The 534,260-nt window shown below is 43.7% G+C and overlaps 2 protein-coding genes across 6 annotated transcripts; both read left to right on the forward strand.

Annotated features, from left to right (window-relative positions):
* Window positions 1–8,074: 8,074 nt before the first annotated feature.
* rgs7b (regulator of G protein signaling 7b) lies at window positions 8,075–466,573 on the forward strand. 5 transcript variants are annotated; one of them, XM_078557261.1, is made up of 19 exons: window positions 8,075–8,284; window positions 9,116–9,241; window positions 247,812–247,908; window positions 304,643–304,693; window positions 370,453–370,559; window positions 379,641–379,692; window positions 393,513–393,577; window positions 398,433–398,509; window positions 399,299–399,380; window positions 421,688–421,762; window positions 427,112–427,210; window positions 427,301–427,362; window positions 430,334–430,444; window positions 439,298–439,423; window positions 443,718–443,904; window positions 447,689–447,778; window positions 450,917–450,961; window positions 451,540–451,575; window positions 465,665–466,573. In XM_078557261.1, exons 2-18 carry the CDS (start codon window positions 9,158–9,160, stop codon window positions 451,558–451,560), a joined length of 1,431 nt encoding a protein of 476 aa, XP_078413387.1. In that variant the 5' UTR covers window positions 8,075–8,284; window positions 9,116–9,157; the 3' UTR covers window positions 451,561–451,575; window positions 465,665–466,573. The 5 variants fall into 5 exon arrangements, with proteins under 5 accessions (XP_078413387.1, XP_078413389.1, XP_078413388.1 ...); XM_078557263.1 differs by lacking the exon at window positions 450,917–450,961; XM_078557264.1 differs by lacking the exons at window positions 8,075–8,284; window positions 9,116–9,241 and adding an exon at window positions 147,372–147,486 and having other exon boundaries at window positions 304,643–304,717.
* Window positions 466,574–497,156: 30,583 nt separating this feature from the next.
* On the forward strand, window positions 497,157–513,146 carry grem2b (gremlin 2, DAN family BMP antagonist b). Its single transcript, XM_078557266.1, has 2 exons — window positions 497,157–497,463; window positions 509,881–513,146. Exon 2 carries the CDS (start codon window positions 509,882–509,884, stop codon window positions 510,383–510,385), a length of 504 nt encoding a protein of 167 aa, XP_078413392.1. The 5' UTR covers window positions 497,157–497,463; window position 509,881; the 3' UTR covers window positions 510,386–513,146.
* The last annotated feature ends 21,114 nt before the right edge of the window (window positions 513,147–534,260 follow it).

A 534,260-nucleotide genomic window follows, 5' to 3' on the forward strand; every position in this document is an offset into this window, starting at 1 on the left:
GGCGTCAGGGATGGCCCTTCGGGGTCCTGCGATTGAATGCCTGCTGGCGAATCTAAGGGAGAACAAGGACATGTCATTAGTTAAAGTCAGCACACTGTCACTGTGCATGCCAGGCACCCTGGTGAGACAATGGAGATCCACATCACGGTGCCATGTCTTCCAATGTTCAATGGGGACTCCAGGTTTGAGGCTCCCATCAATGAAGGGACTACACTAGAATGATTGCACAATCCGAAATTCTCACCGTTGTGTACTGCACTCTTACCTTCGTCTGACACCCCAGCCTCTCCATGACTGGTTGCATGGAGAATGTGCCGGCTCTACAGCTCAAGGGCATCCTGCTCGAACCTGGTCAGCAGCAGCAGCAGGTTGGGCGGGTCCCCGCCTGTCCGTGACCTCTCCAACTGGTTACGGCTCGTCTTCTCCCAAAAGGACAAAGGAGCATTGATTAGTCCGCTCTCTACCTGCAGCGCCACTGCAGCTTGGCCAACCCCACCTGAGGAATACCTTGCAGGGCATCGTGGCCCTCAAGTGACAAGGCACTCAGTACCTGCAGCCAGGGATCACCCCTTTGGCCAGTTCCGGCGTCATTGACAGTTGGCACTCAGACTCTAACACCACTGAGCTCCACGGGGAACAGCCAGCTTTTAACACTTCTGCACACTGATCCATGCCAAAATGGTACTCACCCTTCCGGAGTGCAGCAGGTCATTGAACCTCTTGCGGCACTGCACCCATGTGCGCCGTACCACGTCATGGCTGCTGATCTGCACTGCCACCTCCTCCCAGGCTTTTTTCGTCAGGTGTAGTGGCCACCTCCTCCAGGAACACGGCGAGGCACTTGCCTGAAAAGCAGGGGGGCCGAGTGCTCACCCAACCTGCCCTCCCGCCTGGCGTCTCCAGCCACTGCTGAGGCCATAAGTACTGTCTCCGCAACGCAGACTCTATGCTTCTTCACTGGCAGCCTTCAAGGGGCTGCCTGTGCCATTTTTAAATTGCTGCCGGGTTGCCATTGGACCCAGCGCATGACACACCCCAGCCCGCGCCCAGCCCTTCCCGACCATTGGGAAATCACGTTTCACGCTAGGTGGGCTTTAATTGGCCAGCCAGTGTGAAATCGCAGTCGTAGGCTGATCGCGGGTGGCGGACTGTTTCCTGGCCAATCCCGGGCCTGTTGATCGCACCCGCCCACTGATCTGAAAATTCAGGGCAATGGAAAACAAGTTAGAGAATAAGGTTTTAAATACCAGCACAGAGAGACCAATTAAGAGAAAGCTACTTATGTCATAAATATGACTTCAGGGGATAACCATTTGATGGAAACTGGTTTAGAAGTGCACAAATTAGATTGTACGTAAAGCAAAAGAGAACGATAAGTGATTTCAGACAAAAAAACATATTTCAAGACCAAAATCTAATCTCATGTATGGTTGTAAATTGCTTCTGAATTCTCAGCTGATTGTTACCCCAGGTATTTATTATTCCGTATGTTTTTTTTCTCTTTACAAGATGTTCTGCTTAAACACGAATTGCTTGAGAAGAATTTAACATTTTATCTAATGTTGAATCAATTGGTAAAATTTGATTTTTGAATTCTTCATAAAAATAATTTTGGTTAAAGGAGCATTTGTTTAAAGGAGAAGGAATGCTCCTTCATAATTTCATATCAGTATAAGAGCACTTTTATGAATTACAAGTATAATTTAGAAGTAGTAATTCTCCTGCAAGGAATTAGTTCCCCTGTATACCAGCACTTCTAATATTCTGAGTAAACCATCATGGGCTTCGACTAGAAATGAAAAATTGCTATTATCATCAAGACTATTTGACAAAAAGAGGATTCAATATGTTTGATATGTGAATAGTTCTTTAATTATGCTAATATAGTGTCTATGTCATACTCATAATCTATACCATACATTTTAAATGCATAGAGTAACTGAAAATGAAGCGTAGGGAATATCATACAGTTTATATATAAAAAACCTATTTCGATCCCTTCCCCCCACCCCACTCCCACTAGGGCTATCTGTACCTTGCTTGTCCTGCTTTCTACCCTTAATGTCACCTATTAGCACATTCCTTAGATAATATCACCACCTTCAACACCTCTTTATCCTTTTGTCTATGACATCTTTTGGCTATCTCCACCTATCACTGGCCCTCTATCCAGCTCTACTGGTCCCACCCCTCCTTAAACCAGCTTATATTTCATCTCTTTTCTATTTTTCCTTAGTTCTGTTGAAGAGTCATATGGACTCAAAACGTTAACTGTGTTCCTCTCCGCAGATGCTGTCAGACCTGCTGAGTTTTTCCAGGTATTTTTATTTTTGTGACAGATCTATAACTTGGTTTTCCTTTTATTGCTACAAGATCTAATTGCTATAAAGGGATCCATCTTGAGGTCAGTTAATAAACAACTGTTTCTCTGTAGACTATCAGCTGCTGGCGTATCTTTAATTTCTCCCCAAGATAAAAAGGTTGTTGTTGCATTCATTTGCTCGTGTGAGATCATTTAAGCACTTCCTGCACTGCATCGAGGTCTTGGGAGTGGTGCTCCTGGAATCGATAATCTCAGCCAATTCTCTTCAGGCCTGATTCACTAGGCGTTTGGGTATCCTACTCCCACTAGTTGGGGAGGGAACTTCATTCCTTATCCTGACCTCCTCCCACAGCACCTCCAATGAGGCTTCAGAGAAGTGGAAGGCTTGCTTCTGACTTAGGTGAATCAGTTTCTTAATCCAACATTCCAATTGCAACACCTGGCAGCAAAGAATTGCAACGTTGTTTTAAAGGTGCATTCCTACTTTAAAAAGTGATGCTGAGAAACACACATGCAATTCCAGAAGTTAAAATACTCTGAGCCTGTTTTCTGGGGTATCGGGTGAGTTTCAAACTCATCCTGTTGCCCAACTGCCCAAAATCCACCTGGAGTTAAAATTGGGGTCCATGTTTCATTTCTTCCTTTCTATCTGCTACACGAATGTACCACCTGAAAGGGTGGCGGAAGCAGGTTCAATAGTAACTTTTGACAGGGAACTGGATATGCACTTGAAAAGGAGGAGTTTGCTGAAGTATGCAAAAAGACAGAAGACTGGGAGCAATTGGATAGCATTTCCAAAGAAATGGCACATGCATGATGGGCTGAATGGCCTCCTTCTCCACTCCATCATTCTATGATTCCTGTAATGAGCTCAGCCCTGTTGGTATTTCTCTGACTCACTCCCTCTCAAAGATCTTCCGTTTCCTCTCCATCCAGGTCAAACAGGGAGTCAAAATATAATTACAATTTTAAAAAAGGGAAAAAACGCTCCTCCATCCTGTCACTACCACATGTAGCTGATGTTCAACATGACTCACCTACTCATTCCAGATGTTCCAATCTTCTAACTCATCCCATTGTTTTATGGGTGTTTGAAATCCAATAGGTCAAATAATCCCAGGAATTTTTTGTTCATATTGGTATTCACATTGGGAATCCATAAAAATCAGGATTTACTCAAGAGATGTGGTACTATTTGATGCCATGGCACATTGAGCAAATACTGGGATAGGTTTTGCAAACAAAACTTTGTGGGATTGATGTTCACAATGGGAATTTGGGCTTGGAGACCAGTGGGTCCTGCATATTTTTCTATCCATTATTATTTCTTGCCATATTTACACAGCAAGCTAAAGGAATCTTTAAACATAAGGAGTAAAATCACAATGTGGGTTCTCCCACTTTACCACTGAAACTTCAGCAAGAAGATTGAAGAGACAGCAACTCTGTCTATTTTGTTATTCCAGCAGATCTTCCAGAAATTTTATGGCAAGAGATCAGGAGAATCCCTGTGGAAATTACAGGTGATAATGGGTTACTGCATCACACTGCTCATAGTCAACTGGTGATTCAGAATCCTAGGCCTAACATGCTTTTTGATATGTTTGCCTTTGGATATTCTCTCTCTCTTTAGTATACATACAAATTATACTAATTAAACAATGCATCAACTTGGTTATGAAGAGATTATTAGTCCATTTGAGAAACCCTCATTTATTTAGAAATCCTCTTCGCTGCTTGTCAAATGAACAGATTTATGGAGTAACACACTCAACAACTGTATATTAGGCACACCTGCTAGTTTATCTTGGAAACACTTGAGTAATTCATGCATTATTAAACTGATTATGTAATATCAGCATGCAAGCATAGAAAAAAGGACACAAAATGTTCAACTGATCTATTTAGCTTCTCCCATCCAGGTATGGTGTAGCCCAGATGCACCACTAATCCCCTCCCTCTCAGTCATGCAATTTCTTTGGTGAGGCAAGGAGCCAGCAGAGAAAAGAAACCCTAAGCCAATTTAGGAAATTACCCTGGGAAATTTATCTCCAACCCTCTAAGGCAATCAAGCAAGCTGCAAGTGGCTGATGTAACAAGACACAGCACACTCAGTTACATTCCATAACACAAGATGCCTTCCACTAACAGAAACTCGTTCAGCTCCCTTTTGAACGCCGACAGTGAACCCATGTTCTGATGTTCTATAATGGAGGCCAATGGTTCTCAGTGAAGAAATTGTAACATGATGAATGCTATACGAGTATAGTTTTAACCAGTCATATCCTTGAATTTAATCAGTTAATCTCGTTTCATGTAGACTCTTTAACCTGCTTTCTCTTTTTTGTTCTTTTTTCTTTTCATTTTTAAAATAATTTTTCTGTCCATTATAATAAATATAACAGAAAATAAAAAAAGTAATATCTAATATAAATTGTCATTTCTTAATAATATAAATTTGACTGGCAAAATTCAAAATCATATTGCAGACTCTACGAGAGGAAACAGCCATGATATAAATGTAGGATATTAGGAGTTATTTAATTTTAATGCAGTCTAAATTTGAGGTGTACAAAGTGACTAAGATAACAAATTATATAATTTATTGCTAATCTTGCATTGAAATCCTACAAATCTTGGCCTGGAATATATTCTAAGTGAGAAAACACCTCCCTATTTTGCACTAATGGACAATGGTCTTTTGTATTTTATATTGGAGGGACAAACTATTGCCTGTACAAAGAGGTGAAAGACATTAACTAAATTTAAACCTAAGGACAAGATAAAATTGGCAGATTTCAGGAATGAATTGCAAGCATAAAAAAAAAATTCTATCCAAAGGGATTGAAAATTGAAGAGTAAATTCACATATGCCACATGTTCTCATTAGAGAGCCATGCACAGAGGTAACACTGGTCAGAGAAGAGCTGTAACACTGTAACAGTGATTCTCCAGGACACACACCATCCCAAGGCGACTCTCCATTTGAAGTGTTGGACTGATGAACTTACTCTTTTCCTACATATTTATTAAAAACGTTGCATATAGCATTAACTTACTATCCACAAAAGTTATTTCCTCTTGTCAAGTAAGGCTTCTCATCTTAACAGTTACAATAAAAATTCCCTTTGTAAATCATTAGAACAGGAATTTCTATGTAAATATTTATAATGCAAAACTGCAATATCAACATTTCACTCACAATGTTTTAACAAAAATCTCAGTTTATTTCAGTAAATGAAAATCCTAATATCTCAAACAAGGTCTTAAGTTAAAAAAAACAAAAATTATTTATTTTGCAATAATATCCATATTTACTTCAAGATTTATTAAAAGCCTTTATTTGAACTTGACTGTTAGCTGAAGGCAGACGTTATAGTTAGAGCATTAACAAGGCATTGTTTCCATGAATATCACTGGCCCAAATCGTCTTACAGTGTTTCAGCAACCTGTTTTACAACTCGCCCAATTTTCTTTTCTTCAATTTCTTTCGTTTTTGCATCACAGGTAAATGAGGTTGACCTCAGGGTAACTCATCAAAGCAACGGCACCTGCCGAATGTCCACACAAATAAAAACCAAGTCCCAGCACATCATCATCATCCATTTTACCATGAGTCATGCCATGGGAGGTCCACTAATCTTATTAATATTTTACAACATGTTGTTTTAATTCCATTCGGGATCTTTTCGGCTTGGCCTTATCTGGCCTTCTGAAACTCAAATCTTGCTGATTGAATAAAACAATTTGTGTTTTGTTGGAAGGGGTTTGGTTTTGCCGATGAATAGCCATTTCTAAAATTACAACAAAAGAAGTTCTACGTAATCTCGGTCTACCAAAATAATTATCTAAGGCGTAGCTGCCATGAGTTTTTCATCCACCCCACCTAGGTTAGCACCTTCCAAGCAGTAAGCAAACTCCTATTAAAATATGATACCTCACATTTATCTAAGTAGAACTTAATTTGACAATTATTTTTCCCTTTCTGCAAGTTTATTAATGAATTCTTGTAATTTGTTGCACTCCTCCTCAGTATTGACTAATCCCTCAAAGATCGTGTTAGCTGCAAACTTAGAATTTTTTAATTCCAAAGTCCAAATATTTCATATAAATTTAGAACAGTGGTCCCAGCACTGATCCTTGTGGAGCACCACTACCCAATCTCTATCACTGTGAACACCACACTGAGAATTCCCACTCTCTTCTTTCTGTCTTGAAGCCAGCTGGCAATCCATTCTGCCCCTTGACCCCCTGTCTCCACATTCTGTACCCTTATCCATTAGTTTATTACAGGCACCTTATTAAAGGCCTTTTGAAAATCCAGATAAATTACATCTCCTGCATTCCCATTGATTACTCTCTCTGACAACTCCTCAAAAAAATCCAACAAGGTTGGTCAAGCAAGGCTTTCACTTTTGAAATCTATGCTGATGATTTATTGTTTATTTTTTTATTTTTAGATGGTCTTCCATTATTTTCTTTGGTAAGATTTCCATTTTTATCCTACCACCAGTGTTAAGCTGCCTGGTCTAAAATTCTCTGCAAATATTCTGTCCTCCTTCTTAAATATAAGTATTAGTTTAGCTATCTGCAGGTCCCCTGGCACTATCTTTCTAATGAATTGTTAAATATGTGTAGTAACGCTTCTTAACTCTTCGCTAGATTTCTTTAAAATGCATTAATGCAATTCACCTGATCAGGAGTCTTATCTTTTTGAGTTTGATTAGTTTATTTATTCAATACACCATTCCTTTTTTATTTTAAATGCATGATCTCATTACTCGTCTCATTGTCCAATGTCAAGTCCATCTGTTCTATTTCCCTGATACCAAAGCAAAATATTTAATATTTCTGCCATCTCTCTATTATTACCTTTAGTATTATTCTGTCTATCTGTTTAATTCCCAGTACTGATTTTTTTTTCTGTGGATATATCTCAGTATTCCATACTATGTCTGGTTTCTCCCAACACATGATTGCCTCATGTTTTATTGTGGACACTGTGTGAATTGCTGCACAGTTTATATCATTTTAATAGCTTTTCCACTCACTTTATGTTTAACCATCGTTTTAGACTCCTATTCTATAACTCTATTCACTCCCTTGCCATCAATATCCTCCTACCTCGCCCTTCCTGTGGATCCCTCCCACCCCCATCTTACCAGCTCAAAGCCTTCGCAACCTCCGTATTTACCCATTCCTCTGGGACATGGTTCCCATCCCAGTACAGGTGGAGCCTGGTAGACAGACCGTCTTCTTGGGCATCCCGTAGAAGTGCAGAGGGAGAACCGATGAAGCGGGACAGAGAAGTAAATGTTTTGCATGTGGAGAGGGCGAGGGCGTGGGGGCAGGGAATCTGACACTCGAATGGTGCCGGCCTGACAAAGATAATACACGATGTGACTCAACGGTGAGCAATGCCACCGAAGTTTTAAAAAAAAATAACAAAAAATATTACAGGTTTGTGACGCCAACGACTTGCATTTATGTAACTCCTCTAACATTCGTCGCTTCGAGCTCACTGGCTGTAACTTTAAGAAATGCAACACTAGTGAATGAGAACAATTCCTGCCCTTTTACAGCTCTGCGAAATGGACTGGACCATTACTGCTGCTGCTGGGTCCGAGTCCCTGGAGCGCGTGCGCGTGCCGTGGTGGTCGCGCGCGGCAGTGCACTCTCCGAGAAAGAGAGAGAGAGGCGAGGGGGGCGGGGTGGGGGGACAACTGGGAGAGAGCGCGCGGGGGAGGGAGCGAGGACCGCGGGCTCGCGCTGCAACACATTCCAGGAACAAGGTTGAGAGACACAGAAAGAGGGAGAGAGAGAGAGAGAGAAAACCCGAGCTTCGCTGCAAACAATCCGCAAGCCTTTCAATGAATAATCTGAGGCCGGGATCTGGAGCGGACGAGAACATTGCAGAAATCAGGAGGTTTAGCTCTTGTTGTGCAGTGCGCTGTGTTTGAGGTAAATCACTGAACGGGCTCGTCGTGAGAGAGAGAGAGAAGGGGGGGGGGGGGGGCTAGGGGGGAAGCTTCCAAAAGATAGCGAGAGAGGAAAAGAGAGAAGCAAAGCCTTTGATAGTGAGGCGCGGTACTGTAGTTACCAGCGTTTTATTTCTCCTCCCTCCCAGCCCGCTCCTCTCTCGCCGGGGCTCGGTCGCTGTCTATGGTGCTGAAGCTCTCTGAGGGCTCGGGCTGGCTGCGGTTCGCCGCCGCCGCCGCCACTCTTGTGCACCGAGCTTCGGTGCCTCCCCGCTGCATCTGAATGCACAGCTCTCTCCACACCGTAGGCTGTACGCGAGCATTTAATGTGGAACCTTATTCCGAGGAGGCTCCGCGGCATGCACTCGCAGTGTGAACGGCAGCACTTGTAAAAGCACGGACAACGTGCACTGGACTGAACACTTGCAGTGCAATCCCGGTCATTGTTTTTTTGTTGTTGCAATCTGCTTGTATTTTTATGCATTATTGAGAACTGTTTGTAAACCTCTGATGGTTTGTTCCCTTGTGCTTTCCATTTCTTCCAGCTAGTATGCATTATTGCAGGCACAAATCAGGGCAAAGACCACTATGTGGTTTTGTAATGGATTAGCTTCTAAATCCGCTGTCATAAAATCATGAATGATTTAGAATCTAAGTTTATATGAAGTGCTGTCTGCTCCCCCCCTCCCCCCCTTGTGTTGGTATACACACATTTCCCTCAGCTATGTCCGGAATTGACATCTGCTGCTACTTCATTTATTATAATGACGCTGGCGCCTCTCTCAAATAATAATTATTTTTCTCATCTCCTTAGTGAAAAATCAGGAATCCGACGGCATCTGGGGCCGATCTTGCTATGGCTCAAGGAAATAGTTATGGACAGAACGCCAGTAACAACGGCACGGCGGACGAATCACCTAACATGCTGGTGTACAGAAAGGTTGGCATGTGTGTGTGTGTGTGTGTGTGAGACTTGTGGCAGACGGTGCAACCTCTTCCTAAAGCCACGACGCGCAGCACGTTGTTTGGGTCCGATGATTTTTAAGGTTGTGGCTGGGACGAGTAAAATAGTAATTTAGCTCGGGTTGCTGTATTCCCAGCATGTCCCCTGGTGATTGAGGGATCGGTTTAAGCTGCATGCTGATTATTGCAATTCTGAACAGATGTAGAGAATGTTTTTAGAGGCCATTTATCGGACTACGTGTGTGTGTGTGCAAACGCTGTCGGAGCCTGGGGCTTTGTTGGCGGTGGTCGCAACCCTGTGGCTGGTCTGCGGGCGCAGTAGACCGATTTCTCGTGACGAGTCTGGAGTGACAGGTGGCAAAACAAATGTGAGCCAGAGCTGGCACAGCTCTTAATGTTGCCACATGCCCACAAATACGGGGCTGTAGCGAGCACGTGTGCTACGTGAACTTGAAATGGTGAGCTTGGACAAGTCCGGCTGCACCAGAGCTTTCTACCGCTGAGGATCAGTACGCTTGCGATAGAGGAAGGCCACTGTGTTGTACTCAAGAAGGCATTCGATAAGGTTCACATAAAATGCTACTGCACAAGATAGGAGCTCACGGTATTGCGGGTAATGTATTAGCATGGATTGAGGATTGGTTAACAGAAGACAGAGAGTTGGGATGAATGGGTCTTTTTCAGGTTGGAAAGAAGTAACTATTGGAGTGCCTCAAGGATGCTGATGATACAAAATAGTTGGGAGGGCATGTGGTGATGAGGACATAAGGAATCTGCAAGGGGTTATAGACAGGTTGAGTGAGTGGGCAAAAACTTGGCAGATAGAGTTTAATGTAGAAAAGTGTGAGGTCATGCACTTTGGTAAGAAGAATCAAAAGGCAGACTGTTATATAAATGGAGAGAGACTTAAAAAAAGTGCAGCACAGAGGGATCTGGGTGGTCTTGTGCATGGAACACAAAAGGTAAGCAAGCAGGTGCAGCAAGTGATTAAGAAGGCAAATGTGGCCTGTATTGCTAGGATGTTGGAGTTTAAAAATAGGGAAGTCTTGTTACAACTGTACAGGGTGTTGGTGAGGCCACACCTGGAGTACTGAATACAGTTTATAGTACAGTCCCTGTATTTAAAAAAGGATATACTGGCATTGGAGGTAGTTCAAAAGAGATTCACTAGGCTGATTCCTGGAATGAAGGGGTTGACTTATCAAGAACGGCTAAACAGGTTAGGCCTTTATTCATTAGAGTTTAGAAGAATAAGAAGTGATCTTATTGAAATGTACAAGATTCTGAGGGGGCTTGACAGGGTAGATGTTGAGAAGATGTTTCCCCTAGTGGGGGAATCTCAAACTAGGGGAAATAGTTACAGAATAAGGGAGCACTCAGTTAAAATTGAGATGTGAAGGAATTTCTTCTCTCAGAGGGTAGTAAATGTCTGGAATTCTCTACCCCAGAGAGTTGTGGAGGCTAGATACTGAAAGTATTTAAAGAGGAGGTAGATAGATTTTTGAAATACCGGGGAGTTGAGGGCTATGAGGAGTTGGCATGAAAGAGGAGTCGAGGCCTGGGGCAGATCAGCCATGATCTTATTGAATGGCCGGGCAGGCTTGAGGGGCTGAATGGCCCACTCCTCCTATTTCTTATGTTCTTATGAATTACATTTTTGGAGCAAGGTTTTGCACAGCTGCTGTTTCTACTGTAGAGTGTTAACGTTCTTTATCACTGACGAGGGGAAAATACTCTGCCTAGGTGTTTAAAGTAGCAAAGGCATTTATATTCTGGATGAAAAGTTTTTATTGATGAACTTAAACATTTTTGAATTTTATTTTTAAGTACCAGATCAGGGAAATAATTTGCAGATAGCTTAATTTAACTGAAATGCAGTCTGTCTTCAGAAGGGAACTGCCTGCCCCAGTAGTAGCAGTCTACCAAGGCCACAGTGATCACCGATTGTTGATCAGAAATTATGCAGAATTTGAGTTGGAATTCATAAGTAGATCATAGGAATCGGGACAGTGCAGATTTAGAAAGAAAACATTCAATAGTAAACACAGCTGTTATGCAGCTCTTTGCATTTTCTTAAGAAGTGAGCTGTATTTAATTTATTACATGTTTCATACTTTCACACATCTTTCCCTTAGTGAGGAAGGATTAACAGCTGATTATCAACCAATTGAACTACATCATGAACGTTTCTTCCGTGGTTAACAAGTACTGGAGTGGGATTTGAACATGAGACTTTTGGTTTAGAGGCAAAACTTATTGAGTCAAAGACCTCCTGTGATTTATTGTTGTCTATTTTTCATTAGTTTGTAAAGGCAATAGAAGTAGAAATATGGTCATTATACGTATATCTCAAAAGAGTACTGCACTGCACAATCACATTCAATGTTTCTGTTTTAACATGTATTGGTACAAATGATTAGTGACATATACATAGTAGCATTTTTTAACATCAGTCAGTAAAGCCCAAGATCACTGCTCACAGTACCAAGTGACTCACTTGTAGATATGCTGCCTGTCAATGACCAGCATATAACCCCTGTTGACAAAAACAGAGAACATTAAGATGGATGTTTCCTTCTGATAAGAGGTCATTAATAACAACTCCGTTGTAGAATTTCACGACTGTCAACCAAAAAGATCCGCTTCTGCAATTTTCCTGCCAATGATTTTGAGAAACCTGATAACTTAGTGGGAATAGTAGATAAGAGGCAAACCACAAAACAAAATGATGCCTTTACACTTCATAAGCAGATGAAAAGCTGCTTAACTGGTGTAAATGACTAACATTGTTCTAATCCAGCTGTGTGACGTGCACAAAACTGCATTGTTTACAATTGGATAAAATATTTGGAAAGCTCACTTTACTGCCAGACCTAAGGATGTCCCAGTAGATGGCAGCATGGAGATGCTGTAGTCATACTGAAGAGCAAATGAATGAATTTCCATGAGCAACAAATAACCAGTCTTTTCCACAGTGAAATGGTTATATATGGGAATGCATTTGTATTTGTTGTTTCAAATTTGTTATCGTACACATGAGATAATATGGTTAATACATTTGTTTATAATTCCTAAATTGCAATTTCCTATATATCATATATATATATAAACATATATGTATATAATAGTGAAGGGTGTCATTCACATATCAGAATTGAAACTAATAATTTCCTGTAGATCTGAAAGTAGTGTAGTGATAAATTAATATTCATGTAAACCATATAACGTTTTCAATTTAACAATATTTACTAAATTATGTAATCAAATTAAAACATACCTAACTGAAACCACGTAAATCAATGAGAATTTCAAGTTGGACGTAAGTAATGGTTATTTTTCAATATTGTACAATACACTTCTTATAATATGTGAAGCAAAGTACCTTATGCACTTTCCAATTTCCTTTCTTCTTCTGAAGATGTTGACATATGCTCATTTCCAAGAGTATTCAAATTGACAAATGGATAAATTAATGAATGAACGTCCCAAGGTCTTTCTTGGGACATCCAGTGAGGAAATTCTGTAAAGATTACCTGAAATCTGACCTTAAGTTGGAGTTTGTACTCAAGAAAAGACACGGATAATTAAAACACAAACACTTAAATAAACAAAACATTCCTTACCGGGAATAGAAAACTAGCCATTAAAACCACAGTTCCAAATATAGCATATTAAAAGGGGAAGAAAGATGCCCTACCTTATCCGGACTTGTGTGAAACCCTTTTGTTAGAACTCAGTAGTTAGGTCATAAACAAGTGACCTGGGAAGTCTAGGTACTAGTGCTTCATTCATTTGGAGGCTATCAGGTATACCGGCAAGGCCATGTGAGATGATTGACATCAGAAAGGTTGAACTCTCCAATGCATGTCTCATTCAGGTTTATTTGTAGAATTGAGTTTATTTATTTGGAAGTTAAAGGTATATAAGATAGTATTTTTGACACTGAAGTTCAGTTTTTTGTTCTCAGCCTTCAACCCTTAGTTATTAGTTTAGCAGTTTTTTTTTAGTAGTTCTTAGAGTAAACTTTTTAGGAGAAGACATGGGAGTTTTTGTCATGTGTATGCAGAAGGGTGCCTATAAAATCAAAATACATTTCCATTAAAGAGGGAAAGGTTACAAAAGTTATACTAGCCAGTTAGAGCCAGATGTAAGTGTGCTACTTAAATACACAAGTTTCTCTCAGGAAAGCGAGATTTAAGTCAGCAATGTGGATGACTCTTAACTGTCCTCTGTAATGGCCTAGCAAGCCACTTAGTTCTACCAAATTGCTTCGACAAACTATAATGAGAACACAACTGAGTGAACCACATAGCATCAACCTAGACATCGGATTTGGACACGGCAAAGGCACACCCTGCCAATTTGGCTCTGAAAAGTCCTCTTCACGAACATCTGGGGGCTTGTGCCAAAATTGGGAGAGCTGTCCCACATTCCAGTCAATCAACAGCCTGACATAGTCATAATCACAGAATAAAACCTTTCAGGCAACATTCCAGTCTACTCCATCATCATGATGAGCATATTCTGTCCCTTGGGCAGGACAGAGCCACCAGAGATGGCAATCATGAGGGAGTGGTCCTGGGAGTCCTCAAAATTGACTCTGAAGACTATGAAGTCTGATGGTGTTGGGTCAAACATAAGAAAGGAAACATCCTGCTGATTATTACCTACTGCTCTCATCAGCTAATGAATCAGTACTCTCCCATGTTGAATACCACTTGGAAGAAGCACTGAGGATAACAAAGGCACAGAATGGATAAGGGAATTCCATGTCAATCACCACGAGTAGCTTGGTAGCACCACTGCTGACTGAGCTTGCTGAGTCCTAAAGGACATAGTTGACAGACTGCACCTGTGGCAGGTGGCGAGAAAACTAACTCAAGGGGAAAACCTACTTGACCTCTCCCTCACAAATCTATTTGTCACAAATGTATCTGTCCAAGACAATGTTGGTAGGAGTGACCTGTGCACAGACCTTGTGGAGAAAAAAGTTCCATCTTCACACTGAGGACACCCTCTATTGTTTGTGGCATTACCACTGTGCTAAATGGGAACGATTCACAACAGATTTAGCAGTACAAAATTGAACATCCATGAGGTGAGGTGGACCATCAGTAGTAGCAGAATTGTATTACTATCAAGGCTACAGACCAACCCTGGTGCATTCAGGAGTGCAAAAGTGAGGGCCAGGAGCAGCACCTTGATACCTGAAAATGAGGTACCAATCTGGTGAAGCTACAGCACAGGCCTATATGCATGCTAAATGGTGGAAGCTGCATGCTTTAGGTAGAGTTGAGCGATCCCACAACCAATTGATTAGAGCAGAGCTCTGCAGTTCTGTTGCATCCAGTAGTGAATAGTGGTGCAAAAATTAAACAAATAATGGGAGGAGGAGGCTTCATGAGCATTCCCATCCTCTGTGATAGTGGTGCCCCGATCATGAATGCAAAAGGCACAGTTGAAGCGTTTGCAACCATTTCATCCAGGAATGCTGAGTAGATGATACATCTCAGCCTGCTCATGAGGACTCCACCAGTCTCCACATGACATTAAGAAACAGCTGAGTTCACTGGATACACAGAAGCTATAGGCCTCAACATCCTGGTTGCAGTGCTGAAGATTTGTGTTTCAAAACTAGTGGCACCACCAACCATGCTAATGCAGTACTCCTACAACTCTGACATGTATCCAACAAAGTGGAAAATTACCCAGGTACGCCCTGTTCACAAAAAAGAGGACAAATCCAATCTGGTCATTTGTTGCTCATCAGTTTACTCTTAATCATCAACAAATTGATGGAAGGTGTTGTTGACATGCTATCAATTGACTCTTATTCACCAATCATCCACTCATTGATGCTCAGTTTGAATTCCACCAGTACCACTCAGCTCCAGACCTCACTTCAGCCTTGGTCTAAACATAGCCAAAAGAACTGAATTCCAGAGGTGCAATGAGAATGACTTCCCCTGACATCATGGCAGCATTTGACCAAGTGTTGCATCAAGGAGCCTTAGTAAAATGGGAATCATTTGGAAAGCTCTTCACTGGCTGGTCATACCTAACACGAAGGAAGATGGTTGTGGTTGTTGTCCCAGGACATAGCTGCAGGAGTTCCCCTGGGCAATGTCCTCGGCCCAACTGTCATTGACTGCTTCAATAATGACCTTCCTACCATCATAAGCTCAGAAGTGGAGATATTTTCTGATGATTTCCCAATGTTCAGCACCAGTTGCAGCTCCTCAGATAGTGAAGTGGATCATGCAGACATGGTGCAAAACCGGGACAACATTCAGTTTGGGGCTCATAATAGCAAGTAATACTTGTGCTACACAAGTATCAAGCAATGATCATTTCCAACAAGAGAGAATCTAACCACCTCCTTTTGACATTCACTGGCATTACCAGTCACTGGATGCCTAATCATCAAAATCCTGCAGTCACCATTGAGCAGAAACTTAACTATGGTTAAAAGAACAGGTCAGAGGCTATGACTCGCCTTCTGACTCCCCAAAGCATTTCCACCAACTACAAGGCAGAAGTCAGAAGTGTAATGGAACAATCTACATTTCACTGCATGAGTGTAGCTCCAACAACACTCAAGAAAATCCCGAATGAAGAAGCTCACTTGATTGGCAGCCCATCCATCACCTTAAACGTTTATTCCGCCCGCCACCAATGCATGGTCGCAGTATGTATCACCCATAAAATGCACTGCAGCAACTTGCTGAGGTTTCTTTGACAACACCTCCCAAAACCTCGACCTCTACCACCTAGAAGAGCAAGGGCAGCAGACGCATTGGGGCCACCACCACTTGTAAGTTCTCTTTAAAAGTCACACACCATCCTGACTTGGAAATATATCATTGTTCCTTCGGTGCTGGGTCAGAATTCTGGAATGGCACACTGTGGGTGTACCTATAGCACAAAGACTGCAGTGCTTTGAGAAGGAGGCTCACCACTACATTCTGAAGGGCATTTAAGGGTGGGCAATAAATGCTGGCCTTGCCAACAACACCCACACCTGTGAAAGAATAAAAAAAAACCACCTAATTTAGATACAGCTCCAGGAAGGTGAATTTACCCAGGAGAAACAGACAGCACCTCTATGAATTGAGGTTAATCATGCTGACATGTCAGGAGGATAACACCATCCTTCCAGAGATAGACGAGGTAATCAGTTCACTCACACCTGCCCCTAAGGAAGATGTCATTTCAGTATAAGCATATAGATTTAAAATACTTGATAGACAGCCTATATAATACTGTTAACTCATCTTCAACCTGAGGAATCTGATCCTAAATTAATCTGGCCACATTATATCAATCATAAATATTGACCTCAATTGTAAATTTATTGTCAGTGACCAATTCATGCTGAATTACGTTACTGAACTGTTATTGTAACTTCTGTTATTTATTTCATTAATTAAGCCCATTTACTAATCACTTGCATATTCAAGGGTTAAGTGCTGCTAACTAGGATTCTAAAATTAAAAATTGTTAGCTCATAACTTTGTTGTCTGACTTATTTTTTGATACTGTGTATACTTGTGTAAAAGTCAAGTTTCTGAGACCAAATTTTTAGCCAAAAAGTAGGGAGTTGACTTATACACGAGTAATATTTTCAAGGGGTTCAAATCCACCCACAGGAGTATCAGCTGATCACAGATCTGCCAAATCAGAGACTCTTCCCACCACCACCTCACCCAAAACTAGCACAAAAGGAACCAAGAAGTATTTTTATTATTCTGCGTAGATATAAGGAGCTGAACAGCTGCCTTTGAATGAGTAGGTTTGCACCAAGGTGAGGTTGATTTCAGTAGCAATCTGGTGATAAATAGGAGTCTGAAATTTTTGGCCAAAAGTCGAGAGTTGACTTAAACAGAGATATATGCAAACTAAAGGATTTTTTGGTCGAAAGTCAGGGGTCAGCTTTTACATGAGATTGACTGCTACTCGAGTAGTTACAGTAATTACAAACAAGGGTTAATTCACTCAGTGGCTTGTGCAGATACTGATTGGACGTTACCAGTGTAAATGCTAATTGAATCCAATCTGATTGATGTAAAACAGTTTGGTGAGGTAAATGTCAACATCATTAATTCCTAGGCATAAATTAAGTGATAAAACCCCAACAGTTCCTATAGAAGGAACAATGGTGAAGGAGATCAATATTCATCTGATGCCCTTGTTGAATATTTTTGTCACGGTTTCGAGTTCGTTGTTCTTACAGAATTAGGTTGAGGCTTCCAACAAGTATACCTTCAGGGCTGCTGGCAGAAGTCAAGATTGAGGTTGCCAAACTGAGTCAGAAGTGGCTGCAACCTCTGCAATCCCCCTTAATCTTCCACTTAGCATTTTAAATTATTGCTACTAGCTGTATAAACTTTGCCCTTCATTTCAGTGACTAATGAAAATATACTATTTTCATTTCTATTCTTCAGGCTTAAAACTGCACAACTATAAGTTCATTGGCCTTTAAGAAGGTCTTCACAATCCTCAGCAATTTTTTAACAAGTACATTTTTCTCCTTTTTCACTATTTCCCTTTCATTTTTGACTATGGAACCGACTAAAGAGTAACAGAAATGATTAAAAGGTCCATCACCACTTTCCACTGGCCTTTATTGACATCTAATTTTTCAGGAAAATTAACCATGCTGAGGAAATTATATTCCAGCTTCTGTATGTTATGTAGGATTGCATATTCATGAAGGTATTCTAAGGAAATAATATCTTCAAGTGAGGCGAGGTGGTTCATTTCTGTGATTTTTGGCTTCTTCTTAGCCCTTCACTGTGTTGTTGCCTGGTAACATGAAGCAGGCTATGCATTACCCTGCATATATAAAATGTGCACAAAAAATCCTCTGAAATAACAGCCTATCAAATAAGTGCTATATTTTTATTTTTTGGGAAAATGAGGGGAAAATAATGTTTAAATTAATATGAGATACTTGCACCATGTACCTAAAGATGACCTAAATCAGGCAATGGTTTTGTCCAAGATGTCAATGCAATAGGAATAATGAACTAATTTATTTGTACTATACTTGGATAAATATGGCAATTTATGAAAATCTAGTACATTTTAGACATACAGCATACAATGTGGTGACTTTGGTGTGCAAAATATATTGATTTTGTAATTTCTACGTCCATTTGGACTGGGAAGTTGCTAATCGAGATTTCCTCAAACTGGTTTGGTAGGGCAGTAGATAAAAAGATGACATGTATTACCTTCATGATGGGCAGAGCTAATATTTTATCAGTGTTCCTGCCCAATAAAGCATCTTTAAAATAATATTTCCAGTTTAAGCTATTGTTGTTTGTGCAGCACTGAGTCTGGGTCCAAGGATGTGTCCAAACTAATCTCTGCTGCATTGTGTCTCCACTATGTATGTGTATTCAATACTTATCTATGTTAACTGTGTAAACTATCATGACTATTGTTCTCAAGGCAGAGAGGGCAGAAGGCTTGTCCACACCAGTTACTCTGCAGAGGGCCTCCCTCTTATCAACTCAGAACAGCGCAATTCACAGAATCAGAATCACAGAGGAGGTCCTTCAGTCTGTTGTATTGGTGCTGGGACTCTGAAGGAGCAAATTGCCTAGCCACCCTCTCCTTGTATACCTGCACATTCTTATTTTTCAGATAAAAATCCAATTCCCTCTTGAATGCCTCAATTGACCCTGCCTCCACCACACTGTCAGTCACTGAATTCCAGACCCTAACCACTTGCTGAGTGAAGATTTCCTCATGTCACCATTGCTTCTTTTGCCAATTACCTTAAACCTGTGCTGTCTTGTTCTTGATCCTTCTAGCAATGGGAACTGTTTTTTTCCCTATCTACTCTGTCCAGATCCCTCATGATTTTGAATACCTCTTAGCAATTTCTATAATAAAGTCCTTTTACCGTAAATACGGGACAAAATCTAGAAGCTGCACTAAGATATAATGGGCCTGATAAGGTCACCACAGAATTCCAAACTTTGATGAAAGGCTGCAAACCCGCTATTAAATCTCCTCTTAACCTTCTCTTCTTCAAGGAAAACCGTCCCAACTTCTCCAATCTACGAAACTGAAGTTCCACATCGCTGGAACCATTCTTGTGAAGTTTTTCTACACTCTCTCCAATGCCTTTACACCCGTCCTAAAATTTGGCATCCAGAACAGGACGCTATACTCCAGTTGAGACTGAACCAATGTTCTATGCAAGTTTAAGATAACTTCCTTGCTTTTACACTCTATGCCCCTATTAATAAAGCCCAGGATGCTGTATGCTTTATTAATCACTTTCTTAACCTGTCCTGCCACCTTCAATGATTGACATGCATGTACACCCAGGTCCCACTGCTCTTGCAACCCCCTTAGTATTGTACATTATAATTTATATTGTCTATCTGCATTCTTCCTACCAAAATAAATCACTTCACATTTTTCTGCATTAAATTTCATCCGCCATTTGATTTCCCATTCCACCAAACTTTTTAGGTCCTTTTAAAGTTTTACACGATCTTCTTCACAGTTCACAATACTTCAAAGTTTAGTATCATACGCAAATTTTGAAATTGTGCCCTGCTCACCAAGGTCTAGGTCATTAGAAGAGCAGGGGGCCTTACACCGACCCCTGGGAATCTCCACAATAAACTTCCTTTAACCTGAAAGACATCCATTAACCAATACTCTCTTTCCTGTCACTCAGCCAATTTTGTATCCATGTTGCTACTGTCACCTTTATTCCATGAGCTATAACTTTGCTCACAGTTAATAATAAATCTTGCTGTTATATTTTGCCATGTCTTGCATTGACCACTAGGTGACCTCCGATACAAGATTATCGGTCAAGTTGTTATTTCGTATTAGCTTCATAAACCACTACGTGGTTAGCATATAATTCAATCCTTTTAACAACCCTAGTCAGTAGCTCTGTTTCTGTTTTCCCATCATCATTTTGGGAATCAGGAACCCTCTGTCAAATTCATTCAGCCTCTTGTTTCAAGCCTTCTAAACATCAGGGTTTCAGCAAGCATCACTTTAAATTAATATTGAAATAAACATGTTAACAAAACACTTAGCACTAAAGCAGCATTTATAGAAAATCAGTTTTTTTTGCACTCTTTCTGCGTTACTGTAGTTTTCATTTGTTCCATAAAAACTGGGTTCCAACTATGGCATTAACATTTTCTCCAGTGTGCAAATCAGTGATGAAAATTAAAACTTGATGGTACCAATTTTCAGGTTAAAATGTTCAAGCAAAAGCACAAGTGTACTTCTATAACTTGATCAGACTTCTGTTCTACATCAATGTTGTCCAGCAGGAATCGCTGACCAAAATCACATGTGTGACTATGGCAACACTGTTTTAGCCACGGTCCCTGATTTTAGTGGAAAATTGCCTTACCAAAGACAGGCAAATGTGCTTCCTGTGTATATTTACTTGACAAACAACCATCACCATTCAGTGCAACACTTGGCAGCCTTTCATCAAAGTTTGGAATTCTGTGGTGAACTTATCAGGCCTATTATATCTTAGTGCAGCTTTTAGATTTTGTCCAGCATTTGCAGTAAAAAGACTTTATTGGAGACATTGCTAAGAATGTTGACGCACAAAACGAGCCAGAGCAGATCCACCCTGCTCTCCATTCGGAATGTGGTTGAATGCTGCTTGTCCTTGCTTTGTTGGAAATGTGTTTCATTGTTTGTGCTTCCCTTCTTTTGCTGGCTTGGTGTTCTTATTCTGATGGGTCAGGCTGACCATGATGACAGCTCCCTTCTTCACATATGACACAAGTCTGCTGTTTCCACTTGTGCCACACACATTTTAGCAGATCACCAATGAGCAGTAATCTAGAAAGTAAAGCACACACAAGGATGAAAAAAAAAACACAGCATGCTTTGCTTCTTTGTCTTACTGTTTTACCAGTAAACACCAAAAAGTTTAAAACACACATGCATACACAGTGTGAATATGAGTAGGGGGATCACATGTCCCAGGCTGGAGTATATTACTCATGTTTTGTTTACAAATCAGAAGTATAATTAGTCACATCTGGATTCCCAGTTAATCACAGTTGTCTGATGCGTAAAGGGTAGGACAACATCATTTTAGATCATGCTATTTTTTTCACCTGTATTTTTATTCTACTTTCCTATATATAGTACACTAGTCAGGTTCCCAGTGCAACTATAGAAATAGCAAGGAATTTCTGTGTTTTCACAATCTGTGGGATCTCAAAAGCCAGTGGAAATTGCAAAAAATGGCACATAACTAGAGGTCTTGGGAGCCATTCATGGAGAATATCAGTGGTCATTTTGTGGTAGAATGCACATGTCTGCTGTATATTTTGTTTCTGCTTCTGCTTCTTCTGCTTTAGTTGTGTCGGCATCACAGACTAATACCCGTACTCTGACAACATTTATATGAGTAGTGCTAGCTACACCAGGCATGACCTGCTGAAATGGTAGTCCTGATAATGATAAATTTTAAATGGAAATAATCTAAAAATGGGGTTTGATGATTACACATGATGGGGCTGTGACTTATGTCCTTTGCCAGCTTGTTCCACTGAAAGATTGTTGATGCACTGTCTTGGAAACAAAGGATCTTTGTCGTTTTGTATGAATGGCTACCTCGCGTTTTGACATTGCCGGAGGGCACCAGGTACTTGTTTCTGTCAATTCCCACCAGACATTCCATACTTCATAGAACATAGTCAGTCTACTTTTTTCTCCCTCCTTTGCTGTAGTGATTCCTATTCCAAATCTTTGATCAAGGATGTGACACTGGTGTATACTGATTTGTGCAGCACGTTTTTGAATTGCTTCAATCTTATTTATATCTCTCGCCATATAAGGAAGGTAGTTTATGTATGTCAATAAGAGTAAAGGTCCCAACACAGTTCCCTGGGGGACTCGGATGTCTTCTGTTGTAAGGAAATGCCCGATCCAATTTAATAATGAACCCCTGATTCCATAGTGATGAAATTTGGACAAGAGCTTTTCATGAGATACTTTGTCAAAGGCTGTTGAGAAATCTAGTATAGCTATGTGAGTAGTTTCATCTCTTTCGGGACTTGTAACTAGGATATCGACAGTCTGCAAAAGTTATGTTTCAGTGAATCCTTTCAACTGAAAACCATGCAGACTATCTGCCAGGATATTGTGAGCTTCAAAGTGCTTCATGACATGAGAGTGAACAATATGTTCAAGCAATTTGCAAATGACACTGGTGAGAAATACTGGTCTGTAGTTTTCTGGCTGACTTTTATCTCCTTTAATGAGTATGCCACTTGTCTTGTCTTCATGGGTCTGGTAAGTAAGTTGATTGACCCTTGAAAAAGATTGGACAATATTGGAGCCAGCTCATCAGCTGCTAACTTTAAAATCCAGGGAGGGATTTCTTCTGGACCCAGAGCTTTATTTGGATTTATTTCTTGCAGTAATGGTAGATCAGCGAAGGCACTCAAACGTTCCACACGAGTGGAGGCACAAACCTCATGTCAGTTACTGTTTGTATAAGTACATATAGTAGAGAGTTGGTAGCAAATATAATTGCTTGAAATTGGCAAAGACTTGTGGATACAGCCTGAAAGGGTGAGGGCTTGGTCCGGTACCCAAATATGCCTCAAGAGTCCGATGTCTTGTTCAAATGAGTGATCTTCATTATTAGCATGCAAGGAAAAGCCCCACTCTCAGGAGTAGGGATTCTACAGTACAATGTTGGAGCAGTCAATTTACACAGTTACAAAAAGTTCACTTGACCAGCTGCTTCTTCTTTAATTGGATCTTTCCACCTTATTTCCATGATCCCATCTTTCCTTAATCACATTGTTATGTTTCTTTGTCTCGCACCCCCCTGGCTGATCTTGTCCCCTCTTAATTAAATCCTTCTTATGACTCATTGAGCGGAATTTTCCGTGCCTGTTGGCATCAGGCATCATGGTGGGTGTGAGCGGACAATATGGCAGGAAGGCCAAATTGGTTTCATGCCATCGTGAAACTAGTTTGCAATCGTCCGCTCCACACGTCAACGGTGGGCTGCGTTCCTCGCTGCCGCACATCAAGAACTTCATTTTAATATGTCTGCATATTATTATAATCCCTACTCGTTGGAATCAGCCACCCGCATCAAATGTACTACCCACATCGGTGGGAAAACATGCTGGTACAGAACACGCCATGACAAGTGTGATGTGCAGAAGTCAGGACTTACCATCAGGGCCATGCTCACATCGCAGACACCTGAGGACCAGAAGATGCTGGAGCCCGACAGCAACCAGGCCCTGGAGGAACATCAATCATGGATTCTCATGGATGTGAAGCAGCTCATGGAAGGTGGATGGTCACCATTGAGGGTCTGCTTCAGGACATTAGTGTCTTGGCCATGGTCTGCTTCGGATGATCATTGAGGGGGCAGGTTTGACTGGGAGAGGAAATTGTACCAGGGTGGGAGAGGAAGGTGCATCGGGGGGGAAGGGGGGGTGGGGGTGGGGAAATGAGGTGCGGGGGGAACGATGGTGTTGGTGGGGGTTGAGGTTGGGAGGGGAGGCACGATGGTGTCGTGGGGGGGCGAGGTTGTGGGGAGAGGAGTACAGGGGGAGGAGGGTGTAACGGGGAGAATACGGCAACTGGGAGGTAGGTGTAAGAGGGGAGGAAGGTGTAAGGGAAGGAGTTCAGAAGAGGGAAAGAGTTCGAATGGGGGAAGGACTTTGGGGGGAGGAAGGAGTTCGGAGCAAGGAGAATGAGTCCACGGGGAGGAAGGAGTCCAAAAGTGGGAAGGAGTCTGGGGGGGAGGAAGGAGTTTGCAGGGGGAAGGAGTTCGCAGTGGGGGATGGAGTAAGGCTGAAGGAAGGAGAAATGGGTGGTGTCCAGGTGAATGTGCATGGGAAGGGTCTGTGGAGTTGATGACTGCCTCTTGCAGGGTGAAATGAGGATGCACATGGTAGGAGGGAATGGTGAGAATGAGAGAGGCAGAGTGACCTGGTAGGGTGGGAGGGTGAGGATGCGACAGTAGCAGTAGAAGGAACGGAGAGGATGGTTGGTGGGGATTTGGAGATAGACACGCACACTTGGGGTGGGAAGGAGGAGGTCGGGGAGGTCAATGTGGATGGGCGTGGGTTTCCAGCGAAGGCAGGGAACATACACGTTCACGTGGACATCCCGGAAAGAAAAGGGTCCTGGCTGGTAGATGACAATGATGAGAAGCCTCTGGATTCGGCCTTCCAACACATCGGGGAGAGTCAGCAGAAGGTGGGGGAACATCATGCAGAGATGTTGGAAGCCCTCAACAGAGTGGCACGTGAGTCTGAGGAGTGCCTCCGCCTGCTCTCTGATGAAGTGGTGCCCACATATGCGAGGTAGGACGGCTTCCAACATCTCTGCGTGATGTTCCCCCACCTTATGCTGACTCTTCCCGATGTGTTGGAAGGCCGAATCCAGAGGCTTCTCATCTGACTCAGACCTCACAGATGCCTCTTCCCCAGCAGTCCTCCGAGTGCTGGGGAGCTTGGCTGAACCTGCCTCCTGCTGCGGGCACATGTCTGTGCGGTGACCAACAGATTGTGAACCTGAGCTTGCTCTAGATCTAGGTCCCACTGAGGTGTGTGTTTCTGCGCTGGTGGAGGGTGTGGGTAAGCACTGTGATGGGTCTTCCAGGCTGATTATTTCCAGCTCTTCAATGGAGGGTGTGTCCTCTTGGCTGGAGGTGAGGGCCTGGATGAAGCTGAGGGACTGGCTGGCTGAGAGTGTCAGTCGCTTGGCAGAGCTCCCTGTGAACCAAAGTAGAGATGATTAGTGCATGGCAGCAGAGTCAAAAGCATGAGAAAGAGCACTCACAGTTTCATTGACAGAGGGATGATGCGGTGCAGGGTCCTCATGTGAGTGTTCGCCGCTGACCTCACTGTTGCCGTAGGCACGGTCCATGTCCTCACCAGTCTGTGCGATGGCACGCTCCTCAAAGTGAATGAGGGGCCTAACTTGGGCCACTCCAACCCTGGTCTGGGATCTCTCCCTGCTGCTGTGAGCCAGCTTCTCCTGCACGAAAACAGATGGACAGAATGTGAGCAGGACACATGGCACTGCATGGAATGGTTGTGTAGTGAGCGGAACCATGGACAGGATGAGGACATGAGCTTGAGAGGATATGAACCTGATGGCAATGTGAGGGTGTGTGTGAGAGTTAGTGGTGTTGTCCCTTAAGGTGTGAGATCCCTGTGGATATGTGATGGGTTTGTGAGTATGTGAGTGATGAGAAGAGTGAGTTATCTTAGCGGAACGGATGAGACCATTCATCCTGTTTCAGCACTAGGCGCTGACCGCCGCAGCCACCACCTGTCATGCTAGATTGGTGACTTTGTTTGCTGGCCTTTGCCTAGAGTGTGGGTAGAGGACTACATGGTGGGCCTCCACTGCATCCAGTTGAGGGAGGCATCGCTAAATCTGGGGAAAGCACGTTTCCTCCCTTTGGCAGCGATCAGTTTGCAATAGCTTCCTATCCCTTGAAGAGTGCTTTGCAGGGGTAGCTTTTAAATATGGCACCTGATTTACTGAAGGCCTGGGGTGACAGAGTGGGTGAATGAGAGGATGCCCATCAGTGATTTGGCATGTTTCCCTGGAACGCATGATTAATGAAGCAGGATTGGGATGATACGGCATGAAAAGCCGCCATTACGGTCAGCGGGTGAGGCATCCTTTATCCTGCCCACTACCGCATTTAGTGCAAATCTGGGATGATTCCACCCTCTGTCTCTCCCCTGATCTCGCCTCCTCCTGATTAGATCTCTCATATGACTCTCTGCCTCTCCCCCTGATCTTATCTCCTCTGGATTAGATCTTCCATATGACTCTCTGTCTCACAGACAAGCTTCTCTCAAGTTTTCGCAGTTTAGGTTTTATGCCAAGTATCCCCTAATCCCCATTAGTTAGTCTCCCTTTACACGGCCAAATGCAATGGAAGTTCTCCCATAATACTACAGTATCATTTAATTGGGATGAACTGATCTTTTCATTATTAATCAGACAATTAAATAGCATGATCTAGTTATTGTAGTAAAATTATAAATAACAAACCTTAGAGCCTTATAATTTATCTTATTTTTGTCCCAATTGAAATAATTTCAGACTCTTAAAAAAAAATCCCTGGTTGCTACATCAAACCCAAAGTTAATATGCAAATATATTTAAACTGACATGAATTGCTCTGTGATTGTTTCTGAATAACTGTGATGAATATTCCTGAACCTTGATATTTTTAATCTTTTCAGATATGTAACAATCCTTGTTCCCACTTTAATTTACATAATTCCATCTGCCTTTCTCCCTGTCTTTGCTTTTATATATTAAAACATTTTCCTACAATTAATTCCACCCCTCCTAATTGGGGTATAGTTTTTCATGTGCATATTTACTATTGAGTAGCTTGTAAGCATGAATGCAGTTAATGAAATGTGAGCTCACTTCAGACCCCCTTTTACTCACCTTGAGTAATGTTTAATCAGAAACTTCCCTTAACCCTTAGACTTCTGATATGGGCCAGCCATTTAAAAATATATTTTAACCAATGCATTGTGTTGCTGAAACCGATCCCATTTTATAGTAAAAATGATATTCCGCTGTCAGGAGCATATTTGTTGCTGCAACAATAAACTCGCTACTAAAATAGGCACTTAAAGTGTAAGTAACAGTAAAAAGTTTTAATATTTATGTTGTCCTTGTCATCCCTTTTCCCAGTATGTTCCTTTTACGCTTTTATTATTTTACATTTTCTTTCTCCTTTCTTTTAGCACTACAATCCAACTTTTAAAATATTTTATTCTCTTATTATAAAATGAGTAAATGGTTCACCAATGTGGTCCATTCTGGAGACAGATGGTTTTCGACCACTGAAGCGTGGCAAACTGGTCCAATGAGTAGCTTATCAATCAATTCTGACATGGGAGTTGGTAGTAAAACCTTTGATTGATGCAGCGTAGTTAGTTTTTGACATTAGTATGTGTTGGCAAACTGGAAGTTCTATCATTTGACGAGCTCTCCTGGCACCCTGAGCAGTGCTGTAAGGCTCTGCTGAGATTGGCATTATGCTGTAAGAGTTAACATGTTTTTCTGTAAAAAGGATTTTAGTTACACAATTACCAACCAACATGGTCGTACTTAAAAGTAACAATCACATTTTAGGGTATCCTCAGTGACCCAGAAGATAAATATAACAGTTCATTCTATTTCTTACCTCATCAGGTACTTTATAAAATTGCTCTTTCACATCTCAAGATTCATGGCCTTGACCTAGCCCTGCTTCCAATTGTGAATATCATCTGTAACCAAGTCCTGCTCCTAATTATGAATGTAGCTCACAGTCTGGTCCCACCAGTGAGCACTAACAATCTGAAGGCTTCACTACAGTTGACGTTTAGATAGTTAGATAGTTCTACACATCAGAGGATATCACCAAGCTATCTGAAGTCAGAAAATAAATTAAAATTCCCTTTGAATCAATGAGTGCTTCTGGGATAAAAGCAGAAAATGCTGGAAATATTCAGCAGGTCAGGCAGTATCTGTGGAGAAAGAAACAGAGATAATAGACTGGATTTAATATTCGTGGTAGTGGGTCTCCACCAGCTGGAGGGCTGGTGATATCCCCACCGCGGCAATTCCTGGGCACCATAATGCAATTAAAAACCAATCACGTACCTATCTGGTCATCTTTGGGGTTCCCGAGACCTGAAGGGCAGATGTCCCACCTCCGAGAGTTGCGGACCAGTCAGGGGCTGGCAGCTCTCCAGTTCCAACAGCGCCACTGGGAGAGCTGGCCACTCACTGCCAGTGATGCAGGCATCCTCAGGTGGCAAAACAGCCATGGAGCCCCAGAAACTAGGTAAGTAGGGTGGGCTTGCCAGGCCCAGTAAGGCAGGCCCTGTCAGGAGTGCTATGGGCAGTGGTGGTGGGTGCAGTTTAAAAGGCAGGGGGTGACTTGCCGCTGCAGCAGCCCTTGCTGCCGGTGGCTCTGTCCATTGAGCCAAGGGTGCCTGAGCAGGGGGGACTCCCCGCTAGGCCCCTGCAGACTCAGTAGGATATACCTTGCAGCTTGCCCAAATGGCATGGCCCCCACTCCTTGCCACTGGTAGAATACCAGTGGTGACAGGATGAGGCCCTTAAGTGGCCCTTACTTGGCCACTTAAGGGTCTCAATTGGTCTATGGGCAGGAAGGTCATCCTTGACCCTTCTCACTCTGGAAATAATTAGGGGCAGTCAGGAAAGTGATGGGCTCTCCATCCCGTGCCTTTCCACCATATTTTGTGACCCCACCCCCGCCTTCCGGCGTGCCCCCAAGAGCTAGGTTGGGGGGTGTGGGGGTATTAAATTCCGCCCAAAACTTCTGGTCGATACTCTTTGATCAGAGCTACTCTAAACTGTGGGGAGCCGAGGAACGCCCTCGAGGCATTTTACCAATTAAAAGGACTGGATTCAGAGAGGCTGCGTGCCCCAAGGAGGTGGCTAGCTGATTTGAACAATCACAGGAAAATTAGAGGCCGTTTTATGTTGCCCTCAGCATTTTGCCAATGGTGGCGTCGGCAGGCCACCAGTTTAAGGGAGGCAGCCTCCTTGCCATAGTCCAAGGGGGAATGGAGGTGGTTGGGGTGGGGGGGGGAGGGGGGCAGTGATGGAAGGTGGCACTGACCAAACAGCAGGCTACAGGCAGGGAAGGCATCATCCGTGGCCCCAATAACTGCCTTGGAGGGATTTGCCCCTAGGCCCTAGCCCTGTAAATTTTTAATGTTTTTCAAGTTACCTCTTGAAGCCTCCAGGTTTCCTACATATCTCAGCACATTCCTGGTGGCACTGCTTAGGCTTCATAGCTGCCTGGCCCCGTCTTTGCGGGGTGCAGCATGAGGAGCCTGCCCCCCACCCTTAATTGGAAGGCCGCCAAACAGGTCCCACTGCCAGCAACTGCAGGCTCAGGACCACATTTTACCCTGTCGTTGGGGTCCCAGCACCCCTTGTAAAGTTCAGCCCATTGCTCCAAACTCCAAAAAATACCCGCTCCCCTCTCATGGATCAAAGTGGTATTTCACTACTCCCCAAGCAGTAAGCCAGTGACATCTGAGTGCTTTCACAAGATTATATTGCCTAAAATTACTCAAACCCATTTCAAGTAGGTTGGCTGCAGCTAGAAAACAAGAGGAAAATTTCATCCATTGTCTGAAGTTGAACCTCAACCCCAGAACAAAAGACTAGTAACCGACCCATTTTACTATCCAGTCCCAAATAACTTTAAAGTTAATTGACTTATGAGAGATGGACCTTTCATTTGATTCTTGTTGAGGTAATTGATAGGGTAGATGAGGGTAATGCATTCGATATGGTTTACAGGGACTTGTCAGCAAAATGAAGCCTTTGAAATAAAAGGATAAGGAGCAGCACAGATACAATGTTGGCTGAGTGACTCAAAACAGAGATTATTGGTTAACTGATATTTATTGGATTGGAGCAAAGTGTTCAGTTTGTTTTCCTGTCGGTTATTATCAATACCCCATTCTAATCTTGATCTATATTAATGACCCAGGCTTGGCTGTACAGGCCACAATTTCAAAATTTGCAGATGCCACATGTTGCAATGTTCATATATCACTGGTAATTTAAAAAAAAGATATTTGAATTTCAGTGACTGACTGAAAAGATCACACAACAAGATTTCAAGTTTTAAGACTTTTAGTGTAATCAACTCCAAAGCAACATTGTCTAACCACTATTAGTCAGCAGCTTATACTCTAAACTATAGAAACGATCCCCCATTTAACTTTTAAAATGTCCAAAAATCCCCCAACGCAGTTGTAATTTACTCTGTCCCTAAAGTGGACACTTCATTCTCCAGGAACCAGTCCAAAGCTATTCTCTGCTCCCAGTGGCTTTCTTCCTTTTCCCTTTGCCAGCTGGATAACTTCAAATGCACAAATTGCCTTTCACAGTGAATGTTACCCTGGAGTTTCCTCTCTCTAGCCAAAGCTAGGTGAATCTTCCAGCCTCATTTAAATCCTCATGAATTTGACCTCTTCAATCGGAGTGTGAGATCCCACCTGCATTTTGGGTGGTGAACAATAAAGACTCGCTGTCTCTATCTCTTTGCTCTCTCTCTCTCTCTCTCTCTCAGATTCTTGCAGACAGACCTGCCTATGAAGTTCAGGGATATCAAGAAAAACCCTGTAACACGATACTATAGTGACTTGCTATGGACTCTCCTCCTCCCCAAGCCCATTAATGTGAAACTCATGGGCCTTGTATCCAGGTAGAAATGCTAATTAGCTATCCACTAGACCTCCAACTCCATTCTATCTTGGAATTAAATAGATAGTCTATAAAATCTGACATGATTAACAGTTCATCCATCATCAGCACAGCTGCCCTGGTAATTGTTTACAGGTGTGAATATCTCACACCTTCCTCCCATTAAGCAAACCTGGGGACCCTTTAACCTTTAACAGCCAACCCACCAAGTTCGTTGTCAGGCAGAATTCATAACAGGTCACATGACCGCCTTCATTTCTCCATTTTATCCTCGAGACAATCCCAAGACATAACAATCTTATAAGCTTCATATTTGTAACACACAAAACTTGGAAGTATTATGAACTGTGAGAAGGATAGTGATAGACTTCAAGAGGACATAGACTGGCTTGTGGAATGGGAGGGCATATGCCAGACAAAATTTAATTCGGAGAAGTATGAAGTGATACAAGTAAGTAGGAAGAGCAAGGAGAGGCAATATAAAATAAAGGGTAAAATTCTAAAGGGGGTGCAGGAGCAAAGAGACCTGGGGATATATGTGCACAAATTGTTGAAAATGGCAGGGCAGGCTGAGAAAGTGGTTCAAAAGACATCTGGGATCCTAGGCTTTATATGTAAAGGTGAAGAGTATAAAGGCAAGGGAGTTATGATGAACTTTTATAAACACTGGTTTGTCTTTGTCTGGAGTAATGTGCCCAATGGGCACAACACTTTAGGAAGGCTTTAGAAAGGGTGAAAAAAAGTTTGCGAGAATGATTCCAAGAATGCAGAACTTCAGTCACATGGATTGATTGGAGAAGTTTGGGTTGAACTCCTTAGAGAAGAGAAGGTTGAGAGGAGGTTTGATATAGGTGTTCAAAATCATGAGCAATCTAGGTAGGGTAGATAGGGAGAAACTATTTTCATTGGTGGAAGTGTTGTGAGCCAAAGGACACAGATTTAAGGTGATTGGAAAAAGAACCAAGAGCAACATGAGGAAAAATATTTTTATGCAGCATGCCTGAAAGGATGATGGGGGCAGATTCCTTTTGTGGCTTTTAAAAGGGATTTGAATATGCACCTGAAGAGGAAATCATGCCCGCGAAAGAGCGCAGCAATCTCCCTTGAGGCATGGAATGGTTTGCATAAATGAACGGAAAAATTATTTAAGCATGTCCCTCATGTTACATGAGCTGGGACATGTTTGTACATTTAGCAAAATTTATTCAATTATTTTATTAAACCTTCAGGAAACCTCATCCCGCCCGTGGATGAAGTTTCCTGAAAAACGCGAAGGCAGCTTGGGCTCTTCGTCTGCCCGCCAACCTTAAGGTTGGATGGGCAGCTTTGTTAATGGGGTTAATTACTTTTTTAATGGACTCAATAGGCCGTTGACAGTTTGGCGGGTGCATGCCGACTGAACGAAAGATCGAAATGTCACGTGATGACATCGGGACACATGTCTGATGTCATCTCGCGTCATTTTGCGCCTCGGCGTGTCGGGTCTGCCGACAGCAATATTCTGGCCCATATATAATTTACCAAAAGCAAACAGAAGTATTGTGCATCATATTGAATGTTTCATGTAAGCTAAGAGCCCTGATGTATGGGATAGAGTTGATTTCTATTTAGTTTTATTCTCTGATCAATAGAACTACTTGTGAAAAACATCAGCTGCAGTGAGGCCTTAAGATTGTAACTGCTCGCTAGTGGGACTAGACCGTGAGCTGCATCCATAATTAGGAGCAGGACTGGGCTACAGATGACATTCACAATTGAAAGTAGGATTGGGACTAGGTCATGAAACTTGAGGTGAGAAAGAGAAGCATGATCAAGCATCTGATGAGGTAAGAACTAGAATGAACTATTGTATACTGTTGTGTTTATCTTCGTGGCCGCTGGGGACACCCTAAACTAAGACCCTAAGACTTTTAACAATGAGATAACTGTCTGCATCCATCCTGGCATTTTACTTTTGTAAGTTTACCAGTAAAAAGCAAACTATTCCATTGGCAAGCACTCATGTAGAATTATTCATCTTAGTGGGGGAAGGAGATGGGTGCTACATTGGATCCTTGCATGTTTCAGAGTTGAGTTTTGAATTCAGCCTGGAAATTCTCCTGTCTCTGGAGCATAAAGCTGCAGAATCAAATGATCATCTTACATCATGTTTCCAAACTGTGTATAATTTGGCATAATTCTGCACTAAATTGGCGGCCTCAGAGGGATGGGTTGGTGCGTAAGATAACCGGCACAATCGAGGGGCCTTGTCTGAGAATGAAGCTACATTAATTGCGTTTTCTCTTTTTCCCCGTCCAGCCAACATTGACATGAAAGTATTTAATGCCAACATTGGGTGGAAAAGTCCAATTCCACTTTGTCCTTGTTTGATGAGTCAAAAATTGTCCCTCAAAGAGGAACACTTTTTAAATGGAAAATAAACTATAAATTTATGTTAAGAAAAACTTAAAAAGTACTTTTCTTTAATTGTTGAAATGTTGCCACGGAAACTCATTGAGAAAACATATTCCAGGCACCTGTTTATTCATGAAGAGTGTTTTCTGATATCAAGAAATGGCACTTCTGACTGATCAAGAGCAGCTTGATTTGTGACGGTTGGTGTAATACGAGAATAAATTTATTTGCACAAATTCCCCTTTATACTTATGACTAAAACAGCTCAGTTGGATCAGTAACTTCTGACCCTAATCTCCTAGCTGGCATTCCACCCCAACATACATAGCCAAAAACTGCTGTCAAAATAACAGCAAGGTTAATAGCACTTGCTGTTTTTTTAATGTGCAAATGCTACAGCAACAAAAGGTGAGGTGTTGGAGATGCATCACTTTGCTGTTAGCTTCAGAAAACAGCACTGCAGTGTCTGGTTCCGAATTCAAATGCACAGAGTGACATAATGTACCAGTAATTGCATGGTAAATACAAAGTAAACTTGTCACAGAAAGCTAAGTCAAATCTAATTACCTTTTAACAACATAAGGGTTAGTTATTACTAGTCAACCTCCCTGGTACTGACAATTATTAACTGTTACAAGTGTGGGTTCTCACTCCTTCAGCTTTTAATTGTCATTGGAGATTTAAAAAAATATATTTTTTTCTTTCAATTTCTTTTTTTCGCTTTCTCTTAATCTAATCTTTCTTTTTATTTCTCTTTTTGTACCTGATTTGACATTGAATTCATCATTTAAATTACAGTTCCTTCTCAGTCTTTGCACTGATAGTCTCACTTTGTAGCACTGTCACTGCTGAGCCAGAATGTTGCAGGTTAGCAAATCTCTCTCCAGAATCTTGAGCACTAAAATCTAGGCTGACACTTTACTTCTGTACTAAGAGTTTGCTGCACTGCTGGAGGTGTTGCCTTTCGAATGGGTCGTTAAAGTGAGGCTCTGTCATTTCTGTTGAATGTAAAAGATCTTATTGCACTATTTTGGGAAGAGTAGGGGAGTTATCCCCGGTGTCCTGGCCAATAATTATCTTTCAACCAACATCACTAAACCAGATTATCTATTCATTATCAAATTGTTGTTTGTGGACACTGGCTATGCACAAATTGGCACTGCGTTTTCTACATTACGACAGTAACTACAATTTAAAAGTACTTCATTAGCTGTGAAGAGCTCTGGGATGATCTGAGGCCATGAAATGTCCCATATAAATGTGACTATTTCTTTCAGGATCTTTCAGTTGATCAGTTAGGTGATACACAGGGTAGACCCTTACGTATCCTGCTGTCACTGCTTAGATGGCAGGATTGGGAGGAAGATGGGAGGGTGTCAAGATTGGTGGACCAACAAGTTCTTGCCTCTCGCTGATCTTGCTAGAGGCGGGCTGGAAGTGGGAGGGGCTACCCACTCAGCGGTGACGGGTAGCCAATTTGAAAATGTAAGTGCCTAATTGTGGGCAGATTGGGGAGGCCGCTGGGATCTTTGGGGTGACAGACAAGCTCCCTGCTGAAGCCAGAGCCTGACAGATCTGTGGAGGCACCTTACTGGCTGTTGGCGTGAGCACTCGTGTAGCCTCCTATGCTTACACCCCCATTGGAGCCACAGAGTTCAGTGGGCTGTAGCTGCAGCCACAGGCTATCCTGTGGATGGGTTTCCACACTACACGAGTGGCCTGGCATTTATGGACACAGTTTAATTTAACAAAATTGAGATTTCCTCAGAGGGTCCCCATCCTACTTGGGCAGTGCCCACTTCTGCCGGTGGGCCTGCAGCATTAGGAACCCACCCACCGTCCCTAATTAGGAAGACACCTCCTGGATGATTGCATCGGCGCATCAAGTGCGAAGTTGGAACTGGGAAATGGTTCCTCCTCATGATTATTTTTAAATTTGTTAAGATTGCATCCCACAGTTGCTGGTCCTGTTAACTCAGATCCTAGGTGCCCTGTAGAGGGCTCTGCCATTTCCATCTCACACATGCAGCAGCATGCAGTGTAAAGTCTCATTGATTTTAATTGGTGAGGCTAAGTCTAACTAACAGTGGGAACTTTTCATTTGCATGCCACAGTAATTTTAAGTTGATATTTTTACAAGAGCAATTGGCACAAAAATCATATTTGAAAATAATCAACTTTCATAGAGATCATTAAGATGAGCACTGATGTTTGAAACGTCAGCACACTCAATAATTTTGATACATGGTCCACAAAAATTTTATACAAATATGTTTGTCATGGAAAAGACATGTTCCCTACCTCTAAACTAAAGTAGCTTCATATGTGACAGATGATATACTACAATTCAAAGGATAATAATGGTGAAATCTAGGACTGCTCAAAGAGCAATTACCACAGCTTCACTTTTGTAATTGTGTTTACTTTATATTTAAATATTTAATATGTAATTTGTGGTCAAGGTCCAGGTGCAGTAAGCTACTATGGCTGATAAGAATAAGAGAGAAAATTACGTAATATTAGTCAATAAGTAATAGTTTGATGATGGTAAGATTGGGTATAGCGGTTTGTAAATTGTGGTAGGAACAAAAAACTGAGGATGATATTGAGCGCTATAGCACTGAAAGGCTAGAAATATTTAAGTTAGAGCGGAAGACGGTGCAATGAGTCTTGTTTTCAAAGCAATAAGAAAGAGGGAGAAAGAGAAATATATAGCATGGTCTATTTGGACATAAGAGGAAATCGAAAGGAGCAATATCCATAACAGTATTGATTAAATAGAGAAAAACATGAAAGATTGTGGGACAGTGGTTGGAAGTGAGAGAAAGATCACAGGCAAAATTTAATCTAGCTCGTCTTGGCAGGAAACATGGTGGCAGGACCCGCTTAATCACTGCGTCAGTCTCCTGGCAGCAGGTAAGTTTTTTGGGGTTAAGTCGGAGGCAGGAAGGGGCCGATTTGAGAAACTTGCCTGCTTGCATTGGTATGTCCACTGGCTCATTAATCAGCTCCCGGTGCCATTGCCGGCAATAGAGAGCTGCCAGTCCCTGATTGGCTGGCAACTCTCAGTGGACGGGATTTCTGCCGGTGGGGTCCTAAATCTTGGGGAAGGCCCGACACTGGCAAGTCAAGTGCCTGATAGGCACTTACTTTGGCCGGACTTCCCCCACAGAAGCGACACGGGTTTCCCATCGGATCTCCAACCGATGGGCAGGACCTGTGTTGGGAACATTAAATCCATCACACAACAGGCTTTTACCGGTATCTTGTCCAGGGAGGGTGAGTGAGGTGTTAGAAGAACGTTCCTACAAGTGAAAAGAATATTCAGTTCTTCTGTGCATCTAGGCGTTTAGAGAATTAGGAATTGTTGCAGGGAAAGATAAGCTTGAGAAAAAGACAAAATTGAACTTCTTTAATGCAGTAAAACAGAAAATGAGGGAAATACTCAGCAGGTCCAGCAGCATCTGTGGAGATAAACATAGAGTTAACATTTCAGGCCTGTGACCTTTCATCAGAGCTGAGAAAAGTTGGAAATGTAATAGCTTTTGAGCAAGTGAAAGCGGAGGGAAGAACAAAAAGGAAGATCTGTGATAAAATGGAGGGCAGGAGAGATTAAATTACAAAAGGTTTCAATGGGTGAAGTAAAGAAACAAAAGATGTGGTTAGATGAGGTGTGAATGGCTGGATAGCAGCAGTTGGAATACAAAGTAAAGGGCTTAAGAAAAAAATGAGCCAGCAAAAATAAAGCACATGAAAATAGATGGTGTCAGAGGCTAAGATCCAACATCATTGAACTCAATGTTGAGTCCAGAAGGCTGTAGAGTGCTGAGTTGAAAGCTGAGGTGCTGTTCCTCGAGCTTGTGTTGAGCTTCACTGGAACACCATAGCAGGCCAAGGACAGAAAGGTCAGAGTGGGAGCAAGGTGGAGAGTTGATATGACAAACGAAGGAAACTCAGGGTTATGCTTGTGAACTGAATGCAAAGCAGTCACCCAGTCTGTGTTTGGTCTCCCCAAAGTAGACCCATATCGTGAGCAGCAAACACGTACACTAAATTGAAAGAAGTACCAATAAATCACTGTTCCACTTGGAAGGAGTCACTTGGAAGGCCCCAAGGCCTTGAATGATCAGAAGGGCTGTTGTTGCATCTCCTGTGCATGCATGGAAAGATGTTGCAGGGAAGAAAGGGGGTGTTGGGTGCGATTGAGCACTGGACAGGGAGTTACAGAGGGAATGGTCCCTTTGGCATATTGAAGGGCAAGATGTGGTTTGTGCATTGTGCTGAAAGTGGCAGAAAAATGGATGATAATCCTTTGAATACAGAGGTTGGTGGGGTGGAAGGTGAACACGACAGGAACCCTATAATGATTCTGAGAGGGAGGAAAGCAGAAGGCATGTTCAGAGGGTCAACCACATTGCTGTGGAGTCACGTGTAGGCCAGACCGAGTAAGGATGGCAGATTTCCTCCCCTAAAGGGCATTAGTGAATCGGATGGGTTTTTACAACAATTGGCAATGGTTTCATGGTCACCATCAGACCTCTTAATTCCAGATTTTTTTATTGAATTCAAATTTCACCATCTGCCTGAGTCTCTGGAATGCTAGTCCAGTGATAATACCACTATGCCACTGCCACCGCCTCTCCCTAAGTGCAGGGGGATCCTCAATTGAAGAAAAAGGAAGGCATATTGGAAGCACAAGTAAGTAAGTTTGCATCATCTGAACAGATGCAACAAAGATGGGAGAAACTGGGAGAATGAAATAGTGTCCTTTCAGGAAATGGAGTGTGAGGAAGTGTAGTCAAGGTACCTTTGGGAGTCCATGGGCTTGTAGTGAATATTAGCTCATAGCCAGAAATGGAGATAGAGAAGTCAAGACGGAGAAAGGAAGAGTCAGAGTTGGACCAGGTAAACGTGGGAGGAGAGTGGAAATTGGAAACAAAGGCAGTGAAATCTTTCAGCTTTGGGTGAGAGCAGGAAGCAGCACTGAAACAGTCTATTGGAAAATGAGGTGAGGGAGGGGGCCTGAGTATGACTGGAACAAGGAGTATCCAAATACCCAACAAAAAAGCAGGCTTAGCTAGGATCCGTATGGGTACCCATGGTAACGTCTTTTATTTGGAGGAAGTGATTGAAGTTGAAGGAGAAGATGTTCAGCCAAGTAGAGGACGGTGATGGTGGATGACGCCTCTGTTCAAGGAAGAAGCAGGGAGTTCCCAGGTCATCCTGATGGGGGTGGTGGAGTAGAGGAATATTTAATGCAGTGTTATTGTTAGATTACATGCAGGAGTTCGAATTCAAATCAGGAAATAGTAAGATCAAGAATGTCAATAGGCAAAGATGGTGAAAATGTCGCCTGGATTTGCAAGAGACCTGCAGGAAGCGCTTTTTCAAATAATTGAACAAAATTATGGGCAGAATCTTCGGGTCGAGTTGGAGTGCGTCCCGACGTCACCGCGCGTTATTCTGATCCTTAGTTCGGTGGGTGTGCAGTGGAGTCGGCTGTGCGCCCATCGAACTGTCAATAGCCTATTAAGGCCATTTAAAAACTAATTAAAGTAATTAATTGGGCTGCCAGTCCAAGGTTGGGGGGCAGGTGAAGAGCCCAAGCGGCCTTCGCATTTATCATGAAACCTCATCCACGGGCAGGATGAGGTTTCATGAAGGGTTTTTAAGTTAAATACATTTTTAAATTAAAGTTCACTGACATGTCCTAGCTTATGTGACACTGTCACATGAGGGGACATGACTTAAACATTTTTTTCTTCTTTAGTAAAATTTTCAAAAATCACACTAATTTCCCTGAGGCAGCTCCGTGCTCAGGGGGATTTCTGCGCTCTTTCGCGCACATGCGTGAAATAGCGCAGGCCCCGACTCTCCCTCCTCCCCCTGCCCTTACAGGGAGCACTTCCAGATGTGCGTCACGCTAGGCGGGCCTTAATTGGCCCGCCCACGCAAAATGGCGGCGCCCACCCAAGCCCTCCTGACGGGGAGAAAATTCTCTCCTATGTTACTGCTGTTCAAAAACTGTTCAAAACTGTTCAAATGTGACCATATTGACAATTAAAGATAGTTTCTGTGGCGGCAGGTACTATATCTGCTGCAGCACAAGCTTTTCCAATATTTTTCATTCCATTCTTGCTTAGTTACTATAAAGAAAGAGGCCCACTGTGCCTCTGCCAGCTCTGAAGGAGCTAATCACTTAGTCCCATTCCCCACCTTTTTGTAATTTTTCCTCTTTTTCAACTATTTGTCCACTTCCCTTTCACATTGTGATAGATTGTGCTGATGCTATTGTTTTCAGTCGAGCATTCCATGACTTAACAGCCCTTTGCATGAATCTCCAAACTTATACATTTGCTCTTTGGTGAAGATTTCAGTTATTTCCTTCACTGATTTAGGAACCATAGGAAATATAAGACCATAAGACATAGGAGCAGAAATAGGCCATATGGCCCATCAAGCCTGCTCTGCCATTCAATGAGATCATGGCTGATCTGATAATCCCCAACTCTACTTTCCTGCCTTTTCCCCATAACCCTTGATTCCCTTACTGATTAAAAATCTGCCTATCTCGGCCTTGAATAGACTTAACGACCAAGCCTCCACAGTCCTCTGTGGTAAGGAATTCCACAGATGCATCACCCTCTCAGAGAAGAAACTCCTCCTCATCTCTGTCTTAAATGGACGACCCTTTACTCTGAGATTATGTCCTCTGGTCCTAGACTCTTCCACAAGGGGAAACAACTTCTCAGCATCTACCCTGTCAAGCCCCTTAAGAACCTTATACATTTCAATAAGGTCACCTCTCATTCTATTAAACTCCAATGAGCACAGGCCCAACTCAACCTCTCCTCATCAGAAAACCCCTCCATACCCCGGATCAACCTAGTGAGCCTTCTCTGGACTGCCTTCAATGCCAGTATATCTTTCCTTAGATAAGGGGATCTAAACTGTTCACAGTATTCTAGGTGTGGTCTAACTAGTGTCTTGTATAGTTTTAGCAAGACTTCTCAATTTTTAAACTCCATTCCCTTTGAAATAAAGGCCAACATGCCATTTGCCTTCCCTATTACCTGCTGAACTTGTATGCTAGCTTTTTGTAATTCATGTACGAAGACTCCAAATCCCTCTGTGCCATAGCTTTCTGCAGTCTTTCGCTATTTAAATAATATTCAGCTCCTCTATTCTTCCTGCAAAGTGCATAACCTCACATTTTCCCAGATCATACTCCATCTGCCAAGTTTTTGCCCACTCGCTTAACCTGTCTATACCCCTCTGTAGACTCTTTGTGTCATCCTCACCGCTTGCCTTCCCACCTATTTTTGCATAATCTGCAAACTTGGCGATAGTACGTTCACTTCCCTCATCTAATATACATTGTAAATAATTGTGGCCCCAGCATTGATCCCAGTGGCACCCACTATTTACAGGTTGCCATCCTGAAAAAGCCCCCTTTATCCCAATTCTCTGTCTTCTATTAGTTAGCCAATCCTCTATCCATGCTAATATACCACCCCCAACAGCATGGGCTCTTATTTTATTAAGTAGCTTTATGTGCGCTACCTTATCGAATGCCTTTTGGAAATCCAAATATATTCCATCTGCTGGTTTCCTTTATCTATCCTGCTTGTTACCTCCTCAAAGAATTCTAATAAATTTGTCAGACATGATTTCCCCTTCATGAAGCCATGCTGACTCTGCTTGATTATATTATGCATTTCTAAATGCTCTGCTATTACATCCTTTATAATTGACTAACATTTTCCCAATGATAGATGTTAAGCTAACTGGCCTATAGTTACCTCTTTTTGTCTTCCTCTGTTATTAAATAATGGTGTTACATCGGCATTTTTCCAGTTGTCTGGGACTTTTCCAGAATCTAAGGATTATTGGAAGAAACCTACCAGTGCACCCGCTATTTGTGTAGCTACTTCCTTTAATATCCTAGGATGTAACCCATCAGGCCCAGGGGTCTTATCGGCCTTCATCCCCATTAGTTTCCCTAGTACTTTTTCTCTAGTGATAGTTATTGCATTTATTTCCTTCATCCCTTCTTCCCCTTGATTATTTATTATTTTTTGAATGCTATTAGTGTATTCTACCGTGAAGACTGATGCAAAATATTTATTCAACTCTTCTGCCATTTCTTGGTTCCCCATCATTATTTCCCCAGCCTCATTCTCTAAGGGGCTTATGTTCACTTTGGCCTCTCTCTTATTTTTTATATATTTAAAGAAGCTCTTGCTGTCTATTTTTATATTACTTGCTGGTTGACCCTCAAAGTTTATTTTCTCCCTCTTTATTATTTTTTTGGTCATCTTTTGTTGGTTTTTAAAACTTGCCCAATCCTCTGCGTTGCCACTAATCTTTGCCACATTGTATGTGTTTTATTTCAATTTGATGCCATCCTTAACAACCTTGGTTAACCAGTTGGTTTATCCCCTTCCTAGAATCCTTCTTTCTCATTGTGATATTTCTTTGTTGTGAGTCATGAACTATTTTTTTTAAACGTCTGCCATTGTTCATCAACCGTCTTTTCTGCTAAACTCCTTTCCCAGTCCACTCCACCAACTCTGCCCTCATTCCTTTGTAATTACCCTTATTTAAGTTTAGCACAGTTGTTTCAGACCCAAGTTTCTCACTCTCAAACTCAATTGCATATTCTACCATGTAATGGTCATTGTTTCCCAGGGGATCCTTTACTCTGAGATCATTATTAAACCTGCCTCATTACACATTACCAGATCCAAAATAACCTGATCCCTGATTGGATTCACAACATATTGTTCTAAGAAATTATCCCGAATATACTCTATAAATTCTTGCTCATGTCTGCCTCTGCCAATTTGATTTTCCCAATCTACATGAAGATTAAAGCCACCCATGATTAATGTACTGTCTTTTTTACATACCCTCATTATCTCCTGATTTATTATCTGTCCTACAGTATAGCCTCTGTCCAACAGTATAGCTACTGTCAGGGGGTCTATAGACTGTTCCCACCAGTGTCTTCTTTCCCTTGTATTTTCTCACCTCCACCCATATGGATTCTACATCTTCCGATCCAATATCCTTTCTTGCTATCGTAATTATTCCATCTCGCACTAACAAAGCTACCCCGCCACCCTTTCCTTCCTCCCTGTCCTTTTGAAAAGTCACATACCCCTGAATATTTAGTTCCCAGCTTTGATCTCCTTGTAACCATGTCTCTGTAATGGCTATAAGATCATACCTGTTAACCTCTATTTGTGCCGTTAATTCATTTATTTTGTTCCAAATACTTATGTGCATTTAAGTAAAGAGCCATTGATTTTGCTTTTTTACCATTTTTCCCCCTTATACCCAATTTGCTGCTGTTTTTTTTTGTATGTTTGTACACTGTGTCCCTTCCTGTCACACTCTGGCCAGGATTTTCCCCTCGGTGATTTGGGGGCGGGGCCCGGTCGCCGAGGAGAAAATGACGCGGGATGACTTTGGGAGGAATCCCCGACGTCATCCCGGTCCATTTAAATTTTTAGGAAGGTGGGCGGACAGCGAAATCAGTTATCCGCCCGCCGACCTGTCAATGGCCAATTGAGGCCATTGACAGGCTAGTTAAAGTACTTAAAGACCTTCCAGGCCAACCTTAAGGCTGGCGGGCAGGCCAGGAGCCCCAGCGGGCTTCTGATTATTCATGAAACATCATCCACTGAAGGGATGAGGTTTCATGTCCGTTTTGTACAAAATTAATAAAGTTTATGTGTTCTTTGTTAACATGTCCCATCTCGTATGACATTGTCACATGAGGGGGACGTGTTAATAATTTTTTAATGTTTCTATTTTTAAAGTTTTTTCTACAGTCAGTGATCTCCCTGAGACAGGACTTTGCCTCAGGGAGAAGTGTGCTCTTTCGCACGCATGCACGAAAGAGCGCACTTTGACAGCTGGGGAATCCCTCTCCCCCACCCGCTCCGCACAGGTAGCGCACAGTGCTTCCTGTCGGGGATGCCGCTGGGCGGGCCTTAATTGGCCCGCCCACTTAAAATGGCGACGGGCCCCGTTTCAGTGGCTGGGTTTGGCTGCCCGCCCACCGCCGAGCAGGTGGGGCCCGCACGCCATCCGAGGGCAAAATTCTGCCCTCTGGGTATAAATACCTAAGTAGTCACCCTGCAATGCTGCCATATCCTTTTGCTTTGTTAGCCTATGTATCCTCTCTCCAGAACCCTCCCTATCCCCCCTCCCCTGCCATTTAGTTTAAAGCCCTCCTTTTCTTTATTTACCTCGTCATAATCCTTTCTCACTTTGGACAATGCAATCCCTTTATGTTTTCATGAAAAGAGCCCTATTTTTTTCAGCTTCAGAACTGAAATCTCTTATCCCTGTTATTTTAGTGAATCTCATCTGTAGCCTTGACATGTTTCCTAAAATAACGTGCCAAAACTGGGCACTATATTCTAACAGGAGCCTAACCAATGATTTGTAAAGATTTAGAGTTGCCCCTTTGCCCCTATACTCTATTTTAACTCTAATTTAGAGATGGAAATGTCAGAGATGGATGTGATAAATTGATTGGGTTGACCTAATTATTGACAGGTTCATTGTACAGTCTAATGTTTACAGCTAATCAGATACTTTTATTTTGACCTTTTCACTGGCTGTTTAGAAATTAACCTGCAGAAAATCTCACAAGACATTTCAGTTGATGACAATGCTCCTTTAATTAGAGTAAATGCCACAGAGAAGAATTGATTATATAAGCAAACAGACACAATCTTGCTTAACTTGTTATTAAGTGCACTATTTTTGTTGTTGATGGTGAGCCTTCCTTTATTAAAAAGATAGTTCCTTTCATGGTGTTGTACTATACACGATTTGTTGAATCACTCACTCGAGATTTTTTGCCGATTTTGGTTTCAAACCAGTGGCAAGGAATTATCAAAAGTGCCTTAGAGCAGCACAGCTTCTGATCCCCACCATCTCCTTCTCTATGGGGGAAATGGCCACCTCCAGTGAGTAGCTTCACAATTACAATTTGATTTAGATCAGAAGTTCAGTTTATGAGAGGGGGGGTAGAGCATTCAACTCCTCAAGCCTGTTCTGCCATTCTGTTCAATTATGGCTTATCTGTGCTGGAGATGTGAATCGATTTTCCTCCATTATACTCAATGGTGTGCTGTAGCTTCTCACAACTGCCACACCTTCGTAACTGTTGACTAGACTTTCTGACTTGGACTGTTTGGGGCGAATGGCCTGTTTCTGTACTGTATATCCTATGTCGTTAAAATTATTCATTTAGTTAGATATTTCAGCTTTATGAGACAACCCTTCACTGACACTCTTGTTATGGTTTGTGCTGTTGTCGTCTAAATATCAGAATAGTGTTGTGTAAGTGAAGAACACAGAAATCAAATACAATCCAATACAGTTTTTTAAGCAAAATTATTATAAAATAATTAGCCATAATAAATAGTGAAAAAAGAATTACATTCATAACATAAAAAACAATCTTAGACTGGTGATAAAATGTTCTACAGAATCACAACTAGTCATCAAATAAAGGTCAGCCTGTTATAGTGCCTGATTATTGTTTAAAAGTAAGATATTAATCATAGCAAAAATAACATATCAATTATGTCAAAATCTGGTTATTGGTTGTACATATTTCATAGGTATAGTGTTTGAAATATTTTCTGCATCTCTAGGATTCTGGTTGTACAATCTTTTCATGAAATGTAAATAACCACATACATTGTGAATCATCATAATAAATGTCAACTCACATTTGTTCTGTAAGATCCTTAAGAGGTATTCATGCACACAGGCAAACAACTTTTACTGGTATTTCATTGCATGGTGGGATTTTATTGGAAAAAAGCAACTCCAAGGCTAAAAGCAAAAAACTGCAGATGCTGGAAATCCAAAACAAAAACATAAACAGAAATACCTGGAAAAACTCAGCAGGTCTGGCAGCATCGGCGGAGAAGAGCACAGTTGATGTTTCGAGTCCTCATGTCCCTTCAACAGAACTAATTAAAAATAGGAAAGGGGTGAAATATAAACTGGTTTAAGGCGGGGGGGGTTGTTGTTAGGACAAGCAGGCAGTAATAGGTGGAGATAACCATAAGATGTCACAGACAAAAGAACAAAGAGGTGTTGAAGGTGGTGATTAAGAGTGGCTAATTAAGAGTAGGGAGCAGGACAGATAAGGTACAGATAACTCTAGTGGGGGTGGGGTGAAATAATAATAAAAGGTAGAGATAAACAATGGGTGGAAATACATTTAAAAATAATGGAAATAGGTGGGAAAAGAAAAATCTATATAAATTATTGGAAAAAAACAAAAAGGAGGGGGAAGAAACGGAAAGGGGGTGGGGATGGAGGAGAGAGATCAATGTCTAAAATTGTTGAACTCAATATTCAGTCCGGAAGGCTGTAAAGTGCCTAGTCAGAAGATGAGGTGCTGTTCCTCCAGTTTGCGTTGAGCTTCACTGGAACAATGCAGCAAGCCAAGGACAGACATGTGGGCAAGAGAGCAGGGTGGAGTGTTGAAATGGCAAGCGACAGGGAGGTCTGGGTAATGCTTGCGGACAGACCAAAGGTGTTCTGCAAAGCGGTCACCCAGTCTGCGTTTGGTCTCTCCAATGTAGAGGAAACCGCATTGGGAGCAACGAATGCAGTAGACTAAATTGAGGGAAGTGCAAGTGAAATGCTGCTTCACTTGAAAGGAGTGTTTGGGCCCTTGGACGGTGAGGAGAGAGGAAGTGAAGGGGCAGGTGTTGCGTCTTCTGTGTTCGCATGGGAAAGTGCTGTGGGAGGGGGTTGAGGAGTAGGGGGTGATGGAGGAGTGAACCAGGGTGTCACGGAGGGAATGATCCCTATGGAATGCCGCCAGGGGGGGTGAAGGGAAGATGTGTTTGGTGGTGGCATCATGCTGGAGTTGGCGGAAATGGCGGAGGATGATCCTTTGAATGCGGAGGCTGGTGGGGTGATAAGTGAGGACAAGGGGGACCCTATCATGTTTCTGGGAGGGAGGAGAAGGCGTGAGGGCGGATGCACGTGAGTTGGGCCGGACACGGTTGAGGTGCCCTGTCAACTACTGTGGGTGGAAAACCTCGGTTAAGGAAGAAGGAGGACATTTCAGAGGAACTGTTTTTGAAAGTGGCATCATCAGAACAGATGCGACGGAGGCGAAGGAACTGAGAGAATGTGATGGAGTCCTTACAGGAAGCGGGGTGTGAGGAGCTGTAGTCGAGGTAGCTGTGGGAGTCGGTAGGCTTGTAATGGATATTGGTGGACAGTCTATCACCAGAAATTGAGACAGAGAGGTCAAGGAAGGGAAGGGAAGTGTCAGAGATGGACCATGTGAAAATGATGGAGGGGTGGAGATTGGAAGCAAAATTAATAAATTTTTCCAGGTCCCGACGAGAGCATGAAGCAGCACCGAAGTAATCATCGATGTACCGGGGAAAGAGTTGTGGGAGGGGGCCGGAGCTAATGTGTCTATTTTCTTAATAATAAAACAGGCACTGTTTCTACTTGTGTAAAGGTCAATCTCATAAAAGTTGACCCCATTATTTTTGGCCTAAAAAAATGTAGTTTTTCATATACTTCATGTTAAAGTCGACCCTACTTTTTCAGGGATCAACGCCCAAAAGTTTCAGAACCAAAGTACAATCTCTACTATCACATCAAAAACCTAAATTCATTATTTATTAAAAAAAGTTATACCTACCATATTTCCTCCAGTTCCTACTTGTCAATTACGACGGGAAGAATGTAGGTGGATTTTGATTTTTTTTGGGGAAGAAACTGACTCAGGGAATTGCAAAGGCATTCAGACATTCTGAAAGAGGTGATAGTGCATCATTTAATCACATAACTTGCTTTCATTTGGCACCTTATATCTGTGCTGGATATTGTAAACAAGAGATACATGGCATTGATAGAACTTCACATAGGTAACAGAAGGGTAGTATGAGCTCTTGATTTTTGCATGGCAAGTTTTTGAAGCCAATTATAATATCAGTTAGAACATAGGAGCAGGGGTAAACTATTCAGCTGCTCAAGCCTGTTTTGCCATTCAGTTAGATTATGGTTTACCTGTACCTCAACTCTATTTAGCCACCTTTGCTCTATCCTTTAACACCCATATTTACTAAGAATCTATCTATCTCTATGTTAAATTTTTCTGTTGATCTAGCCTCAACAGCTCTTTGGGAGAGAGAGTTTCAGATTTCCATTACACCTTACGCAAAGAGGTGTTTCCTCACAACATCCCTTAATGGTCTTGCTTTAATTTTAAGATTATGGCCTGTATTTCCGCTCTGGGGTTCGGAGCACAGAATTGGGCTAATTCATGGCTCTGCAAACCTGGCCTGGGGGTGGGGGGGCAAGTAAAAGTGGGAGCTGTGGTTGGTGACCCTGGAATGAGTGCGGAGGTGGGCTGGGCGGAAGGTTTGCCACAGTGTATCGAATTTTTAAAAAAACAACACAACATAAAACAGTCCTCACCCCTCACACCCCACATGCTCCCCATACCACCTGATGCCCCCAACCCATCCCCATGGCCTCTCATACCCTTCATGCCAACCTATGCCCCTCTACCCATACCCCATGGCGCCTCATACCCTCCATGCCAACCTTTGTCCCTCTACCCACCCCATAGACCATTATAGCCCCTACACCAACTTAGTGCCAACTCATGCCAACCAATAACCCCCCCAACCACCATCATTTACCCCTACACCTGTCATGCCAATTCACCCATATGCACCATGGGCACATCTCAGGACCCATGCTGAGATGAGATAAAAACAACTATTAAATGTCTATTGAAGCATTCACTATTTCAAAAAAAATTGTTGATTAAAAATATTCACTACATTTAACTTCCTTTAATTCCATATTAAAACAAGCAGTAGAATTCACTGTCTCACTTCAAAGAGTCTGTAACCACTCGGAGCTGTCAATCAAATTGTGAACTGAGTGGCACCCCATTGGAATTGATTGATAATGGAAAGGTGTGAAATCAGCCATACAGCACTAATCCAGTAATGGAAACCCTCAGACATATGTTAACACACAGAGTGAAATAGCAAACACAGATTTTTTTCTTATCACTGCAGATAGTTTCTTTCCCAAATATTTGAAGGGCAGGAGTTTTAAGTGCCTTGACAACTTGACAGTTCCAATGAGTTTGACAGTTCCAATACATTTATGCACTTTTTACACACATTCATGTCTATGTTTAACAATTCCAAAGGGCATCTTACCTCTCCCAAAGTACCCCTGACACCTTCAATGATGTCCTGGGACCATATCCAAAAGGGTATCTTACCTCTCCAAAGGATAGCCCAGCTATCCAAGTAACTTCACAAAGTTTAGACCTGCTCTTACCAGGACTAATCTGCATACGTTGTGTTTCCAATTCCTAGCTGATGAAAATCCAACATGACGGGAAGCAGCTACAGTTTTATCTGGGCAACTGCCTCTGTGAATCACGGATGTGCAATTTGGAAGCTGTCCTGTCTTTATGAAAATTCAGGCTTATGTCTCCTTGTTGCCATTTCCCCCACCAGAGGAAATTGTTTCTCTCTGTATACCTTATCAACTCCTTTAATCATATTAAATTTTACAGTATTACGGTTAGGGAATGAAAATTGGGAGATGAGCCATCTTGCACCATTGTCATACATGCTCAAGTGGTCGTGTCCAGGGAGGCATTGACAGAAAGCCTGGAAATTAGCGAAGCCAAGATGTTAGCTTTTTATACTAATATGAAGTATTTCATCTTAGTTTCCCAGGACTTCAGGCATCTACAGACCCCACCGCTCAAACTGTCCACTGTTATCACAGTAGCTGCCTATATTCGTGCTAACAATTACAAAATGATTGTTTATAAAAAATTAAGCACACTGGATATTTCATGCTGGATCAGAATTGTTGTTTTATGTAGCATACAAAATAACATATCTGGACCATGAGTCTCAAAATAATCATCCCATAAAGGTTTCCAATGACCTCCTACTGCTTCTAACACCGCTTGAACCCTTTAATGAATTACAACCTTGCACTCTCCAAACGCTTTGCCTCTGCAGAGACCCTTCAACAGACCATTCTTAAAAGAGATGCTGCAGGATGTGCTGACTAACCCTCTTAGACACCAAATTCCTTTTGTCGCCTCTGCTTCCGAGAATAGAAAGTGCGCTCAGTTCTCCCTCCAGCTACCAGAAGGTTTTTGTTATAATAACCAGGAGCAAAGATGCAGTTTCACTGTCCTCTTTTTATAGTGAACAAATCAGATCAATACCAATGTACCCATTACAGGCGGCAGGGATTGTTTTTAGTGTGGCATACAGGGCAGACAGGTCACATGCCCTAATTTCCTCTAATACGAATTTTGAACCATCTTTAGCTGAATTCAGCTAAGATTGGGCATTCTGTAGAGTGGGGAGCATGAACCACAATTATTGCTCCAAGCTGTTATCGTTTTGCTTCTAATGTTTCACAAAAGGATTTGTAAATGTTTGACCCTGTATGTGGAATGCTGATGCCAACATCAATATTGCTCTTTAAAAGTCAAACATTTGCGAGGAACTGTGATCGACTTTAATGTCTATTTGTTTCATTTCCCTGCAGTTCATTTCTGTTTGTATGGTGAGGCCAGATAACATTATTAGAGGGACTGACTTGCAGAATTTGTTGCGCTGTACAGTGCGGGGAAGTTGAATTTGATAAGCATATGTTAAGCATGTGTACAACATCATTATATATCTTGATTTTCAGGCTATATTTTCAAAATAATGTGCAATTTTCCAAAGTAATATAGTATTTTATCATGAAAGTAATATATGCACTGTGGGTGGAATGATCCCAGATTTGTGCTAAGTGTGGTAGCGGGCAGGAGAAAGAATGTTTTTCCTGCTGGCTGCAATGGCGGGTTTTCGCGCCATATCGTCCCAACTCTGCCTTATTAATCATGCATTCCTGGGAAACACGCCATTTCGATGGCAGACAGGCTCTCATTCGCCTGCCACGCTGTCAACAACACGCTTCATCACGCTGGGCACCATATTTAAAGTGCAGCCGCACACAAGCCTTCTCACTACTTCCAGCCCAGGACTGATACACAGAAGACATGGCCCCAAAAGGCAAGAAGACTGCAGCCTTCCGATTCAATGCTGCATCCCTTGAGCGCCTTTTGCGTGACGTGGAGGTCTGCCGTGATGTCCCCTACCCCTGGTCTGACCGCAGGAGAGCCAGCAACATCACCAATCTGGCTTGGGAGGCGGTGGTCAGTGTCAACGCCCTGCAAAAGAGGACAGCCACCCAATGCCGCAAGAGGATAAATGATCTCCTCCGTTCCACCAGGGTAAGTCACTCTTCTCATCACTCTCAACTCACACAATCACAAACCCATCACACATCCACAGGGATCTCACTCACTGCCAGTTTAAGGGACATCACCATTCACTCTCTCACACTCACCGTCATTGTCTTCATCCCGTCCATGGGACCACTTACCACCCACACATGCCAGGCACATTTAACATCTGGTCTGGCAGATGCCCGGCTTACACTGTATTCTGTACATCTGTATTCATGCAGGACAAGCTGGCACACAACAAGAAGGAGAGATCGCAAACTGGTGGAGGAATGCTTAAAATCAAGGTCCTCACGAGCTTTGAAAATAGGGTCATTCAGCTGGCCGGCAAAGATCTGGACCGTTCCTGTGCTGACAGTGAGGTCGGCAATGCTCTACCAAATGAAGATCCAGCAGTTCAACATCCATCAGACAACCATGCCGCGAGTCACTGCCCCTGTTCCGCAGTCCCCTGCCATGCACTAATTACCTCTCCTTGCATTTGCAGGCACATCTGGGAGACAACCGACAGTCCACAACCCAGGACCTCCAATCAAGCCCCAGAGAAACTTCTGAAGGCACCTTCATTGAAGACCCGTCACAGCGCTCACCCACACCCTCCACCAGTGCAGAGACACGCACCTTGGTGGGACCTAGCTTTACAGTAGCCTTGGGATCACAATCTAGTGAGCACATCACACTGTCTGATCCACAACAAGTGGCGGCAGAGACTTCCTAGGAGTCCGGCAATCGGAGGACTGCTGGTGTCTAGAAATCTGCTGAGTCCAAGTCAGATGATGAGCCTCTGGACTCTGTCATAGCTCAGTTGCTGGAGCTGCAAAGGCAAGCCCAGGAACATCAGGAAGGGATGTCCACTGCACTCCTCAGATTGCAAGGTACGATGGAGGAGTCCATCTGCCTTCGGTCTGAGGTGATAGCACCAGCATGCCAATGCACTGAGGTCAACACTGGTAAGATGGCGACCACCATGGAGACCTTGGTCCAGGATGTCAATCCTGCACTGCTGCGCAGGCTAAACTCCACTGCTGATGCCATAGTTGGCCTCCAACAGTGTGTACTCGAAAGTTGCAGGCAACTCGATCTCACTTAAGGAGTCAGCAGGGGCCCATCAGGCACCCATAGGGAGGAGGATCAGCAGCTTGACACCCCGGGGCCATCCAGGAGTGTCCGGCCCATCCGAACCCCCTCTTCCTGTGACCCCAGCACTTCCACCTCCACAGGCTGAGGAGGGGGCCGTGGCCACACAGCAGAACCCCAAAAGCAGGCCTCGGCCCTCCCGAGGAAGCCTGCCAAGGCCATCACAGACAGGGTGTAGCAGTCAGCAGGCTGCCTCTACCTCCGCTGTAGATGTTGGGGGAGCATCAAGACATAGTGGCAGGTTAAGGAAGTTTAAGAGGATGTAGTTGCACAGCCTGGGCATGGGTGTTAATCACTTGTACATAATGTTCACTATTCGAAGTAAACTGCCAAAAATGTCACCCTGCCTATGGCTCCTTGTTCTGATGAGTATTGTTCGTGTCACTCAGATGTGAAACCTTGGTTCTTGCACAAGATAAAGGCAAGGGTCTCTGTCCAAGGCCTCTTCCCTGTGCTTTGCGCAGCCTTCAGACCAAAGTGATGGTCTGGCCTCACATTAGTAATGCCTTAACCTCGATGGCGCTTGTCATTGCTGCCAGAACGTCGTGGGCAGGCATCACCGAGTTCCATCATTCTCTCTGTGTGCTCTCAGCACCTTTTAAGGCGGGGCTGGCCCCCATCTCATCAGCATCTGTGACCAGTGACTTGGTGTTCCTGAAGGGGTCGGGTGCTGATAGCTGACAAAAGATCTGATGCATTTAAAACTTCACTGCTGTGTCTCCATGATATGACCCTGATCAGAGAGCGCAAACGAGCTGCCCCCGGCCAGACAGGGGTCAGACATTCACAGAGGCTATGTGAAGATCTATGGGGTGCCCTCACTTCATATTGTCATCATCCTCCTGGAATCTAGCGACTATTAGGGCATCCTCTGCATCTCCATGACAGGAGCCTTATCACGGATGGTATGTGTGCTGCTATAAGCCAGGTTAGAGTCAAACATTCACAGATGCAACGTGAGGATCTATGGTGTCTTGTCACTGCATGTCATCATCATCCTCTACAAATCTAGCAGCTATGAGGACATCCCGAGCACGTCTGCCTCGTCTGGCCAGTGTGATGGCCTCATCGCCTTCATCGTCGCCTTTGAGGACCACCTCACCCTCATCTCCACTGACGTCTTCCTCATCGGAGGAGATGTGCAGCTCCTCCAACTGCTTCTCAGCCAGCTCCTCTCCCCATTGCAGCACCATGTTGTAAAGGGCGCAGCAGGCAACAACGATGCATGACACCCTTTGAGGACTATATTGCAGGGCTCCACCAGACCGGTCCAGATGCCAGAATCTCATTTTCAGCACCCTTTTCGTTTGCTCCACCAAGGTGTGAGTTGTAGCAACAGCCTTGTTATATCTTCGCTCTGCTGCAGCCTGAGGCCGCCGCACAGCTGTCATCTGCATCGTTCTCTGTGGGTAGCCCTCGTCCCCGAGGAGCCAACCCTGTAGCCCCTGTGGACCCTGGAAGATGTCAGGGATATGAGACCTGCTAAGGATGTAGAAGTCATGAACACTCCTTGGGAACCATGCTCACACCTGCCAGATGCGTTTGTGGTGGTTGCACACCAGCTGAATATTCAGCGAGTGCAAGGTTTTGCTTTTGACATAGTTGCCGCTTGTTGCGATGGAGCTTGAATGCCACGTGAGTGTAGTCGATGTCACCCTGCACCTGTGGGAAACCTCTAATCTGAGCAAATCCCAGCGCTGTTGCAACCTGGCTTTCCTGGTCCCAGGCGAAATGTGCTAAGTTGTGTTCTTTCGCGAAGATGGCATCCGTAGCCTTATGGATGCATTTGTGGGTGGAGGCTTGTGCTATTCCACAGAGATCACCTGTGGAGCCCTGAAAGGTGCCACTGACATAGAAATTGAGCATCGCGGTCACTTTCACAACCACTGGCAGTGGATGCCCTCCATGTCCCCGTGGCACCAAATCCTGCAGTAACTGGCAGGTGTGACCGAGCAGTTCCCTAATCATACGTAGTCTTTGACGACACTGGTTCTCGATCATCTGCAGGAATGAAAGGCGGTGTCTATAGATTCTGGGTCTAGCTAGGCACCGACCAGTGACAGCTCGCTGTAGCTCCTCAGCGGCGTGTGGGTGAGTCCCAACCGCCCCTTCTTCCAGAGGGTGCTGCTCCTCCCTCTGCGCAGCCAGGCACCTCTGTCGCTCTCTTCTCCTTTGCCTGGTGGCTTACAAAGAGCAGAGACATGCAGCTAGGTCACCAGGCTCCATGATCCTGATGTACTCCTCCTGCAGAATGAAAGAGAGAGACGTGTGGGTTAGCTTAGGTACGTCAAGAACCTCTCTTGGCTGGAGTGGACTGTGAAAGGAGTTTAGCAGAAAAGACGGTTGATCAACAATAAAAGGCATTTAAGAAAATAGTTCATGACTCTCAACAAAGATGTATCCCGGTGAGGAAGAAGGACTCAAGGAAGGGGATAAACCAACCATGGTTAACCAAGGAAGTTAAGGACAGCATTAAATTGAAAGAAAAAAACATACAATATGGCAAAGATTCGTGGTAAGCCAGAAGATTGGGAAAGTTTTAAAAACCAACAAAGGATGACCAAAAAAATAATAAAGAGGAAATAAATAAACTTTGAGGGTAAACCAGCAAGTAATATAAAAACGGACAGTAAGAACTTCTTTAAATATATAAAAAGGAAGAGAGAGGCCAAAGTGAACATAGGCCCCTTAGAGAATGAGGCTGAGGAAATAATAATGGGGAACTGGAAAATACTTTGCTTCAGTCTTCACAGTAAAAGATGCGAATAGCATCCCAAAAATACTAAATAATCAAGGGACAAAGGAAGTGGAGGAAATAAATACAATAACTATCACTAGAGAAAAAGTACTAGGGAAACTAATAGGACTAAAGGCCAATAAGTCCCCTGGACCTAAACAAAAACAAAAAATGCTGGAAAATCAGCAGGTCTGACAGCATCTGTGGAGAGAAAGACAGAGTTAACGTGTCGAGTCCGTATGATTCTTCTTCAGTGCTCTGAAGAAGAGTCATACGGACTCAAAACGTTAACTGTGTCTTTCTCTCCACAGATGCTGTCAGACCTGCTGAGATTTTCCAGCATTTTTTGTTTTTGTTTCAGATTTCCAGCATCCACAGTATTTTGCCTTAGTCCCCTGGTCCTGGTGGGTTGCATCCTAGGATATTAAGGGAAGTAGCTACACAAATAGTGGATGCACTGGTAGTAATCTTCCAAGAATCCTTAGGTTCCGGAAAAGTCCCAGAGGATTGGAGAACAGCCAATATAACAACCTTATTCAAAAAAGGAGGGAGACAAAAAACAGGTAACTATAGACCAGTTAGTTTAACATCTGTCATTGGGAAAATGTTGGAGTCTATTATAAAGTTTGTAATAGCAGAGCATTTAGAAGTACATAATCTAATCAAGCAGAGTCAGCATGGCTTCATGAAGGGGAAATCATGCCTAACAAATTTATTAGAATTCTTTGAGGAGGTAACAAGCAGGATAGATAAAGGAAACCAATAGTTGTAATATATTTGGATTTCCAAAAGGCATTTGATAAAGTACCACACATAAGGCTACTTAATAAGATAAGAGCCCATGATGTTGGGGGTAGTGTATTAGCATGGATAGAGGATTGGCTAACTAATGGAAGACAGAGAGTTGGGATAATGGAGGCATTTTCGGGATGGAAACCTGTAACTAGTGGAATCCCACAGGGATCAGTGCTGGGGTCTCAATTATTTACAATATATATTAATGACATTGATGAGGGAAGTGAATGTACCATCGCCAAGTTTGCGGATGACACAAAAATAGGCGGGAAGGCAAGTGGTGAGGATGACACAAAGGGCAGAATTTTGCCCTTGGTGGGCAGACGGGACCCACCGGCTCGGCGATGGGCGGACAGCTGACCTCCGCCGCCGAAACGGGGCCCGCCGCCATTTTGAGTGGGTGGGTCAATTAAAGCCCACCCAGTGACCTGCCTGACAGGAAGTGCTATGCACTTCCTGTGTGGGGGGTGGGGTGAGGGAATCCCCAGCTGTCAAAGTGTGCTCTTTTGCGCATATGCGCGAAAGAGCGCACTGCTCCCTGAGACTAAGTTCTGTCTCAGGGAGATTAGTGACAGAGTACAAAACGTAAAAAATAGAAAAATAAAAATATTATTAACATGTCCCCCTCATGTGACAATGTCACACGAGATGGGACATGTTAATAAATATCACATTACATTTATTAAAGTTTTTAAAAAGGATCATGAAACCTCATTCTGCCAGTGGATGAGGTTTCATGTTTTATCAGAAGCCCACTGGGGCTACTGGCCTGCCCACCAGCCTTAAGGTTGGACAGGCAAGGCTTTTAATTGTGTGTGGATATGTATAGCTTCTAGCATGCGCAAGTGAGCCATACTGCGAGCTGATTGATAGTCTTAAATTGGTTGTCAGTGTAATTCTTCGCACAATCAGGATTGTTTAGCAAGTATTGTCCAATCAGAATTTACTTGCAGAATTTTGATGCTTTCCTGCAAAACCTGGAACGATGATGTGTAACTTCTGTGATTGTTTCCCTAAGGGTTTTAATGCTCACATATAACTTTGTTGTTCCCAAATGCATTCATGTGATAGAATTGCATTTTCTTAACTCAATTTATAATGGTTCCAAATTGAAGCCAATTAATTGGCCTAACACTAATTAATCCTTCAAAATAGCATGTACTAACAAAAAGGGACATCTTATTTTGTGCCTCAAGAAGACAAAAGATCTTGGAAAATAATAAAATCAGGATTAAGGAACAATTGTAATGCCAACTAAGATGGCAGAGAAATTATGCAGCCATTAGTTTAATTCAGAACCATACATAAAAATTGGTTATAGGAACATTTTAACAGTTGATCCTTTATATTTTCAAGTCATTTGCCTTTATGAATTATGTAAAGCCTTGTTTAAATTCCAATCATATTCACTGAGTTTTGATGACGGAATAAATCAAGATGAGTTTTCTCTCCATCAGATTCTGGAAACGTTGCAAGTATATTGGAAATTGCTTTCTATAATCCCACCTGTAGGCAATTGGGGCAAACAACAACAAAAAAAAAATATTTTATATGAGAAATCCATCCCTTCCCTGTCATCGAGAGGTGATTGTCCAAATTTGATACTGAGCCAAAGAAGTAGATATTGATACCAAAAGCTTGGTTGAAGAGGTAGGTTAAAGGAGGAGAGGTTGCAGAGATGAAGGGGCTTCCAGAGCACGGGCCGAGATGGATAAAGATAGGGTCACCAATGTTGGGTGAAGGGAGGTGGAGTTTTCACAATAATCCAGATTCAATGCAGAGATCTTGGGGGAGGGGAGCATTGTGGAGCTGGAATGAGATAGACGTAGGGAGGTGTGAGGCCATCAAGGCTGAGAACTTTTAAGTGAAGGTGTTGGGGGATAGAGAACCAATGTTGGTCAGCGAGAACAAATGTGATGGGTTATTGGGACTCGATGTGGGATATGAAAAGGGCAAGAGAGCTTTGGATGAGCTGAAGCTTTTGGAGACTGGAGGATGGGAGGCAAACCAGGATAACATTGGAATAGTCAGGTCCCGCTGTGACAAGAACGTGGATAAGTGCTTCATCAGCAAATGAGCAACATAGGGGTGGAGGTGGGCAATGTTACAGAAAAGTGAATGAAGTGGCAGTAGATTGTCCTTGTGGTGGAGAGGTTATGGGAATGGAGACTCAGCTCAGGGCCAAATAAGATGCCAAGGTTGCAAAAAGTCTGGTTTAGCCTGAGACAGTGGCAGCAGAGAAGATGGAATTGGTGACAAGTTACAAAGTTTGTGGCAGGGCTGAAGACTATTGTTACAATTATGAGGTTTATAAGATTATTATATTATGATACTGTATTTTTAAATTTAGGGTAAAATGAAGGGTGTTATGCAATCTTTTCTGAAGCCTGGCTAAGAGTAAGCCTGGGTGGTTTGATTTTTCGGGATCAAAGGAAGGCTTAGATTGCTTTACTGTGAAGAAGGTACACGGTATTTATGCTTGGAGACAAGGACGGCAGCCTGTGTGTTAACACTGGAGACTGAGAGTCTCCAAAGTCCCAAAAGTGTTGAAAATGTCAGGTTGTAAACAATTGTGCTTTAAACTGACATTTAGTTCCAAGATGAAAGAGGGTTGGGCTCTCAAGGATAGCTAATTAGCATTTTTACCTTGATATAAGGCCTGTGTGATTCACATTGCCATGGGGAAGAAGGTAGAGGAAAGCGCTTTTGAGATAAGGTTAGAAGCTTCCCAAATCAATGAATATCACAGAGAGACAGCAGTTTTTGTGTGGTCAACAGAGAATACAGGCTGCAAACTACCTCAGCCAGATGTGGGAGCAAGACGGTCTCTAGTCAAAGAGATGCAGTCAGCAGCCATCTAAGAATTCCAAGAGATTCATCCTCGCATGGCAGAGCGGAAGATTCACTGGGACAGACTTAACTGCTGGTGGTGGATTTAGCAAACTCTCTGAAACCGAAGGGATTGCCTGAGGTGATCACTTGAAGATACTACTTGGCGAAATGAGGAAATGTTTGGAAGCTGGGAGCAACTGTGGACTTCTTGCTATAAGGACTGTAATTCCGTGGAGAGTGCAATGTGTGATAAGTATAAAAAGGGAACATCCTTTCTATAGTTTAAGTATAAGATGCCTACAAAAAGAAAATAGCGTCTAGTCAATAGTGTTTTTTTTTATTCATTTGTTAAAATAAAAGTTTTAAAGTGTGAAATCTTGTCACGTCATCCTTTCAGCTAGTAAATGGAAGTTTGAATTTATTTTTAAAAGTTATTGGTCTCTGGAGATTGTGACACTATATTGAAATGGGGACAACTGCAGCTTATGTGAGATTGGATGTTAGACAAACAAGCCTGAAAACACGGAGTGGAGGGGTCGAGAGGTAGGAGGGTGAGTAGAGCTGAGTGCCCTTAGAATACATGTGGAAATTGAACCCATGACTTTGGATGATGTCACCAAGAGGTGACATTTTGATGAGAAGGAGGTGAGGGAAGGGATAGATCATTATATGATTCTAGAGGTAATAATGTGGGGATGGGAAGAGAAGCCATTGCTGGAGATTATCCAGCTACAGTTAGATAAGTAAGAATAGATCAAATGACAGGTAGTTCCACTGAGCTGGGGAATGGAAGAAAGGCAATGGAGTATGTTGTTGACTTTGTCAAATGCTTCAGAAAGGTAAAGAATAAGACAAATACAATTTTTTTTACATGGGATTTTTTTCTTTGGTTTTTTTTTGGTTTTGGGCAGAAATTTCCCCCCGTTGGGTGGGGGTAGGCGTGAACCCGATCGGCGCCATGCCACCATTTTACATGGGCGGGCCAATTAAGGCCCGCTCAGCATGACGCGTGCCTGGAAGTGCTGAGCGCTCCAGTGCGGGCGGGGAGGATTCCCTGAGTCAGGCCCTGCACTCTTTTGCCTGCATGCACACGAAAGAGTGCAGAAATCTCCCTGAGGCACCTTTATGCCTCAGGGAGATTAGTTTAAGTTATGAAACATTGAACAAAGGTAAAAAAAAAAATTTAAGGACATGTCCCCTCATGTGAAACTGTCACATGAGCTGGGGCATGTCCATTAATTTTTTCAAAAATTTTTAATTTAATTAATAAACCCTTCACGAAACCTCATCCTGCCCGTGGATGAAGTTTCATGAAAAATGCGAAGGCTGCCTGGGCTCTTCACCTGCCCGCCAACCTTAAGGTTGGACGGGCATCATTCTTGACAACTCTAATTACTTTCTTAATGGCTACTCGGTTGAGTGCCTGCCAAACTGACAATCTAAATGACACGCAGTGATGTCAGGGCACATGCCTGACATCACCGCACATCATTTTACGTGTCGGTAAGCAGGCCCTGCCCCCGCTCGCCGACCTGAAAATTCTTCCCTTTAGGGTTTACATTTTGTAATTCTTTCATTTTTCCATTGTGTTAGGATACAGCAGTTGATAAAGGCTGAGATATTTAAAATCCCAGATGGAAACTTTAAACAGCTGTCATAACTTATATTTTTCAGTTGGTATATTTGAGATGCAGCTCTGAATTCAGGAATAAAAACCACCAAGCCTCAAGAGGTTTTTAATATAAATTAAATTAAACATTTATTAATTTAACAACAAATTTGAACACATACACATGTCTACAAATTACTGCCATAATAACTTTTAAACAAATCCCCAAACTAATCACTCCCAGGTAATCTTCCCCAAGGCAACAATAACTCATAGACTTAAACAGACACCAGGCAAAGCACCTTTTATATTACAAATTCAAAATGAGGTTCCTTTCAGTTTGGTTCCTTCATACAGTTGTAGACATACAGGCGGCATGCCTCTAACTCACACACACAACTCTTTTTTGTATATACCTAGCCTCCCTTTTGAGTGCAAATTCCCATTGTATCACCAGGCCCTTTGACTCCACCTCTTCTAACAATAAAACCCCTTTCATAGTAGCAATTTTATTAGTAATATAAACATATTGCTTGGTGTCTCCTAGCTACGTGGAAGATTTCACCTCCAGTCTTTGAATGGTTCATTCAACAAAATGCAGATGTACCTTACTGTTTAACATCTCAAAACTACTATACATCAAAACACTAGCTGGCTTTATTTCAATTGAGACACACACACTCACACCCACAGACATAGACCCTACTACGAGTCCAATTTTGAATAATTTCCAATAACATTATACACATTAATATCTTAATGAGAATAGTAACAGTAAATCAGCGACTTGATTATTTAAATGGCTGAGAACCTTTTAAAGTGATCAGTTGCCACTATCATTATGTAAAGCTATTAAAGATTTTGGCCTGAATTTTCATTGGGTCGGACGGGCTCTGCGCTTTAGCCGAAATGGCACTAGAGCCCCGATTCCAGAAGTCCCGCCACAAAACCAGCACCCATCATTTTCAGCAGAGTGGGGAGGAGAACAGGGGCAGGAGGTATTTCAGACGGCCGTGGCTCGTGAAGGCAGCAACACATTTAAAAGTGCAGCTGCCTTGACTCAAAAGCAATTTTTGGCATTCAGGTTTCTGAAACATTACTTGTAGGCTTTAAACATTTGAGGGAAAAGGTCTAAACCTACTGGAGTTCTTTGGAGCGGTCAGGGACCCTTTTGGAGAGCTTGGGTATCCTTTTGGAGAGATCCGGGTACCCTTTTGGAGAAGTTCAGGTGCCTCTTTGGGATTGTTAACAGTAGTTAATGTGCATAAAAGAAGGATAAACTCTGGAGCTATCAAGCTCTCAAGTCATTTAAATACCCTTCCCTTTAAATTCTCAAAAAAGAAACAGCCTGCTGTTTGTTGACATAAACCTGAGGGTTGTCATTTTAGGATTAGTGCTACTTTGACTACTTCCACAACCTATCATTGGATGAAAATCCTGGAACTCCCTCCCTAACAGCGCCGTGGGTGTACCTGTACCATATGAACTGCAGCAGTTCAAGAATGCAGCGGCTCAAGAATGCATCTCACCACTACCTTCTCAAGGACAATTAGAGATGGGCAATAAATGCTGGCCTGGCCAGCGATGCCCAGATCCCATGAATGAATTTTTAAAAATCACATTAGAGATAAGCTCATAGTTTTATTGACCGTTCCAAGTGGTTATAAAGGGATTACTTGTCGTTCATGTAGGGCAATGAATACAAATATTTGTTTTTATAAGGGATTAAGTACTTGCGTGGATTAAAAATTATTGAATGGGCTTTTATCAATGAGAGTGTTTTTCATATTGTGAAGTCGGTAATTCATACTCAGAACTTTATTTTATTTCATCTCAGCATGGCTCCTGGGATCTGCTCATGGTGGATACTGAGTAAGTTGGTTGGCATGGAGGGTGTAAGGGCAAAGGGTGGTGGGTTGGCATTGTTACTATCAGGTGAGGATGGGTCGAATGGCTCCCTTTTTTTCTCTCTCATTTGACGGCAACAGGTTATTTTTAAAAATAGATATACTTGCCATTTCCATGCGTGTTTAACTGTTTACTGTTGTGACCATAAAAGGAATGATCATTCAGGTTTCCTTGATTTTTTTTCAAGAAGAAAACAGGATAGGTTTATTGTACTGAACCCAGTCTAAGAAAAATAATAAAATGCTCTGACTTTCACATGCACACTTACTCTATGCCTAGTATATTCTAGTTACCTTGATTAGATCATGGCTGGGAATTTCTCTCTCAGTCAGGGTCCCATTGTCCAAGTGATCATGCCTGATGGTTTGTCTGCACCCAGTTGAGTACCCAGGTGATTACCTAGGCACTTTGCTAATGGGATAGGAGGTGTCCTCCATTCATCATCTTTTGAAGTCATTGTTCCTGGTGTGCCTTTGCAGACAGGTTGTCTCTGATAGCTTTGGAATGTAGAAGGTAAAGTGATGCAAATGTGTAGCCATCTTTGACTGTGATTCCAAGTCATTGGAACATGGCTTTAGTCTTTTATAAAATCAATTAGGGGTTTCCAACCACTAAATTCAAAAACAATTTTGATATAAATCACGTTTCACAATAACATGAGTTGACACTAAGTGGTCACAGCAGCAATGAAGGGCTATAGGGGGTGAGTGAGGGGGTCATGGGTCGGTATGAGTTAACTTTAAGGTGGTATGGAAGATATGATGGGCCATTGGGAGTGGGTAGAGGGTCATGAGGTGGCATGGAGGGTATGAGGTACCATGAGGAGTGGGTGTGGGGTATGAGGTTGTATGAGTTGGCATGGATGAAGCACGGGTAGTGTGTGGGGATGAGCGGTGTCAGGGATGAGGGCTAGCAGGCCTTATTATAACTATAACTTAGGAAAAGTCCCAGAGTACTGAGGAAGGCCTTTTAACAGCTTGCCCTCGGGTTCGAAGCCTTGAGGCTGCCTCTACACTGTTTCAGGGGAAGCACCGCAACCCCCCCCACCCTCCGCTCTCCGTAATGAAAATCAGACCTTTCATGGAAGTTTCTCCCAAGTCAGGGTTGGGGAGTTGGGAATTTCCACTCCTGAGCCGGGTGCGCAGAGTGGGAATTTTCCCAACTCTGTGCTCCCATCTCGGGAGTGAAAATTTGGCACTTTGTTTATTCCCTACTGATGTCAGTGCTTTGATATTGCAAAGGATAAGCAGCAAATTATGGCTGTGTATTCATATAAACAAAACTAACAGAATTAGTGTCTTTACTTACAGAAAGTTTGATGCTATGAAGCTTTCATGCCTTCAAAGTCTAAAATTTGGTTTCGCAACTTTGATGTATAAAATTGCCTATTCTTCAAAATATTCTTTCAGACTTTCAGTAGATTTAAAACTTGAAATATTGGACCAGCAAGGAAAAATGGAGATCAAATGTAAATTGCTCTTCATAGTGAAAAAGAGGAAATCAAAGAACAAGGCAGTATGCACTGTTCTCAAATTTCTCCTAGCAATCAGTTAAAGACCAGCCCGGGGCAAGCCAGAAAATGCTAACAAAAAGATAAGTAAATAAAACCGGGCACGTGCAATGAGCTTCTTTGATTAAAAGTATTGTGTTTATTTGGAAGAATTTGTTGCCTGATGACTATGTGTCTTTTCCCTTAATTATATGAAAATATAACGGTAAAATTCCTTAACTTGCCATTTGTAGTGGTATTACAACAATAGCAACAACAATTTATATTTATATAGCACCTAAAACGTCTTTAGGGGCTTCATGAGAGCATTATAAAACAAAATATGACACTGAGCTACATAAGGAGATGTCAGGGCAGTCGGCCAATAACTTGGATAAAGAGGTAGATTTTAAGGAGTTTCTTAAAGGAGGAAAGCGAGGTAGAGGGGTGGAAGGTATAGGGAGGGAATTCCAGTGCTTGGAACCTGGGCAGCTGAAGGCATTGCTGCTAATAATGGAGCAATTAAAATTGGGGATACTCAAGCGGCCAAAGTTAGAGGACCGTACATACCTCCGAGGGACTTAGGGCTGGAGGAGATTACGGAGGCAGGAAGGGGCCATGGATGGATGTGGAAACAAGGATGCAATATTTAATTTTGAGGTGCTGCTTAAATGGGAGCCAGTGTAGGTCCGCGAGCACCAGGGGTGAACAGAATTTGGCACAAGTTAGGACATGGACAGCAGAGTTTTGCGTGGCCTCAAGTTTACAGAGGGAGACCAGCCGGGAGTACATTAAAATGGTCAAGTCCAGAGGTAACAACGACCTGGGTAAGGGTTTCAACAGCAGGTGAGCTGAGGTAGGACCATAGTGCGGTGGAAGGGGGTGGTCTTTGAAACTTACCTTTGGGTCAAATATAACAGTGAGCTTGCGCACAATCTGATTCAGCTTTGGACAGTTGCAAGGAAGGAAGATGAAGTCGGTGGCAGGAGAGCAGAGTTTCTGGCAGGAACCAAAGAAAATGGCTTTGGTCTTCCCAGTATGAAACTGAAGGAAATTTCTGCGCACCCAGTACTGGATGTCGGACAAGTAGTCTGGTTGAGAAGGGTAGAGAGAGGTTGTGGGGAGGTAAAGTTCAGTGTTATCAGTGTACATGTGGAAACTGGCATTTTGTTTTTAAATGATGTCACCAACGGGCAGCCTATAGAAATAACAGGGGGACAGGATCCTTGGGGGACACTGGAGGTTACTGGAGAGGAGTGTGAAAAGAAGCGTTTGATGGCGATTCTCTGGCTATGATCAGATGGATATGGATGGAAACAGGCAAGTGCAGTTCTACACAGCTGGATAACAGTGAAGAGGTGTTAGAGGGAGATGGTGCGGTCAACTGTATCAAAAGCTGCAGATAGATTGAGAAAGACAAGGAGGGAGAGTTTACCTTTGTCACAGTCACATATTATTTGTGATATAAATGCATTGTGAAAATTAAAGTTAACATTCTATTGAAATATATGTTAGATTCCTTCTATCTGAAGGAATTATTCTTGATTCCTACATGAATCTTGTTCAGCCTGGTTTGTGCTTTGTGGCCCAATTTCTACTTCTGTCCAAGTTGGGGAATTTAACTAATTGCTGATAAATTTGTGTGTGAATATGTATATATCTTGCAGAAATTATAGGCAATGACAATAATGTTTTTTTAAATCATATGGTTCTAAGCTTAAGACTCATGTTTGCACAACTGCTGAGATTGTCATTTGCTGTGATCAATTGTATCAGCTGGTAGCTGGGATAGCAGAGTACTCAAACTTTTAGGAAAATTGTTGCAGAACCTCATATGCTGAAATCTTGCCTCCTGATGGCGAAGGAATTATGAATCCGTTGTCTGCAGTGCATAACAGCAAAGAAACCCAAAATGGAAGGCACAACATGTCTTTGGCTGGTGCATCCTGGTGTAAAGGCCAAAATGAGTTCACTCCTGAGAAGCTAAGAAATTAACAGCAATATCAATATGTTAATATCATTATTTATTCCTTAACAGGGCCTTTGTTTTCATTTCACTAATTATCTTCAATACACTTCAGTTCTTTTGAAACCTAAAGACAGAACAGAACATAATTTTCTTCAATTTGTGTCAAGTTTTCTGCTTGATTTTTGTACAAAACAACTTTGAAAGAGAGAAACTCAAAGTGTTTCAAAAAATAAAATTGCATGTTTGAAACTGGGAAGCATAATTAGCAATGAAGATATTCCAAATAATATAGCTTGAGCTGTAATGCCATCACAGGTTAAGCATGGACTGAAAAAGACGAGTGAATCGGAGAGTGTGACATTATCTGGCTTCCATTCTAATCGCAGTCCTGACAGCCAAGATCAGAACACTGTAATTATTTTTAGGAAAAGGCACAATACCATCAGCAAGAGATTAATTAGCAATGGCTAAAACCTTTATCAAACAAATTATTTGATTATATTTTGAGGAGGATAAAGCTTTAGGAATGAATTGCACAGTCAGTTGTTGAATCAATTTTTTCTGGAGCTAAAAGCAGTATTTGTGATGTTTTTGTAGTTCTTGTGGCACTTTGCTTTAGTTTTTCTCAGCAGCAGAACTAGTGAGTGTACATCACAAAAATCAGATTGTAGTGAGCTGTCTCTAATTTCAAATAATGGCTAAAAGAGGTTGCTTCATAATATTCAAGATGAGCTAATAATTTCTCTGCAAAACATATCTCTCTTTCAGCAGAAGGCAGGTACAGACAGGCAGAGCTGTCAAGGCTGGATAAATCCAGGTCATGAGATGAATTAACGGCACATTTAAGGCACTAACATAAACCAAAAAGCTAAACATGGTTAAGAGTGACAAGCTGCAGCAATCACTCAGGCTGCAGTAGAGAACCTTTGTCCATGGTTTGTTTCTATTTCAGTTACTGTTAACACAGCCATATCACATGACTTGATTTCAATTCAGTTCTCATTAGAATGACAGTGGTTGTAGCTTCTGGGAGCCACTCCAAAAAGTGCACTATCAATGGATGTTCCTTGTTCTACCGTCTGCTGAAAGATTTTAACATGCATAGTTCCCTCAACTGGAGCATTGGCCACATGCAGCCAGCAAACCAAGCTTTCATTCAGTGCAGAACAACAACAACTTATGTTTTATAGTATCTTGAACATAGCAAAATATCTCAAGGTGCATCAGATAAGCATTATCAAACAAATTTGTCATCGAGCCTCATAAGGATATATTAAGACAGATGACCAAAAGCTTGGCCAAAGAGGGAGATTTTAGAGAGTGCCTTAGAGGAGGAGAGAGGTGGAGAGGCAGAGAGAAGTAGGAGATGGAATTCCAGAGGTGTGGCCTTAAGGCATGGCCGCCAATGTTGGGGTGATTATTTTTCCTATTGGCAATTGATGTAAATTGCTTATTGTCCCTGGCCTCAGTACTACAATGGTAGTTTCCCAATGGGAATTTTGCTGTCTGAAATGTTTAGAATATGAGGAGGGCCTATGGAGTGATATCAGGCCAGTCAGGTTATGTGAGAGATGCTCTGCGCTTACACATCAATTTTCAAACAGTGACAGCTACACACAGAGGTGTAAAACCTTTGTTTGGCATACAGTTAATATTACTGGGGATTTGTCTTCCTAATTTGTCTGCCTGGATAACAGTTCCAATGGCATCATTAAGTAATGTGAATGCCTGATGTTGGAGGCTTCCTTGTTATTTTAAAGGAGCTTTTGACAAACTAGTTAATGAGAGACTTACTGTTGCTGTGGAAAGCTATCAGCAATATGCTGCCATTGGTAAGGAAACAACAGCACCCCTAACATTTTCAACACGCTTATAAGGAGAAGGTGTGGGGTGGGGGCGCGGTTAGCCCAGTTGGCTAGACGAATAGCATTTGGTTTAGAATAATGCCAACAATACAGGTTCGATTCCAGTTCTGGCTGAGGTAGATTTGGGACCTGCCTCCTGGCCCTGCCCCCTGAAAGGGGAAGGCAATGGTAAACCACCACTGATATAAGCTGCTGAGGAAAATGGCTCAGGATGAAGCATCAACAGACAATGAGCCAAGGACCTGCCTTCAGGCAGAGCACACATGATATGGAATGGAATGGAATAGGGAGATGTCTCAGATCACTCTTGATGTGGAGGCTGAACTGGAGGAGGAGAAAAGCAGATAATGGAAGATTAGAGACTATGAAAACATGTTTGTGATGAGGGTCTTTGAGGGGGCTTTTTAAAGTGTGAGGGTGATGGCAAGACATAGTGGAATGAGCGGGGGCAAAGACACAAAGGGCAGGGGCATAGTAGTTGAAAAATGTTTGAGTGCAGTAACAGGGAGCAAGAAGTAACCTATTAAAAGAGGGATAGAGAATGTAATTGGGAACATATGTCGATATGCCTAATGAAATTTCTACACCATGCATTATACCAGTACAGAGTATAGCTCAGGTGTCACATATGCAAATTTTGCCTGAATGGCTCAAACTGTAACAAATCACAATCAAACAGGGAAGAGATGTACAAATTAAAAGTGACAATAGAAAGTACTAAACAGATTGAAAAAGAAACAAACTGCCAAATAAACGATATGATGGAGAAGAGGAACCATTGAAATCACTTAAAATATTTTTTGGAAAATACTTTTGGCTGCTGTTTTGGCAGGTCCTAAAGAGAGGTCGAGTAGAGAAGGTTTTAGGAAGAAAGTTCCAGATAATGGAAGGCACAGTGCCAGTTATGGAGGGAAAGGCTGAAATCACAGAAATGGAGAGTTGTAGGGAGTTGTATGGCTGGATGTGCTTATACAGAGAGGGAGGGATGAGTCTTTGAAAGGATTTAAACACAAGGATGAACATTTTTAATTGGAGGCATTGTGGGTCTGGGAAATGTAGTGTAACACTTTGAGCAATTAATTTTGCTGGTGCTCAATTTACTTGGAAAAGATGGAACAGCAGAGGTACAGGAGGATCTAAGAAAGCTCCCTTAAACTAGCTAAGCTGCTTTTTATTTGTTTGGAGGCTACAGATGTAAAGGAAGTACTAAATATTTTGCAACTTTCAAAGTGCTTTTAGTTAAATCTTCTGAAAACAAAGCAAATCAGACTTCTAAAAAGGTATTTTAAATCACAATAATGCATCAGTGGGAGTATAAGGGTATAATTGAGGATGGCAGATTGATTGAGAGAATTGACCTATAATTTCATCCTTCAATCAAGCTGCCTGAATTTAATTGCAACCTGTTGCACTCCTCCAAATCCGTTACTGCTTAAACTGAAGCAACATGTAATCTTAATGTACATTGTATTGAATTTTGATAAATGTTGCTGCGTCAAAGAGCAAATTCGATAGAAAAAGTTATTAGGCTATGGGGAAAGAGCAAGGAAATAGGATTAATTGGATAGTTCTTTGAAAGAAATGGGATAGGCACAATGGGCTAAATAGCCTCCTTCTGTAATATATCGTTCTATGATTCTATATATCAGTGTCATTCAGCGTCTTTTGTGTCGACTGCAATGAGACTTGAAAGTTGAATAATAACAAAGGCAAAGGTTAGCTTTTAAATATAATGTGAAAAATAGGACAGTTACATCAAATTTTGATTCCAGTCAGACATAGAAGTTAATCCTCTCAAAATGTAGGCAATTGAAGAATTTTCCTTTATTTTTCATCAGATAATTTTAATCACCCTGTTTCATCTAATTAAATCTCCCCTTAGCCCACGCCAGGGAAGAAAAACTCAATAAGGCCCACTAGTAGGTGCAGTGATTGCAAAGCAAATTACCGTGTGCCTGGTCGAGGTGATTCAGACAGCACACAAACTTCGTGCTACCTGCTAATCTCCATGATGGTGGTGTGCAATCCAGCACTAAACACATCGCTAACTGGCTGTGTACTCAGCATGGGAGCCAGATTCGGGTGAGGCTAGCAACAATTAAAGCTAGCCTGGACTTCTTAAAGGGAAGGTGAATTCAACCGGTGCTGAATGTGGCTGGAAAAGACTTTCTGAGCAGGAATAAACCAGAAAAATTGATCAACAAGCCAAAGAGGAGCCTCCTAGGTTCTCAGGGAAGGGGTCCCATGGTTTTGACCCAGGAACGGTGATATATTTCCACTGTCTTGACTTGGAAATATATCGCTGTTCCTTCACTGTCGCTGGGTCAAAATATTGGAACTGCTTCCTTAACCGCACTGCGGGTGTACCTACAGCACATGGACTGCAGCGGTTCAAGAAGGCAGCTTACCGCCACCTTCTCAAGGGCAATTAGGGATGGGCAATAAATGCTGGCCTTGCCAGTGATGCCCACATCCCATGAATAAATAAAAAAAAAGATGTAGTGTTGAAGCCCTTAAAGCAAGATGTGGAAAAGAGGAAAGAAGTCATCTTTCTGCAGGGGTCCAGAAGATTCGCTAGACATACATTGTGAAGGCTGCGGGAACAGATAGCCACAGAGGTCATTATCAGGAGTCTGGCCATAAGGACCTGTATACAGTGCCAGCAAAAGTTCAATCACCTCAAAAGGACAGTGAATGCATCTTCAAATGCCATCTATGTAATTTTCTACTAACTGCACCACTAACCTCGCACGTTACTCAATACACCACACCCACATCAGAAATCTCCATCACAACTCACCCTCATACACTTAACACTGGCGCAAACATTTTCCTACAGTACATGGACTGCAGCAGTTCAAGAAGGCAGCTTACCACCACCTTCTCAAGGGCAATTAAGGATGAGCAATAAATGCTGGCCCAGCCAGCGACGCCCACATCCCATGAATGAATAAATAAAAAAGAAGTCTTACACCCACATAGCTATTTTGCTATGAAAGGCACATCACCTGAACAGATTCCAACACACAGATTAACACTCTTCCCTCTTGCAGAAGGCATATGACAGGAGGCAAAGTTACAAACGGACAGGGGACTGGCATGGCCGCTTGTCCTCAGCCCCTTGGAGACCGCGGCACTTGGCACTATTGGCGTGGTTGTCATTGAGGTCGTTGCAACTGGCATCGTTGAAACCATCTAGGATGATGGTATGCTCCAGCCTTATGAAGCCTCTCAAATCCCACCCTGATCCTACAATTTGCTATGATGTACAAGCTGCAAATGGTGGAACCATTCACCTTTGGCTTTATATGCACCCCTTCCTTCCCTCGTTACAACCCTTCACCTGTGCATTTATGCTTTCAAATATGCAAGACCTGATGCCTTGTCAAGCCAGTGGTACAGATACCTGAGGATTAAGGCCCAGAAGAAGAGGAGACCACTGAGGAAGAAGCATTATCACTTGATCTGACCCTCGCAGCCACCATCACAAATACTGGCATTGCACGTACATTAGAGGGTGGTATAGAGACAGGAACTGCATGTATCACTGGGCACAAGTGGGCCTTAGCCATGTGTGGGGGGAAGGGAAAGTGTGTTTACCATCTCCCCAGAGGGTGAGGTCTGCTGCAGAGGACTCAGTTGGCGACTTTGATTAGGGTGTCACACAGGAAAGGCTGATGAGGATGCATTGAAATGTTTGGTGCATTGGCAGGCCTGCCACAGAGTCTGTTGTCACAGTCAAGTGACTCCAACTTGGCACTAGACTTCATGTAGAACCTGGAAGTCATCCTTTCCAGAATTGAAGTGGTGGCCAACCCCAGGGCAACACTTGCGTACCCAGCCGTGATTGAAATTTTTGATACAGTAATTAAAAATCCCAGAAAAACTCAGAATTTTGACATGATATATTTTATGGCGAAATTGCAGCATTCTTGTAAAAAGGAGATTGCAGCTTATAGCTAATTAACAAACCTTTAGTTTACCTGCAAACAAAATTCGATTCTAAGGGTCCAGTAACACATACTGAGATACTGTGGAGTCATTGATTTGTTATTGGGATGTGGGTAACACTGGCAAGGCAATAGTCATTGTTCTTCTATGATTGCCTTGAAGCTATTAGGAACTGTGTAGAAGTCACAGGTAAGTTAGACAGGGCAGGAGGAGCAGGCTCCCTTCTCTGAAGAACTTTAGCAAAATAGCTGTGTTGTTACAATAATCCAATCTCTCCACCAGTCAGTTTCTAATACTGCACCGCAAAATACCAGAATTACCATTTGTGTCTAAGGTTTACAGTGATGTTCAAGTCAGCTCACTCTTAAATGTTCAATGTAAACAAGTTTAAAAATAGTTACTAGTAAATTTCTCACAGTTAGTTCATATCTGTCTCAAAGACTCTGGTTCCAATACAAGAATCCACAGATCACCATTGGTTCACAATTCCACAACTTTCCTTCTCTATGTTACGGCCCATCATAGCATCCTCTTGACCAAAGTCCTGAAATAAAAGATATCACAAACCAATCATTCCATAACAACTTTATCCAACAACACTTCCAATAATACATACAAGACACAACAAATCACCCTCTGCTTCCCCTTAGTGCTTGTCTTGTGGGTGCCTTAGCCTGGCCTAGTTCTCCCATGCAGTGATGTCCCAGTGATTGCAGCATGGCTGGTGTAAGGCTGTTGACTTTGAATGGGGCAAACAATAGATGACCTTATGTGATGCCTTTGAGCTGCCGGCTTTGATCTGTACCACCTCAGCATGTGGGCTGGGCTGGCTGACTTAGGTAAGGTGGTACCCACATGCTGAGGTGGTACATTCCAAAGCCGGCTGCTCGAAGGCATCATGTAAGGTCATCTACTGTATGCCCCATTCAAAGTCAACAGCCTTACACCAGCATAGTACTGCATAGGAGAACTAGGCCAGGCTAAGGCACCCACAAGACAAGCACTAAGGGGAAGCAGAGGGTGATTTGTTGTGTCTTGTATGTATTATTGGAAATGTTGTTGGATAAAGTTATTATGGAATGGTTGGTTTGTGGTATCTTTTATTTCAGGACCTTGGTCAAAAGGACTCTGATGGGTGGTAACAGAGAGAAGGAAAGTTGGGGAATTCTGAACCAATGGTGATCTGGGGATTCTTGTATTGGAACCAGAGTCTTTGAGACAGATATGAACTAACTGTGAGAAATTTACTAGTAACTATTTTTAGACTAGTTTACCTTGAACAGTTAAGAGTGAGCTGACTTGGACATCACTGTAAACCTTAGACACAAATGGTATTTCTGGTACTTTGTGGTGTAGTATTAGAAACTGACCGGTGGAGAGATTGGATTATTGTAACAACACAGCTATTTTGTTAAAGTCCTTCAGAGAAGGGAGCCTGCTCCTCCTACTCTGTCTAACTTACCTGTAACTTCAGGTCTACACAATTCCTATAGCTTCAAGGTAATCATGGAAGGACAATGACTATTGCCCACGTCCCAATAACAAATCAATGACTCCAGAGTACCTCAGTATGTGATACTGGACCCTTAGAATCGAATTTTGTTTGCAGGTAAACTAAAGGTTTGTTATTTAGGTATAAGCTGCAATCTCCTTTTTACAAGAATGCTGCAATTTCATCTTAAAATATATCATGTCAAAATTCCAAGTTTTTCTGGGATTTTTAATTACTGTATCAACAATTTCAATTTAATGACACAGCACCTACAACTGGTAAGAAATAAATATTAGCTATGACAGGTAAATAAAGGTTGACAGTGATATTCTACTGTAATTTGACAATGCATACTGACCTTTTTTTCCCAAACTCTATCAGCATCAGTAAATGATTACTTAGAAATGGCATCATAAATACATTCTAGTTTCCTTGCAATGTGGCTAAAACAAAGATTTTAATGTCATATTGTAATGCCAATTTCTTTGAACTTATTTATTTAGTATGTGACCCTGAATGTCACAGAAAAGGCCACTGAAACAAACTAATATATATTGCTGCAGAAGTTATATGCCTTAATAGTGGAATTACATAATCTAAAGTATTTCCTGTAATATTTCTCACCAACAACACCTTGCTGCTAGCTGTCAGAAATGCAGAGTGATGAGTTTTATCAGGCGTGAGACTAAACATTCCAGCAAACTACCATTTCCCCATCCCCACTACTCAAATGTCAGAAGTGTTGAGATGGACTTGCGGCCAGTGCTGAAGAAAATGCATGTCTGGAAAACCCACGGATCACCAAAAATCTATCACTGCAATTCTAAAGTATTTCTCTCTGTTTCCCTGTACACAGGTCATTTCGCAAGAAATAATTGGTGACTATCTTGATAGATTTTTGGTATCAAATTACATTATATAACATGAAATCTTCAAAGTTAATTATTTGCAATGGTTTACTTTAGATGGTCTTTTGGATCACGCATTAATGTTTGTTCACCTGCTCTTACACCTGATCTGAGAATATTGAAAGATGTGTGTTATGATTTTGCAATCCTTTTATACTATATTTTCCAGTCAGTTCAATGTGCAGATAGAAATAGCAACTATGTTTCAATTACTTTTGGGATTTTAGTATTGTTATAACCACAAAGCATTAAACAGGCACTTTAGCTGGGGAGGGGAGAAAATGTGTATAAAAGAGCCTTATAGGCTTGTTTAAAAGAAAAGTTAGCACGCGAGTAAGCAGTGTCAATGGACTTGTCACAAAGTCACTGGCATCAACCTGGCATGTTGAAAATTGCCCAGGTATGTCCAGTACACAGAAAGCAGGACAAATCCAACCGGCCAATTACCGCCCCATCAGTGTACTCTCCATCACCAGAAAAGTAATGGAAGAGGTCATCAACAGTGCTATGAAGCACCACCTGCTTAGCAATAACCTGCTCATTGATGCCCAGTTTGGGTTCCACCAGGGCCACTCAACTCCTGACCTCATTATAGCCTTGGTTCAAACATGGACAAAAGAACTGAACTCCCGAGGTGAGAATGACTGCCCTTGATACCCAAGGCTGCATTTGACCAAGTGTGCCATTAAGGAGCCCTGGCAAAACTGGAGTCAATGGAATCAGGGGGAAAACCCTCCACTGGTTGCAGTCATGCCTAACAGAAGGGAAAATGGTTGTAGTTGTTGGAGGTCAGTCATCTCAGCTCCAGGACATCACTGCAGGAGTTCCTCAGGACAGTGTCCTCAGCCCAACCATCTTCAGCTGCTTCTTCAATGACCTTCCTTCTATCATAAGGTCAGAAGTGGGGATGTTTGCTGATGATTGCACAATGTTCAGCACCATTCCCGACTCCTCAGATACTGAAGCAGTCCATGTCCAAATGCAGCAAGATCTGGACAATATCCAGGCTTGGGCTGACAAGTGGCAAGTAACATTCGCGCCACACAAGTGCCAGACAATGACCATCTCCAACAAGAGAGAATCTAACCATCACCCGTTGACGTTCAATGGCATTACCATCACTGAATCCCCCACTATCAACATTCTGGGAGTTGCCATTGACCAGAAACTGAACTGGACTAGCCTTATAAATACTGTGGCTACAAGAGCAGATCAGAGGCTAGGAATCCTGCGATGAGAACCCACCTCTTAACTCCCCAAAGCCTGTCCACTATCTACATGGCACAAGTCAGGAGTGTGATGGAATACTCCCCACTTGCCTGGATGAGTGCAGCTCCCACAACACTCAAGAAGCTCGACACCATCCAGGACAAAGCAGCCCGCTTGATTGACGTCCTATCCACAAACATTCACTCCCTTTGCCACCGACGCACAGTAGCAGCAGTGTGTACCATCTACAAGATGCACTGCAGGAATTCACCAAGGCTCCTTAGACAGCACCTTCCAAACCCATGACCACTACCATCTAGAAGGACAAGGGCTGCAGATAGTTGGGAACACCACCACCTAGAAGCTCCCCTCCAATCACTCACCAACCTGACTTGGAAATATATTGCCAATCCTTCACTGTCGCTGGGTGAAAACCCTGGAACAACCCCCTTAACAGCACTGTGGGTGTACCTACACCACATCGACTGCAGCAGTTCAAGTTGGTAACTCACCACCACCTTCTCAAGGGCAACTAGGGATGGGCAATAAATGCTGGCCCAGCCAGCAAAACCCACATCCCATGAATGAATAGTGATAAAAAAATAATTGGCAGACAATTTTTCACCACACCGGTTTTTAATTTTCCATTAGCTTGGAAAATATTCACAAAATTTTAAATTTCAAATCAAGTAAAAGTGACAGTAGGACTAGGAGATGAGTCTTCAAAGGGTATGAACTACCATTCTATGAACTTCAGTGGAAAGAAGATCAGGTATGATGAAAAAGCAGCATCAAGCCTGTTTCGTACTGGCATAGACCAATTTCACCCTCATGGGCTCCAATGTTTGTACACAGGTAGGTAGTGTGAGGGAGGGGAGACCAAGAGAAAAGGATGAGGACCTCTAATGTTCACTGTATCAAATTTGTTTTCTGCAGGATTGCCTATTGTTGAGCGGGATAACTAGTGGAGGATCACTTGCCTCAGGGAAAAAAATCGGAGGGGAAATTAAATCATAATTCAAATGGTACAACAAAATGTTAGACGAGAATTGATCAGTGATAAAGTGTTGTCAGAAAGCAACTTTAGCTGATTTTCTTGCATAACGAAAGTGCTCACTAAAATTCACCTGCAACTAATTCTTACCCAGGCTATATGTGATAGACAACCACGTACTATGAGAAATATTTCCAATTCTGAGGTGATTGAATTATTTGGTCAATTAGCCTTGTGGAGATATTTAACACATGTACTAATGCAGCAAAAACCCAAGCAACAAAATATCGTGAGTATCTCCATGACAGGATGGTGATGCCAAGTTATTGCGTTATAACCTGAATGCAGCCGTGTTTGAGTAGAAAAATTATGTTTTAGCTTGGGCACCACTTTAAAAGGTCACTCCTGCAATTGCCTACATTCTAACAGTGACTACGGGCATGATTTCGCCCTTTGGATCAGGATCCTGACCTCGGCATCAAATGGAGGTTACAACCCTACACATGCGCTATATAATGGTTTTCCCTGAATTGGCCAATTAGTGGTCAGAGGGTGGGCTTGCTGCCCGATTAAGGATGGCAGGTGGGCTTTTGAAGCTGGAGGGCCAATAGAGGCTCCTGCAGCACTGAAGTTGCAGCAACATGCATTGCAGGTAGGTGAGAGAGAGGGTGCAATCTGACGATAGGCCTTAATAGATCTTTAGAGACCCTAAATTTACTAAGTGCTGCTTGCGGGCAGGTGGCCCTGCTGGCAAACCCCCCCCCCCCCACCTCCCCCCAGCATCCTACCTCCAGGAAAATGGCTTAGGGATGGGACGATGCCAATAAACTGGTACGCCAGCCAACGTTGCGAATTTCCATGCCTGCCCACCTCTGCACTTGCCCTTATTGGGGCCTAAAAATCATGTCCTACATTTCAAAAACATGTAATTTACTTTGAAGTGCTTTGGGGCTTCCTGAGGTTGTGAAAGGTGCTAAAGAAATGCAAATTATTTTTTCCTTAATTGGAAGAGTAGTAAAGATGATTCTGCCACTTGTGTTTTAAGTTTTAAAAAGAGACTCGACTGAAGTTGTTTTAATTTGGAAAAAAAATAACACTTGAAGGAACCATGTTCTAAATCTTTAAAATTATAAGGGCATGGATAATGTGGATTATAAAAGATTTTAACTTGGGTTCTGATTGTAACAGTAGAGAATATGAGCATGGAATAAACAAATCTCAAGTGAGATTAGAAGAATGTTACACTTCTTGAGAATTATGAATATATAGAATTGAAGTAAAAACAGTTAATGCTACATGGCTTAGCTCCTTTAGTAAAGAACTGGGTAAATGTCCGGTTAAGAATAATATTGCTCATTGCAAGGAGCAGTCAGATGTAGGTAATCAAATTAGTTTTGGAGCATTCCGGTTCTGGTACGACTTGGAGCATGAAAGAATAATCTGAAATGCAATGGGTCTGAATTGAAAAATGTCAGTTAATAAGGCGGGTTGGTTTTAATATTTGAGGGTTTTGTGTGAATGCCTTTGGAGTAAAACTGCGCAGAATCTTATCTTCTGGGGGATGGTATCTGTAACATACCATTTGTCGAACGGAATTATGTATCGGGTACAATCTGTTTCAGAAAATCAAATGTTTTTGTTTCATGCTATACTAACGTTCTAATTATGGCCAAGAAGTCCCCCAGAGCATTGTTGTAGAGTGTTAAGGCATTCCACAGAGCCTCCCACCATTGCTTTTATGGGACTAAAGAGTCAGTGCTGTTTGTTCACAATTCTACACTGTCCAGCTTCATTCACGACTCTTCCAAATGAAGCAGCCCACCCCTGTCTACCGAGGAGCTTGGACAACATCCAGACGTTGGCTGAAAAGGTGCATGCAACATTTAGACCACAAGTAGCTGGGGTAAAATTTTTAGCTTGGTGGGCGAGCGCGCACTCAACCTGACCGAACGTAAAATGATGCACGATGACATCGGGCATGCGTCCTGATGTCATCGCGCATTCGTGCAATATTTCAGCCAGCGGCCGCGCGCCGGAGTTGGCAGCGTGCCCGCCAGCAATTAAAAGGCCTATTAAGGCCATTAACAAGTGAATTAAAAGACATTTTTCGCTGCCCGTCCAACCTTACGGTGGGCGGGCAGGGAAAAAGGCCAAGCGGCCTTTGCACTTTTTTTGGAAACCTCATCCACAGGTGGGATGAGGTTTCCAAAAGCAAATAAAAATCAAATGAAAACTTTATTTTTTCATTAATAACATGCCCCTGCTCATGCGACAGAATCACATGAGGGGACATGTTTCATAGCATTTATAAAATCTTTAATTTTTTTTTGATATCAGTTCATCTCCCTGAGCAGCTCTTTGCCTCAGGGAGATTATGTAGCGTGGACTTGCGCGCATGCGCGAAGGTCATGCTCATCCCACTCACCCTTCACCACTTCCCCCCCCACCACCCCCTGCGCAGGCAGCGCCTAGAGCTGCTACTTGCGTTTCACGCTTGGCGGGCCTTAATTGGCCCGCCAGCATGGAATTGCCTTCTGGGCCTGATCACAGGCGGTGGTCGGCTTCCCGACCATCCCTGCCCGCCCCCACCGAGCCCCCACGCCAGGGGCAAAATTCTGCCTCTGATAATAATTGCCTCCAACTACATTCCCCTGATCTTCAAAAAGACCATCATTGCTGAGACCCCCACCATCAACATCTTGGTGTCCCATGGACCAGGCACATAACTGAAACACATATCAACAGCTTTGCAGCAAGAATAGGGCAGATGCTTGAGTAACTACTAATACAAAAGCAAAATACTGCGGATGGTGAAATCTGAAATAAGAACAAAAAATGCTGGAGAGACTCAGCAGGTTAGGCAGCATTGTGTGGAGAGAAACAGAGTTAATAGGCTGGATTTTTGAAGAGTTAGAGAGACTCTGCGGACCTTTAAAAATGTTGGCTGGGATCCAATTCCGGATTCCTGGCTCCATTCCGAGCATCCCAAATTTTCATCAAGGCAGGATAAGGGTGCGGGCTGATGTGGGCTGTGAGCCCACGCCCTACGTTCGACCTGGCCAGCTTTGTTGCGGGTATAGCATCTCTCCAGCGAGCCCAGGCATCCAATAGTCTATTTTAACAGCTGCACCCTATGGAAAACATTTCTTGATTGACAGCTCTTTCTCTGTGGTCTATTCTGTTCATTGCACAATGTATATTTACACAAGGTAAAGAGGTGTCAAGTGTTTGTAGCTTCTGCTATTGAGGCTTTAACGATCTGGGCCAGAATATTGCCGTCAGTGTGCGGGGGTGGGCCTGACAGGCCGACGCGCAAAATGACACGAGATAACGTAGGGCGTGCGTCCTGACGTCATCGCCTGTCATTCCAACATTGCGTTCGGCGGGCGCGGGCCAGAGGCGGCTATACGCCTGCCGAACTGTCAAAGGCCTATTAAGGCCATTAATAAAGTCATTAAGATCATTAACAACACTGCCTGCCCAACCTTAAGCCTGGTGGACAGGCGAAGAGCCCAGGCGGCCTTCACGTTTTCCAGGAAATCTCATCCATGGGCGAGATAAGGTTACCTGAAGTTTTAATAAAACTAATAAATAAATTTGGTGAACTTGACAAACATGTCCCAGCTCGGGGAAATATTTAAATAATTTTTAACTTGATTTATAACAAAATTTTTTTAACAACTCAATCTTCCTGAGGCAGCTCTGCTGAGCGCTACCGGCTGCATGTTGCGTTGAGTGAGCCTTAATTGGCCCGCCCACATAAAATGGCAGCACGCAGCCGATTGCGGGCGGCGATCAGCTCTGCGCCTGCCCCCACACTCTCCCACACAGCCCGCCCGATATAGGTAAGACGCAGCCCTTGGTAATTGATGCGGTTATAGGGCTGTAGTTAAAACAGTTTTTTTTAAAGAAAGTAATGAAAGAATTACTTTTTTTAAAGCTTTTCCACATGTTCTATTGTTACCATAGGATTCATTGGTTCTGTATACTTGGTGACTGGGCATGGAAGTGCCGTAGCTTGGCATGGAGGGTATGAGGGACATAGGGGAATGGGTAAATGCCACAGGTTGGCATGGAGGAAATGAAGGGTCATGACAATGTGGGTAGAGGTGCATGAGTTGACATGGATGGGGCATGGGGAGAGTGTGGGCGGTTGAGGGTTGAGGGGGTGTGAGGGGTAAGGTCTAGAGGGTGCTTTTTTGTTTTTCTGTTATTATTACAACTGGGACAAAGTCCCAAAGCACCAAGGCAGGCATTTTAACCAGCCCACCTCAGCATTGGCAGCCTCTGTGGCTGCTTCTGAACTCCTTCTGGGGCGACGGTTATGACTGCAGTTAGAACCACCCCTCCCGGAATGAAAGTTCCACCTTTGCAAGCACTTCCTCCTGAGATGGGCGCTCTGAGGTGGGAAATTTCCTGACTCCAGTTACCTGCCTCCAGGAGGAAAATCGAGCCCAACGTTTCAGGTTGGCGACCCTGCACCAGGACTGAAGAAAGATAGATACGTAAGAGTTTCTAACAAGGTAGAAGAGCCAAATGGAAATCCCACAACCGCAGTATTTTGATTTTGTATTAGTGTTTAATTCACTGCCACTTCTGTACCAGGAATGTCGACCTTGAGGTTCTGCTTTTCCCTCTGACAGGATTTCCGTTTGGCTCATTTAACTTTGTAAAAAACTTTTACATATCTCTTTGTTTCTTTAGTTCTGATGAAGAGATCATTGACCTGAAACATTGGCTGGGGTTTCCTGGCCCTGTCATGGTGGAACCCGCTGCGGGATATTCCACTGACAGCAGGACCGGACAATCTTGGCGGTGGGCAAGCCGGAAAATGCCGCCCATTAATTCTGTTTCTCTCCACAGATGCTACTGACCTGTTGGGTTTCCCTAGCTTTTTTTGTTCTTACTTGAGTAACTATGATGAGTGACTCACTACCTGACCCAAAAAGCTTTCCCACCACCTATGAGGTTGAAGGGGGAGACGGTGGTGTATTGCTAATGCCACTGGACTAGTACTCCATGGGCCCAGGCTAATTCTCTGGGGACATGGGTTCAAATCCTACAATGGCAGTTGGTGGTGGAATTTAAATGCAATTAATTAGTAAAATAACTGGAATTGAAAGCTATTCATGAAAGTATGAAAATAGCGTCAATAACCCATCTGGTTCATGAATTATGTTTAGGGAAGGTAATCTGCCATATCCTTACCTCGTCTGCCCTCAATGTGACCGGATGGGTAACAAATGCTGCCCTTGCCAGCGATACCCACATCCCTTGAAAAAAAGGTGAAGAGTGTGATGGACGGGGGAAGCTGCAACTCAGGAAGTGAAACTTCTTTAGCCAGAGAGTGGTGAATCTATGGAATTCATTGCCACAGAAGGCTGTGGAGGCCAGCTCATTGAGTGTATTTAAGGCTGAGATAGATTGGTTCTTGATTGATAAGGGGATCAAAGGTTACGGGGAGAAGGCGGGAGAATGGGGTTGAGAAACTTATCAGCCATGATTGAATGGCGGAGCAGACTCGATGGGCCGAATGGCCTAATTTCTGCTCCTATGTCTTATGGTCTTATGGTCACCATCCAGGCTGAAGCAGTTAATGTTTGTAATTCTTGCCCCTGAACTCCATGACTGGTGCACTGTGGCTCCATGTGTACTATGTATTGGAGCGACTTTTAGTTTACAGGAACAGTGTAGTGTGGAAGGGGGAGTCTAATTTGTGGGTGCAATTAATTCGTAGGCACCTTAGGAACTGTTCTGTTGCTAGAGTGGGTGATATTGTTTTACCTGTAATGCACTTCAAACAATAAAAAAGATCCATTATAAGGACCCATGGGATATGATTCATTTTGTGGGATTGATCCAGCATGCCAACTCATATAATGGACTTGTGTAGTTATGGTCTGTGCTGTGAATTAATTGTAAATCCTATCCCATTGGTCTTCATAATTTATTTCTGTTTTTGCCTTGTGCTACAAATTAATCTGGCGAACACACGAGTGAAGAAATAAAAACGATGGATTTAATGGTCCACTGATTTCCTTTGGCAATTGGTTTCAGTGAACTTGAGGGCAGGGTGAATGCTAATTAGCCTATCACGTGATGGGGGTTTAGAAACGGTATACAATTTTGAACCATATCTAAAAATTATTTTAAAATGAAAAATAGATCCAACAATTAGAATGTAGCTAGTTACATTTCACAGCATTACGTAACTCTTTCGAGTTATCAACAGTCACAGATTGTAACTCTTTCGAGTACATTCACAGTTCTTGGTTTCCAGGAGTGGGACATGAACCCACAACCTTCTGATTCAAAGGCGAGGGTGCTATGAACTGAGCCACAGCATTATGTACTTGCAGTTAATCAGGTACCATGACTATTAATGATGAATGATGAATGCTAATTAAGTTTGCCCTAACTGACAGGAAGTAAAGGGAGCAGAAATACCTGGGATGATTTCTTTTTAGCTTTTTACTATTATGGTGCATTAGAGCCAGTTCTAAGGAGCTCAGTGACCACAGGGGATTGCTGTTCTCTATAGTAAATCAGGCAATGTTAGAAAGCGATGTCCAAGAGAATTGTGGTACAAAGTTGCAGAGGAGGGTCACAAGATTACTTCCCAATTTAAAGCATCTTAGATATGCTGATAGGCTCAAAGATTTGGGTCGCTATACGTCAGTGAAGTGTAGACTTGGGGGTGATTTGAGGTTGTTACCTATTGCATTCAGCATAAGTGATTATGAGAGGGCACATCTATCATGAATGATTGAGTAGAATGGCCTAGAGTCTCTGGAGTTTAGAAGAATGAGAGGTGATCTCATGGAAACGTATAAAATTCTTAGAGGATTTGTTGGGGTAGATGCTGAGAGGCTGGAGAGTCCAGACGAGGGGCCGTGGTCATGGTTAAGAGGTCAGCCATTTAGGACTGAGATGAGAAATATCTTCACTCAGAAGGTTGTAAATCTTTGGGATTCTCTACCCCAGAAGACTGTAGATGCTCAGTTGATGAGTATATCCAAGACTGAGGTCAATAAAGTTTTGGGTACTTAGGGAATCAAGAGGTAAGGGCAGGCTAGTGGAGTTGAGATAGAAGTTCATCCAGGACCTTACTGAATAGGAGAGCAGGCTTGAGGGGTCATAAGCCCTACTCCTGTTCTTAATTCTTATGTTCTTCTAGTAGCTGGGAAAGGGGATGACATCATTAGAAAGGGAGTGGAATTTATGGTAGACAATCAAAATTATGGCTTCAATCTTACCAAGACCAGAATCGTAAGAGTGTGAAAATACGTAAAAGCCTTTCAGCTTGCTACATTGTTCAGAGGACTCGTTCAGACCTTTCAGCATGAATTTTAATTTGAGATGGGACTCAGGGGTGCAGTGGCCAAATCAACTGGAGAACCCAGGAGCCTGAAGCCCAGGAGAATTTAACTCACGAGTTTCATCTGCATGGCCTGACTGAAACCAGTGGGAACGATATCACTACCGGTAAGAATCCATGATGAGTCAGCAGGGTGCTGGGAAAATATACCCTGATATATTTCTCTCAGGCAGCTAAGTGAATAAATTAGAGCCCTGAATAGAATATTTAGTAAATGGCCAGTGGTAAAAGTAGTTTAAAAGAGCTGAATGGCCTCTGCTTGTTTCATACTTTATGATGGTATTTGGTTACAGAGGACCCTTGCCACATGCACACTGATCGCTTTCAAGCTGTTATTTTATATTTCATGCTACCACTGGCCATATACGACATATTCTGTTATGGGATTTGATTTATTCACTTAGTCACCTGAGAGAAATATATCAGGGTATATTTTCCCAGCAGAGAAAATTAATGCTCTTTAAGGTAGAATGCAGTAAATGGTAAATGAACAGACCAAATGCTGATTTGGTGAAAGGTCCTTAAAGATTCAATGTTATCTCAAATGAATGTAATTATGGGTTGTAGCCAGTTGTTTCAGGCCTAAAATAAATATAAAAACAAAAAAAAACTGCGGATGCTGGAAATCCAAAACAAAAACAGAATTACCTGGAAAAACTCAGCAGGTCTGGCAGCATCGGTGGAGAAGAACAAAGTTGACGTTTCGAGTCGTTCTGTTGAAGGGTCACGAGGACTCGAAACGTCAACTTTATTCTTCCCTGCCGATGTTTCAGGCCTATGCTTATTCAGCTGATATCACAGGACTTCATTGTTTCTGGTTGTTTACAACTTTATGTTAACAGGAAGTGCTGTTAGAGGAGTGACATCCGTAAGGCATGATTTGGGACTTATTGGGCAGGATTTTCTGTTCATTGGGCGGGCGCGGTGGACGGGTCGGAAGCGGCCCGCTGCACACGATTGACCCCCAACTGCGATTTCACCAGGGCTGCCCAGTTAACGGCCAGCCAGCGTGAAAGGTGCGCTGAGGAGCTCAACACTGCCGGGGTGGGGGCGGGAGGAGCGTGAGCGCTGAAGCCTGCGCATGCGCGGGGGAGTGCGCAATGAAAACTCCCTGAAGGCACTGACCTGCCTCAGGGAACTGAAGAATTGTGGAAACAAAAATAAAGATTTTAAAAATGAGAGAAATGTCCCCCCACATGTGGCTCGGTCACATGAACAGGGACATTTTAAAAATGATGTGTAAAAAATTTCATTTTTTAAAAATTACTGCTGGAAACCTCATCCCGCCCGTGGATGAGGTTTCGTAAAAAATCCAAAGGCTGCTAGAAAAAATAGCATTCAATTATTTGATTAAGGGCCTTAATAGGCCTCTTAATTGCTGCTGACTCTCGCACACTCCCGCCGACCGAAATATCGAGCGAGTGCACGATGACATTGGGACGCTCGTCAGACGTCATCGTCATTTTACGCCCGACCGGGTCAGGCACGTGCCCACCCGCGGGACGTAAAATCCCGCCCATAGAATCTTCAGCAACGCAATGATGATCTTTCTCTTCTCCTTTATTCTCACCTTCCCCAGGAGACACGATCAAATTTTGAGATATCTTGCCTCTGTAAACAGGACAGTAGCATCCCGAATGACATTGGCTCAATTCTGCTGACTGTACGGCCCTCCCGATTTCACCCGGAGCCTGCTGACCTAAGTCAGGCAGTAACTTTTAATTTGCAATTTGGGCTCTTCTGATATACACAAGTTTCAAAAGGGAGGACCATACTTGACCAACCTCGTTAATTGTATATCAATTGTTTAATTATATGCAGGTGGGGAGCATTAATTGAAGTTCCACTTGAGCACATACAAAGAGGTGTCAGCTGTGGCTCAGTCCATAGCACCCTCACCTTTGAATCAGAGGGTTGTGGGTTCATGTCCCACTCCCGGAAACCAAGAACTGTGATTGTACTCGAAAGAGTTGCAATCTGTGACTGTTGATAACTTGAAAGAATTTTTGAGCACATACAAAGAGACACTTATTGAAACTCCGGTGTGGTTGAGTTAAGAGGTTTATGCTTGTAATATTTAACTCTGTAAATAAATGTAAGATTGAGTAAAGTTTGGTTCCAGTACGATTCTTCACCAATCGGCTTTCTGGATGAGAACAATGTTATTGAATTATTTGAAGAAGTAGCAGAAAGATGAGAACAGGAGAATGTGGTAGATACAATGGTTGGGATTTTCTGGCCCTAGCACAGCAAGCCATTCAAAAGCCCTCTCACCTTGGTGGGACCAGAAGATCCCGCCAGTGGGAGATGCCGGAAAAGTTCTGGCCAATATATTTGAATTTTCAGAAAGCCTTTGATAAGGCACTGCAAAGTAAACACATAATTAAGGTGAGAAAATTTTGAGTCAGGGGACAAATAGCAGGATGGATAGCACTGGGATTAATGTAGGTATTCTTAGAGGGATAGAAGGTAAAAGCAGAGAAGTCATTTAAACTTTTATAGAAACTTGCTTAGATTACATTGGAATACTCTGAACATTTCTGATCTCCATATTATAAAGAGTACTTAGAGGCACTGGAGAAGGTGCATGAAAGATTTATTAGGGTGATATCACAATGAGAGGTTATACCTATCAGGAAAGGTCAAACAGGCTGGGACTGTTTTCACTAGAAAAGAGAAGACTGAGGGTGATTATGGGTGGAATTTAATGGGAGCAAACTGGGAGGTGGGGGAGGGGGCATGTAATGGAGTGGGAAGATGTGGGGTTGAGACCCCATTGCCTTTCTGATCCCACCAATCAAGACTAGGGCAGGAAGGGTCAAGAATTACCTTCCTGCCCAGAGGTACTTGATGCCTTAAGTGGCCAAGTAAGGGCCTCATCCTACAGCCACTGGTATTCAACTGAACCCTGGCAGGCATGCCTGCAGGCTGGTGGTGGGATCCCTCCTCCTCTGGCATCCTGTGACCATTGGAGGGACCTGTTGGTTGCAAGGGAGGGACCCAGGGGAAGAAACCCCCTGTCCTTTGCACCGATCCCCTTGCCTCCCCCATCCCCCTCACTTGGGCCTCCCCGACTGGCCCTGGCAATCCACTCACCTGCACTCCTGGGCTCCAGTGATGATCTTCATCCTCGGGTCTCCTGCTGTACTGGCAATGGCCACTGCTCCTGGTGGCACTGATGGTACCGGAGAGCTGCAGCTTTTGATAATAGGGAATTCAGAGGAAACTTCTTTAGTCAGAGAATGGTTAGAATGGGGAACACACAACCACATGGGGTAATTGTGGCGATTAGCATATATACGTTTAAGGGGAGGCTAGATAAACCCATGAAAGAAATAGAAGGAAATGTTGATGGAGCTAGGTGAAAAAGGATTGGAGGAGGGTTGTGTGGAGCCTGAACTTGTTGACCCAAAAGGGGCTGTTTCTGTGCCATGGATACAATATAATGTTATTTAATTACCATTTTAAGATTGAAAGGAGGGTGTATGGTGTGTGTTCTGCACAGGATCAGCTGCTGTCCAGATAAAATAGAGTGCTCCTCTGGCATCCACAAAAATAACCTGGGCTGCTGCTGGCTTGGACCTTCCCACATCCCTAGAACTGGCCTCCAGCCCTACCAAACCAGCCAGGTGCCCCCAATAACATGCTGACCCTGGGGCACACATAAGCCACCTGCACTATGCTAATGAGGCCCTGACCTTCTGCCTATTGGGCTGTTATTGGGTGTGCTCTGCCAGCTGGGTCACCCAAAATCTCCTGCAGCCTGATAACCATCCGAGACTTTTGTCCCTTGTTGCACTTTTGAAGGCTGGCCTTTGGCAGCCTAGGCCGGGTTCTGGAACTCCCTCCCTAGGTCACTCTGACTCTGTTTCCTCCTTTAAGACACTTTGAGACCTACGTCATTGACCATGTTTTTGTTTCACCTGCCCTGATGTCTCCTTTTGTGCCTAGGCGTCAAATTTTACTTAATAATCGTTCCTGTGAAGCACCATGGGATGATACTATGTTAAAGTCGCTATATAAATGAAAGTTGTTAACAAATTCTAGCCAACTGATTCATGCTGGAACAGGGACCTACTAGGTGTGCAGTTTTGCTTGTTCCTGTGGCAAGTGGCTTCTGAAGTGGAGGCAAAGAAAAGGCCAATCCTGTGAACCGAAATGGTGGGCGGAATCGTCCCAGATTTGCACTAAGTGCGGTAGCGGGCAAGAAAAACTATGTTTTACCTGCCGGCCACAATGGTGGCTTTTCATGCCCAAACCTGCTGCATTAATTATGCAATAGATGCCATGGTGGGTGGGCTCCAATTTGCCTGCCATGCCATCACCTCGCCGCTTCGTCATGCCAGGCACCACATTTAAAGTAAAGCTGTGCTCAGTGCTTCCAGCCCAGGACTGCAGCAGAGAAGACATGGCCCCAAAAGGCAAGAAGGCTGCAACCCTTGAGCACCTTTTGGACACCGTGGAAGCCCACTGTGATGTCCTCTACCCCCGCTCTGGCTGCAGGCGGGACAGCGACATTACCGCTCTGGCTTGGTAGGCGATGCCAGTGGTGATCAGTGCCAATGTTGCACAGGTGAGGTTGGCCATCCAATGCAGATAGAGGATGAATGATATCATCCATACAGCCAGGGTATTGCAACCATCTTATCACTCTAAACTCACACACTCAAGCCCATCACACATTCACTGGCATCTCACACACTGCCAGCATAAGGGAAATCGCCACCCATTCTCACACACATACCCTCACATCTCCATCTAGCCTCATCTTCTCTGGAGACTGCCTCCTCAGCCCTCACCCTCTTGAGGCCACTTGCACAGATCAACATGTGCCCCCACACACACCCTGGGTTACCCTGCTTCCCCAGCACAGCCCTCATCCTGCAGCCTCTTCCTTTGCCTGAAGCCACTTCTCCCCCCTTCCTCAAGCAAGCCCTAGTCCTGCATCCATTCAAAAGCCATCTACACATGGCTGATCTGGTAGGTAGAGACCTGTCCATGAGCCCCCCTAAAAGTGCTGTGGTGCTGACTGTGAAGCCTGGCGCTGATGACTGCGAGTGAAGATCGAAGCAAGGTGGGAAAACAAGCCTTGAAGTCCCGAGTGAAGTGCAGCCCGTCAGATGCACGTCGCTTATGTGCTTTTGTGAAACACGTTGGCTGACGTGGGTGGACGATCCAGTTGGGGGGACAATTCCAGCGGGCTGGCCTAATAACGATGTGCTATTATTATGCTATGATATTCCAATGAGGTTCCCAACGTCCAATGGCGGGAAATTGGAAGGGTGAGTGGACAATCGCAAACTGGTTTCACACCGCCGTGAATCCGATCGCGCCATATTGTCCGTTCATGCCACCAAACGTGCCCAGCGGACAACGGGAAAATCCCGGCCAGTGTGCGTTCACAGGCTTTTCCCTTGTGAGGGGTGTTTACCTATTGAGTCATTAGCCAACTACTACTGGATAGTTTTCAACTTATTTTTTTAACATACCTACCATTTTCTTACATTTTTATTAAAGATGTAGGGTAAGATGCATCTTCAGCATTTCTGGCACACAGCTTCAAACATGTGGGGTGGGGAGGGTGATTTTGATGTTGTAGTTTGCGTAAAATGTGTAAACACCCATCCTGATTTCCATTTTGAATGCTCTATGCTGTCTGTTTAAGTGTCTGCATTCCATTAACTGTTGCTAATAATCTTTGTAAGCGGCCAGGTGTCCTCCCAGCCAGAGGCCCACTGTGGTCCATTACTGTAATTAGTCTGATCCCAGAAATTGCATTTAGTTCTCTGATAATCAGGCAAACACAAGGCCTGAAGTTCCCCTACTGCTACACTCAACTGATAGTTTTGAAAACAGAGCCTAATATATTTGTCTCAAAACAGGCAATCAACTCAAAACATCTAACAGCAAGCAATCTTTTTCCTCTTTATGTAAAACCAGTCTTACAAACTTCAAAATGTGTTTCTAACCATATAAACATGTGTATTTACTTCTGAAGTAATCACATGGATCTTTGTCATAGTCTTTTGTTATCCTGGAGCTGAACCCCATTCAGATCAAGTGTAATCTGTACCAATTTAATACAATTACCGTTGAAGAATATCACATGGGCCATGTCAATAGTGCTGGCTGCAATTCCTTTGCAAAGTCACCCATTATAAACAATTCAGACCAAACAAAAGAAAAGCTGTCTGATTGAGGGAGCAATAATAAGATTCCAGTAATAAATGTTATTCAAAATGAATTGATGAAATTTTATCATTACTAGCAGTGACCTGAAAAGATTTTAAAGTACAATAAATTCAACGCAATGATGGAAGGAGATTGCAGTAAGTGTCTTATGTTATCCAAATTGATTTTGCGATAATAAAAATAAAGATTTACATTTATATAGTGCTTTTCATGATCTTGGGCCATCCCATAGTGCTTTACAATTATTAAAGTGCTTTTGAAGTGTCAGGGTTCAAAATACATGGGTAGCGGCAGGCGAACCTCACCCCCCCTCCCCGGAAGCCCCCCAAAAAGCATGGGAAAATGCAATCACGGGGCGACCATGATTAGCGAACCTATCAGCTGCAAACAAGGAGGAGGAATGCCCTGTGATTGGAGGAGCAAGGGGAAACTTAGTTGCGGCGCACGGAGCACGGAGCATCAGCGAGAGAGGCTGAGAAGGGGACAGGCTGCGAAGGAGAGAGAGCGAAGGGGAGAGAGGCTGCAAGGGAGAGACAGAATGTGAAGGAGAGACTGTGTGGGAGTCTGTGGTTAGAGGGAGAGAGTTAATTTGAAACATATGAACATAAAAATTAGGAGCAGGATTAGGCTATTCGGCCCCTCGAGCCTGCTCTGCTATTTGATAAGATCATGGCTGATCTGATTATGGCCTCTACTTTCCCGTCTACCCCAATACCCTTTAACTCCCTTGTCAGTCAAGAATCTATCCAGCTCAGCCTTAAAAATATTAAATGGCCCAGCCCCCACTGCTTTCTGGGGAAGAGAATTCCACGGCCTTGCAACCCTCAGAGGGAAAAGAATTCTCATCTCAGTCTTAAATGGGAGCCTCCTTATTTTTAAACTGTGTCCCCTAGTTCTAGTCTCTCCCACAAGGGGAGGCAGATGCATGTAGGTAGGAAGGCAAATGCTGAAGGAGGAAGGAGGGGCTGTTTAACTTCATTTGCTTCAATGTTTTTCCAGTTGTTTTTGGTGATTTTTTTTCCGCCACAACCCAAATCATGAGTAGCATCCAACAGGCAATGTTAAAATCAGGCTCACTGCTAACTAGTCAAAGTTCATAATCAGCCTTTGGAGATTGACGCATGCACCAAGAAATTTGCCAGTACAATTGGGGGAATCTCAGCCTTACACCAGCATAGTACTGCATAGGAGAACTAGGCCAGGCTGAGGCACCCACAAGACAAGCACTAAGGGGAGGCAGAGGGTGATTTGTTGTGTCTTTTATGTATTATTGGAAGTGTTGTTGGATAAAATTATTATGGAATGGTTGGTTTGTGGTATCTTTTATTTCAGGACCTTGGTCAAGAGGACGCTATGATGGGTGGTAACAGAGAGAAGGAAAGTTGGGGAATTGTGAACCAATGGTGATCTGGGGATTCTTGTATTGGAACCAGAGTCTTTGAGACAGATATGAACTAACTGTGAGAAATTTACTAGTAACTATTTTTAGACTAGTTTACATTGAACAGTTAAGAGTGAGCTGACTTGTAAACCTTAGACACAAATGGTAATTCTGGTACTTTGTGGTGTAGTATTAGAAACTGACCAGTGGAGAGAGTGGATTATTGTAACAACACAGCTATTTTGTTAAAGTCCTTCAGAGAAGGGAGCCTGCTCCTCCTATTCTGTCTAACGTTGCTTAAGTTTTTAATTTTTAACTTTAAAAATCTTATGCTCCCTGAGGCAGTTGTGTGCCTCAGGGAGCTTTTACTGTGTGCTTCCCTGCGCATGCGCAAACTTCAGTGCTCGCGCTCCTCCGGCCCCCTCACCATCTCGGCAGCGATGCGGCGTGCGTTTCACGCTGGCTGGACGTTAATTGGCCAGCTGGCGTGAAATCGTGGTCAGAGGCCCGATCGCGGGCAACGGTCAGCTTCCCGATCGCTCCAGGGCCCTCCCGCTGAGCCCGCCCGACCACCGGAAAATCCTAGCCCAGGAGTTACTGTATGGGAAAAAATGTAACGGATGCTATTGTAATGAGCACTATGGGGTTAATTTAATATTAAACAGTTTTATTTCATAAGAAAGATATGCATTTATGCCTTATCACATCTCATAGCGTTTCACACACTGTGAATCACTTGAGGTGCAGTGACTGTGTTAGAGACAAACATGCAACCATTTTACACGTACTAAGACTTCAAACGGTAATGAACAACTTGTATTTTTATAGTATTTTTTATGACCTTAGAACATCCCAAAGCGCTTCGCAGCCAATGAAATATTTTGGAAGTGCAGTCACGGTTGTAATGTAGGAAATGTAGTGAGGTAAATGGTCAATTAATTTTAGGGGAACGTAGGACTAGGGAGCACAATCTAACACTTAGAAACAGATCTTTCAAGGAGTGAAATTAGAAAACGTTTCTACCCACAAAGGGTGGTAGAAATTTGGAACTCTCTTCCACAAACAGGAATTGATGCGAGATCAAATCAATGCTAGAGCAGTTGTTAAATTTGAATCGGAGATTTTGATCTGAGATGCAGTAAAAAGGGTTGTAACTGCCTGGTTAAAATTGTGCAGCTTTGTGCATCAGCAGTGAAAGCATCTGAGCTGTGACCCCACCAGGCCCCGGGAGGCGTTTTAGGGTGATGACTTTTTGTACATAGAAGGGTGTCAGTTATTTTGACAAAAAACTTGTGCCTGTTTTCTTGTGTCAATTTAAATACATTGGTGTCTAGAAAATTAATGCTTTCCTTGTGTGCTGTGGCTTTAAGTTAATGGAGGGTTGATGATTATTGGGACTATTGATGGATTCTTCTAATTCTGCTTCTGTGTGAGTCCAAATACCCCATGGGCTGAATTTTCTGGTTGGTGGGGGGGGGGGCGGCGGTGCGGACGCGATTGCTGCCATTTTACGCGGGCAGGCCAATTAAGGCCCGTCCAGCGTAATGTGTGACTCCCGAGGATAGCGGGAGTGGGCGGGCGGAGGCGGGAGTGCACTGTCCGCCGGGTCCAGTGACGACCCAGCAGCCTGTTTATATGAAGCACTGGCAGCCTTTGCAAGGCTGCTCACAATGGCAAGTGGAGGGGCTCACCAGAGGGCTTCTGGTGAGCAGGCCAGTCCGGAGGGTAGGGCGGGGGACCAGTTGCCCCTCGTTTTTCGGATGATTGCCTTGTTGCCCTCCTCGAGGAGGTGGTAGCACGGCGGGAGGTGCTGGTTCCCCAGGATGGGAGGAGGAGGCTCCCCGGCCTGACGAAACGTGTCTGGGAGGAGGTGGCAGAGGTGGTGAGCTCCCGTGACGTGGTGCAGCGCACCTGGATCCAGTGTCCAAAGCGCTTCAACGACATGTTGCGCTCTGGCAGGGTGAGCACCATGTTGGCATTGGTCACTTAACCCAGCAGGTCGGCTTATCTCCACGCCCCCCTCCCCGTGTAGTGACTGCATTGAATCATTGCTGGGTGGGCCAGCAGATATTGCCCATGCTGAGGTCAGCCTGAGAGGGTGATGAAGAGATGTGTTTTGCCCCCACAGTATGTGTTACACTGAGTCCCACATGACTGGTTTGGGGGCGTGGGGAATAGGCCTAGCATCTTTGTGTGAGTGTTTGGCAACAGCGGGTGAGGAGGTATTGAAGCCCTGATATGTCCCACTCTGGTTGGGGTGGGCCGTGCGTGAAGAGAATCCGTGTACAATTTGCACTAGTCAATGCTCGTCTCTCATTTTCAGGAGAAGAATGCTCATAACGTGGCAGAGCGTGTGAGGACTGGCGACGGCCAGGCGCAGATCACCATTCTTAGCCGCTTTGAGCAGGAGGCCCTGAATCTGGAGAGGCGCCATGCACCCAGGTCCACTGGTATCGGTGAGGCTGGGATACCACAGCCAGGTATTTATGCCCAACAGTGAGGTCAGCATTGTTCTCCCAACAACCATAGCAGTGTTGAATGTTAATTGATTTAATTTTGCAACACAGCTTGACCATAGGTTATGGAAGGATAAGCGCATAATGATCCAGGGAATGGGGACACTTTGACATTGTCTCCACAGTAACTGATTCACTGTACTTGTTCTTCCTTTCAGCATCATCGGAGCAGGGCCTGGAGGAGGAGCAGCAGAGGCCCCCTCTCACACCTGAGGGGCCTGAAGTCTCACCAGCACCACACCATCCCTGCCAGGCAGGCACCAGCGCAGATACTAGCACCTTGGTGGGAATTTGAACATCGGCTAGTGTCCCGGGGCACAGTGGTGAGGGCACTTCACAGTCGCTGGAGAAGCTGGCAGAGACAGAGAGTGCCCATGGTGCCAGCAGTCGGAGGACTGCAGGGGACCAGGCACATGTTCAGTCGGTGCCTGATGATGTGCCTCTGGAGTCGTCTGCGACGCAGCAGGTGCAGGAAATGCGGCCGGGTGTGCGGGAGCATCTGGGGGAGATGCATGAGGCTTTGCTTGGCTTGGTCTCCGTGGCGGAGGAGTCTATGTGGACGCTCACTGAAGCAATGAGCCACGTGTCCGAATGCCATGGAAAGAGTGGCGACACTCGTGGAGAGGCTCCTCCAGCATACCCGTCAGGGCTTCCTGGGGATGCGCTCTGATCAGCAAGCCCTCACATTGGCATTGGCCTTAGCTGGTCAGTGCCAGTGTGGGAGATGGTTTGGGCACCAAGTTTCCCAGCTCGGTGCCCATCCATCCACGGTGAGCAGGGAGGTCCAAAGCGACCCTCACGTCGGCGCAGCAGCTGCCTGTCGTCTCTGCGGGCACCTCTCAGGGCAGCTTCTCCGCCCCTCTCCCAGTGACTGTAGCATCCGGTGAGGCTGCAACAACTGGGGAAATGCCAGCTGCGGAACTGGCTGCTCCCTCCCAGGCGGGGCCAGCAATGGCTCCACGGGCCAGAGGATGACCACCAAGGTCATCAAGGCCAACGGGACAGCAGAGACAGCAGTGATGGGGCAGCACCAAGACGTAGCACCCAGAAACGAAAACATAAGGCACCTTAGGCACACAACGGGTTTTTCACTGGTGCTTTCGAGATGAGGTCCTTTTGATTTGTAACACCATTCTCTTTTTTTTTGGAATAACTTGGTTTGCTTGACATATTAAATTCAGATATGTTACCATGGCTGAGGGTGCGTCTTTTCTTCTGCATGTGGCTGATTTCCAAAGCTGTAATGAGTGCTTTGTTGGACATTCAGCTTTATTAACAAGGCCCTTAGTTACTGTTCCTAACCTGGCAGATTTTGCACTTAGGTGTCGAGTGTGGAGCCTACAGCCCAGGATTGTCCTGGTGGCCCATCTGTGGTGTGCTAGCTGAAGGTTTGTTGGATTAATGCCTCCTGGGAGTCCCTGCCTCCCTGGAGTATGCCCGGGTCAGTGTCTACTCCTTCAGCATTTCCCTGTGCATGCTCATCCTCAGATTCACTGCTGGACTCATCGTGTGCAGCCGCAGCCACTGCTCCGACATCTTCACCGTCCACTGCATCCCCCCTTTCCAGCGCAAGATTGTGGAGAGCGCAGCATGCAACCACTGTCACCGAGACACGATCTGGGGGTTACTGGAGTGCATCCCCTGAGCGGTCCAGGCATCGGAAGCGCACCTCGAGAAGACTGATGGTTCTCTCCACCACAGCCCTTGTGGCACCTATTGTAGCGCTGCTCAGCTTCTGTTCTTGGATGGCGGAGAGGCGTCATGAGCCACCTTCTGAGGGGAGGCCTTGTCACTCAACAGCCATCCATCAAGTCGGGCTGGAGCACTGAAGAGTCCCGGCACCTGGGAGTGTCTAAGGATGTAGGCGTCGTGGGAGCTGCCTGGGTACCTTGCACAGACTTGTAGAATCAGCATCCTGTGATCACACACTATCTGCACGTTCATGGAGTGGAAGCCCTTCCTGTTGAAGGCACCGGGCTCACCTGCTGGTGCCTTGATGGCCACATGTGTGCAGTTTATTGTACCCTGGACACGGGGGAAGCCAGCAATGGCCGCGAAGCCTCTGGCTCGCTGTGCCTGACTTGTCTGGTCGCAGCGAAAGTGGATGAAGGTCAATGCACGTCTGAACAGAGCGTCTGTGACCTGCTTGACACAAGTGTGGACAGTTGATTGGGAGACTCCACAAAGATCACTCACCGAGCCCTGGAAGGAGCCAGAGGCATAGAAGTTGAGGGCAACTGTGACCCTCAGAGCCACTGGCATGGAGTGTCCACTCACACAGTTAGCGGAGATCTCAGGCCCAATCATCTGACCGATATAGTTGACTGACCCCCTTGAGAGACGGAGCCTCCTTTGGCACTGCACCTCAGTCATATTGAGGTAGCTGCTTCGCCGCCTGCATATCCTGGCAGCAGGATAGTGACGTGTTCTGCGGCCCCTTCCGCCTTGGACTTCCTCTTGGCCCTGCGCCCCTTGTGCCTGCGCCTGTCCTCCCAAAGGTGACTCCCCTGGAGGCTGAATGTGCACTCCTGGCCTCCTCCAGAGGAATCTACAGTGTTGATCAAACTCAGAAGTGTCCATGTAGATTAATGACACTTACGGTAAGAGGCAATATGAATTGTATGCAAATACCATCAACCACAGGAGAACTGCTTTTAAACTAATTATCTCGAATATATTTCCCAACCATTTAGCTGCATTAAACTTAGGGGCAGTAATAATTTTTATTTCTGAGAATATTAGTGGTCTTTTCACTTGACGTTTGCTTTGATTGTAACTATTCTGTTCATTATAACTGATTTACTGACTGTGGAACCTGAACCATTGGAGGTTCCAGAAACCTTGTCTCCACCTTCACATGAAATGTTTGTTCACTAAGTGGAAAAGGAAATTATTTAAATTAATTCTGCCTTTTTAATTTTCTTCGAAAAGTTCAAAACACAGGTGAATGAATTTGTATTCATAATGGCTAATTGTCTGCTTTTAGCAGCCAGATATGAAAATAAACTGTGCTAACGCCCGTTTAAGCAGAGCATGTGACAGAGTTAACAGAATGCTTTGATGAAGCTATTCTGGCTTTATATTTTCAGGGAAACATAAATAAAAATGGATATTTATTGATTATTTGTTGAATATTGCAGTAAATTTGCAAGGGCAGAATTTTTCCCTTGTTGGGTGGGCACGCACACGACCCGAACGGGAGAAAAATAATGTGCGATGACGTTGGGCGAGCGTCCCGACATCATCGTGCGCTATTTTGGTCAGTGGGCACGCGCGGGAGTTGGCATCACGCCCGACGGCAATTAAGAGGGCTGTTAAGCTCATTAGTTAATTAATTAAATTGAATTTTTCCCTGCCTGTCTAATCTTACGATTGGCAGGCGTGCGAACGGATCAAGCGGCCTTTGCATTTTGGCGAAACCTCATCCACGGGCGGGGTTCAACCAGTGATTTTAAAAAGTACTTTTAAAACTAATTTTTAACATGTTTTCCTTAATTTTAAAATCTTTATTTGTAAAGTGAAAACTCTTCAGCTCCCTGAGGCAGCTCTGCGCCTTCAGGGAGCTTTCGCTGAGCGCACCCGTGTGTATGTGTTGACTTCCGTGCTCGCCTTCCTCCCCACCACCCACCCCCGCACACACAGGCAGTGCTGAACGTTTCAGTGCACGATCGTTTGGGGTCCGATTGCGGGCGGTGGACCATTGCACGGCTGTTCCCAGGCCCATCCGCCATACCTGCCCGACGAGGGGGAAATCCTCCCCTTAAGTTAATGCTACTTTTGACTTGGGTAGAATAATTATAGGGGAACACAGCTTTCTAATATGCACATGCAAGATATTTTTTTTTTAGCAAGCTCAATTCTTACAATTCAGCGTACAATACTCTTCAATAAGAAAAATAATTAGCCTTGTTGAACTAACCTGTGTAATATAGGGCATTGTGCTCATTAGAGTAGCTTTCAGTTCATTTTTAAGGTCATTTTGGTTAAATCCTCTAAAGTATTCAGAAATAGGCAAGAGCAAAGCCACATTTGATGGAAATGCAGGTAACCTGGTGATCCCTTTTTTTTCCTTTTGTCTGTTTCCCAGCCAGCTGCTAAACTGAGAGGCTAGCTGGCTGGTTGTGTGGGTTGGCATGCACTGGTAGGCTGTAGCTGGGGAGCAGAGAGGAGGGAGGGAAATCAGAAAGGCCTTGGGGAGATTGAAAAGGCTAAGAGTGGCGGAAGATCAGAGGTCGGCGGGTAGATCAGGTCTTGGGGTGGGTTGGCCAATTGTTGAGGTTGGGGGTGAAGCACTCCTTCTCCCCCATGCTGGAATAAGCACTTCCCTTCTGGATTCAGCTGTCCTCGTCTCCTTCGAACTGCTGGATTTCCACAGCTGTGGGAATCCTAGCTCTTAGGCATTAAATCTAAAGCTCTAGTAACATTTTCAGCCGCCTCTTAAAGTATTCAATTGATGGACCCAACCCTGGAGAGGAGGTTATCATCTGCATCCCCATCCCCCCCCATATCTGTCACGGTTAAAACAAGAATGCAGAGGGTTGGGGTTAAGTTCCTAATTTTAAAAAATTTTAACCTCACTCCTGCTATCCTATGAAATTAAAATGATCTCCATGGCTCTAATTTTAACTCATTTACCCTCACCCTTCTCTTGTACCTTGTCACAATCTTAACCAGCTCTTTTGAGGCCGGTAAGCAGCAGGATCCTTCTTTAAATATTCACATGGCGTTTTGGTGATGCCCTTTGAGACTTGACTGCAATTTTTAGTTGGAAGCTGGAGTGGGGAAGAAGTGATGGTTTCTCCAAATCTGTGGGGAGCTGGGTCAGGGGCTAAAAGAGGCCCAGACAGGTAAGTTTCATGACAGTGTATTTCAGATTTCCTTTTGGGCCAAGGAGAGCATTCCTGCCTTTGGATCATGACCAAAGCTCCCCTCAGCTCACTGCCGATGATTGTTCCTGCCAGTCTATGGCTTTAGCCTCAGCCACTGAATTCCCCCTCCCATCAATCGACCAGGTAACGGATCAGGCCCGGTTTGCTGTTTGTCTCTGGGAGAATTTATACATATAAGGCTCGGCTGTTAAAATAGACCGGATCTTCACGTTTCCCAGGGCCTTGCATTCATCGCCTGCTTCAAGTTAAATTTGCTGAATTGATGCTATTTAACCTTCACATTTAGTAAACTGGGTTTGTAGTTTGTATCCAAAACCAAATGGTATGTTTATCCTTCTGTCACCAGAGGGACCATGTAAATTCAGTAAACTAATACTGTAATAAAAGGTTTCTGGTTGACTGTTGGCCTTAGCAGAAATGAGCAGAAATAAAATCAGAAAATGCTGGAAAATTAGCAGCCCAGGCAGCATCTGTAGAGAAGGAAACAGAATTAAAGTTTCAGGTCTAGGTTCTTTCAATGACTAATGGACTAGGACCACAAACCAGCTGTTGGGCTCCCGACGTCACACTCCAGTTTGTAATGAATGACGGCTTGCTTTTGTGAGTAGTCTTTGGTTGAAAGCATGAAGTGAACCTCTGGTGGAAGCCTAAAATGTGACAAGCATCACCTGATATAGTTTAATGGTATGAGCATAATTAGCTAATTTCATTTGAAGTCTACTTGTACATGGAGTGGACTTGTGGCTTAGTGGTAACATTTCCACCGCTGAGCCAGAAGGTGCACAGGTTGAACCCCACACCAGACAGTCCTGGTGGATGGAGAACATAGCTTCGACTCTGAATTTTGGGCCCACATTCTGCAGAATGCTTGCATTCGGTGGTTATGGTTGCAGCATTCCCCATGGGTCGCCTACCTTCTGACTGTTTTAAAATTTAACCACCCTATCAACTGCTGTACAGATGGTTACGATCCTGCAAGGAGTGTGCAAGACATAGCCTGCCAGACTATTTCATCTCCTTATGTGACTGAGTGTCAAACTCTATACAATAATATTCCTGTGAAGCACCTTGGGACATTTAAATACAAGTTGTTGCTGTAATTGGTCAGACAGCCTTCCATCATTTCACAGAAATTTTCAAGGGAAGATGTGAAGAGATGAAAACAACACCAACTTAATTTCTCAACATCACAAAGCAAAAAGTAATGCAAGGATTATTCTGGTGCATTAGCTACCCGACTTGGATTGCAGTGGAAGAGAAGGGTTGGCACTGGGGCCCAAGGGGACCATCTGTGGGCTTCATGACAGACTTTTAAAATATTTGTCCTTGGGACGTGGGTAACACTGCTGAAATAGTATTTATTTCCAATCTTGAGGGCTATAATAATCAACTACAGAGTGTATGATTGGAGGTACATGAAGTACAGAACAGAATGATAAAGCCAATGCACCTCTCACAAGTTTTCATTTTGGATGTTGACAGAAATTACTTACTTAACGTTTTCAAATGAGAAAAGGGAGTAGTGAAACTTGAAATCCACATTGACTTATAATGTGCGTCAGTGGTGTCTATTAATAGTCATGATGTACCAGTAGAAAAACAAAGGAAGAGATAGTGGAGGTGGAATAATGTGAGAAATATAACAACTTCTCTTCACTGGCAGCACTGGAGACGACTGCTTTGTTAAGGGTTGCAGAACAAAGCTTTTGTACAGAGTGAAATGTACTGGGGAAATGCACAGGATACATTTATGATCTGGGGAGCACTGTGCTTACAACCAAAAGGTTTTTTATACAGTAAATAGGCTAGAAAAATGAAAGTACATTTTTACACAGCTGATAATTTGGAGATAAAAATAACAGCACAGCAATCTGCAAAAATTATTCCTTTGCTCAGCTTTAATAATTTTCAAGGTGTTTCTGGAAAGAATAACCGTTTCTTTTGGTTCTGTTTCCCTATTCATAGACAACTATTTTCAAAATATATAGTTTTAAAAAATTATCTTTGCAAGCTTCCCTTCCATCTCTTCTGTATCTTTTGTTCAACTTATTCACAGGTGCTTTTTGCTACATTTAGTACTCCAAAGGCAAAGTTTGTTAGGCATGACGGAGAATTGAAGATAGGGCTGTAACACTATGGACTCAATTCTCTGACCCACTTCTAAGGCCCTTAAAGGCCAATTGATAACATTTTACCCATGGCGAGGGGAGGCCCACACCATGTGGGAAGTCTTTAACTGCGTGGGCTGGTGTTGGGCAAGGTGGGGAGCTCCTTTGTGGGGTCCCTGGGCCCATCAAAGGCACCCCCCACCCAGGTGATTCACAACCTTTTACCTTCCTGAACCCATTCCCCACCCCGACCCCCCTCATCCCCTTCACCTTGGAGACTCCCAACCCCAGACTCAAGTGGGCTCCTCAACATTGGAGACTGCCTGTAGTCCCAGCAGTGGCCATCGCTCCTGGTGGCGCTGCTGGGACTACAGAGTTACTGGTCATCTGATTGACCAGCAGCTCTCCAAGATGATCTTCCTCCTGAGAAAAGGGCCAAAATGTCATTTTAAAACAATTAACGCTGCTAAATTGCCGCGGGGCAGCTGTTGGTATCGTGGATGGGTTTACCCCCCCCCACCCCCCCCGCCTCTGATCTTTTAGCCGGGGTAGGTGACGCGGTCCATGGAGTCCTATAAGTTACAGTCCATTATGTTGTTGGTAATTAAGGACATATTGAGGCCCACAGGTACCTAAGTAGCTTTACAGTTTCCCTCAGTTTGGTTTGATGAGGGAGAATCTTAGCCAGATAGCAAAGGATTTGAAGTGTTGGGTTGTTGTGTAATATGGGTCATTAAGGGCCCACTCCAGCAGTAAAAATCATTTGTTGTCTTTTGGAAGTGTTTAAAGTTGCAAGAAGGTGTGTGTGTGTGGGTAGGTGTAAGTGGGTGTGGCAGGAGGGGGATACTAAAGTTGTGTAGGTTACCAGGTAAAAGGTCCATGTTGACCTGTATTGCCATTGCTATTTTAACTGATGTCTTCAGGGAATTAGCATGATGCTGAAGTGAGATTTGCCAGTTTTTTGGGGAAATTCTGCAATTCTGCAGGTGTGATTAAATCCTCACCATCTATATAACTGAAAATTGAAATAGTCACAGCTTTACTTTGGATGAACGACTTCATTCTGTCACTACGGGCAGAAATTTTCGCTTGGTGGGCAGGCACCCACTTGAGCATAGAATGATGCGCGCCGACGACAACGCGCAGTCGTGCGGTAGTTCCGTTGGCAGGTGCGCCAAAGCCGCTGGCGCACCCACCCACCCACCCACAATTAAAAGGCCTGTTAAGGCCATTACGTTATCAATTAACGTAAAATTTTCGCTGCCCGTCCAACCTCACGTTTGGCAGGCAGGCAAAAAGGCCAAGCAGCCTTTGCATATTTTTTTCCAAAACCTCAGCCACGGGCAGGATGAGGTTTCCAAAAGCAAACAAAATTACAATAAAAACTTTAATTTTTCATTAATAACATGTCCCTGCTGTCACATGAGGGGACATGTTTTATAACATTTTTATTTTTTAGATTACTTTTTTAATATCTCTTCATCTCCCTGAGGCAGCTCCGTGCCTCAGGGGAGATTATGCATCACTTGCTCACGCACGGGCCAGCGTGAAATAGCAGTGTGGTGCCGATTGCTGCCGGCGGTCAGCTTCCTGCCCGCCCTCGCCGAGCCTGCCCGCCAAGGGCAAAATTCTGCCCTATATTATTTTAATTCAACTTCTTGATTTAAAAATAATTGTTTCACAGGTAAGTAGAAAAATAGAAATGATTTTGGATAATGTATTTTTTTTTTAAAAGACCTGGTGAGATAAGGGCTCATGGGGTTTGCTGTAACATATTAGGATGGATGTAGCATTAGATAAAGAACAGAAAACATAGAATAGGAATTCTAGATAGAAACAGATCATTTTCAGGCTGGCAGGCTGTTGCTGCTGAGGTGCTGCAAGGATCAGTGCCATTATTTACAACTTATATTAATGTATCCAGTTTCCTGACAATGCAAAGCTAGGTGGGGAAGTAAGCTGTGAGGAGGACACAAATTTGTGTGCCCCACTTATTTGGACATGGGAGTCCTGATTTGCAACCCATTCGCACCAAGATTGGGGGAGACAAATATGGTGCATCACCTCATCTGCATGTTTGCAGCATCTGGTCAGGCGGCTCCCTCAGCTGCTGGAGTTCGACTTGCATACTGGCTGCCTCTGCACTTTGTAAGAGAGCCGATCAATGTGTGCAGAAACCATATTGGTCCAGCCAACATGCCCTTCTTAAAGGCAGGCTGTCCCTCTTAAAGGGAAGTTGCACTGAATAAGACTGCTGGCGTTTAAGCGATGGAAAAGTGAACAGTAGGGAAGAGAGAGGATTCCAGGTTGATGGATGCAGCACAGAAGGCAGAGGTGGTGTTGCTGGGTAGGAGGAGAGATGCCATAGTTCTGCAGGTGGCCAGAAGGCCCTCAAGGACCACGCTCAGAAGGGATTAGGAGCAGATGACCAAGAACGTTAACTCCCAGAGTCGGAACACGAGGACCTGGCAGCAGTGCCAAAAGAAATCTAATGATTTCTAACCACACGCAGAATGTCTAGGTCAGTGAATGCATCTTCACATGATATCTTCTACCCAACACTCAAGCAGCCTCTCATGTTGCTCAATCTCCATCACTCACTCAGCAACACTCCCTGACACTCAAAACTCACGCCTAACACCCAGATGTTCCACCCCACACCTACCAATGCTGCCAGCATCACACCCACCTCTCGCTGCTTCCACGAATGTCCAGCTATTCAGCTGTGGCAGGAGCATCACCCAAACACAGTAGAACACCATCACTTGCATTCTGCCCTCTCACTTGCAGGACAAGGTGGCATACATTAGGAGGGAGTGAAACAAAACCTGTTGGTGACAAGGGTGCTAGTATTTCCTGAGCCCAATGGAGGAAGTGGCTCTCCACATCATACGGGTTGACTGGGACAGGGCCAGTGACCTCCGGGTATTGCTTAGAACATTGATGATGGCGGAATGTTCCTGCCTTATGTCCTGTCTCAACTCCCAGCTCACCCTAATTCTGCATGATGAGCAAGCAGCTGATGGTGTGACCATGGACCTTTTGCTTCTTATTACACCCACTTCCCTCACCCCAACATTCTCCTTCTGAATTTTTGCTTTTAGACATCCAAGAACTGCTACCTGTTCAGCCATAACAGCCCAAGGAAGAAGAGAGGGTGCAATAACACAGCACTGATGAAAAGCTCCCATCACTTGATTTTTAAAAAATCTTTCGTGGGATGTGGATGTCACTGGCTAGGCCAGCATTTATTGCCCATCCCTAATTGCCCTTGAGAAGGTGATGGTGAGCTGCCTTCTTGAATCACTGCAGTCTCTGTGTCGTAGGCACACCCACACTGCTAATAGGGAAGGAGTTTCATGATTTTCACCGAGGGACTTTTAAGGAAGGATGATATAGTTCCAAGTCAGGATGGTGTACGGCTTGGAGGGAAACTTGCAGGTGGTGGTGTTCCCTTGCATCTGCTGCCCTTGTCCTTCTAGGTGGTAGAAATTTAGAAGGTGCTGTCTAAAAAGCCTTGGTGAGTTGCTGCAATGCACCTTGTACATGGTACACACTGCTGACACTCACAGCCACCAGCACATGTACCAGCACTACATGTTACTTGGAGGTTAGTATAGAGTTGGGATCTCCACCTGGTGAATGATTCGGGCATGAATGGACTGCAGCCATGCCAGATGGAAAGTTCATTTGCCAGCTTCCTGGAAGGCGAGGTCACAGATGTATTCTGCTGCAGATGGTTCAAATAAGAACTCCGAAGGGGTGGAATACAGGGTGTGCTGATGGGCATGCTCACCAAAATGCTGAATGCATTGGCTGGACTACCAGGCAACCTGCTGCCACTGCCTAGGAGCATAGCAGAGTCCAGTTCCAAGTTGGTAGAGAGCCTGGTGCAAAGTTTGCCCTCTCTCTGCAGTCTCTGCTCTATTTTGCTGGAACGCTGCTGACCCAGAGACACTGCTGCCTCAATATCCGTTGCAGCCTTTTTGTGGACAGGTCATCTACTACTCTGCCCTCCCTGTGAGGATGCAACAATGTCTTTGGCAAATCGAGGAACTCATCACATCACCTCCAAAACACTCCAGAATACTTCCCAGACACTTTGCAAGAGAAAAGGTTGCTAAAGATTATGTTCATTCCAATTTGGGTGCCTGACCTTTTAATTAACACTAGCATAAGACCCATCTTGCCACAGAACATTTGTTGTTTAATGAGTAATCTACAAATTCATGTACAGGACCTGCACAGTCCAAATTTAGTATCCAGACGTCACATGGGGTGGTTGGGCTGTGTGACATCAGGACAGCACATATCGAGAACCTTCTGGAGCATGCAATGTACGCTCACTCATGCATCCTTTTTTCTGATGGTGCCATGTGGGTGCATGCCACTCCAGGCACTAGGACTCAATAGCGATACTTGAGGTGGCACTACAGAGATGAACATCAAGCCCAAAGAGTCTGCAAAGTGATATATATAAAGGTTAAGTGAATCGGCAAGAAGGTGGTAGATGGAGAAATCTGAGGTTTTTCACTTTGGTAGAAGGAATAGAAAAACTGAATATTTTTTAAATGGTAAGAATCTATTGAATATTGATGTTCAGGTTGATTTGGGTATCCTTGTAGGAGTAACACAGAAAGTTAACATGCAGTTACACCAAACAGCTCAGAGGCAAATGGTATGTTGATCTTTATTGCAAAGGGATTGGGGTATAAGTGTAAGGAAGTCTGGCTGCAATTGTACAGGGCTTTAGTGAGACCATATCTGCCTGTTTACTGTTTTGGTCTTTGTACCTAAGGAAAGATATAATTGCCATAGAGAGGGTGCAATCAAGGTTCACCCGATTAATTCCTAGGATGAGAGGGTTGTCCTCTGAGGTGGGATTGACTAGAATAGGCCAATACTCTGGAGTTTAGAAGATTGAGGTCGCAATTTTGGTTTATCTAAGCAGAGCTATGGAGACCTTTGTTTCGGCTTGTGTTCAGGGTCTAGATGGGGTTTTTTGGGGTTTGACTGTTTCCCAAAGAAAGCTACTTAAGACTGTAGTTCATAAAACCATTATTATTTCTCTGCAGCTCTATGAACATCTCATTAACTCTACATGAGGTTGGACTTCTTTTTCCCTCCAGATCTCTGTTACTTAATCATGTGACATTGCATCATAGTTACATCAGCATCAGATGCTTCTGATGTTAACCCTTTACTCTACATCTCCCCCCAAGTCTTTATTCCAATTATGCACATCTTTCTACATCTTCCCCCAAAGTCTCAGACTTCACAAGGTTAGTCTCTGAGGTGCCTCGACCAGTCTCCCTGATCTCATTCTGATCTCTTTCTGAGGTTGAGGACTATCTGTACTTTTCCTTCGTTCGATACAAGTATCCTTCTCCTGGATGGTGTTAGAGCTTTGTCTTGTTTCTTGTTCCTTGTCTCCATCCGGATCTGAATAATAAGTCCAAGTTTTTGTTGGCTTCCTTTCTGAGGATAACAATGCTTTTCGGCTCCTTTTTACATTTCTTTGGTCCATTTCGTTCTTTAAGACATTGGCTGTGGAGCTCTTGCTATTATTATAGCTTCTTTCTGTTGGTCTCTTATTCACATTCTCTCTTCATGGGCTGTAACAATTTTAAGTCTCATGCTCTGCACTAAAGTTGAAGTTACGAGCTTGATTGCGTTTTTGTTGCTCCTCACGCTTTTTAACGTTCTCATGATCATCGGAGTTAATGTTAAGTTGTAGTTTTTGTTGCAAAGCTGGAAGTTGTGTTCGCAGCCATCTTCCCATCAACAATTCTGATGGTGAGCCCGTTTTGTAGTGGTGAGGTTCTCTAACTAAGAAGGACTAAGTTAATAATTTTGCATCTGTTCGATGATGCCACTTTCAAAAACAGTTCCTCTGACATGTTCTCTTTCTTCCTTAACCAAAGTTTTCCATCCACAGTGGTTGACAGGGCCCTCAACCGTGTTCGGCCCATCTCCCACGCATCCACCCTCAAACCTTCTTCTCCCTCCCAGAAACATGATAGGGTCCCCCTTGTCCCCACTTATCACCCCACCAGCCTCCGCATTCAAAGGATCATCCACCGTCATTTCCGCCAACTCCAGCATGATGCCACCACCAAACACATCTTTCCTTCACCCCCCTGGCGGCATTCCGCAGGGATCGTTCCCTCCGGGACACTTTGGTCCACTCCTCCATCACCCCCTACACCTCAACCCCCTCCCACCGCACCTTCCCATGCAACCGCAGAAGGTGGAACACCTGCCCCTTTACTTCCCCTCTCTTCACCATCCAAGGGTCCAAACACTCATTTCAAGTGAAGCAGCATTTCACTTGTACTTCCCTCAATTTAGTCTACTGCATTCGTTGCTCCCAATGCGGTTTCCTCTACATTGGAGAGACCAAACGCAGACTGGGTGATTGCTTTGCAGAACACCTTTGGTCTGTCCACAAGCATTAGCCAGACCTCCCTGTCGCTTGCCATTTCAACACTCCACCCTGCTCTCATGCCCACATGTCTGTCCTTGGCCTGCTGCATTGTTCCAGAGAAGCTCAACGCAAACTGGAGAAACTGGAGGAACAGCACCTCATCTTCCGACTGGGCACTTTACAGCCTTCTGGACTGAATATTGAGTTCAACGATTTTAGATCATGAACTCTCTCCTCCATCCCCACCCCCTTTCCGATCCCCCCCCCCCTTTTTTTCCCAATAATTTATATAGATTTTTCTTTTCCCACCTACTTCCATTATTTTTAAATGTATTTCCATCCATTGTTTTATCTCTACCTTTTAGCCTTTTTTGATTCCTTCACCCCACCCCACCCCCACTAGGGCTATCTGTACCTTGCTTGTCCTGCTTTCTACCCTTAATTAGCACATTCCTTAGATAATATCACCACCTTCAACACCTCTTTGTCCTTTTGTCTATGACATCTTTTGGTTATCTCCACCTATCACTGGCCCTCTATCCAGCTCTACTTGTCCCACCCCCCCTTAAACCAGCTTATATTTCACCTCTCTTCTATTTTTACTTAGTTCTGTTGAAGGGTCATTCGGACTCGAAACGTTAACTGTGCTCCTCTCCACCGATGCTGCCAGGCCTGCTGAGTTTTTCCAGGTATTTTTGTTTTTGTTTTGGATTTCCAGCATCCGCAGTTTTTTACTTTTATAATAATTTTGTTCTTTTCCATCAATTCTCTGATTGTTCAAACTCCTCTATCTGCTTCTCCATTCAACTGAGGATGTCCAGGTGAGCTAGTTATGTACATACAACCACATTTCTGCACAAAGTTGTGGAATACTTTGTTAACAAACTGTGGACCATTGTCTGACACTACAATGTCCTGGAGGCCACATGTGTCATTAAGATTCTCTTTAGTAATTGAATGACTGCCTCCGCTGTGATGCTGTGCAATCTGTTCACTTCAATCCATCTGGAATATTAATTAATGATGACGATAAATACTTTGCCTTTAAAATCAAATAAATCTATTCCCAAGCACTTCAATGGCCTTGACGGAAAAGTGGAGGGTGCCAGTGACTCGCCCTGCTGTTGGTTATTCACTACACACATAAGGCAATTCGAGATTAGCTCTTCAATAGAACGACTAATGCCTGGCCGCCAGACTGAATGCTGGGCTCTTGCTCGCCATTTCGCCATCCCCAAGTGAATTTGATGTTTCTTTTTGGAGAATTTTGAGTCAAAGTGTTTAGGGGTGACTAGTCTGTCATTAAAAGCTAGAGAAATCATCAACAAAGTAAAGTTAAGACAATGCAGGGCAGCTCGTGTGGAATGCATGTTCTGTAGTATGTGGGGAGACTTGGACATTGCCGGTGACCTAAATGACCACATGTGCAGGAAGTGTACCAGATGCACAAACTTGAGCTCCCGGTTTCAGAGCTTGAGCGGCGGCTGGAGTCACTCTGGTGCATCCGCGAGGCTGAGAGCTACATGGATAACACGCTCAGAGAGGTGGTCATACTGCAGAATGGGTGACCGCCAGGCAGTCCAAAAGAACCAGGCAGATAGTGCACGAGTCCCCTGAGGTCCCGCGCGCTAATCAGTTTTCTGTTTTGGATACTGTTGCCGGCGTTGGTTCCTTGGAGGAGTGAGGTCAGAGCCAAGTTCGTGGCACCACGGCGGCTCAGCTGTACAGGAGGGGAGGAAGGAGAGGAGAAGAGCACTAGTAATAGCGGACTCATTAGTTAGAGGAACAAACAAGTAGACGTGACTCCAGGATGGTGTGTTGCCTCCCTGATACCAGGGTCAAGGATGTCACAGAGCAGCTTCTGGGAGAGGGTAAACAGCCAGAAGTTGTGGTCCACATGGTACCAGTCAGTGACTTAGGTAGGAAGTGGGATGAGGTCCTAAAAGCTAGGAAGGAGTTTGAAATGCAGGACCTCTAAAATAGTAATCTCAGGATTACTTCCAGTCCCATGTGCTAGTGAGTATAGAAATAGGAGAATTGAGTGATTGAACATGTGGTTGGAGAACTGGTGTAGAAGGGAGGGTATCAGATTTCAGAGGCATTGGGACCAGTTCTGGGGCAGGTGGGACCTAGCCAAGGTGGATGGGCTGCACCTTAGCAGGATCGGGACTACCATCCTCACAGGGAGATTCTCTAGAGCTTTTGAGGAGGGTATAAGCTAGATTGGCAGGGGAATGGGAACCTGAGGGGGAGTCAAAACTGGTAAAAGAAAGTAGAAAAGTAGGACGTAAAAATAGAAGACAGGTGAAGCATAGACAAGCATCAAAAAGGATCAAAATAGAGAATAATGTTAAAAAAGCAGAATTAAAGGAACTCTATTTGAATGCAGTCGCAAAAAGGTTAATGATTTGAATGAACAAACTGAGTTAATTGCCATTACGGAGATGTGGCTACAGGTTGACCAAGATTGGGGACTGAATATCCAAGGATGTTTGGCATTTAGGAGGGATAGGCAAAAAGGAAAAGGAGGTGGGGACGAGATCAGTAAATTAGTAAGAGAGGATCTTAGATTGAAGAATCAAGATGTAGAATCAGTTTAAGTGGAGCAAGAAGGGCAGCAAATATTGGTGGGAGTTGTTTATAGTTCACCAGAGTGTAGTGCTAATGTTGGGCACAGTATAAACCAGGAGATTAGGGATGTACATAATATGGGTAATACACTAATAATGGGTGGCCTCAATTTACACATAGACGGGGTTAACCAAATCAGCATTAATGCTCTGGAGGAGGAATTCCTGGAGTGTGTACGAGATGGGTTTTTGGAGCGGTATGTTTAGGAGCCAACTAAGGATTGGGCTATTTTGGATTTAGTGTTATGTAATGAGAAAGGGCTAATTAACAATCTCGGTGTAAAGGAACCTTTGGGAAATAGTGACCATAATATGATATAATTTTGCATTACATTTGAATGCGATATAGTTAATTCTGAAACTAGGGTCTTACACCTGAAGAAAGGAAATTATGAAGGTATGAGGGGCAAGTTGGTTATAGTGGATCAGGAAAGTACACTCAAAGATTTGATGGTAGACAGGCAATGGCTAGTATTTAGAGAAACACTACATGATCTAAAACAGATAAACATTCCTCTAAGGCACAAACACCCAAAGAGAAAGGTAAATCAACAGTGGTTAACAAAAGAAGTTAAAGATTGCATTAGATCAAAGGAAGTGGCTTATAAGGATGCCAGAAAAAGTGGTAAGCCTGAGGGTTAGAAGCAATTTAGAACCCAGCAAAGGATGATCAAGAAACTGATTAAGAAAGGGAAAAGAGAATATGAATGTAAACTAGCGAGGAACATAAAGGTGGACTGTAAAAGCTTCTTTAGGTATGTGAAAAGGAAAAGATTAGCTAGGACAAATGTTGGCCCATTACAGGTGGGGACAGGAGAATTTGTAGTGGAGAACAAGGAAATTGTAGAGAAACTGAACAGTTACTTTGCATCTGTCTTCACGGAAGAGGATATGGAAAATCTTCCAGAAATACTAGGCCACCAATGGACTTGTGAAACTGAAGAACTAAAAGAAATTAGTATTAGTAAAGAGGTAGTACATGAAGAGTTAACTGGATTGAAGGTTGGTAAATCCCTTGGACCAATGAGCTTCATCCCAGAGTGTTGAAGGAGGTGGTGAGAGAGAGAGTGGATGCGTTAGCGGTTATCTTTCAGAATTCTTAGATTCTGGAAAGGCTCCTGAAGATTGGAAAGTAGCAAATATAACCCCACTATTTAAGAAGGGAGAACATGGAGAGACAATATAAAAGAAAGGGTACAATTCTAAAGGGGCTGGAGGAGCAGAGGGACCTGGGTGTATATGTGCATAAATCATTGAAGGTGACAGGACAGGTTGAGAGAGCAGTTAATAAAGCATACAGTATCCTGGGCTTTATTAATTTGGGCATAGAGTGTAAGAGCAAGGAAGTTAAGTTTAATTTATATAAGTCACTAGCTCAGCTTCAGCTGGAATATTGCATCCAGTTCTGGGCACTGCACTTTAGGAAGGATGTGAAGGCATTAGAGAGGGTGCAGAAGAGGTTCATGTGAATGGTTTCAGAGATATGGAACTTCAGTTATGAAGGTAGATTGGAGAAGTTAGGACTGTTTTCCTTGGCGAAAAGAAGGTTGAGAGGACATTTGTTAGAGATATTCAAAATCATGAGGGGTCTGGACAGAATAGATAGGGAGAAACTGTTCCCACTCATGAAAGGATTGAGAACAAGAGGGCACAGATTTAAAGTAATTAGTAAAAGAAGCAAAAGTGATGTGAGGAGTGAATGGTTAGGGTTTGAAATGCATTGCCTGAGAGTGTGGTGGAGGCAGTTTCAACTGAAGCATTCTAAAGGGAATTAGGCAATTATCTAAAAAGGAAGGATGTGCAGGGTTACGGGGAGAAGGTGGGGGGATTGGTACTTGGCGAGTTGCTCATTTGACGAGCTTGTGCAGACATGATGGGTCAAGTGGCCTCCTGTGCAATAACAATTCTGTGATTCTTTTAAGGGAGGAAGAGGGAGCATGGAGAACTACAGACCTGTTAGTTTGACGTCAGTAGTAGGGAAAATGTTAGAATCTATTATAAAGGATGTGATAACTGGACATTTAGATAAGGATGATAAAATTGGGCAGAGTCAGCGTAGATTTATGAAAGGGAAATCGTGTTTGACAAACTTGTTGGAGTTTTTTGAGGATATTACTTGTAGCATAGATAAAGGAGAACCAGTGGATGTGGTGAGTTTGGATTTTTAGAAGGCTTTTGATAAGGTTCCACATAGGAGGCTAGGAAATAAAATTAAAGCGCATGGGATTGGGAGAAATATACTGGTATGGATTGAGAATTGGTTATCAGACAGAATTCAGAGATTGGGAATAAATGGACCATCCACAGGATGGCAGGCTGTTACTTGTGGGGTACCGCAAGGATCAGTGCTATGTCCACGGCTGTTCACAATCTATATAAATGATTTGGCTGTGGAGACCAAATGTTTCTAAATTTCCAAATTTGTTGATGACACCAAACTAGGTGGGTAGGGTGGTAAGTTGTGAAGAGGATGCAAGAAGGCTTCAAGAGGACTTGGACAGGCTAAGTGAATGGGCTAGTACATGGCAGATGGAATATAACGTGAATAATTGTGAAGTTATTCACTTCGGTAGAAAAAAAACAGACAGGCAGAATATTTCATAAATAGTGAGAGGTTGGGAAGTGCCAGTGTCGAAAGGGACCTGAGTGTTCTCGTTCATGAGTCGTTAAAATTTGGTATGCAGGTACAGCAAGCAATTAGGAAGGCCTTCATCACAAGGAGATTTGAGTACAGGGGTAAATATGTCTTGCTGCAGTTGTATAGATGCTTGGTGAGACCTCATCTAGAGTATTGTGTACAGTTTGGATCCATTTGTCTAAGGAGGGATATACTTGCCATAGAGGGAGTGCAACGGAGATTCACCAGGTTAATCCGTGGGATGACGGGATTATTTTATGAGGAGAGATTGGGGAGACTGGATCTTTATTCCCTAGAGTTTTGAAGAATGAGGGGTGATCTCATTGGATCTTGCAAAATTCATTTTTTTGTTTGGATGCATCCATCATCCTGCTGTTGTGCTTGTTTAATTTCTTGTGCCAGGATTTTACATCCTGCGGGTGTCTGCGCGCCCGACCCGATAGGGCGTAAAATAATGCGCGATGATGTCGGGTGAGCGACCCGACGTCATCGCGCACTCACACGATATTTTGGTCAGTGGGTGCGCATGAGAGTTGGTAGTGCGCCTGATGACAATTAAGAGGCCTATCAAGGCCTTAATCAAGTAATTGAAAGTAATTTTTTGCTGCCTGTTTGACCAGGCAGCCTTTGGATTTTTTTATGAAACCTCATCCACGGGCAGGATCATAGTGTGCTAGAATTTCAGGTGAAATTAGAAGGTTGTTGATCTTGTCAAAAGCATTTTCATGGTCCACATTCCAGCACCACCTTTGACCTTGTTTCAACAGCTGTCTCAACGACTCATCAATTTCTACCAAATTTGGTAGGAACTTGCCTACTTGGTTGACCATGTGAAGGAATCTTTGCATCTGTGTGATGTTCCCAGGCAGTGGGAAATCTCTAATCACCTTGGGTCCACTGTTACTCCTGAAATTTACGCGATGTGCCCTAGGAATTTGATCATTGGCTTTGCAAATTCACATTTCCCATTCAATGTCAAACGTGCCTGTAGAACTTTGAGGACTGTTCTCACTCTACGGTCATGTTCTGCCCTTGATGAACCATGTATGAGAATGTCGTCCATATGGCATATTATTCCTTCCATGCCTTCCAGGGTCTAAGATATTGTCCTTTGAAATATCTCTGGTACAGAAGCAATTCCAAATGACAATCTGTTAAAACAATAATAATGGAATGGCATTGAAAAAATGGTTAGCAGTCTGGATTCTTTGCTTAGAGGCAACTGCCCAAAGCCGCATTTTTGCATCTAATCATGTGAATAGAATACTTGGCAACACTTTCATCCACTGATGCCATTGGGTGGATCTTGCATTCCATTGATTTGTTTAGTTGAGTCGAGTCAACACAAATTCTAATTGAACCATTAGGCTTTGATACTGTGATCATTTCAGAACGTCACTTCATTGGTATGGTGACTGGAGAGATAACCCCCTACTGTAACATGTGCTCAACACAAGAAATAGGAGCAGAAGTAGACCATATAGCCCATCGAGCTAGCTCTGCCATTCAATATGTCATGGCTGATCTTAGGCTTCAACTCCATTTTCCCACCCGCTCCCCATATCCCCTAATTCCCTGAGAGGCCAACAATCTGTCTATCCCAGCCTTAAAAGTATTCAACGACGGAGCATCCACAACCTTCTGGGGTACAGAATTCCAAAGATTCACATCCTTTGAGTGAAGTAATTTCTCCTCACCTCAGTCCTAAATGATTGGCCCCTAATCTTGAGGCTGGCCCCTGTGTTTTAGATGCCCCAACCAGCAGAAACAATCTCTAAGTGTCTACTCTATCAAACCCTTTCAGAATTTTGTAGGTTTCAATGAGATTACCTCTCATTCTTCTAAACTCCAGAGAATATAAGCCCAATTTAGTTAGCCTCTCAACAAAGGAAAAACCCCTCACCCCAGGGACAAATTTAGTAAACCTCTGCTGTACCGCCTCCAATGCAAGTATATCCCTTCTTAGATTCTTAGTATTCCAGATGTGTTCTCACCAAAACTCTGTACCATTGTAGCAAGGTTTCTCTATTCTTGTACCCAAACCCCTTGAAATAAAGGCTAACGTTCCATTTGTCTTGCTTGCTGCACCTGCATACTACCTTTCTGCCTTCCCTGAATGAGCACACCCAAGACTCTTCGAACATCAACATTTACAAGTTTCACACCTTTTAAAAAATTATCAACTTTTCTATTTTTACGACCAAATTGAATAACTTCACACTTCCCTACATTATACTCCATCTATCGTCTTGTTGCCCACTCACTTAACCTGTCTCTATCTCTTTGCAGCCTCCCTGTGTCCGCCCCTCCAGCTTACCTTCCCATCGAGCTTGGTATTATCTGCAAACTTTGACACATTACTCCCTGTATTTTCATCTAAGTCATTAATATAGATTACAAATAGTTGAGGCCCCAGCACTGATCCATGCGTCACTCCACTATTCACTGTCTGCCAACTTGAAAAATTTCAATTTATGCCCGCTCTCTCCTTTCTATCCATTAACCAATCCTCTACCTGTGCTAAAATATTAACTCCATAAGCCCTTATATTGCCTATTAACCTTTTGTGTGGCACCTTATCGAATGCCTTTTTAAAATCCAGGTATACATCTACTGGTTCCCCTTTATCTACTCTACTAGTGGACATAGTCTGCAAAGGTATATAGACAGGTTAAGTGAGTGGGCAGAAATTTGGCAAATGGAGTATAATGTGGCAAAATGGGAACTTATCCACTTCGGCAGGAAGAATGGAAAAGCAGCACATTATTTAAATGAAGAGAGATTGCAGATTTCTGAGGTACAGAGGGATCCTGGTGTCCTGGTACATGAATCACAAAAGGTTGGTATGCAGATACAGCAAGTGATTAGGAAGACAAATGGAATGTTGTCTTTTATTACAAGGGGAATGGAATATAAACGTAGTGATGTTTTGCTACAGTTGTACAGGGTATTGATGAGACCACATCTGGAGTACTGTGTATAGTTTTGGTCTCCTTATTTAAGAAAGGATATAAATGCATTAGAGGCAGTTCAGAGAAGGTTCATTTGATTGATACCTGGAATGGGGTGTTATCTTATAAGGAAAGGTTGGACAGGTTGGGCCTGAATCCGTTTAGAAGAATGAGGGGTGATCTTATTGAAACACATAAGCCCCTGAGAGGACTCGACAGGCTAGATGCTGAAAGGATGTTTCCCCTTGTGGGAGAGTCTAGAATGAGGGGACACAGTTTAAAAATAAGGGGTCTCCCATTTAAGACGGAGATGAGGAGAAATTTTTTCTCTGAGGGTGTGAGCCTTTGGAACTCTCTTCCTCAGAGAGCATTGGAGGCAGGTCATTGAATATTTTTAAGGCTGAGGTAGATAAATTCTTGGCTAACAAGGAAGTCAAATGGTATTGGGGATAGCTGGGAATGTGGAGTTGAAGCTATAGTCAGATCAGCCATGATCTTATTAAATAGCAGAGCAGGCTCAAATGACCTATTCCTGCTGCTAATTCGTACTTTCATAGTTGCATCCTCAAAAAACTTTAATAGATTTGTCAAACAGGATTTCCCTTTAGTAAAATCATGTTGACTTGTGCTAATCATACCATACTTTTTTAAGCATTGTTAAGAGTTCCTTAACAATAGTTTCCAGCATTTCCCCAACAACTGCTGTTATGCTAACTGACCTGTAGTTCACTGTTTTCTCTCTCCATCCTTTCTTGAAAGGCGGTTTAACATTTGCCAACTTCCAATCTAATGGGGCCATTTGCAAATCTAAGGAGGTTTGGAAAATCCTAGCCAGCACATCCACTATCTCTGCAGCTATCTCTTTTAGAACCCTAGGGCCTAGGCCATCAGGTCCCAGGGATTTGTTGGATTTTAGTCCCTTAAGTTTGTACAACACCTTTTCTTTGCTGATATTAATTTCCTTACTCTTTTTAGCCCCAAGGTAACTGACTATTTCTAGCATGAAGCTTGTGTCTTCTACTGTGAAGACAGACACAAAATATTTGTTCAATTCCTCTGCCATTCCCTCATTCTCCACGGTAATTTCTCCTGTCTCTGCTTTTAAGGGACCAGTGTTTACTTCAGCTACTCTTTTTCTCTTTATATACTTATAAAAGCTCTTACAACCTGTTTTTATATTTCTGGCTAGTTTGTTCTCTTATTCGATTTTTTCCCTTTTTATCAACTTTTTGGTGACCCTCTGTTAGTTTCTAAAACACTCCCAATCCTCAGACTTGCTAATGTTTTGCAACATTATAAGCCTCTTCTTTTAATCTAATACTATCCTTAACTTCCTGAGTGAGCCACAGATGGGTCTTTCTTGCTGAGTTTTTGTTTTTCAATGGAATGTATTTTTGTTGAACACTTTGAATTGTTTCTTTAAATATTTCCCATTGTCCACTTATCTCCATACCTTTTAGCCTATTTACTCAATTAACTTTAGTGTAATTGACTTTGTTTAAGTTTAACATTCTTGTTTGTGTTTGGAATATGTCACTTTCAAACTTAACATGGAATTCAATGGTATTATGATCACTATTTCCCTGTTGATCTTCTACTGTGACATTACCAATTAACCCTGCTTCTTTACATAATACTATATCTGAGATAGCTTTATCCCTAGTTGGTTCCACAATGTATTGCTCCAAGAAACTGTCACGAAAACATTCTACAAACTCATCTTCTAGGCCATTCTTGACACTTTGAAAGTCCCCCACAATTATTTCCTTTGCTACAAGCTATGATAACTTATTGTTTAATGTTCTGCCCAATGGTATAACTACTGTTAGGGGGCCTATAAAACTGCTCTCACCAGTTGCTATTCCTAATCTCCACCCATACTGATTCTACTTCATGATCTTCTGAGGCCAGATCCCTTCTCACTAATATCCAAATGCCATTCTTGACTATCAGGGCTACCCCTCCTCCTTTGCCATTCTGTCTTTCCGAAATATTGTGTACTCTCGAATATTTAATTCCCAACCCTGATCACCTTGTAACCATGTCTCTGTAATGGTAATTAGATCTAAATCATTGACCTCTATTTGTGCCACTATTTCACCTATCTTATTGCAGATGCTTTCTGCATTCAGACAAAGAACCTTACATTTAATTTTTTTCTAACTTCTATTTCCTGCAATGACCATATTCGCTGATTGTCCCACTCTGTTTGTCTTTATCCTCATTGCTATACTGTTCTGATGCCTTGACCCTTCTCTTTGGATTTCTAAATCCCCCTTCACCCGAATCCTCCAATCACCCCCCTGCCAACCTGTTAGTTTAAAGTCCTGTCAACAGCCCTAGTTATATGATTGACCAGGACACTGACAGATAAAATCAAAGAAAATCCTAAGATGTTTTACCAGTACATTAAGAGCAAGAGAATAACTATGGAAAAGGTAGGGCCTATCAGAGATGTACATGGTAACTTGTGGGTTGATGCAGAAGATGTGAGCAGGGTTCTCAATGAGTACTTTGTTTCTGTCTTCACTAAGGAGAGGGATGATGCTGATATTTTAGTTCAAGAGGAGGGGTGTGAAATGTTAGATACAATAAGCATAGTGAGAGAGGAAGTACTGGAGGCACTGGTATCCTTGAAGGTGGATAAATCACCGGGTCAGATAGATTGTACCCCAGGCTGTTGAAGGAAGCCAGGGAGGAAATAGCAGATGCTCTGAGGATCATTTTCCAATCCTCGCTGGATATAGGTGAGGTCCCAGAGGATTGGAGGTCTGCGAACGTTGTACCATTATTTAAAAAGGGTGCGAGGGAAAGGCCAGAAAATTATAGGCTGGTCAGTCTGACATTAGTGGTGGGCAACTTATTGGAAACAATTCTGAGAGACAGGATAAACTCTCACTTAGAAAGGCACGGATTGATCAGGGATAGTCAGCATGGTTTTGTTAGGGGAAGATCGTGACTTACTAACTGAATAGAGTTTTTTGAGGAGGTATCAAGGAGGATTGATGAGGGTAGTGCAGCAGATGTTGTCTACATGGATTTCAGTAAGGCATTTGATAAGGTCCCACATGGCAGACTGGTCAGGAAAGTGAGATCTCATGGTATACAGGGGAAGGTGGCAGGTTGGATCCAAAATTGGCTCAATGACAGGAAACAAAAGGGAGAATTTTCTCCCCGTTGGGCAGGCCGGTAGGGAGTGGGTGTGGGCGGGCGTGGAGCCGATCGCCGCCCGGGTTTGGCTGCGCACCACCATTTTATGTGGGCGGGCCAAATAAGGCCCGCCCAGCACGACGTGTACCTGGAAGCACTCAGCGCTACCTGCGCGGGCAGGGGGAAGAGGGGGAGTCAGGGCCTGCGCTCTTTCACGCATGCGTGGAAAGAGCACAGAAATCTCCTTGAGGCACGGAGCTGCCTCAATGAGATTAAGTTCAGAATGAAAAATTGAAAAAAAATTAAAAAAATTATTCAGACATGCCCCCTCATGTGACATTGTCATGTGAGCTGAGACATGTTTATGAATTTTCATGAAACATTTTATTGAACTAATAAGCCTTTCATGAAACCTCATCCCGCCCGTAGAAGAGGTTTCATGAAAAATGCGAAGGCCGCCTGGGCTCTTCGCTTGCCCGCCAACCGTAAGGTTGGACGGGCAGCCCTGACAATCACTGTAACTAGTTGATTAATTGTCTTAACAGGCCTTTGACAGTTCGGCGGGTGCGCAGTCAACTCCGGTGCGTGCTCGCCGAACTGAAGATCGGAATGACGCGCGGTGATGTTGGGTCACGCGTCTGACGTCACCGCGCATCATTTTATATGTTGGCATGCGAGGGCGGGCCCCGCTTGCCAAACAGAAGATTCTACCCAAAGGGTAATGGCCGATGGGTGTTTTTGCGAATGGAAAACGGTTTCCAGTGGTATTCCACAGGGCTCAGTATTGGGGCCCTTGCTGTTTGGTGTATATAGTTAATAATTTAAACTTAAGTGTGGGAGGCATGCTTTGGAACTTTGCAGATGGCACAAAAATTGGCCGTGTAGTTGATGGTGAAGAGGATAGCTGTTGTCTCCAGAATTATATCAGTGGTTTGGTTAAGTGGGCAGAGAAGTGGAAAATTGAATTTGATCCGGTGAAGTATCAGGTAATGCATTTGGAGAGGGAAAACAAAGCAAGGGAATACTCAGTAAATGGGAAGTTATTGAGAGGGGTTGAGAAAATGAGAAAGCTTGGAGTGCATATCCATAGGTCCTTGAAGGTGGCAGGACAGGTGGACAAGGAGGTCAAGAAAGCATATGGAATGCTTTACTTTATTGGGCGAGGTATTGATTACAAAAGGATGTAATGATGGAACTGTACAAAACACTGGTTAGGCCACAGCTGGAATTTTGTGTACAGTTCTGGTCACCACATTACAGGAAGGACATATTTGCTCTGGAGAGAGTGCAGAGGAGATTTACAAGAATGTTGCCAGGGCTTGAAAATTGCAGCTACGAGGAAAGCTTTCATTATCTGGGGTTGTTTCCCTTAGAACAGAGGAGGCTAAGGGGTGACCCAATTGAGGTGTATGAGATTATGAGGGGCCTAGATAGGGTAGACAGAAAAGACTTGTTTCCTCTAACTGAAGCATCAATTACCAGGGGGCATAGATTTAATGTGATTGGTAGAAGGATCAGAGGGGACGTGAGGGAAAACTTTGTCATCAAGAGGGTGGATGTCTGGAATTCACCACCTAAATTAGTGGTTGAGGCTGAAATGTTCAACTCATTTAAAAGGTACTTAGATTTACATCTGAAATGTTGTAGGCTGCAAGGCTATGGACCAGGTGCTGGAAAGTGGGGTTAAAATGAGCGTCTAGTTTCTTTTTTCTCGTTTTGGCCGGCGCAGATACAATGGGCTGAATGGCTTCTTTCTGCACCATAACTTTTTTATGGTTCTGTGGTTCTATCTTCCACCTCCGGTAAGAAGGAAGGTGACCTATTTTCAGGCCTCCTCTCGCGCTCCTATAAACAAAAGTGAACTGAGTCACTCTGTGACCTTTTTCTCTTCCCTCCCTCACTCCCTACCTGCCTCTGATGCACAAGCTGCTCTCCGCGGCTACACTGTCCCATGAATAGGGCATTTTGTGCTTTCTTCATTGCTAATGGTAAAAGTGAGACTGAAATTAATTTTTCAGTAGCTTATTAACAAATTTATGTTAGTCCATTTTGTGACTCTTGACTGGAGCAGGATATGAGCTGATATTGAGTACATTGTTCCGTTTGCGAGTTGCAAATGGAATAATCAGCAATATCATATCAAACAGCAGCTGTTATCATCTGTATTATTTCTATGTCTAATCTGTTTGAGTTGGACTAGAGTTATTTATGCCATAATTATAATCTGTTTTGACAATGAGTGTGATTGTTTGGCTCTAATGAAAGCATGGAGGTGTGACAAGTAGTTCCCCAGTGAACATTAACTGGAGTGAGAGGGTGATAATAACTTCAAGTGGTCATGTAAATTTATAATACCAGGTGATAAAATGTCATACTTTGTTTACTGTGGGGTTATCAATAATGCGCTTAATCAGCGTTCACTGCTAAACATAATCTGTTGTTCTGGGATGGAAACTTCTGTTAATTTGTTATCAGTGCTGTATTTAAATGTCTAGCATTAATGTAACACTTCCATCCGGGCCATGCCACCAACTTGCCACCTTTCAACATTATTGTCATGGACCACTGTCTGTCCATTTTTATGGCACTATACATTTCAAATAGTTCAGTATATGCCCAACCTACTCAGCCTTTCCTCAAAAGAAAATCCCTTTATCACAGAAATCAGCCTAGTAAACCTTCTCTGAACTGTTTCCAATGCTTAAGTAAGGAGACCAAAACTGTACATAATACTCTCGGTGCGGCCTTACTAAGTCCCTGCACAGTTGTAGCAAGACTTCCTTACTTTTATACTCCACTTTCCTTGCAATAAAGGCTGACATTCCATTCGCCTTCCTAACTATTTGCTGTACCTGCATGCTAATATTTTGTAATTCACATACAAGGGCAGCCAGATTGGACGTATACCTAGAGGTTACATCACATGACTATTGGCCTTCAATCACCTCGCCTATTTAGTACACACCTCCAATATTTTTAGAACTAATTAACAAAAGTGTTCAAAGAAAAAGTAAAAAGAAATATCTTTTAACGTTTTTCTTTTCTGCCACGTTTTTGCTTGCGGCAGTATCCTGGAGATTTACCTTTAATTCATGGAGACTTCAGGACAATCCTGGAGGGTTGGCAACTCTACCCCCTGTACTACAGCATTCTGCAGTTTCTGTCCACTTAAATAATGTTCTGATTTTCCATTGTTCCTGCCAAAGTGGACAATCTCACATTTTCCCACATGGCACTCCATCCACCATATCTTTGCCCAGCCACTTAGTGCAACTATATCCCTTTTGTTCCTAAGACTCAGAAGTTCATCGGCAGTCAGATGCCAGCAAGCAAATCAACTAACAGAGGTCCGGTCCTGTATTCCGGTGATCAGCAATCGCTGTGTGCCTGACGCCAAGCTGCTGATGGGGGCTTGAAAAATCATGGGGCAGGATTTTGCTTTCATCGGGCGAGGGCGTTCCCGACTCAGTCGGACGTAAAATGACGCGCGATGATGCCAGGTGAGCGTCCCGACGTCACTGCGCACCCTCGCGGTCTGTCAGCCGGTGAGCACGCACAAGAGACAGCAGCGCACCCGCCGACAATTAAGAGGCCCATCAAGGCCCTTAGGCAAGTAATTAATTTGCATTTTTCGCTGCCTGCTCAACCGTTTGGTTGGTGAACGGGCGAATAGGCCAGGTGGCCTTTGCATTTTTTACGAAACTTCATCCACAGGCGGGATGAGGTTTCCAACGGTAAACGGAAAAGGTGAAAAAAAAATTTCAACTTCATTTTAAACAGCTCCCTCTTCATGTGACTGAGTCACACGTGGGGGAGACATGTTTATATCATCTTTTAAATCTTTATTTTTGTTTCTCTGATTCTTCAGCTACCTGAAGCACCTCTGTGCCTTCAGGGAGCTTTCAGCGCGAGATACCACCTGCAAACGCAGACTTCCACGCTCGCCCTCCTCCCACCCCCACCCCGGCAACACTGAGTGTTTCAGGACCCGCTTCATACTGGCTGGCCAATTCGCAATCGTGTGGCAGACCTCGTCCTGGCCGCTCCCGGGCCCGTCCGCTGCGCCTGCCTGATGAACAGAAAATCCTGGCCAGGGTTTTAAGGAACGGATAATTAGTTAATAATGGATTTAAATTGTGACTAGAAAGCAGGAACTCCAGTCTGTATTGCTTATACAGGCCACCAGTTATACATTATGTTTGAATTAGTAACAAATTAATGCCTAAAGACGTGTCCTTCTCATATACGTATTCACAATGATCCTTGTGTTCTGTCCGCTGGCACGTGCATGCAGTAAATATGTTCACTTGGCACAGCAACTCAACAAAGTCCAACTGAATGTGTTTACAATGCAGTACTCTGTCAAATAAAAGAAACAATATACTAAAGGAAAGATAGGAATGATAACATCTTCGGAACATCAAAGTATGAAAGCATAGTAAATGATAATTGAATCAACAATATTGGTATGTTCTATGATGAATTTAGTAGGTGTTACTTAACAGGGCCATTCTTTCACAGGGAAAAAAATAAATTCATACAACTTGTATCTTCTTTTTCTCATTGATGATAAGGGGCAAATAGGGTGGATAGTCAGAGTTATAGAGCATAAGCTCCAGGAGGAGATAATGAACTTGCAGCCACAGTGAAGTACTGTGTGCGGTTCTGACCAACATACCACATAGGGGGCAAAGAGCACTGGGAAGAATGAAGCAAAGGGCAGTTAAATAAATACCGTTGATTAGGCACATCAGCTACAAAAGAGAAGTGTTCACAATTCTAGGTTCCAGATAAATTGAACCTTGATGATATTTTGGACATTGTCCCAAACTGTACAAAAACAGGATTGAGATTTACATCTGGATTTTCTTCTGCTGCTCTAATTAAATGCAGCTAGGATAGTCACAGAAAGGGGGAAAAAATTGGGTGGTAAGGCTTACCAATGTATTCTAGCCCTGAGCTAGAATTTCCTTTCCCAACCCAGGAGGAAGGCTTGAAGTTGTAAGGCAGTGGGAGGGGTGGTCACGAGTCTTGCCCCACCACTACCTTGCCTCAGTGAAGGGGGATGGGGATGGGGATGCAGGTGGATCATAATTTTAGAAGGAGAAGGATAAACATGTTGTTTACATTGAACAACAGTGTTTTGCAAGCGTTTAATATATGAGTAGATTGGCAATTGATCTGATGGAGGGGAATAGTGTTGACAAATTACAGAGAAAATTGAACAGATGTTTGGCAGAGAAAATGATTAAAGAGAATAAGAGTATGACATTGTTTGAACTTTTGGGCCAGCTGGATGGACTGCAATGCTCTTTTCTCCTCCTATGTTCTGATTTTATAAATAGGATGATTCACTTTCATAGCGCAGAATAACAACTAATCAGCAGTATTGAGCTGCATGTTTTTTTCCCCTCACAATTAGGATTGCATAGTTAAGGATTTTGCAAATTCTGTTCATCGGTGTTTTAAAGGTCTCGCTGGTTGAAAGATAACCTGATTGTAATTTTATTTTCTGTACAAACAATGCTGTTAAGCAGCAAGTTGAATTTTGCATAAGCTCCAAAGTGTGAAACTAAACAGATGCCCCGCTTTGTTTATACAAGTGAGATTTTGAAACTTTTGTTCATCTTTCACTTGTTTGAAATTGTCGTGTACAAAATGAAGTGGTAAACACTGTTTTTTTGTTCCTGATTTCCCCTTGCCTCACCTATGTTGTCTTATCTTAGTGCTGCAGCCTGCCCTGTGTGTCCTTGAACATGCAATAGTGATGTCTTATTATTATGCTCCTTGGGCTATCTGTGGCTCTGTGAATACACGGCTACTGTCAAACTATAGTGTGTTGTTTTATGTAAACGCTGTGCCATATTACATGCAAATCCTTTCTTCTTTCTTTTCTTTCCTATCAACATGACATTTTCAGCCAGATGGGGGATGGTTTAAAATGTTCATATTTTTTAACTCATTGTTAATCTGTGCCAGAAGGATGAAAAGGTATGGTAAATCAAACCCCATCAGCCATTCTTTCTGGTGTGAAAGGTTGAGAAACGGGCAGAATTCCATTTTTAAAAGGCTTTTATTATTGTGAGGACATGTGTAATGCCCCATACATTTTTTCTAATAGGTGCTTCAGTAAGATTTTTGTTAGTGGGGAATCCATTCATTTTATGAAATAAAGTACTTCATGTCCTAACAGTTATTGCTAAGTGCTATGTGAATAAAGATGCATTTGACAGTTGGAGGGCTAATTCAGCTAAAAGCACTTAGTGTTAATTTGGTTTTATGGGTGTTCATTCTGATCTTCATTTCTACTCTAGTTTTAAGTTTCTTCATTCCTGAAATATAGGGCAGAATTTTCCCCCCATCAGGCGGGTTGTGCAGGGACAGGCGTGGACTCGATCAGCGCCCCCAATCGGGTCCGTGCCACCATTTTACGTGGGCGGGCCAATTAAAGCCTGCCCAGCATGCTGCGCGCCCAGAAGCGCTATGCGCTCCCTGTGCGGGTAAGGGGGGAGTTCCCTCAGTCAGGAGTGCGCTCTTTCGCGCATGTGAACTGCCTCAGGGAGATTTCTGTGAAGTTTAAAAGAGTGTAGTAAAGTGTTGTAAAAATTTTTATGACATGTCCCCTCGTGTGAAACTGTCACGTGAGCTGGGACATGTGCATTAATTTTAATAAAAATTTTTCTGAAAATTTCGAATCATTCATGAAACCTCATCCCGCCTGTGGATAAGGTTCGATGAAAAATGCGAAGGCCGCCTGGGCTCTTCGCCTGTCCGCCAACCTTAAGGTTGGACAGGCAGCTTTCTCAATAGGCTTAATTAATTCATTAATGGCCTTAACAGGCCTTTGACAGTTTGGCAGGTGCCTGCCAAACTGAAAATCTAAATGACGCATGGTGATGTTGGGAAGAATGCCCGATGTCACCCCGCGTCATTTTACGCCTCGGCGAGCAGGCCCCAACCCCGCTCACTGAGCTGAAGATTCAGCCCATAATTTAATAATTGCTCACAGCACCTTAGCACTGTTTATGAACTCCTCTAAAATGGAGCAGAGACCATGAGGATTTCTCCAGAAAAGTGCTTGTTGTAGTTTTCAAGAGTCCTTCATCATCGAAACACAATTTTTAGAAAGTGAAACCATTCCAGCAATATTGATGCATTATTAGTGTCTAAGTTATGAGGGTGCTGTATATATTCAAGTATTTCCTTTTTTTTGATATTACACTCACAGCTATGAGAATCTGCAAATAAGTAGCAAGTACAATGCACTTGTAGATATAAGACAAGTGCTGGTTTTATATCCTGGTGTTTTTGCTTATAATGGGGAGAAACAAGAGCAACAACATCATGGAAAGGCCATCACCAGCAATTTATCTGTAAGCCATTGTCACGATTATGTGACGTGCACATGTGCGTTATTAATCTGTAATTTCATCAGCTGATCAAACATAGACTGAACTGCTTTAAAAATGGCTTTTAAAAAGCAAGCAAAGGCACTGACTTAAAATGGTTGCCACATGTCACCTGACATCTGGTATTACAAGTTGACCAGTTTCTGGAAGGTTCCAATGTGAATTACAATTAAGACAACCACCTATGGAATTTTACACCTGCTGATGTCAAGAACTACTTCGAAAGATTTACTGGAACTGTATTAGACCTCACATTTTGCAAATCTATAAAGCTGTCTCTCAAGCAGAGACAGAAGGTCTACCAGGAAAATAGCTATAAAGAAGGCGTTTTTCCTATCTCATCAAGATGGATGATAGATCATTCAGGAGCTCATGGCTGGGACATTACAGAATCTATTCAGCTAGGCCATAAAACAATAGCCACGGTCTGTCCAGATAGAGCTACTCAAATATGTTCTGAAATCATTATGGGGAGAGAGGCCATGTGACTAGAATAACCATTTTGAAATGTCTCATTATAACACTCCAAGCTACTAAGGAGAAACCTGGAAGAACTCTGCCATCGCTCTCTTCCTTATCTCTTTTTTTCAAGTTCAAGACCCTATCTTTAACACAGTTTGAAACCCAGCACAGAGATAGAGAATTTTCAAACAAATGGAACATTAGGTTCAAAATCATGAACTTCTGGAAAAGACAGATTATGTTTAAAAAGAGACTGTCTCCGGAAATTGCAGTTTACAGGGGCTTCAATTTCAAGACCACCATCGAATAATTCTGTTTCAGCCACAGATACCAACAAATGATTCCTTTATGTGGAGGTGGCATAGTGGTATTGTCATGGATTAGTATTCCAGAAACACAGGGTAATCCTCTGGGTTCAAATCCCACCACAGCAGATGGTGAAATTTGAATTGTCACAAAACCCCATCTGGTTCACTAATGTCCTTTGGGGAAGGAAATCTGCTGTCCCTACCTGGTCTGGCCTACACGTGACTCCAGACCCACAACAATGTGGCTGACTCTTAAATGCCCTTTGAACAAGGGCATTTAGGGATGGGCAATAAATGCTGGCCTAGCCAGTGATGCCCATAACCAGTAAGCTCATTTTTTTTTAACCTTTTATCAGTGAATTTTAATTCAGCCAAGAAGTGACTTCCTACTGTATAATTTGTAGGTGTGCGTGTATTACGAAGATTGGGATGTGCATTTACCTTTTTAAATATCTTTATATCTTTACTGGGTGGGTTCTTAGCTCTGTGTTTTGAACTGCAGACCGCCTGTTGGACTGGTTCTTTTGCAATCAGTATGTAGATGGTTAAGCGCAGACATTGGGCAGAATTTTGCCCTTGTTGGGCGGGCTCAGTGGGGGCGGGCGGGAAGCCGAGCGCTATCGGGGCCAGACGGTGATTTCATGCTGGAGGGCCAATTAAGGCCCGCTCAGTGTGAAAGGTGTGTGGCAGCGCTGCCTGTGTTGGGGGCGGGTGGAGGGGCGGAGGGAGGAGGGCGAGCACGCAGGTTTGCGCAGGTGCATGAAGATGAAGATGTTAAAAAAACATTAAAAATTTTAAGGTGTTAAAAACATGTCCCCTCATGTGACTCTGTCACGTGAATAGGGGCATGTTAGAAATTAGTATGACAATTTTTTATTTTATTTAATGACGGATCGAAACCTCATCCCGCCCGTGGATGAGGTTTCGCAAAAAATGCAAAGGCTTGCTTGGCCTTTTCGCTCGCCCGCCAACCAAAGGGTTGGACGGGCAGCGAAAAATTTCATTTAACTGCATTGTTAACGGCCTTAATAGGCCTTTTAATTGTCGGCAGGTGGGCAGCCGACTCCTGTGCGCGCCCGCTGACTGAAATATTGGGCGAGTGCGCAATGGCGTCGAGGCACTCGCCCAATGTCATTGCCCGTCATTTTACACTCGTTCGAGTCGGGCGGGCGGCGGCCCGATGAGCTAAAACTCCTGGCCATTGAAATAATATCTTTATCCTTATAAATCCACAAAACAAAACCTGTTACAATCAGATCTGGAGTGGTAGAATAGGGAAGTCATTTCACCGCTCCTTGCCAGATCATAACATCACACATACTGTCAATCATTCGTTTTTGCTGGGTCAAAGTTTTCAATTTCCCTATTGTGGGAACATCAGTAACACATGGGGCTGCGAACAGTCACAGGAAAAGGTCCACCACCACCTTACCTTCTCCTGACAATCGGGGACAGAGAATATGGGCCGAATTTTAACCTAAAGAAGGGTGGGTTGGATCAGGTGGGGGTTTAAAGTCTGAAAAATCTTTGCCCAAACCCACCTCCAACACACCCACTTCCGCTTTTACCTGAGGCTGGAAGGTGTGCGGGCAACCAGCCCACTCCAGGGAGGCAAGTTGGAACTTTAAATATGATAATGAGGCTGCAGGAGTCATTGTCATTCCGCTTTTCAACCCTAACTCTGATTCCCCAGCGTTGGGAAACCTAGCAGTTTCATTGAGGTGAGGCATTTGCAGATTCTGCAGGTCAGTGCCTTAACACCTCCCTCCTGGATCTAGGTGCCTGCATGAGGAGACTCCACAATCAGGTACAACCCCACTGCCTTCCCTACCCCATGATCTTCCCTTACGCTGCTACCTTCCCCCTCCTGTGGCCACCACCAGGCCTCCATTTCACCACCACCCCGCCCCCACCCACCACCCCACCAGGCCTTCTATCCTCACAGGGATCCACCGCCACGTGTAGGGTAAGCTGCACTCCTGCATTTTGCATGTCTTTCAGATCTCCCTCTTTGCACTCCCGCTCCCCCCTGCACCAGGCATGTCAGGTAATTAAAACTTTAGCCCTATAGCCTTGGTAGGGTCTTGCACAGTCTGAGAACAATTTTTTAAAAGATCTTTTCTTCAGAGGAAAGAATACTAACACACAGTTGACAAGAGAAAGCTAGAGCAAATACAGCTTTGCTTAATCTAGTCCTTTTGTGTTTAAAATCACACATATGCCAGTTTGCTCCTGTTTCTGAAACCTATCTATGTGCTTGTTGACAAAGATTAACTGGCAGTAGGCATTTGATGCTGTCTTTGATATACGTGCAGGTATACAGGATATTTCAAAAGCAGATGAAAACAATTAAATTGAAACATAAATGCCCTCAAGCCTCAAGAACAATCTGAATATAGACAGATCATTGCAGATACCTTGGTACAGCAGGAAGCAATCTTTATGTATTTGCATGTGTAAATGTCAAATGTTGAAAATGAAAAGCTAGATATTGTTTATTCTGATGTGAGGCAACACAAAGAGTATACATTTCAGTCCTTATAATGTGTAGTCTGCAGAAACAGATTTTAAATGACAAGAACAAGAAGGGTAATATATCATGGGTCAGCCAATGTTTCCTTTTGCTTTCATCTTCATGATTCTGTCTAAAGATATCTCAGGATAACCAGTTTGTGCCTTGCCTTATGGCTACAAGAACTTATAAAGATTCATTTTTAATTTTTCTGTTTTTCAGGCTGGAAAATCTTTTAAAATTGGTGTTTAATATTCATTGATGCATTTGTTTGCATGGGAGTGAGATTGCCTCGTAAAGTTAGTTTCTCTCCGGCTTTGGCTCACTGCTTGCCAGTTTCTGCTCTGAAAGATAAAGTGGGCAATTGGCCAGACACCAGATAAAAACCAGAGTGGCTAGTGCAGAACTGATGGGGTGGGGGCGCGGTGGACAAGGACGTCTGCATCTTCTGAGCTCTACAGAGGTGGAGGCTCTCAGTGACATGCAGCCAGCTGCAACAGCGCCCATGCATATCCAGCATTGCTGAGAATTTCACGAATGACAATATGTTCCTGCCTTATGCTCCTTCTCAACTCTCAGCTCATCCGAATCGTGATATCTGGCATGACGAGCAAGCTGTAGCTGGTGTGACTATGGACCTCTTGCTTTCCACCCCAGCTCCTTTCCCTCGCCTTCTGGTTTCCTGCTTTTAGACACCCAACAGCTACCGCCTGCTCAACCATTGCAGTCCCAGAAAAAGGGAGAGCAACGGCACAGCGCTGATCAAGAGGCCCCGTCACTTGATCTGACATTTGCAGCCACCAGCTCGGATACTGGCACTGCACATACCTTACAGCCAATTGTAGAGTTGGTATGTACACATGGTGAGTCACTGGGCATGAGTGGGCTGCAGCCCCAACAAGGGGAAAGGATGGTTCGTGTGCCAGCTCACTGCGGGGGAGGTGGGGTGGTCTTAGACAAATTCTGCTACAGGGAACTCGTGTGAGGACCTTGGTGGGATGACATACAGGAGAATGCTGATAGGCATGCACATGAAGATGATGGGCGTATTGGCTGGCCTTTCAGATAGTCTCCTGTCACTGTCAAAGGGCAAAGAGAAAACCAGCTCCAATTTTGCAGAGGGCATCATGCAGGGTTGCACTCTCTGCAGCCTCTGCTCCATTTCCCCTTGTCGTCCTGCTGTCTCAGAGGCACTGCAACTGCAGCCCCTGTCCCTGTTGCAGTCTTTGCGTGGACAGGTCAATAAATCCTCTACCCTCCCAATGAGGGTGCCCCACGCCCCTTATGAAACCTAGGAACTTGCAACAACACCTCCAAAACACTCCAGAATACTTACAGAGGCTTTGCAGGAGCAGAAATTACCTTAAAGTACCTTACCTGCAATTTGGGTTGCCTGGTCCTTTAAGCTACACCACTGCTGGACCCCTCTTGCAGCTGACCACATGATTTTGGTGCGTGGCAAGTGAATATGTACAATGGACTCATGTGGTCAAGTTTGCAGGCAGAGCGCCACATTAGCCAGTAGGGGTGAATAATATCATAACCACACAAGTTCAGATGATTCTGGCAAACACAAAAGTACCCTTCCCAGCATGGGCCGCAGCATGCCTCACGAGGGGCATCTACAGCTTTGATATCGGTTTTTAAAGGATTTCAGTAAATATAAAATAATACTATCAGTTAGCTATTTAATAAGAATGATAATACTCTTGTGATTCCTGTCCTGGATTTGCACAGGAATGCTCAATTTAGAACCGAGAAGCAAAGTCCTTCATTCTGCAACATTTCACCTTGTCCTACATACTGAGAGGTTCTTCTGAGCTGCTGGTGAAACAAAACCTTTGGGATCATAGCTGAATGAAGAGAAGTAATTTACTGTGTCAACCTAGCAGGCTTTTCTGTCAGTAACTATAGCCATCTCAGTTGTCATCAGCTTGGATTTCAAATTTTAAACCTTACATCTTGACTTTGTTGCATACCTATTAACATATATGGTACAACCTTTTGGAAAATGGAACTGAAAAATTTGAGATTGCACAGAATGTGTAAGCATCTGAAAAAGAGAGATTAACAGGGTCAATGGTAGCCCCTACAATGTTTACAGTGGGGGAATTCAGGGATGGTAATGCCATTGAATGCCAAACGGAGATGGTTGGATTCTCACTTGTTGGAGATGGTCATGGTCATTGCCTGACACTTGTGTGGTGTGAATGTTGTTTTCTGATGCTGTACATGCCTGCATGCCACTGTAAAGTAAAGGTGCTTGGCATAGCAAGGATTAATGTAGGAGTGGAGAATAGCGCTGCCCACAATATGATGTATAGAGTCACATGGTGATAAACTGAGAGAACAGTCTAGAGAGAACACTCTGGAACCAGCCTTTTTTAAAATTAATTCATGGGACGTGGGCTTCGCTGGCTGGGCCAGCATTTATTGCCCATTCCTAGTTGCCCTTGAGAAGGTGGTGATGAGCTGCCTTCTTGAACCGCTACAGCCCATGTGGTGGTGTACTAGGAAGGGAGTTCCAGGACTTTGACCTAGCGACAGTGAAGGAACAACGATATATTTCCAAGTCATGATAGTGAATGGCTTAGAGGGGAACTTCCAGGTGGTGGTATTCCCATCTATCTGCTGCCCTTGATCTTCTAGATGGTAGTGGTCGTGGGTTTGGGAGGTGCTGTCAAGGGAGCCTTGGTGAATTCCTGCAGTGCATTTTGTAGATGGCACACACTGCTGCTACTGTACGTCGGTGGTTGAGGGAGTGAATGTTTGTGGATGTGGTGCCAATCAAGCGGGTTGCTTTGTCCTAGATGGTGCCAAGCTTCTTGAGTGTTGTGGGAGCTGCATTCATCCAGGCAAGTGGGGAGTATTCCATTACACTCCTGACTAATAGATGGTGGACAGGCTTTGGGGAGTCAGGAGGTGGGTTACTCGTCAGGAGGTAACAGCACCATGTATGACAGCAATCTGGGATCTGTAAATAGCTAAAGATTAACAATATACAAGTCTCAAGATCTCATCATTGGGACATGTAAAGAACCCATAGTACAACAAGATTGGCAGCAGTGGTCGCTTCTACAAGATATCACATCAGAGATAGTACCATAATCCAATATGGTGATCTGTAGTGATATCAAAGGTGGCAGCTAAATGCATAAACCCAGAACAGCATCCCAAGGTATGAACAACTAAAAACAACTGAAGCCTAACTAGAAAGATGTGCACATAAGAAGAAAGCTTGAAGAAAAAAAAATGAAGAAGCTTCACTGCAGATTCGGAAGCGAGGAATCCACCAAAGTGAGTGGAAGTCCATTACGGAAGATTGCAAGAACCTGGGTGACACAGCATATGAGATGGTGAGCAAAAATACAAAAAAAGTAGATGTATTTACATTTTAGAATAGGTGGCAATTTCAAGGGCTGAGCATCCAGAGGGCAGCTGAAAGATAGCTGCAAGTAGAAAACAAAGGTTTAAAAAAAATCAGCTAGCAGAATGAAGAGAGAAACCTGCAGGGCACAGTTAAAAAAAAGAAGAAAACCTGCAGAATTTAAAAGCAGAAAATGCTGCAGAGTTGACAGCTCACAACTTTTTAAAAAAGCGCGCCTGCTGAAATTCTCAAAGTGTGGGGCGTTCAAAAGAAAGAGGAACTAAAAGCTAAAGAATCACCCTACAATCAGTCTTTGCAGCCCATAGAAGAAATTGCTGCAGTTTTTAAAAGTTTATAAACAAAAGGCCCACCATCGTGGGGATCACAGAAAAGCACGGGACACTCAGAAAAATAGACCTGCAGAGGGAACAGAAGAAACAAAGAAAGAATAGCCCAGAATTTTGAAATTTTCAACAGTTTCTTTAAAACAAAGCAGTCACAATGGGGAGCCCACCAAAATCAGAAAAGCGCGGGAAAATCACAGCACAGAATGCCGACAGCTGCAGGCAACCTGAGTGAGAAAAAAGTTACCTCACTGACAAGGAGTAACGACATTTAAAGAAATAACTACAAGAAAAAAAACAGCCATGGACAGCAACAAGGGACCCCAGAAGAGGGCAACTCCTAATAAAGCACCAATGGCAACAAAAGACCCCAGAGGGAGGGAGACAGATGGCTATGAATGAAGGAAAGTTGTCTAGGATAACGCAAAACAAGCAAAACATACAAAAGATAAACAAAACTATTCTACAGGAAAATGTTCACATCAGAGCCGAACTTTGAAGCGCAAGATTCAAGCTGAGCATGTACCTCTGAAAACGCATAATCAGCTGAAGTCTTCAATGAATCAAGCTGTTCGAGATCTGAACAAACAAATTTCAGAGATGATACAAAGATGCCAGGAGGAAATAATGACCATCAATTCTACAGTTGGCAAATCAAAGGAAGAGTTGGGAAAGCTCGACCAGATGTACAGCCAGGCAAAACAGCAGGCAGAGAAGGCACGCAAAGAAGTTGCAACCCTGAATGAATCAATATGTAGCCATGGAAAAGCATGAGGACTTGAAAAGGACATTGAATATTACTTCAGAAAAAACTGCTTTGGAATTATCAGTCGCAGCAAAATGATGCACTGAAGCCCAGAGTGAGTTGGCAAGAGGTCAACAAGAAAATAACAGTTGAAATAACAGCTGATTGTCCTTCAAGATCAAATGCAAAAGGCATGCATAACCATCCAACAATGTGAAAAAATGAAGACTGTCCTAAATAGCAGAATGGAAGCACAGCAGAAAAAAACTCGAGGAGACTCTGCTGAATTCCAGGAAAGCTCAAAATGAAGCAAGCAAGATTCGCAAAGAAAAGGAAAGCCTGTTGACAGACCTTCACACGCTGCATTAGAACAAAGATTATTTCTCTGGGAAATTACGAAGAGAAGGAAAATTAATTTAACGTCACTTTGAACAAGCTGAAGAACCAGTTGGAAGAGAAGACTCAGCAATGTTCAATATTCTAGGAAGAAGCTAAAAACTACAAGAAACAGACCAACGAACTGAAAATGCAGTTGATTGGACAAGAGAAGGCATTGAACTTTCCAAATTGTGAGCGGATAATGAAGCCATGAATTGCACAATTACAGAACTGAAACAAGTTAAGACTTTGCTGACGACAGACCTGGCCAACAGTGAAAATAAAACAAAGCACAATGACAAAGGTTATGCTGCAGACAAAGAAGTATAATACAGAATTAAGATTGGAAAATGTAAATGCGACACTGAAGTGCACGGGACTAGAAGAAGAAATAGCATTGGAATGACTCAGACATGCTGAGAACCACTGAGCTGAATGAAAGGAGTCATAGGTTTGCAAAACAAGTTGAAAATAAAACACCAGACAAATGTTTGGCTGAAATTGTGATACAAGTAGAAATGACGATTCCATTTGCGAAATGTCAATGTCCAGCAAGTACATGGCAGACCTCTCAGAAAAAGAAAATTCGAGTCCATTCTAGGAATGAACAGAGTGCACAATCCCTTCGGAAGGAACGGGACAAATCCACAGCATCCAAAAAAAGCAGACGGATTGTTAATGAAGAGGAACACAACTTCGAAGGAGTGCACAAGGCAAATCAAATGGAGATAGCCAAGTACCAGAAACACAGAGTACTATTACCATTCCTCCAAACGTGACAGGCCGAGATGTGGGAGAAATGTAAAGCCTCAAGACTGTCTGAACTTTTAAATCAGAGGATTGACATGGGGGAGCAGGGAGAGAAATTAAGATTGTATTACAAATAGTTACACTCCATTGGAAACAAAAATTTTCACTGAAGAAAGGAGGATGTTGTATGAAGTTGTATGTTCCTGCGTGCCACTGTGATGTAAAGGTGCTCGATAGAGCAAGGGTTAATGTGGGACTGGAGAATAGCACTGCCCACGGTATGATGTATAGACTCACATGGTAATAGACTGAGAGAGCAGTCTTGAGAGAACACTCTGGAACCAGCCTGCATGGAGGTAACAGTACCATGCGTGACAATAACCTGGGATCTGTAAATAGTTAAAGATTAACAATAAACGGTTCATGTTTAAATATACAAATCTCAAGATCTCATCATTAGGACATCTAAAATAACCCATATTACAACAAGTGTTACTTGCCACTTGTCAGCCCAAGCCTGAATGTTGTCCAGGTCCTGCTGTATATGGACGCGGACTGCTACAGAATCTGAGGAGTCGCAAATGGTGCTGAACGTTATGCAATGGCTCGTTTGGTTTCATTCCTTTTAGACTTTGTAGTGATTTGATACGTTCGAGTGACTTGTTGAGCCATTTCAGAGGGCATTTAAAAGTCAACCACATTGCTGTGGGTCTGGAGTCGCATGTAGGCCAGGCCAGGCCAGGTAAGGACAGCAGATTTCCTTCTCTAAAGGACATTTGTGAACCAGATGGGTTTTTATCACAGTGGTTTCATGGCCACTATTATCAAGACTAGCTTTTAATTCCTGATTTACTAATTGATTAATAGTGGGATTTGAACCCATGCTCCTGGAGTATTAGCCTGGGCCTCTGGACTGCTAGTTCAGTGACATCACTATGCCAACACCTCCCACCACCCCACCACAAACTGCAGCCTTGTCCTCATTGTCCACATCCTGAGAACAGATAATTAAAAAAAATGTTCCAAACACCGGACTGGTGTGTTTAAAGTCTCAATGCATTTTACCTCCTCTGAAATTGGGGCAAAATGCATGTTTAGTATGTCTGCTATTTGTTTAAATTAAACAAGTTCATCATTTGTACTAATTCTTTTTCATATATGTGTTGCAGTGTATTGTCCTTCTAGTGTGCAGAAAAATAAACATCAGTCCTCCAAAAGTAAATGTCACAGATGTATCCAGTTGGCTACAAAAATAAGCAGGTCGAGCAAATGGCAGCGTTTCTGTGATTGTAAATATGCTGTATTAGAAGTGACAGTGCCCGATTCCAGTGGATTTGAAGATCAGAGGTACTTTGAAGTTTGATCATATTCACATGTTGTGCATGTTTATTGTAGATGAGCTGAATTTAACAACAAAGGAATGCACCCATTTATCAAGTAGGTATCAGCGAATGGGTTTTATCTTAAGGGTATTGACTCAAGTTTTAGAATTTTTGCCGCTTCAGATTAAAGTTCCCAAATTAATGTAACAAATCAAACTGGTTTGATGAAGTCACTGTGCAGAAATTACTCTCAGTGTCGGGTGTTAGTTGTAGGTGAATAAGACTGAATACATCTCCACAACTGATATGGCATTTTTATTTTATTCGTTTATGGGATGTGGGTGGCGCTGGCTAGGCCAGCATTTATTGCCCATCCCTAAATCATGCCATCTCCAAAGAGAAACCTAAATTCAAGCTTGGTGTGCCTGTGAAACAGAAATTCACAGAGGAGGAGATTTACTAGGATGGAGACAGCCAGATCATAGCGACTGGAAGGACCTTTGTAGACATGAATAAAGAGATTGCTCAATTTTATAGCCGCTTGCTGCTTGGGACAGTGGATGGAGAATGCGGAGCGAAATGGCAGTATCATATCTACATGATAGCAGTTTGATTTTCATTCCCCAGTAAATGTTCTGCTTGTTTCTGGGGGTGACAATGGGGAAAGCATTGACGCCTATGTCAGGGATCCACTCAAAAATGGCAGCAATTGGACATCTCTCTCATCCTTACTGAAAACATGGTGGGACGGAGACCAAAGTTGCCCCCACCCTCCACTTATTTCAGGAAAATAATGTAGCAAATCATTCTTTGTATTATCTTTCTGGAGCTTCAGCCTTTTAAAAACGCGTTGAAGGCCTTGGTGTATGTAGCCCAGCTAGAACTTCTTTTTATGACAATTTTATCATGTTAAAAGATCATCAGCAACACAGGTCTTCAGCGTGGTGCTGACTGTGGCTAAGCTTCATCTTACTGACTATGCTACCAATTGCTTTCCGTTTCCTTTCTGTTCAGTATCATGTTAAATCAAAGTGCCATTAAATAAAGCTTTTGTTTATGTTTGCTGCTCACCTGTCAGGCCTGAGCATGGCAGATGGCAGCAGAAACACTGTAATTATTCAAGCTAAGTAATTCTCTTTTCTCCCCACACAAGAATTATTTATGTAATACTGGTGTTTAAAAAGTGATCATTTGCAGCTTCGCAAAATGAGCAAGGTGAAAATCTGTCAGTCTAATTTATTTTTGGTTGAGTGGGAACAGGTCAGGAGATTAAAACATATAGTGATGAATTTCCACACGTGATTAGTGTGCTGTTATACCATTGGAAAAAAGGTTTGCACTGGCTGATTGTCGGGAGAGGTATTATAATGGTAGTTTCCTGGGTGGGCCAGTTGTAGGAGCAATTGCCGTAAATCCCTTGTAAAACAGGTGTAATATGTTGGGATGCGTAGAAATTAGAGTGCAACCGTAAAGACCCGCTGTTCTGGGTGGAAACTGCTGCAGCAGATAAGGAAGGCAAGTAGATAAGGAAGGAGCAGTACTCAACTCCCTCACTTGACTCTCATCTAAACTTCACTGCGTCTCTCATCAATCATTTTCTGATAGTGTTTAAGAACGTCTTCTATAGGAGCAGCTGGTGCTTGCAGTCAAGCAGTCAGCAGTGTCCATTGCATAGATAGAGAAGGCAAATGTCACGGTTTCACAGACTTCAACCTGTGAACCACCCATGAAGAATTTGACATTAGCAGACACAGTTTACTGGGTGTTCGTGCCAACAGATTTACAAGAGATGTCATTGGTGCCACCTTGAGGGAGGTGAGCTGGCACTGAGTAAACGCACCCCAGATCTGCAGAAAATTGCCACAAGACATTCAGTGACCTTGGCAGCACAGACAAAGTAACACACCAGTCTCCCTTGGCCAGGCTGGACACTGGCACACTCCTCATCCTCTAAAAGAGTGTATTTGTGAATGTATCCTTCACAATGTTACCACTACAGAAAGTTGTTGCAATAGCGCTCCAGGTTGGCTGGCAGCTGACACATTAGGGCTGAATTCCCCGGCCCTGTGGTGCAGGCTTGGAGGTGTTGGGGGAAGGGGAGAAATGGAAAAATAGGGGGAACTGCATCAGGATGGTTCTCCGATGTGTTCCCGCCACTGGAGAAGGTTCCCGGGGCAGCAGGAATGTGCTTCTGCTGCCCGCTGAGGAGAGGCTGACCAGGGGCCATCGGAGCCCCAAAAAGGAGGCCACAGGCAGGAAATGCTTCTGCCAGAAGGGTTGCCCCTCCTCTGAGGGCCCTAAGCTTCTGCCCTCAGAAATTTTAATTTAGATTTACCCTCTGAGGGCACCTCCATGTTGAGCTGCTGAAGCTCCATAGCTGCTTGCCCTCTGATTGGGTAAGCAGCATCTGGTGCCCGCCATGATGGCAACATAGAAACATAGAAACTAGGAGCAGGAGTAGGCCGTTCGGCCCTTCGAGCCTGCTCTGCCATTCATTATGACCATGACTGATCATCCAGCTCAATAGCAAGCTTGGATGTGGCCAGTTAGGAGGCTGCTTCTGGGAAGATGGCTCTGACAGTCTTGCTCCCATTTTGTCCCAATATTGGGGGTCTTGAAGTCAGGGGGAAAATTTTGCCCAATATCTTCAGTTTGTGATACTTTATTCATGTCATCCCTGCCAATTTTTCATCTATTGACGAACATGAAAGAATTGTTGCTCAGGGACAATGGATATGCCCTGAACACACAGCTGATCAGACATCTGCGCATCCCTACCACAGCTGCAGTCAGAGTCATGGAGCCACCAGGTACAACATAGAGCATGCCTTTTGGCATTTTGAAGCTAATGTCCAGATGCCTTGATTACTCTGGGGGCTCGCGATAGCATGGCCCCAACAAAGTTGGCCACATTATTGTAGTTTCCTGCATTCTGCATAAATTGGCAATGCAAAAGAGATTGTAATTGAGGGTGGCACAGCAACAAGAATGGGAAGAATAGGATGAAGGCAAGGGATAACCACAAGTAGATGAGCTAACACAATACACCGCAGCTTGTCAGCTCAGAGAGTAATTGATTGAGCAGTGCTTTTGGTGACCTCAATCCTCTTACATGAAAATTCCTGGTTATCGATTCATAATTTCCTTGATTTTGTACTAAAGAACTTGGAAACCATTCAACCAACATCTGCTTCAATGACTTCCTGACAAAGGCAGGCTTATACCACCACATTCCTGACAACGGATGGCTTAGTGGTATTATCGCTGGACTAATAATCCAAAGACCTAGAGTAATGCATTGGGGACCTGGGTTTGATTCCTGCCACGGACCCAGATAGTGGAGATTTGAATTCAATAAAAGTCTGGAATTCGAAGCCTAATGATGATTATGAACCATTGTTGTAAAAACCCATCTGGTGTCTGGCCTACATGTGACTGCAGCAAGGTTGACTCTGAAATGCCCTCCGAAATGGAAGAGCTGTCTCACAGACTAGTCAAGCAACAGAATATCCCAGACACCATTCCAGCAGAGATGGTGGCACAGGGGTATACAGTTGGAGGGAGTTGTCCTGGGAGGCTTAAACATCGACTCTGGCCCCCATGAAGTCTCATGGCATCAGGTCTTGACAGGGACAAGGGAACCTTGTCCTGATTACCATGCCACTGCCCTCCCTCAGCTGATGAACCAGTGCTCCTACAAAGCACTGAGGGTGACAAGGGTGCAGAATGTACTCAGGGTGGGGGACTTTAATGTCCATCGCCGAGTGTAGCTCGGTAGCACCATTACTGGCCAAGTCCTAATTGACTGCTGGGCCTGCAGCAGGTGGTGAGGGAACCAACAAGAGGAAAAAACATACTTGACCTTATCCTCACCAACCTGCCTGCCGCATCTGTCCATGACAGTATTGGTAGGAGTGAGCACCGCTCAGTCGTTGTGGAGGCAAAGTCCTGCCTACACATTGAGAATACCCTCCATCGTGTTGTGTGGCATTACCACTGTGCTAAATGGGATAGATTTCAAACAGATCTAACAACTCAAGACTGGACCAGCATGAGGCGCTGTGGGCTATCAGCAGCAGAATTATATTCAAACACAATCTGTAACCTGATGACCTGGAATATCCCCCATATTACCATCAAGCCAAGGGATCAACCCTGGTTCAATGAAGAGTGCAGGAGGGCACCCCAGGAGTAGCACCAGGCATACTAAAAATAATGTGTCAACCTGGTGAAGTTATAACACAGGACTACTTTGGTGCCAAGTAGCAAATGATGGACAGAGCTAAGCGATCCCACAACCAATAGATCAGATCTAAGCTCTGCAGTCCTGCCACATCCAGTCATGAATGGTGGTGGACAATTAAACAGCTCACTGGAGGAGGAGGCTCCATAAATATCCGCAACATGATTTGGGAGCCCAGCACATCAGTGCAAAAGATAAAGGCTGAAGCATTTGCTGCAATCTTCAGCCAAAAGTGCTGAGTGGATGATCCATCTCAGCCTCCTCCGTAGGTCCCCAGCATCACAGATGCCAGTCTTCAGCCAATTTGATTCACTCTATGAGATATCAAGAAACGTCTGAAGGCACTGGATAGTGCAAAGGCTATAGGGCCTGACAATATTCCGGCAATAGTACTGAAGACTTGTGCTCCAGAACTAGCCATGCCCCTAGCCAAACTGTTCCAGTACAGCTACAACACTGGCATCTACCCGGCTATGTGGAAAATTGCCCAGGTATATCCTGTACACAAAAAGCAGGACAAATCCAACCTGGCCAATTACCGCCCCATCAGCCTACTCCCTATCATCAGTAAAGTAATGGAAGGGGTCATCAACAGTGCTATCAAGCGGCACTTACTTAGCAATAACCTGCTCACTGACGCTCAGTTTGGGTTCCGCCAAGACCACTCAGCTCTTGACCTTACTACAGCCTCAGTTCAAACATGGACAAAAGAGCTGAACTCCCAAGGTGAGGTGAGAGTGACTGCTCTTGACATTAAGGCCGCGTTTGACCAAGTGTGGCATAAAGGAGCCCTAGCAAAACTGGATCAATGGGAACCAGGGGAAAACTCTCCACTGGCTGGAGTCATACCAAGCACAAAGGAAGATGGTTGTGGTTATTGGAGATCAGTCATCTCAGCTTCAAGACATCACTGCAGGAGTTCCTCAGGGTAGTGTCCTAGGCCCAACCATCTTCAGCTGCTTCATCAATGACCTTCCTTCCATCATAAGGTAGGAAGTGGGGATGTTCGCTGATGATTGCACAATGTTCAGCATCATTCGTGACTCCTCAGATACTGAAGCAGTCTATGTCCAAATGCAGCAAGGCTTGGACAATATCCAGGCTTGGGGTGGCAAGTGACAAGTAATATTCGCACGACACAAGTGTCAGGCAATGATCATCTCGAACAAGCAAGAATCTAACCATCGTCCCTTGATGTTCAATGGCATTACCATCACTGAATCCCCCACTATCAATATCCTGGGGGTTACCACTGACCAGAAACTGAACTGGACTAGCCATATAAATACTGTGGCGACAAGAGCGGGTCAGAGGCTAGGAACCCTGCCACGAGTAACTCACTTCCTGACCCCCAAAGCCTGTCCACCATCTTCAAGGCACAAGTCAGAAGTATGATGGAATACTCCCCACTTGCCTGCTTGAGCGCAGCTCCCACAACACTTAAGAAGCTTGACACCATCCAGGACAAAGCAGCCCACTTGATTGGCACCACATCTGCAAACATTCACTCCCTCCACCACTGACACACAGTAGCAGCAGTGTGTACCATCTACAAGATGCACTGCAGGAATTCACCAAGGCTCCTTAGATAGCACCTTCCAAACCCACGACCACTACCATCTAGAGGATAAGGGCAGTAGATAGATGGGAACACCACCACCTGGAAGTTGCCCTCGAAGTCACACACCATCCTGACTTGGAAATATATCGCCCTTCCTTCACTGTCGCTGGGTCAAAATTCTGGAACCCCCTTCCTAACAGCACTGTGGGTGTACCTACGCCACATGGACTGCAGCGGTTCAAGAAGGCAGCTCACCATATTCTTCTCAAGGGCAACTAGGGATGGGCAGTAAATGCTGGCCTAGCCAGCGAAGCCCACAACCCGCAAATTAATTCAAAAAAACTATAGACCAAAGCTTTAAAGTGTTCAAGGTCATCCATTTATTGCCAAACACAATATTGCACTGCATTCTTTTGTCACTGAAGTTATCAAGCTGTCATGCTTTCCTTAAAAGAAGATTTACTAACTCTATTACTCCTACGAATTGCAACCTTGACGGCTTCAGCAGAATTAGTGGACAGCTGCTGTTGTTAAGGTGAGGACCCCTGAGATGCTTCTGGCTGGCATATTCGGGGAACTTGAAACTCTTGAGGGCACGGCTGCAGACTGCAGCATTCTGGCTGCTAACTGCCAGCACCACGGTTGGCATTGGCGGGGGGGGAAAGAAAACTGGCTGCAGCAGTCTTTAACTTGGAAAGGAGTCATTCTGCTTGAAAACAGAAAATAATCAATCTCTTCCAGGGTCAGTTATCTTAGCTTTGATATTTTATTGTTGTCTTTTAAATACCACTGCAGGACTCACTACAGCTCTCATAGAAGACATGGGATGGAATACAGGTGCAGGAACCAAGTGCTGCCCCATTTTCCACTCCTACGCCGCACTTGGTGAGCAGAGCTAGTCTTTTCTAAGATTCCTTCTTCACTCAGACGAGAATTTCATGCTAAAAACTGAGGGCAGATAGGGAATTGGGAAAGAGTGGAAAGCTGCAGTTGCCTTGGAGGTGTGTGCTGTTGGAATGCTGCAAGAATTGTTGCTTGAATCCTTGATTTTTCTCAATAGCCTAAATGCAGAAACAAACGATAAAGAAAATTGATTTGACGGCTTAAACACTGGGAGCTCCCAACAATTCATGGAGCCTTGCTTGCTATCTAGATGTAAAATAAGAGCTTCTGCAAAATGAGAATTGTTGCAAGTTCAGTAAGGGGTAAAACTAATTGAGTTATTTTTATTAATTGTTCAAAGTTGTTTTAGAATTATTTGCTTTACAGCAACAATCGTCAAAACATAGAACGGAATTTTACAGCCCCAATGTGGCAGGGGTGGGGCTGCAAAATGCAGCGAGCCATTCAAAATTCCATTGGCTTTGGCGGGAATGGAAAATCCAGCTGCCGGGAGAAGCCATAAAATTCCAGCCATAGTTCTTTAACAACTGGAAGCTGGCAGAGTCAGAGCTGGTGGCCTAACACAGAAGTGAAATATTGCAGATGCAGGTAATTTGAAATAAAAACAGAAAATGCTTGAAATACTCAGCAGGTCAGGCAGCAGCTGTGGAGAGAGAATTGAGAGTTAACCTTTCAGCTTTAAGAACTTTTAGTTCGGACAAAAGCAGATCGACCCGAAATGACAGGCTGGATTTTACATCTTGCTCATTGGAAAAGTTGATGGCGAACCGACCAAGTTTAAAACAGGCTGCCCCTGCACCGCGCCGCCCCCCCGCAATAACACTCTGTAAGAGGTCTGAACAAGCAAAGAGTGAGACTCCCACCCCTCAGTTGGAGGAAGTCCCACGCATGAGAGCTGCCAGGCAATCTGATTGGCTGACAGCTCTAGCAGTTCCAGCAGCACCAAATTCATTGGTGGGTGCTGCTGGGACTGCGAGCAGTCTCATGTTGAAGAGAGCATGGATCCCAGACTCAGGTATGTCCGGGACTTTTGGGTGAGAAGGGATCAGGCACCCTGGGGAGGCGTGCAAAGGGTGGGGGGGAGTGAGTTTGGAGGCCAGGTTGGCAGGCACAAAGTGGGGGGGTGGTATCTTCTTGGAGAAGTGGCTTCCACCGATACGCAAACGAGGTACCCCCCTCTTCCTTCCTGCTTTCTTGCCAACCGCATTATGGCGTGGGCAGTGTAATATTCAGGTTAATTGGCTTGTTAACAAGCTCAATTGCCCATTAATTATTTTTTAAAAAATGATGGTCAGGCTGCCCATTTCGGTTCCAGCCCTCCTACCATCTAATGGGAAACCAGCGTGTTGACACTGGATTATATGCACGTGCAAGAACGGCACCTGTCTTGTTTTGCAAACATAAAATCCCGACTGTTAACGCTGTTTCTCTCTCTGATGCTGATGAGTATTTTCAGCATTTTCTGTTCTGCATCTGAGAACTGGTATAGCTGTTGCTTTTTGCATTTTATGACAAATAAAAGTAAGGGAAAAAAACCAAAAATAATAATTAGGTATTCAGCATTTGAAAGAATGCATTCAGTGCGCACAGTACTCTGATAAATAAGTACCATTCATCTCTCACAGCTGCCACTTGGATTTAACAGCAACTCTGGAATTTACACCTGATTAAATTATGATATTGCACACTTTTTCAGGGACAAACAATGGGAAACTTTGATAGATGACATTCATGAAAGAAGCGGAATGCTCAGGCAATGACTGAGAGTTGAAGCAATTTAGGTCATTTCAAAGCGATTTCATCCATTTTCCTGGAGCTGGATTGCGGGGTTACTCACAGCCCTTTGCAGATTCCCATCCAGCTGAATGACCGGCTTGGCTGCACAAATAAAACCCAAAAGTCAGCCTTTTGAAATCTTGGGGTTGGATTTCATAGCAGGTGGAGTATTGCTCGCCCCCCCCTTACCCCACCCCCACCCCCCACACCCCCTTCCCTCCCCCGTTGCGAGAATTGGGCGGCACCTCTATAGTCCAAGCAGCACCAGAATTCAGTAAGAAAAGAAAAGTACAGCACAGGAACAGGCCCTTCGGCCCTCCAAGCCTGCGCCGACCATATTGCCTGTCAACTAAAACATTTTGTACTTCCGGGGTCCGTATCCCTCTATTCCCATCCTATTCATGTATTTGTCAAGCTGCCTCTTAAACACCACTATCGTACCTGCTTCCACCACCTCCTCTGGCAGCGAATTCCAGACACTCACTACCCTCTGCGTAAAAAACTTGCCCTGCACATCACCTTTATAGTTTTCTCCTCTCACCTTAAATCTATGTCCCCTAGTAATTGACTCTTCCACCCTGGGAAAAAGCTTCTGACTATCTACTCTGTCCATGCCACTCATAATTTTGTAAACTTCTATCAAGTCGCCCCTCAATCTCTGTCACTCTAGTGAGAACAATCCGAGTTTCTCCAACCTCTCCTCATAGCTAATAACCTCCAGACCAGGCAGCATCCTGGTAAACCTCCTCTGCACCCTCTCCAACGCCTCCATATCCTTCTGGTAATGCGGTGACCAGAATTGCACGCAATATTCCAAGTGTGGCCTAACCAAGGTTCTATACAGCTGCGGCATGACTTCCCAGCTTTTATACTCAAACCCCTGCCAATGAAGGCAAGCATTCCATATGCCTTCCTGACTACCTTATCCACCTGCGTTGCCACTTTCAGTGACCTGTGGACCTGTACACCCAGATCCCTCCGCCCGTCGATGCACTTAAGGGTTCTGCCATTTACTGTGTAATTCCTGCCTGTATTCCAACAGTAGTGGCTGCTGCTGTCGGGGCTGCAGGCATGTCCAGAAAGAACTTCGATGGATCGCGGAGCCTTCAGAGCAGGGAGGGATCAAGCAGCCTAGGGAAGGGGTTCGGTGGTGGTGGTGGTGGGGGGCGGTGAGGGGGCGGGGGGGGGGGGGGTGGTTGTGTGTGTTTGGGAGGCCAGGTGGGGAGGAATAAAGGGGGTAATATCTTTGGGGGGGATGCCCCTGATGCGCAAAGGGCACCCCCTGAATGCTGTGCCCCCCAACCTTCCCTCTTTCACAACAATTTTTTTTCAAAAACAGGCTCCTCACTCCTGCCCACGCCAACCATTGAACATGTATTTCACACATGGGCAGTGTGTGAAATATGGGTCAGTTGGCTTGGTAACAAGCTCAATTGCCCATTCATTATTTATTTCAAAATGGCAGGCAGGCTGCTGATTTCTGCACCCGCTCAGCCAGCATATTGTAACAACGGTTTGGGGGCGGGCAGGAAGTTGGCGGGCTTGCTGCCCCCCCCCCTCACTGATAACACACCCAGCGGGGTCCCGGGGTCAGAGGCGTGGTTGGAGAGGACGTAACATCCAGCCCTTGGTATTGGTCAGTTTATAAATGAATTAGTAATCAACACTGCCAACGGCCACAGAGTCGAAAACGTGAAGCACACCTGAAAAAATAAAGAATTGGAAGTCTAGAATTACAATCATGTGGCTTATTGTGGGAAAAACACCTGTGGTCATATTTTCCATTGGTTAATACATTTGATGAAGAAATTAAAAAGTATGTAATTGGGTACTAGGAAGTGATAAGCTTGGATGGCTAGTGTGGTTTAATAACTATTCTTTTGCTACTGTTTCAACTGTTGTAGCTACTCTGTGCTTGCTCTCATCCTTAAATGTATGTTTCTTAAAGAGATCCATAGTCTAGTCCTCAGCCGTCCTATTTTACACAGAACCTACAGATCTCTCAAGCCACTGCTCACAGTCAGAGAAACGACACACCATTTTGTAAACAAAACAGCATAATAACATGTAATACTAAATTTATTATTTTGGTGATAAGTTACAACTGTCCCTTTAAAGTCTAATTTTTACTGACAATCGCATTCTGAGGTGAGGCCAATTGAGGCCAATTCCTCGGGCATATTGAGTCAAATAGCAACTTCCCATTCTAATTAAGGAACTGAGAAGTTATACCTGTCAGGAAAGACTAAGCAGGCTGGGGCTCCTTTCTTTGGGATAAAGAATCGGCTGAGGGGATGACCAGATAGAGGTCTTTCAAATTATGAAGGGGATCAATAAGGTAGAGAACTTGTTTCCACTTGTAGGGTGAGACCCATGGGTCTAGGGGCCATGAATGTAGATCATCACCAGTAAATCCAGTAGGGAGTTCAGGGGAAACTTATTTAATCAGAGATGATAAGAAATGTGGGATTTGCTATTAAATACAGTAGTTGAGGCAAATAGCTAAGATGTATTTAAAGGGAAGCCAAATACGCATTTGAGAGAGAAAGGAATAGAATATTGTGGGATGCGGTGAGATGAAGTATGTTGGGAGGAGGTTCATGGGGAATGTAAACACCACCATAGCCCCCTTAAGCTGAATGGCGTGTTTCTATGTTCTAAATTCCACGTAATACCTTGAGGTCAGCTCATTATAAAATTCATTTTCAAGTGATTGTTTCTCTGTAGATCAGCATCAGAGGGAAGCAACTGGCTTTCTGTCCCTATTTTGGTACGTTTTTAAAGATATGACAAATGTGGCCATTAGCATCACGTGATAGATGGTTGTTTTTATCACACGGAAGGAGCATATGATTTAATCCATTGTATCAGGTAACAACTGGACCAGAACTATTTTCTTGTCAGCCACAAGGAACTACGACAAAAAAAAAGCTGTCAGCAATAGTGAAAGCCAGCTGTAACCATAACAACTCCGGTCTCATTGGCCCTCTCCCAGCTCAATAAATAGCTAAATAACTAGGATCCCTTCTGTCTTTGATACAAAACTCACTGATCTGATAAACAAATAATTTGCTGGCTCTCCTTGTACCCTCTTTATAAATTGATGAATTATTAAGACGCCTTCTGTCCTTCACGCCAAACTTCCTGATTTGATGAGCAATTTAGTTTTCACACACTTCAGACCCACTCCTGATAAATTATACACCAAATAGAGCCCTACAGTCCTTCACATCAAACTAATTGAAACCAGTTTCTGCTCCTTACCACTGTTTTGCGTTATGACGTTCAATATACAAGCACTGTATTTGGAGAGCATGCTTGGAATAATTTCTTTAAGATTTATTCTATTGATGTGGGCAATGTTAGCAAAGCCATATTTATTACCCATCCCTAGTGTCCCAAAGAAAGTGGTGATGAACCTTCTCCTTTAAATTGCTAAAGTCTTTGTGGCAACGGTGCTTCAACAAGGTTGTTAAGTACAAAATTCTGGGATATTAACCCAACAATGATGAAGAAATAGTGATATATGTCCAGGTCAGGTTGGTGTGTGACTTGGAGAGGAACCCAGAGGTGATAGTGTTCCCACAACATTGCTACTCTTACCCTTCTAGGTGACCAAGGTCAGTGGAGGGGGAGTTACTATTCAGTATTACACAGTATTTACAGCATAGTAACAGGCTATTCAGCTTGACAGGTCCATACCATTTATGCTCCACACAAGCTTCCTCCAGCTTTCTTTATCTAACCCCAACAACATATCCTTCTATACTTTTCACCCTCACGAGCTTATCTAGACATTACTGTTGAAGTAATCTTAAAAAGAGTTGTTCCAGTGCATTCTGTAGATCTTCTCCACTGCAGCAACTGCCTAATGGTGGCAGAAGGGTAGATACAGAGTTCAGTTGTAGGAATAGCAATTACTCGAACAGTTTGACAGACATCTGAATCCCTAACAGTAAGGAAACGTTCCTGCTTTTTGTTTTTCCGGGATAAATTATTTGGGATGGGAGAAAAAGTAGCAAATGTGTGATCATGAAGTTTCACATGCTTTGTATATATTTTCTCTGGGGGTCCTCATTAGTGTTTGCTTTTTGATAAATTTTGTTTTGCTACACCCCTCCCAAAAGTCCATTGTAAAATTGCAGACTGTGCTCTAGTGAAAATATTGACACTCTTTGCACCGGAGAGCTCTTTACTTATCAAGAACATAAACATATTAGAAATTGCAAGGGATCATTTAATACTGTGTGAACCCAAATATGATTTATGTTCATAGATTTGTTGTCATGGAAACTGATGTGTAGAAATGCCATCACATTTTAAGGATGATGGTACACACAGTGGTTAACTGCTGGAGGGGGGAGACTGGGGGAGGGGGTGACAGGGGAAGGGGGAGACGGTGACTGGGGGACGGGGAGGCAGTGACTAGGGGAGGGGGGAGATTGGGGGATGGGTGACCGGGTGAGGGGGAGACTGAGGACCGGTTGGGGGGGGAAGAGGGTGAGACTGGGGGAGGGGGAAGGGGAGAGACTGGGGAGAATGGGATAGGAGGAGACTGGTGGAGGGGGGAGAGACGGGGGAGATTGGGGGAGGTGAGACTGGGGAGAGGGTGACTGGGGAGGGGAGGCAGAGACTGGCTGAGGGGAGGGGGAGACTGGGGTCGTGGGGGGAGGAGGAGACTGGGGGAAGGGCTGTGAGATAGTGGAGACTGGGAGAGTGGGGCTGGGGAAGACTGGGGGTGCTATGGGGAGGCGGAGACTAGAGGGAGGGGGCTGGGATGACTGGGGGAGAGAGCTGGGGATGCTGGGGCATCTGGGGAAGGGGAGACTGTAGGCTCTGCGGGAGAGGGAGAGTGTGGGAGGTGGGCTGTAGGGTGACGGAGACAGGGGGAGGGATGGACTTGAGATGAGTTGTGGGGAGGGGGAATGGGAGACTGCGTGGAGGCGGAAGGGTGATACTGGGAGGAGGGGCAGACTGGGGTGCGAGGGTGGGGGAGACTGCAGGGAGAGGTTGACTGAAGGAATGGGGAGGGGCTGACTAGGGGAGGGGATCACTGGTATGGGGACTTTCACTGTGGAGGGAGAGGGTGATAAGGGGAGCAGGGGCTGGGAATAAAGTTCTGAGACTGTGCACAATCAGATCTGTTGTACTCACAGTCAGTGCTGGGATAGTCAGTCCCGTTATGAATACAAGTTAACCGTGTTTCCTATCCCAGAGTCTTCTCACAGTCTTAATTGTGGTGAGAAAGTGGAGAGGCTGAGATGGTAGATGGCCAAGAGGAGACAGTGGGAGGTGAAGGTCCTGGGTCCCACTCTGCTATCTGGATGAAGTATGATTTCAAACAGATTCCTGTCTTAAACATAGCAAAGACTGCTCATCAATACAAACTAATTGGTTGTGATGTCCTTTGAAAATCACTTGAGGCCGCAATAAGGTGCTAAATGAAAACAAGTTCTTTCTTAAAGGATGTGGACTTTGACAGTCTTTGCAATAATCACCTGAAATCCCTTGGTATTACCAAGTATTTTGTTTCAAACTTATGACACTCCTTCCTGGCCTCTCCAGTTACCCCATTAACTGGGCACAGCTCCAGTACCAGTTGTCTTTGGCACTCAAGTATTTAGCCCAAGCGGCAGCCATTAAACAATTGAAGAAAAAAAATGTAGGGATAAGTGGAAAGAACAAGGGAGTGGGACTAACTAGACTGCTGTACAAAACAATCAGCACAGACTCGATGGATCGAATGGCCTGCTTCTGTGCTGCACTTTCTATGATCTGTGCTGTTTTCAGATGAGAAAAATTGTTAAATTCCTGTAACATCCGTTTTGTTTGCGAGTCTTGATCGTGAGTGTATTTCAGCAGCTTATTTAACCTTGGATAACATCAAATCTGAGCACCCTGATGTCCGCAGACATGCACTTTGCTTCTGGGCATTATTGTGGTCTAGTTTTTCCCCTCCAGTTCAGTGGTGCTGAAGTCAGTTATGTAGGTGACAGCTGTGCCTTGGTGGAGGCATACCCACTTTCTGACTCAAAAGGTTGTGGGCTTAAACCCCACTCTGCAGTTTTGGGTACAAAATCTAGACTGACACTCTGGGGCAGCACTGACCGAACGCTGCATTGTCCAAAATGCCATCTTTCAGATGAGGCGTTAAATCAATCTGCCGCCTCAAATGGGCATAAAAGAGCGTTGTTTCGAAGAAGAGTTGGGAGTTCTTCCCAGTGTCCTTGCTAATATTTATTCCTTAACCAACATTTGTAAAGGTGGATCATCTGGTTAACATTCCATTGCTGTTCGTTAAGACCTTGCTGTGCTACATTGGTTGCCACATTTTCTACATTACAACAGTGACTATGCATCAAAAAGTACTTCATTGGCTGCGAACTGTTTTAGGACACCCTGAGGTTGTGAAAGTTGCTGTGTAAATACAAGTTCTTTCTTTATTCATAGCCCATAATTTTTGTACATCCTGAGCCCAGTTAACATGGCACAGACAGGGGCCTTGACCTAACACCATTGCAGATTTCACTATTGAAGGATGTATCTCTGAACGCATGGAGTGGAAATAGGAACTCATGCCTTTGAACTGTTATCCTTACTCTGATATTAAGTTATGAATCCTATGAATTATAAAAATTCAATAGTTCTATTGTTCAAGTGTAATGTTTATATACTTTAAAATCCTGTGATTACTGAACAACTTTAAAACCAAGATTAATTTATTACATTGGTCCTTAACCCTAATCCATAAAAATCAAAGTGACCTGCCATAGAGCTCTACATCTGCCGTTGTTCTGTTAGTTCATTTATTATCAGAAAGATAATACGAGTCACAGGCCTAAGCCCGGATTTTCATCTTTGAGATGGGAATCGCATGACGAGCCATTTCACAATGTCGTAATGGCGTCTCCTGCGTGGCAGTGCTGACCCACCCTATTTTCATGGTAGGATGGTGAGAATGGGCTGGAGTTGGGGCTGCTGCCTCTGGAAGCAGTCCCGAAGCAAGAACAGAGGAAGGTGGATGGTAAGACAGGCAGATTAGAAGGCCCGCCTCTATTCTCTGGGACATCGGACCAGTTCTGTACATGAGTGTGAGGCACCCTAACCCTCATCCCTCACTCCACTCCACATGCCCTCTCCATACCCCCATGCCCCCTCATATTCCCCTTCTCCCCCCCCATGCCACTCTCTCACCCAGTATCCAACATGGAGAGAACTCATGAGCCCTATAATAACACTGGGAAATCTTTGAGATGCTCAGGAAAACTGTCAAAATAAATGAGCATCGAGTCAAATATCTCTTCAACAAACCTTAATCCACATAGGAGCTCATCAACCTGTCTATCAAAACAAAACTTACAGTCTCCTTGATATCTAAATCAACAGCCCCTGCTGAGCTGAATACATTAGTGAGGTCTGGAGCTTAGTTGCACAGCTGTGTCAACAAAACCTCTCGAGCTGAATATATTGAAACCTTTAAGGTATTGGAGCAGATAGCCATCTGTAAATATCAAAGTACAGGATCAGATTTACACGTTAAAATCGGATCTCAATACTGTTGAATGAAGGAGAGCACTTTATCCACTTGAGAAAGTGCTTAATGCATCTGAAGACATTTCCACTTTCACAACGCTGGTCAATTTAATGGTCACTTACCTTTTCTAAACAAAGACCTATCATCAATCACTGCAGTAAAAACATATTTAAATTTTCATACAGCACCTAATTATCACATGAAGTTGCCAACACCTTTTTAACTTACCTGTTAAAAAGTTCCTGACTCCAGGCTAAGGATACCCCATAGTACATAACTCCTCTGAGGTGCCATGAATTTTGTCATCTACCAGAATAGATCCAAACCCATGAAAATTGCAGGGGGTGGGGTGGTGGGGTGCTGAAATTCCCACCCAGCGATGGAGTAGGCAAGGGTGTGATTGCTGTTGGTGGGGGGGTGGGGGGAGGTGGAGCCTTCCTATCCACACCCTTAAAAATGCCACGCGACGGGAATGGGGCAGGAATGTCGGAATTGGGTCCCACTCACCTTTTTTAAATCCTACCCGCCTCTGTTCAAACATGGACAGAGGTATGAAAATCTGGCCCCTACTGCACCCAAGTGCCTGTAAGGTGTTGAGAATGTCGGGTTGTAAATGGTTATACTTGAAACTGTCGATTGCCTGTGAGAGTCAGCCTTTGCAGCATTGGAATTCTAAACACAGCATTTTGAACATTCTGCTTTACTGCAGCCTATATATTGGCTCCACTGACACTGCAAAATAAAGTTTAATTGATAAATATTTGCCATTCGATCACTTTTTCCCCTCTCTGTCTGACTCTGGATGACTCCATAGAACCATAGAAAAGTTACAGCACAGAAAGAGGCCAGTCAGCCCAGCGTGTCTGCCCTAGCTGAAAGTGAAAGAATAAAAAGAACTAGTTTCCCATTTTAATCCCACCTTCCACTTTTGTGTTATAAATGTGAGGTTTAAAGGATTGTTATGTTTCAGACTGCGGGCTGAATTTTGCCGTCGGTGAGCAGGGGGCAGGGCCCGTTCGCCGACGTGTAAAATGACGCGGGATGACGTTGGGCGGAACCCCCGATGTCACCCCGCCCCATTTAAATTTTCAGGAAGGCGGGCCCGCAGCAAAATCAGCTGGCCAATGGAGGCCATTGGCAGGATCATTAAAACAATTAGAGGACCTGCCCGTCCAACCTTAATGTTGGCGGGAAGGCCAGGAGCCCCAGCGGGAACTAGAAAAAACGTGAACCCTCATCCACCGGCGGGATGAGGTTTCATGTAGGGATTTTAAAAGTTTAATAAAGTTTTAGTGTAATTTATGAACATGTCCCATCTCATGTGAAATGGTCACATGAGGGGGACATGTTAAGGATTTTTTTTTTCTATTTTTAATGTTTTTAAAACCGTCAGCGATCTCCCCGAGGCAGCACTTAGCCTCAGGGAGATGTGCACTCTTTTGTGCACATGTGTGAAAGAGCGCGCTCTTGCATTTGGGGAATCCCCCCCCTTCCCGCACAGGAAGCGCATAGTGCTTCCTGGCGGACGTCACGCTGGGCAGGCCCTAATTGGCCCGCCCACGTAAAATGGCGGCGGGACCCGCTTCTCCAGCGGGGATCGGTTCCCCGCCCGCTGGAGATTGGGTTGGGCCCACCCGCCCGGTAGGCAGAAAATTCTGCCCAGTGACTCTAATTTAGGATAAAATAAGAGGGATCATGTGACGTGTTCTGAAGTCTACCTAACAACAGACCTGGGTGACGTGGCTGTTAAAGATTAAAGCGAGGCCTGGGTTGTTTTGTTGGGAAGAAGGCGTAAAGTGTTCACACGTGGAGATAATGGCAGCAGCATTGTGTTTACAATGGTTAGACTGCTAGTGTCCAAAATCCCAAGAAGGTGTCGAGAATGTCGGGTTGTAAACGGTTATCCTTCAAAGTATTCATTTATTTCCAAGGTAGAATAGAGTTGGGGCCTCAAGGATAGCTAATCAGCATTTCTACCTGGAAAAAAAAGGCCCATGTGATTCTTGTTGCCATGGTGTTGGGCTTTGAGAGGGGAAGGGTTTCTAAGATATCCAGAAACTCACAGACACAGTTAGTCTGCCAGGATCTGGGAGAGAGGGAGGAGCAAGAGGCCAAAAGTCTCCATTGTTTGCTGTGCAGGAATGTGGCTGGGCGCTCATGCTCAGATTGTAAAGGCCAAATTTGTGAGCATTTGAAATGAGGCTGGAAGATTCGTTTAGCTTGCACTAGAGGGAAAAATCGCCAGAAAAATCCCTCACCATGAAAGACAGTTCTGGAGTTAGAAGTTACCAGGCTGGGAAAGGAAAGGAACTGAAGTAAACCCTCGGGAGCTAAGAATCACTTAGTACTGGTCTGGGAACATTGAATGACGACTTAAGGGACAGTGAAAGATATTCTCAATGAGTGGGTTTCTGAGTTGTATTAAAAGTAAAAGGGGAAAGTCCTGTTCTGTAGTTTACAGTATAAGTGTTTAGTCATTGTGCTTTTAGTCCATTTATTACAGCATAAGTCTTAAAATGTGAAATCTCGTTGTTTTCCTTTCAGCTATCAACTGGAAATTCAAATTTCTTATTTTTTTGAAGTTATCAGTCTCTCCGGGGATGATAACAGTTGTAATATAGGCAATGCGGCAACCATTTCCACACAGCAAGCTCCCATAAGCAGCCATGCGATAACATCCAGATAGTCTGTGTTATGATGTTGATTGAGCGATAAATACTGACAAGGATACTGGGAATAACCCCCCTGCTGTCAGTGCCATAGGAATTTTTACATCCACCCGAGTAGGAGATGGGACCTTGGCCTAACATCTCAACTTAAAGACAGCACTTCTGACAGTGCAGCACTCCCTCACAACTGCATTGGAGTGTCAGCTTTGATTTTTGTGCTCAAGCACTAGGGTGCGACTTGAATGCAGAATCTTGTGACTCAGAGGCAAGAGAGCTACCAACTAAGCCACAGCTGATATGAGCACAGGAGAAAGTCAGTCTTAATTCTATGCCAGCCCTTTCAGAGTGCAAACCAATTGTCCTCACTCCCTGCTCTTTCCCCATATCTATGAAATTATTCTCCTGTATTTATTCAATTCCCTTTTGAAGGCTACAACTAAATATGTATCCTATTGGGCAGTGCATCCTCAATTCTAACCACTCATTGTGTAAAACCATTTTTCCTCATGTCGCCTTTGGCTCTTGCATTATTACACATACCTTGAGCACGAATGAATAAATATGCACCTATGTCATTGGCCAGACTGGCATTAATTTCCCATCCCTAATTTTCCTGAGAAGGTGATGGTGGCCTATTTCCTTTACTGAGACAGACCATGTAGTGGAGGTGGTCCTACCATGCTGCTTGTCATTCTGTCGCATGCTAAGCTATTTCCAAGTTCAGTTAAGAGCTAGCCATGCTTGTGTGGGGCTGGGATCGCAATAGGCCAGATTGGGTAGGGACAGGCTTCCTTCTCTAAAGGGCACGAGTCAACCAGTTGGGTTTTAATGACAATCCAACGGGCTCATGTTGAAAAGGTGAGCGGGACACACCAGCAAATGTACTACTGAATGATACAACATTATGCACACAAAATGGCAGAGTATGCCAAGGTTTTAAAACACCGTTGAGGATGATGGCAGACAGCTGCCTCAGGGAGCTGCAGACCTCCACAGAATAAATGAAACAATAAAAATGCTGCAAAATATGTCCATGCAGCACAATCAAGCACCCGAAAGCATACCTAACAAAAAAAACCAGTCCCCAGATATCTCGTTTTATTTCCCCACAGAGATTTCATTCGCCTTGGATCAAGGTTTGAGTAAAAATGTATAGGCCGCCTGGTTGATTGGCCTGCCCGCCAACCGTAAAAAGTGGATGAGCCACGAAAAATCGCTTTCAAGTGCCTCCTTAATAGGCTTAATTGCCCACTTAATTGTCGGCGGGTGTGCTTCTGACTGTCGCGCACGCCTACCGAGCGAGATATCGCGTGAGTGCGCGATGACGTCGGGATGCTCGCCAGACGTCATCTTGCACTATTTTGTGGCCGGACAGGTCAGGCACATGCCCACCTGTGGGACGTAAAATTCTGGCAGGTTTCATACGAGAGGTACCTTGAATAGAATAGGAGGAAAAGAAAAGCAGCGGTGATAAGAATGTATGATCGTTACCTGTCTCCCAGCCACCAACAGCTCTTAGCATCTCAGTCTTAGGAGAAGGGCTGTGTCATTCTGTGGAAGTACAGCTTCCTCCAAAGAGAGAGAAAGAGAAGGAAACAGGACACTTGGGCGTGGTAGGTGGTACAATGTTATGGATTGATTATTGCCTCAATTATTTGCATAATCTACTGCTACTAGATCTCCAGTTCTGGCTTCTCTTCAATCAAATTTTGCTGTAGTGACCTTTCTATTATAAGCTGTGCTGGTACAACATTCACTTGCTGAAATTAAGTCATTTTGCTGTTTACAACTTCAAGAAATTGGTTTATAACTTCCAGTGTAAAATATATAGCCTTGGATAATGATAGCTCAATTGTAAGGGACTGCCCAATGCTAAAGAGACAAGGATTTGATTCCTTTTTTGCACTGAGCCATCTTTAGCAATAGCATTCCTGGGCTAGGAGATGTGGGGTGTGGAACATAAGCCAGGATTTTTGCTCCTTATCACTATCTAGTTATACTCATTAGAAAGACGACCTGTGTACATGGGGAATGAGGATAGGTTAGAGTTTAATTATGATGCCTCTCACATTTATATAGTATGTCAGTATCCATTAACTAAGCATCAGATAGTGAGGTATCAGTGGCTGTGGAACTCTAGCCAACATGAGTCAGTGCCTTTAGGAGAGGTGGAAAATAAAGGTGGGGGGGAAATAGTTTCTGTTCAGAGTCACAGATCAATTACATAAATGAATGAAATGCATAGCAATCTGGAAGGACACCATTCATTTCAGTACAAACTTCATAATCATAATAATTGCATGATCAGTCATTCAGATATTATGAATAAGAATTGTATTTACACAGTACCTCATCATGTTGAAATATCTCAAAGTGCTTCGGACAATAATTTATCTTAAAGTAAAGTGACTTGTCATGCAAACACAGCAGCCATTTTGTATCAGCTATGCCTTGCAAAAAGCAATGAACTGAATGACCCAGTTAATTAATTTTACTTTGATGTTATTGGTTGAGGGATGAATGTATCAATATAAAAGGATCCAACTGAGAACTAGACATTAGCTTCAGATCTTAGTTGCTAGATAATTAAGAAGTTACTGTAAGTGAATAATTTTTTTTTGTAAATTAACATATTTTTGTTGATCACTGAGTGAGAACATCAACTTAAGAGTTGACTAGGAGAATTACTGAAGCTGAACATATGAAGGAACTGAATGAATGCACAATGATGAAATTAAGCCATTACAGTATAGTCACTTTCTTTGCCATCAGGATCACTCCTTCAGACTAATTGCCCCAGTGATAGCTTCAATATTCATCATTTAAATGCATTTATATCTTTCAGAAAAACATGAATAAACTGAAAGGTGGATGAAAGAATGCTAAAAGTAACTAATATTATCTGTGTTTTGAGAAGGTGAAACCAGCTTTTTAAATCTTTTATTAGATAATTGGATAGCCATTTAGTGTAATGTGTCTAATCTTTACCAGCTAGAAATTCAAATATATATGAAAGCAAGCTGTGATATCTGGAGAAGTTATAAAAATTTAATAACACACACGATGCACCCCCCAGAATGGCAGTCGGTTCAGAAGTTTTCAGGTCACTGCACTCAAGACAATTAATGACTCAACTAATTATTCTACTGTACAATACAATTATGTTCGGCAAACAGTGAAATAGGTCTCTGCCCTGCAGGTACACAGCGCTGACCACCAGGAACCTCTTTATATTGATGTAGATAATTAAAGAGTGAAGCTTTCTCTGAAACCTTAGCAAGTCTATTAAGCTAAACAAAAAAAAGAGCAAACAGAAGAAAATGCAAAAATAAAAATTTCTACTTTGAGTTTGCACACTTTTTTCTGAGGCTATTTTGTAGCTGCTCTGGTGGAGTTTTTTTGGTTTGTGTGGAGCATCTGTTATGATATCACACTAGCAGTAAGAAAATACTGAAAAAGTTAGGCCTTAACAAGTTTAAATAAAAAGCGTGTTGAAATTATAAGCTATACAGCCAATTGATTTTAATTGCCAATGGAAAGCTGGCAGAGTCGGATTGTAGTTGCGTTGGTGTCAGAGGATTGCATGTGGTATCAGGTAGCCCTTGGGCATTAGCCAAGTGTCTGAGGTGTCCATCTTTTCCCAATCTTCAACTCCTGGCTACCCAATTTTCAGGTACAATATAGATGGCTGTGAGTTGAATTTTTTCCGTTTAAAATTGTTTTATATAGTTAACAATTGCTATTTGTGTATGCAACCAATGTTGCAACCAAGCCAGTCAGTTGTGTCAAACTGCTTCACAATTCAAGAAAGCAACCATCATCTCCTTAGGATAATGGGGATTGAGCAATAAATTTCCAGTGAGGCCCACGTCCCAAATTAAAAATTAAGTATTTAATTTCTCAACTAATTTTACATCCGATTTATAAATTGGCACCTCCTCTGATATCCCAGCTGGTTAAAGCAGAGAATAGTGGAGATAAATAATTTTAAATTTTAAAATTTAAGTTTTAAATGTGTAAAATTAGAAATTACAACCATACGAACATACAATGAGGAGCAGGAGTAGGCCATTCAGCCCCTCGAACCTGCTCCGCCATTTAATAAGATCATGGCTGATCTGATAGTAACCTGAAACCTGCGTTCCACCTATAACTGCCAATAACCTATCACCCCTTTGCAAAACAAGAATCTATCCACCTCTGTCTTAAAAATATTCAAAGGGCAGAATTTTGCCCTCGGATGGCGGGCGGGCAGCTGACCCCCACCACCGAAATGCATGCGCGCAAAAGAGCGCACTTCTCCCTGAGGCAAAGTCCTGTCTCAGGGAGATTAGTGACAGGTAAGAAAAGTCAAAAAATAGAAAAATTAAAAGATGATTAACATGTCCCCCTCATGTGACAATGTCACACGAGATGGGACATGTTAATAAAAATGACAAACTTTATTAGACTTTTTAAAAACGGACATGAAACCTCGTCCCGCCAGTGGATGAGTTTTCATGTTTTATCAGAAGCCCGCTGGGGCTCCTGGCCTGCCCGCCATCCTTAAGGTTGGACGGGCAGGTCTTTAATTATCTTAATTAGCCTGCCAATGGCCTTAATTGGCCGTTGACAGGTTGGCGGGTGGACAGCTGATTTTGCTGTCCGCCCGCCTTCCTAAAAATTTAAAAGTCGGGGGTTCCTCCCGACGTCATCCCGCGTCATTTTCCCCTCGGCGAGCGGGCCCCGCCCCCAAATTGCCGACGGAAAAATTCTGCTTCCACCAGAGCTTGCTTCACTATTAATATATTCAAACTGAGGACAGTATAGAATACCACCGTGAAAAAAAATCACATTTCTGCCCGTGGTTGTTATCTTCCCATCTTTTCCATTCCTGCCCCATATCCCCACCTCCCAAACCACCCCCTCCAAGTCTCCCACCTACTCAAGCTCCATCTCCATTGGTCTGCAATTTTTCTACCAGCTTCCTCCTGTTCTCTCCAATTTCCTCTCTTCCATGAAACCTACCTGCTGTTCCTTTGACCGGCTCCATGCTCAACTCCATTTGTTACAGAGCTTTCAGCTCCGTCAGTTCTACTGTCTGAACCCTTTTCTCTAAATCCCTCTTCTTCTCTCCCCACATCCTTCACATAACCCATCTTTTTTTTTTAACCAAGCTGTCAGGTAACCTGAATTTAAAATCATCTGCCATCCCAGGTCAATTGGCTTAGCTGATCACAGGTGCTAAAATAAGTGTTTCCCAGGATAAGGAAGAGGAAGTACGTCCTGGACCTATGCGCACTGTTGCTATCCAGTAAGAGGGTGAGGCTTCACTGGGAGGAATGTGGAGGCCAGCCAGAGCCAAGGCCATGGCGCTGTGGGTGGTCCAGCAGCTTGGCGGGGAGGGAGAAGTCTCAATAGGAGGAAGGGCAATAGTGGTAGGGGATTTGTTAGTGAGTGGAGTGGACAGGAGCTTCTGTGGCTGTAGACGTGTCTCCAGGATTGTATGTTGCTTCCCGCAGGCCAGGGTCAAGGATGTCACGGAACGGCTGTAGGGCATTCTGAAGGGGGAGGGTGAACAGCCAGAGGTCATGGTCCATGTTGGGACCAATGACATAGGAAGAAAGAGAAATGAGGTCCTGCAAGCAGACTTTAGGGAGTTAGGTAGGAAATTGAAAAGCAGGACTTCAAAAGGTAGAAATCTCCGGATTACTCCCGGTGCCACGCAGTAGTTAGTATAGGAAAAGAAGGATAGAGCAGATGAATGCATGGCTGGAGAGATGGCGAAGGAGGGAGGGCTTTAGGTTCCTGGGGCATTGGGACCATTTCTGGGGGAGGCGGGACCTGTACAAGTTGGACAGGTTACATCTAAACAGGAACGGGACCAACATCCTCGCAGAGAGGTTTGCTAATGCTGTTGGGGTGGATTTAAACTAAATTGGTAGGGGAATGGTACCCTGAAAAGTAGTTCAGAGGGGAGAGAAGCTGAGATGGAATTAGAAGTTAAAATGCTAGTAAGTGAGCCTGGAAGGCAGAAGAAAAATAGGCTAGATAAGAAAGAATTGAGTTTAGCAAGGCTAAATGGAATATATTTTAATGCAAGGAGCCTGAGGAATAAGACAGACAAGCTGAGGCCACAGATAAGCACGTTGGAGTATGATATCATAGCTATGACCAAGACTTGGCTAAAAGAAGGGCAGGTTTGGCAGCTCAACATTCCTGGTTATAGAATATTCAGACGAGATAGAGAGGGGGGATAGAAGAAGAGGTGGGGTCGCAATATTGATTAAGGAATCAATTATAGCAGTGAAGAGGGATGATACCTTGGAAGGATCATTAAAGGAGGCCATATGGGTAGAAGTAAAAAAACACAAAAGGGGTAAACACGCTGTTGGGTGTGTACTATAGGCCCCCAAACAGTCAGGGAGGAATAGAAGATCGAATATGTAATCAAATTTCAGAGAAGTGTAAGAATAATAAGGCAGTAATAGTAGGGGATTGTAACTACCCAAATATTAACTGGGATAGTTTTAGTGTGCAAGATAGGGAGGGAGCAAAATCCTTAAGTTGAATCCAGGAGAACCTTTTTAGCCTGTACGTAGAAAGCCCAAAAAGGGAGGGGGCAGTTCTGGACCTAATATTCGGAAATGAGCCTGAGTAGGTGGAAAGCAAATCAGTAGGGGAGCATTTTGGAGATAGTGACCATAATTCAGTTAGATTTAGGATAGTTATGGAAAATGATAAGGTTGGGCTGGAAATAAAAGTTCTAAACTGGAGAAAGCCTAATTTTACTAAGATGAGATACAATTTGGCCCAAGTGGACTGGGAGCAGCTATTGGCAGATAAAACTATGTCAGAGCAGTGGGAGGCATTCAAGGAGGAAATAGCAAGAACACAGGGCAAATATGTTCCTGTAAAGACAAAGCGGGGGACCAAGTCCGGACAACCCTACATGTCAAGGGACATAAAGGTTAGGATAAAGAGAAAAAGAGAAGCTTAAGGCAGATACCGAGGGCTCAATATGCAGAGTCCCTACAGGAGTATAAAAAGTGCAGAGGGGAGCTTAAAAAGGAAATTAGAAAAGCTAAGAGAGTGCATGAGAAAGCATTGGTGGGTAGAATAAAGGAAAACTCAAAAGTTTTTTTAAACATATAAAAGAGCAAGAGAATAACTAGGGATAGAGTAGGGCAAATTAGGGACCATAGAGGTAATCTGTGTGTGGACCTGGAAGACATGGGTACTGTCCTCAATAAATACTTTGTGTCGGTCTTCACAATGGATAAGGACGACGCTGGTATAGACATCAGAGTGGAAGACTGTGAAATATTAGAGGAAATTAACATAGAGAGAGAGGAGGTACCCACGAGTTTAGTGGCCTTAAAAGTGTTAAATCCGCAGGCCCAGATGAGATGTATCCCAGGCTGTTGAGGGAGACAAGGGAAGAGATATCAGGGGCCCTGGCAGTAACTTTCAGATCCTCTCTGGCCACAGGTGAGGTGCCAGAGGACTGCTAACATTGCCACATTATTAAAAAAAGGGAGGACGGGATAGACCAGGAAATTACAGGCCAGTCAGTCTAACCTTGGTGGTGGGGAAGTCACTAGAAAGAATTCTGAGGGTCAGAATATATCTGCACTTCGAGACATATGGATTAATTAGGGATAGTCAGCATAGATTTGTTAAGGGAAGGTCGTGTTTGACAAATTTGATTGAAATTTTTGAGGAGGTAACCAGGAGTAACCAGAAAAGCAAGGCTTTTGATAAGGTCCCTCATGGCAGACTGGTCAAGAAAGTAAAAGCCCATGGAATCCAAGGCAAAGTGCCACATTGGATCAAAAATTGGCATGTTGGATCCAAAATTGGCTGAGAGGCAAGGAGCAGAGGGTGATGGTGGAGGGATGTTTCTGTAACTGGAAGTCTGTTTCCAGTGGGGTTCCAAAGGGCTCGGTGCTGGGGTCCTTGCTGTTTGTGGTGTACATAAATGACTTGGACTTAAATGTAGGTGGTATGATCAAGAAGTTTGCGATGACACGAAAATTTGTAGGGTGATAAATAATGAGGAGGATAGCCGTAAACCATAGGAGGATATCAATGGTCTGGTCAGGTGGGCAAATGGAATTCAACCCAGAAAAGTGTGAGGTAATGCACTTGGGGAATGGTAGGACCTTGGAAAGTACTGAAGATCAGAGGCACTTTGGTGTGCATTTCCACAGATCCCTGAAGGTAGCAGGGCAGGTAGATAAGGTGGTTAAGGTGGCATATGGGATACTTTTGGCTTTATTAGCCAAGGCATAAAATACAAGAGCAGGGAGGTTATGCTGGAACTGTATAAAATGCTAGTTAGGACACAACTGGAGTACTGCATGCAGTTCTGTTCACTACATTGTAGGGAAGGATGTGATTGCATTGGAGAGGGTGCAGAGGAGAATTACCAGGATAATGCCTGGGCTGGAGGGTCTGAGCTCTGAGGAAAGATTGGATAAGCTGGGGTTGTTTTCCTTGCAGCAGCGAAGATTGAGAGGGAACCTGATAGAGATGTATAAGATTATGAGGTGCATGGATAGGGTGGATAGGAAGGCACTTTTTCCATTAGTAGAGGGGCCAATAACCAGGGGACATAGATTTAAGGTAAGAAGTAGAAGGCTAAGAGGGGAGTTGAGGAGAAATGTTTCACCCAGAGGGTGGTGGGAGTCTGGAGCTCACTGCTTGAAAGGATGGTTGAGTAAGAAACTCTTGTAACATTTAAGAAGTATTTAGATATTCACTTGCGTTGCCATAGCCTCCAGGGCTATGGGCCAAGCGCTGGAAAATGGGATTAGTGTAGTCAGATCTTTGTTGACTGACGCAGACACGATGGGCCGAATGGCCTCCTTCTGTGCTGTAAACATCTATGGGCAAAATTTTTAGCTCGGCAGGCAGGTACACCCGACCTGCTCGAGCGTGAAATGGCACGCACTGACATCAGGCGAGCATGTGGACATGCACAATAGTTCGGTCGGCCATTAAACAAATCAATAAACTTAAATTTTTCGCTGCCCATCATAATCACATGAGGGGACATGTTTCATGACATTTTTATTTTCTTTATTTTTTTCATATAAGTCTTCATCTCCCTCTGTTCATCGCTCTGTGCCTCAGGGGGATTGTGAAGCGCTCACTCGCACACATGCATGAAGTTCACGCTCGCCCCGCTCAGCCTCCGACCCCCGCCGAGCGCTGCCACTCGCGTTTCACGCTGAGCAGGTCTTAAATCGGCCCGCCAGTGTGAAATTGCCTTCCGGCCTCAATTGCGGGCGGCAGTCGGCTTCCCGACCGCCCCCCCCCCCCCCCCCCCCCGCCACCGAGCCTACCCCACCTGGGTGAAATTCTGCCCTATGAGTCTATGAGGAATGGCCGAGTATCAGAGAGTGGTTGGCGTCTGTGGAATCGTAAACCAACAAGGAATCAGTGATTTCAGGAGAGGAGAAGAGAAAAGTGGTGGAATAAAAGGGATATAAAAGGGTAAATTACTTATAATTATTGGTAAATTGTAGTTTATTGACTGTATAATGTCAATAATTGTACTAGCCATTTTCATTTTAAACATAGAATGATTCAGGAGACTTTTTTATGTTGATCTCTTATTTCAACAATTATCTGAATAGCTCAAGATTAGCCTTTGGAAGAGAGTACGGCCTATGAGGTTGTGAAAGTAGTATTATATTGAGGGAAATTTATAAATTCTGTACATAAATCAGCATATTTTAAAAATGAAAAGGAAAATAATGGATGCATCTCTCCTTGTTTAATGCGGGTTTTATGGATGCTCACTTCAGTGTGCAGAACATAGTTTTTGGTAAAAGAATAGATAATTATCTTTTGATCTTTATGCTTTTATAAGGATTGAATTGAGTAGTACAAGGGCTGCAGAAGAAAGCAGATTTGAAATTCAAAAGAATTATTCAGCTGCTTTCCAGTAAACTGAACCTGTAGTTTATTTGTAATCCAAGACAAGCTCATGCAAATACCCAGTTTTCACACTCAGAAGCTCTACTTATATTACACAGAATTACATTGAATGTACAGCACAGAAACAGGCCATTCAGTCTATAGCTGGTCCATGCCACTGTTTATGGTCCACATGAGCCTCCTCCCACCCACCCCTTTTCATCTAACCCCATCAGCAGAACCATCAATTCCATTCTCCCTTGTCTGCTCATCTAGCTCCCCCTTAAATGCATCACTGCTATTCGGCTCAACTAATCCTTTTTGTAGTGAGTCCCACATTCCAGCCACTCTCACTAAAGAATATTACAGTACTACTTCTAATATAAGCAAGATGATATAAATGTTTCCACAGACAGATAACGCCATCTCCCAAGGTAGTTTTGTTCCTTGCTTTTTCCGCATGCTCCCATTGGTTGCAAAGATCGATACAGACCACCATTTTATTTGAAGCTTTAAGTCCGCTTATTAATTGCCTAATAATAGCAATTTTCATCTATATAGCACCTTTTAATGGAAAACTATCCCAAAACATTTTACAGGAAAGGATGAAAAAAAACTATTGTGAACATAAGGAGTGGATAATGAGCCAAGGTCACCTGAGAACTTGTTTAAAAAAAAGAGATGGTTATGTGAAGGATTTTAACTGTGGGGTGAGAAGAAGAGGGGTTTTTGGAAAAGGGTTCAGACAGTAGGACTGACAGAGCTAAAAGCTCTGCCACAAATGGAGTTGAGCATGTAGCCAATCAAAGGAATAGGAGATAGGTTTCATGAAAGAGAGGGAATGGGATCTGGGAGGAGGCTGATAGTGAAAATGCAGACTAATGGGGATGGAGCTTGAGCAGGTGGGAGACTTATGAGGGGGTGGGTGGGGGGTGGTGGTATGGGGCAGGAATAAAAAAGATGGGAAGAGAACAACCAAGGCCAGAAGTGTGATTTTTCATTATGGTAGTTTATACTGAACTCAATTTGAATATATTAATAGTGAAGCAAGTTCTGGTCGTAATTTCCATTCTTACACATTTAAAACATAATTTTTTTACCTAATGACTTTCTAAATAAAAGATCATTTTTTTGACACTTATAGTTGTAGGATTTTTTTTCCTCAATAAAGGCATCTTGTTACTATTCCACTTTTTAAAAAAGAAAAGCTGCTTGGTGTTTCATGCAGAACTAATTCCTTACTTTCTTAATATCTGTGTTTGAAAGGACACTTTGGTGATGACAATTTATTAAATGTTGCAATATGCAAAGAATCACATTAAGTGTTATTTAGTACACTTCTAAACCATGTGCATCATAAATTGTAATTTTTTTGAAAAAATAACTTGTTGATTTAAATAATGAATGCTCGGTATTATATTGTGGCCCTATAGCAACTCATTGTGGATTCATATATTTCGATGAAAAAAATTAATGAACAAATATTTGTGAAGAACGAGCATGGAGTCATTTGCCTTATCAGAATTTAACACCTCAATAAAAGCAAAACTGTAACAGCCTGGCTTACTCAGGTGAGATCAACTTGCAAAGCATTGCTAACCTATACTAATCTATTAAAACCATGATTAATATTATGCAAACAAATTGTGGGATAGCGGCAGCATACAGCAATTGATGATAATTGAGCAGTTGTGTTATCTCTCACAGATGGTCCAGTCTGTGGAACCATGTGGTTTCCAGTGACATCATTCAGGTACTGTTGCATAACACAGCTCAACAACACATTTCTTGCTCCCTCCTGGATTTTTACATCTTTACAACAACAAATTGCATTATACAGGACCTTTTAATGTAGTAAAATGTCCCAAGGCGCTCCACAGGAACGTTGTCAAACAAAATTTGATGCAGAGTCACATAAGGAAATATTGGGACAGATGACCAAAAAACTTAGTCAAAGGGGTAGGTTTTTAAGGTGCACCTGAAAGGAAGGGTGAGAAGTGGAGAGATTTAAAGACCAAGTCCAGATTTTAGGGCTTAGGCTTCCAAAGGCACAGGTGCCAATGGTGAATGCACATTAGGCCAGAAACGGAGGAACACAGAGGTCTCAGAGGGTTATAAAGCTGGATGAGGTTACGGAGCAAGGGAGGCATGGGCACATCGAGACATATGAAATCAAGGATCAGAATTACAGGCTTAAAGCATGGTGATTGTGAATCTCCAACTCAATTGAATATTCAGTCCCTCCATTTGCAAAACATCAGTCATATACTATAAATATTAGTAGGGCAAAGGGAATAAGTAAACTTGTTTCTTGAATGACTTTTGAGCGCAGATGATTGAAACCTTAGTCTTTTGATGCACCACATTGCTAAGGAACCAGCAGTGTTCCACTATATCTCTTCTAAACTAACAGAAACACTACCTATTTTCCATAAGCCTTTTCAATTTTAATGATATGTTCTCTATATTCTTGCTACATTTCCCAGAGGTCAACTTACTACAATTTACATGACAGTTCCAGAGATTAACCATTGAACAAAATCTTATATTTTCTCGCTGCACAATAAATTAGTATAAAGCTCTTGAAAATTCTGCAAGGACGTCCCTCTATCAGAACTGAATGACCAGAATATAACTAGCCTTTCAACTTCTCAACGCTGCTGCAGGTGAGCTGAATGGGAATATTTCAAAGGTAATAACCCTTTAATCTTCCATAATTTGCTCTTTAGATAGGCAAAGGACATATAATAATCTTTACTATTGTATGATGACAAGTAGATTCTTTTTGTATCTATTGCTAAACCCTGCTGGGGGCCCAATTATGGCAGCTTTAATTGGTATAATGATATGTTAGTTATTTTATATTAGAATCAAACAAACTGACCCAATGGCTCCAGGAGCACATTTTTCATTTTAATTGTCTTAAAGGGGATCTGTAGAGCAAAATAATGTACAAGTGACTAAAAATGAAATTAAACTTCAAGGGCATGAAATTAGTCTCAGACAGAAGCATATAATAGGCGATAAGCCTAACTAAGTGTACCCATTGCTCTTCTGTTTTTCTCTAGACATCTTACTTGGGTTCCGCATTACTGACCACACAGCCGGAGTGTATCATTAGCTCCCCGATGTGTAGATAAATGCAACGTGGTGTGGGATCAAACAGAGAATCCTTGCCTGAGCATTCTGACTTACTGGAGCATGTTATCACTGGATCTTTTTGCCTTCAGTAGGCAGATGCATTATATTCTATTGTCATGGACTGTCCTAATTGAAATACTTTAACCAAATAACATTTTTTAATTAGTTAAGTTTTTATTAATAATAAGCCATGGGGGTGCAATAAACATTAATAGCAATCAGTTAATGTTCTAAATCATGAGTTCATATTTCTGTGTAAGGAAAGATGCAGTGCATTCAAACTAAGGACTTTGTGCCCGCTAGGTGACATGGAATTAAAGTAGCTTGGTCAGGCAAACTCATGGATTGACCAAGGAAGAATTGCACAATCATCATTCAGCGATGAGAATTTGTGGGATTTGTTAGAATGTTGCTTAATGTTTATGCTAGAGGCATTTTGCACATTATACTTTTAAAATTGATTTGGATACTGTGCTATTCTTGCAAACTAAATGCAGAATATTCAAGGGCTGGAGTGCAAACTCATCAAATTAATTTGAGGCTGTGTATAGTTTGTGCCTCACTTCTCAGAACAGTCACCAGCCACCACTACTGGCATGATTACTGTATAAATAGACAGGCTATTCCGTTGAAAACTACTTACCACCAGTAGCTTCAGCTTTCATCTATGAACACCATCTGTGTTTGAATACTGCAAATCACTGTCAATATAACATAGTTATGAGGGATAACTTTTTCTTTCATGTTTCCTTTATCAGAATATCTTCAAAGGATTTTGGATGTAATATCTCTGGTGGATTTTATGCTAGTCAGTCACCTTGAGACAGGCAGAAAGATCACACTATGTCACTGATTCTTTAGTAGCATTTTAACCACATAAGAAGTGAGTGACCATGCTTCAACGATTAGTTTTATATTAAGAGGTAGCTCAAGAGAATAGATTTTCATGTCACCTTTGAAGCAGATTGGCCAAATTTTTAAATCCCATTTGTAAATGTAAACATTGTTAAACTTGTTTGTGGATTATAGCCTGTGCTTCAGTCTGAAGTCTTGTTGTTCAACATTCTAGGTGAGACTATACCTCACCTGACGTGTTGCTAGTGCATGCCAGTAATGTTAGATGAATCCATAACCAAATACAATGGAACAAATCAGACGAAGGATGAAGCCTAAACTATGCAAGAGATTGGTGGCTAAAAATTAGCCGGAATGTGTCCCTACAATTTTTAAAAACAGCGTACCATGACTGATCAGAATCAGACATGTGCCATGTTTACCATATTCCATAACAACTCATCGCCACATGCACTGTGTATGTTACAGTCAGTTTTCTCAGGCCTAAAACAGCCAAACCAGTGCTCCTTAAAAGGGACCACTTGAGGCTACCACTTGAAAAGTAAGAGTTAAAGTGTTGACCTGAATTTATTCATTCATGGGATGTGGGCTTTGCTGGCTGGGCCAGCATTTATTGCCCATCCCTAGTTGTCCTTGAGAAGGTGGTGGTGAGCTGCCTTCTTCAACCGCTGCAGTCCATGTGGTGTAGGTGCACCTACAGTGCTGTTAGGAAGGGAGTCCCAGGGCTTTGACCCAGCGACGGTGAAGGAACAGCGATGTATAATTCCAAGTCAGGGTGGTGAGTTACTTGGAGAGGAACCTCCAGGTAGTAGTGTTCTCATCTATCTGCTGCCCTTGTCCTTCTAGGTGGTAGTGGTCGTGGGTTTGGAAGGTGCTGCCTAAGTGGTGAATTCCTGCAGGGCATCTTGTGGGTAGTACACACTGCTGCTAGTGTGCGTCGGTGGTGGAGGGAGTGAATGTTTGTGGATGTGGTGCCAATCAAGTGGGCTGCTTTATCCTGAACCGGTGTACAGCTTCTTCAGTGTTGTGGGTGCTGCATTCATCCAGGCAAGTGGGGAGTATTCCATTACACTCCTGACTTGCGCCTTGTAGATGGTAGACAGGCTTTGTGGAGTCAAGAGGTGAGTTACTCATTGCACGATTCCTAGCCCCTGACCTGCTCTTGTAGTTACAGTATTTATATGACAAGTCCAGTTCAGTTTCTGGTCATCCCCAGGATGTTGATAGTGGGGGATTCAGTGATGGTAATGCCATTGAACATCAAGGGGCAATGGTTGGATTCTCTCTTGTTGGATATGGTCATTGCCTGACTTGTATGGCGCGAATGTTACTTGCCACTTGTCACCCCAAGCCTGGATATTGTCCATGTCCTGCTGCATTTGGACATGGACTGCTTCAGTATCTGAGGAGTCGCAAATGGTGCTGAACATTGTGCAATCATCAGCAAACTGACCTTATGATGGAAGGAAGGTCATTGATGAAGCAGCTGAAGATGGTTGGGCCTAGGACACAACCCTGAGGAACTCCTGCAGTGATGTCCTGGAGCTGAGATGACTGACCTCCAACAACCACAACCATCTTCCTTTGTGCTAGGTATGACTCCAACCAGCGGAGAGTTTTCCCCTAATTTCCCCCAGTTTTGCTAGGGTTCCTTGATGCCACACTTGGTCAAATGTTGCCTTGATGTCAAGGGCAGTCATTCTCACCTCACCTTGGGAGTTCAGCTCTTCTGTCCATGTTTAAATCAAGGCTGTAATGAGGTCAGGAGCTGAGTGGCCTTGGCGGAAGCCAAACTGTGCTTTAGTGAGCAGGTTATTGCTAAGCAAGTGCCTCTTGATAGCACTGTTGATGACCCCTTCCATTAGTTTATTGATGATGGGGAGTAGACTGATGGGGTGATAATTGGCCTGCTTTTTATGTACAGGACATAGCTGGGCAATTTTCCACATAGCCGGGTAGATGCCAGTGTTGTAGCTGTGCTGGAACAGCTTGGCTAGGGGCACAGCAAGTTCTGGAGCACAAGTCTTCAGTACTATTGCCGGAATATTGTCAGGCCCCATAGCCTTTGCAGAATCCAGTGCCTTCAGCCGTTTCTTGATATAATGTGGAGTGAATCAAATTGGCTAAAGACTGGCATCTGTGATGCTGGGGACCTCTGGAGGAGGCCGAGAAGGATCATCCACTCGGCACTTCTGGCTGAAGATCGTTGCGAATGCTTCAGTCTTATCTTTTGCACTGCTGTGCTGGGCTCCCCCATCATTGAGGATGGGGATATTTGTGGAGCCTCCTTCTACAGTGAGTTGTTTAATTGTCCACCACCATTCATGACTGGATGTGGCAAGACTGCAAGAGCTTAGATTTGATCTGTTGGTTGGGGGATCGCTTAGCTCTGTCCATAACTTGCTGTTTATGCTGTTGGGCATGCAAGTATTCTTGTGTTATAGCTAATGTGGAGTCAGGCAGTACAGGAATACTTGCTCCTACTTTGAAGCTACAGGCCATTGTCAGCTACCACTTAGCCCCCTCCCAATCTTCTCCCTTCATGGACTCACCGTGAGCCAGGTGCAGACAGCTCCTCCACCAAACTTTTTGACGTCTTTTTGTCCTGCTTCCATGGCGCACCCCAGCATGCCAGTCGCATCCTAGTGTGCAAGGGGACCCATTGTAGGTGGTCCTCTGGCACTTCATTTTTGCCTCTGCTGGTTTTCACGCACCATTTTCTACCTCATTACATATGTACCATTCAATGGCAGTTAAAAGCTATGACTTTCAAATAAGTTTGCAATCTGAAAGGTTTCAACTGGGCTGATTTACATTAGTTTCCAAACATCCAAACCTTGCCCCGTGCAGGTGATCTTACTTCACCATCACACATTCAAGCATCAAATGTGGCATTTCTTGCACAGGAGATGCTTATGGAATTCATTCAATCTGTCCTTTACAATCTACATGGAATGTCACCACTGCTTCTTAAAGTTCCTGGGAAACATTGGCCTGAATTTTTCGCTCAGAAACGGGCCCTTCACCGTGATCGGCCTCCCACCACGATTTCACGCTGGCCGACCAATTAACAGCCAGCCAGCATGAAACGCGTGCTGAGAAAGGCTTGGCACTGCTGGTGGGGGCAGGAAGAAGGCAGGCGCCGACGTCACCGCGGGTGCTGGTGAGCGCTTCCAGTGACAACTGCCTCAGGGGAGCTGCGGAACTCCACAGAATAAACAAAGCAACAAAAATGCTGCAAAATATGTCCATGCAGCACAATCAAGCACCTGAAAGCATACCTCATTAAAAACCGGTCCCCAGATACCTCTTCTTATTTTAATTCCCTGCGGAGATTTCATCCCGCCCTGGATCGAGGCTTGAACAAAAACCTAAAGGTGGCCTGGCTAATTGGCCCCTCCGCCAACCGCAAAAGTGGACGGGCCACAAAAAATCCATTTCAGTTGCTTGCTTAATGGGCTTAATTGCCCGCTTAATTGTCGGCGGGCACGCTTCTGACTGCCGCGCGTGCCCACCGAGCGAGATGTTGCGCGAGTGCGCGATGACGTCGGGACGCTCGCCTGACCCCATCTCCCGCTATTTCACGGCCACCCATGGGACGTAAAATTCTGGCCACAGACTTTTAGAACTTTGCTGATAATATTTGCTAACGCAGGCAATAAAGAGATAAGACAAGGCTTTTGTCACCAAGGGTTAAAAAAAAATGATTGGTAAACTATGTGACAATTTTGCGGAGGCACACAAAATATCAGACTTTACCTGTTTACAATCTATACATTTGCCTGGAGATAGGTTGTGAAACATGCAAATTGCCATGATGCATTTTTTGAAAATGATAACATAACTGTTCTGATAACATCTGTGACAGTATGTTAATTTGACTATTATATTACTGCATTTTATTGGAAATGAGTACAATTTGTTACTTTTTAATGATGGTTGCTTTTATACAATCCCACTGCATAGTTTATCTCATAGTAATCCAGTACTGAAAGAAGTCTTACAATATTACAGAATCTTCAGTCAAGTGAGGCTTTCTTCCTTTTCACACGGTGTCATAATATTTGTTGTTATACTTTTGCAAAAAAATGCTGCCTGGGTAATCTAGTAAGAAAAATTCAAGGAGGGTAAAAATGCTCTGAAACACTCAGCAGCTGTGCAGTCAATAGGCAGATGGTGGCAGGTTACACTTGAAACAATCCCAGTTTCCCAATGGAAGTCTAATCCCACTCCAGAGCCAGAATCTTCGGGTCGGCAAGTGGGGTTGCGCGTGCGTCCTGACATCACGGTGCGTCATTCAGATCTTGGGTTTGGTGGGTGCGCACTGGAGTTGCCCACTGAACTATCAAAGGTCTATTAAGGCCATTTAAATTCCAATGGAGGAACAGCACCTCATCTTCCGACTAGGCACTTTATAGCCTTCCGGACTGAATATTGAGTTGAACAACTTTAGATCATGAACTTTCTCCTCCATCCCCACCCCCTTTTTTCCAAAAATTTATATATATTTTTCTTTTCCCACCTATTTCTACTATTTTTAAATGTATTTTCCATCCATTGTTTTATCTCTACCTTTTAGCCTATTTCGATTCCCCCCCCACCCCACCCCCACTAAAGCTATCTGCACCTTGCTCGTTTTGCTTTCCACCCTTAATGTCACCATTAGCACATTCCTTAGCTAATATCACCACCGTCAACACCTCTTTGTCCTTTTGTCTATGACATCTTTTGTCTATCTCCACCTATCATTGGCCCTCTATCCAGCTCTACCTGTCCCATCTCCCCTTAAACCAGCTTAGATTTCACCTCTTTTCTATTTTTCCTTAGTTCTGATGAAGAGTCATTCGGACTCGAAACGTTAACTGTGTCCCTCTCCACAGATGCTGCCAGACCTGCTGAGTTTTTCCAGGTATTTTTGTTTTTGTTCTAGATTTCCAGCATCCGCAGTATTTTGCTTTTATTTTAAAATAATTAACTGAGCTGCCCGTCCAACCTTAAGGTTGGTGGCGGGCAGGCAAAGAGCCCAGGCGGCCTTCGCATTTATCATGAAACCTCATACACGGGCGGGATGAGGTTTCATGAAGGTTTTTAACCTTTAGTAAATTTTTAAAATAAAATTCATAGACATGTCCCAGCTCACATGACACTGTCACATGAGGGGACATGTCTTAAAAATGTTTTCTTTCCTTTATTTAAATTTTCAAAAATCGAACTAATCTCCCTGAGGCAGCTCTTTCACGCGCAGGCCCCGACTAAGCCTACTTCCCCCGCCCTCACGGCTTCCGGGTACGCGTCACGCTGGGCGGGCCTTAATTGGCCCGCCCATGTAAAATGGCAGCACAGCCAATCGCGGGCGGCGATCGGTTACGCGCCCGTCTGTTCCCGCCCAACTCCCCCGACAGGGAGAAAATTCTCCCCCAAGAACAGCAGGGAGGTGTTATCGGGATGAAGCGTTCATCAGGAATGATGATGAACCTGTGGGGTTCCCTTTCAGGCGAAAGGAAGATAAAAGTTTTCACATCAGTGGTCACTATATTGGACAGCCCTGGCAAAATTTTATGCAAGTCCCTTTCACAAACCAGTGAGACATGTAAACATACAGGGAGTTTATAGTATTAGATGACAGATCCATTATTCCCAATCCATTTTAAAATAAGTCCTTCAACCAAAAATGTTTGAGAACCACTGATGCAGAGGACCTTGCAGCGTGACAAAACTATTGTATGCCTGTAGCATTTTGTTATGCTCCTATCATTTCACTACAACTTAGATAAAACCTCTCAAAGATATTCTGCAGAGCTACAATAAGGTAGATATTCAGATTTTTATTCATTCTTGGGATGTGGGTGTCACTGGCTAGGCCTTGTTCAGGGGGCATTTAAGAGTCAACCACATTGCTCTGGGTCTGGATTCACATGCATGGCCAGGTAAGGACAGTAGATTTCCCTCCCTAAAGATGGGTTTTTACAACAATCAGCTATGGTTCATGGTCATCATCAGACTTTTAATTCCAGATTTTTATTGAATTCAAATTTCACCATCCACCATGGAAAGATTCAAACCCAGGAACCCAAAGCATTACTCTGCATCTCTGAAAATACCAGAAAACAACTAAAGAATGCCTGCCACTGGTGAGTTGAAGGAAAAATGGATGCAAAAGAGACAGGAGTGGAGAAAAAATAGATAGGGGTTTTAGGGTTGGAGGAGGTTGAAGAACATTTGAAAATGAATTAATTGATATTAACCATTTGTGTGATGTTTTTGAACTCCTTGCAGCATTGCATCCATGTCCATCAGGCTTGAGATCTGACATTGACCGCCATGGCTATGACATTAACTCTGTTTTTCTCTCCACAAATGCTGCTAGACCTGAGTTTTTCCAGCATTTTCTGTTTTTGTTCCATGTAATATTTGTGCTGCTATTGATGCTGTACAATTTGTCCAATAACCACTGGTGGAAGATCTGGAAAATTGATAATCTCTCTGACTTTCTAAAGATCTCCCTCATTATCATCTAACTTTCTTTGGGTTCTGGCTTTCACTGTTTTGGTGTGCAACAGGTTAAGTAAAATACTTGCGAGGTTAGCCTATCATGGAGCTGCTTCAGACAGATGATTTTGTCTGGAGGGCCCCCTGGCCCTATATCAATAAAAGGCCTTTCACCCCCTGTCCACCTCCTTCACTAAGATGCCCAGAGCAGTGTCAGAGAAATTTGGAGCATACGGGAATGGGAGTTGATCTCTCCACTGGAGGCACCTCCTCTGAGGAGGAAGGGAAGGCTAGAAGGGGGAGGAGGCCAGGGGAGCCACCTTTGGGAGGACAGGCACAGGCACAAGAGGTAGTCCAAGGCAGAAGGGGCCACAGAAGATGCCACTATCATGCTGCTAGGGTATACAGGCGGCGAAGCAGCTACTTCAATGTGTCTGAGGTGCACTGCCGAAGGAGGCTCCGTCTGTCAAGGGAGAGAGTCAACTATATCTGTCAGATGATTGGGCCTGAGATCTCAGCTAACTATGTGGGTGGACACCCCATGCCCATGTCTCTAAAGGTCACAGCTGCCCTCAACTTCTATGCCTCCGGCTCTTTCCAGGGGTCGGTGGGTGACCTTTGCAGTGTCTCCCAATCAGCTGTCCACACTTGTGTCAAGCAGGTTATAGACACCCTGTTCAGGCGTGCATTGACCTTCATCCAATTCCGCTGGGATGAAACTAGCCAAACAGAGTGAGCCAGAGGCTTTGCGGTGATTGCTGGCTTCCCCCGCGTCCAGGGTGCAATAGACTGCACACATGCGCAGCAGACATAAGACGTAAGACATAGGAGAAGAAATTAGGCCATTCGGCCCATCGAGTCTGCTCCGCCATTCAATCATGGCTGATAAGTTTCTCAACCCCATTCTCCCGCCTTCTCCCCGTAATCTTTGAACCCCTTACCAATCAAGAACCTATCTATCTCCATCTTAAATACACTCAATGACCTGGCCTCCACAGCCTTCTGTGGCAATGAATTCCATAGATTCACCACTCTCTGGCTAAAGAAGTTTCTCCTCATCTCTGTTCTAAAAGGTCTTCCTTTTACTCTGAGGCTGTGCCCTCGGGTCCTAGTCTCTCCTACTAATGGAAACATCTTCCCAACATCCGCTCTATCCAGGCCATTCAGTATTCTGTAAGTTTCAATCAGATCCCCCCTCATCCTTCTAAACTCCATCGAGTATAGACCCAGAGTCCTCAAATGTTCCCCATATGTTAAGCCTTTCATTCCTGGGATCGTTCTCGTGAACCTCCTCTGGACCCTCTCCAGGGCCAGTACATCCTTCCTGAGATACGGGGCCCAAAATTGCTCACAATATTCTAAATGTGGTCTGACCAGAGCCTTATAAAGCCCCAGCAGCACATCCCTGCTTTTATATTCTAGTCCTCTCAAAATAAATGGCAACATTGCATTTGCCTTCCTAACTACTGACTCAACCTGCAAGTTAACCTTAAGAGAATCCTGGACTAGGACTCCCAAGTCACTTTGCACTCCAGATTTCTGAATTCTCTCCCCATTTAGAAAATAGTCTATGCCTCTATTCTTCCTACCAAAGTGCATGACCTCACACTTGCCCACGTTGTATTCCATCTGCCACTTCTTTGCCCATTCTCCTAACCTGTCCAAATCCTTCTGCAGCCTCCCCGCCTCCTCAATACTACCTGTCCCTCCACCTATCTTTGTGTCATCTGCAGACTTAGCCAGGATGCCCTCAGTTCCTTCATCTAGATCATTAATGTATAAAGTGAAAAGTTGTGGTCCCAACACTGACCCCTGCGGAACTCCATTAGTCACCGGCTGCCATCCTGAGAAGGACCCCCTTATCCCCACTCTCTGCCTCCTGCCAGACAGCCAATCTTCTATCCATGCTAGTACCTTGCCTCTAACACCATGGGCTCTTATCTTACTGAGCAGCCTCCTGTGCGGCACCTTGTCAAAGGCCTCCTGGAAGTCCAAGTAGATAACATCCATTGGCTCTTCTTTGTCTAACCTACTCGTTACCTCCTCAAAGAATTCTAACAGATTTGTCAGGCATGACCTCCCCTTGATGAAACCATGCTGACTTTGCCCTATTTTATCATGCACTTCCAAGTATTCTGAAATCTCATCCTTAATAATGGACTCTAAAATCTTACCAACGACCGAGGTCAGGCTAATCGGCCTGTAATTTCCCGTCTTTTGCCTCACTCCCTTCTTAAACAGGGGGGTTACATTAGCGATTTTCCAGTCCTCTGGGACCCTCCCTGACTCCAGTGATTCCTGAAAGATCACCGCTAATGCCTCCACTATCGCTTCAGCTATCTCCTTCAGAACTCTGGGGTGTAATCCATCTGGTGCAGGTGATTTATCCACCTTCAGACCTTTCAGTTTTCCTAGCACCTTCTCCTTGCTAATGGCCACCGTACTCACCTCTGCCCCCCGACTCTCTTGAACTTTAGGGCTGTTACTCATGTCTTCCACCGTGAAGACTGACGCAAAGTACCTATTCAGTTCCTCCGCCATTTCTTTGTTCCCCACTACTACTTCTCCAGCGTCATTTTCCAGCGGCCCAATGTCCACTTTTGCCTCTCTCTTACCCTTTATATATCTAAAAAAACTCTTGCAATCTTCTTTTATATTACTGGCTAGTTTACCCTCATATTTAATCTTCTCCCTCCTTATTTATTTTTTAGTTGTCCTCTGTTGGTCTTTGTAGGCTTCCCAATCCCCTGGTTTCCCATTGCTCTTCGCCACATTGTATGCTTTCTCTTTAGCTTTTATGCTGTCCCTGACTTCCCTTGTCAGCCATGGTTGCCTCGTCCTCCCTTTAGCATGCTTCTTCTTCCTAGGGATGAATTTTTGCTGTGTCTCCCAAATTACTCCCAGAAACTCCTGCCATTGCTGTTCCACTGTCTTTCCTGCTAGGCTCATCTCCCAGTCAATTCTGGCCAGCTCCTCCCTCATGCCTTTGTAGTTGCCTTTATTCAACTATAATACTGTTACATCTGATTCCAGCTTTTTTCTCTCAAATTGCAGGGTAAATTCTATCATATTATGGTCACTTCTTCCTGAGGGTTCCTTCACCTTAAGCTCCCTTATCAAATTTGCCTCATTACACATCACTAAATCTAGAATTGCCTGTTCCCTAGTGGGCTCCACCACAAACTGCTCCAAAAAGCCATCTCGTAGACATTCCACAAATTCCTTTTCTTGGGATCCATTACCAATCTGATGTTCCCAGTCTACTATTGAAATCCCCCATGATCACTGTAACCTTGCCTTTCTTACACGCCTTTTCTACATCCTGGTGTATCTTGTGCCCCACATCCTGACTACTGTTCGGAGGCCTGTACATAACTCCCATTATGGTTTTTTTACCTTTGCTGTTCCTCAACTCTACCCACACAGATTCTACATCATCTGACCCTAAGTCATTTCTTGCTATCGATTTAATTTCATTTCTTACTAACAAAGCAACCCCACCCCTTCTGCCAACCTGCCTATCTTTTTGATAGGATGTATATCCTTGGATATTTAGCTTCCAGTCCTGATCCCCTTGCAACCATGTCTCCGTGATGCCCACCACATCATATCTGCCAATTTCAATCTGCACCACAAGCTCATTTACCTTATTTCGTATACTGCGTGCATTCAGATACAACACCTTCAGTCCTGTATTTCCCATCCCCTTTCTCATTGTCGTCCCTTTATTTGATGTGCTTGTAGTTAGATTCCTAGCCCTTTCCAAACACTCTGTCCTATTTTGTGTTCTGGGTACTTTAATAGCCTCTCCTGGGCTCTCCTTTCTTTTCAGTTTTTTCAGAATTTTCCATGATGTTGAATCCACCCCCCCCCCACACTCTAACCTGCTGCTTTGTTTCCCATTAGTCATACTTTTTGGAGTTTTACCTTTCCCTCGCCCCCCACTTTCTAGCTTAAAGTCCTGTTGACCACCCTATTTACCCTTTTCGCTAGAACATTGGTCCCAGATCGGTTCAGGTGGAGACCGTCCCAATGGTACAGATCCCTCCTGTTCCAATACTGATGCCAGTGCCCCACGAAATGGAACCCCTCTTTCCCGCACCACTCCTTTAGCCACGTGTTTACTTCCCTTATTCTCGTGTCCCTATGCCAATTTGCACGTGGCTCGGGTAGTAATCCGGAGATTATAACCCTTGAGGACCTGTTCTTTAATTTAGTTCCTAGTTCCTGATAATCCCCAAACAGTTCCTCTTTCCTAGTCTTACCTATGTTATTTGTCCCAATGTGGACCACAACAACTGGATCCTCCCCCTCCCTCTCCAATACCCTTTCAAGCCGGTCAGAGATATCCCTCACCCTGGCACCGGGCAAGCAACATACCATGCGGGACTCTCGATCCTGCTTACAAAGGATGCTATCAATTCCCCTAATTATAGAACCCCCTATAACTACCACTTGTCTTTTTGCTCCCCCGTCTTGAATGGCCTCCTGTGCCACGGTGCTGTGGTCAGCTGGCTCATCCTCCCTACAGCCCTGTTCCTCATCCACACAGGGACCAAGTACCTCGTACCTGTTGGACAAGGTCAAGAGCTGAGGCTCCTATGTTCCTGAACACAGGATCCCTCTACCTGCCTCACTTGCAGTCACACCCTGCTGACCCTGACCACTGACCGAACTTGAGGTACTTAATCTACCGGGTGTGACCGCCTCCTGAAACAAAGTGTCCAGGTAACTCTCCCCCTCCCGGATGTGCCGCAGCGTCCGGAGCTCGGACTCCAGCTCATCAATTCTGAGCCGGAGTTCCTCCAGCAACCAACACTTGCTGCAGATGTGGTCACTGCAGCTTGCAATGGAATCTGCCAACTCCCGCATCATACAGCTACAGCACATCACCTGCCCAGCCATCTCGACTTAGATAATTAATTTATTAATTAGCTTTGCAGTGTTTCTTGTCCAAATTTGGTGCAGATTTCGTACCAACCAATCAGGTCACAGCTTTCCTGTGATCTCACTTTTTCAGTTTTGGCTTCAGTTACTCTGTGTCCTGAGGTCACCGCTCCGGTGCTCCTCCCTCCAAGTCTGCTCCCTGGAGACAAGGCCGCGAATCCCCGAGGTAAGCTAGATTTATACTCACTGCTCCAGTGCTCCTCCCTCCGAGTCTGTTCCCAGGATTTACTCACCAATCAGCTGCCTTTTCTTTTAAAATCCACTTTCAGAAGAGTGTCCCTCGCAGGTCTGGTGCACTCCTGAAGGCACTGCCTCTTCCTTTCTCTCCTTTTTTTTAGGTTTGAGGAGGAGGGAGGGATGGAAACACTACAGCAATGTAATGTTTGGCGCTATTCTGTTCTTTGACAGTGGGTCCTCCTCGATTACCTCCTGAGTTGCAGTGGCTGCGGTGACTTCTCCCAGAATGCAGCAGGTCGTTGAAGCGCTTGCGTTACTGGATCCATGTGCGCCACACCATGTCGTGGGAGCTCACAACCTCCACTACCTCCTCCCACACTTGTTTGGTCAAGTGGGGTGGCCTCCTCCTCCCGTCCTGGGGTACGAGCACCTCCCGCCGTGCTGCCACCTCCTCAGAGGGCAGCAAGGCACATGTTCAAAAACCGGGCCGCACTTTGACCACCCGCCCTACCCTCCTGCAAGGCCAGCCTGGATCTGCGTTGGCCCCAACCTCTGGCCATGTACAGCAGCCTTGGAGCAGCTGCAGCTTGCCCTTTAAACAGGCCGCTGGGTTGCCATTGGACCCGGCGGCGGCCCGCCCACTCCCGTTGTCCCCGGGAGCTGCAAAACATGCTGGGCGAGCCTTAATTGGCCCGCCTGTGTAAAATGCTGCCCGCTCCCGCGCCGCTCCCCCGCCAGATGGAAAATTCTGCTTTTCTTATTTTTTCCTTATAAAGCCAACGATCCCGTATACCTTTTTAACACCCTTCTCAACTTATTCAGCCAACTTCAGAGACTTGTGTCTGTACACCCCCAGGTCTTGGAGTTCCAGCATCCCCTTTAAAGTATACCATTTGGTTTATATTGCCTCTCCTCATTCTTCCTAATAACATAAATTCTTCTCCGCGTTAAATTCCACCATATGTCTGCCACCAGTCTGTCTAAGTCCTCCTGAAATCTGTTACTCTCCACCTCGCTGTTCACCACATTTCTACGTTTCATACCATCCACCAACTTCAAAATTATGCCCTGTATACCCAAGTCCTTGTCATTAGTGTACGTCAAAAACAGCAGTCGTCTCAACCCTGACCCCTGGGGGATACCAATGCACATTTACCTCCAGTCTGAAAAGCAACTGTTCGTTTCTGCTCTTTGCTTTCTGTCCCTTAGCCACTTTTGTATCCATGCAACCCTGCCCCATGAGCATCAATTTTGCCAGCCATTCTGTTTTCAAGAATGTATAAAACATCACCAAAGTTCATATACACTACATCAATCACAGTACCCTCAATTGACCCTTGCCCTTGCTTCATCAAAAAAACTCAATCCAGCTAGACATGATTGGCCTCACATGACAAGAGAAAATGTATTGCTTTATACATGTATGAAAAGCATTGCATTTTACTTGGTATCCATATAGTGCCAACCACACTTAATTAAATCCTGAGTAGGAGAGCATGATAAATGTCAGAGTTTGTACTTTTTATTGGAAGATGACAAGAGATATTACCACTCATGACATTTGTGGAGATGTCACTTGATATTTGTCTGATTTCAGCCATAGACAAGCAAACGTTTCTGTCCAAGAGAGAATTATTTTCAATGCTAGGAAGTTCTTTGTAATTAAACAGAGAATAGGGAAACATGGAAGTGAGAAAAAGAACAGAAAAAGGGAAAATGCAGACATTTGGGATAGGGAAAGGAACAGGGAGACAAAGCATAAGGTCATAACAGAATAGCACGAGGACAAATAAAGGAAAAAAAATGTTAAAGGCAAGTTTTGTTGTGAATTAACTCTTGTTAAAGACGATACATTTTTATAGATTTCCTGTCCTCTAAATGCTGGGAGTCCTTCTCCACCAGTGGAAATGGAGGGGAGTAGAATTTTTGTCCATTCATGGCCAATGATGTAAACCCCTTCCAAAATCCCTGGGACAATGTCATTGGTGTAATTGGATCAGAAGAGCCACATCTGTTTGTGGACCTCAGAGGTGCAGCAGTCTGGAGCAGCTCCATGATAGGCTAACCTTGCAAGTATTTTACTTAACCTGTTGCACACCAAAACAGTGAAAGCCAGAACCCAAAGAAAGTTAGATGATAATGAGGGAAATCTTTAGAGAGTCAGAGAGATTACCAATTTTCCAGATCTTCCACCGGTGCTTATTGGACAAATTGTACGGCATCAGTAGCAGCACAAATATTACATGGAACAAAAACAGAAAATGCTGGAAAAACTCAGGTCTAGCAGCATCTGTGGAGAGAGAAACAGAGTTAATGTTTCGAGTCCATATGACCGTTCTTCAGAGGCTTATTACATGCTCTTTTGAATGGGGCTGGTTTGATGGACTAAATAACCTTTCTTGATCCTGTGATTTTAGTCAGTTGGTGTCATGCTTAGGGGCTTTTATATGAGGCAGATTCTGCATCACTAGCCACTCCCATAAATAACCTCATACCCTTTATCATCCAGAGTGCATCTTTGTCCCCTGAATATCTCCATACCTACTGACCTTTCTTTATAAATCAGTTAATGTACTATGTCTTTGTTGTTGGTTCGCTCAATTTAATAGGTGGCCAGAGTGTGGTGTGGAATAACTCCAAGAGTTCAGGTTGAATTCCCGTACTGGCTGACGTAGTTCTTGGGGCTAACCTCCTTGCCTTCCCCATAGTGATGTCACGGCAAGATACTGACCAACCCTTGGACAATGAGGGCACTACATGTTGTTTGTAAAATTTGTTCTTTTTAATTAATGAACATGTTCATATGTATAACAATCCTTCTATGGTACCTTCTGGAACTTTCCCTTCCTCCTGAAAGTCAAGTTTGATCATTTTCTGAGCAAATATTTTCTCTGCAATGGTTTCGGGTAGTTAAAATTTGATAGGCTACATTGACAAAAATTCCACTTCTATAATACACAAGTAATTATGGGAATTCTTAAACTTTCATAGTTTAATGCTCACATTTTTGGATTTCAAAAAAATCTGTGCGTTATCATTGTCACAGAAATTTTATCAGCAAACTACCATCAGAAATACAATAATTGATCATTTATCTCATTGTTTTTTGCGGGATCTTCTCATGTGCAAAATGGCTGTCCCCATTTCACTGCACTTCAAGATAATTCACTTCATGTGAAGTGCTTTGAGATACTTGTGAGCAATGTAACATGATGCTATCTAAATGCAAGTAGTTCTTCCTCTTAGCTGGTGCACTGATAATAATGATGAGTCACAGATCTCTTAACTGACCACAATCCTTGGAACAACAAATACATTTACCAGAACAAAAACAAAAATACCTGGAAAAACTCAGCAAGTCTGGCAGCATCTGCGGAGAGGAGCACAGTTAACGTTTCGAGTCCGAATGACCCTTCAACAGAACTAAGTAAAAATAGAAGAGAGGTGAAATATAATATATTTATATTTAGGATGTGCTGAGTTTTTCCAGGTATTTTTGTTTTTGTTTTGGATTTCCAGCATCCGCAGTTTTTTGCTTTTATCTTTTACATTTACCAGAAACTTGCTTGGGATCTCTCCTACTTCACTGCTGTAACCTTGGCAGAAGTTCAACCGATACACCACTTACCAAGCTGGGTTTCTGCCAAACTTCCACCAAAGTGACACAGCAGAGTTGGAGAAACCATGAGGAAATTCATTGCCATTGTCAACGGTGAACATAAACAACTTGAAAACTGGGTGCTCTTTGTTTGTTTGTACCAGTCTTGTATGGTTCACTGAATCTAAGTGGATTAGTTGAAAAAATTCAGGTATATTAAAAAAAAGTCAAAGAAGTCTAATGTTTCATCCACCCTGAAGAGGTCTGTTTAACATAAGTTTATCTTGAAATAAAATCCATCAGCTGCAAAAAAGTGATGAGATTGGGGCAGTCGTTAAACATATGCCAACTGTTTTTTTTTCTAACATTTTTGCAGCTATTTTTTCCTCAACATGTTCATACTTGTCACACCCTTGAAGCTACTAGCATCTTGTGTTGGTGTGAGCAACCAATTAAATATGCATGGTGTTGGATATAGCTTGTGTCATGTTGTTGCCTTGGGAAATACTCAGATTGGTGTTCTTTCTTGTTTGAAGTATGGCACTTGAGTTATTGCACTGTTTCTTATCTACATTTTTAATTGGATTAGAGTAATTAAACTTTAAGAAAATTAATAAAGTCTTTGGCACTGAATGTATGTCTTAGAGTAAATTTACACCAAGTTTAGCATGATAGTGAAATGGTTTTGGTTCACACCAATTTAATATTGTGAAGTGTAAATTGGTTGTCAAAGCCCAAAGTAACTTTGAAGCCAAGTTTTGCTTTGATGTCACTGGCACTGAATTCCCCTCGATTTGGGATGGGGTCAGTGGCTTTGATATAAGGCAGGGATTTTGTTCCACTGCACTTTTGTTGGCGGAGGAGGCCCACAGAAATTTCATGGTCTAAGATTAACCCGCATGTCAGGAAACTAACAGGATCAGATGGCCCATTACAGCCAATGGGGAGTAATATTGGGCATGGACCTCAAAAGTAGTAATCTCCAGATTACTCCCAGTGCCACATGCAAGTGGGTACAGAAATAGGAAGATAAAACAGATGAATGTGTGGTTGGAAAGATAGTGCAGGAGGAGGGCTTTAGATTCTTGGGACATTGGGACTGACTCTGAGGGAGATGGGACCTGTACAGGCTGGATGGGTTGCACCTGAACAGAGCCGGGACTGAGTTCTTTACATTATCGGAGAGGAATATCAAGGTGCATAGAATATTGGGAAAGATAGATAGCACTAGAGTAGGGAATAGTAAATTAATAGATAGGATCAGAGTAAAAGAGGAAGTAATAAAGTCTAAATCAAGGTTACTGTGCATGTGTGTGAATGCATAGATTGTGATAAATAAGATTGGTGAATTACAGGCGCAGGTTGCCATGTAGAAATATGATGTTATGACTATAACAGAGACCTGGCTCACAGAAGGGCAGGACTTGGAGTTAAACATTCCTGCATACAAGGTGCTCAGGAAAGATAGGAAAGGAAGAAAAAGAGAATGTGTAGCAGTATTGGATTTAAGGAGAGCATTACAGTGCAGGAGAAAGAGGATGACCCAGATGGATCAAGGACAGAATCTATTTGGCTAGAGCTAAGGAACCAAAAAGGTGCAATTATATTGCTTGGTGTCATCCAGGCTTGTCCAATGTACGCCCGCAAAGCCCCTCTATATGGCACCCGCAGTCAGTTTTCAAAAAGCTGGTCAAACAGATAAGTTTGAAGGAAAGATACTGCATGGAGCTGCTACACCACTCAGGCCATTTCTCTCCCACGTTTGCTGTTGATGAGCCCATCAGCAGCAAATGTGGGAGAGAAACAATCTGTGATTGGAGTTGCAGTGACATGAGCAGTGGTATGTTTGGGACCTGGTGAGATGAGGAGCGTGGCCTGGGGAGCCTAGGAGCGGAGCCCAGAAAGCCGATGGCCGGGTGTATTAATTATAGTTTTGGGAAATGTATGACTGTAGCTTTAAGAATAGTCCTGTGCTGTAAGATCACATGATCTGTGTAAACCAATGTGTTAGCAGCGCAGGGAACCTCTAGTAGAGAGTTCTTCTTTAGTTATGGAGTTTGATGCACATGTTACTGCTACTGTCTTGTAAATAAAGTTAAATGTTTCCACTAAGAAAAGTTATTTGAAGATCAACTCTATAACAAACTGGTGAGGAGGATAAATCAGATTCGGTGCTGTACCTATCTTGAAAAAAGAACAAGGCAAAGCACTTCAGAAAGAGCCTGGAGTATCTAATGACTGCAACAGGATGAAAACAGAGTGTGTAAACATTCAGCAACCTGAATAAATAAAGACTGTCTTAAACAACGACATGGAAAAACAACAGAAAAAAACCCAAAGAGACTGTGCTGAATGACAGAATTCGAGATGAAGTGAGCGAACTTCACAAAGAACAGGAAAATCTGTTGAAAGCCTCCCTCAGGTCAAAGCTTGTGCCTCTGGAAAATTATGAAGAGAAACAGGAATAATTTAACACCTCTCTGAACAAACTGAAGAACCAGTTGGCAGAGAAGACGCAGCAATATTCAAGTTTCCAGGAGGAAGCCAACAGACATAAGAAGGAGACAGAAGAGCTGAGGAATCAGCTAAATGCAGCTAAAGAGGCTTTGGAAGCAAAAGTCGAAGAACTTTCCAAGATGCGGTTAGATAATGAAGTCATGGGTAGCTCAACTACTGAACTAAGACAAGTTGAGATTGCATCTGAGGTAAGTCTGGCTGGCAGTGAAGTCAAAAAGAAGGCCCAGACTAAATTCTGTGGTAAAAAGAAGACATGTAGATAGAGGATGCAGAATTACTGATGAGGCACCGTCTTCATACAAGACTGAGCCTAATACTTCCCAATTTGGAGGGGAAGGTGGAGAAAAGTCAATGAAACCAAAAAGCGACTCATGATTTGCAGAGTCGTGAGTGACAATTTACTGTTGGAGAAGCAGTATATGTAAAGAATTTCGGTGGAGGACCGAAGTAGTTACCTGGTCAAGTGAATTGTGACTGGACCATTGTCGTACCACGTGGAACTGGAGGGCTGGGATCACCCGTAAGCATATGGGTCATTTAAGAAAAAGAAAGAAAAAGACCCCAACAAAATGATGTTCCACCTGTAACCATTGCTGAACCTGCAGTTCCTGTTAAAGGTGCACAAACAAGGACAGACATGCCCGATGTCTCTGTCAGAGTGGAAGACACTGAACTGCAAGTGTCTAATGAGGTACCTGATGTTGGTGTGGTTCCAGAGAATGTGGTTCCTGCAAAAGAATCTCAAGTCATGGAGCTGTGACATTCCACATGGATCAGGAAACCACCTGAAAGACTGAACTTGTAATATCATGACCTACGTAAATATTATAATGTCATGACATAAATATCCTTGTAAATACAAATGTACAGAAAAGTTAAAGGGAGAGGAATGTAGTAATTAAAATTTTGGGAAATGTAGGACTGCAGCTTAAAGAATAATCCTGTGCAGTAAGATCACATGATCTGTGTAAATCAGTGTGTTAGTAGCGCGGGGAACCTCCAGTAGAGAGTTCTTCTTTAGTTATGGAGTTTGAGGCACACGTGTAGTTGCTGCTGCTCTCTTGTAAATAAAGTTAAATGTTTCCACTAAGAAAAGTTGTCTGAAGATCAACTCTATAAAGCCTGGGAGCTGAGGGCCAGAAAGCTGAGGAGTGAGTCCCAGGGAGCCGAGGGCTTGGAGCCAAAGAACAGCACCCAGGGAGCCGAGAGCCAGTGAGCAAGGCCCAGGTAGCGGATTCCAGGGAGTGGGGCACAGGCATCCATTACGGGACCCAGGCAGGCTGGAGCGCGGCCCAGGTGCTCAGAACGGGCCCCAGGCAGGCTGGAGCAGGGTGTGAAGCAGCCAGAGTGGGCTCCACTGGCCTCTCAGTAAGCGAGTGACTGGAGAGAGAGAGAGAGAGATAGAGTATGGGGTGTGCGTGCATGTGGTGTGTGCGCTGTGTTGGGGCGGTGGTGAGAGAGTGTGGGGTGGTTGAAAGAGGGAGAGAGTGAATGTGTGTGAGGGAGCAGAGTGTGTCCATAAATCTGGCTGACTCCCAGTTCTAGGGTTCTCCTTCACCCTTATCCATATGCACCATCATGCTCTCTCATCCACTCTCAAAGGGGATGAGTGAGTGAGTTGGGAGTGAGCCAGACGCACACTCTCACCCTATTACATTCTAATATTCATCTCTCTTTGTTACTCATTGTTTTTTTGCTCAGCAGGTTGTTTCTTTTCATGCCTTAATTTTTTTTGAAATTCATGTTTAATGTTGTGCTTCATCTTTCTGAAATTTGCTCATTGTTGAGCATTGTTGACTGAGGAAAATTTTGAAATGTGCTTCCCCCCCTCCCTCCCTCCTCCTCCTCCTCCTCCAGGCGCTGGAAAGTGAGATTAAAAATGAGCAGCTAGCTTCTTTTGTCTCTTTTTATGGCTGGAGCAGACACATTGGGTTGAATGACTGCTTTTTGCGCCATAACTTTTCTATGGGATGAGAGCAGATCTGGGGTCGAATAAATTGGAGTCAAAGTTTGGCGGGGAAAGCAGTAACTGACCAATGGGTTACCTTCAAAGAAGAGCTAATTCGGGCACAGTCAAGGTATATTCCCTTGAAAGGGAAAGGTTGGGCAAACAAATCCAGAGCTCCTGGATGACAAAGGAGATGGAAATTATGCTTATGACAGGTGTCAGGTAGAAACTACAATTGAGAGCCATGCTGAATTTAGAAGGGGCGGGGAGGTGAAGAAGCAAAAAGGGAGTATGAAAAGAGACTGGCAGCTAGTATAAAAGAGAATCCCAAAGTCTTCTATCAACATATAAATAGAAAAAGGGTGGTAAAAAGAGGAGTAGGGATGATGAGGGACCAAAAAGGGAATTTACACATGGAGGCAGAAGGCATAGCCGAGGTATTAAGTGAATACTTTTCATCTGTCTTTACCAAGGAAGAATATACTACCCAGCCCATGGTAAAAGAGGAGGTAATTCAGACACTAAAAAGGTGTAAAATTGCAAAGGAGGTGGTATTGGATAAGTTATGTGTACTTAAAGTTGATAAGGCAGGATACTGCGAGAAGTGAGAGTGGAAATTGTGGAGGCACTGGCCATAATTTTTCGGTCTTCGTTAGCCGCAGTGGGTGGTGCCAGAGGACTGGAGAATTGCAAACATTGCATACAAAAAGGGTATAAGTATTAGCCCAGCAACTATAGGCCAGTCAGTTTACCTTTGGTGGGGTGGAAACTTCAAATTCGGGACATAGTTAATAGTCACATGAACAAATGCAGGTTAATTAAGGAAATCCCGCATGGATTCCTTAAGGGAAAATCATGTTTAACTAAATTTATGGAGTTTTTTGAAGAGGTAAAAGAGGGTTGATGCGGGAAATGCTATTGATGTGGTGTATATGGACTTCCAAAAGGTGTTTGATACATTGCCGCACCACAGACTTGTGAGCAAAGTTATAGTTCATGGAATAAAAGGGACAGTAGCAACATGGATACAGAATTGGCTGAGTGGCAGGAACAGGGTAGTGGTTAATGGATGGATGTGCTTCAGGCTGGAGGAAGGTTTGTAGTGGAGTTCCCCAGGGGTCAGTGTTGGGACCCTTGCTTTTCCGGTTATATATTAATGACCTAGATTGTAGGGTACAGGGCACAATTTCAAAGTTTGTGAATGATACAAAATTCAGAAGCATTGTGAAATGCGAGGAGGATAGTGTAGAACTTAAATAGGACATAGGTAAGTTGGTGGAATGAGCAGAGAGGTGGCACATAAAATTCAATGCAGAGAAATGTGAAGTGATTCATTTTGGTAGAAAGAACATGGAGAGACAGTATAAAATGGTGGGGGGGTGGTGATGGGTACAATTCTAAAGGGGGTGCAGGAGCACAGGGACGTGGGTGTATATGTGTATGTCATTGAAGGTGGCAGGACAGGTTGAGGGCGCAGTTAATAAAGCATAGAGTACAAGAGCAAGGAGGTTATGTGGAACTTGTATAAGTCACTAGTTAAGCCTCAGCTGAAGTATTGTACACAGTTCTGGGTGCCGCACTTTAGGAAAGATGTGAAGGCATTGGAGAGAGTGCAGAAAAGTTCATGAGAATGGTTCCTGGGGTGAGGAACTTCAATTATGAAGGTAGATTGGAGAAGTTAGGACAGTTTTCCTTCAAGAAAAGAAGGCTGATTTTATAGAGGTGTTCAAAATCACAAGGGTTCTGAACAGAGTAGATAGGGAGAAACTGTTCCCATCGGTGAAAGGATCATGAACAAGAGGGCATGGATTAAAAGTAATTAGCAAAAGAAGCAACACTGATATGAGGAAAAACGTTTCCATACAGTGAGTGGTTAGGGTCTGAAATATTCTTCCTGAGAGTGTGGTAGAGGCAGGTTCAATTGAAGCATTCAGAAGAGAATTAGACTATCATTTGAAAAGAAAGAATGGGTTACGGGGACAGTGTGAGAATAGAACTAGATGAGTTGCTTGTTCGGAGAGCTGGTGCAGACATGATGGGCCAAATGGCCTCCTCCTGTGCCGTACCAACTTTGTGATTCTGTTGTGTAAAATTGACCTTCCACCCGATCAGGATTTCCTGTCCAGTGAAATTTCCCCCACAAAAGCAATACCCTCTTACTCGAATAGTAACCCGCAGGATGTGATGGTTCCATTTTTCAGATCAGTTGCATAAGCCAGGTAACTCAATGGGGAAAAAAAAAAAATTGGAGTAGCCAACATCACTAGGAAAGCAGAATGCAATTGATTCCATGAAATATGCAGAACTGTATTGAAGTTCCAACAATAAAACAGGCCATTTGGCTCAACTAGTCCACCCAAGCAAGTAGTCATAATCACCATGTGCCTTCTCTCCTCTCTTCATTCATCTACCCAAACCAACCCTCAATGCTGGTGCAGTTTCTGCTTCAGCCACAAACCCTAGAAGTGAATCCCACAGCTGCACAGCTCTCGATATAAACAAGTTTCTCCTACAGTCTATTTCTTCAATTTAAGCTTTTCTTCACTTTGATTTAGACCTCTCAACTTACTAGAAACAGTCTGCTTCCATCTACCCTGTTCCATTCTTTATAATGTTATGTACTTTCTGTAATTAACTGGATGAGCTCTGTTTCCTTTTTTAGTAATGGGCACTGCATTGGCCATCGTCCAGCCCTCCAGCACACCGCATAGAGCCCTGAAATATAATTTTAAGGACCTCAGCAACTTCTTCTCACATCTGCTTCAGATTTCTATGGGAGAGTATGTCGGTGGAATGTAAAATACTTACGTTTATACCCAATACCAGCCAATTGTTTTCATCGCCTTGTTGGGGCAATGAATGAATTAACTAATGCACCTATTATAAAGCTGCATTTCCCTGCATCCTTAAACTCCCCAAATTCCACTAGGAAATACTGGAGTGGAATTTTATGGTCCATCATGGCAGCAGCAGGGCTGTAAAATGCGACGAGCCATTCAACCTCCATTGACTTTGGCGGGACCATAAAATCCCGCTGGCGTAAAATTCCGCCTCTGGACATTGAGCTAATTGGAAACATCATCCACAGGAAGAAAGACAGAACATTTATTCATGAGCTAAATGTATCATTTTAATATTGCTTTAAACTACACTATAAGAAGGTTAATAATCTTCCAACCTGATGCTCAGTGGGATCAATCAACAGGCAACATTCATGACAGAAGTAAATTGAGGTCCTTAAAATCATTTTATGAAGCATGTTTTAAATTACAATTTACAGTGCTGTGGAGGTGTCACTGTGAAACAGTCGTGACTCATGTTGTGTTTCCCCACTCCCTGCTGCTCCAGCAAAGGAGACTGAATGTACCCAGTCTCATTAGTAATGAAGTGGTGGATGATGTGGCCTTCCTGAGTGTGATATCAATGGCAAATACCTGATGCCTGGTCTGAGTTGTGCATCATGTTTCCTTCATATACTTTCCTTCATCTCTTTCCAAAAATACCAATGATTTACTTGAATAACAGTCATCTTTTGAATAATAAAGAATGAATGAAATCTTCAAGTTTTCCACTACATTGGAAACTTAGTCGTTATTGCTATTCTTTTCAAAAATCTCTATTTCCTTTGGCTGTTGGAGGGAGAGATTACTCGGACTTGGGAAAAGGGGCAAGTTGGTTCTTCAGATGCAATATTCAGTTTTATGTGTATCAGTGTTACCCTGTTCAACAAGAGTCATCTGAAAAAGGTAGAGGTAGAATTCCAGCACATTTTGAGATGTTGCATGCATTGTCTACTGGTGAGGCCTACCACCCTTCCTGATAATGAGTCTCAGGTCTCTCTTCAATGGAGCCAGCATGGCGTGAACAGCCAGCTGGCGAAGAGTAAGGCAAGAGTAGGCTGCTGCTCGCATCACCGTGGCTGTCAGGTTAGTGAGAGCTGGAGGTCAGCATAGGAGGCCAGGGCGGGAGAATGATGGTTGGGAGTTGGGAGAAGAGAGGGAGATAGGAGGCTGAAGAGGAGGGAGCCATGGCAATCGGGGAAGGGGAGTGGTAGCCCATGTCTTCTGAATGTAGAGTTGAGAGGAGAATTCCTGCCCCTCCTGTCTCCACATTCAGATTAATAAATTTCTGGTAGCAGGCGGTCACAGGATCTGGTTTTACTGCAAACAGTTGATGCAGTATCAGAGGAAACCAATCACAGTGATGACCTCAAACAGGTGTTTGACCCCTTCTTTACAAATGCAAAGGGTCTTAAGCCTTTGTTCATGCATAGGCTCTAGGCACCTGTTTTTCTATCACCCATATGATGGGCGGGTGTACTTCTGGCCTGCCATTTGGGTGCTTCATAGGCTGTTTAGCACTAGAAAAATGGGTGCTGCATGGCCCACTTTTTAATTCCAGGACCTCTTGCATCATGGTGACTACTTGACAGTTTTGGTCTTGTTTTTTCTGACTGACGAGTCAGTGAAGCTTGCTTGATATGGAGGCAGAACGGAGTGCCAAATTGAACCATATATCAATCACTGAAATGCAAGTGTTTATTTACTTCCAGGTTACTGATAAATTGTTGCTACATACAAAATCTCAGCTAATAAAAAGGAAAGTTTTAAATGCACATATATGAAATAAAACTAGAAAACGCTATTTATATATAGATGTACAATAGGTCAAACAGTGTCTAAAAATAGATAATTAGTTTGAACGGCAACCCAGGGCCTGAAATCTTAACTCAAAAAGGAAACCAGCAGAATCCCTGTGAACTGGTCATCCTGGTTATGCTGTATCCCCATTGTTTTTGAGCATTTCTTAATTGCCGAAACGATGGAACCCTATCCACAGGGCTGGACTCACAGAGCCGAGGGTTATCACTCTTGCTCCACAGTGTTTCAGTTGGAGGTGGGTAAGCCTCATGAACTGAGACTTGATGGTCCCCACAAGGCCTCTTTGTGGGATCCAGGCCATGCATGTATTCTGGATTTCTGAAGAGGGAACAGTTGAAAAATAATGTAAAGATCAATCACCTTATTCAGGAGTTCAATGTGGTTGACTCTTGAATCACCTCTGAACAAGGGCAATAAATGCTGGCCAGCAATGCCCACATCCCGTGAATGAATAAAAAATAATGGAGCATTGCTGGAGTAAAGGGGGGTGTGGGGGTGGGTGTGCCTGAGCATCCTTCCCTAAGGGCAGAAACATGGGCATCTTTCCCATGGGACAGGCAGGTGCCAGAAATGTGCCTAAAGAGTGCTTGCAACTGTCCGCTGCATGACAATGTGCTGCCCTCACTCCACTGACCGATTTAAATCTGGAAAAAACTGATGGTTGCAAGCTCAGTGTAACCTGAACAAACTTGGAACTCCATCAAGATGTGAACCGTTCTTCTTTCAGATATTAATGAACCTTTTGTGTACTTGCAAAATGTTTTGTTTTAAAACCCAGTACAATACTCAGCATCGCTCCCTTCTTCACAAAGTTTGTTAAGGAACAGTCAATTATTGGCTCTGAATTTTTTTTAATACTTTCATTGTCTTTGGTTTAAACACTTTTCCTCGGGGATATTCAAGTCTTCCATGATTATCAGCTTATATGATTGCCTGCAGCCTCTTAACTTGCCTAAACACTTATTTGCCTATGTGTTCATCTTGAGCTTTGATTGCATCTGCCAGCTATCAATTGTTTTGTTGTCCTTTCATGCTAATTTCTACCCATGTTGTTTCTGGCTTCTAATTTTACTCCCACTCAAGTCAGTAGGTGTTGGATTTTCATAATCCAGGAACCTGATATCCTAACAGTTAGCAACAAAAAAAAACAGCAGAGGAGAGATTGTGGTCACAGTATAGTGTCTGACTATGAGTAATAATACTGATAAAATGTCTATTTTTGTTCATAAGACAAGCAAGCCTTTCATGACAGCATGTTTAACTCACCACTTTCCTGTAGACCTGGAAGGAGCTTTACCTCCACACTGTGACCTGTAAAATAAAGGCCAGGCTTAAAGTAAAAATACGCGATAACTGATTATAGTCTGAATATGAAAAAGCCTCAAAGGCGGCAGAACAGCTGTCATGTAAATACAATGTTTAGAATGCGCCTACAGAATATGAGAGATGCTTCACCCCTGATTTGCCTGTCACTCACTCTGAGTTGTAGCTCTTGGGTTTCCAGGAAGGCACACTCCTTCACTATTTATTCAGTAGTTTGATACTGTACATCTTTATAATATTAGCATTCTAATTCATTAGGTGTGTCATTTGGATTTCCAGGGCATTTAGTTTCGTATTCCACTCCATGCATATCCTGAGCAACTAGATTAAAAAGTTCTGATCTGCCTACCCAGTGAACTAATCATGGTCGTTTCTATACTAGTGGAGGTGCAGTTCTCATGGTTAACTTAATTTGCTTCTAGATTTGTTGTGTAAGATTAATGGACATTATTAGCACAGTATACTAAATGTTTGAATATCACACAAAATTCAGAAGAATGTGGCTTCTGCACGTTGCCTGTCTGAAAACAATAGCGACATAGGCCTGGATTTCGTGTGTTGTGGAGGCTCCACAGACTAAAATTAGTGGCTGGGTCTGGAATCCAGATGTTTGGCTCCAATTTCTGACAGCTCCCATTTTTATCAGTAGGGAACCATTTCAACTCAGTCCTGAGTTCAAACAAACCCTGTTTTTGCTGTAGCAAGGGCCTTAACCCACAGTATGGGAGTTACCAATTTTGTTATGGCACAGCTGATGGTAAATAGTGAGTTGTTCAAATCCCAAAGGGAAACTTAAAACAACCGCCACATCTTGTTTTGCAATTTGCATAAATTTCAAGATACGTGCCTTGAATTCAGTAGTAATAAGACCTCCAAGTCTTATAGGTTTTTACAAAACTAGATTAAACAGTAATTAATAAGATAAATGATTTTAAACACATGCATATGTCCACAAATTACTACAATAGCAACTTCTAAATCCCCTACTTAATCTGACTCCCAGTTACACTTTTGTTAGGGTAACATAAGACACATATTTTTTAAAAGACCCAGGTAAAGTGAGACACAATACCCTGAAACAGTTGAATTCAAAGTAAGTTTTCTTGACTTCAGTTCTTTGAAAACAGCAGCTTGAGGCATAGATCCTGAAGGCTTTTCACACTTGTTAGTTCTTAAAATGCCTCCCCTTACACACAGCCCTTGCTCCTTTATACATATTTTCCCCTTTGATTACAACTTCCCATTGTTTCACTATGTCTTTGGAATTCATCTTTCTGATAATAAAAATCTCTCATAGCACTAAGTTTCACCAGTAATCTTTGGGAAAAATAAACACGCTATTTCTAAACTTCACCTGGCTAGGTGACACATTTCACCCCTCCATATAAATCTAGTCTGGTTTATTTAAAAATGCAATGTCCTTTTACACCTTATGTTCTAAACTTGCCCCATGTTTACATCAAAGCCTTCAGAACAGCTGACTTTAACCCAATTAAGTCTCTCTCTTTCACACACACACACATACAGACACAGGTACCACTCTTTTACCATAAATTCCAGTAGCATTATGAAAATTATTATATCTTCCTGACAATTTTTAGAGTATTTGTAAATTCTCTTGAATGGCGGATAAGTCTGTTGAAGTGTCAACTTGTCAAGTTATATAAATCCCCAACCCTTTAAAAAAAAAGTCTGTCTGTGCCATTGAAAGTTGAAAAAAAAATTATTTTAGCAGTTACAATAGCTGTCTGTTGACATTACCCCAAGGGCTATCATTATTAATGGTTGACTGCTTTCGACAATCTGCAATTATCCCAGTAGGTGTAAGTTCACAGTTCAAAGAGGTTATTAAATGGTTAGTTGTCTTTGATATGGGGTTATTAATAAAAGTTTGCTTGTTTGATAAGAGCTTAAGTGCTTGAGGGACTTTTAAGATTTTGAATGGATTTTCATGAATGTGAGTGCTCTTTTTATTATAGTGAAGGCAGTAATAGATAATTAGATCTTTATTTTTTTTCATCTCAACATGGCTCCTGAGAGGCCCATGGTAGATACTGGGTGAGTTGACATGGAGGGTGTAAGGACAAATGGTGCTGATTGGGCAGCATGAGCTGGCATTAAGTTGGCATGGAAGGCTGTAAGGAGCCATGAGAAGCATAGGTTGGCATGAGTTGGCATTAGATTGGTTTAGGGTCTGTAAGGGGCTAGGTGGGGGGTGGTTGGTGACTTGGGTTGACATGAGTTGGCATGGGGGCTATAAAGGGCCATGGGGATGGCTGGGAAGCATGGATGGTATGAGGGGCCATTGGAGGTGGGTGGGAGGCCATTGGATAGCATGGATGGGGCATGGGGAGTGAGTGAGGGGTGTGATGGGCTGTAAGGAGTGAGGGCTAGAGGGCCTAATATTTAACAAAACAACTGGGACCAAGTTCCAGAGAATCGAGCAGGCCTTTTAAATGGCCCTCCTCGGCACTCAGCAGCCCCATGGCTGCCTCCCATCTGTGTCCGGGGGCCATCTCTCACCCACCCTGGAGCGAAAATTGCATCATTCGTGCTACTTTTTCTTGAGATGGGTGTGCTAAGCTACCCGACTTGCAAAGCCGCTGCAGCCACTAGGCAAATTAGGAGGTTGCCATGGCAGTAAAATTTGTGGGGTGGCAAAAAATTGAACTGAAACTACATAGAGCTTTAGAATGATAAGTGCAGCTTTCCATGAGTGGCCAAAGTTTCCACAGATGAATCTAAAACCCAGGAATTTTTGGAAGCAGCTCTTTCACAGCCAGCCCCGCGCATGCTCATTAAATCTCCAGTGGCAGCAACCCCATCCCCTCTGTGCTCGCTGTTTCACCATCACAACCTTCCCTTCCCCTTCATGGTCACTGATCCACCAATGACAGCTTCCCCATTCTGTACCCACCCCATGTGCTCACTGACCTTCCAATCACAGCCTCCCATTTGCCTTTGCATGCTTGCTGACCATCCAATCATAGCTTTCCCTTTCCTTGCTTTTTCCCGCACATGCTCACTGATCCTCCAATCACAGTTCTCTCTCGTCTCCCCAACCTTTCCCTCTGCCATCGCTCATGGCAATTATCTAAGAATTCGGTGTTTTTAACCAATCAGAAATCTCCTGGGTGATCTCATGGTGATGCAGATGTTGGGGTCTTGTGAGAGGTGTTGGAGTGATGCAGATGTTGGGGTCTTGTGAGAGGTGTTGGAGTGATGGTGCTGAGGGGACATGATGCTGCAGAATAGTGGGAGGCTGAGACTGCCGCGAGGGCTGAGGGCAGGCCACAGATAATAACTACCTGTAAGTTTGACAATTTTTAGCAGTTGTGTAAGAGTGGGATTAACAGGGAACAATTGTTAGTGCCATTTCACTGTATTCGTTTTGAAACTTAATTGTGAGGGGGACGGGGCATGGGGGCACAAGACCGAAGGTTAGCCTAGGGAGCCTAATACTCTTGCACCTGCCCTGCTGAATCAGGAGTGAAAATTCGGGCCAGAGTCATTTACGGCATAGAAAAAGGTCATTTGGCCCATTGAGTCCATGCTGGCTCCCCGCAGAGCAATGTAGTCAGTCCCACTCCTCCATTTGATCCCCGTAACCCAGCAAGTTTATTTCCTTAAAGTACCCATCCAACACCCTTTTGAAATCATTGATTGTTTCCTCTTCCACCAACGAGTTCCAGGTCATTACCATTTACTGCGTAAAAAAAGTTCTTTCTTACATTGCCCCTGCATCCCTTGCCCAAAATCTTCAATCTGTGTCCCTTGGTCCTTCTACCATCAGCTAATGGGAAGGGTTTTTTTCCCTATTTACCTTATCTAAGCCTGTCATAATCTTATACACCTCTATCAATCTCCTCTCAATCTCCTTTACTCCAAGGAGGACCTAACCTTGTAATTAAAACCCCCATCCCTGGAACTATTCTGGTGAATCTCCTCTGCACCATCTCAGGGGCCTTCATAACTTGCCTAAAGTGTGAAAATGGATGCAAAACTCTAGTTGAGGCTTAATCAGAGTTTTATAACGGTTCAGCACAACTTCCCTGCTTTTGTACTCAATGTCTCTATTTATAAAGCCCAGGACCCCATATGCTGTGCTAACCGTTCTCTCAATATGCCCTGCCATCTTCAAAGATTGATGCACATGCACCCTGCAGTCCTTCAGTTCCTCACACTCTTTGGAATTGTGCCATTAAGTCTATATTGCCTCTCCCTATCCCATATGCCAAAATGCATCACCACACACTTCTCTGGTATTGAATTCTGTCTGCACTTGCCTGCCAATTCAGCTAGCCTATCTGTGTCCAGTCCAGGCAATTCATATCATCCTCACTTAATCTGCCTAGGCCCTGAGGTCTCCAGAGGTTCTAAATCTCTCCAACTCTCTACTCTACCTCGCTTTCCTCCTTTAAGAACACTTCTTAAATTTTAGGTCTTTGACCAAACTTTTGGCCACCTCCCCTAATCTCTCCAAATGTGGTTCCGTGTCATATTTTGTGAAGTGCCTCAGGATAATTTATTATTTATATGTATAAATACAAGTTGTTGTTGTTGTTAAAATAGAAAGGGCATTGGGAAGGGGAGGGCCTTGACTTGCCACATACATATTTGTTTTATTCCCTAAAGGATCGTGCCACGGAATATATCTTAGAGTTTGAAACAAATTGTTGAAGATGACAGGACATTTTGACAAAGTGGTTAAAAAGGTGTAAGGAATCTTAGCTTTTAAAAATAGAGTGCAAAAGTAAGTAAGTTATGATGGACCTTTATGGAGCACTGACACGGCCCCAACTATAGCATTATGTCCAGTTCTGAGCTGTGCACTTTAGGAAGGATGTGAAGTCTTTAAAAAGTTTGCTAAAAAGATTTACGAGAATGGTTCCAGGGATGAGGGGCTCCAGTCTTCTCCAATTGCTGTTTCCCTTGGAGAAGAGAAGGTCGAGAGGAAATTTGATAGAGGTATTCAAAATCATGAGGGATCTGGATGGAGTAGATAGAGATAAATTGTTCTCTTTGTCGGAAGGGCTGAGAACCCAGAGGACACTGATTTAAGGTGAATGCCAAAAGAACGAACAGTGACATGAGAAAAAGTGCTTTTACACAGCAGGTGGTTAGGGTCAAGAATGCCTGAGAGTTTGGTGGAGGCAGATTCAATTGCGGAAATTGAATAAGCACCTGAAAAGAGAAAAAATGAAGGGCTGTGGGGACAGTGTTGGGGGAGGGGAAGGGCGGAGTGGGACTAGCTGATTTGTTCTTGCAGTGAGTTGGCACAGACATGATGGACTGAATGGCCTCCTCCTGTGCTGTAACCATTTTATGATTCTAGGTCATTTGTAACTTGTGTGTCAATGCTAGGTTACAGGTAAATTTATAAAAGAACAATCTTGTACTTGTATAGCTTCTTATCATGTGTCTCAGAAATGTCCCAAAGCAATTAACGTACAATGAATTGCTTTGAAATGCTCTTGTGTGGGTAAGCGGGTAATAGATAAAAGTATACTCAATGGCTGAAAACTGTTGTGAAGTGACAAATAAACTTGCAGCTTCATTCAGCTTTAAATTGTAATGAGCAAGTCTTCAGCTAGCAAATTGAGTGGGAATTTTCACAAAAATATCCATATTTATAATCTACTAGCAACAGTACATTCAGGGGTATGCATTTATCTTAACTTTTAGCATGCCATATTCAGCTCTGAGCATCTAGTTACACTACATCTCTAAACAGTCCCGGGTTTGACCAATATCTGTGAGAAACTTGGGCTCCAGCATGTTACATTGGTGGCATTCTTTGTGCTGGGTGGGAATGGGAATGGAATATGGGGTAGGATCTGGATGCAGCCATAATGTTACGATGTAATTTCATAGAATCGTACAGCACAGAAGGGGACCATTTGGCCCATCATGCCTGCTCTTTTAATGAGTTATCCAATTAGTCCCACTCCCCTGCTCTTTCCTCATAGTCCAGCAATTTTTCTTTTTCAAGTATATATCCAATTCAAGTTGTGAAAGTTATTATTGAATCTACTTCCACTAACCATTTAGGTAGGGCATTTCAGGTCACAACCACTTGCTGTGCACAACAAATTTTTCTCACTTTGCTTTTTGCCTTTCTCCATTCAATCCTCTCCTGCTGTTTTCCACAAACGGTATTCCTGTGGCACCATTATATCGTGTGGAGGTGTCATCATTTATCCCTATGCTTATCATAATGACCTTCAAACTTGTGTCTTAACTAGATGCCTGACGCCTTTGAAAAAAAGCTGAATAACTGCTGATAACTTATATATCTGCTACTCTAGCGGAAAACAAACTCTAGTCTCATTTGCAAATTGTGATCATATCGACTGTTCTCTGTTTATGGTTAAAGTGGAATTGTTTGCTTCCATTATTGAGAAAGTTGGTTAAAGGGACGAGGTCATGGAGTTGAAAACTACCCAGATGAAAAAGAACAGGAGAGAAAATAAAAAGCTAAAAGCTACTGCGGATGCTGGAAATCCAAAACAAAAACAGAATTACCTGGAAAAACTCAGCAGGTCTGGCAGCATCGGCGGAGAAGAAATCAGTTAACGTTTCGAGTCTTCACGACCCTTCGGCAGAACTGAGTATAGTTAGGAGAAAGTTCTCCTAACTATACTCAGTTCTGCCGAAGGGTTGTGAAGACTCGAAACGTTAACTGATTTCTTCTCTGCCGATGCTGCCAGACCTGCTGAGTTTTTCCAGGAGAGAAAATAGGTTGACTCAGAGTAGTGATTAGATGACACCAAAATTGAGTTTTATAAGAGCAAAATACTGTGGATGCTGGAAATCTGAAATAAAAATAGAAAATTTTGGAAATACTTGTGACACCCTGGTCCACCATTTAGTCACCCCCAACACCCCCTCTTCATTGCTGTGGCACACTTGCATGGAAGCTTGGGAGATGCCACACCTACCCTTTTACCTCCATTTATGTCCTCCCTTTTCACTGTACAAGGCCCCAAACATTCTCTTCAGGTGAAACAGTGTTACTTGTACTTCTTTCAATTCAGTATACTGTATTCACTGCTCATGATGCAGTCTCCTCTACATGAGGAGACCAAATGCAGTCTGGGTGACCATTAATGGAACACTTACTTTCAGTTTGTAAGTGTGACCTTGAGTATCCAGTTACCCGTCATTTTAGTTTTCCACTTTGCTCCAACTCTGAACTTTCTGTCCTTGGTCCGCTACAGTGTCTCAATGAAGCTCAATTTAAGCTTGAGGAACAACACCTCATGTTTCAACTGGGCATTTTACAGCCCTCTGGACTGAACATTGACTTTTCAATAATTTTAGTCTGTAACCTCTGCTCCCATTTTGCTTCATTTGGCTGGTTTGGTTTTTTTTCTCTCTTATTCCCTGTTCTATTCTTCTGGATGGCAGCTATTCAGGGTCCTACCTTTCACATCTTCTCTATACACATCTTTTATTTCTTTATTTGCCCAATTACCTTTTGGGAACTTGACCTCTTTTTTATTCTTTTTCCCACCATCCCCTTTTCACTGAAAACCTATTGCATTTCTAATTTTTCCAGTTCTGATGAAAAGGTCACTGACCTGAAAGTTAACTCTGTTTCTGTCTTCAGATGCTACCAGACCTGATGAGTATTTTCTGTTTTTATTTGAGGCTTTCTATTAAGCTCAGAAGGTCTGAGAGAAGTCAATTGAAACCACGTCCCTTTGGCCCCCTTCGTCTGGTGGATGACATGTAGCTCTGAACTATTCCACGGGGATTCCATCTGACTGCTGCTGTAGAATCTCTGCAGAATTTCAAGGCCTTATACCTTTTGATGTCTCCTTCTTTCAAAAGTTGCAAGCAGATATATCAATTCCCACTGCAAGATTTATCTGTATCACTAATAATTATTCCACTAACAGAGGAAATGTCATTCTGCTCCCAATCTGACTTGCCTGTGATTCAGTTGGTAGCATTCTCGCCTCCGAATTGCAAAGTCCCAGGTGCAAGTCCCACTCCACAACTCGACATAAGAATCAAGGCTGACATTCCAGTGCAGTACTGAGGGAGTGCTGCACTGTTAGAGGTGAGATGTTAAACTGAGACCCCATCTGCCCTCTCGGGTAAATGTAAAAGATCCTGTGGCCCCATTTTTAAGAAGAGCAGGGAAGTCTTCCTCGATGTCCTGACCAATATTTATACCTCAATCAATATTCCAAGGACAGATTATCTGGTCTTTGTCATGTTTGTGGGAGTTTGCAGTGTGCAAATTTCCTACATTACAAGCGGTGACCACACTAGTGCTTCATTGACTGTAAAGTGCTTTGAGGTGACCTATGGTCCTAAATGCAAGTTATTCTTTTTTTTGATAGTCCAATTGCCCTTTACTAGTGCCAGACAAAGTACCCAATGGGTACCCAAAGTACCCAAGACCCATGGTTTTCACCATTTTAAAGATATGGATTATGTCCTGTCTCAATCTTCTGTTCTTGAGGAATAGGTTAAATCCTGTGAGCTTCTGTTGATAACTAAGAGCGTTATTTTGTGAATGATACTTAATTACTGCTCCCTGATCCCTCTCCAGTCTAGCTATTTCCATCGAAATAACACTTTGAAGTACCATGAGATCTGCTCCTGCTCACTATGTTCCTGACTGCTTTAATAATAAAGAATTTATGTCAAGCACAACTTTCATTGAACTCTTTTTAGGTGTCAGTCTTAGCATTGCAGTGGTGCTCTTAGCTCTGAATCAGAAGATAATGGGCTCTAAGCCCCACTCCAGAGGCTTGAGTTCATAATCTCAACTGACATTCTGGAGCAGTAAACTCAGTACTGTACCTCAGTTTAACATCTCACCTGAAAGTCGGCACCTCCAACAGTGCAGCACTCCCTCAATACTGCCCTGGGGTGTCAGCCTTGGTTCTCTTGCTCAATACGTGGAGTGGGACTTGCACCTGGAACTTTGCAATGCAGAGGCGAGAATGCTACCAGCTGAATCACAGGCAAGTAAGGTTGGGAGCAGAATGACATGTCCTCTTTTAGTGGAATAATTATTAGTGATACAGAAAAAGCTGTTTCAACCTGACATATCTTCCTGCAACCTTTGAAAGGAGACATCAAAAGACATGTGGCCTTGAAATGTTGCAGGGTCTCAATGGGTCTCCTACTGAAGTTACAGTGGCAGTCAGATGGAATCCTGTAGTAAAAATATTTCCGATAAACATAATCCTGTGTCGTGAGATAACATAATCTGTGTAAACCAATGGGCTAGCAGCGCGGGGAACCTCTAGGGGAGAGTTCTTCTATAGTTATAGAGTTTGATGCACACATGTAGTTGATGCTGCTGCTGTCTTGTGAATAAAGTTCAATGTGTCCACCGAGAAAAGTTGCCTGGAAAATCAACTCAAACAAATCCTCATGGAATTTACTGGAACTTCGTCTTCTGGTTGAGTTATGAAATGAGGTCCCACTTGCCCTTTCAGGTGGATCTAAAAGATCTATTCCAAAATGAGCAAGTGAGATCTCCCACTGTCTCAGCCAACATTTATCCCTCAGCCAATAACCACTTAATTATGACATTTATTTCATTGCTGTTTGTGTGACCTTGTTTTGTACAAATTGGTTGCTGAATTTCCTTACATTACGACAGCAATTAAACATCAGAGCTACTTCATTGCCTGTGAAGTGCTTATGCTGAGGTTGTGAAAAGCAGCATATAGGTATACACTCTTTCTTTGCAGGACTCCCCCAAGTTACACAAAGTGCTGACTCACACATTTGTTTTTATTGAATTATGTTTAACAAATTAATTGAAACAAATTTTGTTGTGAATTTGGCTGAGTAATTTTTGTTCATGAAATAATTAATAGTGAAACAAACATAATGCTGTCATCGTTAGAATGAGGTCTTCTCTAAATCAATTTTTCATTTAAAAATGGTTCCGTGCTATCTGATTGATGACCATTGTTAATGAATAAGGCTTGATAAAGGCATAAGTATTTAGATTTCCTGACATGGATATGAAACTAGTGAGGCTCAATCCCTTTGAAACATTGCCAGGCTGGGCATGATAAATTTATAGTGAATTCAGTTCCTTTGTGTCTTGGATACGCTGACACCCAGTGGCATAAATAGGCCTTAACATTTGAATCTGTACAAGTGGATTGATCTGAAGTTGACCCAATTATATTACTGGCTGTCAGTAAGAAGTGCCGCAGCAGGAACCTCTGTCATTGTTGTATATTTACGCTCATGATTGCTGTTGGCCTCATCAATGGAAACGGTTTGCACTTATTTATTTCTATAAGGGTAAACCATTTCCATTGATGAGGCCAAGTGCAATCATGATGGATCTCATTGCATAAAGGGCTGGATGTTGCATTGAGGGCTGGAGAAATGTGTCAGGCAGAATGTAATCTGTTCATTGATGTGTCCACTGCCTGGATTTTCATCATTGTTTGAACCAAGGACCATATGTGAAAATCATCCTGAAGCAAGCATAATTTAAGCAGCCCAAATTCAAACAGGAAAGTTGCTAGCAGAGATGGGGCTCCTAAATTGGATAGCTCCTGAAAGCAGGCATAAAGATCACGATGCATGATTAACTCACGCCTGTTTAATCTAATGCAGGCAGCAAGCCAAATTTGAGCTGCCTGCTCATTTGAATGATTGCTGTATGCAGCCAAGGGTCATCATGCTGTTCATTAGTTGCATGGATCAGCAAAGGGCTCAAAATAATATCTTCCTAGCACCACTTAAAGCTATCCTGCACTGCTTAAAGCTAGCCTGGATGTTTAAAGGGGAGTTGTGTTGTGGCTGGAGCAAGTGATGGCAGTCATGCATGATGTGAACCTGACCTCAGAAACCATGTATAATGACACAACATGGGAGGGAGCGGACTCAAAAGGTTTTTGAATGCTGCATTGGAGACCTTGGCAGAGGAGATGGAAAATAGGAGAAATGTCCTCTATCCACAGGGACCAAGAGGTCTCCATACATACACTCAAAAGGCAATGGGAACTGGAAGCTGTGTAGGTCAACGCCCAGGGTCAAGTACTGAGAACCCGGGTGTAGCGGCTCAAGAAGTTCAATGACCTCTCATGAGCAGTAAAGGTCAGTGAATGCATCTTCAAGTGCTCTATAGAGGTGTCAGCTGTGGCTCAGTTCATAGCACCCTCGCCTTTGAATCAGAGGGTTGTGGGTTCATGTCCCACTCCCGGAAACCAAGAACTGTGATTGTACTCAAAAGAGTTGCAATCTGTGACTGTTGATAACTCGAAAGAGTTTCAAGTGCTCTATACCTGTACCACTTGCCTGAGACACTCAATTCACCACACCCTCAGCACTCACCTACCAACAATCTATCAATCAGGACTCAAACATAGCATTCATATGCTTCACCTCACCCTCATACACCAGCACTGTCCCAAGCCTCACACCCATTTCTCCCAGCTTGCACATGCTGCCAGCTATTGAACCATGACAGCCACATACTTCCTTCTCTCTTGTAGCATAATAGGAACATAGAACACAGGACTTAGGAGGAGTAGGCTATTTGGCCATTCAAGCCTGCTCTGCCATTCAGTTAGATCATGGGTGAGCTGGCTGTGGTCTCAAGCTTACTTTTCTGTGTGCCCCCTTAACCCTTGACTCCCTTGTCTATCAAAAAGCTATCTAACTCAGCCTTGAATAAATTCAATGACCCAGCCTCTACTGTTTTCTGGGGAAGAGAATTCCACAGACTAATGACCCGCTGAGAGAAAAAGGTTCTCCTCATCTTTGTCATAAAAGGAGACATCTTATTCTTAAGCTTTGTGCCCTTGTTCTATTCTCACCCACAAGAGGAAGCGTCCTTCCAGTATCCTCCCTGTCAAATCTGAGGCAGCAGGAACTAACTGGAGGGGGACAGGTGCACCTGAAGGAGAGTCATTGCTGAAGCTGTGGCCAGTGGAAAGGCCAAAACTGTTAGAGATGATGGCATCCTCATATCTAATCCTCCTTCTCACAACCCACTTCCCCCTCATCCCACGCTGTCTTCTGATTTACAAGCTATGGATGGTAAGCATTCACCTCTCACTTCCATCCCCTCTCCACACCACAGCATTAGCCTTGTGTTTTTTCTCTCTCAGTTACCCAGAAAGCACAAGGCAGCCAGGCAGTAGAGGAACACCAAGAAGAGAGTGATGATGAAGACACAGCACTATCACTTGATTTCACACTCTCAGCCATCAACTCTAGCACTGACACTGTGTGTATCTTACAGAAGAGATTAAAGGCAGGATCTGCACATAGTGAGACATCAGACACTCGTGGGGAGGGGGTTGCAGTAGGATAGGGATCAAGAGTAGCACAGGTGGCAGCTCACCAGAGATTGAGTCCACACACGAGTTGCACTGCAGTGGACTCGGAGGAGCACTTTGATGGGCCAGCCTACAGAAAAACGCTGATGGCTATGCATAACAAAATGCTTGGTGCATTGGGAAACCTGCCAGAAAGCCTGCAGTGTGGAGGAGTCCAGCAATAACTTAGCACAGTGCTTTGTACAGAGCTTGGAGCTCAACCTTTCCAGTATATGTGGTGGCCAACTCCGTCCGCACAATGTGGACTCAGCAATGATGCAGCCTCTTATGGTTGATGTCACAGCTCTCACAACAAGACACAAAGCAGCCACCCAATGTCTTGGTGTTACTCAGGAACCTCAGACTGCTATCAGCACGGTGTGGATTTACAATTTGCAAAGGGGTTTGCAGGCTGTCACAGTACTCCAGCAATTTTCCCTCCAACAGGTTACTGAATTGTTGCCCAGGGGAGTAGCAGTGGCTCCATGAAGCACAAATGTACTTTGCACTGTCAGTGCCCTTGCTGCTACCAGCAAGTTCAGAGCACTGCTCCTCGTGTCGAGATGGTGCAGTTAACAGCTGCTCCTTCTGGGCTGGGACCTGCTTGAGGTCATCGCCCAAGATCATCTTGGCTCCCCACTGCCTCCCACCAGCTATTCTGCAGCCACTGGGGTAGTGCTGTGTAGGATCACTGGGACAGACAAAGGCACATGGAAGATAGGCAGTAAGGGAGTGTACAAGGATGATTAGTTGACTTTTGTATGTAGTACAGCATGATTTCATTTATAAATTTGGGTTAGAATGTTTATTTTGTGCTGACTTTTATTTTTGCATTGTGGCCAAGTGGACAATGTGATGGTCAGTGACAAAGGGAAGGTAAGGTATGGAACTGTTGGTGACTGGGGAATTGAGGTTGTGGTTACTGGAATCACTCTCAGACAAGTTGTTCACAGCCTAGGCAGAAAAAGGCTGTATAGGTTGCCTCTCCTTCTTCCTCCTCCTCCTCATGCTCCTGCTCCTTCTCATGCTGTTGCTCCTCAGCTGATTCCATATATCTGGTGACCAGGCCTGTCCCCTCATGATGCAGCAGATCAACACAAATCTTGACATCTGCTCTGCTAAGTCCTGCAGGACCTCTCCAGAGCGCTGCAGGCAGTGCTCCAATGCTCGGCTTTAACACATTTCATGTGGCAGCATACGTTTCATTGTATGCATGCTGCTCACGTGTGCACGGGTTGCATGCCAGGGTCATCAGTCATATTATCAGTAGATAGCCTTTGTTGGCCAGTAGCCATCTTTTGATTTGCTGTGGTGCTACAAGTGCAAATGGGGCAGCGCACTGCCACAGAATGAAGGCATTTTGACTGCTGTCAGGGTACCTGGCATTGATATGCATAATTTGCTGCTTATGGTCAAACACCAGTTGGATGTTGAGGGAGAGGAATCCCTTTCAGTTCCAGTAAAGGACAGAGTTGACATGTGGCACCCATAAAGTGACGTGCATGAAGTCAATGGCACCATGCATCATAGGCAGCCTACAATCCTAGTGAAGCCATATGCTCACTCCGCCTGCTTGTCTCTGGCAAGAGAGGAGAAAATGTAGTTAGTTCTCAGTAGGTTCTCACCTTCCCTCACTATCCCCATCTATGCTGAGAATTGTGTCGGATGCCAAATTGGTCAGGCCCTGGCGCCCGTTCAGGGGATGTCTACTGCAGTTATTCAGAGCAGGCAGATCAAGATGTCAATCAGCATCCAACGCTGATTAGACACCATTGGTGCCATATTGGGGCTCAACACTACAGTGTGCCCCTTTTAACATCCCACTGCTTAACTTGCTTTCAGCAGTGAGAAGCACCCCCCTCCAATAGCTTGAGATAAAGACAGCATCAGCTACTTATAGATTAGCTGCTAATTAATTTCTTCTGGCTGTTGCTACTATTCTACAAGTTTGTTACTTTCTATAGTTTTTTTTTCCCCAAGTTGCAAAAGTCTATAGGAAGTGGTATGGCAGTGATCTTCATTGAGCTCCCTTACTCAACAATGGATGGCAAACTGGGAGGTTTTACAAATATTTCCAGCTCCAGCTTAGAAGAGCCAGATGCATTGAAGTTCATGGCCATGATCACCTTGCCATGCTTGCGATGTTCTGAGGTTGCAGTTGTGGCTACGGCAGGTAGTATATTTCAGTGAGGACATCCTTACTAAAGTGCTGACAACTCACCCATTGTTCCTTGCCGAAATTCAGTCAGAGAATTGATCCCTGAACGCCTAGGCCGTAAGTGGCCTCCTTCTCCTCCTCATCCTCCTTCTGCTTCCAGCGGTTTGTCTTGCTCTGCGTGGCCTCTGTTTATTCTGCAAGTCACACTATATTCCAAGGGGAATGCCTACAAGTGTGCCCATATCTGGGAGTAAATAGTTTGTGCAGAAACCTTGAGGTCAACAGCAAGTCCATCAGCACGTGGCATATCACTCCCTATAGAGCTTTGCAACTTGAAACAATTAAAGAAAGCAACAAACACTTGTACAATTGTAGCAACTGCCAGAATAAATCAATCAATCTATAAGTAATTGATGTTATCTTTATCTCAAGTTGGTGGGGATGGGAAGGGAGATCCTTCTTGCTGCTGAAAGCATGTTAAGCTGTGCAAGGTTAAAAGGTGCACATTATAATGTTGAGCCCCACTATGGCACCGATGGCATCTAACCAGCATTCGATGTTGACTGACATCTTGATCTGCCTGCTCTGCATAATTGTGGCAGCCATTCACTGAACATGCGCTAATGTCCCGACCAATTTGACATCCAGCACAATTCTCTCCATAGGTGGGGATAGTGCGGAAAGGCGGAGCTGAGGTAAAAAAAAAAATCAAACATGATCTTGCAAATGGGAGAGCAGGCCTGAAGGGCCAAATGGCCCACTCCATCTCCTAAATGTACGCGCATACCACAGATGCCAATTTAGAGATCCACAAGCACTTGTAGCACCCAAACAGCAGGCACTAACAAGCCCAATTTCTCACCCACGAACTTTTTGTCCAATATGATCTTTGAGAGGTGGTGTGAGAATGACAGAAGATACTCTCCAGCACTAGATCACGAGGTCAAATTGCACAGATCTCACATGTATCAGTACATTCTGCATTCTGATAGTGGACCTGTCTGCGCGCTGCAGTGGTGTCTTCAATAGGTTGTCCGCAACAAACACCCCACTTAACAATAAGATTTTTGAAACAGAATGAACCTAGTGGAGCTGCAGAATAAAAGCAATCTTTAGTATAAACTATTGCTGTAGTTCAAACTCTGCTGCTGTAGTTATACAAATCTCATCTTCCAAGATGAGATATTTTGATGAATTTTGTCAGTCATTCCAGTGTAAACTATTGTCCAAATCCTTAGGGATCGATTTTCACTGCCATCGCCTGGCATTAACAGGGCAGTTACAGACTAAGGAAGCCTTAGAGTTGAGTTAGAGAAGAACAGATTAAAGTTATAAGACTTTAAATAGGAAAAATCAGAGCACTGAGGCTGAATACAACATAATTTATGTGATTGCAGCATACGCTATCCAGTGACTCTTGCATACATACTAACCTAGAAGAGTAGCAAAAACTGATCAATAGCTTCAAAAAACATTGACAACATTAAAGAATTGAAAATTAAATACAGGCTTGAATTTGGTTTTATGACACTTGAAAACAGGGGGATAATTTTAACCTAATCCACCTCACGGGAAACTGAGGCATAGAATTGACCGTCCATTTTACACCTTGCCTTGATTTTACTGTATTGCACGTGGAACATAGTTTGTTTTCCAATAAATCATTATATGTTGCAACCATTTAAAAAAAGAACTAATTTTACACAAAGAAACATTTGCGAGAATGTACACAGGGAATGAATTTTGTGCTTTTTTCTAAACAGACTAGACTAACTGTCCCAAATATAAGTTTGCAATTTATTATTTTCCCATTGATTATTAACGTTGTTTCCCCCATTTTCTGATGGGTGTCAACCGCACTGCTCCAGATGGTATGGGCTATCTCCTAGAATATTGCATGGTAACAAAAGGAACTGCACCAAAGGCATGCAAGCAATCTGAAAATAGCTTTCAATGTTAAAGAACAAGTTAGGTACTATATTTCACGCACAAGCAACTCAACAGTTTGCATCACACATCACAGCAATGCACCGTAGTAAAATCATTCATATGCAAATGTTTTAAAAGAAAGCAAAGCTCATCACCATGCCAACCACAATCCCTATCTTATTTCCAACATTAATTCCTCAAATGACGTAAATGCTCAGATAAGGTCAGTTAATACAATCACACCACACAACATTCTCCTTCTCTCAAATAAGGCAGAATTGAGGAAAAAGATCTTTCCCAAAAAAGATCTTTCTCCAGCATGCCTCCAAATGTCCACTTTAAGAAAAAAATTAAAGGCTGGAACTCCCGCACTAGTAAATGGCACAGCCGCTTCTGGGCCTCTTGGCTAAGATCAACTGTGAGTTCCAAGTTGCGATTTGTCAGATTTTGGGCAGTGTGATGAGAGATGTACATTTTTAAATTTTTGTGATTATATTGTCTGAGTAGAAAGCAGTGTGTGTGTGTCTGTGTGTCCAGGGTTAATTAAACAGGGGAAGGTTACTAGAGACAGATTGTGTGTGAGGTCTAAGAGATGAAAGGTTAAAAGTGTTAGGTTTGTGCATTTGTAATGAGAGGTTGTGCTGGGTTTGAGTTACAAGTAAATAGGTTGGATCTGAAATTTGCATTTTGAGGTAAGTGAGGAAATTGGTTTTTCAGCTGTTGAATTTCAAAAGGGAGGTCAGAGGTGACAGGGAACATTTGCACTTTACAGGGGTTCCATGAGTAAACAGGGGAAGGTATATTAAATGTTATGGCCTGAAAGTAGAGGCAAAATAGAAAACAAGAAAGATTTTTATATTTGGAGAAGTTGAGTTTCAACAAGGTGTTTGAGGACAATGGAAACTGAGATGAAAGGGGGAAAAGGTGTTTAAGGAAAGGGTTGTTTAACTGTAGAGAGTTGCTGTGGGGAGATGCTTCGGTGTGCTGGAGTATTGAAAAGCTGTGAAAGATTTAAACTGAAGAAAACTCAATGTTAAGCCAGGAAAGTAATTTTTTAGGAAACCATTTGTTTTCTGAGCCTCCTTTTGGGATTCTGCATCAGAGTGGAAGTGTCTGAGAAGTCATCAGGTATACCTTTATTAAAGTGACAACAATTCTTTGACTTGGATAATATTTACTGAATCTTTATGGTTAAAATAAATCTATAAGGGGTTATTGCCAAAAAGGTAATTTTAATTGTGTACTTTTAACCAAGCATGTTTTTGGGGGGTTTGTTCTGTAAGGCTATATTAAATGTGTAACTTTGATCTTGTGGGCTTAAGTTTCTTTTTAATAAACCTTTACATTTTTAAAATCCTAAAGGTATTACTGGAGTTCTATTCTTTTGAGGTCAGTAGCTCTTCCTCCTCGTTTTCACAATTTAAAAAAACGTTTATGATCATCAAGACAGACTTCACTCTGGGGTTTGGCTTGCTCGGCATTAACGTCAGCTGTGGTTGTAACAGTGGACCTCAATGCTGGCTTCGGCCTAACACCTCGAAAGCGATGATGTTCGAGCTCTGCTGTGATTGGTGGACCTTGATGCTCGTTTAGGCCTAATGTGAATACAATAACAACTCGATGCTTCAGCTATGGCTGCTGCCAACATCCAGGTGCGTAATACTGTTAGGGTGACAATGAAGATGTCAGACAGGGGCACGGCCATGGACCAGACCTTTTCCATTAAGCAGCTCCTGTTCGAGTGTTGCGGATTTGTAGCCACAGATACCTTCTACCTCTTAGGATTTCCCCAGAAGCAGATATTTCAACATGATGTTTACAATCACCATGGGATGCGTCAAACTCCTGAAGATAACCCCATCAAGGTGAGAGGAAGCCAGGTGCTGCCGTTGATCCTCATTGTGGAGCCTCTGCCGTTGCAACAGAACAGGGTGGTGATGATTCATCTGTACAATCCCCATATCCTTGTGATGGATGTGCTCATGTTCCTCGCAAGGTACATTGAGGTGGCTGGAATCAGCTCAGAGGTCAGGTACCTGTTCGGGATCTGGATGAGCAAATGGCAGCCAGCCAGGGTGACCTTGAAAAGCGGTTGCCAATGGAGCCATCCTCCACCCTCCCTCCAGTTTCCCATTGGAGGAAGTTGAGGTTATTTTGTTGTTGGGGCAGCCCTGAGTGTTTTTTTTATTGGATGTGGGTGTTGCATTTATTGCCCATTCCTAATTGCCCTTGTTCAGAGGGTATTTAAGTGTCAACCACATTGCTGTGGGTATAGAGTCACATGTAGGCCAGGTAAGGACAGCAGATTTCCTTCCCTAAAGGGCATTAGTGAACCAGATGAGTTTTTATGACAATCGACAATGGCTTCATGGTCTTCATCAGACTTCTAATTCCAGATTTTTTAAATTGAATTCAAAGTTCACCGTCTGCTGTGGTGGGATTTGAACCTGGGTCCCCGCAGCATTACCCTGCAACCTGTGTGGGGAATGCAGCCATCTTTACAAGGCCTGCCCAAAACGCTGTGCTACCTATTCATAGGCGATTAGCAGCCACAAAAAAGCCTGTCTCAAAGGAGATTCATGCCTTACTCTTCACCAAGGCCCTTGGTGCACAAGACAGTGGGAAAGGTATCATGGGGTGTGAGCAATATGTGAAGGACAGTTCAGCAATTAGCCAAACTTCTCAGTCTCCTCTAGAGGAAGCAGAGTTGATGGTCGAGGAGACAACAACAGAACAACAAAGAGAGAGTGGCAAATGGTGAATGGCAAATAAGAAAGCACAAAGAAGGGAAAAGTCACCATCCAAATTAGTGGCAAAGAGTGGCCCATATCCCAAATAGACACCAGTCGTTGCTCCTCCTTGGAGGAGGGACAGGAAAGCTGCCACCAACAGAAAAAGCAACAAAGCACCAAGGTTGTAAATGAGATGGAGAGGCCTCAGCTGAGAAGGACTGGAAGTGACAAAGGACCCAGGGAACACTTGCTGTGGGACGCCTGGAGCAGCAATGCAACCAATGCCCCACAGCTCCAGAAAACCAGGGGCAGAATTTTTAGGTCAGTGGGAGGGCTTGATCGGCAGGTCCGGGATCAGCTGGGGAATGGTCGGCTGACCACAATCGGCCCCCGAGGCGATTTCACGCCAGCTGGCCAATTAACAGAAGCTCAGCGCTGCCGGGGTGGGGGCAGGAGGACGGGCGATGATGTCAGCACAGGCGAGCGCGGACAGAAAGCTCCCTGAAGGCAGAGAGCTGCCTCAGGGAGCTGAAGACCTGATAAGCATTAAATAAAAGTTTTTAAGGGAAAAAATGTCCAAGCATCACAATCAGTTACCTGAACATATGCATGATAAAATGGATTTTTCTTTTTCTTTCATTTAATAACAGAAACTTCATCATCCCGGTCTTAGATGAGGTTTCATGAAAAGTGCAAAATCCACCAGGCCGATTCACCCGTCCGCCAACTGTGAGGTTGGACGGCCCACAAAAAATCGGAGATAATTGCACCTTTAATAACCTTAATTAGCAGCGGATGCATGCCCGCTGACTGAAATATTACACGATTTTGCGTCCGATTGGATCGGGCACGCGCCCGCCCGATCAGCATAAAATTGTGCCCCAGGATCAGCAATGCCACCAGCACACTCCAGCCTCAGGAAACTAGGATCAATGCAATCAGGGCACCCCGGCTCCGGGAAACTGGGAGCAGCAATGTCCTCGATGAGGAACTCACGTGAAATAACAGCACCACCTGAGAACAACTCCCCAGTGTTACCCAGATGGAACAATGCTCCCATGGCAGAGTAGGACTGGTATCTTAGCCCTGTGAGAGTGCAGCAGTTTGCAAACACCACAGAATAGCAAAAGCACACCCAGGAGGTTGGACTTGCATAGACTTTGGGTTCGTAGTCGATAATCTTTAAATGGGTTAAAAATTACTTTTTTAACCTAATGGTTTGATACAACTGAGCAGCTTGTCATTTCAGAGGGCATTTAAGAGTCAACTACATTGCTGTGGTTCTGGAGCCACATGTAGGCCAGACCAGGTAAGGGTGACAGATTTCCTTCCCTAAAGGATGTTAGTGAACCAGATGTTTTTTTTACAACAATTAACAATGATTTAACGGTCACCATTACAGAGACTAGCTTTTGATTCCAGATTTTTAATCATTGAATTCAAACTTCACCAGCTATTGCAGTGGGAGTTGAGCCCATGCTCCCAAAGCATTAGCCTGGGATTACTGGGCCAGCGACATTACCACTACTCCACCACCTCCCCAAGCCACTCTAATGTGTTTCAACCTGGGGCTACCTGACCAAAGTCAGAGCTGACCTGCTGCCCCTGCAGAAGTCTGGGATACTGGACCTCAGTACCTACAGCCAATGGTGCTCGTGGTGGTCCCAGGAGCCATCGATCTGGACAGGAGGAAATGATTTCCAATCCTCTGGCTTGGCTATTCTGCTGCAGGGGGACAACTTGCCCATCTCTGGGGAGGGAATCCACAATTGGATCCAATTGCTCTACACAAACATTACTAGCGCATTGGAAAGCTTTCTGATCAAATTTGGAATTAGACAAGGTTGCCCTCTCTCCCATGTCCTGTGTGTATGTTGCATTGAGCCCTTTGCTGAGTTCATTAGGAAGGATTTGGGCTTAAGGGGGGTGATAAGGGCGGAGGCAGGCAGGTCAAAGCCTCCCTGTACATGGACAACATTGTCGTCTTCTGCACAGATCTGTCTGTCTGAGCAACTGCGACCAGTTCGAACTGGTTTCGGGAGCCAAAATAAATTATGGCAAGAATGAGGCCATGTTCTCTGGAAACTGGGCCGACCAATACATTGTCTCCTTCACCGTTAAGTCAACTGAAAGTGCTGGGGATGTGGTTTGGAGGGGCTGGGGTGTGTGCCAAACTCCTCCAAAAATTGAGGAGTGTATAGCCAGGTGAGGCAGAAACTGGACATGTGGACACAACACTCCCTCTCCATTGCGAGTTAGAACCTGCTCATTAGGCGCGAGGTGCTCTCGGTGTTACTGTATGTGGCGCAGCCAATCTTGCGCCATGGCAGTCTTCCGAGCCATCTTCCACTTTGTACGGAGGTCAAAGAAGGACCGTGTTTGCAGGGACACAATGAACAAGTTTCTGGACAAGGGGGAGCGAGAAAGATGTACCCAACCTTGCCCTTATTCTGATGGCCAGCTTTGTGTTTTTGCATCAAGCTGTGCATAGACGCTTGGTATGCAAACACCAAGTGTCACTACGTGTTGAGGTTCTATCTGTCCCTGCTGTTGTGAAGGATGGACCTGGTCATGTTGCCGTGAAATGCTCCATTCAGTTGGACTGTGCCATATCACATGTCCCTCGTGGAAAGGTTTGTGAAGAAAAACACCTTTGAGCTCAAATCCATCATGCAGTGGCCCACATGTAGCATCCTCCAGGCCCTGCAGGTGAAGGAGATGGTGGATCCTGTCAGATGGTTCCCGGAGCAAACTTTCAAAGGCATTTGGCAGAAGCCTCATCACCAGAACTTTCAAGCAAGCCCCAAGACTTAGCTTGGCTATGGGAAGGGCCCTCACAGTCAGATCCTTCATACACAGCTGGAGTCTCAGTACCTCCACACACTGCCCTTGAGGTGGCCTCAGTGTTGAAGAGACCATTGTCCACCTCCTTCTGGAATATGTCTTTACAAAGAAGGTCTGGAGAGAAATGCAATGTTTTCGTTGAGGTCCATCCGAAGCAGCTCCGTGACACAAGACACTGTGCTCTACAGGCCGTTCCCAGGGATGCATCCTGTGACTATTATCAACTGCTGATGGAGGACTATCAACTCAGTAAAATATGCTCTTTGGTCTACCTGAAACTTGCTGGTCATCCAGTGCAAAGAGTTGTCTATGATCAAGTGTTGCAGTCTGGTACATTCCAAGGTCCAGACTATGTGCTGAGGGATGCACTAAAGCTTGGGGCAGCTGCTGCAAGGCTGCAGTCAGGAAAGGCCACTTCCTTAGGTCCTTCAGACATGGTACACCTAGAGGCTGGAAACTGGAAAACCCCAAGGGCCGTATGTTTGATATGTAATGGATATTGTAAATATTGACTGTAATTGTAAATGTAGTGAGTAACATACAGTATGGAAAGAAACTGATATTTTTTGCCTTTTATGTTGTGTCAACTTTGAATGTTGGTGTAATATACGTTTATAAATTTTAAGAATTAAAGTGTATTTTTTGAAAAAAATGTAAATGGCACAAGTAGGACAGATAACCACTAGAGAACAAGAATTTGGCAGATCTGCTGTGTTTCTGTTTCAGGAATGTTGCATCCCAAACTCAGACAGCTGAGGAAGGACTGAGTTTTCTGCCCTTTCCCGTCATCTCTAGAAAAAAATTTGGGGCTGCATCTAGGAGCGTTCCTGGACTAACTCAGGATTTCTGCCTATTGCATCCTCCTTAGGCCCACTGCTGAGAGCTGGTGTAGCTTCTGTAAGGGCCTCCCCAGGGACCAAGATGTTTCAGGAAATAATGATAATCGAAGGAAATGATAGGAAAGGAAGGAAAGGAGGAGGGCTGCCAGTATTGATTAAAGAGAACATTGCAGTGCGAGAGAGAGAGAGGATGTTCCAGAGGAGTCAAGGACAGAATCTACTTGGTAAGAGCAAAGGAACAAAAAAGGTGCACACATTGTTCGCTGCAGTCTATAAGCCACCAACTAAGGGAAAAGATGTAGAGAAACAAATTTGCAAGAAAAACACAAGTGCAAGAATTATACAGTAATTATAATGGATGACTTTAATTATCCGAATATAGGCTGGGATAGTAGTAGAGTAAAGGGCAGAGAGGGGAACGAGTTCCTAGAGTATATCCAATATCACTCAAAAAGCTTGACACCATCCAGGACAAAGCAGCCCACTTAATTAGCACCCCATCCACAAACATTCACTCCCTCTGCCACCGATGCATAGTGGCAGCGGTATGTCCCATCTACAAGCCTCCTTCTACAGCACCTTCCAAACCCACAACTACTACCATCTAGAAGGTCAAGGGCAGCGGGCGCATGGGAACAACACCACCTGCAAGTTCTCCTCCAAGCCACTCACCATCCTGACTTGGAAATATATTGCCGTTCCTTCACTATCGCTGGGTCAAAATCCTGGAACTGCCTCCCCAACAGCACTGTGGATGTACCTACACCACATGGACTGCAGCAATTCAAGAAGGCAACTCACCACCATCTTCTCAAGGGCAATTAGGAATGGGCGATAAATGCTGGCCTAGCCAGCGATGCGCACATCCCATGAATGAATACATTAAAAAAAAATTCTGCTTAATGAGAAAGGAGGCATTGCTGGATCTGGTTCTTGGGAATGAGATGGGCTAACTGGATTGAGTGAGCGTAGGGGAACATTTGGGGCACAGTGACAATTCCAAAGGACAAGAAACAATCCAGAGTAAGAATAATTAATTGTGGGGGGGCGGGGGGAGTCAACTTCAATGGGATAAGAACAGATCAGGCCCAGATAAATGGGAGATTTAAAGATTAGTAGGCAAAACTGTAAGTGAACAATGGGCTTTCTTTAAAGAAGAGTTATTTCAAGTACAGTCAAGGTATATTTCCATGAAGGGAAAGGTAGGGCAAACAAATCCAGAGCTTCCTGGATGATGAAAGAGATAGACATTAGAAGAAGAAGTGTGCTTATGACAGATGCCAGGTGGATAAGACACCAGGACCAGATGCGCTCAAGGAGACTGAAGGAAGTGAGAGTGGAAATTGTTGGGGCACTGGCCATAATTTACAATCTTCCTTAGACTCAGAGGACTGGAGAATTGCAAATGTTGCACCCTTGTTCAAAAAAGAGTATAAAAAATAAACCCAGCAAATCCAGGCAAGTCAATTTAACCTCAGTGGCGGGGAGACTTCTAGAAACGATAACTCGGGACAAAATTAACTTGGGCAAATGTGGGTTAATTAAGTGAGGCCAATATGGATTTGTTAAAGGCAAACCATGTTTAACTAACTTGCATGAGCGTTTTGAAGAGGGAACAGAGAAAGTTGATGTGGTGTGGACTTCCAAAAGGCATTTGATAGAGTGTTGCACAACAGACTTGTGAGCAAAGTTAGAGCTCATGGAATAAAAGGCACAGTAGCAACATGGATATGAAACTGGCTGAGAAACAAGAAACTAAGCAAAGTGGTGAATGGTTGTTTTTCACACCGAAGAAAGGTTTATAATGGAGCTCCGTAGGGGCTGGTGTTAGGATCCCTGCTCTTCCTGAAATAGGCACGATCTCAACATCTGCAGATAATAAAAACTTGGAAGTATTGTGAACCATAAGGAGGATAGTGTAGAACTTCAAAAGGACCTATACAGGTTGATGGAATGGGTGGATAAGTGGCAGATGAAATTTAATGCACATAAGTGTGAAGTAATTCATTTAGGTAAGAAGAACGCAGAGAGGCAATATAAAATAAAGGGTAAAATTCAAAAGAAAGTGCAAGAGCAGAGGAATATGTGCATAAATTATTGAAGCTGGCAGGTCAGGTTGAGAGAGCATACGGCATTCTGAGCTTTATCGATAGGGGCATAGCGTACAAAAGCAAAGAAGTGATGTTAAGCCTGTATAAAACACTGGCTCAGCCTCAACTTTTTTATTCATTCATTGAATGTAGGCGTCGCTGGCTGGGCCAGCATTTATTGCCTATCCATAATTGCCCTTGATCAGAGGGCTTTTAAGAGTTAACCACATTGCTGTGGGTCTGGAGTCACATGTAGGCCAGACCAGGTAAAGGACAGCAGATTTCCTTCCCTAGAGGACATTAGCGAACTAGAGTATTGCATTCAGTTCTGGGCCCCACACTTTAAGGAAGATGTCAAGGCATTAGAGAGGGTGCAGAAAAGATTAATGAGAATGGTTCCAGGGATCAATTTACATAGAAATTACATAGAAAGATTGGAGAAGTTGGGACTGTTCTCCTTCGGGAAGAGAAGGTTGAGAGGAGATTTGATAGAGGTATTCAAAATCTTGAAGATCTGGACAGAGTGGATAGGGAGAAACTGTTCCCATTGGTGGAAGGATTGAGAACCAGAAGGCGCAAATTTAAGGTAATTGGCAAAAGAAGTGATGGCGACATGAGAAAAAATTTTATCACGCAGCAAGTGGTTAGGATCTGTAATGCACTGCTCCAGTGTATAGTGGAGTCAGGGTCAAATGAGACTTTCAAAAAGGAATCGGATCAATATCTGAAAAAGGAAAAATTTGCAGGGCTACTGGGAAAAGGCAGGAGAGTGACACTAGGGGAATTGTTCCTTCAGAGAGCCAGCACAGAGATGATGGGCTTAATAACCTCCTTCTGTGCTGTAACCATTCTATGATTCTATTCTATGATTCCACAGAGGATCCACTACACTGCAATGGGCATTGGTTCCTTTCGGTGGATCATTAACATTTTTAACTAACTGTTTCTGCCCATTAAGGGTCTCTAGCTCCGCCAATTGGACGGCTCTGATTTTCTTTTGCAACTTTGGGACAGGTGCATCCTTGGCATGAGAAATCTTCCCTAACTATTGAAATGATCACTTTATGGAAAAGGGTTAGCTCCAAGGCATAGAACTCTTGTAACTGCAACTATCAAATCATCCTCTCATTATAAAAGCTTACTTTTCCTAATTTGTATACAACCAACAACGGGAGAACAATAACATCTGCTTTATTCTGGCCGCTCCAGTCTTTCCCTCCAACCAATCTGGTTGTTGGTACTGGCTTTCTATTCCAGCGAAACTACCTGGGGAAGATCTTGTGGCTAAGGGGTAGCACCCCTGCCTCTGAGCCAGAAGCACCATGTTCAAGTCCCACTCCAGGATCTGTTAGCCACAGAAGGAGCATTCATGATGCTGCCAATCAGATTGATAACCATTCTGTTAATTCTTCCAGTATGCCCATGGCAGTTGGTAAGAGCAAGTCAGCCATTACTGACAGCACGCCTTGACAGGGTGTCAGCGTATGGCAGAAATCCATCATGGAAACATGAGGAGAGCTACATCCTACACTGGATGAACAGAGCTGAAGAAAAAACTGCTTGCTGTCATCCTAAAACACTGACTGTTAACACATGTTCTTGTTGGGAAAATGTGTGATCATTTGGAGGGGACAGGTTTAGGCTTAGATGTGCTGCCCTCTATAGTGAACCAACCCTCACAACTAGTCTGCTTTTCTACTCTTGTACCACTGTCCTAAGCTTGAATTCTCCCTTTGATAGGCAATCCTCTGAGCCTCTCTCAGCATTCTCCAAAAAGACCATCAAGTCACTCATCACTACCTTTTACGAGCAGTGATTCCAACTGCCCCACCCTTCTTTCTCCACAACCCTTTTGCCAGGGAACTTGCTGTGATCAAATTTCTCTATCCTTCTTCCCATCCGACTCAGCTCACTCACTGTTTCTCACGCAGTGCTGCAGCCTTACAGTCTCTTAGAGGATCAACTCTCTGCATTTCCTTCCAGAATGCCACTTTCAAACAAGTCCCTTACCATCCATGACCTTATCATTGTATTAGCATCATGCTTTGATGGAAACTTGGCTTAATGGAGGTAATACCTTTATCCTTACTGAAGCCTCCCTGCCTGGCTGTACTTTTGACCTAAGCACTGCCCAAACCACCGCAGTGGTGGTATGGCATCCATCATGAGATTACACTTTGGGATCTGCCTGCTCCTTTGGCATCTCCTCCTTTGAGAGTTTTACTTTGTTCCAACCCTCTTTCCTCTTTTTAAAATCCTTGTTCTCTATTGGCCTGAATCCCCACCCCAAGTATCTCACTGAGATATCCTCACCCCTTTCCTCTCTCAGCCTTTGCACTGAGTGACTCAGTGATTTCAGCCTCCATCTCAATTCACCTTGCCCTTATTTCCTCCGATTTCACTTCCTGCTGACTTCCCTTAGCCTGGCACTCCATGTAAACTCTCCTATTCATATTCACAGCCATACTCCTGACTTTACTATCTCAATCATCTCTCCTCCCATTTTTTCGGTCACAGACAAAAACATTTCTGATCACTTTCTTGTGTCCTCACCATTCTGCAACTGTCAATCTGTTCAGTCACTTACTCAGCTCAGTGTTAGGTGACCTTGCCCCAGTAAAACACTTATTCTCTCTCTCACTTTTTCCTGGTATGGCTCCCACCTTTCCTTCATCAAGTCCAAGACACAGATTTGAGCGTATCTGTTACATCATTGGCTCAACTATCTCTTGCCAGATTTGGCCAGACAACATCAAATGACATTCGGCTTTGCTGTCCACTGTTAAAATTGTTCACTACCCCTGGATCATGCTGGAAAGCGAAGGTAACAATTTATTTTCTCCACTACCAACCATCTCCTAAACTCCTCTCCACCCTATCCTCCAACAGCACTTGTAAGAAGCTCATGAACTTCTTTGTCAATAAGATTTAGTGCAGCTATTCAGTTGCCTTTGCAACGTCACACTTTTCCACACCAAATAAAGCTTCCCTCAAGGTTTATCCTTGCGATAGCCCTGAACCCACATCTTTGTTTTGTTTTTCTCCTGTCTCCCATGCCCTCTTTGGACTCATTTTGTTCATTAAATCCACCTCCTGTTCTCCTGACCCCATTCCCAATAAACTGATTACCTTTTCTGGCCTTCATCTAGCTGTCATTCTAAATGTAAATAGTTCCCACTATTCAGGAACTGTTTCCTTCTCTTCCAAAATTGCTATCATTGCCCGTCTCCTCAAAAAACCTATCCTTGACCCCCTCTATCTTTGCAAACTGCTGCCCCACCTTCAACCTCTCCATCCTTTCATAGTCTTTGAACAAGTTGTCACCTTCCAAATCTCTGCCCGTCTCTCCTAATATTTCTTTCTATGGCTCTGTCTTAATCATTGCCTGGTTATGCTTCCATGATTTTCTACGTTGGAGGAGTAAAAGCCTGTTGTTGAAATAGATTGTTAAGCTCAGAAGTGATGAACGGTCATTTGTCAAGGTTCAGGAGTGCTGCCACCATTAGTTGTTGTATTCAGGAAAAGGGAGCAGGTGTGTGGTTAAAAGGACCATGTTGTTCTCTCCTTGCTATCTGCCTGCCACCAGCTGAATTTCACAGTGCTTAGGTGGACAGGTAGCACAAGGTGATGCTAGAGTTCAGTTTCATTTGCTTGGCATTCACTTTTCTCAGTTAATTAAAGCAGGTCCCAGTGGAAGCAATCAGATCCAGCTTATTATCTCCACTGGGTGCAGCGAATACACCAACTTCCTCTTCTGACATTAAAAAAGGAAATTAGGAGGATGTGTCTTGCTGCTGGGACCTTGCAGCACAGTAGTTGGTAAAACAAGATTTTACCGATTGTAATTTTAGCAATTTCTCTCTCTAATGAAAATGCAAGATCAAACAACATCTATATTTAAACTAATTGTTTATTTCATCTTTTGTCAGTTCCAATCAAGTTTAGAAATGGAATTAAAAATATGTGTGTACTGATTGGATGAGGGATTTCATTGCTAAGGAAACCAACATTTCAAATCTTAAGTCATTCCCAGGCTAATTAATGCATAGGTTAGCTGCAAACTTTGATTTTCCACACCAGTAATTTTGATCGGATTATTCAGCAGAAACAATTATACATTCCGGCCTGGTTGAAGCATGACTGCAAATTGTTTTACACAGTCTTGTGCATTAGAGCTCATTAGGCCCCCCCAACCCCAACTACTGCAGACAGATTTCACTGAACCTTTTATTGTTCTTGTACAAAAATCATGTTAAAAAAAATCTAATGACAGGCAAACAAAAAGTCATTATTGATTTCATTAATTGTACATTAGTGTAAACTTGTTTTCTAAATCCAGCAACTGGAACTTAATGCAGTTTGTAACTTATGAAAGCTTAAATATTATTACGTCAAATCAGCTGTTTTGTTTAGTGTTTAATTTATTAAAGGAATGCTTGAATATAAGTCCTCATCGTGACTGATTCCATGAGTACCCAGCACGGAAAATCCATCTCGGGCCAAATTTTCCAAGAAGTAGCAGTTACTATCGGATTACCACTCTGCTCCTATTTACTTACCTTGCACCGGTGCTCTGCATTTCTCACCCAGACTTCTGAACCGGGCATCCTCAGAAATCCTGAACGTACCTGTTCTGGGAGTCCTTCATTGTAGTACAGGAACGTCAGGGAAAGCCAAGTCACGCCCCCTTTTTACGGCACTAGCTGCCGTATTCTGGTAAGTTTAAATGTCCTAAAGTCACTTTGAGAAGCCACGAAGAGAAGGTAAGTGGGTTGAGGGGTAGGGTGGCAGGTGGGTGGGTGGGTGAGGGGTTAGATTGGCAGGTAGGTGGGTGAGAGGATAGGGTGACAGGTGGATGGGTGAGAAGGTAGGGCGGCAGGTGGGTGGGTGAAGGGTTAGATTAGTGGGTAGGTGGGAGGTAGGGTGGCAGATGGGTTGGTGAGGGGATAGGGTGGCAGGTGGGTGGGTGAGAGGGTAGAGTGGCAGCTGGCTGGGTGAAGAGTTAGATTGGTGGGTAGGTGGGTGAGAGGATAGGGTGAGAAGGTAGGGTGGCAGATGGGTTGGTGAGGGATATAGGGTGGAAGGTGGGTGAGGGGGGCAGGTTAGCAGGTAGGTGGGTGGTTGGGGGATAGTCAGATAGTTGTAGGGCTAATCAGTTGGTGTGGTGTACTCGTGGGGTCAGGGCAGTAGTCAGGTGGTCAGGGGAGTAGTTGGGCAGTTGGGGGTTAATCATGTGGCTGGGTGGGTAATTGGGTGGTCGGGGGCTAATTAGGTGGTCAGGTGGGTAGTTGGGTTGGGGGTAATCTGGAGGTTGAGGGGTTTTCAAGTGGTTGGAAGGATAGTCAGGTTGTTGGGGGGTATTTGGGGGGGTTGGGGGGTAGTCAGGAGGTCAGGGGGTATTCAGGTTGTGGATTGGTCGGTGGGAGTGGGTGTCAGGGGGGGTAGCCGGGGGTCCAGTGGGGAGCCTGGAGCTCAGCGGTATTGTTACCCAGGAGTTAGAACACTCTTAGTCCTTCTAACTTTTCTTGGGTAACTATTCTGGTAAGTGAGTCGGAACCATCCAAAGTCTCCGATTCTAACTCAGAGTTTCCGAGGATTCCAGATGCAGGGGAATTGCCCATCGGAAGTCCAGACTTTCTGGGCAATTCCCATATAGCCAGTGTGTGAGGATTTCTGACGGGTCCCATTTTGGAGGGTACCTCTGGAGTTCGGAAGTATTGGGTCTTAGAAATTTGGTGGTGTTGTTTTTCAGGCGCAAAGCAAAGTATCCATTATGACATGCATTTGTTACAAGCCAGAACTGTGCCACCCGGCAGGTTGGATGATGTTGCTCCTTAGAGGTCTAAGGTGCATGACAGAGCTATAATGACCTTTAATTAGGTTATTTTAATAAAAATCCTCTGCTTACTATAGAACATTTTTCTGATATTGGACTGCTTATGCAACAAATATGCAAAAAAAAATTGCGGTGCTAACAAAAAGGACCCTTCAGTAGCGCTATTTAAAGGAGTCGTCCATGACATTCAGGTTAGTTGCTGGTTTGCCATTTGTTAATTTCAGGCAGGTTCTTTTTTTTGCCTTGCTTTCTGACAGCTGAGAAGAAAACTTTTCTGGTGGGGGATTGTTTTGGCCGCCATCATAACAGTTGCGCTGCAATCAGGGTTAGTCTGAGTAAGGCTGCCCTTGGGGCTGGAGGAGGAGGGAGAATAGCAAGAAAGAGAGGAGAGAACAGGAATTGCTAGAGAAAGTGGAAGGGGGAAACAGGGGGACTGTGCAGCAGGCAATACCCACAGTGGTAGTTCAGGGAGCACTTCTCCTGCCCGAGCTTTTCAGAAGAACATCATGTGAACCTCCTTTGCGAAGGGGACCTGATAGGGCAGATTTGAAGAAATTATTTCTGCTAGCTGGGGAATCCAGGACCAAGGGGCATGGTCAAACAATTAGTGTCAGACACTCAGAAGTGAAATTAGGAGGCACTCCTTCACGCAAAGGGTGCTAGAAGTTTGGAGCTTTCCTCCACAAAAAGATCAATTGTTAACTTTAATACAGAGATTGATAGGTTTTTGTTAACGAAAGGTATTACGAGATACAGAGCTCAGGCGGATATATGGAGTTAGGTTGCAAATCAGCCATGAATTTCTTTGAATGGCAGAGCAGGCTTGAGGGGCTCAATGGCCAGCTTCTGTTCCTGTGTTTCTTACCCTTCATTAAAGAGGCTGTCACTGACATCACTGCCTTTGGCCATCAAGGTCACACTTATGCAACAGGCTACTTGTGTTTTAAAAGTTGCAGATCCAGCCAGCTGAATAGCTGAGCTGGATTTCAAAATAATAAATAATGAGTATTTAGTTTTGAACCTATGGCCAAGAAACTCTTGATGAATTGGTGGGCTGTATACCAAGCAGATCTATCTGGCCAAGGTCAAAATTTGGGACTTAGGATATGCCAATTTTACAACCCATTTAAGTTCAAACTAAATTCAACCTGAAGTGAGGTAGGGGTGAGATGTGCTCATCCTTGCTCTCATGCACCAGTGCAATTGCTGGGTTTGGGCCAGAATGGCATGATAAATCCCCAATTTCTGCATTTATACCCTAATAGTGACCGATTTAACTAATGCCACAGTCAAACAGCAGCGATACATAGAACTTCAGCTGTGATGCTGGGATCTTAAAAGGGGAATTTTTGAGTTTCATTGTGCTGTTTAAGGAAAATGTTTTTTCTTTTGTTTGGTCTTTTGTTAAGTAAAAAAATGCTCTTTATTTTGGATGTTGCTAGCTTTATTTAGAAACCTTCCTCGAGACCTTTCTTATTTGGGCAAATTCTGTAAAATAATTGGGTCGGTGGCAAAATGGAATTCTTCCATGGGAATTCCCTGCCATATGATGCTGGAGGAGGAGGAACATTACCTCACTCATGATGTAGTACCATAGGAGACCTAGGGCAGAATCATTCGGTCCTGTGGGCGTCGGGTGTCATGGCTGGGGTGGTGGGGGGGGGGGGGGGGGGTGGGGGGTGGTACAATTCAGTATGAGGGGCAGGAATTGGTTTCACACCGGCCCGAAAGCACAGCAGGATCATCCGAAGGTGCCTGCCATGACGGAACGCGAATCCTGCTGGAGGCCGGCGTGAATCCGATTAGCATCCCGCTTATGGGATGCAAAGTAAGGCCTGACTGGAGTCAACCCTCCACGCACAATTTACCATTACACCAGTGGGGAAAGCACTCCAGCCCAGAACACGTCTGGACAAGTGTGATGTGTAGAAGTCAGGACTTGCCGTTAGCGCCTTGCTCAGATCGCAGACATCGGAGGAGATGATGATGCGGGAGCCCATCTACCAGACCCTGGAGGAACACATGCAGCTCAGGCTGGGTGGATCCTCATGCTCATGGCTCCACCACGAAGCAGCCCATGGAAGGTGGGAGGTCTCCGTTGATGCTTCGGAACATCATGTTCATGGCCATGGGCTGCTACGGATGATCAGCGAGGGTAGGTTGGGGGGGTAAGGAAGGTTTAGCTGTGAGTGGGAGAGGACGGTGTACCGGGGGGAGCAGGTGTTGGTTGGAAAGGGGAGAAGGGAGTACGGTGGGAGTTGGGGGAGGGAAGGAGGTAGTTTGGAGGGGGGGGGGGGTATCTGGGAGAAGAAGGAAGTAAGCGTGGAGGAGTAAGGGACAGGGTTGACCAGTTGAACATGCAAGGGTGGGGTCTGTGGAGTCAATAACTGCCTCCTGGGGAGTGAAATGAGGGTAAGTGTGGTAGTAGGGAATGTTGAGCATGAGAGGGGGCAGAAGGAGCCGGTAGGGTGTGAGGGTGAGGGTGCATCAGTAGCGATAGAAGGAATGGCAAGAGTGGTTGGTGGGGACTCGGAGGCAGACACTGGGGGTGGGTAGGAGGAGGTCATTGTGGGTGGGGGTGGGATTCTTGGGAGGGTAGGGTATGTGCACGTTCACCTGGACATCCTGGAAAGACAAAGATTTGGGCTGGTAGGTGATGGTGGGGAGGTAGAAAGTGATGCCGGGGGATCAACAATGATGGGGGGAAAGGACATGGGTGACTGGGGAAGGGGAAAGGACAGGGCAAGCTAATGATAAACTTGAGAACTACTATTTCGCAGGAATCAAAAGTGAGCAGAACCTTGCGTTGGACGGGCACAAGTGCAATCAGTGGGTGGGCAGAGATGCAGGTCAGCTCAGATGGACAACTGAAAGGAAACCCCAGCAGACAGCATTGAAAATGCTTGGGGCATTGAGATGAGTATGATGGTTGAAGGCTTCACGTGTGTGGGAGAGTGCTTGCAGGAGGCTCTGAAAGGCCCAGCCATACACACGCACACACTTCTCCCTCAAGAATCACTTGTGGTCTGGCTGCGTGCAGCTGAACTGCTAGTGGGAGACAGGGGGCTTGAGTGGAGGGGGCAGTGATAATACAGTGGGAGGACTTGCGAAGCCTGCCAATGAAGCTGAAAGACAACATTACACATTATTCCGTGAAAATGAATATATTTCAGCTTATAAAGTGACAAAATGTGTTCAGCCATGCAACCACTTGTGATCAGAATTTCTTAACTTTTCTAGGCCTGCCACTTCTTCTAGATGCTGCCCTTGACGCCCACAGCAGGGGTGGAGACAGCCTGTGCAATGGTTGGCCCTGTTGCCTCTGATGCCTTTGGCGTGCCTCTTCTGGAGAGCTGAGGCCTAGGGGGCCCCAGCTTGCTTTGGTTGTCCTCCTGTGGGCCAGCTGCTCCCTCTAGGGGACTCAGAGGAAGCGGACAGCCTCTGGTATTCCTGAGTGGATGAACCAGGGGTGTCCAGTTGCCGCTTTTCCTCCCTTTGGGTGCGCAAGGGCCCCAGCTTGACTCCTTGAGGGGCAGGTGCACCTGGGGGAACATCACGGTGCCCCGTTTCCCTCTCGCATTGCCACTGCAGGAATTCACTCATGGCTACCACGATGGAGTGCAGATCTGCACACATCTCCATGTCCTGCTGGACCAGGGTCTCTATGGCGTCCACCATCCTTCCCCTCGAGACCTCCATGTACACACATGTGGGCACTGCTTCATCAGAGAGCAGGCGGACGTACTCCTCCAACTCACGTGCCACTCAGTTGAGGGCTTCCAGCAGCTCTGTGTAATGTTCCCTTGCCTTCTGCTGACTCTCCACGATGAGTTGGAAGGCCAAATCCAGAGGCTCGCCATCTGACTTTGACCTCACAGATGCCTCTTCCCCAGTAGTCCCCCGAGTGTCAGCAAGTTAAGCTCAGCTGAATCTGCCTCCTCCTGCCGTGGACGCATGTCCTTGTTGTTATTGCACAGCCGATGGTAAATGCTGAGCTGTTCCAATCCTAGAGCGAAACTTGAAACAACTGCCACAACTTGTTTTGCAATTTGTATAAATTTCGAGATGCCTACCTTGAATTCATAGTAATAAGACCACCAAGTCTTATAGGTTTTACAAAACTAGATTAAACATTGATTAATAAGAGAAATTATTTTTATGCACATACATATGTCTACAAATTAATGCTATAATAACTTTTAAATCCTCTACTTAATCTGACTTCCAGTTACACTTCCGTTAAGGCAGCAGTAAGACATATAGGGGAGGATTTTTTCCTCGTCGGGCAGGCTCGATGGGGGTGGATGGGGGCTGTCGGGAAGCCGACCGCCGCTCGTGATCGGGGCCTGGCCGCGATTTCACACTGGGCTGGCCAAGTAAGGCTCGCCCAGTGTGAAATGCGAACGGCAGCGCTGAACGCAGCCTGTTGCGGGGGGGGGGGGGGGGTGGGGAGCAAACTTTGTGCATGCGTGCGGGTGCGCGCTTGATAATCTTCCTGAGGCACAGAGCAGCCTCAGGAGGGAGATGGACATTTTTCAAAACAAAAGATAAAGCTTTCTCAAATGTTACAAAATATGCCGCCTCACGCGACTCTGTCACACGAGTATTTCGTTATTAATTAAATTTTAAAATTTTTATTTTATTTTATTTTTATTTGCTGTTGGAAATCTCATCCCACCTGTGGATGAGGTTTCCTAAAAAATGTGGAAGCCTTTCAACCACCGTAAGGTTGGACGGGCAGCGAAAAATTTCTTTTAGATTACCTTTTTAATGGTCTTAATAGGCCTTTTAATTGTCGGCGGGCGCGCTGCTGACTCCGGTGCACGCCCGCCAACCGACATAGTGCGCGATGATGTAAGGATGCTCGCCCGACGTCTTCGCACGTCATTTTACACTCGGTTGGTTTGGGCACGCGGCCGCCTGCTGAACTAAAAATTCTCCCCGTAGATTTTAAAAGACCCAGGCAAAGAAACGTGATACCCTGAACCAGCTGAATTCAAAGTGAGTTTTCTTAACCAGCTTCAGTTCTTTGAAAACAGCAGCTTGAGGCATAGGTGCTGAAGGCTTTTCACACTTGTTAGATCTTAAAACGCCTCCCCTTACACACAGCCTTTGCTCCTTTATACATATTTTCCCCTTTGAATGCAAATTCCCATTGTTTCACTATGTCTTTGGACTTCATCTTTCTGATAATAAAAATGTCTCCTGGTACTAAGCTTTACCAGTAATCTTTGGGAAAAATAGACCCACTGTTTCTAAACTTCACCTGGCTAGGTGACACATTTCACCCCTCCTTTGAAAACAATCTGGTTTGGTTTATTTAAAAATGCAAATGTCCTTTTACTTTGCATTCTAAACTTCCCCTATGTTTACATCAAAGCCATCAAACCAGCTGTCTTTAATCTAATTAAGTCACACACACACACACACACACACATAGACACATCCCACTATTACTCTATTTTACAATAAATTCCAATAACATTACGAGAATTATTATATCTTCCTGACATTGTGGTGACCACCAGATTGTGAACCCAAGCCCGCTCTAGATCTAGGTCCCACCGAGGCGTGTGTCTCTGCGCTGGTGGAGGGTGTGGGTAAGCGCTGTGACGGACCTTCCAAGCTGCTTATTTCCGACTCTTCAATGGAGGAGGTGTCCTCTTGCCTGCAGGTGAGGATCTGGATGGAGCTGAGGGACTGGCTGGCTGAGGGTGTCGTTCACTTGGCAGAGCTCCCTGTGAACCGAAGTAGAGATAATTAGCGCATGGCAGCAGAGTCAAAAGCATGAGAGAGAGCACTCAAAGTTGCGTTGAGAGAGGGATGATGTGGTGCAGGATCCTCATGTGAATGTTCGCTGCTGACCTCACCGTCACTGCGCAATGGCACGATCCTCAAATTGACTAATGGGCCCAATGTTGGCCACTCCACCCCCAGTCTGGGACCTCGCCCTGCTGTTGTGAGCCAGCTTTACCTGCATAAAAACATATGGAGAGAGTATGAGCAGGATGCATGGCACCATGTGGGATGTTTGTGTGGCGAGCGGAGCTCTGGATGGGATAAGGATGCAAACTCCAGAGGATATGAGCCTGATGGAGATGTGAGGATGTGTGTGAAAGTTAGTGGTGTTGTCCCTTGAGGTGTGAGATCCCTGTGGATGTGTGATGGTTTTGTGAGTGTGTGAGTTGAGAGTGATGAGGTGGTTGACTTACCCTGGTGGAATGGATGAGATAATTCATCCTCTTCCTGCACCGAATGGCTGACCTCTTCTGTGCTCCAGTGGCACTGACCGCCGCTGTCATCGCTTCCCAGGCCGGATTGATGGCTCTGGTGGACCTCCTGCGGCCAAAGCAGTGGTAGGGGACATCGCGGCAGCCTTCCCCTGCATCCACCAGGCGTTCAGAGAAGCTTCACTAAATTTGGGGGTTGCCGTCTTCTTTGCTTTTGGGGCCATCTGCTGCCTGGAGCAGTCCTGGTCTGAAGACATGAAGGAGGCTGCGCTTTGATGCACTTTAAATATGGCACCCGGAGTGTGGAATACATTGAGGTCACGGCGTGACAGGCAAACCTGAGCCTGCCCTCCAGCAATCTGGAGTGTTTCCGTGAATGCATTATTAATGAGGCAGGACCCGCTGGGATTGGGATAATACGGTGCAAAAAGCCACCATTGCAACTGGTGGTAAAATGACTATTTCCACGCCTTCTACCGCACTTAGTGCAAATCTGGGACGATTCCATCCCTCACCTCAATCACCATGGTGTTTAGCCCCAGCAGATCATTCCTTAATAAATCCAATGACCTGTGTGGTCTTGAGATCACAATGTTCTGTGGAATGTGAGCAAAAGATCCTGGAGCTACCACTCACTACAGAAGCTCTCATGGATAGCTGCTGCAAAGGATAGTATTGGGGCTTTCCATGCTCTTACACGTGCGAGTGCCCCATACACAAGGGTATCTATTTAACAATAGTGCAACTTGTGTATTAACACAAGGGGCATTCTAGGTTAGATACTGGGAGGATGTTTTTTTCTGGCTGGGGAGTCTAGAATAATCAGCTTTTGAGCGGTCAGCAATTTAGGTCTGAGATGAGGAGAAATTTCTTCGCTCATACTGTTGTGAATTCTCTGCTCCAGGGTGCTCAGTTGCTAAGCAGAGTCAAGACTGAGATCAGTAGATTTTTGGATGACAAGGGAGTCAAGGGATAGGGCGGAAAGTTAGAGATGAGGTAGAAGACCATGCTGTTATTGAATGTTAGAGTAGTGATTCTGATGCATTGACAGGTTAGATATTTCATTCAGTAGATTCCAACCAAAGCTTCCAGAATATTTACAATCTGCTGTATTCTCCACAATATCATGATTTGATGATGTTCTTAATTCAGCAATACATGAATTCCCACCCCCTATGGAGGGAGCACTGAATCTGATACTAGGCCCACCTGGTGCTCAGCCAAGACATTCACGTTAGAAATAGAGATTGGTGCAGTGGAGTTCAAGTTGACTGGAGACAACATCTGACTTATTTTGGGGAGATTGATTACAACACAAATTAATTTCAGTGGGCTTAGAGCCTCTGATGTATAGGTTCCACCCTAAACATCACAGGGTTGCCACATTCATTTACAGTTGCGAACAGACCTTCTAGGGTGATTTACACCCTCTCAAACTACATCAAGAACCATTCCAGCTCATAAAGCATCTTTCTTTAAATATGGGCCTCATGAGACTTTGCAACTGAAGAAGGACATAACCTGAATCTCCTGCCATCAGACTTCTTCTCCTCAGCTACCATCACCTGCTCCTTCATAATTGCACCTTGCATCTTATGTGATACATCCTATTGATCCACTCTGCCACATTAGTAGGCAGTGTAGAAGAAAATCTGCCTCTATGTTTGTGAGTCTATAAATACAAGAAGGAAGAATACCAGAAGAGGGATAACACCAGCCATGGACTTTAGGAAGACTTCAACTGACCTACTGTGCCCTAGGATTGAAATGAGGAAGCCTTCCTCCATTTTGATTTTGCCTCCTCCGATTATGCTCTGATTTCTCCTGCAAACAGGGAAATAGTTTTGAAATTTTGGAAGGCTAAATGTCACAAAGAACTAGAACCAAGTGTCTGTTCTGCATCCTAACATATTTAGCATGAAGGTAAGTTATATTATAAAGTGGCTTTTTGGGCATTCCTTTTCAAATGATAGTGGACAATAGGTCCAATTTAAGTGACAGCAATAAAGTGTTGCAGTTTAGACACTTGTGAAGTTTGGAAAGAACTGCTTTAATATGTAATCTCATTATGGTTTAATGGAATGAGAGGAAATTCTTTATGCATTATTTGCCCATTTTACCAGGTATAGAGAAGCATAACTAACTGTACCATGGCAAACCTCTTTAATCTGCTTCCACATCTGTTGACATTTGAACGCAGTATTGAATCCGTGTTACCTCATGCCAAGCATTTTGGATGGAACTCCAAGTTGGAAGGCTGCCCAAGCATTACCAAATGAAGATGTTCTGCATCCTTACCACACCATTTCCAGGTTTGTGCCCAGGAAGAATTAAACTGTCCATTTAAATAGCAGTTGCAACCTTTAAGAGTTGCCAGGGAGCTCCTGCTGACTAAACCAATACAGACTGAGAGCTTGTGATGCATAATTAATTAGGCTCTGCTCATCAAGTCTGGCAAGGTCAACTGAATGTGATTTCAGTGAGTATGAAGACAATTGTGTTATAATCCCTGTGCTTCAACACTCTGACTGGAAAATTTACACTAAAGTCCAGTCCCGTTAAAATATGGTCTTATGTGGTCAGGTAGTTTGGTTATCATTTTCCGATCTAACCACCCACCAGTGTACCAAGTCACTTTGCACAGGCCGTTTCTGCTCATTAACGTGTTTAATCTGAACAATGTAAATTTGAATCTGAATGGTTGGCTTCAGTTACCCCTGGCTACAAGACAAAATCAGGTGGAGCTGAAAATAGTGCAGGACAAGCTCAGCAGTGACTGCCTGCAGTTGCTGTTGCTGCAAAACTACCTGAAGTGCCTTAGCACCTGACATGCCAAAAATAGCGCCTCCCCTTTAATCAGCTTTCTTATATAAATTTATCCTTTCTTCCATTTAGCCAGCACGTGTATGATCAATCAGTCGACAAATACAACACCATTGTGTTTTTCCTTCCTTTGGGAGCTCATTATTTTGCGGCATGCTCCTGAAATTAAAGCGGGAGAGAGTCATGCAGCTTTAATGGTTTTAACAGCTGCATGGTGCCATTCTGCTCATTAATGCCACAGTATGTGTGATGCAATTAACATTAGCGCAATCTCTGCGTTTATCAGCAATACACGAGACAGGAATAGACTTAAAGCTACAGTGCCATGGTGACACTTGAGACAAGCTGTGGACTGTTAATTGTATCTATGTTGCACAACAAGGAAAAACTAACAAGCTAATTACAAATAGGTATAAGGAAAATGTCTGTTGACCAACAAGAGGGAGAGAAGTATGTGGTGAGGATTTTTAAAAGGTAGAGAAAGCAGGGAAGTATAGAGCGGGAGTTAAAAAGGCCATGAATAGTGAAGGCAATGGGATGGAGTGTTTCGGAGGGGATATGTTTTGAAGCTGAATTTCCTCCCCAAAGTGTTGATTTAAGAGCGAGTAACTGAAACAGAATTATTAGAGCATATATTAAAATTGTAGAAGTCTTCAATTTGTCACTGTCCTCCTATTGGAGTTTTTTCAAGTCTTTCTGTGCCTCAACAACAATTAGTTTGTGAGACCAAATGCTTTTTTTTCCCAAATCCCCAAGCTTTAGCATGTTGGTAACGGTCCTATACAACACCAATCAAAACCTGTCTAGTAATTAATATCCACATGCAAATAATACCACTCTGCGCTATTTAGGACCCCCTCCCCCACCCCCCCACCATGTTAGAAAATAAAGGTGAGCATTGCTACAACCTTTAAAATCACTTTATACAGATTTCCACTGATAACATCATGGGTTTTTATTGATTGATAAACCAGTAAGAAGTGGTTTCAGATTTGAGAGCCCTCAACATCGAAATTTCCCATTGTTTTCTTACCAAAAATCAGGGTCCAATGGAACTCCCTCAGCTGACGTGAATGGTATGAACAGGGAGCCAAGATGTTGGTGGGACTTTGTGCTATGTACCTGACACATTTTCCCCCACTCCCGCTATTTTAACTTGTCTGAAATCAGGCATGGGAAGCGATGCTTGCCTCAGAGGAGCTGTCAGGGTGGGAGGAGCTGTCAAATTTCAATGGTAGAGTCGTTCCCTGACGCTGTCATTGGGATGCACATGGTATTGTAACCGCGGTTCTGAACAGGGCCTTCATAGTCTCTGTAAAAGCTGGCAGCAGTAAGGATCTTTACTACAACCGGCCCAGAAGCAGGGACGCTCCTTCTTCCCCACAAAGTAATTGGGCCTCCTCCACTTTCCCAGGCTCTCCGCACCCTGATTATGAACTTGCTGCCTCCCCTCTCCGATACTTAAAAAGAAAAAGATTTGAATTTACATACCACTTCATACAGCCAATGAAGTACTTTTCAAGTGAAGCCACTGTTGTAATGTAGGGAACGCGGCAGCCAATTTGCACACAGCGAACTCCCACAAACAGCAGTGCGATCATATCTGTTTCTGTGATGTCGATTGAAGGATAAATATTGACCAGGATGCTGGGGCTAACTCCCCTGCTCTTCTTCAATATAATGCCATAGGATCTTTTACACCCACCTGAGATGGCAGATGGGGCCTCAGTTTAACGTCTCATCTGAAAGGCAGCATCTCTGACAGTGTAGCACCCCTCAGTACTGCACTGGAGTGTTAGAGTTGATTTTTTTTGGCTTAAGTCTGGAGTGAGACTTAAAGCTGGAATCTTATGACTCTGATGAGAGTGCTACCATAGACTCATAGAATGGTTACAGAAGGAGGCTAATTAGCCTGTCATATCTGTGCTGGCCCTATGAAGGAGCAATTCACCTAATGCCATTCACCCACCTTTTCCCCATAGCCCTGTAAATATTTCCTTTTCCTTACCAACTGAGCCACGGCTGACACCTACACACTAACTTTAACGGGGACCATTCCATTTGATACCTGGCTGTAGCATCACTTCTCCCCTTCCAATTTCATCTCTCACGTACGGTGACATTATTCCCACAGGCTTTGGGTGGGAGTTAGTGTCAGGGCATGTAAATGAGCTTCAAGTGTCAAAATCTCCCAAACCCTCTTAAGTCACCTTGTGCTACACTGTAAGTTATTACTACAATAAAATTGAGATATGAATTTTTAATTCTGGATTATTTTTGTGTTTCTTACTTGGAGAAAAATTTGCAAATTTGAATATAGCTTAGACAGGTACATTCGAACCCTGCAATGTTTTCTGCCCTGTGCGATTGTAAACGAGGACATCAGGAATACTCAAAGTCATTTAAGGGACTGTTTGTAAGCCTGGCTTTACAAAGAATCTATTGTACAGTGCAAAGGGAGACTCGGGAATTAATTGAGGTCAGTTTACAGGAGCAGTTATCTTTAAGCCTTTTACATGAATTAGTTCAGTCTTTAAGCTTGAACCCCAGGAAGATGGTTGCATGATATGTTATCACTGCAGTGCACATTTCAACACTAAATGTGCAATTTGAAAAGATTATCTGGCAGGAACAGTCTAATACAGCCATTTACAGATTTGCCTGCATGTATGATAGCAATTCTATTGTATCCTCTTTCAACGTTTACACATAAATCAAGTTAAGCTCTCCCATGTATAAGAGAAACCCTGGGCAATTTCCCTTAAAAGAGACTTGTGCCATCTTAGTCAGTTTTTTTTAAACAATCTCATTGGGCTGAATTTTCACTGAATTGGGATGACTCAAGAGCCCTTCAAAAATGGCGGGCAAGTCCCGATTCTGGAATTCCCAACCCCATCAGGAGTGCCTTTAAAGAGTGCAGTCTGGTTTCTGTCAAAAGCCTGCTTCCGGCAGGCCTGACCTAGCCGGCTCCATTGCTGAAATAGGCATGTCCCACTCCTCCGCAATTTTCATGGATTTGGGCCAGGTTTTTAAAGAGTTGTGCTTCTGGCCCGGCAGAGGAGTTGTGAACCCTAACCCGCATGAGAGGACCTTTTAAAAGGTAAGTTCAAAAGGTCCTCCTCATGCCTCCCCTGCACCCCCCTCCCCGTGCCAAGCTATGCCCCTCCACCTACCCCCATGCCCCCCATGCTTCCTATGCCCAGCTATGCCCTCCACCCTCCTCTTGGCCCTTCATGTCTCCAATGCCAAGCTATGGTACCTCATCCCCAATATAATTATGTCCTGTATGGAATCAATGAACCCTAAAGTGGCAGTACGAGGTGTAAAAAAACAAAGGTTTTTAAGATTAATTCATTCATAAATTTCTATGATGTTTAAAAAAAGTCATTTCTCTACAATACAATAAGAAGTGTCAATCACCCAGACCCTTTAAAGTATCAGTAACAAAGCCACAAGCCCTTTGCAACCATTTAATCTTGTGTAAATAACCATTATGAAATTGACCTAAGAGACCAGAGAGTCTGAGCTGTCAATCAAACAATATTTTCTCTGGGGTGCAGTAATAGTTGTCTGTGCTTTCAGCCAAGCATACATAATTCTTATACATACATAACACTTTCTCCTGAAGCGGGCAGGCCGAGCTGAGAATTTTTCTGACTCCTGCTCCCCGCCTCGAGGATGACAATTCAGGCCATTATGTTTAAAGGCCTTATTCTGAGTCATGCCTCAGTTCTTTCTCCCCCATCATCAGCAGGTTACACGCTGTGACATAGGAAGATGTCCTTTTATCTATTTAAACAATGAATTTATGCTTCTGTTGTATTGCACCAGAGTGACTACGCTTTTACAAAACATTTTGAAATGTTACACTTCTCTTTCTTTTAGGGTTTTGGGCTAGGTTCCATTACTTTAATGGTGTAACTACAATTGTGATGAATTTTCTCGTGTTTGTGTTTTCAATGTCAATCAGTAACCTACCTCAAGTACTTTTTCTCTAACTGAATTAGCTTTGGCAATGCTTGATCCCACAATCGACCTTTAAGAAGACCCCAAATTGTCACAGATCATTCCCAATAGCTAAAACCCATGTATTAATGAAACATTGCATGACTTCAAAATGTGTAAGGTTTGCTTAAGCGAAGGTCAACTCACCCAAAAAGAAAGCCAGGACAAATCCTACAAAATAGGAAAGTTACAAGAAGAATAGTGAGAAGCTGGTAAATATAGGGGTGGGGCAATTAAGCTTGTCACAAGGACTGGGGAAATTGCTGAGACACTAATTAGGTATCTTGCCTCAGTTTCCATGGAGGAAGTGATCATTAGGACTGTAGAACCCTTGGAGGTGGGTGTGGAGCAAATAGCGACGACTACAGTTCAAGAAGAAATGGTGTAAGAAAAAAGAAGCCATTCAAACTTAACTCACTGAAGGAATATGAAGGATACACTTGAAGAAAATGAGGGAAGCTAAGGAAGAAATAATAAAGGCTCTGACTATAATTTTCCAAAATTTTGTGTCTAGGGAAATTATCCCAGAGCACTGGAGAGTGGCAAATGTGTCACTGCTCTGCTAAGTAGGTAGGAGGGCAAATGTTTTGAGATCCCATGCTGCTGAACGTGCTGTGTGCATGTCTAGAGGAGGGTGTAAAATTAAACAATCTTAAAGGATGGTTAGAATGTTGAATTCACTGTCATTAACCATTATTGAAGCAGAGTACAAAAGAGCTTTAAAAAGAGAATTAGATAATTACATAGAATTTACCACACAGAAAGAGACTATTCAGCCTAACAGGTACAAGCCAACGTTAATGTTCCACACAAATGTCCTTCCACCCTATTTCATCTAACTCTGTCAGCATAATCCTCTATTCTTTTCTCCTTCGTGTATTTATCTAGCTTTCCTTTAAAGATACCTATGCTATTCACTTCAATTACTCCATGTGGTAACAAGTTCCATATTTTAATAACCACTTTATGGGCAGGATCTTCCGGTTGGCGAGCGGGGGCGGGGCCTGCTCGCCGACACGTAAAATGACGCGGGATGACGTTGGGTGGAACTCCCGACCTCACCCCACGTCATTTCCATTTTCAGATCGGCGGGGGCACGGCCGAGTCAGCTGTGTGCCCGCCGACCTGTCAACGGCCTATTGAGGCCATTGAGAAACTAATTAAAATCATTAATGGACCTGCCCGTCCAAGCTTAAGGTTGGCGGGTAGGCCGGGAGCCCTGGCGGGCTTCAGAAAAAGCATGAAACCTCATCCATGGGCGGGATGAGTTTCATGAGGGTATATAAATTTTTAATAAAGGTTTCAATTAAAGTTATGGACATGTCCTAACTCATGTGACAGTGTTACATGAGGGGACATGTCAGGGAAATTTTTATCTCATTTTTATTGCAAATTTTAATTCAGAGCCGTCTCCCTGAGGCAGCACTTAGCCTCAGGGAGATCAGTGCGCTCTTCTGCGTGCATGCGCGAGAGAGTGCACTCCCAGCTGAGTGAATCCCCCCCAGGCTGCACAGCAAGTGCCTGGCAGACGTCACACTGTGCCTTAATTGGTCTGCCCACATAAAATGGCGGCGTGCCCCCAATCGGAGGCGCCGATTGGAGGCGTGCCCACTCCCGCATTCCCCCCCCCACCAACAGGAGGAAACTTTTTCCCTATAAGTAAAGAAGTTTCTCCTAAATTCTTTATTGGATTTATTAGTGAGTATCTTACATTCTTGTCCCTTAGTTTTGAACTCCCACACAAAGAGGAATCTTAAAGGATTTAACTGGGATTAGAATATGTACTTATGCATATTTCAAACTATGCTATTTATGAAATTCTGAATAAATCTATCCTATTTATTTATAAAAAAAATATGCACCTACAATTTATTTGTTCTTTTTAAGAAGAGTTACTGATAATATACTTCACGATCAATCTGGAATCCAGCGATAACAGCAACTAATCCAGCATGTCCTGATAAGGGAAAAACTAAATTTTTATTTACGTAAACAGAAAAGATTAAAATATCTGCATTTGCTCTGGTTTTATTGTAACAAATGTAGCCTACTTGAATCAAATGAAATAATCTCTCCTTCCTTTGAAAGCTTTTGGGAGAGAGCTGAAAATGCAGGCAACGTTTGCTCTCTCCTGACTCAAGCCTTTCAATTATATCTAGTCTTTTCAATAAACTTTTGATTTTGGCTGTATTCGTCACTTATAAAACTTGCCCTGTACTGTTTAAGGTTTCTTCCTGCCCCATATTAATCTCTCAATCAAGTCAGGCTTGTCAGCCTGCCCAGCTGCACTACAGCAGAGATGCAAATTGAAATTGATTTTGCTGGGTTACCGACAGAACGATTCTTGGTTTGTGGAGGAGTTGCAAGTGTAAATAATTGTGAATTATCAATCCTGCTGCACTGAGTAGCATGATAGTACAGGAGTAAATGTGATGACTCATTTGTAAGTCGCTTGAAAGGAGATGGCACAGTTTTCGGGGACACAGCTACACTGATAGCCTTGCTTTGAAATCAGAGCTTTTGCACTTGTGAGGATCTTATATCGTAGTTCAATAGAATATGACAGACTTAACATTTTAACCCAGGAAACACCTTATTCGTCTGTGGAGGTGAAAAATTTCCCACTTTGTTCCATTTTCTGTATCTGAATTATGGGTCTGGAAATTCACACATTTTTTTCAATTAAATTAGATTCTCCTTCATTTCCCTACCCTCCTCAGTTTTGCCCCTTTGGTGATTTTCTGGCGTCAATACCTCCCAACCACCACCCCACTACTGCTGATTTCTTAACCCCCTCCTGGATGTCCCTTCCCTCCAGCTAATTGCCCTCTCCTGATCGCCCACTTCCCTTCCGATCATTTACCTTCTTATTTTGGTCACTGTCATCCCTTCCGACCGCCCTCCCGCTCCTTCCATGCCCCTCCTGAGGGCTGCTGCCTCAAATGTTCAAAATGACTTTTGCTGGTGAGCTGCCTGGTGACATCTGCAGGAGCCTGCAACCTTAAGTAAATGGGCCCTGAGGCTAAAGATTGAGTAGAGCTTGAGCCAAGCCAGCCCTGCCAATTTCTAGGCCCCCATTCTTTCGGCCCCTAACTGAATTTTCCCTTTTTACATGATCTTGTTCACCGTGGACACCCCTACAAACACAGTGTTGATTCTCAATGCAATGCAACTGCTCAGCAGATGGTCTCAGCACAGCATCCTAGCATCAGGAAATCCGGCAGCCTCAGATAGATTTTTTTTACAGACACCTTGGAGTCAATTTTAACTCCCTGCTCTTGACGGAAACTTGTGCTGATCTGGCTGACTGCAAGACACCTGCTCTGAGCCAGCAGGGATTACTTTAAATATGCAGAACAGCCCCCAAGTATGTCTTCGGGACCAGATCTGCTATTTCATCCTGGAGCCTGAGGGGAGGAGCAGGGCTGGTTTTCCCACAAACCAGACCCAGATATGCTGGGGCAATAAGAAGCCCATCAAGCTAAGTTTAAAAAAAAAGTCTTCTTGATATCATAACTTACCATAATTAAGGGTTTGTTCTGATGATCATATTCTTCCTGAGCTACTTACAAAAATGTTTATCTTAAGTTATTAGACCCTTCATTTCCAATAAACCCCTGGCTAACCTCTGGGACAGATGTGATCGTGAGCCAATTAGTGTCTTGTGGATGTAGAATGCAGACCTGGTTGGCACTATTATAGGTTTATGATATAAACGTTTTCAATTCTCAAACCAACAGGACGTCGCTTTTCCATATCAACCCGAGGTTTATGCTGTAGCTATGACTACCAATCGGGAGAATGTGAAGGAATTTCTGCATGTCAATGAAAAGTGCTGAATCATGTAGAGTTGTGTTGAGGAACTTGCAGTTCCTTTAATGTTGATATCAGTAATCCTTCCAGGGAGATTAATTTGTTCCTGGCAAAGCAGAATTGCAGTGGGTTTCAAAATGCCAGAAAGTATGCAAAGTATGGTGTCAAAACCGTCAACATATTCTGAGGAATTGGAGGAGAGATCACTTTAGAAGATAAATGTTAGGATCATGGGGCTAAATCGGATAACCTCAGAAAACAGATGTGGGGTTTGCGATGCACAATTAACCATGCCTGTTTAATGCAATGCAGGCAGCACACCAACTGCAAGTTCCCTGGTCATTTGAATGATTGCTGCATTAAATCAGTGCTAACCAAGCTGTTCATTGACTGGACACATCAGCTGGAGGCCCAAAATCATAACTTGCTAGCACCAGTTAAAGCTAGCTTGTACAGTGTAAAGCATGCCTGCACCTTTTTCAAGGGGAGGAGCATTGTGACTGGGGCAGGTGTTGGCAGTCATCCAGAAAGTGACCCTGACCTGGGAAATAGTGAAGAATGGCACAAATGTGTGAGAGAGCAGATTCAAAGGTTTTTGGGTACTGCTCTTGAGCCCTTGGTGGAGGAGGTGCAAAATAGGAAAGATTTTCTGTATCCACAGGGGGCCGGGAGGCCCTCCAAACACATATTCAAAAGGCAGTGGGAACAGATAGCGTGGAGGTGAATGCCATGAATCAAGCCCCAAGGACCTGGATGCAGTGGCACAAGAAGCTCAATGACCTCACAGGAGTGGTCAAGGTTAGTGAATCTATTTTTAAATGTCATATCCTAGCAACTCCTCCACAAGCCTTAGTCACTGCTCAAATCCTATTACTCACACCCCTATTACTCAGCTACCAACAATCTCTATCAATTGAGTCATACATAACATTCATATATTCATCTTATACTCACATATTTAGAAATTGCAAGCCTGGCATCTACATCTTAATGCTTGCAAACATTGCCAACTGTTCAACCATGACAGTTACATCACCCAAACAGATTGCACAACACTCGCTGACACACTTCCCTCTCTTTTGCAGGACAAGGTGGTGCACAATTGGAGGCAACCAGAGCTAACTGGAGGGGAACAGATGCACCTGCATGTCCTCCCCTGAGGGAGAAGAGGGTATGGCCATTATTGGGATTCCAATTGCTGAGGCTGGAGCCAGCAGCAGGACTGAAACCATCTAATATGTCAGCACCTTTATACCTAATCCTCCTTCTCATGTCCCATTTCCCTTTCATCCCAAATTGCCTTCTGATTTACAAACACAGAGGGTGTAAGCATGCACTTCTTGCTTTCACTACTCCCTGCACTGCAACCTTACCTGGCACCCTTTTACTTTCAGATACTCACAAGGTGCAATCTGGCAAAGCAGTAGAGGAAGTGCAAGAGAGTGATGATGAAGATACAGCACCATCGTTTGATTTCAAACTTGCCTCCACCAGCTCAGTCACTGACACAGCATGTACCTCAGAGGATAGACTTGAAGCGAGATTTGCACGTGGTGAGATAGTTGGCACATGTGGGTCGTAGCTGGGGCAGGGGACAAGGATGGCCAGCTCACTGTAATCCCAGGTCGTATGCAGGGTCTGCTGTAGAGGACTCAGTTGAGAACGTCGATGGGACTACAGAATAATGCTGCTGGGCATCACAATGAAATGCTTGGTTCATAGGGAAGTTTGTCATAAAACCCGCAACCAATGTCAAGGTGCATGAAGGAGCCCAGTAGCATCATGAGACAGGGATTTGGGAATTGCTTGGAAGCCCATCCTTTCCAGCATGTAAATTGGGGCCATCTTCATATGCATCCAACCACAATGCAGCGTCTGACTGCCAATGTCGCAATTTCCATTGTAGCACAAGCAACAGTCACCCAATGTCTGAATGCTACAGATGAATCTCAGGTGGTTGTGATGCAAGCTCAGATTGTTGCTATTATGGATGTGGCTTACAACGTTCAAAGGAGCTGTCACAGCAGTCCAACAAATATTCTCCAACAGGTCATCTATTATGAGATTAGGTTTAGGGTTAGAAAAAATAGTGACTGCACATTTGCAATATTTCATACCATTTTGGTTGGCATATCTTCCAAATTACATTGATGTGCTGAATAGAGTAAAGAATAGAGCAACATGATGATTCTGAAATTTAGAGCTCCATGTCATAACAAGAGAGCCAAAGAATGAAATTGAACTGAGAATTATTGGGGAAAAGAGCTTGAGAGAAAATATAATTCAGGTTTTAAACTGTTGAAAAGTAGGGATAATGTAAGCAGGTTATTTGACTTGATTTGGAGTGTTGTACAGAATAAAGGTTCAAGATGTAGTAAAAATCCATAAGATAAACAAAAGATTTATACAAAAGAACAAACAGGGCTCCAGGCAGGCTGAATGAAAAAGGACCAATGAGTTATATATTGCTAAAGACACCAAAGAAGCATAGATCATCATAGCAGCTTGCAAAACCTGGCTCCAGACTGGCTGAAGAGCTATCTAACTGGGCTACATTAAAGGCACAGAAAGAAAATAAATGGAGTGTCAATCAATCCTGGCTTGTACTTGAAGAAACCCATTGTTGGCAAATAAAAAGCTCAGGAGTGTAATTCCAACAAATAAAATACCCTAAAAAACCTGGGTATCACTGGTTCCTTCCTCACAGTTCACTTCATACCTGAATGCAGGCTTACAGTTTGCTTCTGGAATGGGTAACCTGATAATGAAAGCCATCTTTTTTTATTCGTTCATGGGATGTGAGCATTGCTGGCAAGGCCAGCATTTATCGTCCAACCACTGCAGTATATATGGTGTAGATATACCCACAGTGCTGCTAGGGAGGGAGGGATTTCCATGTTTTTACTATCGAGGGATAGTAAAGTAATAGAATACAGTTCCAAGTCAGGATGTTGTGTGATTTGGAGAGAAACTTACAGTTGGTGGTGATCCTATGCCTCTGATGCCCTTGTCCTTCTTGAGTATTATTGGATGGCATTCATTCAGGCAAGTGGGGAATATTCCATCACACTCCTAACCTGTGTCTGGTAGATGGTGGACAGAGCTTTGGAAACTCAGCTTTGGGAGTATCCCAAGAGGTGAGATATTCTCTAAAAAATTCCCAGCCTCTGATTTGCTCTTGTAGCTTCAGTATTTTATGGATGGTCCAGTTAAGTTTTTGGTCAATGGTAACCCACAGGATGTTGATTGTGGGGGATTCTGCAATGGTAAATGTTGTTGAATGTCAAGGGGAGATTGTTGGATAGTGATGTCACAATCCATGCCCAAAACAATATCGAAGAGCCTCGATAAGCCTGAATAAAACAATTATTGTATATATAAAAGTATGTAGTCTGAGATGAATCTTTCCAAAATCCTATACGTTCTGTGAAGTCAATGGGCGGAATTGTCCATGACCGCTGGCGTCGGGCGTGTTCGGTGGCTGGAGCGGACAATATGACAAGAAGGCCAAAAATCGGTTTCATGACATTGTGAAACCAGTTTGCAATCATCCGCTAAGCCCGTTGATAGCGGGCCGCGTTCCCCGCCATCGTATGTTGGGAACCTCATTGTAATACATCAGCATATCATTATAAGGCCAGCCCGCCAGACTCATCTCCCCACTGGATCGTTCGCCCACATTGACGGGAAAACACGCCAGTGTAGAACACCTCCACCCTTACTCCCTCCCCTCTCCACACTCCTTCCTCCATCCTTACTCCCTCCTCTCTCTGCATTCCTTCCTCCCCCTGGACTTCCTCCTCACTCCGGACTCCATCCCCACTCTCCACTCCTTCCTCCCCCTGGACTCCCTCCCCATTCCACACTCTTCCCAACCTCCCTCCCCCCCAACACCTTCAGTTCCCCCCCCACCGCCTTGACAACTGTGACCTGTGACATGCAGAAGCTGGGACTTACTGCCAGGGCCTTGCTCACATCGCGGACAACCGAGGAGAAGAAGATGCTGGAACCCGTCAATAATAGGATTCTGGAGGAACATCAATGGCATGCTGGATGGATTCTCAAGGACATGGCTTTGCTGCGAAACTGCTCACGGAAATTGGAAAGTCACCGTTGATGTTCACAGTAGATGATGATCAATGGGGTGGGAGAAGAAGGTCTAGGATCGACTGGGAGAGGAAGAGGTGCCGTGGGTGGTGAGGTTGGGAGGTGGGGGATGAAAGTGTTGGGAGGGTGAGATTGGGAGGGGGGGGTGGAGTGAAGTGTGGGGGTTGAGGTTGGGAGAGGGGTGATGAATGTGTTGGGGGTGGTGAAGTTGGGAGGGGGGGGCGGTGAAGTGTCAGAGGGTGAGGTTGGGAGGGGGGAGTGAAGCGTCAGAGGGTGGAGTTGGGACGGGGGAAATGACTGCCTCCTGGGGAACAAACTGAGGGTGGGCATGGTATGAGGGAATGGTGAGAATGACCGCGGGCAGAGTGAGGCTGTCGGGTGAGGGGGGGGGTGGGGTGAGGGTTCAACAGTCGCGGTAGAAGGGACAGCGAGGGTGGTTGGTGGGGACTCGGAGGCAGACACGGACCTTGGGGATAGGAAGGAGGAGGTCAGGGAGGTGAATGTGGATGAGGGTGGTATTTTTAGGGAAGAAGGGAATGTATACGTTCACCTGGACAGTCCCGAAGGAAAAGGGTTGTGGCTGGTAGGTCACGGAGGGGAGTTGGAAGGTGATGCTGCGGGGGTGTCAACTGTGTTGGGGGAAAGGAAATGGGTGACTGGGGGAGAGGAAAAGATGGGGGAGCTGAGAAAAAAGCGAATCCAGACCATACCGTCCAAATTGAAAGTGAAACAGCAGTCGTGGTGGGCGAGATCAGGTGCCTCATGGGAGTGTGATCATTGGATGGGCGGAGATGCAGGTCAGTCAGATGGACAACAGAAAGTGAACCCCAGCAGGTAGCATTTAAAATGCTCACAACATTGAGGTTACTATGATACGTGAAGGATCCGTGTGCATGGGAGAGTGCTTGTACGAGGCTCCAAAAGGCCCAGCCACACACACACTTCTACCGCCAGAATCACTCATTGGCCGGCTGCTCCCTCTGTGGTGACAGAGGACGAGGTTGAGGGGCTCACAGGCAAAGGGGACTTGGAGAGAGAGGACAGCCTCCTAAGATTCCTGACTGGATGACCCAGGGGTGTCCAGCTGCCACTCCTCCTCCCTTTGGGTGCCCATGGGCCCTGGCCTGACTCCTTGAGGGGAAAGAGCACCTGGAGGGACATCGAGGTGTCCCATTTCCCTCTCCCGTTGCCACTGCAGGAACTCACCCATGGCTCCCGTGATGGAGTGCAGGTTTGCACTCATTTCCACGTTTTGCTGGGCCAGGGTCTCTATGGCGTCCACGAACTTCCCCATGGTGACCTCCATACATGCATATGTGGGCACCACATCTTCAGAAAGCAGGTGGACACACTCCTTTGATTTGTGTGCCACTCTGTTGAGGGCTTCCAACAGCTCTGCGTGATGTTCCCATGCCTTCCGCTGATTCTCCAGGATGGCTTGGAATGCCATATTTAGAGGCTTGTAATCTGACTCGGACCTCACAGATGCCTGATCCCCAGCAGTCCTCCAAGTGCAGGGGAGCTTGCACAAACCTGCCTCCTGCTGCTGCGGACATGTGGCCATGTGGTGACCACCAGATTGTGAACCCAAGCCTGCTCTAGACCTAACTCCCACTGAGGTGTGTGTCTCTGCGCTGGTGGAGGGCGTGGGTAAGCACTGTGAGGGGTCTTCCAGGCTGCTTATTTCCAGCTCTTCAATGGAGGAGGTGTCCTCTTGGCTGGAGGTGAGGACCTGGATGGAGCTGAGGGACTGGCTGGCTGAGAGTGTCAGTCACTTGGCAGAGTTTCCTGTGAACCAAAGTAGAGATAATTAGTGCATGGCAGCAGAGTCAAAAGCAGGAGAGAGAACACTCACATTTGCGTTGAGAGAGGGATGATGTGGTGCAGGATCCTCATGAGGGTGCTCACCGCTGACCTCACTGTCACTGCAGGCACGGTCCATGTCCTTACCAGTCAACGCGATGGAACACTCCTGAAAGTGAGTGAGGGGCCTAATGTGGACCACTCCATCCCGGTCTGGGACCTCTCCCTGTTGATGAGAGCAGGTTTCTCCTGCATGAAAACAGATGGTGAGCAGGACACGTGGCACTGCGTGGAATGTTTGTGTGGTGAGCAAGCTCAAGAGGGTATGAGCCTGATGGAGATGTGCGGGTGTGTGTGAGAGAGTTAGCGGTGTTGTCCCTTGAGGTGTGAGATTCCTGTGGATATGTCATGAGTTTGTGAGTGTGTGAGTTGAGAGTGATGAGAAGAGTGAGTTACCTTGGCAGAGCTCTGAAGAAGAGTCATGTGGACTCGAAATGTTAACTCAGTTTGGCATTTAAATATAGTGCCCAGCATGAGGAAGTGGCGAGGTGATGGTGTGGCGAGCGAATGACAGCCCAGCTGCCATGGAAACGGTGTGTTTCCCTGGAATGCATAATGAATTTGGCGGGTTTGGGACAATACGGTATGAAAAGCTGCTGTTGCGGCCGGAGTGTAAAACGTTGTTAAAGCAATTCTAAATCTTGCATGAACTGAAAACATTGTTTAATTTTAATGCTGATTTTTTTTTCCCAGTACAGAAATAATTGTTCTCTTTACAAAGCCATGACTTATTCTGATGCCTCCTTAAAAAGTGGAACCCTTTCATGTAAATATAAAATTAAGCTATGTGGAGATGAAAAGGCTTTTCCCCAAATTAAAGAATAACAAAACACTGTACCTTCAGTTCCTACAAAGAACAGAATTGGCAAGGTTCAGCCTCCTTTTTAAGAAAGTACATTTAAACATTTTCTCTCATGTTGTTTCAGATGGAAGATGTCATAGCACGAATGCAAGAGGAGAAAAATGGGATTCCTATCCGCACAGTGAAAAGCTTTTTGTCAAAGATCCCTAGTGTATTTTCTGGTAAGATACCATCTTTACATGGTTAGAAATGGTAATGCTGGTTGAACATCAGTTTTTAGAGAAGTTACTGAAATCTGTTGTCAGAGCCAGGGTAACTGAGCGCCTGGACAAATAGAAACTGATCAGAGAGTTATCATGGAATTTAGGGGGGTGGGGGGCGGTGGTGTCATGTATGACTAACCTAATTGAATGTTTTGTGGAGTTCACTAGCATGGTAGGTAGTGGGGTGCCTATGGCTTCCATAAGCTTCTCATAGGCCCAAGTACCTAGAGGACACCCATCACTGCCTTCCCAATTGCGCTTTGTGCATGATTAGCAACCTTCCTTGCTGTAACCACCGGGAAACCCCCTTGTGGAATTACAAGAATAGGCAGAAGAGCTCAAAAGACAGGTACCGGACATTTGCAGAGGAATTTTTTTTGTTTGTTTTCCATGTTCAGTATAAGCAATTGTCAAAACTCTGCTGTCCATGTCTTAGCTTGCAGTAGGTCCTTCCCCTGTGCTCACAGACCGACATTGTCTCCCAGTCAAACAAAGTCTTAACTTTAAAATTCTTGTTCTTGTTTTCAAATCTTTCCATGGCCTTGCCCCTCTCTATCTCTGTAATCCCCTCCAGCCCCACAAGCCTCCAAAGTACCTGCGTTTCTATTATTATGGCCTCTTGTGCATTCCCAGTTATAACTGCTTCGCCATTGGTGGCCGCGCCTTCAGTTGCCTAGGCTTCATGTTCTGGAATTCCCTCCCTACACCTCTCTGTCTCTCTACCTCGTTTTCCTCCTTTAAAATACTCCATAAAACCTACCTCTTTGACCACGCTTTTGGTCATTTGACCTAATATCTCCTATGTTTCATATTTTGATTTATAATGCTCCTGTGAATTGTCATGGGACATTTCATTACATTAAAGGCACAATGTAAATATATGTTGTTATACAAAGGAAAATTAGAAGAAAAATTAAACAAACAATATAAAAATAAGATTCTTTAAAAAATGCACCTTGTTCCAGTGTACAACATATGTTTAAAAATATAAGCTGGAATTTCCACAGGGGTTCTTCTGATTTCCTGCCATCATTTTGGTTGGAGATGTCAGAGACCTGGGACAAGTAGCATAAATGTATGTTATACAGTGTTACTGTAGATATTAGGGGTAATTTTAAACTTTTAATGTCAGTGTAATATGGCCAATGTTGGTCTGACCACCTGTTACATACCTCTCCCCATTTTCCTTTCTGCTGAGATAGGAAACGTAAATTGGGAGAGGTGCAAACCCAGACAGGCCATCTTATGTCAGCCATTTTACGTGGTGTCAAAGATTAAAATCACACCCATTCACCCAATGTTAGGGCAGGAGTTTGAGAGGGCACCATGGAAATTCTACCTCATGCCACATATTATTTCACATATATAACTTCTAGTAATTTAAAGTTGTTAGTACCAATACATCAGCAGCATAGAGCTATCATTTGTATAGATGATAAGTCACGGCAAGATTGATAACAATGCTTCATTCTGAATAGATAGCACTCACTATATATTATTTGTGGTTAAACAATTAATATTGTTCACCAGCTTCTCATATCATACTTTACAGCTCAGACGCTTTAGAAAGAAAAATAGCTTATTTTAGATAGGATCTTTCAAAACCTCTAGACATCCTAAAGAGTTTTACAATTAATTAAGTATTTTTTAGTGTAGTTTTAGCTGTATTACCTTATTAACAGTTGAACAATTTGAGATGAATTGACTTTATATATCCAGTTACCAAATTGTATTTCCTGAGAAATATAAACTTAGTGGAAAAACTTAAGACTGGTGTTGCCTCCCTCCTTCTAAAAGCAAGCTATGGTGCTCCTCTTCTGATAATAGTAATCAGAGCCTTGCCATATTGGATCACCAGCTTGGTTGAATTACTGCTATGGGAGCAATGTTTTAGAGCACACAGGGTTAATCACACCAGCTTGTGGTGATACCAGGGAAGAATTTGGACCAACTGATTAGAAGTGGGGCTGTTTGCTGTTGATTATAAGTATTCCTCAGAGACAGTCAATGCCCATATGCAACAAGACCTGCACAACATCCAGACTTGAGCTTTTAGTGACACGTAGCATTTCAAATGAGACAAGCGTCAGGCAATGACCATCTCCAACAAAAGAGTCCTTAATCAGCATGACATGCAATGGCATGACCAACATCGAATCCCCTACCATCAACATCCTAGGGCGTCACTATTTTTCTTCTCTAGACCTCCCCCTTCAGATCCTCATCAGACTTCTCTGCGGCATAACCCACGTGCGACCTCGCCCTCCAACACATTGGCAACATGGTATGCTGCCCTGGCTGCAGGTCACTTACCTAGTGTTTTGATGATGTTTCACTTGCTCTATGAGTGACTTGTTAATATATTGTTTCTCTTGAAACTATTTATTTAGAACTATTTATATCCGAGATGTCATGGTAAGTACATGGTTCACTGGACACACACTGTTCTTTGTCTTGTTCCCTTGGAGCCTCTTGGTCATCTGACTCTGATGTCATGCTTACATCATCATTAATGTCATTGTCTAATTAACATAACCATTAATCCTTTACATCTCCCGCTAAGTATAATCTCAAAATTGTTACATTATTTTGTTAAACTATTTATATTATATTCTCACCATCTGTTCACCTCATGTACTGCTTACAGTTTCCATCCAACACCTACCTCCCCCTAACCACCCCCCACACCCCCCCCCCCCCCCCCGACGAGCCCACCCCCAACCCCAAGTCACTGTTGCCAAGGTTCTTGGCTCTCTTGGAGGATGTGTAAGATGTATGTGTTCCCTTATCTTCTCCTTGGAAGGAAAACACGTTGGTGGAGTGGGATAGCAGCTTCTCACAACAGCTAGCTCCTGGGCTGTGACTCTTATGATAGCCTGGATATAAATGTAATGAAAACCAATCAAGGAAAAGCTGATTGAAGAAATAAACTTTCAGGACTCAAATGATCGTGACCTCTTGAAAAGAAAAACAATGAACTGACATTCTCTCTGTAATCTTCCTCTACATTACAGTGGGGGAAAAATAAAAGCACCAGTTTGAGAAAATGAAGCACTTTCAGCCACTTTAATGAACTTCATAGCTGTATCATTCACTGCTGCTGTGATGACAAAAGAAGTATTCAATAACTGAGTCGTGAATAAATCAGGTAGATGAAAAGAAGAACGAAGAACATCCTGAAGCCACTGTAGGATACAAGGAAAGGAAGACTTCCCTACTATTCTCAGGGTAGGGTTTTCACTTTCTGTAGGTAGTGCTGTCATTTCCATCCTTGCTTCAGCGTGAGGCTGCTCCACGGTAGACAATGGAATCGCAGGGTTAGCATGAGAAAGTAGGATTGCACCATCATCAATAATGGAATAAATCTCCAGAAAGGGATATATGGAAAGTTCTTGTGTAGTACTCTTCAGCTATAGAAGCTCTGTAGTTTGGGCCTCTGCTTCTTTACTGAAAGAAGATTTAATTGCATCCATGAATTGCTGGTGAGATCCAAGTGTGAGCTGCAGCTTACTAATAAGCTCTGAACTTTCACTATTGGTTTGACCCTACTTGGAGGTAAGCACCTCATTCTCCTGAGATAGCTTTCTGCTGGCTGCATGCAGTTGTTGATGCATGCAGCCAGTGGAATGAGTAGACAAATTCACCTCTTTATTACCTTCTTCAATAAAATGACGATTCTCCTCAAAAGAGCCAACAAAGACTTCAGAAACATTGGCAATGGAGTTAAGGAGTGTGGAAAGATCTAGGCACTGTTCTTCCTACAGACCATCTGCTACTGCAGTGACTTCATTCTCTTTAACTCTGTTCGGAAAGAGCGAGCAAAGGTCTAGAAGCTCCTCTCATGGATGGTCACTGTCTTTGTTTAGCGCACCCTGCTTCCTAGCCTGTCTTCAAAGAGGTGAGAGATCTGCAATCTCCTCCTGTGCTCAAATGTGAACTTCTTTTTCTGCTGCATGCTGAGCTTTCCCAGCCCTTGGAACAACTTTGGAAATTCATCCCTGAACATTTCTCTGCTGTCCTCTGTTGTTACCTCATCAACCTTTTGTAGAAAACCAAGCTCTGTGTCGCTGCCCTGCTGAGCAGAGACATTTGCTGGCTCTGTAAGAAAAAAGAGTTGCATTAATTTCTTCATCTTCATGCCTAAGGGTTGTAGTGAACTGACCTTCGCTTTGAGGTCTGTGTCCCCGGCTCCTGTAGCCTTATTTTAGATGGCTGGATTTCTACTTCCTTAAGCCAGTCCTAAATCTAATCCAATTTGTCCGATGTGACTGCAGGCCCTGTGTCCAGGTTAAATTATATTTTGTTTTCTTGGACTTCTAGCTGTACAGACCAGAACTGCTTAATAGGGTCCTTTAATTTCTCCTAGGAAATCGTCAGGTTGAAATGCTGTATTTCCAATTTCCTGGACTTCAAAATGGTTGTAAGCTTGTTCCAGCTTTCTTCCTCTAATATGAACTTTAGATCTAGCATACTGACTATGATGCAGTTGCAAAATGAACTCATGCTTTAAAGCTCCATAGCCACAACTACTGGCCACTCCATATAAATAATTTACAAATGAATCAATGGATTCACCTGGCCTTTGACTCCTTTGGTTGAGTCTCATCTGCTCAATGACCAGATTCTTCTTAGGGCGAAAGTAATTATTGAAGGACCGCAGAATCTCCTCATAGGGCGCCAAGGTCTCAACGCCTGTTTCACTGGGATATCATCAGCTATGGTCCCAATTGTGTATAGAAGAGTATTGACCTGGTGTTTTTGTGCTTTTTCTTGTAAGCCCAAAGATGTTCGGTACCTTTCTAACTGTTGCCCCCAAAGCTCCCATCGTTGCCTCGCCGTGGACCCTCAATGTGTTGGAAGGGCTGTGGAAGGGGTAGTGGCTGTTCAATGGCTGCCAACATTGTGCATGGTTCACTGTCACCTACATGCTTACATCATCATTAACATCATTGACTAATTAACATAGCCATTAAGCCTTTACTCTACACCCAGTGTCACACAATGAGCAGATCCTGCCTCTGAGGGGAAAGGAGTGGATTATCCAACTTAGCCTTCTCCTGAGGGCCCCACCATAACAGAAGCCAGTCTTTAGCCAATTCAGTTCACTGCATGTCAAGCAATGGCTGAGTGCACAGGATACAGAAAGGGCTATGAGCCCTGACTACATCTCTGTTCTAGTGCTAAGGACTTGTACTTCAGAACTAACCATCCCTAGCTAAGCTGTTCCAGTACAGATACAACATTGACATAAACCCAACAGTGTGGAAAATTATCCAGGTATAAAAGCTGGCCAATTACTGTTCCATCAATCTACTTTTTCTCATTAGCAAAATGATGGAAGGTGTTGTTGACAATGCTATCATGTGGCACCTATCCACCAATAACCTGTTCAATAATACTCAGTTTGGATTTTTCCAGCACTACTTGGCTCCAGACTTCATTATTGCCTTGCTCCAAGCATGGCCAAAAGAGCTGAATTCTAGAGGTGCGCTTAGAGTGATTGTCCTTGACATCAAGGTAACCTTTGACTAAGTGTGGCATCAAGGAGCCCACCGTGGGAATTGCCCTCAGTGGGAATCAGGTTGAAAGGTTTCCACTAACTGAAATCATATCTCACAATCAATTGTGCTGATAAGTGGCAAGTAACATATAGTAACATTTGCACTGCATAAGTGCCAAACAATTACTAACTCCAATAAGACAGAATCTAACCACTTCCCCTTGCATGCAATGGCAATATTCACCAAATCTCCCAACATTAACATCCTTGGGATCGCCATTAACTAGAAACATAATTAAGCCGGACATACAATTACTATGGCTATAAGAGCAGGCCAGAGGCTAGATATTCTGCAGTGAGTAACTCAGCTCCTGGCTCCCCAGAGTCTTTCCACCATCTACAAGACACAAGTTAGGAGTGTGGTGGAATACCTTCCACTTGCTTAGATGAATGCAGTTCCAATAACATCCATCCAGGACTAATTGGGACCACATCCACCACCTTAAACATTCACTCCCTCCATAGTGGCATGTAACATCTTTAAGGTGCATTGCAGCAGCTTACTAAGGCTTCTTGGACAGCTCCTCCCAACCCTCAACACCAACTATCCAGAAGGACAATGGCAGCAGGCACATGAGAACACCACCATCTGTAAAATTCCTTCCAATCACAGACCATCTTGAATTTGAAATATTTCAATATTCAAATATGTGTTTAGTAGTACAGGACTTGAGGATTGCTGAAAAAAGCGACATGCTATCAAAGCCTTTCATCTTGCACTCTCTTCTCACGCAGTATAAATTGTTGTTCCCCTGTTTTTTTTAATTCATTTACGGGATGTGGGCTTCGCTGGCTGGGCCAGCATTTATTGCCCATCCCTAGTTGTCCTTGAGAAGGTGGTGGTGAGCTGCCTTCTTGAACCGCTGCAGTCCATGCGGTGTAGGTACACCCACAGTGCTGTTAGGAAGGGAGTTCCAGGATTTTGACCCAGCAACAGTGAAGGAATGGCGATATATTTCCAAGTCAGGATTGTGAGTGACTTGGAGGGGAACTTCAAGGTGGTGGTGTTCCCACCTATCTGCTGCCCTTGCCCTTCTAGGTAGTAGTGGTCGTGGGTTTGGAAGGTGCTGTCAAAGGAGCCTTGGTGAACTTTTGCTGTGCATCTTGTAGACGGTACACACTGCTGCTATGTGCGTCAATGGTGGAGGGAGTGAATGTTTGAGAATGTGGTGCCAATCAAGCAGACTGCTTTGTCCTGGATGATGTCCAGCTTCTTGAGTGTTGTAGGAGCTGCACTCATGCAGGCAAGTGTGGAATATTCCATCACACTTCTGACTTGTGCCTTGTAGATGGTGGACAGGCTTTGGGGAGTCAGGAGGCAAGTTACTCTTCGCACAATACGTAGCCTCTGACTTGCTCTTATAGCCACAGCATTTATATGGCTAGTCCAGTTCAGTTTCTGGTCAATGGTAACCCCCAGGATGCAGATAGTGGGGGATTCAGTGATGGTAATGCCATTGAATATCAAGGGGCGATGGTTGGATCCTCTCTTGTTGGAGATGGTCATTGCCTGACACTTGTGTGACACGAATGTTACTTGCCACTTGTCAGCCCAAGCCTGTATATTGTCCAGATCTTGCTGCATTTGGATATGGACTGCTTCAGTATCTGAGGAGTCACAAATGGTGCTGAACATTGTGCAATCATCAGCAAACCGACCTTATGATGGAAGGAAGGTCGTTGATGAAGCAGCTGAAGATGGTTGGGCCTAGGACACTACCCTGAGGAACTCCTGCAGTGATGTGCTGGAGCTGAGATGACTGACCTCCAACAACCACAACCATCTTCCTTTGTGCTAGGTATGACTCCAACCAGCATAGAGTTTTCCCCCTGATTCTCGTTGACTCCAGTTTTGCTAGGGCTCCTTGATGCCACACTCAGTCAAATAGCAGCTTGATGTCAAGGGCAGTCATTCTCACCTCACCTTTGGAACTCAGTTCTTTTGTCCATGTTTGGACCAAGGCAGTAATGAGGCCAGAAGCCGAGTGGCCCCATAGTAAAGAAAGAGGAGAAAGCAAGAGGTAGATGATTACACCATTTCCAGTTTTTAAATCAGAAGAAAATGTTGTGATGTGAGCAGGAAGATTAGGCATGGGGATACCATTATATTGGAATGTTTTAGCCCCGCCGTTGGTGGAACATCAGTCATGGCCACTTGAATGATGGCGAGAGCTATCTCCTCAATGGTATAAGGCTGTCTCCCATCAGTTATGTGTTGCTGCCTCTTCTTATGTAGCACTTTGTCCTGAGAGAGACAGAGGGAAGTGCTGCAGTGAGTGTGGTGCAATGTATTCAGCTAATGTGGCTGAGATGGTTGAATAGATGGCAGTCGATGAGATGTGAGTCTGAGGAGTGCAGCTGTACTAAATCTGTGAGGGCGAGGCGAAGCAATGAATATTAGGTATGAGTTGTGATTGATGGAAATTGTTGGTAGGTGGGAGAATGTGATGCATTGAGTAATGTGTTTGGACCACAGCTGACATTATTCGCTCAGCAAACCAAATCCCAGAGGGAAACTTGTCTTACTGATCATAACCTTTTATTTTGTATTTTGAAAATGAGGGAAAGAACTACTGATCCCAGAAGCATAGAATCCCAGTAACACTTTTAGTTTTTTAAAATTAAAACATTTATTAACAAGAAAAAAAACTTCAGCAATGATTAATATTACACAGCTGAAACAGTCCTACAAAACATCCCCACCCCTCCAAAAAAAATAAAAACATTTAACACAGAACACACAAGTAAACTTCTTGGCAACCCCTTCCTTATAGATTTTAACTATAAAATCCAATATTATTACCCAAAGCAAAAACTGCTATCACTTTAGTAAATGGCGTGTCGCACAACTATTTACTCTCTTCCACTCTGCTGTGGAAATTCAAAGGAAAGGTTCAGAAACAGACTACTTTCTGGAAACAAAGGCCAGAATTTTATGGCCCCTCCCACCCGTCAGGATATTACGGTCCGGCAGAACTGAATGGAGATTTAAATGGTGCATTGCATCCTCCGGTGGGGGGGGGGGGGGGGGGGAGACATGCCGCGGCAGGGCCGTAAAATTCTGGCCAAGGACTTTTCTGGCTTGAAAACTCGAAGGCTGCTTCAATTCACAACTTTCACAACTTCTCCCAGCACATATCTGGTCTCAGGACATCTGCCCCACACAGCCAACATTTTTCCTTAAGTATCCTTTCCCCATTCATCTTAGATTCCATTGTCCTAAGCACCTCTTTGAACTCAACTTTTCCAAGATATAAAAACCTTTCATGTTTTCCTGTTACCTCCACTTTCGGGTCAAATAAAATTGAATAGCCTTCCCTTTGTAAGTTGTAAAAGTCCCTTGTCATTTCTAAACTCCCCTTTGAAATTTAACAACTGAAAAGTCAAGCCCCTACCTATCACCTAATGCAAATTTTAAAACCCAACCTATTTGCTCGTACATTCAACATCACCATTGCTTCTCATTACAATTGCATGCATTTAGTACCTTTACCTCTCATCTCTCAGTTCCCACAGCTAAGCTGCCTTCACTAACCTTCCTCCAGTTTAATTAATGATGGACACACACACACACGCATGCACTCATTTATTTTAGACAGAATACCACATATTCCCAAAATATTAAAATAATAACGTCCACCTTCACAAGTGTATGAGGCTAATGGTGCAGTTGGTAGGATTTGACATTTGAGGATACATTCACTGACCTTGACCACCTGTAAGAGGTAATTGAACTTCTTGAAGGAAAACATGCATATCCTTGGAGCCAGACTCTTGGCATTGATCGCCGCAGTCCTCTGCTCCCCCTGCCTTTGGAAAGCTTGTCTGGAGGGCCTCCTGGCCCCCAGTGGCGAGGTGAGATCTTTCCTTCTCCCTACCTCCTGCAGCAAGGCTCCAGTGCCGTGTCAAAAAACCTTGCAGCCTGTTCCCTGCAATGTTCTGCCGTTCTTCTGTCTTTCCCGCAACAAAGTTACTTTTAGAAAGACTTTCAGCACCAGTTTCAGCCAAAATGCACCCCCAACCCCTTTAAGAGATGTAGGTTGACTTTCAAGTTTTGCAAGCTCACTTGATTTTGCACACCCTGTTCTTGTGTACAGCCACTAAACAGCACACTTAGCACTGGCTGCATGCTACAATCGTTTAAATTAACAGACAAATTAAATTAACAAAGTTTGCCTGCTGCCTGTGTGGGAAGCAGTGGGCACCGGTTAATGTAGCAACACGATGCCCATGCCCATTTTCAGGGGTTATTGAATTTTGTGGCCAGGATTTTCACAAATATATAAAAGTGTTACACACTGTATGTACCTTGGTCTCTGATACTTTGTTCTTTTTATCAGATCACACCTTCTGTGTTACATCCTTTTACAGACATTGCTTCTGAATTTGATGGGCTCAATGCTCATTCATAAAACAGCAAGAAATCAGAAGTGAACACACAGGGAATATAAAAATCTAATGCAAGGACACTGGCTAGAAAACTACTAATAAAGAATTCCTGTGCACAGGAGGAAAACAAATCAAATAGGAGCAAAATTTACCAATAAAAATAAAGGAAAGATGAAGTAATGAAAATTCACCAATATTTTTGGAAGGTCTTTTCAGTCACAATTCTAAGTTCAAGATGCCTATAACAACATCTCCTGTGGATGCCTATGTTTATTTGAGAAGCCACAACCTTGAGCTTATATAGGATCCTGGATGCATAACTGACAGCTTTAGAGATTTATGAAGGTATTACTATACAGCTCCCAGCATGCAGCTGGCCTACAGCTTCTAGATGTTGTTATGATTGACAAGGAGACAATGCTCTCAAATAATGGTAAGCTTTGGACCATCAACTTCAATTGGGTTGGACTGACGTCTTATTTGTTTCCAGGTGTCATGCAGGATGCTGAATATAATTCCAGTAATAAAGCTATTTAGACATTAGGCTGAGGTTTATAACTTCAATATGAACAAGGAACTACCATATTAGGAAAGATTTTACATAAAAATAAAAATCTGTTATCTCATTTTTCCTTCCAATCCCGTCTGCCTATTTTTACTTGACTAGCATTTTAACTTTAACTTTCGTTTATTGGAATGTTTGATTTTACAGCTCAAGAAGTCGTTTACTTGCCTTTCTATTGATTCTCACCATCAAGTGTGGAGGTGGTCAGTCCAGCAGAGAGTCACTGAAATTAATCTCATATGTGACCAGCAGAGTCTTAATATCAGCCACTATGGGTCTTAAAAGCTGCAGCTACAGTTGGGAAATGAACATATAAAGTGGGGTTTTTAGTTTACTGTATAATCTCAATATCCCCTCCTGCCTTTCTCTGTTGTGACTTGTTTGATGGAGGGACCCCTTTACAAACAGGTGCCCCACCCCTTTCAGTTTTCCTCTGCGAGGAATCGTACCAGATTTGCACTAAGTGCGGTAGCTTTACCCGCCAACCGCAATAGCAGCTTTGCACACAGCATTGTCCCAAACCTGCCGCATTAATAATGCATTTCCGGGAAGCATGCCATTTCCATGGCGGGCGGGCTCTTATTCGCCCACCATGCCAACACCTCCCCGCTTCATCATGCTGGGCACCATATTTAAAGTCCAACCGCGCGCACACCTCTCAGTGCTTCCAGGCCGGGACTGCTGCACAGAAGACAGGATGGCTCCGAAAGGCAAAAAGACTGCAGCCCCCAAGCTTAGTGATGTATCCCTCGAGTGCCTTTTGGATGCCGTGGAAACCCGCCATGATGTCCTCCACCCCCGATCTGGCCGCAGGAGGAGCAGCGTGTTCCAGTAGTGGCTAGGCGAGAGGGAGATAGGCCACCTCGACCTCCCTCCAGATGCCCTTTCTCCTCAAGGAGTCAAGGAGAGGTCCTTGGGCACCTAAAAGGAGGACCTCCAGCCAGACACCTTTGGGGCACCCACCCAGGACACTCCAAGGGTGTCCTGCCACTCCAAATCCCTTCCGCCTGTGACCCCCATCAATTCCAGCTGGTCAGGCCAAGGCGGGTGCACCTTGCGAGAGCAGGAGACCATTGGCAGGCTGGGGCCATCCAGGCCTTGGGCCACCAGGGGATGCCATCCAAAGTCATTTCAGACAACAGGGAATAGCAGTCAGCAGGCTGCATCCACCTCTTCTGTGGATGTCAGGGCTGCACCTACACATAGCAATAGGGTTAGAAAAATTAGAATGCTTTGAATGCACAATGCTGGCACTGGTGTTCATTCACTGGACATAATCTTTGCTATTGTAAATATAGTTCACATTTATCCCACCAAGTCTCAGGTATTCAATGGCTAATTAATGTGTTGCAAGGTCCCATATTCATTCAAGGGTCCAAAATGTACTTGCCCCCACCCCCCCCCACCCAATTATCTCCCTCTGGATTCTCAGTTCCGTTAACTCTCACTCAATATCAGAAAGTGATTTGCCTTTAGTTCCACATCTGTGATATGAACAAAGACCCCTCATATGTGAAAATGATGGCTGGACACACCTGTGACCCTTGGATCTCAGGCAGGCATTATTTGACCTGAAGAGAATTGCCCATCGAGGTTAGCGATTATCCTGATGCTGATGCGTTGAAGTCTGTAGTTTGTGGATGGAACAAGTATTTGCCACGACCAACATTAGGATCTTTTCTCCCAAGTGCACTTTACAATGGCGTTTATTTTATGACTGAGTTTTTGGGATAAGTAGTATTCATTGTTTAGCACTACAGCCTTTCGTGACTCTCAGCAGTGTGTTTTCATCTCCACATTTAAGGCTGAACGTTATTCCTTTCTTAGCTCCCACTCTCCCCATGCATGACACTGAACGATGGAAGTTGGTTCCATTCATTGACTTTTGAAATATCTGCTAGAGATGAAGGAGTGTGTGATGTCAGAGGTGTGTGGTCATCCTGATGAAGCTGTCTACTTACCTGCAGAGATCTTACTTTGCTCCTGAATGGCTGCCAGGTGGTGCTTTATGGAATCCTTCTGTAAAGGAACAGTATGCAAATCAATATTGAATTCATTGCATGACTGCACTCATTGATTTAGAGTAGATAGAAAGGATTGGCCTTTGTGAGATGGACATTGTTGAGGGCTGTAATGCTATCAAAGTGATGCCCTGGCACATCTCCCGAGAGCTCAGGAGGATCTGTGAAGGGAAGAAGTTGTCATTCACTGCTGTGTCAATACTGACTGGGCCACGTCTCTCCCGAATGCCAAGGCAATGCAGGACGTAGACTTGGCAGGCTTCTGACGAATGCAGGGTCATGAGTTTTTGTAAATAATCAAATGATGGTCCTGCTGAGCCACTCTCTGCGAGGACAGTGCAAATATAACTTGTAGCTTTGGGTGCATGCCATAGAATAATAGGTCATTGCGTCTTGACGTCAAAAGGCATATTGGGGCTCAGTGTCAGTAGCAAAATGAGGCATCTGCATTATTCATTCATGAGAGCTGTTGTTTGGAGAGATGGTGCTGCCCAGATGTTGCTCCCTCTAGAGATGGTCAAGTGTTAACCATTGACAAATGTTTTGCCTGTTAGCGCCGCCTTGCTAAGCTGCTGTCACGTTGGCATGAGTTCATCCAAGTGTGCAATGACGTTTCAGTCACATGAGCGCTGCCATGCCCACTGACTTATTGACACCATGGTTGAAAGGACTGCACTATGTGTAGTTGCTTAAGGAGGTGTACTAGTGGAGTGCTGATCACTTTCCACAGTGGCCACATGTTCCCTAGGCTACTGGGATGACCCCATTGTTAGGGATGAAGGTGACTCTTGCTGCTTGCATGATCATTGACGATTCCATGGGATTGATGACCTTTTGTGATATGTTGACACCGACAGTGAAGATTTTGTTGTGTCCCTGCATTGAAGCATGAAGAGAACTTCGACCGTGAAAACTTGCCTTCAGCTAATTCCTCTTGAAATCATGTAGTTATGAGATTGTCACTGGCACGTCTGCCACCTCATGCCCCATGAAATGGCATCCTCATGTGGCTCATCTGAATCCTTGCCCTCTTCCGATTTATCTCTTCTAAGTATTCCACATCTGAGGAGACGTCTAGCTCCTCCATGTCTCCCTCTGGCAAAATATCCCCCCTTTACAGCACTAGGTTGTGCAGGGTGCAGCAAATAACAATAATGTGGAACACGTTCTGCAATATGTATTGGAGAACCCCGTCTGACCAGTTGGAAACACATTTATAAGAGGCCAATAGTCGGCTCTATTAAGGGGCTTGTGACGGAATTTGCAGCATTGTATCCCTCCTCAGATGCACTCTGTGGTTGACAAACGGGTGTCATTAGCCATGTCTTCTAGGGGTACCCTTATTATAAAGGAGCCAGCCTTCTAAGCGCTGAGCTACGTCAAATATCTCTGGCACCTGGGAGCGACTCAAGATGTACAATTTGTGTGAGCTCCCTGGGTACCTAGCACAAACATGTTGAATCTACTTTCTGTGATCACAAATGAGCTGGACATTCAAAGAGTGAAATTCTTTTGTACTAATGAATATCACAGGCTGCTGCCGGAGAACTCTCAAGGCCACATGTCAAGCCTCAGGAAAGCCTGAGATCACAGCCAATCCCACAGCTCTGGCATCATGGCTTCATCCATGCAAAACTGCACATAATGGTGAGCTTTATTGAAAAGGGCATCTCTCACCTCCCTAATGCATTTGTGTGTGGCCGATTATGAGATTCTGCAAAAATCCCCAGTGGAGCCCTGGAAGGATCCACTGGCAAAAAAAAGTTCAATGCGGCAGTAACCTTCAGAACAACCAGCACTGGATGCCCTCCAAGTCTGTGCGGCTTGAGTTCCTCATGGAGAATGTGGCAAATATGAGCTACCACATCCCTAGACAAGGGAAGGCATCTGTGGCAATGTTTTTCTTTTATCTCAATGTATGAATTGCATCTTCTGCAACCCTTAGTCATGCCAAACGTCTTCATGGGTTTTGCCCCTTCACGTCACCATCAGTGTCTTCCTGAGGCCCCGTTGGATCTTGTTCCTCAGGGCTTTGGTCTTCCCTGAGCTGTGGCAATCGACAATGGGCTCTTCTTCTCCTAGCCTGGTTAACCTTTCTTCATAAGACAACCTCCCCAATCCGGGTATTAGTTTAGTAAACCTTCTTTAAACTGCTTCCAACGCATTTACATCCTTCTTAAATAAGGAGACCAATACTGTGTACAGTACTCCAGATGTGGTCTTACAAATCCCTGTATAACTGAAGCATATGAACGTATGTACATACGAATTAGGAGGAGTAGGCCACTCGGTCCCTCGAGCCTGCTCCACCATTCAATAAGATCATGGCTGATCTGCTTGTAACCTCAACCCCACATTCCTGCCTACCCCCGACAATCTTTCACCCCCTTGTTAATCAAGAACCTATGTACCTCTGCCTTAAAAGGTTCCACCACCTTTTAAGGAAGAGAGTTCCAAACACTCATAACTCTCTGAGAGAAAAAAATTCTCCTCACCTCTGTCTTAAATGAGCAACCCCTTAATTTTAAACAGTGACCCCCTAGTTCTATATTTCCCCATAAGAGGAAACATCCTCTCCACATCCACCCTGTCAAGACCCCTCAGGATCTTAAAGGTTTCAATCAAATCGCCTCTTATTAATGACTAGTTCATGGTTCATAGTGATATTTTAGAGATAATTTTTAGCTCTGGGAAGATTAAAGTTAATGTAGAAAATGGGATAAATGCAACTAAGGAAAAGAAAAGTGTTACGGTAACACCGGTGCAAGGAATAGACGTGCAACCCAGAAAGCGCTATCTAGAGCAACCCACATGCTCTACAAATTCAATAGGCGTCAACTTGCTAGACAGATCATGGGGGCTCCATCTACATCTTTAAGCCCTCTTTTAAATTCCAGTGGATACAAGCCTAACCTGTCCAACCTTTCCTCAGAAGACAACCCGCCCATTCCAGGTATTAGTCTAGTAACCTTCTCTGAACTGCTTTTAACACATTTACATTTTTCCTTAAATAAGGAGACCAGTGCTGTACACAATACTCCAGATGTGATCTCACCAGTGCCCTGTACAAGTGAAGCATAACCTCCCTACTTTTATATTCAATGCCCCTTGCAATAAATGATAACAGGCTATTAGTTTTCCCAATTACTTGCTGTACCTGCACACTACCTTTTGCGATTCATGCACTAGGCCCCTAAAATGCTCTGCATCTCAGAGCTCTGCAATCTCCCACCATTTAGATAATATGCTTTTTTTTTTCCTGCCAAAATGAACAATTTCACATTTGCCCACATTATACTCCATTTGCCAGATCTTTGCCCACTCACTTAACCTATTCATAGCCCTTTGTAGCCTCCTTATGCCCTCTTCAGAATTTACGTCCTTACCTATCTGTGTGTCATCAGCAAATTTAGAATTTCTTTGGTCCCTTCAACCAAGTCATTTTTATATTTTTATAAATTGTAAAAAAGTTGAGGCCCTAACCCTGTGGCGTACGACTCGTTACATCCCTCCAACCAGAAAAAAACCCATTTATGGCTACCCTCTGTTTCTTGTTAGCTAGCCAATCTTCTATCGATGCCAATATGTTATCCCTTAAGCCATGAGCTTTTATTTTCCGCAATAACCTTCCGCAATAGTTATCAACAAGGCAGCATTGCTTGCAGGCTGCATTCTCCACTCCTTATATACAAGGCTGGAATGCAAGATCCCCTCCAAGCCATACACCATCCTGACTTGGAACTATATTGCTGTTCCTTCACTGTCACTGCGTCAAAATTCTGGAACTCCCTCCCTAATAGCACATTGGGTGTGCCTACAGCACATCGACTGCAGCGGTTCAAGAAGGCAGCTCACCACCACCTCCTCAAGGGAAATTAGGGATGGGCAATAAAAAAGTGCTGGCCTAGCCAGCAACACCCATCTTGACTTGCCCTCAGTCTCTACATGGCATACCAAGGCCACCCCTTGCAGAGATGAGATCACCCTGGAGAGCGACATGTGGCTGAGCTTTCCCCTCAGATATGACTGTGCATTCACATTAAGGATCTTAATTCAGGTCAAAAGACTCATTTCCTATGACCTGCAGTGGTTGTCCTCCAGTGACCGTGATAATAACTATCAATACCCAATCCTTGCACTTATGCCTTGACTGCCAGCATAGTGCCTTAAATGCCATGATTGGTACACTAGGAACTTGGAGGCTTGTAGCGTCCATGCTGCTTCTGCACAGCAGTCGTAGCCCTTGATTGTTTGACCCTACATCCATTCTCACATTCCTCTGTAAAGATCAGACGCCAATTAAGACCCTATACACTGCAGCACCTAAACTTGATGAATTCTCACCTGAATGTGCGACATTCGTAAAAGAGCCAAGCTCATTCATTGTCCATTGGACCTTGGAGCTCAGCATTCAGCTGAGCCATGCTCTCTATCATTTGAGCAGAAATTTTATAGGGTGCCCCTTCAATTGGCCAAAGGTTGCTGTGCTGAACTCCTCCCACACACATGGAGACACCACCCCAATCAATTTTTTTCTAGCTTGTTTTTCAAACTGCATCATTCTTAGGTGAAAACAAAAATGGTACTGCTGACTTTCATCCACGAGACCAGTTTCCAACCCCCCCATCACCCACCAAGTTCTCCCCATCCTCCTTCATACCGCCTCCTAATTCCCCTTCCTCCTGTCACTATCCAGCCTCCCTATTACCCTTGATCCCATCATTGTCCGTGTGGATATTCCTGTAATCCCCTCTGAACCCTTTAATGTTGATGTCCCCATACCCTTTGTCGTCCTTCTCAAAGCCACATGCAGCCTTACTTTTTGGGACCCCCCCCACTAAGACCATCCAATAACCCCCAAGACTTTTCAGCTACCAACTTACAGGATCCAGATGCCTTCCCCGTGTCCTCTGCCTCACGATACCATGACTCGAACCCCTAGGACCAAATGACTTAGGTGACTGACCGCGCCCTGTACACCGTAGTGTGCATGACCGTCACTGCCCAGAGAGGCCTTCCTCCACACAAGACCGGGACCACGATGTGTGTATCATGCAGAGCCCTCTAACATGACCCGTATAGCCCCAGGATTGTCTCTCCAATATGCCCCTGATAATGTGGCCTCAGCCCCAGGACAGTCTCTGACTAGTCTTTGGACAGTCTTATAACTCTTACCCCAGGACAATCTTTCAACTCCATTCTGTTCCTTGAGCACCCCCTTGTGCTGCCTCTGTCTCCACCTCCCCCCCACCCCCCCCAACTTTCATGTATCCCCCACCCTTCTCCTGCCTCTGTCTCCCCATTCTGCTCTCGTGTTTCACCATGTCTTCCCACCTCCCCCGCCAGTCCTGCCTCCGTCTCACCCCTCCCCTCTGGTCTTGCCTCCCATGCCCAGCCTTGGTGCAGCTTCTGCTACAGGCACCCGATATCCCACAGCAGCGCTTACAAAGGAAGGTGAATGCAGAGTCTCCTCCAAGTCGTTGATGAACTGAAGCTTGCCAGGTGCATGCCACTTATATACATCGAATGGTCGAAACAGACCATTCTAACTATCCGCTGGTGGGGCAATTCATTTGGAGGGGTAACGTACTTCCGGCCAATTGGCCTTTTAATGAGCATTCATGGGATGCAAATGTGTTTTCCAACATTGATCAGCGGGAAACTTGATCCATCTTTAACCCGGCATCAAAGTCAGAAGAACAAAATGCCAAACTTATTTCCCGTCAGCGGGAAACTGACTTTTTCCATGATTCCCGTCGATGGCTGGAGCAGAAAATTCTGCCCAATATTTCGGCAAGAATGAACAAGCAATGGGAAGGCCGGATATGACTAAGGAAGATGAGGTCTTGTGACGCAGTGGTAGCATTTCTACCTCTGGGTTCAAGTCCCACATCAGGACCTGCTGGCCATGGAAGAATTGTTCATGAGTCGGTCCAACAGATTGATAATCAGCTGGGAATCCTTCTACCACTTCCCCACTATTCCTGACAAGGAGATAAAGTGTGCGTGTGATACACTCTCTAAAAAAACTAAAGGAGAGTGAGAATGCAAGATTTATATCTATAGACAGTAGTGACGTGGTAGGGAGAAGTATGAAGACAGAGGTCAGGGAAGCATGTCACAGAAACGGCATGGTTACAAAGGCAAATTTTAATTTTCACATAGACTGGAAGAAGCAAAACATCTCTCGGAGTCAAGACAGTGATTTCTATTATGTATGCAAGGCGAAAAAAAATCCGAGATTGGAAGGGTGAGCAGAAAAGGCCAAAGAGGAGGAGGTGAGACAGTTGCAAAATGCTTATAAGGGATCATACAAACCTTTGTGAAGGCAATTAATCCCCTTTGGGATCAATTACCTCCATCCTGTGCATTCTATAAACTTTAGTAAGGCCCTCAATGAAACCCTTGCCAGCTGTCAGCCGAAATTTGAACTGCATTTCTAGTGAGAAAGAAACCTGGTGATTCCAGACTCTGCCTCTCTCCATGTCAGTTTGTGCAACTCAGGATCTTTTCTATCATTAGCATTGCTTTCATTTTATTGAATCGGTATGTATATTAGGAAAAATATTGGCCCAAATCTTCTGATCAGCATCGGAACTGCCGCATCCAATGCTGATTAAACAGAAAACTACCCACTTACCTGGATGTGTTTATAAAGGCCAGGCTTCCGATCCACGAGGCAGAAGAACCCCCTCAGCAGGAATCCACGCAGAGAGCAGCAAAGAGCATCAAGACACACACCTTTTTCATGGCACTAGCTGCCATCAGGTAAATTTAAATGTCCAGAGTTAGTTAATGGGTGATGAATGAATGGGTGAATAGGTAGGGTGGTGGAGTGGGTGAGATAAGTGGGTCAGTGATTAGGGTGGGTGAAGTAAGTGGGTATTCTCTAGACTCTAGAAGAAACAGAGGTGATCTCATTGAAACATACAAAATTCTTAAGGGGCTAGACTTGGTAGATACAGATAGGATGTTTCCCTTGGCTGGGGGGTGGGTCTTGAACCAGGGGACACAGTCTCAGGATAAGGGGCAAGCCACTTAGGACTGAGATGAGGAGAAATTTCTTCACTCAGACGGTGGTGAATCTTTGGAATTCACCACCCCAGTGGGCTGTGGAAGCTCAGTCATTGAGTATGTTCAAGACAGAAGTCGATAGATTCCTAGATACTAATGACATCAAGGTACATGGGATAGCATGGGAAAATGACGTTGAGGTAGATGATCAGCCATGATCTAGCTGAATGGCACTGAAAGCTCAAGGGGCTGAATGGCCTACTCCTGCTCCTATGTTTCTATATAAGTGGGGAGGGTGGGTGAAGAAAGTGGGTAAGTAGGTGAGGCGGTAGTCGAGTGAGGTGGTATGTGGGTAGGGTGATAGGTTGGCACGTTGATAGGGTAGGGTGGCAGGTGGATAGGGTGGCAGGTAGGTAAGGTGGTGAGGTTGGTGAGTGGGTGGATCTGGAGGGTAGTCGGGTCGGTTCGGGAGGTACCCCAGAAGATGTCAGGTTGGGTCGGGAGGAGTTATCAGGTGGGGTGGGGGCCTAGTCAGGTTGGGTCAGCGGGGTGGTCAGGTGGTGTGGGCTAGTCAGGCCTGGTCGGGGGGTAGTCGGGTGGTTGGGGGGTTGGGGGGGGGGCGGTAGTCAGGTCGGGCAAGGGGGTATTTGGGTCGGGTTGGAAGGGGGAGCCGGGTTGGGGGGTCAGGGGTGTAGTCGGGGGGGCTCATTGTGGGTGATTAGGGCTCAGTCGTATAGTTACCCAGGAGTTAGACTAGGATTCTTTGTCTAACATTTCCTGGGTAACTATCCAGGTAAGTACCGCGGAACTGTCCGAAGTCTCTGATTCTAACTCAGAGTCAGAGACTCTTTCAGAGGGTTCCGGGGAACAGGCAATTACCCCTCCGAAGTTCAGACTACCCAGGAAATTCCCATGGAGTCAGCGCATCGAGACCTCCGTGTGGTTCCAACGTGCATCTTGGGTCGTACGTCCGGCCTCTGATGATCTGGAGATCAGAAGATCTGGGCCAATGTAGCTTACATAAAGCAAATAAGAGGCTGTAATTTAATCAGGCAATGTTGATAAACCACTTACTGTCACTTGTGGTTTTTGCAATATATCATTCAAACTCCTCCATTGAATTGCAACCTCATTACTCACCACCAAACAGCCATTGTCGTCAAAACAGCATATTCACTTTTACAGTAGCTTTATCGGAATGAAACATACCATACCAGCTTAACTGGGATGGGGCTTTATGGGGAGATGACTGAAAACATTATCAAAAGTGAAATACTTTGAGAAGCTGTGGAAAGTGGGCAAGATGCAAAAGACAGGCAAAGTGAAAAGGAGAATGTCAGACTGCGGTGGGCTGCTGACTGGAGGCCATTTTTAAAAATTCTCTGCACAGATTTAATGGGTGATAATGAAATTAAGGTTAAAGAAGTACAGAAAACGATTTTGAGAAGTGAAGAATGTATTCATAAATTAGAACAAAATCCATAAAGTAAAGATAAATAGCAAATCACAAATATAGAAAATCAGAAATAAAAACAGAAAATTGTGGAAATAGGCAACATGTCAATTATCATTTGAAAGACAAAGTTAGGTTAATTCCTCAAATAATTTGCTTCATTACTACAAAGTCCTAATAAATGGCTACACCTGAGTCATTAACCTATCTTTCTCCTTGAGATCCCTAAAGGATTGCCATCATTATTGATATTCTTAATTATATTTGATGTGAGGTTGGATCATTACTGAATTCTACATATAAATTATTAACTGACGTAGAGAACTCAACGAGCGAGATGATGAAATAATTTCACACATGATTCACAGTGCCAACTACTATCAGATACAAACTGGTGTGAATAAGCTTCATAACAAAATGAAAGTGAACGATTTGTTGGCACCATACAGAAAAGGGAGCTGAGGATCTGTGAAACACACCAGTCTAAGCAATGAAATCATGGCCCAGATCTTCTGTTCGCAGGAGGGTTGTAACCCAGAGGTACCCTGGAAGATGCAACCAGGGAACCCCCCAAAAGTTCCCACACAAGGACTGCACGGGAAATGCCCGGAAAATTTCAACTTCCATTGAGCAATCACCCTGTGCCTGGGACCCTCCAAAATGCCGATTTAAATCAGAGACTACAGGTCGTTCCAAATCTCTGAGCAGAATAGTTACCCAGGAAAAGTTAGAAGGATTAAAACCACTTCTAACCCCTGGGTAACAATGGTACTAACAACACCCCCTCCACCCCTGACCTCTCCACTGGATACCCCCGACCCAACTATCCACCCCAACACTGACTACCTGCTCCAACTACTCCCCATCCCCCAATAACACCCCTGAACCCCGACTACCCCCAGCCCCCGACTACCCCCGACCTCCACACCCCCAACTAACCTCCTGACTAACCCCCCCACCCCTTGACCAGCCAAACCCCACCCCTGACTATTCTCTACCACCCAACTACCCCTCCACCTTCCTGACCACCCAATCCCTCCCGACTACCCCCACCCCCGCTTGACCAACAGAATCCCCAACCCTCAATTACCCTTCCAACACCCTTGACCACCCTATTACCCACCCTACCCCCGACCTTCCAACCCCAATCCCCCACCACCCGACCCCACCCCTGTCACTCGACGCCGACCCATCCTATCCACTTACCTTACACAATGACCTTCTCTCCTGGCTTGTCAAAGTGGCATTTAAACAAAGGGACCTTTAAGGTTACTGCTTTATGGCAATCCGACGGTGATTGTCTCTCCATAGAAGATTTGGCCCCATATTGCAGGGGAACCAAGTGCACTTCAAGTGTTTATCTGAACTAAATAAAATCTCACCTAGGATCTCACCTTTGACTTTAGAATATGACTTTTCAGAATTGCTCTGTCAGACCACAACTTCCATTATGTTTTTTTTTAACCCAAAATTACAGTATGAACTTCTATGAAACAGTTGAATGCTGCACTTTCCAAAGATAATGGGGTAATGTTAACCTTCAGGCGCGAAGCTAAAAATTTCAAACTTGAGCCTAACCCACCTTCAATCTGTCCACCTCCAATTTTAATGTAGGTGGGATGAAGGGTCCAGGGGTAGACAACTAGTCTCTCAGGAGGAAACTTGGTCGCTTGTAGCTTTTAAGGAGGTGGTGTTTCCTCCATTTTAAAAAAAATTCTTTTTTGATCACATTTCAGCAGGTGATTAGGGCTGGCTCTGTAAGGTAAAATGCCTTTACAGTGCAGCAATGTGCAATGTGGTGCAATGTGTGTCAGGAGATACAGGAATGCTCCCCCTAGGCCCAACAAGCTTGCCTTTTTCCAGCTCCATGAAGCCGAGCCCATACCCCTGATCTCCCTCCTCCAATCTTTCCTCTGACCACGAGACTTCCCCAACCACCATCTGCCACCAAACATGCTCTTACCCCCATGATATCTCCCCCGATCACCATTTGCCCACTAACATAATTTCTTCCTTCTTCTGACATCCCACCCCACCCCCCCCCAAACAAGCATGAGATCCCCTCCCCCCAATTGCGATGTCTCTCCCCCCCCCTCACCTGCTGCTTGGCTGAGGCCTTGTGGTGGAGGCTTTCCCACCTGATAGGCTGTTAATCAGGGAGACTGGTGGGAAATCTGCAGAACAAAATTTAAAGATATCCTGTTGTAAGCATCTTGCAGAGCACCCAGTATACCCGTACTTAAGGGTTTAACATTCACAACTCCTTCCCCCCACCGCTCCACTCCCACCACCTCAAAAGTGTCTCCCCCTAAATATCAGGGCCTATCACACAAGTTGTGGATTCTTTGTGCTCAAGGCAGCCCTGCATTCCCCATGATCTGCACCGTACTGCTAAACCAATAGGAAGCCATCACTGGTGAAGAGTTTGAAAGATTATAAAGTTCCTTTTTCTTTTTGTTGCAGATAGCTTTTTATATAATTTGATAATGTTATTGTGATATAAGAAAAATGGGACAAGGTACAGGTTTTGCTCCCACTAGACCCTTCAAGTAGTCCCGCAGTTCCCCTCCCAACCTGCTGGAAGCACCTCTCCCCATCACAAACCCACAGAACCACCCACCCCCCCCACCCATCCCTGCCTCCCCCTCACAACACACAAGTCTGTTCCGACAGGTTCCCAGCTACTGACCTATGCCATCGAATCTCCCCTCTACAACCTGTGGCGATTAGGTCGTGAATCTGTTTAGGTGTTGGGTGAGATTCTGGGAACGTTTAGGTAAATATGGCTCTGCCTCACCCAGGCTTCCATGACTCCGAGCTCTCTGGGTGCACCGCCTGCTTGGGACCACATGTGCCATTCCCACCCAACCACCCACTTTTAAAATCGGAGCCAGAGTCCCTGTTACTTGGCAATATTGTCACGTAGTGCAATGCTTATTTAATCTGTTTTATTCAGCTATATATTTCATTTCAGTAGCTTGATTCTTTGCATTTTATGTGGAATGGAGACCAACTGGTGATCGCCAGATACTCAGGTCATGGGGTTGGGGGAAGGGGATGCACTGTTCAGCAGAGTTTCCTGAGGAGAAAGGCGGTTCGGGGGTGGGGGGGGGCAGCAGCGGTGGTGAGGAGGGGAGAATGTGCAGAATGCCAGGGTAGATGAAGCCCAGATTTGCCTTGTGGGGCAGGAGTACTCCTCCTGGTCCCACAAAGGACAGTTCGTCAGTTACCTATCAGGGCTTCTGCTAGGTGTGAAGAAAGGTTGAACAGGTTAGTCCTATACCCATTGGAGTTTAGAAGAATGAGAGGTGATCTTATTGAAACATATAAGATCCTGAGGGGATTCGATAAGGTAGATACCGAGAGGATGTTTCCACTCGCGGGAGGGACTAGAACCAGGAGACACAGTTTGAGAATAAGGGGACTACCATTTAAGATGGAGAGGAGGAGAATTTTTTTCTCTCAAAGGCTGGTTAATATGTGGAATTGTCTTCCCCAGAAAGCACTGGAGGCTGGGTCACTCAATTTAGTCAAGGCAGAGTTAGACAGATTTTTGATAGACAAGGGAGTCAGGTGTTATAGGAGGCAGATGGCAAAGGAGTTGCGGCCACAACCAGATCATCCATGATCTTATTGAATGGTGGAGCAGGCTCGAAGAGCTGAAGGCCTATTCCCGCTCCTAAGTCCTATGTCCCTATGTGTCCAGCGAGCTAAACTTTGCTCTTCTGAGCAACGGTGATGGTCAATCAGGCTAGGAGGATGTTAAAATTGCCGCAGGATCCTATTTGAATGACAGGTCCCCCATTTGCTTTAGTATTAAAATGTTCTCCTGAAAAGCAGATGCCTCAACTGTGCTGCATTAAAATCACTGCACTTTGAAATTAAGAGAAAAGGGATTCATTCTGCCATGTTTCTGCTAGGTAGAGGGTATTAAATTCTTCCATAGCTGGTTAGTCAGCAACAGAAATGATAAATGATAGTTTGACATTGACTGACCTGCTTAAGGGTATGCACCGAAATGTTGACTTTATCAGGTGTTTGCTGATTTGGTGTGCACTTGCAGCATTTTCTCTGCTGCAAATGAGCACATTCCTCCAGCACTATCAAACTTACTGCTCTGCAGTTTACACTTCTACATTTTCTGGAAATCACTTTTTTTTTTTGCTATTTTTCAGGCCGCTGAATTATTTCCATTGCAGAATAGTAAACGTCATTACCAGCATGTGTTGGTCTTTTCTTTCAGTTCCATAAAAATACATTCAGCTGTATTTAATGAGGGTTAGTGATTTATGTGAAGTGATGAACTATCTCCAATTGCCTTTATCTCTTAAAAGTATTTCCTTGTTAACTTGTTTCCGTATAACGTGTTGATGGTTTCCACGCAGTTTGTTCAGGATACTGCTGTCTTATACAATTAATAACAATGAAAAGTTATTTGAGGTCAACCGTACGTATTGCCGTCAGTCTCCAATATTTGCTTTGATTCTCACAAGGCTGAATTTATCCCTTAAGAACTTGTTTTCTGCGGACACAGCAGTGAAGTTTCTCCTTCACGCCCTCTACAGTTTGATTTTCATTTTTCTCTAAGCTTCATATGATCTAATTTCACGTTTGAATTTATTGCAGTCTCATTTCATCCTGTCATTCTTAAATTATAGGCACAGTGAGCATGCGATATAGAGTGCTGATTTCACTATGGCACCAATTTACATTGAGTGCTGCTAGAACCCAGGGGCGCACTCTGTTGGGGTAATTTTCACCTTGTGCGATAGTGTAAAAGTGGATGATAATTCCTCAGCTGTCCATTATGTATCTCTCCTGATTTCCATTTCCATGGAAGTCAGTGAGTTACCTTGCGTGCCAGATGCTTGGCGGTCAGATCTTGCAGCTTCATATTCATTCTAACCAACTTGGCAGAAATGACACCATAGTAGTTTGTCACTGGCCGTGTTTTCCCAGGCGTTGGGGTTAAAATTGAAAGTTGTTTAGTGTGCCTTTGCAATGCTTCATCTTCCCTTTATAGTCACATGGAAGGTGGTTTTGGGAATCTGTAATCAGATGTACGAATGACTTGTCCACAACTGGACCTTTTTGATTATGGTCTCAATCTTGGTTACATTGCAGTGTTTGAGGACAGTGCTGTTAGGCATCCTCTCCTGCTCCTGATGCATCATAGTCAAGTTGCTTAATGTGACGGCAGTAGCAGATCTATGAGTGATCCATATTGCAGAGTGGTGATGGCAACAGCTTGTTAAAGATGACACTTGCACATTGGGCTGTCACCAGTCATCAGTCACTTGCCAGAGTGCATCCTCTAGTGCTTTGACTCCCATGCTTGGAAAGGCAGCCTTTTCATGCAATTCAGGATGTGGGGGTTAGCACACCCAGCAGTAGTTCAAAATATTCAGCTCCTTAGCACTTGGAGGAACATTGGAGCGAGATCCCCAGTTCTCAGCCTACTTCACGTGTGAAGTGATGACTAACCAGTATGTAACTAGTTTCAGGTGCAATTTTGACTGGTGCCACAATATGCAACAGCTATGGGTGGCAGCAAAGTATTTTAAGCACCAGCCACAAAGTTTAAGCTGAAACATTTTAAAAATGAAGTGCAGGTGTGAAATTTACAGAAGTCTGTGCCATTGATTTCCATGCTTCATTGCTGATGTTCAGGTTACTACAGGCGTGAAATTTGAATTGTGTAGCATATTGGCTTGCATGGTTTCTGCAGGAGCAGGCTGCACATATGGTGCTCTCCATTGATATGGGCACATGCAGCCGCCCTCTACATGCACCTGACCAACTTGAATTGGCATTATCCTGTCATCGCACAATCGAACTAATTGATATGACACCGGGATTCTAAATTAACGCCTTGTAGGACCTGGCAACGCCTGTGTTGTCCACTCCTGAGAAAAGATGTGTGGAATAGTAAGATGGGCACTGTAATAGTAAGAATAGTAAGAACATTATTTAAAGGTCAGCTTGATTGTTCTGTTACATTTTTGGAACATTTTCCATTGGAAAGTGTCTGAAAGAAATTTGTGGAGTGTTTTTGGAGGTGTTTTGGCCCATTTGCCATTTGTTATTGCATCCTCATGGGAATGGCAGAGGAGTAGGTGATCTGACCATATAAAGGTTGCTGCAGCAGTGGGGGCTGCAGTGGCAGTGATTCTGGATCTACATCATGACAAGGAGATAGAGCAGAGGCTGTGGAGAGACCATCACTCTGCCAAGTTGGAGCCAGACCCTTCCATCCTCCTTGACAGTGACAGGAAGTTGAAATAAAAACAGAAAGTGCTGGAAATACTCAGGAGGTCCAGCAGTATCTGTGGAGAGAGAAACAGAGTTAATATTCCAGTGTGATGATCCTTTCGTCAGAACTGGGAGAAGTTAGGGATGTGAGAGGTTTTGAACTGGGAGTGGGTGTGAAAAGGGATATAGGAAGCTAAGGACAGAGACAATGAAGCTCAACATAAGCTTGAGGAACAACACCACATCTTTCAATTAGGCACTTTACAGCCTTCCAGACTCAGCATTAAGTTAAACAATTTCAGGCTGTAATCTCTGCCCACCTACCCCGCCCCCCAACCTCACCAGCCCCACCCTTCCTCATTTTGTTTCCTTTTAAAGAGTAATAGAGTTATAGAGCACATTAATGTCGTGTCCATGTGGCCATCACCTATCTATTCTAATCCCATTTTCCAGCAATTGGCCGGTAGCCCTGTATGCTATGGCGTTTCAAGTGCTCACCTAAATACTTCTTAATGTTCTTTTTCTTGGCATGTTTCAGTTCTTCTCTCATGCTTCTCTCTCCACTTTCTGACAGGAGCATACCTTTGTTTCTTTTCTTGCCCCCATCTCCATTCCCTTTGGCTCTGTAAGACTAACTCTTATGTAATTCAATCTCTCCTGTCTTCCACACTATTACATTACCTTTCCTTAGTCTCATTTCCCACCCACCCCATGCTCAAAAACGATTACATTTCCAACTTGCCCCAGTTCTGATGAAAGTTCATAGACCTGAAACGTTAACTCTGTTTATCTCTGCACGGATGCTGCCTGACTTGCTGAGTATTTCCAGCATTTTCCACTTTTATTTCAGATTTTCAGTATTAATGATGGTTGGGGAGCCCAACCAATGCACCCAGCATCTTAATGTGCATGCTTATTAGCATTCTCCTGCATTGCACCCCATTAGGTCCTCTCTACGTCCCACGCAGTCGTACTTGTTGGCCACCTCACTCTCCAGTGAGCTAGCAAACCTTTTATCTCCATGACTTGCCAGCAGCCCACTCACACGCAGTGACTCACCATGTGCTGATCACAGTTCTGTACTAGCCACCAATGTAAGTGCAATGCTAATGTATGAGTTGGTGGCTGTGAGTGTCAGATCAAGTGATGGGCTTCTCAACATTGCTGTGCTTTTTCTTTCTCCTTCCTGCAGTTACTGTGGCCGGGCACAAAGCAGTACTTGGGTGTCTGTTAGCAGGGAGTTAGAAAGTGAAGTTTGTTATGAGGGAAGGGGAGTGGGGTGGGGAGTAAGAGGCCCATGATCACACCATCAGCAGCTTTCCCATCATGCCAGATAGCAGGATGAAGGGGCCCTGGGAGTTGAGAAAGGGCATAAGACAGGAGCATACCATCCTCCTCAATTTTTTTCAGTGATGTTGGATGCTGCGGCCCATTTGCAGCTGGGCGCATGATGCTGATAGCCTCTGTATGGCTCAGGAGATGCAGGAGTTCCTTTCCCCTGCTGGCATTGCTTCCTTCTATTGTCCTGCAAGAACGAGGGCAGAATGTCAGTGGTTGTCACTGTGTTTGGGTGATGTGCCTGCCATAACTGAATAGCTAGAGGTAGCACTAAGAGGTGGGTGTGAGACTGGTGGCATTGCTAAGTGCGTGAAGGTGAGTTGAGATATCTTGATGTTAGATGTGTATCCTGGTGCCCTTTGTCTCCAGTTGATGTAATGGGTCAAGTGTGTTAGCATAGTGGGTGCTGCGTAGTGGTCAGTCTGCTTGCCACCTCGTGCTTTCAGCTCTCAGTGCTGGCTAGCAGTGTAACTACTGCGTAAGCCTCTCTCTCCGGTATATAGCCTTTTCATCAGCAAGCCTTGTGTAGTGTCTCTCTTTGGCGACATATATAAACAGGGCACCTCGCGGACCCACCCAGGCTAAACCGCAGGACACTCAGAGGAGGTCTGGTCTGCAGACACATGCCTTTCAGGCCCACCGGTGTATGGTTACACCTTGGTGCTCATGAGCCTGACCCCCAGCTATGGGTAAGTAGCCCCACTGCCTTGTGGGTGTCTCATGAGAGAAGAAGGCTAAGTGAGTAAACCCTGACAGAAATTCTGAAGTGGGGTCATGTAGGTGCTAATCTGTCATCTATCAGGCAGCTTTCTGGCAACTTCTGCAGCAGAGCTGGTACCAAACAGTACTGGTTTCATGTGCATCTGCCCTGACACTCACCTCCAACTCCGATGTCAAGGATCAATTCTAACAAATTAGCAGAATTCCCAGCACCAAGGGACTGCTGTTACCATGGACTTGGTGTGATGTACAGCTACTTCCAAACCAAGCCGTACCCCAAAGTGTCCTGGATACGAGAACCAGAGGGCACAGTTTTAAAGTGTTTTGCAAAAGAAGCAAATGCGAGGTGAGGAAAAAACTTTATCACACAGCAAGTAGTTAGGGTTTGGAATGCACTGCCTGGAAGTGTTGTGGAGGCAGGTTCAATTGAGGCATTCAAGAGGGCATTGGATGATTATTTAAATAGAAACAATGTGCAGGATTACGGGGAAAAGGCAGGACATTGGCACTAAGTTAAAATGCTCAGAGAGCCAGTGCAGACACGATGGGCTGATTGGCCTCCTTCTACACCGTAACAATCCTGTGATTCTGTGACATCCGAGATCATGCCACCGACACCAGCTAGATCTCATCACCACCAGGCATGCCACCCTCAACATTGTCCTCATCACTCGTAACTATCGCAGCGCTGACTGTGACACTAACCACTCACTGGCGCTTAGCAAGGTCAGACTTTGACCAAAGAAACTATTCTGCTCCAAGAAGAAAGGTCATTCTCGGTCAACACTTGCCATACCACTAACCCAGAAAGGGCTCAGGAGTTGCTCAACATCCTCGATCAGGCCCTTTCAGGCAACAATGCCCAAGGCCAGAGTGCAGAGTCAAAGTGAGATCATCTGCTGAACACTATCTATAACTCTGAACTCACTGCATATGGGAAAAGAGACCAGAGGAATGCTGACTGATTTGAGGCTCACTAGACTGAAGTTACTGCAATCAAGAGGAGAGTCCTCATGAACTACAAGCAAGTCCCCAGCAAACAAAAACTGGATGCTCTCAGAGCTGCCAGAATCAAGGCCTAACAGGCTGCTCATCATGTGCCAATCAACACTGGTTGAAACTCTGTAAGAGCATAAAATCTGCTGCTGAATCTGGGGGTGCTAGAGGGATGTATGAAGGAATCAATAAAGTAATAGGCCCAGCAGCAACCAAATCAGCCCCTTGAAGACAAAGACAGAGGTGATCATCACTGGACCTAGCAAGCAGATGTAAAAGTGGATGGAACACTATCTCAAACTACACAGTGGAGAAAGTTGTCAGTGAAGAAGTTGTCAGTGCCATTCCAGACTTTCCGATTACAGGGGAGCTGGACAGAAAGCTTACCATAGTAGAGCTCAACGAGGCCATTGACTATCTTGGCAGTGATAAAACCCCAGGAAATGATGACATTCCACCTGAAATCATCAAAAGTGGAAAACCGGCATTGCTGCAGCTTCTCCATGAACCTTTCAAACCTGAAAGGATGATGAAATCAGAAATTGAGCTAGAGCAGAGGCCTAGCTGTGAAATGAAGAAGATAAGAATACAGAGCTGGGACAGAGACATTGGATTAAACTAGAGAGTCTAGTTGAAGAGCTCTAGCAGTGGCAACTATTTGATGGACTGAATAGCCACCTCCACCTGCTGATTCCATGATTTCTAGAATTCTTTTAACCTTTTGTTTAACCCACATCAGTTTTGGGTAACGAAATTATCCCATGGTTTCCATTTACCATTTTTGCAATTATGCCACTGCTTTGGTCCAATTTCTGACTCAATTTTCATATGTATTTAACTGATTTATCCTAGTTGCCTATAGAAGTTCCCTGTTGTTATTTTTGTAATCTTATTGGTGTAGGTTTTACTTAAACCAACTGACAGTGTTCCCTGTGAGAATATTCACTGGCAATCAGCTCAATTCCTAACCAGCATCTCCACTTGTCATCTACACTAGATTTATTCTGCCTCTTCTGAATGCTTTGGGCACTGGTCAGGAACTCATGTCCATTGTCAGAATCTACCAAGGCCTCAGTGGATTGGTTATGCCAGTTTTTTCTTTCCATGAATTACTTTCGAACTCCAGTATTTTATGCCACACATTTCTATTTCTCTAACAGCATTTTATTGCACTCAAACAAGAAGAAATTCAGAGTGCAGTGGCAGCCCTGAGAGACCTTCGGCTGCAGTTTAGGTCACTGGACCAAGGCTTTCAGCCTCTGTTTTGGATAACATCAGCCAGAAGGTGTCAAGTGCCTCCAGTTGTTCTTGCGAGATACGTTTGAGATAGCTTTGGACTTGTCTTGAGTGTCTTTGGCCTGTGCAAGTCTGAAGCAGAACACGCCACTCCCTCTCGGGACACTCCTTCCAGCTCCACATTCAGGTATTTAAACGTAGATTTTTGGTTGCTGCTTAAAGCAAGACTTGCATTTATATAGCGCCTTTTGTGATCTCAGGCTTTTTTTTTCTGGAGGTTTCTCGCCTGACTGACAGACAGTTTGCCTGTTAAGCATGAAATCCTGCAGCTCGAGGCTACAGTTGAAGGAAGCAGGTGTACTGGGGCCTGGGAGAGATTGGAGGGGTGGGGGTGGGTGTTGATAGTCTGGGTGGAAGGTGGGGCGGGGGGGGAGTTTTGGGGAGGAGGGTTTATGATCACAGGAATGGGGGAGGGGAACAAACAGATCATGGGGACCGGGCCTGAGTGGGAGTGGTGGGACATTTGGTGATAAGCTTGTTGGGCCTGGAGGAAACCCTCCTCCTCCTCCTGGCCCACAAGCACTACCAAAGGGGCACTTACCTCATGGATTCAGACCTTCACGCCTCCTTTCATCTGAGGGTAGCCTGAGGCCGTAGAAACCTAACCACTTGTGGTCAAACATACGATCATCATTAAAATGAAGGTACACAGCCACTTTGAAATACTTAATGACCAACGTGCTTCCTGCGAGTGTATTGGTCACTCCTGCCACCCCCTCCCCCCCGCCCCGCCGGCCACCCCCTCCCCCCCACCCCCGCCGGCCACCCCCTCTCTGCCACCCCCTCCACCACCACCTATCCTGCTTCCATTAAAACCAAAAGTGAACGGGTTTGGGACGAGTTCGGTATTGTTTCAGATTTCTATTTTTTTAACTACCCACCCAAATCAAACCGGCGTGTTTCGGGTCGGGAGGAGGGGACGGTGGGGGGTGTTAGATTTCCTGCGCTATCACACTTGCGCAATGATGACTACGCTGAGGAAAATGAGGTAATCAGCAGCCATTATTATTACAATAGAATAATAGTATTATGTATATTACATGCTCTGCGTAAAGACCTTTCGAATAAACTTAATTTGGTTAAACCTTAAATTAAAAGAGTGCTTAAATAGCATATTGCAACATGTGATTGCACTGCTGGAGGTGATTACGAAGGCAAATACTGCAGGATCTAATCATTCCAAACTATGATTAAACAGACCAATGTATTTACGAGAAGCTGACTCACACAACACAGAATTCTGACAAGTTTCAGACTTTTCTCTTTCTACCTATCTCCACAGGTTTAAAGCTACTGCCAAGATTCAGGGCAGTAATGTAGATTCATGTAATTTTAATCAGTGTAAGCTTATGGAGCAACAACAGCAAAGACTTGCATTTATATAGCACCTTAAATATGGTCAAAGCCTATCCAGGTACTTCAAAGGAACTTTGTCAGACACCAAGCTACACAAAGAGAAGCTAGGACAGAAGCTTGGACTAAGAGCTGAGTTTGAAGGAGTGATTTAAAGAAGGAGGGGAAGGGAGAGATTCCAGAGTTTAGGGCCAACAAACTGCTAACTCACTACTAATCTGTTAGCTCGTTTATTTTGAACCGGATTTTTTCACTAATGGCTTATATTCAGTGGGGAATTGGCCTTCTCTCTGCCAAGGTGCAGATTTTTCTCCCAAGGGTCATGCCGGCTGTAGGGTAGGATGCAAAACTCTGTGTTTCGGCAAAACAGCCAGTGAAGCCAAAAAGAGATTTGTTTAAAACTTTAAAGCCTGTCCCCTCCCACGTTCCATTTATGTGGAATTTCCTCCAATGACACCCAGCCAATGGCAAAGCAAAATAGCCTGTGGAATGTTAAAACCAACCGGCCAGGCACTTAAAATATTTATAGCAGTCACTGGTTGAGAAAAATATAGGAAAATGGGCTGAATTATTTGGAAACCGACTAATGTCTGCCAAAAGGAAAATAATCCAGCTCTATATTAGGTATAGCCAGAACTGGAAAGAATATTTGAAAATTACTTTTCACTTGCCAAATAGGAATGTTTTCAACTGACTTATGTTAACATTTACTCACCATAAACCGTTTTGGATTTTAGAGAAAGGATTTCATTTCATACCTAACAAGGAAATAAAATAAAACAAAAAAAATGCTGGAAAAACTCAGCAGGTCAGGCAGCATCTGCGGAGAGAGAAAGATGTTTCAGGCCGATGACCTTTTATCAGCTCAATTCTGATGGAAGGTCATCGACCTGAAACTCTGTTTGTCTCCACAGATGCTGCCTGACCCACTGAGTTTTTCCAGCATCTTTTGTTTTATTTTCAGATTTCTAGCATCCGCAGTATTTTGATTTTGTGTAAGGAAATAAAATGCACGGGATCGGGAGAGTGGGTGAGTGAGCAGTGGAGACGCTATGGTCTACATATGATCAAAGTCACCACTGGCTAAATCTCTGACCCTCAAAGAGGAGTCACATCAATGAGAGCATGTGTCATAAGTAGGGCTACAATGCAAAAGTACCAATGCTCTGAAACATTTTTTCTTCAACCACTCTAGCAACTTGAGATTAGTGAATTTCCCAAAGGGAAAGCAGGGAAAGAAGCCCTGAAGATTTGGACATGTAAGATGAAACACAAAGTGCCAACTTGCTTTGTGTTTTACCTTAACAGAAGTTGACCATGTAGAATTTGCAAGTATAATTTTCCAGCCTTGAGCCTAACCATTGGATTGGTGGGGGCAGGGGCAGTTAGGCACATCATTCCTCTTAGGGATTTTGTTTCTCTTGTATCCTGGTATAAAATTCCTTCCTGCACTATTTCAGTGTATTTGTTATATTGTTTACCATAAATGGGTAAAGCACTTTGTTAACATTGCATGAAAAAGGATATTAATATAGCTGCATCAACCAGGTGCGTTATCAGGGGAAATCAATACCTCATATGCAATCACTGCAATAAAACTCACATTTTGTACTGGAGGTACATATTCACATTGTAAATATACGGTTGAATTTCTGCAGTTGGTCCAATATATTTATCAGTCACTGAATATAATGTCTTAACGCCTCTCTGTATATCGCTTCAATTTGACTTTGATACATGGCGTGAATTTAATAGTTCCTGGGATAGCAATTGAATTTAGGAGGCATTTAATATCAATCTTAATATCACATTCTTTAATCTCTGTGTGTGGCTGCAGCATTAAACACAATTTGAATATCTTAACTATTCTGATGCTGGAAAAATATTTTAATGGTTCTCATTTTCTACATTTCAATTTATTGGAAGACTTTCTAGTATTGAAAATGAATTGATGTAAAATGAATGAAAATTGCTTTGTAGCATGACTTTAATTTAATCAATTAAACCAAAAAACTAAAGCTGCAATCAAATAATAATCCGTAATAAGATTATACAGATTAAAATGTCTTGTTATATCCCAGGGAATCCTAGCTGTACAATACAAAGCATCTTAATAAATGGTCAAGTGGCAGGGGTTGCTAAATGAAGTTCGCAGCTACACCTGAGAGTTTTTTAACAGTTGATACAGGAATGTAAATTGTGTTAAAACGTGTCTTGTCATGCCACTTGTACGTAGCATTGTTTTCCCCCAAAAAACCTTCAATTTTTGCTCCTCTAAGCAGAAGCCAGTTCCTCTTCACTTCTTTTGGAGGCAGGCTTCTGCACAAATTTGTTCTGGCAAGATGGGTGTGCTGCTCAATCTGATATTGAGACTGGAGGACCATGAGGAGGAGAAGGAGGAGGAGGAGGATGAGCAAGAGTCTAGGGACTCTCAGCTGTAGGACGAAGAGGATGACAGAGAAGAGGTCACAGGGACGTCTTAGGCCCACACATGTTTACAGGACAATAATGTTGGGCTGGATTTAGTGCTGCCATCGCAGCGCCTGCTGGCAGGCCCGGAGGCTGTTGGAGATCCGGCACGGGTCCGTGCGGTCGGCCAACCTAATTACGTGGCGGCGAGCTCGAGTGTGGGTGACGCAGGCTAGCTCCGGATCACTTGGCGGAGGCGACCCTGACCGTGGGCAGCCTGCATCATCCGAAGGCCATATTAAAGGGCAGCCAGTCCCATGTTAGAGTCGGAATTCATCTTGCAGGCTTTTTAAAGGAAGCACTGCAGCTCTCCAGCATCTGAATTTCTGATGCTCCAGCACAAAAAGACGTTCCAACGTCCAGGGAGAAGATCACACAAAATCACTCAGTGGCGTCAACAGGTTCAACGGAGGTCTGAGATGTCACAGTCCAGCCAGAGCATCCCCATCAGGGCTCAAGGATGAAGAAGGATAGGGTGGATGATTCCCATGCTTTCCTCACAGGCAGCCCCCTTTAAGTACTCAGATTTGTGATGCCACTTTAAGAGGTGGCTTCTCTGCACCTCAGTTGTTTGCTGCTCCTTTAAATTTTGGACCCAGTTTTTCTGGGTCCTGAATTTCCTGCCTGAGACTCTGCCCCTCAGAGTGCCAGCTCAGTAAGGTTTCACACAGAGAAACCGTCTCCAAGATCAATCCAGCGCCCCTGCGACTCAGTCTCCCGCAAGCCCGAAGGACACTCACAGTGAATCAAGGAGGTGACATTTAAGTCATCAGCTTTCACTGAGTGGGGATACTGAAAGCACGAGAGACATGTATGCATTTTACTAAGTTGGGGAGGCAGGATTAAATCATGCGAAATTGTCTTTAAATTATATGCAAGCGGGCAATTAAGCATATCAATGATCTTCCCACCACTAGCAGGGGAGTTTTCTGTTTTGTTACCTTCCCAACGCTTGATTGCTTACAATTTTCCTGCCACCAGGAGGCTGTCATGTGGCCTCTGGTGCAATTCTCCATGCCTGCCCACTGGGCTCCACAAAAATCCAGCCCATTCTACTTCAAGTTCAGGGACTGGTGCCTCTACTTCAGCATCAACAATTTGTATTTATATCGTACATGGATGCAATAAAACGTCTTAAGGCATTTCACAGGAGCATTATCAAATAATATTTGATACTGAAGCACATAAAAAGATATTGTGACAGGTGACTAAAAGCTTAATCAAAGAGTTCATGTTTAAGGAGCATCTTAAAGGGGGAAAGAGAGATGAAGAAGTTTCAAGGAAGAGAATTCCAGAGCTCAGTACTCTAGCACAACCTGGCTGTTAATGGCATAGCGATTAAAATCAGGGATGTGCATGAGGTCACAAATGGAACAGTTCAGATATCTTGGAGGGGTGTAGGACTGGAGAAGGTTACCTGGAAAGGGAAGAACAAAACCATGGAGAGATTTGAAAACAAGGTAGAGAATGTTAAAATTGAGAAGGTTGTACCAGAATCATGTCATCTGTTGCAGCACCAACTGCAGCCCAGGACCAAGTCACATACTTCACTGCATGTGGCTTTGAAAGTGACTGGGCCCCTGAATTTCAACTCCTTGGGGTTATTCCAGACTACAACAAAACATTAGTTGCTCTTCACCAAGGTAAATTTTGTATCTTCCCTATGAAGGCAGGAAATCAGGACGACAGGGCTCTGGGCACCAGAAATTTAGGCTTTCCCCAGGTGTAGGACATAACTAACTGCACCCACATAAAATTGTATGTTCCATATCAAGACCCAGAGCAACTAGAAGAGCTCCCATTTACTGAAGGAGCATCTGATATGTGACAACATGCAGCAGGTCATACAGATCTATGCCTGATCGCCTGGCATTTGGCATGAAAACTTTATCCTGTGCCTGTTCTCAATCGCTCCTCTCCTCCATTCAAGACACTGTGTGCCAGGTGGGTCACTTGGTGACAAGGAGTATCCCCCGAATATGTGGCTCATCATGCCCGTCAAAAACCTATGAACAGATGTACAGTCCTGATGCAATTAGGGCCACTGTTGTTCTTAGATTGAGCAAACCATTGACATTTTGAGCCAGAGGTTGCGCTGCTTGGGTTGGTTCTAGAGGTTTTTTTTTTTATTCATTCAAGGGATGTGGGCATCACTGGCGGGGCCAGCATTTATTGCCCATCCCTGATTGCCCTTGAGAAGGTGGTGGTGAGCTGTCTTCTTGAACTGTTGCAGTCCATGTGGCGTAGGTACTCCCACAGTGCTGTTAGGGAGGCAGTTCTAGGGTCTTGACCCAGCAACAGTGAAGGAACAGCAATATATTTCCAAGTCAGGTTGGTGAGTGGGTTAGAGGGGAACTTCCAGGTGGCGGTGTTCCCATCTGTCTGCTGCCTTTGTCCTTCTAGATGGTAGTGGTTGTGGGTTTGGAAGGTGCTGTCTAAGAAGTCTTGTTGAGTTTCTGCAGTGCATCTTTAGAAATTACACACTGCTGTCATTATGCATCAGTGGTGGAGGGAGTGAATGTTTGTGGATGGGGTTTCAATGTTGGCTGCTTTGTCCTGGATGGTGTCGAGCTTCTTGAGCACTGTTGGAGCTGCACTCATTCAGGCAAGTGGGGAGTATTCCATCACACTCCTGACTTGTGCCTTGTAGATTGTGGACAGGCTTTGTGAAGTCAGGAGGTTAGTTACTCACCGCAGGATTCCTAGCCTCTGACCTGCTCTTTGTAGCCACAGTATTTATATGGCTAGTCCAGTTCAGTTTCTGGTCAATGGCAACCCCGAGGATGTTGATATTGGGGGATTCAGCAATGGTAATGCCATTAAATGTCAAGAGGCGATGGTCAGATTCTCTCTTGTTGGAGTTGGTCATTTCCTGGCACTTGTGTGGCACGAATGTTATTTGCCTCTTGTGAGCCCAAGCCTGGTTATTGTCCAGGTCATGCTGCATTTGGACATGCTTGGACTGCTTCAGTATCTGAGGAGTCACGAATGGTGCTGAACATTGTGCAATCATCAGCGAACATCCCTACTTCTGACCTTATGATGGAGGACAGGTCATTGATGAATGTCCTTCAGTCTAGCCCTGAGAGAGTATCCAGATTTGCTGTAGTCTGTTTCATACTCCATGATTTTTCTCCTGCACAGGTGGCACCATTAAAACAATCTGTGGAGGAAAATATAGAGGAGCGGGAACAGGAAGAACAGCAGGGTGCTGAGGTTGCTACTAATCCTGTCAGCTGCCAGAGCTGTATGCCAGCCAATCATCAGCGAATGCTTTAGTTGAATCATCTCTCCCCTCTGTACCATCTTCTACCATCAGGCCTAGTTCTTATACCCTTTAAATGTACACCTTAAACATCAGCATGGGTTTTTCTATCATAATCCTTGGGTTGGTCAACAAACACCAATTTAAAGAAACTGCACAACAGGAATTTGGAGTACAATGGTGATTTTAGATTGACATTAAATAAATACAAACATAAAAGGTACACTAATACAAATCCCTAGTGCCTGTATTAAGGATTTTTTTTTTCTAGCCAGCGCACTTTCCAGTGGCTACAACATGAGACATGGAAGGTTGCTGTTTGTCCATTGAGGTCACTTGAGATGGGCCACCCCATCCACAAACATTCATGGCCTGAGAGGGACTATTGCAGACATTTCAGCTATGGTGGGGCCTGTCTGATTCAGCTGGCTTCCTGGCATCAACATGGGTAGTAGTTGAGGGGATGACAGGATATCAGGCATGATGTTTTGCTAAGAGAGAGTAGTAGCATCTCCCATGATGCCACTGCAACTCATCGAGGGCTGTGCCTCAACTCACCCGCTTCTCTGCTTGGGAACAGTTCAGGAGTAACTCGATCGGTTGGAAGCCCCAATCTAGGCTTTCCTTCATGTTTAGCAAGCTGGAGGAGATGGTGGAACTCAGACCCTGAATGACAGCAACCTGAACTTCCATCTGAGCTGTCATCCCAAGCTCCATAACTAAGGGCCCTGCTGCAGTGGCCACACACAAACCGTGATTGACTGCATTGATTTAAAGTCAAGCACAATGACCTCATACAAGTTGGAGAAGGAGCCTCGGGCCAGCATTCGAGCACATCAAGCCATTGGTGGTGCACAGCTGGGTCTTCTTTTGTAGGCTGTGCCCTAGAGAACTTCATCTGTTCCCTGTATAGCAAGATTAGGGCAAGCTAGCCATCTTACATTTTATTTCCTGCTCCAACCTGCCTTTTGCTCCTATACTTGTGCTCAGCATCTCCCAGTACAGATCCCACTTACTGCCTAAGTTATGTAAGGTGTTGATTTCAGACCTAATGCCTGCAAGAGCAAGGATGATTCATGGTGCATCATAAAGAAGACTTTCCCTCTGCCTCAGCTGGCCCCATGTATTACAATGGACCTGGAAAGAGGAGTGATGGACAAGGGTCAGCAACTGGTGGAAAGGATTGACAGAAACAAATAAATAGCAGTTCAGTGCAGCACCTGGTTGTGATGGAGAGTTTATGAGGGAGAGAGCCCCGTGAGAAGATAAATGGAGGGTAAGATGCCAAAACACCCTGTGGAACATACCCTCCAGCTTAACCATCTGTCCGCCTTTTCCTGTAATAATATGAGGAGTGTATGGCCTGCTGAAGGGTTGCAAAGATATGTTACTCAGGGTAGCATAATTTATGTGGAGCATGAATTAAGCCACATGTATGAGAAAGTGAAGGAAACGCTTTTGTAATCAGTAGCTGGTGCTAGTTACTGTGTAAGGAGCTGCAAATGGTATTTCACTGACATATGTTGCTGCAAAGTGATAGGATACAGGCGTGTTGGGGCTAAAGGTGGTGCACAGCTGAGATGAGAGTAAAATATGTGAGTCGAGGTCTTACCTTAGCAGCCCTAATGAAATCATTGATTTATTTTTTGGCATTGTTGCCAGATTCTTGACAGTATGCATTCAACTGGTTTGTCTATTGTTTTTGGGCTGTTAGCCTTGGCAATTGTCTTCCATCAGTTAGAAATAGGAGTTTTTTCCTGCTGATCTCCTACAGGAACTTCCATGTGCTGTCCAAAAATTGAAGGGTCTTTGCAGAACTCTGATTGAATGTGTGCGCCAACTTTGAATTCTCATGTATGCAACACATGCAAGGTGCCTCTCCCTTTTAAGAGGTGCAAGTGCCTCCAAGTGATGAATTCCCACCTCCCCTGTAATGAACGAGCTGTTAATCCCCAGCATGAGTAACGTGGACAGTTTGCCCTTCATATAGAAATAAGGCGGAAACCTGAAACTCATGGAAATAAGCTATTAATTTTTACTCTATCATAATATTGAAGGCTTCTATCAGGTCATTTCTTAAACTTCTCAACTCTAACCTGTCATGTCTGCTTTCAATCCTGGAGTTTCACAATTTCTGTAGCATCTCAAGGAACATATTTTTCACCTTTCCTATAGCCTTCATGATAATGGGTTGTCCAAAAGGATGTAAACATTTATTTCCTTCCACACTACTTAACGGGGGCATCATCCCACTCAAAATGAACAATTTGATGGGTGGAATTTTCCGTGCCTGCTGGCGTCAGGTGTGTTTGGTGGCGTGAGCAGACAATATGGTGAGAAGGCTAAAAATCGGTTTCACCATGTTGTCAAACCAGTTTGCAATCGTCCACTCTACCCGTCAATGACAGGCTGCCTTTCCTCCGGTCGGATGTCGAGAACCTCATTGTAACACATCTGTATATTATGATAAGCCCAGTTGGCCGGAATCATCCCCTCCACGCTGGATCATCCAAGACGTGTTTCACAATTGTACGTAAGCGACATGCACCTGGCGAGCGGCACTTCACTCGGGACTTGGAGGTTTGTTTGCCTATCTTACTTCAGGCAGCTCTCACGGCCATCAGCACCAGGCATCACAGATAGCACCACATCACTTTTAGATGGCTCACAGGCAGATCTCTACCTATCAGACCAACTATAAGACAGGGGTGGCTTCTCAACGGCTGCAGGGCTAGGGCTTGCATGGGGAGAAGTGGACTCAGGCAAGGGAAGATGCTGCAGGGCAAGAGCTGTACTGGGAAAGGGGGTAGCCCAGGTGTGTGTAGGGGCACAAGTTGATTTGTGCAAGTGGCCTCAAGATGGTGAGGGCTGAGGAGGCAATCTTCAGGGGAGATCAGGCCAGATGGAGATATGAGGGTGCGTGTGAAAGAGTGAGTGGTGATGTCCCTTGAGCTGGCAGTGAGTGAGATGCCAGTGAATGTGTGATGGGCTTGAGTGGGTGAGTTTAGAGTGATGAGATGGTTGCCTTACCCTAGCGGCACAGACGAGATCATTCATCCGCTACCTGCATTGGATGGCCAACCATTTCTGTACAGCATTGGCACTGATCACCACTGCCATCACTTACCAAGCTGGAGTGGGAATGTTGGTGCCCTTGCTGCTGCCAGAGTGCGGGTAGAGGACATCACGGCGGGACTCCAAGGCGTCCAAAATGGGCTTAAGGGACACGTCACTAAACCTGGGGTCTGCAGTCTTCTTGCCTTTCAGGGCCATGTCTTCTTTGTAGCAGCCCTGGTCTGGAAGCACTGAGAAGCGTGCGTGTGGCTGCACTTTAAATCTGGAGCCCAGTGTGATGAAGCGATGAGGTGGGCGAATTGGAGCCTGCCCTCCATCAAAATGGCATGTTTCCCAGAAATGCATGATTAATGAGCGGGGATTGGGATGATACGGCGTAAAAAACTGCCATTGCGGTCGACAGGTAAAACGTCTTTTTTTCTCGCCCACTACTGCACTTAGTACAAATCTGGAACGGTTCTGTCTGATGGATCTAATAAAATAGCAGAAGGAGAACTTTGATTCGATTGCTTTAGCTTCATATAATAACATGATTTGCAGTAATTTCAAAGCTTTAATATCATCCATACAAGGTTGAACTTCCCTTTAAAAATGTGACTTCTGAATTGCCAAACATGAAGTGTAAATAATTTGTACGTGAGATAGCAAAGTCATATTGCATCACACTTACATATCTTAGCCAGGTGATTACAGGATATTTAGTGCTTGCACACCAAACTCCACTGTGAAAATCAGTCACTGGTTGTGAATATTTGTGTGAAGCATCAAGCAAGCACATCATTATAGACTGACTCCCTTTGCACATAATCAAATGGGAAGGTGAAAATTAAATATCTGCCAATTTTAAAATGGATTTGTAATTAACTGTTATCGAGTTTTAATAAGCTTCCAACTGAGGTGGGCATCTGCTGTTATGATTAAATCTGTAAAGTTAGAAATTCTAACTGGTCTTGTGCCAGGCACAGACTTTACCCTGTAGTCAAACCACTTCTAATATCTTCTAATATCTACATGTGGCAAGGATAAAAAAAAAACTTACAAAGCTGTGGTCATTTAATTTTGTATTAATTTTGTATTTTGAGTAATGTTTCAAAAGAAGACCAAATGTCCTGTCCCATACAACACAGGACATTAGGAAAGAAAAGACCATTGCACTCTACCTGGCTGGTCCCAGGTTTTAAAAAAAAATAGTCAAACAATCAATAATGTACACTGATCAAAGTTTCCTGCCAACAAACTGAGAGCTGCTCCTGTATAAATTTGTGGCGATGAGATCAGTCATTAATCTTGCAGCTTTCATTTCATCCTGCAAGCGATAAGCCATTAAGGCAATGGAGTTCTACTGGACTGTTGAAGAGGCCTATCTAGAAACCTGCACTCTTTAATACAACAAAAAAAAAATCTTTCTACACTAAATTAAGAAATTCAGCTTGTATATTCCCCTGAGCCGTACCTGTGCTGCATACACATCAGTAATGTTTGAAAACAAGGGGCACAGGCAGTGCTGGGCATGTAACAATGAGGATGAATCTGCACTCTTGGCTGGGCAATGGTAATTTGTGTGTCCAAACCCTCAGAAAAGGCAGGAATGAAAATAACCTAAAATAAACAAGCATTTTCTTCCTCCAGGAATTACTAATTATCTGTGCTGGGTTAATTTTCAATGTACACATTGCCGTGTTCTGCGTTGTTAATTCATGAACAGGTTAACATATTCCTATGAAATTGTTCACCTATTACTTTAACAAAGACAATCTGAGCCCATCAGAAATTTGATCATTATGGCAAAATGTACTCAGAGAATTGGATAATGGAGTCAACAGTTATTTCACTATCTGTTTCAGCCTGAAATCTACGAAGTACATGATTCCTAAGTGCTTTTCTGCTTTTTACAATTACATATTCAGAAAGGTGTGCAATATTTGTTCAGTAACACCTGATAATTAGGGTATTCAAATACAAAAAAAGAGTAACAATATTGATTGGTCGATTGAAGGGTATTATTTTAAAATTCTGACATAAGTTTCAAAAATAAAATTCTGTACTTCAGATGTCTGTTTGTTTATGTTCTGTCAAAAGCACTGACCATTGCATCTAGATTAAAAAATTGGTAAATCACTTAACTACATAGATAATCACAACTGAGTCCAATTGACTCTGCATGTGACATTGACGCATGTACACTTTCAGCAGGAGTCACTGCATAGTGAAGGGGGGGGGTGAAAACTTCTCAGCCATGGAAATTGATGTCAATGCACCATGGCAACTGTTCTGTGGTCTTGGCTGAGACCAGCTAACAGCGTATGGTTAGGTTCAAACCTAGAACATACCTGATATTTATGACTTATGCACTTTTGTACTGAAGATATAATTTACCAACTGAGCTTAATGTTTGGCTTGTTAAATTGTCAGCAAATCTTCATAAAATCAAAAACAAAAACAGAATTACCTGGAAAAACTCAGCAGGTCTGGCAGCATCGGCGGAGAAGAAATCAGTTAACGTTTCAAGCCTTCATGGCCCTTCGGCAGAACTGAAGCATAGTTAGAAGAAGGGAGAAATATAAATTGGTTTAAGGTGGGGGGGGGGTTGTGGTTGGGGGAGAGAGAGAGATGCTTCAGTTCTGCCGAAGGGCCATGAAGGCTCGAAACGTTAACTGATTTCCTCTCCGCCGATGCTGCCAGACCTGCTGAGTTTTTCCAGGTAATTCTGTTTTTGTTTTGGATTTCCAGCATCCGCAGTAGCTTTTAGCTTTTTGTTTTTATCTTCATAAAATCAATCCAGTTATTTCCCTGTGATGCAAACAAAAGCTGCCACTGTGATACTTGAAAATAATCACTTGGTGCAGATGGCTTCCCCTCATGATTGCCCACTTATCATAAACAAACACAATTTCCATTGACTGGTATTTCTACCGAGATTATATACATCTTCACTCCCCTTCTCTCCCTTCACCAATCGTTGGTGACAAATCCTACAGCCATATGAGGTCAACTATTTAAAATTTCCTCCCTAAACCCATCTGCCTCTTCACTTGTCTTCCTTCAGGATCCTCAATAAAACCTATCTCATGACTAAGAATTTGGTCATTCCTTTTGATCTTTCCTTTCTTGCCTCCATGTCTGTTTTTCTCATGCCCATTATGAAACACCTTGGAATGTTTTCTACATGAAAGATCCTGTATAAACACAAATTGTTCAGAAAAATGGTTTGTAGTTTTGTTAGCAAAGTCAACCACAGGAAATTTCCCTACAATATGTATAATGCTGCTGCATATTGTGACAGGTGGTATACATTCCCACTGATGGACATAAAATGGAGTAAATTAATTACAGTCAGAAATACATTCTCACTTTTCTAGTGCCCTTGTTTAAATGTGTAAAAACCAAGCTTAAGAGGCTCTTATAATCAATGTCTGCCCTCTGAAAGGAATTCCATTTTAAATATGAGATTGTTGACAGCTAAATTTCTAAAATTGCATTGCTGCTCCCAATGATCTGACAAACAGATGTATTTTTCAAATTAGCTACAAGTGGAACTGTATTCCTACTACCCACTGGGGTCAGTGCTTTGAAACCAGGCAATTTGAGTACATTACAGCTACAATTCCCACTCTTGAGGTCATGACGAAAGGGTAAAAAGTCAACATTACGCAGATGTTCACATTTCAGTTTGTGGCGATAGCAAATCACTATTAGCGATTGTTATGTGCCAGTGTGATTGGTAGTTCTGTCACCAGGTATCTGGGAGCCTCCATCTCCCCAATGCCAGTGACCACACACTCGGCCACCCAGCTAATCTCCAAGACATCCTCCTCGTATGCAGGGGTCTGGGTGGCTGTCACTGGTAGACCACCCCTGGATCTCTGTCTGATTCTTCCTGGAGTTCTGTGGCCTCTTCTGCAAGGAAAGAAAGCAGAGAGTTATCAGTGTGAAAAATGGCATGAGTGGAGAGGAGGAAAGGGCGATGACTGTGAGGCATGGATCTGAGATGGCTGAGTGTCAGTGATGTTTACATGGGAATGTGAGGAGGTGCCTCACGAGAGAGGATTGAGTAGAGTGGCACAGTTGTTGGTCTGCGGTGTGCTATGCATGATACTTCTAGGGAAATCAGAGTGTTGGGAGTACAGTTGCACCTGAAAGTAGGATGCCACTCACATTTCCTGCTCTTATGAGATCATTGAACCTCTTGAGTCGCTGAGTCCAGGTTCAAGGGTCTGCTGCTGACTGCGTCCACCACTTTCAGCCACACCTGCTTGGTTTGTGAGGCTGGCCTCTTCCTCCATCCCGTCCACGTGGACAGCAGTTCCCTTTGGGCCCTCACTACAGTCTGTAACAGGGAGGAATCAGAGAAACGAGCATTGGGGGAGTGGGGGTGATAGGTGGTGTAGGGGGGATGGATGAGGGGGCAGCTTTACGATGGCTGGCAGAATCCTGAGAAATCAATCTGGAATGCAGCCATTCTGATCCCTAACAAGATCTCTTTAACTAGAAATCCTTCCATTGACAGAAGTAGGTTGTCATCACACCTGTACCGTAATTGATCTGGACGCGAGGTACCAATGCCATGGCTGAGTTAAACAGCCACGGCAAAACCCGCTTCTCCTACTAACAGGTTCCAGACCCACTACCCACCCCCTGCTGAGAACAGGTTGGTTTGGTAAAAGTGCCACCCTGCTTGATGGCCACGTCTGCCTCATGTATGAATAGTCCTACCTCTTTGCTGCTTCCCACTGCAAAAATACCATAATCTGCTGACCATTCTCTGTGCATAGCTCCCAGTCTTACCACCGCACCAAAGACCTTCCAAAACAGACCAAGAGTCTGTATGACCCTGAATTTGCACTCCAACACTTTCACTCATTTGTGATGTCTCCCTGGGGGTTCCACCAGTCTCCTATTGAATTGCAACAGGGCATTGGGAGAACTCCTTCAGGGTTGCAAGGCCAACATCTGTTCAAACAACTTCAATTAAACTGTAATTTTAATCCAAACTCTTGTAGTGTGTCATACGCCTGGTGTTTAATTCTTTACCACTTTACTGCTCCTTGGTGCCAATGTGTACTATGGAGTCCTTCGACCTTAGATGAAGGGTGTGACTGGCTCCTCTTAACTTTATAAAGAAGAAAGAAAGGAAGAACTTGCATTTTTATAGTACCTTTCACATCCTCAGTGCCTTGCAGCCAGTGAAGCAATGGATTTGGTAACCTAGTGGCATGGCGCTGGATTAACAACCCAGAATTCTTGAGTTTAAATCCTACCACAGCAATTTATGTAATTTAATAAATCTCCAACCTCTACCTGGCCTGGTGTACATTTGATTTCAGCCCCACACTGTGTGGTTGACTCTTAGGCAACGAAGGGTAAGCAATAAATGTTCTCTTTAGGGCATAGCCTGCACCCTTAGAACAATTAACAAAAGAATCAGAGGTGTAGTTAGAAAGGCAAATGCAGCAGCTAATTTGCTCTTAATAAGGTCCTGCAAACAATATTATGATAAATTACTGCTCAGCCTGTTTCTAGCTGTATTAAAGAAAGACTTGCATTTATATGGCAATTTTCATGACCACTATACATCTCAAAGCACTTTACAGTCAATGAAGTACTTTTTGAAGTGTTGTCACTGTTGTATTGTAGGAAGGGCAGCAGCCAGCTTGTCCATAGTAAGCTCCCACAAATGGCAATACGTTAATGACCAGATAATTGGTTTTTGTGATGCTGATTGAGGGATAAATATTGTTCAGGGATAACTCGCCTACTCTTCTTCGAAATAGTGCCACAGGATCTTTTGTATCAGTTTAGCATCTCATCCAAAAGATGGCACCTCCTCTATTTTTGCACTCAAACACAGAATCTTGTGACTCAGAGGTAAGAGTGCTGCCAACTGATCCACAGCTCACAGAAGTCAAGAGATCAGGATAGGGCACCAGGAGAACTCCCCTCCTCTTCCTCAGATAGTGCTATGGAATCTTGAAGCTGCACCTGAGTTGGTAGATAGGATCCTGGTTTCATATTTCATCTGAAAGACGGGACCTCGAGTAACACTGCTGTGTCAAAGTATCAGCCTAGATCATGTGTTCATGTCCTGGCATATGGTTTGAAGCCACAATGTTCTGATTGAGATGTGAATGTGCAGAGGTGAACGTGCTAATCCCTGTGAGGTCTAACACTGAGTTGCCATGTGTGCAGTGTTGGAATTGGCATTGCCCACCCTGACCACCTTCTGCTGTTGGTGCCTCTTGTGGGTCTGTTGCTCTATGCTGAGCAATGCTTCTCCCTTGAATATCACAAAGAAGCGCTTAGCACTCCCACAGGAGGCTCTGGGCCATTTCCAGACTGCGCTAGCATCATGGCCATTGTTAAAGGAAGACTTTTTTTCTGCATTTTTTATTGCGGTCCCTTTAGAAAGCCACAAGTTTTCAAATCTTGTAGCAGCATGGTGTTCAAACCCTCCTCTCTGCCCCACCCTTCCAAAAGGCAATTTTCCAATGACTGGATTTCTAGTTCAGTTTCTTGCGGTTATGTAAATTGGGCTAACCAGGAAGATTTGTGAGACTCATTGGGCTGGCATTAATCACAATCCACTCTTTTTATGGATATTGTAAGTTAGGGAGTTTGAAGAACGTGAAGGGTTTAAAATATTATCAGGGTAGTAACAGAGTGAACACATCGCTGTTCCTTCACTGTGGGGTCATAATCCTGGAACTTCCTTTCTCACAGCACTGTGGGTATACCTACACCAGATGGGCTGCAGCAGCTCAAGATTGTGTTCACTCAAGGGTAATTAGGGATAGGCAATAAATACTGGCCTTGCCAGCGATGCCCACATCCCATGAACAATTTTTGGTCATTTAAATGTTAAATGGGTGATCTTTGCTGTAGCCTAAAGTATAAGTTGCCTACTGACATAGTGTTTAGTCAGAGGTGCTTTTGGTTTGTTTGTAAAGCCTTAAAAAGTGAAATCTTGTTGGGTCATCCTTTCATCTATTCACTGGAAGTTTGAAGTCCTTTTTAAAAGTTATTGGTCTCCACAGGGATTTTAACAACAAAATTTTTAAAAGTGCACGTCCGCGCATGGGCTTCAGATTAAAACAAACTCCTGACATTAAAAGACCGGGAACAACTGGGACTTTTATTTTTTACCACCAGGGAGTATTCATACATAGGTAGGTGCATAATCTGCAAGGCAGCGGTCAGGCTCATTGATAGTATCACCTTGCTTGGAGGAGAGAAGGAGGTTGAAGCAAGTATTTTAAGAAGGAAATGCAAATTCATCCTGGCTTCATAAATGAATAAATAGTTGAGATAATTGGAACTGATTCAGCAGGTACATTTTATTATGCATAGGTTCAGGTGCAACCACCCATTGCCGTGTTTATTGGTGTCATTAGACCCCTTGGAATTATCACATTACTGAATTTGAAGGCTTTCTTGTGTGATTTCAATGTGCTGTAGTGTCACTGCTAGCTTTGCTTTCAGATTCCAACCCACCACCCATCACCCCATCGAAATTATGGCATCTGAGCCAAGGGCGACAAGACTTTGCCCTGAGACAACACTATATATGGCTGACTTGACTAAAATTCTCCCACCCAGGATTGTCCAATGCTGACAGCCGTATAGTCTGTTGGAGGCAAAGTACAAGCTAGAGAGAAAAATGGATAGTCGTAAAGTCTGTATATGATGTGTTTTACTGAGACACGTAGATGAAGGATTAGGGCCATAGAGTACCAAGATAGAAAAGAAATTGCATTTATTGAATTTGCTTGATTATGCAATCCCACGCTTGGGTTTTAAAAGCCAATAGGTTCAGCTTGTAACCATGTACTTTTGAGGGTTTTGGCATGCTAACAAATCTTGTTTTGATGAAACTACAAGAAACAGAGTATGGACTGCTAATTTCTCTGCAAGTTTTATAACGTTGATATTGAGGCAGTGCTTAACATTTGGGATCAATTAAAACAAAGGAGTTACAAAGAAACTGAAAATAAATGCCAAAGAAAATGTTGATCAGAAAGAAAAAGCAAAGCAAAATAATGAGGTGAAAAAGTTCGGTTCAGTATTGTCACGTTTCCAGTGATCAGCATATTATTTGAAATGCTCATTTGTACTTCTCTTGAATTCCTGTTGTAATAATATGAATAATAATTCTAATAATTGGAATTCATATATAATCTTCAAAGCTGAATATTAATTTCTAGCAAATGTAAACTTTTGGAAGACTTTTAAAATTAAAGCTGCAGTTTTGATGAATGTTCACTCTCTGGCATTTCTGAATGGAAAATAACGTCCATGGAGAATGAGAGAGAGATCTGGAGTCCTGATTGACAATAAATTGAAGCCATCAGAACAATGCCTCATGGCAGTGAGCAAAGCAAATCAGATGTTGGCATGTAAAAGATCAATATTGAGGCAAAATTGTGAAGTTGTACTGCCACATTATAAATCGTTGGTGTGACTGCACTTAGAATACTGCACTGGTCAATGCAGTAGAAGGTTATGGAACTGCCTGAAAGGATATGAAAGAGAGCAACTAAAATGATTGAGGGGTTGGATGGATTGGTTTATGCAGACAGATTATATAAACTACAAATGTCTATCTGTTAAAAAGAAGGTTAAGAGATGATATGATTGCGTTTTTTCGGATTCTGATGGGACTAGATAATATTGATCATAACAACCTATTTCACCTTGCCTGGGACAGTAGAAACAGAGGGCACAACCTATGTTTAAAGTGATGTTAAATTCAAAATTTACCTGTGGATTTTGACCCCGATTTTAAAAGGGGCACAGAAGTGGTATGCGCAAGCCCCAAAGTGGGCAAGGAACTGAGGGAGTCCGGGAACATGGAGGTCCTATTCAAATATCATGTGCAAAAGTTCTTTGGCGGCAGAAGACTGCAGAATGGAACCTATCAGAATAGTCCCCAGTAGTCAGAGAAACAGAGGATGGAGGCAGTTGTGGGGGGATGTAGATGCAATTGAGGATATTTGACAGTACAGATATGATTGAGGATCAGGGGAATGCAGATGCAATTGGAATTGAAGAACTTCCCCTTCAAACCACATACCATCTGGACTTGGGCATACATTGTCACTACGTTAAAATTGTAGAATTCCCAACCTTATATTATTTTAGGAACTCCAAGACCCAAGGACTGCAGTGGTTCAAAGCAATGATCCATTATCACCTTCAAGGGCAACTAGGAACGGGCAATAAATTCAGCTTTGGATGCACTGTACATATCTAAAAATAACAAAAGAACTTTGCTGATCCCTTTTACCAGATCTTATTCCTGTTTCTTATATTTCTTTAAACATAGACATTAACATCCTACAAATAAAAACATAGAATTTTTCTGAGGGATGTTTTACCTAATTTAACAATATCTTCCAAATGTGCCTGTCTTGGTGCTATTGCCTTACCACTAGCATTGCTTAAAAAAGGACAGTAACCTTGATCCGCTTTTGTACTTTTGATCTCTAGTTTATTAGTAAATCATAAATAGGAGTTTCACTCTAAACCTTGGTCTTCTATCTATCAAGATCCAAGAGCTTGTTTGGCACTAGGCGGACTGTCTTTGTTGAAAAAGACTTTGGATGTATTCCCTGCTTATTTGGATTTGGAAGATAATAACACTCGTCATTTTGTTTAAAGAATTTAGCACTGTCAATACTTGAAGATGAAACAGCAGCACAATCCATATGGACTAGATTGAGTTAAAAAGAAACCACAATCCTCTCAGATTACTGATAAGATTGATAAAATTTCAATCTTCACAAGGGGTATAAACAAGTCTGGAGTAGTGGTGTACATTACAGACTGGGATTTTATATCAGGAGCCAAATTCTTTGCTGTATGAAGCAACCACCGTCTATAATTGAAATGCGTAAAGTTAGGAATATGAAAGTAGCAGAATTCACAGGCAACTAAATCCAAATAAATTCTCGAACGTAACAATAATTCATAAGGAGCCTAGCCCATTTAGCCAATTAAAACTTGATCCTTCAGTATTCCAGATTTCCCAATGGTAATATCTAGTTGCATCCTGATTGCTTCCAATACTCTGCCAGTCATTTGTTCAAAACATTTATCAGTCTTTGAGTAGAGATGGTCTTCATATTTGCTTTAGATTTACTTTTAATGTCTCAGGGAAAATAAGAAATTGTATTTATATAGCTCCTTTTCTGACATCCTAAAGTATTTTACAATCAATGAGGTATTCTTCAACCATAGCCACTGCTATAATGTAGGAAACAGATGACCTGCTTGTGCACAGCAAACTCCCGCAAAAAGCGATGTGATAATGACCAGTAAATCTGAGTTTAGTGACGTTGGTTGAGGGATAAGTATTGCCCAGGACACTGAGGAGAACTCACTTACTCACCTTTGAAATTGTACCATGCAATCTTTTACATCCACCTGAGTGGGCCTTGATTTAATGTCCAAAAGATGACACTTCCTTCAATGCAGAACTGCTATTTTCATTGCATTACTGTCCAGTTCTCAGCCTTGAAAATGTATCCTACACATTTAAGGTACTTTCTCTAATGGGATGCCACCAACCTGCACTCAGTGCTTTAACTGTGGCCAAACCATTGCCTTATACAAGTTAATCAATATTTGTACCCTATTTATAAATTCTAAAATTCTATTGAATTCATATCCTTTTGCTGCTGTAAATGTTGAGAGAGAGATCTCAGTTGCCAGTTTTAATATCCAATGCAATTAACTTGTTGAAATTCCCACAAACTCTTGATTGTGTACCACATTTTGGCAGACTAGGAAACCACTTTGTCCAAAACCAATCAGCGTAGAGTAAAAGTGAGCCAGTTTCCAGCTTTGACATGACAAGTGATGGACATCTGATTAGCTCCTCAGCCTCTCTTGTCGAAGAGGTCTTTGCTTTGTCAGTTTGCACCTTGCATACTGGTCTATTTAACATATTTTGTTTCTTAACCTTTCTCCACAAGTAAATAGACTAATCAATATCATGTTTAAATGCTCTCTTTCTTCTAATCTTAATGTTTGCTTTCTGTAATATTATGCAATAGTCAAAGATGACATTTGCTCTACTTAAAATGGAAACTTCAAAAAAAAACCTGGTTATACAAATGTTCTTGTGTCTGCAGAAGTAGAGCTTCTGCTCCATGGTTCGGTAGAGTGTTAAATGGTCATGACTCCTGTGTTATACTTAAACAACTTTAGTTATATAAGTGTTTTAAAGATGATAATTGCACCAATTAGTGGAGATCATCAGTGACAGCTCTTTGGTGAATGTGAAAAAAAGCACAGAATTAAAGGATAATTGTAGAAGCAAAGTTTTACTAGTTGTGGACTGTTTCAACATAACTTATGCATTGTCTATTAGTACTGTAATTACCAACTCTACTGGGTGGGACATGCCATTCACATGCCTGACCCCAGACTCCTGAAGCAACTGCTCTACTCGGAATTTGATTATGGCAGGCAACTCCCAGGAGGGCAGTGGAACAGTTTTGGGATGTCCTGGAACCACCCCTGACGAGATCAAACATCCCCGCTGACTCATGGGAGTCAGTGAATTGTAACGACCAAAATGGAAACAGTTTATTGAGGAAGGCACCGAGCACATCGAGAAATTGTATCAGGAGCACGCAGAGGTGAAGTGGAGGTGTCAGAGAGCACACAAACTTCCAAACACTTCATCTGCCTATCCCTTTAATCACCACCTGCCCCGCAAGTGGCAGCATCTGCAGCTTGTGCATTGGACTTATAAGCCATTTCAGAACTCATTGAACAGGAGTGGAAGCAATTCATTCTCAGATCCGAGGGACTGCCTAAGAGGGACCAGATACCTGATGTTTTCACAAAGTTAGAGAGCACCAAAATCTCTTCATTGTTTCGTGACTAGTTTTTATTTCTAATTGATCCTAAGAAATTAGTATTCTTGGGTTGAGTTTTCACTTGACGCTCCATGAAGATGAAACTGAATCTAAAATTGAAAGCTATTCAGACATTAGAAGTACCTTAATTTAGTACGGTGGAAATAAATGATCTTAATATGAAAAAATCAATTATTTCAAGCACAATTTTAAAAATTAAAAACAAAGCATTTTAGTTCTGCTTTCCTAACCTTTTAACACCTCCCTTCTGGACTTGTGACAGCCATCTTAGTGAGGCCCAATATCAGATCCATCTTGAGGTTACCTAAACTGCTCACACCAACTATCAGGTGACTAAAAATAAAAAAAATCTCGCATGCTGTGTGTGCCTCTCACTTCAGACATCATGGGCTGTAACTTCCGAGTTCCCCAGGGTTGTATTGGGGGGGTACTCCAAAGATGCGCTGGGGAATCCCCTTCAGATGTTCCTGGGTAAGGTTTGCACGGCAATTGCCCAGAAGTGCAAACTTCCCCTGGGCAATTGCCCTATACTGGGAACCATCCGAAAAAGTGATTTAAATTGCAAATTATGGATCGTTCTGACTGTGTCACACCAATAGTGGCCCAGAAAAGGTTAGAAGGATTAAAACCACTTCTAACTTCTGGGAAACTATTGTACAGGCCCACACCAGCTCTCCACGGGTCTACCCCCATACCTCCAACCACCCAGGGGACGCCCCCCTCTCCCTGATTACCCCCCCCTCCCACCCGCCCCCCAACCACGGGACTCCCCCCCCCCATACCCCTGAGCCCCCAGGAGACCCTCCACAACTACCTCCACCCCCACTGGACTCCCCCACCGCTCTGACCCACCCAGGGGTCTCCCCTCACTGCCCCCTGCCCCCCCACCCCCCCACTGGGATTTCCCCCACCTGCATGAGACTCTTCCCACCAAGCCCCCATCCCCCCACAGGCAGGCCTAGCTCTCACCCTCACCACCCACCAAGGCCCGAACCAACCTGATGACTAACCCGCCACCCTCCCACACCCCAAGGTCTGACAGCCTCCGCCCCCAGGTCTGACCCAACTGCTGACCTGACCCGAGGCCTGAACCCCTCCCCCGCAACTCCTCCGGGCTCACTTGGCCTGACAATCTCCCCCCCTTACCCCTTCCTGCAAGGCCCGACCCTTTCCCCCACTTCCCCACCCCAGGCCCCGCCTGACCCAAACTAAGATCTGCTCCACCCCCAAGGCCCAACATCCTTCACCTCCCATCCCTCCTCGGGCCCAACCCGAGGCCTGAACCCACTGACCTATGATGCCCTCGAACTCTGACCCCTGACCTTCAACCCCCCCCCCCGACCTCCAATTGCCCCCCTCGCACCCCTACCGACCTCTGATTCCCCCCACCCCCAGAGCCCTATCCACTTACCTTCTCCCTGGCCTGTCAAGGACCTTTAAATTTCAATGGACCTTTAAACTTACCTGGTTTATGACAGATAGTGCCATAAGAAAGGGGGCGTGGCTTCCTTCATTTCAATCTTTATTTATTCATTAAAGGGATATGGACGTCACTGGCTAAGCCAGCATTTCTTGCCCATCCCTAATTGCCCTTGTTCAGGGGGCTGTTAAGTGTCAACCACATTGCTGTGAGTCTGGAGTCACGTGTCAGCCAGACCAGGTAAGGATGGCAGATTTCGTTTCCTAAAGGACATGAGTGAACCAGATGGGTTTTTACAACGATCAACAATGGTTTCATGGTCATCGTTAGACTTTTAATTCTAGATTTTTATTCAATTCAAATTCCATCATCTGCCTTGGCAGGTTTCGAACCCGGATCCCCAGAGTATCACCCTGGGTCTTTGGATTACTAGTCCAGCGACACTACCACCACTCCATCGCCTCCCAGAAGGCAAAAACAGTAAAAACTGGGAAATAAGAATACTGGTCCGAACTGATTTTTCCTTCTGGGTGGGTCCTGGGAATGCACTGCACTGTCTGGATTTCATCCAGCCTGAGTTGGAAGGTGGTGCGAGTTCAAATTGAGAAAAAGTGAAGGTTAGAAATTGGGCACAGAGTGGCAATCCGACGCTGACTGCCACTCCGAGGAAGTCCAGGCCCCAAATTCCAAAATATCAGAAACAGAGGAAAGACAGGAAAGACTGTAGTCATTTCATGCTGGTTTATTCTGACTGAAACCAAGTATTTACAATCTGGAAACTTTACTCGCCAACAACAATTAATCTTCCGGTGACCTGAAGCAATTAGACTTGGGGCAGAATTTTCAGGTCGGCGGGCAGGTGCGATCGGTGGGTCCAGGAGCTGCCAGGGAATGGATCGCCGACCGCGATCGGCCCCCTCAGCGCTCCCAGGGCGGGGGCAGGAGGAGGGAAGGTGCTCCCTGGAGGCAACGAGCTGCCTTAGGGAGCTGAAGACTTCAAAAGTATTAAGTTAAGATTTTAAAATCAGAACAAAATGTGCAAGCATCACAGTCACCTGAACATATACATTATAAAAATGCTGTCCATAGATTTTTATTTTTTGTTATTTAATAACGGGAACCTCATCCCGCCCTTGAATGAGGTTTCATGAAAAAATGCAAAAGTCGCCTGGCGGATTCGCCCATCCGCCAACCGAGAGGTTGGGCGGAGCATGAAAAATCGGGGACAATTACAACTTTAATGGGCTTAATTGCCCTCTTCTCTGTCGGCGGACACGCTTCCGACTTGCGTGCACCCACCGACCGAAATATCGCGCGAGCACGGGATGATGTCAGGACGATCGCCCGATGTCATCGTGAGCTGTTTTACACTCGAGTGAGTCTGGTGCGCATCCGCCCGCCGACCTGAAAATTCTGCCCTTGGAGATTTTAAAAGCACAAGCTAACCTAAACACAGTTGCAGTGTAATAGTGAAGTAATTCCTTCTGTGTTACATAGTGTAGCACTTCTGACAGCAGAAGGCTGCATGTCATATGACTTCAATGTGAGCAAAGCCATGCAAGGTCCACTGATGTTATTAAATTGGTTTATACTAATTCAGGCATTTTTTCTGGTCTACTTGTAGGTGCAGATATTGTCCAGTGGCTATTGAAGAATCTGAACATTGAAGATCAAGGTACAATTACTGAGATTCAAACTGGTAAATCCATGCACAATCTGATAAGTTAAAAAAAAATTCATAAAATGATGAAGTAGCTAAAATAATTTGACGTATTTTTTAAATGCCTCTAAACAATGCAACATAAAAAATAAAACTTCGCTGATTCGCAGCGACAGCTGAAGCCCCAAACCAGGGCATGGACAGTATTGTCTGTAACTGCCAAGGTCATCACTTCTAGACTGTGGGTCACTGCGGACGATGTCTGCAACATCTGACTGATAGTTTGCTGTGCACCATTGTATCAGAGAGCTGGCCAAGGCTGTCTACACGAACATTTCCCAGTGACAGAGCAAAACAGGACAAGAGAGTACTATAGGCTTTGTCCGCATTGCTGATTTCCCATGGTCCAAGGTGCCATAGGCTGCACCCACATTGCTTTGCACCTTGCACATTGCCTGACACCTTTGTGTTTAGAAAGGGATGTTACTCCACGAATGTCCAACTGGCAACAGTCATGATTTATTCATCCTGTACCAGCCATCTGTGCCCCCTTTATTCCAACCAAGTCATCAGCTCTCAGGCTGCCTAATTAGGAATATCCCTGAAGCCATGGCTCAAAACTCCTGTCGGGAACCTGGGCAGGTATGTAGTGCATGCCTATAATAAGAGACATACCAGCAATACAATTTTTGTTCAGCAGACCATCAGCACACTCAAATATCACCTCTGCTGCGTGGACTGCTGGAGAGGAGCTCCGCACTACAACTATTGGGCTTGTTCATTGTATGACCCATACTTTGTTTACACTGAGGGGTCAGCCCTTAGCACCACTGGGCAGCAAGAGTTACAGGAGGAGGAGGAGCAGGAACAGCATTAAACACCAGTGTCCCTCGCTGCCATAGATCTCAAATTCAACCGATTCAAGAGTGCTTTACCTGGTCCACCTTCCTACCTCATTATCAACAGTTCTGCAGAACTGCTGTTCTGACCACCACCAGCTGATTGCCTTCCTACAGTCCAGCTTCATGGGTCATGCCATCGGTTGACTAAAAATATTAATATCAGCATCAAATCCAGAAAAACTCCAACAAATCAATTCATATTTGTATAACACTTGCTGAATTAAGAATTATATAGATAGATTGGAGAAGTTGGGGCTGTTTTTCTTGGAGAAGAGAAAATTGAGAGATTTGATAAGAGATATACAAAATTATGACGAGTCAGTTCAGAGTAGATAGCAAAAAACTGTTCCCATTGGTGGAAGGATCGAGAAAAGGAGGGACAGATTTAAGGTAATTGGCCGAAGAAGCAATGGAGCCATGAGGAAAAGCTCTTTCACGCAGTGAGTGATTGGGATCTGGAATGCATTGCCTGAGAGTGTAGTTGAGGCAGGTTCAATTGAGGTATTTAAAAGTGAATTGAATTATTATCTGAAGAGGAAGAATATGCAGGAGTTGGGGGAGAAAGCCAAGGAGTGGCATTAGGTGAATTGCTCCTTCAGAGAGCCAACATAGACATGACAGCCTGAATGGCCTCCTTCTGTGCTGTAACCATTCTGTGATTAGATCACCCAGGGCAAACCTTGGTTTTCTATCTTCTGTGCCTATTTATCTATCCTCGTGCTGCTATGAAGAGTTCCCCCTGTGCAGACGGCTTGAGAAGTGGGAGGCTACTGTGTTTCCATTAAGGACACATTAGTTGGCCATGATTGTTGACCTTGAGCAACTGTGGGCCTTGAACTCAGCTTTCTGGCTACGGGCGGCAGCATCTCAGTGAGGACCAGGTCAGTTTGGCCCACTTAGCAACATGGAGCTAAAAAGGATGCTGCTGGAGTGGGTGGCGGGCGTACAGATATGCTGTTGTGCTCAGGGAAAACATCAAGTGCTTCTCCCAAGGAGGCAGTGCCAATCTCCGGTGGCACTTCTGTGGCTCTGCCTGAGATTAGGGTGAAGGGGGGATGTGATGCTCTTGAAGCCCCTGTTACCATTAACCACCAACGTCCCCTCCTTTTCCTCCAGTGTCACAGGGGCCTTGACACTTTCAGCACCTGAAATTAAAAATAACGACATGAAATGCCCTTTGGTGTGAAAGGGGAGCAGAGAAGGGGAAGAGTAGCTGCTGAAAGCAACTGTGGTTTGTGATGCAAAATGTATCGGGTGGATAGAAATGAGAAGGAAGAAAAGTGGGACAGTGTGAATAAACCCTGCTCGATGTCTCCTCCATGACTCTGGCCCACCTCCTGCCTGTGACGTCCTGCATGTCCCAAGTGGGAAGAGTGTTTGCACAGGTCTCTGGCTTTTCCCCCCCGCCATCTGCTGTCTCATGTGATGTGAGACCTCTTACTAGGAAGAAGGGATTGTGTTAGTGAGCTGCTTTGAGAATGTGCCTTTTGTCATGATTGAATATTGCGTATGTCATGTGAGGACTGTGATCCGTGATCAAGTGAGGGTAGCCACTTGAGGGTGAGAGTAGGAGGTGCAGAGGGTGTGATTAGAAAAGGAAGGAATTGTAGTGAAGTACTTGTAAGGGAGTGAAGGGAAGTGGGCATGAGAGGGGAATGTTGTATGTGTTGGGGCTATAGGTGTGAGGAGAAAGTGAGGTGAAAAGTAGTTTTCAGCACACTCAAATATCACCTCTGCTGCGTGGACTGCTGGAGAGGAGCTCTGCACAACAACTATTGGGCTTGTTCATTGTATGATCCATACTTTGTTACACTGAGGGGTCAGCCCTTAGCACCACTGGGCAGCAGGAATTACAGGAGGAGGAGGAGCAGGAACAGCATTAAACACCAGTGCCCCTCGCTGCCATTGATCTCAACTTCAACCGATTCAAGAGTGCTTTATCTGGTCCAACTTCCTACCTCAGTATCTCTGGTGAGGCCGTTAAACCTCTTTTGGCATTGCTGCCATGTCCTGAGAGCTAAGTTCTTTACATTAGCCTTTTCAGTGACCTCTGCCTTTTGGTAGTGGAATCTCTTGCACATTACCTAGACCAGAGCCTCCAATGCTGCAGCAAAGTACTTGAGCCCTTTCTGGAACTCCTGCAGGTATTTTCCACCCATCATTCCTGCTATAGTCCCTTTGCCCTTTAAGAGGTGCTGACTGTCTAACGGACACTAGAGAATCCTGACTTGCCCCACCATTCCACTCACTCATATCTGCCCTCAGAGCAGGAGCTCAGCCAATAAGAATCATGGATATCGTTGACTGTGTGCCTGACCCATGATGCTTAGGTCCCAGCACAGATTCCACATATCCCTGCGCCCAGCAGAACAGGTATGTGTGGCACACACTTAGCCCTCCATAACCGTTATCAAGCACCATTGAATTTCTAGATCTTTGTACATTGGCTTCACTCACTCTCCTTTCTGTATCAGAAGGTTGTGAGTGAGCTGAATTTCAGATATAAGCTCACAATCTAGGTTGACATTCCAGTGCAGCACTGAAGTAAAGTTGCACTGAAGGCCATGTCTCCGACACGAGTTGTCAAACCAAAATCCCCTTGTGGGCTTCAGGCGGACATTAATAATGTTGTGGCATTATTCAAGGGAGTCCTTTTTCTGCCCTTGCCAACATTCCTCCCTCAACTAGTAGAAAATAAGTAAGTTTAATTGGGCTGCCATCTCATGGCTGTTTATGAGATGATCCAGGTGCAGAATTACTGCCATGTTTATCCACCCACATAATGACAATTGCTGCACTTCAGAAAATAATTCAAAGTCTGAAGTGCTCTTCAAACTGATAAGGCATTTTATAAATGCAAGTGTATCAGCATTATTATTAGAAACCTTATCTTAATTAGCTGCCACAGAGATCTAATGAAGTGGATTATGGTAAAGGTTCTGTTCTTAATATGTGTTGCCCTAGTAACAGGTTGTTTAAGTACTGTACTTAATGTAGCTTTTTTGATAACCATTGTTTTGTTCTAATATAAGGGGAGCAGCAACATTGAAAAAAAATAACAAGGAGAATAAGTCTTTAGGCCCAATGAACCCAGCCGTTTTTATTGATGTGAATCCTACCAAAACAAAACAAAGAGATCAGGAAACCTCCACACGTTCCTTTTAGGCCATCCACTTTGACAAAATGTGTTTCAGAAATTATTTACAATGGGCCCTTTTGAACAAACAGAATACACTTCAAGCAATTGCTATGCTCCACCTCTTGAGGAGTGGTTTTTAACTGCATTATTTTGTGGGATAAACATATTAATGAATTTAGAATCCATATGGCTTACTTAATTAGCTCAGTCCGCATTTTCTAGGAGGGACAGTATAATTTATGCATATGTTATGATTAGTACATCATGGAATTATGCTATTCCTACCATGCATGGCGCTCTATTTAATCTCGTCAAAGGAAGATTTATTTATATGACCCTCAAAAATCTCAAAAAACAATAAACTGCTTTGAAGTGAAATGGCTATTGTTATGTAGAAAAGTGTAATACCCAAACAATAATGAAATGATTAACCACCCAACCGTGTTTTTGGTGGTGTTGCTTTAAGGAGGATTGTTTGCCAGAACATCAGAACTCCCTACTGTTTTTTAAATAATTCCAGTGAGGTTTAATGCCCCCTGAATCATTGGAATAGGGAATAAGGACCTATGTTTAATATCTCACCTCAGGGCAGGACACTTAATTTCACGCTGTCGACAGGTGTACCAGTTTACCAACACCATCCCCTACCCCTCCCTATCCCCAATTCATTTTCCCAGACGCTGGGTCAGTGTTGAACAGCTACCCACCCACAAGCTGCAGGTAGTTTGTTAAGCTAATTAATTAGGCTGATCAGAGATTGACTGGAATTTGCCAGCCTGCGGGTCCCCCCCTCTATCGTCAGGAGCACAGCAGCTGCCTGGGAGGCAGCCTCCCAGTGGCTAAATGGGGATACAGCACCCCAGGAAGAGTTTGAAGCCCTCCCCCCAACCTATCTGACGACAGCTGAAGCCACCGGCTTCCACCGGAGTTCCCCAATGGTGGCCGGGCTGCTGTGGGCATTTTTAAAATTTCAAATCTTTTAAAGTTGCAGGCTATTGACCTGCTAGCTTCAAGAGCCCTCATTCTGCTCTTAATTGAGCGCTCAGTCTGGCCAATTGGGCCAATTCAGTCCAAATCCATGTCGAATGGCTGCTCCTGACACATTGCAGGGCCTGGACCTGCACTTGATCCTGACGTTGGAGTCCCCAACCAAAACGCAAAATCCTCTCCCAAAAGTCAACCGTATTTCTGCTGAAACCTTTTGAATTGATTCATCATAAAAGTAGTGAAGCGATCAGGGCATGGAAAATAATGCCTTACGATATTAGCCGTCAAACACTTAACATGTTCATAACAAATTCCCCTGTCTAATTTTTTAACAGAGGGGGTTAATCCAGCTGTTTTAGATGTGTTATTACTTCTGTTAAAATAGTCAGTATATCAATTACATAGCATTTACAGCACAGAGATTGGCCATTTGATCCAACTGGTCTGTGCTGGTGTTTATGCTTCATATTTGCATATTCTTCTATTCCTTTCTCCCTCGTGTACTTGGCTAGCTTCCCCTTATATGCATCTCTGCTATTCACCTTGTCCCTGTGGTTGCAAGTTCCACTTTCACAGAATCACAATCACAGAATTGTTACAGCACAGAAAGAGGCCATTCAGCCCATTGTGTCTGCGCTGGATCTCTGAATGAGCAATTCACCTCGTGCCATTCTTATTCTAATAATAATAATTCTAGTAACCACTCTCTGGCAAAGACGTTTCTCCTGAACTCCTCACTGGATTTATTAGTGTCTCTCTCATATTAGGATCCCTGGTTTTGGATTCCCCACAAATGCAAACTTTTGCTTGATGCCTGTAAAATCCATTCATAATGTTTTGGATCTCTTTCAGGCCACCCCTCGGCCTTCTCTTTTCTAGAGAAACGAGTCCCAGCCTGTTCAGTTTTTCTTGACAGTTACAAACAATCAGTTCTTGTAAATTCTTTCTGCACCCTCTCCAATGCCTTTTTGATATGGAAGCTGATATGAATGTAAATTGGTCATTGTTGTTGTACATATGATGGATGTTTTTGCAAAGGGAAAACAGTTTTCAGTGGTGTTCCACAGGGCTCAATGTTAGAGCCCTTGATGTTTGTTGTATATATTAATGATTTGGACTTAAATGTGGGTGGCATGATTGGGAAATTTGCAGATGACACAAAAATTGGCCATGAAGTTGATTGTGAAGAGGATAGACGTTGTCTCCAGAATTATATCAATGGTTTGGTTGAATGGGTGGAAAAGTAGCAAATGGAATTCAACCCAGAGAAGTGTGAGGTAATGCATTTGGGGAGTGCAAACATGGCTAGGGAATACAAAATAAATGGGAGGATATTGGCAGGGGTAGAGGAAGTGAGAGACCTCGGTATGCATGTCCACAGGTCCCTGAAGGTGGCAGGACAGGTGGATAAGGTGGTAAAGAAAGCATATGAAATGGTTTCCTTTATTGAAATAGGTATAGAATACAAAAGCAGGGATGTAATGATGGAACTGGTTAGGCCACATCTGGAATTTTGTGTCTAGTTCTGGTAGCCACATTACAGGGAGGACATAATTGCTCTGGAGAGAGTACAGAGGAGATTTACAAGAATGTTGCCAGGGCTTGAAAATTACCACTATGAGGAAAGATTGGATAGATGGGTTGTTTTCTTGGGACTGAAGAGGCCGACAGGTGACCTGATTGAGGTGTACAAGACTGAGGGGCCTAGACACAGTAGACAGGAAAGACTTGTTTTCCCTAGCAGAGAGGTCAATTGCCTGGGGGCACAGATTTAAGTTGATAGGTAGAAGGATTAGAGGCGACATGAGGAAAAACTCCTTCACCCAGAGGGTGGTGGGTGTCTGAAATTCACTGCCCCATTTGGTGACGGAGTCAGAAACCCTCAACTCATTTGAAAGGCACCCGGATCTGCACCTGAAGTGCTGTAACCTGCAAGGCTATGGACCAGGTGTTGGAAGATGGGGTTAAAATGGGCGGCTAGTTTTTTTGTTTTTTATTTTTTGGCCGGCGCAGCCACGATGGGCTGAATGGCCCCTTTCTGTGCTGTAACTTTTCTATGGTTCTATATATGTTTACATTCAGTTGCCTGGAAAAAGTGTTATAAAATGTTATAAAATTGTCCAGACAAAGCATTCAGCTGATCTTAGAAACTAGCCCTCGCTCTCCAGCTGAGATTATGGAACATTTCAGTTGTCTCCAGGACAGCTTTCATCACAGAACCATCAGGAACCTGAATAAGTTGCCAACAACAGTCTTTCCTGATGGCACAAACACCTGGTGACAAAAGTATTCAGATGTCTTGTTGGGAGGTATTTTCTCCTCATCTTTTAAATATAGGCATCAGCATCAAGGTTGTTTATGTATTTATGTAAAATAGTTTAAAACATTCTTCCACCAGATAGTTAGCAGGAACAAATTTGACTGCAGTACTTGATCTTTAAAGTCAGGTTCAATCAGGATTAAGGTTCAAACCTTTGTATGACAATTAGAACCCTTGCTGTGTTTTTACCAGGCATTTGCTTGGGTTCAGAGTGAGAATCTGACACCAAAGATAAACTGGGAATCGTGGAAAGGTGCTAAAAGCAAAAAGTACATCCACGCAGGTGAGTTTTGGACAACCTTGAGAGAAACTAAGGAAGTGCCCTTCATAAACAGGTATAAAAAAGTGGACGATTACCCTCCAACCTTTGAATCCCATTGAGGTCACCACAGCGATGAAAGCTCCACCCTTTTGGCACATCTGCAATAACAAAGAGAAGCGCCAGTCATCTTTTGTAATGTTCCTGGTCTGTTGTCTATCGAATAGATTGGATTATTCTCTTACGTGAGTTACTCCCAACCCCAAAGCTACCCTATGAAAAAACAAAACAAAAAAATGCCATGGATAGAAGACTCCATTTGTCACAAGGACAAATTGAAGTCCATAGAAATAAAAATGAGAGACGCATAAGGGGCTGCTGCATTGATAGCGACCATCTTGCAGTATCACTCAAAATCAAAGTTACCCCTTTGTGACTCGAAACTGCCATTGTCTGTAAATGAGCTTTAGTTCTTATCCATTATTTGTACAGCAATAACGTGGCAGAAGGTTACTTGGCCTGTCTTTGCCTGCAGTACCACACATGAACTTTTCAGCAAGGAGGTCACTGAAACCAAACAGTGCATTAATTTTCCCCGTACAAACTTCAGGCCAATTGTAGCACCCCTTGCACAGGTCAGCTAAAACAGGAGTCAAACTTGTTCTGCGAAGCAAAGTGAAACGAACAATTTTCTATATAGCGCAGGTGCAATACCTCAGATCCGGCAACATCAGGACCGAGACTGTGCCGGATTTCGGATTTTGGGTCAGGTAGTTCAGGTCAAACCGGGTCTGGTGGGTCGAGGGTCACTTGGAGCGCAGGGTAGAGAGGCGCACGAAGCAACAAAGCCGATAACTAGTCTGGAGCCACACCCCACTGAATTGTCCAAGTAAGCTTTTTTTAAAAATTTTACTCAATTAAACTTGATGCATGGAACATTATAAAAGTGTCTGGTTTTCGGACAACCGGATTTGAGACACTGTACCTGTACAGAATAACATTTTTAAATCAAAGCAATGCCTGTATCCACATGCAGACAATTAAAAACGGGTTCTGAGAAATATGGAAACAGTTTATTTAATACATGTCAGGAAATACCAAAAAATTACAAGGTAAAAAATGTGGTATGACGGAAAATTCTCATCATGTTATAACAACACAGCTTCCAAAGTGGAACAAAAACACAAAATGCTGGAATCATTCAGCGAGAGAGTACAGACAAGTTAACATTTCATCATGTTTATACTCTTGATTAATTCAAATGTCACATTCTTGAGCAATGCTACATTTCCTGATTTGAACCGGATACATTTTTGCAAAACGGTATGGGGCATTATGGTGCTTGGGTGCAGAGAATTGTCTGGGCACAGCAATTAGAGAAAAATCAGTCATGGGCTATAATGGCGCCTGCCCAATTTTCTAGCATTTAAAAGTGTCAGGGTGATCCTTTGAATCTATGAGCACAATGAGAGAAAATCTGCCTCGTTGTGTTCTGTAGAGAGATGCATTGTCCATGTTTCTGTCAATAACAAGTGATCTTGACAAAATAGCCACATTTTCTGTACATTATTAGCCTGCACTGCATGAACTATTCTGATTGGCTGATCAACTTGTTATAATGATCCTATGAGTATCCTTGGTGCTCGACAACACATTGTGCAGTACTAATACTTGTTGCTTAAAGCAAAAACATTCTACTTTATCTGGCTGATTTATAAACTACTTTCAGCTGAACACGACACTAGTGCTATTTCAGAAAGTAGCAGTGAACTAGTTAGAGATAATGTAGAGTGGATCTGGAGGTAGTTTATGATGCACAATTATCTCCCACATTGTTTGGAAAATGTGATAGGAGGCCCTGTGGAAAAACAGAAGTTATGAGTAACCTACCATCTAAAATGCATAATGAAAATGAATTCCTTAGCATAAAATTAAACCTTAATGTTAATAAAAGTCATGATTTTTTTTAAAAAATGCCCACATCGGTAATTGTACTAAATAGCCCCAATAACAATTTGAGGGGCGATCAGAGCTGGGGGTGGGAAACCCGGATAAAGGGCAGAATTTTACGGCCCCGTTGCGTTGGGAGCAAGGCCGTAAAATGCGGTGAGCCGTTCAAAAGCCCATTGGCTTTGGCGGGACCGTCAAATCCAGCCAGCATAAAATTCCGTCCAAAATTTCAGTCTGTCTGTTCATGGTATTTTAATGGAGTCTCCTCTTTATGATATTACATTTGGCTTCAGTGATGGATGATGCGATGAGAGTCCCTGCAGCTGCTCACCCTAACTGTCTGAGATTCCTGCAAAGTACTGAGACATACACAATTCAGCTAACCCGAAGATGTGTAGCCATATGGCACACCGATGCTGAACCCACTGAGCTCCCAACCCCTCCGGCACCCCCAAACAACATTCCCACACTCCCACGGTCAATAATCCTTTCATCATCGATTCTTGCCATACCGTTGTTCTCAAGGCTGATGGCCACTGGGTAGGCGAGAAGTAACACTGGAGATGAGTGGAAAGTTGAAAGAAAGTTTATGGTGGGTGAACATTGAAAATAAAATTGATGCACTAACAGACTTTTATGTAACCAAGTGATTTTTGTTGTGAAACTACAGATCTTTTTTCTTCTTTTTCTCTGCTAACAATACAACTCCTGGGCTTCAGCAAAGCTAGAGGCAGGTTGTTTGTTTCCCTGCTGACTGCTCAGACGCTCTTGGCTGAGACCATCTGAGCTTTTGGGGACCATGAAGGCCAAAGGTTGTCCCACTTGCACCTGGGCAGGGGCAGACTCAGCCATTGGGACAGGAGACAACATGTGTGGCTCTGACTGAGGGGGGAGGACAAAGAGGGTGAGTGGAAGCATAGTTACGTTCTCTGTAGAGACCGATAACTTAAAAAAAAAATTAAATTCCCAGTGACCAACATAAAGGAATTGCACGATAAGATTTCAAGTTTAAGACGTTTACTGTAGCACAGAAACTAAAATCAATATTGGTTAAACATTATTTAGTGGGCAACTAATACTCTAAACTACAGAAAGTACACTCCTCAAATGCCATTTGGAAATCTGGAAACAGGATGCTAATGCTGTATCTGTTAACAAGCTATGGCTAAGCCCTCTCCACAATCTTTCAGCTGCTGACCTGCTGTCGGCTTCCACTGCTATGAGCAAGTCCAAAGGTTAAAATTCTGCCCAATGTATGCCAAGTGCCCTGTTCCTCCTGCAGCTCCAGTTGTCATTGTTGCACAAACTTGCGCAGGGCATAGTACACTGTGGTCATTCTGGAGACCCTCACTGGGGAGTTTTTATTTTATTCATTCGCGGGATGTGGGCTTCGCTGGCTGGGCCAGCATTTATTGCCCATCCCTAATTGCCCTTGAGAGGGTGATGGTGAGCTGCCTTCTTGAACTGCTGCGGTCCATGTTGTGTATGTACACCCACAGTGCTATTAGGGAGGGAGTTCCAGGATTTTGACCCAGCGATTGTGAAGGATATATGAAGGCGATATAGTTCCAAGTCAGGATGGTGAGTGACTTGGAGGGGAACTTCCAGGTGGTGGTGTTCCCATCTATCTGTTGCCCTTGTTCTTCTAGATGGTAGTGGTCGTGTGTTTGGAAGGTACTGTCTAAGGAGCCTTGGCGAACTCCTGCAGTGCATCTTGTAGATGGTACACACTGCTGCCACTGTGCATCGGTGGTGGGGGGAGTGAATGTTTGTGCATGTGGTGCCAATCAAGCGGGCTGCTTTGTCTTGGATGGTGTCAAGCTTCTTGCGTGTTTTGGGAGCTGCACTCATACAGACAAGTGGGGAGTATTCCATCACACTCCTGACTTGTGCCTTGTAGATGGTGGACAGGCTTTGAGGAGTCAGGAGGTGAGTTACTCATTGCAGGATTCCTAGCCTCTGACCTGCTCTTGTAGCCACAGTATTTATATGGCTAGTTCAGTTCAGTTTCTGGTCGATGGTAACCCCCAGGATGTTGATAGTGGGTAATTCAGTGATGGTAATGTTATTGAAAGTCAAGGGGCGATGGTTAGATTCTCTCTTGTTCAATATAGTCATTGTCTGGCACTTGTGTGGCATGAATGTTACTTGCCACTTGTCAGCCCAAACCTGGATATTGTCCAGATCTTGCTGCATTTGGACATGGACTCTTCAGTATCTGAGGAGTCGCTGAACATTGTGTAATCATCAATGAACATCCCCATTTCTGACCTAATGATGGAAGGAAGGTCATTTTTGAAGCAGCTGAAGATGGTTGGATCGAGGACACTATACTGATGAACTCCTGCAGTGATGTCTTGGAGTGAGGTGACTGACCTTCAACAACCACAACCATCTTCCTTTGTGCTAGGTATGACTCCAACCAGTGTAAAGTTTTCCCGTCGATTCCCATTGACTCCAGTTTTGCTAGGGCTCCTTGATGCCACACTCGGTCAAATGCTGCCTTGGTGCCAAGGAAAGTACCTCTCACCTTATTTCGGGAGTTCAGTTCCTTTGTCCATGCTTGAACCAAGGCTCTAAGAGATCAGGAGCTGAGTGGCCCTGGCAGTGTCCGTAAGCAGGTTATTGCTGAGCAAGTGCCACTTGATAGCACAGTTGATGACCCCTTCCATTACTTGACTGATGATCAAGAGTAGACTGATGGGGTGGTACTTAACCGAGTTGGATTTGTCCCGCTTTTTGTGTACAGGACATACTTAGGCAATTTTCCACATAGCTGAGTAGATACCAATGTTGTAGCTGTATGGAAAAAGCTTGGCTAGGGACACAGCAAGTTCTGGAGCACAAGTCTTCAGCACTATTGCCGGAATATTGTCAGGGTCCATAGCCTTTGTACTATCCAGTTCCTTCAGCCATTTCTTGACATCATGTGGAGTGAATTGAGTTGACTGAAGACTGGCACATGTGATGCCGGGGACCTCCAGAGGAGGCCGAGATGGATCATTCACTCAGCAAATGCTTCAGCCTTATCTTTTGTACTGTGCTGTGATTACCCCATCATTGAGGATGGGGATACTTGTGGAGCCTCCTCCTCCAGTGAGTTGTTTAATTGTCCACCACCATTCACGACTGGATGTGGCAGGACTGCAGAGCTTAGATCTGATCCATTGGCTGTGGGATCGCTTAGCTCTGTCTATAACTTGCTGCTTATGCTGTTTGGCGCGCAAGTAGTCCTGTGTTGTAGCTTTGCCAAGTTGACACCTCATTTTTTGGTATGCCTGGTGCTGCTCCTGGCATGCCCTCCTGCACTCTTCATTGAACCAAGGTTGATACCTTGGCTTGTTGGTAATGGTAGAGTGGGGGATTTGCCAGGCCATTAGGTTACAGATTGTGGTTGAGTACAATTCTGCTGCTGCCTCATGGATGCCCAGACTTGAGTTGCTATATCTGTTCGAAATCTATCCCATTTATCATGGTGATAGTGCCACACAGCACGATGGAGGATATCCTCAATGTGAATGCAGGAGTTAATCTCCACAACGACTGCGTGGTGGTCACTTCCACCGATACTGTCATGGACAGATGCATCTGCTGCAGTCAGGTTGGTGAGGATGAGGACAAGTATGTTTTTCCCTTTTGTTGGTTCCCTCGCCACCTGACACTGAAGGCTGATCTGTCCAGGTACCTGAAGTGCATCATGGGCATGCGGATCGCTTGCTCAATGACACATCTGGTGGTTATCTGACTGGTTTTGTACCACCCTTTGGCTTCATTAGTGGGGTTCCTCATAGGTATCTTCAAGCCAGTTTGAGTAGACTATCATTTATTTAGTTGAGTCAGCTTGCAGGTCCAAAATGGTTGAGGAGCTTGGACTGCCGCAGGATGAGAGCATTGTGGCAATTCCCCAGAATCTGGCGCACACCTGCATAAATGTTTTTGCATGGTTTCACAACAGTTGCACACTGATTAAATAAAATTCCTTGTGTTTTCTGAGTTCTCCCGGTTTATCTGGGTCTGTGAGCGGATTGAAAAGTGTCTGCAGTTGATGGTGCCCTGCACCTGTGAAAAACCAGCCAGAGATGCAAACCCAAGCACCTCTCCTTCTAAGCAGTGTCATCGCAGGTGAGGTTGATATAATTGCCACCGCTGGCCAACAGTTCATCACTGACCTGCCTTATGCATTTATTGCAGCCCACTGGGAGATTCTGGATGTGCCCTGTAGTGGCCTGAAAGGATCCAGAAGCAAAAATGCTTACTTTCACAGCCACTGGGAATGTGTGGCCTAACAGGGAGCAGATCTTCTTCTAGGAGGCTGAAGATGTCTGCCACCAACAGACGTGACAACCTCAGCCTCTGAAAGCCATGCTCTTCCAAGAGGTCAAGGAACGCTCCCCCCCCCCCCCCCCCCCCCCCCCACCCCCACCCCCAACCGGACCTCTACCAATATACCCTGTAACGCCTCATGTGACCTCGACACCTCTTTTACTCCCCTCTATCCTGCTGGTTTCCCTCTGCACTGACGACGTACAGGTCTCTCCATAGTAGGCTGTTGCTGATGGTCACCTTGCTTTTCACCCAGGGTTCCAATCTAAGGCATCCGTTGTGTCACCTTGAATCTCAATACCTCCCATGTACACAGATTAGCCTTTCAACACAAGTCCTCTCAACAAACCCTTTCCTAGTGGGAGGTAGGAAAGCAGCTCTGGATATTGTATGTTAATTGATGTTGTATGTCTGACTTTTAATGAGCCCCATGAGTTTCCTTTCCACCTTCTCATCTTGGCTTCAGGAAGCCTGGGAAATCTGAAGTTGAGTTTAGATACCAGTCAAAATCTTATCAAAAGTGGCTCATTTAAATATTATAAGCAGTAACCCACCTCTCTGGGGGGATTATGTACATACATTGAAATGCACTTAAGTTAAATCCTGAGGTTGGAGTGTTGGAATCGGCTTCTGGATGCTATAGCATTTTTGCCGATCTTAACAACCCTCTAACCCAAATCCACAGCCATTTTATTATTAATATTTCCTCAAATGAGTTTGAATGTCTGGAAAATAGCCTGCTGTTTCTCTCCGTTTAACTTTGGCTCATTTCTCGTGCACATTAGCAACACAGGAGATGCCAGATAGAAGCCATGTTAAAGAATTACAGTCCCCACCCCTTTAAAGAAGACATGATTACATTACTGCAATTTGTTTGCCATAGTTGCAAGATAAACACAGTGTCAGCAGCACTGTATACTTGGTCCAAAATTACATCATGGTGCACTTCTCCAGTTCCACCTTATTCATGTAGGAGTCATCAGTACCCTAAAGAGGAGAGTCAGGACAATAAGACCCAAGCTCCCATGAGGAGCAAATGCATGTAATCCCATCACTCAACCACTATTCACCGGGCTCCCAATACAAACAGCGGCCATTTCTGACTACACTGTAGTGCTGAGGCAGTCAGCTCCTACATACCAGGTGGTACAAGCTGAAAGACATTCAACAAATTCTTCAATTTGGCAGAAATCAGCTAAGCTTTTAAAATGGGAAATGGAATATAGTAGAATGGATAGAATTGAATTTAATTAAGGTAATCACGCTTTAACAGAGTACATAAAGCTTACTGAATTGCCCAGAATAGCTGATGTGCTTAATATGTTGCACGTGACACCTTTATATTTGACTTGTATGGCGATGGAAAATAGTTGTGGAAAATTGACCAGAATACGCTGTTACCCACCGCAAGCTTGGGTGGTAAATGTGGTGGGGATTACTAATTAGTTTGCTGAAATATGTGACATTCATCTTCCCTTTCCATCTGCTGTGTCATTATTCAGAAGAATGAGCTGATGAATTAATCATCATCATTCATTCTTGGAGAAAATTATTTTACGCCTGTCAAAATTTGCCATTTCCAGAATTCTCTTAAATGCTTCAGGCTTTTTAACTATTTTTTTTCAAAAAGAAAATTGACCATGACTGTAGCACAGATGAAGGCTTTCAATTTTTCCCTTCATCATTTAATGTAAAATGGAGAAGTCTAATTTCTTTCTCAGAATTAGTTACCTTGCTACTTCATGTAATATTTTAGAATATTTTAGGCAGATGAGCTTAGGGCGTGGATTGGCACGTGGGATTACGACATTATTGCTATTAGTGAGATTTGGTTGCAGGTGGGGCAGGACTGGCAGCTCAATGTTCCGGGGTTCTGTTGTTTCAGACGTGATAGAGGGGGAGGGATGAAAGGGGGAGGAGTGGCATTACTAGTCGGGGAAAATATCACAGCTGTGCATAAGCAGGACAGCCCGGAGGGCTCGTCTACAGAGGCCATATGGGTGGAGCTGAGGAATGGGAAAGGTGTGACCACACTAATAGGGTTGTATTATAGACCGCCCAATAGTCAGAGAGAATTGGAGGAGCAAATCTGTAAAGAGATAGCAGACCGATGTAAGAAACAGAAAGTTGTGATAGTAGGAGATTTTAACTTTCCACATATTGACTGGGACTCCCATACTGTAAAAGGGCTGGATGGCTTGGAGTTTGTCAAATGTGTTCAGGAAAGTTTTCTAAATCAATATATAGAGGTACCAACGAGAGAGGATGCAATACTTGATCTTCTATTAGGGAACCAGACAGGTCAGGTGACAGAAGTATGTGTAGGCGAACATTTTGGGTCCAGTGACCACAATGTCATTAGTTTTAAGCTAATTATGAATAAGGATAGGTCTGATCCTCGAGTTGAGATTCTAAATTGGAGAAAGGCCAATTTTGTGGAAATGAGAAAGGATCCAGGAAGAGTGGATTGGCATAAGTTGTTTTCTGGCAAGGATGTGTTCAGTAAGTGGAAGGCATTCAAAGGCGAAATTTTGAGAGTGCAGAGTTTGCATGTTCCTGTCAGGATTAAAGGCAAAGTTAACAGGCATAGGGAACCTTGGTTTTCAAGGGATATTGGCGATCTGGTTAAGAAGAAGAGAGAAGTGTATAGCAGGTATAGGCAACAAGAAGCAAATGAGGTACTTGTAGAGCATAGAAAATGTAAGAAAATACTAAAGAAGGAAATCAGGAAGGCAAAAAGAAGACATGAGGTTGCTTTGGCAGATAATGTGGAGGTAAACCCAAAGGGTTTCTACAAGTATATTAAGAGTAAAAGGATAGTAAGGGACACAATTGGTCCCCTTGAAGATCAGAGTGGTCGTCTATGTGTGGAGCCTCACGAGATGGGGGAGATCTTAAACAGGTTTTTTGCATCAGTATTTACTCAGGAAACTGGCATAGTGTATGAGGAAGGAAGGGAAAAAAGCAGTAATTTCATGGAACATATAGAGATTAAAGAGTAGGAGGTGTTTGCTGCCTTACAGCGAATAAAGGTAGATAAATCCCCAGGCCTGACACGATATTCCCTCGGACCTTGAGGGAGACTAGTGTAGAAATTGCAGGGGCCCTGGCAGAAATATTTAAAATGTCCTTAGCCACGGGTGAGGTGCCGGAGGATTGGAGGGTAGCTCATGTTGTTCCGTTGTTTAAAAAAGGCTCCAAAAGTAAACCAGGTAATTATAGGCCAGTGAGCCTGATGTCAGTAGTAGGTAAATTATTGGAAGGTGTTCTGAGAGATCGGATATACAATTATTTGGACAGCCAAGGGCTGATTAAGGATAGTCAGCATGGCTTTGAGCGTGGTAGGTCATGTTTAACGAACCTTGTAGAGTTTTTCGAGGAGGTTACCAAGGAAGTAGATGAAGGAAAGGCTGTGGATGTTGTCTACATGGACTTTAGTAAGGCCTTTGACAAGGTCCCACATGAGAAGTTAGTTCGGAAGGTTCAGACACTTGGTATCCATGGAGAGGTTGTAAACTGGATTCGAAATTGGCTGTGTGGGAGAAGACAGAGAGTGGTAGTGGATGATTTCTTCTCAGACTGGAGGTCTGTGACTAGTGGTGTGCCTCAGGGATCTGTACTGGGACCATTGTTTGTTGTCTATATCAATGATTTGGATGATAATGTGGTGAATCGGATCAGCAAGTTTGCTGATGACACTAAGATTGGAGGCGTTGTGGACAGCGAGGAAGGCTTTCAAAGCTTGCAGAGAGATCTGGACCAACTGGAAAAATGGGCCAGAAAATGGCAGATGGAATTTAATGTGGAGAAGTGTGAGGTGTTACATTTTGGAAGGTCAAGCCAAGGTAGGACATACACAGTAAATGGTAGGGCACTGAGGAGTGCGGAGGAACAAAGGGATCTGGGAGTTTAGATACATAATTCCCTGAATTATGTCACAGGTAGACAAGGTTGTAAAGAAAGCTTTTGGCATACTGGCCTTCATAAATCAAAGTATTGAGTATAGGAGTTGGGATGTTATGGTGAGGTTGTATAAGACATTGGTGAGGCCAACTTTCGAGTATTGTGTGCAGTTCTGGTCACCTAACTACAGGAAGGATATCAGTAAGATTGAGAGGGTGCAGAGAAGATTTACTAGGATGTTGCCGGGTCTTAAGGAGTTGAGTTACAGGAAAAGATTAAACAGGTTAGGACTTTATTCCTTGGAGTGTAGAAGAATGAGGGGAGATTTGATAGAAGTTTCCAAATTTGTGAGGGGTATAGACAGAGTAAATGCGAGTAGGCTCTTTCCACTTAGATTAGGAGAGATGAACACGAGAGGACATGGCTTTAGGGTGAAAGGGGAAAGGTTTAAGGGAAACATTAGGGGGAACTTCTTCACTCAGAGAGTGGTGAGAGTGTGGAACGAGCTACCATCTGACGTGGTAAATGTGGGCTCACTCTTAAGTTTTAAGAATAAATTAGATAGATACATGGATGGGAGAGGTCTGGAGGGTTATGGACTAGGTGCAGGTCAATGGGACTAGCGGAATAATATTTCAGCACAGACTAGAAGGGCCGAATGGCCTGTTTTCTGTGCTGTAGTGTTCTATGGTTCTAATAGGATTTAGAGTGGAGATTTTTTCTTTAAAAATCACAGTGTGTAGAAGTGGCTTCAGGTCCTTTGTTCCATGTGACATTCAAATAACACATTGTACAAATGGGTTCAGTCCTAGCATCATCTATTTAGCTTTCCAGTTTAAGAAGGTTGTGAGTGAGCATATTTCTTCAATCTATTATCTTTCTGAATGTAAAGCAGGTATAAGGCAAAGTGAATCATGCGGAGGATATCTGTCAAGAGCACTTGAGTTTGATGTCTCCCTGCTGATGTAGCACACGTGTTGGTTCACCATGGTGCAGCGGCTCAGTACACTATACCCTGTAGGGGTATCGGGTAGTCTATATAGGGTAGCCCCAGCAGTACTAGTGAGAACAACCAAGGTCTGCAGTCATAAACTTTTATTCCTCAAACTAATTCCTTAGCAGAGGACGAGATGGCGGTATCGTGCTAATATCATTGACTGGTAATTCAGAGACTTAGGCTAATGCTCTGGGACATGGGTTCAAATCCCACCATGCCAATTAGTGGAATTTAAATTCAATTCATGAATAAAAATCTGGAAGAGAAAGCCAGTCTGAAAAGTATCATGTTTAAAAATGAGATACAGCATCATAGTAATGTCACTGACTAGTAATTCAGAAGCCCAGGATAATTTTCTGGGGATATGGGATCAAATCCTACCATGGCATCTGGTAGAATTTAAATTCAATTCATAAATCTGGATTTGAAAGTGAGTGACCATGGTGACCATGAAACTATCATCAATTGTCATTTTTTAAAAAGACATCTGGTTCACTATAGTCCTTTAGGGAAAGAAATATAACTCCAGACCCACAGCAATGTTGTTTATGTTTAACCGCCATCTGAAATGGCCTAGCAATCCACTCAGTTCAAGGGCAATTAGGGATGGGTAACAAATTGGCGGACTGTGAAAGCTTCTTTTTAGGTGTAAAGGGAAAATTTAGCAAGGAAAAATGTGGGTCCATTACAGGTGGAGACAGGAGAATTTATAGTAGAGAATAGGGAAATGGTGGAGAAGCAATGACTTTGGCTGGGACTTTCCACGCCCACTGGGGTCGGGCGTGTTTGTTGGCGTGAGCAGACAATACCGCGCGATCAGTTTCACAACGGTGTGAAACCAGTTTGTGATCGTCCGCTCAGCCCGCTAATGGTGGGCCGTGTTTCCCATCATCGGACGTCGGGAACAACGTGGTAGAACATATGCATGTCATTATTAGGCCAGCTCGCCGGAATTGTCCGCCCTCACTGGATCAGCCACCCACGTCAGCGGGAAAACACACTGACGTGTTTCACGACAGCATATAAAAGGTGTGCACTTGGTGGGCTGCACTTTGAGGGAAACCCAAAGGTGAGAACAGAGTAATGTTGCACAGCGCTCACCAGGGTCACCTGTTGGACTTCAAGGTTGAGGAGCACTGTGGGGGGGAGGGGGGTGCAAGGGCTACCCTGCGGTTGAGGTGCGTTGTGTTGCTAGGGCTGCCCTGTGTTTGAATGTAGCACAAAAGCATTCGGGGTGGGCAGGAAGGGTGGGCAAGGGAAGTGGCCACGCAATAGGGACACCGTGTATAAAGTGACCATTCCTCTGCAGTTGAGACAGTTCAGGCACAGCCATTGGTAAGGTTGGAGTCACACCACTCAAGCAACACAGAGGCATCGAAGTACCACCAAGTGCTCCAGATCTTTTCACCCCTCAGGCAGAGACTGCAAAGTAAGGAGCGTTTCAGTGGACTGCAGGTCAGTTGGACAACTGGGCACATTGTACAATCTCCTTGCTAAAGCTGGTCATGGAGCAGTCACTGGTGGAGGTGCTCACAGCCCCTTGCGATGTCATCATCCTGGTTTGGACCAGTCTCCCCCTCATGGTTCAAGCTAACAGAGCAGCCTTGCAGCACGGGTTAGGAGAATGTCTGCGCCTGAGCTGAGAGCACAGCATGCAGTCCAATGAGCAAAGCCGCTGCCAATCTGTTGGGTGGAGTGGGGCAGAGGTGGTTGGAGTTTCAGTCAGCCATGCAGCGCACTAAACTCTGGCCATCCAAGTGGTGGCCAGCACTCTCAGGGATGCGTTAAGGGGCCTTCAGACTTAACCAAGACAGGTTCTTAGTACACCCACACTAACCCATGCGTCTCTCTCTTTCATCCTGCAGGAGGAGTACATCAGGATCATGGATCCTGGTGACCTCGCTGATGCCTCATGGCTTACAGAGAGTGAAGACGATGAAGAAGAGAGCGACTGGGGTGCCTGGCTACACAGAGGGAGGAGCAGCACCCTCTGAAAGAAGGGGCGACTGGGGCTCCCACACATGTTGCCGTAAAGCCACAGGGAGCCATTACTGGCCAGCGTCTAGCTAGACCCAGGGTCTATAGGTGCTGCCTTTCATTCCTGCAGATGATTGAGAACCAGTGTCACCAAAGACTGCACATATCCAGGAAACTGGTCAGTCACATCTGCCTGTTACTGCAGGATTTGGGGACATGGAGGAAATCCAATGCCCGTAGCCGTGAAAGTGACAGCGGTGCTCAATTTCTAAGCCAATGGGACCTTTCAGGGCTCCACAGGTGATCTCTGTGGGATATTACAAGCCTCTACCCACAATTGCATCCATGAGGTCACAGATGCCACCTTCACAAGAGCACACAACTTTGAGCATTTCGCCCAGGACCAGGAGAGCCAAGATGCAAGAGTGATAGAATTTGCCCGGATCTCGGGTTTCCCACAGGTGCAGGTTGCGATCGACTGCACTCACATGGCGCTCAGATCTCTGTCACAACACGTAATCAACTATGTTAACCACAAGGGATACCATTTGCTGAATGTGTAGCTGGTGTGCGACCACCACAAACGCATCCTGCAGGTGTGCGCATGGTTTCCAGAGAGTGTCCACGACTCAAATATTCTCAGCCGGTCACAGGTCCCTGACGTCTTCCAGGATCCACAGAAGCTGCAGTGTTGGCTCCTCGGGGACAAGGGCTACCTGCAGAAGATGTGGCTGATGACACCCGTGCAGCGGCCTCAGACTGCAGCAGAGCAATGGTATAATGAGGCTCATGCTGCAAGTTGCAAAGTGTTGGAGCAAACCATCAGGATGCTGAAAATGAGGTTCCGGTGCCTGGACCGGTCTGGTGGAGCCCTGCAATACAGTTCGCAGAGGGTGTCACACATTGACATCGTCTGCAGTGCCGTTTAGAACCTGGCGCTCCAACAGTGTGAGGAGTTGGCTGAGGAGGAGCTGGAGGTCTCCTCCAATGAGGAAGACGCCAACGGGGATGAGGGTGAGGAGATCCTCGAAGGTGATGATGATGGGGATGAGGCCGCCGTGTTGTCCAGACAAGGCAGGCGCATTCGGGAGGCCCTCATAGCTGCTAGATTTGTGGAGGATGATGATGACATGCAATGAGGAGACACCATAGATCCTCACATTGCGTCTGTGAATGTTTGACTCCAGTCTGGCTTATGACAGCGCGAATACCCTCTGTGATAATGCTCCCATCATGGAAATGCAGTGGAAGCCCTAATAGTTGCTCGATTGCAGGATGATGATGACAACATGCTGTGAGGACACTCCATAGATCTTCACATAGCCTCTGAGAATGTCTGACTCCTGTCTGGCTGAAGGCAACTTGCTTGCGCTCTGTGATCAGAGACATATCATAGAGATGCAGCTGTGAAACTTTAAAAGCATCCGATCCTTTGTCCGCCTTCAGCATCTGACCCCTTCAGGAGCACAGCGTCACTGGTCACAGATGCTGAAGAGATGAGAGCCAGTCCCACCTTAAAGGTGCTGAGAGCACACAGAGAGAATGACAGTACTCTATGACGCCTGCCCGCTACATTCTGGCAGAAATAACAAGCACCATCGAGGTGCAGGCATCAGTAATGTGTCCGGGGATTGTGAAACTGGACCATCACTTTGGTCTGAAGGCTGCACAAAGCACAGGAAAGAGGCCCTGGGCTGAGACAGCTGTCTTTATGTTGTACAGAAAGATTTCACATCTGAGTGACACAAACACTGCTCATCAGAACAAGGAACCATAGGCAGGGAGACATTCTTGCGAGTTTATTGACAATAGTGAACATTATGTACAAGTGATTAATACCCGTGACCAGGCTGTGCAACAACTGTGGCTCAGTTCATAGCACCCTCACCTTTGAGTCAGAAGGTTGTGGGTTCATGTCCCACTCCAGGACTTGAACAAAAAAAAAGTCAAGAACTGTGAATGCACTCGAAAGAGTTACATCTTCTTAACCTTCCTAACCCTGCCGTTACTTCTTGGTGCTCCCCGGACATCCACAGCGGAGGTGGAGGCAGGCTGCTGACTGCTATGCCCTGTCTGTGCTGATCTTGGCGGGCATTCTCTGGAGGGCCGAGACCTGGAAGGTTCCGGCCTGCTTTCGGGGTCCTGCTGTGTGGCAATGGCACCATCCTCGGTCTGTGGAGCTGGAGCTGCTAAGGTCACAGGAAGAGGGAACTCGGATGGGCTGGACACCCCCAGAGTCATCTAGATGGATGGCCCAGGGGGTACATCTGCTGATCCTCCTCCCAATGGGTGCTCGAGGGCCCCAGGCTGACTCCTTGAGGAGAAAGGGTAGCTGGAGTGAGGTCAAGCTGCCCCGCTCCCCTCTCACGTACACACTGTGGGAGGCCAAATTTGGTGTCAGCGATGGAGTTTAGCCCACGCAGCAGTGCAGGAGCGACATACTGGACCAAGGTCTCCATGGTGGCCGCTATCCTGCCAGTGTTGACCTCAGTGCATTGGTATGCCGGCGCTATCACCTCAGTCGTCCATCATGCCTTGCTATATGAGGAGTGCAGCGGACATCCCTTCCTGATGTTCCTGACCTTGCCTTTGCAGCTCCAGCAACTGTGACATGACCGAGTCCAGAGGCTCCTCATCTAACTCGGACTTAGCAAATTTCTGGCCTCCAGCAGTCCTCCGAGTGCCGGAACCTGGGAAATCCTTGCCGCTGGCTGTGGATCAGATAGTGCGATGTGCTTACCAGATTGAGATCCCTAGGCTACAGCAAAGCTAGGTCCCACCGAGGTGTGTGCATCTGCGTTGGTGGATGGTGTTGGTGAGCCCTGTGATGGGACTTCAAGGAGGGTGCCTCCAGATTCCTTTTCAGAGGTTTTTTCAGGCCTTGATTGTAGGTCCTGGGTCATGGACTCCGTTGGCTGTTTCCCAGATGTGCCTGCGCAAGCAAGGGGAGATAATTAGTGCATGGCAGTGGCCTGTGAAACAGGACGCATCACTCACAGAATGGTTGTCAGATGGATGTTGCACTGCTGAATCCTCACTTGGTAGAGCACTGCCGACCTCACCATCAGCACAGGACCGGTCCAGATTCTTGCCGGCCAGCTAGATGGCTCTGTTTTCAAAGTACATGAGGACCTTGATTTCAGGCATTCCTCCACCAGCCTAAGACCTTTCCCTCTTAATGTGTGCCAGCTTGACCTGCATGAATAGAGATGGAGAGAGTGTAAGCAGGACGCCTGCCAGACCAGATGATAAATATGCCTGGCATGTAAGAGTGGTGAGTGGTCCCATAGGCAGGATGAGGACAATGACGGTGCTTGTGAGAGAGTGAATGGTGATGTCCCTTGAACCAGCAGTGAGTGAGGGCTCTGCGGACATGTGATGGGTTTGTGAGTGTGTGAGTTGAAAGTGATGAGAAGAGTGAGCTACCCTGGCTGAATGGAGGAAATCATTCATCCTCTTGTACTGGGTGGCTGTCCTCTTTTGAAGGGCATGGGCACTGACCACCACTGCCACTGCCTCCCAAGCCTGGTTGGTCATGCCACTGCCCATCCTGCAGCCAGAGCTGGGTAGAGGACATCGCGGCGGGCCTCCATGGCGTCCAAAAGGCGTTCCAGTGATGCGTCACTAAACCTGGAGGCTGCAGTCTTTTTGCCTTTCGTGGACATCTTTCCTGAAGTAGTTCTGGGCTGGGAGCACTGAGATGTGTGCGTGCGGCTGGACTTTAAATAAGGCACCCGGCGTGATGAAGCGGCGAGGTAATTGCATGGCGGGCGAATGAGGGCCCACCGCACCATGGAAACGGTGTGTTCCCCGGGAATGCATAACTAATGTGGCGGGTTTGGGAGATACGCCGTGAAAAGCTGCCATTGTGGCCAACGGATAAAACGTTGTTTTACCCACCCGCTACCGCACTCAGTGCAAATCCGGGACAATTTCACCCTTTATGTCTCTCTTCACAGAAATACTAGGGAAAAGGGCTTGTGAAATGAGGATCTGAAAGAAATTAGTATTAATAAAGAGGTAGTACTCGAAAAATGAATTTGACTGAAGGTTAATCAATCTCCTGTGTAGGACTGTTAAACAGGAGGTCTATAACGTCCCTCTAAGGCTCTCACCCGCATTTTGGTCTCAACGACATGAAGCAAACTATGGGTACAATTTCCACTTTATTTGGAAAACCTTTATTAACCCACAAAGCAGTGGTATATATTTACACCAGTTGCCTATTAAGAGCCACATGCAGAAGCTCCTCCCCACGTGGTCGGACCACTGAATGAATTCTTCCACACGATTTCCTGTGGCTGACCAAGTATGGAATCATCCCAGATTTGCAATAAGTGTGGTAGCAGGCGGGAAAGGGACGCTTTACCTACTGGCCGCAATGGCTGGTTTTTGCACCATATTGTCCCAGTCCCGTCTCATTAATCGCACATTCCCAGGAAACACGCTGTTTCGCTGGCGGGCGGCCTACAATTCACACTCCACATTGTCACCTCACCGCTTCCTCATGGTGGGCACCATATTTAAAGTGCAGCTGCAGACACACCTCTCAGTGCTTCCAGCCCAGGACTGCTGCACAGAAGACATGGCCCCGAAAGGCAAGAAGACTGCAGACCCCCGATTCAATGACGTATCCTTGGGACGCCTTCTAGACACCTTTGGAGCCTGCCGCAATGTCCTGTACTCCCACTCTGGCTGCAGGAGGCCCATCAGTCTCACCATTCCAGCTTAGGAGGCGGTGGCTATGGTGGTCAGTGCCAATGGTGCACAGAAGAGGCTCACCATCCAGTGCAGAAAGAGGATGAATAATCTCATCTGTGCCGCTAGGGTAAGGTAACCATGTCATCACTCTAAACTCACACACTCACAAGCCCATCACGTATTCAATGGCATCTCACTCACTGCCAGCTCAAGGGATATCACCACTCACTCTCACACACACCCTCACATCTCCATCTGGCCTCATCTCCTCTGGTGACTGCCTCTTCAGCCCTCACCACCTTGAAGCCACTTGCACAGATCAGCATGTGTCCCCACATGTTGTGAAATACGCTGGTGTGCCCAGATGATCCAGTGTGGGTGCTGATTCTGGCGAGCTGGGCTTATGCAGATGTATTACAATGAAGTTCTCGGTGTGCAGCGGAGGGAAAAGCGGCCCGCCATTGACGGGCGGAGCAGGCAATTGCAAACTGTGACTTGTTGGCCTTCCCGCCACATTGTCTGCTCACTCCCGTCATGACACCTGACGCCAGCGGGCACGGAAAACTCCGCCCCTAGTCGATTTCCTGGCTGCAGCAGCGATGCCCTTTATACTCCTTTCTGGCCCTGATCTTTTGGCATATAATGTCTTAAATCGAACCATCCAATTGGGTTATCAATCCCACCTTGGCCACGCAAAGACCACCTGCACGTAGTCATTTCTTGCTCTTAGCAGGGGGCGTCTCCAGGTACCTGCTAGCAATGGATGTGATTTCTGTACCTTGGTAAGGCAGGAAGAAAGCCATTCACACATACCCGAGAGACCATTGTCTAGGTCAGCGTCTGTAATCAGGGTGTCTGGTGGTTAGCCACAGCCCCAATGATATGTCCTGACATGTCATTGTGTGCGTATATCCTTGTTCAGTCTTTATTTTTAGAAAAGTTTCATATAAGCCTCAGCATTGAGGTCTTCGGTCAGAATTCTTCTCCCTTCATCCTGATGTCCTCCGCACTCCATGTTCCTACTACCCAGTTTTGAGCTCAAGACGTGGTCTACCTTGCAACTGGTTACATATTGACGCGACTGTAAAGAGAAGACAAATTATAAAGAAATAAAGGCCTTACAGCATGACAGAAATACACAAAATATCAAAATGCCTTACACCTGGACCTGATGAACTACATCCCAGAGTGTTGCAGGAGGTGACTATAGGGATAATGGGTGCATTGGTGGTTAACTTTCAAAATTCTATAGATTCTGGAAAGGTTTCGGCAGGACTAGAAAGTAGCAAATGTAACCCTGTTAATTAAGAAGGCAGGGAGAGAGAAAACGGAGAACTACAAACCTGTTAGTTTGACTACAGTAGCAGGGCAAATGTTAGAATCTATTATAAAGGATGTGATAACCAGATACTTGGAAAATAATGATATGATTAGGCAGAGTCAATGTGGGTTTATGAAAGGGAAATCATGTTTGACAAACCTGCTGGAGTTTTTTGAGGATGTTGCTTGTAGCATAGATAAAGGAGAACCAGTGGGTGTGGCGAATTTGGATTTTCAGAAGGCTTTTGATAAGGTTCCACACAGGAAGTTAGTAAACAGAAGTAGAGCACGTGGGATTGGGGATAAAATACTAGTATGGATTGAGAATTGGTTAACAGACAGAAAACAGAGAGTAGGAATAAATGGGCCATTCTCAGGATGGCAGGCTGTTATACTAGTAGGGTATGGCAAGGATCATTGTTGGGACCACAGCTGTTCACAATCTCTATAAATGATTTGGATATGGGGACCAAATGTAATATTTCAAATTTGCTGATGACACAAAACTAGGTGGGAATGTAAGTTGTGAGGCGGATGCAACAAGGCTTCAAGGGGACTCGGACAGGCTAAATGAATGGATAAGAACACAGGAAATGGAATATAATGTGAATAAGTGTGAAGTTATCCATTTTGGTAGAAAAAATACAGAAAGGCAGAATATTTCTTAAATAGTGAGAGGTTGGGAAGTGTTGGTGTCCAAAGGGACCTGGGTGTCCTTGTTTATAAGTCACTAAAAGCCAACATGCAGGTGCAGCAAGTAATTAGGAAGGCAAATGATATGTTATCCTTCATTGCAAGTGGATTTGAGTGCAGGAGTAAAGATGTCTTGCTGCAATTGTATAGAGCCTTGGTGAGACCGCACCTGGAGTATTGAGAATAGTTTCGGTCTCCTTACCTAAGGAAGGATATAGAGGCAGCGCAATGGAGGTTCACCAGACTAATCACTGGGGTGGTAAAATTGTCTCCTGAGGAGAGACTGAGGAAGCTGGACCTGTATTCTCTAGAGTTTCAAAGAATGAGAGGTGATTGCGTTGAAACTTACAAAATTCTTGCAAGGTGTGACAGGGTGGATGTAGATAGGATATTTCCCCTGGCTAGTGAATCTAGAACCAGGGGATGCAGCCTCAGAATAAGGGGCAGGACATTTAAGCCTGAGAAGAGGAGGAATTTCTTCACTCAGAGGGTGGTGAATCTTTGGAATTCTCAACCCGGAGTGGCTGTGGAAGGACAATCATTGAGCATGTTCAAGACAGTAATGGGTAGATTTCTGGATACTGATGACACCAAGGGATATGGGAATAGCACGGGAAAGTGGCATTGAGGTAGATGATCAGCCATGATCTAATCAAATGGCAGTGCAGGCTTGACATGCTGAATGGCCTGCTCCTGTTCCTATGTTCCTAGGACGTAAGCAATGTAAGTCAATTTGCAATGCCCAGATATGCCAATCAGGTGCCCATTTTTTGTTTGTCAGAGAGAGGAACTTCATTATTTTCCCATGTACAATTGACAACAGTGTGAGGAGGCACACCAACCTTTTCGAAGCAGGGATCCTCAAAAGTCTAACAGATTGTCGATAAAAATAGAAAAATCTGGAAATAGTTAGCATGTCAGGGAGAATGTGGCTGAAACAGCAATCGACTCTTCAAGCCTTCATACCTTCCTCTGGACGAACTTGGCCTGCTGAATCTTTCCAGCTTTTTAAAAAATGTTTATTTTCAGATTTCCAACATTTGTAGTATTTTGCTTTTAGTCATTGATTGTTCTCTCGTGACCCTTTGTGTTCCTGCACACAAGAACTTTGGGTTCATGAAGTACAAAGACTATTAGTCCATCAGGTTCACTTGGTTCACAACCATCATTACAGGATGAGGTTTGGCAAAATCTCCAAGGATTTCAGATGTTACCCTTATTTTAAAAGCAATCCTCGTTAGGTAAACATCTAGGCTTTGCATTTGCCAAAGAATCCAGAAAGCCTCACTGTTGACTACCGCACTGGGATTGAAGATCTTTGCATGTAAAAGACAGTAATATTTGCGCCAGCTCACAAGGGGTGTTGTTACATGCCCAGATCCTGCTATTATACAAGTAAACACAGGGCAATGTGAGTCAAATCCCATTAAAGGAAGATGTTCAGGCCACTTAAGGGAATACAAGACCCAAATTTGTAAGAGTGGAAATGGCTGATTATAAGGGCGCTAAATTCTGTACGACGTGGCTTCTTCTTGTTCCATATGGAACCTGACTTAGCTTTATATGGTAGTACATAGAGAGAAGTAAAAAATAGCTACAAACGGTTTCTTGATTTGAAGTCATCACCTGTAGCTTCCAGCTGAAGGAGTGATGTGAAATTGTGTCTGAGTGCCTGTGACTGAGCATAAATAGAATGAGAAATAGGCTAAGAGAAATTTAGTGCTAATCCTGAACTGAAGTCTGCCTTCCTATTTCCCCTCTCCTCCTACTTCTCCACCCTTCCGTTTTATGTTACCACAGACTGCTCCAATTAATTTGGCATTTGTCTTTATCAGCAGATATTGTAAGGCATTCATCTTGAGATCTGTGTTAATTAGCCAGACACAGGGACTTCTTCCTATGGTACACCTTTTCTTAATTGCCCAATTGGAAAATTTGTGTGTCTTGTGCCTGCAACAATTCATTGCTTTCTGTAAGCCACTATACCTTAATGGTCAATATTTTCCATCAAGCAGCTTTGTCCCTTTATACTGCTGCATGCTTTTAAAGGAATTAATAAGTGACTTCCCAATTAGATTGATCCCAAAAAAGCGAGATGAGGTCAGCAGCATGAATGGTCAGTGATGTGATAATAAAGCACCAGACAGATGGTGGTTGCTGTCAAAAATCTTGACCAATGTCTCAGCTGCAGCTAACCGGTGTAAATATTAAATTTGCGCGATGTTCTGGCTCTGAAAATCTGTAACAGGGCACATTTCGGTAGAAGTGTCAAAATGCAATCACAGAGAATTTCTTCATTCACGGTTAGGGGGAGCTCTATAATCTTGCTGAAAATGGTGAGCTCCCACACCATTAGATAAACATCCAGGCTTTGCATTTGCCAAAGAATCCAGAAAGCCCCACTGTTGACTGCCACGCTGGGAGTGTTAACCTTTCTGGAAAGAATTACCTGGTGCACTTTAACCTCTCTTGTATGGGCAGGGGAGTCACTTGAATTTTTTTTTTATGTCCTTTTCCTTGAAGGTCTAGATGATCACTACCTGAACCCCAAGGTGGTTTACCATTCTCTGATGGTCTGGGAGGTATGCCCGGCACTTCTGCCAACCATACACTGGGCTCCTCTGAAGGCCTGGGAACTCCTGAAGTGGGGATTCTAGCTCAGTTACCAGCCATTTTGGTGACGTTGTGCTGAAGTTATGACACTAGAATATCAAAATGGCTGTGAATTTTCAGGGCCACCATATCTAAAATAACGTAAAAATTATATTACTGTAGAAATGTTATTGGCTGAGGTATTCTTTACTTCCAACAAAGGAATGATTCTTGTATTCTAATCTAGTAACCCACCGAGCAGTGTAACTTTAAGAAGAGTTAAGGTTCAGATTTTGAGGGCCATATTTGCAAGGGAGTTTCATTCCCTTCAAAATCAGACTATTTTTGGAAGAAACATGTCCTTTAATTAAAGCATAAATAAAGATCCTGATGTACATGATTAAGGCAGAAGTTGAATACTAAAGCTGTAAACAATTGGGTTTTAATGTTACTGAAAGCTTTTTAAGTCAGTGTGTTTAGATCAGCAAGGATTCCTGCTATATAAGAATATGGTATGATTACACTGTAGGCTTCAATGTTTGGCTCAGTTGGTTTGGAATTCTATGATGAAGAATAATAATCTTTATTGTATAAAGAGCTCAGAAGGCAGAAGTTAGATCAAGTTACTGGTGGCACTCATGGAATGACCTTGGTTTACATCATATAAAAATCAGAAATCTTCATTAATATAAATCAAAAGCAATAGTGTCATCCATTTGACAGCTAGCATAGATTTAAATTTAGCAATCCCTTTTCAGAACCAAACTGACAGACAGTTTCATTCAGGGAGCATTTCTCGAGTGCTTGATCCAGCACAGAGTTATGTGCCAGGATAAACACAATCAAAAATCAATCTTGCATTTCTCAGTAGTTTGACCTTGCTGTGATTAGAGGTGGAGTTGTTCATTGCTGATAAGGACAGCTTTACAATAAGCTTAAGGCACTGTACAATAGTAAGAGAAGCATTCACAAGCAAATCCTGTAAGCATTTTCTTCCATATGGCATTACAGTATCTTCTAGTCAAACAATATGAATTTCAACCTGTTAGATACACTGAGGTGTCAATGTGTAATGTCAGATTTTATTGTTATACTTGTAAAAACTGTACCAGAGAGAAGGTTTCTAAAGCTTGATTTAAAAAAAACGTTATTGTTAATTATGTTAGTCAGGAGGTGTTTAATATAAGCCCTGGTTTCTCCTCTCACCACCCACCTGTAAGGGGAAGAGTGTTTTAATTTTGATTTCCTCCTTTCTTTGGCGTATTTCCCAACCCCTCAGTTTTGGTGTGATCCAATTTTTATTAATAACCCCACAGCAAACATACAATCATGGCTGATCTGAATGTAACCTCAACCCGAACATTCCTGCCTACCCCCGGTAACCTTTCACCCCCTTGTTGATCAAGAATCTATCTAGCTCTGCCTTAAAAATATTCAAAGGCTCTGCTTCCACCACCTTTTGAGGAAGAGAATTCCAAAGACTCATAACCCTCTAAGAGAAATATTTCTCTTCATCTCTGTCCTAAATAAGTAACCCCTAACTCAGAGGCTTAGTTTATTCACACACACTCAAAATGTGGGAGGGGGTTGTCGCTCCGTAGCATTCATACAATACAAAAGTGATAGAGAAAGAATGATTTACAGGGCAAAGTCCACAGAGCAAAGAATTATTGTTTCAAATGGGCCCAGAGTCCAGAACCAAAAGCCCAATGGTGAATTCTTTCACAGAGGTCGGCAGATTGAACTGATGCTGGATAATTCACTTATCCAGTAGAGTTGACTTCCACGATGACATAAGCACGCAGATGTGCATTAGTCTTGTAGGTGATGCTATCGAAGTTCAGAAGTTCCAGTAGAGACAGTGTAGACGTGGGTAGGCATTCAAACCTGAACAGAGCCCTTTTTCTGAGCTGCTGCTTGCTACATAGAAGATGGCAGACTGAGCTTTGCAGCTCCAAAAGGCAATATTACAGGTTCTTCCAGCTAGGGGTGTCATGTTGCATGACTCCCACCTCTCCACTTTGGCTTTGACAAAGAGTATACCTTCCTTTGGGTTTCTGAAGTTGTTAATGTTCCAACCATTAAGAATTACAAAGGAAGGTTGCAGGGTTCTTCGTCCTAGCAGACTAGCAGACTCCAGTGGCCAGATCTGACTTATGAAATGTAAATGGCCTTTGTATTTGAATTTGGTCTCTGTAGTCCACAGGGTCATTAACATCTTTTCAGAGATGATGAGGTGCAAATTTCTTCAATACTGCTAGATTAGCTCCTTTCGTTCAATGGTCACTGCCAGACAAGACTTCAGTCTTCTTTAAAAGGTCATTGTCCAGTTTTAAAATTTTAGGAAGTAACCATGATGACAAACATATATATGTCATAAAAATATAATGGGAGGTCTTAGCTCTGTTACAATTGTCATATATTGATTAGTATATCATGTTGTCATTTCATATGTGCTTTGTCCAAAGGCAGATCTTTGCCTCATTGCCTGCCTCCTGAGCCATTTTCTTAGGAGATTTTGGTGCCTTGCCATTGCCTTCCACTGAAGAGTAAAGTCCAAAGTCTGCCTCAGCCTGAAAAGGAATCAAACCTTGGCTGTTGGCATTATTCTGAACAACATGTTAGCCATCTAGCCAACTGAGCTAACCAGCCCCCAATATTTTATATTATAATATTACCATGGCTGCGTGGTTGCAGCTGGCTCTATTGCTTTCTTGTTGTGTTTCTGTCTCTGCAGTGCTGATTCTTGCTGCTTTAAAATCAGGAAACAAACACGGCTCTCTCACACATGTGAGCTGTTACAAGTCCAAAATCCATTTCCAAATAAGGTGGGTGGTCAGGTTGATAAACATCTTGTGTTTGTCAGTTGACACTTTGGAATTTACCTAGTCTGTGTTCGGATGAAGGACCATCATAATACAATGGGAGGTTCATGGGGACCCCTTCACATTTGTCTAACACACAGTGAGTTTCAATGTATCTTTTGTCCTTGGTAAACCAGAAAGATAAGTGGCTGGATGCTATAGTCTTTTTGTTGACATTCCATCCTTAAACAAAGGGATGTGTGAATTTCCCAGATGACTGTCAATGCCCATATGTAATTTGGTATTTGCTTGACTCTTAGGATAGTCTGGAGCTGATACAACCAAAAGTCATATGGTTTCCAGTGGCCATTTGGTTAAATTTTAAAGTATTGTCTTACGTTCATAATATACTGAAGCATGGCAGGAGATTAATAGATGCATTCGAAATCTTATAAGGTTGTGATGGAGTAAATAAGGAGAAACTGGTAGAAGGATTGGTAACCAGACATAATTGACAAAAGAGCCAAAGATGAGCTGAGGAAAATTATTTTAATGCAGTGCATTGTTATGATCTGGAATGCACTACCTGAGAGGGTGGTGGAAGCAGATTCAGTATTAATCTTCAAAATAGAATTGGATAAATACTTGAAGAGGGGACATTTGCAAAGCTGTGGGGAAAGAGGAGGGGAATGGGACTAATTGGATATCGCTTCCACAGAAGGGAAGTGGGCCGAGTGGCCTTCCTCTGGGCTGTATAATTCTTTAATAATCCTATAAAAATTAACTAGGCAATTCTATGTCAGGTCTCAAAAGACCCGGAGAGAAGGAACCCCTGCCTGAGGAGGTGATGCAATCTATTATTTCACCCACCTGCCCCAGAAGTCGGTGGCCTTTTGAGGAATGAGAGGAAATTCCAACCCTTACAAGGTCAATGAGAAAATCCCAGAAAAAAGCAGAGACCCGTTGCAAAGAATCCCTGACATTTTCTGGTTGGTTCTATTTGACTTGGGGAGGCAATGATATGGTAATAATGTTACCGGACTAATAATCCAGAGAACCAGGCTAATGCTCTGGAGACATGGGTTTGAATTCCACCACAGCAGCTGGTGGAATTTAAATTCAATTAGTAAATCAGGAATTAAAAGCGAGTTTTGGTAATAGAGACTGTGAATTGATTGTCATAAAATCCCATCTCGTTCACTAACTCCCCTTTCGGGAAGGAAATCTGCCATTGTTACCTGGTCTGGCTTACTGTGACTCAAGACCCAGAGCAATGTGGTTGACTCTTAAACAGCCCTCTGAAATGACCTAGCAAACCACTACAAAGGCTACAAAAAGGGAATGAAATCAGAATAGCCACTCAGCATCAACCTAGGCACCGACAACGGCAATCCCAGCCCTGTCAACCTTGCAAGGTCCTCCTGACTAACATCTGGAGGCTTGTGCCAAAACTGGGAGAGCTGCCTCACAGACTAGTCAAGCAACAGCCTGACATAGTCATACTCACGGAATTATATGTTCGAGCCAATGTCCCAGACAGCACTATCATGAACCCTGGATATGTCCTGCCGTACCAAGAGGACAGACCCGCCAGAGGTGGTGACGCATTTGTATACAGTCAGGAGGGAGTTGCTCTGGGAGTTCTCAACATAGACTCTGGACCCCATGAAGTCTCATGGCATCAGCTCAAACATGGGCAAGGAAACCTCCTTCTGATTATCACTACCAACAACCCCCCCCCCACCACTACCCCTGGCCTCAGCAGCTGAATCAGTGCTCCTCCATGTTGAACATCACATGGTGGAAGCACTGAGGGTGGCAAGGGCACAGAATGTAATTTGGGCAAGAGACTTCAATGTCCATTACCAAGAGTGGCCTGGTAGCACCACTACTGACCGAGCTGGCCAATTCCTAAAGGACATAGCTGCTATACTGGATCTGTGTCAGAGGCTGAGGGAACCAACAAGAGGGAAAAATATACTTGAACTCATCCTCACCAATCTGCCTGTCGCAGATGCATCTGTCCATGAAAGTATTAGTACAAGTGACCACCACACAGTCCTCATGGGGATAAAGTCCCATTTTCACTTTGAGGATACCTGCCTCCTTGTTGTGTGACACTACCACCGTGCTAAATGGGATAGACTTTGAACCAATCTAACACCTCAAAACTGAGCATCCATGGCACGCTCTGGGCCATCAGCAGCAGCAGAATTGTATACAACACAATCTGTAACCTCATGGCCTGGCATATTCCCCATTCTACCATTACCATCAAGCCAGTGGATAAACCTTGGTTTAATGAAGAGTGCAGGAGGGTATGCCAGGAGCAGCACTAGGCATATCTAAAAATGAGATGTCAAACTGGTGGAGTTGCAACACACGACCACTTGCATACCAAACAGCGAAGGCAGCATGCAATAGACAGAGGTAAGCAATCCCACAACCAACAGATCACATCTAAGCTCTGCAGCCCTGCCACATCCAGTGGTGAATGGTAGTGGGCAATTAAGCAACTAACTGGAGGAGGAGGCTCCATAAATGTTCCTGTCCTCAATGATGGGCATGCCCAGCATGTCATTTCAAAAGTATTTGCCACAATCTTCAGCCAGAAGGGCCGAGTGGATGATGCATCTCGGCCTCCTCCGGAGGTCCCCAGCATCACAGATTAGAGCCTATAGCCAATTCAATTCAGTTGATGTGATATCAAGAAATAGCACTGGATAGTGCAAAGGCTGTGCGTCCTGACAACATTCCAGCGATAGTACTGAAGTCTTGTGCTCCAGAACTAGCAGCACCTTAGCCAAGCTGTTCCAGTACAGCTACAACACTAGCATCTACCCAGCTATGTGGAAAATTGCCCAGGTATGTCCTGTACACAAAAAGCAGGAAAAATGCAACCCGGCCAATTACTGCCCCATCAGTCTATTCTCGATCATCAGCTAAGTGATGGAATGGGTCATCAACAGTGCTATCAAGCGGCACTCGCTCAATAATAACCTGCTCACTGACACTCAGTTTGGGTTCCGCCAGGGCCACTTGGCTTCAGACCTCATTACAGCCTTGGTCATTGAACATTGTGCAAACATCAACAGACATCCCCACTTCTGACCTTATGATGGAAGATGATGCAGCTGAAGATGGTTGGGCCGAGGACACTACCCTGAGGAACTCCTGCAATGATGTCCTGGAACTGACTTGATTGACCTCCAACACACAGCCATCTTCCTTTGTGTTAGGTATGACTCCAGTTTTGCTAGGGCTCCTTGATGCCACACTTGGTCAAATGCTGCCTTGATGTCAAGGCCTGTCACTCTTACCTCATCTCTGGAGTTCAGCTCTTTTGTTCATATTGCAATGAGGCAGACTTCAGGCTGGAATCTTTGGCAGCCCATGTGGCCACCAACTAGAGGTAGTTATTGAAATATATATGTATATATGTATTTCTAAATTCTTCTAGGGGGCCCAGAAGAAGCAAGAGTGCTCCTCTCATTTTCACAGCAGTCTCAAAGACCATTTCAGGCCCTTGCTTGATCCCCTCCCAATCATTTCCCCTTCTGAACATATTTGAAGGCCATTGTTGGCATTGTTGCACCAGAAAACTGTTACCGGCTTCACCAACCGGGGGACGTGCAGCAGCTTGCCAGTGTAACCTAAATGAAGCAAGTTTAGCATTGGTGCAAAGCTGCAGCTGTTATTACATACCAACTTGCAGGCTGGGAGCTGTTAGTAGCTGTTAGATCCCTTTCAGCAAAGTTGAGGGCATGTGGGCATTGTTTTCTTTTGTCTCCTCCTAATCCTGATGTTGCTTTGCTTCATGATGATGTGATCAACTATTTATCTTAGCCTTATGCTATTGATACTTTCCTTCGGGCTCTTGCTTGCACTGCTGCTCCTCAAGTGGGCTCTGCTACTTCTTTTTCTCCAACCTCGTGTTTGCACTGACCTTAAGCCTCTCCTGTTGCCTGTCTTGTGGTTCAGCTTTAGTCTCAGGATTAAATTTCTCGTGAAATACATCACACAGCTATGAGCTCTCCATCCACTTCTTTTTGTGACATGGTGCTTGTAGTATTTGCAGTTTGCTTCTGACCATTCACTTCAGTTAATATCACATATACTTGTTTGGTCTGTTCGATTTATTCCACTGTAGCTAGCACCAGTTGTTAAGGTTTGGGCTTTTATCTTTCCTGGTTTGAACTTGGCAACAATTTCAATAAGGATGAGCAGATAGAGTCCTTTCTGAAATGAGAGTTGTAAATTTATTCACTGCTGCGTAATAGGATCGCATTCCCAGGTCTAACAGCCCAGACTGCTGTCAGCCACATTTTGAACATCTGCGAAAGAGAGAAACCTAACTGTACCATGCAAATATCTGTGGTTTGCAAGAACTTATAAAAAGCATTATTCGAAATGGAACATTTAACTTTTAAGGATTTATTCTGGTTGCGTTGGGAGTATATGGAATGCCTGGCCACCATGTCTGACTTATTTGGAATAATAAATAGAAAAAGGAAGACACAGATACGTAAAGAGCACAATACTTCAAAACAACTCAATGACAGTAACTCCATATCATGCTACTATATCATTATTCTTATGCCACCCAGCAGACTATAGGAGAATTCCACAGTTTTGAAAAGGGCTTCTGAAGCCAGTTCTGTCAATCATTCATGATCAAAGGCTCAACAAATAGGAAGTAAGTTTAATGCTCCTCACATAGAGCATGTTGGGAGTTTACTCTGCCTCCAATTCACAGGCCCATGATTTCCCACCCAATAAGTTTCTTGAATGGAAAATCATGAACCCACAAATAAAGTTGATAATTTACCTTTGGCCATACTGCACAAAATGCTAATGAGCATTTAATCGCACATCTTCTGGGTTACAAGGATTTAGGGCGGAATCATACAAAATTTGCACTAAGTGCTCGTTGATGGACAGGCTCGGATTTGCCCACCACACTGTGACCTCAGCGCTTCCTCGCTCCAGGCGCCATATTTAAAGCGCACCAGAGCGCAGCCTACTTTATGTTTACAGAGCAGGGCTGCTGCAGGTGACAGGTGGCCCCGAAAGCAAAGAGGACGGCAGCCCCCCAATTTAGTGACGCCACTCTTGGGCACCTGTTGGATGCAGTGGAAGGTCGCCACAGTGTCCCCTAACCCTGCGCTGGCTGCAGGAGGTCCACCAGAGTCACCAATCCAGCCTGGGAGGTAGTTGCAGCGGCAGTCAGTGCCACCGGAGCACAGAGGAGGTCAGCCATCCAGTGCAGGAAGAAGACACAGCGCTTACCCACACTCTCCACCACCGCAGAGACACACACCTCGGTGGGACCTAGATCTAGATCAGGCTTAGGTTCACAATCTGGTGGTCACCACATGGACATGCGTCCACAGCAGGAAGAGGCAGGTTCAGTTGAGCTCCCGGAACTCAGAGGAATGCTGGGGAAGAGGCATCTTTCAGGTCCAAGTAAGATGACGAGTCTCTGGGTTTGACCTTCCAACTCATCGTGGACAGTCAGCAAAAGTCAGGGGAACATCACACAGAGCTGTTGGAAGCCTTCAGCAGAGTGGCATGCGAGTCAAAGGAGTATGTCCGCTGCTCTCTGATGAAGTGGTGCCCACATGTGCGCATATTGAGGTCTCCATGGGAAGGATGGCAAACACCATGGAGACCCTGGCTCAGCAGAATGCAGAGATGTGCACAGACCTGCACTCTATCACCATGGGTGAGTTCCTGCAGTGGCAACGCGAGAGGGAAATGGTGTACCTCAACATCCCTCCAGGTACTCTTTCCCCTCAAGGTCAGGCTGGGGCCACCGGGCACCTGAAGTGGGGGGAGGAGCTCCAGCTGGATGCCTCGGGGTCATCCACTCAGGAATCTCAGAGGCTACCTACTCCCTCCGAGTCCCCTTTGCCTGTGACTCCTTCAACCTCATCTTCTGTCACTGCAGAGGCAGCAAGTGGCCCACAGGAGGACATCTAAAGCAAGCCGGGGCCCTCAAGGCCTCTGCCCTCCAGAGGACGCACGCTGAAGTCATCAGAGGCAATAGGGCCAACCATTGGACAGGCTGTCTCCACCCCTGCTGCAGGTGTCAGGGCAGTACCTAGAAGAACTGTTAAGAAAAGTTAAGAAATTCTGATCACAAGTGGTTGCATGGGTGAACACATTTTGCCACTTTATAATCTGAAAATATATTCACTTTCACTGAATAATGTGTAATGTTGTCTTTCAGCTTCATTTACAGGCTTCACAAGTCCTCCCAATGCATCCCCTCCACTTGCAGTTCAGCTGCACGCAGAAAGACCATGAGTGATTCTGGAGGGAGAAGTGTATGTGTTTTGGAGGCATTTTGGAGCCTCATGAAAGTGCTGTCCCAAACCCGCACAGCTTTCATTCATTATACTCATCTCAATATCGCGAGCATTTTCAGTGCTGCCTGCTGGGGTTCTCTTTCAGTTGACCATCTGAGCTAACCTGCATCTCCGCCCACCCACTGGTCACACTCCCATGCAGCACCTGTGCCCGTCCAACATGAGGCTCCGCTCACTTTCAATCTGAGAAACATGGTAGTCTTTAAGCTTCTGCTCAGCTCCCCTGTGCTTTCCCCCATCACTGCTGGGTCAACCCACCTGGCATCACCTTCCACCTCCCCAACTACCAACCCAAACCCTTGTCTTTGCTGAATATCCAGGTGAACATGCACATTCCCTACCTTCTTAAGAATCCCATCCCCATCTACATTGGTCTCCCCGACCTCCTTATTCCCATCCACAGGGTCCCTATCTGCCTCTGAGTCCCCACCAACCACCCTCGCTGCCCCTTCTACTGATACCAACATACCCTCATCCTCCCACCATTCCAGCTCCCTCTGCCCCGTCTCCCACTCACCATTCCCTCCTACCATGCCTACCCTCAGTTCGGTCCTGAGGAGGCAGTCATTAACTCCACAGACCGCTCCTTTGCACATTCATCTGGACATCTCCCCCCTTACTCCCTTCTCCACCCTTACTTCCTCCTTCACCCTTACTCTCTCCTTCCCCCGTACTCCTTCCTGCCCCCCCTCCCAACTTCACTCCCCCGAAACCTTCATCCCCCTCATCTCCCCGACACCTTCGTACCCACCCTCACAACCTCACCCCCCTGACACCTTCATACTCCCCATCCCAATCTCGCTACTCCTGACACCTTTGTCTCCCCCATCCAACCTCACCCTCTGACGCCTTTGTACCCCCCCAATTCCAACCTCCCACCACAACAACAGCTTAATTTTCCCCTCTTCCTACCTCAACCCCAACACACCCGTAATCCACCCCCCCCCCCCACCCCACCCCGGGTACACCTTTCTCTCCTGCTCACACCTAGACCTTCCTCTCCCCCCCCCTCGCTGATCATCTGTAGCAGCCCATGGCCAAGACCACGATGTTCCGAAGCAGACGGGAAGCATCAACGGAGACCTCCCACCTTCTGTGAGCTGCTTTGTGGTGGAGCCACGTCCATGAGAATCCACCCAGCATGCGATGCACATGTTCCTCCAGGGTCCGGTAGCTGTAGTGGTCCAGCATCTTCTCCTTGGATGTCTGCGATCTGGGCAAGACCCGAACGGTAAGTCCCAACTTCTGCACATCACACTTGTCTAGACGTTTTCTGGGTGAGTGTGTTTTCCTGCTGGCGTAATGGTACATCTGGCGTGGCAGGACGATTCTGGCTGGCCTCATTTTGTATCCCATTAGCGGGATGCAAATCGGATTCACGCCGGCCTCCAGTGGGATTCACGCTCCGCCATGGCGGCACCATCAGATGACCCCACTGTTCTTTCATGAAACCGATTTCTGTCACTCACGCCAAATTGGGACCCCCGTCCACCATGATGCCCGAAGCCAATGGGACCAGACGATTCCACCCTGTGTATTACCCAAAGCATTTAGTTGATGCTTGGAACAAAGTCCATTCAACTTGACTAATTTCCAGATGAATTAATCTTGCCCGCTTCTCGCAGGCAGCTGGTTTTCGTCCTTCATTTCAAAACATAGGCCAGAATTTTATGCTCCCCCTCACCAGCAGGTTCTGAGGCAGTGAGGGAGCATGAAATTGCATGGACGGGATTTCCTCTGGGTTCCCGCTCCCCCCGACCTCGTAGCAATTTTCTGCTGGGGCGGGCAGGGCCTTGGACAGGAAGCCCACCCTTGCCCCAATTAAGGTGCCTAAATGGCCACCTAAGAGCCTTTTCCTGCCCAGCCTCAATTTTTAGGCTGGCGGGCAGATGGTTGCTCAGGTGGTAACGTGAAAATAAAGTAAGTTTGATCTCAGGCAAGAAGGTGGGCAGGGGTGGGGGTGTGGTGGTTCTCCCTTCTGATTGGGGCACCCTCCCCTTAAGGCCCAGTGACCTCCAGACCTCACCCCCCGCCCCCACGGCCTATCCCCTGAGACCCCAATCATCCCCTTCACTACACCCCAGGCCTTCCCTATCCTCCCTGCCCTGGGTCCCCTACCATTTACCTGTCCTCCAGTTCCCTGGACTTAGTGCCAGGCAACTGCCTGCAGTTCCTCTTCCAGCCACTGCAGTGCTGTGCCTGGAGGGACTGTAGAGCTGTCGGCCAATCAGATTGGCTGGCAGCTCTCCAAGGCGACTAACCCCCTGTGTGATGGGCGGAAGTCCCGCCTTATGCCAATCAACACTCGTTAGAACGTAATATGGCATCGAGGCTGCTGGACTCCTCTTCGTAAGGCGGGGGCTTACCCTGAAAATTCAGCCCATAGAGACAAAAGAGCTGGCTCTACTTTGAACTTAATTAAAAAAAAAATATCAAATGAAGACAAAAGATTCCCTTATTTCTCACACATACCTTTGACGGAACATTCATTAGCAACGTCACATTAGCTTCCACTTTCCCAAACATTTTGCACCATTTTGTTTCCCTTCAGTGATACACATGCCTTCGTCTTTATAATTGGAAAAAAATCTTCATACAGTGGTTTCAAAGGTTGATTTCAAGTTCCCAAGACATGCTGGTTATGTGTCACATTAACAGCCTGTTCATTTCACACCTTGGTGGATGTAAATATCATGGCCAAAGGTTAATCTTAACTTTCAGTTGTAGATGTGATGGGTTTGTCAGTGATGTCAGCAAGGTGCTTCTGGTGCGAATGCCTTAGTTTGTCACCTTGTTGATGGTGATCCTTGCCTGACAGGTCGCATACAAACCTTGTTGACTGAATCTGTCTCTGCAGGTTATGCAGCAAATCACCTGCAATTTCCTTTTCTCTGCACTACATGAAAGCACAGATTCTCAGCTTGAGTGTAGATATTTTAAATGGCATATTGTATAAAAGGAATCGCATTCAGTGAAATTGTGGTACTTACTTCCTTGATTCCAGTCACCAGATTTAGATGCTTTTAAACATTATGAGATAAACAGGGCTATGTAGTGTTCATTTTTTTAGGCAGTACATGGCATCTAACAGTTGAGAATTGGATGCTGGATGTGCATGTCCATTTCTGACTGAGTGTGCAGGACACCATTTTGGTAAGGTGGTTTGGATGTACAAACCTTGATGTGAATCAGTGCACAATGCTGATTTGCCACAAACACTGCCATTTTCTAACTCTACACTCCAGTCTACTCCCTGCTTTAGCCTCACATAACTGAACGAGACATTTAATAGTATGGAAAATGCTGAGAAACACCAGTTAAAGGGACAATGAATTACCTATAGGTTGGTTGCTGAATTTTTCTCTTGACCATTTGTCTAATGTATTTTTGGAGCTTTCACATATTTGGCTGAAGTTTGAATAGTCTACAGAGAGTGGTCTGAGGGGTACTGAAGCTGTTTTTTTATTGTTTATTTAAAAACATTTGCTAAAGGGGATTGCTTCCAGACATAGGTAGCCTGCTAGGGTATCATCTGGGAATTGAGCATGACTGGAAGAATGAAGAGAGGTCACCCAGAGCAGGAGAAACTGCTGGAAGAGGGAAAGGGGAGAAAGAGGTCTCAGCAAGAGGCTGTATCTGCCAAAAGTCTTTCAGGAGCAATTCTCTTGCCTCAGCTTCACCGAGGATCAATCCTTTGGATGTCTTTGCTTCACAAAAGAATTTGTGAGTGAAATCTGCTCAAAGCTGAAACCACAGTGGCCACCATCCTCAACTTTCCAGATTGTCTCAGAATTTGCCCTGCTGTCCTGGGCTTCCCAGGACATCATTCGTCCTGGATTTCTCCGGGCAGCAAGGGAGGAGACTGCACAAGGCCTCTTCTTGTTGGTGCCCGATCATTGTTGGTGTCTGCGCATGCGTGTATGTGCAGTCCAATCTAACACAGTGCACATGTGCAGACACAACCACTGGGTTGGGGTTGGGGGGGGAGGGGGGGGGGTGGTGAGGGGCAGGGGGTTGAGGGGGGTCGCAGGGGGTGGGGAGGGTGCAGGGGGTTGAGGGGGGAGGGGGAAGCAGCACTAGTGGGCAGAATCATTCTCCTCCCAGCTTTGAAAGGTGGATGGCTGGAGTTGGGGTTGGCAGCAAGGGGTAGGGGCTGTCAGGGCAGGGGAAGGGGTGTTTGAGCAGACCCGAGGGGGTGAGAGGGTCTGAGCAGGGGGAGGGGAGGGTTCTGGTAGGCTTGAGAGTTGGTGTGTCCAGAAAGGCACAAGGGCGAGGAGGCAGGCAGTCCGAGCAGGCTGCTCTACTGGTCCTGTCAACAACCTCCCCTCCCTTCCTCAAGTCTTGTCAGCACCCCGCCCATGCCTCGCCAGCACCCTCCCCCTCCATCCCCCTCCGCCCGCACCCCCCCCCCCCCCCCCCCCCCCCCCCACCGCCCCTCAGGTCTCCTCAGCACTACCCATCCCCACTCCGCTGGCAAAGTGTCCCTTATTTTTTGCCCTCAAAGGTTACCCTGGCTGCAACCTCAAATCAGAGTAAAGGCAGTATTGTGTATGGCTGTCATGGTTGAATTCCTGTGATATGAGTTGTAGGTGCAGTGCATTGTCAGGAAGCTTTGGTGGTCATCCTCTTGAATATTCAGCTATTTCCCAAAACAATCAAAGCACAGCTTCACATTTCGAAAAACACCCACCATTTCTTGTAGCTACAGTGCACCTCTCCGCTAAGGGGTACACACTGCCTTTATGTAGAGCTAGCCACTTGTGATATTGGGTCCCCACTGATGTATGCAGCCTGTGAAAGTGCTTGTTGCCGGCAACACGATGAATGAGTGTAGATTAATCATGTACCATGATTAATATTAGCCAATTTAGGCCTCTTGCGTGTCTGTTTCAACTAATCTTCTAAAATCCTATAAATCTCATTATATTTCATACTTAGAAGATTCAAGTGTTAGTTAACACAGGAGTTTGTATGGTAATACTGAAATGCTCTGTTAATGTCAACATCGCTATGTTCCTAGGTGCTTTCTTTTATCTCACACAATTCTGTTTCAAGAATAAAAAGTTTGGAGAAGGGGCTGTACTTTGTACAGAGAGGTGTCACTGCTGTAGAGTGAAAAATGCTTTCACCTTTTGTACCAAGTGTCAGCATCACGTATTTCCAAATGTTCTAAGCTGTAATGTAGAGTTAGCTACTGGCTAATGTGCTTGTTATACTAAATTGTCATCATACATTTGCACAGGTATCAGCTATGTATAGAACTCCTGAACCTAAAGTGTCTCTTACTCTGCTAATGCTCCAAGGAAACAAACTAAAATGGGAGCTGACTCAATGTCACAAAATACAAAGCACGTTATACCTTTATACATTGGTGCTATCCTATCTCTAGCTACCGTAATACAATATCTATCACTGAATTGTTAAGTCAGATGTTGATTGTTAGATGACCTGAACAGCCTGGATGCTCTGGCCTCCTGTGACATTTGAAGTACCACTGACCTGTGCATGGATGTTGAATAGTTTTATGTGCAACATATGATGCCCCACCAACATGCTTTAACTTATATAATTGTAGTATAAGGGTGTTTGGCAGAGCAAGGGTTAATGTGGGACTGGAGAACATTACCACCTACGGTATGATGTAGGGAGTTACATGATAGCAGACTGCGTTCATTCGAGTCTGGAAGGAGCTGGCATCGAGACATCACCCATGCATGGCAGTACCTTGGATATGTATATAGTTATGGGTTACCAATAAATGGCTTGTGTTTAACCACACAAGCCTCCAGACTTCTTTGTGAGACACCTCACAACAGTGATGATGATCTGAATTTTAAAGGAAGCTGGGATGCCTATCTATATGCTACTTGAGAGGGAGAACTGGGGTGGTCATCTTGAACAACCCTTATTCACCCCAACTACTTAGATAAGACATGAGAGCAAGGTTCCTCTGAAGAGCAGCTGTTAATTGCTGTGACAGTCCACCTTCGCCGTATCCGAGTTGCTTCCCTGCACAAGACTCCAATTTAATGTTAATTGGTGCTGAATTATAGACAATCCGAGACAGTGAACCTAGTCTTACTAGGAACCACTGTTCTGCCCAAAATCACTCTATTTAGGGGCCTTACAGCGAGCGAAGATCAGATTTTACTTCCGTCTGTCTCAGCTGGATACAAACAAAAATTCCAGAACTGAACATACAGTATTCTAACCCACTGTTCCACCTAGATGTTTCTTTATTCGTTTTTTTCTGTTAGTTATTGTAATAGTCTATCTGCCTCTCTGTTGCCCTCATTCCATTGTTTTCATGATTTAAAAGTCCTGTTTGATTTCTGTGCTGTGATCACAGATAAGTACCTGGTGAACTGAGAACAGTGTTCAGTCATAAGAAAACACTGGATTAGAAAATAAATCAATTTAAAGGAAAGAAACTATATTTTTCGAAGATCAGATTAAGTACCTTTGAGGTAGTTGAAAACACATAGGGGTCAATTTTAATCCACAGCTGCCCGGCAAAAACCGCAAAATGGAGCAGGAGACTTATTCACTCCTTTCCTAGCCTGACCTGGCCAACAGCAAATTTCAATTGCAGACAGCTAAGGCGCGCACTGACAGGGGAGTTAAATATGCAGATCAGGCTCCAATTATGTATTAGAGGCCCAATCTGCTATTTTGGCCTGATGTGCTGGGGGATGATGGAGGTGGGTAATAGGGGAAGTAGTGCGGCTTCCTCTCCACCCCACAAAGTTTAATGTTTCTCTGAACCCAAAGTAAATGGAGCCCCCCCCCACCCAGCGCCTTCCCCTGTCCCCAACTGGGATTCCCCTCCTGAACCATTTATCTAGTTCTGGAGAGTGTTCCTTGAGTTCCTGGCAGTGGCCCTCCTGCCGCACAGAAGGCCAACCACTTCCGGAATCATAGGGCAGAGTTTTATAAAAGTAAAATACTGCGGATGCTGGAAATCTGAAACAAAAACAAAAAAAGCTGGAAAAACTCAGCAGGTCTGACAGCATCTGCGGAGAGGAATACAGTTAATGTTTGGAGTCCGCATGACTCTTCATCAGCATGAAGGAAAATTAGAAATGAGGTGAAATATAAGCTGTTTGAGGGGGTGGGACAGGTAAAGCTGGATAGAGGGTCAGTGATAGGTGGATGCAAAGAAGAGATTGCCAAAGATGTCATAGGCAAAAGGACAAAGGGGTGTTGACGGTGGTGATATTAGCTAAGGAATGTGCTAATGGTGACATTAAGGGTAGAAAGCAGGACAAGCAAGTGACAGGTGGCGCTAGTGGGCATGGGGTGGGAGGAAGGGATCGGAATAGGCTAAAAGGTGGAGATAAAACAATGGACGGAAATAAATTTAAAAATAATAGAAATAGGTGGGAAAAGGAAAATATATTTTTTAAAATGTTTTAAAAATTATAAATTATTAGGAAAAAAGGGGATCGGAAAGGGGGTGAGGATGGAGGAGAGAGTTCATATTCTGAAGTTGTTGAACTCAATGTTAAGTCCAGAAGGCTGTAAAGTGCCCAGTCGGAAGATGAGGTGCTGATCCTCCAGTTTGCGTTGAGCTTCACTGGAACATTGCAGCAGGCCAAGGACGGACATTTGGGCATGAGAGCAGGGTGGAGTGTTGAAATGGCAAGCGACAGGGAGGTCTGGGTAATGCTTGCGGACAGACCGAAGATGTTCTGCAAAGCGGTCACCCAGTCTACATTCAGTTTCCCCAATGTAGAGGAGTTTAGTCTACTGCATTCGCTGCTCCCAATGCGATCTGCATTGGGAGCAGCGAATGCAGTAGACTAAATTGAGAGAAGTGCAAGTGAAGTGCTGCTTCACTTGAAAGGAGTGTTTGGGTCCTTGGACGGTGAGTGGGTGGGGGGGGGGGGAAGTAAAGGGGCAGGTGTTGCACCTTTTGCGGTTGCATGGGAAGGTGCCATGGGAGGGGCTTGAGGTGTAGAGGGTGATGGAGGAGTGGACCAGGGTGTCCAGGGAGGGAACGGTCCCTACGGATTGCCGCCAGGGGTGGGGTGAAGGGAAGATGTGTTTGGTAGTGGCATCATGCTGGAGTTGGCAGAAATGGCTGAGGATGATCCTTTGAATGCAGAGGCTGGTGGGGTGATAAGTGAGGATAAGGGGGACCCTATCCATCTCCATCCCTCCATCCCCAGCCGGGATGGTCTGAGGGCTCTCCGCTTCTTCCTCGAACAGAGGCCCGAACAATCCCCATTCACCACCACTGTCCTCCGTCTGGCTGAACTTGTTCTCTCACTGAACAATTTCTCCTTAAACTCGTCTCACTTCTTCCAAATAAAAGGTGTGGCTATGGGTACCCACATGGGCCCCAGTTATGCCTGTCTCTTTATGGGGTATGTGGAACATTCCTTGTTCCAGTCCTACTCAGGCCCCCTCCCACAACTCTTTCTCCGGTACATCGATAACTGCTTCGGTGCTGCTTCATGCTCTCATCTGGACCTGCAAAAATGTATTAATTTTGCTTCCAATTTCCACCCCTCCATCATTTTCACATGGTCCATCACTGACACTTCCCTTCCCTTCCTTGACCTCTCTGTCTCAATTTCTGGTGATAGACTGTCCACCAATATTCATTACAAGCCTACCGACTCCCACAGCTACCTCGACTACAGCTCCTCACACCCCGCTTCCTGTAAGGACTACATCCCATTCTCTCAGTTCCTTCGCCTCCGTCGCATCTGTTCTGATGATGCCACTTTCCAAAACAGTTCCTCTGACATGTCTTCCTTCTTCCTTGACCGAGGTTTTCCCCACACAGTGGTTGACAGGGCCCTCAACTGTCTCCGGCCCATCTCCCACGCATCCCCCCTCACGCCTTCTCCTCCCTCCCAGAACCATGATAGGGTTCCCTTATCCTCATTTATCACCCCACCAGCCTCTGCATTCAAAGGATCAGCCTCCGCCATTTCTGCCAACTCCAGCATGATACCACCACCAAACACATCTTCCCTTCACCCCCCCACCCCCTATCGGCATTCCATAGGAACCATTCCCTCCGGGACACCTTGGCCCACTCCTCCATCACCCCTACACCTCAACCCCCTCCCACGGCACCTTCCTATGCAACTGCAGAAGGTGCAACACCTGCCCCTTTACTTCCCCCCTCCTCACCATCCAAGGGCCCAAACACTCCTTTCAAGTGAAGCAGCACTTCACTTGTACTTCCCTCAATTTAGTCTACTGCATTCGCTGCTCCCAATGCGGTCTCCTCTACATTGGGGAGACCAAACGCAGACTAGCTGACCGCTTGGCAGAACACCTTCGGTCTGTCTGCAAGCATGACCCAGACCTCCCTGTCGCTTGCCATTTCAACACACCACCCTGCTCTCATGCCCACATGTCCGTCCTTGGCCTGTTGCAATGTTCCAGTGAAGCTTAATGCAAACTGGAGGAACAGCACCTCATCTTCCGGTTAGGCACTTTACAGCCTTCTGGACTTAACATTGAGTTCAACAACTTCAGATCATGAACTCCCTCCTCCATCCCCATTCCGATCCCCCTTTTTCCTAATAATTTATAATTTAAAAAAAATATATTTTTAAAATATATTTTCCTTTTCCCACCTATTTCTATTATTTTTAAGTTTATTTCCATCCATTATTTTATCTCCACCTTTTAGCCTATTTCAATCCCTTCTCCCCACCCCACCCCCAATAGGGCCACCTGTCACTTGCTCGTCCTGCTTTCTACCCTTAATGTCACCATTAGCACATTCCTTAGCTAATATCACCACCGTTAACACCCCTTTGTCCTTTTGTCTCTGACATCTTTGGCAATCTCTTATTTGCCTCCACCTATCACTGGCCCTCTATCCAGCTCTACCTGTCCCACCCCCCTCTACCAGTTTATATTTCACCTCATTTCTATTTTTCCTTCGTTCTGATGAAGAGTCATACGGACTCGAAAGGTTAAATGTATTCCTCTCCGCAGATGCTGTCAGATGGGCAGAGTTTTATGTTCTCCTGCCAGTGTGTTTGCAGGCGGAGGAGCCATAAAATTCCCTGGATGGCCTTGCCTGGGCTTTCATCTGCCCAATCTCTCCGCAATTTTGTGACGTCCTGCACATTCTTTCTTTTCAGATAATAACCCAATTCACTCTTGAATGCCTCAATTGAATTTGCCTCCACCGCAATCTCAGACAGTGCATCCCAGATCCTAATCACTCAGTGTGTGAAAAAAAATTTCCTTGGCGCCATTGCTTCTTTTTGCCAATTACCTGAAACCTGTGTCCTCTGGTTCTCAATCCTTCCACCAATGGTTTCTTCCTTTTCACTCTATCTACTTCCTACCTAGTATCTTTTCTTCACCTACTCTAATGCCTTCACATCCTCCTTAGAGTGTGCTGCTCAGAAGTGGATGCAATGCTCCAGTTGAGGATGAATCAGTATTTTATGCAGTTCAATGTAACTTCCTTGATTTGGTACTCTATGCCCCTATTGATAAAGCCCCAGATGCTGCACGTTTTATTCACTGTGCTCTCAGCCTGTTCAATGATTTATGCACATATATACCCAGGTCCCTCTGCTACTGCACCCCCTTTAGAATTGTACTCTTCATTTTATATTGCCTCTCTGTGTTCTTCCTACCATAATGAATCACTTCACATTCCTCTGCATTAAATTTCACTGTCATTTTTCCACCTATTCCATGAACCTGTATATGTCCTTTTGAAGTTCTACACTATCCTCATCATAGTTCACAATATTTACCAAGTTTTGTATCATCTGCAAATTTTGAAATTGTGTCCTGCACATCAAATTCTAGGTCATTAATATGTATCAGGAAGAGCAGGGATCCTAACACCAACCACTGGCGAACTCCAGTATAAACCTTCCTCCAGTCTGTAAAACAACCGCTCACCATTACTCTCTGTTTCCTGTTACTCAGCCAAATTTGTATCCAAGTTGTTTCTGTTTCTTTTATTCCATGAGCTCTAACTTTGCTCACAAGTCTGTTGTGTGGCACTTCATCAAATGCCTTTTGGAATTCCATGTATACCACATCAACAGCATTACCCTCGTCAACTCTCTCAGTTACCTCATCAGAAAACTGAAGCAAGTTAGTTAAACATGATTAGCCCTTAACAATGCCATGCTAGCTTACCTTAATTAACCCATGTTTGCCCAAGTGACTATTAATTTTGTCCCAGATGTTGATTCCTAGAAGCTTCCCCACCACTAAGGTTAAACTGACTGTCCTGAGTTGCTGGACTTATCTTTACACCCTTTTTTGAACACTTGCAATTCTCCAGTCCTCTGGCACTACTCCTGAGTTTAAAAAAGAATGGAAAATTATGGCCCAAATCTCCACAATTTCCAGTCTCACTTACCTTAGCATCCCTGGATGCATTTCATCTGGTCCTGGTGCCTTATCAACTTTAAGTCCAGACAGCCTATCCAATACCTCCTCCTTATCAATTTTAAACCCTTCAAGTGTCTGAACTATCTCTTCTTTCACCATTACTTGGCAGCATCTTCTTCCTTGGTAAAAACAGATGCAAAATATTCATTAATACCTTAGCTATGCCCCCTCCCTCCATGCATAAATTCCCTTTTTGGCCCCTAATCGGCCCCACTCCTCCTTTTACCACCCTTTTAATACTTATATGCCTGCAGAAGACTTTTAGATTCCCTTTAATGTTGGCTGTCAGTATTTTTTTATATCCTGTCTTTGCTTCTCTTATTTGCTTTTTCGATTCCCTTCTGAACATTCTATAGTCAGCCTGGTTTGCGGTTGTATTATCTACCTGACTTCTGATAAGTACAATTTATCTTTTTCTTCTCAATCTCTAACACTTCTGTCATCCAGGGAGCTCTAGATTTGTTTGCCCTATCTTTCCATTCATGGGAATATACCTGGACTATACTTGAACCATCTCTTCTTTAAAGGCAGCCCATTGTTCAATTACAGTTTTGTCTGCTCATCTTTGATTCCAATTTATTCAGCCCAAATCCATTCTTACCCTGTTGAAGTTGGCTTCCCCCAGTTAATTATTCTTACTCTGGATTGTTCCTTGTCCTTTTCTAGAGCCAACCTAAACCTTCTGATACAATGATCACTGTCCTCTAAGTGTTCCCCAACTGACACTTAATCCACTTGGCCCTCCTCGTTCTGAAGAATCAGACCTAGCAATGCCTCCTTTCTCCTTTCCAGAAAGCATACTGCTGCAGAAAATTCTCCATTTGGATAATTAAAGTCCCCTATTATAACTGCTTTATACTTTCTGCACCTCTCTGTAATTCCTTGCAATTTTATTCCTGTACATCTTTCCCACTATTTGGTTGGCTATAGACTACACCGAGCAATGTAATTACACCTATTTTGTTCATTATCTCTAGCCAAATAGATTCTGCCCTTGACTCCCCTGGGACATCCTCTCTCCCCAGCACTGCAATGTTCCCTTTAATCAATACTGCCACCTCTTCCCCCTTCCTTCCTTTCCTATTTTTCCTGAACGTCTTGTATCCAAGAATATTTAAGACCCAGACCTGCCCTTTTTTGAGCCAGATCTCTGCAAATGCCACATCATATTTTTACATGACTATCCGCACCTGCAACTCACCAATCTTATTTACTACACTGTGTATTCATAAACATGTACAGTAACCCTAATTTAGACTTTATTACTTTCCACCTAATGCTGAACCCACCTAATACCTTACTATTTCCTACTCTGGTGCAATCAATGTCTCCCAGTATTCTATGCACCTTGGTATTCCTTTCGAGTATAACCTCCTGGTTCCCACACCTCTCCCAAATTAGTTTAAACACTCCCCAATAGCACTAGCAAATAGCCCTGCAAGGAAATTGGTCCTAGCTCTGTTTAGATGCAGCCCCACTGATCTGTATAGGTCCCATCTCCCTCAGAACTGGTCCCAATGTCCCAGGAATCAAAAGCCCTCTCTCCTACACCATCTTTCCAGCATTACCCTCGTCAACTCTCTCAGTTACCTCATCAGAAAACTGAAGCAAGTTAGTTAAACATGATTAGCCTTTAACAATGCCATGCTAGCTTTCCTTAATTAACCCATGTTTGCCCAAGTGACTATTAATTTTGTCCAGTCATTCATCTACTTTATTCTCCTATTTCTATACTCACTTGTGCGTAGTACCAGGAGTAATCTGGAGATTATTATTTTTTAGGTTATGCTTGCTTATTTACCACCTAGCTCTCTTAATTCTGATTGCAGGACCATTTCCCCTTTCTACCTATGTCGTTGGTACCAGCGTGGACCATGATCACTGATTGTTCATCCTCTCCTCTCAGGGTGCTCTGCAGCCAGTCATCCATTCTTCTTGACTGCCTGGTGGTCACCCATTCCATCTCTCCATACATGGTCTTTAGCTGCGGTGCAAACACGTCAATAAACTTGCTACCCATGGACTTCTCAGCCTCACAGATGCACCACAGTGACATAAGCTACTGCTCAAGGTCCGAAACATGGAACTGGAGCTGCTGCAGCTGACGTCACTTCCTGTACATATGCCTAGAAAAGACATGGGAAGTGTCCTGGAGATCCCACATAGCACAGGATGTGCACTCAAGAGGTCAGAGCTGCCCTGCCATTCCTCTATCTATTAGATAATAAAGCTTAACAATTAAAAATGAAACACTTACCAGCTACTCACTTCCTTTCTGCTGATGTCATGTAAATATAAGGAAATTCATTTAAATATTTTACTTAACCCTCTGAGCCCTTCTGCCACTCTCCCTCCCTCCCTCTTTCTTTGTCCCCGGCTGCTACTGTCTCCAATAAGTTTGGCACTCTTCTCCCGCCCTTTCTCTCTCTCTCTCTCTTTCATTGTCCCCACCGCTGCTGCTGTCTGCAATCGGGTCTGCGCCCTCCTCTGCTCTCGCTCTCTCTCTCTTTTTTATCCTCCTCTCCTGCTGTGTCTCCAGTCAGGTCAGGCTTCCCGACGACTTCCCAGCTGTTTTGGTCGGAAAATTAGTAAGAGATGTGTTAAGGTGGGCCTTTAAAATTAGCTGAGCCTCCCTGCTGCAATTTCTTGGCAGTTGTTCTTTATACATACCTCTCCATGTTCTCACACAGGAATTAAAGTCGAGCTGATAGAGAAAAAATGAAAGTAATGAATGCGGATAATCAAATAATTGGTTCTTTTCTTATGCCAGAGCTAAATCAAGAATTTTCTCAAAAAAATCATAGTGCCATCAAGATAGATTGCCTTCTGAATATTGCTTGTGCAAAAGTAATGAGTTGGCATGTACAGAGCAAAGGATTTTAATGAATGCGAAGAATGCAAGGGGACACATAGTTAACAAAGTGCATGGCTAAGTCGAAGATACAATTAATTTCAGACAGATGTAAAATACCATTGTTAGTGAAAATGAACAATAAAGGCCATGTAGCCACAATGTGAGGATTCTTAACTGCATAGAGGAATGAAGTAATTGAGGATACTGGTACGTGAGGTGGAGCAATGCAGGGGTGAAATTCAATTTTAGTAGGAGTGTAAAATGGGCCATAGCAGGCATGCCATCTATTGTACACCCTACCAACTGTACACCCCACTGAATGTGCACCCCACTCAATGTATACCTCACTGAATGTACACCCCACTGAATATATACTCCACCTCATTTTCTTTTCCATGGAATGCTATTCGACTGCATCATTTATTCTGGGCCCCATCTGTCCTTATCTGATGTCTGCATATCTTTCTGTTATGACTTTCCTTAACAATGATCAGGTTCAGGACTGCTGACTGACTTTCCATGCCTGACCTGGGCAGCTGAGGCCAATTATAGTGTTGGAATCTCAAGAGTACAGATTGGGATCAATTCTATGACTTTCCTCGGCATATGGCTCAGCTTCTTGCCGCCATAACTGGTTAGGACTTTGTGGTAGTCCAGAGCCACAGTATTCAATCATTCATGCCTAAAACTGTCTACTTAACTGGCTACTCATGTTGCTCTTTTTAAAATGAGTTCATCATTCTTGCTTTAATTGCTTTCTAATAGAATTAATTCCATAGCTTTATTGCTCCTTGTTGTAAATAGTTTCCAACTTCTAACTGTGTCTCCTTCCATCTTTCCCATTATGGATTTCTCACACAGTGCTCTTCTAGTTTTCAAATTCCACCCATCACAAACTCCAGCTAGTGTACAACTCTCCAGTGCAAGTCCTTTTCAAGACCAAGTCCTGTACACTCATTGCCCTTGTCCTATCCAAAGCTCACAGACTTCCTGTGTTCCAGTGAATTGATATTATGATGGTTGCTTTCATCTTCATTTCAGTCCATTGCCTCATTCCGCCACCCTGACATCTGGGAAACATTTCCAGCCATTCATGTCAGTTTACACGGTCTATTCCTCTGACCCTTGATTACAGTTTGCTCCGCAGCACTTTTTCAGCGCAGCGATTTTAACAATTGATTGAGGAGAGTTGTGTCAGAAAAAAATACTTCCATCAGTTTCCAATGTCAAATCTCAGTGTTAACCTCAAGGAGTAAGGAATCCAAATTGAAGCTGAGCTTCATACCCAAAAAACTGAAATGACTGATGCAGTAAAAGATGATGATAATCAGATCAAAAGGAGGAGGGCTTTAGAGCGCAAATAGATTTTAAAAGGTTTCTTCAAATAACTAGATCCAACTGACATGTAAATGTTTTTCCTTCACCAATATTCCATCCAGAAATGTACACGTGCCTTCTGCCTGCCAAATGGGAGCTTAGCAGGCTAGTTGGTGCCTGATAAATTGGATGCTGAATTTATAGATATTAGTGCCAAAGTAGCTACAGTTTTACCATACTCAATTAAAGCTGAATTTAAACTGGTGAAAATAATTTCACCTAAGTTCTTTATAGGCTTCAAGAAGAGCATGCTTTTGTTCCATAAATCTCAGCATAATTCAGACACAAGTCCCAAGATATATGCTAACCCACTGAGGTACTCAATCTCACTGATTTGTTGCCAAATAATACTGAATTACAAACATTTTTTAGATGTAGATTGATGCCAATGATCTATCTGAAGTCATTTTATAGAAGATGCTAACAACTGTCAGGTGAAGGATATTTTTACATCAGTCTATGACACATCCATAGCGGGTCTGACAAGTGAAGGAGAGAGGAAAACAATATCTCTTTGGGATTAAAATGGCTCCAAACTGTCAAGCCTGGTAGTGAAAGATTGGAACTAAAACCATCCTCTGTAGCAGATTTAGTAATCTGATCATGTACCTGAGACAGAGAATTCTGCAGCACTATAGAGCACTTTTCATGACTGATCAGTCATTCTCGTTCCTTGGTAAGAACTGGAGGGGTAGACCTATCACTGAAGGTTGGGCTTCTTATCTGACTCCAGAAAGCCCTGTTAGCCCAGTGAGTTGGCTGGTCTTGACTGGAATAAACTAGTTTAAAAGTGCAAGTTTGCCATTGATCTGTGCTGATTTTGCATGGTTTCAGCTGGCTAAAATCAAACAGTCACTCAAAACAGACTGGGAACTCTCTGAACCTTCTTGCTTGCTAACCTGTATCGAAACTGCCTGGATTTCAGTAAGTAGCTTGTGTTTCTAGAAGGGACTGAATTTACACTCCATTTCAGGCAAACAGAAAGGAGGAAATTCATCTTGCGCAGAGGTGAGAAACATTGGTAATGGATCAGGCCTATGCGCTCCACCAGTCACGCACCTACCCATTTTATATCCACATGTTATGTACCCACTGTTATACATTCTGGCCATTATTCACTCTCCCATTATACACCCATATTTTACACACTTGGCCACTCACCATTATACACCAGTCTGTTATACACCCACTTGTTATCACATGCCCCTTTTCACCCGATCATTATACACTTGCTTGTGTTATACCCGTTATTATGTAGTCAGCATTATACACCCACATGTTATATTCTCCACGTAGTATCTGCCCATTATACACATGCCTGTTATACACCTTGCCTGTTAGCACACCCCTCCTGTTATACATCCCACGCATAATACACCCTGTCTGATATAACCCCGCCAATTATACACCCTCCTGTTATGCACCCTCCTGATACATACCCTTCTTTTTTTATAAATGCCCATTATAGACCCACCAGTTATACACCCTCGTATTATACAACCTCCTGTTATACACCTGTCCATTATACACCCGCCCATTATCACATGCTCATTTTCACCTGCTCGTTACACACCCGCTTGTTTTACACCCACCATTATGAAGCTGGCATTATACACCGGCATGATATACCCCCTAGCTAGTATACATCTGCCCATTATACACATGCCTGTTATACACGCTGCTTCTTTTCACCCATTCTTTATACTCGCACATATTATACCCAACATATTACACACCTCACATTTTGTACACCCTGCCCATTATACACTCCCTGCCTGTTGTACACCTGCTGTCATACACCCGCCAGTTTCACATCACCATTATACACCACACCCATTGTACACCTTCTGATTACACAACACATCTGATTTATTTCCATTACCCTTTTATGAGATGTGAGCATCACTGCAAGGCAAGCATTTGTTGTCATCCCTATTTGCTCTTGAGAAGGTAGTGGTGAGCCACCTTCTTGAAACACTGCAGTCCATCTGTTAGGAAGGGAGTTCCAGGATTCTAACTCAATGACAATGAGGGAATAGCGATATAGTTCCAAGTCAGGATGGTTTGTGGCTTGGAAGGAGACCTGCAAGTGCTGGTGTTCCCATGAGCTGCTGCCCTCGTCCTTTTACACAGTAGAGGCGTGGGTTGGGAAGGCGTTGCCAAAGGAGCTTTGGTAAGTTTCTGCAGTGCATCTTATAGATGGTACACACTGCCGCCACTGTGTCAGTGGTGGAGGAATTGAATGTTTAAGCAGGAGGATGGGGTGCCAATTAAGTGGGCTGCTTTGTCCTGGATGATACCAAGCTTCTGGTGGTTGTTGGAGCCACACTCATCCAGGCACGTGGATAGTATTCCAACACACTCCTGACTTGTGCCTTGTAGATGGTGGACAGGTTTTAGGAAGTGAGAAGGTGAGTTACTCGCTGCAGAATTCCTAGCCTCTTACCTACTCTTGTAGTCATAGTATTTATATGGCTGGTTCAGTTCAATTTCTGGTCTAAGGTAATCCCCAGGATGTTAATGGTGCGGGATTCAGTGATGGCAATGCCGCCAAATATCAGGGGAGATGGTTAGAGCCTTTCTTGTTGGAGAAGGTTATTGCCTGCCAAATAAATGCACCCTGAAGACACAGGTTATTTATTTAGCAAAATCTCATTGTAATTTTATGCACTGCTTTCTTTCTCATGTGTGCTTAATTTACAATGTATGGAATCAATGCAAATGTAATCAGGTGAACTGTTTGATGGTAGGCGTATAATGCTGGGGTGTAGAACAGGCAGGTGTATAACAGGCAGAGTGTATAATCTAGAGGTGTGTATCACTGAAGAGTTGTGCTCCAGCACTAGCCGCACTCTTGTCAAGATTTTCCAGTACAGCGACAATACTGGCATCTGCCCAACAATGTGGAAAATTACCCAGGTAGGTGTTGACCACGAAAAGCAGAACAAAACCAATCTGGTCAATTACTGCCCCATTATCATTCTTGATTATCAGCAAAGTGATGGAAGATGTCGTCGACAGTGCTATCAAGAGGCACTTGCACAGCAATAACCTGCTCAGTGATGCTCAGTTTAGTTTCTGCCAGGGCTACTTGGCTCCTGAACTCATTACAGCCTTCGTCCAAACATGGGCAAAAGAGCTGAACTCATGAGGTGAGAGTGACTGCATTTGGCATTAAGATGGCATTTGACTGAGTGTGGCACCAAGAAGCCCTAACAAAACTGGAGCCAATGGGAATCAGGGGGAAAAGTATCCACTGGTTTGAGTCACACCCAGCACAAAGGAAGTTGGCTGTGGTTGTTGGAGGCAAATCATCTCAGCCCGGAACATTCTTCAGGGGAGTGTCCTCGATCCAACCATCAATGGCCTTCCTTCCACTATAAGGTCAGAAGTGAGGATGTTCACTGATGATTGCACAGTGTTCAGAAGCATTCGCGACTCATCAGATACTGAAGCAGTCCATTCAGGTAGCAAGACATGGACAACGTTCAGGCTTCGGCTGATAAGTGATAAGTAAAATTCGCTCCACACAAGTGCCAGACAATGACCATCATCAACAAGACTGAATCCAACTATCTCCCCTTGACATTCAATGACATTACCATCACTGAATCCACTGCTATCAACATCCTGGGGGTTACCATTGACCAGAAATTGAATTAGACCAGCCTACAAATACTGCGGCTACAAAAGCAGGTCAGAGGCTAGGAATTCTACAGAGATTAATTCACCTCCTGACCTTCCAAAGCCTGCCCATCATGTGCAAGGCACAAGTCAGGAGCGTGATGGAATGCTCTCCACTTGCCTGGATGAGTCCAGCTCCAACCAACACTCAAGGAACTTGACACCATCCAGGGCAAAGCAGGCTGCTTGATTGGCACCTCATCTACCACCTTCAACATTCACTCCCTCCATCACTGATGCTCATTGATAGCAGTATGTACCACATACAAGATACACTGCAGGAAATCATCTTCAATAGCACCTTCCAAACCCGTGAACTCTACCACCTAGAAGGACAAGGGTAGCAGATGTGCGGGAACACCACCACCTTCAAGTTCCCCTCCAAGCCACACACCATCCTGACTTGGAACTATATGGCCACTACTTCACTGTCATTGGTAAAAATCTTGGAATTCCCTTCCTAACAACACTGTGGGTATACCTACACCACATGGACTACAGCGGTTCAAGAAGGCAACCCAATACCACCTTCCCAAGGGCAATTAGGGATGGGCAACAAAAGTTCTGGCCTTGCCATTGCCATCCACATCCTGTGAAAGAATAAAATAAACAACAAACACCTGCAGAAGAAACCCTGATTTATGTGAAAATTGCTACTCGTGTTTTATTGAGACGATCTATTGTGTTTCGCTATAGATTTTCATAAGGGGAACTTGGTCTTTGGCAACCTTGAAGTGAAAACATCCTAAGTCTTATTAAAGATTACATGCAGTAAAGCATCTCAAGATTGTGTTTGCAACCAATTTCTGCCCTTAGTTTTTCATTCTGTTTGTTCCAGCGAGCAATCTTTCCACCTCCATGTTACCATGGAGCAGAACCAGCTGCGAAGCAAGGTTTGCCCAGCAGTGAAAATCTCAATAGGTTTGTGTTCATGGAACATTTCATCGTCCTGACACAATGCCACCAGCTGTCAACGAGCAATTTATTATTCATTCTTTTCCTCCAGAATTGTCATCAGTCATGTTTGATAGTTTCCACCTCTGGCTGCTGCCACTAATGCTGTCAGATTGTTCTGTTATATTTGGACACCTGCCAGCCAAAACCAAGAACTTACAGTTAGATACATACCTCTTCTCCACACAGAGAGCTTCAAGGTCCTGGTAACTTCAAACCTCATCCTATGCAAGTGACAGTTTTTCCTTTGTCTGCAGACATGTTTCTACTCAGGACTATTGAACCGTGGCCCATGTCGCAGAAATGTATTTCTCTCCCCCGCCACCCCACCCCATAGAATAGCTCAGCAAAAGCAGTTAAGGTTGTATTGATTAACCCTATCAAGAAAGATCAATGTCAGGAATAGAATTGCAGGTTATAAGGAGTCAGTGTAGTCTGAGTGGATGAAATACTCGTGGGATCTAATGGTTTCTGTGTGCTGGGGAAGAAGGTCTTATTTCTGGTAAGAAACAAGTCAAGTTTGAAGAATTGACATTTAAAAATGAATTCTAAACATCTTGTCTAAGTACCTTTTGAAGGATCAGGATGTATTAATGCAGAACTTTCCCTCAGGGAACTAACCTGATTGGGCAGAGTTCAATATGAAGAGTATAAGATCTGTAGAAGGCATGGCCTCGATGGGCTGAAGGTTTTGTGCCTTTCTGAATTTCCACTATGGTGCACCACTGTCTTACAACCTGCTTCATCAAAAGCTCTTTAAATAGGAGGGTTCGGCTGGCCATTGGAAAACTAGCAATTGCAATGAGTGGTGACACCCCCAAGATGAGACCAAATCTGCATCATCCTCCTTTTTGCTGCATATTAGGTTTCCAGGGCCATTAAACTGGCCCCATCTACAGTAATCCTGATACTTCCTAGTTTTAGACTATTTGTGCTTCACAAGTTGATAATGGGCTGAATTTTCCCAGTCCCTGAGAGGCAGGTTTGGAGGTGGGATCAGGAGCAAATTTGCGATTGGTGGGTAGCCAATTGGCACCATCAATGGGCCAGTTGGGAGAAAGTTGATGGCACCATCAGGATCTTCCGGTGACAGACGGGTCCCTTGTTGAGCATGGACCCTAGCGTGCAGCTGTCCATATGATGTAGGTACATCAGTGGTTCTGCTAGGCAGGGAGTTCACAGGCTGATTCAGGAGCCGGCAGGGCGATTCTGGGAGCCTGCAGGGTGATTTTGTTTCCTGTGGATGGGGGGAAAGAAGGCAACCTCAGAAAACAGGTAGGCATCACCCATCCCTCACAGTGATCTCCGCAAAAGTAATCCCTCCATTCTCTCAAAACATTCCACAGCTGACACTCATGGGTACCTTCTTTCTCTCCTTGAAGGAGAAAACAGCATAGAACACAGAGGAGAGGGAGAGAGCCAGAGGTGACCCTCCAGTTGTGTCCATCTTGACAGCTGCAGAGGAGGAGACGATGGGTGATATGTTGGGTTTCAGCTATCCTGGTCATTGGATATGGAGAAATGGGGATCTCGCAGACACTTGGGACTGAATCTTCGGCTCAGCGGGCGGGGGCGGGGCCCGCTTGCCGAGGCATAAAATGACACGTGGTGATGTTCAGCATGTGTCCCGACATCACGGTGCGCCATTGAGACTCTCAGTTCAGCGAGCGCGCACCCAAATCAGCTGTGCGCCCACCGAACTATCAAAGGCCTATTAAGGCCATTTAACTCTCAATTAAAATAATTAACAGAGCTGCCTGTCCAATCTTAAGGTTGGCGGGCAGGCGAAGAACCCAGGCGGCCTTCGCATTTTTCATGGAACCTCATCCACGGGCGGGATGAGGTTTCATGAATGATTTTAAATTTTGACAATTTTTATTGAAATTAATGCACATGTCCCAGCTGATGTGACAGTTTCACATGAGGGGACATGTCATAAGAATTTTCTCACCACTTTATTTTTTTCTGCGCTCTTTTACACACATACACGAAAGAACGCACTCCCGACTCAGGGAACCCCCACTTCGCCCGCACTGGGAGGGCACAGCAGTTCCAGGTGCGCGTCAGGCTGGGTGGGCCTTAATTGGACCGCCCACGTAAAATGGCGGCACGGCCCCGATCGGGAGCATCGATCGGGTCCGCGCCCACTCCTGCTTCGCCTGCCCAACAGGCAGAAAATTCTGCCCTTGGTGACGGAATTAAATGACAAACAGCCACGAGGCATACAACTCACACTCATAAAGACTTGATGATCTCACTTTGTCAGTTCTATTTCATATCTCTCATAGGTCATGCACGCAGCCTTCAGGAACTGGTGCCAGAAGAGGACAAAGAGGAGGCCACTCACTCTGAGGATATACCATCGCAAGACCTATTTGCATCCTCCACCAGCTCAGATACACACACCTTGTTGGGGCCACCAAGACAGGGAGCCACATGGTGGAGCACACATCACAAGAAAGCAGGAGCAGGCATTGGAGACAAGTACAGCAGTGGAGAGTCACTGTCAGAGGGTGTAGGACCCTGCAAGCTGTGCTCAGCTAGGCATGGATACTGAGTCAGATTAGCCATTAATGAAGAGAATGATTCTGGAGCAGTGGCAGAAATTATGTGGGGCTTTTGCAGCGGCACTGTGCACAGTTGTAGGGAAATTGAAGGAATCTATGTCTAGCATGAGTTCCATGATGCCTCAGGCCTTGGCACTGATGCCTACCTCCATGGAAAGTGTGGTCACCTGCATGGAGCATCAGATAAAGCAGGCCACCAGCTGCAAGCTGGTCCTAACCAGTGGCCTGCACACTCAGAGGCAGAATCTCATGGAGGCGACTGGGGTCTCGCGTGCTGGCTGGAGAGGTGTCAAGAGACTCGCCTTACCTCCTTTTGGGAAGGCCCGCCGAATCACGAGCTGAGCAGGCAGTTCAGAGGTCAGCCTGTAAGGGGATTGAATTGTTGCTTTATGCTGGGTCTGGTGGTGGGGGACACACTGTGTTCAGAATCCATATGCCAGATGACTGCCTCAGGTGAACTAAAGCATGTCTGAATCAGTCCATCCCAGCCACCCCTTGATGTCCTTGCCACATCAGGCTCTTCCTCCTGTTGCTCCTCCTGTTGTTCCTCCTCTGAAGATGCAGAGCGCTCATCATCATCCTCCTCCTGGAGCTCCAGTTCTCGCCGCAGATGCAATGTTGTATAAGGTATACCCAATCCCCACCATTCTGGAGACCCTTGCCAGGTCCACACTGAAGAGCACAGCAGCTCTGTCCAGCCACCTGAATCACATTGTCAGTATCCTGATTGCTTGCTCAGTTACAATTCTCGTGTTCATGTGACTTCAGTTGTACCTTTCTTGAGCATCAGTGCTTGGCACCTCACAGGTGTCATCGGCCAGGACTCTAAAGGGTAGACCTTGACTCTGAGAAGCCATCCAATGACTATGTTTTGAGGTGTGACTATATCTGGGAGACTTGACTAGTGTAGAATGAATACACCATGGCAGCCCCATGGGTACCTTACACAGACATGCATAATGATCTCTTGGTGGGTGCAGACCAGCTAACTATTGACGGACTACCCCTGTCAGCTGGTGAATACTTCTAGGTGATCTGAGGATGCCTTTATTCCCACATGTGTGCAATCTATTGCTGGGCTTATGGAAATCGAGCCGGAGCGGCAAATCCAAGTGCTCCCTCATTCTGACCAGCCTCATCAGTAGGATAGTGCATGTAAGTTCTGGCCCCTGGCAAACATGGCATTCGTCATCTGTGAGATGCACTTGTGAGGTTTGACGAATATCCTTGGAAGGATCTGAAGGCAAGTGTTAAGGGCGGCGGTGAACTTGACTGCCATTGGCAATGCCTGTCCACCGGGTCCACATGGAAGGAAGTCCTCTTCCAGGAGGCTGCAACTGTCAGAGACTACTTGTTAGGAAAGTTGGAGCCCAACAAACTACTCATCTGCCTGTATACCCTGCATTGAGGTTATCACCCTCTATGAGCCAAAGCTCTGTGCTCATCCTTCTGGCCTGCTGAGCAGCAGGTGTTTGAGGAGAAGGCTCCTACTGCTCCTCATGTTCCTCCTCTGACCTCCAAGGTAGAGCTGTGTAAGTGGCTGCCATGCAGCTGTGAAGTCTGACAGCTGGGAAGTGCAGATTAAAGGCAAAAAACTTCAAGGCAGCAGAAATGTCCTCCAAAACGTTGGAAATTGCCTCCAAAGCAGTGAAGGGATATAAGAACAAGTCCTGTGAGCAAATGCCTTTCACTTAGGCAAGGAAGCAGGTGACGCATCCCTGTATTTATAACCTTTCTTACCTGCCAACTTTTTAACCCTGCCAATTCCTGCAGTCCTCTTCACCTTGCTTTCTCTGGGTGAGCTCTGGGAGACCCTGCACACAGAACTAAAGTCAGAATTCTAGGTTAAAATGATCATTTAACATATCTGAATGTCAGACCTGCCTGTCCCACAGGGGTTTTCCACACATTCCTGAACACATTCAGGCTTAGGTGGGAATTGACAGGTTCTTGCCAGCTTCCCGACACACTGGCAGTTTCAGGCCTATTAACCTGCCGCCTGTATAAAAACCCACACACCCTGACAGGTGAAGATTTTCTTTGTATCAGTAACACTGAAATGCTGCTGAATGACCAGCAGATAGAATGACGAATATGACTGATGTATTGAAAACATTAAGAGGTAGAATTTTGAATGGTATTAGCCGGAAAAGTGCTTGATTTCAGTTCGTCTCAGAGTCACTTACACTATGGAAAATAAGCGTGTCAATGTTGCTTTTTACTATTTGTGTTGTGACCCTACTCCCAAGCTTGAATCTCTGTGAGGTGCACAGGGACACTGAACTTATCATCACATCCATAGAACAATGGAAAATCATTGGTGGAAAAGCGTGCTGCATTAACACCAGGAAAGCTGAAAATAACTGCTCTTAGAACCAAATTCTGTTTCCTAATATTTGTCAATACATCAGTCGGATTTGATTTGACTTCCTATTTGCTAGTTATTCAGTAGCATTTCAGTGATATTGATACAACCCGCACAATACTATCTAACACATTATTGAAAATATGGATTAGAATGGCTAACAGTAAACAACCTTGCTTCATTCTTTCAAGGATATCATGCAGGTACCCTTAACACAGACCTTGAAACTGGAATACACGTCCCAGATAAAATACAGAATTTGACGATGTTTTTCTTTACTTGCAACTCCTTAACTAGTTTCCCCTGCTCCACAAATTGGGCAGAATTTAATGCCCACCCCTGAGGCGAGTTTGGAGGAGAGGGGAGTACATTTAATAAGACGGAAGGATGCCGGATGGGGATCCTGCTGCCTCCCGGCCTCTTGCCCTGATTAAGTCTGGGACAGGAAGGCTTGTGGATAGTCCCCCTTGATCCCGGGGAAGGCCCACCACTGGCCACTTACCAGCCCAGAAGGAAAAAAACAGTTCGGACCAATATTCTTATTTCCCAGTTTTTACTGTTTTTTTCCTTCTGGGAGTGGACCTTCTCCAAAGGAGACAATGCAAGGCTTTCCCTGGCTCACCAGCCGGGGGACAAGACTCCTGTCGCCTGCATTAAATACCACATGTTGTTTCACAGCATCATGCAAAGCCACGAACTGCCCTAAATATTCCTCAGAAGAACAAAATATAGCCTGTTGTTTCCTGAAATATTTTATGGGCCTCCAAAGGAATCGCAGTGTGCGCCATGTTAATTCGAAGTGCCCTTTTAGATGTCAGTGACATCACCAGATTCACTATAATATATGGTCTCATTCATTTTACCCTCCTTGTCGATAAAAACAATACAGGCATTCTGGAACTCCAAGAGTAGCATGCTTTAAACAGAATATGAGTTATCAACCTCACACGGGCTGCTCCAAGACAAGCGCTGGTAGTCTCTGCTACTGATATCCAAAGCAATTGCTATTCTTCACACCTTCCAACGCCACCACCCCCCCCACCAACCACAACCCATCCACTCTTGCTTAAAGCAGGCTTTAAGAATTCTTACTCCTATTGCTTACCAGAGGTATTTGAGTTTCACCTGTTTACTTTTTTCACTTAACTCATTATGCTGCATTTGAGCTTCATTATGATTATACAAAATATATAATGGACTTTTGTCAAACAGGATTTGGTTCTGTTGCTTTCATAAATGTTTAATATGTTAGGCAGGTCAATGACAATGTAACACAGCATTTAAGCCTGCTAAAGAAATTAAACACTTCTGATGTTGTTCTCTATTTCCTTCGAACAGTAGAAGCACTGCATCTTGGAACACTGATGGCAGCTCATGGATATTTCTTTCCGATCTCAGACCATGTACTGACGTTGAAGGATGATGGGACTTTTTACAGATTTCAGGTAGGCTAAATGCAAACTAATTGTTGAAAGTAAAAGTGAATCATTTTTATTTTGTTTTTGTTTGGGTATTAACTTATGTCTGTTAAACTTGCTGTTCCATTGTTTGCAGAATCATGCCTAAACCTCAGGTTTCCTTCCCTTTTATTTTTGCCGAATCTTCTTAGTCCTTTTCCCTTTCAGCTTTGGCAAAGTCTCATAGCGAATTGAGTTTTTGTTGATGGTCTTCCAAAGATTAAAAATTTTTGTCAGACTGTTGTGGCATGTTCATTTAATTGTCACCAAACCCAGTTTCTTCTCCCAACATTATAATGGCTCATAGATCAGTCTAAATTTGCCCTGAAGTTATGTGAATGAGTTGTGCATGGAAATTTATGTGCACACACTGCCCATTTCTATTTAAATGTGTTTATTCTGGCATAATCAATAACACCAGCAGAAAGGAGGTATTGCATTTATAAAGAATCTTTTCCACTCTCAGGTTGCACCAAAGTGCTTCACAACCAATGAAGAACTTTGAAAGTCGTTGCTGTTGTTATGTAGGGTAAAACAGCAGACAATTTGTGCGCAGCAAAGTATCTCGAACAGCAAACATGATTAATTGGCCAGTTAATTTGTTTTTAGTGGTATCGATTGAGGGATAAATGTCAGCCAGGACACCAGGAGAACTGTCTCACACACAAAAGCAGAATATTGCCTTTGCTGGAAATCTGCAATATAACCAGAAAATGTTGGAAATACTCAGCAAGATCTGGCAGCATCTGCGAAGAGAGTAACAAGAGTTAACGTTACAGGTCTGATAATAGGAGAACCGTCTTGTCCTTCTTCAAGTAGTGCATTGGGATCTTTCAGGTCCACCTGCAAAGGCAGACCGAGTTTTTGTTTCATGACTGATATGAAAAACTCCTCCTGTCACAATATGATGAAGCGAGGCTAGATGAAGTGCTGAAGCTCATTGTTAGGTTTCAGCTAGCATCCTTTTTCCTCAGAGATGAAAGCAATACTACTAAGCCAAGCTGACAATTTTAAGAATATAGGAACAGGGCTAGGCCATTCAGGCCCTCGAGTCTGTTCCCCATTCAAATAGATTTTCAATTATCTTTATTTATAACTCCATCCACTCACTTTGGCTCCATATTCCTCAATACCCTTGGCTGTCGATCTTAGATTTAAAATGATTAATTAAGCTAGCATCTACTGTGTTTTTGTGGGTATAGATTCACACTTCTACCACCCTTTGAATGAAGAAGTGCTTCCTAATTTCTTTCTGAATATCTGGCTTTAATTTTAAGGATATACCCCCTCGTGCTTTTCTCCCTGACCAACAACAGAATTGGCCCTCTATTTACCCTATCAATTTCTTTCAAAATCATAAAAACCTCGATTAAATCACTCCTTCCCTATATTCCAGGCAATGTGTCTAATTTATGTACTTTCTCCTCATATTCTTGGAGCCCTTGTAACATTCAAATTAAGACTTAATACCCATTGGCAAGCCACATCTGAATTTGTTCTTTCAAATACCTCTTAATTGGGCCATTGCGCCTCTCTCTGACAAAGCCAATAATGTTTTTAAAAGGAAAATTTGAACGTTTCAAGAAACAGGCATAGATAAATGGGCCAAATACTCGTCTCCTGTACTGTAAATTATAAATCAAAAATTACAACATCTTAAAATGTTGCCGCTTGTGATCTATCTTGTTCATAACCCACTGAGAAACTAAAAACAAGCCACTTAATTGATCACATGACTAAATGTTCAGTCACCAGTGCACAACTCATTAACACTCTGTATACAATTCCATGACTATGGCAGTGCATGCTTTCACTCTTCAGCTCCATCTGGAATTCTTCTTTCCATTTAAACCCAGAGTTGCAATTAACTGTGGTGTAGTTTGCGTATGTATGTCTGGGATTTAATGCAGAGGTGGTGACCCCACCCACCGCCTGGAAAGGCCGGGGCAAGCCCGTCTCCACAAGCCCTGGAAGCCGTGACTGAATTCTGCATGGCTCAGGCAATTAGTTGCCTGAAGCCGTGGCTTCCGCCTTCCCCTGAGTCAGGATTTTCCGCCTCCAAGAGCTGCCAGCCAATTAAAGAGCAGGCAACTCTTCAGCCCCAGCGGTGCCACAGGGAGCGGTGGGACCAGGACCAGCGTTTGAGCCATAGTAAAGGTAAGTGGGTTGGCCCAGGCAAGGGGGTTGTGGGGGGGCCAATGGGGAGGCTGGGGGGATTTTTCAAGTGTGGGAGCCCTTGCCACTGTGGGGGGGGGCATCTGTGGGGAACAGGAAGCCCAAACAGTAGATACCCTGCTCCCTCGCTGCTAGGGATAGCAGAAAGAGACCCTTAAGTGGCCACTAATTGACCACTTAAAATACCAGCAGAGGCGGGTAGGCAGTGAGCATGGCAGCCCATGCCATCCTACCCAATTTTACACTCCCAACCCTTGGATGTGCTGTACTTAGATTTCCAGAATGCATTTGACAAGGTGCCATCTCAAAGGTTACTATACAAAATAAGAGCTCATGGTGTAGGGGATAACATATTAGCATGGATAGAGGATTGGTTAGCTAACAGGAAACAGAGTAGGCATAAATGGGTCATTTTCAGGTTGGCAAGATGTACCGAGTGGAGTGCACAGAGATCAGTGCTGGGGCCTCAGCTATTTACAATCTATGTCAATGACTTGGATGAAGGAACCGAATGTGTGGTTGCTAAATTTGATGATGATGCAAAGATAGATGGGAAAGTAAGTTATGAAGAGGACATGGAGGCTGGAATTTTCCAGCCCCTCACGCTGGTGTGATCTTCTGGTCCTGCTGAGGTGAACGGAGATTTCAGTGGCTCACCGGCCCCGCCACAGGGAAGCCCGCCTAGGTGGGTGGTGGGGAGGGCAAAATTCTGGCCAAGTAGTCTGCAAAAGTACATATATAGGTTAAGTGAGTGGGCAAAAAACTTGGCAAATGAAATATAATGTGGGAAAATGATGTAACATGTCCCTGCTTAACATTTTTAAATTCTTTATTTTTTATGTTCAAAAAGCTTCAGCTGTGCCTCAGGGAGCCTTTACGGCATGCACGTGTGTGCGTGTGCGAACTTCCGTGCTCACCCTCCTCCCCTGCCACACAGGCAGTGCTGAGTGCTGCAGCGCGTGATTCACGCTGGCTGGCCGTTAGTTGGCCGGTCAGCGTGAAATGGCAGTCACGGCCCAATCGTGGGCGGCGGTTCGATTCGCTGCCGCTCCCCCGCCAAGCCCCCCTGACGACCAGAAAATCCTGGCCATGATGTACTTTTGAAGTGCAGTCACCGTGGTAATGTCAGAAATGCGGCAGCCAATTTATGCACAGCAATGCGATAATGACCAGATAATTTGTTTTTGTGATGTTAATTGAGGGATAGATATTGGCCAGGACACCCCGGATAACTCCCTTGCTCTTCTTCAAAATAGCACCATGGAATCTTTTACCTCCACCTGAGCTGGCAGATGGGGACTTGGCTCAATGTCTCATCTGCGAGACAGCACCTTCAACAGTGCTGCTCTGGAGCATTATCCCTGGTTTTTGTGCCTTGAACCCAGAAAAAGTTAGGACAGAAAGATAATGGAAAGCAGTATTTAAATTTACTTCTGTTTCCTAAAATCAGGCCAAAAATGACTTTATTTTGTCGCGTAATACCTCACACTATGAATTACCTTTTAAAGACAATCACTTTGAATATAGGCAAGCAGCATTACACGGCAATTTCTGAGAATGTGTATGAAACCAAGGGGTAGGTTTTTGTTTCAAGGCTCTCCTTGCGTCGCTTTAAGCACATAAATTGCTTGTGGAGAATTCATGCATCCACTGTGGTTTCCTATTCAGCTGTTTTACCTTGTCTCCAGTCAGGATTCACTTCATATTAATGTAATCTCGCCCATATATGCCTTCAGTAGTATTCAATTGATTGTTGAAGGCGATTACGTCACAATATACTTCTTGAAGTAGGATTTTTGTTCATTTGTGGGATGTGGGCATCATTGGCAAGGCCAGCATTTATTCCTGCCATTGCCATTGAGAAGATGGTAGTAAGCCATCTTCCTGAATACAACTGAATGACTTACTAGGCCATTTCAGAGGGAAGTTAAGAGTCAAGCAAATTGTTGTGAGTCTGGAATCACATATAGATCCAGACTGGATAAGGACAGCAGATTTCCATCCCTAAAATACATTAGTGAACCAAGTAGGTTTTTATGATAATGCATTATTTTAATGATCCTCCCATTAGTGGCACTTACTTTTAAGTTCCAGATTTATTTAACTAATTGAATTTAAATTCCACAGGTGCCATGCTGGGATTTGAACCCATGCCTTTGGTTCATTTATCCAGGCCTTTGGATTACTTGGCCAGTGATATAACTAAGGGCAAGATTTTGAGGTTGTCGGGCAGGCGCGGCAAGTGGGCGTGAGAGCAGCTGGGAAACAGCCTGTCACCCACAATCGGACCCCGACCACAATTTCACACTGGCTGGCGCAGTAATGACCAGCCAGCGTGAAATGCACGCTGAAAGGCTCAGCGCTGCCGGGGTGGGGGCAGGAGGAGAACGAGCGCTGAAGTCTGCGCAGGCGCAGGGGTGCATGTAGAGAACTGCCTCGGAGAGCTGAAGAATTTTAAACCCTTAAATAAAGATTTTAAAATCTTGGAAAAAAATTTCCACACATAAGAATCACTCACCTTAAACATGTTGAGGATAAAAATTCTGCCCAAACATTTTTATTTTTAAAAAATTATTATCAGAAAATTCATCCCGCCCTTGGATGAGGTTTCCTCAAAAATCCAAAGGGCGCCTGGCAGATTTACCTGCTCGCCAACCGTAAGATTGGACGGGCAGTGAAAAATAGCGGCTAATTAATTGACTAATAGCCTTAATAGGCCTCTTAATTGTCGGCGAGCGCGCTGCCGACTCTCGTGCTGCCCGCCGGCCTAAATATCGCGTGAGTGCGCAATGACATCGGGATGCTCGCCCGACATAATCGCCCGCAACTTTATGCCCGATGAGGTCGGGCGTGCACCCACCCACGGGCATAAAATTCTGCCCTTGACGTTCAAAATGCTTTGTTTCTCATATTTAGGTTTAAAAATTTATCTGATCCTTTTTTTATCCAAACATGCACAAGCTTTTGTTTATTGTTTATTCCCACTCTTCCTTTTCACACCAGGAGTAAATTGCTGGGCCATGTGAAGCAATTTTGACCCTGCTGGAAATTCCTATCCCAGTGTGAAAATGCATTAAAAATTCATGTGAATTAAGTCACTTACTTTTTAATTCAGAAGCAAAGCAGAATCACCAAGGCAGCCACCAAAGCTCATGTTAAATATTGACTTAATCCCTAAATATCCAATGCAAAGAGATTGCAAACTTTTTAAAAACTGATACAACATGTTTCAGAGTTCATGATCTGTTAGTATGTTACAGACAATAAATGGCTAATATTTGCCTCTTTCTAACTAGTTAGCTTTTCCAGCTAGTTTAATATTGTTAACTAGTTTATTATTTTTTAACTATCTTAAAATACCTTGCACTTGACTCACAAGCTGTGATTTTCTCCATGAAATAACTGACGGTAACAGCAAGTACACTATTTTTGACTATCAACAGTGATAAGGAAAAACAGCCTTGTGTCAATCCCATCTGAACATAGGTTGCAATAGTAACATGCAATATTAGTTACAAACTCACTAATGTATTTGTATGAAATTCCTTCATTCACTATATTAATCTAAAATAATGCATTTCATATAATATCCCATTGCATGATTTCAACCCCATTTAATATTATTTCAGTGTACATCATGTAAAGAGATAGATTAACCATGATGCTACAACAAAAACAACAAATTGCATTTACCTTCAATGTAGCAAAACGTACCACAGCCCATCATAGGAACATTATAACATGTGACACCTGAGCCACATATTAGAGCAGATGTCTGAAAACTTTGTCAAAAAGGTAGGTTGTAAGGAGAAGATTAGTTTCAAGTTGCTTTCACAAAGATCTGGCATAGACAAAATGGATCAAATGGCTGTTTTCTGTACTGTAAACTTTAGTGTTCCATTTACAATCAGAGGGTGGTGCTTCCAAAGGATGATATGGCAACATTGCCACCACTAATCTATCAATTTTTGCTAAGTTTTCTAGTTTAGCATGCATTGGACTGGAGGGTGCTGCAAAGAAATATCTGTCAAACACATTTATCATTATGCCCTCAAATATTACATAATTGCACCTTACACTTTGCGTGTTTGCTAATGTTACTGAAAATGTAGAAGTGTCTATTTAGTGTTGTGATTATAGGTTATTCATCCATGTTAAGTGCTACACTGAAGATTGCCCCTACTTAAAATTCCACTGGGAAAATATAATGGAAAAAAGTTTTTTTTTGGCTATGGATCCAATCGCAAGGGATGAATTATTCTGGAGGAGGTAAGAATGAAAAGTGAGCATTGTACTGCAAGTCAAATCCACATTTAGTCAACTGAATAAAAGGCAAGATTGTGAAGTAAAATTACAACTTGAGCAGCAGTGGATGGCACTGAGAATATTTCTGGCCTTAAGTATGGGCACAGCAATTGCTACTGGCTGTCTTAGAGCAGCTTACGCAGGAAGAGAGTCTGACCTATGAGTCTAGCAGGCATAGAAAGAACAGGATTCGTAGATCGAATTACCAGAGCCAGCAGAACTACCATCAAAGAGTCAGTCACTTGGACATGATGAAGGAAGAGTGCGTAATGCGGCTCAGGCTCATCTAGGAAGGTGAATCGGGTGTCATCACCTGGTCCACTGAAAACTCCAGAGATAGTAAACCATCTGCTCGGCTATAAGTATGTTGCATATTTGTACAGTTATATCGCTCGCAATAATTCCCAGGCTACTGTATTTTATTGGCCAGGTAACCTTATAACAATGTCAGGATACATTGCATTATTGGGCCACGGCCATTTTTTGCCAATGACAACATGCAGTTTGATGGAAGCATAAAATTACAAAGAGAGAAATCAGTGCTTGGACCCCAGCTATTCACAATTTATTTTCATGATTTGGATGAGGGAGCCAAATGTGATATTTCCAAGTTTGCTGATGACATGAAACTAGGTGGGGATGTGAGTGGTGAGGAGGATGTTAAGGGGCTTCAAGGTGATTTAGACACGTTGAGTGAGTGGGCAAATACATGGTAATGCAGTGTAGCGTGGATAAGTGTGAAGTTATCCACTTCAGTAGGAAAAACAGAATGTCAGAGTATTACTTAAATGGTGATAGATTGAGAAATGTTGATGTACAAAGGGGCCTGGGTGTCCTTGTACGCCAGTCACTGAAAACAAGCATGCAGGTGCAGCAAGCAGTTACAAAGGCAAATGGATTGTTGGCTTGTATTGCAAGAGGACTTGAGTACAGGAGCAAGGATGTCTTACTGCAGCTGTACAAGGCCTTGGTGAGACCACACCTGGAGCAGTGTGTGCAGTTTTGGTCTCCTTACTGAAGAAAAGATATAATTGCCATAGAGGAAGTGCAGCAGAGGTTCACCAGACTGATTCCTGGGATAGTAGGATTGTCGTATAAGGAGAGATTAGGCTGACTAGGTCTGTATTCACTTAGAGCTTAGAAGAATGAGAGGGGATCTCATTGAAACATACAAATTCTGATGGGGCTGGACAGACTGGAAGCAGGGATGATGCTTCCTCTGGCTGGGGGGGGAATGTCGAACGAGGGGTCACAATCTCAGGACACGGGGCGGCCATTTGGGCCTGAGATGAGGAGAAACTTCTTCACTCAGAGGGTGGTGAACCTGTGGAATTCTCTGCCACAGAGGGCTGTGGAGGCCTAGTGACTGAATATATTTAAAAAGGAAATAGATAGATTTCTAGGCTCTAAAGGTGTTAAGGGGTATAGGGAAAGAGCAGGAGTATGGTGTTGAGTTAAAGGATCAGCCATGATCTTATTGAATGGCGGAGCAGGCTCGAAGGGTGCTCCTGCTCCTATTTTCTAAATTCTATGTTTCCTCTATCACCCCTAACACCTCATCCCTTTTCCATAGCACCTTCCCATGCAATTGCAGAAGGCTCCATCCCTCCCTCAGTCCAAGGTCCCAAACACTCCTTTTGGGTAAAGCAGTGATTCACTTGCACTTCTTTCAATTTAACCTACCGCTTTTGCTGCTCACAATGGGGCCTCCTCTATCTTGGGGAGACTAAACACAGAATGGGTGACCATCTTGTGGAGCACCTTCGCTCAGTCCGCAAGCATGACCCCGACCTTCCTGTCGCTCACCATTTCAATTCCCCATCTTGCTCTCATACTCACATGTCTGTCCTCGGCCTGCTACAATGTTCCAGTGAAGTCCAGCGCAAACTGGAGGAACAGCATTTCACCTTCCAATTAGGCACTTTACACCTTGTGGACTCAACAGCTTCAGCCATGAACTCTGACCTCCATTTTAATATTTTTTATATTTCTTTCCACCTCTCCCCCCAAGGGCCTGTCTGTAACTTGTTTTCATGTTTTACTTTCAGAGAGCGCTGACCCTTGTTCTGCTATTAATGCATTCTGCTAACTGACCTTTATGCTACTATTGACACCTGCCTTAGTATTTAACACTATCATCATCGCTCCCTTTGTCTTGTGTCCATTACATCTTTGTCAAAGCTCTCCTGAGCTCCTACCTAGCCCTGACCTTCCATTTTGCTCCACCTGCTCCACCCCTCTCTTCAACAGCATGAAACCCATCACATTTCTACCTCCCTTCAGCTCAGAAGAAAAGTCATATGGACTCGAAGCATTAACCCTGTTTCTCTCTCCACAGATGTTGCCAGACCTGCTGAGTTTTTCCAGCAGTTTCTGTTTTTATTTATTGAAATCACTCCAGTCAGTTTCAAAAACTCTGGCTTTTTAAAAGTCTAATCCCTGTTTCCAGCTGATGAATTAAAAATCAATATTCAACATAATCACATCTTTGAGACATGCTATATTACCTGAAATGAAAAATGAACTATTATTTGATGCTTTCAAAAGAAACCAATGAACTACAAATATGTTCTCCTTTGTTTTCTACAGACACCATACTTTTGGCCATCAAACTGTTGGGAGCCAGAAAACACTGACTATGGTTAGTACTTATGTAAAGTATTTCCTCATTCTATGCACAGGAGGCACAATAAATGAAGGCTACAAATGTATGTATGCAAATATATGGTTTCCTTTCAATAGATGAGATTATAGCATTTATCTAAATATGCAATGACTAATTGTTAATATTTTTTTAAAAGAAATAAGCCATACATTTTACATGCATATTTAAAACCCGTAACTTGTCTTGGCATTCTAGACCCTGAAGAAAGCAACCGTCTAAAATGAGATAAAACCAAAATACTGCGGATGCTGGAAATCTGAAATAAAAACAGAAAGGGCTGGAAAAGCTCATCAGGTCTGACAGCATCTGTGGAGAGAGAAACATGGTTAATGCTTCGAGTCCAATATGACCCTTCTTTGGGAACAGTTCAAAGAATAGTCATATTGGATTCTCTGTTTCTCTCCCCAGAGATGCTGCCAGACCTCCTGAGTTTTTCCAGCACTTTCTGTTTTTATGTCCATAATGAGGTAGCTGAATGGAGAATAAGAAGTAAACCATGTTGTTACAGAACTCTGTTTTTACCACTGTTAATTATACCACAAATAAATTGTTTTTCATTTATCTCAAATCATAGAAATAAAGTAATAGCCATATAAGAATATAAGGATGACAAAACCTGATTCTGTTAATCTAGTTCTGCCTGCTAAGTGCAAGAAACGTTCAGCCTTTTCCTGGGTGTTACTGAATGACCATTTGTCAAGGAGATCTGCGGGTTTTGAACATATCAAAACTGTTAGGATTTCGCTCCTCCTATAACTTTAAAACAATTCTCTTCAACCCAAACACACCTGATTTACTTTTAGTGGAGCACAGATGCTGAACATTCCTCAGTCTGTTTTGTAGGTGTTAACTGAAGCTAATTTTTCATACTTCAAGTCAACACATTCCCATGGCGTGGCTAACTCGTATATCACAGAAATGCTTTCCTTTACACCCCATGCTGCTGTTTCTCTATGATAATGCATAAAAATTCCTGTGTGATCGTTATCAATAAGCGAGCTCTCAGGCAGAATTTAATGGTTGGGAGGCGGACGGCAGTCCTTCCCGACCAAGCGTTAAATCGAGCGTGATGACGTAAGGTGAGGGGGCCCAAAAATTGGAAGCCTGTCAACTTTTCGTTTAAGGCCAATTTTGGAATAATTTAAGAACTTATCAAAGCAATTGTCCCTGATTTAATGCAGCCCATGCAATTTAACAGTAGTTGCACAGGCCGCACAGGTGAGCAGGAATCATGGCAGAGTGCCTCAGAGGGTTGCAGGGTGGGTGGGAATTGTGGCAGCATGCCTCAGAGAGCTCCAGGGTTGGATAAAAGCAAGAAGAAGAGAGAAGAACAGGAACTAGAGAGGACTAGGGGTCTGCAGCTGCATTTGTAGGAAGGGCTGTGGGGTTGTTCAGTGTCTAAATATTGACTGATTTTGCTGCTGAGGAATTAAAGGAGACATCTCTGAGAGACTCACTTGGAAGAGGGACTTGCACCAAGGAGGGACAATTTCAGGGCTGTCTGCAGCAACAGAAGCTGTGGGAATAGACCTCTCCGGTAGAGGCTCCTCCAGTGAGGAAAAGAGAACGAGAAGGAGAGGGGGAGGAGGGTTGCTGGTCATCAGCAACCAGCAATGCAAGCCATGCCCCTACCAGGGTGACCATTGAGAGAACCTTAGGTCTGCTCATTATGTGTTTCCATTGCCTGTACCGCTGTGCTGCCGCCTTGCAGTACACCTCAGATCATGTTTCCTTGATCATCATCATGTGTAGTTCTCTGCACAACTTGGCACTGCAAAGAGGAGAAGCCCTTGTGACTGAGGAGCTGGAGGGCCACCCTGATTCCTCAGATGATGAGTCCAGCAATAACTTGGAGGATGAACAAAGCACTGAACATGACTATAGCAACCTACATGGTGGGCAGCAGAGAATGGGTGCCAGAGAGATGAGAGAGGCCCTTATAAGACAGTTCAGCCAAGGTCTTGCTGTCATCTTGCAAACTACAGAGTGGAGGTGACAACCTGGCATATGAACCAAACACTGAATATATTTCCAAAGGCTCTTATGATTTTCGTCAGAAGGTTTCATGGCTCTGCAAACTCTATCATTGTGAGTTAGTCCCCAGTTGACATATTAACAGTCAAACACATATTTTGACTGACACATTTAATAAAGATCAGGTTAACAGCACAAAACTCAGCTTTACACATGCAGCAAACACTAGTTATTATCCCTCTGTGTTTATAGTGATTCCTTCATTTATTTACGGATACAGTGCTGTGGTACTTCCCCAGTGTCACCAGCTGTACTGGAGGCAGGCTGCTGACTCTGAAACTCAGCTGGCTTGGACAACCTTGTCTAGTGTCCTCTAGTCCCCCGAAGCCATGAAGGCCAAGGCATTGTAAGGAGTTCCTGCTCAGTGACAGGAGCCTCATCTGTCTCCACAGTGTGCTGAGGCCCTGGTGTCACTGGCAGAGAGTCGGAGGAGTGGCAGTCACCATCAAGAGCACCTCGAGAGGAGCCCCCAGATGCAAACAACTGCTGCTCATCCACCATTGTGAGGTCCACACGGCCCTCTCTGCTTATCAGCGATGCAAGAGGACCTGGTGTAGGCACCAGGCGCCTTGTCCATCCCTCGGACTGGCAATGTCTACTTCAGGTCATTTACAATGTGAGGGTTTGCAGGTCTGAACATATACCCAGTAACCCTTCATTTAACTGCTGGGCGTGGCTCTCCATGAAAGTCACCAATCTCTTGATGAAGGAAGCCATGCGTTCAGAGCAGAGAGTGATCACAGTGCTCATGGCTGGTTGGACTTCTCCACTGTCTATGCCAGGGTAAGCATACTGTCTGGAAGTTCCTCAGATCTTCAGGGATCTCCTGTTGCAACATACAACATATGCTGCCTTATGGACAACACCAGAGGCTTGTCATCTGCCTGGGACTCAACATCATCCTGGTCTCCCATACTCCCCTGGGAGTCAGCAGCCTGCACTGTCACAGCCTCCAGCAGCTGGTCCAGAGTGTGCAGAGCTGCCCCCAGTTTGTGGAACTACTTCAGCCGACATGTGCAAACCCAACGAGTGCCATTATCTGATCTGGAGCTAGGTGCAGAATGAAGATGGGACAGTGCACACTCTGACACCCCCTCCTCTTCCTCAGAGGTTAGCGTTGGACCCTTGGGGTGGTTGTATAGTCGCATCAATTAATGATCTGCAGAAGGAGTAAGGAGGGTCAGTGCACATCAATAATGAGGAGGGATACTGAGTCAATGTAGCTTCATCTCAGACACAGACATGCAACACATGATGCATGGCCCAGATGTTTTGAACTTGAGCCTTTGTGCCTCACTCACCTATCCCAACCGCTATTCCATTCTCAGAAATTAACCCCATTGCCGAGAGAGGGTCCTTAGGATACTCACCAGCTCCAAAACTAACTCTAGCCCCTCCTGTGCCCATCGATTTGGCCTCCTGCTGACTGGTGAGGTACAGGATGTCCTCCTCCATCTGAGTTAGCACAGCCAGGGTGGGCACGCCACCATCTGTCATGGACTTCACACAGGCGTTATGGGCTCTCTTCTCGAATGAAATTAATGGTACATTAATGAGTCTCATATCAGGTAGGTCGCCATCATCTCTGGTGCTTCTCCACTGTGGTTTGTGGCACAATACCCCTTGTAGGTGACTTTCACATTTAAGATGTCCCAGTAACACCTCTCCCCGCTCTCCCTGCACCTCCCCCAGAGTGTGAGAGGGTGCCGAGACTACAGTTGGCATTATGGTTATGTGTAAAGGTGGTAAGACTTAAAAGTTACCATAAAATAACCAGAAACCTTATACATACTACAAACCTACAAGCAAACTTACCCAGCACGGGCAAATTGCTTTTTCCAGACGCAAACAGACCTTATTCTTTCCATTGAGTGTAATGTCAGGTAGCCTTTACTAACCTGATCAGAGAAGTGTTTAACTGTAGTGTAGAAATAATTAAGACCAAATGAATTGCTTATCTTCTGTGGTGTTAAAGGGGGAATTATAATGTGGGATTGATGCAGGTGGGGGGCTGGATTTAATGGACAAAAATACTCAGGACATTGGAAAGTCAATTGACTTCTGAGTTTTACCAAGACAGGAGAAGGGGTTGGGAATTCACCCCACTCCCAGAAGGTGGGTTGGTTATATGTTAGCAAGCTTTGAAACCTTGTATTTAATCTGCTTTGAAAGTTTAACTGTGACTGGACAGCTGCAGCAAGGTGAAGACAGCCTCAGGGAGAAGACAAGTGTCTTAATAGCAGTCCTTGTGGACCAGGAGGAGCTAAACTGCTTTCTCCCAATCCCCCAAGCACCCCCATCATTGGAATCACCTCCAGCTCCCTTGGTAAGACCCCTCCCAAGGTCAGGGTTTGGCCGCTCCCCCCTTCGGAATCAGAGCACCCCCAGATCAGGGAATTGGCCCCACCTTTTGGATGGGATCCCCTCACTTCCACCAACATTCCAGAATCAGGGATTAGACTCCCCTAAGTGTCAGGAACCAGACCTCCCTGGGATCGGACCCCCACCGGGGGATCCGACCTACCTGGAGTGCTCCCTGCCTGACTGGAAGCCAAGCCTGTCTTCTGGCTGGGAAACCTGTCCAGGCCAAAAGCTGAATGCTTTGGATGTAAAATGTTTTGTTTTGTGTCTGGTACTCCTTCATTTGTTCCTCATCAAGTTTTTTCCTTCCCCTCTTCTCCTGAGATATAGCTGCACAGATCCTGGAATCCTAATGGCACTTCACCCACCTGGCCCATAACTCACATGGCATGATTCATATAAGCTTTGACATTCAGCATTTATAGGCTATCCAGTACTAGGGTGCAGCACGGATAAACCCAGTAATGTCTATACTCTATATCCATGTACTCGCACTTCCAAAGTAGCCATCAGACATCAATCAGAAGTAGTAACCCTGAATGATATAACTTCTTTGAGACCCAATGGCAGAGTTCTGATATGGCACCGCTAGTGCCATGTCAGCAAATTCAGCAGAGATTGTGAATTGAACCATGCAAACTTGTTGGTGTTGTTGGGTCTAGCAAGTCTGAACAGTTAGCTGCTGAAGAGTTAGGGCAGTCTGATGACTTCCGTAATGGAAAATTCCTCACCCATTGATCTGCTGTCGACAAGTTTTTTAATTTGTTGATAGATGATGAGCCTCATTGACAAAACACCAAGCTTGTCAACAGTAAGTTGATGATAGGTGAGATCTTGACATAATAGTGTTTCTGTGGTACAAGTTTGCAAATCGTGCTATTTGTCTGACTTCCTTTCAATTACATAATTGTATAGACAACGGTATTGGACTAAGTCAACAGAAAATATGGTAATGCAAATATTAATTTACAATAAGGAAAATCAAGAGAAATAAATCATTGCTCGGTAGAGAAATATTTTAAAGATTAGCAAACAACACAATTAGAATAGTAAATTTTTGGATATAGAAGCACCATAATCCATGTTCCCTCCATCGATTGCCACCTTGATGTGGTGGAGAGGCTTGCACACTGTGATGTTCCCTTGAGCAATGCAGGTGGGAGCTCCTTACTCCTGGAAGGGCCACCGGGGACGGCGAAGTCGGGGGGAGCTGCCAGACAAAGTGCAGTCCAAAAAGTCCTCAATGGCAGAACAGGCAAAGGAAGACTGTATCTCATCAGCTATGAAGGTGGAAGAAGGCTGCAGTGGCTAGGTGGTCCCACTCATTGTGGTTTGGCACGTCACCGAAATCTGATCGCCAACCCGTCAAGATCATGTGAAGAATGACGGAGCCCCAAGATTCCCACATTCAACAAAGTCACAGACAGGTCTACCAGGATCCATGCCAAATCCTGTGGAGACGGAGCAGTGGTGACTGGGACAGGGCTGTGAACCTGGGAGTCCTTAGTCAAGAATCTGCATGCAGGTGGCAGATACACCAATGTCATTGGACACCTGTGTTGGGACAGAGATGTACCTTATGGTCAAAGAAAGAAAACTTTAAATTTTGCAACTTGGAATGTTAGAACACTCATGGATAACCTCAAGAGTGACCGTCCGGAAAGAAGAACTGCAACATGAGAAGTCAAGACTCCAAGTTGACATCGCTGCCCTCAGTGGGACTTACTGAGGAGGGACAGCTGAAGGAACAAACAGGGGATATGCTTTCTACTGGAAAGGAAAGGCTGACAGCGACCTTTGTGTCCATAGAGTTGGTTTTGCCATCTGGAACAGGATCTTGGATGCACTGCCAGAACTCCCCATTTGTATAAATGAAAGACTCATAACATTCACCTACACCCCGTAACCAATATGCCACCATCATCAGTGCTGGATTATGGACGGGGTGGTAAAATGCGGCGAGCCATTCTAAACTCCATTGACTTTGGCGGGCACGTAAAATCCCGCTGCCATAAAATTCCACCACTTGACTCCGATGAAGATGTTAAGGAAAAGTTCTATTCTGAAAAGAAGAAAAAGATCATGCTCCTGGGGTCTGCCAGGGTTGGCCATTACTCCGATGTCTGGAGCGAAGCCATTGGGAAAAACAGACATGGGAAAAGCCAATGCAAATGGTGTCGTCCTGCTGACAAAGTGTGCTCAGCATGGTCTCATTAGAACAAAAACCCTCTTTTGCCTTGAGGACAAATACAAAACCACATGGAAGTATCCTAGATCAAAGCATTGACACATCCCGATTATTCATTGTTCAGGTTAAAGACCTAAGTGAGGTCTGCATCATTTGATCCATGAGGGGACTGATGCCTGCTGGCCTTCTTTGGTCGGTGATGGACATCCACCTAATACCGAGACATTGCCAGGCTCAAAAGTCCAAGAGGAAGAAGATCAATGTCTCAGGCCTAAAGCAGCCAGACTGTAGAGAGGAGTTCCCCAAATGCAGACCATGACCAATCTGGACCAATTATCACACCTCCAATTTAATTCCAAAACAGTGGGCTCAAACATAGTCAGCTGTACTAGACTCCTGTGTCCAGGTCTTTAGGTTCGAGCATCCCTGTCACCTGCACTGGATCAATGAAAACAATGCTGAAATATGTGACCTTCTGGAACAAAAGTGAGCAGCCTTCATTGCCTGGCAGAACAAACCAAGGGCATAATTCAAGAAGGCAGCATTTCAACAGCTCAAGGCTGACACCCAAAACCAAATCTGGAAGATAATGGACAAGTGGTGGGAAGAGAAAACCCAAGAGATTGAATAACATGCTGACCATTATGATATGCAAAGCTTATTTGAAGCCACCAGGGCCATCTATAGACCAAGGTCAAATGGACAAAACCCCACTTCGCTCACAGGATGGTGTCTACCTTCTTAAGAACGACAATGCCTTACGTCAACACTGGAAAGAACATTTTGAATAACTCCACGACCGTAAATCCACAGTGGCATCTGATACTCTCCAGGTTATTTCCCAGTGCCCTGTGGTAGAATCCATGGGTAAACCACCATCGATGGGAGAGCTGCAACAAGCAATTAAGCGGATGATAAACAACAAAGCCTGTGGCCCTGATGCTGTTCCAGCTGAGGTCTTCAAAGCTGGCAGACTTTTGCTTGCAGTTTTGGAAAGAAAAAACTCTCCCCTGACTTCAGAAATGCGACAAGAAGGGATATAAATAATGCCGTGGAAACTATCAAGGTCTGTCCATAGCAGGGAAATCCTGACACGCATTCTCCTGAATTGCCCACTTCCTATGGCTGAGGAAATCCCCCCTGAGACATAGCGTGGCTTTAGACCTTCCAGAGGGCCATCCAATATTGTCTTTGTTGCCAGACAAATCTAAGAAAAATGTCAAGAACAACACTAAAAACTCTTCACTGCATTCATCCACCTGACCAAAGCATTTGGCTCAGTAAATTGTGAGGCTCTGTGGATTGTGGTCCAAAGATTTGGATGGCTAAGGAACTTTATCACAGTCCTGCAACTGCTTCATGATGATATGACTGTAACTGTCTTGAGTGGGAAATCTGAAACAGGTGCCTTCAAAATCCAGACTGGGGTCAAGCAAGGCTGTGTGATAGTCCCCGTACTATTTACAATCTGCCTGACAGTGGCTATTCACCTCATCAAAGATCAGCTACCCTTTGGTGTCACTATTAAATAACATTTAAATGGCTCCTTAACTTCAGTCTTCTCCATGCCAAAAGTAAACTGACTATCATAGATATATGATACATGATCTACTATTTGCAGATGACTGCAACATCACTGCCCATTCTGCAGCAGATTTACAAGCCACCCTCAAGTCTTCAATTCTGAATACGAGAAACTCAGTCTGTCCTTAAATGTTGCCATAACAAAACTCTCATCAACCCTTACATGGTTGGCCAAATATTCTACCTCCCATATATGTTGAAGGAGAGACACTGGAATATGTTGAGCACTTCCTATACCTTGGCAGCCACCTCTCTCAAAAGGCCAGCATTGATAAGGAGATCGTACGCTGGATCAGCTGCATCAGCTCAGCCTTCTACAGTTTACGGCAGCAAGTGTTTGACAATAAAGACCTCTGCAAGCCAACAAAAGTCCTAGTGTACAAAGCAGTTGTCATCACCACACTCCCGTACTGCAGTGAGACCTGGACGAATATCAGTGACACACTCCGGTCACAAATTTCTGCTGTGGGTCTTCAAGTGTCTGAATGGACTGGTTCTCAACCTGCAGATCTTGGGTAGACATCATCATCAAATTGAGGACAACCACTGCTGCCGACAATTCCATTTTATCTTCAAGACAGTACTCTTCTCAAGCCTTAGTTCTGCTAGCCTGAGGCTGAGCTACCTGTATTTAGGTCATGGATGTGTCCCAGTGGAAAGAGAGTGTACATCCCATGTGGCAAACTGAAACTCTGCTTGTGGAGACTCTTAAAAGTGATGTGTTTCTGCATGCGGCAGTCAGTCAGAATCCACTCATCAGATTTTCTGTTCCCAAGGTGGAAGAAGGTGTATTATGACACCATGCAAATGTGGGAAACACATTCTGCAATATGCTGTCCTCCATTTGGGTTCTAGCAACATTGGGTGAAAGGGATGTCTGTGCATCCCTCCTTTAAAGTATTGCTAAAGGCTATATTGGGGCGTGGGGGATTTAAAATTTAGAAGGATTGCAGTACAAAACTGGTCAATTGAGAAAGAGGTATTTTACTCACTTAAATATCACAACTGGACCACTTACCACCTCAGATGGACCACAATCGATTAAGAACTATTTTAATAGTCCTAACCTAGAAAGCAGGGTGCAGTTAGGCACACATCTGTAGTGTTAGTGGGTTTTGGCCTGCCCCTTCATTGGATTTTCTGACTCAAGATACTCTCTACTTATGCAGCTTGATCTCATTGTATTTTTTCTTCTGTAGTATGGTACAGTGACAGACTTTAAAGTATAGTGTCAGTAGGAATTACAAGATATTAGGATATTTATCCAGTTAGACATTGCCCTCTGGACCTCAATTAACCATTGACCTGCAGTACCTCATTCCCAGACACCAGAGTTTGACTGGTAAATTAGGTCAATCACACACTCAGTAACACAAAGCACTTTTGAATCCAGTTTGGCAGTTCCGAAGCAGTTTCGGAATAGTCTATTCCAAGAATTGAAACTAGCCTAAAAAGAAAAAAAAAATTATTTTATATAGCAGTGTTCATAGCCACAGAACATCTCAAATATGCTTCACAACTAATGGATTATTTTTGAAGTGGAGTTGCTGTTATTTTGTAGGCAAATGCAGCCATCAGTTTGCACACAGCAAAGATCCACACACAGCAAATGCATGTATTGCCAGATAATCTACTTTTGATAATGTTGGTTGATGGGGAGGTGCTGGGGATTGGTGGCTAGGGCACAGAGACAATCCTGTTTTCCTATGGAAGTTTTTGCTTAGATCATACGAACATACGAACAAGGAGCAGGAGAAGGCCATTTGGCCCCTCGAGCCTGCTCCGCCATTTAATAAGATCACGGCTGATCTGATAGTAACCTTAGATCTGCATCCCACCTACCCCCGATAAGCTATCACTCCCTTGCTTACTAAGAATCTATCCACCTCTGCCTTAAAAATATTTAAAGATTCTGCTTCCACCACCTTTTCAGGCAGAGAGTTCCAAAGACTCATGACTCGCTGAGAGAAAAAAAATTTCCTCATCTTCGTTTTAAATGGGCAACCTCTTATTTTTAAACAGTGACCCCCCCCTCCTAGTTGTAGATTCTCCCACAAGAGGAAACATCCTCTCCACATCCACCCTGTCAAGTCCCCTCGGGATCTTACATGTTTCAATCAAGTCACCTCTTATTAATAACTAATCATGGTTCATAGTAATATTTTAGAGGTAATTTTTAGTTCTGGGAAGATTAAGGTTAATGTAGAAAATGGGATAAATGCAACTAAGGAAAAGAAAAGTGTTATGGTAACACTGGTGCAAGGAATAGACGTGCAACCCAGAAAGCGCTATCTAGAGCAACCCACATGCTCTACAAGTTCAATAGGCGTCAACTTGCTAGACAGCTCATGGGGGCGCCATCTACATGTTTATGCTCTCTCACTAGGGAAGAGCTGGAGTGGAATTTTCATACTAAACCGTCAACACCTAACAACCAAGCGAATCTCAGTAAATTCGCTAAATACTCTGGTCAAAAGGACGACAGGTTGCCAATGAGGCCTATAGAGGAAAAGGAAGGATGAGTACTGTAATCCAGGGGATTGATGAGAAAAGCTCAGCAGGCCCAGGTGGGATGAACCTGGAAGTTATCCAGGATATTCATAAGAAAGACGCTATGAGACTTCCCCAACTCTTCTCTCTATTGTTGAAATCAGACGTAATGAAAACATTGCGATTCTCGAAAACATCATTTAAAGGAGCTAAGAATAATTGGAAGGACCTTGCAGTTGTCTTTGTTGCTCTCGCCAAAACATTCGACTCTGTTGGACATAACTTACTTGGCAAAGCATTACGCAAAATGAGTTTACCTACAGACATCATCCCGTTGGTCGAAGATCTGTATTCTGATAATACCACAGTGGCCGAAGGAAACAGAACTAAGACCTCTGCAATAAAAATTGCTGGGGGGGGGTCAAGCAAGGCGACTCCCTATCACCAATTCTATTTAACATAGCATTGGACCCAATGGTATGCTCCCTGGAGAAGGCCAACTCAGGCATTTCTATGCACCTGGGTGGCAAAAAAGTCAACTGTTCTGCATTGGCCTTCGCTGACGATATTGTCCTCCTAAGCGACTCCCACGCTGGAATGGGACGGAACCTTAAGCTAGTCCAGACATTTTGCGATAATATGGGACTAAAGAGCAATGTTTCGAAAACCAAAGGTTTCCACTTTACATGTAGGGGAAAGACCTTTTTATACAACCATGGCAAAAAATAGAAGCTAAGGAGTGAATCCGTATCCTACAACCCCCCAGGAGAGATTGAGAAGTACCTGGGTGCCTGGATGGATCCTTGGACAGGCATGACAGAAGGGGACTGGGAGGAGAAGTTTAAGACCTGGATGGGAAGCATACAGGCAATCTCCGACCAATACAAAGAATTGAGATATTGAAGACACATGTCGTCCCCAGGCTGCATTTCCACTTGATCCTCTCCAAGGTATCACAGAATACACTAGTCAAACTGGATCAGATTATCAAACATGCCACAAAGCAGTTCCCTCACTGCCTACCCCATGTAACCAATGGCCTCCTGTACTCTAGTAACAGGAATGGAGGGCTTGGCACGCCCAAGCTCAAAGTCCAAATTCCAGCTGCGATTATTCGTAAATGTGTTGCACTTGAAATATCTATGGATGTGGTGATACGGGCGTCCTTCGAATCCTGGGGCGAGAGAGACAGTGATAGGATTAAAAGATTGCGAGAACTTAAAGTTCTCAAGGAAATTGATGATTTCCTACCAGAGAAACATGGCTGTACCCCAGCAGAGGAAGATCTCACTGAATCTATCTTGGAAGCCGCATCCATCTCGGACATCCAGGCCCGGGCCAGACGAAAACGGATGAGCAGTTACGGTGCTTGGAGGGAATGGGAATTCGCAAAATAGTCAAGGCTTACGAGCTAAGGAGCTGGTATTTCATATTACAAAAATGACAAGATCCCAAATACTTGGATTAAACCTGTCTGCCATATCAAATCGTCCCACCTTTACCAGTAATTTGTTATTATGGGCTAATTTGTATCCCACACAGTCAACCCTGACTCGGGGCCGGCCATACATGATCAAAAGTTGCAGGAGGTACGAGGCCCTTTACAAATCCCTCGCCCATATTTCTGGATTTTGCCCGTTTTGTCAAGAATGCTGGAATTAAGTGCCATTATAAGATACTGGATCAGCTGCATCAATATATCACCAAGTACGGCTGGGGATCATACCTGGAGCGTAGGCTTACAGCCAAAAACTGATCCTTATGGAAACCTGACATAATTTTCTGCAAGGGAACAAAGGTTGCTGATGTAGCAGTCCATTATGAGGATGATAATAAGGCACTTGAGAAGGCATGGGAGGAAAAAAGACAAAAATATAAACATCTGGAATTAGAAATTATGGAATTGACCGGAGGCCTTGAGCCCAAATTCTTTGGTTTTGTACTAGGTGCAAGAAGGAAATGGCTTGAAATGAACAACAGCTTTATGCAGATCCCGAACGATATGCGTCTTCAATATCTCAATATCTGAACGTACAGAAATATAAGTCTTTTGCCCGACAAATATCCAGACTTGTGATAGCCTTAACGCTTGAAATTTTGCAAATTTTTAGTGACAGATATAAAGTATTAAGACTCTTTGCATCGCCCAGCATTGTGCTGGTGACGACACACACCTGCCCTTGGTACCAGGGTCCAGTGTCCCGATTTTGGAAAGCTTTGCATATCCCAATCCCTGTCCTCAACCTAAGATCAGTGTGGCTAGCGGCTCCCACTGTGGAACGCTAGAGGTCTACAAAACATGGAGGAGCCATGTAAAGACTTGGATAAGTCACACGTGTGAGTGCCTTATTGCACTTAAAGGGTTGGGGACATGTTGACTTAAGGGGTTAACAACTAGAAAGGTAAGATCATAAAACAGCAGGTAGGCCAACTTAGCTGGAGAATTGAGATGAGGTGTCTGCACTGCTTGCAAAGAAATGCAGCCCAGAGAGTTGTTTTGTTTTGGGAGTTAGAGCTCCAATTAGTTAAAAAGTATTCAGTAAGCCCTGGAAGGCTACATCATCTTGGAGATGGGTGGAGCTTAAGAATATTCTAGGATTTCAATTTATCTGTGTGTTTGTGAGGGGAGTGAGTGTTCTGCAGCAGGGATAAAGGTGCTGCTGTTAGCAGGCTCCAGGCAGCAAAAGCATTACTGTTAGCTGGCTCTGTGTAATTGGGACTCAGGAGAAGCCCCAGGAGCTGTTTGATTGCTCTCTGCAGTTAGGACTCAGGAGAAGTCCTGGGGAGCTGAGAAGGTGGCAGAAGGTTACTGGTCCATGCTGAAAGGGTTAGGGCTCAGAAGAAGCCTTGGGAGCCATTTCTCACCTGGTATAACTAGGGAAATTGGAGCTTGCTGAAATCCAGGGGCCATGCCAGCCCAGTGAAGCTAGCCAGCTATTAAAGAGCTGAAATTACACCTGTAAGTAGAGGCTTGAGTGCAGACCTCTTGTCAAAGTTATTACTGAATCTGCTTCCAGCATCCTTTCAGGCAGTCCATTCTAGATTATAACAACTTGCTGTGTAAAAGAAACTCTTCACATCTGTACACAATTCTTTTGCTCCTTCAAAGCTGCAATAATTATTTTGCTTCTATTCACAGCGGTTTACCTCTGCAAGCGGACAATGCAAAATAAAGCACGGCTCGAGTTAGCAGACTATGAAGCCGTGAGTACCCTTTTGATTAATTTAACTTGAATGACGGCATTTACTGACTATTTGGATAAGCACTGAGTGACTCACCAAATATATGAGTATCATCATCATTAGGTACTTAAAAATATCTCTCACACTTCAGCTTTTAGAAAATGCCTCTCAAGCTTTAAAATAGTTTTGAGTTTGAATTTTAAATTGCAATGAACTGACTAATGCTCAAATTATGAAGTGCACGTTAAATGAGTCATAGACTAATTATTTTAGGACTGTTTTTCATCCGAGATCCTATTATGTGATTGTATGAGACAACCACAAACAAAACCTTGAAATTTTTACAAAAACTGCTGAAACATATTGCACATGTCAAAACACTTTCAGCAGAAAACAAGCCCCAATTTAACAGATTAACAATTCAAATTACAACCATTTAAAAAAAAAATGTCACTCCTCTTTGAATGCAAAAAGCTCAGTCCTAGCAAAAAAGTTTGCTGGGGCTATCGGTTAAAGGCAACAGAGTGGGATTATGTGAATGGCTCTTCCAGAGAGCAGGCATGGACAGAACAGGTCGAATGGCCATCTTCTGTGCTGTATCTACTCTGTGATTCTAGCACAAAAGCCAAGAAATTGCGACAATCCTTTGTTTAAATACCTATGTTTGTATTTTGGGACCATGAAGAGGTTATGGCATGAAATATCTGCCAAAGCGTTAGCACACAAATGACATGTGGAAGGAATTGGGCTCAAACAATACCTGATACCCGCTCACCTGGTTTTCTGATCTCACTGCACCTGCTGCTGTACTACCATATTGACAGAGAGGAAAAGATACCATACAACCTTAATGTTAATGTATTAAATGCCAGCTGCCTCCATTGGTAGAATGATAAAGATTTAACAATCTATTGCAATCTATTGAATATGCACTTCCGATGCCAGTGATTTTAGTCCACTGAATCAAAGAAGTTAATAGCACAAAAAGAGCCCTCTTAGCTAATTGTGTATTAGCTGGATCTTCATTGGAGCAATACAAAGCTAGTGCTACTACCTTGATATTTCCACAAAGTCCTGTATCTTCCTCTGCTTCAAATATTTGTCCAATTTCCATCTAAAAACTGTAATTTTCTCTGCCTCAGTCACACCTTGTTACAGAGAATTCTGCGCTCCAACAACCCTCTGTGTAAAGACATTCCATCAAAACTTTCACCTCACTTAGTGGCAATTTTAAATTGATGACCCCCATCACTGACATCTCAACCTCAACTCCTGACTTCATTACAGCCTTGGTCCAAACATGGACAAAAGAGCTGAACTCAGGCAGTGAGGTGAAAGTGACTATCCTTGACTTCAAAGCAGCATTTTACCCAATGTGGCATCAAAGAGCCCTAGCAAAATTGAAGTCAATGGGAATCTGGAAAAACTCTCCACAGATTGGAGTCATACCTACCACTAAGGAAGATGATTATGGTTGTTGGAGGCCAACCATTCTACATTGCTGCAGGAGTTTCTCAGGGTAGTGTCCTAGCCACAACCAGTCGCATTTCAGTTGCTTGATCTCTGTCAGAAGATCAGAAGTGGGTATGTTTGCTGATCATTGTATAGTGTTCAGTATAGTTAATGACTCCTCAGATAGTGAAGCAGTCCATCCATACAGCGGTCCAACCCTCCAGGATTGGCCTGTTGTCTCCAGCAATTGAAGATCATTCCCCAGGACACTGCTGCATGCAACCCTGGAGAAAAATCATCCGGACATTAAAAAAGGTTGTTTTTCTGTCATTTTCTTTGACATTTCTTTTCACCAGATATAAAAATATTGAAAATGGGAGGAAAAAGGCTGTTTGGTTGGCAGTCAAGCATCGTCCAATTGGGTAATGAATCTTTCTGATTTCCAATTGATGTAGGAGGGCCACAAGAATGGATGTACTGGCTGACTAATGGCTGAAGCATAGGACAAGTGATGTGATGAAACCTCCAGGAATACATTTAATCACAGTAGGCAACCCCAATGCAGGAAGACAACATTTAGGCTTGAGCTGATAAGTGGCAAGTAATATTTGCACTACACAAGTGCCAGATTTTGACCACTTCCAACAGGAGAGAATCTAACCATCTCATCTTGACATTCAATGGCATTTCCATCGCTGAATCCCCCACAATCAACTTCTTGGGGGTTCCCATTGACCAGAAGCTGAAATTGCAGCCATGTAAATACTATGGCTACAAGAGCAGGTCAGAGGATGGAACACTATCCACTTTCCTGGATGACTGGCGCTCCAACAACACTTAAGAAGCTCAACACAGTCCAGGACAAAGGAGCCTGCTTGACTGGCACCCCTGGCACCACCTTCAACATGCACTCCCTCCATCACCGACACATAGTGGCAGCAGTGTGTACCATTACAAGATGCACTGTCACAACTCACCAAGCCTCATTCAACAGCACCTTCCAAACCCATGACCTCTACCATCTAGTAGGACAAGGGCAGTAGGACAAGGGCAGCAGACACATGGGAACATCACCACCTACCTGTTTCGCTCCAAGCCACACACCATCCTGACTTGGAACTAACCGCTGTTCCTTCACTATTGCTGGATCAAATTCCTGGAACTCACTTGCTAACAGCACTGTCGGTGTATCTATGCCAGATGGACTGCAGTGGTTCCCCAAACCTTCTCAAGGGCAATTAGGGATGAGCAACAAATACTGGCCTTTCCAGTGACGCCCCAATCCCATAAAAGGATTTTAAAAAAGGAAAATCCATATTAAATCTCTTATTAACATTCTCTGCTATACTGGAAATAGTCCCAATTTCTCAGGGCTTTCCTTATGATTTTTGCTTTTCGTTCCCATCCGAGTGAGTCTACACTCTATGGTCTCTCTGTATTGGCATGGTATTGGTACTGTGTATGGTCTTTCTATAGTGGGGTGCCCAAAACTCTCTTAACTGTCACGTAACCAATGTTTTCTACAATATTTTTGTGCTTTATGCTCCTATTTATTAAACCCAGAATGTAATTGGCCTTTTTGATGGATTTTCCCACTACTGGCTATACTGGGAATTACTGGCTATTTGACTAAGCTTTGATTTTCAATTTAAGCTGTATGTTCCTAATATGAATTCAGATTCAGGATTTTTAAGGCTTACTGTTCAAAGATCCAGCATTCTTTTTTTTCACTTTTAGTAAGTATTCAGACATTAGGGGATTGTGGGGAAGGGGTGGTGGTGATGGTCGTTGTTGAAATTGGAGGTGAGCTTGGAGAGGACATGAGGGAAGTTACAAATGAAACTAGATAAAAATCAAGGATAGGCCAAGGAGCCTGGAGGGAGGTTTGCTTGGGAGGAAGGGAAAAATGGTATAAGAAAGATGCTGCTGAATATTTGGTCCATGAGCTCCTAGCACACTGTTGAAGTTGAGGCCTTATGGGTAGGGAGAGGAGCTTAAGGGGTAATGAAGGAAAGAAACCAAGGCCTATCTTTGCTTCCCAGGATGATCGTTGAGTAGTGGGTGATTTTGGGAGAGTAGAGTGTGAGGTTATTGTGTGACAGTCAGCTAAACAGTTGTGCACCAGATATGTGTAATCTTGGGCTTCAAAGAGCATTGATAAGAACCACAACAGGGCAAGCAACAATGGTTGTAGAGAGTTAAGACCTTACTGGCCAGAAGGACATCAAGGTGAAGATTTGAATGTGGTTCAGCAGATCACCAGCTGCAGAAGTCATATGATAAATGAAAGGCCAAAGGCCAGGCAACTGGAAATTTGAACATGCAGTTGTAAGTGACTTGCAGAGATTTTTTTGTTGTGGCAGATGTAGAGGAATTGCGTTTGTTGGGGTTATGCGTTCTGAAAGGTACAAGTGATTGAAGATGGCCTTGCCTTTGGTTGAGCCCGTGGAAGTGGAGAAGGCATGTGATAGCAAGCCTATGAATATAGGTAGGAGAGCTCACACAGAGGAAGAGGTTTAGGGAGGGCAGAATTAACATAATGTCAGAAGTGAATAGCTGTGATTTTTGGAATTTGTGGTAAATTAATGGTCAAATTAGTGCTCAAAGAAGCTAATGGAAATCTTACTTTTACCCTTTGATGCACTGAATTAGAAATTTAACATTCACTTCCGAACTTGGTATTACCAAGAGACGTTGAGTTATTTTATGTTAACGTTCAGAGTACAGGCACCGTAACTGTAACTGTCCTTACTGTGACTTTATCAATAATGTGCCTTTATATCAATGATGTGTCCTGAGATTGTGCCTAACTTCATATATAGAAAAAAACTACTGTGCAAAATGAATTTAATATCATAAAATTTACCATTGCCTTGCTCATTACCATGATCTGAAGTATGTCAGTAAGAATAACTAGTACAACTCAGAGATGGATAGGTATGTCCCCTTGGCTACAGTACAGTGACAGATAGTTAAGAGTTTTGCTAACAGCAGTAACTTTTCATGAATTCAAGTACTTTTAAGCTGCAAATAGTATCACCACAAGTCCCAGCCAGAATGCAAATAATTTGGTAATTCCATTATCAAACAGCCTTGGAAAGCACAAGTGACTGGAATCAATTCTATGCACATAATTTGTTTGTAACTATCCTCCACTCACCACAATTTACAGGAGAAGTCGTCCCATTTTTATTAGAAGATTGCTGTTGTTTCAATTGTGAGTTCTGTTTGCTGTAGTTCACAGAGACTTTCTTTAAATAGACTCTGATTGCTGTAAACTTTGTTTGCTGTAAGTCATTAAATTAGAATTGTTCATCTCCAGTCTAGTGGCTGATACACTGGTGTCAATAATTACTGATCGTTTTATGGAGTTGGATGTCACTTTTGCTGATCATACCTTTAATACAGGCTGTTCAATTTGTAGGAGAGCTTGGCCCGTCTACAGAGAGCATTTGCTCGTAAATGGGAATTTATCTTTATGCAAGCAGAAGCACAAGCAAAGTGAGTATAAGAGAGTTAATTCTATTTTTGAAGCGGTATTTTCCTACCTTGTTCAGTTCTCACCAAGACCTATATATTTATCTGGCTTCACCTCCATTAACTTCCTTGGCTGAAAGTGCAATAGTTTGAAATCTTAGCATTCCATCTCATACTGATCTAAGATGGGAATTCAGTCCCACAACTGGCCTATCACCAAAATTGTCGCCTTCTGTCCCTGGAACATTACCTGCCATTGCTGAAATCCTCAACTATATCTTGGCCATCTCAAGAATAGATTTTTCTGTGCCTAGCTTCACTGGCCTCCCTGTCTCTACCCTTCACACTCATCGGCTGGTTCAGAACACTTTATCACCCGTCTATGTCCAGATAAATCTTTGAATAAATATCGCCCTTGTACTCCCTAAACCGCGCCCCAGCAAATTGATTTCAAGATCCTCACACTCATTTTTTAATTCAGGGATACATATGAACACTCACTCTCTGAATCTGGATTAACCCACACTATCAGAGGTTAACCTTTAAGTCAGAAAACCCCTGCTCTGTGTAATTCTCTTCTTAAATAACTCTGCCTTACTCCCTGTATTCAAATACCTCCTAAAAAGAGCCTGTGTATTTAATCTCTCTACCCCATCCTTCCACAATAAATTCTACTAATTCCTCCTCAATGCTCATTTTTAAAGATCTTTAGAGTGCTATTTTTAACTTGAGAAGCGTTACTTAATAAATGCAACTTTTTGCTGATTTGGCGAAGATAAATAAATGCTATTATCACACTATTCTTTTTCACAGAGTTGATAAGAAAAGGGACAAAATTGAAAGAAAAATTCTTGATAGTCAGGAAAGAGCTTTCTGGGATGTACACAGGCCTGTGGTAAGTAACCTCTGGATATAAGGTTCCTCACAATCTAGTCCGATCAAATGACCCCACCTCTGAACTCACCTTGAGGAGAAGCATTGAATTCCAGTCACAATTGCTCTTTGGCATATGCTATGCCTTGAATTTGTCCTCTGTAATTAGCCTTGGAGGCAAGCTACCTCTACATTGGCAGTAAGTCAATATTTGAATTTTTTTTACAGAATATCTGAAAGTGCAAAGTTGAGTGCTATCTTTAAATTTTGTCAGTTTATCTTTTACTGATTTTTTGCCCAGAAATGTTGCCAGCCAGAAATTAGTTGCTGGAATTATCATATTGAAAATTGAGATTTCAGTGCATGTTTTGCGTTATTTGGTGGATGAAGAAAAGATGAAAAAGGATTGTATTGTAGGTGACTTACCTCACTTATTCTGTAACTGGAAAAGTAGTGCTAAGATTGTGAAAGTTTCCTGATCGTATACATTGACACCTAAATGTGTACCATGCCCTGGAATGTGTGTATGTGAATGAAAGAACATCATGCATTATGCAGCTAGGCTGAGTTTGAAGGAGGAGGCCTTAGCATCATCACACACATCCTGAGAACAAATTAAAAATGAGAATGATTTACTGTGTGAAGCCCTTTTAAAATGTGAATGTGCCAAAGAGTGAATTGCAAAGTACAATTGATTAAGGTACAGGACGCTACAGAGATCAGCACCAAATATGGAGTGGATTGATAGCCAATGCTCTGTGACATGCATAATCTGCCACCCAACTGTGAAATGGTACTGTTAAGTAGCTTTAATTTGGCAGCTTCCTTAAAGTCTGCAACTCTTTCTGTTACTATGCTCTGGGAACTGTACAAAGCTTTGACCCTGACCACCAATTGTTGTCAGCTATGTTGTATTTCTCTAGACATGGCACCGTGGCATTCCAAAACCAGCAGTCTTCTGACACCCGCCTTTTTCAGCAACCTCCACCTTGTGAATAGGATGGTTTCAGTCCAATGCCTCACCAAGGTGAACTATGCTTATACTTTGGAATAGAGAGCTTCCCCACTTTTTGTATCCAGTGTCATATATTGTATGCCACAGGCATTGTAAAGTTCTACTTGATTGCCAACTTGCAAAGCGAACCTCATTGCCAGACTGGTAGGGAGCATTACCATTATATTCAGAGTCTGTCTGAATGCTGTTGCTAGATTATTGCAAGTTGATGGAGGACTATGGATGGTTTTGTTCTATGTGCTTGGTCCCTTTTGCATCTGGATGGAGCCCGCAGAATCTCCATTTTCATCCCATCGAGCTGGACTACATTGGAAAATTAGTCCCAGCAGAATTCAAGCGCATGCCAACAAGCTTACTCAACCAATCCATATTTGCTAGTCTACCACAGTTACTTTGCGTCCCTATATTGGAGGACTCCTTAACATTTTGGTATAAAAATAGAAGTATCAAGTTGTGATGATAATAAGATTATATTCATGTTAATTACTACAATTTTTAGTGCAATTTCTTTTTAATCAAGAATGTTGCTTAATAACATATTAGGTACATTAGAAACACATTAAACTATTACTAACTGAATCAACAGACACAGACTTTAGAAAATTGGAATAACCATTTTGCTGTTCCAAGGACTGGAAACATGAAAGCCAACAATGAATAATTCAACCTCTCTCACACCTACTGAAAGTTCATTGAAAAAACACAGCTTAAAAGAAGAAAATATTCTCCTTATGAATAAAAAAATCTTTCTTTAACACAGAATACTTAGAATCCCTCTTCTGGCTAATAGGCAGTTTACCTAAGGTGAAAACTGATTGATTATTATGATTACAGTCGATAATCATGTTCCTTATTAAAACAATGTTCTTACTGATTCTGGGAATTGCACGTTGAAATGTCTGGTTTCAAAAGCAGTGAGAAAAACTTTGATTATATTGTATCTGCAAGCAAGTTAACTGTCCATGGGTGGAATGAACAATGCACACTTGGAAATAGGGATAATAACCTATGCAAAAAGCTTGGAAGGATGGCCAAAAGTTATTAATTCTCTTTTGTAATGTAGCCTCAAGCCTCAATAGGTAAACCTGAAGGTAAAGTGTTATCAGCTCCATCACACAGTAGAAAGAACATTTGATAATGCTCAGCAATATATTTTACAAATAATATTGAAGTCTTTCTTTAAGAATTGGTATATTACTAGTACCATAAACTCTCAATGAGTCAAATCCCAGGGGAACTGCCTTGAACTTCAGGTTAAGTAGAGCTTCATGATAGCTGTGGAGGCCATTGAAAGTCTATGTGTTTATCGCACTTCTTTTTTTGTGAGATTTAGCTACGCATCACATGTCCTAAGCTCAGTGCATTTTCGACACTGCAACAGGGATGCATCTCACATGGCACCATACCTAGGCCTTGAAAAAGACCAGAATTTAGCACTGGAAGAAGCTGGTAATCTTTGTTTTGCTTAGCTGTTTTCGGACATGAGAGATACAGTCCATCAGGTCGTCACCTTTTTCACAGGTTTCATCAAACTTGCACGCTTTACATGTTGCTTCACAGAGAAATCTCGATGTGAAATAATGGTTTGTCCAGTGTTTAATATTTGAGCATGCTTGGGTCTAACCACTCAGCGTAACTGGTCGGCATGGTCACATGACCCCTGGTGGAAGAAGCTGGCTTGCTCGCGCTACAGAAGTACCTCTTCTGCAAAAGATTTCGGCATTATTTTTCTTGACAGCGCCAAACAAAAATTCGGCTAAACCAGACTGACCGTTGTGGCATTTCGACAAATCACGGGCATTGTCCTATTGCTTTTGCTATTCTGCAGCTAGGAATGGTTGATAACTTCAATGCAAATGAAATATCGTGCCATCTGAGTTTGACTGCTCGAGATTTCAACGTAAATTGATACAATGTAAGGTATACTCCTTTGCAGCAATAGTATTTGGTCAGTGTTACAAGACACGGGGGATGCATTTGAATATATTTAAATAATTTCCTCACACTGCATACTTCTATGATGCATTCTCGTGCATCTAGTTGTTGCATCCATTGGGAAGGAGCAACATAATATTTATGATGTGAACATGAAAAATGTATACCTCAGAACAATTTATTCACTAACAATATGTTTTGAGAAGGACCAGCAACACTTTTCTGAAGTGCAGATCGGTGCTAATGGTATGCTGTTTCAAGAAGCCTGTAAAATTTCATTAAATGACCTTCAGTGCACTTTCTGCATGACTGAAGATGGTCAGAAAATTAGAGCAAAGTGAAGAAGTTACTGTGTAAGCCAGTAACTTTAAGAGTTTGAGAATTAAATTATTAATAAAGGTTGAGAAATTCTGCTCGTTAGCACCCTACAACAAGTGCCCTTAGAGCTCCAAAAAGGCATCCATGGTGCACGCACACACTTGAGGGGTGATGAGGGTATTAGAGTGGTGCATTGAAGTTAACTGGCTTGTAAAGCTGATTTGAGGCCAGCGGTGCTATTTTGAAGCACAATCCTTCAGCTAACACACCCTCTCAACCTCGTAAATTTGAGCACGCGCTCAGTAGCACGAGGGACCCCCTCTCCAGCATTATTTAAAGGGATCATCAACCAGCTGCTAGTTGATTTCTTTTGGCCTTTGCAATGACTCTATAAGTGTTTGGTGCTTTTTATAGTGGTTTCAAGTTGTAAGAGCCTACAGGGAATGGTATGGCAGGTGCTGAAAGATTTTTTCTGGCTTCAAGGCTTCTGCATGAACCACTAATAAACATAGTTCTTGAACTACAGCATAACTTGGAGAATGAGCAGTGGTCATGCAAAGCAGGACACGTTGCAAGAAGAGGGAGGATGGGAAATGAAGGAGAGGGGCTCTCTGCAATGAGGCTAAATCCACTCATGGGGCAGAATCACCCCAGATCTGCACTAAGTGCGGTAGCGGGTGGGTAAAACAATGTTTTACCTGCCGGCCGGAGTGGCAGCTTTTCACGCCGTATCGTCCCAACCCGCCGCATTAATTATGTATTCCTGGGAAACACACCGTTTCCATAGCAGGCGGGTTCTCATTCACCCACCACGCCATCATCTCACCGCTTCATCGTGCTGGGTGCCATATTTAAAGTCCAGCTGTGCGCACACCTCTCAGTGCTTCCAGCCTACGACTGCTGTATGGAAGACAGGATGGCCCCGAAAGGCAAAAAGACTGCAGCACCTAGGTTTAGTGACGCATCACTTGAGGACCTTTTGGGTGCCTTGGAGGCCCACCATGATGCCCTCTAGCCCCGCTCTGGCTGCAGGAGGGGCAGCGGCATCAATAATCCAGCATGGGAGACGGTGGTCAGCGCCAACACCCTGCAAAAGAGGACAGCCACCCAGTGGCACTACAGGATGAATGGTCTCATCCGTTGCACCCTTCTCATCACTCTCAACTCTCAAACCCATCACATATCCACAGGGATCTCACACCTCAAGGGACAACACCACTAACTTTCTCACATGGCCTCACATCTCCATCAGGCTCATATCCTCTCAAGCTCACATCCTCATCCTGTCCATGGTTCTGCTCACCACATAAACATTCCAAGCAATGCCATGTGTCCTGCTCACACTCTCTCCATCTGTTTTCATGCAGGAGAAGCCTGCTCACATCAGCAGGAAGAGGTCCCAGATCGGGGCTGGAGTGGTCCACATTAGGCCCCTCACTCACTTTGCGGAGTTTGCCATCATGCTGACTGGTGAGGACATGGACCGTGCCTGCAGTGACGGTGAGGTCGGCGGTGAACACCCTCATGCGGATCCTGCACCACATCAGCCCTCTCTCAATGCAAATGTGAGTGCTCTCTCTCCTGCTTTTGACTCTGCTGCCATGCACTAATTATCTCTACTTTGGTTCACAGGGAGTTCTGCCAAGCAACCGATACCCTTAGCCAGCCAGTCCCTCAGCTCTTTTCGGGTCCTCACCTCCAGCCAAGAGGACACCTCCTCCATTGAAGAGCTGGAAATAAGAAGCCCAGAAGACCCATCACAGCGCTTACCACACCCTGCACCAGCGGAGAGCAGGAGGACTTGCAGAACTGCTGAGTAAGGCATCTGTGAGGTCCAAGTCAGATGGCGAGCCTCTAGATTTGGCCTCCCAACTCATCCTGGACAGTTAGCAGAAGGTGTGAAAGTCCTCAACAGAGTGGCATGCACGTCGGAGGAGTGCGTCCACCTGCTCTCTGATGAAGTGGTGCTGACATGTGCATATATGGAGGTCTCCATGGGGAGGATGGCGGAAAGAGAAGTGTGTGGGTGGCAGGGCCTTTCGGAGCCTCATGCAAGTAATCTCCCATGCACATCCTTCACTTGTCATATTCACCTCAATGTCCTAAGCATTTTGAACACTGCCTGCTGGGGTTCGCTTTCAGTTGTCCATCTGAGCTGACCTGCATCTCTAACTATTCCCATGGTGTTATGGCACAGCAGATGGTAAATGCCAAGCTGCTCAAATCCCAGAGGGAAACTTGAAACAGCTGCCACAACTGTTTTGCTATTCCAAGATGCTTGCCTTGAAATCAGAAGTAATAAGTCCACCGAGACTTAGAGGTTTTTTTTTACAAAACTAAATTAAACATTTATTAATAGAAGAAAAGATTTTAAGCACATACATAGGTCTACAAATTACTACAGTAATAACTCCTGATTCCCCTAATTAATCCGGCTCCCAGTTGCACCTCCATTAAGGCAATAGTAAAACAAATAGAATTAAACAGATCCAGGCAAAGCACACAATACCCTGGACAGTGATATTCAAAGTGGCTTCAGTTCCTGAAGACGGCAACTTGATGCACAGAGACTGGAGGCTTTTCACACTTGTGTTAGATCTTAGAATGTCTTCTGCCTTACACATAACCTCATCTCCTTTATACATGTTTCTCCCTTTTTACACACATTCCATTGTTCCCATATGTTTTTGCAACTTTACTTTTCTCATAATATAAATCTTTTCATAGTACTAATTTGATCAGTAACCTTTGGGAAAAATAATCATCTGTTTGGCTTAGCTTCTTCTGGCTAGGTGTAACATCTTATGATCTTAACATCTCTTTGAAATTCAAATGAACCTAATTTATCTAAAAATGTAAATGTTCCTCACACCTCACATTCTAAAACCTGAGCCATGTTTACATATTTAGCATTTCAAACCTAGCTTTTCTTTTGATAAGTCAAGAGTTCCAGACCAGCTGTCTCCATTTGAACTAAATCCCCACACACACATCCACACAGAGAAACTAGTCCAAACCCCACTGTTAACCGACCTTTACAATAAACCACAATATTATGAAAATTATTATATCTTCATGACACATGATCACACTCCCAAGCAGCACCTGATCTCGCTCACCACGACTGTCATTTCACTTTTGATTTAGATGGCATGGTTTAACTTCACTTTTTCGTCAGCTCCCCCATCTTTTTCCCTTCCCCCAATCAACCATTTCCTTTCCCCCATCACAGTTGACCCCCCCTCCGACATCACCTTCCACCTCCCTTCCATGACCTACCAGCCACAACCCTTTTCCTTCGGGGGTGTCCAGGTGAACATGCATGTTCCCTTCCTTCCCAAAACTCCCATCCCCATCCACATTCACCTCCCCGACCTCCTCCTTCCCACCCCCAGGGTCCGTGTCTGCCTCTGAGTCCCCACCAACCACCCTCACCATCCCTTCTACTGCTACCGTTGAAGGCTCACCCTCCCATCCTACCACCTCACTCTGCCTTCTGTTATTCTTACCATTCCCTCATGCCACGTCCACCCCCAATTCGATTCCTAGGAGGCAGTCATGGACCGATCAGACTCCTCCCTCGCGCGTTCACCTGGATATCCCGCCCTCTGGACTGCTTCCCCCTCTAAAACCCCTTCCCCCTTCCAGAGCCATGCCCCCCTGGAATTCCTTCCGTCCTCTGGACCCCTCCCCCCCAGAACCCCTTGACCCCTCTGTCCCACTTTCTCCCTCCGGACCCCTTCTCCCTCCAGATTCCTTCCCCCTGGAACCCCTTCCCCTCTCTGGACCCCTTCCCCCAAGAGCCTCATGCCCCCTCTGGTCTCCTTCCCCACCAGAACCCCTCCCTTTCACCCCCGCTCCTCTCCTGGACTGCTGTCCAGCTTAGTTCCTCCCCTTTCCTGACGCCCTCAGACACCCTTACTTCTTCTTCCACCCTTAGTCCTTCCTCCCTCCTGTCTCCTTCCTCCAGCCTTACCTCTTCCTCCAGCCTCACTTTTTCCTCCAGCCATATTCCTTCCCCCTTCCAGACTCTTTCCTCCACCCTTACTTCTCCCTCCACCCTTCCTCCCCTCTCTGCACTCCCTCCCCCCACCCCCCTGGACTCCCTCCCCCTCCGCACTCCTTCCTCCCCTTGACTCCCTCCCCTCTCCACACTCCTTCATCCCCCCTGGACTCCTTCCCCTCCCTGCACTCCTTTCTCCCTCCAAACTCCTTCCCTTACACCTTCCTCCGCCCACCCCCCACCCCCCCACCCCCTTACACCTACCTCCCCAGTTGCCATTCCCTCCCACCTCCCAAATGCCCTCCCTGACATCTAGATTCCCCCCTCCCAACTTCTACACCCTGACACCTTCACTCCCCCCTCCCAAACTCACCCCCAGCCTGTCACTTCTTTGTCTCCCAGTCAATCCTGGATCTTCCCCTTCCCCCACTCGACCATCATCCATTGTGAACATCAATGATGACTTTCCAACTTCTGTGAGCTGCTTCGGAGCGGAGCCATGTCCCTGAGAATGCACCGGCAAACCATGGATATTCCTCCAGTGTGCCGTTGCTGTTGGGCTCAAGCATTTTCTACACCTCAGATGTCCGTGATGTGAGCAGTAAATCCTGATTTCCGCACGTCACAGTTGTCAAGACATGTTCCACACTGACGTGTTTTCCCGCTGACGTGGGCAGGCAATCAAGCGGGCAGGGCGGGGGGATATGAGTCCATCGGGCAGGCCTTATAATGGTATGTTGATGTATTACAATGAGGTTTCCGACGTCTGATGGCGGGGAATGCTGCCCGCCCTAGACAGGCTGAGCAGATGATCGTAAACTGGTTACACATTGTCATGAAACCGATTTTTGGCTTTCTTGCCATATTGTCCACTCACGCCACCAAACATGCCCAACGCCAGTGGCCACGGACGATTCCGCCAATGGTGCCCAGAGATAAATTCTTCTAGAACCAAGGGAAAGTTATGGTGCAAAAAGAGGCCATTCAGCCCATCATGTCCGAGCCAGCCAGAAAGAGAAAAAAGAAACTAGCTGCTCGTTTTAACCCCACTTTCCAGCACCTGGTCCATAGCCTTGCAGGTTACAGCACTTCAGATGCAGATCCAGGTACCTTTTAAATGAGTTGAGCTTTTCAGCCTCAACCACCAACTTAAGCAATCAATTCCAAACGCCCCCCACCTTCTGGGTGAAAAAGTTTTTCGTTGTCTCTCCTTCTAAACTTTCTAACCTTAAACCTATGCTCCCGGTAAATGACCCTGCAGCTAGGGGAAACAAGTCTTTCCCGGCTACCTCATCTAGGCCCCTCATAATTTTGTACACCTCAATTAGGTCACCCCTTAGCCTCCTCTGTTGTAAGGAAAACAACCCTAGCCTACCCAATCTCCCCTCATAGCTGCAATTTTCAACGTTCTTGTAAATCTGCCCTGCACTCTTTCCAGAGCAATTATGTCCTTCCAGTAATGTGGTGACCAAAATTATACACAAAATTCCAGCTGTGGCGTAACCAGCGTTTTATACAGTTCCATCATTACATCCCTGCTTTTGTATTCAATACGTCACCCAATAAAGGAAAGCATTCCGTATGCTTTCTTGACCACCTTGCCCACCTGTCCTGCCATGTTCAAGGACCTATGGGCATGCACTCCAAGGTCTCTCACTTCCTCAACCCCACTCAATAATTTCCTGTTTATTGAGTATTCTTTAGCTTTGTTTGCCCTCTCCAAATGCATTACCTCACACTTTTCCAGATTGAATTCCATTTGCATCTTCTCCGCCCACTCATTCAAACCATTGATACCACTCTGGAGTGGACAGCTATCCTCTTCACTATCAACTACACAGCCAGTTTTTGTGTCATCTGCCAAGTTCCCAATATGCTTCCCACATTTAAGTCTAAATCATTAAGACATACAACAAACAAGAAGGGCCCCAACACTGAGTCCTGTGGAACACCACTGGAAACCGTTTTCCTTTCACAAAAATATCCATCGACCCTTTTTTTCCTGTCAGTGAGCCAATTTTGGATCCAACCTGCTACCTTCCCCTGTATCCCATGAGATCTCACTTTCCTGACCAGTCTGCCATGTGGGACCTTGTCAAATGCCTTACTGAAATCCATGTAGACAACATCCACTGCACTATCCTCATCAATCCTCCTTGTTACTCCTCAAGAAATTCTATTAAGTTAGTAAGACATGATCTTCCCCTAACAAAACCATGCTGACTATCTCTGATCAATCTGTGCCTTTCTAAGTGACAGTTTATCCTGTCTGTTAGAATTATTTCCAATAATTTGACCACCAACGAAGTCAGACTGACTGAAAGTCAGACACTTTTATAGATGAGAAGGTACAAGATGCTGTCCTATTGACTTGGGAATATCAACATGGAAATTTAAATCAAGATACCTCAACATTTCGAGGGAGTGTTTATATGCTTTCCCAGAGAGAGAAAGAAACCAGTTCATCTGTCAAGGTGGCCTTATGCCATGCCTACTAATTCCATAAGCATTCTATACTTATTCTGAAAAGTATCATTTATTAATGGACCCATTTCTTACATCTCCTACTTTTCAACTCCTTTTTCAAGGCCTCCTCTGCATCGGAAAACCTCTCTCTCATGTTGTGCCATTCTTCCCTGTTTCCCAGGTCACAGTCACTTCCTGCTTGACTGTCAGCACTGGCTTCAGACACAATGCGCCTCCCCTAAGTAGTGCAGACTAACTTTAAGTGGTGCTCAAGAGAAAGTTACAATTTTGAACCCTTGCTCATGCTTGCAGCCAATGAAATGCAAGATTTGTGCTGGCTGCATGTGGCATTTATTCAAATGAGCAGGCAACATGAAGTTGGCATGCTGGCTGCATTATATTGAATGGTGCAGGTTAATTAAAATGTGTACCAGGTGCAGGAGTAGGCCACTTGGCCCCTCGAGCCTGCACCACCATTCAATAAAATCATGGCTGATCTGATTGTAACCTTGACTTCACCTCCTAGCCTACCTCCAATAATATTTTATCCCCTTATATAAAATCTATCTACCTCTGCTTTAAAACTATTTAAATTCTCTGCTTCCATTGCCTTTTGAGGAAGAGAGTCCCAAGACTCACGACCCTCAAGAAAAAATTTTTCCTCAACTCTGTCCTAAATGGGTGACCCCTTATTTTTAAATAGTGACCCATTGTTCTAGATTCTCCCACAAGAGAAAACATCCTCTCCACATCGACCCTATCAAGACCCTTCAGGATCTTACATGTTTTAATCACTTGCCTCTTACTCTTCTAAACTCCAGTGGATGCAAGCCTAACCTGTCCAACTTTTCCTCATAAGACAACTCACTCATTCCAGGTATTAGTCTGGTAAACTTTCTCTGAACTGCTTGTAACACATTTACATCCTTCCTTAAATAAGGAGACCAGTACTGTACACAGTACTCTAGATGTGGTCTTGCCAATGCCATGTATAACTGAAGCATAATTTCCCTACTTTTGTATTCAATTCCCCTTGTAATAAATGAGAACATTCTATTAGCTTTCCAAATTACTCGTTATACCTGCATACTAACCTTTTGCAATCCATGCACTGGGACACCCAAATCCCTCTGCATCTCAGAGCTCTACAATCTCTCACCATTTAGACAATATGCTTTTTTATTCTTCCTGCCAAAATGGACAATTTCACATTTTCTTACATTATCCTCCATTTGCCAGATCTTTGCCCACTCACTTTATCTATATCTCTTTGTAGCCTCCCTCTGTCCTCTTCACAACTTACTTTCCTTACCTATCTTTGTCTCATCAGCAAATTTATCAACCATGCCTTTGGTCCTTTCATCCATGTCATTTATATAAATTGTAAAAAGTTGAGGCCCCAGCACTGATCACTGTGGCACAGCATTCATTATATTTTACCAATTGGAAAATTATGCATTTATGCCTACTCTCTGTTTCCTGTTAGCTAGCCAATCTACTATCCACATCAATATGTTAGCCTCTACACCATGAACTTTTATTTTCCATGATAACCTTTGATGTGGCACCTTATCAAATGCCTCCTGGAAATCTAATTACAGTGCATCCGCTGGTTCCCCTTTATCCACAGCACATGTTACTTTTTTCAAGAACTCCAATAAATTGTTTAAACATGATTTTCCTTTCACAAAACCATGTTGACTCTGCCTGATTGCCTTGAATGTTTCCAAGTGCCCTGCTATAACATCTTTAATAATAGCCTCCTAACATTTTCCCTATGCCAGATGTTAAACTAACTGGCCTGTAGTTTCCTGCTTTCTGTCTCCTTCCCTTTTTGAATAAAGGAGTTACATTTGCTATTTTCCAATCTAATGGAACTTTCCCTGACTCTAGGAAATTTTGGAAAATTAAAACCAACGCATCAACGATCTCACTAGGATGAAGTCCATCAGACCCGGGACTTGTCAGCCCGCAGCTCCAACAATTTGCTCAGTACCACTTCCCTGGTGATTATAATTTTCTTGAGTTCCTCCATCTCTTTTGTCCATTTGGTTTTTCCAGTCAATATTGTTATGATGTGGCAGGTGGTACATGCCAGGCGGACCAAATCCACAAGGGAAAAATGGCTATGCTATCATAGGTTTTGCAATTTGTATTTATTACGAGAAGATTTCTGCACTGAATTTAGAAGCAATGAGTCCGCTAACACCTTAAGAGATTTTAAAAATTAAATTAAAACATTTATTAACAAAAGAAAATAATCCAAACAAATACATAAGATTACAGTTACTTAATATTATAACAAATCCCAAACTTCCTAATCAACCTGGCTTCCAACTACACACGCCTTTAAGGCAACAGTCGAAAATAGATTTTGAATTTTAATAATCAATCCAGCAAGGTTACCACAGCACCCACTCAACAGTGGAATCCCAAAGGCTTTTTAACACAACTTTAGTTGTTGGAACAGCACTTCTTCAGAGTGGCTAGAGGCTTTTTTTCTCATCTGTTTCACATGGTGTACTTTTCAAGATTTTACACAGCCACCCTCACATAGCCTTCCATCCTTTATTTTTCTCCCTCTTTAATGTGTAAAACCCATTGTGCTACATGTCTTTGGAAATTTACTTGACCCATAATATAAAAATGTTTCATGTCATCATTATGGTCAGCACTTTTGGGAAAAATAAATGTATTGCTTTGCATCACTTCTCTTGTTAGTTGTAAACATTAAACCATCCCTTTGAAAATCAAACTATCACTATCAAACTTTGAAAATCAAACTAAAAATGTAAATTTCATTCACACCCTATCTGTGGAACCCTCATCTTGGTTTATCTAACTCCATTTCAAAAGTCTGTTTTACACCTAACTTTTGATAATTTCAATCTTGTAGCCTAAGAGTCTCTAGTCTAATTAAATCAGTCACACAGAACCATCCACACTCACACCCATAAGCCTACAGTAATATTATGAAAAATACGATAGTTTTATGACAATATGTAGATTAAAATTGTTTAATTTTAATTAATTTAATAAATTAATCGTGTGTCACGATACCATGCCTGTTTTCGGGGGTTTTCCAGTTTTGCCCCTTAGTGTTTCAAGAAATTTCAATTTATATGCTTATTTTCTAAGTAGTTTAAATGAATTCTTCATCAAGTCACATCAGAAGCAAAGTTGGAATTCTATAAAGTGTCATGTTATGATATTGAATGACAGATTCAATTATAGCTTACATGGTTATAAGTAACATTGTTGAATTGGATGAATTGCTTGTCTGCCTTATCCACAATGCTACAGGAATTAATTAAAAGTCTGACAACTTGCCCTTTATGACGCAGTGGCTGTATTAATAACTTGCTGCTAACACATAGCGCAAAGCAATGATTGGATTCTATTTCAAGACATGCTAGATGAATTGCTTGACATTGCTCCCATTACATCTCAATAAAGTCATAAAACCAAGTGACATGGCAGCCTATAAAGGCTTGTCACTGGAAAATGCAAAAATTTACAAAACTGTTCAAGTTAATTGTGCTTTATTATTGCTATAATTAATAGACGCTTGGCTCAAGGAAATAATCTATTTAGAAGGTTATTCCTGTTTAATTTCAAACGTTAATTATGTTCTTTGAGGCCGTTTTGGTAAATTATGAAATGTAGCATAAAGGCAAATTAGAGAAGGACAATCGAGATAATTAAAGATGATGTCCAATTTTTTTTGTCACCCATGCAAAGACATGTGCTCTTGAAGAACTTCTGTTCATGAGGCTTCTGATTTCCTGCGTCAAAGTTTAGTCAGAGCAGAAACTAGTCATTTCCACAGGGGCTCTCTCATTGATCACTGTACTTCAGCAGGAACCCTGGTGAAATGGCATACACCGTCATTTACATTGTTGCTCATGGATTTTCACATAATGCCAGACAACCTGGGGAAAATTTTATACTCTCTCTCGTGACATGTTTGGAGGTGGGGAGGGCATTTGATCAGGTGGGAGGGTGGCATTTGAGTACCTCGCTACCTTCCAACCTCCTCCAAAATTATGACGGCGCAGGCCTCTTGCCGTCTCTCCAACTGACAGACGAAACCCCGATGCCTCCATAAAATCACCCCCCCCGCCGCCGTCCCCCCGACCCTGTGGAAATCCCATCTCTCAGAATTTCCTTGCAGAAAAGACAAGCAGTTGTGACCACATGTGCCCTAACAACTGTCCCTTTAGACACCAAACACAGTATTATTTTAATGTAAAAGCAAAATACTGCAGATGCTGGAAATCTGAAACAAAAACAAAAAATGCTGGAAATACTCAGCAGGTCTGGTAGCATCTGTGGAGAGAGAGAAACAGAGTTAACGTTTTGAGTCCATATGGCCCCTCTTTAGAGCCTCTTTGCACCATCCTGACTTTGAAGGAACGGCAATATCATTCCCTGTCGCTTGGTCAAAACCCTGGAACTGGATCCTTAACAGCACTGTGGGTGCACCTACACCACAGGGACTGTCGTGGCTCAAGAAGGCGGCTCATTGCCACTTTCTCAAGGGCAATTATAGATGGGTAATAAAAATGCTGGCCTAGCCAGTGACATCCACATTCCGTGAAAGAATTTTTAAAAAATTGTACTGACCTTATGGTGGGAGTTTTGTCAGAACCCTCAGGGATATTTCTGGGCTTTTGGCTTTCTCTGTGATGTATTATCAAAGAATAGTAAAAAGCCTGAAAATCTATTATGGAGAACTGATAGCAAAGTACTATTTTATATCTACAATGCATGCCCGTCCATTCAAATACCAGTCCCTCAATCTACCCCACTAATGGAAATCATATTGAAACAATTTACTTAGATACAAGTGTATCATGTTTTTATTCTTCCAGTGCCAATGTAGCATTGCGTGGGACTTTTGCTCATCCTCTGAATCCCCCATTTTTCGAGGTTAACAATTGTTGGCTTTGCAAGGTGGGATTGTGACAAGATTCCCACTGACAAGAGAGAAACTTGGTGGCAGAGGCACCACTGCAGCACTGGAATGGAATCTAATCTTAAAGGGAGAGAAGATGCCTGAAGATAAGAGGAGCTTTTAAATGTTGGATGGGAGGTGGACGGGAAAGGAATAGCCACAATGGTGTCAGCAGGTTATGGGTGTGTGAGGAGGACAGGAGGGATATCGAGGTTGAGGTAGGGATAAGGTGATAGGCTCCGTTGATTCATTTTCCTGCCATTACCACTTATTCCCTGCACAATTTCAGGCTGAATAATGATGGAAGATCTAGCCCTGAACATCTTACTCTGCCTAATCCAATGATCCTTCTAGGTGTCATCCCAGTGCCCAAATGCAGTGAGGTGACCATCTAATGGCTGTTAAAGTGTGCCTCTTGAGATGAAGGTGGCTATTTGCCTTCTTGAGCTGGGTTGTGAGATGGCTCTGCGATGGTTGACACCAAATCCAATGCTGCTTTTATTCTAAGTAATTTGTCTTCAAACCTTATCCTGGTTGTCCCTCCTCAGTTTCAAAATCTAAATCCCTTGAAGTGTTGCTAGTGCTTGTGACAAGTGGATTGACTGTCAGTGAGAGATTGAGCAGCCCCAGAGGTTGTTAATGGCAGCACCTTGAGGACACTTATGAGAACACAAGAGGAAGAAGTATTGCAATGGAGAAGTATTACAACGGTATTGCACTCATTCACTCTAATAATGGAATAATGAAGGAGGGAGAATGAACAGCAATGATGGCTAGTAGCCTGAAACTTAGTGACATCCTCCTGCTTGACCTTCTCCGATTGGCTTGATCATTTTCTGGCTCTGTCAGGAGCCCAGTTATTTCCTCAATGGTTGGGGTTGGGGAAGCCAATTTCCATTCTTTAACCTCACTTTCCTACTATTGCATGCTGCCTTTAAACAAAAGCTTGCATAAAATACGTTGTAAGTGAAAGTTACCTCAGTGGGCTGAGATTTTATGATAAATGAGCAGTTGGGAGATGTCCTATTGGTTCCTTTGATGTTGGGCCGAGAGCCTCATGGTTCCACATTCAGGTAAGTTAACCCCCTTCTTTGTTGCAGGCAATTCCTGAGTGCAGTCCACAACAGCGCTTCAGGACAAACCATCTTGTAAGAGAACACAGCAAGTTTCTGTTCAGCCCCTTATTTGCAGATGTGAAAGCACTGACAGCACATTTGGGTGTGTGTAAAGGATACATCTTGTTTACCCTTACCCAATATGGTGAGTGACATTCTTGCAACTGGAAGATTCCAGGCATTTTACAGGAGGTCCCATCGGTTTTCCACCAAACTTACTCCACGAATGTCCCACAGAACTTCAGACCCTCTATGTGCTTCCACAACATCATTTATTTTAAATTACAATGTCAAAATTAACATATATCATCGCGCACTCTGTGAATGGTGATTAGATGGGAAATCTCCATTTTTTAATTCAGTAGGTGTTTGCAATTCTAAAAGTCAGTAAAACACTATAGGGTGAATTTAACAGATCTTTCTTTCCATTGGAGAGCTGAGCACATCTCTGATTAGAGCTATGACTCTCTATCCCCGGTTCTCTAGTTTAGTTCCCTTCAGGTGCAGATCCTCACTGGCAGTGTGATTTCCAAATGTATGCTTATTTATTGCTCATATTGTGCTGAACATCTAGCGTGCCCAAATCGTTAGCGATCAGCCAGAGACCAAAACTTAGCAAATGATCATTGCAGTCGCAGTATGATAACAACCTTGGAACCCATTGTGTTGGCACCTGAAATTTCATCGCCATCTGGGGGAACTGACTTTGTGTGGCAGATGTTCCTTTTACTGCGCTTAGATTTAAGCACAGATCTTAGATGGAAATCACTCACAGAGGACCAAACGCATGTGCTGGAGCCTCCCTATTTAAACTAATGATGGAAAATCAGGTGGGTTTCTTACAAGCATACAATCTGCACCTGACTGATGTTTTTTCTATAGCCTGCATTAGATGATCCTTTACACTTAAATGCAATCAGAGAAAAATCTGCTGTGTTATTTTCTGTAACATTCTAAGATCATCTTATTCAGCTGTAAGTACATTTTACTTTATTTATTTGCATTAACCTGTTTCATCCATTGGGGAACCCTTGGATTTGATTTTCTCTGGGCCAACCGGATGTTATAGTACCCTTAAAGTTTATTATTTACTTCAGTCAAGTCATTGGATGAATACTACATTTACAATGTTCCAACATCTATCTTGATTCTCCCCTGAGCACAGTTTGATGTACAGATCCACACTGTCACTTAAACAGCAGTTTGTGTATTTCAGCGCCTCACAAGTTATTTTAGTGATGTCTTCCATTTTTGCCACATAATTAAACAAATATTTTAAGAATATTTGAGTTGCTGAAAAAAGAGACGTACTGTCAAAGCTTTTGGTCTTGCACTCATCAGATCAGATGCAAAAATACCAACTTCTAAAGGGAGCAACAATTTATATTGCATGAGAAAATGGTGCTGATTGTCAAGAGGACTATGGTTAATTGAGCTGTTGCCATGGAGAATGTACCAGGGAACAGTTATCCCCCAAGCTTTTGTTTAATTCAAAAAAGACGTCAGCTCTGATTGGTCGAGCTGTTGTCATGGGGAATGCACCAGAGAACCATTGACCCCATATTTTTGTTTAATTGAAATAAGTGCAATACCTACAATACCTTTCCGTTTGCAGAGGACAGGGTCCTGCATATGAATTTATGGAGCCTCTAGCAAGTGTCAGTGAGCAACTTTTCGAGCCTCACTGATAATTTAAATTGGTTGTTGGTGTAGTTCTTAGGACATTCAGGATTGTTCAGTAAGTGTTGTCCAATTGCAAAATGACATCTAATATTGGACGCTATGTTCTGAGTTTTGCAAGCACAGGTTGGTTGAATATGGCCAGTACTCTGCCTGATGCGAACAGCCAAAGAGATATGCTGTTTGATACGGTCCACCAGTCATTGGGATATACAACTTATATACCTGGTTTCACACCAGCACTGAAATTCATATACCACATTGCTCATTAGTGTGGTAAGCAGAACGTCTTTTTGGCTTAATGGCGGCATTCTGTTAGTGGAGAATACCACTCGTGCTGCTACTGCATAGCCACAGCATGAAACGGCTAGCTTCACCTGCTGCTCAAATCTTTGAGACACCTCACCCTTCCCAGGTAGTTTGAAGTAGACTGGGCACTTTTCAGGATTGAAAGTGGTGGCCTCAGGCCCATTCATAAGTTTGCGTGATATACAGTGAGCAATGATCTGATCAGGATAACCATTATCCCACAGGATAGTTTTGATGTGCCCTATTTTGGCATCAAGCTTGCATTGTGAGCAAATGGCTCAGGCCCTAATTACGGGGTTGCTGATAGGGCCAATCTTATAGCACATGGAGCTGTGGGTATTGCAACATGTATATTAACCAGTGAAGTTAGGCTTTCAGTAGGCATTAGTAGAGAACACATAAGTGGATTTCTCAACTAGCACATCAAGGAAAGGGAGTTTGCTAGGGTGCTGCACTTCAAAGGTGAATTTGACATGGGATGGAGCCCATTAATATGTGTAGGGAAATTTTTACATGCAGCTGCAGATTCAAATATAGCAAAAGTATCATCTATGTGTCGACATAAATATGCAATGGGAACGAGGTTCGGGGGCCATTTCATTCAAAATGTGTTTCTCGTGGAAACCGATGAAAATGTTAGCAAGGGTTGGGTGTAGAGGGGATCCCATGGCAACGCCATCTATTTGGGCGTACATAGTGTCATTGAAGCTGAACTCAACTGCACAAGTTGCTAAGTTCATAAATTCAGTGAATACAGATTCATACGATGGTGACGTGTTTAGATTGCCATAATATAGCGACATGACACAAATATCTATGGCTTCCTTGAGCGGCACATTAGCGAATAGACTCGCAATGTTGAACGAGCACATGGACATGGCAATGCTGCCGATATGCATGTCTTGTGTAATCTTCGTGCATGTGGAAAATTTGCTCAGAACTGGTTGTAGCAATTCAATTCATGTTGTGAGAACCAGTCATAGATGAGATAGGAGGTAAAGGGACATCACATTTGTGTGTCTTGGGCAGCCCATACATACGTGGGCATAGTGAACCATGAGGATAAATCTTATCATATACACCACCACGCAGTTCAATACTCTTATACGAGACTAACAACTGTTCTTGTAACTTGCTTTCAAGCAGGGCTGTGCGGTCATGCTCAGCACAGGTCCAGTTGATACAAATTTGGACCTGTAATTAAGAACGGCATGCGTTTTGTCAGTGGAGTTGTGCTTGTTGAGGATAACTACTCCAATCCTTTTGTCAAGCTTACAGATATGTATGCCTGGGTTGGCCTTCAGGCCTCACAACGCCACCAGGCATTCACGCGCCATTTGGAAATCAGACAAATCATTGGGTATCCCATAATATGCATGTACTAGATCAGAACTTTCATGGATTCAGCATTTTCATTGGATGCTGGTTTGTGGCGGGATAGCTGGGAATATAGGAGTTCAAACTCAGCCACTATCTCTCTCCGGTTTGATATGGGACGAAAGAAAGGATATACTTGCCATAGAGGAGTACAACAAAGGTTCACCAGATTGATTCCTGGGATGGCAGGATTATTGTATAAGGAAAGATTGGGCCGACTAGGCCTGTATTCACTGGAGTTTAGAAGAATGAGAGGGGATCTCATTGAAACATATAAAATTCTGACAGGGCTGGACAGACTGGATGCAGGGATAATGTTTCCTCTGGCTGGGGTGTCCAGAACAACAGGTCACGATCTCAGGATACGGGGTAGGCCATTTAGGACTGAGATGAGGAGAAACTTCTTCACTCAGCGGGTGGTAAACCTGTGGAATTCTCTACCACAGAGTGCTGTGGAGGCAAAGTCACTGAATATATTTAAGAAGGAAATAGATTTCTAAACTCTGAAGGTGTCAAGGGGTATGGGGAGAGAGCGGGAGTATGGTGTTGAGATAGAGGATCAGCCATGATTAAATTGAATGGCAGAGCAGGCTTGAAGAGCCGAATGACCTACTCCTGCTCCTATTTTCTATGTAGCACCAAAATTGAAGCCATGAGTGAGGACAAACTCCTCATTTTCGGAGATTACATGATTAAACAGATCCACTAAATGTTTGGCGATGTCATTATTTATGCTGCTGAAATACTTCCACTTGAGTTTACAGTGCAGGCATGTTTCAAGCAGATATTGCGTATGGTACAGTCAGCTATTGAGACAATGCCGTGGCACAAATGGAAAATAAAAGAAGTTTGTGCGCCCCAGACGAAGCACAATGTAGGGCACAGTGTAGATTAGTAACCCTACAACCAATCTGTTCCATCTCATCCTGCATGAATCCTCGCTGAATCATGGGACTGTGTCTCAGCTTAGCATTATCAATATGCTTGGAAGTGAACACTGGCTCAACCTTGAGTCTAGCTTCCATAGATAACTTACCTGTTCTTAATTTACCTGTGAGTTGAACTGTGTTGATATCCCGAAGTTGACCTTTGTTGTACCTGTCTCTCATGTATACAAATAGTCGCTTGGTAGTACAGAACCTGAGTATTGCTGAAAAAAGAAACATGCAGTTGAAGCTTTTCTTCCTGCACTCATCAGAACGGATGCAAGAATACCAAATTTCAAAGAGGACAACAATTTCTACTGCATGAGAAAAGGGTGTTGATTGGTTGGCTTGTGGATTCTGTTTGGTTGAGACACTGCCATAGAGAATGCAGCAGGGACCAGTTATCCCTCAAGCTTTTGTTTGTTATGACCCACTGAGGACGGATGTCAGGACTCGCCCTTTCTTTCCCACTTCTCAACTAATCATAGTAGTGCTTTTTGAAATTTACAAGGATGATAAGGGTGTCTGTGCTTAACCGTTCACACACTGATTGCTAAGAACTCAGTCCAACAGGCTTTCTTGAGTTAGACACAAAGGGGTTAGTTTTTATTGTGCTAAAAACCCACCCAGGTAAAGATAAAGAAATATTTTAAAAGGTAGACACACGCCCCGACCTTCACAAGACACGCACAAACACGCACACACACGCATGAAAAATTACAAGTTATACAGTAGAGGAGGATAACTTTTGCCCAAATTGGGATTCAATGATAAAAGGCAAAAAATAGAGAGTTAATTTTTTATGATTATTTCGCTGGTGTTTGTGACTGAGGCAGGTTTTTAATGGTGGTCCTCATTTTTCTACTGGAATCGCTGCTTTGGGATTTTGAAGTGTCCTCCGAAACTCTCTGTCTGTTGATCCCAGTATGATATAAGCACCCCCAAAGGGAATGCAGTTGTCTGCCTGAGCAGTCTGCGGACTCATTGACCACATGACGGGGTATGTGACTTTCACAAGTGTGAATTAGCAGCCATTTTAAAGTCATTGTATTCGCTTGGCAAAAGTCCTTTCAAGGAAGTTCAATATATGTTTGACCAGCAAATGAAATTAAAGATTAATATCCCACAACATCATGTTTAAAATCAAAAAAGGAAAGTTGACTGATTGGTCAAGGCGTTGCCATGGAGAATGTACCAGGAAACCGTTGTTCGCCCATGTTTTTGTTTAGTTGAAAAAGGTGCAATGCCTGGACATATTCTTTCTGATTGCAGTGGACAGGGCACTGCATATGAATATATGTAGCTTCTTGCAAGTGTAAGTGAGCCATATTTTGAGCCTGGCTGATAATTGTACATTGGCTGTTAGCCTAATTATTAACAAACTGAGGATTGTTCAATATGTGCTGTCCAATCGTGGAATCACAGGTAATGTTGGACACTCTGTTGTGAGTTTGACAAGCATGGGCTAGTTGAATTTTGTCTCCATGGCAGAACTCAAGTTCTGTACTATCAAGTAAATATTCGAATTCTTAGACTATTAATATAAATTTTGAGGAAGTTTTACTGTTTAAGTGTTCTTTGTAGGTTTCACACAAGCACTTTCCAACACAAAAGCAAGTCTGCAGATGTTGGAAATCTGAAATAAAAGCATAACATTCTAGAAATACTCAGCAGGTCTGGCAGAATCAGAGGAGAGAGAAACAGACCATTACATCAGAACGGAGAAAAGCTAGAAATGTAATAAACTTTGAGTTATGAAAGGGAGAGGGTGGGGGGTGGGATAAAAATGAGAAGGTCTGTGATATTCCTATGCCTCCATTTTGTTTCATTTTTCTTTGCTAGTTTGCTTTTTTCTCTCACTTGTTTCTCTTTTATTTCTTTTCTTTATTTTCAGAAGGATCCTGCCTAGACACACGCTTTGTTCCTTTATTTGTCCCATTACCACTCCCTTTGGCCTTGCACCATGAAAGCTTTTGTAATTTAATCGCTCCTGCTCTCCATCTTCTCGCAAACCTTCTCTTTTGGTCCTTCTCCTATCCTCCCCCTTTCTCTTGCTCAAGACCTATCACATCTCTAACTTTTCCCAGTTCTGATGAAAAGTCAAGTCCATGAAGCATTAACCCACTTTCCCACACTGTTTTGTGCTGTATTCTATGTTGGAGTACCTTTATGTTGAGAGAGCTAAGATATGTATTCATTTGAAATTATTATGATATACCTTTTTTTAGCCAGGCTGTGTAAATACGACAGAAGTGGATATCAAGAAATCATCCCGAATGAGAAATCCTCACAAAACAAGAAAGGTAAACAGATTTTCAATAAGTCATTCAGTACTGGTAGAATAATGTGAACATAACATAATGTGAGTTAATCTCTATGAATACATTCATAACTGGCACTGTGTCATGCCTGTGCACACATTCATGACAATGCCAGCATTGTTAACCCACATCCATTCTGCAAAGTTCCAAAAATTGAAAGAGAACTGTAGTGGGATCTTAGCCAATGTCCCAAAATAAATTATGTAAAACATTGCTGTTATATTGGCCATTCCATTGCTACTGACCACAAAATTAATTCCATTTGTACATTAGCTGTTAGCATTATGTATACTTATGTTCCTTTGACTCCATAGTTAATTGTGCTTAGCAGATCAAGTGACAAATAATTAACCTTGTAGCCAATGATCATAACTTTATTATTTTCATTCAGACAGCAAATGATACCTGCGCACACAATTGCGACTGCCAGCACAATTTGGACAAACAGGGACCAAGAAATTAAATTGTGAACATTTCCACCCTCATACTTCCTCATAGTTATTTGCTTATGGTCAGTAAGACCATGCTATCTTTTCTTCCTTTGGAGCAGAAGCATAATTATGGGCAGTTTTATCATGTCTCATGTTTGGGCAAGCATCCTGCCCAGTGCAACTTTGTCCGTTATAAGTAAACCCTGAAAGGGAGCTGGTTAAAATGACAGAAGAAAACAATTTCAGGTGCTGGTATCCATATTTTTTACTTTTCAGCTGATGTGTTTGGCATTCATTCTTTCTTTGAAATTTTTCAACCAATGTCTTATGCATCAATGGGGCATGGTTATGTAGAAATGTAATAACTTATCTTTCGCTTTATGTTTAGAGTAATTTAATTTTTTTGAAGCTAATGTTAACTGTATTCTTCTGTGCTTCCCAGTTTAGATGGGCTGGGGCAGAGTCTCAGCAGAGTATGGCTGCATGTTTATGAAATGCGGAAGCAGCAGAATCATCCAGACAAGTAGTGTTGTTGCAGAATTGCAATTCCAGCACTGCTGCTCTTTGTGTACTCAACGCACCTGTGGTGTTCCCCACTTATCTTGTGCTATACTGCAAGGAAAACTGAATATAATAAATACTCACTATTCTATGGTTTACCTTTCACTCAATCATCTTACGCAGCACAACTCCACCTTAGCAGTCACTAAACATCAAGTTGGGCACTAATCTGCTCTCTCACTTGTAGTCTTACGCTAGCATATTGGGTGCCCTTGCCCTTAATATTTGTTACTTTTTAGACCCCTATCTCTTTAGCCTTGGCAAACGCGACTAACAGGTTCAGATATCCTTTGAGTCTTCACAGAAGTGATGGTTATTGTCAGTACCCTATTCTGCTATTGCCTTCAATTGTCTCTATTTCTTTAAATGTTGCTAACACACAATTTTCCATTGCCACCACTAATGTGCTCCGTGAATAGTACAAAACCGCTCCTGGAGCTGTTCTAATAAGCTGACCTTAAAAAATACAGTGTGAATAGCATCCATTCCTTTGAGCTTGTCTAAAACCCACATTGAATCATTCAGGACCAAACTACATCCATAGTAACAAATGTTCATTCATGTGTGTTCTGCCCAAAGGCAGCTCCTTGGTCATTATCTGCTGTTGCTTCAACCTGAACCATTCCTTGGCAGTTTTTGTCAGTGGTGCTTTGCCACTGCCTTCCACTCTCAGGGGCAGGGTAAGGAAGCAGGTCCCAAGTCTACCTCAGTCAGAACAGGAATCAAACCCACACCGTTGGCATTATTCTGAATCATACACTAGCCATATAGCCAACTGAGCTAACCAGCTCCCAGTGACAAATTATAAAAATTGATTAGTTATCAATGAAGATGTCATTACTCATAAATCCTAAGAAGCTGTTTTGAAAAAAATGACAAATGACTTAATAAAACCTTGTGAATTTCAGTGCAAATTTAAAGAATAGTAAATGCTCTGAATTATTTCAGTACTGTAATCCCTTTCCAGGACTCAGTTGATGATTATAATTACTCAAGCTTCTCTCTGAGTTTATTACATTATCCTGATCCTTTAATTAGATTACTGTCTTGTAATCACTCCCAGGTACCTGTTGCTCGACAAATACTAAGTCCTGTTAAACAACAGTAAATTATTTCCCAATGAACATGTAATAAGTGGAACTAAGCATGAATAAAATCCTATCAAATGGACAGTGTACATTAGGAGGAATGCAATTACTTCCTACTGCAAATTCAGGTGAAATTTCCCTAGGGCAGATGGCAGCAGATTTATCACGTAGCAATACTAAATGAGATTTATAATATTCCTATTATTGGTGGAAAGTCAAAATTGAAGTACCCAATGGTTTGTCAGGCTAGTTTTTATATTATGATCACCACAAATGTTTTCTTTACAATTCAGGTACAATTTTATCTTTACATTTTCCTTTGTGCAGGCAGATGTAAGTATATCAGCCAAAGAAACGTTGTTGTCATTGTCATTTTTCTGGCCTCCTGTTTCACCGGTTCCCTATTTATAAATAGTATAGCAGAGAGTATTTGCTCACATACTAATTGGCCAGATATAAATGAGACCAACAGAAGGATCTGGACCGTTCTCATAGGCCAAAAGAATGATGATTGATTTTCATGTGGAAAAGGACACTTGAAACATGCGTAACACAATAAAACAAATATAAAAACAAAAAACTGCGGATGCTGGAAATCCAAAACAAAAACAGAATTACCTGGAAAAACTCAGCAGGTCTGGGAACCCAGACCTGCTGAGTTTTTCCAGGTAATTCTGTTTTTACAATAAAACAAATGTCTCCTTATGTAGCTAGGTGTCACATTTTGTTTGCTAGCACTCCTGTAAAGCATTGTGTACTACGTTAAAGGCGCTATATAAATGTAAGCGCTTGTTGTAATCAATAAAAAGGTCTTACTTTGTCTCAAGACCATTGGAATTGGCAAAGCCAAACCTACAGGGATACAGTACAAGTGAGGTAGCACTTCATATTCACGAGGATTTAACTAGCAACAGAATTAAACTAAGAAGATATGCTCAGGGAAACCAAACATACATTTTCTGCAGTGTCCACATGAAGAGGTCCAAAGCTAGCACAGTCTGCATTTCAATCATCAATCCATATGCTGAAGGCTGGCAACATGGTAATAATTGATAGCAACATTTGAACTTGTGTAGGGAAAATGCCACTGAGTATTTAACTCCTCAACTTACAACTGGCTCATGACCATTGAGCACACAGCAAATGAGTGTCCAATAACACGGATTCACTTTAATGGTTGGCAACTTACTGGATGCATCTAATTAATGACAAGCTGTTACTTATTCATGCTGTATGCAGCTACTTTGTCTCAGTATTGTAATACCCTCGACAATCTGTAACGGTGCATAAGGCAGTAAAAATAAATACATAGGGGAGAAATTCTGGCAGAAGGGGAGGTAAATTCTGATGGGGTGGAAAAATCCCTGAAATTGACATAGGGTTGGTGTCCCGATTTGATCCCGTCCTTTTTTGGCTTTCCCTGGAGTGGGATTGAAGGAGAGCAGGGAACCCCCTTGGATCTGTCAGGTCAGTAATTAAGATGCGGTTGAGGTAGTAAGCCAATTAAAAGCCTGTTTTAAACCTGAATCCTGTATTTCTCAGCCTATTTCCTGAGGTGGCAGCAACTCACCAGGGTCATCAAAGTGAGCGCACAGTGGGAAGAATTTCCTTAGTGAAACCGACAGCCTGAAGTACTTGAAGTTGCACTGAAGAGCTCCAGCCATGACCAGTTGAGAGACTGCAGTTCAAAACACTTCCTCTCTCAGAGAGTGTTTTCACTACATGACAGGTGGTTGCTGACTTCTTGGGAAAAGTCAGCACACATGGGAGCAGCTAATGCAACTCCACCTTCCACTTCTGCTCAGGGCAAGAGCAGAGGCCACACTATTAGTAACAGCTCCAGGAGGAGCAACAGCTGCCCCCTCCTCAGCCACATGCCCCTCCACAGAGCAAATGGGATGAACACCAAGATCCAGCTGGAAGGAGGTGAGGCCCACAACATAGGGTCTACAGGCAAAGGCTCTGGCTCTCATGGCGGGTTGTTGCTATCATCAGCAGCCTCCTGGAACAAGGCCTCCATCCCAGTGGAGCAGGCGGGCACTCATTAGCACGGGCTGACAAGGTCTCTTTGTGACTGGAAGGACACCCTCACCAAGATCTCTGCCTTTCACCATTTTATTCTCCTGCAAGGAGAGAAACCAAAGAGGCATGAGTGTTCATGAGGGTTTTTGTGAAGAGGAGGGAAGGGCACCATTTGTGTAGGGTGTTGTGAGGCATGGTTGTGACAGCACATTAGGCTGAGGGTGACTGTGAGTGTTGACTGCATGGGGATGTGAAGTGCCTGCAGACAGAGGCATGAGTGGAGCTGGAAGGTGTGTTGACCTCAGGTATGCTGTGCAGGAAAATGCTGAGCAATTGGTCAGAGTGGGACTTGGCACCACTCATCTGTCATGGCCTACTGAGGCCTAGATCCTCTTGGTGCACTGTCTCCAGGTTGGAGGGACCTCAGTCTGGCTACTGAGTTCCTTGGTCATTTCCAACTGTGCCTGCTTGTTTGGAGAGGTTGTCCTCTTCATACTGTCCTTGAGAGAGCTCACCTCACTGTAGTCCCTCAGATCCCACAGCAGTACCTCCAGGTAAGAGTGAGAGAACTGAGAGACAACTTAGATCTCCTCTCCATTCCTGTGGTTGCTGAAGCCTGATAATTCCAAATGCTGGTGAGCTCTGGTAACCCATGCCATGGTCCTATTAATTAGAAATCTTCCCTTTAAAAAAAATATGCATCGTCCAGCCCTCCCTCCCTAATTGGTCAGGAAGTCTGGAGGTGAGATGACATTAGTTTGCTCTAGTAAAGAGCAACTGCTGGGTGCCCAATTCAGAGAGTCAGACTGCAAACTCAAAAATAGTCCCACCATTCCAGCAGGGTCAAAGGTTTCTGTCCCTCCCAGCTCGCAGTTTTCCCTCTGAAAAGACAATGGGCTGAACATTATGGACTGGTGAGTGTAGAAGTAAAAAATACTGGGCATAATCATTAAACATTGAGATCAAGCAACTCTTTTGGAAAAAAAACAAACAGCTTAACAAAAGCCTATTTTGTGACATGGAATCTTGGATCACAATTAACATTATGTAAGAGCCAGTTAATTGCGAATGCCAAATCCAGCTTTATGCCATAAGATAAATACAAGTGTTTTAAAACATACACACTGTGAAATGATTGTGAATTGAAAGGAATATAAAGATAACTTTAGAACAAGTCAGTGCCTCCCTGTAAGAGCTCTTATAGTCCTCTTTTGCACCCTGTTCTTCAGTCTGTCTATGGGCTACAAAACGATGTCCGAGGTCACAGTCCCACCCACACGCCTGCTCCAGAAGCAAAGCAACCAACAGTAGAAGAGTTACATCAACAGGTTTGTAATATTAGTCACATGTTATTTGTACAGTAGGACTGCTCCTTTCAAGCTTGGTGAGTTTAATTTAATGTGTTTCATCTTTTACAGATAAAGTTCTGGCAAATGCAGCTGGATAGACACCGGTTAAAAATGTCCAAAGTTGCAGAGAGGTAAGGTTCTATTTTTCTGTTTGGTTGGCTTTGCTGCATTATTTTCTGCTTTCCTTCCGCTGCTCTCCCTCATGAGTCCTCGCTGCATCAGGTACCATGTCCTAACCCAGATTCACAGATGATTTGAGAGCATGTAGTGTTTGAATGCTTGTTCCATTTGTATGAAGCTTGTAGTGTTTGCGAGCATGTGGTGTTTGAAATGTGCCATTTTGGTGCATGTGCTGACTGAGAGCACATGGTGTTTGAGAGCTTGTGGTGTCCCAGAAGGAAAAAAAAAAACAGCTGGGACCAGTACTCTTATTTCCCAGTTTTTACTGGTGTTCCATTTTAAGGTATACAAGACCAGTTCGGACTAGTATCCTTATTTCCCAGTTTTTACTGTTTTTTCGTTCTGGGAGTGCATTTAATGTTTGAGAGTTTTTTAGTGTGCTAAAGTAGACTGGATTTTTAATTCCCCGCCAGCAAGTTTGAAGATGGGGGTTGCTCATTAAACCCATTGGGCAGCCTGCCCACCACCTACCTCCCCACCCCTGTCCCCACTGCAAACTTACCACCAGCAAGGGTGACATCAGGCAAGGCCTTTAAGTGGGCAGTTAATTCTCACTTAAGGGCCTACGCCAAGTGGCCAACCCGACTGGTTTTCTGTGTGGGCTGGTGGTGGGTAGGTGGGATGGGGCGTGCCCTCCTTAACGGGCCACCTGGGCCCATTGGAGGGCCTGCCCAAAGATTTACCCCATCCCACCAGGTTCCCCTTTCCCCCCATTGGCCTCTCAAAGCCCAGACCCTAACCGCCTTGCAGGGACCTGCCAGCTTGACACGCAGTGAGACCCCCATACACTTGCTCAAATCCTGATCCAATGTCACATGCCTCTGTCCCAAAGTGTTGGAGTGCTGCTGGTCTCTGATTGGCTGGACGCTCTCTGAGTTGGGACTTCCTGCCCATAATGGTCAGAAATCCTGCCTCCAGCACATTAACAGCCAATTGAGACAACCAATGTTCTCCTTGGTGGCTGCACCTGATGTTTTAGCAGTGGGGGCGTAGCAGGGAATCAGGCACCTTGTCTAATTCAGCCCAGTGTGTGTGAACCTGTGTTGCTTATTTCATTGCATGTCTTGTTTGAGAGTTTGCAGTGTTTAAATACATACGATGTTTGAGTGTCTGTGGCATAAGACTTCAAGACTTTTTTTCCCAGGTGCAGTAAATTCTTCTTTGTGATTGATGTATTTGTAATTATTGTCCTGCTCCTAACTGCTTCTCTAGCTCAGTGGTTTAGCCCATGTGTTGGATTGCCTGCTGTTTGCATTTGTGATTGACTCTGAGATATGTGGATCATGACTGGGAGTGTTGGTACTCAGGTCACATTGCTCTCTGTCCTAGTGCCTACAGCTTCATGTGCAGATCAATAGAACTGCTGCTGATCACGTTCACTTGACTGTTTCTGTGCTTTTGCATGCATGCCACTGCTGGAGACCATCTTTTTACAAGGTCCAATAATCTGTTTTATGTTTCAATAACAGGCTTCAACAATGTCTTTGGTGCTTGTCTTTAAGTTTTGTGCAAGTGAGTAGAAGCCAGCTTTTGCTGCTTCTCGAATGCGGGACCCCAAAGCAGCCACAAGAGCAATGAGAGGATTTATGAGAGACGCACCTATTGCCCTATTTTCAAAGTCAGACATCAATAGAGATAACTATTGTCCAATCTTTGCACAGCCATTGAATATAAAGCCAAACGTTCGCTCACCGTAGTGTTAAAATTTAAACAGACTGTGGGAATGTTGGTCCATTAAAAATTATATTCCAAACCAATTCACAAGGGCTCAACATTCTAAACCATACTCCTTCAATTTATTCGCCATTCAGTAGCTTCCACCTATGTTAAATCCTCGCCACCAGTAACCTTGTTTCCTTCTTTGGTATCTCAATTTTAACACTAAAAACTGGAAACAAATAATTCATTTTCCTTAGGAATCATATCACTGCTGCATTTGGTTGTTCAGGGCACAATGAGGAACTGATATGTGCTGATCCTTTGTTTCATTGCTTTCCATTCCAATAGATTGTACCATATATATTATAGTCTCAATCATCTTATCAAGTTGCTTCTGTCAGTCTTGCAACCACCAGTACTTCACATTAGCATCAGTAGCACCCTTGCTTGTGAATTATTCCTCCTGAATTCAAGCCCTAGCCCTAGCCCTGGACTTGAGAATATAATTTACGCTGGCATTGCAGCACAGTACTGAGGCAGTGCTGCATAGTCAGAGGTGCTGATTTTTTTGTATGAGGCATTAAACTCAGTGGATGAAAATTACCACCTCTTTAATTGAAGAAGAGCAGGGGAGGTCTGCAAGTGTGTGAGCCAACATTCATCCGTCAACAACAGCACCAAAAATGGTTTAACTGGTCATTCATCCCATTGATGTTTGTAGGACATTGCTGTGTGCAAATCAGCTGCTGTATTTGGCTACCTTACAACACTAACTGCATTTCAGAGGACTTCACTGGCTGTACAGTCTTTTAGGATGTTCGGAAGACGTAAAAGGCATGAAATAAATGCCACCTGTCCCATTTCAAATAAATAAGCATTTTTTCCAGAATACTGACAATCATGGCCTTAATGCCCCAGCTTAGGAAACAGATGCTTTGACTTCCTCCTTTTTGAATTCCTACAAATCTTTGCACAGTTCACAGTTGGGTGGTTGAAATATTCACCATTCATAAGTAAAAAGTGGTAAGTGAAGTGCTTACTGCTGCAAGTGCATGATGATTAAGAATTTTCTTTGTTCCTGCTATCGTACTCAGATTGCACAGACTCCAAGGGCAAAATAATGTACAGCTACCAACTTGATTTGAAATTTTTATTTAACATAAAATATAACTAATTAGCCCTTTATTCAGAAAATATAGCCCTTGGTGTTAAATTGCATCTGGAGCATGTTTTTGTCTCACAAACTGTCTATTTTGTCTTTAGTCTGATAGGGTACTCAGAACAGTATATGGAATTTGACCCATTCCTTATAACTCCTGAACCCTCAAACCCATGGATGTCAGATGATATTTCCTTCTGGGAGCTAGAAGCAAGGTCAGTCTTTAAAGTATTTTTCTTTTTCTTTCCTTAGAAATTTTTTTCACACATTCCCTCATTTCCACAGCTTATAATGCAGAAAGCCTGCTATCTATTCTTGAATACTTCAACAGTTAAAGTAGCAGCATATTTTAGTGTTTTTATATATATATTATATATAATTGCTCGCTCTCATTTTTCCATAAAACATCGAATAAATTTTTAAATGGCTGTGCCAGTACACCTTTGATCCAACATCACACTCTGCCTCTATAGAAACATAGAAAATAGGAGCAGGAGTAGGCCATTCAGCCCTTCGAGCCTGCTCCGCCATTCATTATGATCATGGCTGATCATCCAACTCAATAGCCTGCTCCCGCTTTCTCCCCATATCCTTTGATCCCTTTCTTCCCAAGAGCTATATCTAACTCCTTCTTGAAAACATACAATGTTTTGGCCTCAACTACTTTCTATGGTAGCGAATTCCACAGGCTCACCACTCTCTGGGTGAAGAAATTTCTCCTCACCTCAGTCCTAAATGGTCTACCCCATATCCTCAGACTGGTTCTGGACTCCCCCACCATCGGGAACATCCTTCCTGCATCTACCCTGTCTAGTCCTGATAGAATTTTATAGGTTTCTATAACCTCATTCTTCTGAACTCCAGCGAATATAATCCTAACCGACTCAATCTCTCCTCATATGTCAGTCCTGCCATCCCAGGAATCAGTTTGGTAAACCTTTGCTGCACTCCCTCTATAGCAAGAACATCCTTCCTCAGATAAGGAGACCAAAATGGCACACAATATTCCAGGTGTGGTCTCACCAAGGCCCTTTGTAATTGCAGCAAGACATCCCTGTTCCTGTACTCGAATCCTCTGACTATAAAGGCCAACATGCCATTTGCCTTCTTTACCGCCTGCTGCACCTGCATGCTTACCTTCAGCGACTGGTGTACGAGGACACCCAGGTTTTGTTGCACATTCCTCTCTGTCAATCTGTAGCCATTCAGATAATAATCTGCCTTCCTGTTTTTGCTACCAAAGTGGATAACCTCACATTTATCCACATTACACTGCATCTGCCATGCATTTGCCCACTCATTCAGCTTGTCCAAATCACACTGATGCATCTCTGCATCCTCCTCACAGCTCACCCTCCCACCCACCTTTGTGTCATCTGTAAATTTGGGGATATTATATTTAGTTCCCTCATCTAAATTATTAATATAGATTGTGAATAGTTGGGGTCCCAGCACCGATCCCTGCGGTACCCCACTGGTCACTACCTGCTATTCAGAAAAAGACCCGTTTACTCCTACTCTTTGTTTCCTGTCTGCCAACCAGTTTTCTATCCATCTCAATACACTACCCCCAATCCTATGCGCTTTAATTTTACATGCTAATCTCTTATGTGGTACTTTGTCGAAAGCCTTCTGAAAGTCCAAATAGACTACATCCACTGGCTCCCCCTCATCAACTCTACTAGTTACATCCTCAAAAAATTCCAGTCGATTTGTCAAGCATGATTTCCCTTTCTATGCATTCTTTATTGGCACAGTAATTTGCTCATCTCATCTTTCCTGTACTGCACACTGTCTGGACAAACTGTGTCAGACTGCTGGTGAGCAGGGAGATTTAGCTCTGCTTCCTTCAATCTGACAGCATAGAAAGTAGGCAAAAGGTTTATTCGTTTTTTATAGAGGAATAACTGATAGAAATACGTAAATTAGAATCATAGAAAGTTTATGGCACAGAAGGAAGCTACTTGGCCCATCGTGTTTGCGAAGAAATGAGTCACCAGCCTAATCCCACTTTCCAGCATTTGGTCTTTGGCTTTGTGGGTTACAGCACTTCAGGTGCATATCCAGACACCTTTTAAATGAGATGAGTTTTTCTGCCTCTACCACCCTTTCAGGCAGTGAGTTCCAGGCCCTTACAACCTTTTGGGTGAAATATTTTTCCTCATCTCCTCTCTCATCCTTCTTCCAATCTCTTTAAATCTATGTCTCCTAGTCACTGCTAAGGGAACTAGGCCCTTCCCATATTGGCCCCTTGCAATTTTGTACCTCTCAATCAAATCTCCCCTCAGCATCCTCTTTTCCAAGGAGAACATCCCTAGCTTATCCAATCTTTCTTCATAGCTGCAATTTTCTAACTGGCAACAACCTCGTAAATCTCCTCTGTACCCCTTCTTTCTGTAATGAAGTGACCAGAACAGCACACAGTAGCCAAGTTGTGGCCTAATTAATGTTTTATACAGCTCCAGCATAACCTCCCTGCTGATATAATCTATGCCTTAGCTAATAAAGGAAACGTTTCCATATGCCTTCTTAACCATCTTATCAATCTGTCCTACTCCCTTCAGGGATCTGTGGACATTCACTGTAAGGTCTCTCACTTCCTCTACACCTCTCAGTATCCTCCCATTAATTGTGTATTCCTTGCCTTGTTTGACCTCCCCAAATACATCACCTCACACTTCTCTGGATTGAATTCTATTTGCCACTTTTCTGCCCACCTGGCCAGTCCATCAATATCTTCCTGCAGTCTACAGCTATCTTCCTTGCTATCAACCATGCGGCCAATTTTTGTGTCATCTGAATGTGTGTTCAGATAAATTCACATACTCAGATTCCAATATATCGATGCTTTAGTTCTCTTGTTTTAATTTCAAATGAATTGTGAGATAACAAAGAGAATGTCTAATTGCTCCAAGAATGTAGTTGCATGGTTATATTCATATGTGGATAAAGAATCTGTGGGATATATGCCACTCTGATGTCTAGCCACCGTTTACAACTAGGGAATATCAGACTGTCGGGATCTCTTGCTGAAAATCTGCTTGATGCAAGGGATACCCCAAATACCTTTAAGTGGGGAAGATGAACGTTTGCCTCCATAATTATGGGCAGAATTTTCTGGCGGGCGGGCAGAGCGAGAGCGGGCGTGGGCTATTTTACTCGGGTGGGCCAATTAAGGCCCGCCCAGCGTGAATTACAGCTCCCGAGGACAGAGGGACCGGGCGGGCGGCGGTGGGACTGCAATGACCACCGGGTCCAATGGCAGCCCTGCGGCCTGTTTTAAAAAGCTGCTGCAGCCTTTCAAAGGCTGTGAATCATGGCCAGTGGGAGGGCTCCCCAGAGCGCTGCTGGTGAGCAGGCCAGGCAAGAGAGTAGGACAGGGGGGCACTGTGCCCCTCGTTTTTCGGACGATTGCCTTGCTGCCCTCCTTGAGGAGGTGGCAGCTTGGCAGGAGGTCCTTGTACCCCAGGATGGGAGGAGGACCCCCCCCCCTCTCACATGACCAAACATGCCTGGGAGGAGGTGGCAGAGCTCCCACGAGATGGTGCGACGCACCTGGATCCAGTACCGCAAGCGCTTCAAAGACCTCTTGTGCTCGGGAAGGGTGAGTACCACGTTGGCATTGGTCACTTAACCCAGCAGATAGGCTTTCCCCCCTGGCGCCCCTGCTCCCCACCTCCCACCCCCCACCCCAAGTCTGAGTGTAGTGACTGCATTGAATCATTGATGGCATGTGTCCTTCGCTGGGTAGGCTAGCAGATATTGCCCATGCCTAGGCCATCCTGAGAGGATGGTGATGAGATGGGTTCTGACCCCGCAGCATGTGGTACACTGAGACCCACATTACTATTTTGGGGGCAACCTGGAGGAGCTGCACCTAGGCGCAGTGCTGGAACTCCAGGACATGTCAAAGTCAGGGTGATGACATGCTGGGAGGGGAGCTTCAAGGTGGCGTGGCACCGATCGATCTGCTGCTCTCAGTGCTCCACGTACTTGCGCCTCTTTGCAATGGAAGGTTAGACCGTGTGGTGCCACATGTGATGTAGGCAGCATTTGGCCGGCGGTGGGCTGGGAGGAGCAGGCCTGGCATCTTTGTGTGAGTGTTCGGCAGCAGCGGGGTGAGGAGACACTGGAGCCCTGCAATGTCCCACTCTGGTTGGGGTGGGCCAGCCACAAAGAGAATCCAGGTACAAGTAGCACTAATCAATGCTCTTCTCTCCTTTTTAGGAGAAGAATGCACATAATGCCGCCGAGCGGGTGAGGACTGGCGGAGGGTCGGCCCAGGTGGCGATGCTTAGCTGGTTCGAGCAGGAGGCCCGAGATCTGGAGAAGTGCCATGCGCCCAGGTTCACCAGTGTCGGTGAGGCTGGGGTGCCATGGGCAGGTATGTTTTCCCAGCAGTGAGGTCACTATTGTTCTCCCAACAGCCATGGCAGTGCTGAATGTTCAGTGAATGAAATTTGCAACATGGCTTGACCATTGCTTATGGAAAGATGAGCGCATAATGATCCGGGGGATAGGGATGCACATTGACATTGTCTCCACGTTAACTAATCAAATGTCCTTGTTCTTCCTTTCAGCATCAGCTGAGCAGGGTCAGGAGGAGGAGCAGCAGAGGCCCCCTCTCACACCTGAGGGCGCTGAAGTTTCGGACCCACCAGCGTCACACCATTTCTGCCAAACAGGCACCAGCACAGATACTAGTGCCTCGAATTAGGTGCCAGAGACCGTTGCATCCAATGAGGCTGCGATGACTGGGGAGATGCCAGTGGGAATTAGATCATCGGCTAGTGTCCCAAGCCACAGTCGCTGGAGGAGCTGGCAGAGACAGAGAGTGCCCATGGTGCCAGCAGTCAGAGGACTGCAGGGGACCAGGCACATGCTCAGTCGGTGGCTGATGATGTGCCTCTGGAGTCGTCCGCGATGCAGCAGGTGCAGGAAATGCAGCCGGGTGTGCGGGAGCATCTGGGGGAGATACATAAGGTTATGCTTGGATTGGTGTCCGGGGTGGAGGAGTCTACGTGGACCATTGCCGATGCAATGAGCCTCATGGCCGAGCGCCATACGTCCTCCATGGAGAGAGTGGCAACTCTCGTGGAGAGGCTCCTCCAGGAGACCAATCAGGGCTTCCTGGGGATGCGCTCGGACCAGCAAGCCCTCACATCGGCCTTGACCTCAGCTGGTCAGTGCCAATGTGGGAAATGGTCTGGGCACCAAGTTTCCCAGCTCGGTGCCCATCTATCCACAGTGAGCAGGGAGGTCCGAACCGACCTCACGTTGACGCAGCAGCTGCCTGTCGTCTCTGTGGGCACCTCTCAGGGTGCTCCAGATGAGGGTGGCAGCTCCTCCGTCCCTCTGCCAGTGACCGTTGCATCCGATGAGGCTCTGGAGATGCCAGCTGTAGAACTGGCCGCTCCCTCCCAGGCGGGGCCAGCACAGGCTCCATAGGCCAGAGGACGAACACCAAGGTCATCGAGGCCAACAGGACAGCAGAGTCAGCAGGATGTCTCAGATGCCACTCCCAGAGAGGGGTCAGCACCAAGACGTAGCACCCGAAAACGTAAACATAAGGCACCTTAGGCACACCAGGTTTTATCACTGGTGCTTTTATGTTGCCCGCAATGAGGGCTTTGAGTTGGTGTGATGTTGAACACATTTGTCATTTTGTCCTCTTAAGTTCCATTAAATTCAGATATGTCACCATGGCTGAAGGTGCCTCTTTCCTTCTGCAGGCGGATGGTTACGAATAATGTTGTGCGTGATTTGTGGGACATTCAGCTTTATTGACAAGTGCCTTAGTTAATGTTCCTATCCAGACAGATTTTGCACACAGGTATCAATTATGGAGCCTGCAGCCCAGGCTTGTCCTGGAGGTCCATATGTGATGTGCTAGCTGAGGGTTCGTTGGATTAAAGCTTCCCAGGTGTCCCTGCCTCCCTGGAATATGCCCAGGTCATCGTCTACCCCCTCAGCATTTCCCTGTGCGTGCTCATCCTCGGATTCACTGCTGGACTCATCACGTGCAGCCGCAGCCACTGCATCTACGTCTTCATCGTCCACAGCGTCTCCCCTTTCCAGCACAAGATTGTGGAGAGCACAGCATGCAACCACTTTCAGCGACACACGATCTGGGGGGTACTGGAGTGGGTCTCCTTAACAGTCCAGGCATCGGAAGCACATTTTGAGAAGACTGGTGGCTCTCTCCACCACAGTCCTTGTGGTGCCGTGGCTCCTATTGTAGTGCTGCTCAGCCTCTGCTCTTGGATGGCAGAGAGGCGACATGAGCCACCTTCTGAGGGGATAGCCCTTGTCACCCAGCAGCCACCCATCCAGCTGGGCTGGAGCACTGAAGAGCCCCGGCATCTGGGAGTGTCTGAGGATGTAGGCTTCGTGGGAGCTGCCTGGGTGCCTTGCACAGACTTGTAGTATCTGCATTCTGTGATCACACACTATCTGCACATTCATGGCGTGGAATCCCTTCCTGTTGACGAAGGCACCGGGCTCACCTGCTGGCGCCTTGATGGCCACATGTGTGCCTATTGCACCCTGGATGCGGAGGAAGCCAGCAATCGCCACGACACATCTGGCTCGCTTTGTCTGACTTGCCTGGTCCCAACGGTGATGGATGAAGATCAATGCACGCCTGAACAGAGCATCTGTAACCTGCTTGACACAAGTGTGGACAGCTGATTGGGAGATACCACAAAGATCATCCACCGACCCCTGGAAGGAGCCAGAGGCATAGAAGTTGAGGGTAGTTGTGACCTTTAGAGCCACTGGCATGGGGTGTCCACCCACACAGTTAGCGGAGATCTCAGGCCCAATCATCTGACAGGTATAGTTGACAGTTTCCCTTGAGAGACGGAGCCTCCTTCGGCACTACACCTCAGACATATTGAGGTAGCTGCTTCGCTGCCTGTATACCCTGGCAGCAGGATAGTGACGTCTTCTGCGGCCCCTTCCGCCTTGGACTACCTCTTGACCCTGCACCCCTTGTAGCTGCGCCTCTCCTCCCAAAGGTGGTTCCCCTGGAGGCTGATTGTGCACTCCTGGCCTCCTTCCCCTTCTAGCCCTCCCTTCCTCCTCAGAGGAGGTGCCTCCAATGGAGAGTTCAACTCCCATTCCCAGTAAGGGAAGGCTTCCTGAAACCTGCAGGCCCAAAAACGATTCTTCACTGCAGAGTGCTGACCTGAAGGTTGTGAGTCCAGTTCAAGCAGCTGGTATGCGTTTTGAAGTAGTGCAGCTCACACAGTCAAGTATCAGTAACTTTGCAAATTAAATATTTGACAGAGCACACTCGTGACCCCACTGAGCCCTCTTATCCCGCCTGTGGATGAGGATTATACAAATGTCTCCTACCTGCCTGCCCGTTGCGCCCGTGTGACAACCCGAAGATCGCACGGGCACCAAAAAATCGCCGTCAATTGGTGCCTCAAGGGCCTTAAGTGGCCCTTAATTATGGCAGGTGTGCATCGGATATCATCACACGCCCGCTCAATGAAATATTGCAATGACACGCGGTGACATCAGGATGCTTGCCCGATGTCACCGCGCATCATTTTATGCGTGTGGGTCCCACCCCCACACACCAATGGGAAAATTCTGCCCCACATATATTCCTAATCTGTTATCTTGGGGCCTAAGCTTTGGTTAGAGTTTTGGAATGTTGTTGGGTCTTCAACAGAATATTCAAATAATAAAAGTGATTAACCTGTCCCCAGTCAATCCTTAAGCACGACTGATTTTGTACCTGCTTAAACTATGCCTATAACCAAAATTATTTTTGAAGGCTCAATTATATTAAAAGCCATTGAAATGCACGATGACAGGAAGCAGATGTTAAATGGGACAATATGTTTAGATAGTACCATGAGTTTGTAAAGATTTATTTACAGTGTTGTAGATATTGCAAAGCTGTTGATTATTTGAACGCACACACATGATTTAATGAATAGGCTACATTTCTAGATCTAAGAAAATTATAAAGATATTTGAGGGATAACATTTATTGCATGAAAATGTTGTCAGCTTTGTTGGGCCAATTCATTTGTTTAAAATTTATATGTCTTTCAGTGTGCACTACGAGTTGGAGCTCAGGATAAGTTATTCCCTTTAGCAAACCTCACACCTCTTACCTCCCAGTAATCTGAATTTCAGTTGTATTAAACTGCACAGGTTCCCTGGCCTCTTGGAAGTGACCCTTTGCCTCTCATGGTCCCAAAGTACCAGGGATGAGAAGCTTTAACTAAGAGCAGAGATTAGAAAAACTGGGGCTCTTTCCATCATAGCAAACAAGGTTAAGAAATCTGATGGAATTGTTCAAAACTATGATATATTTTGATGAAATAAGAAGGAAAAAAATGACCTGGTCAGTGACTAAGTAGCTAGAGGATATTAATTGAAGGTCATCACAAAATAAAAAGGAAAATTATTTTGGATAATTCTTTATACATAGAGATGTTGGGACATGCCCTACCAGAAGTATGGAAGCTGAATCCTTAAAGGCTTTTGAAAGAGAAATGAATTACTATTTGAAAAATAAATATTTAAATAGATTTGGAAAAAGGTAAGAGGAATGAGTCTAAATAGAAAGCTCTTTCAGAGAATGGTCTCCCTCCAGACTATAAAATTCTGTGATTGTATGATTCTAAATTGGTAACCTTCCTTCTCTTCCATTCACAGGAGGAGAATCTACTGATCATATCACTGAAAGGGATACAAAATGGTGTCACTCTGTATTTAATTACATACAGTTTTACGTGTGATAACTTTTATCTGTTGGATAAAAATAGCAAGTCATAGTATGTTTAGTCATCTAGTATTGACTACCGCCGTGAGAAATAAATCAAGACTTGATCATTCATAGCTATCTGTGGGACATTACTGGTGCAGAATGGTTATAGCATTTGACAACATAACACGCCACCACATTTCAAAGGAATTTATTGCCTGAAGTTCACTGAGATGTTACAGCGTGATACATATTATTTAGTATGATCCATATACACCAATGAAACCTGCTGTTACTGTTACTGGCTCATAAAAAATTCCATCCTTTGTGTTTTCAGTAAAGAGCCATATGCACAGAGGGTAAAGCGATGGGGTTTTTGCATCGATGAAGTTTTGAAAGATCCTGTAGGGAGGGAACAGTTTCTTAAGTTTGTGGAGTCTGAGTTCAGCTCTGAAAACCTACGGTATGTACTGGAAATTTCCGAGTGACAGAATTCTCCCTATACACAAGTAAGCAAACAGACTTTGATGAAGAGTCATATGGACTCGAAACGTTAACTCTGTGTTCCTTTCCACAGATGCTGTCAGACCTGCTGAGCTTTTCCAGCAACTTTTGTTTTTGTTTCAGATTTCCAGCATCCGCAGTATTTTGCTTTTGACATTAAAACTGCTCCTGTAACTGGTAAAACCTTCCACTTCTCATTCAGGTCACATGCTGGCATTAGCCAAATATACCTTGAAATGCTGGTCTTAAAAACATGCACATTTTCTGAAAGTTCAAGTTAGAATTTACCTGAGTTGGATCATTTTTAGTATTAATATTAAATAATGTTTTTGTATCACTAACCTTTTACATGACTTAAATGCCAGAGGTGGGTTATCGAGAGGCTTATTGAGATCCCTCTATCATGTGAGATCAATAATTCTGGTATCTTCAATGTACCATTACTTACGAGCAAAATTCAAAGAAAATGCCCTTGTGAAAGAAAGAAATAAAACACAACAAATGCATGTGCGTGTATGTTTATGCACTACAATGCCAGAAAGGTTGGTCGCAACTACTCTAAAGGGTAGACTTCACAATCCTAGTTGGGAGCCCTGCTGGCCAGAAAAAAAAAGTTATTAAATGTGAGATGGGACTCCTGAAAAAATAGAATGGTTAGTAGTGGATAAATAAAAATTGACTGCAAAGCTTAATAGTTACCTTGTTTCCATGTTTGCAAAAGATAAAGATATTGGGAATGTGGTAAATCCATAATTGGTTGAAAGCATGTTGAGAGGCATGATAAATAAAAGGAAATATTAGTGAAGTTAAACAAGCATTAAAAAAAAAGTGCCAAAACCTGACAAGTGATATCCAAGGATCCTGAGGGAAATTAGGAAAAGTAGCAGAGGCTCCAGGTTTTATATTTCAGGGTTTTACTGGGAGTGTGGATGTGTGCTGGAAGGCAGTAGAGAACGGCTGCTGAGTCAGAACTAACCCCGTGTAATTAAGGTCAGTTAATTTAATCTTTCTTGTAGGGAAAATGTTGTTAATTTTTATTGAAGATGAGATTACTAAATATCTAGGTTGATTTGAAAGTAATAATAAGCAGCCAAAACAGATTTCAGACAGAAAAATCGTGCCAGACAATCACGATGAAAGTTCTTTGAGTATCTCATCAGATATAGTGGATCGGGGAAATACAGTAGATGGGTGTACTTGGGCTTTCAGAAAGCTTTTGACAAGGTACTTACTACACCGGATAAGATTAAGAAGTATGGAATTAGGGAGAGGGAAATAAATTAGATAGAAGTTTGGTTTGAAGGGAAGAAACAAAGAATAGGATTTAACGGCAGTTTTACTCAGTTAGTTCCACTCTCCTGCCCTTTTCCTATAGCACTGCATTTTATACCTTTCGGATCTTGATAAGACCATAAGAGATATAAGCAGGAGGAGGCCATTCACCCCCTCAAGCCTGCTCTGTCGTTCAATAAGATCATGGATAATCTGACTGTGGCCTTTTCTTTTCTAATTGTCCCCCATAACCCTTGACTCCCTTGTCAATCAAAAATCTGTCTAACTGAGCTTTGAATATATTCAATGACCCAGCCTCCAGTGCTCACTGGGGAAGAGAATTCCAGCTCTGAGAGAAGAAATTCCTCCTCATCCCGGTCTTAAATGGAAAGACATGAAAGGTTGTCTGCAGGGCATGTATGGGGAAGAAATGCTCTGTAGCACCGCAGAGAAGGGAGGACATAACATAAGACAAGTACATTTATAAAGTGTAAGGTTAAATTAAAACTTAAAAATGAAAAGATCTCACTTGCAACAGTAGAAATCCATCATGACAGCATCTCATATTTCAAAAAAGGACCCTACTGCACCACAGTGCTACATAGTGGCCAGAACCAAAGAGGCCAAAACCTTGTGGAGGCAACGGAGACTCGGGTGCCCCATGTCGCGTCTATTCAGGAAGGCCCACTGCATCATGTGCCAATTAGGCACTTGACAGGCCAGCGGCGGGGCCTTCCAACGGGATCAAGGACCCCAAGGGCGGAAGTATCGCCCGTCGAGAGCTGTAGGACAATCAGAGGCTAGCAGCTCTATTGAAAAGCAACGCCACTGGGGAGGTGGCAGCTGCTGCCGGTATGACTCCCACCCAAGGCCTAGGTTCCTCACTGGATCCCAGGCCAGAGGTGAATGACAGCAGGAAGGGAGTCGTGGGGAGAGTGTTGGCTCTCACTGGGTGGGGAACTCCTTAGCAGCACGCTGTGGAATAAAACCACCCCCCTACTCGTGGGTTAAAGAGGTAAAATTCCCCCCTTTGACTCTGAATCTAACCTGCTGCTTAAATTAAACACTAAACCCTCCATCGGGGGGGCTGAGCAGGAGTGGGCGGGCACACAGCCTACGATCGGCTGCGTGCCGCCATTTCATGTGGGCGGCCAATTAAGGCCCTCCCAGTGTGACACGCACCCGGAAGCGCTGAGCGCTCCCTGTGTGGGCGGGGGGAGGAGACTGAGTCGGGGCCTGCGCTCTTTCGCACATATGCGCAGAAATCTCCCTGAACCACAGAGCTGCCTCAGGGAGTTTAATCTCATGACGAAAAATTTAAATAAATAAAAAAAATTCAGACATGACCCCTCATGTCACATGAGCTGGGACATGTCAATGAATTTTAATTTAAAAATTTATTTGATTTATAAATCCTTCATCCTGCCTGTGGATGAGGTTTCATGATAAATGCGAAGGCCGCCTGGGCTCTTCGCCTGGCCCCCCGCCAACCTTAAGGTTGGACGGGCAGCTCCATTAGTTCTTTTAATTAGTTTTTAAATGGCCTTAATAGGCCTTTGACAATTTGGCGGGCACACACCCATCTCCGGTGCGCGCCCGCCAAACTGAAGATCGGAGTGACACGCGGTGACATTGGGACACATACCTTATATCACTGCGCGTCATTTTACACGCTGGCGAGCAGGGCCTGCCCCCGCACGCCGACCAGAAGATTCAGGCCTACATGTTCATATTCAAACTGAAATACCATTACAGGTCTGCCTGTAGAAACCTAATATGTCTCTTCTGGGCCAGAATTTTCGGCTCGGCGAGCGGGGATGGGGCCCGCTCGCCGAGGCGTAAAATGATGCGGGGTGACGTTGGGCGTGCATCCCGACATCACCGCACGTCATTTAGATTTCCAGTTCGGTGGGCGCGCAGCCAACTCGGCTGCACGCCCACCGACCTGTCAAAGGCCTATTAAGGCCATTTAAGGCCATTTAAAAGCTAATTAAACCAATAAACTGAGCTGCCCGTCCAACCTTAAGGCCGCCTGCTCCCGCCCACCCCGGCACAACACCCCCGATGAGGGGAAAATTCTCCCCTTGGTTTCACAATTGCATAAATGAGGGAATAAGGATAACTATTTATGTTATCATATTCATTCCCTCCACAGAGCATGTACGATTCGGACCACTATGGATTCTGTCATGTTTATGACATACATGCTAAGTAGAATGTCATAAATGATCAGCTGTCCTTTTTTACTAACAGGCAGCTTGATGTTCATTCTTGATCATGCACAACTTAGAATTATCAGAAAGCAAAGCATGATTTTCTTTAAAAAATTTAAAAAATAAAGTTCAGGATTAAGATCATCAGGTTTTAAGTTACAGCCCAAAAGGAACATGAGAGAAGCAGATTTGTTGCTGACATACAGCAGGTTGTGGATGGGGAAGGTAAATGTAGTGTGATTATAGCCAAGCCCTGCATATTCAATGCACAATCTTCAAGCTTGCTCATGTTTGTGTGCCAAAAGCAGGAGACAGACCGAATAATGATTTCACTTCCTAATGGAACTGCCTAAGAGGGCTAAATTTTCAAAAAGCCAACTTCTCTTGAAGTTTTTCCCTGACCTCCAAAATATCCAGTGAAACTCCAGGGGATTTTAATGAAACAGTGCAATCTACGTTATTCTGCTCATCATTTGTTGAGTGTCCCAAATCTTTCCAAAATTCCATTAGTATAAAAATAATAGCTGTATAGTGTACCAGACTGTACAAAATGGCACAAATAGCACCTATATCATGCTTTATTCTCTGCCTTGCAGAATAATGTATAATAAATTGTACGTTTAATCACAATACCCAACTTGATCCTTGAAGTGTTTTGGCCTGCTTCTTGATAAATTGCAATATTTTGAACTTTTGACTTTAAGTTAGTAGAAAAATCAGTTTGAGACTGGAAAAAGACCGTTGACACTGCCCTGTGAATCCAAACAGGTTCTGGTTAGCAGTTCTGGATTTGAAGAAAAGGCCTATTCGTGAGGTGCCATCTCGTGTTCAAGAAATCTGGCAAGAGTTTCTAGCTCCTGGAGCCCCTAGTGCCATTAATGTGGACTCCAAAAGCTATGATAAGACCACACAAAATGTGAAAGACCCAGGAAGATATGCATTTGAAGATGCTCAGGTAAGCAGATTATACCACCCTTATATTGACATTGACATGGGAAATGTGCATTTGAGTAAGTAGTACACATCTAGTGAAAATATTGTAATACATTGCACTGCAAATTAAAGGCAGATAGCTATATTGGCATCACTGGAAACCTGCAAGAATTTCTCTTCCAATTCTAACTATGCCATAAAAATAAATTTAAACCAATGGCAAAGCATAGTTCTGTAATAGTGACCAATTCCATTGAATGGTAGCTTCAATGCCCACTACCTTTGATTTTCCCACACTGGGGAAATCAAATGGTGAATCACATCAAGCTGCTCCTCAGGATAAGTTCCAGGCAACCAGTTCAAGAGACCTGAGAGCAGCTTGCCAAGCTGATTTTTTGGCTCTTGATACATGGAGGACTAAAAGGCTGTGCAAACTCTTAATCAAAAATGGAAAGAACAAAAATAAAAATTAAAGGGTGTCAGGAAGATATAATAATTCTCATAATATTATTGGAATTTATCGTAAAATAGAGTAATAGTCGATTGCATCTATGGGCAGAAATTTCCCCCCTTCAAGGGGTTTGTGCGGGGGGGGGGGCGGGCGCGAACCCCAATCAGCGCCCCTGATCAGGGCCGCGCCGCCATTTTATGTAGGCGGGCCAATTAAGCTGGGCGCTCCCTGTATGGGTGTGGGGGGAGGGGTCCCCTGAGTCGGGGCCTGCGCTCTTTCACCTGACAGTGTGAGCTGGGACATGTCAATGAATTTTTTCAAATTTTTTTATTCAATTAATAAACCCTTCATGAAACCTCGTCCCGCCCGTGGATGAGGTTTCATGAAAAATGCGAAGGCCACTTGGGCGCTTCACCTGCCCGCCAACCTTAAGGTCGGACGGGCAGCATTCTTAACAACTTTAATTACTTTCTTAATGGCCTCAATAGGCCTTTGACAGCTGAAAATCTAAATGACGTGCGGTGACGTTGGGACGTCAGCCTGATGTCACCGCGCATCATTTTACGCGTCAGCGAGCGGGCCCCACCCCCACTCGCCAACTGAAAAATTCTTCCCTATGGGTCTGTCCGTATGTGAGACTTAATTAAATTAGTCTGGGTGCTTTGCTGTAAGAAGGGAAGTTAGATTTGAAATGTTAATTAGGTAAACATGGGGAAGTTTAGAAACATGGGTGTCAAGGAAACATTTGCATTTTTAAATAAACCAGACTAGATTATTTTCGAAGGAGGGGGTGAAATGTGTCACCTAGCCAGGTGAAGTTTACAAACAGTGGCCAGGATTTTTCAGTCAACGTGCGGGGGCAGGCCTGACACGTCGCCGTGTAAAATGACACGCAATGACGTCAGGCGTGCTTCCCGAAGTCATTGTGCTGTCTTGCAATTGGCGCGCGCCCCCCGATATTTATAAGGCCTATTGATGCCATTAAGGAAGTAGTCAAGGTCAACGTTACACTCCCCATCCAATTTTACGGTTGGCTGGCAGGCAAAAAGGCCAAGCGGCCTTTACGTTTTTTAGGGAACCTCATCCATGAGCTTTAATGAATTAAATTTTTTAAATTTTCTGAAATATAAAAACATGACACAGTCACATGAGGGGACATGTTTAATTAATTTTCTTTTCTATTTATTTCAAAAGCGCTTCAATCCCCCAGAGGCAGCTCCGTGCCTCAGGGAGATTAGAGCACTCTTTTGCGTACATGCATGACAGAGCACTGGCCCTGACTCTCCCTCCTCACCCCACCTGCACAGAGCGCCACCAGTTGCATCTTACACTGGGCGAGCCTTAATTGGTCCTCCCACGTAAAATGGCGGCGAGGAGCCGATCGCAGGCAGCAACCGGTTCCGCGACCGCTCCCACTGAGCCCGCCCGACGCGGGAAAAATTCAGATCAGTATGTTTATTTTTCCCAAAGTTTACTGGTGAAACTTCGTGCCATGAGAGGTTTTTATTATCAGTGTTATGAAGAGTTTTTATTTAGAAAAAAATTAATTTCCCATAACATTATGGACATTAATCTCTTTATGACATCAGGAAGATAAAGTCCAAAGACATAGTGAAACAATGGGTATTTGCATTCAAAGCGGGAAATATGTATAAAGGAGTGAAGGCTGTGTGTAAGGAAAGGAGTTTTAAGATCTTACAAGTGGAAAAAGCCTTCAGTGTCTATACCTCAAGCTGCTGTCTTCAAAGGTCTAAAGATAAGGAAATTCACTTTGAATTTGACTTGTTCAGGGTATCATGTTTCTTTGCCTGGACCTTTTAAAATCTATGGCAAGCATTTTCTCATCGGCATGTGGGGACGGGCCCCGCACGCTAATGCGTAAAATGATGCGCACTGACGTCGGGCGTGTGTCCCGATCATTCCAATCTTTCATTCGACAGGCATGCACCGGAGTCGGCAGCATGCCTGCCAAACTGTCAAAGGTCTGCTAAAGCCATTTACAAATCAATTAACCCAATTGAGAGGGCTGCCCGTCCAACCTTATGGTTGGCGGGCAGGCGAAGAGCCCAGGCGGCCTTCGCATTTTTCGTGAAACCTCATCCACGGGCGGGATGAGGTTTCATGAATAGTTTATTAAATTAATAAATATTTTTCAAACACTTGATAAACATGCCCAGCTCATGTGACACTGTCACTTGAGGAGACATGCGTAAATGATTTTTTACTTTCCTTATTTTGAAGTTTCAGTTAGAACTTAATCTCCTTGAGGCAGCTCCATGCCTCAGGAAGATTTCTGCATGCGCGAATGAGGGCAGGCCCCGAGTCTCCCTCCTCCCACCGCCCACACAGGTATCACTGAGCGCTACCAGGCGCGCGTCACGCTGGGCAGGCCTTAATTGGCCTGCCCACGTAAAATAAAGGTGCGCAGCCGATCGCGCTTGGTGATCAGCTCCGCTCCCGCCTGCACCCGCCCCCAACTGGCCCCCCCACAACGGGGAGAAAATTCTCCCCTTTGTGTCTTACTGTTGCCTTAACAAAAGTGTAACTGGGAGTTAGATTGATTATGGGATTTAGAATTCTAGTAATTTGTAAATCTATGTATGTATTTAAAATTTGTTTCTCTTATTAATAAATATTAACCTAGTTTTGTAAAACCTATAAGACTTGATGTTCTTATTACCACTGAATTCAAAGCACGCCTCTCGAAATTTATACAAACTGCAAAACAAGTTGTGACAGTTGTTTCAATTTTGGGATTTGAACAACTCAGCATTTACCATCGGTTGTGTCATAACAAGGGCCTGTTTTACATTGAATCCTACAGAGTGAGCATTAAGTTTACTTTTGGTAATGTAATTTTACTAAGTGCAACTATAAACCACAGTGACCAAATTTTCCAATTGAATCCAAAAGTTTAAAATATGAAATAAAGCTCTTAGAAGGTCACTAATATTTCACCTAGTTTGTTCATCTGATTTTCTGCCTCTCAATCACATCAACCATCCCCCTTATTTTTACCTGCATTTTATTTAAAAGCTCTCACAGTGCAATGCCACATAACTACTACTTTTTGTTTTAGCAAAAACACAATTATTTGCATGGAATGCATGGAGAATTAGCTTGGCTCATTCAAGCTAACTCATCTCACTCAGGAGAGAAACTTTTGAATCTTTGCATAGAGTGGTGCCCCATTTCAGGCAATCAGTGCCAAGAAGTCCCAGGTCAGATGTAGTCCAGGCAGATGCAGAGTAAAGCTCTAAAGTTAGACTATACTATAACATGAAAACACAGCACTTTAGGTGAACTTGCAGAATGTAGCCTGCTCATGTTTACAGTTGACAACTTGTTCTTTTAGGAGCACATCTACAAACTGATGAAAAGTGATTCCTACCCTCGTTTCATACGTTCCAGTGCCTACCACGAGCTGCTCCAGGCTAAAAAAAAGGTACTTATTCATAGTTGTCTTTTGCTTGTACTTTAGTCATCAACCCTTTAACGATCTGCTGGCGATACGGGAAAGATGGTAGGTATTGGAGTAGGAAAAAGGCAATGAAAATCACTTTTTCATCTTTTGAACTTAGGTTATCAAGCATAACTTTGGTTAGTGATAAAATTAGATTTGTAGCTTTGTATTATTGACTTAAACAGCATTGCACTTTCGCTCCAATGCGATTATGCTTCTTGTTACTGTTTATATGGTAGTTAGTGCCGCAGTTTTAAAATGATGCCAATTTTATTTTTAACATCCAATAATGTTCATATCTCTAAACAGCAGATATCTTTAGCAGCACTAAGCAGCTCTAAAGCTTTTTGTCCTTAGCATTTTGCCTTGTTCACTGAAAAACCTATATTGCAGCCACACTCCCCACAACTTTTCATCAGTGTATACAGCCAAATGGGGACTGCACCTGCAATCTCCAACTACTTGCTCCTAGTGGGCAAGGCTGCTAAATGGGAGAATGAGTGTGTAAAATTGGCTTTGCAAAATTGACTTTTAAAGAATAAAAATCATATTTCGGATGCATGTGGTTTAACAAATTTTGATTTGACATGTTTTTCATGGACGTAATTATTGGGCAGATCTTAAAGGTTTTAAGTCATGGATATGTTACCTTTATGATTTCAAGGACCACAGAGTTCTGCTCAAGTTATAACACAAAAACAAGACCTTTGAGGCAACCAGTCTGTGTCAGTGTTTACCCTCCATGTGTGCAAGTATTTCTAATCACATCTGCTCCCATACTTCTTCAGCCCCTTTTTCCTTCAACCACCTATCCAAACTTATCTTGAATGTTGGCATGGTTTCTGCCTTAAACTCTAACCCTTGAAGTGAATTCTACAGTCTCACAGTCTCTGTGTAAAGAGGTTTCTCCTGCCCTCTGTTCTAAATCTCTTCCATTTAATCGTGTATCTATGAACCCCTCATTCTTGGCCCCTCAGATACTGCAAGCAATTTGCCTCTATCCTGTCCCATTCTTCCATAATTATTAACACTTTATTACATCACCCATAATCTGTGTTGGCTAAATGTCTAAAGACTCCATTTTTTTGAATATTTCTTCTTTCTCGTATTCCCCCATATCAGGTAGTATCCCAGTGAGCCTGCATTGTACCCTCCCTAAAGCCTCACTATCTTTCCTATAGTGCAGAGCCTAATACTGGACAGTACTCAAACTTAACTCTTGTTAAGTTTTAATATTGGCTTATCATTAGCACTTGCCTTTTATATTCTATACTCCCTGAGATGAAGCCCAGACCTCTGTTAGTTCTTTTGTAATAGTCTTGCCAACCTAAGGTGGTTCTGTAGTGGTGACTGATGTGGAAACCAGAATCGCAGGGATTGTGCCTCAGGAAGTTGGAAGTATTCAGGCTGTTATTTTGTCTGCACTAATTTTACTGGACAGAAAATCATGAATGTGATTTCCCAAGATGAGCTCCCTATAAGGCCAGTCTGTGCTGGAAGCACCAGGTCACAGAATCGGCCAATAGGTGTAGTGATATTGTAAAAGTGTTCATGAAAATTTCTTCTGATACTTCTAGAGAAATTGTAAGCATGCTCATTTAGATTGTGTCTGTGATTTCATTTCACTTAGCAAACAGAGGAACTCTTTGCAAAGCCATCTACAGCTTTGCTACAAATTACAAATCAGAAGGTTTTTCAACTTAAAAGTCAACTAATGAAAACAATTGGCCCCAATCGTGATTTGAGGTGGATTTCTGACCAGGACGTTGGTGGTTGGAGGGCAGGGTTTGTGTTCAGGAAACTGAAAAGTTCAGCAGGGAGGACAACGATCCTGCACGAGGTCCACAATGTTGAAGGTTTGGGCGGGGCGGGGGGGGGCATTTGGTGATCCTAGGGGTAGGTGCACAATTCTGAGGGAGTAGAGTAGTTGGAAGCACTCCTGCTCCTCTTGGCCCACAAAGAAAAAATGTTTCTTTCTCAATATATTTTATGTTTATGTGCTCTCTTTCCCTCCTTGTCTCTCTCTCTCCTTCCCTCCTGTTATTCCTTTCCCACTCAGTAAAACATTTTTTATCCCATTGCTTTTGGTCATTTCTGTAACTGCTTTGTAATGTACTTTTTTTAGTTTAAAAGACAAGCAAAAGATTCATAGCCTCCATCATCACCATTGACACCAATGATACTCTATGCTGAAAGAAGAGATGCTTGGTGCAAACAACGAAGATTCAGATTAATTAATTCTTGAGTTGAGACGCTGTATTTCTGCAGTGCGAGGCCATTCTTGCACACTAGTTCAGATCTATCAAAACCTCATCTCATTTATGGCTAATGGATGCAAGCGTCTGGCAACACTGAGACCTTAACGTTTGGAATATAAACTCTAGCATTGAGCTGAACTAAACATACATGTAATAAGATATAACTTCTTTTAGAAGGCAATATACGTATAATTTCAAATTTTGTTCAAAATATCTGGACCAGGCCAAACAAGGCCAACTCAAGTCAGTTTAGTGGAAAATGTCAAAATGGATGACAGTAGGGAATATTCATTTATGTTTCAGCTTCTAGGAATGTGCAGTCTTCTAGAACTGAAAAAATAGCTGTCACTTATCAACACCCAAACTGTAATTTTGTACCAAACTAACTCAGGCCAGATCATTTAGGACCCAGGAAAATTCCTGAAACTGCAATTTTGAACCCTGTTGGCACCCATGTTATATTTTATGTCAGCATTAATGTGATTTGGATTAGGGCTCTCTATTACCTATTGTAACTTTGTGGTCATGTTTTGTTAGCTTCTAACTACAAAATGATGTGGGGCTTAATCATTACCCTTGAAAATCTGTAAACAATTAGAAATAATATAGTTAATAGTAATAGATTTGGAACAGTGTTGTATAGAGTTAATACAGCATATTCTGAAGTATTTACTGCTTTATGCTTCAACTTCATTTCATTATCTTTACTAATATGTCCTATGTTTTTATTCAGTGGTAAACATTCCTGCAGTTATCCTTGATTTCTTCCTAGATGTTGTTGCAGCCTATTATTTTGCCATTGATTCAGCATTTTTGCTTGCTTTGTTTGTATCCTCTTTATGTTTCTTTATGTTCATTGAAGTCGAGAATCATTGAGGATCATTTTGAGAAATACACTCACAATATGGTAAGTTGATATTTGAGCCTGAGTGACAACCCCACAATGCAGTCCCAAGCGGTGAAGTTGTTGTAATCCTTTATACAGATTCACAACTTCATGTAGAAATAAGAGTGCTCAATTTCAATTTCATATCTGTTCTTTTAGACATACTGTGCTTCTTATTTTATGTGGAGAGCATAAGTCCTTTGTGCATTTCTTCTCGTTTTGATTGTTCCTGCTAAGACTCGGGAGTAACAGCATGTCGGCTATGTGTGTGAAATGATGGTCTGGACGATTAACCTTATTGGACTTAACTATAAATCATTGTTTTAAATTAACCATCCCCAAGTATTCTAAATCTTTGACACATGCTGGCTGATTTCTACCATGAGTTCTTTTATTCTCTCTCCTATCCTGAGTTGCTTGAGGCCTCACTGTATTAGCCAATTGCATACAGTCCTCGAGGATGTTTCAGTGGGCTGAGATTTCATCAAGCAATGTCTGCAAAGCATTCTTGCTTTGCACGGATGTCATTTTGGTGATATCATTTCAGAAACCAAAATACCAATAACACACCCTCAACTTTGCTTTCTCCTTGTTCACAGAAAAGTATGAACTTATTTTGAAGGATGTTCACAAAGGTAATATAAAAGAACAATGGCTTTTTTCTGTCCATGTTTTAATGTCAGCTGTAACATTTTTTGTTGTGTCCTTAATGTTTGAGATTATTGGCAAGACTGCACAAATAATTCATACTTACACATTCCCATACTCAGTACATTTATTATTAAGGCTCGAATCCTGCACACTTACTTTCCACCAACATTTTTCACACTGTATAGAGGACAGATAACTGATTCAGGGAACTGTAAATAAATCCAACTATCTCAGGAATGTTCACACCTTAGAAACCAGAATGAGAGAACAAATCTTAATACAATTTGGGTGGCATAAAGTATCTCCAATTTTAATGATCATGGGCCATCAACGTACCAAGACTCGTCACTTGGTGTATTGTTGCAGTAACTAAAGCCCCACAAGAAGTGTTTCAATACTCTTTTCATCCTGAATTCTGCATTTGCTTTCCATTTAATTTTTAATGTCCATCAATCCTTATGTAGCTATTTATCATCCATTTCACACTTCCTTCATATATATTTTTAAATGTTTTCTCCCCATATGCATTTTATGCTCCCCAGTGACAGGCAGGGGCATAGTGTAACTCCACAAATCTCAATCAAAATAATTACTGTTCTCCTCTCAATACACATGTTCATGCTATGCAGAAAGGATTACAAATTCCAAATGTCCAATTCTCGCCTAGTTTCTCACTCAATAAGCAGAGGCAAATAAACCATAAATGTTAGCCATGATTGAGATTTGGACAGGAGTTCCAACACAATAGCAGTTGGGCTCTTTTAATTACATTTTGTATAACCATTCTTCTTTCCTTTCATTTTTTCTGCCATTGTTCATTTTTGTTTATTGTTCTATCTTATCTCCCTTATTTCCTCTAACTTATTTTACATTCCTTTTTTGATTTTGTTATCCATTCTTTCATCTGAATTAGTTTCCATGTCTGTCTTGCTGTGCTTGTCTCTCCAGTCACGTGTCTGCTATACTTTGCCCTCTTGATTCCAATTATCACACCGGTTAACCTGGAAGTGACTGCATTTCTTTGCATTCCAACAATCATCAGAACCCTGGAGGGAAGCCACTCTGTGTCTCATACACATCACAAAATGTGATTGGCCTCATGATCAGAATCACTTAATTCCTGCATTATACTGCACAAGCAATATATAATTGTGATGGGATATCCCTAAAGTCTTAATCTAATGCAGTAGAGAAAATATAGACACTTATTAGAGAAAGCATGAAGAATCTAAAAGATTGCCGCTGCTGCTTTAATGCCTTCCAGCATACTTCCAGGCCCAATATGCTGCTGGTTCCATAGCTCAGAAAAAGTATAGCTTTGCACATGTGGACCTATGCACATGGGCAGAACTCTGCTTACTAGCCTCCAAACAATGACAATGGGACAGTCAGCCCTTTGATAACCTTGTAACAATGCTCAAAACGTTCCCAATGCTCCAACACTGGATTCTGTTATATTACAACAAATGTGAAGACAAATGGGTGTGTAAGGTCTGACATTGTTACAGTTAAACCAAATCATGCCAAAATATCTGTGTCAATTCAGTGTGATTTCAGTGTCAAACGCATACAAAACCTATAGGAAGCAAACCAGGAGAAATGATTCCGAGCAGTCCATCAGTGGAGTTATCTGAAATTTTAGTAAGAAAATTGAAGATAAATTTGAAATTGCAAAATGAATCAGCCCTAAATAAGCACAGTTGGGTTGGGTTTACTATTCATTTAGTCAATTGATGAGCAATCAAACTCAATGTTAGCACAGTTTGTTTTTAGTTTCTTGCTGTTTAACTTCAGTCCACAAAGTACTTTCTATGACTCCAGCCTTTACCAGCCAAAACATTACGCTATTATTGATTTGTAGCTGAATAGAGATATGTCATTAACCTGCACTCACAGAGAGCCCAGGTTGGAGAATAAGGGCTACAGTGTTGTAACCAGATTTCCCAACATGCTCTTCCAATGGTAGCAATTCACTAGGAGCCCGAGATCATGGAATCATGCCTTATTTAGGACTAAATGCTTTATCGTGTTATTTAGAAAACAAAATACACTGGCCTGCCAGCTCTTGGCTTTATAAAAAGTGGTTTTTGCTTATTCAGATGGTTAAATATTTCTGCTTAAAAAGCAATTTAGGTCCCTGTGGGTATATGTGTATTGAGGTTAAATTGGAATTGATGCCAGCATTTGCAGGGGCACTCACAGTAATGTAGTTTCTTATAGCATAGGAAAATACAGGGCCAAATAAGATCATGCAGTCCTTCGGATCAGCTCTAATGAGTACAGGAGCTTAAAGGGGACTCCATGATCCATAGGGAACTCCTTTGATGACTCACAAGCATCTGTAGCTTTATTAACAACTAAAGTATTCTTGAAATAGTTTAATTGCAACTGACCTTTCAACTGAGTTATTATTTAAGTTTAATATCACTTGAAAATCATTAGCTGTTATATTTCTCCAAAACAGGAAAGTCCCGGGTCTGTGCTGTGTTTGCTGGTTTCAACTGGGACAGGCCTCGGTTAGAGAGTCAAAATGGCCTGGATTCCTGGTGCTGGTTGCTATCCCGTCACCATTGCTTGTGGTAATCCACATTGTATGAACACTAAAATCCCTATAAAGAGAAAGCAAGTCCAAAATTTGATTGTGCAGTATTTTTTTTTGTGTTTTTGGCACTACAGATGCTGTTTTGGGTCCAAAGTGACATCTGCATTACCATTTTGGGTAGGTCATTTGTGTGGGTGTTAGGAGGGTGCACAAGAAGAGTGCATTGTAGGTGGATCATCAGCTACCTTCATGTTAGTTGCTGATTGATTTCTGCTGGCTTTTCCTGAGTTAGCTGAAGTGCTTGGTAGTTTATATTACCACTTAAAGTTTGTGAAGTCTACAGGGAGTGGTGTGGTCCATGGTGAAGACCTTGGTTCTCACTTCAAAGGTTCTGCTCCCAACAGTTTCTCCCAGTCATAGGGGTGTTGTAGTTTCTACACCCGTTAGTCTGCAGCGTGACAAGGGAGAATGCAGAGAAGTGACACAGAAGACCTCATGTTGCTTGAAGAGAAAGGAGGTGAAGAAGGGCTCTCATTAGGAGGTCATAGCCACTCGGGGAGCATTTCTCTTATTTCAAACTCAGTGAGCAACAGTGGCCAGGATTTAATGAAGCCCACTGAAGCAGGCTAGTTGGAAGCTGGGCCTGCATAATAACAGGGGAGGCCAGGCACTCCTTCCCACCAGCGGGAAAACTGAGCCCCATTTAGTCAGCAGTAGGAATGGGCCGAGGTGGGGAACCAGTCCGCTGGCTAATTAGGCTCATTACTGAGCCACAAAGGCCATTACCCCTGAACCCACCAGGAATTAGTGGTGGCTCAGGAATTCTCCTCATGTGGGTCTCCTGTGCCTCTTGAAGGCTGTGCAGCAAACACCGTCAGGTTTGCCTGTAGCCCCCCAGGGGGTCCCTCTTTCAAAGGAACTTAGTGCCCAAGCAAGGGACCCAGCATTGAAAAGAGGGGGGTGCCTAAAGAAAGCCACCCCCTGCTTTTAGAGCCAACTGCCCCTCCACTCCTCCCCTCACCGGTGACTCCCCTCTCCATGTTCACCAATCCGCCCACACTCATCTGTCTCCAGGTATACAGCAGTGATCTTTGGTGAAGCCCCCAGTGCATTACTGGCAGTAGCCGCCCCTCCTGGTAGCACTGCCTGTCACGTAGAGTTTCTGGCCTCTGATTGGCTGGCAGCTTTTGGGGGTGGGATTCCCAGCCTGCTGAGGACTTATTTCTGTGGGAGGCCTGATTGCGCTTAACTAACGTTGGCCACCACTTGGAGAGGTGACACAGGTTTCCCACTGGTTCTCCAAAAGTTGGGCTGAACCCACATCACCTGCAGTAAGGGGAAAATTTTCTACCCATCCGGGGGGGGGCTGAGCGGGAGCGGGTGCGGACGGGCGTGCAGCCGATCGCTGCCCGCAATCTGCCATTTTATGTGGGCGGGCCAATTAAGGCCGGGAAGTGCTGAGCGCTCCCTGTGCGGGCGAGGGGAGTAGACTGAGTCACGGCCTAAGCTCTTTTGCACATGCACGTGAAAGAGTGCAGAAATCTCCCTGAGGCACTGCCTCGGGGCGTTTAGTTTCATTTTTCAAAATGCAAATAAAGAAAAGAAAATTTCAGACACGTCCCCACATGTGACAGTGTCACATGAGCTGGGACATGTCAATGAATTTTAATTAAAACATTTATTGGATTTATAAATCTTTCATGAAACTTCATCCCGCCCGTGGATGAGGTTTCATGATAAATGTGAAGGCAGCCTGGGCTCTTCGCCTGCCCTCTAACCTGAAAGTTGGACGGGCAGTTGCGTTGATTGTTTTAATTAGTTTTTAAATGGCCTTAATAGGCCTTTGACAGTTCGATTCCGGTGCGCGCCTGCCAAACTGAAAATCGGGATGACATGCGGTGACTTCAGGACGCACGCCCGACGTCACGCGCAAGTCATTTTGCGCGTCGGCGAGTGGGGCCCGCCACCGCATGGTGTCCCGAAGATTCTGGCCCAGTGTGTGTGTGTGTTTCTGTGTCTGTTTCACTATGGAAGTTCTCAGTGAAATCTGCCACCTGGTACAGCGCAGCCTCAGATAAGGCTGAGGACACCATTGCCTGCAGTTGTAAAAATGACCGTACCCTTCAACTTCTTCGCGTTGGGCTTCTTCCAGGCTGAAGCAGATAACATCACAAACACCTCGCACTTCATCATCTACTGCTCTATAAGGAAGGCCACCGATCCTCTGTATGCAAAGAGAAGGGAATACCTTGTATTATGTCATTCCGCAGAGAAGCAATCAGAATGAGCATATGGCTTCAACAGGACAGCGGCTTCCCAATATTACGGATGCATTTGACTATATGCACTTGGCTTGGCAAGTACCATATGTAAGTTCAGAGATGGAACACAACTGCAACTGGGTTCACTCCTTCGGTGTCCAGCTGGCGTGTGACCATGCTCAGAGCACCTTGCAGGTCCGTACTCAGAATCCTGGTGGCAATCATGCTGCCTTTATTCTGTGCCAGTCCACTGAACTATCAGCATTTGAGCCACCATGACAGACCAGAGGATGGCTGCTTGGTGACGAGGGCTATCAGCTGACTACCTGGCTCATGTGTGGGCAGCATTCATATAACAAAAGCCCTGCTACCACACAAAATATCCTCAAGCTGACCATTGGACTTCCGCTGCCTGGGCTGCTCTGCAGGAGCTCTGCAGTACTTTCCAGAGCACATCTCTTGGATTTATCATGGCTGCTGCATCATGTGCAATCTCACAGTCATGAGAGCGGAGTCTTTACCACCAGACATACGGCAGGCAGTAAATACTGAGCAGGAGGAGGAGGAGCATGAGGAGGGGAAAAGGAGAAGGCAGCCAATATGGCCCTTTTCCAGCCAGGCTATCCGTGATCAGCTCATCTGACTGCGATTCTAGTGAATGCGACCCCAATTCTCCATTTGCCAAAAGTCATTAGCGCTTAGAACTGGCTGCATGCTACATTCATCTAAATTATTAGGCAGTATGAAGTTTGCATGCTGCCTGCATCAGAGGTAAACGGTGCTGGGCAACTGTGCTTCACAGTCCCCACGCCTGTTTCTCACCCGATCCAATTTTGTGGCCTTACTGTTTGATTTCAGTATCCTGGCTCTGGAATAACCCAGATAATGCATAAAATAGTCTCCCTCTAAAATGTGCTTTACTGTAACTCGAATAGAGTTTATTCTCGTCCAGAATTGCAACGTTGCTTACTGAAGTGCTAGAGAAAGGAACTTTGCCTGTTTCAGACTTGCAGGGCTGAATTTCTCCAGTCCCGCAGAGACTGTTTTGGAGGCAGAACCAGGAGCAAAGTTAGAGAATATCATGTCAGGGTGGTTCCCCGACACGATCCCACCTCTGAGTGATTCTGCCGAAGGTGGGACCTGACTGGCACTAATTACCTACTGGCAGTGCCAAGTAGCCAATTAAGTTCAATTAAAGGCCCACTTGGGGCAAATTGGTGACACAACTGGGATCTTCCTAACAACAGAAGGACCTCCCGCTGAGGTCAAAGCCCAGCTGGTGCCTGGAGGCATCCTCCCAGAGGACCATCAAGGCCTCCTATAAATCCCCCATCCCATTAACCTGACCACCCCTTCCCCCAGGGAGGAGCAGGTGCCACAAATTCAACCCCAGGGCATCCTATGGAGAGGTTCCCGCTTCATATTAATGGCTGGAAAGCTCTGGACACTTATTTTTTGCATTTTTATAATTCTACATCTTTAGGTGCCCTTGTGTTCTCATACCTACATTGGCAGTGCCCACCTCTCCCTCTGGGGCTGCCAGCCAGACATCGCTGTGGGCCTTTGATTGGTCCTGCAGGTTCCATAATTCACCTGTCATCCTTAATTGGACGGGGCTTCCGAAGTGAGCCTGGCGTCAGGGTCCCAACAATCTCAGCAAAATCCAGGCCCCAGTGTCAGCGCAGCCAGTGCAGAGTAAAGCACCCTCCAGTCTAACATTGTGGCTCAGCCTCAGCATTGAAACCCTTTAGCACACCAATGTGCTATTTTTTTTCCCATTTACCACATCAGTATCCTGTAGGTTCGCTAAGTGAGATTGCCAGTTAGAAAAAGCAAAAGGTGTATTTATGGAGTGCCTTTCACAACCTCAGTCATCCCAAAGCATTTTAGGGCAAATTTTTGAAGTGCAGTTTGTATTGAACTTAGTCACATAGGACAGTGCTGTATTCTCACAACAATTTGACTACCTAAACATATCTTCTGAGCTTTATATTCAGAAGTGACTTTTGCCTGGGTGTGATTTGAAGCCAGGTGTTAGAGATGAAAGACCACTGTCTAAGACACTCCATCATTCAACTCCTCGACCATGATATCTTAATTTCTCGCACACAACCAAGCAGTGTGAACATGCTACTCTACTACCACATTATGGGGCAACTCTGTGCTTTGGACTTGAGGCCACTGGCACCTGCTGTAAACTTCTTTTACCAATGATTGAATATGAACTCTTATTTTGAATATAGGGTCCTGAATTACAACTTTATGTTAAGTTTCTGTAAAGGTTGGTAACATATGCACCATGCAAGGTTACACTTAAGGATTAACATAGTAACCAGAGGAGTGATAAACCAGAGAAGCATTGCAACATTACTGATAGTCTAACTGTAGATGGAATCCTCATAAAGGGAAACTTACCAAGTTAGGGTGTCAATAGCTTTGTATCATATTTTCCCTTCTTTCATTTTACTCATTTAAGTTTCTGTAATTTTGTTTCCCACCATGTTATGCATTATTTTCTTATTATGTAAATCTGTGTTTTTCCTGTGCATTCAGGCATTGTTGCTACCTTCTGTATGATCATAGAAAAATAGCTTTCAATCATGCTGAAAATGACACAATTTGCAGATATGCACAAAATCATTGACAGAAACACATTATAATTGTTACAGATGCAATTCTTTTTCTAGACCTAGTGTATAGATCTATTGATTTCAAAATTAGTTTTGGTGCGACGAGTGCAGTTTAGTATCAAAATTGTGTCCATGCTGTTTACACTAATTTCCAGTGCTGCAAATACCACCTTCATGAGGGCATTAGCATGGATGGTGGAAGCATGTGCCAGAAGTAGGCAGATGCCTACTGATGTTAATCAGCGTTAAGGCTGATTTGAAGCCAGCACTGCCATTTTAGATCATGCAGTTCTAGTTAATGCCCTCCCTTAAACATGCACAGCTGAACATGAAGCAGCACAGAGCCTGTTCCCTTCACTAGTGTTAGTTAAAGAGATCACCATCAGATTGCAAGTTAGTTGCCTATTATTTTCACTGGCTCCGTTAAGTTTGTAGAAGGGCTGGGTGTTTTGAGGAGTTCTTCACAGTAAGTAAAATCTGCATTTGTTACTGTAAGGGTTCTGAGCACTCCGCTTGTGCTCAGTCATGAGTGCCACACTAGCAAACCCTCTTGGGCTGCAGCATGAGATGGAGATGCTGCAGAGGCAACAAAGAAGAAGACAAATAGAGGGAAAAGTATGAGAGAAAAGGGCAGTCAGTGGGAGGACTTAACTACCTATGGTCTTCCAGTCACACTTCTCTTACCTCCGCCTAAGCCAGGGGCACTGCTTTCATTGTCTGCAATTCAGGAAGAAGGTGCCCACAGAACTCTGCCACTGTTTGAAATCAAACCTGTAGCCTGAGAGCAGGGCCAGGATGGCGCTGCCAGTGGTAGTGAAGGTGACCATGCCACTTAATCTTTTCACATCCTTTCCAGGGTTCCTTCCAGAACAGAGCAGGTGACGTATCTAACATCTCCCAGTTCACCATCCATTGCAGCATTAGGGAAGTGACAGGGGCACATAATGCCATGAGAGGGGAGTTCATTGTGCTGTCTTTGAGCAGATAGAAGTGGCACAACACAGGTGGCCTTGCCAGGATAGCAGGCTTCCTCATGGTGCAGGTTGCCATTGACTGTACACACATGGCTTTGTGGGCACTGCACCTCAATGCTGAAACGTACTGAAACTGCAAAGATCACTGCTCACTGAATATACAGTTGGTGCTCAGCTACACTCAGCATATCATGCTCATGAAATCCTGCTATCCTGACAGCCGGTGAGAATTGAGCATCCTACACCCAGCACACTGTTCCATCAATCTATCAGCCACCACGTCAAAACAGAGGGTACCTACTGAATGCCAAGGGTCATCCACTCTACAGCAGGCTCATGCTACCACTCTGCAACCCAACCACACGTGGTCAATATGTGTAAATGAGAGCCATGCTGCTATGAGAAACATCATTGAGCAGGTGACTGGGGTCTGAAGCAAAAGTTCCACTGGTCTTGACTGATCTGGAGGAGCCCTCCAGTACTCACCAGAGTTGGTGTCCCAGTTTGTGGTAGCCTGCTGCAACATCCAAACCTGGCCATCATGAAGGCACAGCCTGCGCCACCACCGATTTGGTGACCATCTCAGAGGAACAGGAAGAGATGGAGTAGGAGGAGAAAGGGAGAATGCAGCCAGCACATCCATGCCCTAGATGAGTTGTCCATAAGCTCATAATTCAACTGCGGGATCCCATGAATATCGCCCCAGATCCACATTGTCCAACAGCCTCCCACCTTAACATCCATAAGATACTGTCATCACAGCTTCAGCCTGGCCACATTCCTAAAATAAAAGCCACCACAAAACACCCATCCAGATCAACGTTATTCAACAAAACATCCGATATTCCATACAAACACAATTCATTGCCCTTGTGCATTCTCTTAGTGCATGCCTTGCAGGTGCATTTAGCTGCCCTAGTGCTCGTATGCAGTACTATCTACTGCTATTCCCTAGCGTAAAGCCTCGGAAATCCTAGTAATCTGTTAGAGGACAGATTGCTGGACTGCTGTGAGACTCTGAAAGCTCCTTTGAACACTGGTGTTGCAGCCATGAAGACAGCAGTTTGAGCCTACACAGTAACAATCTGCAATTTCATGGCCTCAGCCCGAGCTTCCACTGCAGCAGTCAGATGTTGGGTGGCTTCCACTTGTGCTGCAAAGGCGGCTGAAACATTGACCATCAGAATCATCATCATAGTTGGGTCTCTAAATGCTATTATAGAGAGAGCCACCACTTCCACACTGGAAAGCATGGCTTGCAAGCTCTGCATGTTGTCCTATGCGAAGTTGGAGCTGACTCCTCTATGCTCCTTGACAGTGGTAAGCCAATGCATAAGACACCTCAGATTCATCAGCATTTTCCTATAGGCCACATCCTCACATATCCATGGGCAATGATTTCAAAGGTAACATTTGTTGTACATTTGAGGGAAATAAACTTGCATGGCTACAAGAATTGTGGCAGGGGAGTGACATTGACTGGATTGCTCAGCAGTGAGCTAGCATGGACTCGATGGGCCATATGGCCTCCTTCTGTGCGGTTATAATTCCTCAAAAACAGAACTCATGTGTGACATCACCCTCCACAGAGCTTACACATGTGCCACTCTTTCCCCTGCCCTTGGCTGCAGGCCACTCATACATGGTAACTCACCATGTGTGAATGCTGCCTCTAACCTACCCTCCAAAGTATGTGCAATGCCAATGTCTGAGCTGGTGGTTGCAAGTGTAAGATCAGTGATGGTGTTTCTTCTTCATCAGCCTCTACTTCCTCTAGACCTTCAGCCTCCTGCACAACTGCCTGCCAAGCAGCAGTTCTTGGATATCTGAATGCATAAAGGAACAAGGGCAAGTTGGGGTGAGGGAAGGGGGTAAAACAAAAAGTTTGTGGCTACACAATATGCAGTCTATAAATTGTCACACATTGTTGGATGAGGGGTGTGAGAAGGTGGGTTAGTCAGAACATATCATCACCTCTGATTTCAGCCCCGCTTCAGCCACCGCTTCAGTCACGGTTGTTCCAATGATTTCCAGCAATGTTTTCTCCATGGTGGTGAACACATTGAGCTGTGCCTGCCATAGCTATTTAGCAGCACTGTGGCTGATTATGGGCCACATTGAGCAGCAGAAGAGGAAGGAAATGTGTCAGTGAGTGTGGTGCAATGTGTGTGGGTGATGTCCTTTCAACAGTTGAATAGTGTGCAAGCTGTGAGATGTGAGGTATGTGTCTTGGTTGATAGAGATTGTTGGTAGGTGAGTGATGGTGCTATCGTGAATGGAGTAGTATGTAAAGCTAATGGTGCAGTTAATAGCATATGACATGAGATGGCAAGCTTTCTGACCTTAATCACTCATGTTAGGTCATTGTACTTCTTCTAGCACCCAACCATTCGGGGCTAGGCTGCTGACATTGACTGTAGGGTTGCCTGCTCTCATTGCCTTCTTAGTATCTGCTCAGAGGGTACCCTAGGCCCCTGAGTGAAGGGGACCACTCTATACACCTCTTGCACCAGTGCCTTCAGCGCAGCATTGGAGAAAATTGGGGCCTGCTCTGGCTTGTTGAGTCATTTTAATAGGTTCTCCCAGTCTTTAACTCCTCTTTCACCACTTCCAACCCCTGCTGCAGCCAAACTGCACCTCACTTTTAAGAGGCGAATTCTAGCTTTTAGTAGTGCAGGCTAGCTTTAAGTGGTGCTAGCCTCACCATGGACTTGTACCCCCTGCTGAAGCATGTGATTGGAGGGGGGAGAAGCACAGACATAGTGGGATTGTCACTGCACTGATAATCTAGAGACCCTGGGTAATGCTCTGGGGACCCAGGTTCAAAACCTACCACAGCAGATGATGAAATTAAACGATGACCATGAAACCAAGCCATGCGACTCCAGACCCACAGCAATGTGGTTGACTCTTAAATGCCTGCTGAACAAGGGATGGGCAATAAATGCTGACGTAGCCAGCAATGCCTGCATCCAATAAATAAAAAATCACTTAACACTGCTTTCAACATGTGAAGTTTACATTGCGATCGCCATGCCCGATTTCAGGAGCTATCCAATTTAACCCCCAAGAAGTCAATGTGATTGTCAGCCCATTTTAAAAAAATTTCTGCAAAGCTCTTTTTCCTGCCTATCAAGAATGCAGAGGCTTCTTTATGTTGAAGCCTGTGATTTACAAATTGAAAGACCTGTTACATGTATATTTACACAAGTGCAAATATATGTCTGTATGTAAACAATTTAAAAATGAACACCACTGCCCTGGGATAATCTTCCTTTTATAAATCATCTGTAGTGTCCCTACATTACAAATCTGACTACACTTCAAGAAGTGCTTCCTTGGTTGTAAAGTGCTCTGAGACGTCTGGTGGTCATGAAAAGTGCTATATAAATGCAGGCCTTTCTTTTGTTTTCATTTCCCCAACTTTGATAGCAGAATTAACTACTTTCACAATATCCAATTATAGTTTCGGAAGTCTGTCTAAACTGAGCATTTCCTTTTGTATATGTTTGATGGTCTGATATATGCATTTTATTAAACAGTTCAAGCATATTTATGGTATGGCATTTACGGCTACCAATTTCAGTACTTGAGTTGTTTCACTGTTCTTTTAGTTGTCCGTCTTTCTACTCTCCTTTAGAGGAGGTTAAACAGCACAGAATAACAATCATGCAAACCGATCATTTGAAGCAAGACAACTCTGAAACTCATACATCACGAAGATTATAGCATAGAAAACCAAAGTAAATGGTTTCAGGGTAATAAGAGTTGCACCATAGTTTTTTTTACATATCTACTTGAAAGGTTTCCCATTTTCCAACTCCCAACATTAACATGCTCCATTGGATGCATTTATGAAAATAATAGAACCACAAATACCCTTGTGGTGCGATAACACTTTTGAAAATTGGATGCTAGGTTTACTCCTCACAGAGCACAAGAAACATTTCATCCTATTTCATAAATGACTTTCATATCCAAAATGAACTCAGCCCATAGAGTGCATCTCATTCATATAGGCCTGGATTTTGTGGTAGCATTGATGGCAAAACTGTCAGCGTTTGCCATCACTGATCTGTGAAAGTAAAAGCAACTGATGGCACCTGCAAATGCACAGTTCAGTACAAAAATCCAGAAGTTGATTTCACAGATTCCCTGCTACTACACAGGGTGCACTGTTGAAGACCTTGCACTTGGAAATCACTTTGAAATCACTGAATTGACGTGAGCTTCCACTTTTTATACTCTTTTTCACAGTTAAAACCCTTGTAAAGATTATACCTTTTTGAATGGGGTGTAACTGGGCTATTAATGCCAAATAACTCATAATTACTGCTGGGCCTGAAAACCTAATTTTGTATTTGTGGAATGCCTCCACTTTCCATTCCATTCCATGATTAAAAATTCAATAGATTTGTAAAATAATTTTCTTTAAAGTTTGTTTATAATATTTCAGCTTCTACCTTAATCACATATCTCAATCTTCAATTCACTTTCTGTAAAATTCTAAAGGGAAAATTATAAAGAGTGAATGATGCTTGCTGCTTCCTGGTTTGCTGTCCGTGGGAATTCTTCACTGCAATTGGTTGCTTAGCCTGCTTGATGACATCATTGTTATTAAACACTGGAAATCCTTAACAGCTGGCACTATAATTAAAATTAACGGCAGAAAAGATGTAACCAATGCCTCAGAGCTTGTTAGGTCTTTCTGGGCAGCTTTGTTTGAGGTCAGTGGTGAATGTGGTCACCACTACTGAACACAAAATCTGGGCCATTGTATTTTGACACCTGTTAATTTGATTTAAGAGGCTTTTGATAATAAGTCCCTTTTATAATTTTGTTTTGTCCATGTCATATTTCAAAAATTATTAACAGTAAAGCTAAAGAGCCCATGAAAAACAGATGATATAAATTGTACCAAACAATACCAATTTCTGCTGCCTCCATCTATAAGAAAGCCAGCAAACTTTCACAAGCTGTTGGTGATTTTCAGAAATTAGTGCAGCCTAGGACAGGAGCAGTGGCACATTAGTTCATTTTAGTAATCGATCATCATGCTGGAAAAGCATGAGAACAAAGGACATCATGAACAGAGGACTAATATTAAGATTAACGTTAGGCTCACTCATTTGTTTACATGGTGCCATGCTGTACAGCAGGAGATATTTGAGACAAGCATAGTTTCTGTTTCATTGGTTCAGGGTCCCATTGTACTTCTTGTTTTCTGTTATTTAGTGTGGAGCCATCCTAGACAGAAAGTACACAAGGGATATACCACAGTGCATTTTCTGATAAAGTAAACATCTGTTCAGTATGCAGAGATGTTGTATTCTTTAGTTTTCTCATGAATATTATACATATTTTGGAGAAAATTTTGGTCTCATTCATTGTTAAGGAGGGGAGGAGGATTAGTGAAAAACAGTAATATGAAGGAAAGTGGAATATCCTGTGTGCAACTGTAAGTGTAAGCATTTATTATTCCGTTGTCATATGTGTCTTTCATGTATGTCATGGGTAATGTTTAATGGTTCTAATGTCTTATATTTATGGTAACGTATTCAGTGGTAATATTGGTCTATATGTTTTTGAAATTATTTTTCTGGAACCGAATGAATGCCAAAGGCTGTGTCCTAATTCTGTAATTCTCTTTTGCTTTTGTTGTGCAGGGGAAGTCACTTACTTCGAAGAGGCTGACGAGTCTGGTGCAGTCTTACTGATCTATTTACTCACACTTCAGCTGAGGAGCGGGCCAGTTCAATTGTTCAAAGCTATAAATCACTATTTATCCTGAAGCCAGAGGACATTGTACCATTCTTTGCTTGAATGAGGATGAGGATGTGTGTGTGTGTATGTGTGTGTGGTATGTAAAGATATTGCTGACATGAATGGAGAGCGCGGGGAGGGAGGATCATTCCACGTATTTTTATGTTTACTTCATCCAGCTCCATATCAGCCAGGCTTTAATGTGCTGAATCTCCACTGATAATAAGCTAAGATTCATCATTAAATTGAAGCTGTAGCTCAGAACATCATTAAGTGGTTGTATCTGAAATATTAGAAAGATATATTACATACATATAATGAAATGACCTTCAATCCATTATTACATTGGGCCACAAGAGACCACGAACACAGAAAGGTTCCATAACAAGGGTTTATTAGCGCACCCTTGTTGGAAGTATTCTGTGCTTCCACTTTAATGTTTTTAACATTTTATTTTTATACAATATTGAAATCACTATTTATTCCACGTTTATTAAAATTTTTCCTTTTCTCTTTTATTTTTCCAAGTTGATTTGTTTTGACATTTTTTTTATATTATGAGTTATTCACTACATATCATGTTTTGATATTATTTCACTAGGTGAGAGATTTTGTGCTGATTAAAGTAGTGAAGTTTTGATTCTTAAAATTTAAAGCAGGTGTATAACATCTCAATCATATGGCTGGTCAATTTTGCTTTAAGAATATATTAAAAAATTAGTATCATAGATATTTTGTAAATAACAGTTTTACTTCTCTATATCTAGGAAAAGAAAAATAAAATTGATGTAATGAGTTTAATGTAGCTAAAAGTTTTTTTTTATTTTTATTTTTTAAGAAACTTTGAGTGTGTTGCAGATAATATTGATAAGAAGTTATACATTGTAAACCACTGAGTTATGACAATCACTAGGAATGGTTCTTGTGGGCACATTAGCTTTTCGAAAGGATAGTACTTTCACTTTCACATGTACTTCCGAATTCCACATTCTAAGTTGGAAGAAAGGCCCATGGTCAGCTCAAGACAATATGGATGGAAGTCTAGAACCTCGGCTATTAAAGGCAAATTGAGCTGCAGCAACACCTTTATAGATAACAGTTGCAGTGCTTCTTAAAATAAGCCTGAACAGAAAGATTTCCTGCTATAGTCTACATTTAATTATCCCTCCATTCCTATCCCATCCTAGGCATTGTTTTACTTCCAAACACAGAGAGCAAAGATTGAAGAACTATCCCAAAAAGGTCAGTGCCAAAAACAGTCAGCAGACAGCAAGGATCACCCTATAAGCCAAATATCTGCACCTTGAAAGAACTCCTCCAACCCTACAATAGATTGAAGATGCTTCCAAAAGTTACTAATAAAGGTTTGAAAACTCAACACTGACATAAAACAAGAGATGCTAATGCACCTAACTTTCTGGGAGAGAAAAATAGATTATTCCCAGTAGAAAAAGGTTTTCTGAGTCATCTGAGTAACGCAGCTAAACTTCTTACCAGTATCCAGCAACTGGCATAAAGAGATGAGCGACCTTGATAAATCCAGATAGGGAGAAGGTTCTAAGCTGAGAAAAGAGGCACAGGAATGCATCTTTGCCTAAGATGCAGAGCATCCAAAGCCAGGAATGACACTCCAAAATGATATACCCGACTATTAGACCTTGAACTTAGGAAGATCATAAACAGTCAAAGCAGGAAAAGATCAGTGGGGGAGTGGGGGGTGCTGGTGGGTAGATGGAGAAATACACAAGGAAAAGAATACTAGGTGGAATTAAAATGAGCAAGCATGGAACTGCCTACAAAAGAACGTGTGGCGGCCCCGTCTGCCAACTAGAAAGTTGGGGGCAACTAAACCTTGACTAATTCTGGGAGCCCCAAACTGAGTTTATGTGCATTCGGCAATTAACTGCCCGGCATCAGGGCTCCCATCCCTTTAAGGGACAATAGGCAGGAGTGCTCTTTCTGCAGGGGCAGTCCTTGCTGCTGGGGGCACAGGGTGCATGAGGGTCTGGCCCCAAGCCCACAAGGAGGCTACCTGTCCCTGCCTAGCAGTGTCCCCAATTGGCAGAGGATGACCCACCTGCCAATGGTAAAATACCAGCAATGGTGGGAAGAGGCCCTTAAGTGGCCCTTAACTGGCATTTGAACAGAAAGGTCATGTGCCACCTTCCCCTTTGTTGGCAAAATGCCAGCAGCAATGGGAAAGTGACAGGCACGCCATCACCCCTCCCACCTGAATTTTTCTCCCCTGCCTCCCAGCATGTTCCCTGATACCCCATAAAGCCCCAGCCAACCTCTCAGTATCAACCCTGCAAAGTTCTTTCAGAATCCTGTATATTTCACTGAGATCATGACTCATTCTTCTAAATGAGGCCCAATTTACTCAGCCTCTCATAAGACAACCCTGTCATCCCAGGAACCAATCTGGTGAACCTGCACTGTACCACCTCCAATGCAAGTATTCCCTTCCTTAGACATGGAGACAAAATTTCACACAGTATTCCAGGTGTGACTTCCTCAAGTCTTCCTTATTCTTGTACCCCAATCCCCTTACAATAAAGGCTAACATGCCATTTACCTTCCTAATTGCTTGCCGAGACTACATGCTAACTTTACATGTCCCTTGTATGCATCCACACAAGTGTCTCTGAACATCAACATTTAAAAGTTTCAAGCCTATTAAAGAATAGTCTGCTTTTCCATTCTAATGTCCTCACACTTCCCCACATTATACTCCATCTTCCACTTTGTTCCCCACTCGCTTAACCTGTCTATATCTCTTTGCAGGCTCTTTGTGTCCTGCTAACAGCTTATATTCCCACTTAGCTTTGCATTGTCAACAAACCTGGATACATTACTTTAGGTTCCTTTGTCTAAGTCATTAATATCGATTGTAAATAGCTGAGACCCCAGCGCAGATCCTTGCGGCACTGCCCAGCCTGCTGACTTTTAATGCCCCATTTATCCCCACTCTGTTTCCTGTACTTTAACCAATCCTCTATCTGCCAATATATAACCCCAAACTGCATGAACCCTTACCTTAATACTATGGTATTAACTCTATATGTGGCATCTTATTGAATGAATTTTGGAAACCCAAGTATCTATTGGCACCCCTTTATCCTTAGTAGCTACATCCTCAAAAAATTCTAATAAATTTGTCAAAGACAATGTCACTTTCATAAAACTATGTTGACTCTGTCTGAACATACTATGATTTTCTAAGTGCTTTGCTGAGACTTGCTTAATAATAGATTCTAGCATCTCCCAAACAACTGACGTAAGGCCAACTGATCTGTAATTCCTGTTCTCTTTTTTCATCCTTTCTTGAATAACGGTGTTACATTTACCTACTTCTAAAACACTGGGACCATTCTAGAATTTAGGGAATTTTGGAAAATCATAACCAGTGTATCCACTATCTCTTCAGCTACTGCTTTTAGAACCCTAGGGTGTAGGCCATCAGGTCGTGAGGATTTGCTACTTTATAGTCCTTTAAGTTTCTTTAATACTCCTTTTCTCTGCTGATAATAATTACTTTAAGTTCCTCACTCTTAATAGCCTCTTGGTTATCCTTGATTTCTGGTGTGTAATTTACATCTTCTATTGCAAAGACAGACATAAAATATTTCTACAATTCTATTCTATTTGTTTTTTCCCAGATGATCCTTTATTATGAGATTACTAATTAACCCTGCCTCATTGCACATTATCATTAAAATAGCCTTATTCTAGTTGGTCCCATAATGTATTGTTCTAGGAAACTGTTGTGAAGACGTTCTACAAACTCATCTATCACACAACATTGTCATTTTGATTTGTTCCACTGGTCGACACCCTACTACCATTTTTCATATTTCGATACACGTGTTGATGTTCGAGATTCCCTTAATATTACAGAAATAATACTACGAACAATACTGATGTTACTTTTGTAACATCACTAAAATATACTTTTCAAAATCCTAAACATAAATGAATAGTTATAAAATTACATTAATTCTGTATGCTTCGTTTCTTCCTTTGTCTTTTATTTATATTTTATTCTCTATTTTTCAGTTATTTTGTCCTGATTTGCTAACAAAAAGCCTCATTTTTCTCTACCTCCATTGAGCCATTGTCCTTTTGCAGCAATGGCTCCATATGATTTAAAATGATCTGATTGGCTAAAATCAATTTTAAAAGTCTGTTCTTTGTTTCAACCAGTCAGGAAATTTAGTGAACTAATCAGAATTAAAGGTCAAAATTAGTAAGATACAAGTTTTCAACAAATCTGATCATTTCAAGCAAGTCAAAAGCATAGGACAGGATTACTCATCTGTAACCCAGATAGCAGGCTTTTCCAGAGTCATTGATTTCATTAGCAGTGCTGGTGTTCTGAGTTCAGAGTTCTTTTTTTATTCTTTCATGGGATGTGAGCAATGCTGACAAGGCCAGCATTTGTTGCTCACCTCTAATTGCCTTTGAGAAGGTGATGGTGAGCTGCCTTCTTGAACTGCTGCAGTCCATCTGGTGTAGATACAACTACAGTGTTGGAACGAAGGGAATTTCAGGATTTTGACCTAGCGACAGTGAAGGAATGGTGACCTAGTTCCAAGTCAGGATGGTGTGTGGCTTGGAGTGGAGCTTGCAGGTGGTGATGTTCCCATGCCCTTCTCCTTTGAAGTGGTAGAGGTCACTGGTTTGGAAGGTACTGTTGAAGGACCCTTGGTGAGTTGCTGAAATGCATCTAGTAGATGGTACACACTGCTGCCACTGTGCATCAGTGATGGAGGAAGTTAATGTTTAAGGTGATGGATGGGGTACCAATTAAGCAGGCTGCTTTGTCTTGGATGGTGTCAAGCCTCCTGAGTGTTGTTGAAGCAGAACTCATCCAGGCAAATGGAAAGTATTCCTTCATGCTCCTGACTTGAACCTTGTAGATTGTGGGCAGGCTTTGGGGGGCCAAGAGGTGAGTTACTTGCCACAGAGTTTCTAGCCTCTGACCTGTACTTGTAGCCACAGTATTTATATGACTGGTCCAATTCAGTTTCTAGTCAGTGGTAACCTGCAAGATGTTGATATTGAGGAATTCAGCAATGTTAATGCCATTTAATGCCAAGGGGAGTTGATTAGTTTCTCTCTTGTTGGAGATGGCCATTGCCTGGCACTTGTATGGTGCGAATGTTAATTGCCACTTATCAGCCCAAGCCTGAATGATGTCCAGGTCTTTCTGCATATGGACACGGACTGCTTCAGTGTGAATGGTGCTGAACATTGTGCAATCATCAGGGAGCATCTGCACCTCTGACCTTATGATGGAGGGAAAGTCATTGATGGAGAAGTGAAGATGGTTGGGCCTAGGGCACTACCCTGAGTAACTCCTGCAGTGATGTCCTGGGGCTGAGATGATTGGCCTCCAACAACCATCTTCTTTTGTGCTAGGTATGACTGCAACCAGTGGAGAGTTTTCCCCCGATTCCCATTGACTCCAGTTTTGCTAGGGTTCCTTGATGCCACACTCAGTCAAATGCTGCCTTGATGTCAAGGGCAGTCACTTTCACCTCACCCCTTGAGTTCAGCTCTTTTGTCCATGTTTGGACCAAAGCTGTAATGATGTCAGCAACTGGAGCATCGGTGAGCAGGTTATTGCTCTGAACAATACTTGCTGAAACTGTCGATAACCCCTTCCATCACTTTGCTGATGATCAAGAGTAGAATGATGGAGCAGTAATTGGCCTGATTGAATTTGTTCTGCTTTTTGTGTACAGGACATAACTGGGCAATTTTTCACATTGTCAGCTTGATGTACTGGAACAGCTTGGCTAGTGGCACAGCTGGTTCTAGAGCACAAGTCTTTAGTACTATAGCCGGGATATTGTCTGGGCCCATAGCCTTTACTGGATTCAGTGCCTACAGCCGTTTCTTGATATCATGTGGAGTAAATCTAATTGACTGAAAACTGGATCCTGGGGTGTTGGGAACCTCAGGAGGAGGCCGGGATGGATCATCCTCTCAGCACTTCTGGCTGATTGCAAATGCTTCAGCCTCGTTTTTTGCTTTGATGTGTTGGGTTCCCCCATCATTTAGTTTGGGGATAGTTATGGAGCCTCCTCCTCAGGTTAGTTGTTTAACTGTTCAGCACCATTCCCAACTGGATGTGGCAGGACTGCAGAGCTTTGAATTGTTTCATTGATTGTTGGATCACTTAGCTCTGCCTATTGCATGCTGCTTCCACCCTTTAGCATTAAGTAGTCCTGTGTTGTAGCTTCACCAAGTTGGCACCTCATTTTCAGATACTCCTGGCACTGCTTCTGGCACGTCCTCCTGCACTCTTCATTGAAGCAGGGTTGATCTCTTGGCTTTATGGTAACAGCAGAGTGAGGGATATGCCAGTCCATGAACTGACGAATTGTAGCTGAATACAATTCTGCTGCTGCTGATGCCCAAGGCACCTCATGGATGCCCAGTTTTGAGCTGCTACATCTGTTCTCTGCCTACCCCATTTAGATGGTTAATATTAGATGTAAAGTGGTGCATACGATGTGTTGCAGTTAGAATGGGTGAGGTGAGTAATGACATAGTACACAGCCCTAGGTGTCTTTTTACCTGGGGGATATGAGTTTGAATCAAACTAGACTAATGGGATGAAGAATCCCATTCCTGCACTCTTAGGGAATGCATCACAGGGCCTGATAGGCACACAACCCAGAATTTTCCATCACTTCATTTTAGTGGGCAGAAAATCATGGGCTGCATGCCCACAATGATCTCCCTGCAAATACAGACTCATACAATCAGCCCTTAATGTATGCTCTTTCTGTGCCCTATTTGGCTGATACATAAAATGAAGTTGAACTTTCTCAACCCAGCTCCTACAGTGTGTGGGCAGATAGTTAATTTGGCTTCAAATGACTAAGCTCACTCAGAGACACTACAGGGGTGTTTGGCATGGAAAATACCTCACTGTTGCAGTTGGGATGTTTTTCTGAGGTTGGCACATCGTTGCGGCTGTCAAGTCAGAGTTTTATGCCTCACTCTTCTTTGCTGTATCTGAAAGGGAAAAAGTGTATCATGATTAGCTATGGGGACCAGAAAATCTGGAATGACCTGTGTACTGTCTGTATTGCATAGCCGTTTAGATTTGAATAAGGGATTCATGATTTTATTGGTGGTCTGTGAGAAACAGCAGTTGAAGCAAGTCAATGAATAGTCTAGTTTTGTCGATCCTGCAGGTCAGCACCAGGTAATGCAGATGATGAGTATTGTTTTGTCAAATAATGCAACATAGAAAAAGTGTACATCTGCTCCACATCCGATTGCTTCTGTTATTTCCGTAGAATCTCCCTAATCCCAAATAGTAGTTTTAAAGCATCATCAACATTACATGTTGAGCTGCAGATCATTCTTTAGAATTGATCATTATCTCACTGTTAGGAGATATTAGCCTAGCACCAAAGGAAACTCAATATAAAATTGCCTGTCTATGTCAATCAAATGGAAATAAACTTTTGATGATTCTGTCAATCATTACCATTGTTCCAATCAGCAATACAGCCTTTATTTACGCCAACCAGATGTTTGTAAAACCATTGGTCAACTAATCCAAATCATAACCCAGTTCAGATCAGTGAGCAACTTTCTTGGTTTTTTGCTTATTTGTTATTATTTTCTATTATTCGTTTTTATAGGTTCCTTACATTGAATGTAAAATGATAAGTGATTTGCTCCTAAGTGTCTGCCTCTACTGATGTCACTCATGATCTAGCCACTGGAAGATGTGAGAGTGGCCTCTGCTCAAATTATGGTTGTAAATTGCACTCAACAGTTCTATGGTACAGTATGTTGAGCACAATTGCAGCTTTCTAAGAGTGGATTTCCTTACAGTGTCATGGATTTGAAAGGACCAGTGCTTAATTTTAGCACTGAGGTGTGTTGTTCCCAACTCACTAATAGTAGCAAAAAAGGTTGGCATGGAGATAAAGTGCACAAAGTCCATTTTATACTTGCACTTTTTTCACTAATATAGGGTGATAAATGCATAAATGTCTGTATTATTGTCCTATTGTGATACATAAAAATTGGAATAGGTTCATGTTGTTAAGGATAATGATCCACAGCCCCCATTCTCCATACTCTGAACTCAACATCACTTTGGAACGATGATAAGTATGGAATAATGTCTTTTGATTATAACATTTTGCACCCACATTCTTATTTCCTTCATGTAACACACTAATACTAGGCCCTAAAAGTACCAGTTGAACAAACATGTAAGCCAAATTGCTTTGTGGTTGGTCACATATGTTTAATATTTATGTAAAAACTAACATGCAACTTTATTATGAATTGTCGCACAGACTATATTGTAGGAGTAGCCAGGTTTAGCAGGGGTGTTCATCATTAGAACATCTTTCAAGAAATGTAAAGTATAATTAACTCAGATCTGTATTTAAACCTTTACTGACCAAACGTATGGAGAGCACCTGAACCATTTCCATTCTTACAAACTCTTTAGGAGATGTAATTACTCTTTATATAACAAGAATAATAAAAAAGTAGAAATTTCTTGTCTTTGTGGTTGTGAATTAATATAAAACTTAACATTTGTTTTCCATGCCACAAAGTTAGGTGTTATCAAAATGCCAATTGCTCCTTTGCCTACAACAGGTTTTCATACAATTGTGTATTGTTTTTGTCACCTTTGTAACTCTAGATTCAAAACTAATGCAAACATATTCCTTCAGTTTAAAGCAATCCTAGCAAATCTATATACATCATGGGCATTGTAGCAATCTTATCTATGCAGACTCTATTTCACACTTTGCAAGTTCACTGTCTTTCACAATTTCATATACCAAACCACTGCGATTGCATTTTTTGTTCAGGCATTTAGTGTCTTTATAAAGCTTCAGGGCTGGTAAGCGACCACAAGGCCCTGAAGCAAACAATGTTGCCACTATTATCAATCTGTCCGACCTCATTCAGACTGCTGTGCTGCAGATGTGCTGTATTTTAAGATCTTTTTGTAACTGCTAATGTGTTCTTTTGCAGTTTCCAGGGCTTAACTGACAACATTGTCAGCGCTCCAGAAATTCTCCGTTTGATCTGGTGCTGAGTCACTAGATGGGATAACATTCCTCTTTAAGCGAAAAATTGTCGAATACCTTTTGTTCTCCACAATTAACAACCTGCTAACAACAGTGCCAAGTGTGGCTTTGAAATGTGTAATTTTTGAGAACATGATTGTGTTAGCCATTAATGAGAGAAAAATAGTCTCCCATAATTTGTAAAAAGATATGTCTAAGCCCCTCAGTCTGCACTTGATATTTATAAGTGATGTGATTCTCTTATTGACTCTGATTACATATGAACCAAATCCTCTGGATTGTTCCACTTTTTTTTGTTCCTGGTTAAATCTTGGCCATATAGATTGATCATAATATAATTTATCCTTGAATAACAATAATTTTTAAGTATTGGTGTATTATGGTATCTGACTGTATTTAAAAACAAAATTCTGTACACAATAGTTAATGATTCAACACAGACCTGGTGCTATGCTCCAAAAAAAGTATAGTGATAATAAAGATTAGACAATGTTCCTTTATTTGTCCATTTCCAATGTTAATGACTGTCAAGAAAATTGCTTTATTATAATAAAGAAGCTATTACAAGAATGTCATATAATAATCACGTTTTTACCCCCATTCAGGAGTCTGACATTTTGTTAAAATAAAATCAAATGTAGAAAAAAGTTAAAAGCAAAATACTGTGGATTTTGGAAATCTGAAATAAAAACAGAAAATGCTGGAAAAACTCAGCAGGTCTGCCAGCATCTGTGGAGAGAGAAACAGAGTTAATGTTTCGAGTCCAACAACTTCTTCATTCCAAGAAAGATTCATTCCACTCGAAACATTAACTCTATTTCTTTCTCCACAGATGCGGCCAGACCTGTAGAAAAAAAGTTTATTCTGCAGAATCTACAATGTTTTAACCCGTTATTTAAGTGGTAAAGAAAACAGTAGCAACATCAAACATCATTTTCTTTAACTAACTAATGACCATTTTACAGTAGTGTTCTGCCCTGTTTACTGAACACTGATAATGCACCACGAGCACATTTAGAATTGCAATGTGAAAAAGGCTGTGCACTTAGACCCATATCCACTCGTTCAACACATGGAACAGAAAAGGTTTTCAAGTTCACTCCTGTGATTCAAGTGTTCTGCTCAATGATTAGATCTTCTATTTCTACAACTTTATTACAATCTGAAAGTATATTTGTCCTGTTGCAAATTCTGGACTTGGCCCTCATACCAGATATTTTCCCAACTTATATTTAAATTGGTAATACCTCTTTAGTCAAGTATTTGATGCTGAACTGTAAGAAATGCAGCATTCAGAAGCGAAATCATACTTATTGCTGAGGGATAACCAGAGGGGCCCAACCAGAGAGCGATATTGTTAACTAAATCCCGGGATAAGACCTCCAGCCTCAAGATTCTCCATTCATAAACTAAGGAGATTTTCAAACTGAGTAGCAAGGAAATAAATGTTGAGAAAATTGCAGATTGAAAATTCTGAAAGAAATCTGCTGTGAAACCTTATTTATTGTTCTAGCTATAAACAGCAAGTTTTAAGGTGTCATCCGTTGCTGATTCCATCACTTCCCCATTAGTGGTTAATTGAATACATCAAGGGAGTCCCATGAAAGAACATGGATCTTCCTGTGTCTTTAATGACAACTTCTGCTACAATAAAGAACTGTAAGGAATGCCAAGAACACAATGTTTTTTTCCCCTGGCTTCAGAACTGAATGACAATAGGAATATGTAATAATTCACATAGTGCAGGTGAAAATAATAATGTGCTGAAGACATGGATATTAGCACAGCATAGCGCACAGATTCAACATTATTATGCTCATTTTTACGGGTATAAAATTGCATGATTTAGCAGGGCAAAGGCCCACTTCTGATCTTGTGGACATGTGGGCTACTGTTAAATTGGTCAGGGCTTTTTTTAGGCAGCCCTGGTGGCCACCTGAAATGAGCACCATCTTGTGCACTTGTGGCCAGTGACTGTGAAAACCTGTCCTCTCGCTTAGCCTATAAAGTTTGTATGGTGCCAGTCTCTGAGTTTGAGGGCCAGATTGGGTGACACAGCATCTTCGGGAAGGCTGGCCTCCTTTTCCTCCACTGGTTTCAAATATTCAGTGCCTAAAATGCAAAGAGAGACATGGGTTTTCTTTTTAGTGTGAAGGGGGAGAGAAGAGCCATGAGTGTTTGCTGAAAATATTCAAAATTTGCAAATAATCTAGTCAAAATAAATTTAAACTTTAACCTCTCCTGACCCAGCAGATGAAAGATAATTATTGAATTACATAAATATACCTGAGTTTGGAGATTATAAATGAGTAAGGGGAGCACCAATCAAGTGATAGTAACTATTCAGTGTTTGAAACTTAGCAGTAAGGGTTTATCTGATGTTATTTCCAGAGACAAGTTACATCCCAAATTCTTTGAAATGTCTGGTTAATAACACTGCACATAGACTAAGGTGTAAAAGTTTGGTATAGGTTACAATTATCACACTCAAAAGTTTCACAGCACTCGTAGTCACAATACTCATTAAGAGGTACTGTAGCTTTGAAGCTGAAAGACCAGAATTACTTCTTGGAGTCTGTCATGCAGAGTGAATAGAGTGAGATTGAAGTATATAGGGGAAAATAAAAAGGATACAGTGTAGAAAAACTGCACAAGGCCTCCTCCAGGATTTTCACTTACCACAACCAGTACTCTGCCCCCCTGCCCTGCTGTTTGTGATGTCTGTCCCATTTTCTGCCATGGAGCAGGAGATATACAGGCAGACTCAACCTCCACTGGTGCCAGCCTCCTGTTTCAAGCTATGCAAAAAATAAGGCAGTGTGTTAATAGCAGTCTAGTGAGTTGTTTAGACAATGTGTCATGGTCAAATTAAGCGGTATGAAGTGGTTAAAATGCAAGTTACGAGGAAGCAGCGGTTGCCAAATTGGTGAGCATGAGAATACACGGAGGTGGGGTGAATTATGGTACAGTGATTGTAAGAAAGTGAAGGAAATCAGGGGAGAAATGCGAGTATTGAGGCAGGAGGTGGTGAAGATGCGAACAGAGACTTACCTTGACATCTTCAGTGAGGTCATGAACTTTTTGTTGCACTATAACCATATCCTGGGAGCTATGTTCCTGGTGTTGATCTCCTCTATGACCTCTTCCAATTATGCCTTTTGCAACCATTTCTCCAGTAGAGAAGTTTCTCTGCTGTCTACAATTAGAGTGAACATCCCCTTTAAGGAATATTGGCTGCCTCTAAATTGCATCAGAGGTGCTGATATCCGCCCCCTCCAAACAAGCCTGCAGCCAATGAATAGCTCGATTAGCGCTGGCTGCATGCCTGACTCATTTTAATGAGGTGCCAGTACAAATTTAACACACAGCCTGGGACCATCTGAACACAAAGTGCCCGCAGACATGATAGAATTTCTGAGCCTAGCTGTAACTAAACATTTTCTCTTTTTTTGAAATGGAGTGTGTTAAATTGAAAGCTTAGCATCTAATTTTTTACACAGGAGCCAACTTACTTTAATGAAACATAGACGTTGAACAGTGAACTGCTGCACAACTGTTTAATGTACTGTCAAACAGATTACAATAAAACTGGCATTAATGACAAATGATACGTTTACAGGATGATCAGTTGACACAAAACAAAAATTGCCAGCGTATAACAGGAAAAATGGGAGGCATTGCAAAAGGACAGTTTACATTAAAGTGGGTGTTGTGCCATCAAGAACCTTTTAAAATGAAACAACTAAGAGGAATTATGACCAATTTTAATATCTTTATTTTGGTTTTTTTTTGAAAGAAAATGTTTGTTTAAATAGTTAGTAATGACGACATTGCAGGAGAAACCGGCTTAGTTTAAGACAGAGGTTCGCTCTCAGAAAAAGCCCAGCGGTGAGGAGTTGGATGAATTTACACTTGAAACAGCATTCTTCCTGCTTAGTTCAAATACCGAACACAGCGTTCAAATGTATTTTTAAATTGAGGAATGCCATTTTACGTCCCTTCAGTTTACATTCTCAGTTTCCCTCCTGGAGAGGCTGGGGACTCAGTAATTGCTAACATTGCGCTAACTCATTGTCCTTGATATTTATGGGGAGGCGGAGAGCGAGTGGTGGAGGTTATGTGGCGGTCATTATAGCAGCCAGAAAATCTGAAAATGGGGATAACCTGGCTGAACTTATCAATAGAACCTAATTTACCTTTTATTGCCTCCATTTCCCGGCTGACATCCAGCTAGATTTAAGAGACTGGTAGGCCTGTGCCGTCAGGCAAAGCGGGAGGCAGAGAGAAGGAAGGGAGAGATTGGAAAATCTGGTGGGGTGTGGGGAGGGGAATCGGATGCCCAGGGAGGATTGGAGGTTGGGGGAAATAGGCGGTTGGGGGCAATTGGATGATGGCGGGATCGGAGCCCCTGGGGGAGAACAGAGGGGGACTTAGATAGAGGTTTGAAGAAATCAGATCACTGGGGTGGAAGCAGTTTAGCTTGAAGGCAAGTACTCCTGTTATAACAATGTTATTTAATAATAATGGTATTTATTCAAGAAAGAGATTTGCAGCCCAATGGCTGAATTGCAGTGTAACTTGCATCAAAAAAAATTAATATATTGACTAATCAAGTTAAAAACATGGAAACGTAGCAATTAAAGTGCCATGAATGCTGAATTATACAAGGTGATTATGTCTTAAAATGTCCCTTTAATTTAAAGTAAAACAAATAGGCTGGGATTTTCCGGTTCCATCCGTGGCGGGAATCGACGTGGGTGGGACCGTAAAATTTGGACAGCAGCCAGAAGTTTGTTGACTTTGGGTGAGAATACCCCGCCCATAGTTCTGAAGAGGAAGATGGTGAATTCCTGATAAACTCAGTTCTAAGGAAGTGACATGTGATCTCAGGTTGCCGTAGGGAGCAAAACTCAAAATAAACCCATTGAGGTGTCAAATGGCAGTTTTAGTAGCTGGAAAGGCACTTAGCTGATGGATCTGCCCTTCTCGTTCTTGGGAAACCTGGTCTTGCAGCTGTTAAGAGTTAAATGTGAAGCACAGAGTCTCACGAAAGTATTTACATGAACTCCACCTCTGGAGAGCAGTTTGGTCATGCATCCCCCCGACATGCCCTTGTTAAAACTGGAAGTGGACGCAGTGGGGTAGGTTGGGGTCAGGTTTCCGATTTTTGAAAATTTAATCCCCCCCACCTCTCTCCTGTTTGTTCTCCGGGTGGTGGAAGGGGGAGTTAAAATTACCCTCAGTCCCAGAATCTCAAATCTGTGGAGTTCCATGTTACTCTGCACCTTCAAATCCATCCACAATATACTGGCTCTTAAAACTCATTTTTGATGTCATCCACTTATTACATTCTGATTTACCTGGGCTCGCTTCCATTTTTTATCAAATCCTGATGCTATCTTATACTATGGTCCTTGGTCCTTCAATGAGCTCTTTCACTTAAAACAACAAACAACTTTGCACTCCTGGATTGGTTCCAGGGGCTAACCCAAAGCACTGGATTTTCTGCAAGAGATTGGAGAAACTCTCAGGTACACTTTAATCTGTATCGTCAGAAAGACTCTGGGTGAGTGCAGAGACCCAAACTGGCAGGTCTCCTTAAAAGAGAAAGGTATGACTATGTCGTAGGAATGCAACCCTTTTTTTAGGCATGGTCATAGAGAGCACTTTATTCTAAAAATATTGCTGTTCATCACTTCTTCACTTTTAACAATTCCGCATTTCCCCAATTACATCATAACCATTTGCCATTCAACCAAGTGCTTAAAAATTCAACAGATTAGAAACAAAAAATACTTTGCACTCGTTTTTAAACATCTGATTTTTAAAGACGCTTCTTGTTTTGAATGTATCAGCACTATACCCAAATAAAGACTAGATTTATCACGACAAAAAATCTAGTCATGGTCATCACTCTTTAAGAGGAGCAACAGTAACGTAAACGATAATGTTTCTCTGTTACTAGGTTGTGATTCTTGGAAACACATTCCCTAAACAAGCAGTTTGAGAATCAGTTTACAAGTTCCATGTCTCTCTTTAGACTTTATGATCAAAATTGTTTCATATGTTACTTATAAAATCTTCGAATGCGTGTAACTGAAGCAGCAGCTACATGGGATAGTGTTGACTTTAAAGTGTACTTTTGCAGTTCTGCCACTGGAGGTTGCTAGTTCTTTTGGTGGAACTAGAAATGGAGGCTGCTGCTGTCAACGTCAGGAAAATACGCTGTTGATCAAAGCGTAATTTTGCTCTAAACATTGAGTTCCAGTGTGCCAAACTGTGAACTCCCATTTGGTACAATTCTTGCTGCAGACATAATACATAAATGTAAGATGCAAATTTGAATTCCAGTCCAAGCATAACATGCTCCCTCAATTATCCACTTTTTAAAGTACTCAACACACAGAGTACGGTCGATCTGCTACTGAATTTAACCTGGGGAGAGCGGCTTGTTTTAGAAGTTTTAATAGTTTTCAGTGCACAATCTGTTTTTGTTCAAGGTTTCCTGCAGAACTTCCTTTCAATCGAGTTGCTGGATTGATGGTTAAAGAGGCTGCAGTCAAAAGATTCACCAGTTGTCTATTTCTAGTTTTTCTCATTCATATTGGAGCAATGGCACTTAGTGATCTCAAGATTCACACATGTAATATAACAGAACAAAGCTATCAGCAGGATCAGATACAGTTTAACCCTGCTGCTAGGATACCTTTAGCCAAATAGGAATCCAAAAATATCAGTCAGGAAAGGAATGTGAAGGAAAGGAAAGGTGAACATCAAACCCCATATGATGCCCACAGTATATTAGAAATATTGTATTAAGAATTCGCAATATCTACCACCAATTAATTGAAGGCTGTCAGATCAATCTTTTTCCTTTTCATTTACATACCTATTTTAGAAAAAAATAGATTGGGAATTACATTTATGTTTATGTTTTTATGTGTGGCACTTAAATTTGTCTACTTTGAACCATCCTTTCTGGTCCATTTCAAAAGATATTGTTTATTAATCAAATAGCATCTGTCCACAGCAGGACCACAGTGCAACATTGAATGCCATGCACCTTACACTTACTTGTCAAACAAATCAAGAATAAGGAACTTGCATTTGTATAGCACTTTTCAAGTCCTTAGTAAGTTCCCAAAGTGCTTTGCAAGTTCACATTTGTTATGTGCTCGTGCATAGTAAACAATTTACACATTACAATTTCCCACAAACAGCAATGAGATGAATATCCAGTTAATCTGTTTTTAGGAAATTGTTAAGGGATAAATCGTGGATAGCCAGAAAACTCCCCTGCTCTTTATCACATTGTGCCATAGGATCCTCCATGTCCATTCAAGTTGGCCCTCAGTTTAGCATCTCATCTAAGATGGTATCCTCAACAATGTAGCAGACCCTCAATATTACACAAGGACCATTGTAGATTTAATACACAAGCTTTACAGTTAAACATCCAACTTTCTGACTTAGAGGCAGAACTCTCACCATTGTGGCAAGCTGGCAATTAGGGAAATGTGAAGATGCATTCATTAGCACTATTTTATTAACTATATCTGTAATGATAAAATTAGTACCATCACAAGGATCAGTATTGGTGATCCCAATAGAATTAAAGTAATAGTTAACATTTAACAGAATCTAAATTATCATGACCATAATAATAAACATAATTCTATGAATCAAAGGATTGCAACACCAGCTGAATTTTGTTTAGTAATGATAAAACAAAGTTAAAGCTCAGACTTAGTAAAGCTAAGTTCACACTCTATGTTTACCCAATCATTGATAAACTTCTAATATTAAAGTTATTGCTTGGTGACATGAATATCAAATCATAAATCCTAAGAACAGGAAGAGGAAAAGAGCTTCTCGTCATCTCGTCTGCCCCAAAGCTTCTCCTTAAATAGGTTGTGGTGTTGACAGTGTTGCTTTCCTCTGAGATGCTCTAGGATCTTCTCTGGACTCCATCTCTGGTAAGACAACTTCTTTCTTCAAACATCTTCTCTTCCTAACACTAGCTGGACCTTGCATATACATATGCTACAGAATTAATTATAGGAATATCCTTTGGAGGATCCACTTCAGCTTGGACCTAACCTTTCCCATACCTTCTCACTTTATATTCTTCTAATTTTCTAAAAATCATTTTTAACATGCTACAAAGTCTGTGTTGTAGGAGTACACCATTTTACCTTAAATGTTTTAAAGTAAATAGGCAATAAAGCAGTAATATAAAAGCATCCAGCATGTAGGAACCTTAGCAAGGCAGCCTACTTGACTAATATTAAGAAGGTTCAATATATAATATGCTGCCATAAGATTTTGGCTGGCAATCTACTTTTATCCTAGGTCCACAGTCAATACAGCCAAAGAGAAGAAGTACTTCTCCTGGCTGATCAATACCATCTGCTCCCATGTGTGGAGAATGGCCAGTCTGTTGAACACTGAAATTATTTAAGGGAGTTCGCCCATCATTTCCTTATATTACATGGCCTAATGTTTATAAATAAAAAGCTGCTTTTAATTGCTATTGTATGAGATTGTAATCTCTGACCACAGAATCACAATTGAAAACATGTTTCCATTATATCACTAATTCCCGGCATTTATTTTGCTCTCTCACGAGAATCAGGGAAAGCAAGGGACACCATGGCGATAATACTGTTAATCATGGTGAAAGCTCACCATTAATCCAATAAGACAGAACTTGCATTTCTATATAGTGTCTTTCACAACCTCAGGACATCACAAAGCACTTTACAACCAGTAAGGTCTTCTGACGGTTAGACACTGTTTTAATAGCTTTGTAGAGTTTTCAAAAGAAAATGTTTGCAAATATCCTCTTATAAAGAGAAAAGGAGGAGAAAGAATGAAAGAAACAGAGTGAGTGAAGAAATAAAAAGAGAATAGTGGTTCATGAAAGATGAGAAATATTATCAATGCAACTTGGTCATTCCTGCAGCCCATGTTACAGGCAAAGCTTGTTGCTTTTAACCACATTTATGACACCACAGTTATGTGGTTGGTGACTAAAATTCTCATATGTAGGACTTGTCTAATGTTGACAGCACTTTGCCATAACATCAAGCAACTCATATTAGGATATCAGGATTTTCCCAGAGTGATTTTCTAGGAAATATTCTATATACTATGATAATATAGGAAAAACTATGGCCACCTCCATAGCATCACCTGACTCTGCTCATCTACTGCTGAAATTCTCCTCCATGCCTTTATTACTTCCAGACATGACTATTCTGACACACTCCTGTTTGGCCTCCGATATTCTACCCTGCATAAGTTTGAGCTCATCCAAAACTCTGCTGCACATGTACCAAGCCCTGTTCACCTATCACTCCTGTGTTCACTGACCTACATTGACTCCCAGTAAAACAATGCCTTGATTTTAAAATTCTCATCTTTGTATCCAAATGCCTCTTTGGCCTTGCCCCTCCCTATCTCTGTAATCTCCTCCAGCCCATCAACCCTCCAATGTTTCTGCGCTCCTCCAATTCTGACCTCTTGGGCATCGCCGATTGTAATTGTCCATCAGTTGCCAAGGCCTGCAGCTCTCGAACTCCCTCACTTGATTTTTCTACTTCACTTGCCTCCATGAAGACTCTTCTTAAAACCAACTTCTTTGACCAAGCTTTTGGCCATCTGCCCTAACATGTCATTATGTGGCTTAGAATTAAATGTTGTTTTCTAATGCTTCTGTAAAGCTCCTTGGGATGTTTTATTACATTAACGATACTATATAATTACAAGTTGGTGTAGTTTTTGTTGAAAATATTTTATGGAAACCCAAAAAAAAAATATTGTAAATGTATCCCTTGACTTGCCATCTCACATGTTTTCGCTGGTCCCATGGTTTCAATCAAAGTTAAGGCCAAATCTGATCACTTTCTTGTATTGCAAACAACCACATCCCCCTTCCACATCACAACACTGCCTCCTAATTTACTTAAAACTGCACTTTCAAAATCTCAACTATCTAGCCTTTGGTCTCTGTTTGCCACAGTGTTTCTGAAGCTACTGATTTACTCAACCACACCTTCACCTCCGCCTTTGATGTCCTAATTCCCAATAAAACTGTTACCCTATCACACCCTACCTGTTCCCCCTGGTATGACACTCATCTTTGCTCACTTAAGTCCAAGGGACACAGACCATCTACTGCCAGATCTAGCTGGACCACTTAAAACACAACCAGGTCCTACTGAAACATTGTGGAATGGAAAGAAATGCCCTGGCTTCTTTTCTCAACTGCAGACTGTCTTCTTAAACCCCTCTCCCCCATCATCTCTACTCTCACTGCCAACAAGGTGAGATGAGAGTGACTGCCCTTGACACCAAGGCCACATTTGACCGAGTGTGGCATCAAAGAGCCCTAGCAAAACTGGAGTCAATGGGAATCAGGGGCAAAACTCTCCGCTGGTTAGATTCATACCTAGCACAAAGGAAGATGGTTGTGGTTGTTGGACATCAGTCATCTCAGCTCCAGGACATCACTGCACGTGTTCCTCAGGGTAGTGTCCTAGGCTCAATCACATTCAGCTCCTTCATCAATGATCTTCCTTCCATCATAAGGTCAGAAGTGGGGATGTTTGCTGATGATTGCACAATGTTCAGCACCATTCGCGACTCCTCAGATACTGGAACAGTCCATGTCCAAATGCAGCAGGAGCTGGACAATATCCAGGCTTGGGCTGACAAATGGCAAGCAACATTCACACCACACAAGTGCCAGACAATGACCATCTCCAACAAGAGAGAATCTAACCATCACCCCTTGGTGTTCAATGATTTCCATCACTGAACCCCCCAATATCAACATCCTGGGGCTTACCATTGACCAGAAACGGAACTGGACTAGCCATATAAATACTGTAGCTCCAAGAGCAGGTCAGAGGCTAGGAATCCTGGGGCAAGTAACTCACCTCCTGAACTCCCAAAGCCTGTCCACCATCTACAAGGCACAAGTAAGGAGTGTGATAGAATGCTCCCCACTTGACTGGATGAGTGCAGTTCCCACAACACTCAAGATGCTTGACACTGTCCAGGACAAACCAGCCCACTTGATTGGCACCACATCCACAAACATTCACTCACTCCATCACCGAGGCACAGTAGCAGCAGTGTGTACCACCTACCAGCACCTTCCAAACCCACCACCACCACCATCTAGAAGGACAAGGGCAGCAGATAGATGGGAGCACCACTAACCTGGGAGTTCCCCTCCAGTTACTCACCATCCTGACTTGGAAATATACCCCCATCCCCTCAGTGTCACTGGGTCAAAATCCTGGAACTCCCTTCCTAACAGCACTGTGGGTGTACCTACACCACATGGACTGCAGCGGTTCAAGAAGGCAGCTCACCACCACCCTCTCAAGGGCAAGTAGGCACGGGAAATAAATGCTGGCCCAGCCAGCGAAGCCCACATCCCGTGAATGAATAAAAAAAAGTGAGGAACTCACAGACTTCTTTGTCACTAAGAATGAGACGATCTGATCAACTGCCTCTAGCACATTCCTCCCCTCCACTAACCTGCCTGGCCAAACTTCCTTTAATCCTCCTCCCTGCCCTAGCCCTGAACTTGCACCTTTCTCCCATTTCCCTCCTATCTCCCCTCATGCTTTCCCTGAGCTCACCTTGTCACAAGATCCACCTCCTTTTCCCTCGATTCTATTCCCTAAACTGCTGATCCCCCAACCTCTCCTCCTGGCCCGCATGTTAGCCAATATTGTTAACAGTTCCCTCACCTCCAGGTTTTGTCCTTGTCTCCTTTAAATCTGCTGACATCACCACTGTCCTCAAAAAATGTAACCTTTGACCCCTCTGTCCTTACAAACCACCATTCCACCCCTAACCTCCCTTTCCTTTCCAAAGTTTTTTTTATTCCCACTCATGGGATGTGGGTGTTGCTGGGTCAGCCAGCATTTATTGCCCATCCCCAACTGCCCTTGTTCAGAGGGCATTTAAGAGTCAACCACAGTGCTGGTCTGGAGTCACATATACTATTCTCATGGTTCCATTCTTAACCTAACTAACTATAGACAGAGAATCACTTGCAATGATTTAACTTCCTCTTCCTGCACCATTACCTCTGGTGTTCACCTAGGATCAATCCTTGCTCCCCCTCCTTCTCATCTACATGCTCCCCATTGGTGACATTATCCAAAGCACATTACTTTTCACATATACACTGATGGCATCCAGCTCTACATCACCACCACCTCTCTCGATTCCTCCACTGTTGCTAAATTATCAGACTGTTTACCTGACATCCAGCATTGGATCAGCACAAATTTCCTCCTATTAAATATTGGGAAAACTGAAGCCATTATTTTTTGTTGCCACTCCAAACTCCATTCCCTAACTACCAACTCCACCCCTCTCCCTTTAACAACAGTCTAAGATTAAGCCAGTCCATTTGCAACCTTGGCGTCATATTTGATCCTGAGATGAGCTTCCAAACTCATATTCATGCCATTTCTAAGACTGCCTTTTTCCACCTCTATAACATTGCTCAACTTTGCTCCTTTCTCAGGTCATCTGCTGCTGAAACCCTCATCCATGCCTCTGTTGCCTCCAGACTCGACTACAAAGCCCTCCTGCATGATTTCCCATCTTCCATGCTCCTTGAAGTTAAGGTCATCCAAAACTCTGCTGCCCGTGTCCTAACCTGCAGCAAGCCCTGTTGCCCTATCATCACTGTGCTCGCTGACCTACATTGGCTCTTGTTCAAGTAATGTTTTGATTTTAAAATTCTCATCCCTATCTCTGTAATCTCCTCCAATCTCACAACTGTCTGCAATATCCACATGCTGTGGTATAAGGGTGTTCGGCATAAGCAAGGGTTAGTGTGGGACTGGAGGAAAGTACCACCCACATTGTGATGTAGAGAGTCACATGATGGTAGGTAGAAGTCAGCATGAAGATAGCACCTAGATAGGACTATACCTTGGAAACATCTATATAGTTGTGCGTTAGCGATAAACAGTTCATGTTCAACCACACAAGCCTCCAAACCTTTCGGTGAGACACCAAACAACCTGACAACACATGACTCTAGTGTTGGCCTTTTGTGCATTTCCAATCCTAATTGCTCCACCATTGGTTTCTTCCTTTAAGACACTTCTTAAAACCTATATCTTTGACCAAGCTTTTGGTCTCCTTATGTGGTTCAGTGTCATACTTTGTTTTACAATGCACCTGAGAAGCATCTTGGGACATTTCATTAAGTTAAAGGTGCTATGTAAATATAAGTTGTTATTATTGTCTCTACTGGGCATTGAGGAACAGTTATCAGTTTGGAGGGTGGAAATTAGAATTAAGAGTTCGCATTTCAGGGATTTGGAAAACCAACTCTGATGGCCAAAAAATATGGCATTGGTCATTCACTGTATCAGTAGAATGGAACAGTGGGGGCTTCTGTACAAGATACCTTCCCCCATACTGCCGGTAAGCAACAGCTTTAAAACACAGAATGTGGTAACAAAAGGTGATGAACAAAGATTGCTCCAATTATAACATTTAGGATTATAGAAGGATTCCATAAAACACGTCATAACATTCAAGGCTATGGGCCAAGTGCTGGTAAATGGGATTAGGTAGATAGGTCAGGTGTTTCTCACGTGTCGGTGCAGACTCAATGGGCTGAAGGGCCTCTTCTGCACTGTGATTCTGTGATATTTTTCCTTTAAAGGATACCTGAGTAGAATAAAGTGCAGAAATACGTTCATTTTAATTTGAAAGCAGGATCCCCTTTAATTATCTCTACAGTGCATGGTCTCCATGTACCATGTAGCAACAAGGGAAACAATTGGCCTACAGCCTGTCCTGTATTAGTATTGTTCTGAGCCAACTTCTAGGACATCCGTGAGAATAGGCCCTGCCCTCTACTCAGCACTTCTCCATAGTGATAAAGCTAGAGAGTGAATCCAGTAATGCAAAGGGTTCACAGTTGTGAACCCATGTACCAAAATGCCATGTAGCGCTCATTGATTTTCTAAAAGGGTTTGCTGATTTATCCGGGTTAAATGCTCCAATATTTTAGTTTGATGCTATAATTCTCACCTTTTAAAAAAATGTTTAGCTTATTAGGGAGTACAAATCCTCACAAAATGTTGAGGTAAACGCCAGCCTATTATAACCCAAGCAAGCCAGAGCAGATTGGTGGATATAAAAAATAACCAATTTTGTATTTAGCAATTTTAGGCTTTTGAAAATGTGATAACAGACCTGAGATATTAAGCAGCCACTTTGTTGTAACCCTGTACAAAAAGGTCCATATCTGTGTTGTAATGTGCTGATGTCTACCCCATCAACAACCCTGATGACTCAGACTTCAATTTGAATCAAGGGACCGCCACAAACCAGCCCCAGAATTGATCATTTTGCTGGGTTTTGCTATATTCTAGCAGAATTATTATAGAACACTTACATTTTGGTGTTTTTAAAAATTCCCTCATAGAATGTGGGTGTTGCTGGCGGGGCTACCATTTGTTGCCCATCCCTAGTTACCCTTGGTTGCCCATCCCTAGGTTCCCTTGAGAAGGTGGTGAAGAGCCACTTTCTTGAACTGCTGCAGTCAATGTGGTGTAGATACATTTACTGTGCTTTAGGAAGCAAGATCCAAGATTTTGACCCAGCAACAGTGAAGGTACAGTAATATAGTTCCATCAGGTGAAGTGAATGCAATTGGCTGAAGACTGGCATCTGTGATGCTGGAGACCTCAAGAAGAGGCAGCAATTGATCATCCATTCAGCACTTCTGGCTGAAGATGGTTGAAGATGCTTCAGCCTTGTCATTTGCACTGATCTGCTGGTCTCTCTCAAGATTGAGCATGGGATATTTGTATAGCCTCCTCCTCCTGTTAGTTGTTTAACTGCCCACTACCATTCACAACCAGATGTGGCAAGACTGCAGAGCTTAGACCTGATCTGTTGGTTGTGAGATTGCTAAGTTCTATCACATGCTGCCTCCATTCTCTGGTATGCCTGGTGCTGCTCCTAACACACTGTCCTGTACTCTTCATTGAACCAGGGTTGATCCCTTGGCCTGATGGTAATGATAGAGTGGGAGATATGCCGGACCATGTGGTCACAGATTGTAGTTGAACACAATTCTGCTGCTGATGATGATCTATTGTTCTTTATGGATGCCCCGTTTTGAGCTGTTAGATCTTTTCTGAATCTGTTATCTTAATAAATGTAATGTTCCAACATTGAAATGCAATGTGAATAGTTGGTATGGCGACCTTTCCATTTCATTCTCATACTTTATTAATATATCCAATAGTTACATTTACAAAAATGTTCTGTGTAATATATATGATTGTGTACACAAGTTACAATCTATTTCTTACAGCACACAATACAGTAACTCACCATTTCACGGCTGCTCAACTATCTGACTATCTGACTGACAATTCTGTTGACAACAGCAAAACAGAAGATACTGGAAATCTGAAACAAATGCAGAGCTTGCTGGAGTTCAGGCAGCATTTGTGAAGAGAGTGATACAATTTAACATTTCACATCAATTACCTTTGATGCAAATTGTGTGAATCATCCACCAATTGTAATCAGTCATGACATCTCTCATATAGAAGATAAAAATGGTATAATTTTAACCCTCAAAATGTCATAGAGCAGTAATTTTCTTCAGGTATCGTTTGGACTCCTGACACCATGACCAAGTTGACTTGTCCTGCAACAGCCTTTTCTGGTTTGATGTGTGAAAATATATATTTCACCTAGATGTGACCATGTCAGTTATTAAACTTTTCACTGCTTAATGGCTGAAAACCTGGCCTTTGGAGCTGGTTTACAACAAAGAGGATAATTTTGCTGCCCTCAGTTCCAAATCAGATTCCAAAGCAGAGATGCCCAGAAAGTAAGAAAAGTAGTGTTTGAACTGAAATAAAAAGTATGAAATTGTTAGAATTGAGTTTATTAGTTAGGAATTCAGTAAAATTAAACTAAAACAGAAACAATAGACAGGAAGAGAATAGAAAAACAAGGTGAACAAAATTCCTTTACATTCAAAACTGTTTTTTTTGTGGAATATGGCTGATAAGGAAAGAAATCTGCTCTGATATTGGAGTAGTGTATCACTGTGACATTAATGTATTTTACAGTGTGTGAATTGAAAACTTTCAAAACAGACCAGCTCTCAGAGCCTGCAATCCCCTTCAGTAATTCTCTATATGTTGTAAAGAATACCAATCAATGGTCTATGTTTCATGACAGTAATACCTATCATGGGGTACACAGGACATCAGTAAGTTGCTCAAGTTTTATGTTTGTGGTTTATGACATCATCTCTCTCTCTCTCCCAGCCCCTGAACCCTTGAACTGCCCAGAAACGGAGCTGTACCGAAATAAAAATCGGATGGTTTCGATAACGAATGGCTACTTTTGTAGAATTTGCAGCGTCGAAACAGGCCGACAGGCTTACCAGTTCCATGCTGATGTTTATACTCCACCCTTCTTCAACTCACCCTAACTGTATACTCTTCCATGCATTTCTCCCTCGTGCATTTATCCAGCTTCCCCTTAAACGTACCCATCCTACTCGCCTCAGGTCCCACGCTGCATCCCAGGATGCAAGTCCCACATTCCCACCACTCTCTGGGCAAATATACAATGCCAGCTTTGCACCAGTGGCAAGTTGAAAATCTATCCCTATATTTTTGTGTTTTGTCCTGTTGAATTGTTGGGGGTGGGGGGGTGGTGGAGGCTAGGTATTTAAAGGGGCTGTTTTCTTGCAGTATTGGAAGATGGATCAAGCTCTATTAGAATCCGCGACTTGGGAAATATATACATTAATGAAGACATTGAATCAAACTTTATACCTGTGCCCACTCCCAGCCTCCCAATTTACACGCCTATCTGGTCGTCCAACACTAAAAGCCTTGGAGAGTAGAGACATTACAACAGCAACTTGAGTAAGGTGACTAGATGTGTCAGCAGAGGGCGCCAGATGGAAGCTGAATACATCCAGCGAGGTGGAGATAACATTTAACCCTCGTTCAGATTGATGGTAATTGCATTGGGCAAGCAAAACATAAAAGACAGTGAGTTCCACTGTCGAGAGGAAATCACTGCAAGTGGGATTGTTTTTTTTTAAATAAGGTAACTAAAAGTTCTGGAACATCAATTTAAGATAAACCTTTACCATGAGTTAAAAAAAATGGACAAAATCAACAGGGGTCTTCACTTGGTGCAAAGTGGCACTTAGTCATAGGCTATGCAGTTCAAAAAAAAACCTAGTCAGACTCGTTTGGCTGCAGTGACTTCGCAGTATGAACAGCCACGGTTTAGAATCGCTTTCTACAGATAACGGAAAATATATGGCCTATGGCCATAATTCCTGCTGCAGCCTTTGACTGCATTTGGCACTAACCCTGTAGATAGAGAGAGGGTGGTTTATTTCGTCCGAAGTTCCAGATGATTTGAAAACATCTGCATTCCAGGTCGGAATGCAAAATCAAGCCGCGTACCTTGGAAGTGCAACCGGGGATGGATTTAGAGTAGTGTATGCTTCTGGCGTACGAGCCTGGATTTATTTGACACCTCGACTGCAGCCCCGCATAAAATCATTGAAACGTTACTTTTACGATGAAGGGTTAATTTCATTTCATTGCAGCGAGTGTCCGTCTTTTAATGGGGTGGGTGGATGAGCGGGGGGTCCCCAAAGGGTGCTTTGCTGCGTTTGGGACTGTATGCATTTGATGCTGAGTTCTCTATCCTGTAGTAAAGGGAGGGAGGGGGGGTTTGATTGGCTTTGACACGGAGCCTTTGGCCACACAGTTTGTCTGATCTTCGAATAATAAAAGGTGCACCGGTCGAAATGACAAAGTGAAACGTGAGGCTGGCGGTCATTTCACCTTTTCTCCGACCAGGGCAAACTGTTATCTGTGGAATCAGGCAGTCAGCGCTGTTTGGTTTATTTTAGACCCGAAATAGAAACACAGACTGAAGTGAGATAAATATCTGGAGAAAGGCCGCGTCTGGGAAGGAGCGCGATTGTAAATTTGCTTCTTCTCCGTTTCTTTTGTGTTTATACAGTCACTTAAAATAACTGAAACCAGGCGCCACTTTCCAAGGATCAACACATCAGCCGGTATTAATATCAGCCACAGAAACCTTGTGGGCTCCAGATAATATTTGAGATTAACGAGGGAGGCAGGGAACAACTGTTTCATTAACACAGACACACAGATATCAACTGGTTTCTCCCCCTCTAATTGCTAAGGAACTCGGGCGGCTGCACCAACGATTTGTAAATGGCACTCGAATAACTTCCACAGCACTTTTAATTATTTCTGCTCTTTGAACCGACCGCACTTGCACAGCCAGGGATATTCCGGCCCGTGTGAGGGATTTGCCACACAACCCACGGTGCAAAAAAAAATGCAGCTCCACTTTAATTTTGACCGTTTTCTGATGCGACTTTTTTTTTTGGTTGCCTTTTTTGGCTGCCAGGTCTGAACAGTCCGACTAAACAACTGGAAAGGGAAAGAGAGAGAGCGAGAGATGACAGAGAGTGAAAAACAGAGAGAGAGAGGGGAAATCATAACGTCGGAGAAAATTAAAGCGAGATTAGAAGCAGAAGAAAAAGAAATAGTGAGAGTGCAGAGGGAATCAGAAACACACAGGACAAATCAAGAAAGAGCGATCAGGGAGGTGGGCACATGGGCATAGAGAGGAGGTGAAGTGTCTATTATATAACTCTGTGAGAGAGCGAGAGTCTGTTCACAGAGTCGCTCACAGACAGTTTGAGAAATTGATCAATGAGGGGGTAAAGATTCCAGATTAAAGAGATTAATAGGCGAGAGCAGTTACAGGGCAGAGAGTACAAGACAGGAGAGCGCAGTCATTCAAGATAGAGTAACTATATAGGAGAGAGTAACTAGACAGGAGAGAGCAGTCAGACAAGATAGAGTAACTATATAGGAGAGAGTAACTAGACAGGAGAGAGAAGTCAGACAAGATAGGGTAACTATATAGGAGAGAGTAACTAGACAGTAGAGAGCAGTCATACAAGATAGAGTAACTATATAGGAGAGAGTAACTAGACAGGAGAGAGCAGTCAGACAAGATAGGGTAACTATATAGGAGAGAGTAACTAGACAGGAGAGAGCAGTCATTCAAGATAGAGTAACTATATAGGAGAGAGTAACTAGACAGGAGAGAGAAGTCAGACAAGATAGGGTAACTATATAAGAGAGAGTAACTAGACAGGAGAGAGCAGTCATTCAAGATAGAGTAACTATATCGGAGAGAGTAACTAGACAGGAGAGAGCAGTCATTCAAGATGGAGTAACTACATAGGAGAGAGTAACTAGACAGGAGAGAGCAGTCAGACAAGATAGAGTAACTATATAGGAGAGAGTAACTAGACAGGAGAGAGCAGTCATACAAGATAGAGCAACTATATAGGAGCGAGTAACTAGTCAGGAGAGAGCAGTCATAAATGATAGAGTAACTATATAGGAGAGAGTAACTAGACAGGAGAGAGCAGTCATAAATGATAGAGTATAGGAGCAAGCAGTTTTACAGGAGAGGATAACTAGATGGGATCAGCTTTTATTGAACAGTTTTGCACAAGGCAGCAGTTTATAGGATAGAGCCACTACATAGGACAGCATTTATACAGGAGAGAGTAGTTATCTGGACAAAAGCAGTTCCATAGGATTGAACAAAGTGGGAATGGTCACAAAGGACAAAGCAATCATATAAAAGAGAGCAGTCACAAAGCAAACAAAGAATGATAAAGAAGAACACAGCAATCATCTGGGAGGAAAATCAGAGAGGAGAGAACAGTTACAGAGATGGGAGCACTCATATAGAAATAGGAAGAACAGTCAGATAGAGCAAGAGCTGTCTTATAGGAGAAAACTGTCATGTAAATGGAAAGCAGTCATAGTTGGATAGATCAGTTACATAAGAGACACCAGTCACATTGAAGGAGAGAATAGTCAAAAACTAAGGAAGAGTTACACAGGAGAAAACAGTTATATACAGAACAGCAGTCCTATAGAAGAGAGTAGTGACAGTGGAGGAAGCAGTTATATAGATGAGGAGGGCCACGATGTAGAATGAACAATAATGTAGATGGCTAAAGCAATCATTTTGGAGTAAGCACTCACAAGAGTGAATCGAAACTGTGGAGGAGACAATGGACGTGTCGAAGGAAAGAAGTCACACAGAGGGAACCAACTGTCATCTGGGTAGAAACAGTCACACAGAAAACAAAATGCACATAAAAGGGGAGTGATGGAGGTGTGAGTAGTTATATAGTAGGAGGGAAGAGTCATAAAAAATAGAGCACTCACACAGGAGAACAGGTACATAGGACACAGCAGTCGGTGATGGTAAACATACGGAAGAGAACAGTATTATAGAAGAACTATTACTAAGTCTATACTAAACAGGAACATAGAAGGGGAGCAGTCACATAGAATAGAGGGGTCATAGAGTGAACAGAGTGTGTGTGGGGGGCGGATGGGGGTAGATAATCACTTATAAATCAAAGCGACAAACAGAAATCAGACAATGATGTGAAGAAGGTACACTTCTGTCCTCCGAGGACCTCCTTAGATCCCACTGATAGACAAACTTGTGTTTATTCCTTTTTAAGTGCAGCACTTCAACAACAACTCTTCAAACAGAAGGGAAGCAGACAGCCGTGTGTTCCGCCAGTTAACGAAAGTGATCATTTTTAACCTTGCAAACGTAGTTTGTCAAAAAGAACCTGGCATGTATAAGCCCCGGACCCGCTTGTACCAGTACTGACCGAAGCTGGGACAAAGTTATTTAAGAGCGTTCCGAGTACATAGATCAGACTGGCTCCTGTCAGCATCTCATACAAATGGCTCGGCTATTTATTGGGAAAGGGAAAACAGCACATTGCAGCTCAGAGAAAGACAAAGAACTTCTTCAGCAAGCTCCCTGCTCCCGGGGGTAGGAATTTATAAAGCAAACATGTCAAAAGATGCCAAGTGCCAAATTGGATGCGAGGTGGCCACTTTGGAAGGCATTTTCTGTACCAGCTCCAGTGCAAGGTCACCCTTTATTTGGTCCCGCCTTTCTGCCTCACATTTGGAGGAATGCTTTTTTGCAGTTTAAGGAGTTAACTGCACCCCGCTAGGGTGTCCAAGTTCCAGCAGCGTTGCCGTTGATTTGATGCAGGATCGCTATCTAAAATATAGCCGGGCTCCGCTCCTTCCTTTTGTTGAAAGATGCATTAAACACTCGGGCACTTACGCCGGGACATGACATGAGTGTTCGATAAATCAAACCGCCTGCACTTGGTCTGTTAAAACCGTCAGAACGATAGTTTTATTTTTTTTAAAAAATGCAATTATAAAACAAACACATTTCAACGACAGGCGGTTGACGTGGGTTAATTTCCCACATCACATTAAAACATAAACATGGAGCAAATACGGAGACTTAAAAATGATCGTTTTTTTTTTCTACATTACAAGTTGAGTAGGACGGTAATAAATACACCAGTTCTGATGAGCGCGTGAAACAGCCCCCAAAAGGCTCAATGTCCATGTGATTTATATTGAAGTATAGTTAATTGTAAACATGCCCCCATTTGGACCCAGCGATGCGATAGCTCGGTCCAAATATGTTTCACTGAATATTCATCTTCTGAAAAGCGGTGTATAACTGATTGCGTGAGCTCTCTGTGCCAACTTGAGTCCGTCCCAGCCTAGTCTGCTCCCCCGCACACCCCCACACCACCTCTTCCTGTGCCATCCCTGTGCCATCTTGGCAGCGGGCGCCAGCTTGGAGCCTGTGCCAGTCTGAGGCAGTGTGTGGCGTGGAGTAGAGGGGACGGGAGGGGTCTGTCCCAATCTCTTTATCCAGCCCGTGTTGAGGTGATGTGAGAGTTCCCCCCACCCCCCCCCACCACAGTTTATGTGCCCCCTGTCTCTCCCCCCACCACCCCCCAAGGTGCCAGTGGACGTGGGCCGGTTTTGAGATTGAGGCACAGCAGAGAGGCTTGTCTGCCGGCTGCCAGCTTAGTTCACGTGGACGGCTTGATGTGGACACTAAAAATTGAAAGTAGGTCAATTTCATTACCATCCCCGACTTCGAACATTAAACAAAAAATGATCCTAGAAACATTCGCTATTCTGCTGCCGAGCCTATTCTGCTGCCACCCTCTGTGAATGTGTCATTCCCTGAGCTGCCACCCTGTGAGTTCTTGCCCGGTGAGCTGTGCCCCGCAGATGAGGCGCAGGGAGTTTCCCTTCGCGGCACCGTGGGCCGTTGCTTGTGTAATATTAGTCAGAGGAGTGTGTGATTTGTTTTTTTTGGCTGAGTGTTTGATCACAGCCAATCCGAGCCCCACGTTCTGGTAACATCCACATGCAGAGTCTCTGATCAGTCAGAAGTGAGACTGAACGGCGCTGGCTGCACAAGCAGCCCAGTCTGCAACTCCCTCCACCTCCACTCGAGTGCATGGGACTCGGCCCTCCCAGACTACAGGGCAGCTCACTCCTGACAACCCTCAACCGCAGATCAACAGCCCCAGACGGTAGACAGCAGCGCTGAGACGGGTCAGCACCTCTGCCCTGCAGGTAAGGACCATTAAAACATTGAGGAGAGTGAGCACAAGGGAGATGGATTCTACCAGCATAACAACAAAATGGGCAGTATCAAATCATGGGCATCCCCCCTGCGGTCTAATGCTGATCATTGTTCCAAGCTACTTTAAGCATGCACAGAACTCCGAGAAGACAAATCGTTTTACAATGACCTTGCTTAGTATATATCGAAAACACTTGACGCGCTATGGATGCACTCTAGATGGGTGGGAACTATTAACTGATGACCTTAAAGAAGCGGTCCACTATCACCACACACACACAGTTCAGACCTGGGACACCTCACACATGCAAGACTCGCTCTCTCGCGTCTTTCAACTGGCATCCTCGAAATGTGAAATCGGATCAGTAAACGATAGCTTCCCCCTCAAGTGGCTTCAGCCGGGAGGAGCTGGGTGAAGTTTTAAAGCGCCAGGTGTCAGCAATGAAGGCGCTGGTTCATTTGCCGCGGCCTCTCCGGCTTGTAAACCTTTCACTCAGCGGTTGCTGCTAACCCCGAGTAACGCGCGTTTTGTCCTGAGCGACCGGCCTGGCATCCCGCAGGGACAGCCCTGGGATTCATTAGAGTTTCCAGGTGGGAATAGGAAGGGATTTTTGTTTACTGACCAGTCTCAAAAATCAGAAGCTGGACCTTTAACGTGGGATCCTTTCTAACGCCGGCTGCCAGCGGCGATAAGGAGAAAACATTCAAACTGGGGGGGCGCGCACTGTTTGCAAAGTTAGCAAGGGAAGCGCCGAGTGAGAGAGTCGGGGACTGAGTCCCCATGTGTGACAGGCGCCCGGGGTGGTCTCGGTCCCTGGTCAGCGACAGAAACACAGCCGAAGAAAACACTTTTCAGATCCACTCGCTTTACTGACAAATGATCATTTCTGTCTCAGTCTCTGTCAAACCTTCACAAAGTAAATAGTCAAGACTCCGTTCGCCCACCAGGAAAGCGATGCTTACAAAAGTAAGTTTGGAAGGAGGTTGGAATGATATTAACGACAGTTAGGAACTGCTCCTTTCCAAGCAGATTGCTGCAGCAATTGTATACGCCCCGTGTTTTGATAATCCCTCTCCTCCCACATGCACTCTCTCTCTCTCTGATACAAGGCGTGCCACTTGCTAACAAGCCCGGAGCACAGTGCTAGGGGCACACAGTGAGCCAACTCGCTTTACCCAACAATAGTGAAGCCGGCCCACTCCCCTCGGCCCATGATTGCCAATGCAAGTAGAGAGCTCACTCACTGCCTATTTGAATGACTGGCCTGGGCCACAGGTTAACGGTGTCAGCGGTGGCTCCGGTACTAGCAGCCTGCCCTGTGGGTTCAAGTCCCACTCCCGTCCAGACAGACACTCCAGGGGAGTGCTGACCTGTCAGAGATGCCACCTTTGGATGTAGAAGATCCCGAGAGGCTATCTTGAAGAAGAGCAGCTGAGTTACCCTCGGTGTCCTGGCCAATATTTATCCCTCAATCCACATCACACAAAGCAGGTTCTGGTCAGTATCACATTGTGGGAGCTCTACTGGTGCGAGCCGGCTGTGGCGTTCCCCACGTCCCTACTTCAAAAGTGCTTCCTTGTCTGTACAGCTTTGGGACTTCTGGTGGTCGTGAAAGGCGCTATACAAATGCAAGATTTTGGTATGGCTATGAGGTGGTTTTAAAAATGCCAGCCCACCATGCTGAGACAGGAGGAATTATAGTCCACACAAACACGCTTACGGCTAACTTTTTAACTCAATAATGCCAAGTTAGACTCAATGACAGGAAATAAATAGAGACAGATTCGCCTGGCACTGCTCTGGGCTGCATCCCATCAGCTGGTTTTCAGAGTCAGAGCTCCAGAATGGTTCCTCGGCTCTGACCCCGGACATAGTGTCCAGCGCAGAGAGACACCAGGAACTGGATTGGGGAATGGACCGTGTTGGAGGGGTGTACAGTGCCAGAACCTCACTGCACACATTCCCATCCTCCCTTCACAACCAGCAGCTTTGATGGGGGAGAGGAGTTTCAGTCAAACCTTCGGCCAGTTTGGTCAGAGGTTGAAACATGGAGCTGGTGCCGAGTGTTGAATTTGACTGTAATGGAAATGATGGTATCGCGGGGGGATCTGGAACCACGGCTGCGGCTCATGCACTTCCACCCAGCCACACTGTGTTGAGGTTTTCCAGCGAGTGATGAGATCTCAGTAAAAGTGTCATGTTTCTCGGGTCTCCAAGGTAACAGATGTGTTGCCAGTGCCGTTCGGCCTCAGTAAACTTGTTGGCACCGGGACAGGTCTGCTGCCTGCTGTCTCTGAACAAAATGATACCAACCAGACTGACATATCGATGTTCCCGTGGGCACCTAGTCAGCTTCCCCCTCCTACATGCAGACACTGTCTCTCTCTCTCTCTCTCTCTGTACAATCTGCCCTTGCTTCTCTCTCTTCTCACTTTCACCTATTCGATCAGATAAGGCGACAGAGTTGAGAAATGCCCTACCCATTCCTCCCCCCTCCCTCTCTCTGCCCTGGGACTCGGCGGTGAGGCTTCCAGCGTTGAAATATCAATAAACAGGATCGATGGATGGGACATCCCTGACCCCTGGCTCCGCTGCCTCGGGCTGGCCTGTTTCACTGCCTCCCCTACACCCCCTGGGCATTGGTTGCAATGGAATTTCCTCTCGCCCCGACCGCACTAGGAGCCGCAGCAGCAGCAAGTTCGCGTCTTTAAATTCACAGCGAAAGCCCAGAAAGGATTCGCGAGTAAAAACTATCTGACTGCGGCTGCCTAACTCACTCCACATGCTGTCGGGTAGAGAGATCTAGGCATTGGGCGTCCATCGATAGGGCGAAAACGTTTGGTTTCACATTTTTCCGTCCTCTCAGATTCAGGGTGAATTAAGCCTTATTTGGGATATCCCCCCACCTCCCCATCTCCGAGGATGCGGCCAGTTTCTCACCCACGTGTCTCCAGTTATTCCAGCCCCAGCTCCTGGCAGTCCCGAGTGCACCAGAGAAGCGCTGAGCTCCCGCTACCTTGCCCACTCCCTACTTTGCCTGAATGAGGGGGGAGGGAGCTGAGTGACACTCCCAGAGCCGAGAGCACCGGCTTTCCCACAGCCTCCTGCTGCTGCTGCTGCTGAAGGGGACACAAGGAGTGTCCCCAGCCTCCAGGAGCAACGCCGCTCACTACCGTCCAGCCGATAGAAAGCTCATGATGTCTGATGGTATTCATGGGTAACCGACCTATAAACACACTGGAAGAACATTTCCCCTACGTGCGTTACGCAGTGTTTATAAATATGCTCCCCAACGCGCCAAAACTCTTATCTCTAGCCACCGTGTTGCTTTTCCACTAGCTAAGAACATTGAGTTTTTGAATGTTTTCTCCCCTCTGCTTGGCAGTCCTGTCTCGGTTTGAGTCCCTCCCTTACCCTTCTGATGGTAGCCGGGATGGCTTCTCTTCCCAACCCACCTGGAGGGATTTGACTACAAGGATGAGAATTTTAAAATTGAGGCATTGCTTAACCAGGAGCTAATGTAGGTCGGCCAGCACAGGGCTGATGGGCGAATGGGATTTGGTGCCAGTTAGGAAGGGGTAGCAGAGTTTTGGATGACCTCAAGTTGTGGGGGGGGGTGGGGGGGGGGGTGGATTGTGGGAGGTCGGCGTGTCAGAATTGTCAAGTCTGGAGGTAGCAAAAGCCTGGATGAGGGCTGCAGTAGCAGAAGAGCTGAGATGAGGTGGATTCGGGCAATGTTACGGAGGTGAAAATTGGTGGCCTTGGTTGCAAGATGATCACGTGGTCAGATATGACACTGAGGCTGCAAGTAGCCTGGTTCTGCATCATACAGGGAAAGGGATAGAGTTGGGAACGAGGGAGTAGAGTTTGTGCTGGGACCGAAGACGATGCCTTCACTCTTCCCAACATTTAATTGGAGGAAATTTTTGCTCATCCAGTACTGGATGTCAGATAAGCGGCCTCACGACATAGAGACAGTGGAGAGGTCGACACAACTTGGTGGTGTTGTCAGTTTACCTGTTGAATGTGATGTTGTGTTTTCAGTTGATGTTGCTGAGGGGCAGTACCTGGATGAGAAATATCTGTTCTTTCCGTTCAGTAACTTTTGATTTCATGGTGATGGGACAAGAATCACCCCAAGATTTGTCTTTATTAAAACTCACCTAAAGCTCTAGCCAAATACCCCATCTGGATGTGACTTTGTCAATCTGCCCCTGGGTGTGGGTGACCCTTCCAAAGCCGGGTGTATTTGTACCCATCCCTAGTTGCTCTAAAAAGGTGGCAATGGGTCTTCTAATTCCATAGCGACCGATGTCAGTGCAATTGATTGGCTCCCTTGGCTGCTTTTTAGGGCATTAAGAATTGATCACATTGTGTAGACTAAAGACACATGTAGGCTATATCAAATAGGGGTGATAGGTTCCTTTCCCTGAAGGATATTAGTAAACCATTGGGCTACACACAGCAATCTAACAGTTGTTATCATGGCTTTATCTGGTGTTAAGCAGCCGATAATGAGAACTTAATTTTGCAACTTGCAATGTAAACTTGACCACTAGGGTCCAACTGTGTATAACCATTACAGTACCATACTCAGCATCATAATTGTAACATGCTCCTTCAGAAGCTTACTTGGTAAATTGTGCGTCTCCATCCCTCACGGACCTCTTCTCCTCATATTCTGAGTTTACCTGTAACAGTCAAAAACCAGGTGTATTGTGGCTTCAAGAGGTGTGGAGGGAAGTTTTTCAGAGCTGTGGAGTTATATGGCCAACTGAACGTGGTCACATGCTCAAACAGTGGTAATAGCAATTGTGATACCTAGGGGAGGTTGGGCAGCCATCATTCTGACCCTAACTATTGGTGACAGGTTCACATTACCAATTGCAGCAGATGAAACAAAGATGCCCATTGGGCTGTAGCTTCAATTTATGCCCAGTCTGCTTGCAAAGCAGTCCCAGGTCTCCATTGCATTCAGGGGAATTAGCGTGATGCAAGCATTAGATTGCCAAAAGTTTGTTGGGAGAAGGAGATGTGATGACCTTATTTTCTTGCCTAGGTCCATCACCGCCTGGGGCATCAATGCAATTTCGCACTGAGTTTCTGGAACGCTTTAACATGACTCGTGGATCACCAATCCCAGATAGGTAAACTGCTCTACTGTGTCACCTGTAATCCCTGGATTACATGGCCATGGGGGTAATTCATTGAGTGATTGGAATTCTATTTTTTCTAGTTGACTTGCAAACCCAAGGTCCAAATTTCTAAATCAAAATTTCAAAGGCCAAGACACGATACACACTTAGTATCCCAATACTCTATGTACCATAGGTGCAGTCATAATGCAGTCTAGCAGTTTCAGATGTACAGTGGCATGAAGGTGGCATTATAACTCAGCCGGCAGGTCTTGAACACACTAAAATAAGATAAGCAGTTTTACACAACCTCAAATTTGAATATGCTTGGTGTAGCACACTAGCAACTGAGGCAAAATTGGCAGCTAGTCAAAAGCACCTCCTAGATATTTTGTAAAGTTATTTTTTAAGATTTTTAATATTACGAGAAGATGAATGCTGCTGTCAAGGGCCTCATAAAATTACAAGAATATCTCACTCATGAGTGGAAGTCAGGGGTATTTGCAAATACATCAAGAAGTGATTTGCCAAACACACAATGAGATGACATAAATCACCTTAAAACATATCACTAGTGTGTTATTTTTATGATGGAGATGACATTTCAATTTTTCATGCCTATAAACAAAGCTTTACAAAAAACATTTACACAAAGTTGTTGCCCTATTAGATGACTAAATGCAGTGACTATTCAACAGATAATAAAATGCATGATTATAAATTTACAGAAAGTGAAGCTGACACAAAGACACTCAACTAACAAATATACTTCATATAAAAACATGTATCTCATATGCTTTTAAAGTAAAAATTTTTCAAGTAACAAATTAATAGGTCAAGTGTGGCTGACCAAGGGGTCTAGCTAACGCAACCATTGATTTACAGGTGACTCAATAACTCAAGTGGTGCAGCCCATGACACCTAAATGAGTTTTAAGTTCCAGAGCCCCTCGTCATTCCTACTTACCTTTGCCTTCATCCTGGGATACTCTTCATTTAACTAACTGGGTGTTGCAATACTCAGAAAAGTGGGAGATGGTGTTTATGTGTCATGAAAACATGAAAATAGTACCAACCCAGCTTTTCCTAAATTAAACACTTGTGGAATTTCATTGACCATAGAAGCATCTGACTCTGGCTGTCCCAATGTCCAGTTGATGTTGGGTTGTGAGGGTGAGCAGCACTAATGATCAGAAAGTAGGAATAATTGTAAAGAATTATCATCATTACATATGTGTTTCTCAGGTATTCTCTGATGGTGCTGTGGCTTAGTGTGCAACACCCTCTGACATGGCTCTGGAAGTTCCTTTAGAATTCGGAACAGAGACTGTACAAGATTAAATGCCAGTCGCATATGGGCAGTCTCACCACACAACAGTGCCAGCCAGAACTCAGAAGTCTGTAAGAAATGGCCTTGGATAAAGTCAAAACGCAAATCTTACATAAATGTTCTAAACCCAGCAGGATTAAAATTGACTTCACACGGTGATTGTGAATGCTGTTGAACATCTTTTACGTTAGACATTAATAAACCGGCCTAGCCTAATGGAGTCCGTTAAATGCTTGGCAGAGGATCATAGCCAACTGGATGAATGCAAGAGAGAAGAAGGCTGCAGCAGTATGTGTGAAACAAACTGCTCAGCAACTACACACAGACATAAGTCCAATATACAAATCTAAATGAGTTCCCATAGCCAGTGACAGGCTATGTATACGCACACACACACGTACATACATGCACACAGGTACGTGTACACATGTACATACACATATGTGGGCACTCATACATGTGCACATACACAAATATAGGGCAGAATTTTACGGTGACGGGATTTTACTTTCCTGCTGAAGCCAGTGGAGTTTAGAATGGCTTGCCACATTTTATGGCCCTGTCCCTGCCATGATGAGGCTGCAGAATTCTGCCCATAGATTCTTCATTCCGTCTACTAGCAAAAGTGATGTCCGAGTAATTTACAAATTAATTAGTTTTATATCGCACCAAGCTTGGAAATAAACTCGCCATAGATTTTTCTACCCTTTACTAAAAGCATAAATTTATATAAATTTAAATATAAATACATATTAATGTAGCTAAGAGGCATTAAGGTATTATTAATAATAATATGCAGTCAGAAGCAACGGTAACAGGAGAAAACTTCTCATGAGCTTGACCCCTGTGGATGCTGGGAGGATGAGAGGACTGTCAGGAATTAATTGGACTGTGGCCTCAGACGATGATTTTTCATAACCTGATACATATTCTGTCAATCTTCACTCTCAATATACATTTTCGCTGTCCAGAGTACTAAATATCATATAGCACTTTGAGTCTGCCCTTCTTCATAACTGTAAATTAATTCAACTTACAAAGGGATGTGTCTGGTAAAGAAAGATTTAAACGTGTCAACCACCTGATTGATAGTCAGTAGGGCGGAAGGTGTTACATCAACAGTAACTTACATTTACATAGCACTCCTTACATAAAATAATGTCTCTGAATGCCTTGCAGAAAAGAAAAGTAGGCACCAAACAGGAAGTGAAGGGAACCAGATGACCAATTAGAGAGATTGATTTTTAGGAGGCTTTTGAAGCCAAGGATACAGGTAGCGAATTGACTACAATAATTGGCAAAAAATGACTACCATTTAAGAGTTACAGTTAGTAAAATAATGAAAGAAATTTGGGATGAAATCCTACATGTAGAAAAACTGATGATCCAGACTGCTTTGGTTCCAATAGCAGCACTAGAAGTACATGGTGCTGTGTTTACAGCACAGTGTAAGATTTTGTGAAAATTTCTTCCGTTCATTATAACGTGGGTGGTAAGGTTCACTCCATGAGACATTATATTGGCATCCATCCATTTCGGGAGATGATGGATTGAACATTGTCTGCTGTGGCTATAAAGGCCTATATGTGAGTTCCACAGCTGGTTCAGATGAGTGGCGTTAGCCTGAGGTCAACTTTTTTCCATTTGGCGGGCTCTCTTTTCCAGCATTTGGTCATTTCTTTTGTCCTCCACTTTTTCCACAACCTTCCTGACAACTTGCCTCCAGGCACTCAGTCAGCAGTGAGGACTTCCCATGTATTGACTTCGATCCCAGTCAACTTGAAGTCTCACATGCAGATGCATCCCCATGATAGAATATCAACAATATATGATCGCAATGGAACTACTTCCAAGGTTATAACAGAATGTGATCACTGTTTAGACACTTAACAATTATCTACACTTCACCCACATACTATGGAATATCATTTCCTAAAAACTAACACTCCCCCATCAATGATAGTGCCATCTATGAACTGAACTTATTAACCAGCGAACAAGCTAAAAACTTGTATACGTGAAACGCAAAACTAAACCCTGGCTGAGAAGGTAATTGATATTGATATCATTGATTTCACTGTCATTGATATACATATTGAGCTATTGATTGGATGCAAGGGTTGGCTTGCACCCTCCATATTGGATAGCGTCCTGGAGTCACATATCATTTTCTCACACCCAATGAAGAGGAATTGCAGTTGTAAACCTGTGTCTTCTGCTGGTTCGTGTGCAGATACACAAACTAGGCAAACAAAAATCACTTTTCTATCAAAACAAAGGTAAAATGTTAAGAATTCACCTTAGTGCCTTGAAGCAATGACAAATAAGATGTGCTGGAAGCTAGGACTTTTTCATGAATTTAACTCCTTGTCTCTGCTATTGCAAAGTCATTAGAATCTATCACAAAATTAGTTTAAAATATTGTTAAACTAACAAAAACATCCACATTTATGTTTAACAGCAACAATGGCATAGTTTAACAATTTTATCCACATTGTTCTTTACCTATGAGTAATACAAAAATAGTTATTAACACCCTTAATTATTTAATAAAAATGGGGAGTCCAGAGCTGTGGTGGAGTTTGAACAATGTCCTAAACCAGCAGCCCAAACTTGAAGGACTGTATTCTGTCAGTCCCAAGAGGATTCTGCAACATGCGCATAATCTTAAATTCTTCTTCTTAGCTTTTTCGTTGGCCTTTTATTATCAGAGTTTGTGTCTCCTTTACGCAGTGTATTAATACCGAGAAGCATGGTTACTGTGGGGTAAGCCGAAAGAAAGGTTCACTGGGTTGCAATACAATTTGTATTACACAGGCATAAATGTCTGCTCTTTGTTACCCTGAATACCTTTCCTATATGATTGGTCCTTTGTTTTGAAATATGGTTCATCCATATGGATAGGACTTGCACACGTTCTCTTCAATCAACCGCACTCAGCAAAGTTGGATCCCCTTTATCCACACTGTCCCTCCTGACTATGTCCAATGATCTTGAATAATCAGCACACACAGTTCACATTGCAAGGATATTGATTAATTCAAATCTGTCAGATGGTGCGTTAAAATTTCTTTGTTGACGTTATATACGAGCTGTTCCATCATCATAGAGAATAAACTATGACTGTAGTTTTAATTTACCAATTTGTGATCAATGGAAATTTTGACAGGTGCCATGAGATCACTTTCATGTAGTGTAACTGGCTTGAAGTTATAATTTCAGACTATAAATGAAAATAAAGCTCAGGATAATTGAATCTTTATTAACATTCTGCTACTGGTGAGCCGTACATGGCACAACTAGTGCCTGGAAGCAGAACTTTCCATGAGTCCACTGCAATCACCAGTATAATATGGCTCTGCTGACTTTTACTGATGTTATTAAGGGACCATTAGTAAATGGTGAAGTAAAAACAATGAATCTGGCCAGCAGTCAGCAAGAGGGTTGCAACTAACATTCCAGAAAATGTTGTACTGGGATAAGCGATGGAGAGCTTAAAAGGGTAAGAGTATTCCAGCCAAAATATTCAGTGTAACTATTAGATGAATGACTTTATAAATCCATTCTTAGAGTTTGGTGGTTCACAGTCTGTTAACCTAGACACTTTCTGAACTTTTGCACTCATTTCTTTTAACATGCATTAATTCCTTCTTTCACAGTTAAGACTTTTGAATTGAAGCATAAATTCTTAATCCCGATTTTAACCTAACCCGCTTGGTGGGAATGAAGCAGGTTCAAGTCAGATGGTCATTTTACACCTCATTGACTTCAGTTTTGGCTAGAATCTGAACCACAGGCTTTAACCCTTTCCCCATGTTTCTAAGGAAATAGCTGTCCTAAATTCAGCTTCACTCAACCAATGTGTCCATGGGCATATTTATCATTGTCTACCTTTTGGTCCATTAGGAGATACACAATCAATTGTAGGGTTAGCCAAAAGATGATGGATTTTAAGATTCAGCCGCTTAAATGACCACAGAAGACATGAGTGACAACCTTTTGTATAAGTGTAGATCAATTTATACATGGAAAAGAAGCAGACGATAACTTACAAAAATAAAAACATTACAAAATTGCTCAGTAACATCTGATTTTTCCATTATTTTCTCCCTTGAAGGGAACCCACAGATCTCTGCATGAAGAAGAACAATGGCCAGAATTTCATGCTCCCCCGCTGGTGGTTTTTAGGCGGAGGGGGGGAGTGTGAAATTGAAGGAATGGGATTCCCTTTGGGTTCCGGCCCGCCCCAACCTTGCAGTGACTTTACACTGGGGCAGGCAAGGCCTCAGACAGGATGCCCGCCCTTGCTCCAATTGAGGCACTTAAGTGGCAATTATTTGTCACTTAAGGGCCATTTGCCACCCAGCCTCAATTTTTAGGCTGGCGGGAGGATTGACCTTGCATGGGGGAAGCCCGAACATCAATGGACCTAGATCTCGGACAGAGGGGTGGGGCGGTGCCTCTGTCAGAAGCTCCCTTCTGAAGTTGGGTGCCCCCCCACCCCCAAGGTCCAGTGGCCTCCGGACCTCCCTTCCCCACTGGTCTCTCCCCCAAGACCCCAATTGTCCCCTATGTGCCCCCAAATACTTCCATATCCTCAATGCCCTGGGACCCTTTAAACTTACCTAGGCCTCCGGTGCCCTACCTTAGTCTCGAGCACCCTCATGCTCTTGTTGCTGCAGGGACTGGAGAGCTGCCGGCCAATCGGATTGGCCGGCAGGTCTCTAAGGCAAGACTTCCTCCCGAGTGAGGGGCGGAAGTCCCACCTGTAGCCTCTTAACTCTCATTAGAGTGTGAAATAGCTGCGGGGCAGGCAGAGTCAGCAGGGATGTGTTTCCCTCTGACTCTTCGGATGTTGGGAAGCAACACACCGCCATCCAAAAAATTCATACCAATGTCAACTTTCCCTCCAACTATGGGAAATCTCATCTCTTGTGCAGTGCTCCATCTAGTGGAGTGGCTAGGATTTAATAAACTATCAATTGAATGATGTAGGTCCAGAAGTAAAGCTTAGCACTCAAATATGCCATCTCCTGGTTGTGAGGAAACAGTTCAGCTATTTCTGTTGCTGAATTGAGTATGGCCTGTAACAGCCCGTTTTAATTAACAACAGGCATTGCTAATTGTGAGCAACAGTTTGGCGCGGTAGCCTGTGAATTTAGGCCCACAATTATCCATGCAATATATTCCACATGTTGTTGCACTGTGAGGACGAAGTAAAGCCTTTTACCTCTTGGGAGGGAAGGAAGAAGAAAAAAAAAAGATGGATTTCATGGCAGCCAGTTACAGAGCAGCATTGGGAGAGATCCAGGAGCCAATCTTCCACCTATCGTCTTAACCACAGCACTTTGTATTTACAAGTGCATTTAGCATCTCAAGGAGCTTTACGTGAGTGCAGTCAGACAAATACTGAGACAAAAGTGGAGACATTAGGATAAGTGACCAAATGCTTGGTTGAAGAGATAGGTATTGAAAGCAGCATCCTAAAGGAGGAAAGAGATGGAGGGGCAAAGAAATTTGGGGAGGGAATTCCAAGCTTATCGCCTAGAAAGCTGAAGGCATGGCTGCCATTGGTGGGATGAAGGTAGTGGGGCTTGTGCAATAGGCTAACCAGGAATTGTGCATTAAACATGAAACACCAAGAAAGGGGAGAGGAGAATGTGTCTGAAAATTGGAATGGGAATCTCATTGTGAACAAAATGTGTATTCACTCTGTATTGGTGAATCTCGGGACTGATACTGTATAAGCCAATAATATCATGTAAAAAGTGACATTATCATTGCAACAGGGGGATTGGAATAATAATAATAACTGGATTATATAATATAAAATTTGTAGAAAATTAATACACCCTTTTCATCAAAAGACAAAGAATGACATTAAAACCGCTGATGAAAAATTGTTGAATCTCACTTCACTGTTGACTCCTGTTTTTCTGTAGGATGTATCAAAAACTTGCCATCCTTCTATTCCTGGTGGGGATGTTAATGGTAGCAGTGGAGATGAAGAAAAATCGTCCTCCAGGAGCCATCCCGCCTCTTTACAAGGGAAACACCAACAGCTCGGAGAAGCGCACACATCGGAGGCAGGATGTGCTTGCCTCCAGTCAAGAGGCACTGGTGGTGACAGAAAGAAAGTACCTGAAGAGCGACTGGTGCAAAACCCAGCCCCTTAGGCAGACCATCAACGAGGATGGCTGTATGAGCCGAACTGTCATCAACAGATTCTGCTATGGACAATGCAATTCCTTCTATATCCCCAGGCATGTTAAAAGGGATCAAGAGTCCTTCCAGTCCTGTGCCTTCTGTAAACCGCAGAAATTTACTACCCTGACTGTCAAACTGAACTGCCCTGACCTGCAGCCTCCCTTCAGACACAAGAAAATCCAACGAGTCAAGCAGTGCAAATGTATATCAGTAAATGTGAATGACTGGAGCAAGCAGTGAGATAAGATAAACAATCACAACCACCCCAGTCTGTAGGAAATACACCCAACTCTCAATGCTGCCATCAGATAAATACCCATAGAAAGCAAGCACTGTACAAAACCTGCCCTAATGTGTGAGCAACTTTTAAGTTTGAGCACAGCCAACTTTTAGCAGGAAGCATTGACTTGGGTGCCCCTGGCACCCAAACATTGGATGTCCATAACAATTCTCTCTTTTTTTTTTACAGAAATGGGTGTAAAATTCTTTTGATAAAGTTTTGTTTTTAAACAAAATCCATTCTAATATTTAAAAACCTCCCTGAACCCAGTCGCAGACTCCAAACAGTCGAAACACAGTCATCCCTATTCTATCTTTAAAGATTTGTTTTACAGTCTGGACATTTTCACTTTCATTTTACTCACTGCTGTCGCCTGCGATATGATACGGACGTGGTGCCAAAACAGATAGGAGACTTTTTGATGGTTCACTGCAGATAAGAGAATTTGAGCTGCTTAGACTGTGGACAGACATGCACTGTGCTCCTGGAAGCACAGAGATAGAGCCTGGGAACTGAGCCAGCACTCTGCACCTCTGGACTGCTAGAAACCCAAATTCTCAGCAATGTTTTATATGGGAATATTCTGATCAACCTGCATTGAAGATGATAGTATATATTTAATTATTCAAAACATTGTTTAATTATTGCTTTCCTTCGTTTATGCCTTTTATATTTCAGTACTCATGACCATAATTTTGTACATATAAGTATGAATTAATGGCACTTTTCAAACATAATCCCATTGAAGCTGAACATAGCAAAGGCACTAAAAGACAATGGATTATATGTCCTCATTTTTTTAAACGATTATTGTTAATATATGATGAAAGTGTAAATTAGTACAGTTATTGATGTATATTCTTTATTTTATCTTTTTTTTTAAACTGCATGTGGACAGTATTTTGTTCTGATGATTCAGAAGTGCCAGTGACCCATGTTCTGGCAGTCTCACTAATTCTCCTCTGCAATACAATGCAGCTGGTCTGGTGTATGCTTTTGCTGTGTTCAGTACCACATGGAAATGCCAGTGGAAACGTAACCATCAGAAAGGACATGATATTGCTTAAGAGTAAAGTTTGTGCCATGAATATTTTTGCTCAACTAAGCCCTTCCAGTAAAGCATAAATATACCAAGTATTAGTGCAGATTAAGTAGAACAATGGGAAACATGTATACATAGCATTGCTATTTTACAGATGAAATAATTTGAAGCACTTGGCATCCAAATATCAGACTCAAAGACACAAGCAGCAAAAAATAGAGTCGTAACGCAAAAAGCTTTTAATTGAACAGTTTGTTTGGTTGATAGCCAAAAGCATTTTTGTTCTGAACACTGCATCAATGGTTTTGCAGTGTGGCTGTATCTCTTAGAATTACACTTAGTTTAATTCTGTTTAACATTCAAATGCTAAAATGGACATGTAACATACAAAGCGATGAATCTGAGCTGACTCATTGGCTGGGTTTATAGGATGGTACTGATTATCTCATGGTGTCGACTGTGACAGGTTGGGTGTTAGATTTAGGTCTTTTACAGTGCTGGTGGCTCATCACCAAACCCCCAACCTAACTGTGACCTACAAGTTCTCCAGTACACATGACAGCTTCTCAACGTTTTAACTGTGGTCTGTGTATCCAGACCTCTTGCCAGATCGCTATAATCCTGCTTTTTAAAAATTTGAACACATCATAGACAATGCTTTTTCATCCAACTGTATACATAGCTATGACTTTAATTTGGTTTTTTTTCGCAAATCCTCATCATCTGATTTATGGTGTTTTTAAAGCACTTTTTCATAGCCGTCAGGTGTCTATTTTCCTTCCTTAACCTGTCAGTACAGGACAATATAGTCCCTGGAGCCTGTCATTCTTGTCACGCACTCAAGTCATCTTATCTGTGCTTTCATCAGCATGGAGTCAATCCTGGTTATTCCTCTTCTAAATGAGATATCCATGTTGTGGAAGCTGGTCCTGCCATTTGAAAACCGGCATGGAGCTACTTCATAGGGAATTTCCTTTAGTTTCTTGATGTGCGTACACCAGCCACCCGATTCGTAGCTATGGGGTTAAGATGTCAGCATTATAGCATTAGAGAACTCTATTTTAGTGTGCAAATCTGATACTATGCTAGTCCACAAATTTATTATTGTATCATTGCATAATGTGTCACTCAGGTTACAGGATGCAGTGTAGTATTCACAATGTTAATGGAAGGTGGAGGTTTAACATTCTGAGTCTCACACCAATTCATCACTCCCATCGAGTAGTATTCTAAACAATTCTTTGCCAGCCGTGGAGAGAATGGAAGTACCCATATAATTCCCCCAGTCTGCTTTGTCTCCTTTCTGACTGTACAGATTGACAATACATGTATCCTGCAAACCTTACAGACAACCTAATATTCCAATTATAAGAAGTCTGACAATTCCGATCATCACATTTAAATACATGTTAACCACATCTAATATTTGAACCCAGGAAATAATGGGCATACTGCTTCAAAGTGCTATATCTCTGAGGTTTGTCTAAACAATGCAATGTTTCTATTGGGGGTCCTGATGTGTAAAAGCGGTTGCTTTGTACTGGTTAGAAAAACTTACAAAGTTTTATGGATATTGTCAAAATGAAGAAATGCTATGAAACTGAGAAATATGATTATTTTATAGGTATTCTGTAAATTATATAGAACAAAATAATAAAAAAGTTCTTGAATTAAAACAATCACATTGTCCAAAGTCTTAATTTTTATTAATTGTGTTTCTCTGAAATATCCAGGTCTCCCACATAACTTGGTGTTATCTGCAAACTTTGACATAGCACTTGCAATCTTTTAATTGAGGTGATTAATTTTTTCAATTCATTCACAGGGTGTGGGCTTTGCTGGCTGGGCCAGCATTTATTGCCCATACCTAGTTGCCCTTGAGAAGGTGGTGGTGATTAATAAATATTAAATAAATATTAATAAATATTATACACAGACATATTGTTCAGCTCAAATAAAAACAACTCTTATTAATTTTTACAGAGAACTTTTTGTTCCTTTTCCTTCCTTAATTTTTCTTCTGTCCTTGTCCTCATGTTGTTAACATTACAATGAAATGATGTAATTGGAATAGCCACAACATCATCCCTGTATGAGGCACAACCAAACTAGAGAGCAAATAAATTGGACTAATGCTAGTAAAATAATTTTGTTTAAGGCGTGAAAGTTAGAACATTTATTGAATTAAATATTTTCAGGTTTACCTGAATTCCACAGCAGGAATGTGCAGCTTTATGATCCTCAGTGTGTAATGAGTTTACAGATCTCAGCATGGAGCTGTGGTAAGAGTATCACAGTAGAATCCATGATGTTTTCCCAGGGATCATGTGTGATTTATAGGAATACCTACTGGAAATCACATGTTGATGTTGCATGAAGGCATAACTTGAGCTTTACTGTGGGATATTCCACATTTGGGTATGCTGCTCGTACGCTTGCCATGGCTCACACAAGAATAATGATGTACTGGACGCCAAAGGCTCAGCAAAAATCATTGGCTTCAGGAAAGGAGGGAGGGAATAATGGATTAATTGTCAGATCTGGCTCAACTCTGTCAATTTTATCGTATTTTTCTCTCCTCACCCAAAACCAACTATTGTTCCAGCATCATACAGAAGGGCAAAGAAAAGCAAGGCTTTTTTTCTTCAATGACCAACCAATTCTCTTTTCGTCTCTGCACATACCTCAAATGCTGTAAATGGAATGTATGCATATTTTTGTCTCCATGATCGAGAACCCTCATGTAGCTGCATCTGTTGTGCCCTCCCCTTCCTCTTGCCCTCAGCGTCCATGTTTCTTATCAATTTAGGTGTTCTAAACTCCATGGCCCTCTCCCAGTATGTTTCATACATGAAACCCATCTGCTGCTCCTTGTATCGCCTTCCTCTCCAAGTCTTGACTATTCATTCCCCTTCCTGGTTCCACACGTTATCAGCCCTTTCCTCATGAACTATTCCTTTTGCTTTTAAAACCAATGTTACAATCCAATCTTTTAAATCCATTCTCTGCCCAAATGTTTTCTGGAAATGCACTGAAATCTGGGGTCAAGCCAAACAAAAGTGGTCCCATGGTGTTGGATGGCAGAAGAGATGGATGAGAAAACCCACCTGTATTCTCCATAATACCACCTCATCTCTAACCTTGCCTTCTCGTGAAAATCTTAGAATGCCACTTCACCACCTAGCTCCAACCCCATTTTTCCTGACATTCCTGTTTGAATTCCTGTAGTTCAACTTCTGCCCTTCTCACAGTGCTAGAACAGCTCAATTTAAGTCATGATGATATCCTTGGTAAGATTAATGATGATGCATTTTGCCTTCTTGGTGTCTCTACAGCATTCAACAGGGTTAACAAAGGGTTCCATGGTTAACTTTCACCTCTTCTATCATCCAGTTCCATGGAACTGCTCTTACTTGCTTTCATTCTGACCTCTGGCAGCAGCCAATGCATTTCCAACAAATGGTCTCTCTTCCCTCTCCCATATTGCTGCCCCCAGACGCTGTCTTGTACTACCCTTTTTTCTACTGACAGGGAGTTAACTTTCAGATGACTCCATTTCTCCAAAACCTCGGCTGCCAGTCTGCTTGTTTGACATCTAATGGCCACCTTCAAATGGCCTCTATCCATTTTTCTCCTAGAAATTAACAGCTGGCAGCTTAAAATGGGGGCTGGGTCATCTCCAATCTTCCCCATTGATATCTAAAATCCATCAGATGTAATTTTTAGGTGCTCCTGTAAATAGTAGAGCAGCATACCTGCCTATTTCAGGCATATGGTTGCTTAAGTATGCATATAGGAGTCTCATGCCAGTTGCATGGTCTTAAGGGCCAAATAGATCTTTTATATTTTCATGGGTCTATGGACCTGCTGCTGACTTGCCGTGGGGGAACGACTGAATCTGCACCCTATTACAATTGGTCAGCTGCAGCAGGACACCATACTGCTCAAATCTCACTGGTGACAGTTAATTGAGGACAAAATCCAAAACTGGTTTGGATTTCCCACACAGGATCAGTGTGAGTGTTGCAGCTATTCTTCCAACTTTGTGCCCATTTCAGGCAGAAGTCTAAAGTCCTCCGCAACACCCTCACTTGTTTCATATCGGTCCTCCTGCTCAACATTGGGAGGACCATTATTTTTGCCACAGTCTCTCCCCTTGCCAGAAACTACACTGCATGTCATTGACTACATGCTCCTTCCTGGCTCCTTTCCCAGGTTGAAGCCTACAGTCGGCAACCTCAGCACCCTTTTCAATTCTGAACTTGGCTTTAAACTCCAGATCCCATCCATTACAAGGACTGTTCATTTCTACCTTAGTACCATTGCCTTCTCCAACCTTGAATGAGCACAATCCTCATTGAAACCATTATAAATGTTCTTTACACTCCGGACTTGACTACTTGAATGTTTTCTCCATTATCCTATGTTAAAACCCCAAGCTATCTAAAATGTTGCTCTATGTATCTTGTCCTGCATTAAATTTCACCTGGTCAAGAATCATAGAATCCCACAGCACAGAGAAGGCCATTTTGTCAATCACACCTCCATCAGCCCTTTTTTTTCATTTGCCAGTATTTATTGCCTATACCCAATTACCCTTGAGAAGATGGTGGTGAGCTGCCTTCTTGAACCGCTGCAGTCCATGTGGTGTACGTATACCTACAGTGCTGTTAGGGAGGGAGTTCCAGAATTTTGACCCAGTGACAGTGAAGGAACAGCGATATAGTTCCAAATCAGAATGGTGTGTGACCTGGAGGGGAACTTGGCTATGTTGGTGGTGTTCCCATGCATCTGCTGCCCTTGACCTTCTACGTGGTCACGGGTTTGGAAGGCGCTGTTGAAGAAGCCTTGGTGAGTTGCTGCAGTGCATCTCTGAAGATGGTACACACTGCTTCCACTGTGCATCAGTGGTGGAGGGAGTGAATGTTGAAGGTTGTGGATGGAGTGCCAATTAGGTGGGCCGCTTTGTCTTGGATAGTGTTGACCTTCTTGAGTGTTGTTGGAGCTATACACAACCAGGCAAGCGGAGAGTATTCTATCACAATCCTGACTTGTGCCTTGTAAATAATGGGCAGGGTTTGGGGAGTCAGGAGGTGAGTAACTTTTTGCAGAATTCCCAGCCTCTGACCTGCTGTTGTAGCCACAGTATTTATGTGGCTGGTCTTGGTAAGTTTCTTGTCAATGGTGACCGCCAGGATGTTGATAGTGGGGGATTCAGCCATGGTAATGCCATTGAATGTCCAGGGGCGATGGTTAGATTCTCTCTGTTGGGGATGGCCATTGCATGGCACTTTGTGTGGCGCAAATGTTACTTGCCACTTGTCAGCCTAACCCTGGATATTGTCCAGGACTTGCTGCATTCGGACATGGACTGCTTCAGTATCTGAGGAGTTGCAAATGGTGCTGAACATTGTGCAATCATCTGCAAACATCCTCATTCTGACCTTATGATGGAGGTAATGTCATTAATGAAGCAGCTGAAGATGGTTGGGACTCAGACACTACCATGAATAACTTCTGCAGCGATGTCCCAGGGCTGAGATGATTGACTTCCAACAACCACAACCATCTTCCTTTGTGTTAGGTATGACTCCAAGCAGTGGAGCGTTTCCCTCTGATTCCCATTGACTCCAGTTTTGCTAGGGCTCCTTGATGCCACACTCAGTCAAATGCTGATAAGGCCAGTCACTCTCACCTCATCTCTGGAGTTCAGTTCTTTTGTCCATGTTTGGATGAAGGCTATAATAAGGTTAGGAGCTGAGTGGCCCTGGTGGAACCCAAACTGAGCATCAATGAACAGGTTATTGCTGAGCAAGTGCCACTTGATAGCACTGATGATGACTCCTTCCATCACTTTGCAGTTCACCAAGGGTAGACTGATGGGGTGTAATTGGCCGGGCTGGATTTGCCCTGCTTTTTGTGTTCAGGACATGCCTGGGAAACTTTCTACATTGTTTGGTGGATGCTAGTGTTGTAGCTTTACTGGGACAGCTTGGCTAGTCCTGGAACACAAGTCTTCAGTACTATTGCTGGAATGTTGTCAGGACCCTTGCCTTCAGTCTTTTATTGATAGCATATGGAGTGAATCAAATTGGCTGAAGACCGGCATCTGGGATGCTGGAAACCGCAGGAGGTGGCCGAAATGAATCATCTACTTGGCACTTCTGGCTGAAGATGGTTGCAAATACATCAGCTTTGGCTTTTGCACTGATATGCTGGGCCCCCCCATAATTGAGGGTGGGGGTATTTATGGAGCCTGCTCCTCCTATTAGTTGTTTAACTGTCCAGCATTTGTCATGACTGGATGTGGCAGGAGTGCAGAGCCTAGATCTGATCCGTTGGTTGTGGGATTGTTTAGCTCTGCCTATCGTATGCTGCTTCTGCTGTTTGGCATGTAAGTAGTCCTGTGTTGTAGCTTCACCAGGCTGACACCTCATTTTCAGGTATGCCTGGTGCTGCTCCTGATATGCACTCCTGCAATTTTCATTAAACCAGAGTTGATCCCCCAGCTTGATGGTAATGGTAGAGTGGGGGATTTGCTAAGCTATGAGGTTACAAATTGTGGTTAAATACATTTCTGTTGCTGATGACCCACAGCACCTCCCGGATGCCCAGTTTTGAGTCGCTAGATCTGTTCAAAATCTATCCCATTTAGCACAGTGTCAGTGCCACACAACACGATGGAAGGTGTCCTCAATGTGAACGTGGGACTTTGTCTCCATAAGGACCGTGCAGTGGTCACTCCTACCTATACTGTCAGAGACAGATGCATCCGTGAGAGTATGGTAATCTGAGGCGCAATACACCTTTAAGAGAATGTGAGCAGATTGACCACGTGACTGTATTACCCAATTGTTGCGAGGTGCAGGCTACAATGTTAATCAGGAGTTTAGAATAGGGTCTGGTTGGAGAAGCACACATTAGTGCTCTGTTACTTGTGATAATAAACAGCAGGTGCTTCACCTTACATTGGTGTCTGCATCTGCAGTATCTTGTTTAACAACTCACTCACCAGTAGATAGGTGTACAACCATGTTCGCTGAGCAAAGCGACCCAACAGCAAGAACATAACAGACAGGTAGATTGGTGAGAATTAGGTCAAGCATGTTTTTGCCCTTTGTTGGTTCCCTCACCACCTTCCACAAATGCAGTCTAGCACTATGTTCTTTAGGGCTTGGCCAGCTCAGTCAGCAGTGGTGCTACCCAGCCATTCTTGGTGATGGGCATTGAAGTCCTCCACCCAGAGTACATTCTGGTGTAGAGTAGAAGGTTTCCTTGCCCATGTTTGACCTGATGCCATGAGAATTCATGGGGATTGGAGTCAATGTTGAGCACTCCAAGGGCAGCTCCCTCCCGGCTGTATACCACTGTGCCCCCACCTCTGCTGGGCTTGTTCTGCCAGTGGGGCAGGACATACCCAGGGATGGTGATGATGGTGTCTGGGACATTGTAAGAAAAACCTCATTAGTCCCACTCTCCCGCTCTTTCCCTACAACCCTTAAATTGCTCCTTTCCAATTCCCCTTTGAATGTTCTTCTAGGCTTTTAACATGGAAAAAAACAATTTTGCAGATTAAGAAAGATCTAAGGTAAATTGTAAATGCAGACTAAAGGCCATGGGTGTATAACGATAAGCTCCCAGGATGGTTGGAGATTAGAAATAGCTTTGCCTTTCTTATGCCGTGGACATGGGGAACAGACTCCCAACAAATGTAACGTGTACCACTTTTAACTTCTTTGAAAAAATTACTTAATTCTCTCAAAATGGAATTGATGATTGTAAGGCAAAGGATTAAATTGGGATGATGAAATATTCATTGGAATATCCTGTTTCCTGCATATTGAGAAGCATAAATGGGCCACCTGAAAAATGCAAGTGGTAAAATCCATGGTGACTTTAGTTCCTCTCTCCAGGAAAAGGTCATTTACTTGGGACACCCCGCTTTCTCCTCAGGAGGTATAATTACTGCATGACTCTATGTTTTCTTTTCTCACTGGCTTCACTACCATTAGAAAACAGTTGCATAAAAACAAAAAACTGTGGATGCTGGAAATCCAAAACAAAAACAGAAATACCTGGAAAAACTCAGCAGGTCTGGCAGCATCGGCGGAGAAGAGCAAAGTTGACTGTTGAAGGGTCATGAGGACTCGAAACGTCAACTTTGCTCTTCTCCGCCGTTGCTGCCAGACCTGCTGAGTTTTTCCAGAAAACAATTGCAGCTGGCTCCAAGTGTGGCTTTCAACTTCATGTGCCCTGCCTGTGTACAACATTTCAGAGTGCCTATAATTAATTGTTGTTTCATTTCCCCAATGCAAGTGATCCACTGCTGTGGTAAACCTGTATTAGGTATTGCAGCAGACATGCCTCCCAGATGACATAATACTTAGAATTTTATTTTACGCACAGTCAATGGGAAAAAAACAACCCTATCTAACTCTTTTCATGTTAGAAATTTAATAATTCTTTTCATTACTTGAAAACATACAGACAATTATTTAATAAATCCTGTTTAAAGAATGTAATAATCTGTAATAATATTTGTTGTTCAAATATATTGTACATTTGTTCCACTGAGAGACTTTTTGATGGACTTACTCAAAAGCCCTGTGATGACCTTGTTAGATAGGCCCCTCCACAAGGCCACTGAATAGATCTGGTGGATCATCAGCTACAGAAGAACTTGATGTTGACTCAACAGACCACACAGAGATTCCAGGACTCAAAGGAATCTTAAAGGCTGACATGCTGTAGCTATGAGGAAGACCGTTGCTGGTTTCTTGCCATTGTGCAGATAAACTTGGGAGACAACCCACTCTATCAACTGCATAAGATTGCACAAAATCTGGGTGTTACTAGACCACACAATGTCAAACGCTGTTCCAATGGCTGAAGGAAACAGAAATGTGACCTTCTCCACTGTACTCTGGGCATGGGGTATAGTCATTGAAAGACCAACATTTATCAGCTGCAGCTGGTTCATCCTCAGGCCTTAACTTCAGCTCAGGATTCTTCTATACATACAATATTGCCGTTTCTTGTCAGCACAATGTAGCGTCTGGACTTTGCACCCATTTGTTTTCATAAACCGTTGCATATACCCAAGCCACCTTTCATGCATACAATATGTTTCAGTCTCCCACAATAAAATGACAATGTCCCTTTTTTCATATAATTGCTCATGGGTCTCCACCTCTCTCACTTTGGCTTGGGATCTCTGGGACGTTCCTGTTGGGTAGATCCTGACCTGCACCTGAAGCATGCAAATAAGGACCAAACATTAAATTTGGTTGAACGTCCTTAACAGGTGTCTCTGGCACGCCAGCATTTATTGGGTATCCTGAATTATCCTCAAGAAGATGGACTGTTGCACAATTTTCTGGTTCATGGGGGTTCCTGGTTCAAGTTTTCTCTTCAAGTGGGTTGCAGCCTACCCTTCTGCTGAATGGCTACTAGCAGTGGTTGGATGTTAACAGGAGTCCACTGCAAAGAGACTTTCACACCCATTGCTTCAAACCAATGAAAGACAGATGGAGACTATCCCTCTGGCCAGGACTGAGCTGATTGCAAGCAATTTGAACTGTGCATGAACTGCATGCTTATACAATAACACTGTTTTGAAACATGGTGAGTTATAAGGGCCAATTTTTCTCATCCATGTGGCCAAGGAACTGAGTGCTCTTCAAGCACAAAGGCCAGGAAAAAGGGGCAGAAAGAGGGATCACAGGACCCCAACTCTTTCACAATGGCTGAGGATCTCTGGTGCTCTCCTGGAGGGTGGAGCCAAGCTGCACCTGAAGCATGCAAATGACCAATTGTTAAATTTAGCTGAGCCTCCCAAGAGACATTGTTCCCGCCCTGGACTCAAAATTGGCAAGAGAAGGCCTGGATGAGTAATAATCTTCGTGACCAATTGAAAATATTTATCACTTCAACTGGTTCAAGCAAGCGCACACTCCACATAAATGATTTGTGTTAAAAAGACTTCCCTCCTTCCAAATGGCAGATCTTCCTTTGTAGATTATCTTCCATTACCCAACTACTTCAAGCAAACGTACTCAAATTCTGCCCTTGACTTTTAAGAAATAAAATCAAGCCAATGAGGTTTACTGAATGAAGCTTAAAAGTAGAATTCACCACAGATTGTCAGGGTTAATGTGTAACATGAGGAGGCCGGAGCTCAACATTCTTTTTAAAGACCAAAATTCTATTTGAAGCAGTACTTGGACACAGGGGTGATGGTGTATGGGATAGAAGATGGGTTGCAGATTTCAACAGAAGGAAATAGATTTGGGATCACAATTCTTAAATGAAGTAAGCAATCATATAACTAAACCGACCCCATACCATCAATTTGAACTGCGAACTATAATGGAACGTTCAGCTGCAATCCTTGTTTTAAGAGAACATTTTACAACATTAAAGATTGCTTTAATGAGGCTTGACCGCACTTACAATCTACATTTATGTAGCCCTTTTCATGTATTAAAACGTTCCAAGGCTTTTGCTGGGGGAGCAGCGGACATTGAGTAGGACATTGTGGGAGGTAAATCAAGTTTAGTCAAAGTGGTAGGGTTTGAGGATATGCTGAAAGTGAGAATTTGAGTATAGGAATGATTACCAAATGACATGATTCACATGCTAGACATAATATTGGGTGGGTGGGGGTCAGTTGGCAGTGGGTTTGCGGGAACTAATGGGTGGTGAGGGCATAGAAATTATGCAATAGGCCATAGTTGGAAGTATACATTATGCAAGCTACAATGATGGATTGGCAAGAGTTCAGAAGAATGCTGGAGCAATGCCACAAAAGAGTCTGAAAACAAGACCAAGTGTTTTCATAAAATCATACAGCCCAGAGGAGGCCATTTGTCCCCTTGTGCTTATGCTGACTCTTGGAAAGAGTTATTCAATTAGTCCCTCACCTTCCCCATAGTCCTGGAAATGTTTCCTTTTTGAGCAAATAGCCAAAGCCTTTCTGAAAGTTACTTATTAAATCTGCTTCCACCACCTTTTCAGACAGTGTTGCAGATCATAACTAGTTTTTAAAAAAAATGCCTCATCTCTCCTCTGGCTCTATTTGTCCTCTGATTACCGATCCAACTGCTCCTGCAGATGCACAAACAGTTAACTGACGGAATGTTAATGACGCTCCCTTATTAATGTCAGTTGGGTCTCTCATTGCTGACACTGGGCGGGGGACCCAAACATTCAATCACTTAATGCATTTAAGGGGAAGTTAAATAAGTATATGAAGGAGAAAGGAATAGAAGGAAATCCTCATGGGGTTAGATGAAGTAAAATGGGAGGAGGCTCATGTGGAGCATAAACATTTTGAAGGCTTCTCATTGACAAAGGACATTATTCAGATGCAGAGTAGACACATTCCTTTGACAAAAGGCAAGGCCTCCAATGATAGAGCTCCCTGGATGACTTAAGATATGGAGATTAAAATGAGGCAGAACAAGGAGCGTTAAGACAAATGCATGGCTCACAATACAGTAGAGAATCAATCTGAATATAGAAAGTACAGTGCAGATGGGAAAAAGGGAATATTAGACAAAGAGCGATTACAAGAATTATTAGTGGCTAACATAAAAGAGAAACCAAAAGTATTTTTTAAACAGGTCAAAAGGTAATCAAAGGCTGGGTGGAGTGATAGGGACCAGTGAGAAGATAATCTTGTGGAGACCGAGGGTATGCTTGAGGTAGAAAATAAATACTTTGCATCTATCTTCAAGAGAGAAGAGTATCCTGCCAATGTAGCAGTAAAGTAGGAGGAAGTAGTGATTTTAGTAGGATGAAAATAGATGAAGAGGAGTTACTTAAAAGTGGGCGGGGCATCAGTCCTCAATGTGGAATAATCACCTGAATCAGATGGGATGAATCCTAAAATTACTGAGGGAAGCGAGAGTGGAAATTGTACAATCTCTGGTAACAATATTACATCTCATTGGATATAGGGGTGGTGCCAGACAACAGGAGCATTGCAAAGTTACACCTTTTTTCAAAAACACTTGAAAGGAATAAACCTGGAAACTATAAGTTAGTCATCACAATGCCAGTGGTGGTAAAACTTTTAGAGATAAGAATTTGGGTCCAAATTAATTGGCATTTACAAGAGCATGGTAAATGAAAGTAAGGAAATCATGGGCAGAATATTCCTTCCCCCACTTGTGGTGGTGGGGTGGGGGTTGGGGGGGGGGAAGATGGCAGAGAGGGATGTGCGGGGGAGGGCAGGAGCAGGCACGAACCTGATCAGCACCCCCGATCGGGTCTGCACTGTCATTTTACATGGGCCGGCCGGTTAAGGCCCACCCAACGTGACTTGATGCACACCTGGAAGCGCTGTGCGGGTGGGGGGATTCCCTGAGCCGGGGCCACAGACGTGCCTCAGGGAGATTAGGTAAAGTTTTTAAAAGCTAAATAAAGAAAATAATTGAAGGCATGAGCTGGGACATGTCAAGGAACATTAATGGAGAACTTTACTGAATTTAGAAAAACTTCACGAAACCTCATCCCGCCTGTGGATGGACGGGCAGTTCATTTAACCATTTTAATTAGTTTTTAAAAGGCCTGAATAGGCCTGTGACAGTTTGGTGGGTGCGCAGCCTAGTTGGCTGCACGCCTGCCAAACTGAACATCTAAATGATGCGCGGTGACGTCAGGATGCCCGCCCGACATCACCACGCAACATTTTATTTTGACCGGAAAATTCTTCCCCATGTTTAACCAAGTTGATTGAAGTAGTAATGGGGAAGGATGATGAGAAAGGTATGGTTGATGTCGTGCAAATAAACTTCAAAAAGGCGTTCGACAAAATACCACAGAATAAACTTGCTAGCAAATTTATAGCACACGGGATTGAAATGACAGAGACAACATGGATTCACAATTGGCTAAGGGACAGAAAAGAACGAATAGTCAACAGTTTTTTTTCCACATTGGGTGTGTTCCCCAGGGGATGGTCCTAGGGCCATTGCTCTTTTTGATATATGTTAATGACTTGGGTTTGGGTATACAGGACATAACTTCAAAACTTGCTGATGACATGAAACTCAGAAAAGGATGATAGTAACAGACTTCAGGAAGACATAGGAACAACTGGTGAAATGGGCAGACACATGGCAGATAAAATTTAAGTGCGAAGTGATATATTTTGGTAGCAAAAATGAGGAGAGGCAATATAAAGCGAATGGTACAATTTTAATTTTAAAATTAAAAGGTGCCGGAATAGAGAGACCCGAGCTGTATGAACAAGAACCTTTGAAGGTGGCATGACAATTTCAGAAGGCTGTTAAATAAGTGTATGGGATCCTTGGTTTTATTAAAGGATTAGAGCATAAAAAAAGTTACGTTAAAACTTTTTAAACACTGATTAGCTGAGGCCTGGAGTATTAGGTTCAGTTCTGGGCACCACACTTTGGAATGGATATCATGGCCTTGGAGAGGTTGTAGAATGGATTCACTAAAATGGCGGCTGGCCTCATAGTACTTCAGTTATGTTGAATGTTTTGGACAGGGGAGAGTGGCAAACCTGAACTCCTTTATTTTCTTGCTTTCTGTCCATATGCAGAGGTGATTTAATTTTTGAAATAGGCTGTGCCGCGTTTCCCCAAACCCCTGTTTGTGAGGTCAATTTAAAGTGACTGGCAGCAAACTCTCTTTAGGGTTAAATCAGTAGTCTATTTATACATTCAAACCCGGAAGACTGGGGAGGGCGCGTGCACAGGGATGGGGATTGGTTGCAACTTCATACACACAAGCACGATAGGAAAGAGGAGTTTTTACAACTATGAACAACTTAAAAGAAAAAGAACCACAGATATGGATGTCAGTTCACGTAATTGCCTGAGGCCAGAAAGTCAGGGTCCAATGAGGAGTTACAGTTGAGGTGGGTTCAGCTTGCTGAAGCAGGAGTTGGAGAGTTCCTTTAAAACTGATGGTGACCTAGCAAGATGGGATTAGTATACAGGGAAGAGTCATACGGACTTGAAACGTTAACTGTGTTCCTCTCCGCAGATGCTGCCAGACCTGCTGAGTTTTTCCAGGTATTTTTATTTTTGTTTTGGATTTCCAGCATCTGCAGTTTTTTGCTTTTATCTTAGTATACAGAGGCTTGGTCTGCTCAACAAGCGATGGCAGGAATCTTCCAGAGAAATAGGCTCTGAAGAGGCTTAGATTCCTGTAAATGAATTTCAAAATAGGCTGGTCGGTCAGCCTGGAGTCCTGCTGTGGTGTTTGCAGACTGCGGGTTAAACAGCAGACTGACTTGTGAGTCTAGAAAAGTAACATTAAAACTTTCCAAAAGCCAGAAGCTTAGGTCACATGATGTTGCCCGTTAGATTCAATAACATGCATTTATGTAGCGTTTTTACAGTAGAAAAAACACCCAAGTTGCTTCACATAATTGTCAACAAAATTTTTGACAATGAATCACGTAAGGATATATTTGGGCAGAGGACCAGAAGCTTGGTCAAAGAGATAGGTTTTAAGGAGTGTCCTAAATGTGAAAACATAAGTAGAATGATAGACAGGTGTAGGGAGGGTATTCCAGAGCTTGGGGCCTAGGCAGCTGGAGAGACAACCACCAAAATTGGAGCAATTAAAATTGGGGTTCTGCAACTGAAGGAGTGCAGATACCTCAGGACAAAGGGGTTTATAGGGCTGAAGGAATTTACAGAGAAAGGGAGGGGTGAGGCTTTGGGAAAACAAAAAGATGCAAATTTTAAAATCAAGATTTTGCTCAACTGGGAGCCAATGTAGGCCAGTGCGCAAAGGGTGATGAGTGACTAAGGCTTATTGTGATTTAGGATACGGGCAGACTTTAGATGGCCTCAAGTTAATGGAGGGTGGAAGATGGGACACTGACCAGGAAGGGTGTTGGAATTGTCAAGTCTAGAGGTAAAGGCACAGCTGAGGATTTCAGCAGCAGATGAACTGAGGGTGAGGCAGATGCAGAGTCAGGTGATGTTAGGGATGTGGATATAAATGATCTTAGTGATGGTAACATTCTAAAGAGAACTGGATAAATACTTGAAGGTAAAAGCACAAGAGAATGGCACTATTTAGATAGCTAAATCATGATGGGCCAATTCACTGCTGTATCATTCTATGATAGACTTGTTGGGCTGAGTGGTCTGTTTCAGTGCTGTAAATTCTACATCATCCTATGATGTCTGCTAAAATGGAAAATCAGTCTCGGTGTCTCCTGGTTGTCTGCTCATACTTTGAAAATAATAACTATGGTTGACCTGAAATCTGACTAATACGTTAGATCGTTGACAGCACATTCTCAAAATACACTACACAGATGTGTTATCAACTTTATCATTCATTAATACAATAACTGTAAAATATGACATCCTCCCAGATTTCAGACATTATCACCAGACTCCTTGTTGTCCCTCAATTATAAACATTGGAAGCAGAAAATGATGGAAGATTACATTTCTTATTTAATTCTGATCCACTAAAATATTGCCACTGACAACTGAATGAAATTAACTGATGTTCATCCAGTTACATTACTGATATTCTACAGGTCCTACATGATTTTTAAGCAGTAATATAGTTGAAGGAAATCCGTTATTTCTTCATATATATGTAACGTGATTCCAAAGGGATAATGGACCATTGGGTGGTATGAAAATGTTAAAAATAACTACATTTTTGGACCCCACGTCTTACATTTGGGATCATTTAGTGGAGACATACCTTAGAAGAATTATAGATTTTATTTCATAGAAATGAATTGTCACATCACTGTGCACAGCGCAATCAAATTCTGTCGGACTTATGGGTTGGAGATAAAAAAAATTGCATATTTGATACATAAAATTTTATAAGTATTGTGCCTCTTGAAATTAAAATATTATTGAACTTACCACCACCAAACTATGCTAATAAAACTGTTAGCACTTTCAGCCCTTAATGGTTACCTAGAAGAATAAAAACTAAAAACATTGAGCAAAACAAATTAAAATCGATGGGTTGCTCCTTTGATTTTAATTGCTGTCTGTAGAAAAGAAAACCTCATTCTCTTCATTTTTCTATGCTCTATGATGGTGGTGCACCTAGTTCTGTGTCCAGCTTACTGGATCATCAGGGCTCAAAGAATGTGGCCCTGAGGGAGCAAGGATGCCAGGGTGAGGGATACCTGAAGAAGCTTGTGGTAGCTTTTGCATCTAGAACTGCTGGCTGCAAAATTAGAGCGGGTTAAAAATCATTCTTCCCCCTGATGTTGTGCTCCACCTTGTAGCAGCAGTTAGATTTTCCAGCTCCCAATTTTGGGTACACATCTCTGCTAGGGGCTATGGTTGTGACATGAACCTTCAGATACAAGTGAGTCACATCAGTTGGAGTGCAATTTAGGTGTGCTCTCCCTGACCTAGTTCCCTAATCAAACAACAACAAAAAATTAGCTATGACGTTGGCACATCTACATGAAATCCAGTTTGTTTAAAAAGAGTGCCCACCTATCTGGTGTCCCATTGTATTGTTGCCCTCCAGGCCCATTTTGGCTTCCACTGTGAAGCACTTCTTAGGTTCCCTACTCCTTCAGTTAATTGGCCTTTAGTCCATTCCTCAATCCAGCACTACTATACATTGGCCCCATTGTGCTCATGTCCTACATGCATATCCAGAGATTCAGTACACTGGTGTTTGTGATGGTGGTGTTACTACTACACCTTCTACCTGTTTGTTTTCCGATAATCTGTTTCATTCTCAGGATTGCTATTAAAAATAACAAAGGCTAAGTCTTTGTCTGAGAATACAATAGAGCATTGATGGAGAGGGTACAATAGCGCAGCGTTAAACTAATATAATCAAAGCAAAATTTTTTCGCATCGTGATCGAACCAAACTATCAAATTATGCTTGAACACCACTCTTGGTGTTTTTATTCGAATACTTAAGGTTCTTTTAAAATCTTGGGGATGTAAGTGACCTTTTCCCTCCACACCATCATGACTAGTTCAGAGAAAATACATATTCCCTTGCATGGCTAAGTAGGGCCTCAGTCCATGTGAATGAGCAGGTTTTGCTCTCAGTGGCAAACACAAGGCACCAGCTAATCATTGTACTTAACTTGACCACAGACTTTCTACAGGATTTTGCACTGGAACTTATAGTGATTAGAAATCCATTTAGGCATGGTGACCTCTACATGGTACCTGTGCAAACAACACAAGCAACTGTATCTCCTTAACCAGATGGAAGAATCGCGAATGAGCAGCACAGTGTCTGAGCCTGGAAGGTTCAATTAGACCATTTTATTTCATAGCAAATCCGATAGAGAAAACAAGAGAGAGAGAAGGGGACAAAATATGATTGAGAGAAAGTAGGAGACAGAAAAAAAGTTTAAAAATCTCAATAATTACAAATCTGAAGGAGTGAGATTCCAAATTTCAATGCCAGAGGGGTTATGTAGTAGTAATTAAGACTACTAATGCATTGAAAACCCACTTAGACTAGAATGGACAAACCTTACCCTGTTGGGTAACTACCGCAAATTCCCTGAATCTGATTGCCGAGTCCCTGGGCGATAGAATGTAGCGAATCTTCTGAAGCAGCACAGAATGGCGCTGGACAATTAAACAACAAACTGGAACAGGATGCTCCACAAATATCCCCATCCTCAATGATGTGGGTGTTCAGCATGAGTGGAAAAGTCAAGGCTGAAACATTTGCATCCATCTTCAGCCAGGAGCGCCAAGTGGATGATCCATCTTGGCCTCTTCCAGAGCTCCCCAGCATCACAGATGCCAGTCTTCAGCCAATTTGATTCACTCGTGATATCAAGAAACAGCTGAAGGCACTGGATACTGCAAAGGCTATGGGCCCTGACAACATTCCAGCAATAGTACTGAAGACTTGTGCACCAGAACTCACCGCGCTCCTAGCCAAGCTGTTCCAGCACAGCTACAACACTGACATCTGCCTGGCTATGTGGGAAATTGCCCAGATATGTCCCGCCCACAAGTGATGGAAGGTGTCATTGATAGTGCTATCAAAAGGCGCTTACTCAGCAATAAGCTGCTCACTGACAAGCAGTTTGTATTCCGCCAAGGCCATTCAGCTCCTAAACTCCTTACAGCCTTGGTCCAAGCATGGCCAAAAGAGCTGAAGTTAATGAGAGTGTCCGCCCTTGACACCAAGGCAGTATTTGACAGAGTGTGGCATAAGAGAGCCCTAGCAAAACTGAAGTCAATGGAAATCAAGGGAAAGCTCTCCACTGGTTGGAATCATACCTAGCAGAAAGGAAGATGGTTATGGTTGTTGAAAGTCAATCATCTTAGTGCTGGGACATCGCTGCAGGAGTTCCTCAACGTAGTGTCCTAGAACTATCTACAGCTGCATCATCACTGACCTTCCCTCCATCATAAGGTCAGAAGTGGGGGTGTTCAGCACCATTTGCAACTCATCAGATACTGAAGCAGTCCATGTCCATATGCAGCAAGAACTGGGTAATATTAAGGCTTGGGCTGATGTGGCAAGTAACATTTGTACCACACAAGTGCCAGGCAATCACCATCTCCAACAACACAGAATCTGACCATCTCCCTTGAGATTCAATAGCATTACCATCGCGGTATCCCCCTCTATCAATATCCTGGGGGATATTGACTAGAAACTTACCAAGACCAGCCATATGTCAAGGTCAGAAACTGGGAATTCTGTGGTGACTAACTCACCTCCTGACTCTCCAAAGCCTGTCCATCATCTACAAGGCACAAGTCAAGAGTATCATAGAAGACTGTTCACATGCCTGGATGAGTGCAGCTGCAACAAACAAACACACACACACACACACACACACACACACACACAGGAAGCTCGACACCATCCAGGACAAGGTAGCCCTCGATTGGCACCCCATCCACTACCTTAAACATGCAGTCAATCCACCATGGTACACACTGCTGTCACTGTGCAATGATTTACAAGGTGCGCTGCAGCAACTAAGCCAGGCAACTTCAATAGCACCTTACAAACCAGTGAACTCTACCATCTAGAAGGAAAAGGGCAGCAGATGCATGGGAACACCACCACCTGCAAGTTTCCCTCCAAGCTACACACCATCCTGACTTGGTGCTAGATCGTTGTTCCTTCACTGTCGCTGGGTCAAAATCTAGGAACTGGCTCCCTAACAGCACTGTGGGTGTACCTACACCACAGGGACTGCAGCGGTTCAAGACGGCAGCTCACCACCACCTTCTGAAGGGCCTAGCCAGTGACACCCGCACCCTGTGAAAGAAAAAAAGGTGACTCAGATAGAAACTTCCTGATTTCAATGTTTAACTGTCCATTTCAAGTCAAAGTTACTGTGAAATTTACAGTCAGTGCCAATATTGTCACCATTACTTCTGCAGAAAAATGTGGGCAATATCTCCTGGGCCATGCTTCTACAGCTCCTCCCACCCGACGGGACATTACGGTCCTGCTGAACTGAATGGAAATTTAAATGGCTCACCGCATCCGCCAGGGTGGGGAGGGGGGCGGGGTGGTGGTGGTGGGAGAGACCTGCTGCTGCAGTGGGGTGGTGAAATCCTGGCCTTTAAGTTGTAAAGTGATTTTGGTGTTTGCTTCTAAATTTTTCCCAAATAATTTGAAAACAAGCTAAAGTCACTTGTTTCCTCATGGAAAATTTTCATATTTATCATCTACTTAACGTTTAGTACCATTCGGTTCATAAGGAAGATACTAGAAGGCTGTAAAGAGCGGCACACTCCAGATGCAAGTCTGCCACAAGAATATTGTAGCATCAAGAACTCTAGGTCCCTGTCTCTGCTCCAAGTTCAAAATGTTGATGCAAGTTGAAAAACCTTCATTCACCAAAGCACTGAGCCTGTCATCAAAGGGGGCAGGTAATGCAATGCTAGGTCTGAACTTGGGGTCTACCTGAGAATCGCAGGCCTGCATCCTCAAAGAAATCAGTCACCGTTTTGGATGGTTAGTGCCTGGGCCAAAATTCCCCTCTCAACCACCAAATACAAATGATTGCTTGTGGAATTTTGCAAAATGGCTGGCATATGCACTGACCTAATAATAATGGCATTTTCAAATAATTAATTTACACTAAGTTTAATTTCCTTACAATTCCCAATGGTTTCAAAATAATGCACAAACTGAAGGAATCAAACACTAGCATATTTGAATGCCATGCTTTATGAATCCTTAAAAGTTATGAATGTTTCTGTCTTGAAAAAATCTCACCCTCCATTTAGACTCAAATTTGATTTTATTTCACCTCTTGGTCAGTCACAATTTTTAACTGAAAAATATTTAGTCTTTCCTGGGCAGCGTTAGCCATTGATAACTATGTACTTATTAGACAAACGTATTGCTTATTTTGCTTCAGGTATTTTTCTATCTCAATATGCGACTAACATAGATATATAAGAGATTGAATCCATATTTGTGGATCACCCATTGTTATAATAATGAAAATTGTTTATACTTTGTTTTTAATCCTGAGCTGAAGGGAACTTGATTCAGGAATACATTCCAATGGCTACTGCCAAAGGTTCTAGTGCTGAAGTAAACAATGGACAGAAGACAGTCCTGTCTAGTTCTATCTTTAATATGGGAAAAAAGTCATTAATGAAATTAGAAGAACAAATTATATACTGTAGTCTGTTCTATTCAACAGTGTTGCTTGCGTATTAAATCAGCTATCAAGGAGTTCAGAAAAACAAACCTATTACTAGTTGGTATTACATTTAAATATTTAGAAAAGTTTTGCAATCTTTAGTAAGTAATGACGTAGAGCAGTTATTGCAAAAAATTTAAGTTTTCATTAACTCCAACTCGCAACCTTTGGGTGAATCACCCTAGGCCAATGTTGTACCTTCTGAGTTCACCTTGAAAGAATACTTGTGGCCTTGTTGCATTTGCAGGTGCAATTTTTGTAAAACCAGAACAGATTTCTTTATAAGTATGGACCGTGCCCACTAAGTAAAGACAAAAGTGCTGAAGGGTGGGGGGGTGCAGCATTCAAATGCCTAAGTACATTTAAATACAAAATGGTAAACTGGATATACTTAAAAACAAACTTGAGATGAAGGTGCTTTTACAAACCTAATGAAATGAGACACCAAAAAAGTAAAATATACTTGAGTTTTATAATTGGCAAATATCACAAGTGAAAGAGGAAACCATTGGTGACCCAGGCGTAAAGCATGGACTTCAAATACGCTGATATTCCTTTGTCTGAACATAGATTTTTTTTCCCCCTCCATTTAACATTTTGTACCCAGTGCACCAATGTGACATCAGCAATTCCTATGTCAGGTTAGTGTATAATCACCACAGGTAACACTGGTAAATGAGCCCATTTGTGATTCAGTCAGTCATGTCTACTGCTGTGCACTTGATTAGTTTATAGACCATTTCACTGAACATAAGACATAGGAGCAGAAATTAGGCCAATCAGCCCATCGAGTCTGCTCTGCCATTCAATCACGGCTGATAAGTTTCTCAACCCCATTCTCCCGCCTTCTCCCCGTAACCTTTGATCCCCTTACCAATCAAGAACTTATCTATCGCCGTCTTAAATACACTCAATGACCTGGCCTCCACAGCCTTCTGTGGCAATGAATTCCATAGATTCACCACACTGTGGCTAAAGAAGTTTCTTCTCATCTCTGTTCTAAAAGGTCTTCCCTTTACTCTGAGGCTGTGCCCTCACGTCCTTGTCTCTCCTACTAATGTAAACATCTTCCCCACGTCCACTCTCTCCAGGCCTTTCAATTTCTGTAAGTTTCAATCAGATCCCCCCTCATCCTTCTAAACTCCATCGAGTATAGACCCAGAGTCCTCAAGCGTTCCTCATAAGTTAAGCCTTTCATTCCTGGGATCAGTCTCGTGAACCTCCTCTGGACCCTCTCCAGGGCCAGCACATCCATCCTGAGATACGGGGCCCAAAATTGCTCACAATATTCTAAATGTGGTCTGACCAGAGCCTTATAAAGCCTCAGCAGCACATCCCTGCTTTTATATTCTAGACCTCTCGAAATAAATGCCAACATTGCATTTGCCTTCCTAACTACCGACTCAACCTGCAAGTTAACCTTAAGAGAATCCTGGACTAGGACTCCCAAATCCCTTTGCACTCTAGATTTCTGAATTCTCTCCCCATTTAGAAAATAGTCTATGCCTCTATTTTTCCTACCAAAGTGCATGACCTCACACTTCCCCACGTTGTATTCCATTTGCCACTTCTTTGCCCATTCTCCTAACCTGTCCAAATCTTCTGCAGCCTCCCCGCCTCCTCAATACTACCTATCCTTCCACCTATCTTTGTTTCGTCTTCAAACTTAGCCAGGATGCCCTCAGTTCCTTTATCTAGATCATTAATGCATAAAGTGAAAAGTTGTGGTCCCAACATTGACCCCTGCGGAACTCCACTAGTCACTGGCCGCCATCCTGAGAAGGACCCCCTTATCCCCACTCTCTGCCTCCTGCCAGGCAGCCAATCTTACATCCATGCTAATACCTTGCCTCTACCACCATGGGCTCTTATCTTACTGAGCAGCCTCCTGTGCGGCACCTTGTCAAAGGCCTTCTGGAAGTCCAAGTAGATAACATCCATTGGCTCTCTTTTGTCTAACCTACTCGTTACCTCCTCAAAGAATTCTAACAGATTTGTCAGGCATGACCTCCCCTTGATGAAACCATGCTGACTTTGCCCTATTTTACCATGCACTTCCAAGTATTCTGAAATCTCATCCTTAATAATGGACTCTAAAATCTTACCAACGACCGAGGTCAGGCTAATCGGCCTGTAATTTC

This window comes from Cetorhinus maximus, chromosome 14 (assembly GCF_964194155.1).
Source record: "Cetorhinus maximus chromosome 14, sCetMax3.hap1.1, whole genome shotgun sequence".
In the NCBI taxonomy this organism is placed as follows: domain Eukaryota; kingdom Metazoa; phylum Chordata; class Chondrichthyes; order Lamniformes; family Cetorhinidae; genus Cetorhinus; species Cetorhinus maximus.

Bases quoted from the DNA above. Each gene is read 5' to 3' on its own strand.
- grem2b (XM_078557266.1), top strand. From the start codon at position 509,882: ATGTATCAAAAACTTGCCATCCTTCTATTCCTGGTGGGGATGTTAATG.
- rgs7b (XM_078557260.1), top strand. From the start codon at position 9,158: ATGGCTCAAGGAAATAGTTATGGACAGAACGCCAGTAACAACGGCACG. The intron at 9,242-247,811 runs GTTGGCATGTGT...ATGTTGTTTCAG, and splicing joins ACATGCTGGTGTACAGAAAG to ATGGAAGATGTCATAGCACG. The intron at 304,718-370,452 runs GTAAATCCATGC...TCCTTCGAACAG, and splicing joins AATTACTGAGATTCAAACTG to TAGAAGCACTGCATCTTGGA.